We start from the raw sequence: 496595 nt of genomic DNA on the forward strand, positions 1-496595 counted from the left end.
GATTTTGAGGGAAATCCTCTCAGGATTTCGAGGGAAATCCTCTCAGGATTTCGAGGGACATCCTCTCAGGATTTCGGAGGAAATTCTCTCAGGATTTCAAGGAAAATTGTCTCAGGATTTCGAAGGAAATCTTCTCAAGATTTTAAGGGAAATCCTCTCAGGATTCCTCTTCGAGGGAATTCCTCCCAGGATTTCGGAGGAAATCTTCTCAGGATTTCGAGAAGTCCTCTAAGGATTTCAAGGAAAATTGTTTCAGAATTTCGAGGGAAATCGTCTCAGGATTTTGAGACAAATCCTCTCAGCATTTTGAGTAAAATCCTCTCAGGTTTTTGAGGGAAACCCTCAATTTCGAGGAATTTATCTCAGGATTTCAAGGGAAATTCTCGCAGGACTTCGAGGGAAATTCTCTCAGGACTTCGAGGGAATCCTATTATGATTTTGAGGCAAATCCTCTCAGGATTTCGAGAGAAATCCCCTCAGGATGTGGAGGGAAATCCTCTCAGGATTTCGGAGGAAATCGTCTCAGGATTTCGGAAGAAATCCTCTAAGAATTTCAAGGAATATTGTCTCAGAATTTCGAGTGAAATTCTCTCAGGATTTTGAGGGAAATGCTCCCAGGAAAGGGAAATTCCTCCCAGGATTTCGGAGGAAATTCTCCCAGGATTTCTGAGGAAATCCTCTCAGGATTTCGAGAAGTCCTCTAAGGATTTCAAGGAAAATTGTCTCAGAATTTCAAGGGAATTCCTCTCAGGATTTCGAGATAAATCCTCTCAGGATTTTGACGTATATCCTCTCAGGATTTCGAGGGATATCCACTCAGGATCTCGATGGAAACCCTCTCAGGATTTCAAGGGAACTCCTCGCAGGATTTCGGAGGAAATTCTTTCATGATTTCAAGGGAAATCCTCTCAGAATTTCGAGGGAAATCCACTTTGGAATTCGAGGTAAATCTCCTCAGGAAACCGAAGGAAAGCTTCTCAGGACTTCGAGGGATTCCTCTAAAACTGTCAAGGGAATTCCTCTCAGGATTTGGAGGGAAATCATCTTAGGATTTTGTTGTAACGGTAGCCGAATGTGGGTCTCGGAAGAGGAACGCCGTTCAATTATCCGTAAAGTAGATTTCACTGATGTTGGAAAACGTGTATTTATTGTTTGCTTGCTCGGTCTCAACTAAAAGCTTTTACAAAAGAGCGGGAAGTCTTTGACAGCTGTCGCAAGGTATGTCTAATACAAAACAGGTATAACGCAATGGTCTAGAAAATCTAGTGTAACTTATGACAGCTCTTCCCCCCTAACAAATGAAATTCAACTTCAATACAAAATAGTAGTAATGAAATATTTAGTGTTAGGAACATTTCAAAGATTGAGTCTATTTGGCGGTCTAATGACTCTGCCCGATCGCCTCGGTGATTCATGGTTGGCCTTCTGGTTGGAGACAGCAGGTGTCCGTAAACCAGAAGCAGCTCCGACGGATCTCTGCTCTGAAGGGCCAGGAATTTCCGGCGGAGATTCAGCAGGAACTTCTTGACTAGGCGATGGTACATTCGGGGTAACACTGACACTAGCTGATGCAGCTGGCTCGGGAACATTCGGTTGCGGAACTTCAACAGGCACATCCTCGACCAAAACTGGTGTTGTCTGATCTCGTCCCTTTGGTAGGTTCGGACCAACTTCCCTAAGCTGATCTATATGGCGCTTCCATGTCCTGCCATCGTCGAGTTGAACGTGGTAATGCAGCATTCCGAGCTTTTCGGAAACCACACCGTACTTCCACTTGGTCTTATCCATATAGTCGCGCGCCGCTACTCTCGTCCCCTCAGAGAGATTACGAACTTTTCCGTCAACTTGCTTTCTCGCAGCAGCACTATCCGGAACCAGCAGATCAAGTCGCGATCGTATCTGTCTGTTGTACAGCATCATAGACGGTGACTTGCCCGTCGCCGGATGGATAGTCTTCCGATAGGCAAGTAGTATGTTGCACAACTCGGCATGCATCGTACTCGCGTCGCACTGCAGGCTTTTCAACTTACTCTTGAACGTTTGGACAAATCTCTCGGCCTGCCCATTCGTTGCCGGGTGGTACGGCGCTCCCATTTTGTGGTAAACTCCGTTCATCTTCAGGAAGCGCTGGAATTCCTCCGCAGTGAACTGTACGCCATGGTCCGTCACCAGCACGGAGGGGATCCCGTACGTTGAAAAGTATTCTCGACAAACTCGAATCGTTGTAGCGGTGGTTATGTTGTTCAGGATGCGTACATCGGGCCATTTCGTATAGGCGTCCACTAACACGATGAAGTACGTGTTCTTGAACGGCCCTGCAAAATCTACGTGCACCCGTTCAAACGGCTTTGATGGTGTCTCCCAGCAATGCGTCGGAACTTTTGCGGGTTCAGCCCTTGTTGACTGACAGTTGTTACAGTTGCGTATTACATCTTCTATGTCGTTGTCGATCTTTTCCCACCAAACGTATCCACGAGCAAGGGCTTTCAATCGACTGGTGCCGAAATGTGTTGAGTGTAACTCGGCTAGAACCTTGGCACGCAAACTCGGAGGTACGTAGACACGAATGCCACGCATGATACACCCTTTTTGCAGCGTGAATTCCAGTTGATCAACACCGAAACGTTCTCTTGCATCCACCTCCTTTCCATTACGCAATCCCTGCAGCAGCACCTTCACCGTCTGGTCCGCCGCGGTCGCCTTAGCGAGCTCGTCCACAGTCAGCGGTAGCGTTTCAATGATATTGATTTCTAGATAATCTGCCTCCTCAATCACGTTCTCAGCTGGCTTCTCCTTCAGCGGCAAACGCGAAAAGGCGTCCGCATTGTAGTGTTGGCTCGTTGGTCTGAACTTGATTTCGTAGTTGAAAGATGCCAAGAATGTGGCATAGTGTTGCATTCTCAGTGCGCTCATCTTAGGAAGGCCTTTCGTATCAGAAAAGATCTGTTTAAGCGGTTTGTTGTCAGTCAACAGCGTAAATCTTCTCCCGTACAGGTACTGGTAGAAGCGGCGAACTCCAAATATGATCGCGTATGCTTCCCGGTCGACCTGTTTGTAGGCCTGTTGCGTCTTATTCAGCGTCTGAGATGCGTACTGTATTGGTCGCTCTGAGCCATCGGAGTAGACGTGACTCAGAACTGCGCCGACTCCATACGGCGAAGCGTCGGTGACAAGTACCAACGATTGAGTGGGATCGTAGTGTACCAGGAACTTATTCGACTGCATCTCGAGCTTGACCTTGTTGAACGCCTCATCGCATTGCCCCGACCATTCGAAGCACACGTCGTTTTTCAGTAAATTGTTGAGAGGGTACAAGGTGGAACTAAGATTTGGGAAAAACCTACCGTAATAGTTCACTAGTCCCACAAACGAACGAACTTGATCCTTATTCTCCGGTACTGGCATATTCTGGATCGCAGTTATCTTCTTCTTCGCCTTATGGATACCTGTCTTGTTGATTAGGTACCCGCAGTAATCGATCTCGTTCGCAAAGAATTGGCACTTTTGCAGATTGATGCGCATGTTGTATGAACGGAGACGCTTCAGAACTTCCTCCAGTCTCTCCATGTGAACCCGGTCATTCGGACCCGTAATTCGGATATCGTCCAAGAAAACGGTGACGCCAGGTATCCCGTTCAGGATCTGCTCCATCAGTCTCTGCCAAATAGCGGGTGCAGACGCAATGCCGTACATCAAACGTGTAGGCCTGTAGAGACCCTTGTGCGTATTCAGGGTCAGCACCTCCTGATCACCCTCCTCGACTTGCAGTTGTAGGTAGGCTTGAGTCAAGTCGATCTTAGTGAACTTTTCCCCTCCAGCTACGTTGGCGAAAAGTTCTTCGATCGTTGGCAATGGGTGATCGTCGACCACCAGGTTCGGGTTGACCGTAACCTTGTAGTCACCGCATAGTCGCACCTTATTGTTGGCCTTGAGAACAGGAACTACGGGCGTAGCCCACGAACTGTGGTTGACCTTGACTAGGACTCCTTCATTGATCAGCTTATCAAGTTCCTCCTCGACAGCTGCTCGCATCGAAAACGGAACGGATCTGGCTCGCAGGTAGACTGGATTCGTATTTGGCTTGAGGCACAATTTTGCAGACACTCCTTTGATCTGGCCAATCGACTCGTCGAACAGAGCGGCGTACTTTTCCACAAGCGATTTAACAGCAGCAGGCGTCGACTCCAATGCAGGAGTAGCAGCAACAGCCAGTTTGTTTACTTCCGCATAGGCGATCTCGTTCAAGTCAATTCGCATCGCCCGCATCCACTGTCGCCCCAGCAGCGGATGTTTCTTCACGTTCGAAACGTACAACGGAAGAACCAGGGATTTTTCACCGTATAGCACATTCACTTTAAGCATTCCATGAATTTGGATTTTCGTGTCGCAAAAACTCACCAACTTCAGATCCGACGGCAGCAGACTATCGGTAGCTTAGCGGTAGCTTATCTTCGGCACTAATAATCGTAACCGGGGCACCCGTGTCAACCTCAAACCGGATCTTTGCACTATTCACTTGAACCACCAGCCAAAACTTCGTTGATGGCGGCTTGGCCGCAACCTCCAGCTTACATACTTCGTCCAGCGAAATCACTTCCGAATCATTTTGGTTAACGTTGGGCTCTTCCAGCAAATTTGCCTCAGATTTCTTCCCCTTGCCCTGAGCACTTTTTTTCTTCTTTAAGCACACTTTTTCCAAATGTCCGGGGATTTTGCAGTAGTTGCACTGTGTGCGAATGTGAATGCACTTGTCCGCGAAATGCGCATCGCTCCCGCACCGAAAACACTCGCCCTTCTTCTTCCGCTCGAACTTCTCACTTTTCTTCTTGCCTGCTTTCGCATAGTTGCCTTTGGCAGCACCACCTCGGGAATTTTCCACAAGATTCACTTCCGATTTTCCTTGTTTCGCTTGAATTTCTCGTCCGCCTTTGTTCGACAGCTCCATTGAAACGGCCATTTCCCGAGCTCGATCCAGCGTCAGGTTTCGCACTTCCAGTAGTCGGGATTGTATCGCTCTGTCCTTCAACCCAAACACGAACTGATTCCGCAGAGCAGTGTTGAGATAGGGTAACGGTCGTATTTTGGACCCCATGAGGAAGTGATTTAACATTTTTGTCCCAATTAATTAATTGCACAGCGTAACTAAGTCAAAGAACATCCCAAAATGTAGAGAAAAACTTCCTCTACGAGATAAAAATGCCCATACGGTCATGTAGGATCCAAAAGACGTCAAAAATAATTGAATTATGATGCACTGTTTTTCATTATTTTGGACACACCAATACATTTTGGACCCTCAAAATATATATTTTGGACCCCCGGCATTTTTTTATCGTTTGGCGACAAAGTCCACGGCACTTGTTGTATAATATGCTTGCCCATAGTCTAATCAATCGATTGACAATGGAAAAGCGAAGAAATTCTACGCTTTTAGTTCAGAAATTAGAAAAATGTTTTTGTTTACATTTGAAAAATTTCTGACGTCTTCAGTTTCTGTGTGTAACGTGTTGTAACGGTTGCATGGATGAACCGATTAAATTAAATTAATTTCAGATAAAATGAACACATTTTCTATGCACAAACGCTTGATGCAAGTGCGGAATGGTCCTATCTTTCCAAATGGCATTCGGATTGTATTGGTCTGTCGATTTAAACTGGAAAATTTGCAGGAAAATGGCCCAGGGGGTCCAAAATATGTAGAGGTCCAAAATATATTGGTTACCCTACGGCCCGAAATTGCAGGTGATCGCGAGCTTTCGCAGTGCAATTAGGTACTCATCGATCGTTTCCTCCGGGCGGTCGTCTGCTTGCTTGCGGCACTTGAAACGGAAATTCTCTAGAATCTCCAGTGGTTCAGGATTGAAGTGAGCTTCCAGCACAGCAACGATCTGATCGTACGTCCTCTGCTGCGGTAGCTCGGGGGCAATTTTGTCGCTCAATATATCATAGGTTTCTCCCCCCATGTAGTGGAGCAACATGTAAAGACGAACATCGTTCTGTATGCCAAACAAAACAAACGCACCTTCGAGCCGCTGCACCCACCGCGACCACTTCATCTTGTGTCGGTCGAATGGGTCGATTGAAAACGAAGGCGGCACTGCAGCTGGAACAACAGCCGGTAGCACCAATCTCGGAGCAGCGGGCGGAGCACCTCCCTGTGCACCTTGCTGTGCACCCTCGAAAACAGCATTCGGATCGTTTTCCGCCATCTCTCAAAGCGTCCACAACCACTCGTCGCCAAAATACCTGTTGTAACGGTAGCCGAATGTGGGTCTCGGAAGAGGAACGCCGTTCAATTATCCGTAAAGTAGATTTCACTGATGTTGGAAAACGTGTATTTATTGTTTGCTTGCTCGGTCTCAACTAAAAGCTTTTACAAAAGAGCGGGAAGTCTTTGACAGCTGTCGCAAGGTATGTCTAATACAAAACAGGTATAACGCAATGGTCTAGAAAATCTAGTGTAACTTATGACAGATTTCGAAACAAATCCTATCCATTAGGCAACGGACAACACCAAACACCCAGTAGCCCAGTGATGAATTTTTCGTTTGACGAAAAGATTCCACCGACTGGAGCGGGAATCGAATCCACGCTTCGTGGCTCACAATACGCGTAAACGACTGACGCCGCTAACCGAACGGCCACGAAGCCCACTGTCAGGATTTCGATGGAAATCTTTTCAGGATTTCGTGGGAAATTCTCTCAGTATTTCGAGGGAAAACCTCTCAGGACTGTGAGGGATATCCTCTCAGAATTTCAAAAGAAATCCTCGCAGTACTTTGGGAGAAAACCTCTAAGAATTTTGATACAACTCCTCTCAAATTTTCTAGAGAAAACTTCTCAGGATTTTGAGGGAAATCCTTTCGGGATTTAGAGGGAAATCCTCTCAGGATTTCTAGGTGTTATGTCCGGATTACTTCCGAAATGAAAAGAGCTTGACTTTACTGTTACCAGAGCTGGGAAAAAATTCGAAATTCACACTAGCACTAGCACACTAGCAAGCATAGCAAATCACAGTCAACGAAGCCAGTGAAACTCACGCCTATTGCTTCTGTAGGCAAAATGCCTTGAAAATAGCAAAACTCGTTGCTAAGGGCAACCCAAAACTACTGTAGAAAAATGTTGTATTTCCCGCTGCATTTCCCGCATTTACAGCCTTCAATGACACTACTGATTTAGAAAATTCATGTACCCAACTTAGGCTACTTGATGAGATTCACAATATAGTCAACTTTCGTTCGTTGCACTAGTAGAAGCATTAGCCGTAGAAGGCCAATGTCGCGACTGTTCGTGTGACCAACATCTAGTTTGCCACGCTCTGACAGCTTGAGTACCGGGTCTATAAGTGTCAAATCAACTTTTTCGACCAAAATAAAAAATTCTCTACAACATGGCACTAAACAAGCAGACAAAAACCTCAACAGTAAGTAATAATAAAATAATTCTTGTTTGTATTAACAGCGCCACTAGCGTTCTACTATTCCTATTGTTGCACTAAACCTGTAGCCCACCTAGTGAAAGACTTTAACTAATCGGGCTGAGTTTTTAGCTGTCAAAATATTGAATACAATAGAAATTCAGGGCTACCAACATTGATAAAACGAGCTCCATGTCAAAAAGTGGCGTTTGTCTTTGTTTTAAGTGGGCTATAGCCCACCTAACGGGAGCCCAATTAAAACGAAGCCCACCTAAAGATAGTGCAACAAACGAAATTCGACTGTATTGAACTACTGTATTAGAAGAGCCATATGATTTTCGCAAAAACTCAAGCCTACTACTATTATCATTCCCAACTCTGCCTGTTACAATTATATGTTACTTCATTGAAACTCGATTTACTAATGAAGACTGAGGTGTCAATCGTTGTGTTCAAGGTATCTAGAAGGGAGGTAGTCCAATGTGTCAGATTTCCCATTCCGCCATTTTGAAATGACAAGTGACAGTTGGCGAGTTTTGGTTGTTTGGATATCTGGTGCATGGCGTGACAACGTAGGTGTAGAATGTTTCATATACACACATATATGTGTGGTATACGCGGCAAAGTATCTGAATTTCGTTTACTAGGTAATGCAATAATAGTAGAATGACTATAAACTTACGAGTTACAGTTACAAGAACACAACCGTCACCGTCAGACGGGAACACCGTGGCACATCCTCTCTTTCATCGGTGGACCGTCGTTGGTGGACGGCTCTCACCGACAGAACTATTCAAAATTTCCACATCAACATGTACTACCACCAGGGTTGGGAAAAAAAATTCAAGCCTACTACTATTACCATTCCCAGCACTGACTACCACCTACTTTTCAAGTAATCTACTTTTCTTCGACTCAAACACCGGAATACCACATTAACGACGAAGATTTGATTCGTGACGAAACAGTTTATCAATGCTGGAGAAAATTTTCACTTCACTGTGTTTATGTTTGTTGGAGTAAACATTCCCTAACAACCCCATAGAAACGGTAGAGTGGAAAACAGTGTACACAAACCCACCAGCTAGCCAACACACCAGCTGTCACTTCCACATTCCCCGCAGCCAACCACACCGCGCAACCACTGACTGCTTAGATCGGTAAACCTGTCACTATAGAAACCTTGGTTGTGTTTATATAGTAGAGCAAAGGTTGCTGATCGAAAATTGTGAGTTTTTAGATTGCTGGTTTCCATGGTGTTGTAGTAACAACTGGAACCCAACATTTCCCCTCTTAAGGTTTCATCATCCAATATGGCTTGAACGGGGCTGGAAGTTGTATAATGTGACGTCCTTTCTCCAGAATAGGTGTAGCCGGTTGGGCTGGTGCTTCCGTTGCAATCGGAGCTAGTTCGTCCTCTGCATGCGGAGCTACGTCCTCGGCTGGTTCGCATATGGACCCGTCGTTGCTTCCGGCTTCATCCTCCGAGACATCTTCCGTCAAGTAGGATATATCCGGACTGGTTGTCAGTGGTTCCTCAAACTGCTGCGCCGCTGAATGTTGGCCGGTTGGCAGAATCTCTTCTAGAATTGGGAGTCCGGAACCATCGAAGAATATCGATAGTGGAGTAGGCTGACTTGCTTGACTGCTTTCTGAAACACCTGTCTTGAGCTAGTTGGCTTGACATGTGACCGTATCAAGCGATGTATTGCTGTGTGCATTTGAAATGCAAATATCAAATGCGGCAAACACCAAACGCGGTAAGATTTTCCACAAGTAACCAGATGTCAAAGATAGTTTTTCATTGCTGGGTTGGCGGTGATATGAGTAATCGTGGCTAGGTGTCCTTTGATTGTTTTGTGTTACCGCATTTGGAGCTGATTTAGTTGAGATTTGCACCTCAAATGCAAACAGCAATATATCTTCAAGGAACACATTGTAGTTTACGGATTCGATCTTCTCGATGACGGTTGCTGGTTCCCACTGCCAGGAGTTTTCTCGATAAACCTTGGCGTACACTGTATCTCCGTGCTGGAAACCTCTCGTGACTGCGCCGTGCTTCCGGTTGAATACTTCGTTTCGCTTCGTCCTGTCTCTGGATATGTTTTCTTCTTCGCTTCTACTTGGCCTAAGCAATGATGAAACCTTACGTAGCCGTCTGTTGAACATCATTCCTCTCTTCATAGCTCACATAATCACTCAGAGTAAACGAAAACATAGTCTTTGAATATCAGCGGTTTACGCACCTGTCGTTGCGGGAGGTCACCGACTGCTGTTGACTCGGGTGTTGACGTTGAGGTTCCAGTGATCATAGTGCTGCTATTGCGATGATCACTGCTCTCTCGTGATCCGTCTCTGGGTTCTGCTTTTGTAGACACATTTGCCTTCGGCGTTCTGGTGACTGCTGGTAGATCTTGCTCATCAAAACTCAGGTAGGGTTTCGTTCTACTTCGTCGTAAGAGCTACACTGAAAATATAAATTGTTTTATATTACGAAATCGTTCGTTTGAACTACGAAATTATTCGTTGTTTTCTGCAACGAAACAGTTTCGTAAAATGTATGCAACCAGCTTCGTAATATGATTCAAGCTCGTAATCAAAACAAACAATGATTGTTATAATGTACAAAACATTTCGTAATCGAAATTCGTTTATTTCGTATTCAGAACGAACATTTATACGCGCTTCTTCTTACCTCCCTCGGCTGCGGACGTGTCATGTTGTATTTTACGAAATGTGTCTACGAAACCTTTCATTGCAGTGAACAACGAATGATTTCGTAGATTAAACGATCAGTTTTGTAATACTAAACAATTCGTGATACGAACAACACGATAACGCACATCTACGAATTGTATATCGTACATCTTACGATTATTTCATAAAGTAACTGAATCGCGAAATTCTATCAAGTACAAATAATTCGTACAATGAATGAAAATAGCGTTATATGTACGAAATCTTGTTTTACGAAATGGATTTTGGATAAAATACGAAGAGATGTTTTCAGTGTACTATTCGTCGTATCAAACTTAAAATGTTCCACTACGGCGGATATTCCAACTTACCTGCAACATAGATTCATTTTCCAAATGTAATTTTGTGAAAGCTTTTATGATTCGTCCACCTGTACACCAAAACTGCAATGCAACTACTGTATTTCGATAAATAACTTCAGTTCAATTATCCACTTTACACTTTTTCACCGAAATCGCATGGACGAACACGATTTGAGAGAAATGTTTAGCGATCGACATCAGTCACACCATTTTCCAACACAAGTTTCTTCCTGCCCCCCTGTGTGACTTACATCGCCGGGCACTTCGTACTTCTTCACTGAAGGATTTAATTCCAATCGCACGCCGTAAAACTTCCATAAATCCCCAAATTTTACGAAATTTCGTCAATTTCGTATAATTGAGAATGTAAACAAAGTTCAATCCGTCGTACTGAGAAAAAAAAGTTTGTGCGCATCAATGTGCGCGCGACGCTCGACGTAAAAATACGGTTCCTTTGATTGTGTTGTTTTCGCTGTACTGTGAGCAAATGCCAGAATTGTACGGTCAAAAGGAATTGTGTTCATATGTTTGGGCTGAATTTTGAAGAGAACCATTAACTTTAAGGTGAAACAGTTTGGAATCAATTTCTTAGATTGCACTGAAACTTCAAAGGCACAAATCTCGCGAAGAAAGCATTCAACAACAATGAACTTTTTATTTTGGCTTTGTGCACTAGCAGAAAGCTTAAAATAAGAAGATCAGAAACGTTTGCCAACTAATTCGCCAGTTTAGTGCCTTTGAAAACGTGAGAAGGGGCACAAGTCGGCCATTGTGACGGCCATCTTTAGATTCCGAGATGTTTCACCTTAAAGGAAATTAGTATATTCCATCATGCTGAAGGAATGAAGGGAGATGCCCGTAGATCTATATTTTCTAGTAAAACATTTTATTATAGCGTTGATGTATTGTGTTTTAACCACTTAATACATCACAGTGAGCCATAAGTTGTGAGACGAATCTGGGACCTGATTGGAAGTTCCGCGTTCAAGTCTACCTCGAAGCCTCGAAGGTGTGGGATGCAGCCAAGTTCAAGGACATGGACTGTAAGGCGAAGTCCCTGCTGGTGAGCCTTATCTCCGACGAGTATCTGGGATGTATCCGGGAAAAGTCTACAACCAAGGAAATATGGAAGGTTCTCGAAGATACGTTGGCCAAGAAGTCGGCAGGTAAGCAAACGGTTATACGGAAGCAAATCGCTCGTCTGCAGCTGAAGGAAGGGACATCGTTGCGTGCCCACCTGCTGAAGTTTGAGGACCTCGTTCGGCAGCTCCGGGTGGCCGGTTCAAAACTAGACGAAAGCGACGTCTGTGCGTCCCTCAGTTTGACCCTCCCGGAGTCCTACAATCCCCTGATGACAGCCCTTGAAAATTTGCCGGAGGACGAGTTGACATACGAGTTGATGAAAACCCGGTTGCTAAGCGACGAGTCGAAGCGTTTGGACCGGATACATAGCAACGACGAAAAACCAACTGCATTCGCCGGTGACCAACGGAAGAAGCAAGGAAGCGAGAAGTTCAACGGGAAGTGCCATGCCTGCGGCAAACGGGGTCACATGAAGAAGGATTGCCGGAAGAAGACGAACGCCAACGTTGCCAGTGAGCCAAGATCGGTTGTCTATATGGCAGGCGGCCGTGCGGACGGCGGTAAAAGCAAGGAGAGATGCGGTGAGAAGATCGAATTCCTGCTGAACTCGGGGGCCAGCGACCATATGGTGAATACGAAGCAGCATTTTTCGACCATGAAAGTCCTCGATAAACCTGTACACATTGATGTAGCGAAGAATGGAGAATCCCTCGTGGCCAAGGAATCAGGTGTTGTCAGCGAAATAAGCAACCGTGGCGTTCTGATGCATGCGAAGGATGTTCTCTTTGTTCCCTCAATAGAAATATTAGATTTAGAACGCTAGAGACGCTGTGTGTCCCATACTGTGGCTGTGATGATGATGAATCAACCACAGTAGCCTTGATTTTTATTGGCGCGATCCAACGGTACGCAAAGTGTCGAATTGATTGTTTTGTTTTTAACTTATGTGTTGGCGCGGGAAGAGAGGTAAAATGACCTCTGTCCCCGGAACAACAACGGATGGAAAACTCACATGAAAAGAAGTCTTTTGAGTCGCAGTTCGACGTACTCCATTGGCCGCAATTTGAATTACATGAAAGCTTTCGTGTGTCCCACGAACGCAAGCGATACGCACCATACCTTGTGAGGGCTAAATCTACGAGCGACCTAGAATAATGAAGAAGCATTTTAATATTTCAGTCGTATGTTTGACTGATCATCCATCTAAAACAATAATCACCTGTGCAACAGCACACCTAATCGAGAGTATCTTCTGTAGGTAGAATATAATGTTCAGGACGCACGAAAAACTATTTGTTTCAACAAGCCACGAAAGGCGCGCGAAGGCAAGAAAACCGGACGGGGTTAATGTTTTGGTTCTGAAAGCAGGTTGCTATGGTGAAATTGAAAAAAAGTGACACTTTGAGTACCACATCCAAAAATTACATACTAGATGTTGGTCACAGCATTAGCAGCGACAATAGCGGTCTAATCTTTATGTCTATTGTTCCCTCTCTCAGGGATAACCTCATGTCCGTGAAAAAGCTGACGAAGGCCGGCGTGGAAGTCATTTTCAACGAAAAATACGTAACGCTGAAGAAGGATGGTGAGACGATTGCGACGGCACATATGCGGGGCAACCTCTACGTTATGGAAATCGCAGTGCAACGGGCCAATGCAAGCTTGGCTGAAGCGGATAGTGCTACCCTCTGGCATCGTCGTCTCGGTCACATCAGTGAAAGTGGAATGGCCACTCTGGTGCGTGAGAACCTGGCCCTTGGTGTGCGTTTCAAGCCGGAGAAGATCAAGTTCTGCGACGTGTGTGTCCTGGGAAAACACAACCGGGACCCGTTCGATAGCAAGAGACCGGGCGACCAGACCGTTGGAGCGTATCCATTCGGACGTGTGTGGGCCGATTGAGCCTGCATCCTGGGAAGGTCATCGCTATCTGGTCTCGTTCATCGATGACTACTCGCATTTCGCTGTGGTGTACCTGATCAGGAAGAAATCAGAAGTTTTTGAAAAATTCAAGGAATTTGAAGCGATGGCGACTGCGGCTTGTGGCACGAAGATTTCAAAACTGACCGTGGACCAGGGACGTGAGTACTTCTCAACCAGCCAGAAGAACTACTACAAAGCGAAGGGGATTCAGGTCGAGTCAACTGTAGCCTACTCTCCGCAACAAAATGGAGTGGCGGAGAGATTCAACCAAAGACAAATTAAAGACCTTCATGTCCCTTGCAGTTGCCCTAAATTTTATGGCTCATAAGGTAATCTAGAATGCCGTGAAAAGTGTACTGCGATCTGTCAAACTTGGGTACCTTTTGCACTACCGAGGGACCGAATGCAGTACTAGAAGTGGTACCCAATCTGAGCCCGAGTGCGACGGACCTGATTCAACAGGACCCTTATCGAGAAGGTACGTACCATGCAAATTGAATCTCATGCTCCAAAATCGTGCTGGTGTGAAGCGGTTCCAAGAAACGTTACGCCTGCTGAACTATGGTACGGTTGGAAGCCAAGTCTGGAGAAGGCGCGCGTTTCTGGTTGTCAAGCCTATGCCTGGATACCGAGTCAACGGAGGAAGAAGGTCGACGCGAAGAGTCGACAGCTGATCATGGTTGGTTACGCGCCCAATGGCTACCGGCTGTGGGACAAGGACGAAAGGAGAATCGTGATTGCTCGTGACGTCAAGTTCAATGAAAACTACTTTCCGTGGGCCAACAATGCAAGAGATCGCGCGGAAGAGAGACTGGTGGTACCCTTGATCTACGAGCAAGAGGGGGAAGAACATGCCAAGGAAGCCATTGATGAGGACGCCATCCAGCCTGATGATGCGGCGGTCGGTCCGTTCGACCCGTCCGACCACGAAGGCGAACTTCTAACCGAGGGTGATACCGATGACGAAGCTGCGACGGAACTAGCCAACCCTGCGCTCCCTTCGCAATCAGATCTGGACCTGTCCTCCGGCCCTAGAGGCGAGCAGTGCGAGAGGCGCAGCGAAAGGGAGCGCCATTTTCCGGGTAAGTTCCTTGATTATCTTACTGGATTTAGAGCTAGTGCTGTTGGTCCTCCCTCCCCTTCAGACGTGCCCGAAACATACGAAGAAATCCGTACCCGTGATGATCGTGCCCTCTGGAACCAGGCGGTGCAGGACGAGCTCCGTTCAATGAAGGCCAACGATGTCTGGAAGATGGTGGCGTGCCCCGCCGGCGTGAAGCTACTCATAACGAAATGAGTATTCCGACTCAAGGAGGACGAGGCTGGACGATCGGTTCGGCATAAGGCGCGACTGGTGGTCAAGGGTTTCCTTCAACGTCCTGGAATCGATTTCGAGGACACGTTCGCACCAGTGGCTAAGCTGTCTACCGTGCGAGTGGTGCTAGCCGTTGCGGTTCATCATGGTTTCAAGGTGCACCAGATGGACGTCAAGACAGCGTTCCTCCACGGTATGCTGAAGGAAGATTTGTTCATGGAAGTACCCCAAGACGTGAAGGCGAAGCCCGGCAGCGTGTGCAAGCTGCAGAGGTTGTTGTACGGGTTGAAGCAAGCACCACGTTGCTGGAACGAAAGGTTCAACTCAGCGCTTCTGAAGCTGGGATTCAGCAGATCCCACCGTGACTACTGTCTCTACGTGTGCAACACTGAAGGCGATGAAGTTTTCTTAGTGCTGTACGTCGACGACCTCCTGATAGCCGGACGGAACATTCGAACAATAGGGCGATGTTCAAAACTGAAAAGGCAACCCAAGAAACATTTTTTTCTTTAAGAAAAGTTGCTCAGAGCTGTTTTATTACACTATTGTTTGCTTAATAAATGAATTAGTTGAAATAAAACTATTATTAAGGACATATAGGAAGGAATCCCTGTCATGGCAGTGAAAATGGCTTCCTCACATATACAAACACATTTCTGGAAATCCACATTATTTCTCAAAATATTTCACTTACCTACACTAAGTTCACTCTCAAATTGCTAACGAGACATCAGAACACTATTACCTTACGATTTCCGTAGTTTTAACACCAGTAGCTGGTGGAAATTTCATGAACCGTGCTAATTTTCAACACGGACTTCTAACTTTGCCACAATTGTTTACACTTATCCGCCTGCACACTTTTCGCCTAATTTTACAACTTTCGCTAAACGTAGAATCTCCAACACAGTTTACTTTCACTACTTGTTAATTAAAGAACAATTACTGGTTGATTTCGGATGAAACAAACTTAAAATTTCACCAAACCGTGCTAAAAACAATCACTTGATTACAGCATTTTGCTTTTTTTATTTTTCTAATTTTACGCCGGCTGCTCGCTTGCAGGGCTGTCAGATACGTTGATGGTTACGTTCGACATCAAGCAATCTTATTTAGTCGAAGGGGAAAAGACTCAAATTGTAGTAGAGATTACTGGCAACAACGTCTTATCAATTATAATTTCACTATTACTAACAAATAGGAGATTATTTTTAGTGTACCACTACTTTTATACAGTTATTAGTGGATTCAAAGGAGTTTCACCTTAAAGCCTTATTCGCCCAGAAATGGAGAATCTATTCAACACCAACCATTTTAATAACGTTATATAATACATGTTTATTCAATGATCTTACCTTGGCAGTTCGACGATAGTGACATTATATGTGGCAACTACAACGTTTATTAAGCATTTTAACCACCAGGTTACCATAGAACATACAGAAATTATTACTTATGATTACGAGTATAGAAAATAGTACGCTTTGTTCAGCATTAGCTCAACGGAAAAAACATGCTGAACGCAGTCTGTTTTGGTGCTTTTTTCGACTAAAATGGATATCATATTTATTTATAGAATTGATTGTATAAACTCACCAAAAGAGGTTTCTTTAATGTTTCTTCAACATTTTTTTATGCTAGAAATACCAAAAATATTTATATTTATTTGTGCAATTTATTACACACTCAAACTTTATTAGTAGGTACATAGCTAGAATTTGACACAATGGTATTAAATTTCAATTAATTAAACATTATTGTGATGCCGGGCCTCGAACGCAGGACCTTCCGATTAACAGGTGCATGCATCTCCACTGCTCCAACCAAGGTTACATACATCAGCAGGTTTAAAGCAGTACTTGAAGATACAATAAGATAATCGAACATTTCATTAAAAAAATGTGTTGTTTAAACATCGTCTAAGTATTTTGTATGCCTTCGGTGTATACACACCATTGTTGAACATTGTTTGTGAAAAGGTCTCAAACGCAACTTATCAAAGCTATCAGCTTCATTACAGTTTTATAATAGACGAATAATCGCTCTATAAAACATGCGGTTGAATTAAAACTGTACATAGGCTTTTATTCTGGATGACGGTGATCATAGGTAATAATGACTTCTACAACTTTTCTTCAACAATTTAGTAATTATTCGTTATACAACCCTGTTTGACAAACGCTGAATAAGCATTTCTGGATGTTTGATGGATAATTGGTGGTTTTAATGTTGAATACGCATTGTAGAATCTGCTGTAATGTTACTACTGTTGAATAGCCTAGTTAAGTTCATTGAATAAACATGTACCAAATTACGTTAATAAAACGGGTGTTATTGAATAGATTCTTCATTTATGGGCGAATAACGCCTGAATAATAGTTTCATTTTCATTTTACCTAAGACAATTAATAAACAACTGAGAGCTTAATAAAACAGCTATGAGAAACTGTTCTTAAACACCAGTTTTTTGGAAAGTTAGTTAATACTTGTATATTGAAGAGCTTTCTGATTACGAGCAATAGTGGTTGATACATTGAGTCGAATGCATTTAAAAGCAAATTTATATTTATCTTCACAGTACTGAGCCATGTAAGTATTGCAGAAAAAGTGACAAAACAAGTGTTGGTAAATATTGGAAAAGCTTGTCAATCAGCTTTTTGTCACATATGGAACAACAGTTCTGAATGGATAGAAACAGCTCATCTTCAAGTATTATACAGCAGCTATTAAACAACCACATTAAACTATCAATCAACATTATTTCAACCTTGGTTTAACTAGCTTTTGAAATAACATGAAAATGAGGAACTAAAGTGCTTCTTAGAATGTATGCAACATTTGATCATCACTTTATACAGCATATACTTTTGTTCAACAGTCACAGCTGTTATAAAGCACTAGTTAAGCAGACATGTTTATTAATTGCCCAAAATTGTTTCTTGGGAATAGATGTCTCTTTTCCAATGGTAGTAAAAACGAAATCCTGAAGCAATGAAAGCTCCACGGAAGATGAACTAAACACAAAAAGTTATGTATTCACATTACACTTGATTTCTAATCACTACTTTTTTGATTCAGTTTCCTAATTGCAAGCAATTTACGATTTTCATTATTTTCCATACGTTTTGACAGTTCTCCGACTACCATTCTTCCATGCGCTTGTGTTGAAAGTTTGAGAAATTTGAGAATCCGGCGTAGCGCGATCAGTGAGTGGAATATAAACATCAGTGTCGCCGCTCGGCGGCCGGTAAGAGAAACTGAATGTTCGAAAGGTTGTGGTCTGTAATTTTTGCCGCTGGCGCCAACTGTTAGCGTTTGAAAACAAAATAAACAGTCGTTACCCTATTGAGAAACTGAAGCGCCGTCTTTCCGATGAGTTCGAAATGACCGATTGCGGCGAAGCAAGGTTTTTCTTGGGGATGCGGCTCGGTTATAATCCGGAGCATGGTGACCTGAAGTTGACCCAAGAAACAGCTTCCACGAAGATCTTGGAGAAGTTCGGTATGACTGAATGTAACCCCGCCAAGAATCCGACGGAGAATGGATTGCAGCTGTATCGTGAAGGATGTCGCACTTCCTAGTCATACCGGGAGTTGCTGGGCAGCCTGATGTATCAAATGCTGTGTGTACGCCCGGATTTGTGCTACCCGGTCAGCTACTTGGGAAGGTTCCAGAAATCACCAACGGACAATCACTGGTAGGCGCTGAAGCGAGTTGTCAGATACCTCAAAGGGACGGCTACCCTGGGACTACACTACAAGAGAAACGAGGACAGCAGACCGCTCGTCGAATGCGGAAGATCGGAAGTCGGTAACAGGTTTCCTGTTCAAAGTCTACGGCTCGACGGTATCCTGGGCTAGTCGGAAGCAGCCAACGGTCTCCATATCGTCAAGCGAGGCCGAATACGTCGCACTGAGTGCAGCCGTATCGGAAGCTATCTGGTTGTCCAGAATTCTAGAAGACCTCAACTGCAAGAAGCTGACGAACCCTGTACCAATATACGAAGACAACCTTGGCTGCATAGGGCTGGCCAAGAATGCTGAATCGAAGCGCATCAAGCACGTGGATATCAAGCACCACTTTATCAAGGACCATGTGGCTGCCGGGACCATCAAGATCGAACCGATCAGCACCACCGAGCAGCAAGCAGACCTTTTCACGAAGGCGTTAGAAGTCGCCCGGTTCCAATCGCTCAGGAGCAAGATCGGGGTCATCGATTGAGAGGGGATGTTAGAAATCTAGCACTCGCTGACTGCTGGATTTACATCACAGCAACCACTTATAAACTGTAATGTATTTTTTTCATTCCAATCTTAACCGTCATCCAATAAAGACGTTTGTAATAAAGCTCCAGTTCTTCAAGCTGCGTTTTACTCAAGATTTCAAGACATTTTTTTTGCATTATTTCCAAAAAGACATCAAGATTTATCAAAATGTCATTGTACAATGCTAAAGCCGTTTTGAGAAAGAATTGTTTGGCATCGGTTTGTATCAGCATCATTCACTGCAATACTGGGAAAATTGCAGTTCTCACTGATCAATGCTTAATATAATGGATACTAGCACATCACCCTATCTGCCTTCGGTGTCTTCCTCTCGTGCTGATAGCGCCATGCCATCGGACTGCCGAATGTGAATACGATTCCGACGATAATTGCTGCCATTAACTGCTATGTTGCAATCACGGTCACTCAAAACATCGGCAACACGTCCTTTGGTCCAGCGTAGAGTTGCTTCAGGCCTCAGTTGAACATAAACATCCTGTCCCTTTACTAGCGCCGGCAGTCTTCGAGACTTGCGATTTTTCATCCGGTTGAGTTTTATTCCAGTTTCTCGACACCGACACAGTGCTGTAAATTTTCTGTTGTGGTCCTGGATGGCTTACTCCTCTACGAGCACCTCTATTCCTTTCAGCCCATGGAGTGCTTCCTGGAACTTAAGTTGAAAAATTTCTGGCGCATATGACAGACCAAAAGGTAGTGTCTTCCAGACGTATCTATCCTCTGGCGTCCAAAACGCTGTCAATCTGCTACTGTTTTCCGTCAGCTCCACATCAAAGACCATATGCCAGAACCCGTTTCTGACATCTAGTGTCGAAAATATCTTAGCGTCCTTTAGGTCCGGGAGTATCTCTTCGACATCCGTGCTTCTTCCAAGCTTTGCTAAAACAGTTTTAAGCGGCTTTCCTACGCAAAATCAAAGAAAAACTTTTCCACTTCTGACGCCATGATATGCTTTCTAGTTGAGATCTGTAACGCAAGTGCTGCCAGATTTGATTGCACTTTTAATCAGTACAAATCGAATTCATGTTGATAAATATCATATCAACTAGGAAGTAGACCCCATCTACTGGACCTGCGTAGTCGATATGGATCTTCGACGGGCCAGCAATCCAGAGTCGTTTTGGTAGGAGTCTAGCCTGCAGTCGAACAGAGCTTGCAGCGCTTAACAGAATCTTCAATTTTGCTATCGATGCCAGTACACAAAGCTTATTGCAATCGTCTTCATCCGGACCACTGCCGGATGGCATCGATGGAACTGTTGCAGAATCCTTCGTCGAAACTCGTCAGGAACGACGACTCTGTCGCCAAACACGATGCACCCGTCGACAATGCTGAGCGATTCTCGCCGTTAGAAGTTGAACTGCAGCGGGAAGATTCTTGGAGCAGCTGGGCCAACCGTCACCGATGTATTTTGCAACGGTTTGGAGTGTGGCGTTCGTTGATGTTGCCTTCCCCGAGGAGGAAAGAATAACTCGACAATAACTTATGCATACCATATTTTGGTATCATACCACAATTAGGTATTGTTCAGTTATTAATACCTTATTTTAGTATTATAATGGTATTTGAAAAAAGGTTAAAAATACTTCATTTTGGTATTCGTTAGCTATTGAGGACTGCTGGAGGTATTGAACAATTATTGAAAAATTTCACTTTTATATGAAAATCCATCAATTATTATTTAGGTATTACAATACCTCATCTAATTATCAGCTTGGTATTTGTAGAACATGCAGAAGGTATTATTTGAGGTATTTTACCTCTTATGCAGGGCTCATTCATACCTCATTCAGGTTGTAAGTATTGGGTATGGAATACCTCAATTTGGTATTCAGTAGTTATTTTCTTCTGCTCGGGTCCACAGCACTGTGAAAGAAACCGGTAGGGGTTCCTGGGGTAATATGCACCACTTAAGGAAAATGTCCCGAAATGAACACTAAACGACATGTATGTAGTGTTTTAATACACGAATCCAGTTGGTTTGGGTTCACCCTACATGGTGTTGAAGGCATTTCCATCATAATTACATTAGATTGTTGGATAATTGAACTTTTTTCAAACACTACTTTTGCGTGAATTAAGATTGATGCGGGGCACGATGCACCGCTTTTTGGGGCAGAACGCACCACAACATTGAGGCACGACGCACCTAAACAAAGGGGCATGATGCACCACAACAATGAGGCAAGATGCACTATCGTGTTTTGAACGTAATTTTATTTATCGTAAAAACACGAGTTTTGGATGCTTTTCGTCTACAAGATGATACAATTGTGCATAAATATGCTAATAAAGACTTCAAATGATCCAACTTTTATGATTGTAGTTTATTTTGGAATGGATCGTTCTGCCCCGACCAAAGGAGTGCATGTTGCCCCAACCGGGCGCTTAACAGAAAATGTTATGGAAAATAGAAATCGTTGTGTTTTTTCGCCAAATCATGTCATCAACAACTTACCCAGTGTCTAATTATCTGTTTCATGGTGAAAGGTTGTAAAAATCTCAATTCATCGCCTTCAAAACAACAAATGAAATGATCGGGAAAGTTACATCAGAATCGTGTTTTTCGAGTTTATTGTTCTATCTCCCTGTTAAGTTTGTCAAAATGCATCAAATTCTCAGGGTGTCACCAATTTGCAACGTTTCATCAATCCGCATAGCGTTTTTCTCTCAAAACTCGTTTATTTCAGAGAAATTGACAAGGTGCGTTTTGCCCCGGCAGTGCATATTACCCCAGGAGCCCCTACCTTCTCGGTTGCGTCGGAAAGGATGCTTAGCAGATCTTCCTCGAGGATGAGTGTTGCAGTGACGTATTCGTACGCAGTGTGTAGCGGAATGCCCTTCGTGGAACCGTCGTCTTGAACTGGGCGATAGATTGCTGGCATTCCGCAGTCCATCGCCATTTCACGTCCTTCTTCAGCAGCTGATCCATTGAATGACGCAGTTGGTGTATATTGCGCACGAACCGTAGAAATTAATCGCATCAAGGTACGATCGAATTTGCGAGACATTGGTTGGCGGTGTAACGATGTCCTTCACTTTTTCGGGGTGTGCACGGATGCGTTGTTGGTCCCTCGATACCGCAAATAACCGAGTTGTTTTTGAAAGAAGTGGAACTTCTCGGCTTTGACGTAGAAGCCATAGAAAAAGCTTTCCCTTTATCTTCTTGCAATGCCGACTTCGCCGTTACTTGCTTGCAGACGGAGTCGAGGGGAATCGACCGCAGCTTGAACAGTTCGATCCAGTCGATGCCTAGTAGATTGATGTTGGCAGCCGTCGTCACGAAACATCTTCCCCGAGCAGTTTTGCCCTTGATGCTGATGTCGCACTGGAACTTAGCCATCAGATCAGGAGAGACTTACCCGTCGCGTTGATTGCTTGGATTGTCGGTTTCTTCATCGGAGGGTTGCCCAAACAGAGCCAGGTTTGCTTCGAGATCACCGTGATGTCACTTGCCGTATCCAGTTGCAGCTTGTTAGCCATGCCGTTGATGAAGGTTGGCACGTACTTACGCTTGCTGGAACCAGGTCCGTCCCACTCGGGCTCAGATTGGGTACCACTTCTAGTACTGCATTTGGTCCCTCGGTAGTGCAAAAGGTACTCAAGTTTGACAGATCGCAGTACACTTTTCACGGCATTCTAGATTACCTTATGAGCCATAAAATTTTGGGCAACTGCAAGGGACATAGAAGTCTTTAATTTGTCTTTGCTGGAACTTTCAAGGATGTGGTTCACGATTTTTCGGCTTTTCAGGGTTTGCATGATTTTTCTCCTCTTTGGATGATTTCGGTTTCGAAAAATAACCACAATAGCCTTCCTTGTAGCCAATCCGGTGGCACTGCTTGCACTGGTGGTTTGAAAATGGGCAATCCCTCACAAATTGCATCTGTCCGGCATTGCCAAGAGAGTTTCCCTTTTTCTCCTGGACCGCGTCGACCGATGGTTTTGAACTTGATTGGCGTTCAATCATCGATGTGTACGCCTTAAGATTGACGAGCCGCTGATAGTCGTCGATTAGGGTTTGGCGAGTGACGGGAGCTTCTGCTGCTTCGCCTTCGATCCGGGAAAGTAGCCTGGCTCGGAAGTCTGCGTTGCAATGACCTTTGAGGCCACACACAAACACCAAGCACTTAAATTGGTCGATTTTCATGTTTTTGAAATCGAAATCCACGCAGGTACGGTTCACCTTCCCTCCGCTTCTGATTTGACCAGCTGAAGACATTGGTATCGCTTGTTGAAGATGGAGGTCTGCACGCCAAAAATTTTCCTGAAGGTTTCGACGGTACCGGCGAAATCGACGTTTTTGGGAAGCTTCGACAGGATGTAGTTGACGTACCGAGTGTGTGACGGCGTGTCCAACTTTCTCAGCAGCAGCCGCACGTTGGCAGCATTGTCCGGGTTCCTGGCATCCGTCTTGAACAGTTCCGTGTACGGGCTGTATCACTGGTCAAAAGTGATTCCGTTTTCCGCGTCGAAATTCTCTCAGGATTCCAAGGGAAATCCTTTCAGGATTTCGAGGGAAATCCTCTCAGGACTTCGAGGGTAATCCTCTCAGGATTTCGTGGGAAATCCTCTCTGGATTTTGTGGGAAATCCTCTCTGGATTTCGTGGGAAATCCTTTGAGGATTTCGAGGTAAATCCTTTGAGGATTTCGAGGGACATCCTCAAAGGATATGGAAGGGAAACATCTCAGAACTTTGAGAAAATTTTTCTCTGGATTTCGAGGAAAATCCATTTTTTTTTCGTGAGAAATACTCAGGTTTTCACAGTAAATCCTCTCAGGTTTGTAAAAGAATTCTATCAGGATTTCGAATGAAATCCTCTCAGGATTTCGAAGGAAATCCTTCCAGAATTTCAAGGGAATCGTCTTGGTTTTAATCAAAACGAAATCAGATTGTCCAGCCAGATATGACCCTATTGCTGGTAATTTCGCAACTACTACCCAACAGATGGCACCACCAGTGTGTTATTGGTCGTCCATTAATGATGGTACTTCTGTAATTTGAACTATGGGCATTTTTATAAAAACTATAAGTTGTACTGAATTTTCCACGTATTTACCGCCAAACTTACCTTTAAAACCCGAGTTGTAGCACTTTTCACGACAAACCCCCTGCTTCAAGGCATGCAACAGCTGATTGCAGAGATTGAAGTTAACGTTTTCACCAACACCTACAATCAAAGCATGCTTCGATGCATGCAATTCGCTCGCAAACGCAAAGCCTGCTCTCTGTTTCACTCTCCCTGGTTGCGCAAAGTTTCTCGCCGACTTTTATCCAAACGTCATTCGCCTTTGCTTTCTCCCCCGTTTTCAATCGTTTTCCAGTCCAGTGTAGTTGGGTCAGTTCAGTATCCACATCCAGTAATGTGCGTGTGTGGAAGCAGCTGCAGCACTGCTCCGGGTTGTGCTTGAAGGAGGAACTGAATCAAAACTTTTCACACGGCCATCAATGTCGTCATAGCAAAAGCCATTGGTGTCGTCGTCGTCGTCGTCGCGTTAAAAACCCACATCCAAGTGCGCCTTGATTGAGCTCGTGTTGTTTATGTTGTGATGAGAGACGTCAGAAGAAAGCAATCAAAGCTTACGAAATCATCATTGCTGCTTGTTGTTGCCACGGTGACGAAGTGGATGTTTGATGGACGCGATTTTCCGGAGTTTCAAGGGTTGCGTTAGAACTAATCAAGTGCAAGGAGTTATTAGTAGGTGAAGCAAACAGTCTTCCCACTGAAAAAGGTGTGAATGGAAGTGCAGTGAAGTGTTTTTTCACGGTCAAAGAAAAAAAATCCCAGCGAAATCAGTGATCTTGCGGAAGATGCGCACGGGGAATGCGGATCAAGGTGATGATGATGAATGAGTGTTGCTTGCAATAGTGAAGGTGAACAACGAACGAACAGTGTGAACAGAGCAGAATTTGATGTTTAAAATAGCGAGCAGAGGTCGAGCAAACAGCAGCATTAAAAGGTAAGTAAGTTGGTTTACGATTGGATAAATTGTTTTTGCAGGATTACGGTATGTCTTATGGCGCTTCGTTACGCTGGCAAGGCAAGATACCGTGCCTAGGCGAGTAGGTAAGGTATCTTCAATTTCAAGGCGATGGTGCTCTCTCCGTTGCTCTTTCTCTCGCTAGATACCAAACACGCTAAAAGTGATCCACGCAACATGAGTGTCTGACTTGAGTGTGTTGAATTGATGATAGCTAATAAAGAAGTTTAAGTTTTTCGTGGAGGAGTCAACATTCATAAATGAATTACAGATTAAGTTGTGTAATTCATTACAATCTAAAACTCACAAATTGTAGTTATTTAAGAGGAAAATAACCATCATCGTTTTCCAAATTTTAAACACCAGTTGTTTTGCTCGAAATCAAAGCAATGTTCACGAAAATCTATCATTGCATTGCTCTTGCTATCTGCAATATGATGATATATTTGCATTAAGATTTCCTTGAATTTGGACGAAAAAACTTGTTTTTAACTTTCAATGATTGCTGATGATTGAATGATGGATTCTTTAGCCTTAAACAATGAAATTTTAAGATTCAGAGAATCCGTACACACTTAAATTATTTTACGGATTCCTGTGAAATCTCAACAGCTGAACGGTTCGGTAAAAAAAATTACCGGGGTACGGTAAATTTTCACAGTATTCGGTAAAAATTCACCGGAATCCGTAAAATTACAATGAAATTAGGGTGTTTTATTTCACTAAACTGTTTAGCTGTTGAGATTACGGTGAAATTCACCGTAAGAGCCTAGGCGGCGTCCATTTATTACGTAACGCTAAAATTGGAAATTGTTGACCACCTCCCCCCCCCCCTCCGTAACGCTTTTTGTATAAAAATTTTCAATTTTTTGTATGAGTTGTAACGTTTGAGCCTACTCCCCCCTCCTTCTAGAGCGTTACGTAATTTGTGGATGCCGCCTTAGTGTGTAGTTATTGGCGCCCGATACTTGTGCTTATTATAAATCTCGCCAATCATTACCTCTAAATCTACCAAATTGAGTTAAACTTCCATGCTTTGTAGAATACAGTCAACTTCCTGAATCAAAACTTTTATAACTAGATGTTGAAGAGGCCATCGATTGAAGGAGATATCGAGTTATAGAACCCAAAATCAGTGCAAATGCGGTCCAAGAAACCGTAGAGGTAGAAATGAAAACCATCTTTTACTATGGTTCTTAACTCATTAGATAGGCGATTACTTTTCTGTTGAAGCGCATACATCCCATTACTCTACTCGATGACGAGGTTCGCAATATCGAGTTAATGAGAGTTGACTGCATGATTAACTTGAGCTTCAATAATCTATTCTGAGGGTGTTTTCATCAACAAGCTCGTTTCCAATGCAAGAACACTAACGTTAAAGCATTTTCACACATTGCGATAGAAACATATTAGAATTTCAAACGAGTTTTTCATTTAAGGTTACACAGTTTGGAATCAACTTCTAAGATTGCACTGAAACTTCGAAGGCACAAATCTCGAGAAGAAAGCATCCAACAACAGTGTACTTTTTATTTTGGCTTTGTGCACTAGCAGAAAGCTTAAAATAAGAAGATCGGAAACGTTAGCCAACTATTTCTCCAGTTTTGTGCCTTTAAAAACGTGAGTAGGGGCACAAGTCGGCCATTGTGACGGCCATCTTTGGATTCCGAGATGTTTCACCTTAAATATAGAGGAAAGGATCCTTGAATCCTTGAATTTGAATAATTTTGTATTATAATTATTGCCAAATACGATGTAGATAAGTTTAGATTTCCTGTGCAAAAATCGCTTCAAATTTTATGAGCACATTGAAAGCATGTTTCTGAACAATCAATTTTGTCAGTTGTTTGAGAAGAGTCTAGTTTTGTGTGACAAGTTCTGAGTGTGTTTAGTTTCTCTCATCATTTTTCAGATAGATTCTCTCTGTTTTGGTTTACGTTTAAAATGCTTCACACATCTTTGGAATCCCCTGAACTGAGCCAATCGAAGTGACTTCCCAAGCAACCAAAAGTTCGGATTTTACTTAAGCAGTGAACTCAAAAGTTCATTTCTAGTAGATTTCGAGTTCCAAAGAAACTATATTGCTGAATAAAAGAACGTAACAGATACTAACAGAACTTGATTCTCGAAAAAGTAGCTCATGCACTTGTCCACAACTAGAAAGTTCAGAACAAGTTCAAGTCGAACTTTTTCCCTACTTTATGGTAAACAACATTAAATAGAATGCAACTTAAATGAACTTTATGTGAACTGAAGTTCGGTTAATTACTTTAAATGTGAGCTGCTTAAGCCAAAACATGCCCTTTATCCGAACTTTTGGTTGCTTGGGTTAAGCAATGGATCATGAAAATGAGCTCACTAATTTGTTTCGCAGTATGTCATGTAAAATGGATTTCTACCATGTTTTGGTCGATTGGTCCGTACACTTAATATATTTAAAAATCCAAATTCTTATGCAAATCGCACCAAAGAATGGTGATTTTTACTGCACGTTTCGTAAATATACGAGGCTTGCCGAGTAGGATAATTACGACGAGTGCTGTAAAATCGAGTTCTGCAACGAGTTACGTACAACATTTTTTGAAATTTCGTAGAAGACCACTTGAGGGTATCAGAAATTATATCCGAATGCATTCACCATTTTATTCTATAATTTCTGTAAAATTGTTGTGTTATGGTTCATTACGCAACTCAAAATGGTTGCGTAATGAATCATTACAGCACTGGTTTCAGTTGCGTAACGACTGTTCTCGCACTGCATACTTCAGTGCAGGAAAGTAGGCCGTTTTATGACAGATTGGCGTGATGAAAAACAGCCTACTGCGATGAGATATTGCAAAAAAAAAAACCTACATTGGGAAAATAACGAAGTTGGAAACTTGCCTTCTCATACGAATGTTCATAATTTTCTTATACATTTCCTCATGCCATTTTTATTTAGCACCATCGCACGAATTACTCAAATTGCCACTAGTGAACAGCAAAATAACTTTTTACATTTTTGAAGGAAATCTTTAAAGGAATACAGAAAAAATGGGGTGGGTAATGTCTGTTACACTACCGCGGGGTTGACGTAGGACTACTGTGGACAAAACTTCGTTCAATTCTGGGTCAGACTCTAACAACAGTGGTGCAGTAGCTTTTTGCAGATGCTAGGATGTTTGATGATAGATGATAGGTGCTGTGATTGTGAGTATTCAATTACGTTATGGTTTTAAGGGAAATCTGTCATTTGGTTTGGAAACTTTTTCAGATTTTCGGATTTCAAAGTAAAATATTTTTAAAAATCAGTGAGGATTGTGTACAAGACATTACCGCTTTACTTCACTCTTGCCAATCTTGCAATCTAGCCGGCATCTCAGTTGTAGTTTCCGCCGATGAATGTCTCGATTCTCTGCAGGGAGGACCCGTTTCGTTCGATTAGGGCTGCAACAGCGGCCACAACTATCTCATTATCCAGTGGACTGCTTCCTCTTCTTCTTCATGGCAGTGGCAGCGGTGGTGGCTTTGGCTGACCGTCGACCGACCGATAGAAGATGCCGTCCATCTTCTATCGGTCGGTCGACGGTCAGTATTATTTGAGCAAAATATGACAAATTCCTTCGCTATCGATGTCTGTACCTGAGAAGCACGCCCGGTCAGAGCAAGCCGATCTGTTGCCTGCTGAGATGCGATCCAAGCGGAGAGTGAAAAGCAAATGACGTCAACTTTTCTCTAGCACCCTTATTTATAAATTTGGTTGAAATCAACGTTCTCTTTTGAAACAGCTATTAAACTACTTGGACAGGTATGTGGGATTCAGTAAGTAAACGACATGAACCTTTGATGCTTTTTATTTCGATTGAGGTGCTTTTCAAGGAGTTACAAAGTTACAAACGTTTTAAATATTTCATGCCAACGTAGCGCTCTTTTGTTTTTGAAATTCCAATTTCACTACACGCAAACAAATTTTGTTGTATAATCTACCGAATCCATGGTAGAATTAAAAACTGCACCAACGATTTTCAACCGACTACAAAAATCTGTTAAGTTTACTATAATCTGGTGAAAATCACTGAGCAGTGCAGTAAATTTGACAATGTCCATAGTAGCATCCACTACAAAGCATTGTATTTCAATCCGTGACACCCACCGTACAACACAGTGTGGTCAAAAGTATGATGCTAAACTTCTCAAATCTAGAATGTTTTTGGTCAAAAATACTACAACTCTGGTTAAATCAACAGAAGAAATTTTCTTGTGTAGTGATGTTGACTATGTTTTGGTAGAGTTAACAGATTAATGTAGTCGGTTGAAAATCGTTGGTGCAGTTCTTAATTCTACCATGGATTCGGTAGATTATACAACATAATTTACAAGACGAAGTACATGGTTGCAGGTAGAGATAGAGTCAGGCATGGTGGTGTAAGTGCTGAGGTAGTGTTTGATGGGGATGTGTTTGAAGTTGTTGAAGAATTTGTTTACCTTGGAACACTTGTGACATGTGACAACGACGTTTCCCGCGAAGTGAAAAGACGTGTTGCGGCTGCGAATAGGGCCTTTTACAGACTACGTAACCAGCTTAGGTCCCGCAGCTTGCAAACCGAAACTAATTTCGCCCTGTATAAAACATTGATTCTTCCGGTGGCTCTCTACGGGCACGAAGCGTGGACGTTGAAAGAGTCAGACCGGAAAGCTCTCGGTGTTTTCGAGCGTAAAGTGCTGCGGACAATACTCGGTGGGAAACTCGAAAATGGTGTGTGGCGCAGACGCATGAATCACGAGTTATATCAAGTGTACAAAGATGCGAATATTATCAATCGTGTAAAATACGGCAGACTTCAGTGGGCTGGTCACTTAGTGCGAATGTGGGAAGAAAGAATTGCGAAAATAATATTCAGCAGGGAACCAGGTAGAGGCCGGCGGCTTCGGGGAAGACCACGAATACGCTGGCTGTACGCAGTGGAAGAGGACCTGGCGACTCTAAACGTTCGGGGCAACTGGAGAAGTTTCGCCCAAGACCGACGAAGATGGAGCTCTACAATACGCCCGGCAATGGCGTGATGCTACGCTGGAGCCATCAAGGTATCAAGGTAAGGTAAGTTTTATATTGAGCGGACCCAAGCCAAACGTCAAATCGACCGACCCCTTTCACACGGAGAAAATGAAATACTCAAAAGTGAGTTCATTCCACTCAATTCCGAGGGTTCGTGCGTTAACCTAATTTTGAGTTGATGGGGTAGAAGTTGTTTTCATTTGCAGCCATGCAATGAAATACCTACTGGCTAAGCTTTTTTCACACAACCGACAGATCAAATAACTCAACTTCCAGTACTATGCCACTTACTCAAATTTGAGGTAACGCACTAATGTTTGTTAGCTGGCGGGTCGGAAGGACCTGCCTTAGGGGTGAGACTCTTAGGGTCGGCACGTTGGAGCTGGTCAAGAACCCAAGTAAAACTCACTTTCTTTGGCTTTAAACTTTATATTTTTCTAACTTACTGGTGTGTGGGTTGTGTCTGGGTGTGGAGTGTGGATCGTTGCGGCCGGCCGGAAGTGGAGCACGTGAGGGTTGTCCTGGGGTTGCTGGGCTGAATTCGGGTTTCTGGGGCGAGCGGAACGCTCTTCGAGTTCACGGATGCTCTCAACGACGGTCTGGGTCTCTTGGATGACTTCTAGAGCCACTTGGATGCTCTTGGTAGCTTGTAGTATACCACTCGGAATCTGACGGTCCGGGGTGGTCAATACCAGGCGAAATCGGCCTATAGTAATGGGTCCTGAGGGAGAACGGAATCGGGCAACGGTTTAACAGAGCGACAGGGTTTAAACTGTCGTTGGTCATACCTGATTCGGTTATATATCACAACGGAACTTTTACTTGAACTTAACGTCTTGACCAACGGTTATTTTAAGTACACCGGGTCTATGGTTATATTTGCGAACTGGTTGCCTCGAGGTTCTAACTTGAATAGGCTTTGCTCTAATCTCAGTTCGACCCAGATGCCTGTCCCTTTTCCCTCTGTCCTTTTCATCCTTTATTTTCTCTTTTCGACGCCGATTTAACTATGGCAACCCTTTTTCCCCTTTTTGGCTCAATATTATGTGTGTTGTCTTAGACTTGTTCAGTATATGGTGATAGTGTGTTAACAAATTTTGTTCTCTTATATCCTAATTTTCTAATAGTTTACTAACATTTTACAAACAGAAGGATAACAATTATATTAACGCTACTAACAAATACTAACCAATTAACAAACTTATTCTTAACAAACAATTAACAAAGTTAGCGTATCTCAACGGTAACATGTTTGGTTTTTGGGTTGATTTGCTCTTCGCTCTCTAACAACAATAGAAGGAGCGAAAGAAATAGGGAGAGAAAAATAAGCTAAAATATACTCAAATATGGGTTTTATGTTTTCTCCGTGCCTTGTGTGTTTCACAGAACAGCAATGCTGTCACAATGTTAAATCCCATATACAGTGGCGCCTTTGTTTTGATGCGGTGAGCACTTGCAAAAACTACATTCAATGATCCATTCCAGAAAAAGTCTTTTGAATTTAAAAAGTCTCAACATCATATGCTACATTAAATGCGATTCAAGGATTTTTACTTTTCAAACGTTTAATTACAAAACCAAACGACCTAAGAGGCTATCCATTATGTACGTAATGAATTGTGGGAGGAGAGGGTGTTCAAAATTACTTACGAACCCTACAAATATTTTTTAATGCTTACATAAAAAAAATAACAATGTGGAGCGAAGGGTTCAAAAGCGCCATAGTTATCTTACGTGACTAATTGATGGCTCCTAATTACCATTTTCAACTTTCGAAACCTAACCAATAAAGCTATAAGGATATATTTATTCTCAATTCTTCTTCGTCCTTTAACGTCCTCACTGGGACAGAGCCTGCTTCTTAGCTTAGTGTTGCCTAAACTGCCATTTAAGCATTCGTATATCGTGTTGCAGGTACGATTATACTCTATGCCCAGGGAAGTCAAGGAAATTTCCATTACGAAAAGATCCTGGACCGACCGGGATTCGAACCCAGACACCTTCAGCATGGTTTTGCTTTGTAGCCGCGGACTCTAACCGCTCGGCTAAGGATGGCCCAATTATTCTCAATTACATTGCTTCAAAACGTTCGAAAGTTTTTTCCGTTTATTCAAAATAAAAACTATCGCGTTTTTATTTTGAACGAACGGAAATAACTGTCGAACGTTTTGAAGAAATGTAATTGAGAATAAATATATCATTATTACTTTAATCTGATTATTTCTGCTTTTTGTCTCTTGGATTATAATTTCTATTTTTTTTCAAAACCTGTTCGGATTTCCTGTATGTTAATTGAAGTCAGAAGATTGCATAACGATTGAAAAGCAGCAGAAGCTAATAAGTAGTAGCCGGAATCATATAAATTGTATGCAGATTGGGCTGACTCTATGAATATTTTCAGAGATCAAAGGGATTACTATTACTAAAACGCTGGCCGCTGATGCTCTTTCAATAATCAGTTGCAGATCGTACAAGAAAAAAGTTTAATCCTCTAGATGTGAAATTTTAATTTTCATTAGAATAATCATTTTTGTTATCTATCTCAGATTTCTACTACTCAAGATGGCCAATTTTATGTGAAGGTTGGTAACCTCCAACCCTCTATGTTATCAGCTTTATTTATTGATATTGATAATAAGACTCAAATAGGGCTATTGGCCGTTGAAGCAGTGATAGATCTGATTGTGTATTGAAATTTGATCCAACTTTTGAGAGGCACTGCAAATAATAAAAGCCAGCCAAATTTTTAGTAAAGATTCAAGAATTTTATCCCACATTTGCGAGATAGGGAATTTTTCGCGCAATTCACAGTTTTATTGGCTAAGCGACAAGAAGCGAAGTCTGTATTTCATGGAGTGAAGTATTATTTTTACATCTAGCTTTTTGAATACGTTTGCAATTTTCTGCTGTGATTATGCTTATGATCAGATCTGCGTTATGGGAGCGCCTTGAGAAAAATAATACAATTTGAGTGGAATCTTTCGATTGGAAATCAAGCTGCTTCTTGAACAACATCAACTAACAAGGGCAGGTCCGTCACACTCCGGCTCAGATTGTGTACCACTTCTAGTACTACATTTGGTCCCTCTGTAATACAAAAGGTACCCAAGTTTGACAGATCGTAGTACACTTTTCACGGCATTCTAGATTACCTTATGAGCCATACAATTTTGGGCAACTGCAAGGGACATGGAGGTCTTTAATTTGTCTTTGAACAAGGGTCTTCGGCAATAGTCCCAATGTTTCAGAAAGTTCGTATGTGGCAACTAACATTTGTCCATGCACGTACAGGCAACATGAAAGGTATCTTGTAATCTAAGTAGCTAAACAATCAAGATATCCCTGGCTACACCCCCGACCCTAGTAACTAAGAGTTTGTTATTTTTCATAACTGTTCACTTGCTAATAAACCTCCGTTGAAGTCAGACGCTTTCCAAGCTTATTCCATTCCTTTGAAACGGTACCCCATTCTAAGATATCTTGATAACTAATATATAGAAAAAGCAATTAAATCTCTGAAATAATTATGATAAATTTAAAAAAATCAAGGAGGGTAGAAATCCATAACAAATGTTGTGAAAATTTTTGACATTTAAATCAACAAGCGTAAGGTACTATCCACTTAGACCCAGCTATAAAATGTGTTAGCAAGACATGTCAAAATCGAATCACCCCTGTATGTTTTATGGCTAGCGTAAAAAGATGGATAATCTTGTTATGTGGTTCTGGTCGGGTAGCAGGGTTGTTAACGTTAATCAACGATCAACACTGTTAACGTTAATTTTTCTCGAGATCAACGCTAACGGCGTTTCGTTGATTTTCATGTTTGTTAACGTTAGCGTCAACGGATTGCGTTGAATTAACGTCAACGAACATCGTTAATCTTATCGTTGATTACTGGGTCTGGGTGACCTGTGTAGATGCAATGAAAATTTTCACTAAGGTGATAAACAAGTTGTCTCCATGCAAATACCGTAACCAAGGAAATTGAAAATAAAAACCTTGTTTACGGGTATAAAAGGATGCAAGCAGCAAGGGCCAAGATCAATTTTGTACGAGTGGAAATGAAGATCTACTAATTTTTGTCGCCAAGTGGTCCTTTCGCCGAGAAAATTTTCAAATAAGGAGTGTATCGAAAAGTAGTCGCAAACATTCAAAACGGTGTATCTCAGAGCATAGTTTATCTTTTCAAAAGCTTTTTCCACGCAAATCTTCATCATGTCATCAAGTTTTGGATCAACTAAAACAATATTGAATAATATGCAGTCTTAATATAAATACAACAAGATTTATAAAGCATAGAAAATAAAATCTTGTACAAAATTACATTTTTGAAGTGTTTTCTGAAGATTCGATGGTTTGTTTTGAACAACATTTATGTATTTCAAACAAAATGGGATGAAAAGCTTAATCTATCGGAAAATATGTTAACTACATATAGCACGTGAAACGGATTTCAAAAAAAATAATAATTGCTCTAAAAAAGCTCAATTATTGAAATAAGGTCGGTTTTTGAATGTCACTTTTATATAATCAACTTTTGAAGCTCTGCCATATACAGCGGTAATTCTAAAGAGTACTATTTTTTACTTACGTTACTTCATAAGGATGCAAATTAACTTTTCCAATCAAAAAAAAAATTTTTATTCGTTCCAATCGTTCGATATTATCATTAACGTAGAGAAGGAAAAAAATAAAAAACGAGGTTCTTACAAATCGACTTTTTTCGATTTTTGTATTTGCTCTCAAATGCTTGTTAATGTATTTTTCAATAAATGTTTTACACCATGTCTTGAGAGTTGTGGCACAGAATATATAAGCATAAACAAAAAACATTTTTTCTCAAAATTTAACACATTTTTTAACACATCAATTTTTTCAGAGGTGTGCAAGATTTTCATCGTCATCTGCTAAAAATTCGAAAAATTACCATACAAAATGCCACTTTATCGAAACAATATCACCGCATCATAATTTTAAAAACAATTCTAAAGTACTTCTGATCAAAAAATTGCTTGTGGGTTCAACCCAATATTTTTGAAACGGTTTTGAATGTTTGCGACTACTTTTCGATACACTCCTTACTGTACACTGGTTTCCGGGAAGTGAAAGCGTTTTGAAATCTCAAATTTTAAGGTTGAATCACTGCATGGATAAATTCTTGCCGCTCACATCTCAAACCTAAGCAATTGAAAAATGTGTTGCATAGGCTTGAACATACACACCTGGAAAACATCTGGTGGTCACGAAGCTATTTCCTGCAAAATTAGTTCATCTAGTTAGTGGCAAAAGTAAGTAACCAAATTCTATTTTTCCTATGCTATGTTTTGGGACCCGTATCTCAACTCCTGGTAGTTTGAATTGACTGTAATTTGAATGCCGAACTATAAATGACCTGATGTTTTATCTATAGCGAATACCTTATATTGCATTGCAGTCATTTACCAAAGAGTTCCAGAGAATTGGTCAAAGACAAAAGCAACCGAGAGATTTTTTACCTGATTCAAAAACGGTATGTTTTAGGTGGTTGATTTGTTCAACAAAATTGTTCACATGTAGAGATTACGTCAATTTGCAGAACATACCAATTGGGCACTTCCATGAACCACTTTGGTATGGGGTTTTTTTCTCGGCCGAATCGTCTGAAACTTTGCAAAAAGAAGCTCTTTAATACGACGCATATTGTGGCCAAATATGAGCTCAGTAGCTTCCAAAACATCCACTGCTGAAGTGAATCTAAAATGCCAAGAATAGGATCCGGCTCTTTACCGTTTGTAATTGAATTGAAAAATCTCTCAGTTCCTTACTTTTGTCATTGAACTGCAATGCACGCTACGTCCAAACTAGCAGATTATGTAAATTGAATGTAACTCGGATTTTTTCCGCTATTGTTCAGTATTTGGGTTATATTTTCATAATCCGATGGTTCTAAAATATTCCATCGGTAGAATTTTGATTTTTGACGTTGGATAACGTCTTACGGCAACATATGGGGGTACAATTCAGAAAAACGAAAAATTGAGCATGTAACGAAAAATGGTCAGGTTTTGACCGCTAATAACTCAGTCATTTATCGATAGATTTTCAATATTTATCCATGAATCGATTGGAAATTTATCTACGCGTCGATTCAAATGGAGGACACTATTGATTATTTGCAACAAACTATTGAAACACCGTAAAACGTTGACCCCTTTCTTATCTAACCAATCACGTTCAAGCACATTTTTCGGTTCCGCTTCCCACTATAAAAGCGCACCGCACCCTGCTCTTCCCTCATTCTTCTTTTTGCCGACAGACTGTGAACACGGTCGGTGAGCAAATTTCGAGAGTCATTCGCGTCCGTGAGTGCACCAGCCAGCATAAACGTTTTCGGCCAGAAATCCGTCGCTACCAGCCAGTGCTCCGCTGTCATTGACATGCGGGAGGCTAGCGCGGTCATTCTGGTTCATTAGATCGAGCGGCACAGCCGTCACCGTCCGTGTAATATTCCCTAATTTGTACGAGATGGCTGAAGAAAATCGACCAAAGCCGCTTGTTGAAGCGCACATCGTCATCCGCACCGCAAATCTCATCGGGCGATGCGTAAACCTAACTAGAGTTTTCAATCCCGGGAACATTTCCCGGGAAATGAGATTTCCCGGGATTCCCGTTTCCCGGGAAATAATTTTCAGCTTCCCGGGATTCCCGTATTTCCCGGGAAGCTCTACACGCAAACAAATTTTGTTGTATAATCTACCGAATCCATGGTAGAATTTTGAACTGCACCAACGATTTTCAACCGACTACAAAAATCTGTTAACTTTACTATAATCTGGTAAAAATCACTGATCAGTGAAGTAAATGTGACCATGTCCAAGTAGCATTCTCTACAAAGCTTTGTTTTTCAATCCGAGACACCCACCGTGCAACACAGTGTGGTCAAAAGTATACTGCCAAACTTGTCAAATCAAGATTTTTTCTAGTTATTAATACTGCAGCTCTAGTTAAATAAACCGAATATATTTTCTTGTATAGTGATGTTGACTGTGTTTTCGTAGAGTTGACAGATAAAAGTAGTCGGTTGAAAATCGTTGGTGCAGTTCTAAATTTTACCATGGATTCAGTAGTTTCTACAATAAAATTCATTTCAGTGTATTTTCATGAAGAATTCTAAAGATCATCTATATTCAAATAAAAAACATCGTTCAATTTACTCTTCATTTATTGAGCTGATTTTCGTAATCGTAATCTTCTCGTAATAGTTATCGAAAAATGCATTTTGAAATATTGGCTGTTGAAAATGGAAAATTTGACATTATCAGCCAACGTGCATGCAAGTTTGTGAGCTTGTAAGGCAATTTATTTGCTTAATTTACCACAGAATTCAAACTTGATGTGTATAATAATACTATTAGCGAAGTTCATAATACTATCTCAAAAGTTATAGAAAAGTATTGTATTTTACCATATAAGAGAAACGAAGAGTTTTGTATAGAGACTACAAGCATGTTGAAAAAAATTGATTTAATCTAAATTTTATCGAGCAACTTCAATTTGATTATATCTGAAATGAAACTTGAAGTCCTATTTTGCACGCTTGCTGGACTAGATCACAAAAAAGTTTGATGAATTATATCTTTAATTTCATGGAAACATCAATTAAACCAGTATTTTTTACAACTGTGTAGCGAAATGTAGCTAAAATTTGTGACGGGAAGGGACATATATGAGAACGGCATTAGATTCAGCTACCCCAAATCTACTAGAGACACATAATTTAATGTTTGAGACACGCAAAAATGTCATTTTTGTTACGCTGTGTAACAGTCTCAATTTGCAACGAAAGACTAGTTGGTTTTTGATTTATTGTTCGAAAAGATTGAATTAATGTTGGGCAATATTATTTGAACTTTATACGATTTGTCTAGAATGACCTGCACATGGATTTTTGCTTAAATCTATAATGTTTTTTGTTTAAATTACTTATAAAAACTTAAGAACCGTACAAATTTACTGGTCTAAATTATAATATACATATGCATGGATAATTCAAAAACACTCCATCAAATTAGCATGATGTTCACGGTTTTCATGAATTTCCCGGGATCCCGGGAATTCCCGGGAAATGAAAATTTTCATTTCCGTTTCCCGGGAAGTCTAATCCCGGGAAAATTGAAAACTCTAAACCTAACGTTCACCCGGAATATTTGTTTGGAGAGCATGATTTACCGCTCAGGCTTCTTCTTCCATCGACCGGTTTTATCGGTGTTGAAGTGTTAACCAACCAACAAACAAACCAAACGGCCCTTTTCAGGGCCACAAAATCAATGAAAAAGAGTTATTTTGAATTAATACATTTGAAAAACAATTCTTCAATATAATCGCCTAAGCTTCTGAATACATGTAAAGTGATTATTTTGTATTAACACAAAATAATAACACACAATGTCTATAATAAATCAGAATTGACATGCAACAAATAGTGTGAAAATTAATTGGATTTTTAGCAAAAGAAATGTTTCATAAGTTTGTGACTGTCTCAAGCCAGCAAATAGAAGAAGCTAACGTTATCCAACGTCACTTTGGCGGTCGTATCTCGGAAACAACCTCTTATTTTCCACTTTTTAGTTATTTTTTCATATAAAGCCCATGAAAATCACGTTTTCCTGCGCATTTCAGCCCATATGAAATGTATGGAAAAAATTACACCGATAGAATATTTTAAAACCTTTCGATTATGAATTTATAAACCAAAACCTGATCTCTAGCGATAAAAAATCCGAGATACATTCGATCTTCATAACCTGCTGGTTTAGACATAGCTTGCAAAGTGATAAATTCACTAAAAATAAAATTTGTTATTTGCAGTTCGTCATTCTTATTTCATGGCAATTCGAACTAAACTGATATACAGTGCCTGAAAGTTGCTAATTTTGTATGAATAAACAGGATACAAGCTTTTGTCGAGTTCTGTTTGATCTTTCGACCTTGATGCTTGCTTTTGCCGGAGCGAGCGACGAGGGCTGGATCAAACATGTCGCGCGTCGGTCTAGTAAGTGAAAAAGTGGCGTGATCGGGGAGTTCGGTTGGAGTAAGTGAAAAAGTGCCGCGATCGGTTAGTTCTGTTTGATCTTTCGACCTTGACGCTTGCTTTTGCCGGAGCGAGCGACGAGGGCAGGATCAAACATGTCGCGCGTCGGTCTCGTAAGTGAAAAAGTGGCGTGATCGGGGAGTTCGGTTGGAGTAAGTTAAAAAGTGCCGCGATCGGTTCGTTCTTTTTGATCTTTCGACGACCTTGACGCTTGCTCCTGGGCAGTGCGTCAAGAAAGCCCGAGCTGTCGTCCGTGTTTTTTTTTCGAGTCGCGCGCCTTTTTTTTTTTTTTTTTTTTTTTTTTTTTTTTTTTTTTTTTTTTTTTTTTTTTTTTTTCTGGGTGCTAGCCGAGCAAACGAGTGAAGCTGAAAATGGATTGTGGCCGCTCAGTCAAGGATAACGGATCAATTGGTGAGCTCGTTTCATGCTACTATTTCTAATCTATAAAATATGTATGACTGCACATTTAATCGTTACAATGGTGGGATGTAAATATGATGTTTCAACAAACTATGGATGGTTCGTCACTGTGAGTGTCGACACAAACTCTGATTCATGATTTATTTATGTTTAACATTTTTTTTTTTTCAGAACACCCCTTATATACCCTTATTTTTGTAATTAAAAAAAACTTTGAATGGTTCGACACTACAAGTGTAGACTTGCGAAAGGTCCACTTTATTCAACAAACTTTGGATGGTTCGCCACTGTAAGTGTCGGCATAAGAATAAGAGTGTTCTATGATGTCCCAACCAATTGAGTCTTTTGTTTCTTTTCAAATGAGTAAAATATAATAACACATGCTTTCGTACTGACAGCTGTAGGAATGTTACATTTAGGTATTTGTTCAACAAACTTTGAATGGTTCGTCACCTCAAGTGTCGGCATAATTTTCCTCTACATAGAAATTATATGAACAATTATATTTACGTATAAGCATGTATATATCTCACAAATCATTGTTTATCATGGTCTAATCGCTTATCAAAGTGAATCCTTTGACCCAACGATCCTCCCCATTAACAAACATCCCTCCCAGTAACCTTTGTGGAGATGCAGAGGCAAACACGGTCTCCAAATAGCAAAGGTTACACACTAACATTCCTTCCCTCAATCCCACCTGACTGCAAGGACGTGGCCGGCGCCGTTATTGACCTTGTATAAATAGAGGCACTGAATTATGCACACTGAAGAAGATTATGGCCTATCCCAGCTGAACTTCTAGTTGATTCTTTGTGCATTTTCACTGACTTCGGTCAATCACGGAATAGCAACCATTGATATGTGTAGTCAGTCTAAGCTAAGCTAAGCTAAGCTAATAAACAGGATACAAGCTTTTGTCTTTGACTGGATTTTTAGAAAGTTCACTCATTATGAAAAAGTAAATGCAATAAACTACATGTTTTTTTTTTATTAAAGTCTGAACACAACAGATAAATAAACCGAAAATTCATTTTTAACTTATTTGCTGTTTTATTTCTTGCCTCTCGCTACATAACATATCCTTCTTGAAACAAACTCTGGGATTTGCTGACAATTTTGAAGTACAAAGGCCACAACCACAAAGGCCATTAACGTAAAAAAATAACGTTGAGAGTTGACGTTAAATCAATGCCAAGTGTTACGTTAACGTTGATCAACGGATCCGAAAAATCAAAGCAAAATTCGTTGATCGTTACAATTAACGTCAACGAATCAACGAAACGGCGTTAATCGTTGATCAACATTAGCAACCCTGGTACGTAGTTTATTTCGAGATTCGAGATTTTGCCATCAGGCGGTGCTAGTGGGCATGAAACTTTTGTTTTGTGGATATTTTAGGATCCTGGCCACTTAGAAAGATGGCGTCTTCGGTAAAGTTGTTCAGTAGCTCAAGTCAATCTGCAATTTAAAGGCCTAAATTAATATAGCCCTTTCAGCTACTGAACAACTCTCCCGAAGACGTCATCTTTCTAAGTGATCAGGCTGCTGAGATGTTTGCAAAACAAAACTTTCATGTACACTAGCGCCGCCTGGTGAAAAAATCTCGATTTTTTTGCTTGAATAATGATATCCTTTGGCTTATTAAACAACTTTGCCAAAGACGCCATCTTTTTAATTAGTCAGGCTTCTGAGATACAGTTAACTCTCCCTTACTCGATATTCCGTATCTCGATATCGAGTTAGAGAACCATAGTAAAAGTTGGTTTTCATGGCTAACTCGATGGTCCCTTGGAATGCAGTTGCACTGCTTTTGTGTTCTGTAACTCGATACCTCCCTAACTCGATGGTCCCTTCAATATCGAGTAAGGGAGAGATGACTGTATCTGAAAAACAAAAGTTTTATGCTCACTTGCACTGCCTGGTGGTAAAATTTTGAGCCAACTACCTCTAACAATGATAGCCCTTGATATACTGAACAACTTTGCCGAATCTTTCTATGTGGTCAGATTCCTGAGATATCCGCAAGAGTTTCATGCGTACTAGCGCCGCCTGGTGGCGAAATTCCGAATTTCTTGGCTCAAACAATGACAGGCCTTGAGCTACTGAACAACTCTTCCGAAGACGTCATCATTCTAAGTTATCGGGCTGCTGAGATTTTTGCAAAACAAAACTTTCATGCACACTTGGCTGCCTGGTGACAGAATTCCGAAACTAAATAATCGCCGCATGTCAGCTCTTGATCTCTTAAACAACTTTGTCGAAGACGGTTATTCTATATTTAATGTAGATCGCGAGGTATTTCATGTTGAACATGAAAACCCAAGGGTATTATACAAAGTACAACGCGCGACTACTCGCGTTACCAAAAATTCGCGCGACAACCGAAAGGCTAAGGAAATTCTACATACTGAATAGAAATTCGTTAATGTTACCTAATTGAAAAAAAACCTTTCTAAAGTTTTGATACCGGAATCGTTTTCGGCGATGCCATTTTTAGCAACAATTCCTTTTTCCTTGTTCATATGGTTTGCAAAATTCATGAATTCATGAACTTAAGGTAATTTTGGCAAAAGCCGTAATTTACATTAGCTAATTAATATAAGAAAGAGAGGCACCATTCATGCTACTTCAATGTTCATTCGAACTTTTTACGAGATTTCGATCAATGTTACCCCGCTGATCAATGTTACCCCGGATGACGGTACCAATATAATCGCCCTACACCGGGAATAGTTGTACGAGAGGCGCATGTTACCGGAACCCAACCTGTCCCGTTGATTGCGAATCGATGAGTCACATCTATACATAGTCCGTTAAAATAAAATCACATTCACCTTTCTCAACCGAGGACCACGGCAAACGCAACGGCCTTGTGCACATATGATTAAGCGTGTCTACATCAAATCATACCTCCGAGAAACCGGTCGTCGTGCGTTCAAGTGTAGAACCGGTAGTGCTGGAATGCACATACAGTTGAGTGTACCAGCGCTAATTAGTTGCTATTGCGCTTTTCAAGCGGTTCTAAACCTTGACTTCGATCCAAATCGCGACCTTCACAGCACCAGGACGAAATTGATTTTTTGCGTCTACTGCGCTAGTTTCTCTATCGGAAACTCACTCTTACTCGATATCGAAGTGGCCATTGAGTTAAGGAGAATATAAACTACTATTGAGCAACACTTAGATCATAGTAGTCTAGATTTGCGTCTACTTAGCAACACGTTGAGATAGAGATTATCGAGCAGGGAAAAGTTAACGAAATGTGACCTTCCTTAGCCTAAGTGGTAACCCTCGCGACTATAAAGCAAAGTTATGCCGAAGGTGCCTGGTTTCGATTCCCGGACAGTGCAGGATCTTTTCGTAATGAAAATTGGTTGGACTGTTCTGAGTATAAAGTACCATCGTGCCCTCAGATAATGTGACACTAAGCTGAGAGTCGTTCTCTGTTCCAGTGGATACGTTGCTTTAGGAAGAAGAACAGAACTAGCTGGAGCTGGAGGTTCGATTTGCATATTACCTACCTTATATTCTATGAGTATTACTTTGCAACTTCCTCGTCTAGTTTCGCCACGTAATATTCCAAGCACAATTCAGTAAGGCCGACGTCATCGAACGAAAAATAGAAGCCCCCTCTCGCTGAGAGGTGTTAATTTCATCATTTAACGAGCATATATTTAGTGCCGTGCTGCCTCTTTTCAATCAACTATCACTGGCATGCAGTCTGGTTCAGCTATAGGTTTCTACTTAATCTACTTATGTACAATACGTGAAATAAAAAAAAAACAAGCGATTCAGGATTATCCTTCCTTTTGCCATTCACTCCCGTTATGCAACGTGTTCGCGAGTAGTACATTCTTCTGTTGCTGACATACATTTTAACAACATTTCAATTTGTTCGTTTGCTGCACAGTCTTCATACCACAGGCAACTCTCTGTAACTCGATGTTGAAGGGACCATCAGATGTCACAGCGACCATCGAGGTAGCCATGAAAACCCACTTTTTTGTAATTCCGTTGCATTCCAGCCTACTTTCTAGTTGACTAACTCATTCAGAAGACCAGACCGATTCGATGGATGCACTCAGATATCAATTTATCCACAAACAGAATTAAATATTACTTTCAGCATCTGTTTGAAGTAGTACTGAAAAGCATCACTTTTCAGTACTGTTTTTGTTAGTGGGAAAAGTAGGCCATTGTAGTGTTCATTCTTTCGATAAAAAGTAGGCAGATATGAAACGAAATCGCAAAATAACAATTTACTACGGTTCTGCAATCCGATGTCGAGCTACGAAATACCGAGTTGTGGACAGTTGACTGTATCTGATAGACATGTACATCCATTCCGCGGCGAGGAAGGCATCCTTACAATAAATGCTATAACAAACGCGAAAAGCTGTTGACCTCGATAAATGGCGATGTATGTCCGTCACCACCTGATGAATCGCCTTCCAGTAGCGCAGTGAAGGGGAGAATGGGGTTGTTCCACTTTTGCTCCAATTGCTCGCCCCTCACGACAGGTAGACACAATTCGGTCATCAGGAAGATGACATACATGTTGGAAGCGTGGGACTCTTTTGGGAAGTAACATCATATATGAGTTATACGGTTTCCTAGTGGAAGCTACCGACATATATGAGTTATACGGTTTCCTAGTGGAAGCTACCGACACAGGTCACATGTAGGAACGGATGGCGTGTCGTCGGCTGTCCGACGTCGATTGGGGTCTGTCCTCACTGGTTGTGGCGGGTATGGCCGTTGCCGGTCGACTGCTGAAGGTGAAGCGGACAATGTTTTCCGTCGAAATGCTCTGCTCTTCCGGTAGGTACGAGAGGTCCAGGTCCTGAAAAGGTGAAGGATATTCGTCAATTCAAAAATTTACAATAGTTCAATTAACAAGAAAGTTGTTTCTTATGGCTTCATTGACCGCTTGACAATTTCGCATATGGTATCATGAGTTTCATGAGTGAGATCTATGAAGTCTGTATAAATCAAGGATTTAAAATTATTTTCATGGCAATCACTAGTAGTTACCTTTAAAAGGCGCGGACGACTTTGTTACACGTTTTTGCTCATATCTTTTGACTCAATAGAGTAGACCAATTCTCAAAATTTTAACGGTTTTGTGCAGGGGATTAGTTGCACCTCCAATTGCATCCAGGAGGATTTAGGTACCGGTGGCCAATCCGGATACATGGCCGGAAATGTAGTGTATTCCAAGTGTGATTGGGCAAATTGATCACTATTTTACAACTTTTTGTTGTGTTATCCTTCGGAATCTAAATGTTGTCATATAAATTTCGATAAAATCAGTACTCTATTGATCTTTATCAGTTTATGGAATCGACTTTTAATGAAATAATACTTAACACATCATAAAAATAGTTCTAATATCAAAAAATTAAAATGAGACACTTGGGCGAAATTGATCACCATATAACAAAGCAGGTCTAAGAATAAAAAAAATCCTTATATACTAAATTTGGGCCTAAATGTAGGCAATTTCCTTTAAAATAAGCACATTATTTGAGAATAAACGGATTTATGAGCAAAAAAACTATACATGCTATGCTGTATGATATCAAAAATGAGCTCAGTAGTTCATACTCAAGCGTACACAACATTTTAAACATTCGAAGATGCCATGTAGGTATAGCACCAGTAGATTGTTTAGCAACATCATTTCCAACTGTATTGCTTACACCTTAAAAAATGTGAATATTTCTATGCAAAACTGACCCTAATAAAAATGAAATAGTTCAAAATCATCATTAAACATCTATAAACTAGAAAAAATGGAATGTCTGTGGCACTAACGAAACCTTAAGCATCCTTGGAAGGAAATGTCTTTTGGTGGTTTGATCAAATTCGCCCCAGTGATCAATTTGCCCCCGGCTTACGGTATTTAAAATATATTTATGTCAACGTATTGCGGGAAAAAATTCAAAAGTTTGGATATTGCGGAGAAATTTAAAAATTTGGATTGCTTCGCGGAAATAACACGCAGCGAGCAATCCCCGCACAGAGGAAATCAACCACAGAAAGCATTGCAGTTTTAAGCATGATCCGACTAGACCTGTGCGCCGCCGCCGCCGACCCATTTCACGTTACGCCGACGCCGATTGATACATCGGCGGCGCGCCATACGCCGATCAACGTCTCGCCGCCGATTTTGCGTTTTCACATTAACTCAAATAAGTTATAATAATTAAAAAATAACCCAGGTTATTTAGGTATCGTCTAAGGATAAAAAAATCGATGTTTCAAGGGATTTTTTTTTTAAGTTGTCCCGAAAATCGCCCAGTGGATCCTTCAGATTTTTTTCTACGGATCCCATGGAGAATCTTTTCAAAGTTTTTTTTAAGAATACCTTCTGGAAGTGAATAATTCTTGAGATTCCACCAGGATTTTATTTTTTAAGATTAAGTCTTTCGTGATTATTAAATTATTCTAGTGATTTTACCAAGATTTTCTTCGGCGTTTCCTTCAAACAATTGTTCTCCAAAAACTCCTTACTTTCCAAGAGCTCATGTATACTTCGATAGATTTCCACCTCAGTTTTTATCATGAATTCACCCTTATTCATGTAAAATCGTTCAAGGATTGTCTAGAATTTTTGAATGGATATCTCTATTATTGTTTTCGAAAAGAGTCGCTGAGATACCTAGTTCTTGAAATTCTCATAGTTATTTCTTTAGGATTTTTTTAATTATTGTAGGAGTTGTTTCTAGCACTTCTTCAAAACTGTTCTAACGATGCGGCATAAATTTATTCAAAAATCTCAATCACCTCACCAGTGTGTGAGAAAAATATCGTTTTAAAAAAAAAACTACAATGAACTAGGAGAATAAATAACTTACGGCACATTTATTCTGTCAAAAAGTCCTGTGAGATTTCCTCTTGAAATTTCTTTAAAATTTGTTCAACTATTCCTCCAAGTTGTTTTTTAAGGACCACCATTGATTATTTTTGGAGTTTTTCTAATAAATCGTACAATAGTCACTGCAAGAATTCCAACAATAATTCCGCTTTGCATTTTCTCAGGAATTATTCAATATGTTTCTTTATTATTCCTGGAGTTTCTTCTGGGATTTCTCCGATGAATAGGGTCCTTAAATGTTTAATTAAATCTTGTGTTTTTTTTCAATAACACGAAATAGCATGTTACTGCAACTTCTTTAGCAAATTTTTCGAGCTCAAATAACGGCTATATCATATTTAAATTTTAATTTAAAAATTAGCATGAGCAAACATCCCTCTATGTTGACAACTTGATCGATGATAAGTCTTGCCCTCGATTCATCTCCACTTAAAATATAGCTGTAGGCCTTGTTACGATGGAACAAACTCACCAATTTATTTCATTGACACCGGTTGCTTCCTGCAACCTCCGGAAACATTTTGGACCATGATCTCAGCTGAATTCCAGGCCGAGACTCAACTTCGTTCACAGCACGAAAAACACAAAAATAAAGTCACCCGGAATTCGTTTCAATTTTCATTAACACTATCACCATATCATGTTTAAACTTTAATTTAAAAATTAGGTCCATAAATGAACCTTGACATTTTTGATCATGTTTGACGTTCGCTTATCCGATAAAAACACCACAGGGGCTTTTTAACACTGGGGTTGTTCCTATCTGACATTTCGGAATGGACACGGAAAACAAAATACACCCAAAATTTGAGTTTAAGCCAAGAGGTGTGACAAAATCTAAAAAAACATAACCAATGTTTTTTGGACTTAAACAAATGAAAAGCATTTAAAAATTGAGCAAACATTTGTTTTTAGCCTAAACTTAAGCGCTTGGCACTAGAATTGGGAAGGCTTTAGGATCCTATTCTCCAAAAGTTCTTACACGGTAATCTTGAGATGTTTTCTTCATAAGTTTCGTGCAAAAATTTTTCTAGATTATGCTTGAATTACTTCAGTGGTTCAGTCAGAATTTTGTTGAATATTCTTACACGAATTCCTGCAGAGCTTCATGCACTTATTTTCCAAAATTTCGTTCTGAAAATTCTTTTAATATATCCTTACAACTTTTTTCAATAAATGCTCCACGAATGCTTGAAAAGATTTTTCTATATAATCCTTGAATTAGAGTCTTTTAAGGAACTATTTCTTGAGCATGTTAAATGTTCTCAAGCCATTTCGTGACATACAAACATCATTCCATTTTTATTTATATAGATAAGATTAGAATACCCTTAAAAGTGAGTGCGCATACTACTAGCAACATATTTTCTCCACCAACAACGTTTCTTCAAGGTACAAAATTAAATCATGTCGAAAACTATACGCACGGTGAATGGTGATAAAGAATGGTGCGAGTTGACCTTAACATGATATTTGTAAACATAATTTTTGAGTATTTTTTTGTTATGCATCACTGATTTTTTATTTTTCCCTGAATTATGGTATAATTGCACGCTTCGTAGTGGTATTCTAGTTCGCTTATAATGATTTGTAAAAAAATATAATTTATTGAAATGCATATATTTTTTTTAATGCACGGTGAATTGTAGCTTGACGGTAATTTATTCTGTTATTCTCATTGGTAACCTTGAAAAAATGGATGGACGGACATGGATTTTTCTTCGAATAAGTATCTTTGGTATCTACCGTTAGTATGACAGGAACAAATACGGGATAACAATTTCAGACTCTTGAGTACGGTCGTCCCGCCGCTTTGGATCAACGTTTGATGAAGTACAGAATTATTCATCATATAATTTTGGAATACAGTACTAACCCGATTTTGTTAGTCCCTATTTCAGAAATCTTGTTGTTCTCACTGTTTGATTAATAAATTTCAACCAAGTATTTTTTAGTCATGTTAAAGCTACTATTAATATTCATAACAAGGCAAATATATAATATTGATAAATTGTTTACATTTTGAAGGAGAGCTTCACAAAGTTTTGAAAAAGAGGCTGTCAAAATCTGGGCATCTAATGTAAACAACATTTTAACTACGTGTAATGATACCAGAATAAACATTAGTTATATTGGAAACTAATGTTGATACTGTGATGCCGCAGATATTGATTACTCAGCTTCTTATCATTTTGATCATTTTAACAGTTAAAATATCAAAACTGAAAGCAGAAACCTGTTCCTAAGAAATCAAATTAAAAACGATTTTTGCCATAAGTGACAGTGATGTTAAGTGTCATGACCATCACGTGACTCTGACAATTGAATAATGCGAATATCTTCTATCCCCGCGGAAAAAGTCATTGGAAAATGTTTTTCTCTGGTGATCATATCTGAACTACTTGCAGTTGGCCATATATTGGCTAAGAAAAACGCTATAAGCACTTCAATGTTTCCGAAATTTCGACATTTAACAGCTCTCAGTGAAAGCAATTTAAAAATTTGAAAACTTTTTCCGCATTAAGGACATTGAGAACTCATTGAGGTTACACATATTTTTGACTGGCATTGAAATGAAGTTATCAAAATAAAGACTTTATATTTTATTAGTATGTAGCACTTTTGAGCTATAGTTATATGGTAGATATCATATTACTGCTGAAAACAAGATATGTTTTCAACATGCTTTCTTCATGATGTTGAACTTTTCTCGAGTAATCTAAACAGCACGCAAGAAACTATGATAGAAATTTGTACATTTTTTCTGTTCCGAGAAAATAAAATACCGACAATATCCAAAGCTGTGATTATTTATTGTGGAATATTAGGAACGATTCTATAGATATGGATATCTGATAAGTTAATTCAAAAAGTAACGCGAAAAATCCAGTAAACTTCTACAAAAATACAAACAAAATTTTGCACAAAATTAAATTACTTTTCTTCAATTTTCTTAAATAAAAAGTTCGAATAATCAGGTCAGATAATATATCTTAGTAGCAACAACGGGGATATAATATATTATAAGATAGTTTTACTAGTGTTGAAACTAGGATTTTTTATATAAACTTCCAAACTTTGAATTCTTACCAAAATGGCTGAAAGTATTCCTGCACTCTATTTCAATTCCATTTCCCATATCTGTCTTACAATATGGGAAATGGAATTCAAGTTCGGTTTCGATTGCATTTGTACGCATACGGTTTCATAAGTTATATGTTCGATATTTTTTAACGTTCAATTTTTGTCCACGCCGATGTACGCCGCCGCCGCCGCCGCCGAAAATAGACAACGGCGTGACGCCGATGACGCCGCCGCCGCCGGTACAAAAATGCTCTGACGCCGCCGCCGACCAAAAATATTTCGGCGCACAGGTCTAGATCCGACTCGTTGACAGTCTATAGCAAAACAGATGGTGAAGTAGAAAGCTGTTAGACTAAAATTCTGCAAAATTCAAACTTATGATGGAGACGAATGGTTCGTAGAAGCTTGGATCTCGTAAATAACGAACCTCTATTTATTCGGATTAACCACGTTCGAGATCAATTCAGTTCGAAACCGCACTATGTGGGATTGTCACTGATGCCTATTAAAAACGATTCCCAACGGTTCCCTATATGAACAGAATTTATATTCACGCGTCCATTTAGGTGTTTCACATGTGGGTAGTTATATTCAGGAATTAGACATTTCTTACAGCAGACAGACCACAACTAAAATTTTGATTAAGCTGCATTTAACAACATATGAACTGCGCACTGCAGCCATGCAAATGTCGCAGCTTCAGTACTCATGAATGAACTGCAGCACTACGCACTGTAGTGCTGCAGTTCATTCATGAGTACTGAAGCTGCGACATTTGCATGGCTTAGTATTTTAGGATAAGGTTCATATGAAAACCGATGGATTCAACCAAATCCGTCGAATTCATAGAATACACGGTGACATTGGCTACAAAATAAACAGCAATAATCAGCTCCAAAGTCATCGGTGACTATGATAATTTTGGTGGGAAATTTTAGAGATCATCAGCTCTGGATTTTCCAGGTATCAAATTTTTTCTTGCAACGCGTAATAGCTTCGTGGAAATTCCGCGCAGCGAGCAATCCCCGCACAGAGGAAATGAACAACAGTAGGCATTGCAGTTTTGAGCATGATTCGACTCGTTGACAATCTGCAGCAAAACACTGATGAAATGCGAAATTTTCAACCGCATTTTCTCAAAACTTCTGTAAAATTCAAACTTATGATGGAGACAAATCATCGTAGACATGATTCAAGATGTAAATTATGGTCCTCCATGCCAACCACATACGACATCATTGGAAACGCACATTACAAAGTTTTACATTACAATTACATAGTTTTGGTGGAAAATATTAGAGATCAATAGCTTTGGATTTTTCAGGAATCAAAAGGGGTATTCACTAAAAGTCGCGTAAAATACAAAACTGCGTAACTACAGCAAGGAAATATTTCAAATGAAATATTCCCCATTTGATTCGATGAAGTGTCAAACTGGTTATTTTTAATCTAGTAGTCTTTGTTATAGATGTAGCTACTTTAAACGTCAATAGTTGTTTTTTTGAAATCTGATATTTCAGCTCACAAATGGTTTTTTTAGGATGGGTTTTGCAATTCCAAAATGACGTCGCACATCGATTTCCGTCATTCCTTCGCCGCACCCGTTTCGAAAATACCCATATTGCATAGGTTTTCAACGATTTTCCTTAACCGGAGGCCGCCATATTGGATTTCAAAATGGGGTCGCACATCGATTTCCGTCATCCCCTCATCGTGCCCGTTTCGAAAATACTCATATTGCATGGGTTTTCAACGATTTTCCTTAACTGGAGGCCGCCATCTTGGATTTCAAAAAGGCGTCGCACATCGATTTCCGTCATTCCTTCGCCGCATCCGTTTCGAAAATACCCATATTGCATCGGTTTTCAACGATTTTCCTTAACCGGAGGCCGCCATCTTGGGTTTCAAAGTGGCGTCGCACATCGATATCCGTCACTCCCTCGTCGTGCCCGTTCCGAGAATATTCATGAGAACATACGTTGAGTTATTTCTATTAGCGCAAGATTTTGGTTTCGGTTTTTGTATCAATGATAGGATAGATAGGGATAGCTATAGAATTTTGCAGATAGTATATTTTTCCCCAAAGATAGATGATATATATATGCTTGATCCATGAGTGATGAAAAAATGCTGATAGTATCTCCATCCGTCTATCAATTGATAGAGATAATATAGTCTATCTTCTATCCATCATTTTTCAAGAAGTGATAATATCCGATTGTACCCCGTTTGGCATAAGGTCGTTTGGCATAAAGCCGTTTGCCATAAAGTCGTTTGGCATAATGGTTGATTGGCATAATGGCCGTTTGGCATAATGGTCATTTGGCATAATGACCGTTTGGCATAATGATTGACTTAAAATAAATATCGGCATTTTTTAAGCTTTTACCGAGATCAACACCACCGAGCCCATAGCAGAAAAAATGGTAGGTTCTGAACAAGCGTGGTGTTCGTTCAGAGATTTTCCAAGATAAGAATTTCAAAAATTGTTGTGAAATTAGAAAGCATTACTAAATAAAACTCGTGACGGGTCTCTACAACCCAGAACATAGAGTATCTTTGAGCTTGTTGCGATTTATATATTTGAAAACAGTAAATTGGCAAAGAAAGTTCACAGTTTTTCATCAAGGTAACACTCATAGGATATTTCGCTGCAATCCAAGCACTGTCCCAGTTTGGACGTAACTCGATGAAAATGACTTGATAAAAGAATGGATTTTTTTTTCTAAATATAAAAAGCTCTAATCCAAAGATCTATCAATGCGACTTTATGCAAAAATAGCTTATATACGAGAGCAGATTATTTTTCGTTTGAAATGTTTAAGGCTCTAACGCAAAAAAATCTTTTCCCAGCATAGTTCAAATGAACAACACATCTTTAAAAGAAATTATTTGTGGCAAAACTTTCCAACGGTTCAATATAAATTCTAATTTTGGAAGTGTACATCAAAAACACCGTCATTTTTCGAGAGAAGGAAAAATTTGTGATTGAAATAATATTTTTTCAAGCATATCTCGGAAGAAGATCACGCGTTTGCCCCAAAAAAGTATATGTTGAATATTGTCAGGTTCTAAAGTAATTATCATTCTAATAACACATCTGGCAAGAATTGATAAAACAGCAAAATATAAAAATGGTTAACATTTGGCTTTACTAAATAATAAAATTTAAAACAGTACAAAAAAAAATAAAGAACAGCCTATTTTGAAAAGAAGGCAAAATTTATAATTATACCAATAAAAGAATGGACGCCAAAAATTATAGTGGCGTAATAAAACGAAAAGACATAAAAAAGTGCGTTCAGAATCATCGAAGTGATTGTGCTACTTTTCCCCGAATGCCATTTCCCTAAATGACTGGTTTCCCCGAAAAGTGGTGACGAGAAAGAACGATAAACAGTCAAAAGAAAGAAATATTCTGTCATTCTCGGCAATCATGAGTGCTAAAAACTTTTCAGGGAAGTGGGCTAGTCGGGGAAACGGGATATTTGGGGAACTGGCATTCGGAGAACTGGCGTTTAGGGAAACGACAATCGGGGAACAGTAGCACAACCTATCGAAGTAACTGCAGTAATCGATTTCTCTTTTCGCTGATAATTTGAGCAGATCAATGTTATCAATTGCCGCCCTTTTGTCAGTTGGAAAGAAAAAATACATAAAAAATAGCTCCAAAGAACAGCCTATGCATAAAAGAAGGAGAAAATAATTAAAATTTTAAATCAACCGTTTTCATACCTATAATTATGGTTACATCATATTTAGAAAAAATAATAATAGAACAATTAAAAGAAGGATAAATTTGTGCTTAATATATAAAAATCTTCAGTGCAAAAATTTGTTCCAATAGCGAAATTCAAAAGAAGAATTAATATATGAAAGAAGGGTAATTCATGGATAAATAATAAAATACTATTGGTAATAACTTTCCTAATATGCTTAAATTCATTCAAGAGCGAATGATTGTTGAATAAAGTGTCATTTTGTATCAATTGACTCCAAAACAAGCCTGAAGTCATCAGAAAGATTCAATAGAAACGTAAAAACAAGAAATTGAGAAATTCTTGGTTTCAGGCTGATTATGCCAAACGACTTTATGCCAAATGACCTACCACCATAATATCCCTATCACTACCCATAGTGATAGTATCATTTGATAGTATCGAAAGATAGACGTGATAATGGTAAATGAGAGGGATAAATTTGAAGCCTGTCCAGGTTGCCGTGAAATATATTTTTGTTTTCAAATTTGGTTTTATAACGTAAATTTATGAACTTCAATCCTTTTTCTTGTGGCGAATTTTCATAAGGGTTTCCTATGTTTATGGATAGTTCAATTTCCTGAGTGTAGTTTGTTTGGCCCAATGTCACCCCTTCGAAGGGGTGAATTTGGACCAATTTTACGTATCCAATTTAAAGGAAAATAATCAAATTTCAAATATTTGTTCAGAATTTGCAATGTATTCTCATATTTAGCCGAACACATCAAGTCAAATTGCGAAATTTGTTCAAAAATAAATGAAGACTTAAGCATTTTTGGCCCAATCTCACCCCCAACGACGGTACTTGCACATTTGTTTTCAAATTGCTTTAAATTCGAAAGGCAAATAATTTCACCGTGAATTGAACTATTTGCTGACACGCTGAATGGCTCGATATGGTTGTGGTCTGTAAAAGTTGCAGCTCTTGAACGCTCTATCATCAACTTATTACCGAGAGAATGAATGATAAAATTAAAAAAAAATCCGATTGCGATGACTTTTTTTTTTATTATGAATATCATTCGGATCAAAATCCAAACTTTGCCAGTAAAATTTATTTGCGTTCCTATTATTCTCAGTGTATGAGAAAATATGAATAGGCCCTTTGCAAATCAATTCACTTATGACTTGACACAAAACATCATCCTCTGATTGCCTGTAGAACAACAGGAGTGTTGCCAAAATAGTTCAACTATTAAAATACGTATATTTTATATGTTTCTCAGTATATTGAAGATTATGCACTACAATCTTCAAATAAGAAAGTATTAAAATGCTCAATTGTTACCAATGCATGCTTTGTTGCCTAATTCCAATAAATTAATTAGTCATGTTCATTTTTTTCTGTGAATTTAAATCGTGAATAATAAATACACCGCATTTGAATATGGTTTTCTGGCAACTTGGTCCCGTTATAAAAAGTGATTGCCGAGTAAATCAAAGTGCATTAATTTTAATTTGTGATTTAAAGCATATCTAAACATATCTAGCAAATCTAAACAAGGACGATAAGTTAGTGCTGCCGAAAATACCCTCAGGGTGCCGAAGCCATCATTTACCCTAGTATGTATTAGGTCTAGCGATCACATGTGGGCCACTTTTTAATAGCAATAACCGCTTGACCATTTTACATGTTCAGATTTAAGAGTCATGCGATTTTAGAAAACTGACCCAAATCTAATTTTGTTATCCATAGAAACAAATTTAATTCAACAAAAGATGGCCATTGGAAGCAAATCTGGTCGTATTGAAAACTTGTGACTATTTTAGGTTTAGTTTTTGAACTCCTTTTTTTGGTTTAAAAAGGCCAACTATTAGAAAACAATCATTATTCGACATTTAATGAAGACAGTGTTTCAACAAATTAAAACTGTTGTAGGTAAATTTTGGCCATTCTGGACGTAGGTTTTGTTCAGTAGCTCCGTAGCTTGTTGACATCCGGAATTTAAAAAAAAAAATCGCGTGGTGAAAGTTCCGGCCTTCTATGTCAAATGGTCAAGTGATTATTGTTGATACTTTATTAACCTTTAAAAGGCGTGAACGACTTTTTTACACTCTTTTGCTCATATCTTTTGACTCAATCGATCAATTCTCAATGTTGACAGTATTGTGTAGGGGATTAGTTGCAACTCTAAATGCATCCACAATTATTTGAATACCGTTGGCCACTCCGGATACATGGCCGGAAATGTAGTGTACACCTTCTACTCTACCAGTGATATTTGATAAAATGTCAACATACTTCGAATGAATTTATGTGAAAGTATATGAATATAATTGTATCAAGTCTTGCAAATTCATGAACATTTTTGAACCATAACGATTACTTGGCCACTTGACATCTTCAGATACAGGAGATTGGAAGTCTTAGTATACGATACCGGAGAACCAACTCAAATCAAATGCTGATTGCCACACTGTGCCAAATAGAATCATATTTATTCGACAAAATATGGCCATTGGAATCCCTTCTGATAATTTCGAATACTGGTGACCAATTTAATTCCAGTTTCAGAACCACGTTTTTGGTTTCACAAAACCGATTTTTATCATTACAAAACACGCATCATACGAAACATCAGCATGTGTTTCAGCAAATTGAAACATATAAAGTTCGAACATTTTGAACGTATAGGAGCCATTTGGAAGCTTGTTAGGAGTTAGTTCGGTATTTAGTTCCGCGATACAAATATTTTCAAGAAAAAAATATCTTGTGGCATATAAATGCAAATTTGAAGGATACTCTCATCATGAGAAATATAAAATACTGGAACTCAGAATCAGTAATCAAGTTTCACTTTTTGGTTTCGCTCAAATCTTTATTTTTGAAAATCCTGTTATACTTGGAAGTTCCTTGGGCGAATTCTTGAACGATTTCAAAAAGCAATGAGCATCCTGAAGGAAGCTGATGAGAGTCCTGAATGGATTCTAATGAAATCCCTGGAAGGCTTCTGATAAGCTCCCTGGAAAATTTCTCATAAAAAATCTGCACACTGCTGGAAGGATTGTGTGGGAAATCTTGGTAGGATTTTGAAGAGAATCTTGGAAACTTTATAATGAGAATTCTGGAAAAATTTCTTTGAGAATCGAGGAATTTCAGATGAGATTTCTGCAATGTTTCCGATGAGAATCTTAGAAAGTTTATTTTTTACATTTTAGTTTACATTTTATAACTTCACTCAGTTTAGCGAGATAAATTACTTGAACAAGTGCAGACCTGAAGTTCTGAACTCCAGGGTAATTTGGAGGGCCTGGAATATCCCAAACGTTCCTTGAAAGAGCTTATTCATCCATGAGATGGTTTAGTGAGCATGTTAGATTATATAACTTCACTCAGTTTAGTGAGATAAATTACTGAAACAAATGTAAACCTGAAGTTACGAACACTAGGGTAATTTGGAGGGCCTAGAATACCCCAAGCGTTCCTTGAATTAGCCTATTGATCCGTGACAAGGTTCAGTAAACTTGGTAAGTTATATATCTTTACTCAGTTTAGCAAGAAAAAATACTGGAATAAGTGTAGACCTGAAGTTCTGAACTCCAGGGTAATTCGGAGCACCTATAATATCCCAAACGTTCCTTGAAACAGCCTATTGATGCATGAGAAGGTTTAGTGAACAGGAAAGATTTTATAAATTCACTCAGTTTAGCGAGATAAATTTCTGGAATAAGTGTAGCCCTGAAGTTCTGAACTCCAGGGTAATTTGGAGGGCCCGGAATACTCCAAACGTTCTTTAAAATATCCTATGTATACGTGCGAAAGTTCAGTGAACATGGTAGATTATATAACTTCACCCAGTTTAGCAAGAAATACTACTGGAATAAATGTAGACATGAAATTCAGATTTCCAGGGTAATTTGGAGGGCCTGGAATACCTCAAACGTTTCTTGAAGTAGCCTTTTGATCCGTGACAAGGTTCAGTAAACATTGTAGATTATATAACTTCACTCAGTTTTGCGAGAATAACTACTGGAACAAGTGTAGACCTGAAGTTCTGAACTCCAGGGTAATTTGGAGAGCCTGGAATATCCCAAACGTTCCTTGAAATAGCTCTTGAGATTCTCAGAGGTTGGTAGATTCTATTTGAATGTTATTGTTTTTAACCCAAACAATTACTGTTACGGTTGTAGATTTCAAAGAGTGTGCTTCAGGACAGTTTGGACATCCTAGAACATCCCAGGACATAGCAAAGCAAGTGAAATAGTGTTTTCGTTAAAAGAGTAATTCTGTATTATCTAGCCTGAACATCATTTATGTTCACAAACAGCATTTCACGCTTCGTATGTACTTATAGTTCAATTTTCCAAACTTCAGGATGTTCAGGATGTTCTAGGTTGTCAATTCATATTTTTCTCTGATAAAAGAGTATATGTGGGACAACTTTGCCGAAGACAGTATATACATTTGTTCATTGGTTCTTTTTTTACAGCCTTTTTTGTACTGCGGTCATATATGACCGCGCCGGCCCCAAAGGGTTAAACAATATTTTCACATCTGACTTACCTGAGTTACCTCAGGCATGTCAAAAATCATTGTTTGCGGATGACACAGGCCTCTCCGCCAAAGGACGAAGCCTGCGAGTCATCTGTAGTAGATTGCAAAAAAAGTTTGGATATTTTTTCTTCATACTTGCAAAACTGAAAGATTTCTCCTAATGCTGCCAAAAATCAACTTTTAATATTCCCACATAAATCAAAAGCTCTTTATTTGAAACCTTCATGTTGACACGTTGTTACGATGAGAGGGGTTCCAATAAATTGGTCAGATGAAGTCAAGTATTTAGGGCTAACTTTCAAAAATCACATTGAGGGCATTTAAGCCAAATGTAACAAATATATAAAATGTATTTATCGACCTATTCACAGAAAATCAAAGCTTTGTATTACGAACAAGGTTTTGCTCATGAAAAAAATCAGGCCAGCAATGTTGTATGCTGTACCAATACGGACTAGCTGCTGTAATACCAGGAAGAAAGCTCTGCAGAAGATAAAAAAAAAGGCAAAATAGAGGCATCAGCATCAGTCTCAATCATGAGTTTCATCTTTAAATTCACAGAGACAACTTCTGACAATCTTTACAACACACATTAACACGTCTGATGACTCGAATTACAATTGTAAACATCGTCTACCACGAATAGGTTGTGTTATACTCGCTGTGTTTGAAAAACATTCTCTTCATTGTTTGTAAACCGCATGAGCAATAATCTGGTCACGATTTATAACTCAACGCAAATGATTTCAAAACCTTCCCAATTCGCTTATCGATCGATCGATTTGTGACGACACTTTGCACTCATATCACGCTTTGTTCCACCACACAGGCTCATCCTTATCTACCCCGCATCGCATCACCCAAAATTCGCGACGAACGAACTTTCGATTTCAAACAAGTTTATGTTCCGCACGCAGTCACTGATGACTCATCACCGGTTGTTGTGTGATGGGACTTACCGCGATTCGACTGCATGCCACCTTGCTGCTGCCCCGTTGCGATTCCGGCGCGAACTGCTTCACATGACTGGGCCTCAGCACTACATCATCTTCATCCTGCTGTTCGTCTTCCTCCTCGATTTCCTCCAGCTGAATGTCGCTTAGGTCATCCTGGAAGTATTTGGATAGATTGTCCACCGCTGGAGCGGTGTAGAGTCTTCGGGGAGCAGGCTGTGGAGCGTTGGACGAGACTTCGGCGCTGATCTTCTCCAGAGTGGCGCGAGTTGTGGGTTTGGCGGACAGTTCTATTGGTTCGTAGATTATCCCATCGTCTATGTACCACGTTGTGGTACTGCTTGCGATGGGTGCTGAAGCCGTATCCTTCTTGTCCGATCCTCCGAAAAGCCACTTCTTCTTCGAGCTGCCGTCACGTTTCTTATCCACCTGACTGTATTCTTTCTCTTTCGTGAACGTCTGTCGCCGTTGATCCACTTCTGATTGCACTAATTGGCCTTGTTCAACTGATTTCACACTTTTGTCACTACTTGTCGACTTCTTCCGTTTTCCATCGTCCACCACCAGCTCGTTGTACCTATCGGCGATATGGTTCGCATAAGTTCCACAATGGCACCCGGCGCACTCCGGACACATCCGACCAAGCCGTTCCTGGAGCCGTCGATTCTCCACCCGTAGTTCTCGCATTTTCTCGCTAAGCTCCCGCAGTTGCCAGCAAAGTTCGTCCACGATTTGGCCCTGCTGATTTATGATCGAACCCTGGTGGTTTATCTTGGCCGTTTGGGCGTCCAGTTTGGCGTTCAGTTTGTCCTTGAGCTCCACCACGTAGAACAGAAGCTCCTCGAACTCCATCTCACGGTGAGACATTCCAGCGGCGGTGGACCGAGAGACCGAATGACCGAAAATAAGTTTAAAATCGCGACACGAAATAAGGAAGCTGAGCGCTGAGGCTGCTAAATCGACCGATGACTTAATTGCGACTGTCGTGCGAGGCGAAGGCAAGTCGCGCGCGCGTCAGTCTTTGCAGGAGATAAACTAAACGAAGCCGTTTGGCAGGGTGGACGGGAGGCATGTTTGCGCTGTTCGACTTCTATGCACTATGGTTCGAATCGACAATTTAGCATGGTAAAACTTTTTTCTCTGTTTTGTCTTTAGAGAATTTGCATGAACGTCATAACAATAGCAAAGTTCGTATTAAAATAAGTGGATTCTTTTATATTCGGATCTGGAGATCCTATTTAAACAACTGCATAATAGGTTACCATTCATTGGAATCATTTCTCGCATAATTTATGATCTCGCCCTAAAAGCCATGTATGTAACTCGTTTTTTTTCTGAGCATTAGTATGGAATTACACGTTATTTATCAACGGTATGGTGAAGAAAGCACAATTCTCTATCTGCCAGTGGTGTTGATTTGGATGCTTATTCATTCATTTGCTCAGAAGCAATGAGCTACACACATGGTTACCAATGGCTTTTAGAGCGTTATCCCAGAATATGCGAGATTTATTCTCCAAGAAAATATAATTAAAAGCTGGTGAGATGATAACAAACTGAGGGTGGCTTAAAAGCACAATCAGACCCTTGTGCAATGTGGATGAGTATTTGGGAAATGTACGCAGTAGTTTACGCAACAAGTTGCAAAATGATGGTTTTTACAGCACGAGTCGTACATTTATCCAACGAGGCTTGCCGAGTTGAATAATAACGACGAGTGCTGTAAAAATCGAGTGCTGCAACGAGTTGCATACAGCATTTTTGCAATTTCGTAGAAGACCACTTGAGGATATCAGAAATCATATCGGAAGGCATTCACCAGTATTCTACAATTTTTGAAAAATTGATGTGTAATGATACATTACACAACTCAAAACAGTTGCATAATGAGAAAGCGTTGCGAATGAATCATTACAGCACTGGTTTCCGTTCGCTAATGACTATTACCACACTGCACAATTCAGTACAGGAAAGTAGGCCGTTTCATGACAGATTGACGTAATGAAGAACAGCCTATTACGATGAGAAGTTGCAAAAAATCTTTTTACGGTTTTTTTTTTTTTTACAGGGAGATCAATAGCATCTTCTTAAAATACAGTCAGGTCTCCTATAAAACGCATTCCTATTACGCGCACTCCTATAAGACACACTGGAGCGTTATAGGAGACCCAGGGCTTATGGGATTTCATCAATTTGGGGCTTTTGCTGAATTTCTCGTAATGCGTTAAAAGATAGCACAGTACTGTCTTCGGTGGAGTTACAGCACATAGTACGATCTACCTTTAGGAGTTAAAGATCAGCCTATTAGTTGAGTAAAGATCAGCCTATTAGTTGAGAACTTGGTCGGTAGGGGCGCTTCTTCTGACGTGCACTATATGAACCTTGTGGGATAAGAATGCAAACTTTGTAACAAACGATAACTTTTGATCCTGATGTTTTGGAACAGGCCCACCCAACCTTTTTGAAGTGCGGGCCAAATCGTAGAAACAATTTTGTGTCGCGGGCCACATTTTTGAACGCACAAATATTCGCATGAAGTTTGACAAAAATCAGTACACAGAGTTCTTAAAAACTGACAAAAATCAGTGAATGAAGCAGATTTCAATTGAAGAAATAAAAAAACAGATAATTACTACTAAGTATCCTACTGGATATTGTAAGAATCCCATTCAAAATTATATAAGAATCTTATCCATAATATTTTGAATAATTTAGCCAAAAAATTTTGGATCTTGTGAGAATAATATCCAGGATTTTACACAGGGAAAGTTTACCAGTTATGGCCATAGTGGTTCCCTATTTGGCCATATGCAAAATTTGGATAACTTTAACATTTTTAATCTTTTTGAAAGTTTTAACATAAAGATTTATAAAGGATAAATTACTGCTAAAACACAAAAGATTTTTCAAAATGTGAAGGTATTCAAGATATCACGTATGGCGTATTAGGGAACCACTATGGCCATAACTGGTACACTTACCCTACTGCAAATTCTGTCAAGATCTGACCTAGTATTATTTGCATTACCCATAATCCTGATCAAGATTTTACAAAAATCTTGGTCAGAATTTCCAAAATTTTACAAGAATCGTGTCTAGGATTCCTTCCAAATCTCATTAAATAATCATCTCGAAATAAAACCTTGAAATCTATCAGAATGCTAAAAATATTTTGAAAGAAACCTGCTCAAAACTTTATTAAAAATTCGCTTAAGGTTCTGAAAAAAAGGACATTGCGTTACATTGTAATATTGACCAGGATTTACAAAAAAAAAATCTTATTGAATTTGTTGGAAATTCAGAACTCTATAGAATCCTGGTGAAAGTTCTCTAAGAATCTTGCCATTGTTATCCATGAAAGTCGTGTCCAGAATTCTTAAAAAGTCTCATTCAATATTTTGTGAAAAGCCTTATTTATAATCCTGCCAAGGATTTTGCGTCTCAGTTGTTTGTAAAATATATTTCCAGGATTCTGAGAGAATGTTTGTCCAAAATTCAGTGAAATAATGTACGAAAATTTAGCCTTTTGTCCATAAGTTTTGTTCAGACTGCATTTTTCGAATTTCGAAGGAATTCCAGAATTTGAGATTTAGAATGTTATCATTCATAAAATTGAATCTTAAGATGATTGAAAAATAATTGAAATTACAACCAAGCTAAAATATTACGATGAATCCAAATTGAAAAGTCTTGGTATGTTCTAACTTCGGGTTTATAGAATAGTCAACGGGCCAAGTATGAAAAGAATCTTCGAACCCTCCGGAGGCCGCACAAAATGAGGCCATACGTTGGGCAGCCCTGTTTTAGAAGGTTGGTGTTTACCCTCAAAATAATCCAAACGTCATTATTACGTGAAAACATACGTGATTTTTTTCCATCGCACTTTTCACGTAGCTCTTACGTAAATCATAGGTAGCCCAGAATGAACGCATGAACTTTGGAAGTTCGTCCATTTTACCGTCGCTAAACGTAAGAGCTACGTGGATTTTCCGGTAGCCTTTACGAAGCGTTTCAAAAGGACCTAGATGGTTTTGGAAGAAAACTAATTCCCAATTGGAAAATGTAAACAAACTTAAAAGATTATGATATTTTTATTGTCAGCATTTTGAATCCTGTTTCTCCAATTTTTTGAGTTTTGTCTTCGCGTACTATAATTGATAGAGGTTATAAATCACGTATAAAATATGAAGTAATGCAGGGATTCGTCGGTATTCAAAGCATATTTACCTTGAAATCAATCTTACACAGTGTTTAAAGCAGCAGCAGCTTCTGAAGTTCTTCAAAAATCAAGCGGGCGCCATCTTAGGATTTGAGCTCAACACCGAATGTACGTACACTATGCAGATGTCAAAATGAACTTAGGCATCACGTGAATTCCACGTAAATGCGATAGGTAACCTCAGTAAACATTACCGAGTCACTATTTGGTGGTTATGAATGGTTTAGTGATCTTTATCTTAGTCAGGTGAAGTGGAGCTAAAATGAATTTGGAATGATCTACGTGATTTTTCACGTAGCAATGACGTTTGGATTTTTTGAGTGTAGTAGCACAAGAACTAACATTATTTGAGCCAAAAGGTTTGAGATCTTGCCATCAGGCGGCGCTAGTGAGCATGGAACTTTTGTTTTGTGTAGCCTGCCACTTAGAAAATGAAAGAAATTGTTTGGTGATGCGCGATCTTCTACGGTTTTTTAGTATCATATATTGTTTCATTCACTGGAAATTCTGGCCTTGATACGGATAGTGACTTATCAATTAATAAATAGCATAAAATAATACCCAATACTTAATAAGTACAATAAAGCTTCACTGTAGATAACAGACGTTCAAGTCCGGTTACAAAACTGTGCAAGCCTATTAACGGTCATATTAAAACTGATGATCGCAGCAGGCTGTGCGCGCGGTTTGACGTGTTTTGTATTTGCTGCCACGTTTTACCTCGATTCCTCATTATTTCTGATTCGGCCGGTGAAAATATCAAAACAAAGAGTGGTGCTATGCCACCCGAAGCTATTTAGAAGAAAAGTATCGAATTTTGAGAAGAATGATTCAGCAGAAAATTATTTCGATTACGCGTCATTTAAAAGTTCGGCCGGTGAAAAATTGAATCGACTGATGATGCTATGCCACCCGGAAAACAATGTGAAGAAAGTTACTTGTGATGTAAAAACAAATGCTTATAGATGTTTATGGAAATGGAGTTATACAAAATCTTGAAGTGTTTTACTGTGCTACACATGTTTTTTCTCTACCTCTCATAGAGACTGCTTTGAGAAAGGTGTTCCGAAATAGCTGAAGAAACCCGCTATTCGCGTCCCTGTGAGTATTTTCATCTCTATTACCACGTTTGGATATGGCATGGTGAAGCGTTGATATTTTTTGTGTCTCCGCGCGCAGAACTGTTTTGTTGCATTTTGAATTTAATAGGGACTTCAAAAGACTTCGTTGCGGTTGTACAAGTACTGTTTAATCCTCCGAATGTGTGTTGTTTGCTCATACGAGTGGGTGAGCAAAAAAAAAAAAATCAGAATCAGTAATGATCAATAAGCAGTGCGCGTTGGACGGTAATTAATAAGTAGCGTGGATCGTGACTGTAGTGTTTGGTATCTCGAGTTTTAGCTTATTCCTGCGGAGATGAGCATATGAGCGGTTGAATGCTGTGATGAAAACGACCTCAGAATGTGTGTGTGTGTGTATGAACAGCCATTCTTGAATGGGTCGTTGGAATTGCAGTAGAGCTATCACCTTACATTTCCAGGGCTAAAGTTGTCTGCATCTATATAGACTGTTCGGTCTCACCGCACCGACTTCCCATTCACTGCAAGGCGCAGTAAGATAGAGCAGTAGCGCAGCAGTTTATATTCAATTTCACCTTTTCTGCCCCAGCTAGCAGCAAGCAGCCCAATTGCTTTCATGCTGGTGCTTTGGGCTGCGTGATGCTAGCCTGTTGGCGCATTACAGCGATGTAACAATGACATCTGTAAATGTTTGCATATATAAGAGACTCGATTCCCTGTGTGATATTAGTTGTAAGTTGTGATCGTTACATGTAGTATCCCCCACCGAGCAGGAGACACTGCCTCTCGGTGGTGGGCAATAAATCATCGTGAAAGTAAATCAACTAGTTCGTTATTCGTCTGCCCCTTCGGGACCTAAAAATTATCACAACGTAGGGAAAGACATCCTGGCCGCAACATAGACACCTAAAGGCCCAAACGCAATGATAGCGGAACGGCAACGGAATGCGGAACCGGTTCGCCAGCATGAACTATGATCAGCTTGTCGACTCAGTGTTGATCCAATTTCATTCGTTGTCAGCTCAGTCGAGATGTTGTGATTCATGCTGGCGAACCGGTTCCGCATTCCGTTGCCGTTCCGCTATCATTGCGTTTGGGCCTTAAGTGTCTCGATAAATAGGTGCACACAAATTTCTTCCATGAAAGCACTCAACTTTTCAGAAAAAAATATAAAACTTTGAAAAGAAAATTTTTTTTCCATCAAAATATATGAAAATTTCTTTTTAGATTAGATTTTTTTATATTTACATGAAAATGTAATATTTTTTTTTGCAGATTTTTTAATTTTGTCTGAAAAGTCGAAATCTTAAACTTTTATTTCATAAAAAAAGTTTGGAAATCGGTTGAGCTGTTCAAAAGTTATGATATTTTTAAAAATAAAAAATCTAATGCGCTGAGACCTACAGTGTGCCGATGAAAAATGACTGGCTTTTTATTTTCAAAAAAATATATTTCAAAAACTAAAAAACATACATCGCTGAAAATTTGACAGTAAACGTAAAATTTTCTAAACTTTCAAGAAAAGATGAGAACAGCAATAACCCTTTTGGTCTCGAGGCCTTCAAAACACGAATGAACGGAAATTATTGATTTTTTTCATGTAAAGAAATGTTTTTTGTGAAATTTTATATTTTTCCTGAAAAGTCAAAATCTTCAGTTTTCAGTTAGTCCAAAGATTGAAAATCGATCGAACGGTTCAAAAGTTATATATTTTTTTTTAAATAAGAATTTTGCAAAATCGCAATTTTTATGGTCTCTCTATTTCGGAAATGGTCACCCTAATCAAAAAATCCAAAAACACGTGTATCCTTGTTTCGGATTAGGAACAAAATAACAAATTTTCACGGAATTCGGTGACCCACTAGATGGGTTTTTATGAAATGGCTGTACATCTAGTTTTTTTTCCAAAAAATCCCCTCCGATATAATTTGAATAATTTACTTAGAATTTTGCTGTTATAAGGTTTTGACGTTTTGAAATTTACAAGTACACGACGAAACACGTGTCAAATGTAGGGTAACTGGGGGTAAGACGCGCCCTCTAAGGAAGGAAGCGTTTTTAGCTATGAAGAGCATTATTATAAGCCTTTTTTTATTCATTATCTCATAGACAAACATGTTTTCTATCTAATAGTAGAAACAGCCATCCGTTTTCTTTTTTCTGGAGTTAATAAATCAATTTTTATAAAATGCTTGCTTATCTGCATTTTTATTTTTTGCGGGGTAAAACGAGCCACCTGATCTCGGCGTTAGTCGTTCGCGCGCACGCATGCGCAATCATGCTTGCAAATACGTTGCATACATATGGGCGTTTGATCAGATGTTATTGTTCGATTATAGTATACATGCTGATTCGAAAAATGTGCATTTGTAAGGTTCGAATTGGCATGTAACTACAGCTTGGCATTACGTTTGCTGGAATTAGAATTCAAACGGCTGTTTTGGTGTTATGAAATAGGTGTGGCCGTTTTGCCCCACGAGTTGATTAAAGTTTAAGTCCTTCAATACGCTTTTTAAGGATAAATTCAACACTTTTTTCGCATGGAATACAAACTATGGGAGTGCACAAGTCGATTCTTGGTGATAGTTTCAAAAGTTTTGTTGTTTATCGGCCTGAAAAATGACCTAGAAAATATCACAAAATTACAACGAAAACAGCAAAAAACGTTTTTTCTAGTTTTTCACGATTTTTGCCAGGAAAACACTCAAAAATATACATAGAGAAGCATTTTAATACATTTTCCATTATTTCGGGTGAAAAATAGCGTCCCAAAGCACGTCGTTCGTTCAAAACAAGGGTGGCGCGTTTTACCCCAAAGGCGCATTTTACACCCAGTTCCCCTATAAATTGAAATTGAAACTGCGAAAAGAAACCACGTGCTCCGGTGGGGATCGAACCCACGACTCCCTATTCGCTAGATGGGCGCTTCAACCTACAAGCTGCGGAACCCCTTGAGATACCCTGACGCTCTAAGGCAAACTGAACTCGATTACCTTAAAGCACATGGGATCATCATTTCGCAGTCTAAACTTCGTTCGGATGTATGAGATGTACCTTTGACACGTACATTATCGCGACATATACATATACATCAAAGCGAGCGAGATATTAGTCGAGTCGTGTACATGTAAATTTAAAAACGTCAAAACCTTATAACAACAAGATTCCTTAAGTAAGCAGGAATTACCTACAACTTGATCAATAATCAACTGTGCAATTAGAATCTTGTTGGACAAATTCCTAGAGAAATCTTGTAACAACTCTTCAAAAGAAATTTTATGACGGAGTCATTTGAAACTGCGGATATCATGGGAAAAAGTTCTGGTTGAGTTTTTCAAGGTACCTCTAATGAAAATTCTGGAAGAATTCCTTGGGAAGTATGCGAAAAAATCGTTCAATGTACTCCGGAAGAAATCTTCGAATTAATAGTTGAAGCAACCCAGGTAACATTGGTAGCTGAATAACAACTTATCCAGCTCAAATTCTGTTTATACAACATTGTTTCAGCTGAACAAGCTGTTATTCAGCTGCTAATGTTACCTGGGAAACTTTTAGCAAATACCTGAATTACATTCTGATAGAATTTCTGAAGAAAATCATTAAATCCCACAGAAGCTTTTACAAATACGCTTTGAGAGTTGTCTGGTCGGATTACTTAAGGAATCCTTATCAAAATGTGGTTCATGTTCAGTCTCATTTTGGTTTAATTTTTCAAGCATTAGAACTCTATAGTTCATTTTTTAAAGACATGCCGATAAGTGATCGTATCGGTATATTACTATTCGTTGAGTGACATTTTGGTTACTAAATAAAAATTAAAAAACGACGCAGATGAACACAAGGGATTCTACCCCATTACCCCAAATCCAATTACCCCGAATGCCATTAACCCGAACGCCATTACCCCGAATTCCTAAACCCCGAACGATCCATCACCCCGAACGACATTACCCCGAATTCCAATATCATGAAGAAATGTCATCAATATCATCATGTCAAGATAATTGGAAATTCGGGGAAATAGCATTCGGGTTGATGGAATTCGGGGTTATGGTACATTCGGGGTAATGGATTTCGGGGTGATGGTATTCGGGGAAATGGCATTTGGGGTAATGGGGTTGAATCCTGGATCTTTAATTTTGGAGGATTCCTTGCTTTTTGTATAATTTCCGAGCTAGTACGGGAATTGCTGAGTTAAGTCTAACCAAAATCTTTGAAAGGAATTTATAAGATATTCCTAAAGTATCTTACTGCTAAATCTATGAAAGAAATTTTTAGGAGAATTTTGAAAAAAAAAATTGAAATACTTGGATGCCTGCATGAATCGGGTTCTATCCCGTTAGGCCGAATGTCGTTAGGCCAAAGGCCATTAGGCCGAATGTCGTTTGGCCGAATGCCGTTTGGCCGAAAGGGCCATTAGGCCGAAAATGGTCGATAGCTCTAATGAATCGTAAGGTCGAATGGGTAACTAACAGGGATAGATCTGGATCACCTAGAAGACGCCGGATGAATTAACATGTCGAATGGATTGTTAGTTGTTAGATTGGGACAATAGACCATTTCCGTCAAACCTAACATCCCTGTTTTATATTTTTTCTCGAAAGATAATGAGTTGTAGTTAACATTTTTGTTGTTATTTTTTCATGTTAGGTATTTTCGAATTTTTTATGAATTTTCAAAAATTGACTATTTCACCACTTTTGGAGACATGCGGAACGAAAATGGTAACCCTAAGGGTGGTGAGTAAACTGATAACCCTATACCAGCTGTTATTTACATTTCGAAACGTCAAAAAATTGAAAAGAAAATCTCGAACCATAACAAACGGCTTCGGTGGTGCAATTCCCCACATCACAGTCGTCGGAATTTACGTCGGAAATCAAGTTGGTCCCAGGCCACCTATCAATGGTTCCGTCTCAGGTGTGGAAGCCGGCTCTGAACGTCGGCATTTAAACTTATATCTGTGAGAAATGACTTCGACGGGTATTCTCCTCGTGGGCTCAAACTTACAGGTGAGTAACAATTATAGATTTCCGATCGTGCTTGAAAGTATATATATAAAAAAAAATTACCAGGAGACGCGGTATATAACGTCGAAAATGGAACTGGAGAGTTAACGAAAGTGGCGCAATAATTCGAGCGGTTCGACCCGGCCAGTGATAAACCGAAGCGGTATGTACTTGCAATGTTCCCGTAACAGAGCTAGTATGCTGCAAGCCATGGGTTGGGATGCGGTTAGGCTGCCAGCAAAGTATGCCGAAATGCAGCAGATCAAAGAGCAGAAGCGGGGACAGTTTCGACTGGTAGTGACGTGCAATCCAGAGTACTACCGTTGGACCCAAAAGTTGATTCTAATGTTTCGTGAGGATGCATTGCGTACCAGGAAGTGGGTCAGATCAATTTTGATCCTGTTGGTGAGACGGCGTTGGCTGCTTATTGTGGAGATCCAGTGCCAAAGTGGAGAATAAATGTTTTGAAATAGTGATTCTTTAAAAACACAAGATTTGCGAACACTTTGTACGATGGGTTGGCTTATCCAACGTTGTAAGATTGGAAATACATGTCATGGATACAACTGTGAATTGAAAGAAAATGGCCATTCTGATTTGGACCTAACATCCGAAACACTTGGAGCAAGCGCTTTTGGTTGCCGAGCATCCTTGTAATCAATTTAATGCAAATAGATTGAATGGTGGTAAAGGTAAACCCGATATGTTAATTGCAGGGCTGGTAGCAAGTCTCCATTTAGATATTTGGTCATTATTTGAATGCAAGTCCTAAAAGTATATTATAAGGGGGCAGGATCTGTCATTGATTTCGGAATTTTGAAAAGCAGCTTTTTCGTTCAAAGTCTAGAAAATTGACATAAACATGTGTTCACTGTATTGTATTATCCAACCGAAACACAGTGAACACATTTTCATCGAATAATTTTAAGCTTTGAACAGAAAAACAGCATTTGAAGTTTCCATGATGACGATGATTGCAATGACGAATCCTTGAACGGTAGGGAGTCAGATCCTATTCATGGCACTTTCGATTCACTTCTGCAGCAGTGTTTTTTGAAAGCTACTGAGCTCATATTTGTCCACAATATGTGTCGCACTCAAGTGCTTCTTATTGCAAAGTTTCAGACAATTCGGCCAAGAAAAAAACCCCATGCCAAAGTGAATTATGGAAGTGCCCAAGTAGCTCTGCACACTCACCCCTATTCTTGTTTACGTTCGAATGCTCTTTCGATCGAAAACCGTCAGCAAAATCAAATGCGCCATGGATACGAACGAATAGGATTCGATCGAAAGTTGAATTCGCTGTAAACAATAATGAGGGTGACTATCTCAAGTCTCTATTTTAATCAAAATGATCTCTAAAGTCACTTTCTTCCTCATTCTGCTTGCAGTGAATCTTGGTTAAAAAAAGAGGGTTTAGAGAATCCTTCACGCTATTATGTGACTATTCTACAGGTTCCTTACAATTTTTTTCACAGATTCCTAGAATAAAAACTTTAGGATTTCTTTCAGTGATTTCATCTGATATTTTATGGCATATTTTCAGAAACACATCCAGCGAACCTTCCAAAAAAATCCTCTAATAAATTTTTCCAGCATTAAAAAAAACTCCATAACTTGTTTCTGGAAATCCAACGCTATCGACTTAAGTCATTTCTATTGAAATTATTCTGAAAATTTCAACAAAATTTGGCGCATATTTTTTTTATAATTCTACAACCTTTATTTTTAGTTTTTGCTCTACGAGTCTAGAATATCATGAAAAGATAGTTGCAGCTACTAGAAAAATACCAAAACTCAAACAGTTTTTTAAATACCAAAACTCTAAAACAATAAGTGTACAAAGAAGTCTGTAAAAATCACTAAAAGCGAACTTCTAAAGAAATCTTCAGAATAAAATCTGAAAAAAAAATGAACAACGTTCTGCTTTTATCACAAAAAAAAAATCAATGGCAATGAATACCTACTACCTGGCAAGGTGTTAGTTGAAAGGGGTTCACAAAGGTTCCTCCATGAGTTTTTGAAGAAATTCGTTTGTGGAATTTTCCAAAATTCCTTTCTATGCGCCGATTTTTCAGCCATCTTCACATAAATGAATTTAAAAATGCTCCACAGTTTCTTCTTTAAGTTGCTCCAAAAATTCCCAAAAAAATCCGTCCAGGAATTCCTCATGAAACGTCTTTAGAAAATTTTCTGATTATTTCTTCAACATTTTATCTAGGGACTACTACGCCATCTTCCAAATATATCTCGATGAATTTCTCAAGTTTAAACCTCCATGGAATCTTTCGTATGAAGTTTCGCACCACTAAAATAGTCCAAATTAAATACTACAGCAGTTATTCCAAAGACAAATTAGTTATTCCATTTATTCTTATGATAATTGTTTAGCAAATTTTTACTGGAATTCCAATTTATCTTTTGATGGAATTGCTTCGAAATATTTTTCAGAATATTATCCAAGGATTCGTTTTTTTTTTCATAATTATATTAGCAATTAATCAAAAAAAATCCTACAAAACTACCCCAAGAGTCCAAGAGCTGTTTCGGAGATCCTTGCAGGTGCTCATCTAGTATTTCAACATAGGTATCTAATTTTCATTAGGGAATTCTAGATGATTTATTTTCAGAATACGTCCCGCAATTAGAAAGTATTCCTGAACAAATTCATCGAGAATCTCAACCAAGTTTAGGAGGAAATCATGAAGGAATCTTAAGAGAAATCTACGGAGTAATTTCTGAAGGTTTTTTTAAAGAAACTTCTGGTAGAAGCTTTGAAGGAATCATGTACGTAAACGTTTCCATACTTTCCTGAATATCCCACCCACTCAGAGTCGTGACTTAATTCATAGAAGTTCTCTAAACACTGGGGAGGTGATCGCAGAATTTGTGACGACCCGTATTTTTTTATTTTTCAAAAACTCGTACAAAAATGTTATGTTTTCAAGAGGGATTGAAACAGCAACAATGTGGATGCTTAAATACAGTTTTTTTTTCATTAATTTGAAAGACGTACCAATCGATTTTCAAAGCCAACTGAACTGAACTGAACTCTTAATCTAGAAAAGAGGATGATTATCTCGTCACTAGCGGAAACATAGGTGGTATACCTCTGGCCACTACCATCAACAGTCCAGCATCAGTTATTTCTGTTGCGACTTCTGCATCTCCTAGGTGAGTTCCATCTGGAACACGACCGAAGCCAACATAATCGTCGAGCTCCTCAAAATTTGCGATGCGTTGCAGCTACAGATAAGCTTGTTCACAGTTTTCACGCTGACCACGGAAAAGTTTGTCATTCTATCGGTCACGTTCCGCACCGTCTAGGAGGACATACCGGTAAAAGGCGATCGTCCGACGTCTTTGTCCGATTCACCATTCTTGACGTATTTGTAGTAACTGTTTTTTGTGGCTTTGAAGATTTTGCTGATAATGTAGGCGCCACCTCCGGCTGTGTGCTTGGTGCCGGAATAACCCCAATTGGGTCCGACTCGTCATTTTGCGCAGATCCTCTGACTGAAAACACACAAGAAAAAAGAACAAATTTATCTCATTCCACTTTTTCGAAAAACTATTCTTACCGTTGCTGTTTTGCGCTCCTGAGCGTTGTTGCCGATCGATTATATTCCGCAGTCTACTAGTAGAAATCTCGTCCTCATCCACCAGCACGGCCTTGGGATCGAAATCCATTCAGATTTCAACTTTTACGTTTGTTGTTCGACGTTTTTTCTGGAAATTTCACTATATATTTTACGAAAACTAGCCAAAGCGCACTTCACACGGCATGAAAAACACATAAGGCCGAGAGAATCCGGTTTCGGTGATGGAGACGGAACTTTTGACGGCCAGAATTAAGACGACGGAGGATCTTTCCGATTCCGATATATGAAAACATGTTATGAAAACATAAACAAAAACAATTATATCTGTCAGTCAGCTGTTAGGCCAGCTGATCAAAAATTCACCACGACGTGTTGAAAAACCATGGGGGAACAGGGGGTCGAGAGAGAAATCAGCATGAAATATTTTTTTGGAGACCATGGGGTAAAACGGCGAGCCGCAAGTTTTTCATTGTTTTCCAATAGTCAGAGGCTTCAAAACATATGGGTTCCTTAGGAAAGTTTGTTCAGTGAATTGAAAAGAAGCTTATGGGCCAATAAAAAAATTTCACGGAAATGGTCTATTTGCATTACCTAGAAGCCTACAATAACCGCTGTAAAATATTACTAGAAAGAACAGCCTTTGATTAAAAGAAGGAAAAACACTAATGAATGTGTAAGCCATTCAAAGTAGTAGTAAATGATCAAATGTTATTTCGGCCTAACGGCATTCGGCTTAATGGCCTTGGGCCTAACGACCTGCACCCGTCTCCAACATCTGGTGTTTCCTATTGCAGACTCACATGTTTTGTTTCTTTTGCCTATCCCTTTGTCATAGATGGACTAGAGCCGTACTTCCTACATCTCAAGAGAAACCCGTTTTTCCTGGCTGAATTGTCGATTCGGAACATTGTGCGATGTTCAATGTGCCCTGTTGGTGGATGTGTGCTTCATAGTACTTTTTTTATCTCGTCGTCATCGTCATCGTAGTCGCGGTTCATAGCATTTCACACCGTCGTCGGTCGCTTCGTCGTCGCTCGGCAGGGGACAGATACGATGTCCGTGGAAATCGAGTGCCATCGTGACAGCATGTACCTAGGTATAGGTGTTTGCTTGCAACTAAGATCGATCGCGTGTTGGTTGAATGTTATCAATTGAATCGGTCCAGTGATGAAGCTACCGAAGCAATATCTACCGTTACTCTGTATAGTGTGTGTGTTGCATATGAGAGACGGATGCGTGGGAGGGAATTTGTTGTTTGCGATTCTTCTTGACATTGAATATTCGAACGATTATTAAAATTGATTAAAGTGGCGAGAATGAGAGAGAAAGAGAATGGAATGAGTTTTAAACGGTCGCATGCGATTGACATCAATTGACCAAGTGACTTCAAAGAGTCGTGTACATTCGCGATCAAAAGCAAACAATGGTTCTGTACAAATGACAAGATTGTCATTATTCGCGATCGTTGCATATTATATATATTTGAGTACCTACAGACATTCTTTCAGAGTTCTCAAAGAATCGAACTTGGTACCATCGTGTTAGGGAGGTAGACATCGAGTAATAGAACACAAAACCAGTGCAACCATGACCATTGAGGTAGCTCAGAAAACCAACATTTACTAAAGTTCTCTACATAATTCGATATCGAGATAAGTTTAGCTTTTGGCCGATATTTGTTCTAGATAGAACCGGTATGAACTGTACGGCTGCTTAGAAAAATGGTCGGAATTTATAAAAATTCTAATAATCTTGCGATGTGGTACGTTGGTAAAGTTGAGTATTTTTGAAATATATAAAATGTTGAAACATATCATGTTAATAAATTGCACATTGAGCATCGAAATGGTCAAAAACTGGTATTCATGGTAAAATTTACAAATGTAAACGTGAATACGAAATCACGAACATCAAGTATTTTCTACAAAGTTGTTGAAAATAAAAAGATCTTAAATTTTGCTGAGGTAGTGATCGCCCTAAAAAACCTCTTTGAAAAAAAATATTTTTTGCTCGGGTGCCCTATTCAGTCTAATTTATTTATTTTTTATTAGTCGGGATGCTAATTCAAAACAATGTCCCGAAGACACCTTTGGGTTAAAACCCCTCTGAGAGGTTTTGGCCATCAGTTTTCAGTTTCGTCTCACTGTGTGAGATGTGGTCTTAGATAACTTTGGAAGAATTTTCAAAATAAGCGGGATTTTTGTTTTTGTTTTCATCATACAAATGTCGAAGTGGTTCTATACCATTTCCCGGAAAGACATTTCCCGGAAATCATTTCCCGGATACCCCATTTCCCGGAAAGACATTTCCCGGAATGACCCATTTCCCGGAATACCCCATTTCCCGGAAAGATATTCAAGTATCACTAAAACAATGACCGTCAATGAAATCTATTCAACTTTTTTTCAGTTAGTAAGGGAAGTTAAGGTTTGGGCTAGATGTTTCATTAGATCGAGCATTTTTATGGGTAGGATTTTTTTTCCAAACAAATCCGGTGCAATCTTAGTTTAGTCTATGTATATATCATATAGACAAAATTTTCTAGATCTTAAATCCCTTACAACTGTAGACTTCCTCTACTATGCTACTACACACTTAGATTATATTACAGGGGTCGGTAAAATTTTACTGGGTTTTGGAAGTACCGAAAAAGTCAAAAAAATGAAAACTGTCACCACGCGTAATTGAAAAGCAAATTTCACCATGTTTTATTTTTTATCAATATTTGATATAGAAAGAAAGCTCTCTGCAAAATTTCAGTGAAAAATCTCTGTTTTTCGATTGCTGACATTTTTTTTTTTAGTTTACTGACTTTTTCGGTAGTTCCAAAATCCAGTTATTTTTACCGAACAGATTGAGTGTGTATGTACAGTCTGCGAAGAACTTTTCGGCCGATCTATTTTCGTGTTGTTTTTGTTGTCCATACTATTTATATTTTAATTGGACAATTATCCTTCTTTCGCTGTCTGGCCATTTTGCCGAATGGGTCGTTTGGTCGAATGCCGTTTGGCCGAATAAAGAACAAAAAAAAACATTTAATATTTTCAACGCTTATGTGTAGGATTTACAAGTGTTGGCCTGATCTACCAGTCAACTTATCAATTTATATGATATGGTGGATCGCTATATATGAGCTCCAAGAGAATACATAAAACTATCCGTTCATTCAGGACGAAGTTGTGAACTCGCGTCAAGACTCTAAGTTTATGGTTGGTTCGTCTCTGGGCTACCAACGGTGTGCTCGGGTTTGCATAGTTTTTGATAGTTCTATAAGAATTTTTCCCTTCTTTTAAACATAGGCTATTCTTTCAACTTGTACTGGTTTCATTACTATTGGCGATAATTTAGCTTATATTTTAAATGGGAATTTTCCCTTTTTTAAATCATTTATAGTTACGTTAAAGAGGCTAACTGTTTCTCCGTTGTGAAAAGAAGAAACTAAATTTGTGGTTGCTAGAAATTATTTAGTTTACTAAGTACTATCAGAAGGATTGAAGCAAAACGATGCTACAGAGAGACGAATAAGTCGTATACCGTTTTAGTAACAGTCAAAAGCTGACTACAAACGCAATGCGAAAATCTATGCTGGCAGCTATTACTGCTAGCAGAGAAGAGAAAAATTGCTTACATTGACTATTCCTTAAACTAACACTAAAGAGCTGTATATCAATGATGATTTATGCTTCTTTCGGAATAAACTGTTCTTTGAAATTCATTACAAATGTATGCTAACTGTAGTTCATTATTGTTTTCAATTTCGGCAAAACGGCATTCGGCCAAATGACCCTTTAGTCCAAATGGCGTTCGGCCAAACGGCATTCGACCAAACGGCATTCGGCCAAACGGCATTCGGCCAAATGACCCGGAACCCTTCTTTCATACATAGGCTGTTCTTTTAAGTTGTGTCATGAAAACAAATGGCAATGTTCAGACTGATAAACAAATGCATCAACATGAATTCCAATTATAGCTACTGCCATTTGCATAGATAATCACCCTTCTTTTGAACAATTGTCGTTCTTCCGAAATATACCGACAGAAAAATGTTTGGCGAGAAGGCTGCTAATATTGAACATCATAAATTTTCCCTTCTTTCAAACTAAGGTTATTCTGTTGAGTCATTGATTCATACACAAATTATTTCACGCTAAAACTAGACATATTTGACCAAACCTCCCCTTGTCAATTTAGTAAGGTTTGTGATGCTTCCCACAACTCCTTCTCAACCTTTGGAATGAAATATTAGCATAAACTTTATCCTGTTATATGGGTTTTTAATTATTAACATCTTCTTCTTTTTTTTCTGACATGACGTTCTAACTGGGACCATGTCTGCTTATCGGTTCCATGTGCATATTAATTCTCCCACAGTAATCAACTGATAATATTTTTCGCCAATTGACGAAGAAGTTCTATACCCTCGAAAATAGAAGAATTTGCCAAACTGAAAAGATTCTCGATAGGTGGGATTGGAATCCGCGACAATTATCTGTGGTCCGCGTTGATCTTTACAAATATGACACTCAGGCAAAAGGAATTGAAATACATACAAACCCTTTATGAAAAGTCGCCATGAGAAATCGGTTTGAAATTCACACATTTGCCTTGTCAAACAAGATTTGAGAACAAAAAATCGAGTCAAAGACCTTGGGCGCTTTCATCTTTCATAAGAAAAATAGGTATGAATTTTGATAGTCCACTTAGCTTCGTGAAGGGTTCTTGTAAGCCCTTCAGTTCTGGCAGTTCTATCGCAAAACAAAATCCGCGAAAGTTTATTATTGGTGCATTCCGGGAAGTGGCATTCCGGGAAATGGGTTTCCGGGAAACGGGTCATTCCAGGAAATGGATTCCGGGAAATGGCATTCCGGGAAATGTCATAGAATCGTCGAAGTTCTCCTTGAAGTGTAAAAGTTCTCTTGAATTTGAGGAGAAACATTATTGTTTTTACGAAATGTCGAAACTGATCTATTATTCATAATTTCTCTGGATATCTTTGTATTTTTTTCCTAAAGTTGTGGATAGCATATAACAGTCCAAATTGCAACACAGAATATCTAAACAAATATAAAAATAACAAAATAACAAATATATTGGCTTCGTGTATTTAGGGGGCGTGCTATGAGATTGAGAAGTATATTTTGCGACCATGGAGAGTGTGATAGAATAGGAGAGCATGCAAATTGTGTCTACTCCACGTCGGGAAGGCGCGATCGGCGTCTGGCTTCTGAGGTTCGAGGCCGATGTTATGATTCGGTTAATTCAGTCTATTGGAAAATGTTTACACGATAAGACGTGTTTTTTAGGGCATAGGTTTGGCCGTGCCAATCAATGCCAATTAAAGGCTGAGCGTTACTACTACTATTTGTCCCAGTATTTAAGCACTAACTCAAGTAATAAACTTGGTAGTTTGGTAGTCTTTCAATTCATTTATGGATTATATACACAATTCCCAAATCTAGAGTGTCAATACTTCGATGGTTTTTCAGAATGACAACGGTATTTCAGAATCCAAATATATATATATATATATATATATATATATATATATATATATATATATATATATATATATATATATATATATTTGTTTATATTTGTTTCATGTTAATGAACTTTTCAAGCCAGTTTAATTCAACAATATTCGTGTCCAATATTACGAGCTTCAATACCTTCATGCCGTATTTGCCAAATATCAGTGCCAAATTTACACCGTTAGCATAACATCTTTCTTCTTTTTTCTCTCAATTTCAGTGTATAATTTGTACTCTTGGATCCGATTTCGAAGAAGGTAAGTGTATACATCTAGAGCAGTGAATCAATTGTCACCCAACACGTCATCTGCTCTTCTTGTTGCAACAAATTTATTCCGCAACATCAGTGTTGGTTCATTATCAAATTTGGCGGCATTGTGTGAGAACCATAATCTCATCCAGTGGATGGTGCTATCGGTCCGTGGTTTTAGACGTGCTTGTCTGGTAATTCTGGCAACACAGTTAACCCACCGATGATGACGATAGCTAACCAGCATACTCAGATCAGCCACCCCACCCAGTTAGAGTTAAAGCGTTGATCAGAGAACACCTGCTAATTCCAATGTGAATCTGTGGCCGGAGAATAAATTTAAGGAACTATAAAGTTGAGTCTACTTGTGAAGTGTCCAATAAAATTACAAGTCGCATGTATCTAGAGCGGTGTTATACGTAGCTGAAGAGTGAAGAAAGTGTCTTCTAAAGGATAGCCGATTCGTCCCCGTCGTGCTACCGTGTTACTGCTGCCTGTGAACGTTAAGATCGAGAAATAGGGTGCTGTCGCCTAGTTTGGACCCTTGCCAACCGACGAATTTCGGTGTAAATTGGAAAGCACAACGTAGGGTAACTGGCGAGCGCCAACAAACAGTTTATCACCACTTGAACAGAATATGACAATGATCGATCACCACGAGCGCAGCGGTTTTCTGGGCTTCGCATTGCAATTTTCGAGAACTTTCTCCGTGTTGGTAAACATTGGCACATTATCAAACAACACCCATGAAACAAATTTGGTTTTGTGTTTTATATAACTGATTAATCGCGAGTTGAAAAGGCTGCAACAATGTTGCGCCCTGTGATTGTCATGACAATTTTGCTTTTGATTGTATCTCTACCCGCAAAAGTTGGGACAAACGGTTATAAGCGAGCTTGCTTTGTTGTTTGGTTTTTCGTCTGTTTTGATGACAATTTGATTCACTGATCAAAATGGTCTCTAAGTCACTTGTTTGTCTTAATCAGCTTACTCCAGGATTCGCTGCAAACTATAAGAGGCTTCAAAAAAGCCTTCAGAGACTATTCCACATGTTTTTGATGATGTTTTTCTCAGATTTCGAGGAATGCTTCAGGAATTCTTATGATTTCTCTACAGATTCCCTCTGGAATACTTTCAAATAATCCTTCAAATATGCTGCTAACAACAATTTCAACAAAATTTGGCCCAGAAAATCCTCCATCGCTACTACCTCCAATAATTTTCCCAGAGATTACTCTGAAGAAATCTTAGGGATTATCAGGTCCGTCCACTCGGGTTCAGATTGGGTACTACTTCTAGTACTGCATTTGGAGCCTTGGTACTTCAAAAGGTACCCATGTTTGACAGATCTCAGTACACTTTTCATGGCATTCTAGATTTTGCTCTATTACCTCATGTGCCATAAAATTTTGGGCAACTGCAAGGGACATGGAGGACTTCATTTTGTTCTTGGGATTATCACAGGATTTACTTCAGATTTTTTTCCTTTGATTATTTTAGCGATTTTTTCAGTTGTTACTTCTAGGAGATTTCCCACAGATCCCACAGAAGTTTTTCCAGAAAGGTTCATTCAAGAGTCTTTGAAAAAAAAAACTTTTCTACACTTTCCCAAGAAACTTTGCAATAATTCCTACGCCGATTTTTCCATTTATTCTAGACATTTTCATAAGGATTAGGTATTTTAAAAATTTATTATTCTCAGGAAATGCTCCAAAATTTCCTTCAGACATTATTCGATGAAATCCATTATAAACTTTTCCATTCCTCAATTAATTCGACCTAATATTGAGCATGAACATGAGCACAGATGACCGTACAATTCGTAGTTGCTACTCCGTGATTGATCAGAATAATCGAAGTTGCACAGGGAATTAATGAATGGGGCTTGGGATTAGTTTACCATTCTTCAATGTGCAAAAATCGAGAGGTCAAATTTTGAAAGTCAATAACGCAAGAGCAAGCGACGCGATTAATAGATCAAACACTACTAACGATCCGCGGCGCTTCTTCATTTCACTACTCGACCGCCGCGCGACATGTTTGATCCTGCCCTCATCCCCCGCCATCGCAGGAGCAAGCGTCAAGGTCGTAGGATCAAACACAACTCTCCTCAATTAATTCGACCTAATATTCCTCATTAAGTTTCTCTACAAATTTCTCTCGGCATTTCTCCAGCATTTCATCAAAAAAGTATTGCTGCGATTTTCACATTTCTCAAATATTTTGTTTTGATGAGATTTCTAAACTTCTATGGATTCTTCACAACTTCGTTCAAGGTTCTACACAAGTTAATACTAGGGATGGTACACAAATTATGTCACGCTGAATTTCTTCTTTTTGGTCACGCTTTTTGTATGGAACCTCCAAAATTTTTGTAAGGCTTGTCGCGCTTGGCTTGATCCCCTCCACCCCTTGGAGCGTGACACAATTTGTGCAGGAACCCCTACAGCTATTATTACAGTTATTGTTCTGATCATTAAGGAATAAAAATAAAAATTAAAATAAATTATAATAAAATAAATTAAAAATACTTCATTTTAGTATTCGACAGCTATTGAGAACTGCACTTTTATATGAAAATCCATCATGTATTAATTAGGTATTACAACACCTGATCTAATTATCAGCTTGGTATTTGAAGAATATGCAGAAGGTATTATTTGAGGTATTTTACCTCTCATTCATACCTCATTCATGTTGTAAGTATTGGAAATTATCTGGTATGGAATACCTCAATTTGGTATTCAGTAGTTATTTTCTTCTACTCAGGTAGGATTCCTCGCGATATTTCCCTGAAGACCATGATGAATAATTGGAAAAAAATCTTTGAAGACTTCCATGCGAAATTAAAAAAAAAATAGAGAAACTTTTGAATTTTTGAAAATGCTCTAAACATTGTTGCAGAAAATCATAAGGAAATTAATGGATACATTTCTGGAGAACTTGGAACTTTTATGTAAAATGAAACAATATTTGGAGGGATTCCTGATCCTTATAAAAAAAATCCAGATTGAATTCATGAAAGTATCTAAAACGAAATTCTTGGAAGAATATATTAGAAAGATCGTGCAAAATCACAAATCAAACTCCTAACTATTCAGGAGTAATATGTGAAAGATAACTACAGTAAAATAAGCAGTTATACTTGTGCCAATGTTACGATCTTAGTATCTTAGAAATATTCTTAAGGGAATGTGTTCAAAGAAAGAATCTAACTCTCATGTCGTGGTTGCTGTTAGCTCTCTTCTTTTTTAGGTTGAAAAGTCTCTAAAATTTGTTATTTCCAAGACAATCAGGCATTACCCTGAATTCCCCAAGATAGCTTGTATGAATATATACAGATAAATTTTCTGGGTACGTCGCTGACGGCATAAATCTGAATCCCATTTTAATGAAAAACTTGTTTTTTCTTAAGTCCGAATAAAGTATTTTCTTCATATCTGCATTTAATGATTGAAAGCACTTTCAGATCATTTGATAAGCATTCTTATTTTTCGTTGCAATGAAAACAAAATCATCATTTTTTTTTCCATTCATGATGTATTTTCATTAAAGTATAAAATACTTCAAAATTCATCGTTAGATTTTTTAGTTGAAGTGTTTCGATGTCGAATACCTATATTTATGTTTTGCAGAATTCATTAATGGGAAGTATACACTTCAACAGAAAAGTAAACGCCTATCTCGATGCGAGTGAAATTTCTTGCAAGAAATGGTCAAGAAAACCATTTTTCTTTGATCGCAGTACGCAGTTGAAAAGAAATTTCAAATCAAATTGAGCTCACTATAGAAAATTTCTTGACCATTTCTTCCGCAGAAATTTTTACTTTTCTTAAGCGGAACAGCATACTTAGCTTAAGCCTGGAATTCATTTTGAAAACCTGCAAATTTCAGGGAATTTTATTTCTGTAAATGAGTAGAGACCCTGTAAGTGGATTTACATGAGAATTTTCTTGTGTTGATTATTGACGACGAGAAAAGTTTTCAATATATTTCCACTGCTTACAGACCCAGCTCTACAAAATAATAGAAAAGCGAAACTAAAGCAAAGCAAACAAAACTAACTCTTTTCCAGTTTTGTTCCTACAGCTAGTTTCATATGACATTTCTCAGTGCTTTTGTTTACAACTGCTTGTACTGCGTGGTCATTACCATAGAAGAACACTGTCAAAATACCTCAAAAACAAATGAACTGTCAAGCTTCCGTGAAAATGCATATAGGACGATACTCATACATTAATGCTCGTGGAATACGATCGTATACGAATCTTTTTCGGATCAGATTGGTATGATGCGGTGGATAAAATCAACCAGCCGAATGAAAATGATTCTCGTACGAGTTCTCATATTCCAGGCTCTAGCCTGATTCGCTGCTGACAAGTAATTTCTCCGGCTATCTTCATGCATGGGAAATTTCTGGAAGGAATCGATCAAGAATGCGCTTTTTCTGATCGCAGTACGCAGTTGAAAAAAACTGTCAGTTCAAATAGGAGTCGCTGTAGAAAATTTCTGCAAGGAATCGGCGAGAAATTTCTTTAGCGCTTCTTTTTAAGCTGAGACGAGACTCGTGGAGACGGTCTTCTTTTTCTGTGATTGCTGAGTTTTTTTTCTTATTCCACTCTGTGTTTTCATCAATCATGCACCAGCCGTTCAAACCTTCGCATGAACATCTCAGCAAAAAATCATTGCGTTTCCCTCACACCAAAGCATAAATTGCCTTTTGAGTGCAATTTCATGCCAGCAACCGTAGCAGACAATAAAAACAACTAGTGCTGTGTTTTAATTTATCAAAATCTTTGTAAAAACTGCTCCGCTGACTGACGTTTTTCAGTACCAATTTATTTTGATACATTTGACATTTCGTGACAGCGGAATCTGGGCTGCATATGACGTTGTTATTTTTCCTCTTCGCGAGTCTCTCTCAGCTTTTAAATAGCAAATCAGGGCTCTCTCAGAATGATCGTGTTTCAATAGGGTAGATGTACCACTAGTGGAGGTACTAAGCACGATTGAACTTCATTGATTCGGCTTAATTCAAGATGCGCAAATATTGTACATGGTCATTAGAGTGGTTCAAAAAATCGTTTTTGCTCCACACCACTCATTCGATTCTAGATCTAATTCTGAGTGTCCTCCCAAAATTTGAGCTCATTTGGATGAAAACTGAGACTGCACAAGCCCTTTGAAGTTTGTATGGGCATTACTATGAAAAAGGCAACCAATTCATTCAATCGGTCATAGTGTTTGCCCATGTGCTCTTGAGAATTAGAACTACATTGATACAGTAAGATACATTCATCAGCAACAACTTTGCCGAAGACCGTTTTCAAATCGGACGCCTCAGTAACTAGTTATTGATTTCTATATGAGTTATAAAACTTTGGCTACAATTATTGGGCTGTTCTGCAGGCATCACTGGATATATGCAGTAAAACATAGTAGCCATGATTTGTGCGTGCTATATTTCGCGCCAGGTGCAGCAATGTTGCCTGTTCAGAAGTTAAACGAGCACTGCTGAAGAATTTGTGACTGGGTATAAATCAATAACTAATTACTGATGCGTCCGATTTAAAAACAGTCTTCAGCAAAGTTGTAGCTAATAAATGTATCATACAGTATTAACGTAGCTCTAATCCCCAAGAGCACATGGGCAAACACTATGGCCGATTGAATGAATTGGTTGCCTTTCTCATAGTAATTTCCATACAAACTTTAAAGGGCTTGTGCAGTCTCAGTTTTCATTCAAATGAGCTCAAATTTTGGGAGGACACTCAGAAATTGATCTAGAATCGTATGAGCGGTGTGGAGCAAAAACGATTTTTTGAACCACTCTAATGGTCATGTTGCAACGGGAAGTAACGACCATTGACTTAATGAAAAAAATAATTTCATCGTAGTAACCCACGGCATGTCAGTGAAAAATAATACCTCCACTATTGGTACACTGTTCCTTTAGTTTGTATTCTTATAGTTGCGATATCCGTTTTTTTTTCTTATGGGATCCACCGCTTTAGAAACACTTTACCGCAACTATTGGTACAAGTATGAAAAGTGTTTGCAATTTTAGTGATATTTCATCAGTTTTCAAGCAATTTGAACGCTCTTTGCAACTATTCCGAGTACCAACAAGCCAAAACGTCGATTGGCAGTGTCGGTTCTATAGGAACACCCACAACTAATGGATAACTTACTCTAATGTGTTTTTTTCCTCGAGGCATTTTAATCATTTTATGTTGCTTGAAACTGTTTGGAAGCAGGGAACGGACTTAGCAGAGTGGCAACCCAATAAATGCGTGGGAATCGGATAAAATAACGTTTAACCGGAGAACTTATATTTAACACGTGTGAACTTTAATTCGAGTAAAAGTGACAGATGAAGGAATATTGTTTTTGTTCTTCTTCTCTTCGCTGACCCTGTGACTCGGGCATTTTCTAGTTGACAGTGCATCAGCGGCCTGCGACTGAATATGCCGACAGAAACATTTCTATTTCCATCCCATCCACTACAACATCATCAATTGAAAAAAAAAAAGTTTCAACATTATGTGCATCTTCAGCATTGAAAGTGTATATCCGTTTTATTTATCTATATACCAAATTTGTGGTTATGAGTATCTGAAGTATCTCTGATCAGTATTTTTTTAATTTGGCATTAATAATTCTTATATGATATGGGGCCTTCCTTAGCCGAGTGGTTGGAGTCCGCGGCTACGAAGCAAAGCCATGCTGAAGGTGTCTGGGTTCGATTCCCGATTGGTCCATGATCTTCTCGTAATGGAAATTACCTTGACGTCCCTGGGCATAGAGTATAATCGTACCTGCCAGACGATATACGAATGCGAAAATGGCAACTTTGTCAAAGAAAGCTCTCAGTTAATAACTGTGGAAGTGCTCATAAGAACACTAAGCTGAGAAGCAGGCTCTGTCCCAGTGAGGACGTTGATGCCAAGAAGAAGAAGAATTCTGATATGTTACTTTGAAAGCATAGATTTCATAGTTCATTTATACCAAATATTTTCTTCGCATACCGGGTACCCCCGTTGGTTTGACCACATTTAATCTGAACACTGTTTAATTTGTACTCCGCTAATTTGCACATCGTTCAGATTAAAAATGGGTCAAACGTCATTTAGCTCATGGAATGGAAGAAAGTGTAATCGAACGCTGTGGAACGAAACTCAGAATCAAAACAAAACAGTGAAAGAGGTAACCAGAAACACGATTCAAGGGTGACTAGATGTTCAAATTAAAAACGAATTCCGATGGTTTGCATGAGGTACCGTTTAGATTAGCGGGGGTGCACGGTATAGTTAAGACGGTGTTGCTTCACTATATATGAAGAAATTTCTTCTCAGGATTTTTGAATTAATATTTATGACAACTATCACGAGAGCGTTTTTGAGAGTAAAAGCATAACTGATTTGGATATTTCTGATGGTAAATTTAAATAAGATGTTGTGCTAGATAATTTATGACCGCTTCGCAGACCAAATTTATCCACTGTAGCTTGTGGGTATTTCAGAATACAAACCTGTTCCAAAAGTGGATTTGCCAATCAACGAAACATTACTCATCGAATATAATTTAGAATGGTTACGTAGATATAACTGCATGCACTCTATTATCAGAAATATAACTGCTTTTGCGATAAGCCATAGATAAGACCACTGGAGTGACAAACGATCAGAGGTTTCGTCCGAAATTCCCGCCTAGACCTGTGCCGAAACCAGTTTTTAAGAACGAAAGTGCAGTGCTAAACTTGTCTAGGATTGACGCATAGCTGCGTCACGCTGTCACTGTTAGTGATTCAATGCTTTAGAGGTACAGTTAACTCTCTCATACTCGATATTCCGTATATTGACATCGAGTTAGAGAACCATAGTAAATGTTGATTTTCATGGCTACCTCGATGGTCCCTTGTATCGCAGTTGCACTGGTTGACTGTGCTACACACAGATTTGATTTGATGAATTATTTTCTATTGCATACTGCGATCAAAAATAAGCGCTTTCTTGGGAGATCCCATGCAATACGCATCAAGCTAGGCCATGACATTGCTGTTAAGCAGCAAATTGGTATTAAGAAAGCATATAACTCTCATGGCGAGAATTGTTTCCAATTGCTAGAAGGTAATGCTCAATTTCAACTTTATTTCGGTCAGCACTTTCAGTGGAATAATTATCGACCCATATTGTCTAAAGTTGTCCGCTTTGTGTCTCAAGAGAAGCCCTGAATCTCCTTGAACTACAACTACGACGTCGTCAGCCCATTTCCATACCATGACGACATTCACGATGAGATGATGCTGACGGAAAGTTCATCACAATGCCATTCTAATCTGACGCCGGACGGCATCTGATATGCATAATTGCTTAGATAGCTCCCCATACCTCCCTCGCTTAATGTAGGTACGTAAAGAAGAATCAAAAACGATGACGCAATTTGTTGGTTATCGTCCCGAGCAATATCCTGGTCGTATTCGGTATCGATCCAGATTTTTATGACGTCGTTCCCCTCGCAGTTTCCAGTTTGCAAAAAAGTTCATATCAACTGGTAGGTAACTGTATAGGAAACAACGGATTGTTTCTAGATTGTCCCGATAGATACTGGGAGAATCATCAGCGCCAGCGAGAAAAGGATAAACTTTCAATGACGTTCGCATTTTGCGGATGGATGGTTTGGCTGTCGAGGGTGGAGAGAAAAGTTTTTCCCGGTGTAATGACGTCATAAATCAAGCAGTGGAGGTACATAAATATAGTGTGGATCGATAGTTGGTAAACTTTCTGAACTCGGTACTGTTTGTTCGCATTTTCAGGTTAACTTTCGAGAACGATGGAGTTTTTACTGATTTGATTGATATGATGAACTAAATGCAAAACGGTGGTGTAATCTACATTTCTAGATTTTATTCTAGATAGAACTCTGCCAGTAATTATCCAAACTGCGACTTTAAAAAAAAACTAAATAAGTACTGAAAAACAGGACATAAAACCTTACAGGCATTTCGAAATAAAAATTCAAGATTCAATTGACCCCCGACAAATTCAAAATTCAAAATTCAAAATTCAAAATTCAAAATTCAAAATTCAAAATTCAAAATTCAAAAAGATTTATGAACCCAAATTCTAAAAAATGGTCGAAAACCAAAATTCGAAAATCGAATAAAAGCTTGAAATGGCTTAAAATTGCTTAAAATGGTTTAAAACGCGTAAAAATTGCTTAAAATGGCTAAAAATTGCTAAAAATGGCTAAACATTGTTTAGAACAGCTTAAAAGCCTTAAAATTACTTAAAATAGATGAAAACTGATAAAAATGACTTAAAAATGCTTAAGATGACTTAAAATGGCTCAAAAAAGCTTTAAATGACTTTAAATAGCTTAAAATGGCTCAAAACGCTTTGAAAATTGAAAATTGAAAATTGAAAATTGAAAATTGAAAATTGAAAATTGAAAATTGAAAATTGAAAATTGAAAATTGAAAATTGAAAATTGAAAATTGAAAATTGAAAATTGAAAATTGAAAATTGAAAATTGAAAATTGAAAATTGAAAATTGAAAATTGAAAATTGAAAATTGAAAATTGAAAATTGAAAATTGAAAATTGAAAATTGAAAATTGAAAATTGAAAATTGAAAATTGAAAATTGAAAATTGAAAATTGAAAATTGAAAATTGAAAATTGAAAATTGAAAATTGAAAATTGAAAATTGAAAATTGAAAATTGAAAATTGAAAATTGAAAATTGAAAATTGAAAATTGAAAATTGAAAATTGAAAATTGAAAATTGAAAATTGAAAATTGAAAATTGAAAATTGAAAATTGAAAATTGAAAATTGAAAATTGAAAATTGAAAATTGAAAATTGAAAATTGAAAATTGAAAATTGAAAATTGAAAATTGAAAATTGAAAATTGAAAATTGAAAATTGAAAATTGAAAATTGAAAATTGAAAATTGAAAATTGAAAATTGAAAATTGAAAATTGAAAATTGAAAATTGAAAATTGAAAATTGAAAATTGAAAATTGAAAATTGAAAATTGAAAATTGAAAATTGAAAATTGAAAATTGAAAATTGAAAATTGAAAATTGAAAATTGAAAATTGAAAATTGAAAATTGAAAATTGAAAATTGAAAATTGAAAATTGAAATTGAAAATTGAAAATTGAAAATTGAAAATTGAAAATTGAAAATTGAAAATTGAAAATTGAAAATTGAAAATTGAAATTGAAAATTGAAAATTGAAAATTGAAAATTGAAAATTGAAAATTGAAAATTGAAAATTGAAAATTGAAAATTGAAAATTGAAAATTGAAAATTGAAATTGAAAATTGAAAATTGAAAATTGAAAATTGAAAATTGAAAATTGAAAATTGAAAATTGAAAATTGAAAATTGAGAATTGAAAATTTCCGATTTCCGATACAGTAAGGACCCGATTTTGTCAGCTTCTCGATGAATTTTAGGCTGACAAAATAGGGAACCTGACAAAATCGGGTCATTTCATTTTGTTCCTATTTTTCAAATTTTGACGTGCTACATGGTTACATGGACTTTTAAGAGGGCGATGGACATGGTAGTAGTCAGGTTTATTTTATCAGGGGCTCCCCCTCCTTTATATTGGTAATATCGATTTTTAAGACTTAATAAAAGGCATTGCCATTGCCCCCTCTGGCTACGCCCATGCGTGCATGACATCAAACATCATCATCAATTTTAATGTAAACGTGGTAAAACATGCCGATAACACTTTTTTTGACAAATTTAAAATAGGCTGACAAAATCGGGTCAAAAAGCTGACAAAATCGGGGGTAGACAAAATCGGGTCAGTACTGTATCTGATTTCTGATTTCTAATTTCTGATTTCTGATTTCCGATTTCCGATTTCCAATTAATAATTTTTGATTTCCGATTTCCGGTTTCCGGTTTCCGATTTCCGATTTCCGGTTTCCGATTTCTGTTTTTTGATTTTTGATTTCTGATTTCCGATTTTCGATTTCCGAATTCAGACTTCCGATTTCCGATTTCCAATTTCCAATTTCCGATTTCTGGTTTGTGGTTTCTGATTTCTGATTTCTGATTTCTGATTTCTGATTTCTGATTTCTGATTTCTGATTTCTGATTTCTGATTTCTGATTTCTGATTTCTGATTTCTGATTTCTGATTTCTGATTTCTGATTTCTGATTTCTGATTTTTGATTTCTGATTTCTGATTTCTGATTTCTGATTTCTGATTTCTGATTTCTGATTTCTGATTTCTGATTTCTGATTTTGATTTCTGATTTCTGATTTCTGATTTCTGATTTCTGATTTCTGATTTCTGATTTCTGATTTCTGATTTCTGATTTCTGATTTCTGATTTCTGATTTCTGATTTCTGATTTCTGATTTCTGATTTCTGATTTCTGATTTCTGATTTCTGATTTCTGATTTCTGATTTCTGATTTCTGATTTCTGATTTCTGATTTCTGATTTCTGATTTCTGATTTCTGATTTCTGATTTCTGATTTCTGATTTCTGATTTCTGATTTCTGATTTCTGATTTCTGATTTCTGATTTCTGATTTCTGATTTCTGATTTCTGATTTCTGATTTCTGATTTCTGATTTCTGATTTCTGATTTCTGATTTCTGATTTCTGATTTCTGATTTCTGATTTCTGATTTCTGATTTCTGATTTCTGATTTCTGATTTCTGATTTCTGATTTCTGATTTCTGATTTCTGATTTCTGATTTCTGATTTCTGATTTCTGATTTCTGATTTCCGATTTCCGATTTCCGATATCTGATTTCTGATTTCTGATTTCTGATTTCTGATTTCTGATATCCGATTTCTGATTTCTGATATCTGATTTCTGATTCTGAAATCGATTAAAGTGTAAAAATCAATTGAAACTTCACAGAGTAATTTGTCATAGGTTTACGATGTAAATCTCATACCATTCACCACAACCGAAAATCCGTGGGAAACCTGTAGCTTTGTAACTCTCCATCCTTGCATCAGTACTCTCACGTTTTTCTTGTTCCTCGTTGTCATCGGTAGTAGATGGAAGCAACTACAAAGCGTAACAATTTCACCCACCCACCTTGTGGAACTCACCGAAGAGAGAAAAGATACAGCATCATCCCGTCGATCCCACAATGTACATGACGAGAGATATTTTTGGCCAACGCCAGGCATGCGCCCTTCCAAATGTCAAAGGTGAACCTTTTATCTCGTCCATACATTTCCCCGACACAGTAGCCGAGGCACCCCGACCAACAATGGATTACAACAAAATTGTATCACAATCATATCAAATTTTTGATACAATTAAGAAAATTTTGTTATATTCACTACTTACCATTATTACATATTTTGTTATTGTGAAAACCTAAGTAGCAAAATTTGTTCCAATTATTTTGTGATCAACTGCTCGGGACCCAGTCAGTGTGAGTAAAATTGGTCTTTCTGAATGGAAGCTCGGAGGAACCACTTTGGCTCGTAATACCCTGCGATCAATCGAACTCTTTCTTCACTGTTTTTTTTCCTGTTTTCTCGATAGATTTGATGTGTTTGTTTGCGTTTTTTTTTCTGTGTCGCTCTCGGAATAAATGCGTTCGATTCGAACAGACAGTGCGACGATTGGGAAAATGCGCTGTTTTGGGATGAGTGGGCAGATGGAACAAAAACAATGACAAGTGCTGCTTTGACAGGCAAAGCAGGCGTTGGCGCGTTTGTTGTGATTGATTGGTTCTGGGGTCGACGGAATAAACAATGGCTGCACCACTAGAGCGGGAGTAATTGAATAAATTGTTGGGTGTCAACCCCGCCAAGTGTGGTCTGTCACTCGTGGTTTGTTCCATCATTTGAATTGTGGTAAGATTTTCGCAATTTCTCATCGTGGTAGGCTGTTTTTCATACGAATTCATCATGAAATTGCCTACTTTCCCAAACCGAAAATTTATAGCGCTCGCTATTTTTAGACATTTTAAGCAATTTATAGACGTTTAAAGCCATTTAAAGGCTTGTTTAGCCATTTTATGTCATTTTTGGCCGTTTTAAGCCATTTAAGGCAGATTTAGTCGTTTTAGGTCATTTTAAGTCATTTGAAACCATTTTAAGCAACTGAAGTTTTGCCAACTTAAGCCATTTTGAACCGATTTAAGGTATTTTGAGCTATTTAAGACATTTTTTGCCATTGTAAGATATTTTTAGCCTTTTTTTTTGGCAATTTTTATCTTGTTTTTTTTAGAATTTGGATCTTGATTCTTGATTCTTGTTTCTTGTTTCTTGTTTCTTGTTTCTTGTTTCTTGATTCTTGATTCTTGAGGGAGGAAAAGCTAGTAGCTTGATTCTTGATTCTTGATTCTTGATTCTTGATTCTCGATTCTTGATTCTTGATTCTTGATTCTTGATTCTTGATCCTTAATCAAAATATCGAAGCTAGAAGCTTTTCCCTCAAAAAGCCATATGCTTTTCTTATGAAAAGCTAAAAGATTTTCTCAGGTAAAGCTTGGCGCTTTTCTCAGGAAAAGCTTGACGATTTTCTCAAGAAAAGCTTGGCGCTTTTCTCAGGAAATGCCAGGCGCTTTTCTCAGAAAAAGCTAGCAGTTTTTCTCAGGAAAAGCTTGGCGCTTGTCTCAGGAAAAGCTAACAGCTTTTTCCAGGTAAAGCTTGCAGCTTTTTTCTGGAAAAGCTAGAATCATATCTCTAGAAGAGCTAGAAGCTTTTCTCTGGAAAAGCAAGAAGCTTTTCTCTGGAAAAGCAATAAGCTTTTCTCTGGAAAAGCATGAAGTTTTTCTAAGAAAAAGATAGAAGCTTATCTCAGAAAAAGCTAGCAGCTTTTCTCAGGAAAAGCTAGAAGTTTTTCTAAGGAAAAGCAAGAAGCTTATCTCAGGAAAAGCTAGCAGCTTTTCTCAGGAAAAGCTAGAGTCTTTTCTCAGGAAAAGCTAGAAGCTTTTCTCAGGAAAACCTAGAAGCTTTTCTCTAGAAAACCTAGAAGCTTTTCTCTACAAAACCTAGAAGCTTTTCTCAGGAAAAGCTAGAAGTTTTTCTAAGGAAAAGCTAACAGCTTTTTCCAGGTAAAGCTTGCAGCTTTTTTCTGGAAAAGCTAGAAACATATCTCTAGAAGAGCTAGAAGCTTTTCTCTGGAAAAGCTAGAAGCTTTTCTCTAGAAAAGCTAGCAGCTTTTCTCAGGCAAAGCTAGCAGCTTTTCTCAGGAAAAGCTAGCAGCTTTTCTCAGGAAAAGCTAGCAGCTTTTCTCAGGAAAAGCTAGCAGCTTTTCTCAGGAAAAGCTAGCAGCTTTTCTCAGGAAAAGCAGGCAGCTTTTCTCAGGAAAAGCTAGCAGCTTTTCTCAGGAAAAGCAGGCAGCTTTTCTCAGGAAAAGCTAGCAGCTTTTCTCAGGAAAAGCTAGCAGCTTTTCACAGGAAAAGCTAGCAGCTAATCTCAGAAAAAACTGCAGCTTTTCTCAGGAAAAGCTAGAAGTTTTTCAAAGGAAAAGCTAGAAGCTTATCTCAGGAAAAGCTAGCAGCTTTTCTAAGAAAAAGCTAGCAGATTTTCTCAGGAAAAGCTAGAAGCTTTTGTCAGGAAAAGCTAGAGGCTTTTCTCAGGAAAAGCTAGAGTCTTTTTTTCAAGAATAGCTAGAAGCTTTTCTCTAGCAAACCTAGAAGCTTTTCTCTAGAAAACCTAGAAGCTTTTCTCTAGAAAACCTAGAAGCTTTTCTCTAGAAAACCTAGAAGCTTTTCTCAGGAAAATCTAGAAGTTTTTCTAAGGAAAAGCTAACATTTTTTTCCAGGTAAAGCTTGCAGCTTTTTTCTGGAAAAGCAAGTAACATATCTCTAGAAGAGCTAGAAGCTTTTCTCTGGAAAAGGAAGAAGCTTTTTTCTGGAAAAGCAAGAAGCTTTTCTCTGGAAAAGCAAGAAGCTTTCCTCTGGAAAAGCTAGCAGCTTTTCTCTGGAAAAGCAAGCAGCTTTTGTCTGAAAAAGCTAGCAGCTTTTCTCAGAAAAAGCTAGCAGCTTTTGTCTGAAAAAGCTAGCAGCTTTTCTCAGAAAAAGCTAGCAGCTTTTCTCTGGAAAAGCTAGAGTCTTTTCTCAGGAAAAGCTAGAAGCTTTTCTCTAGAAAAGCTAGAAGCTTTTCTCTGGAAAAGCTAGCAGCTTTTCTCAGGAAAAGCTAGCAGCTTTTCTCAGGAAAAGCTAGCAGCTTTTCTCAGGAAAAGCTAGCAGCTTTTCTCAGGAAAAGCTAGCAGCTTTTCTCAGGAAAAGCTAGCAGCTTTTCTAAGGAAAAGCTAGCAGCTTTTCTCAGGAAAAGCTAGCAGCTTTTCTCAGGAAAAGCTAGCAGCTTTTCTCAGGAAAAGCTAGCAGCTTTTCTCAGGAAAAGCTAGCAGCTTTTCTCAGGAAAAGCTAGAAGCTTTTCTCAGGAAAAGCTAGAAGCTTTTCTCAGGAAAAGCTAGAAGCTTTTCTCAGGAAAAGCTAGAAGCTTTTCTCAGGAAAAGCTAGAAGCTTTTCTCAGGAAAAGCTAGAAGCTTTTCTCAGGAAAAGCTAGCAGCTTTTCTCAGGAAAAGCTAGCAGCTTTTCTCAGGAAAAGCTAGAAGCTTTTCTCAGGAAAAGCTAGAAGCTTTTCTCTAGAAAAGCTAGAAGCTTTGCTCAGGAAAAGCTAGAAGCTTTGCTCAGGAAAAGCTAGAAGCTTTGCTCAGGAAAAGCTAGAAGCTTTTCTCAGGAAAAGCTGGCAGCTTCTCTCTGGAAAAGCTAGAGGCTTTTCTCATGGAAAACTAGAGGCTTTTCTCAAGAAAAGCTAGAGGCTTTTCTCAGGAAAAGCTAGAGGCTTTTCTCAGGAAAAGCAAGAGGCTTTTCTCAGGAAAAGCTAGAGGCTTTTCTCAGGAAAAGCTAGAGGCTTTTCTCAGGAAAAGCTAGAGGCTTTTCTCAGGAAAAGCTAGCAGCTTTTCTCAGGAAAAGCTAGCAGCTTTTCTCAGGAAAACTAACAGCTTTTCTCAGGAAAAAATAGCAGCTTTTCTCGGAGAAAACTAGAGGCTTTTCTCAGGAAAAGCTAGCAGCTTTTCTCAGGAAAAGCTAGCAGCTTTTCTCAGGAAAACTAACAGCTTTTCTCAGGAAAAAATAGCAGCTTTTCTCGGAGAAAACTAGAGGCTTTTCTCAGGAAAAGCTAGCAGCTTTTCTCAGGAAAACTAACAGCTTTTCTCAGAGAAAACTAGAGGCTTTTCTTAGGAAAAGCTAGCAGCTTCTCTCAGGAAAACTAACAGCTTTTCTCAGGAAAAGCTAGCAGCTTTTCTCAGAGAAAACTAGAGGCTTTTCTCAGGAAAAGCTAGAGGCTTTTCTCAGGAAAAGCTAGAGGCTTTTCTCAGGAAAAGCTAGAGGCTTTTCTCAGGAAAAGCTAGAGGCTTTCCTCAGGAAAAGCTAGACGCTTTTCTCAGGAAAAGCTAGACGCTTTTCTCAGGAAAAGCTAGAAGCTTTTCTCAGGAAAAGCTAGAAGCTTTTCTCAGGAAAAGCTAGAAGCTTTTCTCAGGAAAAGCTAGAGGCTTTTCTCAGGAAAAGCTAGAGGCTTTCCTCAGGAAAAGCTAGAAGCTTTTCTCAGGAAAAGCTAGAAGCTTTTCTCAGGAAAAGCTAGAAGCTTTTCTCAGGAAAAGCTAGCAGCTTTTCTCAGGAAAAGCAAGCAGCTTTTCTCAGGAAAAAATAGCAGCTTTTCTCGGAGAAAACTAGAGGCTTTTCTCAGGAAAAGCTAAAGGCTTTCCTCAGGAAAAGCTAGAGGCTTTTCTCAGGAAAAACTAGCAGCTTTTCTTAGGAAAAGCTAGAAGCTTTTCTTAGGAAAAGCTAGAAGCTTTTCTTAGGAAAAGCTAGAAGCTTTTCTTAGGAAAAGCTAGAAGCTTTTCTCTGCAAAAGCTAGCAGCTTCTTTTAGGAAAAGCTAGAAGCTTTTCTCAGGAAAAGCTGGCAGCTTCTCTCTGGAAAAGCTAGAGGCTTTTCTCATGGAAAACTAGAGGCTTTTCTCAAGAAAAGCTAGAGGCTTTTCTCAGGAAAAGCTAGAGGCTTTTCTCAGGAAAAGCTAGAGGCTTTCCTCAGGAAAAGCTAGAGGCTTTTCTCAGGAAAAGCTAGAGTCTTTTCTCAGGAAAAGCTAGAAGCTTTTCTCTAGCAAACCTAGAAGCTTTTCTCTAGAAAACCTAGAAGCTTTTCTCTAGAAAACCTAGAAGCTTTTCTCTAGAAAACCTAGAAGCTTTTCTCAGGAAAATCTAGAAGTTTTTCTAAGGAAAAGCTAACATTTTTTTCCAGGTAAAGCTTGCAGCTTTTTTCTGGAAAAGCAAGTAACATATCTCTAGAAGAGCTAGAAGCTTTTCTCTGGAAAAGGAAGAAGCTTTTTTCTGGAAAAGCAAGAAGCTTTTCTCTGGAAAAGCAAGAAGCTTTCCTCTGGAAAAGCTAGCAGCTTTTCTCTGGAAAAGCTAGCAGCTTTTGTCTGAAAAAGCTAGCAGCTTTTCTCAGAAAAAGCTAGCAGCTTTTCTCTGGAAAAGCTAGAGTCTTTTCTCAGGAAAAGCTAGAAGCTTTTCTCTAGAAAAGCTAGAAGCTTTTCTCAGGAAAAGCTAGCAGCTTTTCTCAGGAAAAGCTAGCAGCTTTTCTCAGGAAAAGCTAGCAGCTTTTCTCTAGAAAAGCTAGCAGCTTTTCTCTGGAAAAGCTAGCAGCTTTTCTCTGGAAAAGCTTGCAGCTTTTGTCTGAAAAAGCTAGCAGCTTTTCTTTGGAAAAGCTAGCAGCTTTTGTCTGAAAAAGCTTTGAGCTTTTCTCAGGAAAAGCTAGAGGCTTTTCTCAGGAAAAGCTAGCAGCTTTTGTCTGAAAAGCTAGCAGCTTTTCTCTGGAAAAGCTAGCAGCTTTTGTCTGAAAAAGCTAGCAGTTTTTCTAAGGAAAAGCTAGCAGCTTTTCTCAGGAAAAGCTAGCAGCTTTTCTCAGAAAAAGCTAGCAGCTTTTCTCTGGAAAAGCTAGAGTCTTTTCTCAGGAAAAGCTAGAAGCTTTTCTCTAGAAAAGCTAGAAGCTTTTCTCAGGAAAAGCTAGCAGCTTTTCTCAGGAAAAGCTAGCAGCTTTTCTCTAGAAAAGCTAGCAGCTTTTCTCTGGAAAAGCTAGCAGCTTTTCTCTGGAAAAGCTTGCAGCTTTTGTCTGAAAAAGCTAGCAGCTTTTCTTTGGAAAAGCTAGCAGCTTTTGTCTGAAAAAGCTTTGAGCTTTTCTCAGGAAAAGCTAGAGGCTTTTCTCAGGAAAAGCTAGCAGCTTTTGTCTGAAAAAGCTAGCAGCTTTTCTCTGGAAAAGCTAGCAGCTTTTCTCTGATAAAGCTAGCAGCTTTTCTCTGGAAAAGCTAGCAGCTTTTGTCTGAAAAAGCTAGCAGCTTTTCTCTGGAAAAGCTAGCAGCTTTTGTCTGAAAAAGCTTTGAGCTTTTTTCAGGAAAAGCTAGAGGCTTTTCTCAGAAAACGCTAGCAGCTTTTCTCAGGAAAAGCTAGCAGTTTTTCTAAGGAAAAGATAGAAGCTTTTCTCAGGAAAAGCTAGCAGCTTTTCACAGGAAAAGCTAGCAGCTTATCTCAGAAAAAGCTAGCAGATTTTCTCAGGAAAAGCTAGCAGTTTTTCTCAGGAAAAGCTAGCAGTTTTTCTCAGGAAAAGCTATTAGCTTTTCTCAGGAAAAGCTATTAGCTTTTCTCAGGAAAAGCTAGCAGCTTTTCTCTGGAAAAGCTAGCAGCTTTTCTCTGGAAAAGCTAGCAGCTTTTCTCAGGAAAAGCTAGCAGCTTTTCTCAGGAAAAGCTAGCAGCTTTTCTAAGGAAAAGCTAGCAGCTTTTCTCAGGAAAAGCTAGCAGCTTTTCTCAGGAAAAGCTAGCAGCTTTTCTCAGGAAAAGCTAGCAGCTTTTCTCAGGAAAAGCTAGAAGCTTTTCTCAGGAAAAGCTAGAAGCTTTTCTCAGGAAAAGCTAGAAGCTTTTCTCAGGAAAAGCTAGAAGCTTTTCTCAGGAAAAGCTAGAAGCTTTTCTCTAGAAAAGCTAGAAGCTTTGCTCAGGAAAAGCTAGAAGCTTTGCTCAGGAAAAGCTAGAAGCTTTTCTCAGGAAAAGCTGGCAGCTTCTCTCTGGAAAAGCTAGAGGCTTTTCTCATGGAAAACTAGAGGCTTTTCTCAAGAAAAGCTAGAGGCTTTTCTCAGGAAAAGCTAGAGGCTTTTCTCAGGAAAAGCTAGAGATTTTTCTCAGGAAAAGCTAAAGGCTTTCCTCAGGAAAAGCTAGAGGCTTTTCTCAGGAAAAACTAGCAGCTTTTCTTAGGAAAAGCTAGAAGCTTTTCTTAGGAAAAGCTAGAAGCTTTTCTTAGGAAAAGCTAGAAGCTTTTCTCTGCAAAAGCTAGCAGCTTCTTTTAGGAAAAGCTAGAAGCTTTTCTCAGGAAAAGCTGGCAGCTTCTCTCTGGAAAAGCTAGAGGCTTTTCTCATGGAAAACTAGAGGCTTTTCTCAGGAAAAGCTAGAGGCTTTTCTCAGGAAAAGCAAGAGGCTTTTCTCAGGAAAAGCTAGAGGCTTTTCTCAGGAAAAGCTAGAGGCTTTTCTCAGGAAAAGCTAGAGGCTTTTCTCAGGAAAAGCTAGAGGCTTTTCTCAGGAAAAGCTAGAGGCTTTTCTCAGGAAAAGCTAGAGGCTTTTCTCAGGAAAAGCTAGAGGCTTTTCTCAGGAAAAGCTAGAGGCTTTTCTCAGGAAAAGCTAGAGGCTTTTCTCAGGAAAAGCTAGAAGCTTTTCTCAGGAAAAGCTAGAGGCTTTTCTCAGGAAAAGCTAGAGGCTTTCCTCAGGAAAAGCTAGAAGCTTTTCTCTAGAAAAGCTAGAAGCTTTGCTCAGGAAAAGCTAGAAGCTTTTCTCAGGAAAAGCTAGAAGCTTTTCTCAGGAAAAGCTAGCAGCTTTTCTCAGGAAAAGCTAGCAGCTTTTCTCAGGAAAACTAACAGCTTTTCTCAGGAAAAAACAGCAGCTTTTCTCGGAGAAAACTAGAGGCTTTTCTCAGGAAAAGCTAGCAGCTTTTCTCAGGAAAAGCTAGCAGCTTTTCTCAGGAAAACTAACAGTATTTCTCAGAGAAAACTAGAGGCTTTTCTCAGGAAAAGCTAGCAGCTTTTCTCAGGAAAACTAACAGCTTTTCTCAGAGAAAACTAGAAGCTTTTCTCAGGAAAAGCTAGAGGCTTTTCTCAGGAAAAGCTAGAGGCTTTTCTCAGGAAAAGCTAGAGGCTTTTCTCAGGAAAAGCTAGAGGCTTTTCTCAGGAAAAGCTAGAGGCTTTTCTCAGGAAAAGCTAGAGGCTTTTCTCAGGAAAAGCTAGAGGCTTTCCTCAGGAAAAGCTAGACGCTTTTCTCAGGAAAAGCTAGAAGCTTTTCTCAGGAAAAGCTAGCAGCTTTTCTCAGGAAAAGCTAGCAGCTTTTCTCAGGAAAAGCTAGCAGCTTTTCTCAGGAAAACTAACAGTATTTCTCAGAGAAAACTAGAGGCTTTTCTCAGGAAAAGCTAGCAGCTTTTCTCAGGAAAACTAACAGCTTTTCTCAGAGAAAACTAGAGGCTTTTCTTAGGAAAAGCTAGCAGCTTCTCTCAGGAAAACTAACAGCTTTTCTCAGGAAAAGCAAGCAGCTTTTCTCAGAGAAAACTAGAGGCTTTTCTCAGGAAAAGCTAGAGGCTTTCCTCAGGAAAAGCTAGGAGCTTTTCTCAGGAAAAGCTAGAAGCTTTTCTCAGGAAAAGCTAGAAGCTTTTCTCAGGAAAAGCTAGAAGCTTTTCTCAGGAAAAGCTAGAAGCTTTTCTCAGGAAAAGCTAGAAGCTTTTCTCTAGAAAAGCTAGAAGCTTTGCTCAGGAAAAGCTAGAAGCTTTGCTCAGGAAAAGCTAGAAGCTTTGCTCAGGAAAAGCTAGAAGCTTTTCTCAGGAAAAGCTGGCAGCTTCTCTCTGGAAAAGCTAGAGGCTTTTCTCATGGAAAACTAGAGGCTTTTCTCAAGAAAAGCTAGAGGCTTTTCTCAGGAAAAGCTAGAGGCTTTTCTCAGGAAAAGCAAGAGGCTTTTCTCAGGAAAAGCTAGAGGCTTTTCTCAGGAAAAGCTAGAGGCTTTTCTCAGGAAAAGCTAGAGGCTTTTCTCAGGAAAAGCTAGAGGCTTTTCTCAGGAAAAGCTAGAGGCTTTTCTCAGGAAAAGCTAGAGGCTTTTCTCAGGAAAAGCTAGAAGCTTTTCTCAGGAAAAGCTAGAAGCTTTTCTCAGGAAAAGCTAGAAGCTTTTCTCAGGAAAAGCTAGAAGCTTTTCTCAGGAAAAGCTAGAAGCTTTTCTCAGGAAAAGCTAGAGGCTTTTCTCAGGAAAAGCTAGAGGCTTTCCTCAGGAAAAGCTAGAAGCTTTTCTCTAGAAAAGCTAGAAGCTTTGCTCAGGAAAAGCTAGAAGCTTTTCTCAGGAAAAGCTAGCAGCTTTTCTCAGGAAAAGCTAGCAGCTTTTCTCAGGAAAACTAACAGCTTTTCTCAGGAAAAAACAGCAGCTTTTCTCGGAGAAAACTAGAGGCTTTTCTCAGGAAAAGCTAGCAGCTTTTCTCAGGAAAAGCTAGCAGCTTTTCTCAGGAAAAGCTAGCAGCTTTTCTCAGGAAAACTAACAGTATTTCTCAGAGAAAACTAGAGGCTTTTCTCAGGAAAAGCTAGCAGCTTTTCTCAGGAAAACTAACAGCTTTTCTCAGAGAAAACTAGAGGCTTTTCTTAGGAAAAGCTAGCAGCTTCTCTCAGGAAAACTAACAGCTTTTCTCAGGAAAAGCAAGCAGCTTTTCTCAGAGAAAACTAGAGGCTTTTCTCAGGAAAAGCTAGAGGCTTTTCTCAGGAAAAGCTAGAGGCTTTTCTCAGGAAAAGCTAGAGGCTTTTCTCAGGAAAAGCTAGAAGCTTTTCTCAGGAAAAGCTAGAAGCTTTTCTCAGGAAAAGCTAGAGGCTTTTCTCAGGAAAAGCTAGAGGCTTTCCTCAGGAAAAGCTAGAAGCTTTTCTCTAGAAAAGCTAGAAGCTTTGCTCAGGAAAAGCTAGAAGCTTTTCTCAGGAAAAGCTAGCAGCTTTTCTCAGGAAAAGCTAGCAGCTTTTCTCAGGAAAACTAACAGTATTTCTCAGAGAAAACTAGAGGCTTTTCTCAGGAAAAGCTAGCAGCTTTTCTCAGGAAAACTAACAGCTTTTCTCAGAGAAAACTAGAGGCTTTTCTTAGGAAAAGCTAGCAGCTTCTCTCAGGAAAACTAACAGCTTTTCTCAGGAAAAGCAAGCAGCTTTTCTCAGAGAAAACTAGAGGCTTTTCTCAGGAAAAGCTAGAGGCTTTTCTCAGGAAAAGCTAGAAGCTTTTCTCAGGAAAAGCTAGAAGCTTTTCTCAGGAAAAGCTAGAAGCTTTTCTCAGGAAAAGCTAGAAGCTTTTCTCAGGAAAAGCTAGAGGCTTTTCTCAGGAAAAGCTGGAGGCTTTCCTCAGGAAAAGCTAGAAGCTTTTCTCTAGAAAAGCTAGAAGCTTTGCTCAGGAAAAGCTAGAAGCTTTTCTCAGGAAAAGCTAGCAGCTTTTCTCAGGAAAAGCTAGCAGCTTTTCTCAGGAAAACTAACAGTATTTCTCAGAGAAAACTAGAGGCTTTTCTCAGGAAAAGCTAGCAGCTTTTCTCAGGAAAACTAACAGCTTTTCTCAGAGAAAACTAGAGGCTTTTCTTAGGAAAAGCTAGCAGCTTCTCTCAGGAAAACTAACAGCTTTTCTCAGGAAAAGCAAGCAGCTTTTCTCAGAGAAAACTAGAGGCTTTTCTCAGGAAAAGCTAGAGGCTTTCCTCAGGAAAAGCTAGAAGCTTTTCTCAGGAAAAGCTAGAAGCTTTTCTCAGGAAAAGCTAGAAGCTTTTCTCAGGAAAAGCTAGAAGCTTTTCTCAGGAAAAGCTAGAAGCTTTTCTCTAGAAAAGCTAGAAGCTTTGCTCAGGAAAAGCTAGAAGCTTTGCTCAGGAAAAGCTAGAAGCTTTTCTCAGGAAAAGCTGGCAGCTTCTCTCTGGAAAAGCTAGAGGCTTTTCTCATGGAAAACTAGAGGCTTTTCTCAAGAAAAGCTAGAGGCTTTTCTCAGGAAAAGCTAGAGGCTTTTCTCAGGAAAAGCAAGAGGCTTTTCTCAGGAAAAGCTAGAGGCTTTTCTCAGGAAAAGCTAGAGGTTTTTCTCAGGAAAAGCTAAAGGCTTTCCTCAGGAAAAGCTAGAGGCTTTTCTCAGGAAAAACTAGCAGCTTTTCTTAGGAAAAGCTAGAAGCTTTTCTTAGGAAAAGCTAGAAGCTTTTCTTAGGAAAAGCTAGAAGCTTTTCTTAGGAAAAGCTAGAAGCTTTTCTCTGCAAAAGCTAGCAGCTTCTTTTAGGAAAAGCTAGAAGCTTTTCTCAGGAAAAGCTGGCAGCTTCTCTCTGGAAAAGCTAGAGGCTTTTCTCATGGAAAACTAGAGGCTTTTCTCAAGAAAAGCTAGAGGCTTTTCTCAGGAAAAGCTAGAGGCTTTTCTCAGGAAAAGCAAGAGGCTTTTCTCAGGAAAAGCAAGAGGCTTTTCTCAGGAAAAGCTAGAGGCTTTTCTCAGGAAAAGCTAGAGGCTTTTCTCAGGAAAAGCTAGAGGCTTTTCTCAGGAAAAGCTAGAGGCTTTTCTCAGGAAAAGCTAGAGGCTTTTCTCAGGAAAAGCTAGAGGCTTTTCTCAGGAAAAGCTAGAAGCTTTTCTCAGGAAAAGCTAGAAGCTTTTCTCAGGAAAAGCTAGAAGCTTTTCTCAGGAAAAGCTAGAAGCTTTTCTCAGGAAAAGCTAGAGGCTTTTCTCAGGAAAAGCTAGAGGCTTTCCTCAGGAAAAGCTAGAAGCTTTTCTCTAGAAAAGCTAGAAGCTTTGCTCAGGAAAAGCTAGAAGCTTTTCTCAGGAAAAGCTAGCAGCTTTTCTCAGGAAAAGCTAGCAGCTTTTCTCAGGAAAACTAACAGCTTTTCTCAGGAAAAAACAGCAGCTTTTCTCGGAGAAAACTAGAGGCTTTTCTCAGGAAAAGCTAGCAGCTTTTCTCAGGAAAAGCTAGCAGCTTTTCTCAGGAAAAGCTAGCAGCTTTTCTCAGGAAAACTAACAGTATTTCTCAGAGAAAACTAGAGGCTTTTCTCAGGAAAAGCTAGCAGCTTTTCTCAGGAAAACTAACAGCTTTTCTCAGAGAAAACTAGAGGCTTTTCTTAGGAAAAGCTAGCAGCTTCTCTCAGGAAAACTAACAGCTTTTCTCAGGAAAAGCAAGCAGCTTTTCTCAGAGAAAACTAGAGGCTTTTCTCAGGAAAAGCTAGAGGCTTTTCTCAGGAAAAGCTAGAGGCTTTTCTCAGGAAAAGCTAGAGGCTTTTCTCAGGAAAAGCTAGAGGCTTTTCTCAGGAAAAGCTAGAGGCTTTTCTCAGGAAAAGCTAGAGGCTTTTCTCAGGAAAAGCTAGAGGCTTTTCTCAGGAAAAGCTAGAGGCTTTTCTCAGGAAAAGCTAGAGGCTTTCCTCAGGAAAAGCTAGACGCTTTTCTCAGGAAAAGCTAGAAGCTTTTCTCAGGAAAAGCTAGCAGCTTTTCTCAGGAAAAGCTAGCAGCTTTTCTCAGGAAAAGCTAGCAGCTTTTCTCAGGAAAAGCTAGCAGCTTTTCTCAGGAAAAGCTAGCAGCTTTTCTCAGGAAAAGCTAGCAGCTTTTCTCAGGAAAAGCTAGCAGCTTTTCTCAGGAAAAGCTAGCAGCTTTTCTCAGGAAAAGCTAGCAGCTTTTCTCAGGAAAACTAACAGCTTTTCTCAGAGAAAACTAGAGGCTTTTCTTAGGAAAAGCTAGCAGCTTCTCTCAGGAAAACTAACAGCTTTTCTCAGGAAAAGCTAGCAGCTTTTCTCAGAGAAAACTAGAGGCTTTTCTCAGGAAAAGCTAGAGGCTTTTCTCAGGAAAAGCTAGAGGCTTTTCTCAGGAAAAGCTAGAGGCTTTTCTCAGGAAAAGCTAGAGGCTTTTCTCAGGAAAAGCTAGAGGCTTTCCTCAGGAAAAGCTAGACGCTATTCTCAGGAAAAGCTAGAAGCTTTTCTCAGGAGAAAGCTATAAGCTTTTCTCTAGAAAAGCTAGAAGCTTTGCTCAGGAAAAGCTAGAAGCTTTTCTCAGGAAAAGCTAGAAGCTTTTCTCAGGAAAAGCTATAAGCTTTTCTCAGGAAAAGCTATAAGCTTTTCTCTAGAAAAGCTAGAAGCTTTTCTCAGGAAAAGCTAGAAGCTTTTCTCAGGAAAAGCTAGAAGCTTTTCTCAGGAAAAGCTAGAAGCTTTTCTCAGGAAAAGCTAGCAGCTTTTCTCAGGAAAAGCTAGCAGCTTTTCTCAGGAAAAGCTAGCAGCTTTTCTCAGGAAAAGCTAGCAGCTTTTCTCAGGAAAAGCTAGCAGCTTTTCTCAGGAAAAGCTAGCAGCTTTTCTCAGGAAAAGCTAGCAGCTTTTTCTCAGGAAAAGCTAGCAGCTTTTCTCAGGAAAAGCTAGCAGCTTTTCTCAGGAAAAGCTAGCAGCTTTTCTCAGGAAAAGCTAGCAGCTTTTCTCAGGAAAAGCTAGCAGCTTTTCTCAGGAAAAGCTAGCAGCTTTTCTCAGGAAAAGCTAGCAGCTTTTCTCAGGAAAAGCTAGCAGCTTTTCTCAGGAAAAGCTAGCAGCTTTTCTCAGGAAAAGCTAGCAGCTTTTCTCAGGAAAAGCTAGCAGCTTTTCTCAGGAAAAGCTAGCAGCTTTTCTCAGGAAAAGCTAGCAGCTTTTCTCAGGAAAAGCTAGCAACTTTTCTCAGGAAAAGCTAGCAACTTTTCTCAGGAAAAGCTAGCAGCTTTTCTCAGGAAAAGCTAGCAGCTTTTCTCAGGAAAAGCTAGCAGCTTTTCTCAGGAAAAGCTAGCAGCTTTTCTCAGGAAAAGCTAGCAGCTTTTCTCAGGAAAAGCTAGCAACTTTTCTCAGGAAAAGCTAGCAGCTTTTCTCAGGAAAAGCTAGCAGCTTTTCTCAGGAAAAGCTAGCAGCTTTTTCAGGAAAAGCTAGCAGCTTTTTTCAGGAAAAGCTAGCAGCTTTTTTCAGGAAAAGCTAGCAGCTTTTTTCAGGAAAAGCTAGCAGCTTTTTTCAGGAAAAGCTAGCAGCTTTTCTCTGGAAAAGCTACCAGCTTTTCTCTGGAAAAGCTACCAGCTTTTCTCTGGAAAAGCTACCAGCTTTTCTCTGGAAAAGCTACCAGCTTTTCTCTGGAAAAGCTACCAGCTTTTCTCTGGAAAAGCTACCAGCTTTTCTCTGGAAAAGCTACCAGCTTTTCTCTGGAAAAGCTACCAGCTTTTCTCTGGAAAAGCTACCAGCTTTTCTCTGGAAAAGCTACCAGCTTTCTGGAAAAGCTACCAGCTTTTCTCTGGAAAAGCTACCAGCTTTTCTCAGGAAAAGCTAGCAGTTTTTCTCAGTAAAAGCTAGCAGCTTTTCTCAGGAAAAGCTAGCAGCTTTTCTCAGGAAAACTAACAGCTTTTCTCAGGAAAAAACAGCAGCTTTTCTCGGAGAAAACTAGAGGCTTTTCTCAGGAAAAGCTAGCAGCTTTTCTCAGGAAAAGCTAGCAGCTTTTCTCAGGAAAAGCTAGCAGCTTTTCTCAGGAAAACTAACAGTATTTCTCAGAGAAAACTAGAGGCTTTTCTCAGGAAAAGCTAGCAGCTTTTCTCAGGAAAACTAACAGCTTTTCTCAGAGAAAACTAGAGGCTTTTCTTAGGAAAAGCTAGCAGCTTCTCTCAGGAAAACTAACAGCTTTTCTCAGGAAAAGCAAGCAGCTTTTCTCAGAGAAAACTAGAGGCTTTTCTCAGGAAAAGCTAGAGGCTTTTCTCAGGAAAAGCTAGAGGCTTTTCTCAGGAAAAGCTAGAGGCTTTTCTCAGGAAAAGCTAGAGGCTTTTCTCAGGAAAAGCTAGAGGCTTTTCTCAGGAAAAGCTAGAGGCTTTTCTCAGGAAAAGCTAGAGGCTTTTCTCAGGAAAAGCTAGAGGCTTTTCTCAGGAAAAGCTAGAGGCTTTCCTCAGGAAAAGCTAGACGCTTTTCTCAGGAAAAGCTAGAAGCTTTTCTCAGGAAAAGCTAGCAGCTTTTCTCAGGAAAAGCTAGCAGCTTTTCTCAGGAAAAGCTAGCAGCTTTTCTCAGGAAAAGCTAGCAGCTTTTCTCAGGAAAAGCTAGCAGCTTTTCTCAGGAAAAGCTAGCAGCTTTTCTCAGGAAAAGCTAGCAGCTTTTCTCAGGAAAAGCTAGCAGCTTTTCTCAGGAAAAGCTAGCAGCTTTTCTCAGGAAAACTAACAGCTTTTCTCAGAGAAAACTAGAGGCTTTTCTTAGGAAAAGCTAGCAGCTTCTCTCAGGAAAACTAACAGCTTTTCTCAGGAAAAGCTAGCAGCTTTTCTCAGAGAAAACTAGAGGCTTTTCTCAGGAAAAGCTAGAGGCTTTTCTCAGGAAAAGCTAGAGGCTTTTCTCAGGAAAAGCTAGAGGCTTTTCTCAGGAAAAGCTAGAGGCTTTTCTCAGGAAAAGCTAGAGGCTTTCCTCAGGAAAAGCTAGACGCTATTCTCAGGAAAAGCTAGAAGCTTTTCTCAGGAGAAAGCTATAAGCTTTTCTCTAGAAAAGCTAGAAGCTTTGCTCAGGAAAAGCTAGAAGCTTTTCTCAGGAAAAGCTAGAAGCTTTTCTCAGGAAAAGCTATAAGCTTTTCTCAGGAAAAGCTATAAGCTTTTCTCTAGAAAAGCTAGAAGCTTTTCTCAGGAAAAGCTAGAAGCTTTTCTCAGGAAAAGCTAGAAGCTTTTCTCAGGAAAAGCTAGAAGCTTTTCTCAGGAAAAGCTAGAAGCTTTTCTCAGGAAAAGCTAGCAGCTTTTCTCAGGAAAAGCTAGCAGCTTTTCTCAGGAAAAGCTAGCAGCTTTTCTCAGGAAAAGCTAGCAGCTTTTCTCAGGAAAAGCTAGCAGCTTTTCTCAGGAAAAGCTAGCAGCTTTTCTCAGGAAAAGCTAGCAGCTTTTCTCAGGAAAAGCTAGCAGCTTTTCTCAGGAAAAGCTAGCAGCTTTTCTCAGGAAAAGCTAGCAGCTTTTCTCAGGAAAAGCTAGCAGCTTTTCTCAGGAAAAGCTAGCAGCTTTTCTCAGGAAAAGCTAGCAGCTTTTCTCAGGAAAAGCTAGCAGCTTTTCTCAGGAAAAGCTAGCAGCTTTTCTCAGGAAAAGCTAGCAGCTTTTCTCAGGAAAAGCTAGCAGCTTTTCTCAGGAAAAGCTAGCAGCTTTTCTCAGGAAAAGCTAGCAGCTTTTCTCAGGAAAAGCTAGCAGCTTTTCTCAGGAAAAGCTAGCAACTTTTCTCAGGAAAAGCTAGCAACTTTTCTCAGGAAAAGCTAGCAGCTTTTCTCAGGAAAAGCTAGCAGCTTTTCTCAGGAAAAGCTAGCAGCTTTTCTCAGGAAAAGCTAGCAACTTTTCTCAGGAAAAGCTAGCAGCTTTTCTCAGGAAAAGCTAGCAGCTTTTCTCAGGAAAAGCTAGCAGCTTTTTCAGGAAAAGCTAGCAGCTTTTTTCAGGAAAAGCTAGCAGCTTTTTTCAGGAAAAGCTAGCAGCTTTTTTCAGGAAAAGCTAGCAGCTTTTTTCTGGAAAAGCTAGCAGCTTTTCTCTGGAAAAGCTACCAGCTTTTCTCTGGAAAAGCTACCAGCTTTTCTCTGGAAAAGCTACCAGCTTTTCTCTGGAAAAGCTACCAGCTTTTCTCTGGAAAAGCTACCAGCTTTTCTCTGGAAAAGCTACCAGCTTTTCTCTGGAAAAGCTACCAGCTTTTCTCTGGAAAAGCTACCAGCTTTTCTCTGGAAAAGCTACCAGCTTTTCTCTGGAAAAGCTACCAGCTTTTCTCTGGAAAAGCTACCAGCTTTTCTCTGGAAAAGCTACCAGCTTTTCTCTGGAAAGCTACCAGCTTTTCTCTGGAAAAGCTACCAGCTTTTCTCAGGAAAAGCTAGCAGTTTTTCTCAGTAAAAGCTAGCAGCTTTTCTCAGGAAAAGCTAGCAGCTTTTCTCAGGAAAAGCTAGCAGCTTTTCTCTGGAAAAGCTAGCAGCTTTTCTCTGGAAAAGCTAGCAGCTTTTCTCAGGAAAAGCTAGCAGCTTTTCTCTGGAAAAGCTAGCAGCTTTTCTCTGGAAAAGCTAGCAGCTTTTCTCTGGAAAAGCTAGCAGCTTTTCTCTGGAAAAGCTAGCAGCTTTTCTCTGGAAAAGCTAGCAGCTTTTCTCTGGAAAAGCTAGCAGCTTCTGAAGTAGCAGCTTTCTCTGGAAAAGCTAGCAGTTTTTCTCAGTAAAAGTTAGCAGCTTTTCTCAGGAAAAGCTAGCAGCTTTTCTCAGGAAAAGCTAGCAGCTTTTCTCAGGAAAAGCTAGCAGCTTTTCTCAGGAAAAGCTAGCAGCTTTTCTCAGGAAAAGCTAGCAGCTTTTCTCACGAAAAGCTAGCAGCTTTTCTCTGGAAAAGCTAGCAGCTTTTCTCTGGAAAAGCTAGCAGCTTTTCTCTGGAAAAGCTAGCAGCTTTTCTCTGGAAAAGCTAGCAGCTTTTCTCTGGAAAAGCTAGCAGCTTTTCTCTGGAAAAGCTAGCAGCCTTTCTCTGGAAAAGCTAGCAGCCTTTCTCAGGAAAAGCTAGCAGCTTTTCTCAGGAAAAGCTACCAGCTTTACTCAGAAAACGATAGGAGCTTTTCTCAGGAAATGCAAGATGCTTTTCTCAGGAAAATCTAGAGGCTTTTCTCAGGAAAAACTAGAAGCTTTTCTCAGGAAAAGCTAGGAGCTTATCTGAGAAAAAGATAGCAGCTTATCTCTGGAAAAGCTAGCAGCTTTTTTTCTCTGGAAAAGCTAGCAGCTTTTCTCTGGAATTATTATTTCTGATTCTGATTCTGATTTTAGATTTCTGAATTTTCATTCCTGATTCCTGATTTCTGATTTCCGATTTCCGATTTTTTAATTTTTGATTTTTGATTTCGGATTTTTGATTTCGGATTTTTAATTTCTGATTCCCGAGATTTCCGATTTCAAGGCAATTTCGTTTCATCCTTTAAAAAAGCTATCAACTTAAACCCTTCATTTCAGCCTTTGTTAGCATTGTGTTGTTAAACTACATAAATTAGATTTGCAATCGTTGCAAATTATTTTCCAATATTCCACTCCCTAATATATTTCAACCTATAATAATAAAAATTTATTAGCAAATAATCTCCAGTCGAGCAGAGGCTTACTCATCCAATAACAGCGCCTCGTTCTAATTAGTCTAATGGACGATTTGCCCTTTGCATCCCAGAGAGTTGGCAGAACATTACGCTCATGCCACTGTGTGTCAGGAATATTTATGACCCACTTAATACCTTTCCTCGACCCTGCTTCGTTTCCTTTTACATACTCCACCTTCTCGGTTCCGTGGTGCTCTGACTAATATAATCGAGAAGGGAAACAATTTCGCGATTGCCATAGCCCCCCCCCCATGTCCAAAAAGCTCTCAATCCCCCGAGCAGCGCTTCAGTCATGTGCGTGTTCGCTCAGTTAGTCGGTTTCATAACCGATCGCCTGAGTCGGACTTCATCATCAATCGGTGTTACGGAAGCCCGTCAAATCAAAACCTAATTCGAGCAAAGCGTTGAAGAGCGATAGGGTAACTACTTATATTGCCAGCCCAACTGCACCCCTGGGAAATAAGCTTGCTTCGTCGTAGGAGCTCATTTGCGTGCCAAATTTTTCGAAGGACTGTCCCGATTCTAGATTGTTCGGAGACAGCTGATGTCAATGACACCAGCAAAAAGCGTGACCTCAAATCCATACGTTCAACCTATCTTGATTTGTATGTGCACTAACATGTCTGCTATTAGGCTGAAACAACTCGAAAACTTCGGTAAGTTGATATTTGGACGCCGTGCCATTCAAAAACAATTTTTTTTTTGTAATATATCCTTCACTTCTAATTTTTGTTATTGGATTCCTTTTTATTCTTTCTAACTACTGTTCTTCCTCTTATTTGTTCTTAGTACTTTTTTTCTTCTGATTCCTTGTCTTCTTCTTCCTTTGCTTTCCATCCTTATGTATTACAGTTATTACCTACAGTTCTATAACGTCTACGATTTGATTTTACCTGTACAGTGTTGTCAGCCACCATATTTTTCCATGTCAAATTTTAGGATAGTCCTATATACATTCAAAATCTTCATTTCATCACTGGTTTGATATATTGCTCTTTTATGCACTGTATATCATCAGTGTTGCCAACTATCATAATTATTTTTCAATATTTACCCTGTATGGCATTAAGCATTTCCCTAACATTAGAAATGGTCTGACAGTGATTTTAGGTCAAAATGTGGGTAAATTATAATTTCGCGAACATTGATGCCAGCTATCGACCATTTTTTTTTGTATTCCATACGACTTTGATTAGTAGCTGATTTCTACGACAGCATCATTGAGCATTCTGTTATGGTTCCAATCATTCAAGATTTAATCGAATCTAATGAAACAGTGTTGCCATCTAATGACAGAAATACTACGTAGTTATTGCTGCTTAAGAAGATCTTCTAGGTTCCCTACAAATCCGCGGAACATCAAGACCGTCTAGTTTAATGACCTACTGAGATTATTTATGCAAACGATTTGAATCAGATTTCCTGATACGACTGTTAAAAACAACAGTCGTAAGAACACACAGTTATTTCATCCGCTTCGCAAATGCAAAATTGCGTACAGCGGAAACCTTTCAACTCCCAAAGGTCATAATAATTTGTTTACATTACGGCAATCGCTCTATCGATTCTCCACTCTCGCGCGTCATCTCCGCCGAAACCGTAACAGAGGCCATGATAGAAAGCAAACATCCACTCTCCCGGCAGGGCCCATAGCACATAAAACCCAAACAAATCCAATGCCAAAAGCTCGTATAATCCCATCTGAATTTATGTCTTTTTCCCCTCCGCGCCGTGTGCCGCTGAGTGAATTTTGTGAGTGACTCACCATCGGCATCGCAGCATGCCACTTCCATCTACTGGGAGGAGGTCTCACTTCCCGATTGACGTCATCAACGGATCTGACATTCCCCGAAAACACCTCAACCGTCCTCAAAGCCTCCTGCGTTTTGTTCACAAGTCAGCATCATTCCTCCGACAGCCGACAAAGTGCGCGTACACACCCCCCGAAGGGCCACTACTGCTGCTGACATGATGATGACGACAATGCACGGTTCATGCCAGAACCAGGAGCCGTGAAACCGCGCGCTTTTCCACCCATTTACAGGCCCCCTCCCCCTTGAGTGTGAATGTTTTTGGGGAGTCTGTTTTCAACTATCATCTACTACACAGTAGGCCGAGACCAACCAAAATAGATTATTTTTCCAGTGGTTTTTACTTTCGGTTTTCGGCTTCCGGATGAGGAAATGAGTGATTGGAAGTGATTAGGTGGAAGAGAGAGGCAACTTTTATGGGATGCTCATTCTCTTCGTTCACAGATGAAACTAAATGTGTACAAACAAACAAATGCTACGAAATCAGAAATCATAAATCAGAAATGAAAAATCAAAAATCGGAAATCAGAGAGCAGAATAGAGAAAGCAGAAATCAGAAATCAGAAATCATAATTCAGAAAAATCTTCAGAAAGCTGAAAGATTTTCCCTTGAAAATCTGGTTCATTTCCACTGAAATATTCGTAGGCCCCTGTAAAGTTAGAAGAATTTTCTTTGGAAAATAAGAGAAATGTTCCCTATAAAATTTACGAAATTTTATTCTTCGAAATCTGGGTAATTTTTTACTGAGAAAAATGAAAAAGTATTTAAAAAAACAGAGATTTTTGCTGGAAAATAAGAGTGAATTCTCTGGAAAATATGCCGTAAAAATGCATGGAAAATCTAGGGCTTTTCCTCAAAAATTTATTCCGTTTTGACAAAAGATGCAAGTTATTTGGAAAAAAGGTCAAAACTTGTAGAGCAAGACCTTCATTCTCTTTGAACATAAGCTTTATAGACAAAAGCCTCAGGCTGTTTAGGCAAATCCCTAGAGCTTTTCAGGGGAGGGGAAAATTTTCAAGCTTTCATGAGAAAAGCTGCTAGGTTTTCATGAGATAAGCTGCTAGCTTTTCCTGAGAAAGAAAAGCTAAAAGCTTTTTCTGAGAAAAGCTGCTAGCTTTTCCTGAGAAAAGCTGATAGCTTTTCCTGAGAAAAGCTCCTAGCTTTTCCTGAGAAAAGCTGCTATATTTTCCTGAGAAAAGCTTCTAGCTTTTCCTGAGAAAGCTTCTAGCTTTTCCTGAGAAAAGCTTCTAGCTTTTCCTGAGAAAAGCTTATAGCTTTTCCTGAGAAAAGCTTATAGCTTTTCCTGAGAAAAGCTTCTGGATTTTCCTGAGAAAAGCTTCTGGATTTTCCTGAGAAAAGCTTCTAGCTTTTCTTGAGAAAGCTTCTACCTTTTCCTGAGAAAAGCTCCTGGCTTTTCCTGAGAAAAGCTCCTGGCTTTTCCAGAGAAGAGCTCCTGGTTTTCCAGAGAAAAGCTCCCGGCTTATCCAAAGAAAAGCTCCTAGCTTTTCCAGAGAAAAGCTCCTAGCTTTCCCAGAGAAAAGCTCCTAGCTTTCCCAGAGAAAAGCTCCTAGCTTTTCCAGAGAAAAGCTCCTAGCTTTTCCAGAGAAAAGCTCCCAGCTTTTCCAGAGAAAAGCTCCCAGCTTTTCTAGAGAAAAGCTCCCAGCTTTTCCAGAGAAAAGCTCCCAGCTTTTCCAGAGAAAAGCTCCCAGCTTTTCCAGAGAAAAGCTCCCAGCTTTTCCAGAGAAAAGCTCCCAGCTTTTCCAGAGAAAAGCTTCCAGCTGTTCCAGAGAAAAGCTCCCAGCTTTTCCAGAGAAAAGCTCCCAGCTTTCCCAGAGAAAAGCTCCCAGCTTTTCCAGAGAAAAGCTCCCAGCTTTTCCAGAGAAAAGCTCCCAGCTTTTCCAGAGTAAAGCTCCCAGCTTTTCCAGAGAAAAGCTCCCAGCTTTTCCAAAGAAAAGCTCCAAGCTTTTCCAGATCAAAGCTTCTAGCTTTACCTGAGAAAAAGCTCCTGTCTTTCCGAGAGAAAAGCTCCTGATTTTTCCTGAGAAAAGCTCCTGGCTTTTTCAGAGAAAATCTCCCAGCTTTTCCTGAGAAAAGGTCTTGAATTTTCCTAAGACAATCTTCTAGCTTTTCCAGTGAAAAGCTCCTAGCTTTTCCAGTGAAAGCCTCCTAGCTTTTCCAGTGAAAAGCTGCTATCTTTTCCAGTGAAAAGCTGCTAGCTTTTCCTGAGAAAAGCTGCTAGCTTTTCCTGAGAAAAGCTGCTAGCTTTTCCTGAGAAAAGCTGCTAGCTTTTCCTGAGAAAAGCTGCTAGCTTTTCCTGAGAAAAGCTGCTAGCTTTTCCTGAGAAAAGCTGCTAGCTTTTCCTGAGAAAAGCTGCTAGCTTTTCCTGAGAAAAGCTGCTAGCTTTTCCTGAGAAAAGCTGCTAGCTTTTCCTGAGAAAAGCTGCTAGCTTTTCCTGAGAAAAGCTGCTAGCTTTTCCTGAGAAAAGCCTCTAGCTTTTCCTGAGAAAAGCCTCTAGCTTTTCCAGAGAAAAGCTGCTTGCTTTTCCAGAGAAAAGCTGCTTGCTTTTCCTGAGAAAAGCCTCTAGTTTTTCCAGAGAAAAGCTTCTAGCTTTCCCAGAGAAAAGCTTCTAGCTTTTCCTGAGAAAAGCCTCTAGCTTTTCCTGAGAAAAGCCTCTAGCTTTTCCTAAAAAAAGCTGCTAGCTTTTCCCGAGAAAAGCTGCTAGCTTTTCCTGAGATAAGCCTCTAGCTTTTCCTGAGAAAAGCTCCCAGCTTTTCCAGAGAAAAGCTCCCAGCTTTTCCAGAGAAAAGCTCCCAGCTTTTCCAGAGAAAAGCTCCCAGCTTTTCCAGAGAAAAGCTCCCAGCTTTTCCAGAGAAAAGCTCCCAGCTTTTCCAGAGAAAAGCTCCCAGCTTTTCCAGAGTAAAGCTTCCAGCTTTTTCAGAGAAAAGCTCCCAGCTTTTCCAGAGAAAAGCTCCCAGCTTTTCCAGAGAAAAGCTCCCAGCTTTTCCAGAGAAAAGCTCCAAGCTTTTCCAGATCAAAGCTTCTAGCTTTACCTGAGAAAAAGCTCCTGTCTTTCCGAGAGAAAAGCTCCTGATTTTTCCTGAGAAAAGCTCCTGGCTTTTTCAGAGAAAAGCTCCCAGCTTTTCCTGAGAAAAGCTCTTGAATTTTCCTAAGACAATCTTCTAGCTTTTCCAGTGAAAAGCTCCTAGCTTTTCCAGTGAAAAGCTCCTAGCTTTTCCAGTGAAAGCTCCTAGCTTTTCCAGAGAAAAGCTCCTAGCTTTTCCAGTGAAAGCCTCCTAGCTTTTCCAGTGAAAAGCTGCTAGCTTTTCCTGAGAAAAGCTGCTAGCTTTTCCTGAGAAAAGCTGCTAGCTTTTCCTGAGAAAAGCCTCTAGCTTTTCCAGAGAAAAGCTGCTTGCTATTCCTGAGAAAAGCTTCTAGCTTTTCCTGAGAAAAGCCACTAGTTTTTCCTGAGAAAAGCTTCTAGCTTTCCCAGAGAAAAGCTTCCAGCTTTTCCAGAGAAAAGCTTCTAGCTTTTCCAGAGAAAAGCCTCTAGCTTTTCCTGAGAAAAAGCCTCTAGCTTTTCCTGAGAAAAGCCTCTAGCTTTTCCTGAGAAAAGCCTCTAGCTTTTCCTGAGAAAAGCCTCTAGCTTTTCCTGAGAAAAGCCTCTAGCTTTTCATGAGAAAAGCTGCTAGCTTTTCCTGAGAAAAGCCTCTAGCTTTTCCTGAGAAAAGCCTCTAGCTTTTCCTGAAAAAAGCCTCTAGCTTTTCCTGAAAAAAAGCTGCTAGCTTTTCCCGAGAAAAGCTGCTAGATTTTCCTAAGATAAGCCTCTAGCTTTTCCTGAGAAAAGCTCCCAGCTTTTCCAGAGAAAAGCTCCCAGCTTTTCCAGAGAAAAGCTCCCAGCTTTTCCAGAGAAATGCTCCCAGCTTTTCCAGAGAAAAGCTCCCAGCTTTTCCAGAGAAAAGCTCCCAGCTTTTCCAGAGAAAAGCTCCCAGCTTTTCCAGAGAAAAGCTCCCAGCTTTTCCAGAGAAAAGCTCCAAGCTTTTCCAGATCAAAGCTTCTAGCTTTACCTGAGAAAAAGCTCCTGTCTTTCCGAGAGAAAAGCTCCTGATTTTTCCTGAGAAAAGCTCCTGGCTTTTTCAGAGAAAAGCTCCCAGCTTTTCCTGAGAAAAGCTCTTGAATTTTCCTAAGACAATCTTCTAGCTTTTCCAGAGAAAAGCTCCTAGCTTTTCCAGTGAAAAGCTCCAAGCTTTTCCAGAGAAAAGCTCCAAGCTTTTCCAGAGAAAAGCTCCAAGCTTTTCCAGAGAAAAGCTCCTAGCTTTTCCAGAGAAAAGCTCCTAGCTTTTCCAGAGAAAAGCTCCTAGCTTTTCCAGAGAAAAGCTCCAAGCTTTTCCAGCGAAAAGCTCAAGCTTTTCCAGAGAAAAGCTCCTAGCTTTTCCAGAGAAAAGCTCCTAGCTTTTCCAGAGAAAAGCTCCTAGCTTTTCCAGAGAAAAGCTCCTAGCTTTTCCAGAGAAAAGCTCCTAGCTTTTCCAGAGAAAAGCTCCTAGCTTTTCCAGAGAAAAGCTCCTAGCTTTTCCAGAGAAAAGCTCCTAGCTTTTCCAGAGAAAAGCTCCTAGCTTTTTCAGAGAAAAGCTCCTAGCTTTTCCAGAGAAAAGCTCCTAGCTTTTCTAGAGAAAAGCTCCTAGCTTTTCCAGAGAAAAGCTCCTAGCTTTTCCAGAGAAAAGCTCCAGCTTTTCCAGAGAAAAGCTCCCAGCTTTTCCAGAGAAAAGCTCCCAGCTTTTCCAGAGAAAAGCTCCCAGCTTTTCCAGAGAAAAGCTCCCAGCTTTTCCAGAGAAAAGCTCCCAGCTTTTCCAGAGAAAAGCTCCCAGCTTTTCCAGAGAAAAGCTCCCAGCTTTTCCAGAGAAAAGCTCCCAGCTTTTCCAGAGAAAAGCTCCCAGCTTTTCCAGAGAAAAGCTCCCAGCTTTTCCAGAGAAAAGCTCCCAGCTTTTCCAGAGAAAAGCTCCCAGCTTTTCCAGAGAAAAGCTCCCAGCTTTTCCAGAGAAAAGCTCCCAGCTTTTCAGAGAAAGCTCCCAGCTTTTCCAGAGAAAAGCTCCCAGCTTTTCCAGAGAAAAGCTCCCAGCTTTTCCAGAGAAAAGCTCCCAGCTTTTCCAGAGAAAAGCTCCCAGCTTTTCCAGAGAAAAGCTCCCAGCTTTTCCAGAGAAAAGCTCCCAGCTTTCCAGAGAAAAGCTCCCAGCTTTTCCAGAGAAAAGCTCCCAGCTTTTCCAGAGAAAAGCTCCCAGCTTTTCCAGAGAAAAGCTCCCAGCTTTTCCAGAGAAAAGCTCCCAGCTTTTCCAGAGAAAAGCTCCAGCTTTTCCAGAGAACCTTTTCAGAGAAAAGCTCCCAGCTTTTCCAGAGAAAAGCTCCCAGCTTTCCAGAGAAAAGCTCCCAGCTTTTCCAGAGAAAGCTCCTAGCTTTTCCAGAGAAAAGCTCCTAGCTTTTCCAGAGAAAAGCTCCTAGCTTTTCCAGAGAAAAGCTCCTAGCTTTTCCAGAGAAAAGCTCCTAGCTTTTCCAGAGATAAGCTCCTAGCTTTTCCATCCAGAGATAAGCTCCTAGCTTTTCCATCCAGAGATAAGCTCCTAGCTTTTCCATCCAGAGAAAAAGCTCCCAGCTTTTCCAGAGAAAAGCTCCCAGCTTTTCCAGAGAAAAGCTTCCAGCTCGCCAGAGAAAGCTCCCAGCTTTTCCAGAGAAAAGCTCCCAGCTTTTCCAGAGAAAAGCTCCCAGCTTTTCCAGAGAAAAGCTCCCAGCTTTTCCAGAGAAAAGCTCCCAGCTTTTCCAGAGAAAAGCTCCCAGCTTTTCCAGAGAAAAGCTCCCAGATTTTTCAGAGAAAAGCTCCCAGCTTTTCCAGAGAAAAGCTCCCAGCTTTTCCAGAGAAAAGCTCCCAGCTTTTCCAGAGAAAAGCTCCCAGCTTTTCCAGAGAAAAGCTCCCAGCTTTTCCAGAGAAAAGCTTCTGGCTTTTCCAGAGAAAAGCTTCTGGCTTTTCCAGAGAAAAGCTTCTGGCTTTTCCAGAGAAAAGCTTCTGGCTTTTCCAGAGAAAAGCTTCTGGCTTTTCCAGAGAAAAGCTTCTGGCTTTTCCAGAGAAAAGCTTCTGGCTTTTCCAGAGAAAAGCTTCTGGCTTTTCCAGAGAAAAGCTCCTGGCTTTTCCAGAGAAAAGCTCCTGGCTTTTCCAGAGAAAAGCTCCTGGCTTTTCCAGAGAAAAGCTCCTGGCTTTTCCAGAGAAAAGCTCCTGGCTTTTCCAGAGAAAAGCTCCCAGCTTTTTCAGAGAAAAGCTCCCAGCTTTTCCAGAGAAAAGCTCCCAGCTTTTTCAGAGAAAAGCTCCCAGCTTTTCCAGAGAAAAGCTCCTGGCTTTTCCAGAGAAAAGCTCCTGGCTTTTCCAGAGAAAAGCTCCTGGCTTTTCCAGAGAAAAGCTCCTGGCTTTTCCAGAGAAAAGCTCCCAGCTTTTCCAGAGAAAAGCTCCCAGCTTTTCCAGAGAAAAGCTCCCAGCTTTTCCAGAGAAAAGCTCCCAGCTTTTCCAGAGAAAAGCTCCTGGCTTTTCCAGAGATAAGCTTCTGGCTTTTCCAGAGAAAAGCTTCTGGCTTTTCCAGAGAAAAGCTTCTGGCTTTTCCAGAGAAAAGCTTCTGGCTTTTCCAGAGAAAAGCTTCTGGCTTTTCCAGAGAAAAGCTTCTGGCTTTTCCAGAGAAAAGCTCCTGGCTTTTCCAGAGAAAAGCTCCTGGCTTTTCCAGAGAAAAGCTCCTGGCTTTTCCAGAGAAAAGCTCCTGGCTTTTCCAGAGAAAAGCTCCTGGCTTTTCCAGAGAAAAGCTCCTGGCTTTTCCAGAGAAAAGCTCCTGGCTTTTCCAGAGAAAAGCTCCTGGCTTTTCCAGAGAAAAGCTCCTGGCTTTTCCAGAGAAAAGCTCCTGGCTTTTCCAGAGAAAAGCTCCTGGCTTTTCCAGAGAAAAGCTCCTGGCTTTTCCAGAGAAAAGCTCCTGGCTTTTCCAGAGAAAAGCTCCCAGCTTTTTCAGAGAAAAGCTCCCAGCTTTTCCAGAGAAAAGCTCCCAGCTTTTCCAGAGAAAAGCTCCCAGCTTTTCCAGAGAAAAGCTCCCAGCTTTTCCAGAGAAAAGCTCCTGGCTTTTCCAGAGATAAGCTTCTGGCTTTTCCAGAGAAAAGCTTCTGGCTTTTCCAGAGAAAAGCTTCTGGCTTTTCCAGAGAAAGCTTCTGGCTTTTCCAGAGAAAAGCTTCTGGCTTTTCCAGAGAAAAGCTTCTGGCTTTTCCAGAGAAAAGCTTCTGGCTTTTCCAGAGAAAAGCTTCTGGCTTTTCCAGAGAAAAGCTCCTGGCTTTTCCAGAGAAAAGCTCCTGGCTTTTCCAGAGAAAAGCTCCTGGCTTTTCCAGAGAAAAGCTCCTGGCTTTTCCAGAGAAAAGCTCCTGGCTTTTCCAGAGAAAAGCTCCTGGCTTTTCCAGAGAAAAGCTCCTGGCTTTTCCAGAGAAAAGCTCCTGGCTTTTCCAGAGAAAAGCTCCTGGCTTTTCCAGAGAAAAGCTCCTGGCTTTTCCAGAGAAAAGCTCCTGGCTTTTCCAGAGAAAAGCTCCTGGCTTTTCCAGAGAAAAGCTCCCAGCTTTTCCAGAGAAAAGCTCCCAGCTTTTCCAGAGAAAAGCTCCCAGCTTTTCCAGAGAAAAGCTTCTGGCTTTTCCAGAGAAAAGCTTCTGGCTTTTCCAGAGAAAAGCTTCTGGCTTTTCCAGAGAAAAGCTTCTGGCTTTTCCAGAGAAAAGCTTCTGGCTTTTCCAGAGAAAAGCTTCTGGCTTTTCCAGAGAAAAGCTTCTGGCTTTTCCAGAGAAAAGCTTCTGGCTTTTCCAGAGAAAAGCTCCTGGCTTTTCCAGAGAAAAGCTCCTGGCTTTTCCAGAGAAAAGCTCCTGGCTTTTCCAGAGAAAAGCTCCCAGCTTTTCCAGAGAAAAGCTCCCAGCTTTTCCAGAGAAAAGCTCCCAGCTTTTCCAGAGAAAAGCTCCCAGCTTTTTCCAGAGAAAAGCTCCCAGCTTTTTCCAGAGAAAAGCTCCCAGCTTTTCCAGAGAAAAGCTCCCAGCTTTTCCAGAGAAAAGCTCCCAGCTTTTCCAGAGAAAAGCTCCAGCTTTTCCAGAGAAAAGCTTCTGGCTTTTCCAGAGAAAAGCTTCTGGCTTTTCCAGAGAAAAGCTTCTGGCTTTTCCAGAGAAAAGCTTCTGGCTTTTCCAGAGAAAAGCTTCTGGCTTTTCCAGAGAAAAGCTTCTGGCTTTTCCAGAGAAAAGCTTCTGGCTTTTCCAGAGAAAAGCTCCTGGCTTTTCCAGAGAAAAAGCTCCTGGCTTTTCCAGAGAAAAGCTCCTGGCTTTTCCAGAGAAAAGCTCCTGGCTTTTCCAGAGAAAAAGCTCCCAGCTTTTTCAGAGAAAAGCTCCCAGCTTTTCCAGAGAAAAGCTCCCAGCTTTTTCAGAGAAAAGCTCCCAGCTTTTCCAGAGAAAAGCTCCCAGCTTTTCCAGAGAAAAGCTCCTGGCTTTTCCAGAGAAAAGCTCCTGGCTTTTCCAGAGAAAAGCTCCTGGCTTTTCCAGAGAAAAGCTCCTGGCTTTTCCAGAGAAAAGCTCCTGGCTTTTCCAGAGAAAAGCTCCCAGCTTTTTCAGAGAAAAGCTCCCAGCTTTTCCAGAGAAAAGCTCCCAGCTTTTCCAGAGAAAAGCTCCCAGCTTTTCCAGAGAAAAGCTCCTGGCTTTTCCAGAGATAAGCTTCTGGCTTTTCCAGAGAAAAGCTTCTGGCTTTTCCAGAGAAAAGCTTCTGGCTTTTCCAGAGAAAAGCTTCTGGCTTTTCCAGAGAAAAGCTTCTGGCTTTTCCAGAGAAAAGCTTCTGGCTTTTCCAGAGAAAAGCTTCTGGCTTTTCCAGAGAAAAGCTTCTGGCTTTTCCAGAGAAAAGCTCCTGGCTTTTCCAGAGAAAAGCTCCTGGCTTTTCCAGAGAAAAGCTCCTGGCTTTTCCAGAGAAAAGCTCCTGGCTTTTCCAGAGAAAAGCTCCTGGCTTTTCCAGAGAAAAGCTCCTGGCTTTTCCAGAGAAAAGCTCCTGGCTTTTCCAGAGAAAAGCTCCTGGCTTTTCCAGAGAAAAGCTCCTGGCTTTTCCAGAAAGCTGCTTTCCAGAGAAAAGCTCCTGGCTTTTCCAGAGAAAAGCTCCTGGCTTTTCCAGAGAAAAGCTCCTGGCTTTTCCAGAGAAAAGCTCCTGGCTTTTCCAGAGAAAAGCTCCTGGCTTTTCCAGAGAAAAGCTCCTGGCTTTTCCAGAGAAAAGCTCCTGGCTTTTCCAGAGAAAAGCTCCTGGCTTTTCCAGAGAAAAGCTCCTGGCTTTTCCAGAGAAAAGCTCCTGGCTTTTCCAGACAAAAGTCCCAGCTTTTCCAGAGAAAAACTCCCAGCTTTTCCAGAGAAAAGCTCCCAGCTTTTCCAGAGAAAAGCTCCCAGCTTTTCCAGAGAAAAGCTCCCAGCTTTTCCAGAGAAAAGCTCCAGCTTCAGGAAAGCTCCAGCTTTTCCAGAGAAAAGCTCCCAGCTTTTCCAGAGAAAAGCTCCCAGCTTTTCCAGAGAAAAGCTCCCAGCTTTTCCAGAGAAAAGCTCCCCAGCTTTTCCAGAGAAAAGCTCCCAGCTTTTCCAGAGAAAAGCTCCCAGCTTTTCCAGAGAAAAGCTCCCAGCTTTTCCAGAGAAAAGCTCCCAGCTTTTCCAGAGAAAAAGCTCCCAGCTTTTCCAGAGAAAAGCTCCCAGCTTTTCCAGAGAAAAGCTCCCAGCTTTTCCAGAGAAAAGCTCCCAGCTTTTCCAGAGAAAAGCTCCCAGCTTTTCCTGAGAAAAGCTCCCAGCTTTTCCAGAGAAAAGCTCCCAGCTTTTCCAGAGAAAAGCTCCCAGCTTTTCCAGAGAAAAGCTCCCAGCTTTTCCAGAGAAAAGCTCCCAGCTTTTCCAGAGAAAAGCTCCCAGCTTTTCCAGAGAAAAGCTCCCAGCTTTTCCAGAGAAAAGCTCCCAGCTTTTCCAGAGAAAAGCTCCCAGCTTTTCCAGAGAAAAGCTCCCAGCTTTTCCAGAGAAAAGCTCCCAGCTTTTCCAGAGAAAAGCTCCCAGCTTTTCCAGAGAAAAGCTCCCAGCTTTTCCAGAGAAAAGCTCCTAGCTTTTCCAGAGAAAGCTCCTAGCTTTTCCGGAGAAAAGCTGGTAGCTTTTCCGGAGAAAAGCTCCTAGCTTTTCCGGAGAAAAGCTCCTAGCTTTTCCGGAGAAAAGCTCCTAGCTTTTCCGGAGAAAAGCTCCTAGCTTTTCCAGAGAAAAGCTCCTAGCTTTTCCATCCAGAGATAAGCTCCTAGCTTTTCCATCCAGAGATAAGCTCCTAGCTTTTCCAGAGAAAAGCTTCTAGCTTTTCCAGAGAAAAAGCTTCTAGCTTTTCGAGAAGGGAAACATTTATATTTTCGAGAGGAAAAGCTTCCAGTTTTTTTTTCAGAGGAAAAGCTTTCAGTTTTTCGAGAGGAAAAGCATCCAGCTTTTTTGATAGGAAAAGCTTTCAGCTTTCGAGAGGAAAAGTTTCTAGGTTTTCAAGAAGAAAAGCTTCCAGATTTTTAAAAAAACTTTCTGTTTTTCGAGAGGGAAAGCTTCTAGCTTTTCAAAAGGAAAAGCTTCCTAATTCAAAAGCTAGCCTATCGAAGAAACTTTTAGTATTTTAGTAGTATTTAGTATCATACTATTAGTAAATTAGGGGCCCAGATAGCCGTAGCGGTAAACGCGCAGCTATTCAGCAAGACCATGCTGAGGGTCGTGGGTTCGAATCCCGCTGGTCGAGGATCTTTTCGTAAAGGAAATTTTCTCGATTCCCAGGGCATAGAGTATCTTCGTACTTGCCACACGATATACACATGCAAAAATGGTCAATCGGCAAAGAAAGCTCTCAGTTAATAACTGTGGAAGTGCTCATAAGAACACTAATCTGAAAAGCAGGCTTTGTCCCAGTTGGGACGTAACGCCAGAAAGAAGAAGAAGAAGACTATTAGTAAATTGTCTAATAAATTAAGTAGTATACTATATAATTACAATTTGAATGTGTATACCTTGACAGATATGCGTATTTCGCATATCTAAACTGTAAGGCCGTCATCAGTGTCGTGTACTAGACTCGATTTGTTCAGTCTTTGACATGTTTCACTATTTGCATTGATCTGTTCACCGATACACAATATTAGTGCGATTAATCGATTTGCTATATCTCTTCATATGATCCAATCCACGTATTTCAGTTTTCGCCTTCTTCCCAGTGACAATAAAACATTCGGATAGTACAGTGAAACCATCATGTGTCGCTGTTTCATGATGGGATATCGACTCATAGAACCATATTTCAACCGAATTTCATGACTACATGGATCTGTTGAATGGTCAGATATTTTAACGAGTCGATGGTTATATCAAATTATGAAGGTTTGTCAGTATTTATCTTTAATTTGTCAGCGATATTTCAGTGTCACGATTGTCTCCAACTTCATGACATCTTTTTCCGCGCAAATTTCAAATTCTCGATATGCTAATTAATGCATGCTTCCTCTGTTAACATTGTCTTGCAAATGACGATGCATGACTTGTGTTTCAAACTTAATTGCAAATCATCAAACCAATAACGGCATGTATGGACAAAATCGACCCAGTCCGAACAGACTGTATCAACCGTTTTAGTATTCCGCGGTAACCGCTTTTGTATGCCAACAAAGCACCGCACTCTCGCCTTCGCGTTCTTGTCTAGTCTAGTCGCAAAATCGTTTGCCTCCTTCATTCGCTCTCTCTCGTGAGCTGTGAGCAGCACCCCACTAGACCAAAAGGACCGTGGCCGCACGCACAGAGGGGAAGGTCGTGCGAGTGCCTCGTGTGCAACAACCCGTCGCAGAGCACAGATTCAGTCACTCACTCACGAGCACTGGAGGAGCTTCCTGCTCCGAAGGGAACCGAATTTTCCATCAGTTGTACTCTGGACTCGGTGAGGATATCAAGCAAATCTGGTGATAGTGGCGCTAAGTGGAAATTTGATGCTCTGTGAGCAACAACTGGCATTAAGTGAGATTTGTATGGGGGGAGTGTGTGGTGTAATGTAAGAACCTGTGACCGTCACGGATGGAGCAACACAGCAAGAGCTCCGAGGCTCTTTGATGTGCAAATCTCCGGTATTGCATTAGAACTGTAGCGGGAAAGGCTGGAGGTGGTCTCAGCAGGCGGAGATTGCTAATCAAAGTGGAAGAGGACTGCTGCAGGAATTTTCACTTTGTCGGAGAAGAAAAGGGCAATCGAGAATATGCTGCCATGGTTGCTGCGATTGAGTGAATTGTGAAGGGAAATTGGATGCCATTTCCCAGGCTACTGGGATGCGGGAAAAGAGCAAAGTGCACCGCAGGAAGTGATTAATCAACCGTATGTAAATGTAATTATTCCGAGAAGAGGCCACTCAGTGGATAATCGCGGTATGGCAAAGGTGGTGCAAGGAGTGTAAGACGACGAAGGAGGATCAGAAGAAAAAAAAAACGGAGGCAAGTGGCCTTGAGCTGCCAGCCAGGTGGAATGTCTTAGTCGTGTGCGAAGGCTTTTAATTAGATTTGGATTACTGACTTGTACGGGTGGTTTGTCGGGCTGAGAAAAGAACAGTGAAGAAGCCACTCGTTTCAGCAGCCCTCCGTTACATTTGCCAATTAAGCTTCCTTCCTTCCTTTTTCATGCTCGGCAGCTGAATGGCTTTTTCGCTGCTGGATCCCTGCTGAAGTGAAGTGGGTGGCCAAAGGCAATTTCTCAGTGTGTCGTGACGAGCTCGAAGTGTTGAATTTCACAGGCCATAACGCAGACAAGTGTCCAGGCGAAATTTCCTGCTCGCGTGAAAGACGACAATAATAGTCGAAAAAAAAGTGTTTGGAGAGTGTGTGACTCGATAACAAGAAAGTTACATAAAGCCATAATACGTCGTAAAAGTACGGGAAAAGGATAATTCGGCTGTTTAACAGGAGGCAGTCAACTCACGAATTCCAGAGGATTCGGAGCACGAACGGTTAGTATCCGAACGACCATCTAGCTAAATTGGCCTTATCCTTTCGTTTTCCACACGCGAGTTTTCACTGTGAGCTAATGAATTTAAAAGCGAATAAATGGGTGGCCCTTTTCCCACTCTCACTCTCACGCTTGAGGAACTATTCTTCTGTCCCTCTCTCTCACTCACTCTCTAAGCATAGTTGTTTTCCATCGCTCCACTATTAGACGGTAGGACGACGCTTGCTTTGATGCCTACTTTGGATGCTGCCGCTACTGATGGCTGGAGATGAGTGTGTTACACCTTTGTGTGTTGCCACCAGACGTAGGCGGCGATGTGGTACAACCACGAGGCGGGGAGGGGGGTCGGCATTGTACCTCATGGCATGGCTTTTCACATTTCGGCGAATCGGTGCCCGTATCCGTTCATTTATTTACAGAGACACGGCTTTGATTGAACACCACCATTAAAGCAGCCACAATCGCCGCAAAGGTGGCCTTTATTTTGGAAATTGGGCACTTTTGTGGGTACAAATCCGAACGACTTTGGAATTAACAGGGATTACGGGCTGCTGGACTTTTCGACATGCAATTACTTTGAAACTAGTGACAATCGTAAACAACGCAGTATTAGAATGAGAAAGTAAAACGGGGTCCACATTGCAGTAGCGGTAAACGCGTACCTATTCAAAATGCTGAGGGTCGCGAATTCGGATTCCAGTTTCTCGTTTTCTCAGAGCATAGAAAATGTTTTCAGGAAATTTCTGTAGAAGTGCTCATAAGAACACTAACCTGAAAAGCAGGATCTGTACCAGTTGGAACTTAACGCCAGAATAAAGAATAAAGCTAAGGACGCTGTTTTTCTCAACAAATGTAAAGAAATTTCTTGACTAAATGGGTCAAGAAATTTGAAATGACATTTTGTCTCAACTGCGTACTGCGATCAAAGAAATGTGATTTTCTTGACCATTTCTGGGAATTTTCCACATATTACTTTTCTTGTCATCAGCAAACCAGCTTTAAGAAGCTACGAATTGCATTTCAGATTAGTTCTAAATTTTGCCACTAGGAAGTGCTAGTGAGCATGGTAGGTGCACCTGTGTTCGCCATAGTACCAGTACTAGCTACCTCATATTATTAACTATTTTACAAAGTCAGCCCAGATAGCCGTAGTGGTAAACGCGCAGCTATTCAGCAAGACCAAGCTAAGGGTCGTGGGTTCAGTACCTGCCACACGATATACACATTGAAAAATAGTCAATTGGCAATGAAAGCTCTCAGTTAATAACTGTGGAGGTGCTCAAAAGCTGAGAAGCAGACTCTGCGCCAGTTGGGACGTAACGCCAGAAAGAAGAAAAAGACAAGGTCACTTTTTCTAACAAAAAGTCTCATTTTTAAGAAAAATGGTCACTAAATTCACTATTTTCGTGGTGTGATGAATATGAAATTTAAGGCTGGATTAACTTTTCAAACACAAACAGCAAGAAACAAATAATTGGTGTTATAAGGACAACTATCCAGCTTTTACGCTGGGATGCCATATAATTTGATTCACCCCCTTCTGACATTGCTTGCGTATACTATGATTTTGTTATGGCAGGACAGGATCAAAGTAAGCTCCGTGACTCTTAGTTTTTGAAAATTGAAAAATCATTCTTAATTTACAATTGAATTTATTTCTATTTTTCAGGTTAATGGAAAGCGTTTAACAACGGCAATTTGGAAACGAAACTTAAATAGAGTTTACAAAGCTTTACGAGCTGGACCTAAACAAGCAGCGGAAATTGTTTCTTCAGCGAGACTTTCCACTGAGAAACGGATTTTTCATCTGTACTGAACATTCTGTTGCTTTAGTAATGAGTTTAGAGGACATTATAAGGTTAAAAGGTGCCTGTCAATTTCCCATCTGAACATAGACAAAATGAGAGACGCAGTTATAGCGATTGCTTGGCAATTTTTGAAATCCGATTGCTTTCATTCTACGGTATTTTGCTGATGTTCGAACTTCGAACGAACACGCACGCATCAACCTTTTGAATTTCCATAGACATAATAATAATTAATAATAAATAAACCTCCAATATTATTCCGATCAGGCATAATTTAAATCCTTATCATAGCAAAACCAGTCATGTACGGTTTAGGGAAATCGTATAACTTGATATTTTTTCATTATACATTTTGAATCGCATTTCCTTGACACTTTCTTACAATTTTAAAGAATTTGTATAAAATATAGAGCTTGCTGGCTCAAACTGAAGAAGGTGTGGAGCCGTGAAGGGACCCGAATTTCCATACCATGTAGACACTACAAAACAAGAAACAAAAATTCGTCTCTTTTGACGTATTCCTTCATTCTACATTTTCACGGTTGCTCTTTCCATTTCCTAAAAAATAAATTGATAGTTATATGTTCAAAATTAAAATAATGATAATCCTGTAGCTACGAAGGAATGCACAAAGAAACGTAAATAGTGAAAATTCTTGATAGTTCAATCAACAATCTTTAATTACAGCCTACTTAAATCAAGCTATAAAACTTATGAGCAAGAAATGTCAAATTCAATTCACCCCTCGTAGTTTTATGGCTAGCGTAAAAAGCTGGAGAGTGTGATTTGGAAATAAAAGTGTCTCAAGATAAATAGGGACTCCTGGCTTACCTTCTGGAAGAATTCAAGTGAACATTCCGTAGACATTTCCGACGGATAATGTAAAATAAATATGGGAAAAGTTTTGTAGAAGATTCTTGCAAAACTTAGAAAGCGATTTTTTGAATGAATTTCGGCGTAAACCAGGACCTGTCGAATAAATTAATAGTGAACTGCAGTGCTTTTTGAAACAACATCATCAAAACTTCTTCAAGAGATAAGACAGAGATGGTTAGGTATAACAACCAGAGAAATAAGACAAAAACCACAAAAATGAGATTGTCAGAAACTTGTCCAGCGAGTAAAAATTTTGCTAAAAATCATGTCAGAAATAGCATTTGAAATTCCAACTAATAAACTACCATGCACCCCTCTAATTTGAACGATACCTCATGCAAACCATCGGGGTTCATTTTTAAGCTAAATATGCTGTTTCGCTCAAGAGAAGTAAGGTAATTTCTTGACTGGATGGGTCAAGAAATTTCCTACAGAGAGCCGCCCACGGTGCCCCGACAGACCCTTATTATGCAAAAAAAATGTCCATCAAATCTGAGCATAGGGCTCGATTTCTGAGGTTATTCTGCATCTCTGGCCAATTTAAAAAAACATCCCTAGGAGGAATCTCGAGAAATCTTGATTTTAAGTTTTTGACTTAAAAAATCAATATAATCCTTATTGAAATTTCGCAATACAATCGCCTCTCCACATCTCGATATCGAAGAGACCATCGAGATAGGGAGAGATCGAGACAAAGAACAATTTTTTGATGAATTCTAGATTGAAAAACATTCCGTTGCCAAGAAAGTAATACACAAACAAATGTCATTTTGCGCTCCTAATTTGTTTTGATACCCAAAACTTTGGTCTAGTAACCTTCGATATTGGTCATACCGACATACGGAGAGAAAACGAGAACGAAAAATGAACAGAAACACATCGAGATATGGAGATATCGAGATATGGAGAGTGAAAATGTATACAAACTGAAGGGACTTATGAAATCATCGACATATGAAGAGAATCGATATGTAGAACATCGAGATGTGGAGAGTCGACTGTAGCACTGAAAAAAACTAGACTCTTAAAAATAATGAAAATTACTGTGGACTTAATTCTCGTTATGACTGAAAGACACATGATGTAAGTGATGGAACGACACAAAAACGTGTCCTTAACCTTCATCCAGCCAACATACTTTTCACATGCAAAAAACACACTAAAATGTGCATAACTTTTTGTTTCTTGATGGATTTTGTTGAAATTTTCAGAACTTCCCGAAAAACTCTTCTAATTTATGGTCCAGGAATCATGGGAATATGGTCCACGTGGTTCCGGTGGCGCTAGTAACAATTTTTCTTGCATCATATATATCTAAAGATCCTGATGAGCTAGAAGGTTGGTGTCTTCGATAAAGTTGTGCATCAGACTAAGGGCTATCTAGCAATAACAAAATTAGTTGAGAATTTCTCTATCTCGGTGTAATTTTTATTCCCAATTTTCTCTCCGTATGTCGATATGCCTATTATCAATGGTTACTAGACTAGATTTTATGGATTCAAAACAATTTTCGAAACAAACGACAATTTGCGACTCGAACAATTTGAGTCTGAGTAATAAGCTTAGTAAGAACACTCCGTTTACTTCGGAAATCCCGGGATTCTCGGGACGTCAGAACTTATAACGCGGGAAAACGGAAATCCCGAAATTTCTCAAGTCCCGTAATGTCCTGGGTTGGACACTCTATTGCCAATTGCAATTAGCTCAAAACTATGTCGGAAGGCGACACTGGTGATGTCAACAAAACAAACTATTCTAAACAATGCTGATGTTTGGACAAACTTGTGCAACAGCTATCGTCATCAAATATTTCAATTTCATACACTAGGAAAATAATAAACAAGCAGTCGTCACTTTGTGTTCCTAAATTGTTTTAAATCACTGAAATCTTGTCCTTTGATAATGAACACATCGACATACGGAGAGAGCATCGGGAATAACAAACAACGAGAACACATCGTGATATGGCAATCAGAGTATCAAGATATGAGAAATGAAGGGACCTCGAGTCACCACGAGTTGTAACATGTTAACCGTGAACATGTGACCGTTTATTGTCTTACACAGTTTTACAATCGGGCTTGAACGTCTGTTATCTGTGGTACTACAGTTGGTACCCAAGTTTAGCAGATCGCAGTGCACTTTTCACAGCCTTCTAGATTTTTATCTATTACCTCATGTGCCATAAAATTTTGGGTAACGGCAAGGGACATGAAGGGGTTCATAGCGTGTTCGAAAATATCGCGATGTAGTACATCGATATGTGGAGAGTCGACTGTAGACGATTTGCCTATAAAAACATTCTGCTGAAAGTGTTGGAAGCAATACTGGAAGAACCTCTCAAAAATTCCTTGGAAGGAATTGTGCCTAACATACTTATGCCTAGCGTCCTTATGCCTAACGTCTTTATGCCTAATGGGGTATACTCCTGAGTGTATGCAGAAATAGTAAAACTCTCGCCGCTCAACGAATATTCAACGGATTCAAATCTATTGGCCAGAAACTCGGGAATTTTCCTGTGGCCGGAGTTATTCCGGTGGGTTACTGGGTCAAGTCGGGTAAAAAAGAACATTTGTTGGAACATACCAAGTTATCTTTATTCATTTGCAATGAATGTCATGTTTATTTGCTTAAATCATAGTTTCCCAAACTGTGGGTCGCGACCCCCAGGGGGGTCGTGAGGTAGTCTCTGGTGGGTCGCGAAAAAAAATCATATTTTCTATCTATTTTCTTCGTTTTGAATGTTGTCACTTCATAAAAATCTTTATATTCATAGATTTTATTTAGGTCAGTGGACACATCTTAACTTTTTCTGTCAAAGTTGTCAGGTCGCAACAAATTTCCAATTATTAAAAGTATATTTGGAAACTTCAACAAAAAAATAAATATCGTAAAATTGCTGTTATACTGAAATGTCCAGCTTGGAAATTGTATACTGATAGCAGGCTAAAAACATTATCACGTTCTTAAAATAATTGTGATTTAATGGTAAAAGTTGTTTAGTTTTTTGGCAAAAAAATGGTTTTATATGATAATTAGTCCTTTAAAATTAAATATTCTTTAAATTTCTATTAACCTCTCGTTAAAAAGTAGTTTATTTCGACGGTAAAGTAAGAAAAGAATGAAAACTAACGACTTTCAAACATTTCATTTTTCTAAAACTCCAACTCAAACTAAAACTTTCAACTGATTTTGAGCATGTTTATCGCGCCTTGTCATTAATTATAGACAAAGTATCGAAAGACAATGAAAGTTACAATAAATAACTCATTTGTACAATAATTTCTCTCTGGTGGGTCGCGAAGAAGACGCATGATGGCTGGGTGGGTCGCGCATCTAAAAAGTTTGGGAACCTATGGCTTAAATCATTAAGATCTGATTATGATAATATATAAATAACATTATAAATGTTATTTATATATTATTACCAGAAGTGGCCATCCGGGTTTGATGCCAGGAAAAATCCAATCGTTCCTCGTTTTTTGCGCTTAGGCCTATACGGGTTAATTTACCATCCCAAGTAACAATTTTGATTCCAACTGGTTTTATTTATATTTATGATAGTTCAATAGTAGATTTGCATATTCTTCTAAGTTTTATAGTAATTTTTATCCAGTACAAATGATCTTGGACCCTTTTTGGTTTTAAACACCTCTACAAGAATACTTCAGATGCACCGCATAAAACTTAATTTTCAATAAGAACAAATGACCTTGGCAACAGTTCTATGAAACTCTTGCACTCATCTCCACGAACACGATTTGGGACAAGAGTGAGAACTCTTGACCGAGAATATGATTAGTTTCTCCCCCATTAATCAGCGCACTAATATGTACCTATGTATATTACTGATTATAGCATTATTAATCCTACCGTTTACTGGGGCATCTTGTGTGACCTGCCAATCTCTACAATGCGAAAGTCTTTGCTAACCTTACGGCGCACAACTTACAGATGATGCAAACGACCTTCTAGTGGTGTTGCTCCTCTTGATGTAGGAGCGGAACTTGACCACTGGATATCCTCCCTGTAAGGAGGTGTGCTTCTAGTGCATAGGTTCCCAAACTTTTTAGATGCGCGACCCACCCAGCCATCATGCGTCTTCTTCGCGACCCACCAGAGAGAAATTATTGTACAAATGAGTTATTTATTGTAACTTTCATTGTCTTTCGATACTTTGTCTATAATTAATGACAAGGCGCGATAAACATGCTCAAAATCAGTTGAAAGTTTTAGTTTGAGTTGGAGTTTTAGAAAAATGAAATGTTTGAAAGTCGTTAGTTTTCATTCTTTTCTTACTTTACCGTCGAAATAAACTACTTTTTAACGAGAGGTTAATAGAAATTTAAAGAATATTTAATTTTAAAGGACTAATTATCATATAAAACCATTTTTTTGCCAAAAAACTAAACAACTTTTACCATTAAATCACAATTATTTTAAGAACGTGATAATGTTTTTAGCCTGCTATCAGTATACAATTTCCAAGCTGGACATTTCAGTATAACAGCAATTTTACGATATTTATTTTTTTGTTGAAGTTTCCAAATATACTTTTAATAATTGGAAATTTGTTGCGACCTGACAACTTTGACAGAAAAAGTTAAGATGTGTCCACTGACCTAAATAAAATCTATGAATATAAAGATTTTTATGAAGTGACAACATTCAAAACGAAGAAAATAGATAGAAAATATGATTTTTTTTCGCGACCCACCAGAGACTACCTCACGACCCCCCTGGGGGTCGCGACCCACAGTTTGGGAAACTATGTTCTAGTGGATTAGTCCGATAATGCTTTCACAGCTCACATCTGGGCCTCATCACGATGTTCACAAAAACTGGAAATACCTACCTTTACTAATTTTGAAGCATTAAAATTCGTGCGTTACCGTGGTGAATCAAAATCCTGACGGTACCAATATTCGGACACTCTAGTAATATTGTGCATTCAGATTAACTTTAGACCGAAGTTCATAAGAGAAATGAAATATCACCAACAAAAGTTCGCCGAAGTTCGGCGTCGGCATTCTACCGAAGTGCTACGCCGACAAAGGCAATCCTGATGCGTCGGCGTAGCACTAAATTAGAATGCCGACGCCGAACTTCGCCGAAGTTTTGACTGCCGAACTTCAATTGTCACTCGAATTGTCAATATTGAGCATGAGCATGAGCATGATTGACCGCCCGCAGTTGCTACTCCGTTATTGCAAGAACAGCTGTACTTACACAGGGAACCACAACAGATGCTACTAAGGATCAGTAGCATCTTCAATGTGTAAGTACTGGTGCTCTCATTATTATAACAAACAATACCGGCGCCGGCTGCGTCCGAATGCAGGTCAATTTGGGAATAGGAGGGAAATGTTGTCGTGTTACTTGCTTTATGGAAGCCGAGGAGTCCTCTGCACTTCCACAAGAAAACACTGGGAGTTTGGATATGGGAAAGGATTCGTTTTGGTAAACGATAAAGATATATTTTTAAATGAATACGTGAACATATACACGAATGATCGATACCGATAGTGCGGTTACTATACGAACCGGACACGATCCGGATTCCGTCGCTCACCCACAAAGGAGCATGAAACAGATTCAACGAAACAAACACTAATGACGCCTCGATTCTTTTTTTTTTTTTCATCCGCACACTTTGTTTTCGTTTTTTTCTTCCGAAAAACGCGAATTGGACACAATTGACCCAGATTCCGTCGCTCGCCCTCAAAGGAGCATGCAACAGATTCAACGGATCAAACACTACTGACGCATCGAATTTTTTCACTCGGACACTTTGTTTTCGTTTTTTCTTCCGAAAAACGCGAACCGGACACAATTGATCCGGATTCCACCGCTCGCCCTCAAAGGCTATCCGGACACTCTGGTAATATTCATTAATTAAGGCTAGATCTGAATACTAATATGAATTTTTTACTTTTACCATTGTAGAACATTGTACTATCATTTTAAATTTAGTTACCACTGCCAAAAAATGGATAAAAATAATAACAAATTAGAAGTTTCAAAAATATATCTTGTGCGTCAAGCCAAAACACGAACAACGTTTTGTTGCAGAAAAAGTGTATAGTCTTTTTATGCAGTGTTTTGAACAAAATTGTTTATATGAAACTTTTTCTGAAAGTTTGGTAACACGATTGTTGAAGATTAGCATGCAAATATGTATTTTACGGTGTGTTGAAAGACTGTCCGAGATTACGAGTCACTGGTTTTTATTTCCGGACATTAATTAGAAAGTCTTTTTTTAACTAGTAAAAGTGAATCTGTATGACAAAATTAGAGAAGAATCGTAAACAAATAAATGAAAAGTGGTGTGAGTTATCAGAATACGATAAAATGTGATATAAATTGTGTAAATCTTTCGTGATTGACACTCAAGCCGCATGTACTACAGTGCGAGCTGCAAGCGCTCCAGTTCAGGTAACCAAAACATTAATATTGCTTACGTGCAACGTTGTAAGGGAAGTACTAACATCGATTCTGTCGAAGAGGGGTATTTTATTAAGTTTGAAATGATTTTCATAGGTGATATCAGCCATTCCATGAAAACCCGATCTAGTGGGTCTTCGAATTCCGTGAAAATTTACTATTTTGTTCCTTATCCGAAATAAGGATACACGTATTTTTGGATTTTTTGATTAGGGTGACCATTTCCGAAATAGGGTGACCAGAAAAATCGCGATTTTGCAAAATTTTTATTTTTGAAAAAATTATAACTTTTGAACCGTTCGACCGATTTTCAATCTTTTTGGACAAAATGAAGGCTAAAGATTTTGACATTTCAGAAAAAATATAAAATTTCACAAAAATTGTGTTTTTTACATGAAAAAACTCAATAGTTTCCGTTTTTTCGTGTTTTGAAGGCCTCGGGACCAAAGGGGCTTTCGCTGTTCTCATTTTTTCTTGAAAGTTCAGAAAATTATACGTATACTGTCAAATTTTCTGCGATGTATGTTTTTTAGTTTTTGAGATATATTTTTTTGAAAATAAAAAATCAGTCATTTTTTATCGGCACACACTGTAGGTCTCAGCGCATTAGATTTGTAATGTTTAAAAAAAATTATAACTTTTGAACAGCTTAACCGATTTCCAATCTTTTTGTAGTCATTGTCAACTCTACTTCCTCCATCGATTCACCATAGACCACTAGGGTGATATCGTCGGCGAAGCCAACAATCTTAACACCCGTCGGAAGGGGCAGCCTCAGTACGTCATCGTACATCGCATTCCATAACAGCGGGCCCAGGATTGAACCTTGAGGTACTCCCGCGGTAATTCGAACGCTTTTCTGCCCCTCCTCTGTGTCATACAGTAGAATCCTACCATCAAAATAGCTTTCTAGAAGCTTACACAACTGCACCGGTACCTTGAGGCGGTGAAGCGCGTGTGCTATTGCTTCCCAGCTTGCGCTGTTGAACGCATTCTTCACATCCAGAGTGACAACCGCGCAGTAACGGATGCCGCTCCTTTTATGCTCGATTGCCACCTCAGCTGTTTGAACGACCGACTGGATGGCGTCCAGAGTAGATTTACCTTTTCTGAATCCAAACTGGTTGTTGGACAGGCCGTCCGCACTCTCCGTATACGGTACTAGTCTGTTGAGAATCAACCTCTCCAATAACTTGCCCGTCGTATCTAGTAGACAGATAGGTCTATACGCCGACGGGTCACCTGGTGGTTTCCCCGCCTTTGGTAGTAGCACCAATTTCTGTCGCTTCCATACATCCGGGAAGATTCCTTGATCAATGCAGCGTTGCATCGTGGTTCTGAACATGTCCGGATCCGTGTTCACTGCCGCTTTTAAGGCAACATTCGGGATACCATCGGGTCCCGGTGCCTTGTTTGACGCGAATGATTTCACGACTTCTGCCAACTCTTCGTTCGTCACTCTCGCCACTTCTTCTCCTTCATCTGCCGCATACGGCGCTGGGGGCCATGGGCTTATGGGATGGTGCGGGAAGAGTACATCGATTATCGATCGCAGCAACTCGGGCGATTTCTCTTGGGGCGCTATGGCTCCTTTGGTCTTAGCCATTACCACTCTGTAGGCGTCACCCCATGGACTAGAATTGGCACTCTCGCATAGACTTTCAAAGCATGCCCGTTTTCGACTCTTGATTTCCTTTTTGAGAGCCAACTTTGCCTCTCTGAATGCTGCACCGCGTTCCTCTCTTTCTGCTTCTGTGCGTGCGCGTTGCATTCTTCGTCTAGCCCGAAGGCAGATTGCTCGAAGATTTGCAATTGATTCGCACCACCAATACACTGGCGGCCTGTTCCCTCTAGGAGGGGCTTTTCTCGGCATGGAAGCATCACACGCTCGTGATATCATAGCAACTAGCTCTTCACCGTTTAGGTCCAGAGTGTTTCGTTCGCGCCTCAGGGCTTCAGTGAATACTTCGCCGTCGAAGCGCGCTGTTTTCCATCCTCGGGCTTGGGTCAAGTTACATCGCGCTGCCTTCTGCCCGCCTAGTATTATACTATAGCGAATCGATTGATGATCGCTATGAGTATAACCGTCATCAACGCGCCAGTTCATGGTACCTAAAAGGTTAGGACTACAAAACGTCACGTCGATGATCGATTCTGCACCATTTCTGCGGAAGGTACTCACTGTACCCACATTTGCCAGCTCTACATTTAATGCGGCCAGAGATTCCAACAATAGCTGGCCTCTTTGATTGGTGCAGCGGCTACCCCACTCCACTGCCCATGCATTAAAGTCGCCAGCTATCACTACTAGCTGCCGATTAGCTAGTTCGGCCATCATCCTGTCAACCATGTGGGAAAATTCCTCAATCGACCACCTTGGGGGCGCATAACAACTGCAATAGAACACGCCGTTGATTTTTGCTATCGCAAAACCGTCATTTGAGCTAGAGACTACTTCTTGGATTGGGTATCGTCCTGTCGTCCCTATAGCTGCTAGCTGTTGAGACCTATCTGCCACCCAGTTCCCGTTGTTGGCTGGTATGCGGTATGGGTCCGATAATAACACCACGTCAGTCTTGGTTTCCGAGACTGACTGCCAAAGCAGCTGCTGGGCTGCATCACAGTGGTTTAAATTTAACTGTGTTACTTCCGTTTTGGCTGCTTTGATACTCCACTTGTGCCCGGACATTTGGGTCCGCCCGTTAAGTGTCCGTTGTCTGCTCTGTCGACACATATTAGGCACTTAGCGATTTGCTTACAATCGCTTGCCCTATGCCCTTCAGCGCCGCATTTTCTGCACATCTTACTTCTGTCGGGACCATTGCAATTCCACGACTTATGGCCCTTCCCGAAACACTTGAAGCAAACTTCAGGAGGCTGTTGTATGCTCAGCCGGCAAACCGACCAGCCTACCTTGAGTATGCCCAAGTTCTTCGCTTTGTTGGCCTCTGCGACCGGCAGCCTGATCGCCGCCACCTGGGTGCCCTGCGGGCCCTTTCTAAGGTGGATGGCCTTACTGGCTACGTCGATGTCACACTGCTCTTTGAGGGCAGCCGAGACCTCCGCTGCATCGGTGACCTCATCCAGATTTTTACACTGGAGAGTCGCTTCAGCAGTAAGGGATCTTACATCAACCTCGTCACCAAGTACTTCTTGTGCCAGTTGCTTATAGACTGCACCCTTTTCCTTGGCGTCCTTCTTTAAGACTAGGATCATTTCACCAATCCTAGTTCGCCTTATGCTTCGCACGTCTGCGCCCAATGGCGATAGCTTCTCTGTGCTTCGCATCGCCTTCAGAACCTCGGCGTATTTTGCTTCCTCCGTTTTAATAACGAGGGCTTCGCCTAAATTCCTACGTTTCGCTGTTTTCGGTTTAGCGCTCTCCTTGGGCTCCGTTTTCGGTTTCCTCTGTTTTTTCTTATTTCCAACTCGTATCCACGGGTTGCTGTTGCCTTGCGCCCGTGGTTCCTGTGGATGCACTGCCTGGTTCCGGTTAACCCGTGGCTCCTTTTTCTTGGCTTTCTTGGCCTTAGGATTGGTGTTGGCCTCTCCTTTGTTGCCATGTCCTCTTGATCGCGGGGCTTGGCTCGTGCCAGCTTTTCCGCTTTGGAGGACGGCCACGTAGGTCACTTTTCCCTTAGCAACCATACGTCTTTTCGCCACGTATTCATCCCCGGAAGCTTCCCTCTTCCGCATCGCGTATCGAATAATATCATCGGATATATTCGCGTTGCCTGTGAAGGAAAACACTTCGGTCTGACACGACCTAGTGTCTTTTTGGCCTTCTACCTTGCCCAGTTGTTCCTTGGCTTTCTCGTAGTCCTGCTTTGCAGCTAGGACTGATTGTCGCAATTTCAGTAGACTTGTTTTCAAGTCTTTGCTGATATTTGTTTTGCTTTTAACATATTCGATGATGACATCAAGTTGCTCAGCAGTTACCTGCATTTTAGGGAGGTACTCCCTATTGCGATCCATGGCCTCGATTAGTCCCGGGCCATCGGTCACCACACATGTTGCACTGGAGCGGCCAGTGCCTGCCGTCGTCACAGTATCTAGGCTTTTGCCCACACTGTTTTCAATAAAGTTGGTCGCCTCCTTCCTTGGCGGGAACCTTAGCCGGTTACTGATAGGTCCAGAAGCCTCTTCTTCACATTCCGCTAGTTGTTTGTTTTGGTTGATCATCTCTTATGGGTCCCCCTAAGAGCCGCTATCCATCTCCGCTGGAATAGTCGCCTTTATAATCCCATGGTTATCTATGCAAGCAGGGAGGCCATGCTAGGGTTGACATAGTCCTTTATGGGGTACTATGTTCAGAGCCGGATCGGCGCAGGTCAGGTAATGGCATCTGAGCCTACTCCCGCCCAGTTGGAACAACCAGGCGACGGATTTGGAACGTACTCTAAGGCCTGCCACGGTTTTACGGGACGGGGGCAGCCTGCGCCATTAACCCACTCGCCGTTTCGGGCCAGTGTCACCCGACCCTACTAAGGGAGTAGAATGTCGCCGCTGTCAGCCTCAAAGCATATTATCCAGTACATATACCGTTACTTGTCCTTTGTCGTGCGCTGCCAGTATACATAATTGGGGCCGTACTGGCGTTGGTCCCAATGTGCTCGAAGCACTCCTACTCGTAATTCCATGCCTTGTCCGTTTGTATCGCGACCAGTATGCCATAATCAGGATCTCACTGGTATCAATCCTGATGTGCCGGTTGGCACTCCTGTTAGTTTGGGCTAGGGTACTTTAAGCGGCACCGGTCGCTGTGACAGAGTTGCATTCGGATTTTTGTGGTTTTTATGAAGGTTCATCAGAGCCCACTGTGAACTTCACCACATCCTGGGCAACTCCCCAACTCGCAGAGGTCCTGGGGGGGGGGTCCGTTAAGCCCCTGGACTATCGTCCCTGCTGCCCCAACAAAAAAAAAAAAAAAAAAAAACGCATAATGCGAAGCCATAAGGGTGAAAAATTTAAACTAATTTACAACATCCTTATAATCCCACCCTTATTTAGCCTCAGGTTTGAGACTGAAGAAGGGAAGCCGATTGTCTCGGAGAAACACAAGGTCACCTGCACCATTGCTCCGGGTAGCACAGGAAGGGCACAATACTGTAGAGGGCGCCCTGGTACTCCACAGGCTCCGTTTGCGGTTAGGTTTTTTTTAGACCCCCCTAACCATTCATTCTTAGGCACGGTATGCTTAAAGCGGCATGAATTAGGGGTCACCTGTGAGATGGACTTATACCACCGGAACAGGCAGTCCGTAGTGTTAATTCTTAGCCAATTGAAACAACCGCTACCGACACTACACGGCTATCTAGGCTGTTCGGGAAAAGGAAGTTAACATTGATGATTAACTCCTGACGTGCCCAAACAGCCCCGTAGGTGTGAGTCTATTGGAGGGCAAATCCTCAATACATTGATAATTATTTTGAGACGGGGTTGGTGGTCTAATGGCTACCGCTTCTGTTTCATAAGCAGAAGGTCATGGGTTAAATCCCAGGCCCGTCCCTTTCCTCGTACTTTGTAGTTATATCTTTCACTTGCTTCTATCTACCACTGTTTATATATCACAGTTGATCTATCACAGTTCATAGCATTTGCTAGAACCCGAGACGGACATAAATAAACTACGCTTCCATTCTTTCACCATTACACGCCTTTCCTTACGCCTGATACATAGGTAGTCTACTAACCAAACCAGCAAACCTCTTTGCCATAAAAATTACCCAACCCCTTCATCCTTTCCGCATGAACTGGCGTAGACGCAGTGGTATATACGGTCTACCGTGGGAACCAGTTGAATGCATCATCAACACCTTCCCTTTCCCCTTATTGGTCTGCATTCTGACTTGGCAGCTACCATTGTTGCCTAAAAGATCACTAGCACTTATACACTGAGGATGTCTGTTAATCCCAAGCAATCAGCCACCACGGGCGGCCAATCACACTCAAGCTCAATATGTACTTTGATAATTATTATGAGTTTTTTTACCACTTTAGCCTGTGCCATGGACAATCAGAGAACATATATGTTTTGCACTTCACTGGAATGAGGTTTTCACGCGTAAAGAAGTATTATCTCATGAAGTATGAGGTCATGTCAAAATGGTACATTTTCTGTCGTTTGTATTTTTATGCGGTGTGAAGCTGTGTAGATGTTTACAATTTTTCTAGTAACTATAGAACTAACAGGATGTTGAATGCTGGTGGACGCATTAAGATTCGTTGAAAATCTTCAGAAATATGACCATTTCCGTAAAATTGGTTCCGGAAGATATGTTCGGAGCAATATCCAAGTGAGCATCGAACTTCAAGATGATGCGCCCGGTAGTATATTCAGAACTATTAGACGCTTTGGCCTCCTTATAGTTGGGTCCAGGTGCCTTGGGATAAGAGACCATTTAGAAACGTGTGCGGAACCACATAAATATGGGCATCAAACTTCAAGATATTTGAAGGTGATAATTCCGGAAGCATTTGCAGAACCACAGACTGCCATGACCACTCTATAGTGAATTCCAGATGCCCCGAGGGATGTGGTTAAATTGAAACATGTCCAGAATTACATCAATATGGATATCAAATATCAAGATTTTAGAAGGTGATGGTTCTGAAAGCACTTCCAGAACCACCGTCTGCCATGGCCACTGTATTGTAGGTTCGAGGTACCCCATTGAAAGTGGACAATTACACATATGTATGGAATCATATCAATATAACAAATTTCAAATTTCCGAATGCAGTTTTAGAATCATCGTCTGGAGCATTTCAGCAACCAGATGAAATAACCTGCTACTTACTTACTTACTTATTTGGCTTTACATCAATTATCTTGATAAAGCCTCGCCAACAATATTTTGCCAATTTCCTCGGTTCATGGCCGCTTCTCTCCATCCTCGACTGTGACCCACGCTCTCCAGGTCCTGGTGCACCTGGTCAATCCACCTAGCTCGCTGCGCCCCACGCCTTCTTGTTCCGACCGGATTCGTGGCGAACACCATCTTTACAGGGTTGTTGTCCGGCATTCTTACAACATGCCCTGCCCAGCGTATCCTTCCAGCTTTAGCTACCTTCACGATACTGGGTTCGCCGTAGAGTTGAGCGATCTCGTGGTTCATCCTTCGCCGCCACACGCCGTTCTCCTGCACGCCGCCGAAGATCGTCCTTAGCACTCGGCGTTCGAAAACCCCAAGAGCTTGCAAGTCCTCCTCGAGCATAGTCCACGCCTCATGCCCATAGAGGACTACCGGTCTTATGAGCGTTTTGTACATCGTGCATTTGGTGCGGGGGCGAATCTTTCTTGACCGCAGTTTCTTCTGGAGCCCATAGTAGGCACGACTTCCGCTGATGATGCGCCTTCGTATTTCCCGACTAACATTGTTGTCAGCCGTCAACAAGGATCCGAGGTAGACGAACTCGTCCACCACCTCGAAGGTATCCCCGTCTATCGTAACACTGCTTCCTAGGCGGGCCCTGTCGCGCTCAGTTCCGCCAACCAAAACAAAGTACATGCTTTGTTTTCGACGCATTCACAATTAGCCCGACTCTTGTTGCTTCGCGTTTCAGGCGGGTGAACAAATCTGCCACCGTTTCAAATTTTCTCCCAATAATATCCATGTCGTCCGCGAAGCAAACAAATTGTCCGGATCTCGTGAAAATCGTGCCTCGACTGTTAAGTCCGGCTCTCCGCATGACACCTTCAAGCGCAATATTGAACAACAGGCACGAAAGTCCGTCGCCCTGTCGTAGTCCCCGCCGAGACTCGAACGAACTGGAGTGTTCGCCCGAGAGCTTCACGCAGTTTTGCACACCGTCCATCGTTGCTCTGATCAATCTTGTGCGCTTCCCGGGAAAGCTGTTCTCGTCCATGATTTCCATGAAATAACCACTCTATACTATATTTCAGGGGCACGTAGAGAAGTGAACATGACCACATCTCTCGGGGCACTTAGAACCTGCTAGACAGTGCAGTGTTCTGGCAGCTGGTGGTTCTGGAAATGCTCCCCCTCATAATGATATGGTTCAAGACATGTTCCTGATTGGCCACTTTTCCCGGGGCACCTACTATACAGTGGTAATAGAAATAATTTACTCTGTAAATGCTTCCAGAAGCATTACCCTCAAAAATCTTGATGTTTCATACCCACATTGATGTGTTTACGGACATGCTTTGATTTGGCCACATCCCTCAGGACACCTGGAACCTACTATAGAGAAGTCATGGCATCCGGTGGTAGTGCTGAAAATGTTTCGGAAAAAACACTTCTGAAAATCTTGAAGTTTGATGCCCATATTGATATGGTTCCATATATGTTTCTTATTGGCCACTTCCCAGAGGGCACCTGGACCCTACTATAGAATGGTCAGTGCGTCTAATATTTCTGAATATGCTGCTGGTAGCAGCATTTTGAAGCTTGATGTCCACTTGCTTATAGCTCCGGGTGATTGGAAATACAAACATTACTAACCATATTTTCCGGAACCAGTTTTACGCAAATGATTGTATTTCTGAGGATTTCCAACGAATCTTAATACGTCCGCCGGCATTCAACTTCCTTTTAGTACTAGTTTCCAGGAAAATTATAAACACATAAAATTTCACACCGCACAAAAATACAAGCGACAGAAAATATACCATTTGAATATGACCTCGGAAAAGCTGGAACATCACTGGTGTCCGCTGGCCGATAGTAACTGAAACTAGACCAAATTTACCGTCGACTGCTTCTGGATGTATCCATTTTCATCAATTTTTCATAAAGTTATAAGCATTTGAAATTAGTTAAAAATTTGCCTATCTCAATCATGTTGCCTATCCCCTGTACATCAGAACATGCGATCCGTTCAATTATCGTTCACTTCTCCAAGTTCACAAGGTTCCCGGAGTGTCTATTGTAGTGACTTAGTATAATCAAAAAGTTTCAAAATTATTCCCAATGTAAATATTTTGCAAAAACCTGAAGTATGATGAAGTGTCCTCTTTCTTGAGGAAACTGAAGTCCCGAAATGTCAATGGCTTGATCAAATATGTTCACAAAAGTTTCAAAATGATTTCCAACGTACATATTTTGTAGAAACATGAAGTTTGATACGTCACAAGATTGGAATCGTAAATTATCGCAAAGTGTCCTCTTCTCCGAGGGCACTCCCGAAGTGTCCATAGTAGTGGCCAAATATATCCAAAAATAATGATTCCAAATGTACATATTTCGTAAAAACATGAAGTTGAACACGTCGCAAGATAGGTTTGGTACATAATCGCGAAGTGTCATCTTTTCCGAGGGTTCATGGTAGTCAAAAAGTTTGATACGTCGCAAGATAGGTTTTTGCGCATTATCGCAAAGTGTCTTCTTTCCCAAGGGCACCAGGTTCCCGGAGTGTCCATAGTGGTGGCCAAATATGGTCAAAAAGTCTCATAATGATTCCCAATGTAAGGTACAGTGGGGGAAGTGTATCAGATATAACGTAACCTCTTTATAACGTAACTCGATATAACGTAATTTTTACCTCGATATAACTTTTTTTAGCACCCATTTATTTTTCAATTTTTTAATAAAAACATGATTAATGAGCTAGAATAAACATTTGTCAAGTTTCAAACACCAACCAATACTAAATCAAAGCAATGCAAGCGTTTACCATCACTGAATACAGTCATAATATCGAGTGAGCTATCAGCTCAATATTAAGAACAACATTTTGTCATTGCTGTACATTTGCTTACATCATTCTTCTTTATTTTTGCTGCATTTACGCTCCAACTGGATCCAAGGCTGCTACTCACTTCAATTTTCTACGAAAACTTTTATGATTTTTTATTTAGACTTTGCAGTCAAAAAGACTACATCAAACTCAGATTACACTTGTGTGTCGCCGGGTCACTTTCTTCAATACAAACTTAACGGATTCCTGTCTTAAGAATTAATTGAGGAATTTCTTCAGAATGTTCTCATTGAATTTCAACAAAAAATGGTTTAAATATTCCTCCAGGAATTTCTCCAGAAGATGTCTAAGGAATTCCGGATTCTAGGCATTTTAAATTCAATGATTGTGAATTTCTCCAATAGTGTTTTTTAAATATATCTTTGAATTTTACTGTACCTTTGATCAAAAATTACACCAAGTAATTTTTCTATAGATTGTTTTTATTACAAAAATATATTCAGGAATTCAATCAAAAACTGAGCCAGTTCCCTAGTTACCCCAGAGAATTCTCCTAGAATACTGCCGATAATTCCACCACGTATTCATTCAGAAACTTTTCCATTAAAAACCCCTCAAGGATAGTTCTTGTTTTTATTGGAGCGTTCTTTGGTTCTAGTGACTTCTTCATGAATTCTGAAAAAAAAAATAATGAGTTCTTGGGACATTCATTCTAAAATTCTGTCGAGAAATTAGCAAAGAATTTATTTTAAGAATTTTACCACAAGCTCCTAATAGCAAAATTGTTGAATTTCCATAATTGCCTGCAAAAAATGTTCATGGACTGCTCCACATAAGTTTGTTTAAAAGTTTCTGAAAGATCTCATTTATGAATTTATTTCAGAGATTCTCCGAGTATTCAAGGATTCCTTCAAAGATTTTTCCTGAAAAAAATTCTCTAAGGATTACTGTAATAGAGACACAAAAATAAAAAAATTGAAAATGAAAAGAAAAATATAAAAAAAATAGACACGGAGAAAAATCGAACAACTATGTAGGAAAGACTGAAAATGCCTGCTAGGTCAATAATATCAATTCAAGACCCATTCTTCGTCAAAAAATACATATTGAATGAAATAAAGAAAAAAAAATATTTTACTTCGATATAACGTAACCTCGATATAACGTAACGAAAATAAAAATCGAGTTACGTTATATCGAGGTATTACTGTATTGTGGTTGCTAGATATTGAAAACTTTTCAAAACATTTTTGATCTAATTTTATGGGCTAAATACATTCATCTACAAAACCATGAAATATATTTGAGAAAAATTCGCGAGTAACGTAGAAGAAAAGTAAATTTAATTGAGATCATAGTGCAGACAAAAACTTCTTAAAATTATATCTGGGTTTCGATTTTGAGAAACTTTTATGAAAAAAGTCTCGTTTTAAAAATAAGTGGGGTGTTAAGGGATTATCTATTCTAACTTTTCTAAGTTACTAAACTCATTTGTTTTATGCCGTTATGTATTTCAATATAGCTTTGGGTTGTTCAATGAAGTTAACCTGCATGGAAAGTTAAGGGATCTATTTCGTCACTGAATATCACCAGAAAAGACTTATCTCAAAATTTGGTAAAATTTTTAGGAAAATGTAGATTAAAACTGAATTGGGGATACGACTGTGATGTTATGTTCTAGGTTATGACTTTCACTCTATTATGCTCATAAACGGATTTTAAGTGTTCATGTTCGAAACGTCGGATGAAAACTTAAAATCCGTTTTGAGCATAATAGACTGAAGACCATAACCTAAAAGATAAAAACGGATTAATCTGAATATGGGGTTTTCATGATAGTATTTTCAAAAGTTGTTCCATCGCATTGGTGAGAAGTTTGGAAATTGGAATGGTTATCTTATATGGGATAGTTTTGGAGCTATTGATTTTATTTTAAAACTACCTACGTTCTAGATAAACAATAATAAGGTTATTTCCGATCTCTTTTTGGAAAACTTTTACTCGTGGTCATGTGTTAAGTGTTGTCGAGCATTGAGTACATTGTAGTATAGTGTGTGCGATTTCCGCTTTATATTGGAAACTTTTCGTTAAGTTTTTTTTTCCGATTATGCCATTGGGTGTTACTTGCAAATCCGTTATTTGGTGTGGTGCTTTATTGAAAAGGCAAATTGGACACTTACTCTATTTAAACTGAAAGCTTGTTGAAATTATCCTTCTTTTGACAAGTCATGACAAGGTTGCTCTGCACTATTCTAGGATACGAATACTGCATATAAGTATACAAATACTTTCAAGACAATTGTGCGATGCACTTATAGCTTGGTTGAAAAAAGAATCAATATGTTTGAGAGATTTAGCAGGTAAATTAAAACGGTTAACGTTTGCAGGAGTTCCAATTTGAATTATATTGAAGTAATATCATCTTTAGATTGAAGACATCATCGATATTGACCAAAATAATATTTTTTTTTTTTGCTGTTGGCAAAATATAGTTTTATTTACAAAGCTCAAATTCCCTAACACCCCATTTTGCATTTTCGTCAAAAATCACACATTTTTATGATTATCTAAAAAATCTGCCATAGTATCATCTTCATTGTAATTGGCTTTTGATATACACGTCGGGAGAATGGTAGGACTGTATTTTGTTCAATTATTGACATACAAGAAGTTGCTCGAAATTTAGGTAGAATTTTTTTTTCATCCCTTAACACCCCATTTTACGGTATTCATAAATAGAATAAAAGAATTTCAGTTTGTTATTCAAAAGTATATGTAACCAATATTTTTAAATTACAAGTGTTTTTCGAAAACATCGTTAGAAATGGTTCTACAATACTTCTGTATAACTTATGTGTATAGATGGATGATTTTTCTCCAAATTATTCTAGTTACAACGATTTTTTTGTTCGAATTAGTGTGAACTAATGTTTTCATATTTTTCATTATATTTTGATTAAATGAAGATACTTTTCAATTTTTAAGTATTAAAATGTAACATTACTAGCACTAATAACAAGAACGAGAGTAATATCATTCTTACTATACATAATTACACCACATTTGTTTCGAGAATAGAATTTTTTTATTGGTGATCCACTTACCCCACCATTGTGGGGAAAGTGGATCATTTGGCGCAAATTTTTAAGTCCCTCATACTCAGTACATAACAATCAGACAAATTTAAATAAATGACAAATTGAAGTATATTAGTCCCTCATTTGTTATCCACAGAAAAAAGTTTGAATTACATTATTTACGTTTGCTGTATATAACAATGAAATGGACTATTGATTTTTTCTGTATCCACTTACCCCACGGTACCTTACATAGTTTTCAAAAACATGAAGTTTGATACGTCGCAAGATAGGTTTTGTTCATTTCTGCAAAGTGTCCTCTTCCCCGGGAGCACCAGGTACCCGGAGTGTCCATGGTACTGGCCAAATATGGTCAAAAAGTCTCATAATGATTCCCAATGTACATTTTTTGCAAAAACATGAAGTTTGATACGTCGCAAGATAGGTTTTGTTCATTTCTGCAAAATGTCCTCTTCCCCGGGGGCACCAGGTTCCCGAAATGTCTATGGTACTGGCCAAATATGGTCAAAAAGTCTCATAAAGATTCCCAATGTACATAGTTTTCAAAAACATGAAGTTTGATACGTCGCAAGATAGGTTTTGTTCATTTCTGCAAAGTGTCCTCTTCCCCGGGGGCACCAGGTACCCGGAGTGTCTATGGTACTGGCCAAATATGGTCAAAAAGTATCATAATGATTCCCAATGTACATTTTTTGCAAAAACATGAAGTTTGATACGTCGCAAGATAGGTTTTGTATATTTCTGCAAAGTGTCCTCTTCCCCGGGGGCACCAGAATCCCGGAGTGTCCATGGTACTGGCCAAATATGGTCAAAAAGTCTCATAATGATTTCCAATGTACATTTTTTGCAAAAACATGAAGTTTAATACGTCGAAAGATAGGTTTTGTTCATTTCTGCAAACTGTTCTCTTCCCCGGGGGCACCAGGTTCCCGGAATGTCCATGGTACTGGCCAAATATGGTCAAAAAGTCTCATAATGATTCCCAATGTACATAGTTTTCAAAAACATGAAGTTTGATACGTCGCAAGATAGGTTTTGTTCATTTCTGCAAAGTGTCCTCTTCCCCGGGGGCACCAGGTACCCGGAGTGTCTATGGTACTGGCCAAATATGGTCAAAAAGTATCATAATGATTCCCAATGTACATTTTTTGCAAAAACATGAAGTTTGATACGTCGCAAGATAGGTTTTGTATATTTCTGCAAAGTGTCCTCTTCCCCGGGGGCACCAGAATCCCGGAGTGTCCATGGTACTGGCCAAATATGGTCAAAAAGTCTCATAATGATTTCCAATGTACATTTTTTGCAAAAACATGAAGTTTAATACGTCGAAAGATAGGTTTTGTTCATTTCTGCAAACTGTTCTCTTCCCCGGGGGCACCAGGTTCCCGGAATGTCCATGGTACTGGCCAAATATGGTCAAAAAGTCTCATAATGATTCCCAATGTACATAGTTTTCAAAAACATGAAGTTTGATACGTCGCAAGATAGGTTTTGTTCATTTCTGCAAAGTGTCCTCTTCCCCGGGGGCACCAGGTACCCGGAGTGTCTATGGTACTGGCCAAATATGGTCAAAAAGTATCATAATGATTCCCAATGTACATTTTTTGCAAAAACATGAAGTTTGATACGTCGCAAGATAGGTTTTGTTCATTTCTGCAAAGTGTCCTCTTCCTCGGGGGCACCAGGTTCCCGGAATGTCCATGTCAGTCCCCAATGTGGCCAAAAGTCTCACAATGAATCCGAATGTGCATATTTTGCAATATAGTGAAGTTTTAGGTGTCACAAGCGGGATTTTAGATGCGATCACAAAGTGGCCAACTTCACGGCAACGGAGGTTACCCCAGTACTCCCCTGAATATATCCGGAACCACGGTCATTACCGAAAAGTCGAACTCAGTCCCTGAAACTAGAAGAATTTTGTGACCGATCCATGAAAAAATCTTCAAAATCCGTCAAAAACCGGCTGAGAACCATCAATTTGAATTTTAAAATTATAGTCGAAAAGGGGGTTGGTGACGTTCGTGTTAAAAATTCTATTCGTGATGAGTGCCACAAAACCACGCGGTAAAATTGGTCTCCGGCGGAGGACGAAGCTCTGTGCAAAGCCTGGCTGGAGGTGTCCCAAGATTCCATTGTTGATATAACTTGCTGCTGTGTTTTGTTTATGATATGCAACAGCACTACTACGACTGGTGTGGGGAAATGAGGTAGTATTTTGCCAACGCCGATACGAACGACCGGTGCGAAAACGGGTGGGTATCGGAAATAGACACGTTTTAGATACCTCTACTACTCACCGATTTACGAACGCATTGGTGGGGATCGTCTGAAGGCTCTAAATGCGGGAAATGCAGCGGGAAATAGAACATTTTTCTACAGTAATTTTGGGTTGCCCTTAGCAACGGGTGTTTTGCGATTTTCAAGGCTCTTTGCCTACAGCAGCGGTAGGCGTGAGTTTCACTGGCTTCGCTGACTGCGATTGGCTTTGTTTGGCTACTGTAGAATGAATTTCAGATTTTTCCCAACCCTGGCTGCAATGTTCAACATTTTCAGACCCCTAATTGATGGAATTGTTTTCATGATAATGCAATATTATCGATGCGCATCGCGAATTTCGAGTTTTTCATGTATGATATTCACGATGTAATAAGCATGACAATCGAAAACACAGGTAAGTATCGAAAAACGGAAAGTTACAATCACAGATGTTTTCATTTGCATTTTGAGTTATTTATGAGAGGCAATACATATAATGAAACAGTATTTATTACTTCGTTAACCAAACCAACATGTTGAACATATTGTTAGTTCAACTTGTCTTGAGAACTACTTGTGGAAGGTTTATTGAGTGATGTCATAAGTGCATGATTACAAGTTTTAAGAGATACTTGTATTTTGCTCTCCAACACCGTCTCTAGAATGGGCCACTTTAATCTTATGAGAGATTAATGGTTGGGTTAGAGTAGGTTTGAAGAATTACTAGTTTTATTTCTAGTTTTATAGAATTGGTATAAAAGAACACTTCAATAATAGCATAAAATTAACTTTGCTACTTGGGATGACACACTACTGATGAGAAGCTTTCGAAGTTTGAATCTCCACAACATCATAGCCAACTACTTTCTCGCATTTCAGAGACCAAGATCCTTCGGGCAAAGCAAGCGCTGCACGATGGATGAATAATTGAATAATATGATTAAGAGCATGATGGCCTTAAAAAGTCAACATGGAAATGATAATAATTGAGGTTCGCCGCATTCGCCGTCCCGTCTGCCAGGCCGGGTTAGTCGATTATATACCGGCAGCGGATTCCTCCATCGGTTCCTGTCGCGAATGGAAATGCAGTGTACCTAGATAGCAGATATACAGAGGAATTTTATGGACGATAAATTGAACAAACATTGCCCCAAGTGTAGCAAATGAAGGGGGGAAAGTAATTGAAGGCATGTACTTTGTTAGGTACACAACAGGAGCTGTAAAGTTGACAAAAGGCCCTGTATAACTATATAACTATGGTTCTATCGTTTGTTGTAATGATTTCAAGTGGATGAAATGGAAATTAGTTCGGATGGTCTCTATTAAGTTGAAAGGCTGCCGAGAGAGCTCGGTGGAAAACCAAATCCATAAATAAGGAAACGGAGAAGTGGAAAACTTTTCCTCGCGACCTTGAGATCAAGGTGCTCCGCAGACCGTCGTTGTTATCAGAATAAAATCTAGAATTCCGTGAAAAATGTTCTGAGATCTACCAAATGTAGTACTAGTAGTGGTACCCATTCTGAGCCCCACTGTATTTCGCCTATGGCTTAGCTGTAAAAATCGACTAGCGAAGACTGATTAGATGAAGATGTTTTTTACCCTAATAACGATCTGGGAAGCACCGTGTAGATGCACGGCACATAAGGCCGGCTGGACTGGCGGTGGTCGATCTAGTAGTCTGTGCCATAAGCTGATTATATTCTTACATAACCTCACTTTTGCGAGAAGGGGGGGGGGCATAAATTGTCAGTGCTTTCCTCGTATGCATTGGGCCGTTTTTCATCATCATCGACATAGTAGGCAAGGCCTCATCGTTGCCAGCCGTTTGAAGCCGTTATCAATAATAACAATAACGGCCCCAGAAAAAAAATGCCGACACGGTGGCACGGAACGGAACGCAACCTTCAACTTCCACATAACAGTCATTGGTGGTAGTCGTTCCGGATTCCGTATGGTCACGCGATGAAGCCACGTGCATCGAAAATCGAGCGTGGCACGACGGAAACTTTTAAGTTTTCACTCCAACGCCAACATGGGACCATCATCATGGTTACTCAACCTATATCTCTATCTAAGTATCTGCGTGTAGAAGGAAAGTCATTCGAACTGCTGTCTCGTGTTTCCATCGCCCTAAATCACTCAGCGGGCACAGTGGCAGCAGGCCGCGGAGGAAACGATTTGTTTGGACAAACATTTTCGCTAATTTGAAAATATTTGCCAAATTTCGCAGTTGGCGTGTTTTTCGCAGGAGACCATCGTGCGTCAATGGTTGCTTCGGTTGAGTTGTTGTAAATAGGGAAGATGAACATCCAGTTATTCTGGTTTCGCTCAGATCAGCAAGCCATGTAAATTAAGACACTCACTGTATTAGACAAAAAAGGTCAATTTTGTTTCACAGTTTAAACACGAAGGCAAACTCAATTATTTGTTGTGAAAATTTGAGAGCAAAACTGAATTGTCTCAAGCAGCTGGGAATTATTAGCGTTTTCAATAAATTATCTTTACCCTGTCAGGCCCTTTTGTAGTAGATTCCAAAATTCTTCATCATATTTCACAAATTCCCATTCTAAACAGAAGCTTTCAAGCTTGTGGAAAGAAGCTTCCAAGCTCTTGGAGAGAAGCTTCCAAGCTTCTGGAGAGAAGCTTCCAAGCTTCTGGGGAGAAGCTTCCAAGCTTCTGGGGAGAAGCTTCCAAGCTTCTGGGGAGAAGCTTCCAAGCTTCTGGGGAGAAGCTTCCAAGCTTCTAGGGAGAAGCTTCCAAGCTTCTGGGGAGAAGCTTCCAAGCTTCTGGGGAGAAGCTTCCAAGCTTCGGGGAGAAGCTTCCAAGCTTCGGGAGAGAAGCTTCCAAGCTTCGGGAGAGAAGCTTCCAAGCTTCGGGAGAGAAGCTTCCAAGCTTCGGGAGAGAAGCTTCCAAGCTTCGGGAGAGAAGCTTCCAAGCTTCGGGAGAGAAGCTTCCAAGCTTCGGGAGAGAAGCTTCCAAGCTTCGGGAGAGAAGCTTCCAAGCTTCGGGAGAGAAGCTTCCAATCTTCGGGAGAGAAGCTTCCAAGCTTCGGGAGAGAAGCTTCCAAGCTTCGGGAGAGAAGCTTCCATGCTTCGGGAGAGAAGCTTCCAAGCTTCGGGAGAGAAGCTTCCAAGCTTCTGGAGAGAAGCTTCCAAGCTTCTGGAGAGAAGCTTCCAAGCTTCTGGAGAGAAGCTTCCAAGCTTCTGGAGAGAAGCTTCCAAGCTTCTGGAGAGAAGCTTCCAAGCTTCTGGAGAGAAGCTTCCAAGCTTCTGGAGAGAAGCTTCCAAGCTTCTGGAGAGAAGCTTGCTACGAGGTAATCGCCTATGGAAACTCACCAAATTTCAAAATATCTGTAATTTAGAATTTCTGGAAAAAGTTCATCAGCTGTGATTGCCTTTTCTTAAACATTTCAAGCATTCTCATGCTAAAGTTTATCTTAAATCTACAATAATACTACTGTCCCCTCTTATAGCATTGAACGCATTTGTCATTCCTCTTCCCCATCTATCATGCTATGACATACAGCAGACAGAGTTAAAAATAGCATCATTTTTCCAAGATCCGCCCAAACATGGCCAGCGATCTGCCCTTTGGCGACAGAAAAAAAAAAACACAGCACTGCATGCACCAAAGAACCGCCGCCGTAATAAAAATTCTAAATTTAGCTCCAAATTGCTGCTGCATTGCCCCAAAGGGAGCCAAAGCGCATAGTTAGATATTGTTGCAACAGGGAACGGATGTAGGCGGCAGAATCCCAGTTGTTCCGTCCACCCACTATCATCGCATTCATCCCTTTTATGCGGTTCAGTCGTTCTGCGCCATGATATCTGTTTCTGTAGCAAGGCCGTAGCCGGGAGTTGCAGCAGAGGGATGGGGGGCATCTCAATGTCAATATTCACCAATGTCTCCAAAAAAAGTAATTTTGGAATAACCCTCTTTTTCCCATCGTAGCTCCAGAGTTCCATTAATTTTCGACAAACTTAAGACAAACCGAATCAGATGGATACTATGCAATAGTTACTAGATTACAATTCCATACTAACCTCCTTTTTCCTTACTGAAATTTATCGACTGAAGTTTCGGTGTACTTTCAGGTTGGCTTTCTCAGCATAGGCTTATAAAACCGACTAATGTTGAATAGGAATGTAATAAATTTATTTATAGCTTTTGCAACTAGACAACTAAAATAGTAGTTTACGGAACAAGTTGCAGAATGATGATTTTTACAGCACGAGGCTTGCCGAGTAGGATAATTACGACGAGTGCTGGAAAAATAGAGTTTTGCAACGAGTTACGTACAACATTTTTTGCAATTTCATTGAAGACCACTTGAGGGCATTCACCATTATTTTACAATTTCTGAAAAATTGTTGTGTAATGATTCATTACGTAACTCAAAACAGTTGAGTAATGAGAAAACATCGCGTAATGAATCATTACAGCACTGATTTCAGTTGCGTAATGACTATTCCTGCACTGCTTACTTCAGTGCAGGAAAGTAGGCTGTTTCATGACAGATTGGCGTGATGAAAAACAGCCTATTACGATGAGAAATTGCAAAAATATTGTTTTGCAATTCCGTTGCAAATCAATCAACTTTTCTTTGAGAAGTTGATCAAATAACGGCCTACTTTTTCAAACAAAAGAAACGGTATCGAAAAGTGCTACTTTTCAGCACTGTTAGCGGTGCTGAAAAGTAACACTTTTCAGTTCTGATTGTGGTGTCAGATTAAACATAATCTAAGTCTCTTCATACGCGATTCCTCTGAGGCGCTGTCCAAAAATTATGTAACGCTCGAAGGAGGGAAGGGGTAGGCTCTACCATTACAACTCACACATTTTTTTCAAACTTTTCATACAAAAAGCATTACGGGGGGAGAGGGGGTCAAAAATCTATGGATTTCTATTTAGCTTTAAACTACACATTTGCTGGGGGATCCGGACTGTTTACGCAAGTTCAGGTGGAATCAATGAATTCAGATTCGAATAGTCAGACTGTAGTGTAACCGTAGCTAAATCTCATGGAATTGTTATGCACTCAGTCACTCAGTACTGTAACCGCCAAAACTTAGCATTATGTACAACAAACTTCCAGTAATAGGTCACTGAACTCATCAGAATTGCTTTTAGAAATAGTTCAGAACAATTAGTCTGTACAGCAAGATCATATAAAAGACTAAAGTTGAGTACATTACAGTTAATAACCGATCAACAGTTTATGTAGTTAGTCCGCACGCGTCCAGTTTGTTATTGTTATTGTTAGTGTTTATTAACTTTAAAAAATTTGAAAGAGGGAAAAGCCCCTTTGAGTGATTTCCTTTCGAAATCTTTCTCAAAAAGGCATAAAACCTCTTTATCTTTTCAACAATACGTTACAAAAAGAATTGAATAAATATAATTAAAGGCTCTTGCGGAGCATATCCATTGCGGAGCCAATATCTGTCAAGTGAGGTCATCATAGTTAAGGGCCATCCACACGATTTACAAAGTCAATCATTGACATGTCCCATGTGCCAATCCTGGACTTGTAGTAGCTGAAAATAAAAAGAAAAAAGAAAACAAAACAGCAAATATCAAACATGATAAGAAATGTCATATAGATATTTGTATAGAAGATATTTATTTCCCAAAATATCGCGAACAGATACAGGAATATCAAAACCTAACCTGATTATGTTGTCCAAAAATTTTTCTCGTGGTCCATTAAAGCGAGAACATTTTAAAACAATATGATCAATGTCTTTATAAGATTCATTGCATTCACAAATATCTGAATCTATAATATTCATGCGGTACAAATAGTTATTACAAATATAATGGTTGGACATCAATCTAGAAAGGGAACAAATAAAATTACGTCCAACATACAAGTTTTTAAACCAAGGAACTGCCTTTACCTTCGGGAAAATAGAATAACAATAACGTCCTTGGATACTTGTATTCCATGAAAGTTGCCAATTATTCAAAGAATAGTTTTTTAATTTTGTAAAATATTCAAAATCACAAATATCACGATTGTAAGTTATTCCACGAAAAACACCCAATTTTGCCAATAAATCAGCCTGCTCATTACCATAAATATTACAATGAGCTGGTACCCAAACGAATTTAATAACATATTCTCGAGAATACAAATTGTGTAATAAGTTTTTAATAGATAAAACAGTACGATGAGTTTTAAAATGAAAATTACTGCAATTCAAAGCATTAAGACAACTCAGGCTATCAGAACACACCATGTATATGTTAGGAGCGGAATTTTTAATTAAATTACAAGTAAAATACAAAGCAGTTAATTCAGCTGTGAACACAGAACACGGAGATTCCAATTTATAAAAATGAGCCAAATTGATGTTAAAAACTCCAAATCCTGCCATATTTCCCACTAAAGATCCGTCTGTAAAAAAAATTTGGTTTTGTTCCACTCCAATAAATTTTCGATTAAATAACATATTAGCAAAACGGAAATGAGCATGACAAGGAATTTGATTTAATTCTTCAAGTAAAGATAAATCAATACATGGACGGAAGGCATGAACATTCATGCTATATTAGACTGGCCCAGCTCAGTATGGGAGAAAAATAAAGTTGTATGATTCCACGGGGCACCCCCCAGGATTATTTCTTGGGGTTGGAGGAAGCCTTTCTGAAAAATTCAGCTCATTTGGTCGTTCCATGAGCTGGCGCATTTGAATTGAAGTTAATATGCGATTTTCAGCTCTAACATATGAGCAAACGCACATCATCTACTGTTTGGTTCAGGAAAATTGAAGATCGCGTTCAATTGGACCCAGAATTTCAAAAACACTACTTGATATAATAGCGAAGAATATTGTAGAAGATTGTACCACGATCAAAATTAATAATGTTGGTGTTTTAACCATCTGAAGTATATCATGCAATACTGCTTGTATTTCTTCAACATAGCTTGGAGGTAACCACTAAGCGCATCATAGCCACCTATGACGCTGGGCGAGCTGAGGCACATGTCGCATGCATATAAGTGACTGTACGGGAGTGCTGATCCAAGCCTAACTTTCAACAACTGAAAAAGTAATGAAAATGAGATTAAATCCAGATACAACCTTCTGCAATTATGTTCATTTGGGTATCAACTAGTGTATTTGTCACTCTGGGCTTTTTTGAACGCGAACAATTAGTATACGGAACGAAACAGTGACATAGGGTCAATTTTCAATATATTTGAGAAGAATATCCCATACAATTTTCATAACGATTGCGCCAGCTGGTGGAGCAACCAATTAAGTTGAAATTTTGAGAGAGCGTTTTTCTTACCCTAAGGCTCATATCTAGGGGGTGCCCCGTTAAGTTTCACAACTTTTTTGATTAAGGGCCAGTCTAATGCTATATTCACAAAAACCAGGTGTAGAATTTGGAATAATGGTTTCTCCAGAACAATAAAAAAATGAATGCAAAATTTTATTAGTTGGATTAATTTCAAATATTGATTTTAACAGATCAATAATAGGATGATTATTTGAAAAACAATTTATTAAAAATTTACAATTAAGCTCATGTAAGCGATTCCTTAGAGGAATAATGCCAGCAACAACAGATTTTGTATGAGTAGAATTCATTAATTTTAAACAAATTCTCAAACAACGAAACTGGATTTTTTCAAGCTTTGAAAAATGTGTTTGAACAGCACTTCCAATTCCATAACTGAACGAATAGTTGTTTTATAGAGTGTAATCATATCAGAGGGATGAGCACCCCACCATGTTCCAGCAGTCATACGAAGAAAATTGATTCTTTTTGAACAAATTTTTTGGATATATTGAATATGACTGTTCCATTTCAATTTATAATCAAACCATATACCAAGATATTTGTAATCAAAAACTTGATCAATGCGATGACTATTGAGAAATAATTCAATACTAACTGGAGAATGTTTGCGAGAAAATAATATAAATTTGGATTTTTGAGCTGAAAAAGAAAAACCATTATTATGTGCCCATGTATCAATATTATCCAAAGCAAGTTGCATAAAATGACGAATTACTTCTCTATTTTGGCCAGTTATAGAAATGTTTTTATCATCAGCAAATTGAATAAAATAACATCCATTCGGAATAATGGAAATTATGTCTCTGGTGAATAAACGAAATGGGCTTAAACAAGAACCCTGTGGCAATCCAAAATAACTATAACGAATTGTTCTAAGAGATTCGTTATGGTAAAAATGCATTATTTTGAAAGAAAACAAATTGCATAAGAAATTAGTAAGGGTTGGATGCTTTCGACTGTTATGAGTTACACCGGGGATTTTCTTAGCGGCTTTCAGTCTCAACGGCAATCAGAACTAAAATATTTCTTCTACGCCCAACGTTTCGATTGTATTTTCAATCTTTTTCAAGGGTTCTAAAGGAACAAATTGGACAACGTTACATACATAATTTTAACGGAAAGACACTGTTACTTACAGAAAATTTTGTTCTTTGTCTGGTGGTTTTGTTTCATGGATTTGGGTCAAGTATTTGGTCTTCATCAATTTCCTAAAAATTGTTCAACAAACAGACACATTTTACAATTTAAGTTTTACAACACTAAAGACATTAACTAACTATTTAACTGGTTTACAGACGGAAAACTTGGACAACGGTTCACTACTCAGTTTGCTTCTCACTGTTTTATGTTATTTCAACCGTCATTTTGTATTGATTGTTTAATAAAAGTTAAGATGGGTGTCTAATATTGTATGCAAGTTAAGTGGGTTGAAATAGTCTATTGGGTGTCATTATCATTCTCGTTAGTGTTTGTCTGATTGCTTATTGTCTGTCTATCTACATGGTTTGTTTTGATTTTTGCTTTAAGTGTGTGCAAAATTCCTGCATATGTCGTACTTAAACTATCACAGTCGCTTCGTTTGTTTACCGTTTTGTCCGTGTTGATAATATGGCAAACTTCCAAAACGGGGAGAGTGGAGTATCGCCTATGGCAATCTAATATCTCCGCTCGATCCAAAATGAAACGATGGTTGTTGTCGGCCGAATGCAGTAGGAGAGCGGTTCGCTCTTTAAGGCGGCCGAGTTCATAGCTGTTATAATTCTCTTCGTTGTTGTTTTCGTCCAAGTCATTCATAAGTTTGTCCAGTTTGTTTATGTCGCTCTTGTGGTGGCTCAATCTCTTCTTCAAACAGGTGGTGGTGAGTCCAACGTAGCTGGCATCGCAGTTTCCACAGGGGATCCTGTAGATTACATTATTGCGATGCTCCGATGGGATGCGGTCCTTGGTATGTATGTATGTATGTATGTAGGTAGCCACCAATCCTTGCTTGAGTCTTGCTCTGCATGCGGCTCCACTCAACAGTAAGGTCAAATTTTATTACCAATCTGCATTCAACATATCGCTGTATGAAGGGCCAAAAGGGGGGTGGCGGACCCGTAAGTAGAAACACTTACGCGAAACCCGCGGGAATTAGAGAATCTCCTTCCAGCCATATGATCCAACAGATTGAGTATTAGAATTTGCAATACTTGTTGAGCTTTCCACGGAAAGGTTTGTTAAAAGAAGGGCGCGTCAAATCTTTTACAACTATTGGAGAGAAAAGTACTAGACGCGAACGACTAACACTATTCCTCCTGACTCCGATTGGCACTCCACTTCATTGTCCAGTTGTAATTTCAATGATGCCCTGATGCCCCCTCCCTTCCCAGTAGATTGTCAATGTTATCTAGTATAATAATGTGATGTAAAAATAATATGGTATATGAAAAACATAATATAATATAACAAAGCATAATATAATATAATGAAACATAATATAATATAATATAATATAGTATTTATAATCCGCCAACCCAGTATCCTGAAAATGATTAATGCTATAAGTGTACGCCGGACAGGGCATATAGTAATAATTCCATATAACAAAAGTGTAAAACCAAGGTTTGCGTCACGATCCGTACCTCCACTTCATTGTCCTGTTGCAACTTGAATGATGCTTTGGTGCTCCGTCCCTTCCATTATATTGTAATATAGTAAATAGATTTAAAATATGAAATAACACAATACAATATAATGTAATATTATAATAAAACATAATATAATATTATAAACTACGCCAACTGTATCCAAGTATCCTGAAAATGACTAATGCTTGAAGAGTACGCTAGACAGGGCCAATAATAATAATTCCAAATAACAATCCTGTAAACTCAAGAACTCCAATTCATTGTTGAGTTGCATCTTTAATCTTGCCCTGATTCTCCTTCTCTTCCCAGTTTATTGTCAATATTATGCATATGTTATATAGTATGTATTATATCATGAAATAATAAAGAACAATATATTATAATAAAATATAATATAACATTTTATAATAATGTACGTGAATCACAGTACACCCGATTCTGGTCTTGCACGGGTGATGTGCACCGTGCAACAAAAAAAAAGTTTTCATTTCAAAACTTCGAAAACCGTGCAAAACAAAGTAACATAATTTCTCGACGTTTCATGTACAAATAAGGTGTTGGAGAAAAAAAATATATGGAAACTTCTTTTTTTTTTTGCACGGTCGTGTAAAAAAAATCCGTGAGAAAACAGAATCGGGTACTGTTAATTATAAATGCCATGGAACGCAGTGGAATAAGAAGATTCACCAGGCGCAACAGGATCAGAAGAATGTGCTATGTGGCCAAATATAAAGGATGGCAGTCATGATTCAAGTAATATTGTTTATAAGGTTTCATATAGATAATGGTGCAGAACTTAATCAATAATGAATATAAAAAAAAACAATTATTAATAAATTATCAAATTAACCGAAAATAAATAACCGTAAATATTGATATAATATGGTCAATCACGTCCAATATGTCCACAAAACACGTAAGTTTCAACAGCTATTTAAAATCCAACATTCAGTTTTATTAAAGACATTTATAAAAACTCCTTCCAACGCGGTGATCCTATAGTATGAATGCTGAAATTGAGAATATTTGAGAATATCATTGTGAATCAAATAGTATAAATATCCTGTTCTTCCGTTGAATTGAAATATAATATATAATATAAAAATTAGTATTAAAAATGCAAGGAATTATTGATGATTATTGATGAATTATTGATAATTTTGGATAAATTTCACCTTGACGCGGATCAAACTATGATACTGATATTATTTTGTTAGTTGTGTTTAGAAGTGCACCTTTTCATAAAAAAAAAACAAATATGTTATCGACGCAGAAGACTGAAAATGTACCCAGTGTAATAGACTAAATAGAAGTGAATAATTTACGTTCCAAGAATATAAAATTTCAATTAAATAGACAAAAACCTACGTTATGCGTGTACTCATGTAGGTTACCATCATCCTTGCTTGATTTTTGCTGAAAGAAATTTGATCATTAAAATTAGAAACCGTTTGCCCCGAAAGGAATAAATAACGATGTCCAGTCACTCGTTCTGCAATATTTAACCATATAAAACATAACAATATTTATCTGCCTATAACTGCATAACAGTCACATTCGACATTTTTGACAAATTGGAGTTAATACCGGGGAGAGTCATCAAATAATAAATACTTTCGATCAACTGACTAAAATCTATGAGTTTGTTCTGGAAAAATCGAAAAAAATACCAAGTTGTTTTGTCACATTGGCAATTGTAACCGCATAACAGTCACATTGAGATTATACATGAGCCTCATAATGTAGTAGCAACGAAATTTCTATCAGAATTATTTTTCGACTACTCACCCAATATGCGGTATGAGTTGTATAAAATTTCAGCCTCAAATAAGCTCTTTTGAATTCTTAATGATTTTTTGAAATTTTAGTTTCCTCCCATACTGCAGTAAAATGCAAACTTGGTATCCCATTTACTCAATGCCTACTTTTGTCGAATGTTACAAATATGCAGTTATGGGCAGTTATATGGTTATATAAATATAAATGGCAATATTTACCCATATAAACAGGCCATATAAAACATGGGAACAAATATATGTTGAAATCATCATAACGACGACTTCTACTAACTACAAAAAGCGAAGATATTACTTCATGGAGGAATGCTGTGAAAGTTTGATAAGAAAAACGTAAATGCGATTACAGGGTTACTCGATTGAACAGGAATGATTTTGATTAAAATTTTCGAACCATTTACTAAAAAACGACTGGGATTCCGCAGAAAATTATATTATTATTAATTATCTTCATTATAATGGCTTTTCTCGCTTGTCGTATTCGCATACCAAACAGATAAAATGTTAAATGCTTCTTTGAAATAATACAATTCAAATAGGAAAAGAAAAAAAAAAAACAAAAAAACAAATACTTAGCTTTTTATAGAATGATACTGGCATCTCTGGCATCATATTCTCGTGAACCTGTAACACACATAACAGGTTCGTGTGTGTAACCGGCATAACCCTCCCCCCTGCCTTCTCAACCATGCACTCGAACGATCCCACGCGTTGCAACGGTCGCTTCTTTTCACACCCTCGCATTTCACCCGCCAGCACTGACTCCTGATGAATACCTCTACTAAAGATAATTACACACACGCAATTCGTAATTGATACCAGAAGCCAGTGGGGCCCAGATAGCCGTAGCGGTAAACGCGCAGCTATTCAGCAAGACCAAGCTGAGGGTTGTGGGTTCGAATCCCACCGGTCGAGGATCTTTTCGGGTTGGAAATTTTCTCGACTTCCCAGGGCATAGAGTATCTTCGTACCTGCCACACGATATACACATGCAAAAAATGGTCATTGGCATAGTAAGCTCTCAGTTAATAACTGTGGAAGTGCTCATAAGAACACTAAGCTGAGAAGCAGGCTCTGTCCTAGTAGGGACGTAACGCCAGAAAGAAGAAGAAGACCAGAAGCCAGTTGCACTTTACCAAATAGGGGGAATCAACACTTTCAAAATGTACATAAATTCAATAACTTTTCATCATAACGCTAAGCCGCATAAACACAAATCCGCCAAATCCGTATTTTTCTATATGCCTTTCCATTGATCGTCATCATCATTGAATGAACCCGCTAGTGACCTCTCACCTTCCACCCTTCTTCTACTTGTATCGTACGTATGCGTGTATGTATTTCGGATCACTTTTCTCTTCGTTCATCGCACTATCACACCTAACATTTTTTTTTTCATCACATCGTAGCCACACAAATCGCGGCGTCACACAATTTTTTTCCCAATTGCTAATCGATTTCTTGAATCACTTTCAAATTCCTTTCTTTTCTACAATATGTAACTTTACACCTAATCCTGCACGTATGAACAAGCACATTTCTTCGATAAAACACTTTGGATAACAAGCCAAATTGATTCCGACAAACCGCAACACGTCTTCTCGCGACTGACAACCAACGTACACTGCCGATGGGATGCGGTCCTTGGTCTGCGTAAACAGACTTTTGATGGTGTATTCGTTTCTTGTTGCTAGTGTAGTGTTTGGAAAATCTCTTTTGAGAGATTTTGCTAATTGACCGGTGAGCTCGTTCACGTGTACCATAGGTTTGAAGATGACGTCATCATTGTTGTTGGTGTTGTTTCTTGTCCTGTGTTGTTGATTGATGAGACTGTGTCGTAGAGATCTTGGGTAATGGTTAAGTTGTAGATGTCGATCTATGATACTGTTTATCGTCGTTTGTTGGAGATTCGTGCTTAGTTTCCTGACCCGCCTTATGAAATTGATCACCATATTCATTTTCATGTGTAGTGGGTGACTAGACAGGAAATCTAAGAAACGGCCCGATGCTATGGACAAAACGGTAAACAAACGAAGCGACTGTGATAGTTTAAGTACGACATATGCAGGAATTTTGCACACACTTAAAGCAAAAATCAAAACAAACCATGTAGATAGACAGACAATAAGCAATCAGACAAACACTAACGAGAATGATAATGACACCCAATAGACTATTTCAACCCACTTAACTTGCATACAATATTAGACACCCATCTTAACTTTTATTAAACAATCAATACAAAATGACGGTTGAAATAACATAAAACAGTGAGAAGCAAACTGAGTAGTGAACCGTTGTCCAAGTTTTCCGTCTGTAAACCAGTTAAATAGTTAGTTAATGTCTTTAGTGTTGTAAAACTTAAATTGTAAAATGTGTCTGTTTGTTGAACAATTTTTAGGAAATTGATGAAGACCAAATACTTGACCCAAATCCATGAAACAAAACCACCAGACAAAGAACAAAATTTTCTGTAACAGTGTAACAGTGTCTTTCCGTTAAAATTATGTATGTAACGTTGTCCAATTTGTTCCTTTAGAACCCTTGAAAAAGATTGAAAATACAATCGAAACGTTGGGCGTAGAAGAAATATTTTAGTTCTGATTGCCGTTGAGACTGAAAGCCGCTAAGAAAATCCCCGAAATTAGTAAGGATGATTGGAATTTTACAATCAATCATTTTACTAAAAAGTAAATCTATTAAAACAGAATCATATGCACCAGAAACATCAAGGAAGGTAGTAACTACATCTTGTTTTTTATTGAACGATAATTCAATATATGAAGCTAAAAGACCAACACAATCACGAGTTCCACGACCTTTCCTGAATCCAAATTGAGAAGATAAAAGAATATTATTTTTCTCAGCCCACAATTCAAGGCAATTGAGAATCATTCTTTCCATTAACTTACGAAGACACGATAATAAGCTGATCGGTCTTCTACTATCTACTAATGAAGGGTTTTTATCAGGTTTAAGAATACTAACTACTTTTATAGAACGCCATTGCAAAGGAAATATATTCTGAAACAAGAATAAATTATATAAGGAAAGTAAATGTAATTTACCATCAATGGGTAAATGTTTCAACACAATGAATTTAATATTATCAATACCTGGATCAGTGTTATTGGTAATAGATAGTGCCAAATCCATTTCCTCTATAGTAAATTCGTTACAAAGTTCAGGGAAATAATTATAACGTTGCTGATTTTTAAAAGTGATGGGAGGAGGGACAAAATTAGGACAAATTTTAGAAGCAAATTGATCGATCCAATCTTCTGAATATTCCAGAACAGATGTAGAAGGAATATTGTAATTTCTCAAATTTCGAGCAACAGACCATAATTTAGATAAAGATGTTTCAGGATCAAGATTTTCAACAAAGTTTCTCCAATAATTTCTTTTCTTAAATTTAGTAACTCGAGTAAACTGAGCTTCAGTTTTACAATAAAAAATATAATGTTCTCTTGATCCTGAACGCCTGAATTGTTTAAAAGCATTTGATTTATTTTTTAATGCAATGGTACAACCATTATCCCACCAAAAAGAAATGTGTTTCCTTTTCGCTGGCCCCAAGTTAATTTGTTTGCATTGTGATTTATATAAACATTCAATTAAAATTTTTGAAAAACTATCATAATTTTGAAGGGGTGAAAGCGAATAATCAAACTTATTCAAAGCAGAAGAAACCAAGTCCGAAAATTTATTCCAATGTACATTTTTTGTCAAATCATGAACATAATGTTCTATACTCAATTGCCCACGGACAGGATTATGAATGGAAATATTAATGGGTAAATGATCACTACCATTAGGATCATCAATTATTTTCCAAGACGATTTAATGTACAAACTATTTGAACAAAGCGATAAATCAATACAGGAATGGCGAGCAGGAGGCACAGCAATTCTAGTAAATGACCCATCGTTCAAAATATTTAAATTTAATTCGTCGATTAGATCCATTATTAATGATCCTCTACCATCGGTCATATCACTGCCCCAAGCAAAATGATGAGCATTCAAGTCACCAAGAATATAAAATGTAGAAAGAACAGAGTTTAAGATAGTTTTAAGTTCTTGTAGAGAAAATCTTGCTTGGGGAGGAATATATAAACAAATAATCGAGAATTCAATATCATTATGTTTGACAGAAATAGAAACATTTTCAATTTGAGAGTCCAATGAAAATTCTAAAAATTTGAATTGAATATTTTCACGAATTCCAATCATAACCCCTCCATATGAAATATTACGATCCCTTCGGATTATATTAAAAAAAGGAATTCTTAAGTTTTAGTATCTACTAACCACGTTTCATTTAAACAAAATATATCAACACCATTGTTTAAAAGTAAAGCTTTAAGTCGATCAACTTTTGGAATAATACTTCGACAATTCCATTGTAAAATATTCAAGCTTTGATTATTGAATTGAGCCATTAGGAACAAAACAAAGAACTTATGAGTGGTCCAAATGAATTCAATTTTTCAAGAATATTGGCCAAAAATGGTAAAAACTTCCTAATCAGGTTCTTCCAAAAATCATTTAATCCCAAAAACTCAATAATATCTTCCAAAATGTTCAAAATGTTAGCATCATTATTTTTATTCCCATTATCCTGAGAATTATTTTTAATATTATTGCTATCATCAAATTTATTTCCAGAAAATATGGTATTACTTTTCTGGAATATTCTGAGTTGTATTAGAAAAATTCATGGGAGGAAAATTTTTGTCATAAGATGTTGAAGGTTGTGGTTCCAAAATGTGGTTGTGATTGTTAGATTTATTATTTCTTTTTCTTTTTACAGGAGGTTTATAAACAAAATTATTTATTTCCTCTTTTAAATTTTCATTGCAATTATTTTCAGATAAGGGTTCGAAAATATTATGAGAAGCAATACCATCGGAAGTTTTAATAACATCTGAATAAGATAATTTTTTTTTATTTTTAATTTTCGGATTAAATTGTTGTTGATGTGCAATATAAACTGAACACTCCTTCAACAAGTTATGTTTCTTCCCACAATAAATACAACCATCAGAATTTTTCTTACAATCAGATGGAGGATGAACTCCACCACATTTGGAACATTTTGGTTTATTAGAACAAAAATGTGATGTGTGTCCAAAAAGAAGACAACGATCACAATGCATAATTTTGGGATAAAATAATCTAACGTGAAATTTTACATTATCAATAATAACATAATCAGGAAGAATAGATCCTTCAAATGTTATCTTGATACAATTAGAATGTTTATAGGATGATCCTTTATCTGAAAAGGTTAATTTAGATAAACGGACACATTCTAAAATTTTCACAGGAAAAATTGCCTGATTTTTGAAAACTCCAGAACCGTGATTTACAATATCATCACACTTTAAAGCTTCGTCATAAATTATACCATTAATTTCACATGAGCCACATGGAGCGTAGACTCGATATGAATTCAAAAATAATTTGGACTCTAACAACGCATTAGCGTCTTCTCGAGATCCAAAAACAACCCTCAATTTATCGAGGGAAATCTTTTTGATTTCCTTGACAGATTTATACAATTTGTAAATCTCAGAGGAAATCAAAAGGACATTAATTGGTTTTTCTTTTTTACGAAAAAATACCACAAAGGGACCCAGAAAGGTAGTAGGATAAGTTTTCCCACGAATGTGTTTAACAGTAGAAGAAGAGTTTTTAGATACACTATCTACAACAGAAACTGACTCCCCGTCAGTCTCCATAATGGAAAAATGACGGGGATAATAAAAAATCGATTACACCAGTATAAAAACCAAATAAAAAACAACAAAAGAAAATAAAATAATACTTAACGAGCAAAAATTAACTTCGGCAACGCCAACAACAGCAATCGAAAACCGTCAACGGCTGGAAATACCAACAGCTACGAGAAATCTTGCAAAATAAAGCTTCCCAACGATACAGCACACCTTCGCTTCCAATGAATTACACTCAAAATCTAAACGCCTTAGATCCAAAACTTCGGGGTAGAAATTCACCTGAAAATAGAAAAAAATTGACAAGCGCAGAAAAAAAAGACCTGTAACCCGGTCAAGGCCTACTTACCGAAGATGCGTCCAGTTTGTAATCGTCCAGAAATACAGTGATTGTTCAAAGTCAAGTGAACAGTTAACAGTACAGAACAGCAAATCGAAATACAGTCAGAATAGTAGTAGAAGCTAAGTTTCCAATAAACATCCGTATTAATACAGAAGACTTTGTGTGCCACTTGTCCGTCAAATGAACGTTGTGTTGTAGTTCAGCAATTTCGTGAGCCAATTCTGCTACAGTTCCGATTATCACCGCGACCATGAATGAAAGGTGTCCGACAGGATTCCGACTACCACACAGACGCTCTTATGTGCGCAGACACGGACCTTGCTACGTTCTTTCTGATATGAAGTCGGAACGTTGAGTGGACATAGTGAAGGCAGTAGAGTCAGTTTTTTTGGGTCTGAAGTTTCACGTGACGATTCGGTAAGCATTTTGGCACATCAAAAGCAACAATACAATATTATTCAGAATTACTTATGGCTTCTTACCTGGTCTGTCCTCGAATAGGAATAGCCTGGGAGCATATCATTTCAATCAGTATGGTATTACCTCAGGGATGTCAAAAATCTTTGTTTGCGGATGACACAGGCCTCTCCGCCAAAGGTCGAAGCCTGCGTGTCATCTGTAGTCGATTGCAAAAAAGTTTGGATATTTTTTCTTCATACTTGCAAAAATGGAAGATTTCTCCTAATGCTTCCAAAACTCAACTAATAATATTCCCACATAAACCAAAAGCTCTTTATTTGAAACCTTCAAGTAGACATGTTGTCACGATGAGAGGGGTTCCAATAAATTGGTCAGATGAAGTTAAGTATCTAGGGCTCATGCTTGATAAGAATTTAACTTTCAAAAATCACATTGAGGGCATTCAAGCCAAATGTAATAAATATGTAAAATGTCTTTATCCCCTTATTAATAGAAAATCAAAACTTTGTCTTAAGAACAAGCTTTTGATATTCAAACAAATTTTCAGGCCAGCCATGTTGTATGCTGTACCAATATGGATTAGCTATTGTAATACCAGAAAGAAAGCTCTGCAGAGAATTCAAAATAAAATTTTGAAAATGATTCTGAGGCTTCCTCCCTGGTATAGTACCAATGAGTTACATAGAATATCCAATGTTGAAACATTGGAACAAATGTCAAATAAAATAATAAATAATTTCAGGCAAAAATCGTTACAATCTTCTATTGCCACGATTAATGCGTTATATGTTTAGGTTAAGTTAGGTTAAGTATATTTAAAGCGTTTTTTTTTCTCTTATAAGCAGGTGAAATCAACTCACCTGTAAAAAATCTGAACTGCTACGGCAAATGAAATGTTATATGTTGTTAACAAAATGTTAATAAAATCTTAAATTTGTTTTACCAAATTAGGATGATAGTGTTCTCTAATAACACAGAACACCTAGATATAAGAAATGAATGTAATGTTTGGAATGATGCTAATAAAGAAATTAAAAAAAAAAAAAAAAAAAAAAAAAATCAGTATGGTATCGATGCAAGTGTGACAAATTTGTGACTGTCATACCACCACCTCCACCTCACAGCCTACGTGGTTGAAAATAATTGAGACGATACTACGCAAGGACGCCACGTGGATACTCTTGAAATATTTTTATGCTAATAGAAAAAATCCAACACGGCATTTTTCGTAATAGCAAAAAATGTTGTATGCAACTCGTTGCAAAACTCGATTTTTTCAACACTCGTCGTATTTATCCAACTCGGCAAGCCTCGTTGGATAAATGTACGACTCGTGCTGAAAACATCTTCATTTTGCTACTTGTTGCTTAAACAACTATTATCTGTTTGGTGATTTGGTCTTTTCATGAAAATAATTATCATTTTGTTTTTCTACATTATCGAATAAATTTTAAGAGTATTTTAGTGCTTTTCATCTTATTTCACGTTCGTTTCTGGAATCCCTGGATTCCCGGGACGTCACAACTAATATCCCGGGAAACGGAAAATCCCGAAATTTCTCGAATTCCGGGATTTTTTGTCCCGGGATGGACACTGTAGCATCGACGTTTGTTTGACGTCATTTGAGCTTTCGATCAACGTCGGTCCAACAAGCACATCTGCTTAAGTTTACTTTCTCACAGAAAACAAGCAATGTTTTGACAGTTCCCACAACAAACAAAGAAAATTTTGTCAACATTGCACTACTACGCAGGCAATTGGGTTAGTCTATGTGGAGATAAAGTGACTTCATCATGAATCAAAACAAAACACTACTGGAGTCGATTTTACACTGGTACAAAATCGTCGCAAGTAATTGTAAAACGGATGATACATCAAATTTTTGTGGGTAATAATAGAAGCTCCGTAGTTTTTAAGCGAAGTACACGGCGAAAAAATGTTAAAAAAGAGGATTCGTCTTAAAACAGTTTAAAAATATATGTAGGTTGTGTTTCAAAACCGTATGAAAGTTTCTTGCGTCGATTTGAAAAAGTAATCGAGATTTGTATCTTTTTAAACCAGGGTTTCCCAACCGGTGGTCCTCGGACCCCTAGGGGTTTTATAAGTCTAGGCTGAGAAAGCCAACCTGAAGGTACAACGAATGGATTTGAAATTAGTGTTTAGTTGTTGTTCTTATATTACAAATATTTGAAAAATGTAACTTTTTTGTTAATCTTTCAACAAGGCGAATACCAATCAACTACTTTCCATACCAATGTATTTTCTAGAGCTTGTCAGGTTAAATTACTCGTTGTGTAGTCGTTCTTAATTTTCCTCTAAGCATTATTCATTTTTTTTCCTGTGCAAACTTGAAAATCAAACTATTGGGAATATGAAATTCCTTGTAAATATTTTTGGATCAACCTGTAATGTTTTGATGAAAAGAAGAGAAGGTTTTATGCCTCTAGGAGAAGTGCTTCGAAAGGAACGCCACTCCTAGGGGCTTTTCCCTACTCCAATAAATAAATAAATAAATAAATAAATAAATAAACCTTGGTAGATTCCAACGGTCTTCAAAGTTCTTTGGGACCCTTGTAAATTATTGGCAGGATTTGTGAAATTTTATTTTTTTCGCGCTCATACTATTTGCTTTACCAACTTAATTATATTACCAAAATTTTTGAAAAGAATTTTGGAGAGATGAAATTTACAGTAGTATTGATTGGTACAAAATATGTCAGATGACGAATGAAACTTTTTGACGAATTTTTTAACGATTTTTTTTTTCTACATCCCAGAAGCACATTTGAAAGCCTCGAGAGGAGGGTAACTATAACCATATTTTTTTATGGGATATTCCTGGATTTCTAATGAATTTATTGGAAGATACATTAGAAAAATTCTCAAATCTCTTTGTAAATCGTTTGAGATGCTTGCCGTGGAAGCAGGTCCGTTCCACTCAGGTTCAGATTGGGTACTACTTCTAGTACTGCATTTGGTCCCTTGATACTGCGATACCCAAGTAACCACTAGCCCGCTAATTCGCCTCTTTGGCCTTTTAGGGCTGTTATATAGCAAATATAAGGCATGTCGGGTCTATAACAGCCCTATATTAGCACAGAGGGCGAATTAAAGTGCTATTTGGCTACTTGGAAAGGTACCTTAGTTTGACAGATCGCAGTACACTTTTCACGGCATTCTAGATTTTGCTTTATTACCTCATATACCAGCCCAGGGCTGGTAGTGACTGAATGTCTTAAAATAGGAACTCTAGAAACATCATTTCCGAAAAAAGATAAACAAATAACAGGAATCAAACATAAAGCATACATGAACCAAGGAAACAAATAGAACCCAAAAAGGCATACACAGCAAAAAATTGTAAATTTGAGTTTATTTTCAAGGACATATTTGGAGCATCAAAATAAACCTAAATTTCAACGACCAATCTAATATTTTTCAATCGAATTCACTTTTAATTTACACTATCATTTTTAGTTGAAAATTGAATGAATGTTCATTTAAGTTTACATGGTGCTGTAACAACACACGAATTCGACTTTTTTTCACTAGTTTACATCACATTGGAATTTAAATATTTTCTGTGTAGGAAGATGAGATTTAATAAAAAGTTTTCAAAAAAAAATCGCACAGATATTTGTATTGGGAATATTTTTATTACTCGTAACATGATATTAGTATAAAATTATTGTATTATTACTCGTTTTACTGAATGTATTTCTTCATGGCTTTGCAGGATTTACTTCAGAAACTAATACAGATGTTTGCCAAAAGTTCTATTCAAATTCTTTTTTTTTTTTTTTTTTAAATCTTTATTTGAGTGTATTTTAACGCACGAGTCTATTCAAATTCGAAGATTTGTTGAGTGTTCATTTAGTGATCATTTTGTAAACTTTTTAGAGAACTCCTCCAAGAATTTTGGTTAAGATACCTTCAAAAACACAATCTGGATTTTTTCTAAGGGATTTCTCTAGTGATATCTTTGAGAATTATTCTAGAGATCCTTCCTAAGATTTTTCCTTCAAGAATTTCTTTGAAAATTCTTTGAAGAATGGAAATTTCTGAAGGAAGTTCTCAAAGATGTTAGCCTGGATTTTTTCAAGAGTTATCAAGGATATTTAACAAAAAAAAGTTTCGAAGAAAATACTGACACAAATATGGAAGGTATTTCTAAAAAAAATCCTATTGTATTTTCTGATAAAACATCACTAGACACTCACGATGAACTCCTGCAACGATCTCCGAACGAACTCCTGCAGTCCTGATTTTCTAGATAAATTGTTGAGATAATTATTGAAAAAATAATATATCGCATCTCTGGATAATAATCCGCAGGATTTTTTAGAAATTCATGGAAAATCTTAGAATTATCTGAAGTTCCTTAAGAAATCTTTTTAGTAAAGGGGTAAGAAATTACTACAACAATTTCTTTAGTATTTGCTGGGGTGAAACCTTATATCAAACTTGAAAATACCCTGGAGTTTCAATTGAAAAATTATTCGAAAAATCTTTGGACGAACTGCATGAGGAATTCCCGAATGAAATCCAGGAGGAATTACCTACTAGGGAATTTGTTTAAGGAATTTAAAGGATTTGTTTAAGGGGAATCTCCGGTGACATTGATTTTGAAATTCTTAAAAGAGTTTTTCATCTCCCGAAGTATTTTAAAGAGGAATTCTCGGAGTACATTCGAGAAACCGCGGAAATCCTGCAAGAATTCTTTATTTATTTTATTTTTAAAGATTTCGAGAAACATTTTTATTTAAAAAAAAACTGTAAAATTGAACTTTTAGGATTTTTTTGGAAGAATTCTTGTACAAATCTTCGGAATATCTACTAGAGTAACCACTGGAGAAATCTGTGAAAGAATTACTGGGAAAATCTGTGGAAAACAACGCGGAACGATCTCTATGGAAATAACTTGAAAATAGTTAGAGCAAATTCTCCAAGTACTCGTTGTAAAATCTCTGGATAGATTTCAGGATGAATTCCAGGAAGAATTGATGAGAAATCTCTACATGAATTTCTAGAGAAATTACTGGAGGACTTTTATTAGAAAAATAGAATAAGACATTGATGACAAAAAAAAAGACTAGAAATCCAATGGAGACAAACAAGACAGAGACGACAGAGAATCAGAAACGACAGATTTAACGCATGAAAATACAGAAGAGACAAGAAGACAGACATGTCAGAGAAGACAAAAATGACAAAGATGACTGTAAAAATATAGAAGACAGGGAAAACAATGAGGACAGGAAAGTCAGAGATTACAGATAAGCCAAATAAGAATGATAATAAAGAAAAGATATAGACGACAGGGAAGACAAATATGACAGGAAAGATCCGATAATGACAGAGAAGACCATAAGCTAGAGAAAACAGAAAAGACAAGAAGCAAAAGAATTCAGAGAAGACAAAAACAGGGGAGACTGGAAGATAAATGAGAAAGATGATACAGATAAAACAGAGAACACTGAGAAAACAGAGAAGACATAAGACATGAAAGTTATGGAAGACAAAGAAGGCAGGGAAATCAGAGAAGACAGAGAAAATAGATAATACCGACGATAGAGAAAACTGAGACTACAGAAAAGACCAGAAGCTAGAGAATATAGAAGAGATAAGAATGTATAGAATTCATAGATGACAGAAAAGACAGAGAAAACAGTGAAGACAGAGAAAACAGTCAGAGTCAGAGAAGACAGATAAGACAGGGAAGTCAGGGTATAAACAGAAGACAGGGAAGACAAATGATACAATGACAACAGAGAAGACAAAGTAGACAGAGAAGACAAAGGAGACAGAGAAGACAAAGAAGACAGAGATTACAGAAAAAACAGTGAAGACAGAAAAGATCAGAAGCTGAAGAATACTGCACCTTCTGTATTCTCTAGCTTCTGGACCAGAGAAGATAGAGAAGGCAAAGAAAACAGGAAAGACGAAGAACACAGAGAAGACAAAGATGACAGAGGAGATTTAAAAGTCAAATATGACAGAGAAGGTTGGATAACAGAGACAACAAAGAAAACAGGAAGACAGAAAGCGAAGATACATCGAAGCCAATCCTTGAATTTTCAATAGCTCAAACGGTTGTCTGGTTCTCTAAATTTGTGGTCTTAAAAATTCGAGGTTTGGCTTCGATGCATATTTACCAGAAACGATCTAAAAAACAGAACCTATAAAGTACAAAAAGTCTTGTCTTTAACTAGAGGATTCATAGAAGACAGGAAAGAATGAGGAGACTAAAAAATAGATAAGACAGGGAAAACGAAGATGGCAGGAAAATCAGATGGCAGTAGAAACAGAAGACATAACAACGCGTAACAATATTTGAAAAATTCTCTTGAGCTACTAGACTGTTGCACTACCCGAGGCAAAAGGAAATTGCTATCGAACACCAAACTACGGTAGTCCATAGTTCGTTTAACGGTGAAATTATCTATCTTCCGCTCTATAACATAACTTGAGAACAACGCAACGGTGCCAGTAGGGCGATTCAAAATTTAAAAATGTTTGAGAATCCAATCTCCCATATGTTCCTAACCATCCTAACCATAAAAATAGTGTTTTGTGAAATTTTCAGCTTTCTAGGTGGTGATTTTAAGGTGGTCCAAAAACAATGTAGGGATTGTACCCCGTTTGGCATAAAGTCGTTTGGCATAAGGTTTTCGTTTGGCATAAAGCTGTTTGGCATAAAGCCGTTTGGCACAATGATTGACTTAAAATTAATATTGGCATTTTTTAAGCTTTTACCGAGACCAAAACCACCGAGCCCATAGCAACAAATTTTGGGAGGTTCCAAACAAGCAACACCACGTTCAGAGATTTTCCAAGCTAAGAATTTCAAAAATTGTTGTGGCATTAGAAGGCATTACTAAATAAAACTCGTGAAGGGTCTCTACATCTCAGAACATAGAGCTTGTTGCGATATACAAATAACTCTCCCTTACTCGATATTCCGTATCTCGATATCGAGTTAGAAAACCATAGTAAAAGTTGGTTTTCATGGCTAACTCGATGGTCCCTTAGATCGCAGTTGCACTGGTTTTCTGTTCTGTAACTCGATACCTCCCTAACTCGATGGTCCCTTCAATATCGAGTAAGGGAGAGATGACTGTACATATTTGAAAACAGTAAATTGGCAAAGAAAGTTCACAGTTATTCATCAAGGGAATGCTCATAGAATATTTCGCTGCAGATCAAGCTCTGTCCCAGTTTGGATGAAAATTACTTGATAAAAGAATGGATTTTTTTTTGCAAAATATCAAAATATCCAATCCAAAGATCCATCAATGCGACTTAATGCAAAAATAGCCTATATACGAGAGCAGATTATTTTTCGTTTAAAATGTGTAAGGCTCTAACGCAAAAACATATTTTCACAGCATAGCTCAAATGAACAACACATTTTTGAAGAAATTATTTGTGGGTAAACTTTTCAACGGTTCAATATAAATTCTAATTTCGGAAGTGTACATCAAAAACATCGTCTATTAGCGAGAGAAGGGAAAATTTGTGATTGAAATAAGATTTTTTCCAGCATATCTCGGAAGGAGATCACGCGTTTGCCCAAGAAAAATGATATGTTGAATATTGGCAGGTTCTAAAGTAATTATCATTCTAACAACACATCTGACAAGAATTGATAAAACAGCGAAATATTAAAATGGTTAACATTTAGCTTTACTAAATAATAAAATTTAAAACAGTATAAATATAAAGAACAGCCGATTTTTAAAAGAAGGCAAAATTTATAAATTCAACCAATAGAAGAATGGACGCCAAAAATTATTGTGGCATAATAAAACGAAAAGACATGCGTTCAAAATCATCGAAGTGATTGTACTATTTCTCCCCGAAAAGTGGTGACGAGAAAGAACGATAAACAGTCAAAAGAAGAAAGTATTCTGTCACTCTCGGCTATACACATGTTGGCAAAAATGCTGAGAACGGTAAAACTCGAAAGAATCGCCAATAAAATAAAGAAGGGTGCATATTAGATGGTCTGTTCGTTCACCACCCTGAAATGTATAAAGTTACGACAATTATGAATGCTAAAAACTTTTCGGGGATGTGGGCTAGTCGGGGAAACGGGATATTCGATTGCCAAATGCTTATACATAATATAGCTCCAAAGAACAGGCTATGCATAAAAGAAGGAGAAATTTATTGAAATTTTAAATCAACAGTTTTCATACCTATAATTATGGTTACATCATATTTAGAAAAAAAAATAGAACAATTAAAAAAAGGGTAAATTTGTGCTAAATATATAAAAATCTGCAGAAAATATGTTCCAATAGCGAAACTCACAAGAAGAATTAACATATGAAAGAAGGGTAATTTCTGGATAAATAACAAAATACTATTGGACATAACTTTCCTAATATGCTTAAATTTATTCAAGAGCGTATGATTATTGAATAAAGTGTCATTTTGTATCAATCGACTCCAAAACAAGCCTTATGTCATCAGAAAGATTCAATAGAAACGTAAAAACGAAAAATTGAGAAATTCTTGGTTTCAGACTCATTATGCCAAACGACCATTATGCCAAACGATTTTATGCCAAACGGCTTTATGCCAAACGACTTTATGCCAAATGACCTACCACCCAATGTAGGTTTATGTGGAAATTACTATGGAGAAATTTTGAGAAATGTTACAAACATGCTAATACTGTAATGTAAGTACAAAGTTATTATCCAAAAGTAAAAACTTATTCTTCGAACCAAAATAAAGAAATTTGCTGAAGAGAAAAATGCAATCCAACGGATAGCAGAAGAGATATTCATGATTTTTTTGCTATTATTTAGCTTAATATGGGATTATAGCCATGCAAACATGTACAAAAATTCCAAACAAAATTAGCTCAAAGGGATTTGTTTCTTCAGGTATGCAAAAGCCCCGCGTAACACGTAAAATACCTCAAATATTATCTCATGTATAATCTACAAAGACCAAACTATTTACTGGATCAGGTATTGTAATATCTAGCTAATACATGATGGATGTTCATATATAAGTAGTGTTTTTCAGTTTCCAGTGAAAACGAAAAAAAAGAGTTTAGAACCCATTGTGTACAAAAAAAAGAGACATTATGATAAATCCCATTGAAGCAGGGACTTAGGGTCGATTTCTTCACCATGGCTTAAGTCGTAAACTAGATTTACCCATATAGTTAAACTAGGTTTAAGGCCTAAGCGGTGGTAAAGAAACAGCTTATTAGTCTCCTAAAAGAGACTTACCACCAGTTTTTCCATCCCTATCATCATCAGAATCTACGACAAAAGGTCGAAAGGACAAAAGGTCGAAGAACAAAAAATAAGGGACAAAAGGTAGAAAACCTTTTTTCATAAAAAAAAATCCCACCAAGTAAACAATTTTTGACCTTTTGTCCATAAACCTTTTCATCACCCCCTCTGGCTACGCCCATGATCCATATCACTAAACCATTTTCGTTTGTTTCTATTTCCGTCCACAGGTGTGGTGACGACAGACGGTGCTTCCAAACGGCAGGAAAATGATCCAAATTGAGAGTTATCGTCATCATCATCATCAGCAGCAACAACAACAGCAGCAGCATTGTCATCGAGGACTACCAAACGGTCACTAGGACCAAGCCCAGCAACCATGACGACCGCCCAGCAGTCACCATCAGAGGCGGCATTTGCCACGAAGAATAGTGAGCCTGCTGCGATCCATTTAGGGCACCACCTCAAAAGCTAGGAGGACATCGGCCTTGTGTGTTATATTGTCCGACCGCCGTCGCTAAAAGCCGTGGAAACTCAACACCATTTTCAAACCCGACGAACGACAGTTCGGAAAGAGCCCAGCCGCAGCAGAGAAGTGTTGCAAGCAATTGACACAAAACTGGGAACCGCAGGAGCGTGTGTGGGAGTAAAGAGACACGTACAAGAAGCACAGTAGGCAGCGAAATAAAGCGTATAGAACAAAGCACTTTATCCGACTCCCGTCCAGGAGGTGGGGTTAAGGAGGGGGAGGGGCTTCTGCCAAACGCCTACTTGTCCTTGTTGTTTTAGAACGGAGAAAGGACTCCAAAAAGGAAAAGCTTCACCATGTTGATAAAGGAGTATCGGATACCGCTGCCGCTGACGGTGGAGGAGTATCGAATAGCGCAGCTCTACATGATAGCGGTAAGTACAAAGGATGGATGGGCAAGACTGGAGGAACAATGGGTGATTGGTTCTGTTGATGGCGTCTTTTTTCGGAGTAATGGTTTCTTCTCGATTCGGCATTGCTACGATGGTGGGCCACGAAAAAAAAGACGACGATACTTGAGGTGTGATTAAATTGTTTGCTACGAAGGGAAAATATGGAACGGTTATCAATACCATCCATCGTTTTAGGAGTAACATCCTGTCTATTTTTGATGCATGCTTTTTGTTGAGCGACTTTCATAGTTAGTCCATCCATCTAATAATCGCAAACATTTTTCTTGCGAAATTGTGACAATAAATTTACACTACCGTGAAATGGGGTATTTTTTTTAAATTGCGAGTAACTTTGAAAGTACAGAACCACAATATATCAAACAAAATAACATAAATTCTGTTAATCAGTTAAGCAAAAAGAATGCAATAGCAATGGAGGAATTTCTTGATAAATTTCTTAAAAACTCCCGTATGGTAGGGTAAGTGATCCATTAGTTGTGGGTGTTCCTATAGTTGCGGTAGTGCCATTTTCACAGATTTTATTGAATTAGTCACAGAACCGACACTGTCAATCGACGTGTTGGCTTCTTGATACACGAAATCGTTGAAAACAGCGCTCAAATTGCTTTAAAACTGATGAAATATCACTAAAATTGCTAAAACTATTCTTACTTACTTGATACTTGATGCGCAACAATTCCTTGCTAATGCGTTGAATCTACGCCGAATGAAGAAGCCTTCTCCATTGGACCCGGTCCTGGGCCAATCGCTTCCAGTCGCCCTGAACGTTAAGCGACCTTAAATCCTCCTCAACTGCAAAAAGCCATCTGGTGCGCGGCCTTCCACGGAGGCAACGGCCTCTCCCTGGGTCTCTGCTGAATATTAGTTTAGCTTGACGTTCCTCCGACATGCGAGCTACATGCCCAGCCCACCGCAGCCTGCCGTGTTTTATACGCTTAACAATATCCATTTCATTATAGACTTGGTATAACTCGTGATTCATGCGACGCCGCCAGATGCCATTGTCCAATTTACCGCCGAGTATTGTTCGCAGCACTTTACGTTCAAAGACCCCAAAAGCTCTCCGGTCGACCTCTTTCAACGTTCAAGATTCGTGGCCGTACAGAGCTACCGGAAGAATTAGAGTCTTGTACAACGCGAGTTTGGTCTTCGTCTGTAAGCTGCGGGACTTTAGCTGGTTACGAAGTCCGTAAAAAGCCCGACTCGCAAGCTGCAATACGCCTTTTTACCTCGCGGGTAACATCATTATCGCAAGTCACTAGAGTTCCAAGGTATTCAAATTCATCAACTACTTCAAAAATATCACCACCTCACTACCAACATCACCTATGGGCCCACGATGTCTACCAGCGACTATGTACTTTGTCTTCGTGGTATTGATAATAAGCCCAATTCGCGTTGTCTCCCTTTTAAAAGGCACGTATGCCTCTTCCACGGCTCGGCGATCAATCCCGATTATGTCGATATCGTCCGCAAAACCAAGAAGCATATACGAACGTGTGATAATAGTGCCATTCCTATGCACGCAAGCTCTCCTTATTGCTCCTTCTAACGCTATGTTGAACAATAGGTTTGAAAGTGTATCGCCCTGCTTCAATCCGTCTAAGGTTACGAAGGATGTGGAAATCTCATCCGCAGCACGTACACTACCCGCCATAAGTATGGAATCGCATCATCTAGTATTGCAACACCTCAATTGAATATTGCAGCACCCCAAAAAGTTTAGCATCACCCGTAAACTATTACACTAATGACGCAATATCTTGGAAACCTTACTTTCTAGAAAGCTGCGGTCTTCAGCAAAGTTGTTCAGAAGCCTTACGGCGTTCATCAGCTGAAATTTTTAATGCGCCATTTTGCCGCTACGTGGCGCTAGTGTGCATGTAAATTGGTCATATTTTAGACGGCTCTAGCTCATGAACCTGACAACTTAGAATGTTCGTGTCTTCAGCAAAGTTGTTCAGAAGCTTAAAAGCAATGTGAAACAGCACTGATTGGTTAGCAATTTTGCCGCTACGTGGCGCTAGTGTGCATGTAAATTGGTCATATTTTAGACATCTCTGGCTCATGAACCTGACCACTTAGAATGTTCGTGTCTTCAGCAAAGTTGGTCAGAAGCTTAAAAGCAATCTGAGGCAGCACTGATTGGTTAGCAATTTTGCCGCTACGTGGCGCTAGTGTGCATGTCATTTGATCATATTCTAGCAGGCTCTAGCTCATGAACCTGACCACTTAGAATGTTCGTGTCTTCAGCAAAGTTGTTCAGAAGCTTAAAAGCAATCTGAGGCAGCACTGATTGGTTAGCAGTTTTGCCGCTACGTGGCGCTAGTGTGCATGTAAATTGGTCATATTTTAGACGGCTCTAGCTCATGAACCTGACCACTTAGAATGTTCGTGTCTTGAGCAAAGTTGGTCAGAAGCTTAAAAGCAATTTCAGACAGCACTGATTTGTTAGCAATTTTGCCGCTACGTGGCGCTAGTGTACATTTCATTTGATCATATTCTAGCAGGCTCTAGCTCATGAACCTGACAACTTAGAATGTTCGTGTTTTTTTTTGGCCCGATTTGGTCGGCTTGTTTTAAATTTATCAAAAAATTGTTTTCGCCATGTTCTACCATATTTTCATTAGAAATGATGATGATGTTTAATGTCATGCACGCATGGGCATAGCCAGAGGGGGCAATGGGAATGCCTCCTCCCCTTTGGACGATGCTAAAAACAATATTACGGGAATTTATCATGTGTTTGTATTCTTAAAAAATTGTCTCCAGCACTCATATTTATATAATTGTTGCATGATGATAGATTGGAAAACTTATGGAGTATTCCAAACAATCAGCTTTTTGAAAAACTTCTTGCAATAATTTTTTCGAAGGGTACATCAAATCTGTTGGGAAACTCAAAAAGGTTCTACAAAATTTATTGTTAGCAGAATATTATCATTAGAGTAATCGGACTCCTCGTATTTCCCACAGGAATTCCACTCGAGATATCATTCATAATCCTCCAGATATTTCTCCAACGTGTTTCTCCAATTATTCCTGAAATTATTCTATAAATCGTTCCTGGCTGTACCTCGAATTTCTCCAGAGATTCCTCAACAAAATTTAAAGGTGTTTTCTAGAGGTGATTCTAAAAATTCTTCCATAAAAACTCAATTTAATATGCCAAATATTAAACGAGTTATGCACAGCGATCTCAAGTATCATAAAACTGTGTTTCGTTACTTAGCAACTTGGCAACTCGCTAGTTAAATCATTCTTAAAATTAAAACAAACGGAATTCATACAGCCGAGTTTATGACAAAAAAAAAACATGTGTGTAGGTTCATTCATGAATTCCTCCGAGAATTTCTCTCAATACTATTTCAAAAATTAATCTATGGATTCCTGTTGAAACTTTTCTTTCAAAAATTTCCAAACAATAATTTCATAAATTGTTCCAGAAACATACTGGGTACACCGAAAGGGTTTTGCGTCTAAATTAAAATTGATTTTTGCTTGAACTTGAACTTGAACTCGACCACAAACTTCACTCAAAATTCTAATAGAATATTTTTATTTTTCAAGTAATTACTTCAATAATTATCTTCTTTTAGTCCTTGTTGAATTCATTCCATTTTTATCTTCAGTATGTCTCGAGATAAACTTCAAAATTTGCTCACGAGATTTTCAGGAACTTGACTAGGAATTTCACCAAAATCATTTTGAAGCATTAAATCATCCCTTAGGTATAGGAATAATTTATGAGATTTATTCACACTTCATGTGATGTAATTTATGAATACTTCTGCGCTAAAAACCCAGCAAAAAAATCCATGAAAACTAAAGAAAATTTCTTGGTTTTCATACAGTAAGATATATTTTTACACACATTCCATTTCCAAACATTGAGTTTTAAAACAATGTTTAGGAAAAAATATGTGAAAACTCCGTATGAAACATTATTTGAATTATACTAAAATGAATTCCAAGAAGAGCTTCGAGGCAATTATTTATGCTATGTATTTCGAAGGAGTTTCTAAATAAAAAGGAATTTTAATATGAACCTCTTTAGGAATTTCTGTGTTCTGTGAGAAATTTTTAGATAATTCTTCGATCATGTATAACTAGGAACTCAGGTTGATTCCATTTGTTTTACTGGACAAAGCAAAATTGCCGATCAAAGGTACCACAACGAATCGAATCTTTGGAATTTTTCCAATAGGTAAATCTGCAAGACTTTAAATAGACCCATCACTCAACATTGAAATAAGACGCGTTTAGGATTTTACTTAGCTTACTATGAAAAAAATACGGTGGGTATCTTGTATAGTTTTATGTTTCATGCAAAAAGAGTATAATGTATAATGATCGTTTTGTCGTGAAAATCGTGACTGAAATGTTAAGATTCGATCTTCTCAAGCCCCCCCCCCCCCTGATGAAAAAACCTGGCTACGCCAATGGTCATCGACCCCTTAGGGACCGTTCAAATATTACGTAACGCAACAGGGGAGGGAGGGGGTCTTACATAATGTTACGGTTCAAAGAAAAATTTAAAATTTTCTATACAAAAGTTGTTACGTGGAGGTGAAAGGGGGCCTAAAATTGACAAATTTTGCGTTACGTAATTTTTTAATGAACTCTTAAAAGTCCACGCAAGTTCTTGACGCGGTTCACAAGCAATCATTAACACGTCGAAATTTGAAAAACAGGAACATAATAAAATGACCCGATTTTGTCAGGTTCCCCATTTTGTCAGCCTAAAATTCATCGAGGGTCTGACAAAATCGGGTCCTCACTGTATTATATTCCACAATGTTTTGAATTTTGTCTAAGTAAACAGGTTCGTAGAAAATGCCTTCTTCTAAATATTTGCTGAAGATACGAACATTCTAGGTGGTCAAGATCATGTGCTAGAGCCCGCGAAAATATAACCAAATCTACCTGCACATCTGAGAGAGAAGAGACAGATGGCTAAGATTGCGAGCTCCCAAAAGACAAGGGAACCTGTCATTAACTGACACTGGAAAACCACACATTTGAAGAGCAAAGCGTAAAATACCGTTAGAATTTAGGTAAAGGTAATTAAACTTTCTAGGTGTTTTTCGATGACTGCACATTTTAAAAAAGTTGAATACTTAAATATAGTCGTGTGTTGGCAAACTGCTATTGATTTTTTTATTCATACCTTTTTCACATTCAACAACAATGAGTGAATGATAAGATCATTAGACCGTTGTGAAAATCCAAGAACTAAAGAAAGAAGTCTAAGAAGGCAAGAAAACATGCCAACTGTCAGTGAGCTGTCTTCTCTCTCAGCTGTACGCTAGCACCACATAGCGGCAAAATTGCTAACCAATCAGTGCTGCCTCACATTGCTTTTAAGCTTCTGAACAACTTTGCTGAAGACACAAACATTCTAAGTGGTCAGGTTCATGAGCTAGAGCCTGCTAGAATATGATCAAATGACATACATACTAGCGCCACGTAGCGACAAAATTGCTAACCAATCAGTGCTGCCTCAGATTGCTTTTTAGCTTCTGAACAACTTTGCTGAAGACACGAACATTCTAAGTGGTCAGGTTCATGAGCTAGAGCCTGCTAGAATATGATCAAATGACATACATACTAGCGCCACGTAGCGGCAAAACTGCTAACCAATCAGTGCTGTCTCAGATTGCTTTTAAGCTTCTGAACAACTTTGCTGAAGACACGAACATTCTAAGTGGTCAGGTTCATGAGCTAGAGCCGTCTAAAATATGACCAAATTACATGCACACTAGCGCCACGTAGCGGCAAAATGGCGAATTAAAAATTTCAGCTGATGAACGCCGTAAGGCTTCTGAACAACTTTGTTGAAGACCGCAGCTTTCTAGAAAGTAAGGTTTCCAAGATATTGCGTCATTAGTGTAATAGTTTACGGGTGATGCTAAACTTTTTGGGGTGCTGCAATATTCAATTGAGGTGTTGCAATACTAGATGATGCGATTCCATACTTAAGGCGGGTAGTGTATACTTGATTTCGAACCTTCCAACGTTGCGCGAATCAGTCTAATCAGCTTCATCGGAAAGCCCTGTTCCATCATTATTTCCCACAACTCGTTTCTTTTAACTGAATCGTACGCCGCCTTGAAATCAATGAACAGATGATGAGTCTGCAAGTTGTACTCCCGGAATTTATCGAGGATCTGTCGCAGGGTAAACATTTGATCCGACGTCGATCGGCCCTCACGAAAACCAGCTTGGTATTCGCCGACGAAGGACTCTTTAAGCGGTCTCAATCTATTGAACAGAATACGTGACATTATTTTGTACGCCGAATTGAGGAGCGTTATTCCTCGGTAATTGGCGCACTCCAATCTATGCCCTTTTTTGAAGAGAGGGCAAATGAGGCCATCCATCCAGCTAGCAGGCAGTTCTTCTTCCTCCCATATCCTTAGTAATATATGGTGAATTATTCTATGCAGCTGCTCACTACCGTGCTTGAGAAGTTCGGCCGGGAGCTCATCCTTCCCAGCAGCCTTGTTGTTCTTCAGCTCTTTAATCGCCTTCTTAACCTCATCTAGAGATGACGGCTCCACAGCTTGACCGTCGTTGTCGATGTTCATTCTGTTCTCCGATGCTCTATCATTCCCTCTATTCAGTAACGTTTCGAAGTGCTCTTTCCACCTGGCAGCCACCATCGTTTTATCTGTCAACAAATTACCTTCCTGGTCGTTGCACATGACGGGAGACGACGCTGACTTTCTACGCACGCCATTGACAGTTTCATAGAATCGTCGCATATCGTTCTGTTCCATACAGTTTTGCGCCTCGGCTACCACGTTCTCATCAAACTCTTTTCTCTTCTTGCGATGGATTCGCTTTTCGGCTGAACTTGCTTCCTTGTACCGCTCTCTGTTCAGCCTGGTACCAGACACTAACATCCGACGTGTGGCCACGTTCTTCTCATCCGTCACCAGTTTTGTAAGCAATCACGGTACTCGACACGTTTTCGCTGATATTCGGCAGCGCTTCCCTTAAACATTCACAACACGAGCGATCAAACGAATGTCGAAAAGAAAAATGTCAATTGAATCCCACTGACCACGATAACTTCGCTAGGAAGCGTTATGGTTTTATATGTTTCTGTTCTGCTTCCACTGTATTTGGGTTACATTCGACATAACAGACAAGATCAAACTATACATGTTGTTTATGATCTGATGTCTGAATTATTTGCAAAACTTATGGTTTATGCAAATTTCGTCGTATCAAACGACATTCAATTGACACTTTTTCGTGTTTGTCGACGTTCATTCTACCGCTCGTGCTGTGACTGCTGACCATGGCAACGAAACGAACGTCGCGCAAAGTGTCGAATGTTTACAGCACTGTCCGTCACCCTCTGGCACTCCTCGTCGAACCATCCGCTTCTGGGGCGTCTTCGAGCAGTAACTATCACTTCTCGCGCTGTTTCATTCATCACTCTATGGATTGCATCCCATAAATTGTTGAGGTTTTCGCTTACATTGACCTCACTTATCCGCTCGTCCAGCTTTTGGTGGTATTCAGCTGTAACGCCGTCTGCTGAGAAGCGCTGGATATTGAATCGCATTGTTCGCTGTGGTCTTGAATTCGCTACAGTTGATAATCGCGCTCGAATTTTACTGACAACGAGATAGTGATCCGAGTCAATGTTAGGACCCCTGAAACTCCTAACATCGATGACATCTGAGAAATGTCGGCCATCCATCAGAATATGGTCTATCTGGTTGCATATACAGTGAGATTCCGTTTTTGGCATGCTCCGATTTTGGCAACAAAATGGATCCGTATTTGGCAACAAAGTTGAAATTTGTGAATTTTTGTTAATATTATCGTGTCTGTTGCTTTAGTCATTTAAAAAGCATGTCAACTCCACACCGATTACATTCCAGAGCTCCATTTTCGTCGATATTTCCTCAAATCTCACCAACTACTAAGGACTCGCGTACGCGCTTCTTTATTTCAGAATGTTTATTGATCATACATTGGCAACGTTTTATGAGGCCAACAATCTCTACCAGTATCTCAACTAAAGACCAATCTCTTTTCTTAGGCATTCATATTGAGTGACCAGCCCACTTGAGTCTGCCAGTAGGTGCTAAAATTAAAAACTCTGTTCTTCAGATTTGGAACAGCTTGTTTGAACAAAGCACCAGCACCGACATAAGAGAAACAAAAAATCTAAACTCACACAGAGTTACAATCATAAGTTTTGTCTCATTTTTTTGGCTTACTGTCTTTATTATTATGGTTTTACATACATTGCGCATGTAAAAACACACCGCAATAATAGATACAAATATGTACAGCAAAACGTCGTGTATCATAACTTTTAATAAATTTCATTAAATAACATGACAAATGCGAATACAGTCCAAACTACAATTTATTCTCAATAATATCATTGAAGCGTGCGATAAATATGACTGAGAGTGTTTTAACTTTTTGTCTGTGGTATTGGTGTGTATATTGATCTTTCTGCGTCAACAATTTAAAGCTACGTTCCTTCTTTTCTGTAAGACTCTGTAAGGCGTTAGATTTGTTAAGAGACGATCCAGAATTCTGTACAAGATTGTTAATCAAGAATACGGGTCTCATTATCATCAAAACTTTCCTTACGAGCTGAGTCTATGAGTATCCTAACTGTAACCAGGAGAATCCTTAAGGGATTCTGGGTTCTTGTGGGACTTTTCAGAAATTTTCACGAATTCATGAGGATATCTGCAGATTCCAAGTGGACACTAAGGGCTTGTTGAGGGATCCTTAGAGTGTATAATTGGTTATTGAGGATTATATCCAAAATCTGGCGATTCCTAATAAACTCTAGGGCGTCCTGTAAATTTTAAGCGGGATAATGAGAATTTCTATTAGTATTTTTAACATCTCCGGCGAAAACTTGGGGATTTTGTAAAAGGTTCCTAGAGGAATTTGCAGTGTGCTAGTGGTAGTCTAATAATAATAAACTTTTAAATTTTTCATCGGAGACTTGAGAGAGACTTGTTCAGCAACATCGCAGCGGAATTCCAAGATGTTAACTCCTAGCAAATTCCTTAAAAAGATCCCAAGAACTCTATGCGATCCTACGGATGCTTGGCAAGATGCATCAGAGCTCAAGCGTTTTTTCTGTAGATTTCTTATAAGAACCTGAAGATTCCTATAAGGTTCTTGAGGATTCATAACAGGATCCTGTAAATTTCAGTTGATTTCATAAGGTAGGTGTAAAACACATATTAAGCTCAATTAAAAATTATTTCAAGTAAAAAATAAATTTTACAAAATTACAAGTCACATTTATGCATCATCTCATGTTTACGTTTGTCCTTTTGATGCAGTCAACCATGCATTATAAATTGCTTTACTTTATCAGAAACAAAAATTTAAGGAGCAATTCTAAACTTATCTAATTTTTCAAATTTTACGTTCCAAAAGTTAAACTGATTTTAAATGGTCATTTAATTAGAAAAAAACAGTTCATGCCGTTTTGCAATACCCAGCGCTTTTGATTCACAAATACGTCTTTGAAAGAAAACAAAAAAAAATTTCGTGTTCTTTTATAGTTTTAAGAAAATGTCCAGTTCTTCAATAAAAGTCACTTTTTCGATTATTGGTTTTAAAAGGCCCTCTTATACAAAAATATACATAAAGCTACTGAAAAATAATTGAAGACGTTAAGGCGTAATAACGCCACCAGAAAAATGTTTGCCAGATTTAACATTACGGGGCTATAGATTCATAGCATAGTATAACCCTTCGGGAAAATGCTTCAAAGTGAACCTTTTCAAAGTCTCAACGCCTTATAACTCCATAAAAATGATGTATTGACATTGCACTATAGGACAGGGACGCAATCTGGCGGGACAAAATTAATAACTCGGTAACGAAGCGTTTCCAGTATTTGGTGTCTTCGGCAAAGTTTGTTGTTATAACGAGAACCATCTACTGACATAAACGGATAGTTCGTAAATCGTCCGCATAGGTGGCGCCACAATCTAACTTTTGACTTTGACTTTCTAGAGACTTGGCATGTTCGACAAAGTTGTTCATTTTGATAAAATAAACAACTCTCTCGAAGACGTCAAAATTCCACAGCCTACTGTTTTCGAGTTATTGGCAAAATTAGTGAAAATTAGTGAAACAAGGGGGTGGTCACTCTACGCACTTCATTCGGCACAGCTGTGCCTTCTGAGCGCCGAAGTGCGCCAAGCGCGCCATACATGCTATAATATTAGCTTGCCATAAAATGTCAATGAACTGAAATTACAGAAAATCATTCTCAGCAAGCATTGAGATAGGTATTTTTTTCTAGTTCGTCTCTCGTTCTACAAATTTGAGGGAATTCTTAGAGGACGATGGTGCATATTCCGGGATACGTTTTACATTCTTGCGGGGGAAACTTACGAGAAAGGCAAGTCATGTATATGTAAGGCCCCAAGCACAATGTGAACGGCAACGCGGTACAACGGCAAAACGGCATGCCCATCTTGATCTACACTTTACTTATCAATCCCATGTTGACTAAATCCTTTTCAACATTGACTTGACAAGTAGAGTGTAGCTCAAGATGGGCTTGCCCTGGGAGGGAGAAACCGATACAAAATGTCTGTACGTCAAGGTGAGCCGAGATTTCTGCTGTCACGAATTGTCACTGTGAGCCCGGATCTTAAAGAGTGGACAAACATAAAAAAGCGCGTAATTTATCAAAACATATTTTTGCATTTTATCCAAGTTGACAACAATCGGTTGAAATTCAATTCCTGCAAGTCCAAAAGCAATGTCACGATAGCATTTTTTATATTGATAGAGCGTAAGTATTGAAACACGCATCTTTTTACTCTTTACAAATAAAAATGAAAATTAAAAACACAGAAAACTATGGCCCGTTTCCCATGTTTGTCCAGGAAGATCGAAGGTGCACAACAAATGAAAACTAGCGATTTTCCCCAAGCCTGCCTTGATTGTCTTTAGGGAGCTGGAGTTATCTTGCAGTTTGGAAAAGTTTTATTTCATTTTTCGTGTGTAGTATCGATGCCTCCCTCCCAGGGCTTGCCGTTTTGCCGTTGTACCGTGCTGCCGCTCACATTGTGCTTGGGGCTTAAGACTTCAATAGGAAGATTTGTGAAATGGCCCACACAAATTATCCTTGGTCCCAAACCCTTTTGTTCTCCGGAATCACCTTACGGTATTTATTCGGGAAGAATTTTATGTTTAACAAGTCGAGTAAGAAAAGGCATCCAACGTTTTTTTCCCCAGATTTTCCTACATTTTTTTATTTTTACCCATTCATGCGGAATTTGCTTTGAACTGATGACAAGGCCACTGGCTTTTTTTTTGTATTTATATAATGTAAGTTTACATTCAATATCAATTTAGTATAGGGCACGACCAAAATCCTCGTGTTAAACTAGCATAATGTTAAAAAAACACGTTAATAAAGATGAAAAAACAACCAAAATCGATTCCATCACAGTTCTATGGGTTCAGCTGATTTAATGTCACTTTAAAAGCCCGAAGACAATGACATCGGAACGACAACGCAAGTGGAACCGGTTCGGCCAGAATAAATAACGCCATCTCGATTGAGCTGTCAACATATGAAAGTGAGCCGAAAGTCCCAAACGCAATGCTACAGGAACTGATTCGCCAGCATGACACATGCTTGTCGATCGACTCAGTGTTGGTTAACTTTCATTCGTTGACAGCTCAGTCGAGGTGTGATTCATGCTGGCGAACCGTTACCGCTTTCCGTTGCCGTTCCGCTATCATTGCGTTTATGGCTGAAGTCACTAAGTCGGCATGCATGTAAAAGCTTCGTTCTGAAAAAAGAAAAAAGTTATAAAATAGTAAAAAAATGTAGGGTAAATGTTCCATTAGTTGTGGGTGTTCCTATAGTTGCGGTAGTGCCGTTTTCACTGATTTTATTGCATTAGCCACAGAACCGACACTGCCAATCTATGTATTGGCTTGTTGATACAGGGAATAGCTGAAAAGAGCGTTCAATTTGCTTTAAAACTGATGAAATATCACTAAAATTGCTAAACATTTACTTACTTGTACCAATAGTTGCGGTAAAGTGTTCCTATAGTGGAGGATCCCATAAGAAAACAACGGATACCTCAACTATAGGAACACAAATTAAAATTATACCGCAACTAAAGGAACAGTGTATCAATAGTGGAGGTATTATTTTTCTCTGACATGCTGTGGGTTACTGCGATGAAATCATTTTTCTCATTAATTCATTGGTCGTTACTTCCCGTTACAACATTAACTTGTACATTAATTGCGCTTCTTGAATTTAGGCGGTTAAACGAAGTTCAATCGTGCTTAGTACCTCCACTATTGGTACATCTTCCCTATAAGAAGGTCCTCCTCAAGCCGAAACCACTTGTCAAAATTTTTCGTGTTTGATAAACAACTCAGAAAACTCAATGATTGCTGAGATGAGAATTTCAGTTCAATGTGATTATTATAGCAACCCAATTTACAGAGCTGTGCCAGTCAGTGCGCCGAAATGTGCCGTAGCTGCGCAAGGCACACTGCGTAGAGTGACCACCCCCTTGTAGTGAAAAAACGATTTTTTTCACCGAATTTGACATTTTTTCTAAGAACCATGTCATATAATATTTTTTGCTGATAAATATATAACAAACGCAAGCTCTGGTGGAAACATTTTTAAATAATACGACGCATAAAAATTAAAAAAATTATGATAAAAAACCTGAAAATAGAGCATTTTTTGAACCTTAATATCTCCAAAAGCGCAAAAAATCGCAAGTTCAAATTTTCAGGCAACATAGAGCAATACTTGATGAAACGGATGTCATAATTCCAGAGAGGTATATTTTGGTGTTTTTGAGATCTATCATTTTTTTTTACAATGATTATATTTCTCAAATACAGTTAATTTCCATGAGGAATCTGAAGGGGCGTTCGACTTCAAGAAATAACGAGTCGTGGAACAAAAACTTTCAGAAAACTGTTTAAAAAAGCCATCATAGAAGCCATGAAATTCAGTTTAAGAGCAGTTCCTTGAGTTGATTTCGAGTAATGTAGATGAAAGTGTAGATTAAAACTGGGTACATAATTGTTTTTCTTCAATAATTCAAATGATATAGTATGCCATGAAAGACTTGATTATGTCAGTTAGTTGTTGTCATCATGGTTAGAGATGAGCAATTTATTTAGTGAATGTGTTACTTTTAACACGGAAAATCAAATTTTAAAGCATATTCATGTCGATATCTCTAAATACTAAAATTTCAGAGCTCACGATCTCTTTTCCGGAGCTTGTAGATTTGTTTTAAAGCGGAAAGTGCGTTGATTCTTGGATGTTTCGAAACAAAGGTATCAATTTGGAGATTCCTTCGACTTTGAGAACTGTTAGGTTGTTTAACCTTAAATATGTGTTTAATCACCGGATTTGCTTAAATTTTGAGCTTTCGGAAAACTGTGACAACGAATTCGAGATGAAATCCAAAGCCAGCTTGTACTGTGAGCATATATAATAATTTCATTAAATAATAAAATATATTTTTCCGATAATTTAAACATACACTTAAATATTTGCCATTACAATATTAATCGCGTAATGGAAAGGAAACCGTAAAAAAATAAAAAATCTCAAAAACACCAAAATATACCTCTCTGGAATTTTGACATCCGTTTCATCAAGTATTTCTCTATGTTGCCTGAAAATTTGAGCTTGCGATTTTTTGTGCTTTTAGAGATATTAATGTTTAAAAAATGCTCTATTTTTCAAGTTTTTTCATAATTTCTTAGGTTTTATGCGTCGTATTATTATTTTTTTCCACCAGAGCTTGCGTTCGTTGTATATTTATCAGCAAAAAATATTATATGACATGGTTCTTAGGAAAAATGTCAAATTCGGCGAAAAAAATCGTTTTTCACTAATTTTCTCTAATTTCGCCAATTACTCAAAAACAGTAGGCTGTGGAATTTTGACTTCTTCGAGAGAGTTTGTTATTTTATCAAAATGAACAACTTTGCCGAACATGCCAAGTCTCTAGAACGTCAAAGTAAAAAGTTGGATTGTGGCGTCACCTATGCGGACGATTTACGAACTATCCGTTTATGTCAGTAGATGGTCCTCGTTGTTACAAAAAACTTTGCCGAAGACACCAAATACCGGAAACGTTTCGTTACCGAGTTATTAATTTTGTCCCGCCAGATTGCGTCCCTGACCCATAGTGCATTGTAATGATGTTTTCAAAACCAAAACTTGAAAAATAAAATTTGAAATATTGGTTCCGATTTTGGCAACTGAAAATTTCAACTTTGTTGCCAGAAACGGAATCCCACTGTATCACCATTTGGATGCCTCCAGGTGTGCTTCCGAATATCCTTGCGTACAAAGTAGGTGCTGCAGATGGCCATCCCCCTGGCAGCAGCGAAAGTCACTAGTCGTAGGCCGTTGTCATTGGTAACGGAGTGAAGACTCTCCTTACCGATGATCGGACGGAAAAAGTCCTCTCTTCCGACCTGCGCGTTCGCATCTCGCGTTGGGCACTCTCCATAGGCCTTATCAATGCCTTCATAGAATGCGTCCTTCACGTCATCAGGTTTGTCGTTAGTCGGTGCATAGATGTTGATCAGGCTGTAGTTGAAGAATTTGCCCCGTATCTTCAGTACACAGATTCGTTCGCACTTCATAACGCCGTTCATCTGCTTCCCGATCACTATGAAACAAACTCCATGTTCTGCCTTATCGCCGCCGCTGTGGTAGATGTTATATTGTGCATCCGAGTAATCGCTGCAACGTCGCTCAACTGTCGTGTCGCTGGACTGTTGAGCGCTTTGCAGTTTAGTGCTCCAGCGACGCGTTGAAATAGCCTGTTTCGCTCGAGCACTAACATGAAAAGGTCGCCAGCGACCAGCGACGTTTTGGTCTCTCGAAATAGTTGAGCGAAGTTTGTGTTCGTTCTTACTATTGTCTGCACTGACAATATTTGAGCGTAGTGTTGGCGATGGGATCAACCGCCCGGAATTCACGTTCTCCAGATCTAGGTCACCGCACTTCTTGAATGGCGGCCACGCCCACTCCAACCTTCTGCAGTTCACGAGCCAAAAGGCTCGCTCGTCCGGGTTCATTTAACGTCCTGACATTCCAGGTATCAAGTTTCCATTCATAGTCCTCATTTCGTTGCCAGGCCGGTTGCCGAAAATATCGTTCGTTATTTCTTCTTTCTCCATTTTTCATGGTAGGTGAGAAATTCGGTATGCTACCTTACCGGGGTTGCGCTACCTACATCACGTTGATGGGGCTGCCACCTTAGATTAGTTGACGTGATATTGCTGTTCGCATTTGAGATGCAAATCTTGAATAAACGTCCTTCAAATGCGGAAACACAAAACAATCAAAGGACACCTAGCGACGATTGTATAAATCAAGGCCGACCTAGCAAGAAAAATCTATCTTTGACACCGCATTACTTGAGAAAAATTTTACCGCATTTGGTGTTCCCGCATTTGATATTTGCATTTCAAACGCACACAGCAATACAACATTTCATACTCAGCCGCTGGATACCAGAGGTATTATTTATTACTGACATGCCGTTGGTTACTGCGATAAAATCATGTTTCTCATTAAAGCATTTATCTCAAAAATCAGATAAAACCAAGGTGATGTTTTTGTCCCTGACCTAAGCATTGATTATGCATTCTATAAAAACACAAAAAAAACTCAATGTAACAATATTGCTTTCTTTCCTATTCTTTCATTCCATGCCACCGTCGTCGGTAACTTCCGCACCGGACACAACAACCGCAGAAAAAAAGCCGCGAAGAAAGCAAAGGCGCCGGAAGTGGGGTGGAAATCATCGTCAACGAACCGTACCAGGACGGCCCCGGCGGCAAAGGGGGTCAATACACGCGGAAAATCTATCACGTGGGCAGTCACCTGCCGGGTTGGATCAAGGGTCTGCTTCCGAAGAGTGCCCTCACCGTCGAGGAGGAAGCATGGAACGCCTATCCGTACACGAAAACCCGTTACACCTGCCCGTTTGTGGAGAAGTTTTCGCTCGAGATCGAAACGTACTATTTTGGCGATAACGGCCATCAGGAGAACGTGTTCAAGCTTAGCGGAAGTGACTTGCGGAACCGCCTGGTGGACACCATCGATATTGTCAAGGATCAGCTCTATGGAGCGGATTACACCAAAGAAGAGGACCCCACGCTGTACTGCTCGGAGAAAACCGGCAGGGGTCCGCTGGGGGAGAATTGGCTGGCCGAGTACTGGGATGAGGTCCGGGACAAAAGTCAACCGACGGCGCGGAATATGTCACTGATGTGTGCCTACAAGCTGTGTCGGGTCGAGTTCCGGTACTGGGGTATGCAGACGAAGCTGGAGAAGTTTATCCACGATGTGGCGCTGCGGAAAACGATGGTCCGGGCTCATCGGCAGGCGTGGGCCTGGCAGGACGAATGGTACGGATTGACCATGGACGATATTCGAGAGATCGAGCGGCAAACGCAGCTCGCCCTGCAGAAGAAGATGGGCAATGAGGACGATGAGGATGAAGGTAAGTTCGTAAGATATATTCAGAGAACTTTTGATGGGATTATCACAGAAGGCCGAATCACAAAAGGCCGAATCACAGAAGGCCGAATCACAGAAGGCCGAATGCCTTCTAGCCTACCACAAAAGGCCGAATGCACAGAAGGCCGAATCACAAAAGGCCGAATCACAGAAGGCCGAATCACAGAAGGCCGAATCACAGAAGGCCGAATCACAAAAGGCCGAATCACAAAAGGCCGAATCACAAAAGGCCGAATCACAAAAGGCCGAATCACAAAAGGCCGAATCACAAAAGGCCGAATCACACAAGGCCGAATCACAAAAAGCCAAATCACAAAACAAAGCTTGGATATGAAAAGAACAAGTCCATGCTTTGTTAAATGCAGTCATGTCAGTAAACAGTGCAAAACTTACATGCGGCGAAGCCACATTGAGGATAGAGGAACTGAGGCGGCAGAAGGCCGCCGAAGTCTCCGATATCCGATGGTTGTGTATAGCATCTATTCGGTATCATGCAAATAGCAAATCCAGGCGTTTGCCCGGTATAATGCAAACAGAGGATGTTTTTCCATTTTTAGGTCCGACGAGCGACAGCGAGTTCGGACAGCAAGCGTTTGCCCGGTATAATGCCAACATAGTCTTTTACGCAACAAGTAGGAGAATGATTGCTGAGATAGGGTATAACAAGTATTTAAGTGATCATAAGAATACTAAGTTTACAAAGAATACTTTTAACCGTACAGTGCCGTTCGATTTTGACTCGGTTTGAATTTGGCAACACGGAAATCCATGTACACAAAAATGGATCATGGTCAGTCACAAATCATGTCAATCTCAATGTTTCTGTGGGCCTTCTTAAGGCTTACCATATTCAAAATAGGTAAATTTAATTTGTGGGGCCTTCCTTAGCCGAGTGGTTAGAGTTCGCGGCTACAAAGCAAAGCCATGCTGAAGGTGTCTGGGTTCAATTCCCGGTCGGTCCAGGATCTTTTCGTAATGGAACGGTTCAATTTTGGCAACATGAAAATTTTTGACATGTTGCCAAAATCGAACAGGCACTGTATACCCTTCCAGTTTTCGCGAGGTTTTTACACTTATTGTTGCGCGCCTACTTAAGCTTCAATTATAGAATTTATTTTGGGTGTGTCAGCTAAGAATAGACCAGTTGACACACCCAAAAAACACTAACCATACACTCTTATTCAGCTAGTAATGTTACTTGTGCGTCTTGTCCTGCTAACCCTACTGTAAAAATGTCCATAATATTGTAGAAAAATGTGCTGAATGTTTGTGGCTTACACTAAAATTTATTTTAAAATTTCGGCCTTCCGTGATTCGGCCTTCTGTGATTCGGCCTTTTGTGATTCGGCCTTTTGTGAATCGGCCTTTTGTGATTCGGCCTTCTGTGATTCGGCCTTCTGTGATTCGGCCTTTTGTGATTCGGCCTTTTGTGATTCGGCCTTCTGTGATTCGGCCTTTTGTGATTCGGCCTTTTGTGATTCGGCCTTTTGTATGTTTCGGCCTTCTGTGCTTTCGGCCTTTTGTGATTCGGCCTTATGTGATTCGGCCTTTTGTGATTCGGCCTTTTGTGGTAGACCCCTTTTGATAGCAGGTCTCTTTTTAGAGAACTAGTCACTATTTCCATGCAAGCCTCTAAAGTCGTTATTTTCATAGTCGATCTTAAGGCTAAGTAGCCCGTCATTCGTTTTGGCAAAAATGATGACTTTTCAGCTTGGATTTCAAAGTGATAAAACTCAGTCTTGATAGTTTATATTGACTTAAAAAAGTATCAGTGTACGCGCTAACAAGCATAAAGTGAGCTGATACTTTTTCATCTGTGTCAGTGCAAAACCAACTGATTTTCTTTGAGTCGAAATCGTGAGATGAATTAGCCACAATCATCAACGATCTGTACAAATTTCAATGACGGCCTACTTCGCCTTAAATCATAATTCTAGGGGCTACAGTAACTCTTAAGCAAGTATTCTACAGGTTCTACAGAAATTTCTTCTAATGTTTTTCGAGGAAATTCTTCTAGTGATTTCTACTAAAATACTTATGGAATTCATCTAGAGACTCTTCCAATTCTCCCGGGAATTCGTCTAGAAATTCTTCCAATGATTTTTTTATGGTATGTCTAGAAATTTTTTTCCAGAAAATCTACATTCCATCTCCCGGAGTTTACGCAGGGATTACCAACTCTGAAAATCTCCTCAGGGTCTATCCTAGTATTTCTCGCAGAGTTTTTTTTCACTCATTCTTTACCGATTTCTCCAGTTGTTACTCTATGAGAACAAAAATTCTACGGAAGTTCTTCCTAGAAAATCCTCAAAGGTTCATTCCAGTTTTTTTTTATAAAAAAAATCCTTTAATTGTTTTTAGGAAACTTTATAAAAATGCCTCCAGCAGCTCCCACGCCCAATAATTTTTCACGCCATTTTTATATGTATTTTATCGAGACTCCTCTACGGTTTATACCGAATATTGCTCCAAGAATCCCTCAAGGGTTTATTTTAGAAAATCTTTTAAGAACACTTCTAGAAATTCCACAATAAAGTCAACCAGGAAGTCCTCATGAAGATCCTCCAAAAATTTCTACAAGATTTTTTTGCAGTATTTCATAAGGGTTTCATTTAAAGTTTCGGTAGTTCTTTGGTCATTTTCTAAACTCCGTTCGATATTTTTCAAGCAATTTCTTTAGAAAAATTCCCCAATAATTTCTAAAAAAAATCTTCGAGACATCCCTGGAAGTATTCTTGAATAAATTCTTTGAGCACATCCTTTTAAAAGCTATCAGAAAAATTCAGGAAACATTCCTGAATGAATCTAAGGAATAATCTCTGGAGTTCTGAGAAGAAATTATTGGTTGAAATCTTAGATGAAATCCTGAACAACAATTCTGAACTGGTTGAATTCTCAAAGATGTCTTAAAAGAAGATCTAAGATAAAATTCAACAAAAATCAAATTTGAAAGAATTTCTGGACAAAATTCCCAGAAAACTTCTAAAGTTTTGATAAATTTTTTAAGTCTGAAATTTATGCATGAATATTTTTAAAAATTCATAAAAACAATCTTGGTGGAATATTGTTGATGGTAATAATGTTCAAAAAAAATTATGTAAATAATCAAAATGAACAAACTTTGTAAAAGTGAATAGGGTTCTAAAAATATCGTCGAATTGTAATTGAAAAATTGGCAATTATTTGAGGTTTTGTTGTTATCAGAGAGTCAAATAAATGCAGATGAAACCTTCCTGGGTTCAAACGACATTATAATGAGTTGCATATTCTGATGGTTTATTTAATTTGCATCCATTTGCCTCCCTGATAACAATAAAACCATAAAAAATGGCCATTTTTTACCAAAAATAACTATAAATCATCTCCTTAGCGTTTAAGAACCCTATTCACATCCACAAAGTTGAGTATTTTGATCGTCAAAATTTTGAGTTACGCCCGTTTTGAAGTTTAACTATAAAAATCGCTAATTTTAAATAGATTAATCAAGCATTCTCATACCGGTAAGCATGTTTAAATGTTTTCAATGACACATTGCATTGTGGCTAATTTGCCATAGGCTCAAGCGATATAAGACATTACGGAGCCAATTTCATCATGTAACCATATTAGTTTTTATACAACAATATTCTGGACAGTTTGGTGAAGCAATGAACTCACGATTCAGATTATTTGATTTGCAATTCATGTTGTAAATCGAAGCGCAAGTTGACGTCAAAGAATACTTTCCGACTTGAGTTTTCGGTTATCAGTAGCAGGGTATGGAATAAAATTAAATTAACGATGTAGAAAGCAGCGATACAAAATGGAAAAAAAATAAGCAAAGTATAGAACATCCGTTATTGTTTTGTTTAATGGAATTTAAAATTGTAGCACTTAGAGAACTTAAATGTCACTTATAAAAAGTTTGTGTAGCAGAGTGTGATTTATGTTCGTTTGTCTTTACTTTATAGCAGCGGGTGAGTCTTAACTTTACAGGCACAGTTTACGATCTAAAAAATGAAAGTTTATAGATAAATCATCAATTCGTGTAGAATTCAAACCCTGTTATGCTAGATAGAATAGCAGGTAACCAACACGGTAACGAAAACTGGAAGTTAGGTCTTTTTAAAAATCATACCCCTGTGAATTCCATTACCCCGAATATCATGAACCTGAAGACCATAACCTCGAGTTCCAGTTCATAGAATGGCATTACTTCTAATTCCATTATCACGGGGCTATGTCATTCATGGTAATTATAAATTCGGGACAATAGCATTCAGCATAATGGTGCGTTCAGGGTGATGACTCTCGGGTTAATGACATTCGGGAAAATTAAATTCGGGACTATGGTGTAGAATCTTTTCAAAACAGGTTTGATTTGAGTATTGATTTCTAAGGAAGACATGTGGAATTAAGCTCTACAAGTTTTTTTTTACTTTATTTACGAGATTTTTGGCCATAAGCCGGTTCATCTCGGAGAGCTCTGCAAGTGTTATGACTTTAAAATCAATTAACCCAAATAATACCGAATATTTCTTACCTTTCTTAAACGTATTTCAAGTATTGAGGCTTACTCTTCTCGAGTTGGCTTGATAATGGGTTGATTGATATACACTCCCCGTCATAAATACGGACTCACTGAAATAAGTATTGCAACACTCAGCTGAATAATGAATCACCCCCAAAAAGTTTAGCATCACCTCAAAACAGGTTAATTCACATTGATATATCTCGCGATCCTTACGACTTGCAAAGAAGCGATCTTCAGCAAAGTTGTTCAGGGGATCAAGGACATCCGGAAAGCGATTTTGCCGCTAGGTGGCGATAGTGAGCATGTAAAATTGAGCATTTTGAACTAGTTCTAGCTTGTGATCCATAATAGATAGAAAGTTCGGGTCTTCGGCAAATTTTCTCAGGGGTTCAAGGCAGTGATGCATTTGAACGCGTTCCAGTTCGGTTTATTGAACGGGGGATCAAGTAGGCTCGCTCATTGTTCAGTTCAAAATTTTAAACCCTCGAGAACAGAAAAGTGAACGCAGATTGTTTTGACACATTTCACGCCATCTCACCATGCTAATTCTGATTTTAAGGTGCTCAAAGTAAGAAAAAACACATTGATTCATGATAAAATTGAATGTATCATCAATTCAAGAAATGTTTTCCAGGTAAAACATTAAAATCATGCTTCAATTACAATTGTAATGATTTGCGATCTGAACGGGCCGTTCGAGAGCAGCAGCATGCTCTGGCTCGAGAGTTCAAAGTTTACTGCGTTCTCGTGCCAAAATTGAACTTGCTCCGTTCATTTTTGGCTCGCGTTCAGTTCAAAATGCATCACTGGTTCAAGGACATCTGAAATGGGAACAGTTTAGTTCGCGATTTTGCCACTAGGTGAGCATGTAAAATTGAGCATTTCAAACTAGTTCTAGCTTGTGATCCATAAGAGAGAGAAAGTTCGGGTCTTCGGCAAAGTTGCTCAGGGGTTCAAGGACATCCGGAAAGTGAACAGTTTAGTTCGCGATTTTGCCGCTAGGTGGCGCTAGTGAGCATGTAAAATTGAGCATTTTAAACTAGTTCTAGCTTGCGATCCACAAGAGATAGAAAGTTCGAGTCTTCGGTAAGTAAAGAACAGAAATAAAGTAAAGGACATCCAAATAACAAATTTTTTGGTTCCTAATTTTGCCACTAGGTTGCACTAGTACGCATATTTAATTAAATATATGAAACAAACTCTATCTTTCGAGCCAGATGAGATAGAAAGCTTGTCTTCGGCAAAGTTGTTCGGAAAGTCTAGGGCATCCAGGAAACAGTTTACTCTGGAGGGATGACTGTACCTCAACATTATAAATTTGATAAGATAGAATTTCCAGAATGCTGTTCAGAAATCCTTTGAAATTTGGAAGTTGAAGTGATTAGGGATGGAATCATACTAAATTAAAGTGATTCGGGTCTGATCACATGCATATTCAAGTGTATCATATCTGATTCATATTCTAGTGATTCTGGTATGACTAGCTCAATTTTGCATGCTAACTAGCGCCACCTAGCGGCAAAACCGCGAACTAAACTGTTCGCTTGCCGGATGTCCTTGAACCCCTGAGCAACTTTGCCGAAGACCCGAACTTTCTATCTCTTATGGATCACAAGCTAGAACTAGTTCAAAATGCTCAATTTTACATGCTCACTAGCGCCACCTAGCGGCAAAATCGCGAATTAAACTGTTCGCTTTCCGGATGTCCTTGATCCCCTGAACAACTTTGCTGAAGATCGCTTCTTTGCAAGTCGTAAGGATCTCGAGATATATCAATGTGAATTAACCTGTTTTGAGGTGATGCTAAACTTTTCAGGGTGATTCAATATTCAGCTGAGTGTTGCAATACTTATTTTAGTGAGTCCGTATTTATGACGGGTAGTGTATAACATTTATTCACTATTGTATTCATACAGGACTCTTACGTGTTTGTAAGATTGCAAACACCGGGAAAGCCACAGTTAAAACTAGAGATTTATGAAAAATTTATATGTTGTAATGTATGCTACAAATGGTCACAAAAGTGCTGATAGTGATCTAGAGTGCCATAGTTTGGCAAATAGTGCATTACTCAGCAATTGAGAATTAAGTTCTGGGGCAGTTTAAAGTAAACCAGAACAGACGGGAGCAGCTAGTTGGGTTATAACAATATATTATGACTAATAATAACAATACAAAATTGGCTGCCTTATATCGCTTGAGCATATAAACAATCAGTCAATTGTGAAAGACTTTGACGGCATATAAGTGCGATGTGTCATTGGAAACATTTGAACATGCTTACCAGTATTCGAATGCCCAATTAATCTATTTGAAATTAGTTATTTTAATAGTTAAACTTGAAAAAGGACGTAGGGTAGGTGTACCAATTATGGATGCAATATGTCAACAGTAGTAATAAAAATCAAGTTGTAACCGCGTTTCAAAAACGCAAGCATGACTTGTTGGTGTCAATTACTAGATTAAAGCCTTGCGAATCTGTTGATTTAAACAGTTTTAATACTAAATTGACTTTAAGCTTCTTAAAATGGATTTTAAAAAGCGATGTCTTTGTACCAATTATGGCAATAGCGTTCCTAGCATTCGACATAAAAGTGTACCAATTATGGACTATCGAATATTTGCACGAAATGAACTCAAACGCTATAAAGAGCGAATGAGAATGCAACGCTAACATGTAATGAAGATATCGCTTATAAAATTTTCCAAAAATTTTGGGTTAAATAGATGTTAAATCATTTTTTTGCAATGGGTTCATGGGAGAAAATTAATTTTCGAAAAAGAAGTCAAAATGTAGTGTAAATGCAAATTATGATACAAAACAGCATTAATGATCTCACATTACCTATCCAGTGCCAATTTTTAACGAAATAAGAGGAAAAATTCAAAAATCGAGTGTCGCTGAAAAACCCTCTCTATCATGAAATTAGCATCTTCCGCTCGCGAACGTTTTCGAACGTGTGATTGAAAAATCTTAGTAATTGAGTACAAAACATGAAGATAATGCCTTACCGAACCGTCCCGTCGTGGAAGTCACCCGTAAAATAACTTTACTTCTTTTATTTTACTGATCAAAAAATGTAAACAAACCGCCTCCAGAGTATTGCCATAATTGGGCTCTCATACACTCTTTGTACCAGTTATCGACATAGTGGAAATAACACGATTTCCAACTTAAAACAGTAGAATTGATTGCATACCAGCTAAATTTATTCATTTGTTCTCACTAGGTGACATACATTCATCGGTTGAAACAGTTTATCCGGATGAATACATACATTTCGTAACGGAGGTCCCTTAGCCAACTGCTAAGAAGGTGACATATATGTGAGGCAAAATTTTCAAATGTTCATTTTTCGAAGCTTATTGCACGAATGTTCTTTTCAAGGTTTAGTTACCATCAAAAACAAATAGTTTAATCATTCCTGTGAATATAAGCCATTATAGTCTAGTGAAACAATAAGAAAAATCTCTTTTTGTTCCCACTATTGCCATAATTGGTACTATAGCCATAATTGGTACACCTACCCTACCTCAAAGTATCGACGATCTCAAATCGACAATACGAGTATTGCTGTGATTTTTTCCACAAATTTCTTCAGGAATAAAATCAAGTATTTATCCAATGTTTTCTTCAGATTTATAGGACACTTATACTTTAAAGATTTCTGCAGCAGGTTACTTAGTGATTTTTACGAACTTTCTTAGGAATACTCCAAGAATTTTGAATAGCTTCAAAAATTCAACCAGGATTTTTCACAAGGATAACCACAGAAATTACATCAGAGATTCCATCAGGAGTTCTTCCAGAAATTTTTCAAGAAAGTCCTAAGAAGTCCTCCAGGAATCCAGTTAGTGATTCTTCCATCTCTTTCCTTAGGACTTCCTGCAAGATTTCCGTTTACAACATCTCCAATAATTCAACCAATAACTTATAAAAATATAAGTGTCAGTTCAATAACTTATCCTGATACGCCTTCAGGGCACAGTGGTCAAGGTTTGAAAGATCATGACAGAAACTCCACATTCTCAATATTTAATTATTTTAACATACTTTAGGGTTGAAGACTCTATTTTGGGCATTGTTAACAACTAACCTTTAGGCAAACTTGGGCAAGAGGAATCTTCTTCAAACCATGCCTTGGATATCACCGTATTAATTTAGGTTTTGGGACAGTGCACCGTGCAGCCATTATGCGTTCAAACTTATTGAACAATATTTTACTTTCTAAACTTTTGTATTTTTTCTTCGCTATCTGATATTGTAAATGAACGTTTGACTTTGTGTTTCTACTTAAAAATAAGTTTAGAATTTGGGTTTTGCCAGTTATTTGAAAAATTGGACCCCTGTGCAGGGATTTCTTCCAATTTAACACAAAATTGTCGTTCCCGAAGAAGCCTTCAAAGAATTTTTGTTGGTATTTTCCAAGGATGTCGGGAATGTCAAAGAAATTTTTCAGATATAATTGGAGATATCTTTAAGCAAAACTCCGGACATATATCTTATGAACATACTGAAGTCACCTTTGATGAATCTTTTGTTTGTTTTAATGTAACGAAAGTAACTCTAGGTGATAAAACTCCTGAACTCTTGAGTAAGTTTTGGAGGATTTTCTAGACAAATTGCTATATTTTCTGAAAAAAAAATCCTTGCAAAACATCGAACAGAATTCTTGCAAATGTTTGTGTAGATATGCTCGGAAGAATTACTGGGATAATTGCTAAAATACTAACTGGTGTCAAACCTTAAATAAACTTTTGAAGATTTCATGGTGATTTTACTTGAGACATTACTCGAAAATGTTTGAAAGAAACTGCGAGAATGAAATGCTGGAGAAATTCCTAGAGAAATCTCTGCGATAACTTCATGAGAAATCCCGGGATAAATTTTGTTGAGGAATTCCTGGAAGAGTTCTGGATAGATTGCCTCGATTTACTGGAAGATATTTTTGAGTAATTCTTGTAATGAAAAGTCCCCAAATGAATTACTTCAAACTCTCCAATCAACCAACGTTGAGTTTCTTGGAAGATCAATTGTAGAAACTAACGAAAACGGTGTTGATATTGATGAGAAAATACCTGCCTGAAATCCTGGGTGTTCTAAGAAAATGTTCAGTGTAAATTACTGGAGGTTGAAGTGTCCAAAGATTTCCAGGAGCAACTTTAAGAGAAATTCATGTGACCCTTGACAAATCGCCGGGAGCATTTCTGGGAGAATTGGTAAGGGAATCTCTGGAGGGGTCCCTATAGAAGCCGTTGAAAGCATTCTGAAAGAAATATCTGAAAGGATGATGCGCGATGAATGCAAATCCAATGCTGGGGCTGGACATCCTCGATGAATTAAAGTCTTTGTCCACAAATATATTGACAAATAAAAATACGTCGGCTCCACCATCAATAGAATATCCAAGTTTGGAAGTGTCAGGATGGCGCCTACTTGGAAACAGAAAAGTTTGGAAAGCCGATTGGACGCAATATAACATGCGCAAAAGCTTTAATAAAAGGCAGCAAAATATGGCCGATAAAGCGAAAAAGCGTAGAAAGCGGAGAATCAGGAACGTAACAAAAATTGTAATAAGAACAACATCAACAACAACGTGAACATTAATCACCATTGCCATAATAATGTCCCATCCAAAATTCATCACAAAGTAAGCAAACAACAGAATTACAATCACGGAAATTTCGCCTTCAACAATAGCCAGGAAAGGAGTCATCAACTTCCTCCTGACAGAGAGCTTCTTGCGGCAGCGAAACGTCAATTCTCTAGACCGCCAACAAATTATCGACCAACCATGCAGTTTAAAAAAGGAGAAGTTTTAAACCCATATCCGGGGAGGGAGGCACCCGGGCAGTCCGTTGCAGTACCACCCCCGAACTGGACGACCGAAGCATGCGGTGCATGCCGGCATTCGCGTTTTCTACGGAATTGACGGACCCCTCAGAGGCAGAAAATTATTCAATGCAACCCGGTGAAGCTAATCAGCACTTGGTAACAAATAATAATGACAATTCACCATATGGTTCAACAGACCTAAATAACGAACTACCAATATTTTCTTCTGAAACACAGCCAACTGAAATTTTAATCTATTGTCAGAACTTTAATCGCATGAAAAGTGCTTTTAAAATTATTGAAATTCATAAAAATATATTAAGTTCATCGTACTCAATCATTTTGGGAACAAAAACAAGTTGGAATGATGATGTGAAAAGTGAAGAAATTTTTGGTAGCAATTACAACGATTCTACCCCATTACCCCGAATCCCATTACCCCGAATGACATTAACCCGAACGCCATTACCCCGCATTCCAAAACCCCGAACGACCCATCACCCCGAATAACATTACCCCGAATTCCAATATCATGGGGAAATGTCATCAATATCATCATGTCAAGATAATTGTAAATTCGGGGAAATAGCATTCGGGGTGATGGAATTCGGGGTAATGGTACATTCGGGGTAATGGATTTCGGGGTGATGGCATTCGGGTAAATGGCATTCGGGGTAATGGGGTAGAATCATTACAACGTATTTCGCAATGATCGTGACTTAGCGGAATTTGGGGCAAGTGTGCCATAGGGGCAAGTGTGCCACCCCTGATTTTTATAAAAACTACAAAATATATTTTCTCTTTGAGTTTAACAATATGTTCCCTTATAGTTTGTTATACAATGATCAAAATATGACGAAAATTGCTCTATTTTTCACGTATTTACATCGACTTTTGTAAAAATAATCAAATTTTAGTGATTTTTTATAAGATTTCGTTGTTTCTAAATAGCATGGTGAAAGGTAAATTAATGACAGATTTTTGTAACGTACTGTACATCGTCAAGCTCTATAAATGTGATAGTTATTGTGACATTTGAACGAAAAAAATATTTAGTTTTACATACGAAATCCAGTTTGTTTTAAATCTATACTTTTTGGGGCAAGTGTGCCACCTATTTGGTAAACAAAAATGGTTGGAATGAAATTCAAAAAAAAAAATAAACACCATCACAAAACAAAATCACAAGAATGAACCAAAATGACGCATCAGTTGTGTTTTCTGCAATGTAGAAGGGGAATATCAAACATGGTTGCTCCCAAAGTGTTTTTTTTCTCCAAATATTTGATAATAACATGGTTTTAGGCGTGTTAATAACTGTTTTATTAATCTTCATCGGTGTTTTTTACCGTTATTTAATGCTGCTCTTGTGTAATATTATACAGATCCGCCGTTATAAAAGGGTGATTTATATATTGTGCTGAATTGAGACAAAAATAACCATTTTAGTTATTCGAATTGACTAGTAAAAAGTTTCGCATGTGATGAACCTTGTTAAAAAGCATCCCCTTATGACGGTAAACTTAAAAATATATTTTAAATTATCAATAAGGCACTGCTTTGTTAGCAATATCAACAGGAAACAAAGAAAATGTCATTACAAGTAAAATTACATGAATGTTCATTCGGTGGCCGTCTTGCCCCATATGGGTGGCACACTTGCCCCATAGTGTTGAAATTTAGATTATTTTGGATGATATTTGAGAAGCTCCAAAACTAATCCTTTTTAAAATTATTTTCTTTTTTAATGGCACAGTGCTCATGGAAAGATGTGAAACTAACATCAAGAGGCTAAATTGGTGGATTTTTTAATCTTAAGACAAAGTTAGAGAACAAATTGCTTAAGGTGGCACACTTGCCCCAAATCCCGCTACTTTTGACACAAAGAAGATCGGGCGGAGGAGTCGTCGTTGCAATATCATCAAATTTCAGTTCTGAAATCATTGCTTCACCTAAATTTAAATAATTTGAGCATGTGTGGGTTAAATCAAATATTGGTAATGAAACTCATATTTTTGTATCAGTTTACTTTCCCCCAGATCAGGCTTGTAAGTCAACATACGAGAGTTTTTTCCTGATAGCAGAAGAAATCATAACTCAACTTCCTCCCGAAAACAAGGTACATATTTATGGCGATTTCAATCAACGTAATGCAGATTTCATTCCTGATTTTGAAAACGAGAGTATTCTACTCCCTGTTGTTGGCGATAATGAAACTTTGCAATTTATTTTTGACAAAACTGCATCCTTATGCCTTAATCAAATAAATCACGTAAAAAATAAACAAAACTGTTACCTAGATTTTTTATTGACAAATATGCATGAAGATTTCTGTGTAAGTAAGTCAATTTCACCATTATGGAAAAATGAAGCGTTTCACACGGCAATAGAATATTATATGTTTATGCATATTTATCATACTCCTCACGAATATGTGTATGAGAATATTTTCGATTATAGTAGAGCCAACTATACTAATATTAGACTGAAATTAGATAACGCAAATTGGCAATCTGTTTTTAAGAATCAAAATAATATTGAATGTGCAATAGAAATCTTTTACAATTTATTGTGGGAAACCATTAGGGAGGAAGTACCTGTTAAGAAGAGACGAAAAATCACAACTCAAAAAATCCTATTTGGTTCAACAAGCAAATCATAAATTTGAAAAATCGAAAACAAAAAGCTCACAAAGTTTAAACACAAAACCAGAAGATTTAGAAAAATATTTGGTTATTTGCGACCAACTCAATTTAGCCATTTCTACAGCACTTACCGAGTACAACATAAAAACTGAAAATGAAATAAAGTCATGTCCAAAGAATTTTTTCAATTACGTTAAAACTAAACTCAAATCGTGCAATTTTCCATCAACAATGACTTTGGATGAAAAAGTAGGAAATAATTCTGAAGATATTTGCAATCTTTTCGCAAAATTTTTTCAAGAAAATTATTCAACATTTTCGGAAAACGATCGAGATCATTCTTACTTTTCACATTTTGCTGACTTTCCGAGTGATGTTGGCGTTAATTCTATTAATGTTCTGAACATTTTGTTTGGTCTTTAAAATTTGGACGCCACTAAAGGATCAGGGCCAGATGAAATTCCACCCGGATTCATAAAAAACTTAGCAACTGAACTCACAACTCCATTATTTTAATTATTCAATATGTCTCTTCAAACTGGCAAATTTCCAAAGGTATGGAAAAAATCATTCCTCATACCAATATATAAATCAGGTAAGAAATCGGACATTCGAAATTATCGCGGTATTGCTATTATGTCATGTAATCCAAAACTTTTCGAGTCAATTGTAAACAAAAATATGTTTGCCCAAATAAAAACTCGTATAACAAACGCTCAACACGGCTTTTTCAAAGGTCGTTCGAACCTTCTGGAATTTGTAAGTTACTCACTGAGTGCAATGGATAAAGGTTACTTCGTAGAAGCTCTTTACACTGACTTTAGTAAAGCATTCGATAAACTGGACATTCCAATGTTGACTTTCAAGCTTGAAAAAATGGGAATCGAAATGAGTCTCCTTACGTGGATCAAGTCCTATTTAAACGACCGTCAGCAAATAGTAAAATTCAATGGGAAAAGATCAAATCCTATACATGTTACATCTGGAGTACCTCAAGGCTCACACTTAGGCCCTCTTCTTTTTATTTTATATGTTAGGGGTCTATTTTGTAATTCGAGCGAATTCACGTGACTCGTCTATAGTCATTGTCGATCAAAGTAAGCATGCATATTTCAGATGTCACCCGTCGACTCCCATAGTAATCCAGTCACAAGAGTGACAACTGTCGATAAACTCGAGTGACAGAGCCTAGTCGAGTGAAATTTTTGGTCGACAGTGACTCCAGTCGAGTTGTTTTTGATCGACTCGACTTATAAAATAGGGCCCTTAATGACGTTTCTTAGAGGTCTATTTTATAAGTCGAGTCGATCAAAATGACTCGACTAGAGTCACTGTCGACCGAAAAAATCACTCGACTCAGCTCTGTCACTCGAGATTTTCGACAGTTGTCACTCTATGTGACTGGATTACTATGGGAGTCGACGGGTGACATCTGAAATATGCATGCTGGCTTTGATCGACAATGAATACAGACAAGTCACATGAATCTGCTCGATTTACAAAATAGGCCCCTTATATTCTAAACAAACTGAGGGTCCTTATATATGCTGACGACATGAAGCTATTTTTAGAAATAGAGAATGATGACGATCATAATGTTTTTTAAGAATGAGATACAATTTTTCTACACGTGGTGCTGCAAAAGTTTATTGGAATCTATGGGCCCTATTTTATAAGTCGAGTCGATCAAAAACGACTCGACTGGAGTCACTGTCGACCAAAAATTTCGCTCGACTTTGCTCTGTCACTCGAGTTTATCGACAGTTGTCACTCTATGCGACTGGATTACTATGGGAGTCGACGAGTGACATCTGAAATATGCAAGCTTACTTTGATCGACAATGACTACAGACGAGTCACGTGAACTCGCTCGAATTACAAAATAGACCCCTATATAAATAAAAATGGAATGGTGTTTGTATGTCACGAAATAGCTCGAGCGCAGGTCAACGGATTTGTACAATTCTTTCACTGTCGTATTCATCAGGGGTTCCGACGTGATCGTGCGAAGGAAAAGTCTCCGGAATAGTCGGAAGAACGGGATTGAAATAATCTGTCATTTTGTATGGGGAGAGTTCATGCCATTTTTCAACAGCCCACTTGATGGCAAGACGAAGTTTGCCGGGACCACTAGTTGAATATAAAAAAATGTAACCTCTATAGCAGAAAACGAAACACAATCGTTACTTGTTCACAGTAGGTCATCATCGCACGAACTACGCTAAATTTAGTCCGTTGAATCAGATGATGACTATATATTGATTATTGTGACATTGTGAAATGATTGATGTTAACCTGAGAGAGACTCGCGAAGAGGAAAAATATCAACGTCATATGCAGCCCAGATTCCCCTCTCACGAAACGTCAAATGCAGCCCACCGTTTTTATGGCTGAAAAAGTGAAAAGTATTGTGTTCAAAGTATACTGTTATTAAAACCCTCAGTCGGCGGAGCAGTTTTTTCCAAAGTTGATGATAAATCTAAGCAGAAGATTAATTATTTCAAATGTCTGCTACGTTTGCTGGCATGAAATTTCACTCAAACGGCTATTTATGATTCGATGTGTTGCAAACTCAATCATATTTTGCTGAGAGGTTCAAGTGAGGATTTGAACAGCATGCGCATAATTGGTATAAACACAAAGTGGAATAAGAAAAAACTCAGCAATCACAGAAAAAAAAGACCGTCTTCGCGAGTCTCGTCTCAGATGTTAACATGTCTCGAACAAAACTGAAAAAATACTTTTTTGATATACAAAACAATAGTAACTGAGGAATGTATTATGAATCGAGTATACTCAACAAATTTATACAGTCGACTCTCCACATCTCGATGTTCTACATCTCGATATCTCTCCCTATGTCGATGATTTTTTCGGTCCCTTCACCCTGCATACATTTTCACTCTCTATATCTCGATATCCTCCTTATCTCGATATCTCCCTATCTCGATGTGATTTTCGTTCCCAATTTTCTCTCCGTATGTCGATATGCCCATTATCAAAGGTTACTAGACTAGAATTTAGAGATTCAAAACAATTTGCGAAGACGAAATGACATCTGTTTGTTGTTGATTTTCCTGGCAACGGAGTGATTTTCAATCTAGTATTCGTTAAAAATTTGTTCTATGTCTCGATCTCTCCCTATCTCGATGGTCCCTTCGATATCGAGATGTGGAGAGGCGACTGTAGTATATAAATACATAGATATTAAGAACACAATGTAATTTAGAATGGTCTACAAAATGCTTGACGTCAAATAAATAAATAAAATAAATAAATAAATAGAATCACTAGAATTTGAAGCTTGAATCAGGAATTTGAAGCTGTTCCTCGAGGAATCTGAGAAGAGATTCCTGAAGAAACTGCGGAACAGTCTTCGAAGGGTTCTCTTGACCCTCTAAAGTTTTGCACCAGAATTTACGCAGATTAGAGAAAAGAGTAGTGTTTGATCTTTCGACCTTTACGCTTGCTCCTGTGGGGGCGGGTGATGAGGGCAGGATCAAACATGTCGCGCGTCGGTTGTTGAAGTGAAAAAGTTAGATGTCGCGCGCCTATTTTCTCTGAGTGCTTTAGTATTGCCGAGCAAACGAGTGAAGCTGAAAGTGGATTGTTGCTGCTCAGTCAAGGATGACGGATCAATTGGTGAGCTCGTTTCATGCCACTATTTCTAATCTATAAGATATGTATGACTGCACATTTAATCGTAAATATGATTTTTCAACAAACTATGAATGGTTCGTCACTGTGAGTGTCGACATAAACTCTGATTCATGAATTATTTATGTTTAACATTTTTATTTTCAAAACACCCCTTTCTTTTTACCATTATTTTTGCAATTAAAAAAACTTTGAATGGTTCGACACTACAAGTGTAGACTTGCAAAAGGTTCACTCTATTCAACAAACATTGGATGGTTCGTCACTGTAAGTGTCGGCATAAGAATAACCCGTATAGGCCTGAGTGAAAGCAAAAGTACTGAAACCCTCACCGCTCAGCGAATTCTTAACGGACTCAAATGATTTTTTGTCAGTTCACTGGCCCACATATCTAGTATCTAGAAGTGGTCAGAGGAACTCGGAAATATTCCTGTGGCCGGAGTTATGTCGGTGGGTTACTGGGTCAAGTCGGGTAAAAAAGGGCTATTTTTTGGGACATGCCAAGTTACCTTTATTTATTTGCAATGACAACAATTTTAATTTGCATAAATCATTAAGATCTGATATTCAACATTATAAATGAAGTGTTTTGCACCGATTAAAATATACCGGATGTGGCCATTCGGACGTAATGCCCGGAAGAACCGGCTATAGATTTGTTCAATACTAAACCGTTTCAATTCTCGAAAAGTAGAAATCAAACATAATTTTGCACTAAAATGCGTTCCCATACGCTTGGCACAGATGTTCAGATACAAATTGGCACTTTATCATAAGTTTAAGGCATCCCGGGACTCGAAAATGATCATTTGTAGGATAAATCAAATGCAAAACTCATAGTTATCCAATTCAATCGTTTCTCAAAAGGTTTACACTGATACAATTTTCTTAAAATTCCGTCATGTAATTGCCACATTATAGCCGATTCCGGAAACTATGTGTGACTTGAAACTTGCCTACTTTGAGGGGCACAAACGCACAGTACCCTTCTCACCCGACCTGACCCAGTGATCCACCGGCATAACTCGGACCACGAGAATATTTCCGCGTTCCTCTGTCCACTTCTAGAAACTAGATATTTGTGCCAGTATACTGACAAAAAATCATTTGAATCAATTAAGAATTCGCTGAGCGGTGAGGGTTTTAGGATTTTTGCTTTCACTCAGGCCTATACGGGATAAGAGTGTTAGGAATGTTACATTTAGGTATTTTTCAACAAACTTTGAATGATTCGTCACCTCAAGTGTCGGCATAATTTTCCTCTACATAGAAATTGTTCATATCAAATGAAAATATTATACAGGTATGTTCCGTTTTTATCAACATGATCGGCAATTTTCAGTTGACAAAAACGGAATAATTTTCTTAGACAAAATATTTTACAAATTTTTAAATAAAATTGCAGTTTTGCCAGGGTAATACACAATTTCATCATATAAATTCACAGTATTGGTTTTTAGGAGCGTTGATTAGCATTAAAATTGTTCATTCGTATGAGTTCGTAAATAAGGTGGATTGCAGACTTAATTGAATCAATATCATTAATTAATGAAATAAATCAATAATAGTTCAAGTTTTCTTGGTTAGAATTTCAATGTATGAAATATAGAATATTAAAACGATAATCACATAAATGTGCTTTGCATTATGAGATAGGTCACATTTGTATGAATAACTACAAAAAAGTGGGTCAAGCTGATATTGTTTTTTTTTTCGAGAAATATTTAACAAGAAACAACTCTTTTTTCCTTCTCTTCATCCTCATCTTTCTGCTTCTTCTTCTTCTTCTTCTTTATAGTATTACATCCCAACTGAGGAAAAGCCTTTTACAGCTTATTGTTCTTATTAACACTTCCGTAGTTATCAATTGAGAGTTTTTTTTTTTACCAAAGTCAGGGCTGTTACAAAAACTTCAAAATTTAATCCGCGAAAATCGCGACTACCAAAACTAGATCAGCGTTTGGAGGCAGCAATCCGCGTCAAAAAAAAAACAATTTCTAAAATTTTCAATTAGGACACCTGGACAAGTTGTGGAAGTATCAGTACTTCAAATTACAAACAATAGGTCACACCGAATATTTTCGATAACACCGCCATATGCTATTTTCCGTCCAAAAGAATGCTTCTAATCCAGTCGTGTCAAAATTTCAGCTTATCATCTGACCAAATGTTATATAAAAATTAAGTTTTCTCAAAGATTTAAATTATTTACCACAGTAGTTACTGTCAAGTTGCATTAGTGGTTCAATTAATGAAAGCAATGTTTCAAATGAATGTGTTGAAAAAAAACTTAGAGATGTTCTGCATGTACCATTTGAAAGAATTCAATTGCTGCTACGAGTGAAAAAATAAATCTATATTAAAAACAAATATTTTGTTTAAAACACAATGTCTCAAGTAATTTCATCTACAAAAATAATTTTATTTGTTGAAATCTCTTGTTTAACATTAAAAGATCAACGAATTCCATATTTGAGACTTATCATTTTTTTTTTTCAAGTTATTCATAATTGGTAGCGAAAACTTAATTGAAATGTTTGCTCATGATTGGATGGAATCAATCGTTGACCATGGTACGCCATGCAAAAGGTCAAAGTTTTCAAAATGTTATAAAGAATTTATCACATTTTTTTTTTCAATTATCTCAATATCCCCCTAATGGTGTTGTAGCAAATTTTAAGAATCTCAGAAAGGTGATCAATTCATACATTTAGTAGAAGTTATGTGACGAATCAGAATTTCATTGTGAATAAAAAACTTCAGCTGGTTAAGATAAGATCGAGAAAGCGATATCAGGTAACCATGGAAATTAAATCAATTCATGTATTTAGTCGAACCAAACATTATCGGGATGCATTATTTTAATTTCCACAATTGTTTAGAGAATCCATTGTGTTAGTTTTGAAAAATAATGTTGGTCATTTCGTAATTTGGAAGCATTTTTTTCCATTTCACTATACCACATTTGCTCGAAAGCCAAGTACATAATTTTTAATGTCATAAGAATGAGAATATCATAAATCTTCCCATTAGAGTATGTAAGGAATTGAAACGGGGAAACAGCAAGAAGCGTGAAGAAAACTTTTTAAATTCAATATGTTGTTGATAATTTTTTATTTTTTTATTTTTTTTACGATATTTTGACCATCGGAAAAAAAGAACAAGATGTATTTCTATAAATAACGAGTTTTGTACATTCCAGGTGATAAATTGCATGTCCCTAATTATTAAATATTTAATAATTAGGGACATCCAATTTATCACCTGGAATGTACAAAACTCGTTATTTATAGAAATACATCTTGTTCTTTTTTTCCGATGGTCAAAATATCGATAAAAAAAATAAAAAATTATCAACAATATATTGAATTTAAAAAGTTTTCTTCACGCTTCTTGCTGTTTTCCCGTTTCAGTTCCCTACATACTCTAATGTGATAATAATGTTGTCAAATAGACGCACAAGAAATAGTAAATCTCAATTCAAATTTTCGTTTATCTAACTTCATATTAGATCGCCAGAAACTTGCAAGGTATTGACCAAAACGTCAAACATTCATTCGATACCTCTGAAATAATGTTAGTTTTAAACAGTCTGTTCAAAATATTCTAAAACACAATGAATAAAATCCCATTTTTTATTTTTGTTTATTTTTCTAAAATATTTGGGTTTAAGAATATTGAACCGTAAACTTTCTTTAATTACAGTAGAATTTCCAAAACAATCGCAAAAGTTTTGCCTTCACAACAACGATTTTAAAATATCACTAGGAAATTAAAAGAACAAGGATTCAATAATTGGGTTGTATGGTGGTAGAAAAATTGCAGTTTTTGTAGCTTGATCGAAAAAGCGCATTTTTCTAAGAATTGCACAATTATTTGTGTCATTATTATCATAATTTTGACATTAAAAAAGATAAAAAAAGATTTCAACATATAGACTCAATGACATTTCAATTTACATAATGACAGCTCATTCCGAAGTAAAATTTGTCGAGAGGTGATTCAAAAGTGATTTCCAAACTAACTTCAAACGTGTTTTAAAAATAGTTCCAGGACACGGAAAATTATGAAACTTTGCTTGGCTCAATTTTTAACGTAGAATCAGAATATATGAAAAGCTGGATAGTCCTAAACAAGCCAATCTACGTGTTTAAAATCTCAAGAATAAGACATATATATCTCTACAGTTTCAAGCTTCCAAATGACTGTATAAAAATGTATATAAAATAGAAATTTGATGACAACACCATAATATGACCTAACTTTTTGCACTTCCGATATATCGGGGTATTTGCACAAAACTTCACGCGGGCTTCCCCGCGGGCTACAAATCCGCGAAAATCGTGAAATCCGTACATTTTTGATTTTTTTTTTTCCAGCCGGTTGGCGATCAAATGTGGGGTTAGGTTGCAAAAGTTTTGCAAAATTAAATTAATGTTTCCTGTGCTTTAAATTGTCAAAATCAATTCTGTAAAATGATTATGGTGATTTTACTTCTAAAGTTATCACTACCAACTTCGAGTGGGATGGACTAATCGCCATTCTAGAACAGCGCCACCTTAACCTTTTAGCTCTGCGTTCGCTAGCACAAAACAAAACTAAGTTCTACCGTTTTGTTTAGTAAAACATTATCGAATAATCAAATTAGAACCTTTTGGTTAGAATCTCTTTTATTAAGTTTTATGAATAAACGTATGGCAGTTGTTATAAGCTCTCTATTAAACTTTTTGTCTCCACGTGAAGAAGAGGTGTGTGTCTGCTCAAAGATCTAGATCCCAACAAATTTGAGATAGGAACGTGCTTGACATGGGACCATCCATTATTAACAGTTTCTCAAATTGTCACCCATTTCAGTCCTTTTCCCGCTTTCTTTATGCAAACTTATTATATGGAGATTTCAAATATTTCAATAGATTGTTAAGTTTTGCTGGACCTTTGCAACAGGACCTAATTAATGGCTGTTGCTATAATCTGTGACATGTTATCGAGTTTGAGAGATAAAAGATAATGTACAAAATTTGACGGGGTCGACAGTCTTACCAAAAATAAAATAAACTCAATTTCTATTGCTAAAACATTCTTGAGTTCATTCCCAGAAACATCCCTTATAACAAAGAACTGAACATTCTGATTATATGTCTATCACATGCACAGAGAAAATTCTATGATGCCATGTTATATAAGAAAAGGTAGAGGTCTCTACAACTATCCTAGGTAAGGACTGTTCATTTTGTAAAGTGGGCACCTTGTGCACGCTGTATTTTTTTAATTTATCGGTTTTCTGTACATCGTTCGACTAATATTGAACAATGTTGTGATAATAAAAAAGCCTCCAACATAATTAAATTTCACACGAATAAGAAACAGCGTTTAGAATGACCGATTTTTGGAGGTTATCAAAATCAATGATCGTAAAAATTTTAAAAAATTTCAAATCAGAAGCCTGCTAAAGAAATTAAGTTAGTTTTGAAGCAACAACTTTCCAGATATCATTAAATAATTTTCATAATTTTTTTATTGAAAAATATTTTAAATTGATAGGAAACTGATATTAGTAGAATTTTTTGGTTTAAAGTACGTCCTGACGATAGTACTAATATAGTAATTATATGAAAAAAATAACTTACGCCTTCATAGAGGTGCTCATTTAGTCCCCACGTCACATTTAAAACACAATCGAAAAATAAAAATAAATGTTTTATTTTTAGAAGATCTCTCAAAACCCAATGACAATCATTCAAACTAGCAACACTGCTGTAATGAAATCGATTTTATTTTCCACATATTATTTTCATAATATATTATTCTTAGATTACCGATTGGAATATTTGGAGAAAAACGTTTACAATTTGATGTAGATAGATAAATACGCATACATGATTTTAAAAGTATGAGAGTTTTTAGTAAAATGACCATAAAGTAAAATATATGTTACGGTTGTTAAGAAAATTTTCCTGTTTGCGGTAGCCACAGAGTTCTACCGCAGCTGTCAAAGTTCTACCGCAGGCTTCGAAATCATTCCATCATTGAAGCAAATAATTCAATCATAGTATGCTTGAAAGAGAAAACGCTATGAGAAATGGCAACAAACAACGATCATCAAGACGGTATCCAAGGTATCATTTAAGTCTGCTGATGATTTACCAGTGCAAATCAGTGATGTAACAGCTGCGGTAGCTTTTCGTTGAGCCGTAAAACGGAAAGTTTTCCCTAAAATTGCAATACTTAAGAATGCGAATAAATCTTACGATTTTGCTCTCGTTTATACAAATATATTTTCTTCAGTAATCTAAACTAGTTTTGAACACGCTTTTACTATTTTATTTTCATTTTATAATATGAAAAACGAGTCATGTATCTCGCATAAGGAACGAACGCTTTTGAATTAGAACATTTTTCATATAACTAGTTGAACGTTGAACTATTTACACATGTCTGGTGCACTTTGCTGTGATAAATCCAAGTCAAAATTTTTAACCCTGGAAATTTCTTGAGCTCTCCTCCAAAAAATGCGATGAGTCGCCCATCTCTACTAAGTACGTATTCAACTAATCACAAATTTAAGTTGTTGCTAGCAGGTTTGATAATACTCCTCAACATAATCAGAGTTCGTTGACATACTCTAGAACAGCTTGCTGCTTTTGCCTCTTTGCAAGGGAGCGAAAAAAAATATAAGCAGAGAGACAACGAAAATTGAGCGAGAGATATGCTGAGCAGAGCAAAATTTCATAAAAAAGAGTGCCATTACAACTCCGAGAGGGCTGTTTTGTTCGGGGTGGACACTCAAGAGTTCTTTTAAAGTGTGAGTAAATGTGAGCATGGGGCCTTCCTTAGCCGAGCGGCTACAAAGCAAACCCATGCTGAAGGTGCTTGGGTTAACTAATTACTGGGGCGTCCGATTTAAAAACGGTCTTCGGCAAAGTTGTAGCTGACATACAATATCACAATATCAACATAGTTCTAATTCCCAAGAGCACATGGGCGAACACTATGACCGATTGAATGAATTGTTTGCTTTTCCCATAGTAACTCCCATATAAACTTTGAAAGCCTGTGCAGTCTCAGTTTTCGTCCAAATTAGCTTAAATTTTGGGAGGAAACCCAGAATTTGATCTAGAATCGAATGAGCGGTGTGGAGCAAAAACGATTTTTTGAATCACTTTAATGTTTATATCTCACAAATAATTATTTATCATGGTCTAATCGCTTATCAAAGTTAATCCTGTGACCCAACGATCCTCCCCATTAACAAACATCCCTCCCAGTAACCTTTGTGGAGATGCAGAGGCAAACACGGTCTCCAAATAGCAAAGGTTACACACTAACATTCCTTCCCCCAATCCCACCTGACTACAAGGACGTGGCCAGCGCCGTTATTGACCCTGTATAAATAGAGGCACTGAATTATGCACACTGAAGAAGATTATGGCCATTCCCAGCCGAACTTCTAGTTGATTCTTTGTGCATTTTCACTGACTTCGGTCAATCACGGAATAGCAACCATTCATATGTGTAGTCAGTCTAAGCTATGCTTAGCTAGAATTTACGCAGATTAGAGAAAAATAGTGACCTTAGGGTCTATTTTAAACTTTGTAAGTTTAAAACTTGCTTTAAAATAGTGACAGGGCCTCCTGACATGCTACCAGCCCTGCTCTTTTCATCTGATTCCTTTAAGTTTTTGATTCCAGTTTTTTGTGGTCGGTGATTTTTTTATCCTATTTTTAAGTTTTTCAGTCACTAATTTCCTAATAATCAATTCCTTTCCCCCCACAGATCCCAGCGCGTCGGAAAACAACAGCCGTCAATCGAACCAGTTCAATTCGATCGAGAAAACCGAAGAGAACTCCACCCCTCAGGTGATGAAGAAACCGACAATGGCGCCACCTTCGCCACCGATACAACCGAAGCATGTATCGATGCAACAGTATGGCCAGGTTCCGATCCTGCAGCAACCGCCCAAGGTTAAGAAGCATGCCGTGGTGGTGACGACCTCCACAGGGGACAGTTCCGACGAGGAGGATGAAGACGAAGACGAGGACGAGGAAGACGAAGACGAAGAGGAGGCAGCAAATCTGAACAGCCAGCAGAGCAATCACCTGAGCAGTGGGGGCGGTGGAGCGCCGAAACACTTTGCGGGATCGAAGGGACAGCTGCACTCGCCGCTGGGATCGGCGCATAGCTTCGATCTGCAGGTTAGTTGTTTGTCATTTATTGTTTCTCTTTTTTCCAATTACTGAAAATATTTGATCCCTTAGAAAAGGATGGAACAAGATGGTTATTTTGAATAACTACTGGAAATATAAAAAATGGTGAGCTCGTTCCATTATTTTCTACTCATTTTTTTACTGAAATTGAGTAAAAATCTAAAATAAGGCCTATCTAAGCAAAGAAGCCTGACCAAACTATTTTAATCAATTAAATTCATTGTCCTACCTACCATCAAGATTCGAATGGCCCGAATGGTCGGAGGTATCCTAATAGCAATATATTCAGAATTCCAGTGATTCTCTTTAGAAAGAATAAATACCTAATTACTATCGAACACTATGGGAAAAATTGGAAAGCAATTCTTAATAACTGTTGAAATTTTACTACTTTCGACATTTTGTCGCTAAAATAAATTAAACTATTTATATGAAGTTAAAACAAGCTTATCTGAAAACCAAATAAATTCAGTTGATTTTAGTTTTCACTATCCTATGTCTCTCTGTCTCTATTTCTTCTTACGCACGGTTTCGTTCACGACCTGCTTCACTTTGTGTAAAACCCCCCACCAATTGGTTGGCAAACGACAAACAACTTTAATTTGAACCACAAAAAAAATCGACTGACCACCACTTCCAGATTGCAAACAACCACCTCCACCAAAATCACCACACAGTAGTCCAAAAGAATGTAAGTTTTGTTTCTCTGTCTGTTCGTTCGTAATTATGTTGGCTTCCAATTGTTACTTTCGTTAATAGTTTATTTCTTCCTGTTATGTTCGTTTGTCTCTTCTTCAATTAGTTCCCTTTTGTTTCGTTTACTTCTTCTTTCTTCGTTAACTGTTTCACATTTCATGTTTAGTGAGACTTAGGATTGATCAAGTTTTCGATACTATCCTTCCAGGTTGCCAACTGGCGAATGGAGAAGCTGGAAGTGGACTCCAAATCCGGTTCCGAAGAGGAGTTCTTCGATTGTTTAGGTAAGACTCTGGACAGGAAGATGATTGATTCATTAGTCTACATTTTTTGAATTAAACAACAATTTTCATTTATGCATGCTTATGATAATTTCTGGCACCTTAACCTTCAATTGTAGCACGTGGTATGTTTCATTTGGTTCGGTTTCTCGAAAAATCACTCCTGAAATCCAAGAGAATCAAGGCTTCAATATATCTCATTCGCAGGTGACATGGGCGAGCACGCATCTCTGGCCAAGTGGAGTTCGCTGGAGCTGCTCGCCGAAGAGGACGACAGTCCTCCGATTCCCAGCGCGTCCAAGCACCAGGAGGACTCCATCTTCAGTCATAGTTACCTGCAGCGGGTCGCCTCAGAGCGAGGTAGCCGCCGGCCAACGCTAGGCGCCTCGTCCAGTATAGACCGTGGCAATGGAACGGGAGATTCACCACCGGGATCACCAGGTCTTCCGTCCTGTCCGACGACCGTCCTTGTGCTCATCATGCACGCCGGCAGTGTTCTGGACGCCAACTCGGACATGACGGCAAAAAAGTCCGACGTGACGACCTTCCGAGGGGCGTTCGAATCGGTGATGCGACAGCACTACCCCTCGCTAGTGGGTCACGTGGCGATTCGGCTGGTTCCGTGTCCGTCCGTGTGCACCGACGCTTTGGGCATTCTGTCCAGTCTCAGTCCGTATTCGTTCGACGCTTCGCCTTCGACGGCCGACATTCCCACCCTTACCGACATCCCGATCGGAGCCATTCCACTGCTGACGACCTGTTCGCCAGATTTCCAGGACGCCGTCAACCGCTCGGTTGCGAGTGCCAACATGGTCTACGCGGAATTCTTGAAGACCGACGAAGGAAAGGGCTTCAACGGACAGGTTGCGCTGATCGGGGACTCCATGGGCGGCGTACTGGCGCACGATGCCCTGTGTAGAGTCAATGCCCGACATGGAAGCGAAGCTTCCGGACTAGATCACATCGTTGACTTCATGGAAGTCAATGATCTGGACGTGAACAAGCTGCTAACGGCTCCTTCTCCGCGAAGAAGATCCTCCTCCACCAGCGATTCGCGTCTTCCCAAATTCGACTTCGAGGTCGGCGACTTCTTCATGTTCGGAAGCCCGCTAGCCGTCATCTTGGCAGCTCGTCGCCTAGGCGATTCCCGTAGCGGAACCAACAAACCTTCCTGTTCACAGATCTACAATCTGTTCCATCCGACTGACCCGACGGCATCCCGCCTGGAACCTCTGCTGAGCGCTCGCTTCTCAATGCTGGCTCCTGTGAACGTCCCTCGGTACGCCAAGTACCCGCTCGGAAACGGTCAACCCTACCACCTACTGGAACTGATCCAGTCCAGTCCGCAGATCTTCAGCGATGGCCCACCACCGCGACGCCTCTCAGACACTTCCATCCAGAGCACCATCTCCGGAATGATCGACAACGTCCCGCTGACCACGATCAACCAACTCCAGCAGCGCTGGTGGGGATCGAAACGCCTCGACTACGCTCTCTATTGCCCAGAGGGCCTCAGCAACTTCCCGGCGCACGCTTTGCCGCATCTCTTCCACGCCAGCTACTGGGAGTCTAGCGACGTGATCGCCTTCATCCTACGCCAGATCGGTCGCTTCGACAATCTGACCCTCGTCGGATCGGACGACAAGGAGATATCGTCCTTCCGGCCGGCGCAAGCTCGCGAAAAATGGAACAAGAAACGAACCTCCGTCAAGCTGAAAAACGTGACGGCCAACCATCGGGCCAACGACGTGATCGTGAAGGACGGCGAAGCGCAGAAGATGGTGGCCCGGTTTATGTACGGACCGCTGGACATGATCACCTTGGCCGGCGAGAAGGTCGACGTCCACATCATGAAGGATCCCCCGGGAGGTGAGTGGACTCTCATGGCGACGGAGACCACCGACAAAAACGGACGCATCACCTACGTCGTACCGGAGGAACGCTCCCTGGGCTACGGAATCTATCCGGTGAAAATGGTTGTGCGAGGTGATCACACCTCGGTTGACTTCTACCTTGCAGTAGTTCCCCCGCGAACAGAATGCGTGGTGTTCAGCATAGACGGGTCATTCACGGCATCCGTTTCGGTCACAGGGAAGGATCCTAAGGTCCGGGCCGGCGCCGTTGATGTTTGCCGGCATTGGCAAGAACTGGGCTATCTATTGATCTACATTACCGGTCGACCGGATATGCAACAACAGAGGGTCATGTCCTGGTTGAGTCAGCATAACTTCCCTCACGGATTGGTGTCCTTTGCCGATGGGCTGTCTACGGATCCCCTGGGTCACAAAGCGGCCTATTTGAATAACCTGATTCAAAACCACGGCCTGGTCGTGCACATCGCTTATGGCAGCAGCAAAGACATCAGTGTCTACACCAACATTGGACTGAAACCCAAGCAGATCTTCATCGTCGGGAAGGTGAGTTCAACATCATGAACTCCTACGAATTAACCCCCAAGATATCCTTCTACCATTTCAGGTGAGCAAAAAGCTCCAACCTCTGGCGACCCCCCTAACCGAAGGTTACGCCTCCCACCTAGCATCGCTGATCACCCCGGGAGGATCGCGTCCCGCCCAGGGCAACGCCCGCATGGTGATCCCACGGGGCTGCTTCAATCTACCGGGCCAGAATCAATCCATTCGCAGGCGAAGGTTTGTTCCCGGTTAACTGTAATGGCTGCCCCAGTCGGCCTCAGCGCCGTCCCCGCAACGTTTTGTCTTTCCCCCCGTACTCTCACCATGACCATGACCGCACCCGAAACCAGCACCGCACGCCTGTTTGAATGTTTTCCCCCCAAGATCACCTCAACCCAAGACACACGATCACCTCCAACATCTCTCTGTGTACTTTGTGTGTTAGCTATCAACGGCGTATGTGTGTGTGCCATCATAGTAGAAGCATCTATTGCACGTTCCCAAATGCTGAAGCAAACAGACCGCGTCACATGCACCACCCAAAATGCTTACCTCCCGCCCAAACTCCCCGTCAAGAACTAACACAGCACCATCCCCATGAGCATGAAGTAGAAGATGATCTACAGCTTTGGTAATTTCTACCCAACCATGCAACCAGCAATGAGGCGGGAATGTCCTCTCCGGCTCGCAGCGGATTCCTCAAGCGGAAGACATATCTACACTAAGGAGGAGGGAGTGCGCGGTGGGAGAGCCAACTTCTACGACCTTTGCTTTGCGAGCTCGGTTTCGGGACTTCCTACTGTTTGAACAACTATATAAGCTGTGCGGATTCGTTGATTGAAGCTGTGAGGAAGCAATACTGGGAACTATGGTTGGATTCTGTCACTTGGTAAGTGTCTATTCTAAGTTCTTTTTGAATTACGAGAAAGCAGATTATTAAGTGCTGGAAATGTTGTGATATACGCAGTACAGAGAAAGAAACGTGTGATACGGTTAACGTACGAACTTGGAATGAAACTTTTATTTCTGGTTTGAGTAATGAACATTGGTTAGTATGATAGTGTGCGTGTGATACATAGTGTGTGTAGTATACAAAATACACTGATCGAAAAGAGGATACTGTCTTTGTTGTAATATAGAATCAGGAATTCAACACTCCTCCTCAACTGAGACGGTATCAGCCATCAACTTAACGCCGATTGCACTTCGATGTCTCTCTAGTTTGACTCGCTCAAGGGGCTTCGTCATTATATCCGCTTGCATTTCAGATGTTGGAATATACTTCAAATCGATGACCTCTCGTTGCTTCAGATCCTTGGCGAATGCATGTTTAGTATCTATATGTTTCGATCGTTTACCAATACGGTCCGATTCAACCAGCCTAATACAGGACTGATTGTCTTCCCAAACTGGTATCGGTGTAAGCTGTTTCTCGTTGACGTCACTCGATAGCTTCAAGTGCCACAGAAGTTCTTGGCAACCCTCCGCTAAAGCAATAAACTCCGCCTCTGTAGACGATAGCGCGACGCACGACTGCTTACGTGTTCCCCAGCTTACCAGTCCACCACCGTATTTTATAAGAAAGCCGGAATTTGACTTCCTGTCTCCTTCGACGCTGGCCCAGTCGGCGTCAACGAAACATTCGAGGCCTCCGGTTCCAGAGCCAAGGTGCAACCTCAAGTCCTTGGTCCCCTTGAGGTATCGTAAAACGCGTTTGGCTTCTGTCCAATCCCGGTTGGTTGGCGTTGTTACTTTGCGTCCCAGCAGTGAGGTACTGACACAGATGTCCGGACGGGTATTGACGGCGACGTATAACAAACTACCAACCAAGCTGCAATAGGAAGCGTTGTTGGGAAGCTCCTCCTCCTCCTTTTGTTTAACGTACGCCGGATCAATGGGAATAGCTGAAATTTTCGCATCTTCGTGTCCGAATCTCGTGACGATCTTCTCGATGTAGTTCTTCTGGTTGAGAGTATAGTGATCTCCGATTTTCTCCACATGAATACCGAGGAATTGTCGCAGTTGTCCAAGGCTCGATAGTTTGAAATGCTTCTGTAATACTCCGCAAATTTCTTCAAACTCACGTTCTGAATGGCAGAAGACGACAATATCGTCAACGTAAATTAGAATGAATGACGATTACGATCTCGATTACGTACATAGAGGCAAGGGTCTGCGTCGGCCGCGCGGAACTTCATCTGCTGGAGTACGCTGTCAATTTTCTTATTCCAGACCCGCGCCGACTGTTTGAGGCCATATATGCTGCGCTTCAGGTGGCACACCAATCCATTACCCTCAGAAAAACCCGGTGGCTGCTTCATATATATATGTCCTCTTTCAGCTCGGCATACAAGTACGCTGTTTTTATGTCTAGATGTTTAAACAGCATACCTTCTCTACTTGCGATTGTCAGCATTGTACGCAGGGTTGACTGTCTGACAACGGGGGCGAACACCTCGTCAAAATCACTACCATATTGTTGCGAAAACCCCTGCGCAACAAGCCTCGCTTTATACCGGACGGTTTGTCCGGATTCATTTTCCTTTTTCTTGAAGGTCCACCTGCATCCGATAGCCTTTTTACCCGGAGGAAGCTGAACTAAATCCCACGTTCGGTGCTCGGTCAGGGAATCCAACTCCTCCTTCATCGCTGCTTGCCACTTAGACTTCTCGGAACTATTGATCGCCTCGTTATAGCTTCTCGGTTCGCCGATGTTGTGCGCTACAGCACCGGATGTGTTACCATACCTTTCCGGTGGCATACCTCTAGTCGAACGCTCGAAACGTCTTGTTGGTTGTCCGACTTCGACACCCAACAGTGGCTCATCGTCGCTGAATCCGTGGAAACTGTCATCTGATTCTTCCATACTATCGGCATCACGATCGTCATCTTCGTCGACTGTAGGTGGTACTGATGTTGGGCGATTTCCAGGCTTGAGCTCGAACTCGACGATGTCACTCTGCTCGTTACCGGATGCAACCTCTGGATCACGGATTGCAGGCGATCCTTCCATGAATGTGGCATCACGACTTACGATAATCTTCCTTGTTGCTCGGTCGAGAAATCTGTAGGCTTTGTGTTCTGGGGAGTAGCCCACGAACGTAAGCTTCCGGGAAGTTTCACTCAGCTTTTTGCGTTTTTGCTTAGGAACGTAGACCCACGCACTGCTGCCGAAGATTCTGAGATGGCTCACGTCCGGCTTCCTTTTGAACCACAGTTCGTATGGGGTAGCTTCCACAGGTTTCGACGGTAGGATATTCTGCAAGTACACCGCTGTACATAAAGCTTCTGCCCAGTAGCACTGTGGCAACCCAGCATCGAAAAGCAGACATCTTACCATCTTAATTAGATATCGGTTGCGACGCTCTGCTACCCCATTTTGTTGCGGGCTGTATCCTGCTGTAAATTGTGGGGTAATCCCCTCTTGTTTGTAGAACTGTCGCAGTCTCTTGCTGGAGTATTCCCCTCCTTGGTCCGAACGCACAATTCTCGGTTTGCGCCTGAAATGATTTTTCGCATAGGCTACGTATTCCTCAATTTTCTCGGGAACTTCTGATTTTTCCTTAAGCAGGTATACCGTGCAATGGCGAGAGAAATCGTCTATCACCGTCATGAAGAATCGATACCCGCTTACCGATGGGACTTCTACCGGGCCACATACGTCCGTGTGGACGATATCCAACGGTGCCGCGGTTTTCGTTTTGGACTCTTTAGGAAATGGAAGACGTGTACTCTTACCTTTAAAGCAACATTCGCACGGTTCATCAACGTCGCACTCGGAGACTTTCAATCCAGATACCAGTCCGCGCTTCTCCAGAAATCTGATAGCATTCGGCTCCCGATGGCCAAACCGCTTATGCCAGACATGCTTACAATTCACGTTATGCTGGCTCTTCGCTACGGAAACAGTCTCGTCGGGTAGCTTCAACTGATACAATCCTTGCTTTAGACTGGCCACTGCAACTGTCACGTCGTCTCGTTTGATTTGGCAACCACTGGCACTGAAGATCACTGTCGCTTGCTTTTGTGTTAGTGCCGATACCGAAATCAAATTCATCGCTAGAGTCGGAGTGTACAGTGCTGAGCTGAGTCGCATTTTTCTCCGCTCACCTTCTTCATTGCAGCACTCGATTTCTCCAGGACCTTCGCCTTCCACTTTAGCCACTTTTCCGTCCGCCAACTTAACGTACTGAACATCACTACGGTGCAATTCGACGAAAAAATTTCGATCCGCGACGGTGTGGCTCGAAGCACCAGAGTCAACAATCCAGCACTTGTTTACACTGTCGTTCACGGTCGCACAGGCCACGAAGGCCAACGAAACACTGTCTTCTTTCTTCTTCGTGGGCTTCTGTTGGGGATTACTTCGTTTTTCTGATTCACGAATGAGCTGCCGGCAAAACTGTTGTTTATGCCCCGGCTGTTTGCAGAAATGGCAGATGATTTGCTTCTTCTTTCTGTATCCTTCTTTCACTTTTAGCACTGAATCCGTTACTGCGCTTTGACGTTTAGCAGCTTCGTCCAAAAGCTTTCGCTTTACCAGCTCCAACGTTAAATCGGCCTCGGCCCGACTCTCGAGTGCAGTTGTCAAGGCGTCAAAAGAGTTTGGCAGACTTCGCAAGATCATTGCGACGGCGAGATTTTCTGCCAGCTCTTGCCCGGCGTTAGCAAGCCGCGAAAACAACTCCTCCATGGCAAACAAATGTTCCTCCATACTTTCCCCCTCCGAATAGCGTTTATCGCAAATGCGTTTCAAAAGGGAAACTTTCGAGGTTAGGCTGGTTTTTTCGTGATGGTTTTTCAGTGCGAGCCATGTGTCTCTTGCGGTTCTTACGGCACGAATCAGACTATGCTGATTATCGTCAATCAGGAGCCCGATGGTTGCCCTCGCCTTAGCGTCCCCAGCGTCCCAGGTAGCGTCTACTTCACCTTCCGGCTTGACTCCTGGCTCTACACAGAGCTCCTCGCGGATCAATAGCAGCTCAACTTTAAAACGCCAGCTGGGATAGTTACTATTGTTCAATTTCTGGATGCTGAAGCGGGATCCATCCATGATTTATACGGTAACGACTTTCACGGCGAATCAACCAAACTTGCGACGAACCGCGACGGAACAATCGATTTTCAACAGAAATGGTATTTCGACAAAATGGCGTCACTTTTACTTTTCTCCGCGTACAGGCCCATAACCTGTTGTGATATACGCATTACAGAGAAAGAAACGTGTGATACGGTTAACGTACGAACTTGGAATGAAACTTTTATTTCTGGTTTGAGTAATGAACATTGGTTAGTATGATAGTGTGCGTGTGATACATAGTGTGTGTAGTATACAAAATACACTGATCGAAAAGAGGATACTGTCTTTGTTGTAATATAGAATCAGGAATTCAACAGGAAAGTCGTCCTCCTGAAATCTGGAAAAGCTTCCTCCTTGAAAGCCGAAAAGCTTCCTCCTGAAAGCCTAAACAACTTCCTCTTTGAAGCCTGAAAAGCTTTTTTTGGAAACCTAAAAAGCTTTTTCCTGAAAACCTAAACAACTTCTTCTAAAAGCCTAAAAATCTCCGTCATAGAAGCCTGAAAAGCTTCCTTCTAGAAGCTTGAGAATCTTACTCCTAGAAACATGAAGATTTTCTTCCTTTTAACTAGAACAGCTTTCTCCATGAAGCTGGAATAGCTTCCTCCAGGAAATGGAGAAAACCTCTTCCAGGAAGCGGATAAAGCTTCCTCCAAGAAGCAGTGAAAGCTTCCAGAAATTCACCGTTCACCTCAAAGAAGCTATTGAAGCATTCTCCTAAATGCTGCAGAAGCGTCCTCCGAAAAGCGGCACCAGCTTCTTTCAGAAAGCTGTGAAAGCATCCGCTAAAAAAATGCAAAAGCAAGAGCTACCTACAGGAACCTGCAAAAGTTTCCTCCTAGAAGTCTGCAAAGCTTCCTTTTGAAAACCTAAACAACTTCCTCCTTGAAGTCTGAAAAGCTTCTTTCTGGAAGCCTGAAAAACTTTTTCCTTGAAACTTGTGATGCTTCCTCCTAGAAGCTTGAGAAGCCTCCTCCAGGAAGCTGTGAAAGCTTCCACTAAGAAGCGATGAAAGCTTCCTCCTGGAAGCTGGGAATTCTTCCTCCTGGAAGTTGGAAAAGCATCCTCCTTGAAGCTGGAAAATCTTCCTCTTGGAAGCTCAAAGAGTTGTTGAGAAATATTCCTCTTGGAAAAGATCTATTTTTCTATTGAAAACATATCTAGGCTCGAAAGCTTTGAAAGCTTCTATCGAACTTTTTAGCAGACATTTTTATACCGGACGCAGTTCGAGCGAAAGATCATTACGGTCCTAATTTGTACTGTTCAAACATTTTTATATTCCTAATTAGCATTCACTTGATGGGTACTACCTACCAGAGCTTTTGAATTTGTAGCAGAAGCGTTTATAGTTTCAACAATTCACGCCTTCAGCATAGACAAACAGACGTAACACTTAGAACAAATTTCTTCAAAATCCATCGCCCAGTTTACACCATCATCATCTGATGAGCATGTTGCACGAAAAGGTGTTTCGTGCAACAAGACCGGCAGATGGCGGTAGTGTGAAACGTCAAACGCAAAGAAAAACGATGCGCGCGCCTCTGATTGTGAGATTTATATTGTGCTCTGCAAGATAAATCCACGTAATGCGATTATCTGAAAATTTCGATATACCGTCGTAGTGATAATGAAAATCACTAAATGTTTCAGATTTAGCAAATTTGAAACATTTGTGTCCTTGAAGGACGAAAAAATCCAAGCCTACTTGCATTTTGACGTTGCGTTTGAATTGCGCGCATATCTTCTGCGCGTTACCGCCGCCGCTGGATGTGGATTCAATATAAGCGCCGCAATAACATAGCGAATTTGAAATGATCGTTAAATGAGTGGTCGATGGAAATTTCGTCAGTGTTACGTCTGTTTGTCTGTGCCTTCAGTTTAATTTTGCCAAGATATACTCCAACCTCTTTTAACGACCGTTCTTTTTAAGACGGTTCTTCATACGACCACTTTTTTACGACCGAAATTCAGATTAACGACCGTTTTCATAAATGATCAATATCTTAACACTTCAGTCGTCACGCTGTTGTATTTTGTACAACACTCTCGAAAAAACCTCGCTTTTCGTTCACGACAGCAGCGTGGTGGTTCTGACGATGCAAAACCGCGCGACGACTGAAAAGCTCAAAATAGAGGGACATGATGTTCAGAAAAATTGTTCGGTAGATTAAGGGCTAACATCATTGGGTGATCATCGAAATGCAGAATTCTGCCAACAGGCGGCACTAGTGAGCATCGAAATTTTGTTTTTCGGCAAAGATGCTCAGTAACTCAAGGACTAACAATGTTTGAGCCATAAAGTTCGAGATTTTACCACCAGGCGGCGCTGGTGAGCATGAAACTTTTGTTTTGCGTATATCTCAGGATCCTGACCACTTAGAAAAATGGCGTCTTCGGCAAAGATGTTCAGTAGCTCAAGCGTTCTATTCTAGTCATGAGATACAAAATTCTGCCACCAGGCAGCGCTAGTGAGCATGAAAGTATTGTTTTACGGTTATCTCAGGATCCTGACCACTTAGGAAGATGGCGCATTCGGCAACGTAGTTCAGTAGCCCAAGATCTATAGTTATTCTACCAGAGAGAGTCGAGGTTCTGCCACTAAGTGATACATGAAACTTTTATTTTGAAGATATCTTGTGATCCTGACTATTTAGAAAGATGGCGTCTTTGTAGAAGCTGTTCATTCCAGCCAAAAAGTTCGAGATTTTCGGCAAAAAATCATACTCACTAGTGCCAGCTGGGGGCAAACTATTGTATTGCATGGCTCGTACAATGATAACCCTTAACTTACTGAACAAGTTTGCCATAAATGTAATTTTTCTAATAAGTCAGAAACCTAAGATATTTGCAAAATAAAAGTTATATGCTAACTTGCGCCACCTGATGGTAAAATCTAGAACCTCTTGAGCTTAGCTTAGACTGACTACACTTATCAATGGTTGCTATTCCGTGATTGACCGAAGTCAGTGAAGATGCACAAAGAATCAACTAGAAGATCGGCTGGGATTGGCCATAATCTTCTTCAGTGTGCATAATTCAGTGCCTCTATTTATACATGGTCAACAACGACGCCGGCCACGTCCTTGCAGTCAGGTGGGATAGGGGGAAGGAATGTTAGTGTGTAACCTTTGCTATTTGGAGACCGTGTTTGCCTCTGCATCTCCACAAAGGTTACTGGGAGGGATGTTTGTTAATGGGGAGGATCGTTGGGTCATAGGATTCACTTTGATAAGCGATTAGACCATGCTAAATAATTATTGGTGAGATATAAACATGCTTAAATGTAAATATAATATTTTCATTTGATATGAACAATATCCATGTAAAAAAAATTATGTCGACACTTGACGTGACGAAACTTTCAATGTTTGTTGAAAAAGTGAACCTTTCGCAAGTCTACACTCGTAGTGTCGAACCATTCAAAGTTTTTTTTTAATAGATCATTAAAATAACCAAAACTGCCGCTATGAAAAGCATAGATAGCGCCACCGTAGCCTTGTGTGTTTGACAGAATAGCAATGCTGTCACAATGTAAAATCCCATATACAGTGGCGCCTTTGTTTTGATGCGGTGAACACTGACAAAAACAACCTTCAATGATCCATTAAAAAAATAAAGGAAAAAGGTGTTTTGAAAAAAAAAATTAGACATAAACAATTTATGATTCAGAGTTTATGTCGACACTCACAGTGACGAACATTTCATAGTTTGTTGAAAAATCATATTTACGTCTCACCGTTGTAACGATTAAAGGTGCAGTCATACATATTTTATAGATTAGAAATAGTAGCATGAAACGAGCTCATCAATTGATCCGTCATCCTTGAGTAGCAACAATCCACTTTCAGCTTTACTCGTTTGCTCGGCTATATAAAAGCACTCAGAGAAAATAGACGCGCGACCCTGCTGTCCAGGAGCAAGCGTCAACGTCGAAAGATCAAAAAGAACTCGCAGTTCGTGCGGAAGATCATTACGCTGCTAAAGTCTACTGTTCAAAGATTTTAATGTTCTTAATTAGCATTCACTAGATAGGTACTACCTACCAGAGCTTTTAAATTTGTAGCAGAAGCGTTTATAGTTTCAACAATTCACGCCTTCAGTTTGATGTTGCCAAGATGCTAGTGCAAATATTTAAAATTTATTATAGAAGATTCGCATACTTTTTCAAGCATTTGGTGGAAGCTTTTCTTAGAAGAAGTGGTATATTTTAGAAAAGCTTTCCATGTTTCTAGAAGAAGTGTCATAAGCTTCTAGGGAAAATTTGTCACGTTTCAAGGAGAAGTGTTTCTAGCTTCAAAGGTATATAAAACATGACCAGCGTCTAGAATAAAGTTGTAGCAAGAAGTTTACGAAATCGATCAGAGAAGCGTTTGCAATCGTAAAGCTTTTCTTAACTTCTTGTAGGTAGCAGAGAAACACGTGATTTACAACTATAATACTAGTTTACCAAGTTAAGGATACAGCAGGGCATTACAAATGTAGAGGCCCGGAGGCCATTATCTTGTGGGGGCCCTTTTCCCAGAAAAAAAAAACATTTTGATGCTTTAACATAGACTAGACATTTGTAATGTTTCTATGAGGTTTTCATTACCAGATTAGAACTATTTTATAACGTTAAAAATACTTCAACTGAACTGAACCAATTTGAAATTTGACTTAAAGTAGATAATATTTTTTTTTTATATTTAATTCATCTTAGTACATTTAATATGTTTTCAGGTTAAATTCAATGTTTTTGGGGCTTATTCGTCAACAACAAAATTAGTTTGATGATTTTCCTCTTATATGTACCTTAATTCAAATTATTTTGATTATTTTCATGTTTAATATTCAAGTTGTTAAATAAACAGATTTATTAAATTTAATATACTCCTATTACCGTTTCGGATTTGCTTTATGATAAAACACGTCTACTCTGCTCCACAGTCTACGACAAAAGAGACCGACTTCGTTCTTTATGTCATCTCCATTGTTTCACATCGGGTTTTGCTCTTTAAACATATTTTATATAATTGTGTGCGTGAATAGCAAAAGGGGTTGCGACTCCTAAGCCGAAAAGTATATTAAACAGTTTTGAGTTGATGAATTTGTAGAAGGTCTTTTTCTAGAGACTACCCAACAAACATTTGCACGGAATTAGAGTTGAACCAATCACTCTCAAACATATTTCAGCTGAATAAACTGTTATCTAACTCTAATGTTTGTTGGGTAGGTCTCTATTTTTAATGGAAGACCTCTAAGGTCTCTATTTTAATCAAAATGCTCTCTAGGGTCTCTTTTTCCCTCACCAAGATTGCAGTGAATCCTGATGCAAAATTCTATGGGCTCCAGAGAAAAGAAAAAAAATCAAAGACTTTAATGCAGCTTTCCTCTTAATTTAAGACTTTCCTCTCACTTAACTGAACTTAAACTTAAAGAAATCTTTTAATGATTTTTCCAGAGATTTCATCTAAAATACTTTCAAGGACTCATACTGGGTTCCCCCTAGATGTTTTTTTAGAGATTCCTCTACCAATACTCCCAGAAATTATTCAGCGATTTTGCTAAGGATGCTTAGAGAACTTTTTCCAAGAAAACCTTGAGCACTCCAGTCATTTCCTCAAGGATTACCCCAAGTTTTTTTTTTGCAAAGACTATAGTAGGAGTTCCTCTAGATATTTTTTCACTAATCTTTCAACCGAATTCTACACTTATTTTTAATTATGATTCGGGGTTTACGGCTAACCAGCCGAGCGGAAGTTTGATTCTACAGTTGTTACTAAGGAAATCGATGGAAGAATCACCTGGAGGACTTATGCCTTCCTTGAAAAATATTCAAAAGAATCTTTGGAGAAATTCCTTGGTGATTTCTATAGTTATCCCTGTTGAAATCCAGGTTATATTCTTGCGATATCCGAAACAAAATTCTTGGAGAAATTTTTTAGAAAAATTCTTAGAGGAATTCCACAGCAAATAATAATAAAAAGTCATTAAAAAAATAAATGCAGTAATACGAGCAATTACACTGTCGTAATGTCGTAATGAAGAATTACAAAAAAAGAGAAATGTCTGGCCTGATTCTCTTTTTTTTTCTGGTTCATTTTAGGTTACATTTTGTTTTTCTGTTTGATCCATTTTCGATTCCTGTCTGGTCTCATTTTTCTAGCTAGAGTTCTCTAAAGTTCCTGTATTCAAGGCAAGGCAAACGCTACCTGGTCTGCAATGTGATCAATAGAGTAATTTTCAAAATACATAATTAAATAATTAAGTCCTATTACTTGGTCTGCAGATATATAAATTGCTTTCGAACCTAGTCCTAAATTTCGTTGAGGCTTTGACTTTGCTCTATTACGTTATGTGCCATCATAACATATTAGGCAACTGCAAGGAACATGTAGGTCTTTATTTCATCTCTGGTTGTAGTATATCCGTTAGACTGGCCCACCTTAGTATGGGAGAAAAATAAAGTTGTATAATTCCACGGGGCACCCGTCAGGATTATTCTTTAGAGTTAGAGGAAGACTTCCTGAAAGTTTCAGCTCATTTGGTTATTCCATGAGCTGGCGCAACTGAATTGAAGTTAATATGGGATTTTCAGCTCCAACATATAGGAAACAGCACATCATCTCCTGTTTGAGTCAGGAAAATTGTTGATCGCGTTCATTTGAACCCAGAATGTCAAAAACACTACTTGATACTATAGCAAACAATATTGTAGAAGGTTGTATGATGATTAAAATTGATAAAGTTGGTGTTTTAACTATCTGAAGTAGATTTGCAATATTGCTTAGTATTCCTTCAACTTAGTAGGGTGGTAGCTACTAAGCGCATCATAGCCACCTATGACGCTGGGCGAGTTGCGGCACAAGGTGCATGCACATGTGTGATTGTACGGGAGTGCTGATCTAAGCCTAACTTTCAACAACTGAAAGCTTAATGAAAATGAGCTTAAATCCAGATACAACCTTCGGCAACTATGTTTATTAGCGTATCAACTAGTGAATTTGTTATTCTGGGCTCAATTGAACGCGATTAACTAGTGTACGAGACGAAACAGTGACATAGGGTCAATTTTCAATATATTTGAGACGAATATTCCATACAAACTTTGAATTGAATGCGCCAGCTGGGGGAGCAACCAAATGAGTTGAAATTTTGAGAGAGCTTTTTTCTTACTCTATGGCACATATGTAGGGGGTGCCCCGTTGAATTTTACAACTTTTTTGTTTAAGGGCCAGTCTAATATCCGTATCCCGAGAAAATGCCGCAATTCCTCGCAGTCGGTCATTTGGAACACGGATGCCAGCTTCTTCTTGATCAACCTGATGGTGCTCAGGTTTCTACCGGCAATCAGCAGTTCGTCGACGCACAAAATAATGTACACCTCATCACCGTCACGATACCACATGTACAAACAGTAGTCCCTCTTCGATCGTACAAAGCCCAGTTTCTCGATCTGGTTGGTGAACTTCTGGTTCCAAAACTATGGCGACTGCTTCACTGACCATAACTGCATAACAGTCACATTCGACATTTTTGTATTGGTATTACTCCATGAGTCGATATTGAAGGGATCATCGACTCATGGAAATATCGAGTCATGGAAGAGCAATCCTTTGGAAAGCAGCTTCTAGGGACTATCATAGTAACCATGATTTTGTTTTTTTGTGTGGTTCCATGAGTCGATATCGAGTCATGGAACATCGACTCATGGAGGTATCAATGTAACTCCATGAAGAGTCATCAAATGATAAATACTTTCGATCAACTTACTGAAATCTGTGAGATTGTTCTAGAAAATTCGAAAAAAATACCATGTTGTTTTGCCACATTGGTAATTATAACCGCATAACTGTCACATTGAGACAATAAATGAGCCTCGTAATGTAACAGCAATGAAATTTCTATCAGAATTATTTTCTGACTAATCGATGCACGAGTTCACTATTTGACTTTTGAGCGGTGCCGTGTTATTTACGTGACCATGGCAACAAGTGAATTCGGCACCGCTCAAACGTCAAATTAGTGAACCCGTGCATTGATCCATGGACCGATGCACAAGTTCACTAATTTGACGTTTGAGCGGTGCCGAATTCACTGGCACCGCTAAAACGTCAAAAAGGGAACTCGTGCATTGATCCATACTCTTCCCTAATCAGAGACGCCAAGTAACTCACAAAACTGGTGTTGTTTCTGGACAGCTAATGGCTTCGTAAATCCGTCGGCTGGTTGCTCCATCGTCGGTATATATTGCAGTTGAGCCACCCTTTGCTGCAAACTGTCGTGATCAAAGTGGTAGCAGATATTCACGTGCTTCGTGCGAGGGTTGTACGAGCCATTACTCGCGATGCTGATTGCAGACTGATTGTCGCACTTTATCGGTACCGGACTTTCTTCAAACAGCTGCGAACGTAGGTTGTTCCATCACATTGCCTGTTGGATGGAGCGAGACAAAGCCAAGTACTCCGCCTCACAGGATGATAAAGCAACGGTGGGCTGCTTCTTCACGTTCCACGATATGGCTCCGCCTTGTATAGTGTGAAACGTAGCCTGCTGTCGATCTTCTGTTGTCGGGATCTCCTCCCCAATAGGCATCGCTAAAGCCAACCAGTTCGGCAGATGCGCGACTCGAATACTCCAACTTTTTCGTCCAAGTCCGTTTGAGGTAACGAATTACCTTCTAGACTGCTTCCCAATGCTGTCGTCCCGGATGGGCACTAAACTGGCTCACAACATTCACCGCGTAGGCCGTAGGCAATCTCCGGACGGGTCACCTGGGCTGCGAATGACAGACATCCAACGGCTTCCTTGAATGGGATTTTCTTCATTTCCTCGGCTTCTGGATGGTTTCTTGGTCCCATCGATTTGCTCAGCATCATAGCAGGACCAGCAGGCGTCGCAACAGGATTCGAATCGGCCATGCCAAAACGTTGAATGTTGTCCACGATATACGATTCCTGGTCGTACCACAGTTTTCGTTTTAGGTTCCGATGGTTGGTGCTGATAAGGAAATCTTCCACGTAAATCGTAACGAACATAATCTTCTTTTCGCTCATCATCCAGTACAGGCAAGGATCTAGTGTCGAACGAATGAGACCGAATTTTCGAAGAACACCGTCCAGTTGAGCGTTCCACACTCGACTCGACTGCTTCAAGCCATAGAGCGCTTTCTTCAATCTGTAGACTTTTCCGTTCTTCTTTTCTACTCCCTGCGGCTGCAGCATGTAGATCTCCTCATCGTTCAGCTGCCCTTAGAAGAACGCTGTAACGGTATACATCTGGTCGATATCCAAGTCGTATTTCTCCGCCAGCACCATGAGGTACCGGATCGTCGCATACCGCACCACAGGAGTACAGACTTCGTTGTAATCCAAGCCCAACCTTTGACGCTGGATAGTTCTGTCGGGTCCACACTTCGCTTTGAACGCCCATTTGTTCCGGATCACTTTCCGTCCTTCGGGTAGATCGGCCAGCACCCACGTTTTGTTCTCGCTCAATGACCTCATCTCTTCATTCAACGCTTGGACCCAATAGAAGCTGGAAAACCTTCTCCTAGAAGCTGGAAAAATTTCTTACTGGAAACTGGAAAAGCTTCCTCCTAGAAGCTGAAAAGCATCCTCCTGGAAGCTGGACAACTTTCCTCATAGAAGCTGGGAGAGCTTCCTCCTGAAAGTTTGGAAAACAGGAAAAGCTTCCTCAAGGAAGCTGGAAAAGCGTCCTCCTGGAAGCTAGTTAAGCTTCTTCCTGGAAAACTTGAATAGCTTCCTTCTGGTAGCTGGAAAAGCCTTCTCCTAGAAACTGGAAAAGCTTCCTCTTGGAAATTGAATAAGCTTCCTCAAGGAAGCTGAAAAACCATCCTCCTGGAAGCTGGTTAAGCTTTTTTTCTGGAAACTTGAAAAGCTTCCCCTTGGAAGGTGGAAAAACTTCTTCCAGGAAACTTGAAAAGCTCCTGGAAACTATGAAAGCTTTCTCCTAGAAGGTGGAAAAGCTTTCTCCTGGAAGCTCGGAAAAAAAAGCTCCTAGAAGCTGGTAAAACTTCCTCCTGGAAGTTGAGAAGCCTCCTCCTGGATGCTGGACAATTTTCCTCATAGAAGCGGGTGAGCTTTCTCCTGAAAGCTGGAAATTTTTTCGCATGGAAGGTAAAAAATCTTCCTCCTGGTAGCTGGAAAAACTTCTTCCTGGAAACTGGAAAAGCTTCCTCCTGGAAATTGAAAAAGCCTCCTCAAGGAAGCTGAAAAAGTGTCCTCCCGGAAGCTGGTTAAGCTTATTCCTGGAAACTTGCTTTTCAAGTTGAAAAAGTTCCTCCTGGAAGCTTGGAAAAACTTCTTCTTGGAACCTTGAAAAGCTTCCTACTGGAAAATAGAAAAGATAGCTCCTGTAAGCCGGAAAACCTTCTCCTAGAAGTAGATGAAAAAACCTAGTACACGACACTGAAGACGGCCTTACAGTTGAGGTCGACATACGCGTATCTGTCAAAGAATACAAACTCTAGTGGAATTAAATGGTATAGGGTTTTGTTCTACTTCGTCGTATGCGCTACTATTCGTCGTATCAAACTTTAAATGTTCCACTACGGCGGATATTCAAACTTACCTGCAACATAGATTCATTATCCAAGTGTAATTTTGTGAAAGCTGTTATGGTTTGTACACTTGTACACCAAAAATGCAATAAAACTACTGTATTTCGGTAAACAACTTCAGTTCAATTATCCACTTTGCACTTTTTCACCGAAATCGCATGGACGAACACGATTTGAGAGAAATGCTTAGCGATCGACTGAGCCACACCACTTTCCAACACAAGTTTTTTCTCGTCCCCGTGGGTGACTTACTTCGCCGGGCACTTATTTTCACTATGGAAAACCTTCGTACTTCTTCACTGAAGGATTTCATTCCTATCACACGCCATAAAACATCAATTAATCACCAAATTTTAAGAAATTTCCTCAACCGCCGCGTATAATTGAGAATGTAAACAAAGTTCAATCCGTCCTACTGAGAAAAAATAGCTTGTGCGCATCAATGTGTGCGCGACGCTCGACGTAAAAATACGGTTCCTTTGATTGTGTTGTTTTCGCTGTACTGTGAGCAAATGCCATAATTGTACGGTCAAAAGGAATTGTGTTCATATGTTTGGGCTGAATTTTGATGACGAACAATTAATTTTAAAGAAAATTAGTATATTCCATCATGCTGAAGGAATGGAGGGAGATGCCCGTAGATCTATATATTCTAGTAAAACATTTTATTATAGCTTTGATATGTTGTGTTTTAACCACTCAATACACACAGTGAGCCGTAAGTTGTGAGACGAATCTGGAAACTGATTGCGACGGAGTTGAAAACGATACGACGTATTGAGAATACGGTAAAATGCATTTTCTTTGCATTATTTCCAAAAAGAGATCAAGATTTATCAAAATGTTATTGTACAATGCTAAAGCCGTTTTGAGAAAGAATTGTTTGGCATCGGTTTGTATCAGCATAATTCACTGCAATACTGGGAAAATTGCAGTTCTCACTGATCAATGCTTAATACGATGGATACTAGCACATCACCCTAGTACTAAATTCGGATTTTTCATCTACTTATAGGTATTCTACTAAACAGCTCGAAGATTTATTAACTTCTCCTAGAAGCTGGAAAAATTTCTTCCAGGAAACTTGAAAAGATTCCTCATGGAAAGTAGGAAAACTTTCTCCTGGAAGGTGGAAAAGCTTTCTCCTGGAAGATGGAAAACTTCCCTCCTGGAAGTTGGAAAAGCCTTCTGGAAGCTGGAAAATACAGCTCCTGGAAGGTGGAAAATCCTTTCTTGGAAACTGGAAAAGCTTCTTCCTGGAAATTGAAAAACCATCCTCAAGGAAGCTGAAAAAGCATCCTCCTGGAAGCTGGTTAAGCTTTTTTCTGGAAAATTGAAAAGCTCCCTCCTGGAAACTATAGACACCCCTATTCTTGTTTACGGCGAATCCAACTTTCAATCGAATCCTATTCGAACGAATCCATGGTCCACTTAATTTAGCTGGCGTAAACGGGAATGCGAAGTGACTTTCGATCGAAAGTGCATTCGAACATAAAAAGGAATAGGGGTGAAAAGCTTTCTCTTGGAAGGTGGAATAGCTTTCTCCTGGAAACTAGAAAAAAAATTCTCCTAGAAGCTGAAAAACCTTCCTCCGGGATGTTGAAAAAGCATTCTCCTGGAAGCTGGACAATTTTCCTCATAGAAGCTGGGAGAGCTTCCTCCTAAAGCTGGAAAACTTTTTTCCTGGAAGTTAAAAAAGCTTTCTCCTGGTAGCTGGAAACACTTCTTCCTGGAAACTGGAAAAGCCAGCTCCTAGAAGCTGGAAAAGCCTTATCCTAGAAGTTGGAAAAGCCTCCTCCTGGAAATTGGAAAAGCTGAAAAAGCATCTTTCTGGAAGCTGGTTAAGCTTTTTCCTGGAAACTTGGAAGCTTGGAAAAACTTCTTCCTGGAAACTAGGAAAGCTTTCTCCTGGAAGCTGGAAAACTTTCCTCCTGGAAATTGGAAAAGCTTCTTCCTGGATGCTGGAAAAGGCAGCGCCTAGAAGCTGGAAAAACTTCTTCCTGGAAACTGGGAAAGCTTCTTCCTGGAACCTGGAAAAGCTTACTCCTGGAAGCTGAAAAAGCATCCTCCTGGAAGCTGAAAAAGCATCCTCCTGGAAGCTGGTTAAGCTTCTTCCTGGAAAACTTGAAAAGCTTTCTTCTGGTAGCTGGAAGCCTTCTCCTAGAAGCTGGAAAAGCTTCCTCCTGGAAGTTGAAAAACTTTCCTCCTGGAAGCTGAAAAAATTTCCACCTGGAAGCTGGTTAAGCTTTCATTTGGAAACGAGAAAAGCCTCCTGGAGGCTGGAGAAAAACTTCTTCTTAAAAGCCGGAAAATTTCGCTTTAGGAAGGTGGAATTGTTTCGCTTCAGGAAGATAATACCCACACTACACTTTGGAATTTTAGCTTAGCTTAGCTTAGCTTAGACTGACTACACATATCAATGGTTGCTATTCCGTGATTGACCGAAGTCAGTGAAAATGCACAAAGAATCAACTAGAAGTTCGGCTGGGATTGGCCATAATCTTCTTCAGTGTGCATAATTCAGTGCCTCTATTTATATAGGGTCAATAACGGCGCCGGCCACGTCCTTGCAGTCAGGTGGGATTGGCGGAAGGAATGTTAGTGTGTAACCTTTGCTTTTTGGAGACCGTGTTTGCCTCTGCATCTCCACAAAGGTTACTGGGAGGGATGTTTGTTAATGGGGAGGATCGTTGGGTCATAGGATTCACTTTGATAAGCGATTAGACCATGATAAACAATGATTTGTGAGATATATACATGCTTATACGTAAATATATTTTCATTTGATATGAACAATTTCTATGTAGAGGAAAATTATGCCGACACTTGAGGTGACGAACCATTCAAAGTTTGTTGAACAAATACCTAAATGTAACATTCCTACAGCTGTCAGGACGAAAGCATGTGTTATTATATTTTACTCATTTGAAAAGAAACAAAAAACTCGATTGGGACATCACTCTTATTCTTATGCCGACACTTACAGTGGCGAACCATCCAAAGTTTGTTGAATAAAGTGAACCTTTCGCAAGTCTACACTTGTAGTGTCGAACCATTCAAAGTTTTTTTAATTACAAAAATAAAGGTATATAAGAGGTGTTCTGAAAAAAAAAAAAAAAAAATGTTAAACATAAATAAATCATGAATCAGAGTTTGTGTCGACACTCACAGTGACGAACCATCCATAGTTTGTTGAAAAATCATATTTACATCCCACCATTGTAACGATTGAATGTGCAGTCATACATATTTTATAGATTAGAAATAGTAGCATGAAACGAGCTCACCAATTGATCCGTTATTCTTGACTGAGCAGCCACAATCCACTTTCGGCTTCACTCGTTTACTCGGCTATAAAAAAGCACTCAGGAAAAAAAAAATAAGCGCGCGACCCAAAAAGAATAAAAAAAAAAAAAAAAAACTGTTCGGGCTTTCTTGACGCACTGCCCAGGAGCAAGCGTCAAGGTCGAAGGATCAAACAGAACTAACCGATCGCGGCACTTTTTCACTTTCTTCAACCCACGGCATAAAAAATTAACAAGGCAGGCTCTTCACTGATGTAAACATCAAGTTTGGTTGAAAACATGTGACGTCACTCCTATCGTACCATATACCATCCGGATCACTAGATCATTATTTTTGAAAATTTGTTCGAGGTGGATAGGAATGACGTCGTCAAGTAGCTGTCAGTTTTCGGAATATATCACCTTCTTAAATATAGTACACCGTGCTTCAACCGAACTCATCGATCACGCCACTTTTTCACTTACGAGACCGACGCGCGACATGTTTGATCCTGCCCTCGTCGCTTGCCCCGGGAAAAGCAAGTGTCAAGGTCGAAAGATCAAACAGAACTCCCACACTACACTTTGGAATTTTGTGTATTTTTTCATAGCTCGGAAATTAAAATGATTTTATTTTTGGCTTAAACCTTAACTCATAACACGCATAAAAGAAAAGTTTTTTATGATTTTTGAAACTTATTTGTATTATTAAAAATTGTTTGAAAAATTGTATTCTTATATAACCTATAAATGCCTGGAATTCATTTAACGTGTATTATAAAAAATCGTACCTTTTATATTTTTCTACGATCAACCTATCACAGAAGGAGAGCCTGATGGTAATGAAATGATTTCAAATCTGTTTTTCCGTTAGTTACACGGAAAATAAAAAATGTTCCAGAAAAAAAATAAAAAAATCATTATCTTCAAAAGTATGTTAAAAACTCAAATTTTTATTATTGTCAAAAATCAGTATCCAGAAAATCAGTATCAATGCTTCTTCTTGGCATTAACGTCCCCACTGGGACAGAGCCGGCTACTCAGCTTAGTGTTCTTATGAGCACTTCCACAGTTATTAACTGAGAGCTTTCTTTGCCTAAGTTGCCATTTTTGCATTCGTATATCGTGTGGCAGGTACGATGATACTCTATGCTCAGGGAAGTCAAGGAAATTTCCATTACGAAAAGATCCTGGACCGACCGGGAATTGAACCCAGACACCTTCAGCATGACTTTGCTTTGTAGCCGCGGACTCTAACTCCTCGGCTAAGGAAGGCCCCAAAAATATGATTACTTCTATCTCTTTAAAAAATAGTCAAAATTACGAACAGATCTCAAATCTGCAACAAATGATTCTCTATCTCATTCACAGGTACCTGGCTCAAAGAAGACTGTCTCTTACGTGTTGTAAGAACGATGTAACCGTTCATGAAACGTGTAAACACTATAAATCCAATCGTAAGCGAAAGAAGAGGATGACTTAGAACAAAACAAATGCAGCGAAGGAGAGCAACCACAAAAAAAAAACTTTGAAGCGTTGAAGATGTAAAAACGCCCAATACTAACTACACCACTTGTAGTAATCTCGTTGGCTAAGTATTAACATATTATAGGTAGAAGTGCATGGTAGTTGTGTTGAAAAATCCGTGTACGGAACTGGGCGGGACGAAAGTCTGCGAGAAGCAATTTATATCAAGTTCAAAAAACTGTCGTAAGAAAGTCCAGAACCCCGTTCAATATCAAAATTTAAGAAGTTACAGACTGTGTGTCGATGTGAATGTTGACGTCCTCTCTCCCGTTAGACTAAGGACACTCTATTTAGAAGCAGAGAGGAAGTGAAACCACTAGATGTTTGTTGATATTTTAGACACGTACTACACTACCAAAGGGGATATGGGGAATTTTGAGGGAATCTCAATTCAATGTTAGTGTTTAAAATGGGGGAAGAACTGTAGATGAAAATGTTAGCATTTAGGGCAAGATGTGACGGGAATGGGCAAACCATATATTCTAAAGAGACATTTGTTACACTCTTATACATTACGATATATAAATCAAGTTATTACGGTTGTTGATTATTTCGAAGAGGAAAAGTATTATAGGCGTCAGGTGGAAGTCATACTCACGCATGCATTTCCCAATTTTAGGGCATTGTTTCAATTCGTTATCTAGTTATCTTTAAAATCGAACCTAACCGTTTGGCATGATTTTATCAAACTCAAGTCGATATTATTACTACGAGAGAATCTCATTGTTCGAATTTATCTTACCTAGGTCAAGGGATCACCAAACTTTAAGTTTGAGTAAACACTAGTCCCCCAATCTCCCCCCAAAAACCAATAAATCTACCGAGAGCTTTCGATGTCACCATTCGTTAGCCGCACATCTGCCAAAGCAAGCTAAACAAAATCCATGACGATCGTGCTGTGCATTCTTCCCAAAATCAAACTCAAAAAGTCATCATTTGTCACACAGAAAAAAAAGTAGCAGTAATCTCAAAACAATGCTGAAATGGACAATCCTAGTAGGATCGAAGCAAATTTATGGAAACTAAGAAGCAAAAACATAGAAAAAAAACATTTGTAACAAACATTGGGAAGTATATAATTCGATGTTGTTTGTAAAAAAGGTAAGAATCTATCAAATATCAAATCACTTGAACGGAGAAACGTACCTACATTGCTTTTCCTGACCAGTGGTTGGGAATTAAATCCAAATGAAACATGTTAATGAAAAACCAATTCACAAAGGTGATGTTCCTGAAAGGAAGCGCAAAACCAAAAAAAACAGAACAAAAGCAAATAGGAAAGTGAAAATCGAAAAGGTTTAAGGGAAGCAAAGTAAATAAGAAAAAATGCGGAAGAAAGGGTATTAACTGAAATCAAAGAACAAAAAATAAACAAACAAGTATAAAAAGAGAAACTCTTAGAAACTAAATGGCTGTTTTACTATATATACATATTTTCGGAAAGGAAAACAAAGAGAAAAAAAAACTTATGGTTCTGGTAACAAAACAGTACAGAAGAAGTACTAATCGATGCAAAACAAATCGGACGATAGTATTACTATTAATGTTAACGGTTATTATTACTGCTGCGCTGATCGAATGCTACACACTACACAACTGTTGTCACCCGTCGTGAATGGTATAAGAGCAAAGCGCCGAAACCACCCCCCTTTCCCTGGAATGGAAACCCGGAAACTGTATCAACCACCCTGTAATTGTTAAAAAAAAAAACAGAAATACGACAATGTGTGCAATAAAGCAGAACATAGTGCAGATGATGTGATGTTTTGGAAATAGAAATCTTCGAAAGTCCGCGTATGATGAATTTTCTCCTTCTACAGATCTGATCATGAAGTATATTGTTGTACGCTTCGATTCAATAGATTGCCAAATATCTCCTGTACATACTGTACAGATCTGTCATCTTTTGCGATATACGACCGACAATGTCTATAACATTATCGAAGCAAACAAAGCGACAGGATCTGTTGAAAAATGCTCCTTCAGTTATTGTACCGGACTCTACGCACAACTTATTCTAGCGCAATGGAGAAAATCGAAACGAAAGTTTGTCACCTTATCTGAGGTATTCATCAATTAATCTTTCCTGCCATATAAGCATACCGGAAGAGCTTTTCTGGCACGTGATTCCCGATAGCTCTACTCGAACAATACTATGGTGGTGGTATAAATAAAAATCGTTGAACTTTACTACATGTAGCATTCACTCAAAAACAAAATCCACAAAGTTTACTACACTTCTGGTGTCGAAATTAGTTTCGACAAATGGTCACTCGGACTGAAAGGGTTTTTTTTCGTTCAATTAACCTCCAGAGCAATTTGTAGTTCACAGCTCTTTATTTGGGAGATTAACAAAATTCCAGCATAGAATTGGGACTAATTTTAATTATAGGTTTACAATTCAAGTGTTCATGATAGTTTTAAGTATATATTATAACCACAGACAAACAGACGTCACACTCTCATCATTGTCCATCGACCACCTTTTTAACGGTCGATTCAAAAATATGGTAGGTGGCCAATCCGCCACCCGCAGCGCTCGCATCGTTTTTGTTCGTGTTTGACGTTTACACACTACCGCCATCTGTTGGAATGTCGGCCAAACGCACCGATTTTAGCATTGGGCGTACATGTCCTCGTGACTATGATTTTGATCGAGATTTGTTCTAAGTGTTACGTCTGTTTGTCTGTGTTATAACATTGTGTTAGGAATGGATAGAATAATTACATTCAAGATTCAGTTATCTCATTAAGGTTTGCATGTAATATAACTGTCGTTTAATGCCTGTTTAAATCCGTAGTCTAGGGAATCAGGAGATTATGGAAGTTTGTTCTGATAGCTGTAAGGATTCTTATTTGCACTTCATAGACTACAATAATAATACACGGCGTGTATATGGGAAAGGTTTATCACAAAAAATAGGCATCGCTAAATCTTTCACCATTCGAAAATATAGGTTTTAAGCTTTCATTTGACGTGTCCCCCAAAAAATTCCACCTAGGGATCCCGAACATTTTTTTATATTAAATTTGTGTTCTTTAGAGTACATTATTTTTGAATGTAGCCGTTGTGAAAGACAGTTATATTGATCGTTGAACGGCAGTCAACCATTATACAAAATAAAAAACACAGTTTTCAACAGACTGAACCATTAATCTCCTCTCCTTTATTTTCTTACTACCAAACTAGTAAATCAAACATCTTTGTGTATCATATTAATTGCGAAAAGATGAAAATATTAACACTGCAGCAAGTTTTATTGATGTGTAAAAATTGTTTAAAAGGGAACTATTTCATATCAATCGTTTTAGCTTGAACTTGTAGGAATTTAACACTGAAATATGTAATTGAAGGAAAAGGAATCGTGATTGATAACGCGGGTAACTTTGACAGTGCGTTAACCAACACAAACTAAACGAAATATCATAGTTTCTGTTATTCGGTTAAGCAAAACGAATGCAAAACCAAAGAATGACACTTTATGTAAGTGCAGTTTTCATTTGCATCGAGAACATTTGAGGCTTTATATACGAATATTTAAAATTGATACGATTTTAGTAATTTAGAAACGCATACAAACAATCTGTTCTACGATCACTATTTGATGTAGTCTTGAATAGTTTATCCAAAAAAGATATTTTAAAATTGCATCATACATGACTTCCGGGGGTCATTATGTCCGGGATATATATTATAACGCATTTCTAACGCCTAAGTTATGCCATGTTATTTGAAAAAAAGGAACATGGATGGGCATCTAATTCTTCCGAAAGAGGTCTTCTTCTTCTTTCTGGCGTTACGTCCCCACTGGGACAGAGCCTGCTTCTCAGCTTAGTGTTCTCATGAGCACTTCCACAGTTATTAACTGAGAGCTTACTATGCCAATGACCATTTTTGCATGCGTATATCGTGTGGCAGGTACGAAGATACTCTATGCCCTGGGAAGTCGAGAAAATTTTCAACCCGAAAAGATCCTCGACCGGTGGGATTCGAACCCACGACCCTCAGCTTGGTCTTGCTGAATAGCTGCGCGTTTACCGCTACGGCTATCTGGGCCCCTAAAAAAAAGAGGTGCACTTTGCGAAAAAGGACCACGTGATTATTGAGCTGGAATCGAATTCAGGTTAACTTCTGCGTTCATGAGTCCTCTCATGGTGTAGTGGTAACGCGCCCCAACTAGAGATCGGGGAGTCGTGAGTTCGATTCTGTAATCCAAGTAGCAATCGGCTATTCTGGTCATTCCATCCATTGCCATTGCCATCCATGCCATTCCATCCATAGCAACCAACCCAACAAGGTCGTAGTAAGCTGCGACCCATATTCAAATTGTTCTTCCTCTTTCAATTTTGCACATCGTGCAGTATAGTCGCATTTAAATAAAGCTCCTTAATTGTTCTCGAAGTATCCGCGTTTTCCAATTCCGAGTTCCGGTAACGAAATCCCAATAGGTTATGGGCACCACACAGAAAGAGCTGGCGCACGGAATTCCGCAGTTTCGCGGGAATGGAAGCGAGTTCCAGAATTGGAGTTACCGGGTGAAGCTTTTCATCGAAGCAGCTGGCGTGTCAGCGGTTCTCACCGGGGAAGCCCCGGAAGTAGAAGCTGATCGAGCGAAGTTCGTGGAAATGGACCGGAAGGCGAAATCACTGTTGGTGAGTTTTATTTCCGACGAGTGCTTGGAAGTCGTTCGGGAAAAGGCAACCGCCAAAGAAATGTGGGAGAGTCTGGAGGCAACGTACGCGAAAAAGTCCGTAGCCAGCCAGACGTTGATAAGGAAGCAACTGGTACGGCTCCGGATGAAAGAAGGCAACGGTATGCGGAGTCATCTAGTGGAATTCAATGGGCTTGTACGAAAGCTCAAAACGGCCGGTGCAACCCTAGCGGAAGGGGATCTGGTGTCTCAACTTTTCCTGACGCTACCGGACTCGTACGACCCGTTGGTGACGGCGCTGGAAAACGTAAGCGAAGAGGATTTAACGCTCGATTTGGTGAAGCAACGGCTTTTGGCTGAGGAGTCAAAACGGTCGGATCGACAAGAAGATGCCAGCGAAGACAAGCCGGCCGCATTTTCCGGAAGCAGTCAACGCAAATTCGATGGTAAGTGCCACAAATGTGGCATGCGTGGTCACATGAAAAAAGATTGCAAGCAACGTGGTCAAGACGATGGGCATAGCAACGGTGCACGTGGTAACGCCCATAGCAACGGGCGTAGAAAACGCGAAGCCAACTGCTTTAAAAGAAGCGCGGTGAGCTTCATGGCGGACGCATCGTTATCAAAACGTGACCGGACCACCACTGTGGCGTTCAAATTGGACTCTGGCTGCAGCGATCATTTGGTGAGTCAAAAATCTTTTTTCTCGTCGTTCGAAACGCTAGTGCGCCCAATAGAAATAAAAGTGGCAAAATAAGGTCAGGAGATGTGTTTCGGACGAATCTTTGCGGTCAAAATCAAAAACGTGGACTGTATTTTTCCGACCGTACACGACGGGTAACTTTAATAAAACTGAAAATTTCTCTACATGGAAACGGAAAGCGCCTTTCAAGAAAACAAAAACAATATCAAGATAGTTGCATCTTTCGAGGGATAGGAATTTAACGGTAGCGCCCTGAGAAAAAAATGCTTGCAACAAATGAAATATTGGATCACTTAACATCCACCCGCCGGAGCCGGATGGCTCAACCATTCACGTCATGATCACGCTCTGCATCTTCCACGGGTAGAATGGCAATTTTCGTAGTTGCTCGCTTAAATGTGCCGCTGGTGGTTTTAACAGTGACCACGCGTACGACACCGTCGTCTCCAGGATGAGTCTTGACGATCCGACCTAGTCTCCAAGTCTGCGGCGGCAGATCATCCTCCTTCATAATCACCAGTAGACCTTCACGCAGCACCGTAGGAGTCTTGAACCATTTGCTGCGTCGTTGCAATCCAGTAATGTACTCAGACGACCATCTTTTCCAAAATGATTGCTTGCGCCTCTGAACCAACTGGTACCGTGACAACATATTCTCCTTGATCCCATCGTAAAGTGGTTCTGCTACTGCTGTCAATTCGCGATCAATTAGAAAATGGGCAGGACTCAATGCTTCATATCCCGTGGGATCGTTGCCTTGATCGATTAACGGCTTAGAGTTTAGGATGGCCTCGATCTGAACTAACAGTGTTGTCATTTCCTCATAGTTTAAGTATGATTCGTTCATAACTTTGTACAGGTGGGTCTTCATACTCTTCACTCCGGCCTCCCAGAGCCCACCCTGGTGAGGCGCCTTCGGTGGATTGAATCTCCACAGAATACCACGGGGCTGGCAGAAATCGTCAATCTTATTCTCCAATAACTGGGACTTCAACAACTGTCGCAATTCGGTCAGTTGGCGCTCGCCTCCAATGAAATTTGTTCCATTGTCTGAGAACATTTCGCTTACATTTCCGCGGCGTCCAACAAAGCGGTGCAATGCTCCTAGGAAGCCGTCAGCTGTTAGGGAACTCACCAGTTCAAGGTGAATTGCCTTTGTTGTCATACATACGAAAACACATACATATGATTTGATAGGTGCCCTCAAGCGACCTTGCTTCAAATGGAAGGGGCCTGCGTAATCTACCCCGGTCCGAACAAAGGGTTCAGCGGCAGTGACACGAGCTATCGGTAGATTGCCCATGAGCTGTTCGACGTCTCTTGGTTTGCGCTTGAAGCATGTGATGCATCTCCAGACGATACGCTTGATGGTTCGTTTGGCGTTGACAGGCCAAAAATGTTGTCTTACCTTCGCTAGCAGCCCACTCTGTCCAACATGTAATTCTTCTCGGTGGATTGCTTCGATGACAGTGTCCGTAAACTGATTCTTCTCCGGTAAGATCAACGGGTGCTTCTGATCGTATGGAAGCACGGCATTCTTGATTCTACCCCCTACTCGAAGTAGTTTCTCCGTTGCATCGAAAATAGGACACAAGTTGCGCAGCTTACCTTTTACAGGGTCACCCTTCAATACGTTGTTGATCTCTTCGCGGTACACTACATTTTGAACGATTCTCACCATAGCGTACAGCGAGTCACGATGATCGGCAACGGTCAAATTTCCACGACGAAGTTCTCCTCCGCTTCTCTTCGCACGGCAGTCACGAATGAAGCGCATAACATAACCAAACACTCTTTGTTATCGTCGAAAGTTGCTACTGTTCTGAATCACTTGATACAAATCATCACATGACGGTATCACAACTGCCATCGCTTCGACGGCAACCGGTGATTCACTATAGTCTTCTTGTTCGTCATTAGCCGTCTCGTCTACACTTGACCGAAGAAATTCCGGTCCGTTCCACCACAAGTCACTTTTCAAAAAGTCCGCAGGAAATACCCCCCGTGACACTAAGTCCGCTGGATTTTCTCTTGTCCCAACATGAAGCCACTCAGTATTGGCGGACAACCCACGGATTTCAGCGATACGGTTACGAATGAACACTGGTAGATTTGGCTTCGTCTTTTTGATCCAGCTTATCACTATACTCGAATCGGACCTCAGGACGACACGTGAAATGTCGATTCCTAAGGTTTCGCGCACTGTTTTCACTTGGTTTGCAAGCAGGACGGCTGCACACAGCTCCAATCGCGGTATCGTTAGTTCTTCCGGTGGTGCTCCTTCTTTCTCCTTTCGGTTCAGTTCCTTGAGCGCGCAACTCTGGATTTGCCGCACAGCAATGTCACCCCAACAACGCCATCCACGGAAACACTACGCAAGTACACACAACATCCGTATGCCGCACGCGACGCGTCCGAAAAACCGTGTAACTCAAACACCGACGGATTATCGACGGTAACGCGACGAGGAATCCGCATATTACTCATTCCACACAACTCGGACCGCAGCTTATTCCAATTGTCTAATTCTTCACTCGGAATTGGTTCGTCCCAGTCGATTGATTTTTGCCACAGTCGCTGCATTATTAGCTTGGCCAACACTATCACTGGACCCAAGACACCGAGCGGGTCAAAAAGTTTGGCAATTTCGGAAAGTACTTGTCTCTTTGTCGGTGGTTCCAAACTGCCCGTCAGTGGTTTTACCCGAAACACAAAACAATCACTCGCGGGGTCCCACAATAGTCCGAGAGTCTTAATCACTTCATTCACATCACTATCTTCAAAGTTCATTAGCTTTTCACGATCTTCCAATGGCACTCCTTCAAGAATCGCTGGATCGTTGGCACACCATTTGTGCAGCTTGAATCCTCCACGGCACAGTAATTCTTGCAGATCCTTTCTCAGCATCACCGCTTCCTGGAGAGTGTCTGCGCCGGTAAGCGCATCATCCACATAGAAAGACTTTAGAACGACTGCACTCGCCCTTGGGAAGTTCTGCTCCTCATCCTTGGCCAGCTGAATCAGCGACCGCGTTGCCAGGAAACCGGCCGGACCCACGCCGTACGTCACTCGCTATAGTTCCAAATCCATGATCGGCTGGGATCGGCTATCTCGAAAAAGACATCTCAAGAATTTCGTATGGTCAGAATGTACTAACACCTGTCTGTACATCTGTTTCACGTCTCCAGTAAAGGCATATTTTGGCAATCTCCACCTCAGAACTATGTCAAATAGAGCGCTCTGGACTATCGGCGCATCCATCAAAAGATCGTTAAGGGACAAATTCGTAGTAGACTTGGCGGAGGCGTCAAACACCACTCGCAGTTTCGTTGACGAACTGTCGGGCTTCAACACGGAATGGTGAGGAAGATAATATGCCCCCTCAATATGTACTTCGTCTTCCTTCAGAATCCTTGCATGGCCAAGTTCGAGGTACTCGTGCATGAAGCGAGAGTACATTTGCTTCAACTCAGGATTCTTATCTACTCTGTTTTCCAATGCCTTGAATAGTTTTTCTGCTTGAGCCCGGGAATCGCCCAGCTGACCCGCATCTTCTCGAAAGGGTAGCTGCACAATGTATTGGCCATCATCAGCTCGAGCATAAGTCGCCTTGAAGTGCCGCTCACAATCGTCGTTTTCCAAAGGATCATACGTCTGTTCGTCGATCATCCAAAATCGCTTCATCAACTCTTCTAGTCGACCTTCCGATCCGTCAATCGTAGCGTTTTGATTCACCTGTACGCTGACAAAGCCCTGCGTGTCGTACACTGGTCCGGCGATCAACCAACCCAACAAGCTCTCCTGCAACAGTGGGAGACCTTCCCCAATTGGAATCTTGCGCGACTGCAGCAGCTCATAGAACTTCTCGGCTCCGACAAGCATATCCACTCGGCTTGGGTCAAAAAACTTCGGGTCCGCCAACTTCAGATCTTTCGGAATCGGCCAGGCAGCTGCATTCACCTTCAATGATGGTAACGTACCAGTGATACGGGGTACCACCAAGCAATCCAAGGGAAAACTGTAAGCCGCCGATCTGGAACTCACGACAGCTGTAACCTTGAACTTCACCGTCGTTCTTGCTCCGTTGAAGCCTACTACCGGAACATTCACGCACTCTTTCTGCAGACCCAGGAAGTCACACATTCTTTCCGACACGAAACTTGCCATTGCACCGGAATCAAGCAAAGCACGGCATCTGTGGGCCACGCCTCTGCTGTCGAACACATCAATCAACGCTGTCGCCAACAAAACTTGTTTCACTGCTACGCTGGATTCCTGCTGAATTTCACACTTCGCCACGGTTTGCGACTCGCTACTGGATGCACTGGATCTCTCAGGAACCGTTCTTGTCTCAGCATTGCCCGTTGCCGTCTCTGGTGTCTTCTTAGCTTCGAAATGCATCAAATGATGATGCTTCTTCTTGCACTCACACAGATGGTTGCTATCGATTTTACAGTTAGCAGTTCGGTGTCCTCGTTTAAGGCAAGCAAAGCATAGGCCAAATTGCTTGGCCTTCGAATATCGGTTGTTTACGCTCAACTCCTTGAACATGTTGCACGTATCGATCGTATGATTGTCGTTGCAGAGTAGACAGCTGTTGGTTTCCTGAACTGTTGCTGTGTGAACCTTGCTGCTGACAGCAGGGTTTCGAGGATTACAGGTTACACTTTTGGGTCTCAGACTCATCGACTGCTCGCATCGCTCAAGCATATAGCAATGTTCTCGGAGGAAGTCCATGGTCTTTTTGTACTCTGGAAGCTGCCCATGTTCCGCGGTCGCTTCCCATGCTCTACGGGTATCCGCGTCCAACTTCGTGATAACCAGAGTCACAATGATGGCCTCGGACAGCCTGTCCATCATTTTCAAATTGTGGAACTCTAGTGATTGTAGTCGTTTTTCTACGGTATCGAGTAACCCCATCAACTCCGCATGGTTCCCTTTAGTCATCGGCTTCAACGATAGCAACTGTGTAATGTGCGTTTGAACGACCATTCGCAAATTTTCGAATTTCTTTGCAAGAATGATCCAAGCTCCCTGGTAATTATTATCGTTCAACGTCTGTTGATCAATAGCTCCTTTGGCGTTTCCAACTAAGGCCTTGTCAAGGAAATGTAATTTCGTGGCAGGCGAATCGTTAGTGCACTTGTCCACAATATCAGTAAACCGATCTCTGAACTTGTACCAGTTTTCGTAGCTACCATCAAATGTCGGTAGCGGAGCTTGTTGCAACAAAAGAGACGGTACCATCTGCATTGGAGGCACTATTCCACTGGTGCTTGGTTGGCATATGGAATTGGCCTTCTAAAATTTCGACGTCGCCGCAATGGCCGCATCTGCAACAGCTTTCTGGTCGTCTTCATATTGCTGTATCATCTCCGATAAGGAAATGCGTACAAACTGATACAGCTCCTCAAAATCAATGTATTTGGGCTCAAATATATTCCGTTGCGTTGGATCAACCAGATATACTCGATTCAATAAACTACCGTATTCATCATTGGCTGCATCCACGGTACGAACGTATAATTTAAGGGCATGTATGTTGAACTTACCGTAATCATGGTCGGCAGCAACAATCGCTCGTCGAATCCTATCGACCTTACCTGCTGTTGATTCCAAACACTTTTCAAGAGCAGCCACTGAATCAGCCATTTTCGAATCCCGATGCCGAGCTTCTTGTTCTTCCCTTTGCTCGCGCACGCTCTGAACCGGTGGCAAAACTGCTCCGCCAGTTGCACCTCTAGGCAGGGTGGGTGTACGGCTGTCAACTACAAACAAAGCTCGCCTAACAATCATCTCTCGGGCGGGCCGTCCCAAACAGCATCATCTCTCACACGGGCCGACCCAAACAGCACAGGTCGAACGCGGGCCATGCCAGACAGCAAATGCTGATGCATTTCAACACTCAAACAGCGGGATGCCTAGCAGCGTTGTGAGCCAAACGAATACACCCACAAAACATGTACGGTAGGCGAACCTCGTTGCGTATACCCCCCCTGCCTCTAGGATCCAAGGAAAAGGCCTATATCAAGATAGTTGCATCTTTCGAGGGATAGGAATTTAACGGGCGCTACACTGAGAAAAAAAATGCTTGCAACAAATGAAATATTGGATCACTTAACAAGATGGTTGCCAGGACGATCGATAAGATTGATGCAACGAGCAACAAGGGGGTCCTGTTCAACATGAAGGATGTCCTCTTTGTCCCGGACCTGAGAAAAAATTTGATGTCGGTGAAAAAGCTGGCACGAGCTGGCATCGATGTAGTGTTCTCCGACAACAAGGCTCTGTTGAAGAAACGTGGCGAAATTTTAGCGACCGGCAAGTTGGTAGGTAGCCTATACGAAATAGTGCTGACGTTGGAAAACGTTTGCGCGAATGTCTGTGAGACGGATCCGGGCACGCTGTGGCATCGGCGGCTGGGTCATATCAGCCAACATGGAATGGACACCATGCTTAGAGAAGGTATGCTGCAAGGAATCAAGAAGCTACCCACGGTCGGTTTTTGTGAAGCTTGCGTGCAAGGGAAACAGTGTCGTGAGCCGTTCAATGGAACTAGAAGTCATGCATGTCGCCCCCTCGAGCGCATTCACTCCGACGTGTGTGGCCCAATCGACCCGACAGCCTGGGACGGGTCAAAGTACATCGTTTCCTTCATCGACGATTACACACATTTTGCGATGATCTACCTGCTTATGAAGAAATCCAACGTCTTTGAAAAATTTCGTGAGTATGAAGCCACAGTTTCCGCCGCATTTGGGTTGCAGATTTCGAAAATCACCGTTGACCAAGGGAGAGAATACTGTTCTAACGCCCAGAAACAGTATTACAAGCGAAAAGGCATCCAAATTGAAAGCACCGTTGCGTATACACCTCAACAAAACGGGGTTGCTGAGAGGTTCAACCGAACTCTCGTAGAAAGAATTCGTGCTGTTCTGATTAATTCTGGTGTACCGAAATATCTTTGGTCCGAAGCGGCGTTGGCGTGCGTGTACTTGTTGAACCGGAGCCCCACGGTTGCCCTACCGGTCGGTGTTTCTCCGGCTGAAAGATGGTTTGGTTCGAAGCCAAGTTTGGACAAGTTACGAGTATTTGGGTGTCGGTGTTTTGCATGGATTCCAAATCAGCAGCGCAAAAAGTTGGATCCAAAGAGCCGTGAGATGATTATGATCGGCTACGCACCCAACGGATATCGGCTTTGGGACATGCAAGCGCGAAAGGTGAAAATTGCTCGTGACGTAAAATTCGACGAAGATACTTTTCCGTATGCTCAGCTGAAGCCTGTCGACGATGTTCCACTGGTGGTGAATTTTCCTTTCGAGCAAGAGGGGGAAAGCTCTGCAGATGAAGATCTTGGCATTGTGCCTAACGAAGCTGAAAGCGATTCTGATGTTGATGAGGCTGCTGGTGGCACTATTGAGGATGGCGACATTTCAACGGACTACGAGGATTCAGCAGACGCGCTCCCTTCGCAAATTGAAAGACACGAAACTCCGAGTGAGCCGGTGTCGAGGCGTAGCGAACGGGAGCGCAGGCTTCCTGGTAAGTTGTTCGATTACTTCGTAAACTATAAAGCAACTTCTGGCGAATCGATTTCCACAGATGTACCCATGCGTTATGACGATATCATGCAACGTGACGACCGACAAAAATGGCTTGGTGCCGTTAAGGACGAGCTGCATTCGATGGCTGCAAACAACGTGTGGCGTTTCGTCAAGTGCCCGGATGGCGTCAAACCCCTTAAGGCCAAATGGGTGTTCCGAGTCAAGGACGATGTGAATGGAAATCCAGTGCGGTACAAGGCGCGACTTGTCGCAAAAGGTTTTCTTCAAAAGGCTGGGCTGGATTATGAAGAGACGTTTGCCCCCGTGGCGAAGCTGGCCACAATTCGAACGATACTGGCAGCGGGCGTTCACCAAGGTTTTTCCTTTCACCACATGGACGTCAAGACAGCCTTCCTGTACGGTGAGTTGAAGGAAAACATCTACATGGCGGTCCCGGATGGAGTCAAAGCACCGTCGAACACAGTATGCCAACTTCTCAAGTCTCTCTATGGCTTGAAACAATCGCCAAGATGCTGGAATGAGAAATTCAATGAACAATTATTGAAATTGGGTTTCACACGCTCCGGGCATGATTACTGCCTCTATACTAGGATTCAGGATGGTAACGAAATCTATATCGTTCTGTATGTGGATGACCTGCTGATATGTGGAAGGAACCCAATGACCATCTTGAAGCTGAAAAGGCAATTAACCACGATGTTTGCGATGACCGATTGCGGAGAAGTCAGCCATTTCCTTGGCATGCGTTTGGACTACGATGTTAGGCGTGGAAGTTTACGTTTAACGCAAGAAGCTAACGTAGACAAACTTTTGGCGCGCTTCGATATGGTGGACTGTAATCCAGTGAAGACTCCAATGGAAAAAGGAATCCAATTACCTCGAACCAGGGAACCAACGGATCGTCCGTACAGAGAACTTCTTGGGTCGTTGATGTACGTGATGTTGTGCACCAGGCCGGACATCTGCTATTCCGTTGGATTCTTAGGACGATTTCAACAGAAGCCAACCACACAACATTGGCAGAGCTTGAAAAGGGTGGTCCGGTTCATCAAAGGAACCAAAACTAAATGTTTGGAGTACAAGCGAACCGAATCTGCCAAGCCATTGGTTGGTTACGTCGATGCGGACTGGGCTTCGGACGTCGAAGATCGTAAGTCGGTGAGTGGATTCATTTTCCTCGTTTTCGGTAATCTCGTCAGCTGGTCAAGTAAGAAGCAAACTACGGTGGCTACTTCATCCAGCGAGGCTGAGTATATCGCCCTCAGCTCCGCGGTTTCCGAAGCAGTTTGGCTATCTGGTATCCTGGATGATCTGAAGTTGAAGAGCTCCAACATTCCAGTTACAATCTACGAGGACAACCAAAGTTGTATTGGAATGGCAAAGAACTGCGAATCAAAAAGGTCGAAGCATATAGATGTAAGGCATCATTTTGTTCGCGATCATATTTCCAACGGCAGTGTGAAGATTGAATATGTACCTACGAACCGAAGATCAACTAGCTGACCTTTTTACTAAGCCGATGGATGCCAGTCGATTGGGACAACTTGGACGTCGTCTCGGAATAGCGGATTGAGAGGGGGTGTAATCCAAGTAGCAATCGGCTATTCTGGTCATTCCATCCATGCTGGGTGGCAATGCCTGTTGCATAGCAACCAACCCAACAAGGTCGTAGTAAGCTGCGACCCATATTCAAATTGTTCTTCCTCTTTCAATTTTGCACATCGTGCAGTATAGTCGCATTTAAATAAAGCTCCTTAATTGTTCTCGAAGTATCCGCGTTTTTCAATTCCGAGTTCCGGTAACGAAATCCCAATAGATTCTCACTGAGAAGACGTGTAACTTTTTCGCAAATTTTCACATCAATTTGTCCATCTAATCCAATTGCAAATTATATGTAATGTTTAACTTTTCGGTAGTTGTTAAACTTCCACTCGGCTGGTTGGCCGTAAACCACGATTCATAATTAACCCTCTAATACCCAAATTTTTGTTTTCGATCTAAATATAATTTTTCGTTTTCTAAAATCATACTAAACACGGTTTGGGCAATGATTTATTTTTCTTCGCAAATTTATGAATTTTGGTTTATGATTTTTATTTTTGAACATCCCTATCCTTTTCAATTTTTTCTTGTAGCCTCTTCTGGTTACTGATTTTTGACAATAATAAAAATTAGAGTTTTTACTATACTTTTGAAAATATGATTTTTTTTTTTCAATTTTTTTCTGGAACATTTTTTATTTTCCGTGTAACTAATGCATATTATGATGCATATTATGGTCCCAGATATAACTGTACCACTGCAGTATCTTCCTTTTCAAATTATGCCAAACGACTGTTATGCCAAACAACTGTTATGCCAAACGACTGTATCCCAAACGGGGTAGATTCGTTTAGAGTCCTATGCTGGCACTAGGACGATGATCAGCCGCTCATAACATGGAGAACAGATGCTCTGATGAGCTACGCCTTCCGAAGAGAGGAGCATAGATGACTGCTTTGTAGTTATTAGGGGTAGTCGGGGCGGTTTGGCCAATGGGGTGGAATGAGCACCCCTAAAAACTGCATAAATTCCTGAAATTTCATCTGAAATAACATGTAACCCCAAAGCTTATAAGGCAAATGAAGCAATAGGCATGTCATAATTCTGTGTTTTAAACTTAAAGAAAAAGAAGTAGGGTAAATGATGGCTTCGGCACCCTGAGGGTATTTTCGGCAGCACTAACTTATCGTCCTTGTCAACATTTATCTACGGAACAAGAATTAACTTCAATGTACTCAACATATTCCTTGAACTATAATCTTCCTTGTGAATCTCATCTTTCACAAAAATATTATATAACATGGGTTTAATCATTAAATGAAATAAATGCATACGAAATTATCGTCATTCGTGAGCTTCCGAATAAAACAACACAAGAACTGCTTAAGAAAAAGTCACCACTTTAAACGGTTAAATTCTCCGCTCCAATTCCAATTTTTTCACAAAAACTACGCACCGATCACTAATGCACTATTGAACTTACGATTTGTATATAAAGCACTCGAAAATACTTATTTTCAATGCTTCAAATCACAAATTAATATTAATGCACTTTGATTTCCTCGGCAATCACTTTTTATTACTGGACAAGGTTGCCAGGAAACCATATTCAATTGTGGTGTATTTATTATTCACAATTTAAATTCATAGAAAAAGTCAAACACAACTCATTAATTTATTGGAATTAGACAACAAAGCATGCATTGGTAATAATTGAGCCTTTCAATACTTTCCTTATCTGCGTATTGTAGCGCATAAACATCAATATACTGAGAAACATATAAAACATACGTCTTTTAATAGGTTAACTATTTTGGCAACACTCCTGTTGTTCTACAGGCAATTCGCGACTACGAAGCAAAAAGAGATTCCACAAAGCACTCGCACCAACGGAAAACCTCGTAAGGAACTGTCATCGTGTACGTGAATAAAAGCAAAAAACATCTTTCCTTGTTTTTCTCACAGAAAACCGAAGAAAACATCAGCAGCTTCGTAGTCGCGAATCAGAGGATGATGTTTATTTGTCATAAGTGAATTGATTTGCAAAGGGTCTATTCTGATTGTCTCATACACTGAGAATAATATGAACGCAAATAAATTTTAATTGTAAAGTTTGGATTTTGATCTGAATAAGCCGATCGAACAATATTCGGAGAGTGCTAATCATAAACCAACAAAAAATCGTGAAAAATCGCAACCGTTTTTTTTTTATATTACCATTCACTCTCTCGGTAATAACATGGTGATAGAGCATTCAAGAGCAGCAACCTTTACAGACCACAACCATATCGAGCCATTCAGCGAATAGTTCAATTCACGGTGAAATTATTTACCTTTTGCATTTAAAGAAATTTAAAAACAACTGCGCAAGTACCTTCGTTGGGGGTGAGATTTGGCCAAAAATGTGTATGTCCTCATTTATTTCTAAACAATTTTCGCAATTTGCATGATATGTTCGGCTAAATAAGAGAATACTTTGCCAATGCTGAACAAATGATTGAAATTTGATTATTTTCCTCTAAACAGGAAACGTACGAAAATTGGCCCAAATTCACCCCTTCGAGGGGATGACATTTGGCCAAACAAACAACACTCAGGAAAGTGAACTATCGATAGACATAGGAACCCCTTATGAAAATTCGCCACAAGACATCGGTTTGAAATTCATAAATTTACTTTTTAAAACCGAAATTTGAAAACAACAATAGTTTTCGCGGCATCGTGGAATCGAACCAAGAACCTCGCGATCAATAGGCTCGTGCGCACTCCCCTTTTCTATCGACGCCTTAATGTGGGGTGATGCTAAAACGATACATACAGCTTTCGTATTGCAATAATCGTTTCATCATTCTTAAGGCAAAATATATGAATTTCTATAGCCCAGTTCGCTGCGTGTAGAATAGATACGCAATAAGAACTAATCAAGAGAATCGTGTTCCTTTCAAGTTTTCTAGAGCTTTCCAATATGATGGATGATATGATGGACAGGAATGTGAGATTTCTAAATAGTATTCGTCCACCTTAAAGCGAGATCACGCGAGATTATCTGTGAAGCCTTAAAAGTGACAATTTAAGAAGGCCTTTTTCAAGCTTTTTTCGATGATTTATTAAAAATAAACTACTAGTTCTATGAATCTAATATTTTGATGGTACAGTCAACCTTCATTCGTTGCGCTAAACCTGTAGCCCACTTAGTGCAAGACTTTGACTGATCGGGCTGAGTTTCGAGTTGTCAAATAACATAAAACAAACAAACGAAGCTATAAACATTGATAAATTGCGTCTTATGTCAGAAAATGACGTTTGCCTTCGTTTTAGGTGGGCTATAGCCCAACTAACAGGAGCCCAATTGAAACGTAGCCCACTTAAAGATAATGCAACGAACGAATTTCGACAGTAGTTGTAGATAATTTCAAGGATTACCACGGTTACTATAATGAGAAGGTGATATATTCCGAAAACTGACAGCTACTTGATGACGTCATTCCTATCCATCTCGAACAAATTTGTGAAAAAATGATCTAGTGATCCTGATGGTATATAGTACGAACGAAGTGAAACCAGTGTGTAGCAAGTGGTGAGTTACAGTCATGGTACTAACCAGACGATGGTGTGTCCATCTTTTTCTCTTTTGTGATTTCTTCCTGTCGTAACGACAAAAGTCATGCGTGTTGTTTGAATGCGGACGGATGGTGTAGATCAGAAGTGAATAAAAGAGATAATATTCCGACGCTCATTTTAAATCAATATCCAGCGGTGGCAGTAACGCGCAGACAATATTACGCGCAATTCAAACGCAATTCTGAAATACAAATTATCCAATAATTGCGTTCCGTAGATTTTCCTTGCAGAGCACAATATTATGAACCAATTAACAATGACGTCACACTGCACGTTTTTGGTTGGTTGGTTGGTTCTTGGTTAGAATCGCACCTGCTGCTAGTTTATAACCATTTCATTTATTTAGTTAACATCTACACAGATAACACTGAATCAACAATTTCACGCCACAATACTCGGTTCGTGGCCGCATCTCTCCATCCTCGGTTCTGCCCCACGCTCGCCAAATCGATACGCACTTGATCCGCCCACCTAGCTCGCTGCGCTCCACGCCTTCTTGTACCAACCGGATCCGAAGCGAACACCATCTTTGCAGGGTTGCTGTCCGGCATTCTTGCAACATGCCCTGCCCATCGTATCCTTCCAGCTTTGGCCACCTTCTGGATACTGGGTTCGCCGTAGAGTTGGGCGAGCTCGTGGTTTATAACCATGGCATGTCAATTTTCACAGCCGAAATGCTGCCACAGTAAGACTTGATACAAAAAATATTCGATGAAATAAATGAAAACGAAATTAGGCTGCGTCCATTTATGATGTAACGCTAAACTGTTCAATTTTCGACCCCCTTCCACTCCGTAACGGTCTTTGTATGAAAAAAAAATGTATAAGCCGCAACATTTGAGCTTACTTCCCACCCCGCTACAGCGTTACGTAATATGTGGACGGCGCCTTAGTCTGTACAAATTAAGTGGCGTTGTGCATTCAATTTGATTCTTTGTTACTGTATTTATAACTGCAACGCTGTTTTCAGTGTAGTTTGTATTTTTCTGCATTGGCCCTTTCAGCGAGTAGAACATAATGAGTGACGTTTAATTTCAGTCATTGTCAACACATGCGAAAAGTAACCAATACATAAGCTAGTTTTTGCAACGTTTTGGATTGCCGAAGTGAACATTTTTGTTGCCGACAATAGTAATTGCATTGCCGATAATAGAACAATTGCCTCGTGACTTTGGCGAGGAAAAACAGATGATTTAGAGAATAAAATAGTGTTATGTTTATAATAACCAATTAATAAAGAGTGCTCAAGTGTATTTCAGGTGTCTCCTGCTAATTCTTGTACTTAATGGTTGTATATAAATGCCTTTTTCAAAGTCCAGCTGCTTAGATTGCCGAGAATACGTAAGTTCCCCTAGATGATCTTCGAAAAAACTGCCCATATTGCCCCGAATGGCTTTTTCAAATTTCATCATTTCAGAATGATGAGGTTTGACTGTTAGAATGTTCTTAAAAATTCAATCTTTTTGCCCGAAGTGTTTATAAATACTAATAACTTTCAAGTGTATTAAGAAAAATAATTGAATTTGTAGATTATTTGAGATAATATTACAACCAAAAATAGGGTGCTCATATCACCCCATCGGTAAACAAAAGCCTCAAAATATGGATCTACTGTATTCATCTAAAAATTGTTGGAAATCAAACAAAAATCCGAAGATTTCATGATATTTTCAGCACTTTTATCGACTTTTCCTTAAGGTGGCCAAACTGCCCCACTTTCCCCTACCCAGTGATTGACCAGAACAATCGAAGTTGCACAGAGATTCAACGAATGGGGTTTGGGATTACCTAACGGTCATCGGGAAAAGGGAGGAAGGGTTACATAAACATTGTTACAAGAGATCGGATAGCATTATGGAGGACCCCTTCCTGTTCGATCAATCATCCATTCCTACTTAATTGTAAAAAACTTTTGGCTAGTATTTATTACCCTACTATACAAACAAGGCTTTCGGACAATTGACAACTAACGATGCGTAACATTTCAGACAGTTTGGTTTTTAATTTTCTAAGTTTCTTCCTTCCTGGCCAATAATACACATCGATTTATATAGGATTTAGATTTCGTTATACGGCAATTTGCACGTATGGTATAAAACAATCACAAAAAACATGTTTTAGGTGCGGTGGTTGGTTAAACTTTTATATACAATAAAAAAAAACAAACTAAAGAATCTTGTTGGAATTTACCACTTTTAAGTATGTATTAGACAAATGCAATTTTTACAACGGAAAAATTAACTAAATTTGCTTAGGGAGAACATTGAGAACACAAATCAAAGTAACGAAATGACTATTAAATTCCACTACCTAACGATTTGGCTATGGTCCAATTGCGAACACCTTTCAACAAACATTCATCCCTGCAATTAACCGCTCCCAAGTATGGGGGCACTCAGCAACAACCGATCTTCTACGCCACAATAGTCTTGTTAAAGATGGTTGTGTCGAAGACAGAAACTGTTTGACGGTAGATAAGAAAGGGGATTCCGAGGATCGGGGCGAGTCTTGTAGGGGGTCCACACTATAAAAGAGGGGTGAAGAAATTTCTGCCAAACGCGGAAAAGGTGCTTCACCGAACTTCGTTCGGGGTCATCGTCATCGTCGACGTCGGTTGTCGGTCATTCGTTCGCTATCACTGAATTCAATAAGTGTTTGTGTAACTTACGACTTGTACCCTTGCAGGCATCCTTTCGGAACTGTGCTTGTTTAAAATCGGTTTCCTACTGGATAAATGCGCCATGCCACTGGAAAGGAATCTTCCACGTGCACGGCGAGTGACTAAGAGCTATTTTTGAACCTTACGATGTAGAGGCTGCTAGGAATCATCTTGGAATCGACTCGAAGAGTGCTTTAGGAATCGGACTTCTTGCCCAGTATCCAGTTGATCAGTACGGATGAGGCGCTTTGCGGCTGCTGGGGCGACGATTCGGTTTGAGCTGTTCGAGAGGACAAAGTTAGAATCGATCACTTACTAATCAGATGGCACACACTTACAGATATTGGTTCCGGCGATTTTGGCCGCCGCCTCCAGTGGCATGTGGGCCAGGTCGCGCTGAATCAGGGTCATCTGCCGGTGGCGCTCTTCCCGTTCCTCCTGCACCCGCTTGTCCCGTCCGTGGTCGATCGAGTGCAACTCGGAGAGTTTGCTGCTCAGGTCCGACACTTGACCGGCGCCGGTGGCAGAGGCAGTCGTTGATACAGCGGCACTTATGCCCGACTCCTGGACGATCTGCTGCAGGGACTTTTCCGGGGTGGTCGTTTTCGATACGTCACTGGCCGAATCGCCGGATGGTTCTGCTGGAAGAAAAGATACGTTATGAACACTTTTTGATTGCAAACGATGAGGTCATTTTGGATTTTGGAGCTTTGCTCAAAAAGTTTGAAGCTTTAGCTAAAAATGTTGAAAAGTGTTACGTTTTGTATGTTTAGCCAGTGTTGATAGACTCGCACTCAAAATGTCAATCAATACGCTCTCCCGAGAGAGCAAACTCATTAGAGATCTGCTTCGCAAATCTCACGCTTGATATTTTGATGCAAAATCAACTCAATCAACTCAAACCATAAAAAATGATTCAGTCGCAAAACCCGGCCAAAACTCGTGAAACCCGAATATTTTTGTTTACGTTAGAAAGGATTACTATAATTTTACCAGACTAACAAGAAATTATTGCCGTGTGTGAGTAAACTGTGGAAATACGAGACAATGAGTCATAAAGGTGAGCCAACTCATCCATGATTTTTTGACTGCTGAGTTGCGTGATTGACAACTCACGCATGAAAAATCTCAAGCGTGAGTTGTGAGAAATTGAGTTTTTCACAACACTGTGTTTAGCGATATTGTATCAGGAGAAAACTTTGACAACCAATAAGATTATAACACAAAAACAGTAAGGCATTGCTCCGCCAGTCAAAGTTTAAGCACCACTGCGACAACCATCCGTCACCAGCCTGCCGAATAACATCAGCACAGCAAATCATTCTCAATACATAAGCGCACTCAAGTACATAAGGGAACGAAGACGAAACAACTCCACACCTAACAGCACGGATGGAAGAGCCGTAGGAGAAGAAGCGATCTCTACGGTGACGTTGCTCAGCATATGCGGGAGAGTGATTGCCCGAAGGCCGACACACACACACGCCAACCAAAGCCAGCACGATTGAGCTAGGGCGAGAAAGATTTTTCATCGTCGTTCCATTGTCAGTCCCCATGATGCGATCGGTCGGTTCGGTTTAATAAGCGGATTTTGCCACAAAAAGTTAGTGCCGTTTAAAGCCGGCGAAAGAAAACTTTTGCAGTTTTCCATAGTGAAAGGTTACATAGTTGTTACCGGCCGTGGCGGAAAACATCCGGACGCGAAAGGCGCCAGAGCTCATCATCGTCACGTGGCCATACGGTGAAAGGAAGGATCACGGTTTTCGCGGCAAATATCAACGACCTAGAAGGCACGAAGAAGCATTTTAGAGTGGCCAACCGCTTCGAAACCGAAGTGATTGTCCGATCACGAGATCATCGCTGGCATCAGGACGGGCACGCATTGTTCCACAATAAGAACGCCGCAAATCCATTGTCTGCTGACGCTACTGCTCGGATCGTGATTCCGACGGAAAGAAAGGGGGGACGATTTTGCATCCACCAATAGCGCATAGCCACTGCAAGAGCCGTAGGAGGACCTCGAAACGAGCCAGGTTGGCTGTCGCTTCCCTCGAAGCACCCACACACGACGAGAAACCCCTCATTGGGTATGTGTAGCCGGCAATCAAGAACGAGCAGTCACTAACCGGCAGAACAACAGGGTTTTTTCGTTGCAGTTTTGTTCTTTGGCTCATCGAAGGAAGGCCCAGCGAGTCTACACTCAGGGGTTCCCAACACCGCGGTGGAGGATCGTCCGTAGCCATATCAGCAGTTGACATTTGGCACATCGGAGGAAGAGCGGACTGTGACTCACGACCAGGGGTTCCCAACACAGTAGTGCAAGGTCGTCGGCGGTGAATGACCGTCGAGAGCTAGCCGCTTCAGCTGAGGGGGTGCAGGAGCACAGAGCGTGCGACGACGGCGAGCGCAGACCGTCAGAAAGAATGCGGAGGCTGGTGGAGCTAAAGGCGGCGGGAGCATAATGGCCGGTGCCGTGAGTACTAGCAATCTAGGATTAAGCCACTATATGTAAGAAGGGATAGAAGATAGGCCTCGAGGTCAAGTTTAGGAGTCAGGCAGTCATGATGGCACCCAATATATGCATTTAAAATGAATTACTCGTTTTGTGATTGAGTTGGAGCCCTTTGCCTTCAGTGTTTGTGCCGAATCCCCTTTTGATAATGGTAGTTCTGCTCTACCGGGTCGGGAACTTGCAACAAAAGCTCCTAGCTTCTTCCTAGGAAAGCTCTTTAATTTTCCCTTGAAAAGTTCCTAGCTATTCCTTTGAAAAACTCCAAGCATTTTAATTTAACTGGTCCAAGCTTTCCACTTGAACTTCTTCCTTGAAAGGCTCCTAGCATTTCCCTTGAAAAGCTCCTAGCTTTTCCTTTGAAGAACTCCAAGCTTTTGCCTTGAGATGCTTCAAACTTTTCCCTTAAAAAGCTTCAAGCTTTTCCTTTGAAAAGCTCCAAGGTTTTACTTTGAAAAGCTCCAACCATTTCCTTTGAAAAGCTCCAAGTTTTTCACTTGTAAAGATCCTAGCTTTTTCCTTAAAAATTTCCAAGCTTTTCTCTTGGAAAGTTTCAAGCTTTTCCCTTAAAAAGTTTTAAGCTTTTTTCTTGGAGAACTTCAAACTTTTCTCTTGGAAAGGTTCAAGCTTGGCTCTTGAAAAGCTCCAAGCATTTCTCTTGTAAAAATCCTAGCTTTTCCTTTAAAAAGTTACAAGCTTTTCCCTTGGAAAGTTTCAAGCTTTTCCGTTAGAAAGTTTCAAGCTTTTTCCTTCGAAAGTTTCAAGTTTTTTTCTTGGAAAGCTTCAAACTTTCCTCTTTGAAAGGTTCAAGCTTGGCTCGTGGAAAGCTTCAAGCTTTTCCCTTGAAAAGCTTCAAGCTTTCCTATTGAAAAGCTTCAAGTTTTCCTCTTGGAAAGCTTCAAGCTTTTTCCTTGATAAGCTCAAACATTTTCTCTTGAAGCACTCCAAGCATTTCCTTTGAAAAGCTCCAAGCTTTTCCTTTGAAAAGCTTTAAGGTATTCTCCTGAAAAGCTTTGAGCTTTTCTCTTGAAAAGCTTTGAGCTTTTCTCTTGAAAAGCTGTGAGCTTTTCTCTTGAAAAGCTGTGAGCTTTTCTCTTGAAAAGCTTTGAGCTTTTCTCTTGAAAAGCTTCATGTCTAAAAGTTCCTGGCATTTCCATTTAAAAGCTCTTGGTTTTCCCGTTGAAAAACTCCCGAAAAAAAAAACTCTAAAAAACTCCAAGCTTGTCCCTAGAAAAGCTCCTAGCTTTTCCGTTAAAAGCTGAAAGATTTTCAGATCCAAGCTGTTCCCTAGAAAAGCTCACAGCTTTTCCCTAGAAAAGCTCCTAGCTTTTTCCTAGTAAATCTCCCAGCTTTTCCCTAGAAAAGCTCCAAACTTTTCTCTAGAAAAGCTCCAAGCCCCTGTCTTGAAAAACTTCAAGATTTTCCGTTGAACAAATTCAAGCTATTCCTTCGAAAAGCTCCTAGGCTTTCCCCTTAAAAAGTTCCTAGGTTTTTCCTTGAAAAGCTCACAGCTTTTCCCTAGAAAAACTTTAAGCTTATCCCTAGAAAAGCTCCCAGCTTTTCCCTAGAAAAGCTCCCAGCTTTTCCCTAGAAAAATTCCCAGCTTTTCCCTAGAAAAACTCCCAGCTTTACTCTAGAAAAGCTCCAAGCATTTCCCAAGAAAAGATCCAAGCTTTTCCCTAGAAAAGCTCCAAGCTTTCTCCTAGAAAAGCTCCAAGCTTTTTCCTAAAAATGCTTCAAGCTTTCCTTTAGAAAAACTCCAAGCTTTGTCCTAGAAAAGCTCCAAGCTTTTCCCTAGAACAGATCCAAGCTGTTCCCTAGAAAATCTCCCAAGCTTTTCCCTAGAAAAGATCCTAGCTTTTCCCTAGAAAAGCTCCAAACTTTTCCCTAGAAAAGCTCCAAACTTTTCCCTAGAAAAGCTCCAAGCTTTTCACTTGAACAACTTCGAGCTTTTCCTTCGAAAAGCTTCTAGCTTTTGTTCTGAAAAGCGCATAGCTTTTCTTTTGAAAAGCGCATAGCTTTTCTTTTGAAAAGCTCATAGCTTTTCTTTTGAAAAGTTCATAGCTTTTCTTTTGAAAAGCTCATAGCTTTTCGCTTGAAAAGTCCATGCTTTTCCCTTGAAAAACTCCTAGGCTTTCCCTTGAAAAAATCCTAGGTTTTTCCTTAAAAAGCTCCAAGCTTTTCCATAGAAAAGCTTCCAACTTTTCCCTAGAAAAGCTCCCAACTTTTCCCTAGGAAAGCTCTCAGCTTTTCCCTAGAAATGTTCCAAGCTTTTTCCTAAAAATGCTTGAAGCTATCCCTTAGAAAATATCCAAGCTTTTCCCAGAAAAGATCCAAGCTGTTCCGTAGAAAAGCTCCCAGCTTGTCCCTAGAAAAGCTCCTAGCTTTTCCAGAGAAAAGTTCCTAGCTTTTCCAGAGAAAAGCTCCTAGCTTTTCCAGAGAAAAGCTCCCAGCTTTTCCAGAGAAAAGCTCCAATCTTTTCCAGAGAAAAGCTCCCAGCTTTTCCCTAGAAAAGCTCCTAGCTTTTTCCTAGTAAATCTCCTAGCTTTTCCCTAGAAAAGCTCCTAGCTTTTCCCTAGAAAAGCTCCAAGCTTCTGCCTTGAAAAACTTCAAGAATTTTCGTTGAACAACTTCAAGCTTTTCCTTCGAAAAGCTCCTAGGCTCTTCCTTGAAAAAATCCTAGGTTTTCCCTAGAAAAACTTCAAGATTTTCTCTAGAAAAGCTCCCAGCTTTTTTCTAGAAAAGCTCCTAGCTTTTCCCTAGAAAAGCTCCTAGCTTTTCCCTAGGAAAGTTCCTAGCTTTCCCCTAGAAAAGCTCCTAGCTTTCCCCTAGAAAAGCTCCTAGCTTTCCCCTAGAAAAGCTCCTAGCTTTTCCCTAGAAAAGCTCCAAGCTTCTGCCTTGAAAAACTTCAAGAATTTTCGTTGAACAACTTCAAGCTTTTCCCTAGAAAAGCTCCCAGCATTTCTCTAGAAAAGCTCCCAGCTCCAAGCTTTTCCACAGAAAAGCTTCCAACTTTTCCCTAGAAAAGCTCCCAACTTTTCCCTAGGAAAGCTCTCAGCTTTTCCCTAGAAAAGTTCCAAGCTTTTTCCTAAAAATGCTTGAAGCTATCCCTTAGAAAATATCCAAGCTTTTCCCAGAAAAGATCCAAGCTGATCCGTAGAAAAGCTCCCAGCTTGTCCCTAGAAAAGCTCCTAGCTTTTCCAGAGAAAAGTTCCTAGCTTTTCCAGAGAAAAGCTCCTAGCTTTTCCAGAGAAAAGCTCCCAGCTTTTCCAGAGAAAAGCTCCCAGCTTTTCCAGAGAAAAGCTCCCAGCTTTTCCCTAGAAAAGCTCCTAGCTTTTTCCTAGTAAATCTCCTAGCTTTTCCCTAGAAAAGCTCCTAGCTTTTCTCTAGAAAAGCTCCAAGCTTTTCTCTAGAAAAGCTCCCAGCTTTTCTCTAGAAAAGCTCCCAGCTTTTCTCTAGAAAAGCTCCCAGCTTTTCTCTAGAAAAGCTCCCAACTTTTCTCTAGAAAAGCTCCCAACTTTTCTCTAGAAAAGCTCCCAACTTTTCTCTAGAAAAGCTCCCAGCTTTTCTCTAGAAAAGCTCCCAACTTTTCTCTAGAAAAGCTCCCAGCTTTTCTCTAGAAAAGCTCCCAACTTTTCTCTAGAAAAGCTCCCAGCTTTTCTCTAGAAAAGCTCCCAGCTTTTCTCTAGAAAAGCTCCCAGCTTTTCTCTAGAAAAGCTCCTAGCTTTTCTCTAGAAAAGCTCCCAGCTTTTCTCTAGAAAAGCTCCCAGCTTTTCTCTAGAAAAGCTCCCAGCTTTTCTCTAGAAAAGCTCCCAGCTTTTCTCTAGAAAAGCTCCCAGCTTTTCTCTAGAAAAGCTCCCAGCTTTTCTCTAGAAAAGCTCCCAGCTTTTCTCTAGAAAAGCTCCCAGCTTTTCTCTAGAAAAGCTCCCAGCTTTTCTCTAGAAAAGCTCCAAGCTTTTCCATAGAAAAGCTTCCAACTTTTCCCTAGAAAAGCTCCCAACTTTTCCCTAGAAAAGCTCCCAACTTTTCCCTAGGAAAGCTCTCAGCTTTTCCCTAGAAAAGTTCCAAGCTTTTTCCTAAAAATGCTTGAAGCTATCCCTTAGAAAATATCCAAGCTTTTCCCAGAAAAGATCCAAGCTGATCCGTAGAAAAGCTCCCAGCTTGTCCCTAGAAAAGTTCCTAGCTTTTCCAGAGAAAAGTTCCTAGCTTTTCCAGAGAAAAGCTCCTAGCTTTTCCAGAGAAAAGCTCCCAGCTTTTCCAGAGAAAAGCTCCCAGCTTTTCCCTAGAAAAGCTCCTAGCTTTTTCCTAGTAAATCTCCTAGCTTTTCCCTAGAAAAGCTCCTAGCTTTTCTCTAGAAAAGCTCCAAGCTTTTCTCTAGAAAAGCTCCCAGCTTTTCTCTAGAAAAGCTCCCAGCTTTTCTCTAGAAAAGCTCCCAGCTTTTCTCTAGAAAAGCTCCCAGCTTTTCTCTAGAAAAGCTCCCAGCTTTTCTCTAGAAAAGCTCCCAGCTTTTCTCTAGAAAAGCTCCCAACTTTTCTCTAGAAAAGCTCCCAACTTTTCTCTAGAAAAGCTCCCAGCTTTTCTCTAGAAAAGCTCCCAGCTTTTCTCTAGAAAAGCTCCCAGTTTTTCTCTAGAAAAGCTCCCAACTTTTCCCTAGGAAAGCTCTCAGCTTTTCCCTAGAAAAGTTCCAAGCTTTTTCCTAAAAATGCTTGAAGCTATCCCTTAGAAAATATCCAAGCTTTTCCCAGAAAAGATCCAAGCTGTTTCGTAGAAAAGCTCCCAGCTTGTCCCTAGAAAAGCTCCTAGCTTTTCCAGAGAAAAGTTCCTAGCTTTTCCAGAGAAAAGCTCCTAGCTTTTCCAGAGAAAAGCTCCCAGCTTTTCCAGAGAAAAGCTCCCAGCTTTTCCAGAGAAAAGCTCCCAGCTTTTCCAGAGAAAAGCTCCCAGCTTTTCCCTAGAAAAGCTCCTAGCTTTTTCCTAGTAAATCTCCTAGCTTTTCCCTAGAAAAGCTCCTAGCTTTTCCCTAGAAAAGCTCCAAGCTTCTGCCTTGAAAAACTTCAAGAATTTTCGTTGAACAACTTCAAGCTTTTCCTTCGAAAAGCTCCATGGCTCTTCCTTGAAAAAATCCTAGGTTTTCCCTAGAAAAACTTCAAGCTTTTCTCTAGAAAAGCTCCCAGCTTTTCTCTAGAAAAGCTCCTAGCTTTTCCCTAGAAAAGCTCCTAGCTTTTCCCTAAAAAAGTTCCTAGCTTTCCCCTAGACAAGCTCCTAGCTTTCCCCTAGAAAAGCTCCTAGCTTTCCCCTAGAAAAGCTCCTAGCTTTTCCCTAGAAAAGCTCCAAGCTTCTGCCTTGAAAAACTTCAAGAATTTTCGTTGAACAACTTCAAGCTTTTCCCTAGAAAAGCTCCCAGATTTTCCCTAGAAAAGCTCCCAGATTTTCCCTAGAAAAGCTCCCAGATTTTCCCTAGAAAAGCTCCCAGATTTTCCCTAGAAAAGCTCCCAGATTTTCCCTAGAAAAGCTCCCAGATTTTCCCTAGAAAAGCTCCTAGCTTTTCCCTAGAAAAGCTCCTAGCTTTTCCCTAGAAAAGCTCCTAGCTTTTCCCTAGAAAAGCTCCTAGCTTTTCCCTAGAAAAGCTCCTAGCTTTTCCCTAGAAAAGCTCCAAGCTTCTGCCTTGAAAAACTTCAAGAATTTTCGTTGAACAACTTCAAGAATTTTCGTTGAACAACTTCAAGCTTTTCCCTAGAAAAGCTCCCAGCTTTTCTCTAGAAAAGCTCCCAGCTTTTCTCTAGAAAAGCTCCTAGCTTTTCCCTAGAAAAGCTCCTAGCTTTTCCCTAGAAAAGCTGCTAGCTTTTCCCTAGAAAAGCTCCTAGCTTTTCCCTAGAAAAGCTCCTAGCTTTTCCCTAGAAAAGCTCCTAGCTTTTCCCTAGAAAAGCTCTAGCTTTCCCTAGAAAGCCTAGCTTTTCCCTAGAAAAGCTCCTAGCTTTTCCCTAGAAAAGCTCCTAGCTTTTCCCTAGAAAAGCTCCTAGCTTTTCCCTAGAAAAGCTCCTAGCTTTTCCCTAGAAAAGCTCCTAGCTTTTCCCTAGAAAAGCTCCTAGCTTTTCCCTAGAAAAGCTCCTAGCTTTTCCCTAGAAAAGCTCCTAGCTTTTCCCTAGAAAAGCTCCTAGCTTTCCTAGAAAAGCTCCTAGCTTTTCCCTAGAAAAGCTCCTAGCTTTTCCCTAGAAAGCTCCTAGCTTTTCCCTAGAAAAGCTCCTAGCTTTTCCCTAGAAAAGCTCCTAGCTTTTCCCTAGAAAAGCTCCTAGCTTTTCCCTAGAAAAGCTCCTAGCTTTTCCCTAGAAAAGCTCCTAGCTTTTCCCTAGAAAAGCTCCTAGCTTTTCCCTAGAAAAGCTCCTAGCTTTTCCCTAGAAAAGCTCCTAGCTTTTCCCTAGAAAAGCTCCTAGCTTTTCCCTAGAAAAGCTCCTAGCTTTTCCCTAGAAAAGCTCCTAGCTTTTCCCTAGAAAAGCTCCTAGCTTTTCCCTAGAAAAGCTCCTAGCTTTTCCCTAGAAAAGCTCCTAGCTTTTCCCTAGAAAAGCTCCTAGCTTTTCCCTAGAAAAGCTCCTAGCTTTTCCCTAGAAAAGCTCCTAGCTTTTCCCTAGAAAAGCTCCAGTTTCCTAGAAAAGCTCCCAGATTTTCTCTAGAAAAGCTCCCAGATTTTCTAAAGCTCCCAGTTTCTAGAAAAAGCTCCCAGATTTTCTCTAGAAAGGATTTCCTAGAAAAGCTCCCAGATTTTCTCTAGAAAAGCTCCCAGATTTTCTCTAGAAAAGCTCCCAGATTTTCTCTAGAAAAAGCTCCCAGATTTTCCCTAGAAAAGCTCCTAGGCTTCCCTAGAAAGCTCTAGCTTTTCCCTAGAAAAGCTCCAGATTTCCCTAGGAAAAGCTCCTAGCTTTTCCTAGAAAAAGCTCCATAGCTTTTCCCTAGAAAAAGGCTCCTAGCTTTTCCCTAGAAAAGCTCCTAGCTGTTTCCCCTAGATAAAGCTCCTAGCTTTTCCCTAGAAAAAGCTCCGTAGCTTTTCCCTAGAAAAGTTCCTAGCTTTTCCCTAGAAAAGCTCCTAGCTTTTCCCTAGAAAGCCTACTTCCTAGAAAGCCTCCTAGCTATTCCCTAGAAAAAGCTCCTAGCTTTTCCCCTAGAAAAGCTCCCAGATTTTCTCTAGAAAAGCTCCCAGATTTTCCCTAGAAAAGCTCCAGATTTTCCCTAGAAAAGCTCCTAGCTTTTCCCTAGAAAAGCTCCTAGCTTTTCCCTAGAAAAGCTCCTAGCTTTTCCCTAGAAAAGCTCCTAGCTTTTCCCTAGAAAAGCTCCTAGCTTTTCCCTAGAAAAGCTCCTAGCTTTCCCTAGAAAAGCTCCTAGCTTTTCCTAGAAAAGCTCCTAGCTTTTCCCTAGAAAAGCTCCTAGCTTTTCCCTAGAAAAGCTCCTAGCTTTTCCCTAGAAAAGCTCCCTAGCTTTTCCCTAGAAAAGCTCCTAGCTTTTCCCTAGAAAAGCTCCTAGCTTTTCCCTAGAAAAGCTCCTAGCTTTTCCCTAGAAAAGCTCCTAGCTTTTCCCTAGAAAAGCTCCTAGCTTTTCCCTAGAAAAGCTCCTAGCTTTTCCCTAGAAAAGCTCCTAGCTTTTCCCTAGAAAAGCTCCTAGCTTTTCCTAGAAAAGCTCCTAGCTTTTCCCTAGAAAAGCTCCCTTTCCTAGAAGCTCCTAGCTTCCCTAGAAAAGCTCCTAGCTTTTCCCTAGAAAAGCTCCTAGCTTTCCCTAGAAAAGCTCCTAGCTTTTCCCTAGAAAAGCTCCTAGCTTTCCCTAGAAAAGCTCCTAGCCTTTTCCCTAGAAAAGCTCCTAGCTTTTCCCTAGAAAAGCTCCTAGCTTTTCCCTAGAAAAGCTCCTAGCTTTTCCCTAGAAAAGCTCCTAGCTTTTCCCTAGAAAAGCTCCTAGCTTTTCCCTAGAAAAGCTCCTAGCTTTTCCCTAGAAAAGCTCCTAGCTTTTCCCTAGAAAGCCTAGCTTTCCTAGAAGCTCTAGCTTTCCCTAGAAAAGCTCCTAGCTTTTCCCTAGAAAAGCTCCTAGCTTTTCCCTAGAAAAAGCTCCTAGCTTTTCCCTAGAAAAGCTCCTAGCTTTTCCCTAGAAAAGCTCCTAGCTTTTCCCTAGAAAAGCTCCTAGCTTTTCCCTAGAAAAGCTCCTAGCTTTTCCCTAGAAAAGCTCCTAGCTTTTCCCTAGAAAAGCTCCTAGCTTTTCCCTAGAAAAGCTCCTAGCTTTTCCCTAGAAAAGCTCCTAGCTTTTCCCTAGAAAAGCTCCTAGCTTTTCCCTAGAAAAGCTCCTAGCTTTTCCCTAGAAAAGCTCCTAGCTTTCCTAGAAAGCTCTAGCTTTCCCTAGAAAAGCTCCTAGCTTTTCCCTAGAAAAGCTCCTAGCTTTTCCTAGAAAAGCTCCTAGCTTTTCCCTAGAAAAGCTCCTAGCTTTTCCCTAGAAAAGCTCCTAGCTTTTCCCTAGAAAAGCTCCTAGCTTTCCCTAGAAAAGCTCCTAGCTTTTCCCTAGAAAAGCTCCTAGCTTTTCCCTAGAAAAGCTCCTAGCTTTTCCCTAGAAAAGCTCCTAGCTTTTCCCTAGAAAAGCTCCTAGCTTTCCTAGAAGCTCTAGTTTCCCTAGAAAAGCTCCTAGCTTTTCCCTAGAAAAGCTCCTAGCTTTTCCCTAGAAAAGCTCCTAGCTTTTCCCTAGAAAAGCTCCTAGCTTTTCCCTAGAAAAGCTCCTAGCTTTTCCCTAGAAAAGCTCCTAGCTTTTCCCTAGAAAAGCTCCTAGCTTTTCCCTAGAAAAGCCCTAGCTTTCCCTGAAAGCTCTAGCTTTCCCTAGAAAAGCTCCTAGCTTTTCCCTAGAAAAAGCTCCTAGCTTTTCCCTAGAAAAGCTCCTAGCTTTTCCCTAGAAAAGCTCCTAGCTTTCCTAGAAGCTCCTACTTTCCCTAGAAAAGCTCCTAGCTTTTCCCTAGAAAAGCTCCTAGCTTTTCCCTAGAAAAGCTCCTAGCTTTTCCCTAGAAAAGCTCCTAGCTTTTCCCTAGAAAAGCTCCTAGCTTTTCCCTAGAAAAGCTCCTAGCTTTTCCCTAGAAAAGCTCCTAGCTTTTCCCTAGAAAAGCTCCTAGCTTTTCCCTAGAAAAGCTCCTAGCTTTTCCCTAGAAAAGCTCCTAGCTTTTCCCTAGAAAAGCTCCTAGCTTTTCCCTAGAAAAGCTCCTAGCTTTTCCCTAGAAAAGCTCCTAGCTTTTCCCTAGAAAAAGCTCCTAGCTTTTCCCTAGAAAAGCTCCTAGCTTTTCCCTAGAAAAGCTCCTAGCTTTTCCCTAGAAAAGCTCCTAGCTTTTCCCTAGAAAGCTCCTAGCTTTTCCCTAGAAAAGCTCCTAGCTTTTCCCTAGAAAAGCTCCTAGCTTTTCCCTAGAAAAGCTCCTAGCTTTTCCTAGAAAAAGCTCCCAGATTTTCTCTAGAAAAGCTCCCAGATTTTCCCTAGAAAAGCTCCTAGCTTTTCCCTAGAAAAGCTCCTAGCTTTTCCCTAGAAAAGCTCCTAGCTTTTCCCTAGAAAAGCTCCTAGCTTTTCCCTAGAAAAGCTCCTAGCTTTTCCCTAGAAAAGCTCCTAGCTTTTCCCTAGAAAAGCTCCTAGCTTTTCCCTAGAAAAGCTCCTAGCTTTTCCCTAGAAAAGCTCCTAGCTTTTCCCTAGAAAAGCTCCTAGCTTTTCCCTAGAAAAGCTCCTAGCTTTTCCCTAGAAAAAGCTCCCAGATTTTCTCTAGAAAAGCTCCCAGATTTTCTCTAGAAAAGCTCCCAGATTTTCTCTAGAAAAGCTCCCAGATTTTCCCTAGAAAAGCTCCTAGCTTTTCCCTAGAAAAGCTCCTAGCTTTTCCCTAGAAAAGCTCCTAGCTTTTCCCTAGAAAAGCTCCTAGCTTTTCCCTAGAAAAGCTCCTAGCTTTTCCCTAGAAAAGCTCCTAGCTTTTCCCTAGAAAAAGCTCCCAGCTTTTCTCTATAAAAGCTCCCAGCTTTTCTCTAGAAAAGCTCCCAGCTTTTCTCTAGAAAAGCTCCCAGCATTTCTCTAGAAAAGCTCCTAGCTTTTCCCTAGAAAAGCTCCTAGCTTTTCCCTAGAAAAGCTGCTAGCTTTTCCCTAGAAAAGCTCCTAGCTTTTCCCTAGAAAAGCTCCTAGTTTTTCCCTAGAAAAGCTCCTAGCTTTTCCCTAGAAAAGCTCCTAGCTTTTCCCTAGAAAAGCTCCTAGCTTTTCCCTAGAAAAGCTCCTAGCTTTTCCCTAGAAAAGCTCCTAGCTTTTCCCTAGAAAAGCTCCTAGCTTTTCCCTAGAAAAGCTCCTAGCTTTTCCCTAGAAAAGCTCCTAGCTTTTCCCTAGAAAAGCTCCTAGCTTTTCCCTAGAAAAGCTCCTAGCTTTTCCCTAGAAAAGCTCCTAGCTTTTCCCTAGAAAAGCTCCTAGCTTTTCCCTAGAAAAGCTCCTAGCTTTTCCCTAGAAAAGCTCCTAGCTTTTCCCTAGAAAAGCTCCTAGCTTTTCCCTAGAAAAGCTCCTAGCTTTTCCCTAGAAAAGCTCCTAGCTTTTCCCTAGAAAAAGCTCCCAGATTTTCTCTAGAAAAGCTCCCAGATTTTCTCTAGAAAAGCTCCCAGATTTTCTCTAGAAAAGCTCCCAGATTTTCCCTAGAAAAGCTCCTAGCTTTTCCCTAGAAAAGCTCCTAGCTTTTCCCTAGAAAAGCTCCTAGCTTTTCCCTAGAAAAGCTCCTAGCTTTTCCAGAGAAAAGCTCCTAGCTTTTCCCTAGAAAAGCTCCTAGCTTTTCCCTAGAAAAGCTCCTAGCTTTTCCCTAGAAAAGCTCCTAGCTTTTCCCTAGAAAAGCTCCTAGCTTTTCCCTAGAAAAGCTCCTAGCTTTTCCCTAGAAAAGCTCCCAGCTTTTCCCTAGAAAAGCTCCTAGCTTTTCCCTAGAAAAGCTCCTAGCTTTTCCCTAGAAAAGCTCCTAGCTTTTCCCTAGAAAAGCTCCTAGCTTTTCCCTAGAAAAGCTCCTAGCTTTTCCCTAGAAAAGCTCCTAGCTTTTCCCTAGAAAAGCTCCTAGCTTTTCCCTAGAAAAGCTCCTAGCTTTTCCCTAGAAAAGCTCCTAGCTTTTCCCTAGAAAAGCTCCTAGCTTTTCCCTAGAAAAGCTCCTAGCTTTTCCCTAGAAAAGCTCCTAGCTTTTCCCTAGAAAAGCTCCTAGCTTTTCCCTAGAAAAGCTCCCAGATTTTCCTAGAAAAGCTCCCAGATTTTCTCTAGAAAAGCTCCCAGATTTTCTCTAGAAAAGCTCCCAGATTTTCCCTAGAAAAGCTCCTAGCTTTTCCCTAGAAAAGCTCCTAGCTTTTCCCTAGAAAAGCTCCTAGCTTTTCCCTAGAAAAGCTCCTAGCTTTTCCCTAGAAAAGCTCCTAGCTTTTCCCTAGAAAAGCTCCTAGCTTTTCCCTAGAAAAGCTCCTAGCTTTTCCCTAGAAAAGCTCCTAGCTTTTCCCTAGAAAAGCTCCTAGCTTTTCCCTAGAAAAGCTCCTAGCTTTTCCCTAGAAAAGCTCCTAGCTTTTCCCTAGAAAAGCTCCTAGCTTTTCCCTAGAAAAGCTCCTAGCTTTTCCCTAGAAAAGCTCCTAGCTTTTCCCTAGAAAAGCTCCTAGCTTTTCCCTAGAAAAGCTCCTAGCTTTTCCCTAGAAAAGCTCCTAGCTTTTCCCTAGAAAAGCTCCTAGCTTTTCCCTAGAAAAGCTCCTAGCTTTTCCCTAGAAAAGCTCCCAGCATTCCTCTAGAAAAGCTCCCAGCTTTTCTCTAGAAAAGCTCCCAGCTTTTCTCTAGAAAAGCTCCCAGCTTTTCTCTAGAAAAGCTCCCAGCTTTTCTCTAGAAAAGCTCCCAGCTTTTCTCTAGAAAAGCTCCCAGCTTTTCTCTAGAAAAGCTCCCAGCTTTTCTCTAGAAAAGCTCCCAGCTTTTCTCTAGAAAAGCTCCCAGCTTTTCTCTAGAAAAGCTCCCAGCTTTTCTCTAGAAAAGCTCCCAGCTTTTCTCTAGAAAAGCTCCCAGCTTTTCTCTAGAAAAGCTCCCAGCTTTTCTCTAGAAAAGCTCCCAGCTTTTCTCTAGAAAAGCTTCCAGCTTTCCCCTAGAAAAGCTCCTAGCTTTCCCCTAGAAAAGCTCCTAGCTTTTCCCTAGAAAAGCTCCTAGCTTTTCCCTAGAAAAGCTGCTAGCTTTTCCCTAGAAAAGCTTCTAGCTTTTCCCTAGAAAAGCTTCTAGCTTTTCCCTAGAAAAGCTTCTAGCTTTTCCCTAGAAAAGCTTCTAGCTTTTCCCTAGAAAAGCTTCTAGCTTTTCCCTAGAAAAGCTTCTAGCTTTTCCCTAGAAAAGCTCCTAGCTTTTCCCTAGAAAAGCTCCTAGCTTTTCCGTAGAAAAGCTCCTAGCTTTTCCCTAGAAAAGCTCCTAGCTTTTCCCTAGAAAAGCTCCTAGCTTTTCCCTAGAAAAGCTCCTAGCTTTTCCCTAGAAAAGCTCCTAGCTTTTCCCTAGAAAAAGCTCTAGTTTTTTCCTTGAAAACCTTTAACTTTAAGCTCAAACAGCTGCTAGCTTTTCTCTTGAAAAGCTCCGAGCTTTTCGCTTGGAAAGCTCCATGCTTTTCCTGCGAAATGCTCCTAGCTTTTCCCTAGAAAAGCTCCAAGCTTCTGCCTCGAAAAACTTCAAGATTTTCCCTTGAACAACTTCAAGCTTTTCCTATGAAAAGCTCCTAGACTTTCCCTTGAAAAGTTCCTAGGTTTTTCCTTGAAAAGCTCCAAGCTTTTCTCTAGAAAAGCTCCAAGCTTTTCTCTAGAAAAGCTCCAAGCTTTTCTCTAGAAAAGCTCCAAGCTTTTCTCTAGAAAAGCTCCAAGCTTTTCTCTAGAAAAGCTCCAAGCTTTTCTCTAGAAAAGCTCTCAGCTTTTCCCAAGAAAAGCTCCCAGCTTAGGCAAAAGCTCCCTAGCTTTTCCCTAGAAAAGCTTTAAGCTTTTCCTTAGAAAACCTCCAAGCTTTTCCCTTGAAAAGCTCCAAGCTTTTGCCTAAAAATGCTCCTAACTTCTCCCTTGAAAAACTTCAAACTTTTTCTTCGAAAAGCTCCTAGCATTTCTTTTGAAAAGCTCATAGCTTTTCTCTTGAAAAGCTCATAACTTTTCCCTTGAAAAGCCCATGCTTTTCCCTTGAAAAGTTCCTAGGTTTTCCCTTGATGAACTCCTAGCTTTTATTTTTTTCCATCAAAAAGCTTGAAGTTTATCTACGAAAGACTTGCGCCCACAACTCAGAGTATGGAGCTTTTCTCACGTAAAAATCGTTGCTTTTCCGAAGATAAAATTAAAGCTTCTCTGACGAAGATCTTGCAGCAATTCTAACTAAGGCCGTGCAACTTTTCCAACGAACAGCTTGAATTTTTTCCAACAAGAAGCTTGAAGCTAGTTCCACGGATAGCTTCAAAACAGTTGAAGCTTTCGCTGTGAAAAGCTCTGTTACAATTGAAAGCGAACACGGTTTTACAAAAAGCGTCTAGTTTTATTTCGTGCTCATTACTGACTGTTCAAATGGAGTGAAAATTCTAGTTGCTATGGATACCGCAGCAAACCATGCTTACTGCGATTCAACTCATATTTGAAATTCAAATTTGCATTACGTGCTATAATTTATTATGGTTGGTTGTAGTACTGGCTTAAAATTATGGGATGGTAATATCTCCCCCCTAAGAGAGAACGTAGTCTTGAAGATGCCGTGGAAGTTTGACGGTTCTTGTTGGTCTCGATGGTAGCGGCGTTGAACTACCGGATGGTCCTGGCTGATTGATAGGTTCAGGCTGATCTTGATCTTCGGGAATATCAGGTAGGTCTTGTGCTGACAAGAAGGACGAGTCTTCAGCCGCAATCGATACTGGTTGCTCTCTGGGTGCCTCTGCACTTGATGTCATTCTAAAATCGCCCAACAATACAGACAACGGTAATTCAATTTCCGCTCTTTCTTGTTTTGCAGAATCGTTCACTCGAAGTTGGTCGATGTGCGATCGTATTAACCGCTTTCGCCCAGATGCTGCATCCAGAAGTACATTGTAATGTACGTTCCCAATCGCCTCGATTACAACTCCGGACTGCCACCTCCAGCTCGAATTATTTTTATGAACCTTCGCAAAGACGGTTGCTCCTGCTTCGAATTTTCGTGATTGAGTGCTGGTGCTTGTGGAGGCGCTGATGAAGGCTTGAGCAGGTCCAGTGTTGTACGCATTCGTCTGCCATTCAGTACTTCGGAAAGGGATTTACCGTCGAGCAGATTGGATGGAGTTGATCGATACACCTGCAGAAAAGTTTGAAGAGCTGCAGATGCTGGTAATCCTTCTCCCTCCTGGATTTTGCGAAGCGATCTCTTAAGCGTGTCGACGAACCTTTCCGCTTGTCCATTCGACTGGGGATGGAACGGTGCGGTGCGGAAATGTATGATGCCCAGATTCTCGCAGAATGTACGAAAATCGTATCCAGTGAACTGTGTTCCGTTATCGGACACAATCACCTTTGGTACGCCGAACCTGGCGAAGCTCTCTTGGAGGAAACCAATCGTAGCGGATGCTGTGGTCAATTTTGTCCGGAAAATTTCGAGTCGACGATTACCAGATAGCTGAATCCGTTGATCGGTCCGGCATAGTCGACATGGATGCGTTCTCATGGTCCTTCTGCGCTCTGCCACGGATGTGGCTCTGCTTGCGGTGGTGATTTTTGTGCATTTGCACAACTGGAGCATCGTCGAACGTACTCACCGATGTCGTCGTCGATGTTCGGCCAATAGATGGTGCTCCGAGCGATGGCTTTTACTCGCTCGATACCAGGATGACCTCGATGTAGCTGCTTCAGAAGCTTTTTCCGGAAACACTCCGGTATCACCAGTCGTTCCATCATCATCACGCACCCTTGAAGTAGCGACAATGATTCGCGCCGGTGGAAGAATGATTGTAGTGCCGAATCTCGAATTGACTTGCTGTTGGTTGGCCAGCCAGTTTTGATAAACCGGATGAGTTCCTGCATTGTTGGGTCATCCGATGTAGCTTGCTTCACCATTTGGAACGTGACTGGTAGTTGCTCGAAGGTGTTATCCAAAACGTATTTCAGATCGACGTCGACATTGACTTGTGCCACGACGAATTCTTCCTCTGGACGCTCGTGATTGCTGATGAGCCGCAAAGACCAGAGCGAGCGCTTCTTTTTCGATTTGCCCGTAGTTTTGTTCGGCCGACGACAGTGTTTTGGAGGCATGCGCAATTGCCTTGATTCGACCGTCGGGAAAGCGATGCATGATGACCGCTCCTATGCCAGTTTTGGATGCATCACCGGCTACGATGATGTCGAGCGAGAGGTCATAGTGGGTGAAGAGTAGATCCGACTGAAGAACGTGCTTGATGTCGGTGAAAGCTTGTTGACATTCGGCAGTCCAGACGAACTTTGCATCTTTCTTCAGCAATTGATCCAGCGGCCTTCGAAGTTGATGCATTTCACGGATGAATTTTCCGTAAAAATTTACTGCACCCAGGAATGACCGCAGTGTAGAGACATCAGTTGGACGTGGCATCGAAGAAATGGCAGCTGTTTTCTCCGGATCTGGACGCAGTCCATGTTCGTCTACTATGTGTCCCAGGTACTTGATTTCCTGCTGGTAGAAATGACATTTTTCTAGTTTCAGGTGGAACCCGTATTCCTGCAACCGGTCGAAAAGGATGCAGAGCGTTTGATAGTGTTGCTCTTCGGTTTCGCTGAATACTATGAAGTCATCCAGGAATACTTCGACACCAGGAATTCCAGCAATCATGGTATGCATCAGTTGCTGAAACGCGCCGGGTGCTGACTTGACACCAGGAGCCAGCCTGTTGAATTTGAATAGGCCCCGGTGTGTGTTGATGGTGAGCAGTCGTTTTGATCCGCCATCGACTTCTACCTGTAGGTAGGCATCCGATAGGTCGATGATACTGAACACCTTGCTACCGGCCAACTTGGAGAATATGTCTTCCGGCGTTGGAAGAGGATAGTTGTGCGCTTCCAGCATGGCATTCAACCCGGTCGAATAGTCGGCACAAATTCGAATTTTACCACCAGGATCCGAACCGCAACGATTGGTGCTGCCCAGTCGGGGTACTCTACGGGTGAGATGATACCCAACTGCTGCAGACGATCGAGCTCTGCGTCGACCAATGGAATGGCGTTGTACGGTACAGGGCGTTTCGGTCGGACGACGGGCCTGGCATCTGGTTTCAGGTGGAGGCTGACTTGGGCTTTAAGGCAGTGTCCAAGAGTATCCTGAAAAACTTCGGGGAACCGCATGAGGAAGTGCGAACGATGACAATGGTTTCGTCCACATGTCGAAGAGGTCCATCCATTCCGAGCCGAATAAGTTGAGTCCCTTGACTGTTTCTTCACTGATTATGGTGATTGGTGATCCGCTATCAAGCTGCAGCGTGGCTTGACGACCGTTCAGCGTTGTTGTGACGTACCGGTTGAGTGTACCGGTGTGATTCACCATGTGAACGACGTTGGCTTGGTACTTGGTCTTCTTGTGTTGCTTCTTACCTTTTCTCTGGCTTGGATGATCACCAGTAGGCGCGCTTGATGTCGCCACCGTGTCGTTGAACGTGATCTCCCTCGGCAATCGTGGGAGGATGTAATTTAGATACCGACTGTGGGATGTAGTATCTAGTTTTCGCAGCAACAGCCGAACTTTGGCTGCGTCGTCCAAATGGCGTGCGTCGCTCTCGTAAAGATCCGTGTACCGAGCGAACCACTTCTCAAACGTGATGCCGTTCTCTGGGTCGAAAACGAACTCGCTGATGTTTGAGGAAAGCGCTTCCAGGGTCTGCTCCGGATTCGGCTGATTTGGAGCTGCAATCCGCTGCAGAAACTGGGTGATCTGGAAAATCGCCGTTTGGATGTCTCCGATCGGTTGCTCAGCACGTGTTGCGGCCGGTTCTCCTGATGCTTGCGCCATTGTCGAAGTTTCGGCTTTGCAATTTGCTTCGATTTTCAATTTTCACTAAAACTCGTCGCCAAAATTTGTTACAATTGAAAGCGAACACAGTTTTACAAAAAGCGTCTAGTTTAATTTCGTGCTCATTACTGACTGTTCAAATGGAGTGAAAATTCTAGTTGCTACACTGAGGAAAGCAAACGTAAGACTGTCATAAGATTTGCTTATGGAATTACGACACAAGAAAAATCTTTGAAATTCATAAGACTATCGTATGGTTTTCGGCAGATGTTGTTTCCATAATACACTTCGAAGGAATTTCGTAAGATGATCTTATGAACCATCATTGACTTGATAACAAAATCCATAGATAGTCTTATGAATTACGTTCTGAACCATTCTTGGTTCCATAAGACTGTCTTGTGTAATTTGAGCTTTAGATTATAAATTTCAATGAATGAATAATACTAATCCGCGTTGAAAAATAGGTTAACCAACTTGTGAAAATCAAATTTTCATCCATTTTGTCACGCCGCAATTCGATCAAAGCACTTCACTGTAGGCATTAGAATCGATTTGCGATACGACAAAATGGATGAAAATTCGATTTTCTCTAGTTGGCTAACCTATTTTGAACGCAAAGAAGTATATCATAGCAGCGAAACATTATTGAGAAAAGTTGTGAAGAACGCCTGAATTGTTGCAGGTTTACGTTAGGGGCGGATTAATGGATGAGGGGGGTTTGTGATTTCTTACGCGTCATACAAATTGTTTTGAATTTTCATTCCCAAATCTTATTGTTTGGATCCAATTCCTTAATCTGTTCGAAAGAAAATGTTAGTTACAGCGGAATTGATGATAAATAGAAAATATTTACCCTTTGATGCATTAGAAACGGAGTCAACCAACGACAAATCAGCAAACACGTCCATTTCGGAAGCCATATTGAATTTCTGATAGTGAAATGAGAAAATTTGCCTCACGTGGTTCTTCACAATGATGAGCAATGGGGTTCATAAGAGTTATTATGACATTGACAATTGATTGTTATGAAAAAATTACACTTGTCTTATGAATCTCAATCTCGTCGAATGAAATACACAAGTGTCTTATGAACCAACAAAAAATAATAAAAAACGCGTTCATTAGTGCGATCTTATGAAAATCATGCGAGATTTTTGCCTCAGTGTATGGATACCGCAGCAAACCATGCTTACTGCGATCCAACTCATATTTGAAATTCAAATTTGCATTACGTGCTATAATTTATTATGGTTGGTTGTAGTACTGGCTTAATATTATGGGATGGTAATAAGCTCGAAGCTCTTCCATGAGCCTCTGTACGTGCCATAAATTCCTTTGTTCTCCTGACTTTTACTGTGCGCCGTGTGTAGGTGCTGTCTCGCTCTCTCTCACGGGCAACTTGAAAACAGGGCGCACAGTAAAAGTCAAACGTTTTATAGCATGCATAGGCTCATTAGAAAATTCGAATCTTAGCTCTTGAAAAACTACTTGACCTTCCACAACGCGTAGCAACAAAATAGCTTGAAGCTTTTGAAATTAAGAGCTCGTAACTTTTTCCAAATTTCTAGCTTTCCTAATGAGAAGGTTGGAAATGCTTCAAACAAAAAAAAAGTGCTTCTTACAACAAAAAACTATGACATTTTCCAACAAAACAGTTTGAAGTTTTTTCTTCAAAACATGGTAGTTTCGCCTCAGAAAGCTTGAAGCTGAGTTGGAGTTTTCACTTCGAAAATCCCAAAGCTTTTCTCACAAAAATCTTGTAGCTTTTCTTCCGATAAGCTTGAAGTTTTTCTCTAAATATGCTTGGAGCTTTAATTTTTGGAAAATCTTGGAGTTTTTCCTTCAAAAATACGATTTTATGCTCGAAGAGCTTGAAGCCTTTCCTCTTCCCTCAAAGTGCTTGAAGCCTTTCCTTTGATGATCAAAGCTTAGGAAACCCTCTAACTATTTCATATTACAAAGCCATCTCACTCACCTCCCGGCACCGCCGTCAACTTCCGCTTGAACTCCTCGTGCTGCCGCAGCGCATTCGACAGTCGCAGTTGCAAAGAGTCCCGCTCCGTCAGCAGATTTCGCAGCTCCAGTTCCAACTCCTCGCATCGCATATCCCGCTGGTAGATCATGTACAGCGCCAGCTCCAGTTCCGATCGGGGAACCTTGTCGCCATCCTGCGCCGCCGGTTGCGGCCTTGGCTCACTGGTCACCATATTGCTGGCATGTTTCACCGCGAACGGATCCACTTGCGCAGCCAGGCGCGCATACTCGGCACTTCGGATTGCCAACTGTTCCTTCAGCGTGACGATTTCCAGTTCCTGCGCTTCCAGAGCTGCCTTCATGTTCTGCACGGCTTCAGATTGTTCCGAGCTGCTCGGGGTTTCTGAACCGTCGCCCTGTAACCGATCGATCTCTTCCCTCAAGCTCTTTTCGATCACAGAAAATTCGGCTTCCCGCATGTCCACGTGTTGCTTCCAGCTCTCGGCCACCTGCGCGCCGCGTTCCTCCACAACCTGCGACCAGTGAGCGTCCCTTTGTTCCAGCGTTATTCGGTAGTTCGCCTCTAACTCGCTACGCTCTCTGCTCAGCTTCTTGATTTGTTTCCGCAGATCTTCTTCGCTCTTTCCCGCCGTTGGTGTGGACTGCTCTGAGCTGCTTGCGCTTTCACCGCTTGCCTCGCTGACCTGCTTCAACAGCTCCAACGACGTCTTCAGAGCTTCGATTTCGATGTTCTTCGCATCCAGCTCCAGTACCGTACCCTTCATGCGATCTTCCAGCTCTAGACTGCGCAGAACCTGATCATTCAGAACCTGGAGTTCCTGCTCCATCTGATGCTTCTCCTCTTGCAACTCCCGATTGAGTCGCTCCAGTTCGCTGACGCGAGGACTCTGCTTCTCGTCTGGCCTGCTGGATGCGAGCTCCTTGGTGATCTGCAGGGTCAGGTTGTGCTGCAACTCTTGCCGTTCGGCTTCCAGCTGCTGCACTCGCGATTTGAGGTTGTTGATCTCCTGGTTCTTCGCGAGAATTTCTTGGACAAGCGACTGGGTTTGATCTTCCCTCGCTTGCTGCTCGATGCGTTCGCCCAAGTGGACGATCTCCGCTTCCTTGTACTGCAGCTGAGCGCTCAATCGTTGTACCTGCTCCTGAAGCTTCGCCTCCTGCTCGGGCGATTGGAACAGACTTTCGGTGCGCATTTTTTCGATTTGTTGGGTCAGTTCGGTGTTCTTGCTCATCAGTTGCTTGAGTCGCGTGCTCAGGTCTTCAGTTTCCTGTGATTTCTGTTGGTTCAAGCTCTCCAGGTTGGTCTTGATGGTTTGGGAATCCTGCGAGAGTAGGTCGATTTTCTCGATGAGATCTTGGATTTCGCGGTCTTTCTGCTGCACTCGCTTTTCCAGTATTTCGACGTTGGCTTTTTCTTCATCTAAGAGCGCTTGCAGTTCCTCGTTGTCTACTTTGAGGTCTTGAACTTCTCTCTCCAGCTCTTGGATTCGAGCGTTAAGGGGAGCAACATCCACCGCTTCCGATTGCACTTGTTGGACCGGTTTACTTTCCTTCTGTTCGCTCTCATCGCCCCAATCCTCCAACTGCTGCAGCTTCATGTTCAACTCCTTGATCTTGGCCACTTGGATTTCCATCTGCACGTCCTGCCGTTCCTTCATCTCGGTGAACCGTTCGTTGGCGGCCACCAAGACGTCGATTCGCTTCAGCAGTGAATCCTTCTCCGCGGATTCCTTCTCTCGTTCGGCTTGCAGTTCACTCAATCGCCCTTCCAGTGTCTTGATTTGGGCGTTGAGCTCCTCCTGGATGGCCAGATCAAGCTCACTGGTTTCCATCGATGCCGAACGTCGCTGCAACGTCTCGCTCTTGGTCTTGTACTCCTTGAGCTTCTTCAGCAACTTGCCCGATTTGACCTTCAGTTCGACAATCTCCTGCAGCAGTCGCTCCTTCTCCATCTCCAACTGCCGAATGTAGTCGTCCTTCTCGGAGATTCGACGCTCCAGCGCAACGCTTGACGTTTGCTGATGCTTCTCTTCCAGGGCAGCTTCCTCGGCGCCCCAGCAATCGTCCTCCAGTTGGATAGCGGAAGATGGGGTTGGTTCGACCTCGTACGCTTTCTTGGGCGTGATGATTTCTTCGAAAACGGCAGCTGCCGGAGGTTGTTGCTGGCCTCCGAAGAAGGCAGCGGTCGAAGGTGGATGCTGGTCTCGGGTGGCGAGCTGTTCCTCAAGGTCGGATACGCGGGTCTCCTGCTCGGTTAGAGTGTGACAGACCCGCTTGATGCGATCGGACTTCTCATCGACTTCCTGCCGGAGTGAGGCGTTCTGTGCCTTGAGGATGTCCAGTTCGTCCTGGAGCTGTAGATAGGCATCGCGATCTTGCTCAAGGGCCTGATTCCGTTGCATCAGATGATTCAGCTCGTCCTTCAGCTTTTTCTGTTCCTCTTGGCTTTGGCTGTTTTGTTGGGTTTGGTGGTTACGTAAGGCTTCCAGTTCGATTTGGTGCGAAGCTAGAGTCGTGTTGAGGTGGCCTTCCAGCTGTGCGTAACGTTGCTGAAGTTGGCTCAGTTCTTGTTGTAGTTGCTCTACGTTCGCCTGTGTTTGGGAATGTTGGTCGGCTTGTTCGCGAAGCTGCTTCATTTGCTGTTCGTTCAGCTCGCGGAGATTAGCCAGCTCTTGAAGGTCAACACTTTCCACCAATCCAGCAGAACGCTGGGACGGTGCCATGGTTGACATCACCATGGGCTTCTCCACAGACCAATCGTCCTGTTCTTCTGAAGCGCTTGGAGTGCACAAGTATGCCTTCTTCGGTACGACTAGATCTTCAAAAACTGGTTCTTGGGCACCGGAGTTGGCGAAGAACGAGGACACCGAGGGTGCCGCAACGGCAGATTCCTTACTGTGAAGCTGCTCTTCCAACTGACAGACCTTCAATTGTTCCTCCTGCAACGACTGCGCCAAGTTTTTGAGCTTGGCGGTCGCTTCATCCAACTCGTAGCTCAGTGAGGCGTTCTGTGCCCGCAGGATGTCGATTTCATCCTTTAGTTGGAGGAATTCGTCGTTTTGCTCGGCCAAGGCGGCCATCTTGCCCTCCAATTCGGTCTGATGTGATGCAATGGTGGCTTGAAGGTGAGCTTCCAGTTCGGCGTACCGTTGCTGAAGTTGACTCAGGTCTTGCTGCAGTCGTTCGACAGTCGATTGCGCCGTCGTATATTGCTGACCGGATTCGCGCAACTTCTCATCCTGTTCGCGGATTGTCTTGAGCTGTAGCTCGCTCTGTTCGCGAAGGTTCTCCAGCTCTCGGTCGTCCATCTTGCTCATGAAGCCAACGGCATGCTGAGAGGTTGCAGCCGTCGACACCACTGCAGGTTCTTCCACGGACCATTCCTCGCGTTCTTCCGACGCACTTGGCGTGCACATATAAGCCTTCTTGGGCACGATCAAGTCCTCAAAGACGGGACCCTGCGATGCTGAATCGGCAAAAAATGACGACACGGATGGCGCCACTACAGCTGACTCATTGCTGTGCAACTGCTCCTCCAGTTGACTAACCTTCACCTGCTCTTCCAGCAGCGATTGCGCTACGCTCTTCAGTCTTGCTGCTTTCTCGTCGACTTCCTGATTCAACGAAGCGTTCTGCGATCGCAGGATGTCAACCTCGTCCTTCAGTTGCTGGTACTCACTATCGCGATCCACAACCGTTCCTAACCTGCCCTGCAACTCTTGAACCTCCTTGGCGGCAGCTTCGTTTCGTGCCTTCAACTGCTCGATTTCATCTCGCAGCATTTGCAGTTCATTCGATTGCTCGGACGCCGATGTTGCTACTTGTTGCTGAACAGCTACCGGTTCATCCCAACCCCAGCCTTCGCCTGCCGTGTCGAACAACGTCACCGCACTGGACTCGCTTGGTGCGGCGAAGAATTGCGAAGTACTGAAGGTTGGAATAGATTCGACCTCTTGAACCGGTTTCTTCGCCGGAACCGTTTGGAACAACTGCTTACTCAGCTGTTCCAGTTCGGAGCTCTTCTGTGCGAGTTGCGCTTCCAAAGCCTCACTGTTCTGCACATTTTGCTGAAGCAACTGAAGTTGCTTCCTCAACTCCTCCAAACTTCCATCGGCCAAATCCTTCTCGATCTGCAACTCCTGTATCCGAGAATCCTTCCAGGTGGCGTCGTTCTCCAGTTCCCTGATCTTCTCCTCCAAGGCGGCGGTCGATCTTTCGGGAGTTGCCTGCAAACTCGAGAAAGGATCTTCCGCCTGACCACCGCTCGCAGTCATCTGCATCTGCAGATTCTTCTGCTGAAGTTGAGCGACTTCAGCTTCCTTCTTGTCGAGTCGTTCCTTCAGCTTAGTCACCTCGTTCTGCACAGACACCTGATCGTCGGTCTGATTCTGACTCAGTTGCGTCCGAATGGCCTCCATATCGGCAATCTGCTGCTTCAGCGCATTGATCTCATACTGATGATTCTGCGCCAGGGTGTCGCACTGGGCCCTCAAATTCTCCAACTCGGTCTGATCTTGCACGATCTGCATGCGAAGCTCCTGCAGTTCGTTGCTATCATGATTTAGGCTCTCATTCTGCATCTTCAACCACGTAGTTTCCTTCTCCAAATCCGTTCGCTGCTGTTCCAGAGAGTTCACATTCTCCTGCAGACGAACAACTTCATCCTGCAAGTCCGAATTGCTGTCCCGCGTCCGCTCTAGATTCTCCTGCAGCTGCTTGCGCTCATCCTCAATCTTCGACAGCTGATTGGTCAATTCGTACTCCAGCTGATCGATCTCGGAATCCTTCTCCAAGACCTTCGCCTCGGACTCCGCCAGCACTCGCTTAACTTCCGCTTGCAGCGCTGCAACTTCCTGAGTTAGATTGTAGTTCTCGTTCTCCAGCTCGGAGGCACGCTTGAAACTTTCCTCGAACGCACCAATCTGCGCTTCCAGTTGATTCAGCTTTGACTGAAGCTGATCCCTCTGGTATTCCACGTCCCGAAGCTTGCTTCCCAGCTCTAGAAGTTCCTCTTCCTTCTCCTTCAGTTTGCCTTCAACTGCTTCATCGTGCTGCGAAAGATTCGCCAAGCGCTGCATCAGCTCATCCTCATGCTGTATGAACTCCTGCTGTTTCTCATCCAGTTTATCCCCAAGCAGCTTCTTCTGTCGTTCCAGAGAATTCCTCCGCTCCTCCACCAGCGATATTCCCTGTTCCAACTTCACTATCTTACTCTTCAGCTTCTTGTTCTCCTCTTCGCTGATCTCCAAATCGACCTCCAACTTGCGCAATTTCTCCGCGCCTTGGCACACTTCCTCCTCCAACGCTTGACACCGCTCGACTTGTATCTTCATCTCCGCATTCAGTTCCTCCTTGTCCGCCTTCAACCTTCCGAGCAACATCGTCTGATTGTGGAAGTCCTCCAACTTGCTCTGCGCCATCTTGATTTCATCCTGCAGGTAGGACGTCTTCCTCTCGTGCTCCTGCAACCGCTGAATCTCCTTGTTCTTCTCCTTGATGATTGCTTTGCACTTTTCGATCTTCACATTCTTCGACGCATCATCGGCCCGAACCGTCTCCAGCTCTTTCTGCTGCTCGGCTAATTGGCTTTCCACTTCCTGCCGTTTCTCTTCCAACTCCTTCACATTAGCTTCCATCGCTTGTACTCGTTCTTTCAGCTCCAAAGTTTCATGCTGAGCCGCTTGTTTCTCCGTCTCCAGATTGTACTTCAGCTGGAGCAACTTGTGCAGTTCGTTGTTCAGATGGTGCATCTTCTGTGACAGCTGTTCGTTCTCTTCCTTCAAATCATCCACAGACATCCCTGCAGCAGCTAACTTCCTTAACTCTTCCAGCTCTTGCTGCAGCGATGCCAGCTTTCCTTCCAACTCTTGACACTGGACGTTCTTTTTCTTCAGATTGGCTGCAAATTTCTTCAACTTCTCCAATAGTTCTTTGTTCTTGGCATCGAGATCGTGATTCTTCTGCTCGAGATCCTTTATCTGCGCCTCATCCACAACTGGAACTGGTTTCGCGAGTGCTTCTTCCAGCTTAGCTCTCAAATCTTCAGCCGTCTTGTTAGCTACCGTTAGCTTCTCGTACAGCATTTGAATTTCATCCTTCTTTGATTCAAGCAGTTCCTGCAGATATTGCACTTCATCTTCCTTCTCGATGATCTTGTTAGCATTGTCCTCCATCGATTTGTACAGTTCAATGATCTGATTGTTCAGCGTATCGATGGTTTCCTGCTTGTGCTCAATTTCATCGGATTGCTTCTGCGTCAACGATTTCAGCTCCTCCACTTGCCGTTTCATGTCGTTCGAACATTTCTCACCCACCTCAACCAATTGGCGATTCAGATCTTCCACCTGATCCGCCATCTTCTGCGCTTGATTCTCGTAGTCCTGGATCTCCTTCAGTTTACCAGCCATCTCATTCTCATGCTCTTGATACGTCTCTATCAGCTGCTGCTTCTGCTCGGCTACCAACTCCTTCAGAATCTCAATTTCCTTAGTCGCTGCAACCAACTTCGCCTGGGCTTCTTCAATCTCGCCCGCTTTCTTCACCCCCAACAGTTCCAGTTCCTTCTTGAGCTCCCTTATCTCATCGTTCCTACTGTTCAGCTCCACCTTCAACAGTTCCGGTTCTTCATCCGACGACTTTTCCGCCTCGCGCGCTGCCTCCATCTCACGCTTCAACTCGCCAATCTCCTCGTTCTTCCTCTCCAGATCTTCCCGCAGCTGATCTATTTGGTCCACCTTGTCAATCTGCGCATGCGTCATTTCCATGATTTGCGCCTTCAGCCCATTGATCTCATCGCTCCGATCCACCTCCGGCAATCGCTGCACCTTATCCTTCAGCTGCTCGATCTCCATCTTCATTGCCTCACACTCCGCCACGTTCCTGTAGTACTCTTCCAGCAAGCTGTTCGCCATCTTTTGCAGGTTCTTCGCATCAGACGACAGTTTCTTCGAAATCTGCAGCTTCTTGGTCTTGTCCTTGTTCTTGTTGTAGTTAGTGACTTCGTTGTCCACCGAACGTAGCGCTTGCTCAAACGAGTCCTTGTCGATCACTGATGCCGCTGCCTTCGAGGGCGTACTCTGACTCGAGCTAGGCGTCGAGCCTGCTTCACTTTCCAATTTCGCCTTCAACGTTTTTGCCGCTTCCAACTCTTCCACCAAACTGGCCTTCTCCTGTTCGGTCTTCGTCAGCGAAGCCTTCAACTCCTGTTCCACCTTCTCCAAGGCAACATGCTTCTGCACCAGTTCCTGATGTTCCTCGCGCAGTTGATCCAACTCGTCGATGTGGGTTTGATTTTCCACCGTCAGGGCTTCCAACTTTTCCAGAACCTCGCGTCGCTCATTGGTGAACAGTTCGATCTTGTGCATCAGTTCGCTGTGCTGTTCCTCGCGCTGTTTTGCCTGGCACGAGTTGGGATCTTCGCCTTCGCTGTCGCCGGTCGTCGGTTCATCACGTCGTTCGGAATGTACTTGCAGGGGTCCATCGTCGTCGTCATCTTCGTCGTTCGAGGGACGATCTCTGTAAAAGAAGGAAGAGAATATATTTAATTACTTGAATCTTGGTAAAAAATATAGCTTGAGAAAATATATTTCAAAGAAATTCCCGAAAAAAGAATGGGGTGATACCATTTTCGACAAGAGTTTGTTTTGCTACTATACAATATTCAGAAAATGAGCTAAATTAAGTCGAAGATCGAAGAAACCGTCACATGTCACTCAAGAGTGTGGTGCAAAAATGTAGTGTTTGTTAAATAACAAAAACGTCAATAACTGTACCTGTATATATTAGTTTGATTCATGATTTGATGAAAGTTTGATGTTTGAATGGAATGATTTTGATTTAGTTTAGAATGATTGTTTGAATGGTCTTGCATGCTACCGAATAGGATGAGATTCGGTCAAAAGATGGGAAAGCAACCTGTAACAAAGATCATATCAATTAGGGTTTTAACATACTGAAATCAACATTTATAGGATGATGGCACTTGATCCACTTTGAAAGGTATCTAGAATAGCGGGAGTAAGGTAAGTGAAACGCGAAAGCAGCACTACAGTGGACACCTAAATGTCGCGAAACATAATGACAGCAGGAGCACTGTCTGAATCGGTACAGCGGACAAGAAATCATAAGCACAACCCTCAGCTTTTCTTTATTATTATTATTATCTTTATTATCGAGATTTTCAGCCATAGGCTGGTTCATCTCCTGGAGTAAAACATTTAAGAGGACTTCGTAGTGAGAGGCCCACCTGTCATATTGTTACATAGTATATAATCTACAATAGTATTTCAGCTTAATTACATTGATATAGAGAGGTTTTAGTTAACAAAGTCCGAAACAGTCAGTTTGAATAGCAAGTTTCTTAAGATATATGAACTCCTATTCTGGATCAAATATGTTGATATAACTCAGCGCCTCATAACTCCTATTCTGGATCAAATATGTTGATATAACAAGGCCAATAGAGCAGGCGTCTCTTATACTGTTGGGAACAGCATGGTTGGAACGGATGTTTTGATAGACGGGACAGTTGATGATTGAATGTTCTACAGTCATGGTTGCGTTGCAAGTGGAACATGTTCTGCGAAAAGATTCCCCATTTCCCATGTTGTGGGTGAGACGAGTGCACACTTAGCTCTTACGGTAAATTTCACCGTAATCTCAACAGCTGAACAGTTCGGTGAAATAAAACACCGTAATTTCGTCGGAATTTTACGGATTCCGGTGAATTTTTACCGAATACTGTGAAAATTAACCGTACTCCGTAATTTATTTTACCGAACCGTTCAGCTGTTCAGATTTCATAGGAATCCGTAAAATAATTTAATTGTGTGTGTCCCAGTCGTAAACGTGAGAGAACTTGTTGGTCATGCCGGTTGGTGGTGTCGGTCCATCTTGTGGTTTCTCCTTTGATTTTCCTACCAAAGACGAATCAAAGACCCCCATGTCCCTTGCAGTAGGGCTCTGCATTGTTTTGATATTGTATAGAATTTCGACGTTTACTGGCCTTGTTGTTTACAAATTCTATGTAGGAGTAAAAGAGAGAGGGAGATTTTTGTGCAGTGACCCGTTGCCCAAAATTTTATGGCTCATAAGGTAATCTAGAATGCCATTCAAAGTGTACTGCGATCTGTCAAACTTGGGTACCTTTTGCACTACCAAGGGACCGAATGCAGTACTAGAAGTGGTACCCAATCTGAGCCCGAGTGGGACGGACCTGGAAAAACTGTTCTAGGTAGAGACTTCATCTGGATGGCCTGGATCCAAGGGTGATGTGATGAAGAAGAATTGATAGTGTTGAGTACGCTTGCAGAATCTGAAACCACACAGATCGGTTTGGGTGCTGGTGTTGTACTGGCTAGGAGAATAGCGGCTGCCTCTGCCGAGAATATTGAACACTGATCAGGTAGTCGAAAACAGTAGGTTTTCCCAGTTTCGGCAACCCCAAAACCGGTCCTGTCCATGGTTTTGGAGCTATCTGTGTAACGAATATGGTGGTTATGGTATTTACTGGATAGTAACTCGACGACGTGCGCTCGCATTGCAGCAGGGTTGTTTCCAACTTTGAAACGTTTCGATCAACCTCGAGGTGTGGAGCGTCCCATCTTCTGGCTCCAACCCAGTGGACCTGTTCAACCGGGGGGAGTTCTTCTTCTTCTTTTTGGCGTTACGTCCCGACTGAGACAAAGCCTGCTTCTCAGATTAGTGTTCTTATGAGCACTTCCACAGTTATTAACTGAGAGCTTTCTTTGCCGAATGACCATTTTTGCATGTGTATATCGTGTGGCAGGTACGAAGATACTCTATGCCCTGGGAATCGAGAAAGTTTCCTTTTACGAAAAGATCCTCGACCAGCGTGATTCGAACCCACGACCCTCAGCATGATCATGCTGAATAGCTGCGCGTTTACCGCTACGGCTATCTGGGCCCCTGGGGGGAGTTCCTGATGGGTTAGGTTTGCGAGGGCTCTGTTCCCCTCCCTGAGGAGAAAGACCTCCTGATTTCCTGTCGTTTTTTCGAGGTAGCTTATAGCTCTGCAACACAAGGTTTCCGTGGCTAGATAACGAAAGGGTAGGACTCCGAGTTCTACGCAAGCCGAATCAGCCGGGGTTGATGGAAGTAGGCCTGCTACTATTCGGATCGTTTGGAACAGCCGACTGTTCACGACGGCCTTGGCTACTCTGAGGAGTATGTCTCTATTGCTGCTCCGATGTGGCCTTGATAGAGTGCGTAGAAGGTTTAGCCGTGTTTGGCAATTCTTTTTGGTCTCCTTGAAGTGGTCTATAAAACGTAACTCACGGTCCAGTCTGAGCCCAAGTACGACGATTGATTTCTTGAATGGAATGGTACGACCGTTAGATTTGACTGGTGTTGATACCATCCGATGGCGTGATCGACAGATATGGGAGATGACACTTTTTTCTGCTGATAGGGTGAACCCACAGTTTGCAGTCCACCTGGATATTGCAGAAACCGCTGCTTGAAGTTTTCGCCTAATCAGCTTTACGGAACGGCCGACAATTACCAAAACAATATCATCAGCGTAGATTAGATTTCTTTTGGTAAATTATTGTAGATGGTGTTCATGAGGATTAAGAAGACGGTTACAGCTAGAACAGATCCTTGGGGGATCCCTGTGTTTTCGGCTCGGGTCGAAGAGCGATGGTTACCAATGATAACTTGGAAGGTTCTACCGTTCAAAATTTTTTTTTAGGAAGTGCAGAATATGCCCGCTTAGTCCCCATTCGGCCAACTGGTATATAGCACGAGGGGTCCAGGCGCGAGGGACCCTAACGAAAGGCGGAAACACGAAAGGCGGAATCACAAAAGGCGGAAACTCAAAAGGCAGACTAACTTAGACGTGTAACAAAAGGCGGAAAATAACATAAGGCATAATCTAAAAAGGCGGAATCGTTCAAAAACGTTTTTAAAATGCTTACTTAAGCTTCCAAACGATAATTAGACTGAGCTATTTAGGTTCCTATTCATATCAACGTTTTCAAAATTTCTAAACGGACTTAGAATTACTTTTGAAAACGGCGTTTTTTTTATTTTTCAATTCATATGTAGGTATTAACCACTATAACCAAGAAATATCTTCCCACACCAGGTTGATGTTAGGTGAAATATCCGTCGCCTGTTTCTATTTCTTTTATTTATTGTCGACTGTTTCAGCCTTAGGTTTGCGCTAATTTTTCGAGAAATCTAGCCGACTTTATTGCTTTTTCTTATTTGCACTACGCCCCCACTGAGACACAGTCTGCTTCTCAGCTTGAGTTAAATAAGCACTTCCACCGTTATTACCTGAGAGCTTTCTTTGTCAAAGTTGTCATTTTCGCATTCTTATATCGTGTAATTCTACGTCACTAGCCCGAAAGACACATGCTCGAAAATAACATTAGTCCGAATGATGGATATAGTATATTCTTTGGAAAAAAATATCTAATACATTATCAATGATTTTTCCTTCTTTTAATCATCGGCTATTCTTTCTGAACTTACCACCTTGAATATGTTTGGCGCCACGAGCAACTAAAGAGCCAGTTGAAATTGATTCTTCTTTGAAACATATACTGTTTTTCACCTTATATTGCTGCTAGTGGTATTCAAGCTGCTCATATTCGCGTTAAGGTGAAGATGAATCGAAGCCAAACCTCGAATTTTCAGGAGCACAAATCTGAAAAACCAAACATTAATTTAAGCTGAAATCTTAATCGATTAGTCACTAGCTGGTGGTCATCAATTGATTAAGTTTTCAGCTCAAACGGGTATTCGGTTTTCCAGATTTGTGCTCTTGAAAATTTGAGGCTTGGCTTCGATTCATCTTCACCTTAATGTTATGGCACAGAAAACAGACGTAACAGCTAGAACAATTACTCATTTGAAACTTTGTCTCGCAAATGTTCGCATTGGCTTATCGAAACATCGAGTCATGGAGCAGAAATGCTTTGGATAGCTGCACAGAATACAAAACTATTAAGTTATACTCTATACCCTACTTTACTTGTGAAACTCAAATTTGATTTGTTAACATGTGACATTATTCCTATCGAAGCATTACCATCCAGACAACTAGATCATTCTTTTTTACAAATTTGTTCGAGGTGAATAGGAATGACCCAGGCGTAACAGTTATAGTGGTTTCCTATTTGGCCATATGATAAATTTCGAAATCATTCACAATTGGAATCTTTTTGAATGGTTTAACGTGACTGGCATATTTAATACCTCACAACAGAGACACACAAAAAAAAACTCAAAATATGAAAACAATTCAATTAACACGTATAGCGAAATAGGGAACCATTATGTCCATCACTGGTACACCTACCATATATCACCTTTTTAATATTGTACACCGTTAAAGACTGTTTGAGGGGACCATCATATTAACCATGAAATTTAGATTTAGTATGATATCATGAGTCGTTATAGAGTCATGGAACATCGACTCATGGAGGTTTCACTGTAAAAGCAAATCACAGAATTACATAAGGCTAATTTAAATTAGGCGGACTTTTTGAACCAGCAGAGCAAACGGCCGTTTGGTCTGCTGGTTCAAAAAGTCCGCCTAATTTAAAGTAGCCTTATGTGATTCCGCCTTTCGTGTTTCTGCCTAACGTAGGACACCCCGTTCAAAATTTTTTCAGGAAGTGCAGAATATGCCCGCTTAGTCCCCATTCGGCCAACTGGTATATAGCACGAGGGGTCCAGGCGCGATTGTATGCTTTGGCCAAGTCTAATGATGCGATGTCGGCGCACAGTGGGACGAAATCAAAAAAAGTGGGACATGTGTGTTTGTGCTGAAACTATTGGGTTTAGCGTTTCGACATGTTCTACAAAGTTTCATCATTTGTTGAGTACTTAATTTAGACACTGAAAAAAAATTCACTTAAAGTAATTTACACTGAGAAAAAAAATTAACTTTTTTAATTACTGTCAAAATTGAAAACTGTCTGGCGGTAGGCGACATTATTTCATGAAAGTTTGTCGAAGACAGGAAAGCTCGATCTCCTACACTGACGAAGTTAGGGGGTAAAAATGATGGGTACCCCCTTAAAACTCATATTTTCTTCATAACTTCTAAATTTGAATTTTTACATTTTTACAATGTTCTACAATGTTTAAGGTGCTGTAAAAATACACATTTTTGCCGAAGACACTGAAGCGCTAGCTCTCCATTTTGAAGATTTACGTACGATTTTCTGATTTTTTCACATCAAATTAAAGTGTGCATATCTTGTAAAGTTGCAAGTAGTAGCAGCTAATTTTAGCATCATGCTGTTCCTCAACCTATACCCTTTTAATATATGTACGAATAATTGCGGGGTCACGCGGGGCTCATCGCAGTTGTTTAATTGAAAATTGTATTTCCTATAAATAAATGTATGTTTTCTAAATTTTAATTATTGTTTTTTTTCTATCTCTTAATTTTTTTAATGTTTTGTTATAATATTTAATTCTTGGCCCATTTTACAAACGGCATATTTATAATGTTTACTGTTGTAAATTGTATTTGTTTATTTGTTTAATTGTATTTCCTATAAATAAATGTATGTTTTCTAAATTTTAATTATTGTTTTTTTTCTATCTCTTAATTTTTTTAATGTTTTGTTATAATATTTAATTCTTGGCCCATTTTACAAACGGCATATTTATAATGTTTACTGTTCAAGTTTCGATTTGACACGGCTATAGAGGAAAAGTTGTTGTTTCCGTGAAAATTATTGGATTTTTTCAAGTGTATCAGGCTTATTAATAGTTAAACACAGTTTTATTAATCCTTAAATACTCAATTTTGTCCCAATGCTAGATACCGTCTGTCACTTTTTGTAATTTTGCAAATCTAGGAAATCAATACATATACAGATATACAGCGCTATAATAGATATCCAGCAATGTCATTGATAGCTATCAAAACAAATTTGTATCTGTCTATGTTTTGATGTTCTTAGGAGTGCAATTCAATTTTTTTTATTACTAAGATGGTAGTATATACAATCAAATTAAACATTTGAATCAATTGATCAGTTGATTTTATTCTTATAGCGGTATTTAGCTCTTTGATACACTTATGAAAATGTTGTCAGATAAATGATAAAATAAATATTAATTTAAAATATATAACTATTCAAATTTTGACAAAAACTGTAAAACATAACATTTTATCATGGTTTAAAATGGACAAACAATAAAAATTCCATAGCAAAATGAAAACAATACTTAAAAACTATACCACATACATAGAAAACTGCAAAAAAAAAAAATATATATATATATATATATATATATATATATTTAATTATGGGAAAAACAATTTTCAATTAAACAAACTGCGATGAGCCCCGCGTGACCCCGCAATTATTCGTACAAATATTAAAAGGGTATAGGTTGAGGAACAGCATGATGCTAAAATTAGCTGCTACTACTTGCAACTTTACAAGATATGCACACTTTAATTTGATGTGAAAAAATCAGAAAATTGTTCGTAAATCTTCAAAATGGAGAGCTACCGCTTCAGTGTCTTCGGCAAAAATGTGTATTTTTACAGCACCTTAAACATTGTAGAACATTGTAAAAATGTAAAAATTCAAATTTAGAAGTTATGGAGGAAATATGAGTTTTAAGGGGGTACCCATAAATTTTACCCCCTAACTTCGTCAGTGTAGGAGATAGAGCTTTCCTGTCTTCGACAAACTTTCATGACATGATGTCGCCTACAATACTTCCTTAGACAGTTTTCAATTTTGACAATAATTAAAAAAGTTAATTTTTTTTCTCAGTGTATATCACTTTAAGTGAAATTTTTTGCAGTGTCTAAATTAAGTACTCAACAAATGATGAAACTTTGTAGAACATGTCGAAACGCTAAACCCAATGGTTTCAGCACAAACACACATGTCCCACTTTTTTTGAATTCGTCCCACTGTGCGGCGTGGAGATTCTTGTCAATTGCATCTTGAAGGACGTCGCCCAGTCCAGTGAAGTAGGTCCCTATTCCGTGGCCAGGCCGGAAAGCGTGTTGTCTGTGATCAAGAAGTTCGTTGTCTTCCAAAAAGCTACTCAGCCGACGGTTCACCATTCGCTCCAGTATTTTGCTAATACAGCAAGTAAGCTGGAAGCTGAGAGTGCTTCCTCGGAGGTCCCGCTGGATTTCCTTAGTCTGACGACTTTTGAAGTAACTCATGCAATGGTTATCACTGCTGCCAGAAAATTGAAGAGTTCATTGTCCCCCGGACCCGATGGCGTTCCATCAGTATTGCTCAGTCGCTGTGCAGCTGTTCTGGCTGATCCGCTTTCGAAAATTTTCACTCGGTCTCTCAATGATGGTATATTTCCGGCCATTTGGAAACAATCGTACATGTTTCCGGTCTTCAAGGTTGGAGATAGGGAAAATGTTAGAAATTACAGAGGAATTACAAGCTTGTCAGCAGTATCGAAGCTGTTCGAAATTATCGTCAGTGAAGTCATTCTTAGTCAGTCGAAGCACTACGTCTCACTCGATCAGCATGGTTTTATGCCTGGAAGATCTGTCACTACGAATCTGCTTTGTATAACTGCTATGGAGGAGAAAGCACAAGTTGATGTGATCTACACCGATTTGAAGGCGGCCTTTGACCGAATCGATCATAATATTCTATTGTCGAAGCTTATTCGCCTTGGTGCGACTAATAAACTCGCATCATGGCTCGCCTCCTATTTGATCGGAAGGCAGCTACGTGTTAAAATCGATTCCTGCGTTTCGACCCCATTCTGTAATTCGTCGGGTGTACCCCAAGGAAGCAATTTGGCTCCCCTATTGTTTACACTAGAAATGGGCAAAACGGCTCTTTTCTGTGAACGGATCCGATTTGAATCAATCATTTTAGTGAACCGGATCTTTTGAACGGTTCAGTGGCTCATCGGCTCGCATAAGAAGAGCGAACTGAACCAAGCGAACGGAAAAAGAGCAGTTCACTCCCTGTTGCGCGAAATGCGTCGTTCCTATCGCATCTTTCTCTCTCTCTCATTCTTCGTACATTCTTCCCCAGAAACTCACGATGCACTCGGACAATTTCCCCTACCTGAACCAAAAGAAAGAAGCAAAAAATGTGCTTACCATTCAAGTGGCCACGTTCCTCTCTAACTTACATCTTCCAGTGTGCAATTGGGTGGGGCAAATTTTTCTGTCTATGCTGAGAGCGCAGAGAGCCCGGCTTAGGAGAAAACTTTGCTTGCATGTGTGGTGTGGCGCGCAAAACTAGGCACATGGCAAGCGTTTTATTAAAGCCGAGAAACGAACGAAGAATAGGGGAAAAGAATTGGTTCTCTTTCCGCGTCACTTTTTGTCTGATTCGTGTTGATCAAATGGACCGGCTCTCGCCAAAAAAGAGCCACGGATCACTCGTTCTTTTGAGTGATCCGGATCATTTGTACGGCTCCGATTCCTTTTGCCCATCTCTAGTTTACACTGTTTTTCAACGACGTCGCTTCTACATTAGGTGTGGACTGCAAAATCATCTATGCTTACGACATGAAAATTTATCTGGTGATTCGATCAGTGGAAGACTGCCATCGTCTGCAAAATCTGATAGACAAATTTATTGACTGATGCCAACTGAACAAGTTAATTGTCAGCATTCCAAAGTGCTCTGTAATGACATTTCACCGCTCGAAACGACCAATTTTGTTCGACTATAGGATGAATGGATCCAGACTTCGTAGGGTTGATGAAGTGATTGATTTAGGAGTGACGTTGGACTCGAAATTGACCTTCAACAATCACTATGCGTCAATAATAGCCAAGGCAAATCGACAGCTGGGCTCCATATCGAAAATAGCCAAAGATTTCACAGACCCGTACTGTTTGAAATCACTATACTGCGCGCTGGTACGGCCAATTCTCGAAACTGCTTCCATTGTTTGGACGCCAAATGATGTTTCCTGGACATTGAGGATCGAACGTGTCCAACGAAGGTTCATTCGGATGGCCCTGCGTCATCTACCCTGGCGTGATCCACTGAATCTTCCTGCATATCCTGCTCGGTGCAAGCTACTCAACATGGACACCCTTGAGAAAAGGCGTAAAATTCAACAGGCGATGTTTGTAGCTAAACTTCTGAACAATGAAATTGATTGTCCACGACTGCTTTCCAAGCTAGATATTCGGGCTGCTCAACGACCTCTCCGGCAGCGATCATTGCTACAAGGCAGATTTCACCGAACTACGTTTGGATATAATGAACCAGTGTCGTCGATGATTCGCTCATTCACTATGGTTGAAGATTTCTTTGAGCTCGCTGAAACAACTGTGTGTTTTAAAAACAAGATTACTCGCTCGTCCATTTTGTAATTTTTTTTGTTATTAGTTCATTCATTAAGACCTTGAAGTCAGATGGATAATGTTGGTAAATAAATAAATAAATAAAAAGTAAGGGAGATTGGCCGGAAATCACTAGGAGAAGTCGATGCGTGTTTATTTTTCGGGATAGGCACAATTAGGCTATGAGTCCAAGTTTGAGGTAGAGTGTTTTGGGTCCAGGCTTTGTTTAGGAGTTCGAGTAAGATCACTCTTGCTTCTGTTGTAAGTTGACGAAACAGTGGGTAGCCAAGTTCGTCGGGGCCTGCAGATTTGCCTTTACTACGCATCAAGGCAAAGTTAAGTTCGTCTAGACGAAAAGGGGAATTGATTGGAAGAGGAACAGTGTCCTCCGGGATTTTCAAGTTACTTAAGCTGCTCATAGAAGCTTGATTCCGCCGAGTGAACTCATTGTCGTAAAGATCGAGTGATGAAAGAGATGCAAAATAGTTGGCCAGGGCATTGGCTATTACAAATGGATCCCGTGTTATACCGCTAGGCAGTCGTAAAGTCATTCCCAACGATCTTCGTTTGCCATTGAAGGCGTTAACTCGTTTCCAAATCTCAGCGGCTGTTTGGTTGGAATTTATTCCTTCCAGGAAATCTTCCCAGCTCTTTTGTTTTGCATCCCGGATTTTCTGACGACACTCGTTCCTTTTTGCACGGTAGGATTCCATAGCACGGTGTTTGTTAGGGTGTTCTACGGGGAGGCGTTTAGCGGCCCGGAGAGCTTTTCTCCTAGCCTTAACCATTTTCTTTATGTCCGGAGACCACTAAGGGAGTGATCTTCGACCAGGGTTTTCAGTTGTTCGAGGGATAGTCAGTGAGGCTGCATTGTGGATTTCATCTAGTAGGTCTTCAATATTGTTTGGAGTAGAATTACGAAGTTTAGCGTTTAACAGTTCCTGAAATTGAGGCCAGTCAGCTTGGTCATATTTCCAACGAGGGCGACGTGAAATTCTTTGTGGTTGCTCATCCACACGGATCGAAATCGGGTGATGATCACTGCTTAGTCAGTGGGTCTTCACCAGCTATCCAGAGAAGTCGATTTACTATGTTTGGGCTAGCTAAGCTAATATCGACAGAAGAGTTCCGTTGGCCTTTGGTGAACGATGTTGCTCCGTCGTTAAGGACGACTAGTACAAATGCTTCTGAGACTTCCATAACCAGCGATCCTCTGGTATTAGGAACAGCGCTCCCCCACTCAGGATGGTGACCATTCACATCTGCTAGGACTAGTATAGGATTATCCACACTTTCAAGAACATTTCTCGCGTTTAATATCATACAGGCGTATCTGCATTGATCGATTTCTCTTCGTCGATTTTCTCTTTGGACTAGTACAGGAAATTCAATCGATTTTGTTAACATTTTTCGATGTAACATGACGAAGGGCGATGAGTACTTTCTACTGACTTGAAAAAAACGATCAAAAGCATTCGCCCGGCCGAGCAATTAACTAAAGAGAAAATCGATGAAGAGAAATCGATCATTGCAGCTACGCCCTTATGATACTTAACGCGAGATTTGTAAGTTTAGACTTCAGGTCCGAAATTTTCCCGTTGGGTAGATAGACCGATATGACTGTTAGTGGAAAAGGGTATTCTAGTCTAGCTCCCACAATAGGCAGATCGGTGGAGAGATCAAGGAAAGAGTGAGGAATAGTAGCTAAGATACCAATTGCTACTGAATGGTAAATATTTTGGTTAAGCTTACTGTCCCATCTATATTGGCCCCTTAATGAACGATTAAGACCATCTACGCTAACCTTTACCTTGTGCGGTTCTTGAATAGCCAAGATGATTGGCTGTTGATCTTTAATAAGCATCTCAAGGTCAGCTAGATTTTTGTAGTAGCCATTTATGTTCCATTGAATTGCTAAAGGAGCTTTCGAAGGGATTCTATTTGTCGAAGCTTGTGCCATCCGAGTCGATGTAGTTCTTGGTTGCTGTACACACAGGGAGTCGTTACGATAGAGCTTGCAGTTTCTGGATAGGCTATTGGAGTAACAGGAATTTTCCTGGCTCGGAATGAGCTAGAAGTACTAGCTGTTGGAAGGTCGGTTCCATCCCTATGCAGCTGAAGTAAATCGTAAACTTTTGGATCAGATCTAGCTATTTCTGGTAGTGGAGCCCTTGAAGATCTAAACAAAGCATCTTGAACAATTGCGTTGTTGTTGGGGGTGAAAGATTTCTGAAGAGTGTTCGCTGGCAGAGATACACTTTCTTGCGTTTCCAGCTGGGTGTCGATATCGGTTAACATTGGGTGCTTGGCTCCCGCGTTGTCCTTAGGGGTATAGGAGTTACCTCCCTTGTCCGTCCCTCTTCCGGTCGCGACGGAGCGCCGAGGGTTATTCGTCAGTTCCGGGGTAGGGTAGACGTCCGCAGTGACGAGGCCTCGACTACTCGGTAGCTCCACCGGGAAAATGCGGCGGTTTGCTTCATGTTGTTTGCTGAATGTGGGATCAATCAATTGCCCTGATGAGAAGGTGATCGGAGGGCTTTTCTGTTTGCTGTTGAGATTAGAGTTCGTTGATGCTGTGCTGGTGGATTTTTGCATAGTCCTCTTAACTTTCGAGTAGTTATTGCGATTAACGGAATGATGAGGGATCATTTTATTCGTTAGTTTCTATCTCACGTTTCATTTCATTTATTTAGTTAACATCTACACAGATAACACTGAATCAACAATTTCACGCCACAATATTCGGTTCGTGGCTGCATCTCTCCATCCTCGGTTCTGCCCCACGCTCGCCAAATCGATACGCACCTGGTCCGCCCACCTAGCTCGCTGCGCTCCACGCCTTCTTGTACCAACCGGATCCGAAACGAATACCATCTTTGCAGGGTTGCTGTCCGGCATTCTTGCAACATGTCCTGCCCATCGTATCCTTCCAGCTTTGGCCACCTTCTGGATACTGGGTTCGCCGTAGAGTTGGGCGAGCTCGTGGTTCATCCTTCGCCGCCACACACCGTTCTCCTGCACACCGCCGAAGATCGCCCTAAGCACCCGACGTTCGAAGACTCCAAGTGCTTGCAGGTCCTCCTCGAGCATCGTCCACGTTTCATGCCCGTAGAGGACTACCGGCCTTATGAGCGTTTTGTACATGGTACGTTTGGTGCGGGCGTGAATCTTTTTTGACCGCAGCTTCTTCTGGAGGCCATAGTAGGCCCGACTTCCACTGATGATGTAAACGATGTAAAGGTAAACGAACTCGTCGACCACCTCGAACGTATCCCCGTCTATCGTAATACTGCTACCTAGGCGAGCCCTGTCGCGCTCGGCTCCACCAGCTAGCATATACTTTGTCTTGGCTGCATTCACCACCAGTCCAACTTTTGCTGCCTCGCGTTTCAGGCGGGTGTACAGGTCTGCCACCTTTTCAAATGTTCGGCCGGCGATGTCCATATCATCCGCGAAGCAAACAAATTGACTGGATCTCGTAAAAATCGTACCCCGGCTGTTAAGCCCGGCTCTCCGCATAACACCTTCTCGCGCAATATTGAACAACAGGCTCGAAAGTCCATCACCTTGTCGTAGTCCCCGGTGGGATCCAAACGAACTGGAGTGTCCGCCTGAAACCTTCACACAATTTTGCACACCTTCCATCGTCGCTCTTATCAGTCTCGTGAGCTTCCCGGGGAAGCTGTTCTCGTCCATGATTTTCCATAGCTCTACGCGGTCGATACTGTCGTATGCCGCCTTGAAATCGATGAAAAGGTAATGCGTTGGGACCTGGTATTCACGACATTTTTGGAGGATTTGCCGTACAGTAAAGATCTGGTCCGTTGTCGATCGGCCGTCAACGAAGCCGGCTTGATAACTTCCCACGAACTCGTTTACTACGGGTGACAGACGACGGAAGATGATCTGGGATAATACTTTGTAGGCCGCATTTAGAATGGTGATCGCTCGAAAGTTCTCACAATCTAACTTGTCGCCTTTCTTGTAGATGGGGCATATTACCCCTTCCTTCCACTCCTCCGGTAGCTGTTCTGTTTCCCAGATTGTGCCTATCAGCCGGTGCAGACAAATGGCCAGCCTTTCCGGACCCATCTTTATGAGTTCAGCACCGATAGCATCCTTACCAGCAGCTTTATTGTTCTTGAGCTGGTGAATGGCATCCTTAACCTCCCTCAAAGTGGGGGCTGGTTGGTTTCCATCTTCCGCAGTACTGACGAAGGCATTTCCTCCGTTGTCCCGTCCTTCATTGCCTGTGCTCTCAGCACAATTCAGGTGCTCGTCGAAGTGCTGCTTCCACCTTTCGATCACCTCACGCTCGTCCGTCAGAATGCTCCCATCCTTATCCCTGCACATCTCGGCTCGCGGCACGAAGCCGTTGCGGGATGCGTTGAGCTTCTGATAGAACCTACGCGTTTCCTGAGACCGGCACAGCTGTTCCATCTCTTCGCACTCCGTCTCCTCCAGGCGGCGTTTTTTCTCCCGAAAGAGGAGGGTCTGCTGTAGCCGTTTCCGTTTATAGCGTTCCACGTTCTGCCGGGTCCCTTGCTGCAGCATGACCGCCCGCGCTGCATTCTTCTCCTTCAAAACCTCCTGGCACTCCTCGTCGAACCAATCGTTCCGTCGACTCCGTCCCACGTACCCGACGTTGCTCTCAGCTGCATCGTTGATGGCTGCTTTTACTGTTCTCCAGCAGTCCTCAAGAGGGGCTTCGTCCAGCTCACCCTCTTCCGGTAATGCAGCCTCGAGTTGCTGCGCGTATGCCGCTGCGACATCCGGTTGCTTGAGCCGCTCTAGGCCATACCGGGGCGGCCGTCGGTACCGTACGTTGTTGACGACGGAGAGTTTTGGGCGCAGTTTGACCATCACCAGATAGTGGTCGGAGTCGATGTTAGCGCCACGATAGGTCCTGACGTCGATAATGTCGGAGAAGTGCCGACCATCAATCAGAACGTGGTCGATTTGCGATTCTGTCTGCTGTGGTGATCTCCAGGTGTATCGGTACGGAAGGCTGTGCTGGAAGTAGGTGCTACGAATGGCCATAATTTATTTCAGGAATTCTTGAAAAATAGGATTAGCTGGAGGAATCCCTGTCGGAGTTTGTATTGAAATAATTTGAGAAATCTGAATTCTGGACAAATCCCTTTGAGAAATTCCTGAAGAAATTTCGAGGAGAAAACCGGGACTAGTTTACGTGAGATACCCTGTAGACATTTTTTTTGTATGAATCACTGGAAAATCGTCTGGAGCAATCTCTGAAGTAATTACTTACAAAATTACTAAAGCGTTAGTATGCTAAAAAGAATTTTGTGGAGGAAATTGTGAACGAGTTTCTTCAACAATCTTCTAAAAAAACAATAAGAGAATTACTAGAGACATTTTTTGAAGAGTTTCTAATGTATCAGGAAGAATCCGCGGATTAGTGGCGATTTTCCGTAAGGATTTTTTTTTTCTAGAATTCATGCAGAAATTCCACATGAATGATTTTTCCGTAAATCTTAAAAAAAACTCTTCGAGTTATTTTCTTTCCAGAGATAACGAAAGACATGACGTAGGCAGGAATTATACATCTAATTAGGTATTCACTTTATTTTTTCTTTGTATGTTTGAAAATGTTATATGAATTTAAAAAAAATCTTCTAGTTCTTAGCTTTATAATACCATTGTTGCTATCAGAAATTTACCCAAGGATTTCACAAACATTCGTCCAGATGTTGCTCCGTAGATTAGGCTATATATTTGCCGTGATTACCTCAAAAATATTTCCAGAAATATTTCATTTTCATTTTCATTTTGCAGCGTTTGGTGGGGCAATAAGAGCGCAAGTCAATCCAAAGTCGATTATAGGAGGGGTAATGGCTCAATAGTCTATGCTGACCACGCACAGTGGGACGAAGCTCAAAATTGACGGTCAAAACCTCTTAGAGATCAAAAAACTATTTAATATCGAAATTTCAAGCTCGTCAAAATATGGTTGAAATCAATGTGTCCTGTGAGACCCGATCATTCTATTACCATAGGGCTTTAACTGATATAATGAGACATCAAAGTATACTAAGTGTGGCTACCGAAAAGTGCCGATTCAGGAGAAACTTGTATAGAAAAATGGTCAAAAATTATAAAATTTCTACCATAATTTCATTATATCTTTTGATGTGATGATTTCACAGCTTTGATATATTCGGCAAAGTTGTGTATTTTTGCAATATATAAAATCTTGTACAGCATGACATGTTCATAAGTTGCACATTGAGCATAGAAATGGTTAAAACATCTGATATTTATAGTAAAATAGGTTAAATTTAAAAATTTAACCGTGAAAACGAAGTTAAAAATATCAAGTATGTTCCACAAAGTTGTTGAAAATAAAAAGGTCTAAAACTTTGCTGAAGTAAAGATCGTCCTAAAAAAATTTTTCAATGAAATATTTTTTGCTCGGGTGCTCTGTTCAGTCTAATTTAGGAATTTTTTTTTTATTATTACTCGGGATGCTAATTCAAAACATTGTCCCGAACACACCTATGGACTAAAACGCCTCTAAGAGGTTTTGATCGTCAATTTTTAGCTTCGTCCCACTGTGCCACGCAAACGCCATGGGAGAAGGAAAATATGATTGGCTTGGGTGTTAGGTAAATAGGAAAGACTTGACACAATGATGCTAATAATGCTGCAAAATGTAATGAATCCGTAGGTCAAATAATTCTATTGATTATTTTAGAGCCTACGAGCAAAGTGATACAATATTGAAATAGTATTTTTAACATATAAAAATATAAATGCAAGGAAAAAAATATATGAAAACTACTGATCAAATCTAATAAATTTGGAAAATAAACTTAGAACAGCAACATGAGAGATGTTAAATTAAAAACATCAACTTATGTCGCGAAACAAGTAGTAAAGCAGTAAATCAAGCATTGCGTAACTATTCATCGAAACTAAGTGTATTGAAGTTTTGTTACATGTCGTTGTTGTACTCTGTCATGTCTTTTGTATGATAGTCCCATATGAAAAATTTATTTGTCAGATTATGTATATCTTAATTGTTATTTGTCGTTACAGAAATTAGAATCCTCAATGTCTTCCAAATACCTAAAAAATCAAGTAAACTATCTGTATAACTATTGTTGAACCCCAACTGTTCGACTCTCCAGATCTGTGCTACCACAGAACTGAAGGCCAACCTCGGTTCATCTTGACCTTAATGTCCCCATTGTCAAACGCGAACATAACATCACCTAGTCAAAGTACGGCATTATTTAAGTGGATGCTACTGATCGCCCTTTGCTCCTATCCGCAACCCGGTGCACGCGCCCTGTTGGGTCTCGAAAACCTCGTCGAAGATTCCAAACCGTCAATGGCCTTTCCCATATACTAATCCACATTGCACATTCAAGGGTCTGATTGTGCTCCTAATCCACCCTTAGTTTGTAATCTTCTCACCAGCTTGAAATTATATGTTCCTGGAGTATAAATGATTTCAATGATGATAACCGTATTATGCAGTAGTTTGAATAGGATCACTATATCAGAATAGAACATCATCTGATTGTAATAAAAACTTTGCCATTGTTTCGAAGTTCATGCAGCCTCTAATCAACAATACAAAATTCTTCTTCTTCTTCTTGGCATCAACGTCCCCACTGGGACAGAGCCTGCTTCTCAGCTTAGTGTTCTTATGAGCGCTTCCACAGTTATTAACTGAGAGCTTTCTTTGCCAAAGTTGCCATTTCCGCATTCGTATATCGTGTGGCAGGTACGATGATACTCTATGCCCAGGGAAGTCAAGGAAATTTCCATTACGAAAAGATCCAACAATACAAAATACAGCGATCAAATATCTAAAATCATAGCTCCCTGGAAAATGTAATTCCAAGCCCAGGAAAAATATTTCCAGAAATATTTGATAATAAATCTTCGAGCTGTTTAGTAGAATACCTATAAGTAGATGAAAAAACCGAATTCAGTACTATACCATTTAATTCCACTAGAGTTTGTATCCTTTTCAGAAATATTTGTTCAAATATTCTAAGAATATCCTTCAGGAATTTCCCTAGGATTTTTTACAAAAGATACTAGAGTTTTCCTTGTATCAAAACCTTAGAATGAGTTTCAAAAATCTCTACTTAACTTTTTACTACAGACTTTAACAATGCCGTCATCAGACCTGTTATGTTATCCCTGGAAGATTACAATTTTTTGAATCAATACCTAAACCTTTGTGAGACTTCGCAAGCAGTTGCTGTTAGATGAAATAAACCAACAACTAACCCATTAGTGGGTTTATTCTATCTCAAAATTTGTAAACGAGCTAACGCTCTCCCTGATGCAACACATCTCTACGGGCGAAATTGTCGATGGAAAATCAATATCCGTGGCGAAAAAGAAAAGTGGAAGAGACGAAGAAGAGAGGACTCGCGGGTGAAGGACGATTCCAAAGGAGCCGAAGAGAACGAGTTAGTTGGTCTTGATCTGCGAGATAAGAAACACCTAAGATAACCCGCAAAGTCCAGATAAATTGTTCGATGTCTATTCCCTACACTACCAGAGAACTGGTGGAAGCTAGTACGCCAACGAGAGTCCAGTGATGGTGAAACCGTAGTATTCATCTGTAATTCCACCAGCTAGAGCTCGCAAGTGAAGACCGTCGCCGGCAGACATATTAATCGGCGCTTCACCAGTCGATCAGAAATGGCGAAAGCCGATAGAAGTCTCCGGGTAATCATGCCACCACGTACATCTATAACAGCACCACGAACATTCAACCAAAAAGTCCGCCGGCCTACCAGGGATATCCAGCCAACCAAGACCGTCGCCTATAATTGTTTTGATCGGCCCATCGCCAGTCTGTTAGAAGTGGCCATCAATGTAGGCGATAGCCGGCAGAGACCTCTGGGTGCTAGTGCCTCCAAGTGCGTACAATGCCAAATTCTGAATGAGGATCAAGCTAGGCCTCGACACGGGTCAGGTTGTCTTTCTTCATCGTGCCGAAGCCCCGAGACGTATGCCTACCACGTGGCCCACCAGGTTGAGAGTCCGTCCTGAAGATAATCGTCACCGAATCGCCCAACAACCCAAGTTATGTGGTGTAAGCACCCTCTTCCCTCTGTCCTGCCTACTATGAGTCCCACCTACATCAATCGGCCGCAGTGGTACTAACACCTTAAACCCCAACCCGCTAAGATGAAATTGCTATTGTATTATTGTTATTATTGTATTATTATTGTATTATTATTATTATTATTATTATTATTATTATTATGTATTATTATTATTGCATATTGCTTTTGTTTCAAAACTACACATCCAAGCCTTGGGTTACATGCACGTCCGTTGACTCTGTATCGTTCATTTCCACTTCGTATTGTTCCGTGTGTTCCTTAAGCAGGCAGTGCCGACCCTGAGAAGGCCGTCCTATTGGCTAGTCGACTGTCGCAACTTTCAACATTGATTTTTCAAGAAAATTACTCAAATGTCTTAACAGGATGATCAACCATATCGAACAAGAATTCAAGTCCTTTACTTAAAAAATGAAAATAATAATCCTTACTGTGGAATCGTCACTGTTCGGAATATCAGTCATTAGGCGTTTGTCTACCAAATAACAGAAAACAACTTCGAAACCGAAACAAGATACTTTAGAGACCATTTAACCGATAAAGAGACTTTTTGAGACTTGCATTAGAATAGTAACTAAGTCTCTAAATATAGACCTACTATCAGTCCTGTAAGTTGCATTAAAGCTCTCTTGCATATTTAAAAATCTAAATCATTAAACATCGAAAATGCAACTCACCTATCCACCTCATCGACACCGCCCGGCGGCTCCGCCAGCTGCTGCTTCCGGCACGCCTTCTCGAAGCTCTCGATCTCCTGCTTCTCCTTCGCCGTCAGCCCCTCCACGATCTCGATCGACTCCGCCGAACTGACCTTCTCGAGACTGAGCTTCTCGATCTTATCCAACAGTTCCATATTCTCCACCACGTACCGATCGAGCTTCTGCTGCAACTCGACCCGTTCCTCCTCCAGTTGATGGACCTGCTCGACTAATCGGTCCCGATCCGCGACGCACTTCTCCAGCTGTTCCTCCGTCTCGATCGAGGACATGTGATCGGAGATCACGGTTCCGGACTGGTCGGCTTGGTCCTGGTGCTCCTTGACCTGATCACGCATCCGCTCCAGTTGAGTTTTGGTCGAGTTAAGGTCTTCGGTCATGTCGATCTTCTGCTCTTCGAGCAGCTGGATCGCGGTGGTTTGATTCTGGCAGGTTGTTTCCAGGATTTTGATTCGCTTTTCCAGTTCGGAGTCCGGTAGGGATCCGTCGTAGTTGACCAGATGGAGTTGGAGGTTGCCCTTTTCCTCTTCGACTTCGGCGAGGCGCTGGGTCAGGGTTTGAACCTCGTCGGTGAGGCGGACGACCTCCTCGTGGACAGCGGAGGTCTTTTTGAAGGAGTCTACCTGCTTTTGGAGCTGCTTGATCTTCAGCTTGGACTTGATCATGCTCTTGTTGGCTTCGTCTAGTTGTTGCTTGAGCTTGGAGTTCTCGACTTCGGCTTCCTCCTCGGCAGATTTGGGGAAGAGGGGTTTGGGACCGGCGTTCTTCAGTTTCTCCTGGAGGACGGAGAAGTTTGCGTTCAGGACGTTTAGTTCGACCGTTTTCTCCTGGAGATTCTCCTGAAGTTCCGCCTGCTGTTGCTTGTAGGTCTCTATTTCTTCTTTCTGGGCTTGAATGGTGGCCTCGAGGGAGCGGATCTTCTCCAGGAGGTCCTCCTGGGGAGCGGCCTTGCGCGAGAGTTCTTCCTCGAGTTCGTGGATGCGATCGAGCAGTTCCTGGTACTTTTCGTCGCTGGCGCCAAATTTGGCCTGCTCGGCCTCGGCGTCGGTGATGAATTCGTACTTTTGGCTCTCCAGTTCGGTGATGCGATGCTGTAGACTCTGGTTGAGCTTGTTCAGCTCGCTGATCTTGGTGCTGAAGTCTTGAACGTCCTCAAGCTTCTGCTTGAGGCTGGCGTTTTCAACGGTCAGATCGTAACGAGCCGTCTCCAAAATGTTGTTCATCTCTTCCAGGTTGGAGATCTTGCTTTTTCTTTCGTCCAATTCGACTTGGAGACGGTCCAGTTCGGCTTTCATGTTGGACTCGGCTTGCACAAAGTTGGATTGCATTCGGTACATTTCCTGCTTAGTATCCTCCAGCAAATCAACTGTATTCTTGCCCTTCAGGGATAGATTCTCCGACATCAGAGAAACGGCTTGCGTTCGAGCTTCGATAACGCACTCCTTCTCCTTCAGAGCCTCTTCCAAATCCAATATCTTTCGCTCCAGACCTTGTACAACTTCGTCCTTTTCCGGAACCCTTTGGCTCTCTTTCGCAGCCAACTCTTGCTCCAGAACCTTAACCCGACCTTCCAGGTAGTTCAGACGTTCAACATCAAAATTAGAACTGACTCCACTCCCGACCAATTGCATCAAATCCGAGGTCGATCTGTTGAACTCGAACCGTCCCATCTTGAGGGGCGTCAGCAGAGTTAGGTCCCCAGTTGACCGCCCGAATTCCACCGACCGTTCCAGCGTCTGCTGGGTGCTTTCCAGCTTGTGCTTCAGCTCGATCACCCGCTCCTCCATCTCGCGCTTGTGGCTCTCCCTGGCGGCCATCTTCAGCCGGTTCTGTTCCATCTGCTGGCGCAGAAGGTTGATCTTTTCGCTTCCGGGAGTCTCCGATCGGGCCCGGATCGGCACCGAAGCCGGCATCACTGGCAGGGACATGTGCTGCTGCTCTTCATACTCCTCCCCGGTGATGTCGAAGCTCTCCTCGTTGATTCGGGTGGCCAGCAGATCTTGCTGCACTTCGGAACTGGAGGCACGACTTAGGCGAGACTTGGTCGCCTTGGTTTTGTACTGCGTCAGGCGCTGGGCAATGTTCTTGACCTTCTCCTGCGCGGATGCCGTCTTCTTACCCTGTGCGCTCTCCGTCTGGCGGACCAGCTCTCGCAGCGCGGTGATCTTGGCCTGAAAGTAAACGAATTGCAATTATAATTTTTGTAGTATAAAGTTGCCTAATGTATTTAAGCAGAACGTGATTTTACATATTGATATTGGCCGAATATTAAGTCCATAATTCGATATTGAAGGGACCATCGAATTAGGGAGGTATCAAGCAATAGAACACCAGACCAGTGCAAATGCGATACAAGGGATTATCGAAAATCAAATTCTACTACGGTTCTCTAACTCGATATCAAGATGCGGAATGTCGAGTAAGGGAGATTCAATTGTATGGATAAAACATAAACCGAAAACTTCTTGGAGAGCTTGAAAACGTTTTCACTTAAATATTTGAAGTTCCCAAAGTGTTTCACTTTTTACAGTCATCTGTGGATCTTCAGTTTGATGAAGGTTATCGGTGACACTGCGGAACACATTTTCGTTTCAAGTACCAAGATATTCACAATTTAATTTACTTATGCTTACTGAATCCATTGTCGTTTTCAAAAATATGATAGCACCTCTAGTTATTGAGATATTGGCTGTTGAAAATGCGGAATTTGACAATTTCAGCCAACTTGCATGCAAGTTTATTAGTTTGTATGGCTATTTGTTTGCTTAACCCTCTAATACCCAAATTTTTATTTTCAATCTAAATATCATTTTTAGTTATCTAAAATCGTTCCAAACACGTTTTGGGCAATGATTTATTTTTATTCGCAAATCTATGAATTTTTGTTTTTGATTTTTGAACATCCCTATCCTTTTTCATTTTTTCTTGAAGCCTCTTCTAGTTACTGATTTTTGGCAATAATAAAAAATCAAGTTTTCACAGTAGAGCGGTTCCACGCCGTTTCGCAAACCCGATTGTTTTTGTATTTTTTGAATCACCTGAAAATTTGCATACAGATTCTTTATGACCAAAAATGTCATTATGCACTTGCAGACTCGCTTTATTTTTGAGAAGGGCGTATCGGAAAATGCATGGCAAATCTTTAAAAAACTGTAACTCGAAAACGGTTTGTCCGATCGATTCGAGATCTTCTACAAATTTGTAGGTATTGTTTAGGACTATATGGAGAAAAATATGCACGGTAAAAAAAGTTACAGATTATTTTTTATTTCAAAAACAAAATTTTAAAATCGATTTTCTCCAGAAACGCAGTTTCGTTTTTTTTTTATTTTTGAATATGTTTTAGGGGACAACTTATGTGATTTATTGCACAATGTTTTATAATGGAAAAATTATGGACAAAAAAGTTATGATTTTTTAAAATATTACAGATTTTGAAAATAAAAATCGAAATAGAGGAAAACAATAATTTTTTATGTGATTATTTGAAAGTACAGAAAAATTGCAATCGAAAAGTACTTAAGTAATTTTTTTCTAGGTTGCATCAATTTCGAGATATACTCACATTTATATAAAATTTTCAAATAAAAAAAGAAAAATAGGCCCTTTTCAAGCATATTTCGTGTTTCTCCATTCCAGAAAAAAAGATATTTTGATTGAGCGAATCGTAGCTAAATCGTTTATTGTTTGATCGAAACATTTATGCTTAAGTATTGAAAAAAGAGTGCACGGTAAAAAATATAAACGATTTTTTCAAATGAAAATATGAAGCTAATAGTTCTTAAAAACCGCAACATTGATGTTTTTAATTTTTGGATATATTTTGCGATTGTTGTAGGTATTGTTTAGGACTAGTTGGAAAAAAATATGCACGGTAAAAAATAATGACAGATTTTTTAATTAAAAAAAAAATAAAATCGATTTTCTATGAAAATGCATCTGTGATTTTTATTATTTTTGGACATGTTTTAGGGGACAACTTTTGTGATTTATTGCACAATGTTTCATAATGGAAGAATTATGGACAAAAAAGTTATAATTTTATAAAATATTACAAATTTTGAAAAAAATCGAAATAAAGGAAAACAATATTTTTTTATGTGTTTATTTGATAGTACAGAAAATGCATTAGAAGAGTACTTAAGTAAAATTTTTCTAGGTTGCATCAATTTCGAGATATACTCATACTTAAAAAAAAATTTCAAACAAAAAAACGAAAATAGGCCTTTTTCAAACATATTTCGTGTTTCTCCATTCCGGAAAATTTTATTTTGAGTTCAACAACACAAACCAAGTCAAGTCAAGTACACAACACTGAAGACGGCTTTACAGTTGAGGTTGAAATACACGTATCTGTCGAAGGATACAATAGTAGAATTAAAAGGAACAGTACTTCTCATCTTTTTGTATATTTTACTTACTAAATTACCTAGTGGTGTTCAAATAGGATTTTTATCTTTTGCAAAAATTGAGACCGAAGAATTGTAAATTGTTGACTAGCTCTGGAACACATAATGTGTGCGTATGTACTATTCACGAAAATGTTAATTTGATAATCCATAGTTTAAAGAAATATAATTTACTGCATGATTTAATTTTTTTTACTGATAGTTTATTTTGTGAAACAAAAACAGTGGATTGCACCTTACGTTTTTGTGAAAAATGTTCAGGTTCTACTACCTTTGAACGAAGCTTGTTATCAGAAATCGAAGAGAATGGCATTGATGAATTACAATTTGAACAGTGGGTCACAACCGACAGGTGTGATATTGACACTTTTTTAAAGCAGCCTGATAAATTTGTATCATATTTTACTCGTAAATTGGAGAAACTAATACCTCATGATTTCATCAAAAAAGAGCAAGCTACATTTTTAAATAACACAAAAAACAATTTGATAGAAGGTGAATTTGTGGTAGTTTGTGATTTTTCGGAAAACTACACATTTATTCTTCAAGATGAAGTTCAAAGCCATCATTGGAATGCTCAGCAAGCTACTTTGCATCCGTTTGTAATATATTATCGTCAAGATGGCAAAGTCAATCATTTAAGTTTTGTTGTAATTTTAGAAGATTTGCGCCACGATTCTGTATCTGTCAACTTATTCATATCTAAAATGATAGATTTTTTGCGATTGGATCACAAATTAACTGTCAACAAGATATATTTTATGTCTGACGGAGCTGCATCACAGTATAAAAATAGGAAGAACTTTTCAACTCTTTGGCAATTTAAAATCAAATATGATATAGAAGTTGAATGGCATTTTTTTGCAACATCACATGGAAAAGGGCCATGCAATGCCATAGGAGGGACACTAAAACGTATGGCTACCAGAGCCAGTCTTGCCAAAGAACGTGCACATCCGATAAAAAATGCTAAAGAAGGAGGAATATTATATCATTGCACAAGAACTTAACCAACTATTTTCAAGTGCAAAAACAGTTCAAGGCACTCAAAAATATCACTCGTTTATCCCTATCTCTGAAACACAAATTGAAGTGAGACAATTTTCGAGCTGTGACGATAACAAGAAAGATTATATCAACATCTTTTAAGAAATAAAATTGCAGTATATATATAAAAAAAAAAACAAAAAAAACAGAAAACAAACAAAAAAAAACAAACTCCTTTTTCATGGTTGTACGATATTGCCGCGATGAGAGGGCTTTACCCATTAGCCGAGCTTAGCCGGCCCAGATAGCCGTAGCAGTAAACGCGCAGTGACCATGCTGAGGGTCGTGGGTTCGAATCCCGCTGGTCGAGGATCTTTTCGTAAAGGAAATTTTCTCGAATCCCAGGGCATAGAGTATCATCGTACCTGCCACACGATATACACATGCAAAAATGGTCAATCGGCAAAGAAAGCTCTCAGTTAGTAACTGTGGAAGTGCTCATAAGAACACTAATCAGAGAAACAGGCTTTAACTCAGTTGGGACGTAACGCCAGAAAGAAGAAGAAGAAGAAGCCCTGGGGACCAAAAGTACACTGTTGTGATAGAATCACATTTTTAATGCCACGTTTAGATTTACCGTGTATATCTCGGAAGTGATGCATCTTAGCTAAATTTTACTTGAGTATTTTTCGATAGAAATTTTTCATATATAAAAATATATAGTTATTTTTCGGTACTCAAAAAAATCGTTTTACATAAATTTGTTTTATTTATTTTTTTAAATAATTTATTTTTTATCCAAAAATTTTCCATTTTGAGGCATTGTGAAGAAATTACAAACAATATGCTGCAAAACATATCCAAAAATTAAAAACATTAATTTTGCGGTTTACTTTAAAAAATTAATTTTGCGGTACTTACTTTAAAAATTTTAAATTTTTAATTTTTTTCAGGGATTTTTTTATTTTCCGTGTAATTAACGGAAAAACAGGTTTGAAATTATTTTAATACCACCAAGCTCTTCTTCTGTGATAGGTTGATCGTAGAAAAATATAAAAGGTACGATTTTTTATATTACACGGTAAATGAACCCCAGGCATTTGTAAATTATATAAGAATACATTTTTTCAAACAATTTTCAAAAATACAAAAAAGTTTCAAAAGTCATAAAAAACTTTTCTAATATGCGTGTTATGAGTCAAGGTTTAAACCAAAAATAAAATAATTTTGATTTTCGAGCTACGAAAATATACACAAAATTCCAAAGTGTACCCCGTCTAAGGGCGGGGTTGGGTATTAGAGGGTTAATTTGTCACAGAATTCAAACTTACAATGCTTATCAATAATTTCCACAAAACTTTTGATGCTCAGAAGTTATTTTCTGATGGTTTAGAAAAGACGTATTGTATTTTATCAGCGCAGTCGCTTCAAGTTGGGCTACTGTGAAACAGTCCTGATATTGTGTGGTGGTTCCGTGCTTTATGCTTTATTTCGTGCAATTATCACATTTTAATAGCAAAATGAAATGTATTTCGACAACAATCGCAGTAAAGACTAGCGTCTCTTCCAGAGGCTGGAAAACTTCTCTGCCAGAGGCTTAAAAGCTTTTCTTCCAGATGCTGGAAAGCTTCTCTTCCATAGGCTGTAAAGTTCCTCTTCTAGAGGATGGAATGCTTCTCTTCCAGAGTCTGGAAAACTTCTCTCCTAGAGTCTTGAAAACTTCTCTTCCTGGAAAGCTTCTCTTCCAGAGGCTGGAAAGCTTCTCTTTCAGATGCTGTAGAGGTTCTTTTTTAGATTTTCGAAAGTTTCTCTTCCAAAGGCTGGAAATCTTATCTTCCAGAGGCAGGAAAACTTATCTTCCTGAGGTTGGAAAGCTTCTCTTCCAGAGGCTGGAAAGCTTATCTTTAAGATGCTGATAAGCTTCTCTTCCTGAGACTGATAAGTTTCTCTTCCAGAGGCTGGAAAGCTTCTCTTCCAAAGGATGAAAAGCTTCTCTTTCAGATGCTGTAAAGCATCTCTTTAAGATTCTGGAAAGTTTCTCTTCCATAGACTGTAAAGCTTCTGTCCCAAAAGCTAGAAAGCTTCTCTTTCTCTCAGGTGCTGGAAAACATCTTTTTTAGATTCTGGAAAGTTTCTCTGCTGGAAAGTTTCTCCAGATGCTGGAAAGCTTCTCTTCCAGAGGCTGGTAGACTTCTCTTTCAGATGCTGATAAGCCTTTCTTCCAGAGGCTGGACTGCTTTTCTTTCAGATGCTGTAAAACATCTCTTTTAGATTCTGGAAAATTTATCTTCCAGAGGCTGTAAAGCTTTTCTTTCAAAACCTGAAAAGCTTCTTCTCCAGAGGCTAGAAAGCTTCTTTTTTAGAGTCTGGAAAACTTCTCTTCCAGAGGCTTAAAAGCTTTTCTTTCAGATGCTGGAAAGCTTCTCTTCCATAGGCTGTAAAACTCCTCTTCTAGAGTCTGGAAAGCTTCTCTTCCAGAGGCTGGAAAGCTTCTCTTTCTGATTCCGGAAAAATTCTCTTCCATTGGCTGTAAAATTTCTCTTCCATAGGCTGTAAAGCTTCTCTTCTAGAAGCTAGAAAGCTTCTCTTCCAGAGGTTGTAAGGCTTCTCTTCCAAAGGCTAGAGCTTCTCTTCCAGAGCACTGTGTTTTATTTTCTCGTTTTCATGCGCTTTTTGAATAGCGCCCTAATCGTTGCAGAGGCGACTCGTAACCTCACTTTTTACCTGTTCTACGAATCTAAAAATGATTAATTTGGTAGAATTTGATTATAAAGCAAACAGTAAATTATTGGAATCGTCCTTTCTAACAGATCTATTCTAAATAGATGCTAACTTGTTGCTGAAATTGAAGAATTTCTATTCGTGGAACAGGTAGATTTGAGGTTAGGGAATCGCCACTGAACCGTTGATTTTAGCGATATAGTTTGTTCGGAGAAGTTTCTTGGTATATTAATGCGCAACTTTTGACGAAAAAAGTTTTGTGATCAATCCACCTAGCAGTGAGATAGAAAAACTATTTTTTCAAAACATTTAGATAGACATATGGTGTCTTCGGCAAAGTTGAAGAATTGGCAATTTGAAACAACTTTGTCGAAGACACAATTTTTCTAACTCTTATACTTTTTGAGATATATGCCGTTGTATGTGAATGACCCCTAAAAATCATATTTTTTATCATAACTCTTTTCCAAGATTTTTAACATTTTTTGTGTTTTCTACAAAGTTGTTTGTCATAGAAAAAACCGTGTTTTTGCTGAACATATCATCACCCTATCTTTTAAAGTAACAAAGTTATTCATGAATTACTCTTTTTTCAAGGAGTAGTTTAGGCCTCTATAACTGGCTTCGGCGCAAAATGGCGCAGACAACTCTTACAAATCATGAAAGTACCATATCTCCCCTTCCGGCAGTTGATAACAACTTTTGTCTATAAGCGTCTTTGCATGGGTTTTCACCAAGACAAATTAAAGACCTCCATGTCTCTTGCAGTTGCCCAAAATTTTATGGCTCATAAGATAATCTAGAATGCCGTGAAAAGTGTACTGCGATCTGTCAAACTTGGGTACCTTTTGTACTACCGAGGGACCGAATGCAGTACTAGAAGTGGTACTCAATCTGAGTACGAGTGGGACGCACCTGATCGCAGTCTACACCTACTGTCGTCTGCACTGGTAGCACACAGAGAAAAATCAGATACATGTTGTGGTACTTCTTGACTTGACAGCTTGAATAATAATAATAAACTCTTTTAAAAGCACGGCCTGCTCAGTGTAATGCTCAACTACCACATCTCCTTTTCTTCGACAGAAGATGTGCTTTTACTCTAAATGGACTAGATGATATTTTGGCGTGTTAAAGACATTAAGAACTCCATCAGTTCTGATCTTTCTAATGCTATTCTGATGCCTGGGGTACGTTTTTCTGAAACCATTGAAAAACACTTGGTCCAGTCTATCTGAGCAGCGACCATATAGGATCGCTTTTTTGCTCTAAGTAGACAACTTTTATTTCACAATTAAATTCACAATTCTAGTCTGGTCTGGTGGTCTGGCGCCATTTAACGTTTCTATCGGAAATTGGCCTCAAATTTGTTTTTGACTATTTATATTGGTTGGATTCACTAAGAGCGCTTCCTGTTGAAGCGAGCATTTGGTTTTGCTAGACACAATGGATCGTATGACACGACAGCTGAAAACTGTCTTTAGAACTGCTCCCTTCAAAAGCGATCTTTTAGGCACATTTTTTTATGTTAATTACACTTGCCTTCCCAGCTGAATTAATCAGCCACTGATGATCCCTTATGTCTGTATTTTCAGATCAGTATTCAGGATTTAATTATTTTAATAATATGGCCTTTCCCTCAGATCTGCATTTTCGATTGGATTATAATTCACTTGTCGCTTTCCCATTATGAAAAACAGTTTTGCTTTACCGGCCATTTTCCTTGCCTTCTCCGACTGATTTTTCAACCGTCGTTAAGGCGTCTCCCTCTCATGAGGCGAAACATACTTATTGCCTTCTCTGGTCGGATTTTCATCCACCATTTCGGCGTCTCCCTTATTTAAGGCGAGACATTCTTGCCTTCTCCGGTTTTTTTCACCGTTAAGGCGTCTCCCTACCATTAGGCGAGACATTTCTCTTGCCCTCTCCGGTCGGATTTTCATCCGCCGTTAAGGCGTCTCCCTATTTTTAGGCGAGACTTTTCGTTTTCCCTCATACCTGATCCGATCAGATGCTATCCGTCGGAAATGCAGGTATACCTTATAGTTACCCTTAATCGATGAGTCCAGAAACAACTTGAGGTCCGTTCCGTTCCTATATAGATTCCGGCTGTGGGTTCTTACTCGTCGCCAATGTGGTACTTCTTGACTTGACAGCTTGAATAATAATAATAAACTCTTTTAAAAGCACGGCCTGCTCAGTGTAATGCTCAACTACCACACATGTTTTTACTTTGCACTGTACAAAAATCAAACAGTGAATAATCAATTTTCTCCATTTTAGTGTAACATACTCCCCCCGGTTAATTCTCTTTGGGCTCTGATTGATCCGTGCAGTCATCGATGGGAAGCACAGCGATCTGGGTTGTCGGTCGCTTGTAGATGCTCTTACCACTCGTACAACTCCGTCCTTACTTGAAAGTGTTTCAACAATGCGAACCAACATCCAGGCCTTGGGTGGCATGTTGTCCTTCTCCAGAATCACCAGCAATCCAGTTCGTAGCAACGTAGGGCCCTTGTACCATTTGCTGCGCTTCTAAAGACCCATCACGTACTCATTTGACCACCGTTGCCAACAATGCTGCATTCGTTTTTGCACTAGTTGAAAACGTGACAAGCTCGTCTCCTTCAGCTCATCGTACAGTGGTTCTACTACCGCGTCAGTCCCCGTCCGACTAGGAAGTGTCCTGGATTCAGCACTTCGTAATCGAAGGGATCATCCGTCAGCTGCACAAGAGGTCTCGAGTTCAATACACCTTCTATTTGGACCAATAAAGTGTTCAACTCTTCATAGGTTAGGTAGCTTTCGTTTAGAGTCTTGCACAGATGGGATTTCATGCATTTGACATTGCCTCCCTGGTGTGGGGCCTTGGGAGGGTTGAAACTCCATTTGATTCCTCTGGGCTGGCAGAACTCGTTCACTTTGTCGGCCTGCACCTGAGACTGTAGCAGGTTCAACAGTTCGGAAAGTTCTCAGTCTGCTCCCCCATAGTTAGTTTCATTGACGGAGAATAGCTCAGATGGATTTCCTCGTCGATTAGCAAATCGATGAAGCACTGCCAGGAAACCATCGGTCGTCAACCAGTTCTAGATGTATGGATTTGGTGGACATGCATACAAAAAGACACACGTACACCTTCACCTTAGCTCTCATTCGTCCAACCTTAATGAAGAATGGTCCTGTGAAATCAATTCCAGTCTTGGCGAAGGGTTGAGCAGCAGTAACTCGACACCTCGGAAGATCGCCCATATACTGCTGTACGTCTCTGGGGTTGGTCCGGAAGCAAACTACACATTTCCTCAGGACTCGGTGAATAGCTCGCTTTGCGTTCACTGGCCAAAATTTCTGTCGGACCACAGCAAGTAGTCCATTCAAACCGACATGAAGATGCTCATGTTGCAAAGCTTCTATTAGCACCTCCGTGAAGTGGCTATTCTCCGGCAAAATCATCGGGTGCTTCAAGTCCTACGGCAGTTCGAAATTCTTTATGCGACCGCCGACTCGCAGCAGCCTTTCGTTGTCGTAGTGCATTAGGTTCCGGTACCAAAGTCTTCCGGTTCCAGCACACTACATTCATCGTCTTCAATAGGGATCACACTTGGGCCAAACCACCATTATTCACACCGCATTAAATCCTCAGGGAATGCATCACGTGACACCAAATCCACTGGGTTGTGCTGAGTCCAAATATAGTTCCACGTGTGCCACGCAAAAAGTTTTCTTATTTTCACTACACGGTTTTTTACCAATACTGGGGTATTTGACTTCATTAGTTTCAACCAGTTCAACACTATGTTCGAGTTGAATTTGAAGCATAATCCCAGCTGCCAGGTTTGGGGTGGCATATTCTCCTCCTTCACTATAATCAACATTCCATTCTTGATAGAAGATGGTGATTTGTTGTACTTTCCTCGTCTTTGTTGCTCTGTTACGTAGTCGTTGGACCAACGTCGCCAAAAGGTTTGCTTATGCTTCTGCACGAGTTGGTACCTTGATAGTGAACTCTCTCGTAGTCCCTGATAAAGTGGCTCTGCTACAGCAATAAGTTCACGTCCGATAAGGAAATGAGCTGGACTTAATGCTTGGTAATCACAAGGGTCATCGGATTGCTGACACAAAGGGCGGGAATTTAGAATAGCCTCAATTTGTACCAGCAATGTATTCATCTCTTCGTCGTTTAGGTAGGCCTCCTTCAAAACACGATGCAAATGATATTTAACACATTAAACCCCTGCTTCCCATAGACCCCCTTGGTGTGGCGCCTTGGGTGGGTTAAACTTCCAGTCGATGCATCGAACTTGACAGAATTCTGCAATCTTCTTCTGCATCAACTGCGACGTAAGCATATCGTAGAATTCTTTAAGTTGATGGTCTCCACCTACGAAGTTAGTGCCTCGATCTGATCTCATTTCCGAAACGTTGCCTCTTCGCCCAACAAATCTGTGCAGTGCAGCCAGGAACGATTCCGTCGATAATGACGTAACCAGCTCGAGGTGCAGTGCCTTTGTCGTCATGCATACAAATAATGCAATATACGCCTTCACCGGTGATTTCATTCGACCTTGCTTCAACAATAATGGACCGGTGTAGTCCACTCCAGTTCTCGGAAATGGAAGGGCTTCAGTCACGCGATAACTTGATAAGTCACCCATAAATTGCTGGACATCAGTTGGATTCACCCGGAAGTAACGCCACACCTTTTCAGCACTAGATAGACGACTCGTTTGGCATTAACTGGCCAGAATCTCTTTCTGATCACGGAAAGCAGTCCGTTACGTCCGATGTGCAAATTCTACCTATGTAGAGCGTCAATTAGGATTTCTGTAAGATGTTGCCCTTTCGGTAGAATGAGGGGGTGCTTCTGTTCTCGAGGTAAGTTAGAATGACGAATGCGTCCACCAACTCTAAGCATCCGTTCATTTTCGTCGAATACTGGGTTGAGGTTTCGAAGCTTGCTCTTCACCGAACGATTGTTTTGAATACAAACAATTTCTTCTTCATATGATGCCAATTGAACCACTCTTACCATCAACATTTCCGCTTTACGCAGATCGCCAACGCTAAGTGGACCTTGTCGTCGATCGCCTAATTTAGATCTGCTCGCCTCCGGAAAGTCGCAGCAGCAGTACCATAGGTAACCGTAGAAAGTTGGATTGTTTTCAACTCCTGCTGACGGTTGTCTCTCCACACGATCCTTTGGTATTTTTGATCATCTTCGTGTACCATTACCTGGCGGTACATTTTTTGCACGTCGGCGGTGAAGACGTACCTGCGACATCGAAAACGCAGCACTATATCGAACAAGGAACGCTGTACGGTGGGCCCAATCATCTTTTTTTTTTTTTTTAATTTCTTTATTAGTATCTTTCCAAACATTACATTCATTTCATATATCTAGGTGTTCTGTGTTATTTGACAACACTATCATCCTAATTTGGTAAAACAAATTTAAGATTTAATTAACATTTTGTTAACAACATATTACATTTCATTTGCCGTAGCAGTTCATTTTTTTTTTACAGGTGAGTTGATTTCACCTGCTTTTAAGAGAAAAAAAAATGTTTTTAATATACTTAACCTAACTTAACCTAAACATATAACGCATTAATCGTGGCAATAGAAGATTGTAACGATTTTTACCTGAAATTATTAATGATTGTATTTGACATTTGTTCCAATGTTTCAACATTGGATATTCTATGTAACTCATTGGTACCATACCAGGGAGGAAGCCTCAGAATCATTTTCAAAATTTTATTTTGAATTCTCTGCAGAGCTTTCTTCCTGGTATTACAACAGCTAGTCCATATTGGTACAGCATACAACATGGCTGGCCTGAAAATTTGTTTGAATATCAACAGCTTGTTCTTAAGACAAAGTTTTGATTTTCTATTAATAAGGGGATAGAGACATTTTACATATTTATTACATTTGGCTTGAATGCCCTCAATGTGATTTTTGAAAGTTAAATTCTTATCTAGCATGAGCCCTAGATATTTAATTTCATCTGACCAATTTATTGGAACCCCTCTCATCGTGACAACATGTCTACTTGAAGGTTTCAAATAATGAGCTTTTGGTTTATGTGGGAATATTATTAGTTGAGTTTTGGAAGCATTAGGAGAAATCTTCCATTTTTGCAAGTATGAAGAAAAAATATCCAAACTTTTTTGCAATCGACTACAGATGACACGCAGGCTTCGTCCTTTGGCGGAGAGGCCTGTGTCATCCGCAAACGAAGATTTTTGACATCCCTGAGGTAGCTCAGGTAAGTCAGATGTGAAAATATTGTATAATATTGGTCCCAAAATGCTGCCTTGAGGAACACCAGCTCTTACAGGAAGTCTTTCAGATCTGGAGTTCTGATAATTAACCTGAAGTGTACGATTTAACAGATAACTTTGAATTATTCTAATAATGTATGTTGGAAAATTAAAGTGTTTTAATTTTACAATCAAACATTCATGCCAAACACTGTCGAATGCTTTTTCTATGTCTAGAAGAGCAAGACCAGTAGAATAGCCTTCAGATTTGTTGGAACGGATCAAATTTGTTACACGTAAAAGTTGATGAGTGGTCGAATGTCCATGGCGGAATCCGAACTGTTCATTGGCAAAAATTGAATTTTCGTTGATGTCGGCCATCATTCTGTTCAAAATAACCTTTTCAAAAAGTTTACTTATGGAGGAAAGCAAACTGATTGGACGATAGCTAGAAGCTTCTGCTGGATTTTTGTCTGGTTTTAAAATTGGAACAACCTTAGCATTTTTCCATTTGTCAGGAAAATATGCTAATTGAAAACATTTGTTAAATATATCAACTAAAAATGATAAGCTACTTTCTGGAAGTTTCTTGATGAGGATGTAGAAAATTCCATCATCGCCAGGAGCTTTCATGTTTTTGATTTTTTTAATAATAGTTCTCACTTCTTCCAAATCAGTCTCCCAGGCATTTTCGAAAACGTTCTCCTGATTGAGAATATTTTCGAACTCCTGAGTAACTTCATTTTCAATTGGACTAGTAAGTCCTAAATTAAAATTGTGCGCACTTTCAAACTGCATAGCAAGTTTTTGAGCTTTTTCGCAATTAGTTAGTAATAATTTGTGTTCCTCTCTCAATGCCGGTATTGGCTTCTGAGGTTTTTTCAAGATTTTCGATAATTTCCAAAAGGGCTTAGAGCCAGGGTCCAATTGAGAAATTTTATTTTCAAAATTTTTGTTTCTTAATTGAGCAAAACGTTTCTTGATTTCTTTCTGCAAATCCTGCCATATAATTTTCATAGCAGGATCGCGAGTGCGTTGAAATTGCCTTCTCCTAACGTTTTTTAAGACGGATCAAGAGTTTAAGATCATCGTCTATAATCACGGATTCAAATTTTACTTCACATTTTGGAATTGCAATGCTCCGGGCTTCAACAATGGAATTTGTTAAAGTTTCAAGAGCATTGTCAATATCAAGTTTAGTTTCTAAAGAAATGTTAACATCAAGATTGGAGTCAACATACGTTTTATATATATTCCAGTCGGCTCGTAAATAATTGAAAGTGGAGCTGATAGGATTGAGAATCGCTTCTTGGGATATTTGAAATGTAACAGGGACATGATCAGAATCAAAATCAGCATGAGTAATCAGTTGGCTACAAAGATTACTAGAGTCGGTTAAGACCAAATCAATCGTAGATGAATTTCTAGAAGAGGAAAAACATGTGGGGCTATCAGGGTATTGAATTGAGAAATATCCTGAAGAGCACTCATCAAATAAAATTCTGCCGTTGGAATTACTTTGAGAATTATTCCATGACCGATGTTTGGCATTAAAGTCACCAATGACAAAAAATTTTGACTTATTGCGAGTCAATTTACGCAAGTCAGTTTGGAGCAAATTAACTTGCTGCCCAGAGCATTGAAAAGGCAAATAGGCAGCTATGAAAGTATATTTACCAAACTGTGTTTCAACAGAAACACCTAAAGTTTCAAAAACTTTAGTTTCAAATGATGAAAACAGTTGATGCTTTATACGCCTATGAATGATGATTGCAACTCCCCCACATGCCCCATCAAGTCGATCATTACGATAAACAAAAAAGTTAGGATCTCTTTTGAGTTTAGATCCAGGTTTTAAATACGTTTCGGTAATAACTGCTATGTGCACGTTATTAACCGTAAGAAAATTAAACAGCTCGTCCTCTTTACCATTCAGAGAACGAGCATTCCAATTTAAAATATTTAAATTATTATTTGGATCCATTAGAAAAACGTAATCCAATAACAATTTGATTTGTAAATTTTACACCTACTTGGACTGCTTCAGTCATAGTGGTGGCTTTGAACATTGCATCAATCATTAGATTCAATTGTTCAGTTAGAAAATTAAAATCAGAGGCAGACATGTCATGTGATTTCCCATTGGAATTTCCGGTAGACGAAGAAGCGGAGTTACCTGTGGCGGTAGGGTTTTTTCCATTTGATTTGAAACAAGTAGAATGGGTACCCATGGATCGAACAGGGGAGGATTTCGAATTTCCTGCTACGATATCGGCAAAGGATTTACCGTGGGTAGATACATTCGAAATAGAAAGATTCGAACGGCTACCCGACGGATTAAAATTAGTTTGTGAATGAGCATGATTATGATCTTCCTGATGGGTATGATTCATGATCAAGCGATCGTTAACTGAAAAATGAGCATTGTTCGATACTCTACCAGGCAAATTCCGGAAACGACCGTTATCGTAACGGATATTATCTTTCATCTGCCTGGCACGAGCCTCAATGACCTTTTTGCGTGAAGGACAATTCCAAAAATTGGACTTATGGTTAGCCCCGCAATTACAACATATGAATTTGGTGGTATCTTCCTTCACTGGACAGACGTCTTTGGCGTGAGAAGAACCTCCGCAAATCATGCATTTAGCATCCATGCGACAATTTTTTGTACCATGACCCCACTTTTGGCACCGACGGCACTGAGTGGGGTTCTGGTAATTTCCTCCAGGTTTCTGGAAATGTTCCCATGTCACACGGACATCAAACAAAAGTTTTGCTTTTTCTAAAGCTTTAATATTATTTAGTTCTTTTTTGTTGAAGTGAACTAAATAAAATTCTTGAGAAAGCCCTTTCCGAACAATGCCAGATTGGGTTCTCTTTTTCATAATGATTACTTGGACTGTGGAAAATCCAAGTAAATCATTTATTCCATTTTTGATCTCTTCAGGTGATTTATAGTCACTTGAGAGACCTTTCAAGACAACTTTGAACAAACGTTCAGTTTTGTCGTCATAAGTAAAAAAATTGTGCTTCTTCTCTTCAAGATGTTTGAGAAGAAGCTCACGATCTTTAAGAGTTTCCGGCAAAACGCGACAGTCTCCTTTCTTTGCGATTTGGAAGGAAACCTTGATTCCCCTAATGGAGTTCAAGATCTCCTGCCTAAATCCCCCAAATTCGGAACAACTGACCACGATAGGCTTCCTCACTTGAATCAAAGAGCCTGGGCTAGAGGCTGCTTCGATTTGGTGTTCGGAAAATTTGTCTAGAGCATCGAACTGATTGCTCATTTAGATACAATTATTCATTTCACCCTTGGAAGAGAGTTCGCATTCCGGGGAAGCGTCCTTTCTTGCATTCTTGCCACGTGTAGTGACAGTTTTAAAACCCACTTTTTTGGAAGGAAGTAGTGAATTCAGAGATTCACCCTTCCTTTTGTTAGTTGTTGATACCATGTTTAATTAATAAACGAAAGAAGACGTGACCTTCGAAAGGTTTTTTCCCAAGACGGTGTCCAAGAAGGATTACCACCGCTAGCTTTCGCCAACGGGTCCAGCGAAAAATCGAAGGCACGGGTCCAAACAAGGATCGTAAAGGGATCAATAGTGGAAAAAATAGTACTGTTTAAGTAGCACTGAAAAGTACCGTTTTTAATTTTAGCACTGAAAAGTACTGTTTTTGTAGCACTGAAAAGTACTGTTTTATTGCTTTAGGTAGTTTTTAAGAAAACTTCCAAGAGCAGAGAGAATTCGTGTACGCACAGCACGAAGGTACGATGCGCACTGTGGAAAGTTGGATTGTTTTCAACTCCTGCTGACGGTTGTCTCTCCACACGATCCTTTGGTATTTTTGATCATCTTCGTGTACCATTACCTGGCGGTACATTTATGGCACGTCGGCGGTGAAGACGTACCTGTGACATCGAAAACGCAGCACTATATCGAACAAGGAACGCTGTACGGTGGGCCCAATCATCATAATGTCGTTCAATGATAGGTTGGTGGAGCTCCGGGCCGATGCATCAAATACAACTCTTAACTTAGTTGTCGAGTTGTCCGGTTTAAGCACACAGTGGTGAGGTAGATAGAATGCTTCTTCATCAGCCTTATAAACCTCACGAGCATGGCCAAGCGAAATATATTCTTCAAGAAACGCCTTGTACTGCTGTTTCAGGTCAGGATTCCTATCAAGCCTGCGCTCCAAAACAAAAAAATCGCTTCTCAGCTTGCTGTCTCGACTGTCCTAATTCACTTGGATTTGTACGAAATGGTAATCGTACCACGTAGCGTCCGGATTCGTTTCGCGAGTGCGTCTTCAAGAAGTGTTGCTCACAGTCGAAGCTTGCTTGATGGTTGGTAATAGGAAAATTCTGTTCGTCAATCGACCAAAACTGCCGTAATAGCGTATAAAGCTCCATTTCAGCCGAAGGGATCGGCTGAGCATGGCATACACGGACTGTACCCGTCGATGGACATTCAGATACACGTCCGGACACCAGCCACCCCAGCATACTCTCTTGCAGAATGGGTAGTTCAGCAGCCATCTTTATCTTGCCACTTCGTAGTAGTTCAAAGAACACTTCCGCTCCAATTAACAAATCGATTCGGCTGGGTTCGAAGAAGGACGAGTTGGCCAGTGTCAAGTTTGTTGGTATCGGCCAACGGTCGACATCCACTCTAGCAGGGGGCAGCGTTCCGGTAACCTTCGGCACCACAAGATAATCCAAGCTGAAACCGTATTCCGTTACTCTGGACAGAACTTTAGCTTCCACTTAGAACTTCACAATCGTTTTCATTCCGTTCATGCCAACTACAGGAACGTTTGCGGCTTTCTTCTCCATATTCAACAAATCAGCGAGGCGTTGCGACATAAAATTAGCCATTGCACCCGAATCCAGTAGAGCACGGCACTTCTGCTGGACTCCACAAGCGTCGTTGCCAACAAAACCTGATTTTTGGTTTCATTGGCGTTACACAAAAGAGAACAATTTGTCGACGTTGATTCTTCTTTGCCGTGCGATGGCCCCGTTTTAGGCAACGGAAGCATAGCCCGAAATGTTTCGCCTTCCCGTAACGGAGCGTTCACATTCAGTTTCAAGAAAGCATCGCACTTTTCAATGTGGTATTCACCATTGCACAACGCACATGTGTCGTTCCTTTTTCCAACTGTTGCGGTATGGGCCTTCATAGGAGCAAAGGAAGACTGTGTTCTAGACGCCGAGTTCGAATTTCGAATTTTCAATGCTGGCTTTGCTCTCTAACATCGCTCGAGTACTGCTAGTTGATTTCTCAAGACACTAATCATCTTCTTGTATTCCGGAAGTTGTCCGCGTGTGACACTCGATTCCCACACCTTCCTAGTAGCCATATCCAGCTATGAAGCGATAAGACTGGTGATGATGGCTTCTGACAACTTGTCCATTTTCAAATTGTGATACTCGAGAGAGCTCACACATTTCTCAACTTCATCCAACAGGCCTCATCAGCTGAGCAAATGATTCATTCACCATCGGCTTTACATTTAATAACCTCGTAGTGGTGTCATTGATTAAGGCAGGAAGGTTCTCAAATTGCTGGGTCAACGAGCGCCAAGCTTCCTGGTAATCATTATCCCTGAGTATCTGCGGATCAATTGCTCCATGTGCCTTTCCTATTAGAGCCTTGTCGAGGAAGTGTAGCTTAGTTGCAGCAGAATCGGCAGTACACTTGTCACCAATGTCGCAAAACATCTGCTTGAATTTAAACCAATTCTCGTAGCGACCATCAAAAGTCGGCAGCGCTACTTGCTGCAGTACGAGAGTCGGGGAAAAGGCCACAGGTACACCAGAAGAGCTACAGCCAGCTTGGTGATTACTTCCCTCAATCCAGAGTCAGAAACGTGTCCTGCACCGGCTTGAGCAGCTACGGCGAGTATTCCTTTTTTTTCATCCTCATAAGCTTGCAGCATCTCGCATAAAGCGATACGCGTAAACTCGTATAATTCCTCAAACTCAATGAAGATCGGCTCGAACTCCTCTTTTTTCGAAGGGTCGGCAAGGTAGATTCTGTTCTGGAACCCATTATACTCTTCGTACGCTGAATCAGTGGTCTTCAGGTATAACTTCAACGCGTGTACACTGGTCCGAATCAGCGACTGCTATCGCTTCGCGAATACGTCCCACCTTGACTCTTGTCGTTTCGCAGCAGCGAGATAAAGCCGCCACATTCTCGGCCATTCTACAACGCTCCTTTTCTGCCTTCTGTTTCTCCAACTGCTCTCGCACAGATGAAACGGGCGTGCCAATTCTAACTACAGAAAGACTTGCGCTTCCAGTGGGAGTGAAGAACAGATTATTTTTCAAACCGGATCGCAATTGCATCACTTTGTATTGCTTATTCTTTTCAATTGTTTGTCTTTTTTCTTTGTTAGAAGTTATGTACCTCCAACGTCACTTTTCGGCGAAAAACACCGAATCAAGTTTCAAACTACTTAGTTTATGGACTTATCTCACTTTTGAAGCTTCCCAGTTCAAACTTCCAGATTAATTTCTAGAGAATTTTCTGAAAAATTTCTGTGAGAATTTTTGATGGGATATCTAGAAAAATCCCTGAAAAATCTCAACAGAGTTGCACGATATCCGTCATATCCGTTGATGACTGATATTGAAAATCTGTCAATTTCATTATCGGAAAATTATATATCTTTCGATATGACAACTAACAACACTCTGACAAATCACTGCCAAAAAGGTGATCACGTTGTAACTCTCTTAGTAACTACATTTATCGATAGTTTTTACTGTAATACCTGGGAATGATTGAATTGTTGAAGGAATACCTGAAGCAATAACTGTAAAATTAGGCGCAGGGTTTTTTGTAAGGTTTCTTGCAAAATTCCCTAAATCACGATTTTTTTTTTCCAAAAACTCTGAAATTCATGGATTTTTTTGGAAGAACTCCTGTACAAATCTTTGAAAGATGTCCAAGAGTCACAACTGGAGAAAACGGTGACACAATTAATTGATATATGTGGAGAATATCATATAGAACAGTATCTGGGAAAATTTTCAGAGTTATCCCTGCGGAAATTATTTCGGATAGTAGCGTTGGAGCGCTTAACGAATTCCTGGAACAAATTGTGGAGAAATTCCACCAAGCATCCCTTGTACAACCATTGAAAAAATATCTGGGAAAATTTATGGAAACTCTGAAGAAATTTCTGGAGAAATCTCTGAAGGAGTCCCTAAAAGTGTTCCAGAAGAAATCTCAGAAGTAATATTGTTGAAGGTCTTCATCAAGGAACCTGAGACAAAAAATTCTGAAGAATCCTTAGAATAGTCTTGTAATAGACTTTACATTCACTAGAATTATGAACTACACACTTAAATTATTTCACCGACCTCAGTAAAACTTTTCGCCGAGAACCCAACAGCTGAGAATTCGGTAATTTTCAATGCCGAATCTCGGTACTTATTTTACAAAGATTTCGACAATCCAAAATTTTTGCCGAGATCTCGGCGAACGTTACCGAGATTCGGTAAATGTTTACCGAAATCTCGGTTAAAGTTTTACCGAGAATCGACAAATTAATACCGAAATATCAGCTGTTGGGTTCTCGGCGAATCTGTTTAAGTGTGTAGGATTTCTGTAAGCAGAATAAGCAAAAAAGGAGATCAGTTTGGTTAAAATGATGTCCATAAATACCTTCCATTAAAAAAGTGTCTTTTTAGAGATTTGCATGTAAATGGAGACCAAGTCTTTAAAAAACGACCTGCTCACAGCCCTGCCTATTTTAAAAACATTTAGTCGCTACCAGCCTTGTCTCAGCAAGTCGAAGGACAGTTGGGTATTCACCGATTATACCGAAAATTCCTCCTACACTTTAACCGTCTTCTTATAAAGTCTTACCTGCTGCTGATTGAAGTTCTCCTGCAGACTGGTCAGATCCGGGGTCGACCCCGTTCCGGATTCTCCACCGCCGCCTGGATCGTATCCCGACATGGTTCCTACTTCTCCGTCTAGCTGCTCGCTTTAATCCTTATTCACCTTTAGTCACAACGGCAAAAACATATTCTCCTACAAAGAAACAAACAGACACAGCAAAGCAAGGTCATTTAAAATGACGACTTTCACTTTTTTTTTTCGGATTGATCGTCGACGGAATGCGCGTTCATGTTGGATGTTGTTTTACTCGAACAACCTCCTCCTCAGGAATTCGGTTTTCGTTCCACTTGAAGGCGTCCTTTGTCCAAAGCGGAGGCCACTCGTCATTATGCATTGTGCAAAATCAAAACTTGAGAAATTTGCTTCGCCGCAATCGCTGCGTGACGTCAACCATTTCGGTGCAGGGCGAAGGCCGAGTTGTTGTAAGCTTCTTTAATCTTCGATTTCCCCGATGAAAAACACTTTTCCGTTGAAACCTTCTATCGCTTCACACGTCTCCACCGTCAATCCACATTCCACGCCACTTTTAACGCCGAAATACTCACTTTTAACGCTGAATATTCGCTATTTTCCGTAGTAAACGAATGCAACAAACACAGAATTACACATCATCACTTCGAATTTGGCAAGTGACAGCGGACAACTCGGACTCGAAAGAGGAAGTGTTGCCAGGGGCATTTATTTTGCTTTGTTGTTATCCGGTTTTGACGATCATATGGTCGGGACATGGGCGCGCTACGTTGGTGGGGGCAGCGTAGCGCGAAATGTTTCGCACCGGCACACAAAAAAAATCTTGGTAAAGTTATCATATCTGTGTGCTTTTTTCAATTGGGCGAAACTGACGTGATGGCCAAATTGAGAAATCCACCATTGAAATTTTTCAAAAGAAAAATAAATTTCTATTTCTTGTAACAACTGTTTTTTACCCAAATTTCTATCATTCACATGTAGTATGAGTTGTTTCATCAGTTTAACAATTACCACGATTATTGAATCCAATCTTGCTTCTTGAATTTGAAAAAAAACATGGTTGCGTCCTTTCACAACCAACATTTATATTGCGCCCTTTACGATACTCGCCTTTCGTCAACTCAAGAACCCAATTACGCCCGCCGTCCGATTCCTTTTGAGAAATCAGCTGTCAAATCCGCCAGTTTGTTTTGCATTCTGTAATCGTCAGTGTTGATTGCGCCCTTCTGCACAAGTTTGTTTCTCGCGGTTTTCGGTGTCCGTCGGTTCCGGTGTTCGTTTGTTCGGTGATTTTGTGCATATTCTGCAAAGGCCACATCACATTGCATTGGAGCAATGAAAAACGATCCGCGTAGGGAGGCTGCATCCAGCCAATTGTGACCGGAGACAATCCAAGGAATACTTCCGACCGCAAGTCTGCTGATGATGATGAAGTTCCACTACTATGATGAGTGCTCGGCCGGGTGATGTACTCCACCACCCTACTGGGCCGGGTAGTGTACCCCACGGGAGGATATTTATATCGTCGCTGCACGTATGGCGAACAATGGGAGTTTATGGTAAGTGCAGTAGAGCCATCTCAAAACGAACACTTATTTCTACTCTCAAAAACGCAAAACGAAGATCCCTTCAGCATTGCAATGAACAACACGATACTGAACTTATCAGAATCTCATTCATGAAATCAATTGTTAGATAGTTTATGTAAGAAAATAAGCATAACATTGTCAAGTGCCCAAAATTCAATTCGTTTTTCAGATTAGCCCTTTTGTCACCGTTTATTTGTATGCAGGTAAATGGGCGAAACAACACTAAAAGAAAAACCCAATCCAAATTCAATTGCGCCTTTCGGTTTTTTTAGTTTTATTCAATGCGAAATCATACTAAATTGAAATTGGATAGTGTTTTAGAAAACTACACTACAAACTGATTCCAATACATGCCTTAATCGAATTTGAATATATTTGTCAGATTCGCCCCTTTGAAAAAAGCGCACAGATATAATATTTTGAATCTTGAATTTTAAATTTTAAGTTTTGAATTTTCAATTTTCAATTTTCAATTTTCAATTTTCAATTTTCAATTTTCAATTTTCAATTTTCAATTTTCAATTTTCAATTTTCAATTTTCAATTTTCAATTTTCAATTTTCAATTTTCAATTTTCAATTTTCAATTTTCAATTTTCAATTTTCAATTTTCAATTTTCAATTTTCAATTTTCAATTTTCAATTTTCAATTTTCAATTTTCAATTTTCAATTTTCAATTTTCAATTTTCAATTTTCAATTTTCAATTTTCAATTTTCAATTTTCAATTTTCAATTTTCAATTTTCAATTTTCAATTTTCAATTTTCAATTTTCAATTTTCAATTTTCAATTTTCAATTTTCAATTTTCAATTTTCAATTTTCAATTTTCAATTTTCAATTTTCAATTTTCAATTTTCAATTTTCAATTTTCAATTTTCAATTTTCAATTTTCAATTTTCAATTTTCAATTTTCAATTTTCAATTTTCAATTTTCAATTTTCAATTTTCAATTTTCAATTTTCAATTTTCAATTTTCAATTTCAATTTTCAATTTTCAATTTTCAATTTTCAATTTTCAATTTCAATTTTCAATTTTCAATTTTCAATTTTCAATTTTCAATTTTCAATTTTCAATTTTCAATTTTCAATTTTCAATTTTCAATTTTCAATGGATCATTAAAATCTCGCATACTCTGAGATAACGCTCTAAAAGCCATTGGTAGCCACGTGTATAGCTCGTTGTTTCTAAGCAAAAAAAGAATAAGCATCCAAACCAACATCACGGGCAGATAGATAACGATCTTTACTTCTCCATAGCGTTGTTAAATAGCATGAAAATCCATTCAAATGCTCAGTAACAACGAGCTACATACATGGTTACCAATGGCTTTTAGGGCGAGATCAGAAGTTATGCGAGAAATAATCAAAAAGGCCGCTTTGGAAAGCATAGATAGCGCCAACGTAGCCTTGTGTGTTTGACAAAACAGCAATATCCCATATAGATTGGTTCCTTTGTTCCTTTGTTTGTTCCAATAACAAGACAAGACAATAAGCCATTTTCAATTTTCAATTGAAATTTGAATTTCTCGCATAACTCATGATCTTGCCCTAAAAGCCATTGGGAAACGAGCTCGTTTTTTAAGCAAATCAATGAAAAAAGATAAAAACTATCACCACTGGGAGATAGAGGAGGATCTTCTCCCCATCGTAGCATTGTTAACCTTTGAGTCGCACGGTTTGCTACAGCCAGATGGACCACGCTGATGGTGTGTAAGATAAGCGAAGTTTTTTTCACCACTGTTGTACAAAATACAACAGCGCGACGACTGAAGTGTTAAATAATGTGAGAATCCATTCATTTGCTCAGTAACAACAAGCTACAAACTTGGTTAGGTCAAGATCATATGTTATGCGAGGATGAGAACACTCTGCTGATCAACTGTGGACAAGAGCAAATTATGTGATCCATTACGGAGTAATCCTCGAACGGCTTGAAAAATTCTGAAAATTCACGGTAAAAATCAATACGTTCGATTGGATGGATTGATCTCTTGACTCAATTTAAAACATCCACCATAAGCGTACTATTGCTGGGTAATGTTTCGACTGTAACAGCTGAGGTTTTCCAAGATCCGACCATACGAACAACGGGTTGTTAAGAATGTTTATCGTTCCGAAAATCATTATTTCTCAAGAAAATTTCAAATGACAACCACAACAGGAGCATACCTAGTAAGGTTGAAAAATTAACCACCGGAGAATTGGTTGAGGTACAATCCTACAATGAAAACAAACATTTGATAATATGGTTCATGTTGCATTTTTTTTATTTTTTGTTTGAAACAAAATCGAATCACAATTTAATTTGGAGCATTCGGAATTTATTCACTTCATAAGCTTATTTATTGCAACTCATATCCAACATATAGCGCACATGTAGGTATAAAATCCCAAAGGCATGTAAGGCATTTGTCAGCGCACGGGGGGTAAATTTAGGTGCAGCATAAATGTTGTTGTCTTTTCCCGAAGCGCTTCCACAGTTGAAGCCCGGGCGCTTCTTCCGACAGTTGGACTCAGCTTAGGGCCTGTTCACAAATTTCATAACGCTGAAGGGGGTGGGTGGGTGCCCTCAAAATGTTACAGCTAATACAAAATTTGTAAAACATTCATACAAAAAACGTTACAAGAGGGTGGGTGGGTATCAAAATTGCCCATTTTTGGCGTTATGAAATTTGTGAATAAACCCTTATCTGGTTCACATAATGAACATCCGCTACTGTTCCTGCTGCTGGTGTTGTCGACATACGCGAGATTTTGCCGAGAAAATTGGGCATTGTGTGTGATGCACATCGGTTCTGACAATGAAAGAAGAAAATTAGCATTTGTTCCATTATGAAAGATGGAACGATTATTGCAATACGAACCCTTTATGTATGCACGCAGAGAAATACTAGCTATTCAAAACAATAAATAACTTTGTTGTTCTCAATAAGCTTGTTCAATTTGTTGTAATAAAAAAATATGCGTTGAAACAACAACCATTGTTATCAAAATAAAGCAACAATATTGTCGAATTTATTGGGTAGGTACATTTTCAAATAGATTTATTTTCCAAACGACAAAAGAAAAACTTTACGTAAAATGTTTATTTGTTTCAATTTCAATTTATTTCAATAATAATAATTCTAATAATTATGCATGTGGCATAAAAACTGTCCCACCATGTTGTTGCTTTGTAGAAACGGTGAAAAAGCGAATATTTCCGATATATTAAATTATAATGAAGTACATTGCGTGATTAAAATGTTCGTGCCAGAAGTTCAGGTCATAGATTTTTGTAATAGTTTTGGAGTAATCAAAACCACAATCAGAATTATTTTTAGTAAGTATTAATCATCTTTTCTAAAATTTCAATTCCGCTAATGTATTCTCCAGTATTGCAGATTTTATCCCGTCACTTTGTCACGAAGCGGATAAAGAACATTCTCCAGTAAAATGGATTTTGGTGCATGTTCCAATACTACTACTTTCACAAAATAAAAGTAAAGTAGACGTTTCGAAGCGATTATCATTGTTTATTGTTTATTTCCCCAAAAAAAAAAAAAAAATAAAAGGACTGGGACCAACAAAAAATGCTTTTATTTCAAAAAGATCATTGTCACATCAAAAAACAGTGTAATTTAATTTAAAAAATGGAAGGTTTTATTTCAATGCAAAATTTTGTTGTTTCAAACGAAAAAAATAGTTAAAACAAAAAATAATTTTGTTGCACACCGTTTAACGCAGCTGTCAAATTCAACAATTTTAATTTTTGAAACAAATCAAGAGTTTTAACAACTTCCGAATAAAGAGTTGTTATTGAAACAATGAAAGGCAATTATAAGCCGGCAAATAATACAGATATATTGTTGTAATGATACAGAATTTATTTGATATTAAAATTGTTTTCTCTGTGTAAACGTTTTAGCATCGCTCCACATCGCCTTGATGTCGTTAGGCGCGTGGTGTAGGCACGAGGTTTTTGGTTCGATTGCAGGTTGCCGCGAAAACATGTTTTGTTTTCAAATTTGGATTTCATAAGGAAAATTTATGAATTTCAACCTGATTTCTTGTGGCAAATTTTCATAAGGGGTTTGTATTCCGATAGTCCATTTGCCTCAGTGTAAAACAACCCAAGTGAGGGTAAAAATTGAATGTAATTTACTCAAATTTGGGTTTGAAGAACCTATTTTTTGGGTAGTCTGATTTCTCCGTGTAAGTAATCGATGAAACATTTCAAGCGTGTAGCATCTTGTTACAAATGAGCACTCTATAATAATTTCACTTAAGGCCTACGTTAGCTTTACTTAGATTCGAAATGTCTCTATGCATTTCTTCATGGATATTGGGACATTTCATAAATGTTTAGGTTATTTCATGTTTATAGAAAAACCTATGGTTCAAAAACCGAATAATTGATAATCTTCTAGTGAGGCTAGCTCACAATTCTAGTAGAATTTTTCAAACGTTGCAATACCTAAGTGTAACTTGCACGCAACTAGCAAACGCTTGATAACAATTTCGAGCAGACGTGAGATCGCTTCCTCATTTGCGCCTCACGATTCTCTCTTGCGCACATGGCGCAAAACAATCAGCCGCCCTCTCCGTGCGGTGGCGTCGCTCTCGAAACACGATTCCATCAAATCTCTTTTCGCGCGCTTCTTTCTCCTCCTGCTGAATTACCACCTCACTGACGACAAACTTCGAAAAATCCATACACGCCTCTTGCCACGTTGTTGTTGCCTTTTGTGTGCCCGATGGCTTGGCGGAACAAAATCGACACCGTGATTCCGTGGCCCGCACAGTACAGTTGTAGTTTGCGTCGGTTCGAATCGGATTACAACCCAGACGTGTCTCTGCGAGTCGTTCCCGCGCAAAGTTGTGTCGGGGAGTTTATTCGATTGATTTCAAGGGTGGCGTCCGCGTATATTTCTCATCCAGGTGAGACGTAGTTGCGCCGTCGGTTTCCGTTCCGCGTGTTGCTTCTGTTTTGGAGCGTCTTCACATTGTGTTTTTGTTTTGCGTTCGAGCAGGGAGAAAAATGGTCCTGACGCGACATCAGGCGTCGTTTTGCGAGGCGCTGCTAGACGATGGTGGGCGGCTCAGAAGTCTACCCGAGAGCATCCCGGCGAGTGTGACAATCGACGTAGGCGACGGCGGCTGAAAACAAAAGTGCAGTTTCGGTGTTTGTTTTGATTGGGCGATGAGTTTGTTTTTTCCACGTTTTTTTTCAAAAGCAGATAAAAAATGAAATTAGTGATATGAAAAAGTGATAAAAGGCAATCAATAGTGCTAGAAATGGAGGTATGCGCCATATGTTCAACCCTTGTTCGCAAATGGAATGCATCGTGCGAAGCGTGGTCAAGTTCAACAGTGATGTGAGCCGACATTTGGCGCGCTTAAGGTGCATACCGCGTTTGAGTCATCACGTGGTACCTTTCCATGTGATGTTTTATTTTGTGTATCATTCGGCAAATACCTACAACGTTTGGCGATGATTTTCGGTAATGCGATGGCGATTATTTATTGGTAAGCAGCGTCGGCGTCCCATCCAACCTGGCGACCGCTGACCGGAACAAGCGCGTCGCGGAGAATGAGGTAATTTTGGTGCTAAAATTAGATGAGATATTCCTTTTGCATTTTTTTTATGCGCATCTTTCCAAATTAGTGTTTATTTTACATCTTGTCCGTCTGCAACATGGAAGGAAGATGGGACCGGAGTATTTATTTGTGTTAAGTAGTTCGAAATCAGTGCTACTCGGGCTGACATCTGAAAAAGTACCACTGCTGGCTGTATACAATTCAGATTTTTGAATTACATATAAGGACAACGTAACACCTTAATTTATTCAAATTCCATCGCCCAATGAACACCATCAACAATCTGAGGAGCATGTAGCACGAAACGCTGTTTTGTGCAATAAGGCCACCAGAAGGCGCCAGTGTAAAACGTTAAACACGAAGAAAAACGATGCATACGCCTCTGGCTGAGAGGTTTGTAACATGGCAAATCTGAAATGATCATTAAATAAGTGGTTGACGCAAACTTCGTCAGTTTTACGTTTGTGTGTCAGGAGCCTTCCTTGGCCGAGTTGTTAGAGTCTGCGGCTGCAAAGCACATCTATGCCGAAGGTGTCTGGGTTAGATTCCCGGTCGGTCCAGGATCTTTTCGTAATGGAAATTTCCTTGACTTCCCTGGGCAAATAGTATCATCGTGCCTGCCACAAGATACACGAATGCGAAAATGGCAACTTTGTCAAAGAAAGCTCTCAGTTAATAACTGTGGAAGCGCGCATTGAATACTAAGCTGAAAAGCAAGCTCTGTCCCATTGAAGACATAATGCCAAAAAGAAGAAGTCTACGTCATTACGGGTTCATTCACAAATTTCATAGAGCACAAATTTGACACCAACTCACCTCCTCGTTATGCATTTTGTATGAATAATTTTTGAATTGCGTGTAAGCTGTAACATTTTATAGACACCCAACCACCGACTCTAGCGTTATTGCTGAAAATCAGTAAGCTGTGCTTATTTGAATTCAATAGAGATCTTGGCTTTAGTAGGTTAGTTGTAGTTTAATGAAATAAACTTCCTCTTTCATTCCAACCGTCAACCGAACCATACATTCTTATTACGCACTCCCAATAGGTTATGCGCCATCGCGCGAACGTTCTGCTACGAATATTACAGAAGTTCACGAGTCAAGATTTTTTCACCCGAAGAAAATTTCAAGCAGTAAAAATGTCTACAAGCGAAGGCAGATCGAGCGGAGCCGGTAGTCAAATCCATCAACTTTCAAGTTTGCCCTTGGTCGCGAAAAAGGGGCCACATGGAAGTTTGCGGTGCAAACGTATCAGGAGCTCGAGGACCTATGGAGCTCGGTCAAACCAGGTCCGTCCCACTCGGGCTCAGATTGGGTACCACTTCTAGTACCGCATTCGGTCCCTCGGTCTTTAATTTGTCTTTGGTCAAACCGGAGCGGAACGAGGACGATACCTATGAAACGGTGGATGCTGGTAAGAATCGGAAGGCGCGTGCAAAGATAATTTTGCCGCTGGACCCGGTAAACTACGTCCACGTCCAGGAAGCGGAAACAGCTCAGCAAACGTGGTCCAAGCTGGTGAAAGCTTTCGAGGACTCGGGTCTGACCAGAAGAGTCGGGTCTGACCAGTTGGATGGAATTGGATTCACAATTTCACAGGTGTGAGTTGGTACCTTATTGCTTGTCGGGCTCCCCGATGAGTATCGTCTCATGATAACGGCCCACAGAAACGCCTATCACCGGAGATGCTATCAAAACGAAGCTGCTGCAAGAAATCCAGGTCTCGCATGCTGATTCGACGCTAGTTACGAGAAAAGAAATGAATCGATGTAAGCAAAATAAAAAAGTAAGAGGTTGTTTCCGAGATACAACCGCAAAGTTGACGTTGGATAACGTTAGCTTCATCTATTTCCTGGCTTGAGACCGGCACAAACTTATGAAAGATTTCTACTGATAAAAATCCAATCAATTTTCATATTATTTGTTGCATGTCAATTCTGACCTATTGTGGACATTGTGTGTTAGCACAGAAAATCTGTGGTGTAAGTTTGGTTCGGTTAACACTTCAACACCGATATAGTCGGTCTATGGAAGAATAAGCATGAGCGGTAACTCTTGCTCCCCAAACAAATATTCCGGTCGAACGTTAGGTCCACGCATGATCCACTAAGATTGGTTGCTTTAGTAGTTTACGAATCCAGTTTGAGGTTGAGGTATTTCTCCATGAAGTCCGCGAGCTCCATGTTCTCCTCTTTGCTCAAATCGATGTTAAAGTTCTCTTTGATACTCGAAGAAGTTCCGCACCATGAAGAACTTTTTCTGCTTCGTAGTGGTATCCGGGGAAATGTAGAGACAAATCTGCGATTCCAGAGCTCGGCCGTCATGGTCATGGCAGGAAGCGAATGGCCTATCTGATCGGTTTGTTTAAGATTACCAACCTGTGCGCGATCCACGCCAAGCGTGTCAGCATCATACCGAAGGACATCCAACTGACTCGTCGTATCCGTGGAGAACGCGCTTCAATTGAATAACAGCACAATTTCGAACAAAACGGGTCATTCGATGTAAAAGAGTTACAACCAGAGACACTTCATCTATAACTATTAATTGATTAATTAATTTATTTATTTATCAATTATAATTTTGGTTGATTGGTTTTCTAGTTAGCTGTTGCTGATTAGTTTTAGCTCTTTGTTTGACAAATTGATACTCTGATCGCTCTAGCATGCATTTGCATGTAGGTAGCGACGACGACAACGGAATTATTCAAAGTAAGTAAAGTTTGTAAGGATGCTTAAAATATATCCCCGAGCCCGATTTCATCTTTTAAACTGGTACCAATTAGCTCATACGGTTGAAATAATTAAATTTCTGTTAGATATCAGGTTTTTCCTTAAGAAATTGCCTACATCTAGGCGTTTTTATCAATTCTTGAAATAAACTATTCATTATTTCTTTACATATTGCATTGTTAAGCATTTTGCAAGCATATTCGAATTCAGGGAGCTCATATTCATTATGTAGAGTCGTTTCAAAAATTAACAATAATCGCATTGACAAGTGATCAATTTCACCCCGAAATGGGATTCTCCGATTTTCTATTTAAGGGATGATTTTTAGCACTAAAACCACATTTGTTATAAAATTTTGGCACATGAGCCAAAGAGGCTGACCGTCGTACTTGTATTCAGTTGTTTGGCATTTTCAACATGATTGAAAACAGACAAGAAAAACCATGAAAAATGATCAATTACGGCACATGTAAGCTCCAAAACGTCAAAACCTTATAACAGCAAGAAAAATGTGCTTTTCTATTAAAAATAAGACGTGCCTCGATATTTACCAATTTTTCAATAGTTTAGTCATGAAAATCAATAGTTTTCATCATTTGAGTAGATTCGTGGTAAGATGTGCAATCGATTGGTGCAAGAATCTTGAAAATTTATGCGGGCGTTAGTAAGTTATTAACAGTCAAAATCTAACCACTTTTCGTGACGCGAGCGATTTTTCGTTTTTCGAAATTGTACCCCAGTATGTTGCCGTAAGACGTTATCCAACGTCAAAAAATCGAACCCCGAAAGGCCCAGAATGCCGTAAATGCCACAAATTTGGCCACATCGCGAAATACTGCAAAAGTACACCTAACGCATTTTACACGGTTCTTCCAACCTTCGATTCTACTGTCGTGGAAGACTGATTTTTCGACTTGGGTGCAAGCGTGCACATGACGCGAAAACAGAATTTTCTGGAGAACATCAAGCGTTCTTCCGGCTGCAAACGGTGATAACATGAAGGTAGTAGCATCGGGCTCAACGCTATCGAAGCTCTTGGAGTGTGGAAGACTAGACTACTATGATTGGTGTCTTCAATCGAGTTGCTTCATCAGACTCCTTCACTCCTCCTCAAGCTCGAATTGCTGAAGTCCAATGTTCTTCCGGAACAGCTGCAGCTTGACATTTGCTAATGGCTTCGTCAGTATTTCAGCGATCATTTGTTCCGAGGGGCAATATACAACATTCATGACACCGGTATTATTCTACTCCGTCACAAAGTTATACCGCGTATCGATGTGTTTTGTCCGGTTATTTTCTCTATCAGAGTGCAACACCGCAATACAGCTTTGATTGTCCTCTCGTACTTGAATTGGATTATCCACGGTCTCTCCTACATCGTTCTTCAATTCCATTAGCCAGAGAAGTTCATGTGCTGCTTCAGATAAAGCAACATATTCCGCCTCGGATCCGTAATTAAACTCATATCTGATATCAGTCTCAAACTTTTCTCTTGTAAGAATAAATGGATGATTCTACAGGCTGCAACTGCGCAGGTACAGGCTTTGTTTTTGCAATTCGCGATTTGAGATGTTCGATTATTTTCATGATAATAAGCTGGTTGTAATGCGATTACAGGGTGTCCGCAAATAATCCGTATAAACTGTAAAGACATGGCCCTATATAATCAAGCATAAAAAAATCAATATTCTTGCATGGTTTTGAACATTGGTTTATTATATTCTTAAGAAATAAGTTTGACACATTTCAGATTTCAAATATTTGCTTAACAAAGCCAAATGTATTGAGGTGTCTTAAAGGGAGCTGTTTTTCGAGCTTTATGACGGAAGAGAAATGTCTATAGAACTCACTGGATTTGAACCGTATAATTTTCTATTTCCAATCTAACTTGAAGCCACTAGCCTGTAGGTTACTTCAAATAACAATAGGACATTTGTTTTCATCTCTTTTAGATTTAAGGGATAACACATCTCCAGTATGACTAGCGGCCCTCAGGAAAAACGTCTCCGAAAAATTTAAATTTGCTTATCTCAGTAACAAGCAATCATTTTGAAATTGTTTAAAGTTGCATTTTGTGTTACCATATACATGTATTATAAAAGGTACATGGACATTTATTTTTCATTGTTTTCAATGCGAGATCATCTTTCCAATATTTTGCTGTTCGGATAATTTGCGGACACCCTGTATGATAATAATAATAATGTTAAATAAACACCTAATTCAAATTACCGTGTTCGGTAACGTTTTGGCAGTATTAGAAAAGCTGAGTTTCTCGGTAAAACATAACATTTCCAAAAAATTTTGACAAATGGTGTACTTAGTTCTACAGCAAAGTGAAAATACATCTTCAGTCTTTAGAGCGTTGAATTACATTGTTTTATTTTGAACCCTACTGTCACCATTTTCCACTCGTCAACTCCAAACTGATCCAACAGCACAATACAGTGGGATTCCGTTTTTGGCAACAAAGTTGAAATTTTCAGTTGCCAAAAACGGAACCGTGCCAAAATCGGAACCCATATTTCAAATTTTATTTTTCAAATATTGGTTTTGAAAGTATCATTACAATGTTAATACATCATTTTTATGGAATCATAAGGCGTTGAGACTTCGAAAAGGTTCACTTCGGAGCATTTTCCGGGAGGGTTATACTATGCTATGAATCTATAGCTCCGTAATATTAAATCTGGCAAACGATTTTGTGGTCGCGTTTTTACGCCTCAACGTCTTCAATTTTTTTAAAAGTTTAATGCATAATTTTTGTATAAGAGGGCCTTGTAAAACCAATAATCGCATAAGTGACTTTTATTGAAGAACTGGACATTTTCTTAAAACTATGAGAGAAAACGAAAAAAGGTGTTTTCTTTTAAAGACGTATTTGCGAATCAAAAGCGCTGATATTGCAAAACGGCATAACCTTTTTTTTTCTAATTAAATGAACATTTAAAATCAATTTAGCTTTTGGACTTTAGCGTAAGATTTGAAAAATTGGTGAGTTCAGAATTGCTCCTTCAATTTATGTTTCTAATAAAGTGAAACATTTTATAATGAATGGTTAACAGTATCAAAAGGGCAAACATAAACATGAGAAGATGCATAAATGTCTTGTAATTGTGTAGAATTTAAGGTGAAGATGAATCGAAGCCAAAGTTCAAATTTTCAAGAGCACGGATCTGGAGAAGCAAACATCCGTTTGAGCTGAAAACCTAATCGAATGCTTACCACCAGCTAGTGATCAATCGATTAAGTTTTCAGCTTAAACGGATGTTTTGTTCTTCAGATCCGTGCTCTTGAAAATTTGAAGTTTGACTTCGATTCATCTTCACCTTAATTTTCACTTGAAATAATTTTTAATTCAGCTAGATATATGTTTTACACCTGCCTTATGAAATCAATTTAAATTTACAGGATCCTGTTATGAAACCTCAAGAACCTTATAGGAATCTTCAGGTTCTCATAAGAAATCTACAGAAAAAAACGCTTGAGCTCTGAAGCATCTTGCCAACCATCCGTAGGATCTCGCAGAGCGTTCTCAGGATCTTGCTAAGGATTTTGCTATGAGTTAACATCTTGGAATTCCGCTGCGATGTTGCTGAAAATTCTCAAGTCTCCGATGAAGAAATTTAAAAGTTTATTATTATTAGGCTACCACTAGCACACCTCTAATTCCTATGGGAACCTTTTCAAAATCCTCAAGCTTTCGCCGAAAATATTAAAAATACTACTAGAAATTCACATTATCCCGCTTAAAATTTGCAAGACGCCCTAGAGTTTATTAGGAATCACCAGATTTTGGACATAATCCTCCATAACCAGTTATACACTCTAAAGATCCCTCAAGAAGCTCTCAGTGTCCACTTGGAATCTGCAGATATTCTCATGAATTCGTTAAAATTTCTGAAAAGTCCCACAAGAACGAAGAATCCCTTAAGGATTCTCCAGGGTATAGATTCATAGCATAGTTAGGAAACTCATACACTCAGCTCGTGATGATGTTGAGACCCGTATCCTTGATTAACAATCTTGTACAGAATTCTGGATAGTCTCTTAACAAATCTAACGCCTTATAGAGTCTATAGAAAAGAGAGAACGTAGCTTTAAATAGTTGACGCAGAAAGATCAATATACACACCAATACCACAGACAAAAAGTAAAAACACTCTCAGTCGTATTTATCGCACGCTTCAATGGTATTATTGAAAATAAATTGTATCTTGGACTGCATTCGCATTTGTCATGTTATTTAATGAAATTTAAAAAAAAAGTTATGATACACGACATTTTGCTGTACATATTTGTATCTATTATTGCGGTGTGTTTTTACACACGCAATGTATGTAAATCCATAATAATAAAGACAGCGAGACACAATTTATGATTGTAACTCTGTTTGAGTCATAGATTTTTCGTTGCTCTTATGTCGGTGCTGGTGCTTTGTTCGAACAAGCTGTTCCAAACTGAAGAACAGTGTTTTTTTTATTGTATCACCTACTGGCAGACTCAAGTGGGCTGGTCACCTAATATGAATGCCTATGAAAAGAGGTTGGTCTTAAGTTGAGATACTGGTGGAGATCATGAAACGTTGCCTATGTATGACCAATGACCATTCTGAAGTAAATAAGCGCGTACGCGAGTCCTTAGTAGTTGGTGAGATTTGGGGAAACATCGACGAAAATGGAGATCTGGAATGAAATCGGTGTGGAGTTGACATGCTTTTCAAGTGACTAAAGCAACAGACACGATAATATTTACAAAAAATTTACAAATTTTAATGGTATTGAAAAATGTTGCCAAAAACGGATCTATTTTGTTGCCAAAATCGGGGGGTGCCAAAATCGGAGCATGCCAAAAACGGAGCATGCCAAAAACGGAATCCCACTGTACTACAAACTCCAGTAAAAAAAAAAACTATAACCAAACTACCGAGCCTACTTGGAAGTTTTGATTTTGTTAAAATATTACCGAACTCGAAATCTAAAATTGGGTGTTGTTACAAAGACGAAATAAAGACCTCCAGGATCTTTGCAGTTGCCTAAAATTGTATGGCATATAGGTGATAGAAAATGTAGAATGCCGTGAAAATTGTACTCTGATCTATCAAATTGGGATACCTTTTGCGGTACAGAGGGACCAAATGCAGTTCTAGAAGTAATACCTATTATGAACCCGACTACTGTCTCTATTTGTCTCTGGTTATTAGCTACTATATACTAGGTGCTGAAGCTATTTAAACGCATTGAAGAATTTGAGCTATGAAATAACACATTTTGGAAATAAATCCTTTTGTTTTTTTTCTAAGAGAACTCCTTTGACACCATCAAATCTATGATATACCCTCCATTTGAACAATAACGATTTCAAACTAAACTGTGCGCTAATTGATAGAAATTCTATTCGAATTTTCGGGGAATCTAGTGGATGCACATTGTGGATTTTCGGTTTTCAGTTCGGTAAAACGTTGTCTCTCTCTGATCATTGAAAAATGTTTTGATACAGTTGTTCAAAATCGAAAAGGATTTTCGTATTAAATTAAAAAAAAATCTGTTTTGTTGTTCAAATTATTCCTCAAAATACATACCACACAATATACTTTCCATATACACGCTTAAATTTTGCTGAACAAACCTGTATCGTAATATTTATTCATTTTATAGTTATACTTAAGTTGCAGTTCTTCAAATCTTCAAACACATAAAACAGGAATGATGATAATATTGGCATCGGAATCCGTTGAAAGTATTTGTACAGATTTTTTTTTGTTTAAGATTATTTACAACTGATTGCTACAATGTAAATCATTTTTTGGATGTTCAATCATCTGCGAAATACAATGCACCATAGTTCGCCAATTTTGAAAATGTAAGTGACCTATATAAGGAAGGTATAGAATCAAATAATAATTTAAATTTATTAATCAAATCTCGATAACTTTTGACGTTGGATAACGTCTTACGGCAACATACCGTAAAATCGGGTGTAATTGATCAGAAGGGTGAAATTGATCATCGTATCACACGATTTTATTTATGCGTAATGGAGTACAAATATCAAAGTGAGCTGCAGTAAATGAACGTTATTTGTCGTAACTATTGTCGAATTGTGTGTTGTAAAGTTTTTAGCGTTGAAGAATGTTTATTACTATGAAAATAATATAAAATTTCAAAATCATACACGGTACAGTATTGACAAACACCTATAAACTTCTATTTTTAAGCAAGGATTTGAGCATAGTATGAAACTGAAAGTTTGTGAGGATGCTTGAGATATATCCGCAAACTAGATTTCATCACCAAAACTCGTACCAATTAGCTCAAATGGTTGAAATAATTGAATTTCTGATAGATATCATTGATTTCCTAAGGAAATTGCATACATTTAGGCGTTTTCCGCGTAATTCTTGAAATTTAACTATTCGTTATTTATATAAATATTGCATTTCTAAGATTTTGACAAGCATATTCGGATTCAGGGACCTCAAATTTATCATGTAGAGTTGTTTTGAAAACTATCAATATTGGCATTGACAAGTGATCAATCTCACCCCGAAATGAGATCCCCAGATTTTTTATTTTAGAGGTATTTTTTAACACTAAAATGACATTTGTTAGAAATTTCGGTACATGAGTCGATGAGGCTCACCTTCGTACTTGTTTTCCTGCATTTAGTTGTTTGGTATTGTTAACATTAGAGAAAACAGACTAGAAAAACCGTGAAAAATGATCAATTTCACCCGAAATTACGGTACTGGGGTACAATTTCGAAAAACGAAAATCGCTCGCGTCACGAAAAGTGGTTAGATTTTGACTGTTAATAACATACTAACGCCCGGATAGATTCTCGAGATTCTTGCACCAATCGATTGGAAATCTTTCTACGAATCGACTTCAATAATGAAAACTATTGATTTTCATGGCTAAACTATTGATAAATAGGTAAATATCGAGGCATGTCTTATTTTCCGTAGAAAAGCACATTTTTTCTTGCTGTTATAAGGTTTTTACGTTTTGAAGTTTACATGTACCGTAATTTCGGGTGAAATTTATCATTGTTCACGGTTTTTCTTGTCTGTTTTCAATGATGTTGAAATGCCAAACAACTGAATGCAGGAAAACAAGTACGACTCTTTGGCACATGTGCCAAAATTTTCTAACAAATGTGTTTTTAGTGCTAAAAATCATCCCTCAAATAACAAATCGGGGAATCCCATTTCGGGGTGAACTTGACCACTTGTAAATGCGATCATTATTATTTTTTGAAACGACTCTACATAATGAATATGCGCTTCCTGAATCCGAATATACTTGCTAAATTCTTAATAATGCAATATTCAAAGAAATAATGAGTAGTTAATTTCAAGAATTGCAAAGAAAACTCCTAAATGTAGGCAATTTTCTAAGGAAATCTCTGATATCTAACAGACATTTAATTATTTCAACCACATGAGCTAATTGGTACGAGTTTAGAAGATGAAATCGGGCCCGGGAATATATTTTAAGCATCGTTACGAACTTTCAGGTTGATACCATGATCAAATCCTTGTTTAGAACTAGAAGTTTATGGATGTTTGTCAATACTATACCGTACATGGTTTTTAAATAATACATTATTTTCATAGAAATTTGCGATTTTGCCGTTTTTCTGAGGAGAAAAAATTGAACTCAAAGTTTTCAACACAGATCCTCGGAGGATTCGAATGAGAGTGCGAAAAAATCGAGGATTAAGAGCGGTTTTCATTTGAATCAAGGAAAATTTTAGGCTTTTTATACGAATTTATAAAATTTACACAATTTTAGCATTTTCGAAACGCTTAAAAACAATCTGTTCTACGATCACTATTTGATGTAGTTTTGAATAGTTGGCCACTTATCTTTGATAGCCTAGTTATCATAGAACTTGAATACGGTCTCAAATCTCTTAGCGAAAAGCATTTTCACAAACTGGGACCATTTTTGTAATCTAAGTCAGAAATTTCCATATAACATTAAACGCCTAGAGGTATGCAATGCCCTACAAATGTTCGTTATTCATTCAATTTTGTCGAATCATACTCCATTAGGGTCGATGTACCAATAGCCGCATAGCTAAGAACAAATATTCGTATAAAATCAAATATTCGTATAAAATCGGAATTCCTGCGGAATTATTTTTAGATCATCTGAAAGGTTTTTATTTTGGCTTTGTGGAGAAATTATGAAATTTAAGAAAACTCATGTTTTTGTATTTACTATCGCTTGTGCCACTATAGGAACACATGTGCCTATAGTAGCACTAATCCTAATTTCTGTTCCTATAGTAGCACTAGCCTCACGGAATAGGCAAAACACAAATCAAAACCGTATTTTTACAAAACTTTCATATTTTTTCTTTGAAGTGTGGATCAAAAGCGTTCGATTGATGTAAAAAAGTTCCTAATTTATCAACTATTTTGTTTAATAACAAAATAGTTTCTCTCAGTAGTGCTACTATAGGAACAATAGGTTAACTATAGGTGCAAGGGAGCTAAAATTTTAAGCAAAACTATTTATTTCGATCATTTTTTGAACAAAATCGAGCTGTGTGTCAATGGTACTTAGATAAATAGCTACTGATCTTCATGTTAAAAATTATTTTGCTACGATTACCAGCGAAACGGCCGTAAAAAGCCACTAGCGCGACTATAGGGGACCGTCCACTAAGGGAACACCGACCCTATCAAAGTTACCCCAAAACAGAAAACCAACCTACGTTATCCAACGTCAACTTGGCGGTCGTATCTCGGAAGCAACCTCTTACTTTTTCTTTTGGGCTTAGTTGTTTTTTCCTTCAATTAAAAAAATACATTTTTGTGATTTTAGTTATTTTATTTACGGCACAGTGGGAGGGGGATTGAAAAACGGTCAAAACTGGTCGGTGTTAAGTCAGAGTGGACCAAGTACAAAACTTGGGAAAATTGGATTATTCTGCCATTAGATGCAAAATAACGTTATCTCCATTTCACTTTGATCCGATTTGATGAATGTTGAAAACTGAGAGAGATATGTAACAAATTTACTCTGGATGATCAATAAAAATCAATAAAAGTATACAGTCAGAGTGGACCAAGTGCTTTATACCATAACAACGAAAACGATCGATGCGCTGAGAAAGTCCAGAAAATGCAAGACATTTCAAGTTATTTTCCAGATTTTTTGACATGGAATCATTCTTCTTCCCATCCATCAATAGAAACTCATAAACATGTCATAATTCGATTGATCTTATTTTGATATCTGGCCATTTACCGTATTTGAGTAGGTGGTCAGAAATTGCAACAATTTCTGTGCAGACAGAGTGGACCAAGTGTCAAAAAGCAACAAACTGATTGATTATTACATTTTTTGAGTCGATTTCAGAGTTCGATAGAAGTTTATGGTAGTTCTATGGTGTATGTATGGACTGTCCTAGAACCCGCTTATTGGACCAATATATTTTGGTCGGTACTCAAGATTTTCATGGACTATGTGCACTTGGTCCACTCTGACTGAACGCATATTTGAATATTTCTGGTCTTCAACGCCCTGACCCTTCAAAACCTTAATTTCCAAGGTATCGTAATGCCACTGATTTTGAGATTGAAGATATGGATTATTGAAGAATTTACGATACTGATGTCGAAGGGTCTTGATAATATGTTCAGCTTAAAGATATGCACCCAGTTTGACCACGCAAGCATTAAATGATTGTTCTTTTTCTTGAAATTGTTCAGTCAGAGTCGACCAAGTGCACATAGTCCATCAAAAAATCGTTCTATCAGAGTTTCGGATTGTGATTTTTCATGTTTATCACTTCACATTATATTGCTTGAAAGTAACACAAGGATGGGTAGAAACATTGAACCAAAATTTTACTGAGATAAAAAAATACAAAGCGTTAGACTTAGAGCCCGTTTTTCTCAAAATATGAAAAATGCCACTTGGTCCACTCTGACTTAACGCCGACCAACTGTCTTCCGTAATTTATAGACAGCCCCATTAGGGAACGTTATTGTTATCTTGAATGCATAAATTTTATTATGTAATATTGGACAATGTTTGTTGGTTAGATCTCAGTTAATTATAAGCCGAATGAAATTTTCACAGTACGTTTACAAATTTGAACATAGGTATTTTTGAACGATTTGTCCAATGAGAGTTCAAATGTGATAACGGTTTGAGTAAAGTGATTTAATTGACGAAAAATTATAAGCAATTTATCTCAAAATAGAGTAGCCCTACACAAAAACTGTCTTCAGCAAACTTATTCGACTTTTGTAAATCTACAACTTTGCTAAAGCTATTCCTTTTTAACTTTTTAGGTTACGTAAATTATTGAAATTGCTCAAAAAAATCATTTTAGTAAAACCGTTATTGCTTTTGAATTCGTGATTGAAAAAATCGCAATGTTAAAACTCATATTATTCTGACGTGCTGTGAAAATTTAATTCAAATCGGTCTACGAAGTACTGAGATCTAGCCTGATCTGATTATGTTGTATGGAAAATCGGAAACGTTGGAAATGTGTTGTGCAATACTGTACCTATATACATACTTTCATATTGAAATGGCTCGGCGATGTTAGTGGTGACCAGTGCTGGGAATGGTAATAGTAGTAGGCTTGAATTTCGCGAAAATCACGTGCCTTTCCAAGTACAGTAGTTCAAAATCGTGAATCTCATCAAGTAGCCTATGTTGGGTGCATGAGTTTTCTAAATCGTGAGTGTCATTGAAGGCTCTAAATGCGGGAAATGCAACGGGAAATAGAACATTTTTCTACAGTAATTTTGGGTTGCCCTTGGCAACGGGTGTTTTGCAATTTTCAAGGCTCTTTGCCTACAGCAGCGATAGGCGTGAGTTTCACTGGCTTTGCTGACTGCGATTGGCTTTGTTTGGCTACTGTAGAATGAATTTCAGATTTTTTCCCAACCCTGGTGGTGACATTTTCTTCTCTCTAAATTTCTATTACAACGGTTAGTCAGCCTTGTACTATCAGGTCGATGGCCCGGCTGTCGACTGCCGAGCTTCTCGTAATTCCATATACGTTTTCACCATAGCATTGACAGTCGACCGCTTGCTTGCAGTTTGAATGGGATATACAGCACATGCCAGGAAGTCCCAAATCATAACGAGCTGTATGGGCACTTTTATACCCAATACAGGGAACGTCCTGAACCAGATGCTCATATCCATATCCGCGGTGTCTGCGTCTGTCAACATTCGACTGCCAATGTAAGTGAAATAACGTCCAATACTGGTGGGAGCCACAAGGCACACTATATTGTCGATTAAGTGGCTATCTTTATCGAGAATTGATCGGAAAACAGATTTCAAGAAAATGATAACTTTATTAAAACAAAACGATGTTAACACTTCGAATTTCAGTTCACGAATAAAAAATTAACTGTACCTGCGTTTTCGATACGCATCCACTTCCTCTCTTTGTTTGTTATGTAGGTAGCGCTCGCTTCGCTACGTTCGCTTGTTTCAGTTCAGTGGAACGATTGACGAGGGGTGCTCACTGTCTGTACCAACATATATGCGGGTGCATATTCTTGGGACCGGCTGCGTATCTCTGAATCGAATCGTCTGAGTCTGGGTTGTTGGGCTGTCAAATAGAAATAGTAGTTTCAACAATTAGTATCAGGATAAATTGAAAATAAATAGATATAATTTTGGAAATATTGAAAAACTATTGAAAAATTTCGCACACAGAGAAGACTGCAAAAATGCTATCGCCGCCCGACCCGAGCGACAGGAACCTAGGTTACTAGGATTATACTAAGCATCATGAAAACAAAAATGACATGCACAAGTGGTCAAAATGATGAACTCATACCAACTTAGGCATTTTGGATCATTATGGTCCTCTCGGAAGAGGACACCGGTGAATCCGGATTTATATAGGAGTGTTCATGTGAAAATGGATGTAACTCAGTCATATACGAATCAAATCGAATTCTGTAGCCAGCATTCGGCAGCAAACCCTCAGGTTTATGTTTTTTTTTTAAATTATGAATCGTGGTTTACGGCTAACCAGCCAAGTGGAAGTTTAACAACTACCGAAAACTAAATATTACATATAATTTGCAATTGGATTAGATGGACAAATTGATGTGAAGATTTGCGAAAAAGTTACACGTCTTCTCAGTGAGAATCGAATATTCGGGGAGTCGTGAGTTCGATTCTCACTGAGAAGACGTGTAACTTTTTCGCAAATCTTCACATCAATTTGTCCATCTAATCCAATTGCAAATTATATGTAATGTTTAGCTTTTCGGTAGTTGTTAAACCTCAGGTTTATATTTTTGGTGGGGCTGGAAGTTGACGCATCTCACCTAGTCCGTCCCCTTCGATGTTTAGTTTGAATTTTTTATGTTTTTTTATGCAAAACTATAGAAATTTTGCTTACCACCGCAAAGAGGGTGTTTTCAAAGCAGTTTATATCTTCCACATATATCACAATGATGAAAGAATTCCTTCCTGGCTTACAATTACCTGTCTGGCCCATCTGGAATTGATCTGGGCTTCCAGTGAATACGAATTTTTTAGAAGGGCTTTTATTCATCTGTAGTCGATTGCAAAAAAGTTTGGATATTTTTTCCTCATACTTGCAAAAATGGAAGATTTCCCCTAATGCTTCCAAAACTCAATTAATAATATTCCCACATAAACCAAAAGCTCTTTATTTGAAACCTTCAAGTAGACATGTTGTCACGATGAGAGGGGTTCCAATAAATTGGTCAGATGAAGTTAAGAATCTAGGGCTCATGCTAGATAAGAATTTAACTTTCAAAAATCACATTGAGGGCATTCAAGCCAAATGTAATAAATATGTAAAATGTCTATATCCCCTTATTAATAGAAAATCAAAACTTTGTCTTAAGAACAAGCTTTTGATATTCAAACAAATTTTCAGGCCAGCCATGTTGTATGCTGTACCAATATGGACTAGCTGTTGTAATACCAGGAAGAAAGCTCTGCAGAGAATTCAAAATAAAATTTTGAAAATGATTCTGAGGCTTCCTCCCTGGTATAGTACTAATGAGTTACATAGAATATCCAATGTTGAATCATTGGAACAAATGTCAAATAAAATAATCAATAATTTCAGGCAAAAATCGTTACAATCTTCTATTGCCACGATTAATGCGTTATATGTTTAGGTTAAGTTAGGTTAAGTATATTAAACACTTTTTTTTCTCTTATAAGCAGGTGAAATCAACTCACCTGTAAAAAATCTAAACAGCTACGGCAAATGAAATGTAATATGTTATCAACAAAATGTTAATAAAATCTTAGATTTGTTTTACCAAATTAGGATGATAGTGTTGTCTAATAACACAGAACACCTAGATATAAGAAATAATGAATGTAATGTTTGAAATGATACTAATAAAGAAATTAAAAAAAAAAAAGAAGGGCTTTTATAGATGGCTAAATATTGGCCGTAAGTCAGTCCAAATAGCATTCGTCAGGTGCGTCGTAAGCAGTGTTGTGAAAAAACTCAATTTCTCACAACTCACGCTTGAGATTTTTCATGCGTGAGTTGTCAATCACGCAACTCAGCAGTCAAAAAATCACGGATGAGTTGGCTCACCTTTTTGACTCATTGTCTCGTAGTTCCACAGTTTACTCACACACCGCAATAATTTCTCGTTAGTCTGGTAAAATTATAGTAATCCTTTCTAACGTAAACAACAATATTCGGAGTACCGTGTACCTTTTAATTCCGCTCCTAAATGCTTATCTTTGACAGATACGCGTATTTCGACTACCACTTGCAGTCTTCTTCAGTGTCAGTTACTCGTATCCACTCGTGGATACGAGTAACTGACACTGAAGAAGACTGCAAGTGGTAGTCGAAATACGCGTATCTGTCAAAGATAAGCATTTAGGAGCGGAGTTGTTTTTGCATCAAAATCTCAAGCGTGAGATTTGCGAAGCAGATCTCTAATGAGTTTGCTCTCTTGGGAGAGCGTATTGATTGACATTTGAGTGCGAGTCTATCAACACTGGTCGTAAGTCTACTTTTAGAAGAGCGCGATTCAATAGGGAGTATCACATCTGTTGGAGAATCTGTGATTGCAAATGAGATGTTGAAGAGTTTACCAAGAATCTGATAGAAGCTTCTAGGGTTACTATACTAATTCCTGGAAATCAGTGAAACTTCTTGGAATCCTAAGTCCTGGGATTACAGTAGAAATACTCTTTGGATGCATGTAGATATTCCAGGGTATTCTTCGATTCTAGTAAGAAATATTAGAATAAAAAGAATTTTGGACTTTCCATAGGAGTTAGTGCATGTGGGATTTAGTGGTTTATGGTGCATGTTCTATATTTTTGGGTTCTGGATCACAATTGGTGTTCATAAATCTTGGAGAAAGCTCCAAGACTTCAGCATACATTTTGAGATTGCAATGGGAGTTCTAAGTGATCAATACTTCTGAGGAGGGATTTCTGCAAATCCTGTAGGAACTCTCAGGATTCCTATGTGCATTCTAGGTTTTCGATGAAAGTTCTGGGTTTTTAGTAAGAAATTCGGGATTCATTGGAAAGTACAGATATCGTGCAGTTTATAGAATTTTTTTATGGAGGGTATTAGAAATTTTTGGTGCGATTGCTGGATTTCAATGGGTGATCAGAAATTCCGGCGCGAGTTCTGGGCATCCAGTTGGAATCGTTGGGTTTCTGTAAGAATTCTGAGATTTTTATGGGAGTTCTAGGATTTCAGTAGAAAGTGAGAGTTTTGGTTATATGGGGAGTATTCTAAGGTTCAGAAGAGATTGCTGGGGTTTTAGATTCCGGTAAGAATTCATCTGGAAATCCGGTAAGAGAATCTGGCATTCCGAAGATCATTCTGGAACATTGGAGAGAATTTTGTGATTCCGGAGAGAATCCTGTCTCTGGAAGTTCTGGAAGGAATGATGAAATTTGAAAAAGGATCTTTCGATTTCTGAAGTTTTGGTATTACAACTGCTTCACTGTGTGTACAACGCAAAGAGGCATTGTTGTTTTGGCGAACTACACAAGAATGATTACGACGTCATTTGCACAGAAAATGTGCTGCATGAAGAGAGGCCGATTTTGTGCGCTCGGCACTCATTTTTGAGCTGAGGTGTTCCCGTTGAACATAGATCAAATTACTTGCTCGCTGATGGTGACCAAATTGACAAATTTTAAACGCGAAGCGCCTTTAGGTTCTCAAGACTTGGGCTTTTGAAAACTTGAGGTGTGGCTTCATTCTATAATCATCATATTGAGGAAAAATAATAAAAAGAGTACTGCAATTATGTTTTGAGCACAAAATAGCTTGAGCCACTATTGGTACACGTGTTCCAGTAGTAACCGTTCTTTAATAACGCAAGGAGTTTCAAACAGAACAGTTGATTTTTAAACAAGTTTCATCATTTCTGGGACATTTCTTCATTTGTATATATCCATTTAAAAAACGACTTTCGTCAGTTGATCCCAATGACTAGAGTTTTCATTCCCGGGAACATTTCCCGGGATTCCCGTTTCCCGGGGATACATTTTTTGTTTCCCGGGATTCCCGTATTTCCCGGGATTTTCATATTTCCCGGGTAGCATTATGAAAAAAGAATCTACTATCTATTTTCAAATAAAAACCATCGCACCATTCACGTATCATATAATTCTGACCAATAAACTCACTACATCACTTGTTTTATGTAATGAAAAAGTTGTTCATAAAATAGATATCGTTTTTGCCGAATTTTCAAGGACTTTTGCTTATTGCTATAAACTTTGTTGTTCTGAAGCCTAGCGTTTGGGGTCGATTAAGCCGCATGACTATGAACAAATATTCGAAATAAATCGAAAAATAAAGTCAGTGGCATTATTTTTACGTCTGAAAGCTTTTTATCACGGTTTTGTGAAAAAAAAAACACAAAAAAAAACATTATTTTTTTTTGTATTTACTGTCGCTTGTGCTACTTTAGCCTATAATACAAAGAAAAATACAAATCAAAACCGTGTTTTTACAAAACTTTTACATTTTTGCTTTAAAAAGTGGATCAAAAACTTTTAATTGATATAAAAAATTACTAATTTAATTCATTATTTTGTTTTATGAAAAATAGTTTTTCTTAGTAGTGCTACTATAGGAACTAGAGGTTTCCTATAGATGCAAGGGAGCTTAAATTATAAGCAAAACTATATTTCGATCATTTTTTTGACGTTAACTACGTCTTACGGCAATATACTGGATGTCAATTGAAAATCTAAAATAATGCGACCGTCACGAAATTATGTAAGATTTTGAATACTATTAACTCAGCCATTTATCGGTAGATTTTCGATATTTTCCCACCAATTGGTCGGAAATTTATACAACATTTTACTGAAATGGTGAAAACTTTTGATTTTCGACGATAGACTGTCGAAAATTGGGAAAATGTCGACCCCTTTCTTACGCAACCAAACCCACGATTCTTTTGGGTTGGCAAGTGCATTATAAAAGCAGACCGATTTCTGCTTCTTTGCTCATTCTTCTTTTGACGTTAACCCTCTAATACCCAATCCCGCCTTTAGACGGGGTACACTTTGGAATTTTGTATATTTTTTCGTAGCTCGGAAATCAAAATGTTTTTATTTTTGGCTAATACTTTGACTAATAACAGGCAGATTAGAAAAGTTTTTTATGTCTTTTGAAACTTTTTTGTATTTTTAGAAATTGTTTGAAAAATTGCATTCTTATATAACCTACAAATGCCTGGAGTTCGTTTAACGTGTAATATAAAAAATCGTACTTTTTATATTTTTCTACGATCAACCTATCACAAAAGAAGAGCCTGGTGGTATTAATATAATTTCAAACCTGTTTTTCCGTTAGTTACACGGAAAATAAAATATGCTCCGAAAAAAAATAAAAAAAATAATGTTTTTAAAAGTTTAATTTAAATTTTTATTATTGCCAAAAATCAACAGCTAGAATAGGCTTCAAGAAAAAATGAAAAAAGCTAGGGATGTTCAAAAATAAAAATTATAAAAATCAAAAACCAAAATTTAAAAATTTGCGAATAAAAATAAATAATTGCCCGAAACGTGTTTACAACGATTTGAGATTACGAAAAATAATACTAAAATCGAAAATAAAAATTTGGGTATTGAAGGGTTAACTACGTCTTACGGCAATATACTGGGCGTCAATTGAAAATCTTTAATGTTGCGACCGTTACGATATTATGTTAGAGTTTGAACTAAAGGAATGCTGCAACTACGACAATCGACTAAAATTCAAATGCAGAAAATCACTTGGCGTAGTTAACGTCATGCGGTCGTGTCTTGTACACAACCCCCTCTGATTTTTTTTTTAACAAAATCGAGTTGTGTATAAATGGTACTTAGGTAAATGGTTCCTGAGCTTCATGTTAAAAATATTTTGCAACGATTTGTAGCAAAACAGCCGTAAATAGCTACTAGTGCGACAATAGGGGACTGTCTACTAAGGGAACACTGACCCTACACGAAATACGAATAATTTGAAAAATAAAATTCCACCAATTTTGCTTCATTTTTACGTTTTACAGAATTTCCCGGGATCCCGGGATTTCCCGGGAAATGGTAATTTTATTTCCCGTTTCCCGGGAAATTTGAAAACTCTACCAATGACGGCAACTACTGGTGCAAAGGATCAATTTTTTTTGCAAAAAATAATTATTTATGATTGTTTGATAAGATAAAAAGCTGAAATTTGGTAAACCGACTAAACTTAAAGCGATCTTTCCAGTAAAAACAACGCACGTCGATCATATGGTCGGTGCTCAGACAGACTGGACTAGATGATTTTTTGGCCTTGTAAAAATAAGCCTAGAATCATATCAATGCTTATCTTTCCGATGACATTTTGATACAGATCCTTTGCCACATAGATAGGTTCAAATTTTACAGTAAATAATGCAAATATTTTATTGTTTGCATTCAATACAATACGACTTCCAGAAATCATTGAAAAGCACTTTGTCCAGTCTGATTTAACGCCGACCATATCGAAAAATATGCGTTTTATTCCATCCGGCATCCTATTAACCGCGAATCGTCTTCCCCTACCACAAAAAGTTATACAATCCTATATACCTACATTTTACAATTCAACAGAAACACTTACTTTGAATAATGGCCACTGACTCATCGTCCAGCTTCCTTAGTAGTTAATCCATTTCATCACTTTTTAACACTAATTTTTGAAGAATTCAATAATTCTCGAAAACTTATTCAAATAGTCTCAACTCAAAAAAGTGAATAAACTTACTTTATTGATCTTACGTGTTTCGCAGACAAAATTCTATATGTTCCGCTCCTACCCAACTAGATTTTTCACTTTTGGAACATTTAACTTCCGGATTTACAAAACGACGAAAGTAAGATTTTCAACTTTCGCAACCTAACCACTACTTTCGCCGCCCCGCTGTATAGAGAGACAAAATGACTTAACCACGAATTAAAACAAAACACTACTTGAGCCGATTGTACACTGGTAGAAAAACGTCGAAAGTAACTGTTTGAAACGGCTTATCATTTTGTTATAATTATTTTTGTTTAAAATAATAAAAATTACCTAGTTTTTGAACGCGATCTGATTGTATGCAAAATTTGAGCGATGTACACGGCGAAAAAATGTTAAAAAGGTGATTCATTTTAAAACAGTTTTAGAAGACAGGTTGTGATTCTTCTCAATTAGTTTTCTCAAAACCGTGTGAAAGTTACTTACGTCGATTTGAAAAAGTAATCGAGAATTTATGTTTCACTCCACCATCCGAATTATCGAAATTCTTGAACATTTGAAGCCCAAATTTTGACAGCTACAATTCGAAGCATTTCTAAGCGTTAGCGAACGCATGCGAGAAAGCACCGAAAAGTGTTCAGTGGCATCAACTCACGGCGAGAGTAAAGTTCACACAGATTTTTCACTCATTTTACAAAACAGTTTCGTAATGAAAATGCGTTGCGTAATATTCATTACGCAACTGATTTCAGTTGTTGCACTGCTTAACTCAGTGCAGGAAAGTAGGCACAGATTGTTGTGATGAAAATCAGCCTATTACGATGAGAAATTGCAAAAAAAAAACGGGACTAAACGAAGCTGTTACTTTACATGGGAGTTAAGTAGCGTATTTCAATTCAACACCTTCTGGATGGCAAAATAAAGTTTTCTTGACGTGTATCCTAAAACTTTACATGCAAGCAGCAAGCGTCCAAAAAATTTTATTTTTTATCATTTTCCACAAAAACTTGTTCAACTACTTACGATGTTTTTGTACCTGCGTAAGATTGACTCAAGCAATGTTTTGTTTTGATTCGTGGTCAAGACACTTTGCCTCTCCATATAACAATGCGGAGAAAATACGCGTTAGGTTGCGAAAGTTGAAAATCTTACTTACGTCGTTTTGTAATTCTGAAAATTAAACGTTATACAAGTGAAAATCGAGTTGTTTCTGAGTGGAACGTGTGGAATTTCGTCTGCGAAACATGTAGGATCGATAAACTAAGTTTTCGAGAAATATTAAGTTCATTCGGTATCTGAATAGTAAATAGTAAGCAAGTGCTGAGCTTAGAACACATAAAATACTCGTGTCATCTTGCTAAATTCACCCTCTTGATGATCACATGCTGCACGATTGTTGTCGTCATCGAACGCAGATGCCTTTTAAATATTTGACCGACTCAATGCGTCGTCTTGGTCATCCAGAAAGCCAGACGTTGCCTACGCGTGCAGCACATTGCCCCATAGAGCTATACAGCTCGTAAGTGAAGATTTAAAAAGAAAATAAGAAAAAACGCCCCCTTCAAGCAAATTGAAAGATTTTGGCAAACATTCATCTTGGCACAGTGTCGTCAGCGTCACCATCAGAGGAAGATTGCGCACACCCAAAGTAGGCGGATTGGCAAAGATCGGTAGTCATGGTCACGCGCTGTCGTCGCATGGAGGACTAGATTGCTCAAGAAGACGTTCGGTATCAAATTACAAAGTAGCTTCTATAGAAGATTGAAATTTGATAACGAACGATTGCATGTTTTCAATCTAACAAACACTTTCAGAAGCCAATTATCTTTCAATGGAAGATAAAAAAAATGAGCAGAGATTAGAGTTGACACATGCCTTTATGTTTTCCTCACAAGAATGGTTTGATCAGCCTATAAACTCACATAAGCTTCACATCATTATAAGGCTAGCCCTAATCTATGAGACAATTAATGGTTTTTTTGACGTTGGATAACGTCTTACGGCAACATACTGGGGTACAATTTCGAAAAACGAAAAATCGCTCGCGTCACGAGAAGTGGTTAGATTTTGACTGTTAATAACTTTCTAATGCCCGGATAGATTTTCAAGATTCTTTCACCAATCGATTGGAAATCTTTCTACGAATCTACTCCAACAATGAAAACTATTGATTCTCATGACTAAACTATTGAAAAATTGAGAAATATCGAAGCATGTCTTATTTTTCATAGAAAAGCACATTTTTCTTGTGTATTCCTGACACAGACATCATTGCGCGATATCTTAGCCACTTTCGTCATTCAAAGGGAAACGCCCCTTTCGGTCTTCTTCTTACTTCTCTCCATTATCTCGTGTTCAGTCGAAGCCAATCAAATTCCACTTCACGCGCACGCGCACGACCGCATTTTAATTAAATCGTCTTCGGTAATCTTTTGGTGTGTTTCTGTCTAAGAATGGAATGAAAACCCAGTTCGATCGATTGTGACTACCCTCAACCGTCCTTTTCAGGACGACAATTTCATTTTGAAAGAGATTTATGAGAATTTTACACCGTGAAGAGCGACATTACTGGTGAATGGATGTGATGGATTCATATTTCGGTCAGTCATTTGCATGCAATCTTTCATAAGCGTCAACATTAGTGCTTTACGAGAATCACAGGGCCAAGAAATCAATTTCCCATCGCACTCTTGCAGGGCAATCTTCGACATTGTGTGCATGAGAGATAAATTGGGGACGGCACTAGAATGAGGATCCCGGTTTGCCTCGCATTATGCGATGATTGGATAATGCCGTTGTCGTCGTCGTCGCTAACCACATGCATGACAAAACGATCAGTATAAACTTGTCGATTTGAAAGCTAAAACTTATCAGCAACAGCTTCGTTGATGATTTGATTTGGTAAGAAATTGTCGGTCGAAACCAAATAATCGCACAGAGTAGACTGCAAAAATGCTACCGCCGCCCGACGGGAACCTATGTAAAACTTTGTTTGCCATTTCACTCCGTTGTAAAACTAATCATCCGAAATTTCAATTGGCAATTAAATAAATAAATTAATAATAATATGTGAAATATCTCTAGCCGTAACTCTTTTACGTGGAATGCATTGTTGTGGCTCTGAAAAGGGCCGTTTTGCTTGTGTCATTCAATTTAAATTTAAACTCGTTCGTCACGGATACGACGAACCAGCTAGAAGGCTTTCGGCATGATGGTCACACGCTTGGCGTGGATCGCGCACATGTTGGTAGCCTCAAAGATAGGCCTAGCTCGCTTCCTGCAGGGCCATGACGGCCAAGCGCTGTAATCGCAGATCGGTCTTGAAGTCCTGAGCGATTTCACGGACCAGGCGCTGGAAAAACAATTTGTGGATCAGCAGCTCCGTCGAATTCTGGTAGCGACGGATCTCACGCAGAGAGACCGTTCCTGGCTGATAGCGATACGGCTTCTTGACTCCTCCGGTGGCTGAGGCGCTCTAGCGAGAGACTTTCGTGGGGCCGCTTCCACCAGTGGATTTACGGGCAGTCGGCTTGGTAGAGCCATCGTCGTAGTGTTCTCTGGACGGATTGAAACAAATGAATGATTGAATGTGCGCGGCTGCCGGTCCCTTTTATGATCTTCTCTTGCGAGCGAGCGAGACGAACAGTGAACAGCGAGCGAGCAAGAAGAATTCATCCATTGCGTACCGCATAAAAGGAGCTGAGCCGGCGGCCAAGCATCAGTTTTGTTACAATCGTTGCCGAAGATAAACCGGACTCGGAAAAGGAAGCGCCAAGCGTCATCGCAAGGTTTTGCGTGACAACATCAATTGCATCATCACCAAACCACCGCCGTCTGGCTCGCCGTGGTGACGTCAAGCGTACCTTCGGTCTCATCTACGAGAAAACCCGCGGTGTGCTGAAGTCATCCAGAATTCTGTCGGCTACGCTCTGAAGTGGCAGGGCCATACGCTGTACAGATTTTGAGGTTAAATCACCTCCATCACCGAGACCAGAATTCAAAACTAGCACTGAATCCATCAAACCTGTGCATGGAATGGCGATCGACGATATCCAAACCCAACCGTCCTTTTCAGGACGATAATTCAATTTTGAAAGAGTTTTGAAAATATTTCTACCATGAAGCGCAACAGTATTGGCAATTCTCACAGCAACAGAACTGTCGGTGAACTAAATAATAGTTACTCGATTCTCACAGTTCAATCGGCCCTTTTCAGGGCTAACAAATGTGTACTAAAGAGTTGTTTGTGTTATATTTGCTAATGTGTTTACCACATTCTTGCTATAATTCATCTCTAATTAGTTATGAATAATTGACAAAACGACAATTTGAGAATGTTTCCGAAGACGCTGCTGCAGTGCTGTCGGAATGCAGTATATTTTCTATTGTTAAGGAATGATTCAAATATTTTGAATTAATTGCTCCAAATTAACAATGATTAAGTATACACTTAAAAATCAATTCTTCAATATAACGGACTAAGCTTCTGAAAGTGATTATTTTGTATAAACACAAAATAATAACACAAATGTCTATAATAAATCAGAATCGACATGCAACAAATAGTGTGAAAATTAATTGGATTTTTAGCAGTAGAAATCTTTCATAAGTTCGTGACGGTCCCAAGCCAGGAAATAGAAGAGGCTAACGTTATCCAACGTCAACTTGGCGGTCGTATCTTAGAAACAACCTCTTACTTTTTTCTTGTAGACAGGTCCGTCTAGACATGTAAACAAATGGAAGACAAGTGGAAGACCACAGCATATACACGGGGCTGTCATTTCCATAGAAGAACCGTCAAAGTGCTTCAAGGTCAGCTGATTTGAAACGGCTCGTGAAAAGGCCTACTGTAGCAGAATGATCCCTCAAATGAACTAATTTACAATGACGTCACGCTGCTTCTTCCATCGGAAAGAACACCTTTTACTGCGGGTCGTGTTTACAAAAAATGAACGATTTCGTTGTGCATTCATCCACTTCATGTTCATCCGGTGAACATTCGTCGTCCGGATGTTGGTCCGGATGTCATTTTATGTAAACATTGCCCGCATTTAGAGCAGAAAAGAAAAAGAAAGTCGAGGATAAAAGAAGACCGTGGATAAGTCCATAAGGAAGCAATTGAACAACTCAAAGTATTGCACCTTCTTCAAACTATCACTCGATGGATCGTCAAGTTGACACGTTTAATCTGCAATACTTGTTCGGAATGTTTCCCACCAAGCCCAAATGAGTAAACAACAATGCTGGTTGCACATACAATGTATGTGCGAATCACCGTCGCCACCGTCGTTATCAGCGCCTACTACATACCTTAATACATTTGTTTTATCAGAGACACATAACACACAATAGCGCAATGCGAAGGTTCTATTTTGGTCGCTTTGCGCACACTCGGAAAAGTGCATTCGTCGCCGCTGATAAGCGCAGGTGTGAAAGAATTTTGCCATTTAAATTTTAAATGGAACCTGGTGGGTATTTAAACGTGGCCATTTAAATGGCTGCATTCCTCCTCCATTAAATAATGGCCCTGGTGCGAAGTGGCTCTAATCAGTTCCCGAGTCGGGTTTGATGGATGTTATTGTTTTTGTGCATTTTTTTTTTCGCATTTCCTGAGCGCAAAATCGTAACTTCCCGAGAACGGACAGGTGCGTGTGCGCAAACGAAAAAAAGTAAAGGCGTTTGGGCGGTGAAGCGCAACGCGCAAAAGTCAGAGTCTGATTATTTTTATGGCTGAATCGAATTAAACTTTTAATCATCGTAGTGATATACCTTGTCTCGCCTGTCGTTTGCGGCTCCAATTTCGCGCGAGAGAGAAGCAATATACAAGCGAAGGCACAGACTATGGGATGTGCGATATTTTTTACATTTTGATCATAGTAGGCGTTCTAGCGGAGATATATTCTTGTTGCTCAACACAAAAACGCACTCAGGTATATTTATCTCTTTTTGATTATATGGAAATTGCACATTTATAACGAATCGTGCGCAAACTAGACGATTCAGATTTTCAAAAATCAAAATCAAATAAACAACATTTTATTTACATACCCCTCGGTCCTAGCAATCCCATCAGATAAGAACTGTCGAAACGAAACACTGCAAAAAATAGCATCACTAATTTCGTGCAGTCTATCATCCCAAACATTTCAAACAAACTCCAGATCCACTAATCTTTGGTTTGTTATGACGTGAGGAAGGAAGCGTACTTCCTTTCGTTTTGCCCGGTTCGCGAGTTGTTTCTTTGCATGACCACCACATGACCGTCGCTGCCTGGCTATATCATGCATGTGTAGTTTAGCTGTATTTTTTGCTGCGACCATGATACGGTGTATTACCGATTTTGGGGGCAAGCATGTGTGGCAATACGCGAAAAATTCGCTACAGTCGGTTCTGTCGGGGTGATGATTATGCCGTTTTTTGCTTGTTGGGCATTTTGCAGCCAATAGTCCACATTAGGAATGGTGAACATGAGCATTAGTGTTATAACATTAATTTCAGTGTTGATAAATGGCCTGCTACGCCTCCTCTTGGGAAACAAGAGTCTCACAGGTCGATCACAGGTAGAAACTTTCCAATGGCCGACTAGATTTATGCTCGCCGTTTGATTGTAAATTGCAAAATTTTCATTTTGGAACGCTCGAACAACTTCACGGTCAACGATCGGCGCCCTCTCGCTCATAGTTAAAACGTCATATTGACAAATTTACAATAATTGTGGCAACCGCTTCCCTAGAAACCATCGCAAATCCAGCCAACTTGGATCGATGTCAGACAGTAGGGAAAAAACCGCTGCCATTGCATCATTTGTCCGTTTAAAAGCTGTTTTTTCCCTCGAAGCAAAAAGGTAAACGAACACTGTCGCTGTCAGAATGGCGATCGTGACAAAGTAAGCAAAATACAACAAGACACTTAATGGCACAATAATAAACAATCCGGGCTGCGGCGTGGCGGCGGCACTTCTATTTACACACCACGCATCATCGGAGGTCGAAGACCTTCGGCCACGATAAACGCGCCTGGAATGTGTATTTTGTATGGCTTTTTGCTGATTTTTTGTTTTTGCTGCATTCCTGACAAAAAATGGTCGGAAGCAAAGACCGCAACCTTAATAACCGAGCATACGCACATTCTATCGTGCGGCTACTGGTTGTTGCCCCTCTCTCTAATTTGTTTTTGCGAAAAATTAGCATCTTTTTTCTCATGATGGGACTGTAAAACAAATGTGATGGAGTGCGAAATTTTTTGGCAAACTTCTCCAGAGTGGCTTGTGTCATTACTTTGTGGGGGTATGTGGGTTGCTATGACATAACGGTTGACTTGACGGGAGTGGCCATAGCTCGTATCGGCCTACTATGTTCGCTTGCCCAAGCATTAGGCAAATAGGCGTGAAAGATGGATTTGAGTAGTTTTCATTGGAACGAAAATATTTTACAAGAGGCTGACCGGTCAACCGGTTAATTATCCGAGGGAAGGCGTGAGAAGTTTTATTATATTGTTGATATGCCTAATAACTCCTAACGGACTCCATCGTATGAAGTTTGTTCTTTGTAAACACCACTGTAAGAATACATTTTCTAGCGGCTTTAGAAGTTCTAGGGTTTCGATCTTCTTTGTTACAAGCGCTATTATTCGTCGTATCCAAATTGAAATGTTCCACTACGGTGGATATTCAAACTTACCTACAATATAGATTTATTTTCCAAGTGTACACAACAATGCAACAAAACTTCTGTAATTCGATAAATAATTTCAGTTCAATTATCCACTTTGCACTTTTTCACCGAAATATCATGGACGAAGAAGTACTGAAATCTGATTAGCGTACATTTTCACTATCTTTATTGAAGTATTTCATTCCAATAACACGCCGTAAAACTAATATAATTCACGAAATTTTAAGAAATTCCCTCAACGTACGCATACAAATGAGAACGTAAACAAAGTTTTTTATTCGTCCGGACTGAGAAAAAAAAAACTTGTACGCATGAATTTGTGCGTGATGATGTGGCGTAGAAAACGATTCTTTTGATTTTCGCTGCACTGTTAGCCGTCATGCATTTGTTAGGTCAAAAGTAATTGCGCTTACATGTTTGTGCTGTATATTGATGGGATCAATGATTATTAAGGGAAATCCCCATATTTCATCATGCTGTGGGAATGCCCGAAGATCTAAATTAACTAGTTAAACATTTTATTATATCGTTAAAGTGGTGTATTTTGACCACTGACCATATAAAAGTGAGACGAATCAAAACAGATTACGACCGTTATGAAAATGGATACAACGAATATAGGAAACGGTAACTAATAATTTCATTGCTTTATTTTCAATAAACGATCAAGATTCATCAAAATCTTCGTCCACAATGCGAAAGTCGTTTAGGGAAAGAATAGTTTAGAATCGGTTTGTATCAGTATCATTCATTGCCATACTGGGAAAATTGAAGGTTCTCACTGATCGAAGCTTAATACGATGGATATTAGCACATCACCCTACCAGGGGACTTCAAAAAATCTAGGTAGAAGCAACTGAAGGATAGCATCTCCTTTTGGACATGCTTCTCAAAATGTTCAAGTGAATATCGTGAAGATGCTTCCAAACGCATCAGGAAAATCTTCGAAAAAACATTCCAGATTCCGCGAGAACTTATCCAAGAAGCCTTTTGCATAGGACACAAATCTCAGTAGCCGTCAAAGAGGTTCTTAATGTTCTGCGAAGCTGTTCCCAGCATCTGGAAGAAGCTTTTCCACACTTCTGAAGGAATATTTTCTAAGATTTCGAAGATTCGAAGAGAGAAGATTTTTCGAGCTTCTTAAGAAACAATCTCTTATTTTGAGGAAAGCTTATTCAAGTTCTGAGATAAGCTTGTCTAAGCATTGAGAGAAGTTTCTCCAATTGTTTTGGGAGAAGTTTTTCCAATTGTTTTGCAAGAAGTTTTTCCAAGCTTCTGGGAAAAGTATTTCCAAGCTTCTAGGAAAAGCTTTTTTAAGCTTCAGAGAGAAGCTTTTCGAAGTTTCTAGTAAAAACTTTTGCAAGCTTCTGGAGAAGTTTGTCCAAGCCTCAGCAGAAGTTAACTTGATCAAGCGGATAAGAGCCCATTCACAAATTTCATAACACTGAAGGGGGTGGGTGGGTGTCCTCGTGATGTTACGGCTCATACAAAATTTATAAAATATTCATACAAAAAGCGTTATGAGGGGGTGGGTGGGTGTCGAAAATGGCTATTTTTGGCGTTATGAAATTTGTGAATAAACCCTAAAGGGGAAGCTTTTCCATGCTTCTGAGATGAGGTTTTGCAAGCTGCTGGTGGAAGCTTTCCCAAGATTCTGGAGAAAATTTTCCCAAGCATCTGCGGAAATCTTTCCCCAGTTTTTGAGAAAAGCTTTCTTAAGCTTTTAAAGAAGCGTTCCAAAGAATTTTGAGTCAGATGCCTTTTCAAGCTTCTGGAGGAAACGTTCCCAATTTTCTTGTCCAAAGCCTCTAAGTGAAGCTTTTCAAAGCCTGTAGAGTAGCTTTCCAAAGCTTTCAGAAGTAGGTTTCCGAAGCTTATAGAAGTAGCTTTCCAAAACTTCTTGCAGAAGCTTTCCAAAACTTCTAGTAGAACCTTTCCAAAGCTTCAAGAAGCAGCTTTCTTAAGTTTGTGGAAGTAGCTTCCCAAAGCTTCCAGAAGTAGCTTTTCAAAACTTCTAGAAGAAGCTTGCCAAAGCTTCTAGAAGTAGCTTTATAAAGCTTCTAGAACTAACTTTTCAAAGCTTCTATAAGTATATTTCCAAAACTTCTAGATGTAGCTTCCCAAAGCTCTTATAAATAGTTTTCCAAAGCTTTTAGAAATATATTTCTAAAGCTTCTAGAAGCAGCTTTCCAAAGCTTATAGAAGTAGCTTTCCAAAGCTTCTATAAATAACTTTCCAAAGCTTCTAAAAGAAGCTTGCCAAAGCTTCTAAGAGCAGCTTCCAAAAGCTTCTAGAAGCAGCTTTCCAAAGATTCTATAAGTAGCTTTTCAAAGCTTTTAGAAGCAGCTTTTCATAACTTCTAGGAGTGGCTTTCTAAAGCTTCTAGAAACAGCTTCACAAGGCTTCTAGAAGTAGTGTTCCATAACTTCTAGAGGACGCATTCTAAAGCTTCAAGCAGTAGCTTTCCAAGGTTTTTAAAAAAAACTTCCTAATGCTCATTTCTAAGAGCATTAGGAAGTTTTTTTTAAAAACCTTGGAAAGCTACTGCTTGAAGCTTTAGAATGCGTCCTCTAGAAGCTATGGAACGCTACCTCTAGAAGCCTTGTGAAGCTGCTTCTAGAAGCTAGCTAAGCTAATGCTTCTAGAAGTAGCTTTCCAAAGCTTTTAGAAGTGGCTTTGCAAAGCTTCTAGAAGTAGCTTACCAAAGCTTCAAGAAGTAGCTTCCCAAAACTCTTAAAAAAAAACCTTTCCAAAGCTTCTTGAATTAGCTTTCTAATGCTTCTAGAAGTAGCTATCCAAATCTTTTAAAAATGGCTTTCAAAAGCTTCTAGAGGTACCTTTCAAAGCTTCCAGTAGTTTTCAAAGTTGCTAGAAGTAGCTTTCCATAGCTCTTAAAACAGCTTTCTAATTTTTCTAGAAGTAGCCAAACCTTCTAGAAGAAAATTTTCAAATCTCTTAAAATAAGCTTTCCAAAGCTCTTAGAAATAGCTTTCTAATGCTTCTAGTAGTAGTTTTCCAAACCATCTAGAAACAACTTTCCAAAACTGTTATGGAAGCTTTGCAAAGCTCTTAGAAATTGCTTTCTAATACTTCTAGAAGTAGCTTTCCAAAGATTCGGGAAGTAATTTCCAAAGCTTTTAGAAGTAGCTTTCCAAAGCTTCTAGAACTAGCATTCCAAAGCTTCTACAATTAGCTTTCCAAAGCTTCTAGAAGTAGCCTTTAAAACTTCTATAAGTAGCTTTCCAAAGCTTCTAGGAGTAACTTTCCAAAGCTTTTAGAAATAGCTTTCCAAAGCTTCTAGGAGTAGCTTTCTAAAGCTTCTAGAAGTAGCTTTTCTAAGCTTCTAGAAGTAGCTTTTCTGAATGTTTGTCTAATCTTCCGTCGGCAGCTTTTCTAAACTACAAGCGAAAGCTTTTCCAAGCTTTTGGTGGAAGCTTTTTCTAGCTTCTGGTGCATGTATTTCCAAGCTTCTAGAGGAAGCGTTTCCAGGCTTTGGGAAAAACTTCTCAGAAAGTTTAAGGAAAGCTTTCTAAAAGCTGTTTAAAAAGTTTTTCTTGAAGCATAAGGAGAAGCTATCTAGAAATTTCGGGAAAAGCTTTATATCACCTTTAGGAAAAGCTTCCTAGAGGGTACACGAAAAACTTTATGGAACCTTTAGGAAATGTTTCTCAAAAGCTTATGCCAGGGAATACGATATCAATTGCCGTCGGTTGGTTTATCAGATGGATGCATTCCAGAAGGATTAAAGTAGCTGCTGAAAATCTATTTGAGAGTTTTTAGAAGCTTTTCTAAGCTTCTAGGATAAGTTTCTCTGACTTTCTAGGGAAAGCTTTTTAAGTTTTTTGGAGACGCTTTTCCATGTTTCTGGTGGAAGCGTTTGCAAGCTCCTAGAGAAGCTTGCCCAGGGCTGAAAGGTTTTTTCAAGCTGCTGGTGGAACTTTTCCAAGATTCTGGTGGAATTTTTACCCAAATCTCTGTGGAAAGCTTTCTTAAAAAAGGAAAAAAGAAAAGCTTTTGCAAGCTCCAAAGCTTCCAAAGTATTTTGGATCAACTGCTTTTTCAAGCTTTTGAAGGACACTTTTCCAAGTTCCTAGTCCAAAACTTCTAGGAAAAGCTTTCCACAGCTTCTTGGAAGTAATTACAAAGTTACTAGCGAATGTTTTCCTAGCTTCAGTCGGAAGGTTTCCTAAACTACAAATGAAAGCTTTTCCAACCTTCTGATGGAAACTTTTCTAAGCTTATGATGAATACGTTTCTAGGCTCCTGGTGAAAGCTTTTCTGATGTTTCTGGCGGGAGCTTTTTCAAGCTTTTTTAAGCTTATGGTGGAAGCTTTTTCAAGTCTATGGTGAAAGCTTTCCCAAGCTTATTTCGAAAGCTATTCGAAGGGTCTGGTGGAAGCTCATGCAATGTTCTGGTTAACGATTTTCCAAGTCTTTTTTTTAAGGCATTCCGTGCTTGTGGCCACTACTGTGCCGGAATCAGTTTATCTGTATCTTCCTTACCGATACAGTTCTATTTTTAACTAATCTATATTTACATATGCTTTCACTCTCTTCTGCTCTTTTGCTCTCACCTCTCACATCGAGCAGGTAGGATGTAGGTAGTTGGTCCAATCGATTTCCATAAGCCATAGTCCATTGCTCTTGCGGTGGTTCGTTTTGCCGTGTTCCTGAGTTGTTTGAGGCTAGCTGCCTGCGAAGTGGGTCAGTTTGTCTCAGTCACCATCTGATACTGACGGAGGATGGATGTGCTCCCCTATGCACGGTCCTCCGTGCGGCGTCTTCTGGTGGCTGGACGGGTTATTTTTTTTTGGAGGGGCTGGGAATTGAATCCATGACCTTCCGCTTATGAAGCGAAAGCGTAACCTCAAGGCTACGGACCCCCCTATTTTTCCAAGTCTTTGTTGAAAGCTTTTCCAAATTTCTAGAGGAAGCATTTCCCGGCTTTGAGAAAAACCCCTAAAAAAATGCTTCCATCAAACAGCTTCTGTGAAGCTCTGGGAAAAGCTTCCCTGGAACAGTCAGAATTTTCAGGAAGCATCGTAACAGCCTCCTGATTTTTTTATTTGCTCAAGCTTTTAGAAGGCTTCCTATACTAAAAATTTTAAGGGATAGTTTAGGAGTTTCTCAGTAACACGACAAAAGCTTCACAGAAGTTTGAAGAAAACCTTCTCAGATGCTTCGATATGCTTCCCACAAGCTTTTGATAAAACATCCCACAAGCTTCGAGAAAAACTTTCCAGATGCTATGGGAAAAACTTGCCGATGGATTTGAGAAAAACTTATAAACTTATAAACTTCAGAAAAGCTTCTCAGAAGTTTCATAAAATCTTGCCTAAAGCTTTCGAAATACTTCAGAAATACGATATCAGTAGCCAGAGATTGGTTTGTTAGAATGAAGCATTCCAGAAGGATTGAAGAGCTTCGAAAATATTTAGAACACTCTTTCGAGAAGCTGTTGAAAGTCTATCTGAGAGTTTTTAGAAAGTTTCAAATAAAAATTTATAGGCTACAAGAACGCTCTCCAACAAATTTCCGAACCTTTTTTTCAAAAATGTTGTAGGCTTTTCAGAAATTTTGTTATGTTCCTCAGATTTTGAAAAACTTTTCAAAAACTCTTAGAAAAATTCTGGAGAAAGTATAACGAAAAACAAAAATACTGGAAGGTATCTATGAACTTGATCGGTAGCTTTGCTTTAACTTCTCATTAGCTTTTAAGATTCGGAACTATTTTTCGAAAGCTTCAAGGAAGCTTTGGGAAAACTCATCAGAAAAATAATAAAAGCTTCTCATAACACACGGAATAGGTTTCGCGAGATTTCGGGATAGCATCTAAGAACATATGAAAAAGGCTCCGGTAAAGCTTTCGAGAAGTTCCCATTCGACACAAAATTGTATACAACAGCAAAAAAAGAATTAAAAATGGAGGCGATATACCTATATTAGCCCATTGGAATGCATCCAAAATATACGTATTTCGATTTCAGTACACAATTCCATACGATTGTATGTTTGCTGGGCTGTGTATATATTTGGCGAAACTTTTGAGAAGCCTTGGGTGGAAGTTAGCTTCTGAAAATTTTATGAAAGCCCTGAAACAGTTTTCTGAATTGAAACTTCCGTCAAAAATTTTAAAACAGCCTAATGGATTTCATTAAAAAACAATCTTGATGCTTCGAAAAAGCTGCTAGAAAGCTCTTATAATGCTTTCTGAAAAAAAGTTACGTGGAAGCTTTGACATTGCTTCCGAAGCTTATGATCAGCTTCTCCTGAACTCTGGAATAGATTTTTGAAGTCGAAGCTTATCAGATGTTCTTCTGTAGGGATGTTACGACAAAGCTGTTCTGTAGATTTGGCAGACACTAAGAAATTTCAATAAAGCTGTCGCAAAGCTATGTGTTGCGACGCGGCTTGAACAGGCCTACCCTGTGAAGTTCACAGTATGAACAGGTCTGGTCGCGAGCTTAATGGGCAACATGACAGTTCGCGTAGTAGTAGTAGTGAGTGAAGAGAATAAGTATAAACTGTGGTGAGAATATTTGCGGAAAGCCCGAAAATTTGTTGATTTAGTGTGTAAGCGTCTGTAAGTTGTCCTAGAAGTGGAATATGTGCGATAAGTGAAATGAAGGTATAATTTAATTGGTGTTACCATCTCCCTAGCCGCAGTAAATTTGGCTACCTGGTGTTCTAAAATCAATTAGGTCCCAAATTAACGTTCCCGTTGGCTGCGATTGAAATAGTAAGTAGAAGTAGGATGAGAAATAGTGGTTTCTGATTAGTAATGATAAACGTGATAAACACTCAATTCATGAACCGCACATGCAACAAAAGGAAAACTGCATCTGATCAAATTATTGAATCTTCTAAACATGGAAGTTTTGAGAAGGAAACTGCTTTTTTGTAAGTAAATGAATTAGTTGTAAGAAATTTATGAAAAATAATTAAAAATATATTGCAGGCAAGCGTTGCTGAAAACCAACAGGCTGCTTCCAATTTTTTGGTTTCCCTTCGGAAACACTATAGAATAAAATAAGCTCTGAAAATACTTCAGAGATGCCACGAAATAGCATCGATTCAGCCTCCAACAAGCTTCAAGAGAACTGCTAAGAAGGTTTGGAGTAGCTTCTGATAGCTTCGAAACAATGTTTTGAAATCATCGAAGATTTCTAGAAGCATTGAAAATGCCATTTCGAAATCTTTTTGGAAGCATCAAGATAACTTAGTAGTAGCTTTCGATAAGCATCTTAAAAGTTAAGAGAAAGATTCTGAGAAGTTAGTAGCTTCCGAAGAGCTTTGGGATAGCTTCAGAGCAGCTTCTAGAAAGTGTTGGGACAACTCCTCCAAAGATTTATTTAGGAATTCGTCCAGGAATTTCTGAAATTTCTGAACAGATTCTATCAAGATTATTTTTCTATGATTCCACCAGGAATTCCTTTAGAAATTCTTAATGAGTTTACCCATTGAGCATTTTTAGAGGAAAGAAATTAATACAGGAATTCCATAAAAAATTCTATAAGGAATTTCTGCCATGAATTGCTCCTATCAGAAATCTTCCAGTGATTTCTCTAGGAATTCCTCCAGAAAATCATTTAACGATTAATCCAAACATTCTTCCAGGTATTGCTTCATGGATTCTTACACGATTTTCTCTAGAAATTCCTTCCAAAATTTCTGCATAAATACTTGCAGAGATTAACTCCAGGAACTCACAGTTATTCTTCTCAGAATTTGTACAACTATTCATCAAGGAGCTCCTCCAGGGTTTCCACCAAGACTTCCATCAAGAAGCCTTCAAGGATTCCATAAGAAGTACTGCACAAGAATTCACCAAAACTTCCTACGCGGGAGTCCACCAAGAATTCCTTAAGAGATTTCGCTTGCAATTTTTTGAGCGGTTCCCGCAGGTTATCCTCTGGAGATTCTCTTAGGAAATCTTCAATAAATTCTTTTATAAATTCCTCCGGTGTTTCTTCAAAAGATTCTGCCTTGTATCCTGAAGGACCCTACAAGGCATCCGGCCTCGTATTTCTGCAGGAATTACTTCAAGAACCTACCAGAAATTTCTCCGAGGATTTCTCAAGGAATTTATCCATTAATTCCTTCCAGTACTTCTTGAAGGATTTTTTTTTCCAAGGAATCCGCCGGGAATTACCTTAGAGAATCCAGTAGGAACTCACTCATAGATTACTTTAAAAGTTCTTCCAGAGACATATCAAGGAATTTCTCCACTGATTCCTTTAGTGAATCCTCCCAAGAATTTCTCAAAAAATTGCGCCATGGATGTTTCCAGAAATTTTCCGAATTTTTTTCCAGGTGAGTTACTTCAGGGATTCAACCTGAAGACATTCAAAGAAATGCTTTGCTTTGCTCTGAGTAAATATCAGTGGAATCCCTGGAGGAATAATCTTTTGGAATTTTTTAGAAGCTTCGTAAAGAAGGGAAAAGAAGAATTTCTAATTCAATTCTTTATGGAATTGTTGGTCGATTCTCTTGCGGAAATATGGGTGGTTTTCAGAAAAACAAATTCTTGTCTAGAAGTGTCTTTGCAAAGCTTTTAGAAGAAGGTTTCCAAAGCTTCTAGAAGTAGCGTTTCAGTACTTCTAGAAGAAGCTTTCCAAAGCTTCTAGAAGTAGTTTCTCAAAGTTTCTACAAGTAGCCTTCCAAAGCTTCTAGAAGTATCTTTCCAAAGTTTAAAGAAAAAAATTTCCATATCTTCTAGAAATAGCTTCCCAAAACATCTATAAATAACTTTCCAAAACTTCTATAAGTAGATTTCTAAAGCTTCTAGGAGTAGTTTTCCAAAGCTTCTAGAAGTAGCTTTTCAAAACTTCTAGAAAAAGCTTTCCAAAACTTCTAGAAATAGCTTTTCAAAGCTCTTAGAAACAACTTTCTGAAATAGTTTCTAGTGGAATCCCAATGAGAATTTCAGCTGAAATCCTTGGAGGTTCGCCTGATGGAAATCCTGGATAATTACCTGGGTGAACTCCAGATGGAATCCATGGAAGGACCTCTGGCGGAATCCTTACAGGAATGTCTGGTGGATTTATGTGGGGGATTTTTAGTTGGAATCCTTAGAGAAAATCCAAGCAAAATTTTCGAAGGAATTCCTGGTGGAATTACTGAAGGAATTCTGAAAGGAATCCCTAAAGGAATTACTTTTTTGAATTCCAGTAGGAACTCCTGACAGTGGTGGATTCTCAAATTACTTGTGAAATCCTTATAAAAAAATTCCTGGTAAAGTCGCAGGATAAGTTCCCGAAAACCCCCAAGAATCGCTGGATATATTCCTCAATAAATTCTTCAAAAAAATGCGGGGGAGATTCCTTGAGGATTTTCGGGAATAATTCCTTAAGGAATTCCGCGAGGAATCCCTTGAGAAATTTCGGAAGAAATCTCTTCAGTTATTCCGGTGATGAAACCCTTATATAAAATTTCTGATAAAATCCCTGGAGAAATTCCTGATAACGCTCGAGAATCATTGGAGCTATTTCGGGAGGATTTGTTTAAGGAATTCCGAGATTAATTGCTTGAGGAATTTGGGGTGGCATCTCTGGATTAATTCAGGAATTCCGGGAGTGCTCTCTTGAAGAGTTCCTGGAAGGAAATTGTGGTAGAATCCCTTAATAAATTCCGGGAGGAATCCGTATTAAATAAACTGATGGACATCAGGATAACTCTTGAGGAATTCCTGAAGGAACCTTTAGTAGAATGCCTGATAGAATCCCTGACAGAACTTCTGATGGAATCCTAGAAGGTGTTCATGATGGAATCCTAGGAGGATTTTATAATAAAATCTTAGAAGTATTTCTAATGGCGGAATTCTTGATAGAATCTCTAGAGAAAGACTTGAATGAATTCCTGTAGGAATTCCAGGTACAATCTCCGAAGAAATTCCTGATGGAATCCCTGGAGAAACTTCTGAAAGAACCTCTGTAGCAATTTCTCGTGTAATCTCGGAAGAAACTCCTGATGGTATCCATGGAGGAACTACTGATGAAATCCCTAGAAAAGCTTTTGATGTTATCTCTCTAGGAATTCCAAATTAAATCCCCATAGAAACTTCAAAGGGAATCTTTGGAGGAACTCATGATGAAATCCCTAGAAGAACTCCTGATGAAAGATTTAGGAAGAAACTCTTAATGGAATCGTCAGAGAAATTCCAGGTGGAATATTAAAGGAACTGCTAATGAAATCCCTGAAGGAACTCCTGATGAAATCTCTAAAAGTACTAAAAGAAACCCCTGATGTAATCCCTGTAGGAGTTTCAGATGGAATCTCTGAAGAAGCTTCTGATGTAATTTCTAGAGGAACTTCTGATGAAATCTCTGCAGGAACTCCTGTTGAAATATATGACGAAATTACTGATAAGATTCCTAAATTCCTGATGGAATCCCAAGAGAAACAAACACTTCAAACAATTCCTAAAGGAAATCCCGGTAAAATCTCTAAAAGAACTCCTAATGGAGGAACACCTAATAAAAAAATAGTCCCTATAGGAAGTCCTGATGTAATTTCTAGAAGAACGTCTGATGTAATCCCTGGAGAAACTCTTAATGGAATCTCTGAAGGAACTACTGACGGGATCCCTATTGGAACTCCCAATGATATCCCTGGAGGGATCCCTGATAATATGCCTGGCGGAACTCGTTATGAAATCCCAAGAAAAAAATCCTGATGAAGTTCCATGATGTTCCAAACTCTAGTGTAATTCCAGGTGCAATCTCCGCAGAAACTCCTGACGGAATCCTTAGAGAAATTTCTGGAAGAACCCCTGTAGGAATTTCAGGTGTAATCTCTAAAGGAACTTCTGATGGAATCCTTGGGGGAACTATTGATTCAATACCTAGAAGAACTTCTGTTGTTATCCCTGTAGGAATTCCTAATCAAATCCCTATATGAACTTCTAATGGAATCCCTAGAGAAACTCCTATTGAAAGACTTAGGGGAACTCCAAATGGAATCCCTACAGAATCTATTGATAGAATCCCTGGAGGAATTCCAGGTGGAATATCTAAAGGAAATGCTAATAAAATCCATGAAGGAACTTCTGATGAAATCCCTAAAGAACTCCTGATGTAAACCTCTGAAGAACTCCTGATGTAATTCCATGAAGGAACTTCTGATGTAAACCTTGGAGGAACTCCTAACGGAATCTGTAAAGGAATTCCTGACTAGTTCCCTATAGGAACTCCTAATGAAATCCCTGGAGAGATTCCTGATAATATGCCTGGTGGAACTTCTTATAAATTCTCAAGAAGAAATCCTGATGGAATCCCTCGAGGAACCCCTGATACAAACTCTAGAGGAATTCCAAATGCAATCTCCAAAGAAACTCCTGAATCTTCTGAAAGAATCCCTGTAGAAATTTCAGCTGTAATCTCTGAAGGAACTCCTGATGGAATCCCTGGAGAAGCTATTGATGTAATCCCTAGAAGAACTTCTGATGTTACCCTGAACGAACTTTGGATGAAATCCCTAGATGAACTCCTATTGAAAGACTCCTCATGGAATCCCTACAGAATCTTTAGATAGAATCCCTGTAGGAATTCTAGGTAGAAAATCTAAGAGAACTGCTATTGAAAGCCCTGAAGGATCCCCTGTAGTCCCCAGAAGAACCCCTAATGTAATCCCTACAAGAACTTCTGATGTAACCTCTGGAGGAGTTTCAGGTGGAATCTCTGAAGAAACTTCTGATGTAATTTCGAGAGGAACTGCTGAAGGAAACTCTATAGGGACTCCTGTTGAAATTTATGAAAAAAAATGCTAATAAGATTCCTAAAGGGATTCCTGATGGAGTCACTGAAGGAACTCCTTATGATTACGTTAAAAGAACTCCTGATGCATTTCATTGAAGAACTCCTGATATAACCTCTGGAGGAATTCCAGGTGGAATCTCGGAAGGAACTTTTGATGGAATCTCTAGAGGAACTCTTGTTGAAATCCCTCAGAGTATCCAAAATTTCATTGAATTATTATCAAATTTAATGGAACTCCAAGATGTCGCTGAAATTCCTTGAGTTTCTAATGAATCACTTGAATTCCAATAGAATTACTGCGAGTTTATTGGAATAACAGGAGTATCGATGTAATCCTATGATATCCCTTAGTTTACTAGGCTAAAGATTCATCTTTTATTTGTAGAATTTCTTCATTATACCACTATTTGAGTTTGATAATACAAAGGTCATTTTGACAGATCATCACAGAGGCAAGGCAGAGAGAGGAAGTAAGGCCACCTCTTTCATGCCAATGTACAATCTGTCAAAATGACTTGAGAATAGCTTTTCATGTGACAGGTCGGTGTTTGCATTTTTGTTTACTTCGGTGGAGGACCGGCGCATACTCTGGGCTGTCATTTCCATAGAAGAACTGTCAAAGTCCCAGAAGTCCTATCAGGGGGCCCAGATAGCCGTAGCAATAAACGCGCAGCTTTTCAGCAAGACCAAGCTGAGGGTCGTGGGTTCGAATCCCACCGGTCGAGGATCTTTTCGGGTTGGAAATTTTCTCGACTTCCCAGGGCATAGAGTATCTTCGTACCTGCCACACGATATACGCATGCAAAAATGGTCATTGGCATAGTAAGCTCTCAGTTAATAACTGTGGAAGTGCTCATAAGAACACTAAGCTGAGAAGCAGGCTCTGTCCCAGTGGGGACGTAACGCCAGGAGAAGAAGAAGAAGAACTGTCAAAGTGCTTCCGAATCAGCTGTTTTGAAACGTCTCATGATATGTCATACTTAGTGTTTTTATGTTTTTTTTTGTGTAATAAAGAATGGGTTTTCAATAGAAAAGGTGTGCAAGTTCTCCTGTTTTCTATGTGTCAAAGCGTGTACTAGAATAAGGGCGTAAGTAACATGATCAATTTCTCTTCATTGATTTTCTCAGTGAACAAAGGTGACAAGATGCAAGTTTGTTGGCAGTTCATCACTTTGGGACGCAGTCTTGCAACAACAAAGTTGCATCTTGTCACCTGTATTCACCAGAAGAGAGGATCGATGAAGAGAAATAAATGTTGCTTAGACCCTTATTCTACTTCTACACCGAGGCGAATCGGCCCACGAAAGTCATCTAATTCTTCGCCCATTCTAATTTTAGATTTTCAAGTGCATACGCACACAAATCGGGTTTTTTATTATCATTCCGCGAGCCGCTTTTGGCTCTGTCTGCGAATGGAGCTCGCTAATTTCAACAATTTACACTCGTCGGTCGCCATCCGTCATCGTCATCATCAGCGCACCGTCATCAATCGACGTTTTTTTTTTATTTAGATGATAGAAGGAGCGTTCTTCCACTGACTGGTATTCGTGCTACTACCCCTTTCTGGACCGCTGAATATGGTTGTATAATGATCGTGTTGTGCTGGGTACTTCGAAGACAGGTTTTCGGAGGATAATTTCGTTCTTGTCGTGTTCTTCGTGTACCTAACCTGCTGCCTGTGTGTTCTTAACAGGTTTTTTTGACGTTTTAGATGCCATTGACTCAGCGCAGTCGGTCAGCTGCCAAAGACGAATGACGTTCGCGCAATAATTTCTGGGTTTGCTGCTGGGCCCTTTAAATTGTTTTGATCTTCGAGACGGTCGCAGTTTTGCAGATTCAATTCAGAGGCATACTTCGAATTCAGCACAGCTTTTACTTTTTTCGGAATCGAACTTTGAAACGATTGACTGAGTGATGAATATTTCATGTGAAGGGGTTGAGGCGCTCACTGTTTTTTTTTTATTATTATTGGCCCAGAACGCTTTCCGATGGTGGTTTTGGTCGTATTTTCGGGAAGGTGTTCAATATTTATGGCTTTTTCGACAAACTGCTGCGGGTTGTTGATTGCTCGGCGCGGCACCACGTTTGTCCAAATCCGCCGCAAAATCTAATCGGGGACATTTCTTGGAGGAATGCTTTTACGACACACAGTAGGCGATGTGCTGTTCGGGTGCATCGTTCGTCGCAGCCAACTATGACCGTCAAATTTATGACCGTTTTTGGGCGACTGCGGAGTGTGTCATCTGCAATGCACACGACACATGAAACAACGAAATCGAGCGACAACGGCGACGATGATCTCATTTATGATAGGCGAGCTCAGCAATGGAAATTAATTTTCTCCCACGAAACCAGACGACCGACGACGACACAAATTGGCGATGGGAGATTGTTTTCGGCGAAATGATTGATGATCTGATTCGGTAGAATCAGTGGAGAAATTTCCGAGGTGAATTTGGTTCAGTCCCTGTTCAGTTTGACAGATAATAATAAATGTCCTTGAAGCCCTATCTAATTTTTGTACCAAACGCTCGAGCTGACGTCAGAATTACACGTTTGCTCAATTTTCTAATGTTTTGTACTGATTAATGTTCAAAAAACCAATTCTTTTGTTTTCTGAGTTGTCACACCATTACATTTCAACTCCGATTTTGGGTGAATTATGTTTTCCGTGCATCTTCCGAGATGTCAAATAGGAACAACCCCAGTGTTAAATAGCAATATCCCAGTGTTTTTTTGTCGGCGAAGTGAACGTCAAACACGATCTAAAGTGTTAATGTTCAAATTTCAATGCATTTTTAGAAGTTGCATGAATAAAGGATAGAGGATTTGAAAGAAAACAATAAAAGTATACTGAAAAATAAATACAATTTGTCAATTTTAAAATTCATTTCCCGAAAATTCCCATTTGCTCATAGCCAAATCAATGACATAACCGCACATTATCGGTTTCACCGAGTATACATAAGTGCGATGCATCACGTTCTTATCTCAATATTTACGTCCGGTGGCCACGTTCAACCATGGCAACCATGACCATGCACCCCTAGCCAACCCTATTCCCCCTCCATCCCCGATGGTGTGCCGTTAGTTATTATCGATAAACACCTCTCCGGACGATCACGGCCAACTGCGATGCGATGCGACTCCAACGAGTGTATCGTAAAACGGGGTAACTTCGATAGTTTTTTTTTTAAGAAAATCTTATTTGTCAAGCATTATGTTTATGCCACAAACACATTTTTACTCAATTTTCAAATGTTTAAGTCCAAAACAACTTTCTTTCGGTTTTTGAATTTTTGTTACATCCCTTGGTTTAAACTCAAATTTTGGGTATACTTTGTTTTCCGTGCCCCTTCCGAAATGACAGATAGGAACATCCCCAGTGTTAGAAGGTTGAACCCTTGTGGCGATTTAGTCGGCTAAGTGAACGTCAAACATGATCAAAAGTGTCAAGGTGCACTATTGGACCGTTTTGAAGTTTAAATGTGTCTCTATCGTGTTATTCAATAAAATTTAGATTTTATCAAATGTTTTAGTACCCTATTTTGAATATGTCTGATAAGGGCAAACTTGAATAATTTATTGTGCTCTGCAAGATAAATCCACGTAATGCGATTATCTGAAAATGTCGATATACAGTCGCAGTGATAATGAAAATCACCAAATGTTTCAGATTTAGCAAATTTGAAACATTTGCGTCCTTGAAGAACGAAAAAATCCAAGCCTACTTGAATTTTGACGTTGCGTTTGAATTGCGCGCATATCTTCTGCGCGTTACCGCCGCCGCTGGATGTGGATTTAATATAAGCGCCGCAATATTTTTGACGAGATTCGAAAGCCGACACGAGTTGTCAAAGTTACCCCGCCCAACGGTAACCGATATTGCACCCCGCAGTCAGAGCAGCAAGCGGCGCTTAAGTGTACCAAAACTGTGTAAACTGTGCGCCGTTGGTAAATGGTAATGCGATATAACTTAAGGCTAAGCGCTTACGGCTTATGGCTGCGGGTTCGGTTCAACCGTGTGGGCATTTAAATTTTAAATCCCACTACTGCTCGGTGCGATCGACGTTCGGGTTATCTCGGCCCCCGTTGCGCCTTTAAATTTCCTCACAGAGTGGTTCGAACGCAGCTTGTCGATGTAGAGGTAGACCACGTTGAGGTATGGGAACAGGTCGAACTGAAGATTCACCGAAATTGCGAAATTTATCTTCGATTATCACGGACGACGAAAGACATGTCAACTCTGAGTCATGACACGATTTCGTTTCCTGGTTTAACCTGGCATGAGGCTCAAAACATTTGATTGAATTCATTACTCCTAGTGTTCGATTGAAAACATAAGATTGAAAATTAAACACTGGATCTAAAGAATGAAGGCTGCAAACTGAAGACTGAAGACTGAAAATTGAAGACAGTAGACTTAAAACTGAAGACTGAGGACTGTAACCGTTCGGCGGAAATGCTCGAGGTGTTGTGACAACCGGTGGCTTTAGCGCCACTCTCGAATCCGAGAGACCACCGGCCGATTTTTATTTGCCCGACTACTGATGACCTTTAACCTCAGGGGTCCTCGAACGGTCGCTGGCTCAAACTCAAATTCAAAGCGCAAAACTAAAAAAGACTGGCTTTTCCCCCTCCGGACTACAAACCCACTGAAACTCGTTCAACCCTCTGGTCTCAACAGAAAAAACTAAAAATGAGGATGAAAATCGAATATTAACGGAACGGAACTTAGAGCAATTGGAATGACTTCCTCTATTGCACCTAAACGGAAACGGAATGAATAACAACGGAAACTACTCGATTTTCATAAAACATCACAAATAATTCATTAATTTATTGACTTCGGGTTGGACTTTAGGTTGGGTTTGGAAGGGATATCAATTTACTAGATCATGGCCATGTCTAACTCTAACACATACCTGCGCAGGATTTTTCTTCGTCGACTTGTTGCTCGTTGCCAGGAACCTCGGCGATGGCGACGAGAACCTCCGTTGAAATGGCGGCGAAGGGGAGCAATTCGCCGTTGCTGCCTGATTAGCTTGCAGCGAAGTGAGTCCGTGCTGGTATGGCCGAAATTAAAGTTGCGAAGTGGGTGGCGGCTGGACGGATGGCCTCCGATTTCTTCCGGAGAGCGATTCGCGACGACTGTTGTCGTGCGGCCCGGGAATTGACCGTCTTCCTCCGGACAAGGGCCAACGTAACGTACCTTCGTGCGGCCTCGCGTATGGCGCTCTGACCGCCCGCGATGAAATGTACCCTCACCGTCGGTTCAGGTCCGGAATCGTGGTGCGCAATTGGCGACGCAACGCACGATCCGCGCTCTCCAATATGGTGGTCCTAGAACTGACGTAAAGGGGACCTCCGTCGATTGATTGGCGAATGACGGTCGTTCTTCGCTCCTCTTTCTGGCGAAACACCACACTCCGTTTAGCTACCCCTAAGGGCGGGCCTTGACGGTTGCACGGACTCAGTAAACTCCACAAAATACTCTTCGTCGACTCCGGTCGACTCACGAACTCCAGCCCTACCCAAAAAGCGCTAAGCGCTGGAAAGTCCAACACGAAATTTTCTTAATTATTTAAAATGAAAAATATTGACATTATAATGGAAATTACCTTTTTGAGTGTAAACTTGCACTAATAAAATCAAAAGTCGCGAATATCGGACTCACCGACTACAAACGAATCTCTAAAGAACAAACAAATCACATAAAAACCGTTTAGTACATTTTAAAAGACATCACTCCAATCACTTTTTACCTCTACAGAAAAACGTTTTTAACAAAGGTCACTACTAATAGAAATTATAAAATTGAAACTTTGACCTGAACTCGCGAAACTTCTGAATACCAGCCGATTTGGAAGCGAAATGACCGAGTCTCAGTTATACAACATACAAGAAACCTACTTACATAAAGAGCCTATTCTTTAATCTTTTTGCGCCCAAATTAAATTTGAAATGGCGAGAGTTCGCGCCTTCGGTAAACGAACAAGCTAAACGAATAAAAACATTACAAAGGTTTTCACATCACTACACGTATCCCATACTGGGTGACGTCAATTTAGTACATTTAGACAAGACACAAACCTTATCGATACTTTACGTAACACTGAGCTCAATCAAATTCAAATTCAAGTGATTTTGCTTAAAAAAATAAAAACGTCAAAAGTTCACAAACTTTTCACTATATTTTTTTAAGAAAAAACGTAAAACGTTACAGGACTGAGGACAGAAGATTAAAGAGTGAAAACTGAAGATTGAAGACTAAAGACTGAAGACTGAGGACTGAAATCTGAAGACTGAAGACTGGAGGCTGAAGAATGAAGAATGAAGACTGAAGACTGAAGGCTTGTGACTGAAGACTGAAGACTGAAGACTGATGACTTGTGACTGAAGACTGGAGGCTGAAGACTGAAGACTGGAGACTGAAGACTGAAGACTGAAGACTGAAAACTGAAAACTAAAAACTGATAACTGAAGACTGGTGGTTGAAGACTGAAGACTGAAGACTGAAAACTGAAGACTGAAGACTGGAGGCTGAAGAATGAAGAATGAAGACTGAAGACTGAAGGCTTGTGACTGAAGACTGAAGACTGAAGACTGATGACTTGTGACTGAAGACTGGAGGCTGAAGACTGAAGACTCAAGACTGAAGACTGAAGACTGGAGGCTGAAGAATGAAGAATGAAGACTGAAGACTGAAGGCTTGTGACTGAAGACTGAAGACTGAAGACTGATGACTTGTGACTGAAGACTGGAGGCTGAAGACTGAAGACTGGAGGCTTAAGCTGAAGACTGAAGACTGAAAACTGAAAACTGAAAACTGATAACTGAAGACTGGTGGTTGAAGACTGAAGACTGAAGACTGAAAACTGAAGACTGAAGACTGGAGGCTTGTAACCCGGCAGCCTTACGAGTTTCCCGGATGTAAGTTAAAGTGGCTTATGCGCCACTCCGATTGGAGACCACTAACCGTTTTTGGAGGTTGCCCGACCTTTTGAGACCCTTCAGGGGAGGGTTAAAGATTCTCCCAAAGTTATTGGGCGGGAAACGAGTTGGCTGACCTAGGGAAACAAGATGCCTCACGACTGTGAAGTCGTGCGATTCAGAAAATTTGTGTGTGAAAAAGCGAACTCTGCCGGTAACTAGACAATTGTCGCGAGGGGTATCATCACGGGCAGACTTCACCAGTAAACACTTCGAACAAGCCACGTTCGATGAGAGAAAAATCCTTGGTTGGATTCAGGACCAACCTTCCCAGAAAATACTCCAAAAGAGACTACAAAAAAAAAACGACCGAAGTGTGAAATGTACTCCTACATCTACCGCCTCAGATTTCTCTCATGCGAATTGCTGTTCAAAGATTGTTGTTCTGTACTGTAACCCAAACTCCCATTTATTCAACTAATTCAACTTTTCATTTCAACATTTGTATTTACAATTCTTCTTTATCGACATCGAGTTCATTTGCTTATAGGCCTATCTATCTACTATTCATTCTAGTTCATTCCCTCTTTCGCTAGCTAACTATAAATCTAATATCGTGCGGTATTCTTGTGCGGTGCGGTGTTCATTTCGATGAGCGACTCAAATTTAAAACTTAAAGCCTGCTACCGGCGCTCACGCGCGGCCAAACGGTACGGCTATTTGCAGCGGCCACACTAGCTGATTTGGCTAAGGCTAGGGGCAAATCTCACCATGCGCATGGGAATCAAAAAGCATGCATGCTACTTACGATTTGGACGCTGTCTACTGTCGTGGGGGCATTTGCGGTTTGCTGGCTCTACTGTTAGCACCACGTGTACTACACGCGGTCTCCTCTCCGGTGCTCGACTCTTGATGTTCTCGCTAGTTGATCCTCTTGCCTGCCGTTCTCAACGGCGCATCCCACGCAGATTTGTGGTCTTCAACGACGGGGTACGGCCGTCTCACCAACGATCGACACTGACGGTGGTCTAGTGGATAGGGTCCTCGCCTCTCACGCTGGTGGTCCCCGGTTCGAATCCGGTCGGGGAACTTTTTTCCTTCACTGTTTCTCACTCGGACGTAACGTCGTCGGAGCTGAGAAGAACCTCGCCGGTAGAAACCGGCCTCGTTGCTTGGCGCCCTGCCAAGGGCGCGGGAGTAACGTACGCTGCCCTCTCCGGCCACGTGTACCGCCGGGACTTCCTTCGCAGCAGGAAAGCGGGGTCGAAAACGGTCGCTATCAAAATGGGGGTGGTGCGACGGGCTCGCAACGTGCCACAAATCTATTTAAAAAAGGTTGATGGCGGGTATTGAACACTGACGCTTCATCATTCTGCACAAAAATCTTACCGCTTAATCCGCAAGTCTACACTAGCACAAAACCGCAAGAAACGCACTACGCACTTTCTACTAACTACTAACTAGTCGAGGGAAACGAAAGAAAATCTAAATTAATAAACTTCGAAGCACTTTCACACTTTAATTTAGTTCACCTTCAAGAACACACCACGGCGCGGTAACCAAAGTTGGACCGTTCTCGCCTCTTCCGCGAACCTGAACGAAGTGAACGAGCTAAGTCTGAGGGTCCTCAGATAAGGCGCGAGATGTGAAGGCCTTCGTCACCGGATCTTACGCGAAACTAACGAAGTTAATTTCGCGAAGGTCAAGACTTCGCTTTCACGCACACCAACGTTCTAACTCGTCGGGTGAAAGCATCCCCTTTCCCCAAGATAGATCCTCCAAATCGCTGCCCTCCCGAAGATTATGAATAGGAAAGGCCGGGTCAACGATTCTTCAATACGATCTCGACAGGTCGATGTCCGAGGATCGTCACATGGTCGCTTCAACAAAGTTCGTATGGCTGCTGAGGTTTGGCGCCAGAAGGCTAGTTGGAACTCATTTAGTTCATGGACTGCGGTGTGGAGCAAGTGAGCTCAGTGAGTTCATTGAGTTCTATGCTACAATACACTCAAACTGAGCGATCGAGTTCAAGGGATAGTTCAATGGTGAAGTTCATTACATTTGCTACTGATGCTATTTATTTACAAATTATAATTACAAATTCATGGTACTGCTACAGGCTGAAGAATGAAGAATGAAGACTGAAGACTGAAGGCTTGTGACTGAAGACTGAAGACTGAAGACTGATGACTTGTGACTGAAGACTGGAGGCTGAAGACTGAAGACTCAAGACTGAAGACTGAAGACTGGAGGCTGAAGAATAAAGAATGAAGACTGAAGACTGAAGGCTTGTGACTGAAGACTGAAGACTGATGACTTGTGACTGAAGACTGGAGGCTGAAGACTGAAGACTCAAGACTGAAGACTGAAGACTGGAGGCTGAAGAATGAAGAATGAAGACTGAAGACTGAAGGCTTGTGACTGAAGACTGAAGACTGATGACTTGTGACTGAAGACTGGAGGCTGAAGACTGAAGACTCAAGACTGAAGACTGAAGACTGGAGGCTGAAGAATGAAGAATGAAGACTGAAGACTGAAGGCTTGTGACTGAAGACTGAAGACTGAAGACTGATGACTTGTGACTGAAGACTGGAGGCTGAAGACTGAAGACTGGAAGCTGAAGCTGAAGACTGAAGACTGAAAACTGAAAACTGAAAACTGAAAACTGATAACTGAAGACTGGGGGTTGAAGACTGGGGGTTGAAGACTGAAGACTGAAGACTGAAGACTGAGGACTGAGGATAGAGGACTGAAGACTGAAGACTGAAGACTGGAGTCGAGGATGCGAGCGCATGGCAGAAAAGCGGTAAGGTGCCATGATCGCCGCTACGGAAAATCTACCGACGTGTAGCAGTAGCTCGGAGCAATGTGAGACACAAGGACTATAAAGAGGATTAGGGATTCAGAGTTCAGTGTACAACATCGTTGTTCAAGGAGGGCAACAACCTGACAACTCGTGGTTGAAGGAGGTGAAGAATAAGGTCGACGGCATAATGTGCATACTGTGATCGAGGGCAACGAATCTTCTGTCAACGCTGTAAAGAAAAAGCTTAGGATCCCGAAGGTACGAGGTGACAGCAAGAAAAAGGTGTGCCAGAAAAGAACGGGCAGAATGACGGATAGCAAACCCTAGTCAACGCCAAAGATAAAAAAGAAACAGAATGAAAAGGTGGAGAAGGATAGGGAAATACCATACTGGTTAAGGCCAAACAACGTACGTACAGGTCCGTCCCACACGGGCTCAGATTGGGCACCACTTCTAGTACTGCATTCGGTCCCTTTGTAGTGCAAAAGGTACCCAAGTTTAACAGATCGCAGTACACTTTTCACGGCATTCTAGTTTCCCCTTTGAACTATAAAATTTTGGGCAATTGCAAGGGACATGGAGGTCTTCAATTTGTCTTTGGTACGTATATCCTTTGAAAAGTTAAGGACGATCCGAATCTTAAGGACCTGGGAGAACGTGACGCACCCAGAACGAGGAAATGCTGTTTGAGCTGGAAGATCAGGAGTTAGTCGCAAAATCTTTGACGAATGAGGCGGACGTAAGAGCACCTACTCAGGAAGCAGTTGTTGAGTGCAGATATCTTGACGAGATAGCAACCGTGACAATCCGTCTGAGGAAGTCGTACGACGGCACACTGTCAACGACGATTCGGCTTCCAGTTGACACGGCGAACAAGCTGGTGGAGAAAGGCAAGATGAGAATTGGCTGGTCGATATGCCCACTGAGACTCGTCACACGAGCAGATAGACCGCCGATGCGATGCTTAAAGTGCATGGACTTCGGACACCCAGCGGCGAGCTGTAAATGTTCGGGCTTAATCTAACTGTGCAGGATATGTGAAAGAAGTCACTTTGGGAAAGACTGCTTGCTCCGGAGGAAGGAAACACCCATTCTACGGGCAGCTTCAATTGCCGTGCATACCAAAATGCAATCACAGCCCAACAGTAACTGTTGTGGATCGAGTACCACTCAATAACGCCATTTGGGTGGCGGATTGTCAGCGGTGGCACAGATACAAGTGACCGGTATGTTTCCTATCCAGGAAATGGTTGCCAGTTAAAACGCGGGGTTCGTGATCGCCAAATTCAACGTAATCTACGTAGCAGCTGCACGCGCCTCCAATATGGACGATCAAAGAATTAGAGTCGGATGTTGGAGGAGTTGACCGACGAGCTAGTTGGTCGAAAACCAGTACTAATTGGAGGTGACTACAATGCATAGGCCGTGGAGTGGGGTAGCAGGGTAATCAATTCCAGAGGTTAGAACCTACGGGAAGCTCTAGCAAAGCTAGGCGTACGATCGTGCAAAGTAGGCACCGTTGGCACTTTTTGGAAATACAGACGGGAGTCGATCATCGACCTAACATTCTGTAGCCCATCACTGGCGGCCAACGTGAACTGGACGGCAAGCTAAGAGTTCACCTTTAGCAATCACCATACGATACGCTACAGGATAGGCCAGCGGAACACTGTGGCAGTGCAGAGGAGAGGAACACAATTCGCGACCGGCACTGGAAGACGAAACCTTTCGACAAACATCTCTTCGTTGAGGTACTTCGCACCGACTGCGATGCCCTGAACTTGGATGCGGTAGGGCTTACAACAGCGATGCCACGAAAACGGGTGCCCCGCAACGGTCGGCGTCCCGCGTACTGGTGGAACGAGGTATTCAACGCCCTCCGCGCTGCTTGCCTTAAAGACAGGAAGCGTTACCAGAGAGCAAGGAACGTAGAAACGTTAAAATGTGTGCTGAAAAGTTGAAAGTTATTATCGAGGGTCGCTTCCCAATGCATGATCTGATACCGAGGCCACCCTCAGGAAGAAGCTAACGCTGAAGATCGTCACGTTTCAAATGAATGCTTCGTCTCGTGAAAGCAAAAACACATTAAAGACCTCCATGTCCCTTGCAGTTGTCCAAAATTTTTAATCTAGAATGCCGTGAAAAGTGTACTGCGATATGTCAAACTTGGGTACCTTTTGCCCTACCGAGGGACCAAATGCAGTTCTAGAAGTGGTACCCAATCTGAGCTCGAGTGAGACGGACCTGGTGAAAGCATTGAAGGTGAAAAATCCCCCGGATCGGATGGATTACCGAATGTGGCACTAAAAGCGGCGATCCTAGCGTATCTGGATATATTCCGGAAGGTGATGCAAAAATGCCTGGACGAAGGTGAATGGAAGTGCCCTGCTATATGGAAGATCCAGAAACTGGTGCTGCTACCGAAGCCAGGAAAACCACCCGGTGATCCATCATCATACAGGCCTATACGCTTGCTGGATACACTAGGCAATCTCTTGGAATGGGTCATCCTAAACAGGGTGGCTAAATGTACGGAGAGCGAGAACGGACAATAAGAAAGGCTGTTCGGATTCCGGAATGGAAATTCGACGGTAGACGCAATTAGCGTTAGCGTTAGCGTAGTAAGGAAATTCGACGGTAGATGCAATCCGGAGGTAGTTAGCTAGCAGCGTTACCCGAGGAGGAAAAAATAACTCACAATAACTTATGCATACCATATTTTGGTATCATACCACAGTTAGGTATTGTTCAGTTATCAATACCTCATTTTGGTATTCAAATGGTATTTGAAAAAAATGTTTAAAACAATTAAAAATACTTCATTTTGGTATTCGATAGCTATTGAGGACTGCTGGAGGTATTGAACTACTATTGAAAAATTTCACTTTTATATGAAAATCCATCAAGTATTATTTAGGTATTACAATACCTGATCTAATTATTAGCTTGGTATTTGTAGAATATGCAGAAGGTATTATTTGAGGTATTTTACCTCTTATGCAGGGCTCATTCATACCTTATTCAGGTTGTAAGTATTGGAAATTATCTGGTATGGAATACCTCAATTTGGTATTCAGTAGTTATTTTCTTTTGCTCGGGTAGTATGGTCCACGCGAAGCAGAAGTCGGTTGGACGAGAAGAATGATGTTGCCGTCGATTTTCGATTTGGAGCGTGCTCCAAGGGAGATCTGGGGCGAGTTGATAAGCCGAAGCTGATAAAGAAAGCGCCAGAATTAGTCGACAGCGAGTCCGAATCGAACGAAGACGAAAGCAACGATTCTTTAGCGGATGCAAGCCGTTATAGCAGCAAAGCCGGTTACGGGCCGGGCCGAGCGTTGGTCGAAAGTCGAGAGGTAGCAAAGTTGACGATAGGTCGGGGAAAGCTGCCAGCCGAATTACTAGAGAACAATTGACGGAAAGCGGTATCGCAGCATCTACCGTAATTTCACGAGGAAGCCGAAGTCTGACCGCTGTTTATTGGCAGCTTCGAACACATGACAACAGCGTGCGAATTCTCAAACCAGGAAAATTTGAAGAGACTGCAAGATTACCTGCAAGGATTCTGTTCCGGACGTGATAGGTGACCTACGAAGTCTCTTCGGTAGACCGAAGAAACATTTGAAAACGCTTTTAGCTCAAGTTAGAAGCGCTGCAGCGCTTAGGGGTGACCTACTAGAGACGTTCTTCAGTTTTGGGCTCACGGCAAAACAGTTATACAATCATCTTGAGGCTCAAGGATCATCTGAACAATCCGATGCTGGTACAACTATTGTCCGATAAGCTACCACCGAGCTACAAGCTGGATTGGGTACGGTATAAGCGAGGAAAAGTAGACAGTCCGCTGATAATATTCACTAGTTTCATGGCAGAGATAGTGTCTGACGTGTCCGAAGTCACGGACTTTTCTGGACTGTCGATCGACAAGCATCCATGGTAGCGAGAAAATGTTGTACATATGCATGATTCCGTCCAGAGGGCTTACAACGAGATGTCTAGCCGACCTTGTTGGATTTGTGGGGAGACGAATCATCTAGTCAGGACCTGCGAAGAGTTCAGACGGATGAACGCCTTCCTGAAACTCGTAGCCCATCCGGCTTCATGGTCTGCTGGACGAACCACTTCGACGAATTCTCGCGCAACGTTTCTGAAGGACCTATCTAACATTGAGAGGCTCTCTTTGTTTACTTTCTCTTTCATTAATAACTGAGTCACATTAAGGTGAAGATGAATCGAAGCCAAACCTCAAATTTTCAAGAGCACGAATCTGGAGAATCGAACATCCGTTTAAGTTGAAAATTTAATCGATTGGTCACTAGCTGGGTGTGACCAATCGATTAAGTTTTCAGCTCAAATCGGTGTTCGGTTTTCCAGATTCGTGCCCTTGAAAATTTGAGGTTTGGCTTCGATTCATCTTCACCTTTACCTCTTCTGTTGCGTTTTTTGTATGAAACGCTAGTCAAGGAAATTGCCTTTTGATCTAAAGTGAAAAACTTCCCAAAATCTTTAGTATTCCACTGTTATAATCGAAAGAGAACGAGAGAGGAAAAAATCTCTCATTTGTACATAGGTCCTCTAGTAATGTTCAGCGAGATTTGATCTTTTTGGCCTCGTCTCGGGTGGAAAGGTTCAGGTTATTCTTAAAGCACTGCCTTATCTTTCTTCCGCTCCTTTTCTGGGTATTCCGTTTTCGTTTTTCGGTCGCGTCCAACGCGCCGCTCGGTGGTCTTCGTCTCCTGGAACATCTTCACAACTCGGAGCACGGTGGAATTGTGGATTCCAAGCCTTTTGCTGATCCATCTGTGCGACTGACCAGAATTATCGATCACCGCACCAAATATTTGTTGGCGTAGCTCTTCTTGTTTCGAATGTATTGCGGCGCTCATTTTAAATCCACATCCAGCGGCGGCGGTAACGCGCAGAAGATATGCACGCAATTCAAACGCAACGTCAAAATTCAAGTAGGCTTGGATTTTTTCGTTCTTCATGGACGCAAATGTTTCAAATTGGCTAAATCTGAGACATTTGGTGATTTTTATTATCACTGCGACGGTATATCGACATTTCCAGATAATCGCATTACGTGGATTTATCTTGCAGAGCACAAGATCTTGAAAACTACTAGACAGATCACATAACACTCTAAACTAGTATGACCCAAAATTGTATCAATTTTTACCCACGCGTTTAAAAGCTACACCCAAAACAAACAGACTGAAGGTGCTGTCATGAAGTATTCTGCCAAATTAAAAGGGCTGAATTACGAAAATCGTTTGTACTGCCGACATGTTCCGAACAAAACTATAATGACCTCCATTACATTCACCCAATTTTTCCATTTGATTTCAAAATTACAGGCTGCCATCAGTATGAAGCTTGTACACACGATATTCCATGTAAGCAATCGTTTCGTGAAAAATTCGATCGATTTTAATATAAATTTAAACGTTCTCATAATTGCGTTGGGTTTGAAGTTCAGAATTTTAATATGTGTAAGATTTCCAACCTTCTCGGTGGAGACGCTTTCCAAGCTTCTCAAAGTTCCCGGGAGACATAGCTGTGACGAGAATGTGCCATGAATATATTCAAAAATCCATAAAAAAAATCTCCTCAGGGATGCACCAAGAGATAGAACGCTAGGTAGATAGAAAGCTAGAGAGATGAGAAGGAATTACAGAGAGATTGACAGCTAAAATGAGAAAGAGGGATAAAAGCTAAAAAGAAAATTAAAAAAAGATGGAAAATGAGATAAAACGAGCGCCAAAAGCACAGAAAGTACAGAAAGACAAATATAAAAAGAGGACACTAATTCTACGTCTTTTTAACTTTCTAGTTTTGTAGGGTCTTTACTGTTAAGCTTTCTTATACTCTAGTTCCCTAGCATTATTATTAGACTACTCCAATTATTGCAGCAAACCAAATGTCAGAACGGACTTATCCTACATTGAGAGACTCTCTTTGTTTACTTTCTCATTAATTAATAACTAAGCCGCATTTATCTCTTCTGTTGCGTATTTTTTATGAAACGCTTGCCTTTCGATCTATAGTGAAATACTTCCCAAATCGAAATAGAGCGAGAGAGGAGAGAAACTATCATTTTTACAAAGGTCCGTTCGAGCTACGCGACAAATCTCGATTACTTTTTCGAATCGACGTAAGTAACTTCCATACGGTTTTGAGAAAATTAATTCAGAAGAATCACAACCTGTCTTCTAAAACTGTTTTAAAATGAATCACTTTTTTAACATTTTTTCGACGTGTACATTGCTTAAATTTGGCATACAATGAGCTCGCATTCAAAAACTATGGAGTTCCTATTATTTCACACAAGAATTTTATGACAAAATGATAAGGCGTTTTATTCAGTTATTTGCAACGTTTTTCTACCAGTGTAAAATCGACTCAAGTACACTGATAAAAATCCACACGCTTGATCCGTGTGTTTAAAATTATGGATCGATTCATGAACGTCTACCTATGTCGATTTGTTGTGAGTTTCTTACAAACTTCGTGTGTATTACACATTCAATTCTTTAGTTTTGCTTCATGGACTGATTCATCAACCGACAACATGAATTCCATAGTTATCCACATAAGTTCCTTAAGCTTTCCATTTCAAATTCATATGCGTCAACCTATGGGTGCATATATCATCACCCAACCCGGATTCAGTGTGTTTAACTTATGGTTATTTTGTGTCATGATCATCATGTTCAAGTTGGTCTTTTTGAAATCGATGAGCTTGCTGTCGACTTCCGTGTTCCAAATTTCTATATTATTAGTGATCAACCCATAGCGAACTAAATTGCGGTCGGACCTCATGTCGAACGACAGTCATCATCATGTTCCAAAGAGAAGAAGCAAATTCTGAAGCTGAAAGTGTTAGAGGAAAATTAGCGGATTCGTTTTACTTTCTATTAGTGAAGATGTCCAAGTGAATATGAGGAGTTCATTCTAATTTTCTATTGATAAAATCCATTACTTCCAGCGTTGAATATAATGTATGGTATTAGAGAAAAATCTCATTTTCCTAGCTTTCAGCTTCGAATAAAATGCAATATGCTGATCCCGGGCTTCCCAAATTATGGATTTGCGGCGCTCCGCTTGTTGCTGACTCACTTGTTTAAAAAAAACATTCAAGTGAGTTTGCGATAAGCAGAGGAGCCTCGAATCCATATTTTGGGGAGCAAGATTTCTTCTATCAAATTTCTTCTTTCAGTCTCATGACATTCATGTTCTATCACACATGACTATCTAAAGCCACTACATTTCGAATTCAAAAAGCAAATCAGTTGGTTTGCATGATTTAATATTTAGACATTCATGTTAATTTCTCATGACAACCTAATGTTGATACACATGTTATTATACCGTGAAGTCGATGACGAAATCCATATAGCTACCACACTCATGTCATGTGGTTTTCCTCATTGCGCAAGTAAAACACACGACCTTGGCGTGTAGTTTTTTCTCAGTGTAGTGTTTTGTTTTGATTCGTGGTCACTTTGTCTCTCCATACAGCGGGACGGCAAAAGTAGTGGTTAGGTTGCGAAAGTTCATAATGTGTTACTTTCGTCGTTTTGTAAATCCGAAAATTAAACGTTCTAAAAGTTAAAAATCGAGTTGGTTCAGAGCAAAACGTGTAGAATTTCGTTTGCGAAACACGTAAGATCGATAAAGTAAGTTTGTATATAATAAATCTTCGAGCTGTTTAGTAGAATACCTATAAGTAGATGAAAAAACCGAATTTAGTACTATACCATTTAATTCCACTAGAGTTTGTATCCTTTGACAGATACGCGTATTTCGACCTCAACTGTAAGGCCGTCTTCAGTGTCGTGTACTAGACTCGACTTGAAGAAAACCATCGTATGCACACATTATATATTAACACTAGGTATAAACGTATTTCCCTACCCATTATTTTTTTTTTAACTTAAAATTTATGAGCTTTAGGTACATTCCAACCCTCTTTTGTTGAAACTTTAAATGCTGAAAGGTACATCACGGGAACGATTAGTAGGTACCAAGTTGAATAGCCATGTATTGCCGTTGCCGTTGTCTCTGTTGAGTAGCGTCGTAGGTACCTGTTTGCAAATTTCCAGACTCTCCGCCACATCCAGTTTCCAAGGAGAAGAAACATTTCTCAAAATTTTGATATCGGCCGTCGTAATTGTATGTCCTTCTGAAAAGATGTGTTCTGCCACCTTAGATTTGAAATCGTATGTCATCCCCTTGTCTATCGTCTTCTGAGCTTTTCCTATTTCCGCTAAGTGTTCCTTGAATCTAACCTCGAGAGACCGCTTTGTTTGACCAACGTAGACCTTGCTGCAGTGGGAACAGCTGATTTTGTAAACACCAGCCTTGTTTAGTGTGTTTACCGGATCCTTGGTAGAGCCTAACGAAGTTCTAAGTTGGTTGTCTCTGCTGGAAAATACCAAATCGATTCCGAAATTCCTTAGCTTTGGGCGGAGCTGTTTGCTGATGTGTACGTCGTATGGGATGGAGACTCTCTTCATGGGTTCGGTGATAGGGGTTAGTGTCGTCAAAGCATTCCGAATTCGCTGTCTTTCCTTTTTGTCGATGATAGCTTTTATCGTCCTTTCCTTGTATCCGTTAATCCTTGCCGTCTCGTAGATATATTCCAGTTCCTTGGTCTTTCCGTGTTCGCTGAGGGGTAGAGTCTGCATCCTGTGGATCATGTGGTGAAACGCTGCCATCTTATGCTGGAACGAATGATTCGATGTGTAAGGGATAACTCGCTGGGTGTTTGTAGGCTTCCTGTAGATTACGAAATTGTAAGTTGAACTTTCTTCCCTGGTGACAAGTAGATCCAAAAATGATAGTTTTCCATCCTTCTCCTCCTCGTGGGTGAACTTGATATCCTTGTGTACGCTGTTGATTGTATCCAAAATTTTAGCCAGATCGTTCCGCTTGATAACGCTGAAAATGTCGTCGACATATCTCCACCATTTATCCGGTAATACTCCTTGTTTCTTTAAGCGAGTTATCCCTTACACATCGAATCATTCGTTCCAGCATAAGATGGCAGCGTTTCACCACATGATCCACAGGATGCAGACTCTACCCCTCAGCGAACACGGAAAGACCAAGGAACTGGAATATATCTACGAGACGGCAAGGATTAACGGATACAAGGAAAGGACGATAAAAGCTATCATCGACAAAAAGGAAAGACAGCGAATTCGGAATGCTTTGACGACACTAACCCCTATCACCGAACCCATGAAGAGAGTCTCCATCCCATACGACGTACACATCAGCAAACAGCTCCGCCCAAAGCTAAGGAATTTCGGAATCGATTTGGTATTTTCCAGCAGAGACAACCAACTTAGAACTTCGTTAGGCTCTACCAAGGATCCGGTAAACACACTAAACAAGGCTGGTGTTTACAAAATCAGCTGTTCCCACTGCAGCAAGGTCTACGTTGGTCAAACAAAGCGGTCTCTCGAGGTTAGATTCAAGGAACACTTAGCGGAAATAGGAAAAGCTCAGAAGACGATAGACAAGGGGATGACATACGATTTCAAATCTAAGGTGGCAGAACACATCTTTTCAGAAGGACATACAATTACGACGGCCGATATCAAAATTTTGAGAAATGTTTCTTCTCCTTGGAAACTGGATGTGGCGGAGAGTCTGGAAATTTGCAAACAGGTACCTACGACGCTACTCAACAGAGACAACGGCAACGGCAATACATGGCTATTCAACTTGGTACCTACTAATCGTTCCCGTGATGTACCTTTCAGCATTTAAAGTTTCAACAAAAGAGGGTTGGAATGTACCTAAAGCTCATAAATTTTAAGTTAAAAAAAAAATAATGGGTAGGGAAATACGTTTATACCTAGTGTTAATATATAATGTGTGCATACGATGGTTTTCTTCAAGTCGAGTCTAGTACACGACACTGAAGACGGCCTTACAGTTGAGGTCGAAATACGCGTATCTGTCAAAGGATACAAACTCTAGTGGAATTAAATGGTATAGTACTAAATTCGGTTTTTTCATCTACTTAAGTTTGTATACTTTTTTGACTTGAGTCTATATGAATAAGTTTTCGAGAAATAGTGTTGGTCATTAGGCCGAAAAAGTTCATCAAGGTTAATATGCAGCCAGTAATAATAAGACTGTTTAGTTTTAAAAGGTAGTTTTGCCGAAAGGTCGTTAGACTGTGAAACATATTTCAGTTTGGTTATAAAGGTGATAACTAAAAAGGCCGATATAGGTTGAAAGGGATATAGATCACAGTTATAAAGTTGACAGAGAGCAGTCAAAAACAAAGTTAAGCTTGTAATGCGGATACGGTTATTAGGCCGAAATGGTGAATTAAGTTTTTACCGGGTTGTTGACGTGCATTCCCTTCGAATCCGATTCCGCATTCTGCAGCAATCACAAACGTCCATGAAATTTAGTTGAAGACCTCACCATCTAAAAAATCCATCATCTACCACAGAGCAAGCTCTGCCTTATCAGTCAGCACCGGGGTATTTAAAACGCCCCTGTCAACACCTTTCCGCTTGTTCGGGGCCTTATCAACGCTTGGGCAAACTCATGGCCTGCTGCTATACATGAACACAGTATCTACACCTACCGGCATAAATTGTAAGCACATATGTGCAGTAGCAACTCCAACGACTGCACGACGTCCGGTTGGCCTGCTTCGATGCAAATCCCAAACAATGCTCCGTTGGACCGTAAAATTTGTAATTACTTGGCAGTTACCAGAGCGGAGTAAATTGCAGATTTTTGTTGACTCTCCTAATCGGATGTTTGTTACAACAGAGTTGTTGTTGCACAATTTTTTTTCTGTGCATCCTGTGTACATTATTATTCAGTAAGGTCAAGTGCTCCGTCGCTACGAGATGATGGTCGCTGTGAACTTGTCCTCGATTAAGGTTCCCAGCATCTCTCTCTCTCTCAGCTCTTGCCGATAGAGACGACTTTTTATTCGGAGAAATGATTAGACGTTGCCTCAACAACCTTCAAATGTATGTGTTGGTGTTTATGAATCATATGTTTCCTTTTGCAAATATTGGCCCACCCGAGGTGCAGTCGGTCGGGTTTGTCCCGTTGCTGATTAGAATGGCGGAGTTTCAGTGTGCTGCTGACCGAATAAAAAAAAATCAAACGTATTCAAACACCATAAAACCTATGGTGTAGAATATAATTGATTTATTGTTGAATGTTTTATCAAGATTTATTGTTCTTATTGTAAATTCACAATTATTGCATGAATATTCATGAATTTCATTATATTTCTACTGTTTTCCAGAAATTTTATTAAATTTATTGATCTAAATTTAGTATGGATTTTTTTTTCTAAATTCTATTGTAAAGGTACATAACGATCGCCATTTTTTGTTGTAAAAATGCCGTTTCTCCAAAACTTATTCTAACACCCATAAGTCAAAAGAGTAAAATAACTTAGTTCATCGATCCTACGTGAATTGCAGGCTTCATGTTCCACTCTGAACCAGCGTATCATTTAATCAATACATTTTGTGGGAAAATGAAAGACAATCTGAATTTTTGGGCGCGTGCATCTTGTATACACTCGAAGAAAAAATGTCAAATTATAGATTTATTCTAAAAACAAATTAGAAATGAGATTTCAATTTTTCTCATTTTTTTCTCCAAACTTTTTGAAGGTTGGTTACGTCGATTTGAAAAACCAATCGAGAAAAATATGGAATTGTTCAAAAAATTCTATTATATTTCAATAATATTTTTATCAGGGTTGCGCCTTGAAACCGCACACACGCAAGCAGACATCCGCAAAAAAAAAACTGACACTCATATAAAACTTGTATTCAACCAAAAAAAAACCTTGCCAACTCTGCTCAGCTGATAGCGACCCGAAGTCGACGACGGCGTCGAATCCTAAAATTTCAAGAAGAAGCCGGTAGCCTTTATGTATTCACACATTTGAACTCGCCTGTTATTTATCGCTGCCGCCGCCAACAAAAAAAAACAACAGCTAAACAGAAGAACGAACAAATTCTCCAAAGAGGTTCGCCATCAGCATCAGCTCAGAGCTCGGAAGCTGCGAGTGGATGCAGAAAAAATCACATCTTCCGAGCTCTCCTGTGTGTTGTATACATTATAATAATTTGAATAATTCACGAAACCGGCCGGTTTGACCACAGACGAAGACGACGACCGAGTAATTCGTCATCTCTGATGATTTTGACCATCACAACGGGAATTGGGAAGTTTTTTCGAGGACTTTTACCATCAGTGTATGAGATTAGCTATTTTTAGCTGATTTGTTTCAATGAAGGTGCACAAAACCTGTACACAACCAAATCGAAGTCGATGGAATGTTCTGATTGGGGAAATATTCCGATTAACATGGTAATTAGCTTATTTCCAATGGGATTTGAGGATTTCGATAATATTTCAAGTGGGATTCCTAATATTCAGATGAAGTGTATTCACTTCTCGTTGTTATTTTAGACACAACGGGAAAATCTAGTTGATTTGATCATAAAGTTTAAAATTAAAGATACTTCAATAGGGTCCTAAAGTCTTGTACCAAACGCTTAAGTTTAGGCTAAGAACTCATGTTCACTCAATTTTTAAATGTTTTTCGTTGGTTTAAGTCCAAAATACATATTTCCCGGTTCTTGAGTTTGTGTTACACCCCTTGGTTCAAACATTAAGGGTTCAAATCACTGATTGGGTCCAAATTTTCGGACCATGTTAAAAAATGGAGCTTGCACCGGTGTTGCAAATGATGTTACAATTTTATTTTATACCAGTTTTCTGATCTTTATTTCGGAACAGGCTGCCTGGTCCATTTTTGGTCGGATTTGAGCTGTTCCAAATCTGATTTGACGCACGTTTGTTTACCAGATCGGATTTTTCTCCCTGAGCTTGATAGTCTAGGAAGTGAGGATGCAAAAGTTTTCTAGGTGTGTCTTGCAGGATTTGCACCAGGCATTCCTCCGGGGATTTCTTTCAGGAACTAATCCTGGGATTTGCTGCAGGAATTGCTCCCAGAAACCCTACAGGTATTTCCATCACCATTTTCTTCGTGGATTTCGTCCAGAAATTCCTCCGGTGATTTGCTCTAAGAACTCCTCCGGGGTTTTCCTCCAGGAATTAATCCGGGGATTTCGTCCAGGAATTTATATGGGGAATTCTTCCAGGGATTTCATCATGAAATTCCTCCAGGCATTTTCTCCAGAAATTCCTTTGAGAATATTTTCACAGAATTTATCCGAGAATTTTCTCTAGGAACTTCTCTAGGGATTTGCACTAGCTATTTCTCCGGGGATTTTGTCCAGGAATTCCTCTGGGGATTTCCTCCGGGAAATTCCTCCACGAATTCTTTCAGGAATTCCTGCTGGAAAATCACTCCAGGAATTCCTCCGGTGAATTTCACCATAAACTCATTAAGAAATTCTCCGGGAATTTTTTCTTTCCGGGAATTCATTCCGAGATTTCCTCCAGGAATTTCTCTGGGGATTTCCACAAAGAGTTTCTCCGGAGATTTCCTGCGAGGATTTTAAGAATTCCCTGCGGGGCTTTTCTCCAGAAATTTCTCAGAGGGTTTCCAAAAGCAAGTCCTGCGGGGATTTCGTCCAGGAATTCTCCCGAAGATTTTTTTTAGATAATCCATCCAGAGTTTTCCTCCAGGAATTACACCTAGAATTTATCCGGGCATTTTATCTAGGAATTCCTTATGAAATTTTCTCGAGGAATTGGTCCAAAAATTTCCTCCGGGAATCTCAAGGATTCCCCCGGGGATATCCCACCAGAACTACTTTTTTTCAAGAATTCCTCCGGGGATTTCAATGATTCCTCCGGAGATATCTTCCAAGAGCTCCTCCGGGCATTTTCTCCAGAATTTTTTTTTTCAGGGGATTTCCTCCAGGAATTCCCCCAAAAATTGCTCCGTAGATTACTTCCAAATATTCTTCTGGGGATTTGCTCCAGAAACTCCTCCGTCCCGAGAATCCCTTTGAGAATATCCTGAATTTTACGTGTAAATTCTGGCATCTCAGATTCGCAGATTTCCTTTGGAATTCCGGAATTCCTGTAGGAACTTTGGGATTCCGATAGGGATGTCGGATTTTTATGATAATTCTGGAAGTTTAAATACCATTCTAGGAATATTGCGGGAATATTAGAAGTCTTGTAAAAACTCTAGAATTCGGGTGAAAATGGGATTCCGGATATTAATCTCTTAGAATTCTTTGGGTATCGGGAATCGGCTCCGGAAAATGTTGCGCCGCATCCAAATTCGTTCTAGAATGAAAACGATGGAAATAATTACCATTTGACCAGAACAAAAATTGTTCCAGAAACTACTTACCTTGAAAAGATATTTTAAATGTTTTTTGCCAACTAATTTATTGAAAATGTTTAGGAGTCAATTGTTAACATTTCGGACGTCACGCGATTTTTTCTAACGCGAGTAGTTGCGCGTTGTACCTTGTACAACACGCTTGCTTTTGCGAATACCGTAAAACGGGGTAACTTTGATAGTTTTTTTTCGAAGAAAACTTGAATATTTATGCATGCCGATTCAAAGAATTATAATTTATATTTTTAAAACAAGTACTGGTATCCTAACTATCGATTGCAGTTGATAGATTGCAAAAGATTTATCCTGAATGATTTATAATTTTTCATATAATCGGTTTTATGTTTTGGGGTAACTTTGATAGTCGAACAAAATTGAGTGAATTACGGAACATTTATAGGGCATTGCATACCTCTAGGCGTTTAACGCTATATACAAATTTCTGACTTCGATTGCAAAAATAGTTCCAGTTTGTAAAAATGGTATTTGTTAAGAGATTTGAGACCGAATTCATGTTCTACTACACCTAAGCTGTCAAGGATAAGTGACGAACTTAATATGGCTTCATCGAATAGTGATCGTAGAACAGATTGTTTGTGAGCTTTTAAAAAATGCTAAAGTCTCATAATTTTTTAATTTTGCATATAAAGCCTCAAATGTACTTGATTCCAACGAAAATAGCTTTGACGTGAAGTGTAATTCTAATACTCTTTAGTTTTGTATTCGTTTTGCTTAACTAATTAACAGAAACTTGTGCTTCCTAATTACCTATTTTTCACAATTTATTTTCGTAAGATAAAAGGGCTCAAGGGCCATTATCGATCGAGTTAGTTGATTTTTAATTTTGCCAACAGGTGACGCTAGTAAGCATGAAACATTTGTTTTGCAGATCTCAGGATATTGACCATTTAAAAAGGTGGCATTTCCGGCAAAGTTGTTCAGTAGCTCAAATGCCTTCTTTGTTTAATCCTTCAAGTTCAAGATGAGCTAAAATAATGATGGTCCTTGAGCTACGCATCAACTTTGTCGAATATGCCATCTCTCTAAAAGGTCGGGATCCTGAAGTATTCGCAAAACAAAAGTTACATGCTCACTAGCGCCGGCTGGTGGCAACATTTTAAATCAACTAGTTCGAACAAAGAACTATCCTTAACTTACTGAACAACTTTCCCGAAGATCCCATCCTTCTAAATGGTCAGGATCCTGAAATATCTACAGAACAAAAGTAAAAGTTCCATGCCCACTAGCGCCATCTAGCGGTCCGATTCCGAAATAAATGAGGTACCGTCAGATAGCGCTCCACATCCAGAACAACTTTACTGAAGATCTCATGTTTCGAAATTATCTAGATTTTGAGATATACCGATTTAAAATTGCGGTCTACTCATTATTATGCGACTTCTATGTACTTTTGTTGATTTTACCGCATTACAAAGAGCCATGCTGTAAACAAAAACTGTTGAGTGTTGTTCTTAAGAAGATTCTTGAGGAATAAATTTTGGTTTGTAGTCGATACATATTTTTGTTACAGAATCATAGCATATAAATCACAACTGTTGTACAAAGTACAACAGCGCGACAGCCCGAAGGTTAACGACGAATCTTGAAGATAAATAATTTCAACACCCCTCAAACCCTCCATTGAGTAGAATTCTGGAAGGATCCTGGAAAGAATCCTTACGGCAAAGAATCCTGACGGGATTCTAGGAGAACCATGACGACGATTTGAGAAGAATTCTTGGGATTCTTATAAAAAATCTTCTATAAGAATCTCTCAACGGTATTCTGAGAAAAAATCTGACGGGATTCTAAAGGAAAATCGTGACGGGATACTGAGAAGAATTCTGATGGGATTCTAATACGAATCCCGTAGAAATTTTTCTCAGCATCCCGCCAGCATTCTTCTCAGAATCCCGATATCCTCAGACAGGAATTCTGAGGAGAAGCCTAACTGGGTTCTGAGGAGAACTCTGACGGGATTCTGAGAATAATCCAGACGGGAATCTGAGAAGAATCCTAACGGGTTTTTGGAGGAAAATTGTAACGGGATTCTGGAAAGAATCCTGACGCAATTCTGAGGAGAATCCTGACGGGATTATGGAAAGAATCCTGGCAGGATTCTGAAAAAATCCTGGCGGGATTCTGAAAGGATCTTGACTGAATTCTGATGAGAGTCCTGATGGGATTTTGAGGAGAATCCTGACGGGATTCTGAAAAGAATCCTGACAGGATTCTGTGATAAATACTGACGGGATTCTGAGGAGAATTCTGACGGGATTCTGAAAAGAATTTTGACTCCGGAAAGAATCTAGATACAAGATAAAGAAGAAGAAGCTTATGAAAAGAATCCTGAAGGGATTCTGAGAAGAATCGTGACAGGATTTTTAGAAAGTTCCAACCAGGATTCTGGGAAGAATCCTATCGGAATTCTGAGAAAAATCTCGACGGAATTCTTAGAAGAATTTTGAAGAATCCTGATCGGATTCTGATAAGAATCCTGACGGGATTCTGAGAATAATCCTGATAGGATTTCGAGGAGAATCCTGGTGGGATTCTCAGAAGACTCCTGCGAAATTCTGAGAAGAGTTCTGACGGGATTCTGAGAAGAATCCTGTTAGAAGAACCCGAGTAACACACATGTTATAATTGAGGCAGAATAACTCTTATATAACTAGATCTGGTCATATAAGAGTTATTCTGCCTCAATTATAACATGTGTGTTACTCGGGAAGAGGTTATGTAAAGAATCCTGACGGGATACTGATAAGAATCTCGACGGAATTCCGAGGAGAATCTCGACGACATTCTGAGAAGAATCTGGACGGGATTCTGAGGAGAATCGTCACGGGATTTTGGGATAAATCCTGACGGCATTCTTGGAAGAATCCTGACAAGATACTGAGACGAATCCTGAATGGGTTTTGAGAAGGATCCTGACGGGATTCTGAGAAAAATCCTAACGCGATATTGAGAAGATTTCGGACGGGATTCTTAGAGGAATCCTGACGAGAGTCTGAGAAGAATCCTGATGGGATTCTGAGAAGAATCCTGATCGGATTCCGAAAGAATCCTGACGAGATTATCGAAAAAATCCTGACGGAATTTTTACAAACATTCTGCCGGGATTTTGAGCAGAATCTTGACGGGATTCTGAGAAGTATATCCTGACGAGATTTTGAGAAAAATACTAATGCGATTCTCGACGGGATCATGATAAAAATGCTGACGGGATAGAAACTTCATTTTTTTTTTTTTTTTTTGAGAAAATTCCTAATGGGATTCTTATGAATGTTTTGAAAATATTTTGCAAAGAATCCTGAAAGGATTTTCTTAAGAATTCCAAAAAATCCTGCAGAAAACCATATAAGATCATATAAGCAACTAACTCCACTTGTGTTTCTTGCTCGGATAGCCTGATACTAAATAATTGCGGCTTAATTTGCGCTTGCCTTTGGCCGTCAATGCCTGCTCTCTATGCGTCATTCAAGTGTTCGTCGAGAACAATCTTCCACCTTTCAAGTTCATCATATCTGTCAGACAGACATAGAAATCAACCAAGGCGACTTTATATCCATATGCCTATGAATGACTCAAGATGACTCGTCTTCAATCATTTGTTAAAGTGAAATTGTAAAACACTTTCTGTAAGTTGAGTTGTCAGAAATTATAAATTAAACGTTTAAACCAAGGATTGTATAGATGGAAGAGATAATTTTCTTATTGTTCCAAGGATTCTTATGGGACATTTCCAACGCAGTTTTAAGATTCTTGAGCTAAAGAAATCACACCCACCGATACTCTTTTCACCAGATAAATCCCACCTAACCAAAAAGTTTCTGCCACGCAATCGCCAAGTGTCCCCCTGTCGCATTCTGCAGCAACCAAATTTGATCAGAACCACCAACCAGCAGTTCCTCCACCACCACCACCATCACCGTCGTCCACTCCTGGGGGCTTGTTGTTCTTCGCATCAGTTCAAGGTTAAATGCTTTCGAGCGAAATTTCTCAAAAGGAAACCGACTACGCAATATTCCGCGCATGGTGCTCCCCCCTCTCGATTTTGATACACAACACCGACACAACAACCTACCTACAGGCTAAGTATATGGATGGGCATTAGGGTGCGATCTATTTTTTCGAAAGTAAATTACAATCATTTAGTTTAGTTTAGCTATTTTGAATTCAAATCACATAAAAAAGGAATCTTAAAATTTGAACCAAAAACATGAAGATCTGGAGGTTATGGAAGCGACTCAAAAGTGAATTTTTAGGTTACGAAATATGATCTTTATTGTATTTTACATAGCCGCTAGTCAGAAGAGTAAAAAAAACTTAGTATATCGATCCTACGTGTTTCGCCGACGGAATCCTACACGTTCCATTTTGAACCAACTCGATTTTCACTTTTATAACGTTAAATTTTCGAAATTACAAAACGACGTGAGTAAAATGTACAACTATCGCAACCCAATCGCTACTTTCATCGCTCTGTTATATGGAGAGACAGAATGACAACTACGAATCAAAACAAAACGCTACTTGAGTCGATCTTACACTGGTACAAAAAAAGTCGTTAGTAATTGAACAAAACGGCGTACCATTTTGTCATTCATTTTTTGTGGGAAAAGATAGAAAATCAGAATTTTTGGACGGAATTTTTGAGGATACACGTAAAGAATAGTCGTCCGAAAGTAGATTTATTTTAAATAAAAGTAAGGTTTTAATTTTTCTTTATTTTTTCTCCATACCGTGTGAAAGTTACTTACGTCGATGTGGAAAAGTTATCGAGAAATGAAGAAAAAATGTATAGAACTATCATAAATTGATAGTAGTTTTAGTTTTCGACAAATCTGATGTTAAACAAACTTTTCATTTATTTCATTTTGAAGGAAATAATGCTAAAAGATTCAAAATTTGTTGCAAAACATCAAAGTTATGTAAACTTTACTGGAGATTCATGTTAGTTTACAGTTTTATAACTTGAAATTTCACCGTTAATTCACTTGCGCCACTTCTAAACCCTAATATGTTTGGCTCGAACTTTAAGGTTTCTCTTTTTATGTGATTTAAACTCAGTAGAGCTTAGAGCCTTCCAGAGCCTTCGAAACATAAGCCACACCCTAATGGTCCACCTAACTTACTACCCATAGCTTAGCTACTCGTGCGAAGAACGCCGAAAAGTGCCCCTGTCCCAGCCGTTCTCGCTCAACTCTCAAGTAGGATCCATGGAAATAAGAGATGCTGATTTTTTTCCCTTACTTCCACCGCCTCAAATCGTGCCCGATGACGACAGACAGGCAGGCATACATCATCAAACCGAGAGATCTGTATTAAGCCGAATAAAAAAAAAAAACTTGTGTGGAATGGTCCACAGAGAGCTGCGATCGAACGCTCCGAGATTGCGCAAATATAACTGTTTAGGAGCTGCGGTGAAGGTGGTGAAAGGTTGCCTATGGAAACCGGAACCCGATTAGTGAGAGAGAGAACTTCAAATGTCAGAGAAAGTCTGGAGGAAGATTTAAATGTTTTCAGTGTGGAAGAAGTTTGAGAATTTGGTAAAAGTCAGGTCAGGTACGAAAAACCGGTAGTGCACCATGGATTTTGACATTTCCTAAATCTTGAAAAAATGTGTGCCATTCATGAGATACCTTATATGGCAAAATACTCTGTAGAAGAGTACTCAAAGCATCATGTCAAACAGAGATCGAAAAAGAAATATAAGTAGATATAGAATGTAGAAGATAGAAGATAGAGGGTAAAAGATAGAAGATAGAAGATAATATCTACTATAGATAGAAAATAGAATTTAAAAAAAATAAAGATAGAAGATAAAAGATTAAAGATAGAAGATAGAAGATTCCGTCAAAATTTTAAATTCAAATTCCAAATTCAATTAAAAATTGAAAATTGAAAAATGAAATTCAAAATTCAAAATTGAAAATTCAAAATTCAAAATTCAAAATTCAAAATTCAAAATTTAAAAATCAAAAAATCAAAATCAAAAATCAAAAATCAAAAATCAAAATTCAAAATTCAAATTTCAAAGTTCAAAATTCAAATTCAAAATTCAAAATTCCAAAATTCAAAATTCAAAATTCCAAAATTCAAAATTCAAAATTCAAAATTCAAAATTCAAAAATTCAAAATTCCAAATTCCAAATTCCAAATTCCAAATTCCAAATTCCAATTCAAAATTCAAAATTCAAAAATTCAAAATTCAAAATTCAAAATTTCGAAATTCAAAATTCGAAATTCAAAAATTCAAAATTCAAAATTCAAAATTCAAAATTCAAAATTCAAAATTCAAAATTCAAAAATTCAAAATTCAAAAATTCAAAATTCAAAATTCAAAATTCAAATAAAATTCAAAATTCAAAATTCAAAATTCAAAATTCAAAATTCAAAATTCAAAATTTCAAAATTCAAAATTCAAAAATTCAAAATTCAAAATTCCAAATTCAAAATTCAAAATTCAAAATTCAAAATTCAAAATTCAAAATTCAAAATTCAAAATTCAAAATTCAAAATTCAAAATTCAAAATTCAAAATTCAAAATTCAAAATTCAAAATTCAAAATTCAAAATTCAAAATTCAAAATTCAAAATTCAAAATTCAAAATTCAAAATTCAAAATTCAAAATTCAAAATTCAAAATTCAAAATTCAAAATTCAAAATTCAAAATTCAAAATTCAAAATTCAAAATTCAAAATTCAAAATTCAAAATTCAAAATTCAAAATTCAAAATTCAAAATTCTAAATTCTAAATTCTAAATTCTAAATTCTAAATTCAAAATTCAAAATTCAAAATTCAAAATTCAAAATTCAAAATTCAAAATTCAAAATTCAAAATTCAAAATTCAAAATTCAAAATTCAAAATTCAAAATTCAAAATTCAAAATTCAAAATTCAAAATTCAAAATTCAAAATTCAAAATTCAAAATTCAAAATTCAAAATTCAAAATTCAAAATTCAAAATTCAAAATTCAAAATTCAAAATTCAAAATTCAAAATTCAAAATTCAAAATTCAAAATTCAAAATTCAAAATTCAAAATTCAAAATTCAAAATTCAAAATTCAAAATTCAAAATTCAAAATTCAAAATTCAAAATTCAAAATTCAAAATTCAAAATTCAAAATTCAAAATTCAAAATTCAAAATTCAAAATTCAAAATTCAAAATTCAAAATTCAAAATTCAAAATCAAAAATCAAAAATCAAAAATCAAAAATCAAAATTCAAAATTCAAAATTCAAAATTCAAAATTCAAAATTCAAAATTCAAAATTCAAATTTCAAAATTCAAAATTCAAAATTCAAAATTCAAATTTCAAATTTCAAAATTCAAAATTCAAAATTCAAAATTCAAAATTCAAAATTCAAAATTGAAACGAGAATCGAGAATCGTGAAACAAAATTCGAGAATAGAGAATTGAGGAATTGAGAATCGAAAATCGATAATCGGAGATCGAAAATCGAAAATCAAAAATCAGAAATCAAAAATCGAATTTCGAAAATTGGTAGATCAGAAAATCGGAAAATCGGAGATCAAGAATCGTGAATCAAGAATCGAGAATCGAAAATCGCACTTGAGCTTGAGATTGATATTGATATTGATATTGATATTAAGATTGAGATTGGAATTTACATTGACCTTGACCTTTACATTGAGATTGAGATTGAGACTACGACTGAGACTGAGACTGAGATTGAGATTGAGATTGAGATTGAGATTGAGTTTGAGCTTGAGTTTGGGCTTGAGATTGAGCTTGAGCTTGATATAGAGCTTGAGCTTGAGATTCATATTGAGATTAAGATTGGGATTGGAATTGACATTGACGTTGACCTTGACCTTGACATTGAGATTGAGATTGAGATTGAGACTACGACTGAGACTGAGACTGAAACTGAGACTGAGACTGAAACTGAGATTGAGACTGAGATTGAGATTGAGATTGAGATTGAGATTGAGATTGAGATTGATATTGATATTGAGATTGAGATTGAGCTTGCGCTTGAGCTTGTGCTTGAGCTTAAGATTGAGATTAAAATTGGGATTGAAATTGACATTGACCTTGACCTTGACCTTGATATAGAGATTGAAATTGAGACTACAACTGAGACTGAGACTGAGACTGAGACTGAGATTGAGATTGAGATTGAGATTGAGATTGAGATTGAGCTTGAGATTGAGCTTATGCTTGAGCTTAAGATTGAGATTGAGATTGAGATTAAGATTGGGAATGGATTTGACATTGACCTTGACCTTGACCTTGACATTGAAATTGAGATTGACATTGAAACTACGACTGAGCCTGAGACTGATACTGAGATTAAGATTGAGATTGAGATTGAGATTGATATTGATAATGAGATTGGGATTGAGATTGAGATTGAGATTGAGATTGAGATTGAGATTGAGATTGAGCTTAAGCTTGAGCTTGAGATTGATATTGAGATTAAGATTGGGATTGGAATTGACATTGACGTTGACCTTGACCTTGACATTGAGATTGAGATTGAGACTACGACTGAGACTGAACTGAACTGAGACTGAGACTGAGATTGAAGATTGAGATTGGATTGAGATTGAGATTGAGATTGAGATTGAGATTGATATTGATATTGAGATTGAGATTGAGCTTGCGCTTGAGCTTGTGCTTGAGCTTAAGATTGAGATTAAAATTGGGATTGAAATTGACATTGACCTTGACCTTGACCTTGATATAGAGATTGAAATTGAGACTACAACTGAGACTGAGACTGAGACTGAGACTGAGATTGAGATTGAGATTGAGATTGAGATTGAGCTTGAGCTTGAGATTGAGCTTATGCTTGAGCTTAAGATTATTTATTTGTTCCATCAACAGGCTAATACTAAGCCCTAATGATACTATATCTACAAAAAACTCTTTTAAAATTTCGCTTGATCGCTTCTCTAGACAGATGGAAATCGAAATAATCTGCAACTCTATTAAAAAGCCTTAGAAGACCAACAATGGCCCCATAAGATCCGTAATTCGTACGCCGAAGGGGAATTTGTAGAAAACTCCGGTTTCGTAGGGTTCTTGGTTGCACCTGCAGCTGGATACTGTTGAGCAATACCTGGCACTCGATCCTGGAAGTGAAGACATCCGAAACGAATAACGCACGAGCAACATTACGACGCATTGTCAGCGTTTCCAACTGTATGAGCTGACAGCGGCTCTCGTAGCTGGGTAAACTGAATGGGTTGCTCCATGGAAGGCGTCGCAGGGCGAAACGGATGAACCTTCGCTGTACAGCTTCAATCCTTTCCACTGCATTATTGTAATAAGGATTCCAAACCGGCGAACAATATTCTAGGGTGGAACGCACCAGCGAGCAGTATAAATTCTTCAGGCAGTAGATGTCAGTAAACTCCTTGCCGACACGAAACAGAAATCCGAGGCTTCTGGAGGCTTTCCCGACCATGTATGATATGTGCTGCTGGAAAGATAATTTGCTATCAAGCTGCACCCCTAGATCCTTTATGCAGCTGGTTCTTTCGATAGAAGTGCCGAAAATATTGTATTCGAACAACAAAGGTTCCTTCTTCCGGCAAAAAGATATGACGGCACACTTGCTTGGGTTGACTCTCATCCGGTTTGTACTGCACCAATCTGCAAAGTGTATCAAATCCTGCTGGAGAATGTGAGCATCAGCGATCGAACTTACTTGAAAATAAATTTTCATATCGTCGGCGAACGACAAACGAGGAACTTTCATTTTTTTATTGACGTCGTTGAAGTAAAGAAGAAATATCATTGGACCGAGGTGGCTGCCTTGAGGAACGCCTGACGGAGCAGCAAATTTGTGTGAGGTGACGTCTCCAATTCTCACTTCGAGCTGGCGGCCAATAAGGTAGGAGCGCAACCAGCCAAGAATTCTGCCACCGAAACCAAGCTTTTCTAATTTAGCCAACGCAATTTCATGGTTAATGCTGTCGAAGGCAGCAGTGAGGTCCAAATAAATTGCATCAGTTTGCTTTGCGTTATTAAAGCCGTTATTGAGATTGAGATTGAGATTAAGATTGGGAATGGATTTGACATTGACCTTGACCTTGACCTTGACATTGAAATTGAGATTGACATTGAAACTACGACTGAGCCTGAGACTGATACTGAGATTAAGATTGAGATTGAGATTGAGATTGATATTGATAATGAGATTGGGATTGAGATTGAGATTGAGATTGAGATTGAGATTGAGATTGAGATTGAGCTTAAGCTTGAGCTTGAGATTGATATTGAGATTAAGATTGGGATTGGAATTGACATTGACGTTGACCTTGACCTTGACATTGAGATTGAGATTGAACTGAGACTGAGACTGAGACTGAGATTGAGATTGAGATTGAGATTGAGATTGAGTTTGAGCTTGAGTTTGGGCTTGAGATTGAGCTTGAGCTTGATATTGAGCTTGAGCTTGAGATTCATATTGAGATTAAGATTGGGATTGGAATTGACATTGACGTTGACCTTGACCTTGACATTGAGATTGAGATTGAGACTACGACTGAGACTGAAACTGAAACTGAGACTGAGACTGAAACTGAGATTGAGACTGAGATTGAGATTGAGATTGAGATTGAGATTGAGATTGATATTGATATTGAGATTGAGATTGAGCTTGCGCTTGAGCTTGAGCTTGAAATTGAGATTGACATTGAAACTACGACTGAGCCTGAGACTGATACTGAGATTAAGATTGAGATTGAGATTGAGATTGAGATTGATATTGATAATGAGATTGGGATTGAGATTGAGATTGAGATTGAGATTGAGATTGAGATTGAGATTGAGATTGAGCTTAAGCTTGAGCTTGAGATTGATATTGAGATTAAGATTGGGATTGGAATTGACATTGACGTTGACCTTGACCTTGACATTGAGATTGAGATTGAACTGAGACTGAGACTGAGACTGAGATTGAGATTGAGATTGAGATTGAGATTGAGTTTGAGCTTGAGTTTGGGCTTGAGATTGAGCTTGAGCTTGATATTGAGCTTGAGCTTGAGATTGATATTGAGATTGAGATTGAGCTTGCGCTTGAGCTTGTGCTTGAGCTTAAGATTGAGATTAAAATTGGGATTGAAATTGACATTGACCTTGACCTTGACCTTGATATAGAGATTGAAATTGAGACTACAACTGAGACTGAGACTGAGACTGAGACTGAGATTGAGATTGAGATTGAGATTGAGCTTGAGCTTGAGATTGATCTTGTGCTTGAGCTTAAGATTGAGATTGAGATTGAGATTAAGATTGGGAATGGATTTGACATTGACCTTGACCTTGACCTTGACCTTGACCTTGACCTTGACATTGAAATTGAGATTGACATTGAAACTACGACTGAGCCTGAGACTGATACTGAGATTAAGATTGAGATTGAGATTGAGATTGATATTGATATTGAGATTGAGATTGAGATTGAGATTGAGATTGAGATTGAGATTGAGATTGAGATTGAGATTGAGATTGAGCTTGAGCTTGAGCTTGAGATTGATATTGAGATTAAGATTGGGATTGGGCGCGGTAAATGGCTGGGCATGGCGTACCATTGGTACCTCGCGTACCTGCAGGAATAAAATAGACCCCTTTGTGCGGTCCTTAGCCTCTTGCCCAGCAACTCCTATCCCTACCTCCTCGTGGTACTGGCCGGGGTACGAGTAACCTTGGGGAAGATCGGGTAACCAACCCCCGGTGGGAACTTTGGTCGTATGCTGACAGGGAAGGGGGGGTTTGCTTTTTGCTTTGCTTCTGCAAACCTTGAGCGTCTGTACTCCACGTTAGGAGCGGCTCACAACAGCGTCTGTTCCCCATGTCAGGGGCGGCTGATCATCGTCCGAGTGCCAGAGAAGGACTCTAAGCTAAACTGCGCACTATGGCCCTCCGAACATTTAGGGGGAATGGTCCTCCGGAAATTTAGGGGGTTGGTGTCAGGCCCTGCGAGCCAGCCGTAAAAACACATCAGCACAGGAACGTCAACGAGAGAATACGGACCGGAACAATCGGCAAAGACCACAGCGACGAAAATGGACTAGCGATTGGAAACTCGGTACGTGGAACTGCAAATCTCTCAACTTCATTGGAAGTACTCGCATACTCTCCGATGTACTGAAGACCCGCGGTTTCGACATCGTAGCGCTGCAGGAGGTGTGCTGGACAGGAGCATTGGTGCGAACGTTTAGGGGTAATCATACCATCTACCAGAGCTGCGGCAACACACGCGAGCTGGGAACAGCTTTTATAGTGATGGGTGATATGCAAAGGCGCGTGATCGGGTGGTGGCCGATCAATGAACGAATGTGCAAGTTAAGAATCAAAGGCCGATTCTTTAACTTCAGCATAATTAACGTGCATAGCCCACACTCCGGAAGCACTGATGATGACAAGGACGCATTTTACGCGCAGCTCGAACGCGAGTACGACCGCTGCCCAAGCCACGACGTCAAGATCATCATAGGAGATTTGAACGCTCAGGTTGGCCAGGAGGAGGAGTTCAGACCGACGATTGGAAAGTTCAGCGCCCACCGGCTGACGAACGAGAACGGCCTACGACTGATAGATTTTGCCGCCTCCAAGAACATGGCCATTCGTAGCACCTATTTCCAGCACAGCCTCCCGTATCGGTACACCTGGAGATCACCTCAGCAGACAGAATCGCAAATCGACCACGTTTTGATCGATGGACGGCACTTCTCCGACATAACCGACGTCAGAACCTATCGTGGCGCCAACATTGACTCCGACCACTACCTGGTGATGGTGAAACTGCGCCCAAAACTATCCGTCATCAACAATGTACGGTACCGACGCCCGCCCCGGTACAATCTCGAGCGGCTGAAACAACCGGATGTCGCCAATGCGTACGCGCAGCATCTTGAGGCAGCGTTGCCGGATGAGGGCGAGCTCGATAGGGCCCCTCTTGAGGACTGCTGGAGGACAGTCAAAGCAGCCATTAACGACGCTGCCGAAAGCGTTGTCGGATATGTGGAACGGAGCTCAAGAAACGATTGGTTCGACGAGGAGTGCCAAGAGGTTTTAGAGGAGAAGAATGCAGCGCGGGCTGCAATGCTGCAGCATGGTACGCGGCAAAACGTGGAACGATACAGACTGAAGCGGAAACAGCAAACCCGCCTATTCCAGGACAAAAAGCGCCGCCTGGAAGAGGTGGAATGCCAAGAGATGGAGTTGCTGTACCGTTCTCGAGAAACGCGGAAGTTCTATCAGAAGCTCAACACATCCCGCAAAGGCTTCGTGCCGCGAGCTGAGATGTGCCGGGATAAGGATGGGAGCATCTTGACGGACGGACGCGAGGTGATCGAAAGGTGGAAGCAGCACTACGATGAACACCTGAATGGCGCAGAGAACACAGGCACAGAAGGTCAGGACAGCGAAGGCGATGGCTACAGCGGACAGCGGAAACCAACCAGCTCCCTCGATGGGGGAAGTTAAGGATGCCATTCAACAGCTTAAGAACAACAAGGCCGCTGGCAATTATGGTATCGGAGCCGAACTCATCAAGATGGGCCCGGACAGGTTGGCCGCTTGTCTGCATCGGCTGATAGTCAGAATCTGGGAAACGGAACAGCTACCGGAGGAGTGGAAGCAAGGCGTTATATGCCCTATCTACAAAAAGGGCGACAAACTGGAGTGTGAAAATTATCGTGCAATCACCATCCTAAACGCCGCCTATAAAGTACTATCACAGATTCTCTTCCGTCGTCTATCACCTATAGCAAACGAGTTCGTGGGAAGTTATCAAGCAGGTTTCATCGACGGCCGCTCGACAACGGACCAGATCTTTTCCGTGCGGCAAATCCTCCAGAAATGCCGTGAGTACCAGGTCCCTACGCACCATTTGTTCATCGATTTCAAGGCGGCATACGATAGTATCGACCGCATAGAGCTATGGAAAATCATGGACGAGAACAGCTTTCCCGGGAAGCTCACAAGATTGATCAGAGCAACGATGGACGGTGTGCAAAACTGCGTGAAGATCTCGGGCGAACACTCCAGTTCGTTCGAGTCTCGGCGGGGACTACGACAGGGCGACGGACTTTCGTGCCTGTTGTTCAATATTGCGCTTGAAGGTGTCATGCGGAGAGCCGGACTTAACAGTCGAGGCACGATTTTCACGAGATCCGGACAATTTGTTTGCTTCGCGGACGACATGGATATTATTGGGAGAAAATTTGAAACGGTGGCAGATTTGTTCACCCGCCTGAAACGCGAAGCAACAAAAGTCGGGCTAATGGTGAATGCGTCGAAAACAAAGTACATGCTGGTTGGCGGAACTGAGCGCGACAGGACCCGCCTAGGAAGCAGTGTTACGATAGACGGGGATACCTTCGAGGTGGTGGACGAGTTCGTCTACCTCGGATCCTTGTTGACGGCTGACAACAATGTTAGTCGGGAAATACGAAGGCGCATCATCAGCGGAAGTCGTGCCTACTATGGGCTCCAGAAGAAACTGCGGTCAAGAAAGATTCACCCCCGCACCAAATGCACGATGTACAAAACGCTTATAAGACCGGTAGTCCTCTATGGGCATGAGGCGTGGACTATGCTCGAGGAGGACTTGCAAGCTCTTGGGGTTTTCGAACGCCGAGTGCTAAGGACGATCTTCGGCGGCGTGCAGGAGAACGGCGTGTGGCGGCGAAGGATGAACCACGAGCTCGCTCAACTCTACGGCGAACCCAGTATCGTGAAGGTAGCTAAAGCTGGAAGGATACGCTGGGCAGGGCATGTTGCAAGAATGCCGGACAACAACCCTGTAAAGATGGTGTTCGCCACGAATCCGGTCGGAACAAGAAGGCGTGGGGCGCAGCGAGCTAGGTGGATTGACCAGGTACACCAGGACCTGGAGAGCGTGGGTCACAGTCGAGGATGGAGAGAAGCGGCCATGAACCGAGGGAATTGGCGAAATATTGTTGGCGAGGCTTTATCAAGATAATTGATGTAAAGCCAAATAAGTAAGTAAGTATTGGGATTGGAATTGACATTGACGTTGACCTTGACCTTGACATTGAGATTGAGATTGAACTGAGACTGAGACTGAGACTGAGATTGAGATTGAGATTGAGATTGAGATTGAGTTTGAGCTTGAGTTTGGGCTTGAGATTGAGCTTGAGCTTGATATTGAGCTTGAGCTTGAGATTCATATTGAGATTAAGATTGGGATTGGAATTGACATTGACGTTGACCTTGACCTTGACATTGAGATTGAGATTGAGACTACGACTGAGACTGAAACTGAAACTGAGACTGAGACTGAAACTGAGATTGAGACTGAGATTGAGATTGAGATTGAGATTGATATTGAGATTGAGATTGAGCTTGCGCTTGAGCTTGTGCTTGAGCTTAAGATTGAGATTAAAATTGGGATTGAAATTGACATTGACCTTGACCTTGACCTTGATATAGAGATTGAAATTGAGACTACAACTGAGACTGAGACTGAGACTGAGACTGAGATTGAGATTGAGATTGAGATTGAGATTGAGCTTGAGCTTGAGATTGAGCTTATGCTTGAGCTTAAGATTGAGATTGAGATTGAGATTAAGATTGGGAATGGATTTGACATTGACCTTGACCTTGACCTTGACATTGAAATTGAGATTGACATTGAAACTACGACTGAGCCTGAGACTGATACTGAGATTAAGATTGAGATTGAGATTGAGATTGATATTGATAATGAGATTGGGATTGAGATTGAGATTGAGATTGAGATTGAGATTGAGATTGAGATTGAGATTGAGCTTAAGCTTGAGCTTGAGATTGATATTGAGATTAAGATTGGGATTGGAATTGACATTGACGTTGACCTTGACCTTGACATTGAGATTGAGATTGAACTGAGACTGAGACTGAGACTGAGATTGAGATTGAGATTGAGATTGAGATTGAGTTTGAGCTTGAGTTTGGGCTTGAGATTGAGCTTGAGCTTGATATTGAGCTTGAGCTTGAGATTCATATTGAGATTAAGATTGGGATTGGAATTGACATTGACGTTGACCTTGACCTTGACATTGAGATTGAGATTGAGACTACGACTGAGACTGAAACTGAAACTGAGACTGAGACTGAAACTGAGATTGAGACTGAGATTGAGATTGAGATTGAGATTGAGATTGAGATTGATATTGATATTGAGATTGAGATTGAGCTTGCGCTTGAGCTTGTGCTTGAGCTTAAGATTGAGATTAAAATTGGGATTGAAATTGACATTGACCTTGACCTTGACCTTGATATAGAGATTGAAATTGAGACTACAACTGAGACTGAGACTGAGACTGAGACTGAGATTGAGATTGAGATTGAGATTGAGCTTGAGCTTGAGATTGATCTTGTGCTTGAGCTTAAGATTGAGATTGAGATTGAGATTAAGATTGGGAATGGATTTGACATTGACCTTGACCTTGACCTTGACATTGAAATTGAGATTGACATTGAAACTACGACTGAGCCTGAGACTGATACTGAGATTAAGATTGAGATTGAGATTGAGATTGATATTGATATTGAGATTGAGATTGAGATTGAGATTGAGATTGAGATTGAGATTGAGATTGAGATTGAGATTGAGATTGAGATTGATATTGAGATTAAGATTGGGATTGGAATTGACATTGACGTTGACCTTGACCTTGACATTGAGATTGAGATTGAGACTACGACTGAGACTGAAACTGAAACTGAGACTGAGACTGAAACTGAGATTGAGACTGAGATTGAGATTGAGATTGAGATTGAGATTGAGATTGATATTGATATTGAGATTGAGATTGAGCTTGCGCTTGAGCTTGTGCTTGAGCTTAAGATTGAGATTAAAATTGGGATTGAAATTGACATTGACCTTGACCTTGACCTTGATATAGAGATTGAAATTGAGACTACAACTGAGACTGAGACTGAGACTGAGACTGAGATTGAGATTGAGATTGAGATTGAGCTTGAGCTTGAGATTGATCTTGTGCTTGAGCTTAAGATTGAGATTGAGATTGAGATTAAGATTGGGAATGGATTTGACATTGACCTTGACCTTGACCTTGACCTTGACATTGAAATTGAGATTGACATTGAAACTACGACTGAGCCTGAGACTGATACTGAGATTAAGATTGAGATTGAGATTGAGATTGATATTGATATTGAGATTGAGATTGAGATTGAGATTGAGATTGAGATTGAGATTGAGATTGAGATTGAGATTGAGCTTGAGCTTGAGCTTGAGATTGATATTGAGATTAAGATTGGGATTGGAATTGACATTGACGTTGACCTTGACCTTGACATTGAGATTGAGATTGAACTGAGACTGAGACTGAGACTGAGATTGAGATTGAGATTGAGATTGAGATTGAGTTTGAGCTTGAGTTTGGGCTTGAGATTGAGCTTGAGCTTGATATTGAGCTTGAGCTTGAGATTCATATTGAGATTAAGATTGGGATTGGAATTGACATTGACGTTGACCTTGACCTTGACATTGAGATTGAGATTGAGACTACGACTGAGACTGAAACTGAAACTGAGACTGAGACTGAAACTGAGATTGAGACTGAGATTGAGATTGAGATTGAGATTGAGATTGAGATTGATATTGATATTGAGATTGAGATTGAGCTTGCGCTTGAGCTTGTGCTTGAGCTTAAGATTGAGATTAAAATTGGGATTGAAATTGACATTGACCTTGACCTTGACCTTGATATAGAGATTGAAATTGAGACTACAACTGAGACTGAGACTGAGACTGAGACTGAGATTGAGATTGAGATTGAGATTGAGCTTGAGCTTGAGATTGATCTTGTGCTTGAGCTTAAGATTGAGATTGAGGTTGAGATTAAGATTGGGAATGGATTTGACATTGACCTTGACCTTGACCTTGACATTGAAATTGAGATTGACATTGAAACTACGACTGAGCCTGAGACTGATACTGAGATTAAGATTGAGATTGAGATTGAGATTGATATTGATATTGAGATTGAGATTGAGATTGAGATTGAGATTGAGATTGAGATTGAGATTGAGATTGAGATTGAGATTGAGATTGATATTGAGATTAAGATTGGGATTGGAATTGACATTGACGTTGACCTTGACCTTGACATTGAGATTGAGATTGAGACTACGACTGAGACTGAAACTGAAACTGAGACTGAGACTGAAACTGAGATTGAGACTGAGATTGAGATTGAGATTGAGATTGAGATTGAGATTGATATTGATATTGAGATTGAGATTGAGCTTGCGCTTGAGCTTGTGCTTGAGCTTAAGATTGAGATTAAAATTGGGATTGAAATTGACATTGACCTTGACCTTGACCTTGATATAGAGATTGAAATTGAGACTACAACTGAGACTGAGACTGAGACTGAGACTGAGATTGAGATTGAGATTGAGATTGAGCTTGAGCTTGAGATTGATCTTGTGCTTGAGCTTAAGATTGAGATTGAGATTGAGATTAAGATTGGGAATGGATTTGACATTGACCTTGACCTTGACCTTGACATTGAAATTGAGATTGACATTGAAACTACGACTGAGCCTGAGACTGATACTGAGATTAAGATTGAGATTGAGATTGAGATTGATATTGATATTGAGATTGAGATTGAGATTGAGATTGAGATTGAGATTGAGATTGAGATTGAGATTGAGATTGAGATTGAGATTGATATTGAGATTAAGATTGGGATTGGAATTGACATTGACGTTGACCTTGACCTTGACATTGAGATTGAGATTGAGACTACGACTGAGACTGAAACTAAAACTGAGACTGAGACTGAAACTGAGATTGAGACTGAGATTGAGATTGAGATTGAGATTGAGATTGAGATTGATATTGATATTGAGATTGAGATTGAGCTTGCGCTTGAGCTTGTGCTTGAGCTTAAGATTGAGATTAAAATTGGGATTGAAATTGACATTGACCTTGACCTTGACCTTGATATAGAGATTGAAATTGAGACTACAACTGAGACTGAGACTGAGACTGAGATTGAGATTGAGATTGAGATTGAGATTGAGCTTGAGCTTGAGATTGATCTTGTGCTTGAGCTTAAGATTGAGATTGAGATTGAGATTAAGATTGGGAATGGATTTGACATTGACCTTGACCTTGACCTTGACCTTGACATTGAAATTGAGATTGACATTGAAACTACGACTGAGCCTGAGACTGATACTGAGATTAAGATTGAGATTGAGATTGAGATTGATATTGATATGAGATTGAGATTGAGATTGAGATTGAGATTGAGATTGAGATTGAGATTGAGATTGAGATTGAGCTTGAGCTTGAGCTTGAGATTGATATTGAGATTAAGATTGGGATTGGAATTGACATTGACGTTGACCTTGACCTTGACATTGAGATTGAGATTGAACTGAGACTGAGACTGAGACTGAGATTGAGATTGAGATTGAGATTGAGATTGAGTTTGAGCTTGAGTTTGGGCTTGAGATTGAGCTTGAGCTTGATATTGAGCTTGAGCTTGAGATTCATATTGAGATTAAGATTGGGATTGGAATTGACATTGACGTTGACCTTGACCTTGACATTGAGATTGAGATTGAGACTACGACTGAGACTGAAACTGAAACTGAGACTGAGACTGAAACTGAGATTGAGACTGAGATTGAGATTGAGATTGAGATTGAGATTGAGATTGATATTGATATTGAGATTGAGATTGAGCTTGCGCTTGAGCTTGTGCTTGAGCTTAAGATTGAGATTAAAATTGGGATTGAAATTGACATTGACCTTGACCTTGACCTTGATATAGAGATTGAAATTGAGACTACAACTGAGACTGAGACTGAGACTGAGACTGAGATTGAGATTGAGATTGAGATTGAGATTGAGCTTGAGCTTGAGATTGATCTTGTGCTTGAGCTTAAGATTGAGATTGAGATTGAGATTAAGATTGGGAATGGATTTGACATTGACCTTGACCTTGACCTTGACATTGAAATTGAGATTGACATTGAAACTACGACTGAGCCTGAGACTGATACTGAGATTAAGATTGAGATTGAGATTGAGATTGATATTGATATTGAGATTGAGATTGAGATTGAGATTGAGATTGAGATTGAGATTGAGATTGAGATTGAGATTGAGATTGAGATTGATATTGAGATTAAGATTGGGATTGGAATTGACATTGACGTTGACCTTGACCTTGACATTGAGATTGAGATTGAGACTACGACTGAGACTGAAACTGAAACTGAGACTGAGACTGAAACTGAGATTGAGACTGAGATTGAGATTGAGATTGAGATTGAGATTGAGATTGATATTGATATTGAGATTGAGATTGAGCTTGCGCTTGAGCTTGTGCTTGAGCTTAAGATTGAGATTAAAATTGGGATTGAAATTGACATTGACCTTGACCTTGACCTTGATATAGAGATTGAAATTGAGACTACAACTGAGACTGAGACTGAGACTGAGACTGAGATTGAGATTGAGATTGAGATTGAGCTTGAGCTTGAGATTGATCTTGTGCTTGAGCTTAAGATTGAGATTGAGATTGAGATTAAGATTGGGAATGGATTTGACATTGACCTTGACCTTGACCTTGACATTGAAATTGAGATTGACATTGAAACTACGACTGAGCCTGAGACTGATACTGAGATTAAGATTGAGATTGAGATTGAGATTGATATTGATATTGAGATTGAGATTGAGATTGAGATTGAGATTGAGATTGAGATTGAGATTGAGATTGAGCTTGAGCTTGAGCTTGAGATTGAGATTGAGATTAAGATTGAGATTGGAATTGACATTGACCTTGACCTTGACCTTGACATTGAGAATGAGATTGAAATTGAGACTACGACTGAGACTGAGATTAGATTGAGTTTGATATTGGCTTTGGTGGATTTTATCTGTCCAATATTGTACACTGAAACAAATTAAATACATAATATATCATGAATTATGCAATACTAAAAGACAATCTTCAAAATACGTTTTCTATGGAATTTGTCCATGAAATCGAAAAGCTTCCCAAGACCCATCATTTCTCCTCCAAAGCAGCAGAGCAGGACGCAACAATTCGCGTGCATTATTCCGGCACAAACACTCCGAAAGAAATCATACGTTTTAATGGACCAAAACACATGTTTGCCGAGGTTGGGAAAAAAATATTCCGCACGACCGAGTCCACGGTCTTCACGACCTCCTGCCGCCCTCTGGAATCTGCACACGCCGCAAGAAACGCCGAGAAAGCATTACAGTCACCACGCAGTTATGAATGGTCCACAGATATGGATCTGTGCTGGAATAAACGCGAAATTTCCAAGCAAATACATTAACAATTTCGAAAACACATTTACTTACGTGAACTATTAATTTGACTACCATATTCCTAGAAACGTTGATTCATAACTGTGGAGCATTGAAATCCATAGGGTCGGTGTTCCCTTAGTGGACAGTCCCCTATAGTCGCACTAGTGACTTTTCACGGCCGTTTTGCTATAAATCTTTTCAAAACATTTTTTGACTTGAAGGTCAGGACCTATTTATCTAAGTACCATTGATTTACATCTTGATTTTGCTCAAAAAATGATCGAAAAAAATATTTTTGCTTAAAATTTGAGCTCCCTTGCGCCTATAGTAAACCTATTGTTCCTATAGTAGCACTACTGAGAGAAACTATTTTTTATTATACGAAATAATTGATTAAATTATAACTTTTTTTTACATCAAACGAAAGCTTAAGATCCACACTTTGTAGGAAAAATATAAAAGTTTTGTAAAAATACGGTTTCGATAAGTATTTTGCCGACGCCGTGATGCTAGTGCTACTATAGGAACAGAAATTACAAATAGTGCTACTATAGGCACATGTATTCCTATAGTGGCACACGCGATAATAAATACAAACATTTGAGTTTTCGTATGTTTTATATTTTTCCCACAAAACCAAGATAAAAAGCTATCAGATGATGTAAAAATAATGACGCTACCATTATTTTTCGATTTTATACGAATTTTTGTTCTTAGCTATGCGGCTATTGGTACATCGACCCTACCACAGTTATGAATCAAAGAAAGACGATTCAGAAAGAAACGCCTAAACGTATACTTTTAATAACACCCCATTAATTTATCTCGCAGAGAAGAAGCTGTTGTAGTGTTCTGATCAGGGGTTGAATTCAGAAAAAATTGAGAGTATCTCTCACTTATCGCTCTCTGTAACAATCATGATCCGCTGCATATCATGAGAACTTGTTTATCATCTTTTGCTACAGCTCTGATTAGATCGGGGGTATAACTGTGCATGATATAGATCGTGCTTCGAAATCAAATGAGGGAGTTAGTTGATCCATAACTGTGGGGTTACTGTACCACCATCATCATCATCATCATGATCGTCATTCGTCTGCGTGTGCGATAACCAGTTCTGAGAGTGAGACTCTTGAATTTTCGGGTGTAGTTTAGTGCAGAGGTACTCGTTCTTTTCGGGACCTTGCCCGTTTTCCTCCTGCGATACTGGCCAAAACACGAGATTCTGGACACATTCTTGCCACCATCATCATCAGCAACAGCAACCGCAGGAGGAGTCGCATTCCATCTTCCATTCCAAGGTGGATCAAGTCGGACTGATAAAGGAACGACACGGCGCGACGGATGCAACACGCGTTGAAATGCATTAGAAAGTCGCTACGCTTCGGGAATGTTACTTTCTAAAATGCAAAAGAATGTCTTCCTGAAATAGCTTTCGTCAGGGTTATGAACAGAGCTTCGAACCAATCGCGAAAAAAAGGCATAGTAGGCGGGCTCCGAATGGGTACCACTACTACACTCGATACCCAAGTTTGACAGATTGCAGTGCGCTTTTCGCAGCATTCTAGATTTCAATCTATTACCTCATGTACCATAAAACTTCTTCGTCTTCGATCGAACCAAGATGGATCCTCAAGAATTCGGCATTTTAGCCGGAACAAACGATTTAACACTCAACAAGTGTGCGCGATCCCAATCGATCCAATTATGTAAATTCGACCATAAAACGTCAGAACAAATGCCAAAAAATTAAGTTCAAGGTCGTTCGAGAGGGGGGTACCTTCTTCAACATACCTACTAAAGTCGCGGTTTAGTACCTTTACGCTTCCCTCTCTCGTGTTCAATATTTCACACTCAATTGGAGAGCCATGCGTAAGTGGTCACACACTGTTGTAATGGGTGCTAGACGAAACATTTGTTTTTTCTATACATATGTATATTTTCGGGGCACACCGATTACACTAGGCGAGAAAATCAAAACTTGTTTTTCGCATTTTGACCATTTGCTTTGGGTTCAAAGTTGCGTAACACGCACAGTGAAAAATGGGATTTTCGTTCACAAATGTTTATAGTTCCATGGAAATTTAACTTTTTTGTTCAAAAACAATTGAATACATCTGATCGCTGGAATCTGTGCTTAGAATTTGTTCAACAGACTTCGTTTAGCTCAACACATCCTCAAAGTTTGTATATCATCTAATATAAAAAAGTGTAATTTCTCACAAAAGGAGATTGGGCAAAAATGTATGGAGTTTGGTCCCGGAATGTACACGGATGACTTATATATCATTTGAAAGATCTAAATGAGACAAAAAAAAGTTGATATGGGGCCAAAAATATTCGTCGTGGGAGAAAAAAGTTATGAGTGCTGGAATGGTGTAAGAAGAGGTATGTTTTGGACAGTTCCTATTGAATAATATTTACTTGCGCAAATGTTTTGAATTCGTGCCTATGTATGTGCTTAGGTATGTTTTTATCTTAATTGTAAATATTTTAAAAATGTTGTGATTTGACACATTTTTCAGAACGTTTTGAGTTGCTGAAATGTGAATACTCAAAACATACGGTGATAAAAAAATATAATGATATAGGTATGAGCGTTTCACAAACACGTCACTTTAGGTAACAGTTGGACACAAATATCAAATCGTATTATCCTATTTCAGTGTTCTAGCAATATGTTTGTATAAACCATCGGTTTACTCAGGAAGGATTTTCCAGATTATATCCGTTTTATCATTACAGTGGTTGTGTTGTTGTATTCTGTACTATACTGCAAGAAATACCTCGCTTGTCGTACACAGCTTCAGCGTGCTGGGAATCCGCGCGTCAGTTACCTCACTTATATCTTTGATATCAATAACATTATACTAGCATGCTATTGTTTCTCAGAGAAGGAGATCATTTGAACTAGAAGTAACTGTAGTGTTTGACTGTTTGCTGTGAACAAACTGCCAATAATTCGAGCAGAACCATTTCGGTTTGCTATCAATGTCAGCTCCATTGGCGACGCCTGAGCACATGTGGCTCCACAAATGCTTCGTTAAGAACGCTAAATACTCATGAGGATGTCAATAATGTGAATGTTTAGAAGTAATCACACCATCTTCCAGAGCTGCGCGACACACTTGAGCTGGGAACAGCTTTCATCGTGATGAACGACATGCAAAAACATGAGATCGGATGGTGGTCAATCAACAAAAGAGTGTGCATGTTGAGGATCAACGGTCGATCAACGGATGACAAAGACGCAGCTGAAACGCAAGTAGGACCGCCACCCATGTTTCCACGTTAAGATCATTATTGGAGATTGAAACGCCAAGATAAGGAATTGAGATGGATGATTGGGAAGATCAGTGCTGTCGGATTGGCAATCATGAATGTCCAATGCTTGACTGTTTTGCCGCCTCTAAGAATATGGTCATTATAGTCTAGCACCTACTTCCAAGATAACCTTCCGTACCAATGGTGATCGCTAGTTATCCACAGCAAATGAAATCTCAAATCGGTCAGGTATTGCTTGATAGATTGCACATCTCCGACATAATCAACGTCAAAATCTATCGTGGTGCTAACATTCACTCTACCTGATAATTATAAAAATGCGCTTCAAACTTCCTGTCGTTAACAATGAACGGTACCGACGCCCGCCTCAGCATGACCTTCAGCGTCTGAATTACACGGATGTCGCCACAGCATCGTTCTACATCTCTAGCAAGCATAAGCGGAATAGCTTTTGCTTGCTGAAACCCTTCTTGGCTACTGTACTACAGTAAAAATAGCCATCAACTCACAGGTGGAGTCATTGTGCGTTGAACGTAGTCTTTGGTACGATTGGTTTGTTGAAGAGTTTAGAATTATTCTAGAGGAAAAAAACGTGAAGCACCATACACAGAAGCGGAAGTAGCAGCCTTGTGTTGATGACACAGGACCGGAGGTTCAAGGCAAAGGAGAGCATTTCAACGTCCGAATGTTGGACAAAAGCAGCCCATCAGATCCTACTTGGAGTGAAGTTAAGGATGACGTTCAACAGCTCAAGAATAACACAGCAATTGTTGAGGATGGTATATGAGTGGAACTCATCAAAATGAGCCCGGAAAAGTTGATCGCTTGTCAGCATCGGCTGATAGTAATTACTATTCTTAAGAACCTGGCAGTTATAACATCTGCAAGAAGAGTAGAGCCAAGCGGTTAAATACTCTGCCTACAGAAAACGTTAGTGCTTATCTATCTGTCTTTTCTTCAATCTGTAAAACTTGCATAAAAATTGCCAAGGGCTTGTACACAAGTTACTGGAGGGTAACAGACGGAGAGAGATAGGAGATAATATAAGATATGCTCTCATTAGAAAGAAAAAAAATAAGTTCATTGGACTCCAATACGAATGCCGATTCGTATACCAATTCGTAAAACGATAATGATTGACATTTAACTTAAGACTGGTTGAATAATGTAGGAGCTCAGATGATACTAAACATCCACGTATGCGGTATACAGCGCGAGATGGTTTATACTAGTGAGCTAGATTGCCATTGATTTAAACACATAAAATCCTAAAACTACGCATATGTTACTGCGTAGCATTTAGCAATGAGCATTTCAACTCACATTTAACGTTTTTTGATGTTGATGATGTTGTTCATTGAGGTTGAGTGGGTTGAGCTGATGGTTTTATTGATCTCTTCGTAAAATTCGTCCTGGAGAAATATTTACTTCAGCAAAAACAATGCAGTCAGTTCTTTTATAAGACACCACACACTTTTCTTTCACCACTGTTTCCCAATTACTTTTCATCGAATGAGGCTGACTTTTTTTAGAACACAAGTCGTAATACTACCTTATTAAAAACAAAAAATATCGTATAGCGCGCATAGAAAATCACAATTCGCCATACATTCAAAACAATTAATCACTTGTATCTGGTAAGGTTAGTGTACAACAAACAGTTGCTTTTATGCTGAACTGTATTTAGTCTAAGGATTAGAACTTTTAAAAATGGTTTGCGTAAACCATGCCAAACAGTAACAATATTAGATACTGTGCAGACATTGTGAAATTATACAGAAATTCAAACCCCCCAGAAATGGTAAAACTATGACTGGACCGATTGAGAAATTGTTGTTGAATTTATCGTTGCAATACACAAACACATATGTATTTTACCATATACAACAGTTATTTAACAGTTTCGCAAACAGTGGTACGCTGTTGTGTTTGTTAGTGAAAATTTTCACAGTCTAGCTGCGCACGCTTAAAAAATAGCACACCGATCGTAGTAACAATTCAAAAAACTGATCGAAATGTTTCCGTATTTCAAAGTATTTCTACTAAAATAATATGAAACAACACAATTGTTATTTTGTTCTAAACATTTTCGTTCGATATGGGTGGAAATTTGATGAAAATAGAAATATATTTTACTACCGTTCAAACCATAAAGTTGCATAGAATTGTTTTAGAGTGCCTTTTGTTTTGTCTGTTTTGAATTGAAAAATGAAAATTGTGCAGAAACAAGAATCGTTATTCTAGCACTTTAAAGCTTCTTCCCGTTGTTCGGAGGGTAACATCCGAATCCTAAGTGGCCTGTTTTACATCCGGAATTCATTGGTGAGTAAAATATATTGTATTATTGAGTTGAATCTAAACTCTAACGGGACAACATTTCGTTCCTTCCAGGGTGAGTTGTCGCAGTAGTCCAAAAATGAAACCATCAAACCCGGATGTCCCCGCAATTTTCTCACTGAGACAGCAAGAAATTGGAACGGCAAAAGTGGTAATGGATTATCCGAAAAAGGAATTACGTGTATATTATGGTAATGTAAATAAATATGCATAAAAATCATTTAACTCATCTTTCATTGTTCAATCACAAGAGGGGTAAATCTTGGGTTAAATACTATATCGCACTGTAAAATGACAATTACATATACAGTATTAATTTCAATTTGAATTATATGGGTCAACCATTCTCTACCTGTTTGGTGTACAGTAGATTGATCAAAAAATGGATGGTATTTGAACCGTTCTACAAATTGTATTGTAAAAATTTTGTTCGACAAAATCGGCGTTTTTAAATGGTAACATAACTTAACCGCCTATTCCCCACATGGTAGTTTGCTCAATTACAATTTTTCAAACTGTAAAAACTGTCCACGGTACGGTTGGTATATTGTTATTTTAAATGTTATACAGAATTATTTTGATACTGTCGTAAATTGTTGTGGATAGAATGGGAAACAGTAGAAGTATGGTTTATAATTATGCGAGAGGTCGGTTAAAAAACCGTTAGGAATTGTGATTAGTATAATGTGGATAGCAGGGTTTGGTAGAAAACTTTACTGAATAAACATATGTATTTTAAAATGATTTTTAATGTTATTACGGTCTAACATGTATTTTTTTTCATCTTTGAATCAAAGTCCTAATTCACTTCTTTAAAACATAGAGCATCTAATCATCATATAGGTGCAGAAAAATATATGTTTTCATTTTTAATCGATAAAAAATATAGCAAAAATATAATAAAATACATAGAAAATCCATCTCAAACCATGCGAAATAACTTTTTTCTCCCACGACGGATATTTTTGACCCCATACCAACTTTTTCTTGTCTCATTCAGATCTTTCAAATGACATATGAGTCATCTGTGTACATTCCGGGCCCAGATTTGCCCAATCTCCTTTGGTGGAATTTGTATGACGTTTGGCTTGGATCCGATTAATATCTTTAATATAAACCGATCCGAGCCAAACGTCAAATCGAATCATCCCTCCCAGAAAGTGAGCTTATTTTCGGCAGACACTAGCGCTCGTAAAATGCTGGATTATACCTGCAATTTTGTTTACCATATATAATGTTTTCAGTATTTACAAATAATGATTTTTGCCTTACGAAAACTAGGTGGCGGTAGTACGTAAACGTCAAACTTTTGTCAAACGTTCACTTTTGTTCGGAACGTGGTGCTCCCGCGTGTGAGGATGTGGCACACTACCAAATATTAGAATTGAGCGCCACGCTGTACGATTAGAGACGAATCGAATGATAGTACCGTAAAACGGGGTAACTTTGATAATGCGGGTAACTTTGATAGTGCTAGACTCTCAACATACTAAACTAAATAACAAAGTTCCTGCTAATCTGTTAAGAAAAACGAATGCAAAAGTAAAGAGTATTAGTATGACACTTCATGTTAAAGCTATTTTCGTTGGAATCAAGTACATTTGAGGATTTATATGCAAATTTGGAAAATTTATAAAATTTTAGCAATTTTGAAATGCTCTCAAACAATCTGTTCTACGATCACTATTTGATGAAGTCATAATGAATTCGTCACTTATACTTGATAGCCTTGTTATAGTAGAACTCGAATTCGGTCTCCAAACCCTTAGCGAAAACTATTATTATAAACTGGGACCATTTCTGTAATCTAAGTTACAAATTTCCATATAGCGTTAAACGCCTAAAGGTATGCAACGCCCTATAAATGTTCCGTAATTCATTCAATTTTGTTCGAGTGATGCTCCATTATCAAAGTTACCCCAAAACAGAAAACCGACTTTCGATTATATGAAAAATTATATATTCATTAAGAATAAATCTTTTGCAAATCTATCAACTGCAATCGATAGTGAGGATACCAGTACTTGTTTTAAAAATATGAATTATAATTCTTTGAATCAGCATGCATAAATATTCAAGTTTTCTTCGAAAAAACTATCAAAGTTACCCCGTTTTACGGTAGTCGGGTTCAGAATGGGTTGTAGAAATGATGATGATTTCAATGATGGTTTCTAGTTTGTAGATATTATTACGAGTTGCATATCACAGCAACCTAGATTTCAGGTGGTAACTATAGCAACGGTTGACTTTTAAAGATTTTTCACTTGAGTTGTAAACTTCTTCAAATATAGACGTGTATTTCTTTGCTCTAAACAGTTTTTTACTTCGCTTCCAAGTTGTACTGCTCAACATGGATACCACTAGTACTGCATTCGGCCCAGGTCCGTCCCACTCGAGTTCAGATTGGGTACTTCTTCTAGTACTGCATTTGGTCCCTTGGTACTGCAAAAGGTACTCAAGTTTGATAGATCGCAATACACTTTTCATGGCATTCTAGATTTTGCTTAGATTTACCTTACGTCCCATGGGCAACTGCAAGGAACATGGAGGTCTTTATTTCGTCTTTGGTACGATAAAATAAATCCGAATGTTATGTTTGTTTGTCTGTGGTGCGAATTCACTTTAAAATTAAAATTAAAATTTATAAAATCATTTGTTAGTGTTTTGAGTTATTTTTAATGTTTATAATTGCATTAATTTTGGTTCTTCTTCTATCTGGCATTACGGAAAAACGGAAATTCCCAAAACTTATTCGAAGTTAGGGATGAATATTTTTTGAATCCACGGCAAATGATCAAATTGCGTAAGCCAGTGTTGCCTAGTGTTGCGTGCGGAGAAATCAACGGGGTGTTGTACTAGACATTAGAGATAGACGACGGTACTATTCCATCGTCGGCAGCTGGGACTGCGCGTGGGGATCTGCTTTTAGACCTTCACTCACAGGCCATTCATTGCCGCCACTCTTCCACTAGGTACGCAACAGCCATTAGCTAGACGGCGACATTAGTTAAAGCAAGCTGTTTTTCGGCTGGTAATTTTTCGAGTGCGTATTGTTAACACAATCGACAGCGCGATTCATTCATATCTCCGTCCGTGCCTTGGCTATGTGGTTATGGATGGTGCCTTTCAAGTTGAGGAGTAGCGATTGAGAAGGGGGCTTAAACTTGTTCGATGGTTTTATTTCAGATTTGAGAATATGACTCTAATAAGATCTGATGGAACTGGAACATACATCCCAGGCTATTTCAGATGCACAGCACAATAGACTGACTCAAATTTTGAAATGTTTGTTCCCCTAAATAATATCGGCTCCGTAATGCTTCATTGTTGATTGAGCTTCAACATAACTCACGCATTTTTCAGTTCAGCTTCAGTTCAGTCTCAGTTCAGTTTCAGTTCAGTTTCAGTTCAGTTTCAGTTCAGTTTCAGTTTCAGTTTCAGTTCAGTCAGTTTCAGTTCAGTTTCAGTTCAGTTTCAGTTCAGTTTCAGTTCAGTTTCAGTTCAGTTTCAGTTCAGTTTCAGTTCAGTTTCAGTTCAGTTTCAGTTCAGTTTCAGTTCAGTTTCAGTTCAGTTTCAGTTCAGTTTTCAGTTTCAGTTCAGTTCAGTTCAGTTTCAGTTCAGTTTCAGTTCAGTTTCAGTTCAGTTTCAGTTCAGTTTCAGTTCAGTTTCAGTTCAGTTTCAGTTCAGTTTCAGTTCAGTTTCAGTTCAGTTTCAGTTTCAGTTTCAGTTTCAGTTCAGTTTCAGTTCAGTTTCAGTTCAGTTTCAGTTCAGTTTCAGTTCAGTTTCAGTTCAGTTTCAGTTCAGTTTCAGTTCAGTTTCAGTTCAGTTTCAGTTCAGTTTCAGTTCAGTTTCAGTTCAGTTTCAGTTCAGTTTCAGTTCAGTTTCAGTTCAGTTTCAGTTCAGTTTCAGTTCAGTTTCAGTTCAGTTTCAGTTCAGTTTCAGTTCAGTTTCAGTTCAGTTTCAGTTCAGTTTCAGTTCAGTTTCAGTTCAGTTTCAGTTCAGTTTCAGTTCAGTTTCAGTTCAGTTTCAGTTCAGTTTCAGTTCAGTTTTCAGTTCAGTTTCAGTTCAGTTTCAGTTCAGTTTCAGTTTCAGTTCAGTTTCAGTTCAGTTTTCAGTTCAGTTTCAGTTCAGTTTCAGTTCAGTTTCAGTTCAGTTTCAGTTCAGTTTCAGTTCAGTTTCAGTTCAGTTTCAGTTCAGTTTCAGTTCAGTTTCAGTTCAGTTTCAGTTCAGTCAGTTCAGTTTCAGTTTCAGTTCAGTTTCAGTTCAGTTTCAGTTCAGTTTCAGTTCAGTTTCAGTTCAGTTTCAGTTCAGTTTCAGTTCAGTTTCAGTTCAGTTTCAGTTCAGTTTCAGTTCAGTTTCAGTTCAGTTTCAGTTCAGTTTCAGTTCAGTTTCAGTTCAGTTTCAGTTCAGTTTCAGTTCAGTTTCAGTTCAGTTTCAGTTCAGTTTCAGTTCAGTTTCAGTTCAGTTTCAGTTCAGTTTCAGTTCAGTTTCAGTTCAGTTTCAGTTCAGTTTCAGTTCAGTTTCAGTTCAGTTTCAGTTCAGTTTCAGTTCAGTTTCAGTTCAGTTTCAGTTCAGTTTCAGTTCAGTTTCAGTTCAGTTTCAGTTCAGTTTCGTCAGTTTCAGTTCAGTTTCAGTTCAGTTTCAGTTCAGTTTCAGTTCAGTTTCAGTTCAGTTTCAGTTCAGTTTCAGTTCAGTTTCAGTTCAGTTTCAGTTCAGTTTCAGTTCAGTTTCAGTTCAGTTTTCAGTTCAGTTTCAGTTCAGTTTCAGTTCAGTTTCAGTTCAGTTTCAGTTCAGTTTCAGTTCAGTTTCAGTCAGTTTCAGTTCAGTTTCAGTTCAGTTTCAGTTCAGTTTCAGTTCAGTTTCAGTTCAGTTTCAGTTCAGTTTCAGTTCAGTTTCAGTTCAGTTTCAGTTCAGTTTCAGTTCAGTTTCAGTTCAGTTTCAGTTCAGTTTCAGTTCAGTTTCAGTTCAGTTTCATTCAGTTTCAGTTCAGTTTCAGTTCAGTTTCAGTTCAGTTTCAGTTCAGTTTCAGTTCAGTTTCAGTTCAGTTTCAGTTCAGTTTCAGTTCAGTTTCAGTTCAGTTTCAGTTCAGTTTCAGTTCAGTTTCAGTTCAGTTTCAGTTCAGTTTCAGTTCAGTTTCAGTTCAGTTTCAGTTCAGTTTCAGTTCAGTTTTCAGTTCAGTTTCAGTTCAGTTTCAGTTCAGTTTCAGTTCAGTTTCAGTTCAGTTTCAGTTCAGTTTCAGTTCAGTTTCAGTTCAGTTTCAGTTCAGTTTCAGTTCAGTTTCAGTTCAGTTTCAGTTCAGTTTCAGTTCAGTTTCAGTTCAGTTTCAGTTCAGTTTCAGTTCAGTTTCAGTTCAGTTTCAGTTCAGTTTCAGTTCAGTTTCAGTTCAGTTTCAGTTCAGTTTCAGTTCAGTTTTCAGTTCAGTTTCAGTTCAGTTTCAGTTCAGTTTCAGTTCAGTTGCAATTAAGTTTCTGATGTCAGCCTTCATCGAAAGAAATTCTAATTTATTTTCAGCATTTCATTTAGCAAACTGCATTCTCGGCTGTCAAGCTGTCATCCTTGTCAATATCATAATTTGCATAAAAATGTACGCCAATAACAAAGGCTCTTAAGTGAAAGCCATTACGCAGTAATTTAATCCACCGAGCTCTTATCAACTGCCAATTCCGCAGCTGATTGGAGCGTGAAAAGACTGCAAAATTGCAACATTGTAGCTGGACGGCCAATCGATTCTCAAATGATTTTCAGAAGAACACAAGAATTAAGTCATTAAGAACGGGTTCAAAACCCCCACGGCAGCGGTGAACCAGTTTCTCCATTTCGATTGGATTTCGGCGCGATAATGCGGTTTTTTGAACTGATCGAAATATGGATGGAAATTGGATGCACGTGGTTCGGATGAGTCAACCATTTCTACCGTCTAAGCCATTGAAATTATGACAGTGCATCAATCGAAGTAAACCAAGTAAACATATTTCTTCCAAGCATGCCATGACCGTCGCACCTTTTGTCAACAGAATCTAGTTGGCGACGATTAGTTTGATATCCAATGTAATCTTTAAAAGGGCCTATTCGATTGTAGCTTCGTCATTTTGGGCTTAGATGAAGCCGATAGTCCTTTTCATGTGACAGGTCCGTGTATGCATTTGTTTACCGGTGCATAATAAGACTGTCATTTCCATAATGGACCTGTCAAAGTGCTTCTAGATCATTTGGTGTGAAACGTCTCGTGAAAAGCAAGGATGGAGGGCGGCTGTCAAATAGGAGTAAAATTGAAAAGCCGCCAAATGCGTTTGAATGATATTGTTTGCTAGAAATTATTTGCTACGTGCTACTTCAGTGCGCTGTTGGAAATTTAATCAGAAAATTCAGCTGGATTCCCAAGATTGATGTTTTCGACAAAATTGATTACGCCTTCACCATTGTTTGGTCGTAATTTTGTATGGTTGTTTACATTTTAGAACCAGCTACACGTTGGGGTAGCGATAAAGAGCCGCCAGTATCACCCTTGGTGAAAAGGCCTATGGGGCTCTGCACAAAAATGTACCTCTCTCTTTCACTCTTTCATGAAATTTGTAAACAACAAGGCCAGTAAAAGTCGAACTCCCATACAAAATCAAAACAGTGCAGAGGCTTATTTTACGGCTAATCTGTCAAAAATCGATTCCTCGCAGCTACACTCAACGAAAAACTCATTTCCAAATCATGGTGATACGCCCTTTTGAAAGTACCCAGTCATTGATGACGTTGTATTTAACCTTCGCCCTGGTTCTATATCGACACGATACACTAGAAGAGCCATAATTCACCACTGCTTATCAGTGCAAGCAATGGAGCCACTCGAGATATAGGTGCTTTACATTGGTTTTAAATCCCCCTGGCAAGAGAGGGCGAGGCATCATGCCCGGCAATTAAGTGGCACCTTCTGTTTGCGATGCGCTTCTGCACTGCCTAGCCTACTACAATGTCATTCGGTCGTTCGAACACCCTGCAACTGCAATCCGGTGAGAACCACTTAACGAGGAAAATGTTTCCTCCAAGATCTTATCCTCGTCCTCCATGTAGCAGAATGTGCAGTCAAGTGGTGGGAAAATGCACAGAGCAAACGTCAGGACTGCGAGCGCAGCATTTCACTTGTTTGACGAACGATTATGAGCCGGATTGTGGTTGTTGTTGTTTTGGTGGACGAAAAACTCATGAAAAATAAGAAAAATGCAGACCATTGCCACCGTTCCTCGTATGGGAATATTGCATGAATCGTCAGCGGTAGGAATGGTAAAAATAGAATTAAATGGATTTTTCTCGTTTGGTGTCTGGAGGCATTGTGCCGGGCGCTTTAAACACTGGGGATTTAAATCGGGAATGATTCATTGGTTTTTGGTTTGTTGATATTTTTTGCAGAAAAGTTGTTGCGGTTTCAATGTGGTATTTGCTACCAGTGTAGGATTTTGACAGTTCAATCTGTTGTGAATTTTCTATCGTAGCAGGCCTGGGTTCTAACTGAATTTTGATAAAGTTCTCAGAGCAAGATGAAGATTGTTTTAAAAAAGAAGAAACTTTTTCAAATGGGTTGACCATATTTTCGATGAAAACATAGGGGCTCCTGGGGTAATATGCACTGCCGAGGCAAAACGCACCCTGTCAGTTTCTCTGAAATAAACGAGTTTTGAGAGAAAAACACTATGCGGATCGATGAAACGTTGCAAATTGTTGACACCCTGAGAATTTGATACATTTTGGAAAACTTAACAAGGAGATAGAGCAATAAATTCGAAAAGCACGATTCTGATGTAACTTTCCAGATCATTTCACTTGTTGTTTTGAAAGCGATGAATTGATAATTTTCACAACCTTTCACCATAAAACAGATGATTAGAGACTGGATAAGTTGTTGATTACATGATTTGGCGAAATAACACAACGATTTCTATTTTACATAACATTTTCTGTTAAGCGCCCGGTTGGGGCAACATGCACTCCATCGGTTGGGGCAGAACGATCCAGCCCAAAATAAACTACAATCACGAAAGTTAGGTTCTTTGAAGTCTTTACTAATGTATTTATGCACAATTATATCATCTTATACACGAAAACTATCAAAAAATCGTGTTTTTACGATAAATAAAATTACGTTTAAAACACGATGGTGCGTCTTGCCTCAATGTTGTGGTGCGTTCTGCCCCAAAAAGCGGTGCATCGTGCCCCGCATAAATCCTAATTCACGCAAAAGTAGTGTTTGAAAAAAGTTAAATTTCCCAACAATCTAAATTAATTATGATGAAAATTCGCTCAACATCATGTAGGGTGAACCCAAACCAACTAGATTCGTGTATTAAAACACTACATGCATGTTGTTTAATGTTCATTTCGGCACATTTTCCTTAAGTGGTGCATATTACCCCAGGAACCCCTATGCACATAATAGGTCGTATGAATAAACTGAGCAAATGCTTTTACTTTACTCAAATCCATCTGTCAAATCATTTTCTTGAGCATTTACTCAAGTTGGTATGATAAAACTGAGCATTTGAGCATTTACTTTTCGAACATCCAAATTCGTATGAATAAAGCGGTAAAAGCTGAGTAAATGCTCAGAAATTCCTGAGTCACCTACTGACCATGCTCAGTTCAAAACAAACAAACGTGAAAGTTACTTTTAAATTTGTTAATAGGGTAAAAATAGGAAGTTGTAGGACTTTCAGGGCGAATACTTGAAATCTGAGTAATTTTTCAAACATCCTGGTGGAATTTCAAGAACAACTGATCGATGTTGTCACACCGGAGCAAGTGCTTTAGTTTGAGTTTTAGAAAACTTACATTAAAACAAGATCCGACACGACGAATTCAAGAAAAGCGCATGAACAATTATTACTAGTTTTACTATGATCGTTTTTCGCTTGAAGAGAATTGACCACGTATACCAATTGTTTAAAAAAAATAAATAATCGTTAGAAAGGACTTTTCGAGAAGTTCGGTAATCATTTTTTTTATTAGAAATTCCATTAAAATTTCACGACTCTTACTTTTTATGTTTTTTCTTCCAAAAAATATTCTAAGAACTGACCAAAATTTTAAAAGAGTTCGAATATTTTTATAGAAATTTTCTCTCACGATACTTTAAAGCATTTCCCTGAGGATTTCCCACTGAGTTGCTTTAAGTAGTTCAGTATTCTATCTTGACCAAATTCTAAGGCAACATTACATATAGTTTCGTTGATTTATTCAAGAATTCGTTCAAGCTTTGCTCCTGAGATTTCTACAGTAGTTCTTTTTCCAACTTGATATATTGAGTTCTTCCAAGTTTTTTTCTGGATTTCTCCGAAAATTCAGCTTGTAACTACCCAAACGACATATCTTCGAATTACTTGAGAAATTCAACCAGTGATTAGCCCCTCTATTAGCAATATAATTCTGTGTCTAAAAGAAATCTATTCGTGGTAAAGCTTTTGGTTTTGGATTATATACTTTTGTTATATATTTTATTAAGTAAACTCTGGAAGAATTTCAGAAAAAATGATCTAAAGGTTTTATGATTCATCTCTAAAAGAATCTCCATAATTTATGTAAATTTCTTGAGGATGGATAGAGTGGATGGAATCATTCAAAAGTTTATATCAAAATCGTTAAGTTATGCTCGCTATATTAAAAAAAATCCTGATGGAATCATTCCCAAATTAATGTAGAAACTTGTCTAATAGAATCCACCGAAGTATTCTTAAATGTTTTCAAGATAAATTACTGCGAAAATTGCGATTATCACTATAATGAAGTTCCTTAATAAATCATTGGAAGAATAACTAGCGAAGGCTCTCTAAATAAATTCTGGTGATATCTTTAGAGGTATTGTATTTTTCAGAGGAAAATATCTGGATGGATCAATCCAAAATTTTATTGAATGAATCCTGGAGATTTTCATTGAATAAGTTCTTTATAAAACCTCGAAGAAACCCTCAATTTTGTAGAAATTTGCTAACATATGATTTGTAAACTTTTTAAATATTTGGAAATATCGTTGTACTTTTTGACAAGCCCTTAAAGTAGTTTGTAAAGTAATATGTGAAGTAAATTATGTAACATTTGAAAAATAAGCTCTAAGGAAGTATTTTTTGTATCTTTCTTATTATTTTTTCCAAGAACTCCTTGTATCATTTCTAAATTGATGAGCCTACTGAGAATGTCAAATACTTGTACCATCTCTTTGAAATTTCTCGATAGAGGAGGATAAATTCCCGTAAGAATTTGTGAAGATTACTGAGAAAATCTTGGAAAATCGTTGAAAATCTCCCTGTTTCCGGTAACAACTTATAACAGTCATAATGCTAAAGAGACTTTCGGCGAAATATCAATCGATTTTTTCGAAGTTTTGAGAAACAAACCCTTTTTTAGAAATTTCCACGATTGTTTTTAACATTTTAGTTTATATTTTTTTCTTATGTTCTACTAAATCCTCTCGAGAAAGATCCTCCAGCACCGGACACCATCCGTAGGGATCTCGATCATCTTCTTACGCCAATGTAGCCCGATGAAGATTTTAACAGCCATCGCAGGAACAACACTGGCAGCAACACGTTAGTTTTCCGGGATGACCGTGGCATGTTCACACTGGTGCCCTTCCGTTCATTGTGCGGTGGGTCTCATGATGGAAACGGTAACCATTCACCGATTGCTATTTGGAAAGGATAAAAAATAAATATGGGGCCCAGATAGCCGTAGCGGTAAACGCGCAGCTATTCAGCAAGACCAAGCTGAGGGTCGTGGGTTCGAATCCCACCGGTCGAGGATCTTTTCGGGTTGGAAATTTTCTCGACTTCCCAAGGCATAAAGTATCATCGTACCTGCCACACGATATACGCATGCAAAAATGGTCATTGGCATAGTAAGCTCTCAGTTAATAACTGTGGAAGTGCTCATTAGAACACTAAGCTGAGATGCAGGCTCTGTCCCAGTGGGGACGTTACGCCAGAAAGAAGAAGAAGAAAAAATAAATATTTTATAGAATAATACAGTCATCTCTCCCTTACTCGATATTTCATATCTCGATATCGAGTTAGAGAACCATAGTAAAAGTTGGTTTTCATGGCTACCTCGATGGTCCCTTGGATCGCAGTTGCATTGATTTTGTGTTCTGTAACTCAATACCTCCCTAACTCGATGGTCCCTTCAATATCGAGTAAGGGAGAGATGACTGTACTAGTGCAAAACACTTACCTTTACGAAAAGCCGATCACGGTCATCGGTAGCGCTGAATTCCGTTTGCGCCGCATCGAATCGGTGTTCTCCCTTCATGTATCCCAGGAGGGAGTGAAGCTGGCGGTTGAGTTCCCCCGGGGTTTGTGGCTCCGCCATCAGCCGGCAAAAGACGACACGGGTTTTTCAAGTAGGTACGGCAGAATACGGATGAGATCCGCAAAGGCACTTCCATATAAAAACACCACTTTGTGCACCGCTGGCTTTCGTGGCAAAATCAGATAACCAAAACAAAACAATAATTTTGACGGAGTAAATGCTATGTTCGAAATTCGAACTTACTCTGAGTAAAGTATCGTTTTATTCATATGGTTTTGAGTAAATGCTCAGAGACTTTACTTTGCTTAAATCGTGTTGAGCATGAGCAAGTACTCGGTTTTATTCATACGACCTAATGTCAATTTGAATCAAGGGAGTTATCCTTTGAGTTACTGTCAATAAAATATTATCTGTCATTTTAATTTTTGGAATTTGACTATCAAATTAGTTTGTTCATTTGACATTTCCGTGTATCCATTTATGAATTTGACGGGCTCATGTACCCTAAGGCATTACGGAGCCAAAGACATCCGTGTATTCATCTATTTAAAACTAAAAAGCAATCGTCATTTCCCTGAAAACTGGCAAATACTTAAGAAATCAGTAAAACACATCGCTGGTATGAAGTTGTTTACAAATTCAGAGCAATGTTGCAGACGTGATTCCATCACCAGATGCGCTCCATTGTGGCAGTCAAGCTCAGTCGTATCTTATCTCAATAATTAACTGTGAGTTTTGCTTCGGCGCCAGATATAATTCATTCCTTAAACAGAAGAAGCACTGCAACGCGGAACACAATTCCACATGTGTCATTCGAGTAGTGGTTGTAAAGTACCGGCTAAGTACCTTGTACCTACTTTGTCCCATACCTATTAAGATAACTCAGTTGATTAGTATTTTTTCAAACAATTTATCTCTCGATGTCCCTTATGGGAATTCCGTTACTTTTCTCCGAGTCGATCATTTCGGAATATCCTGTTTTCTGCTCCGATGGCGACATCAAATTTAGATCACACCCATATCAAATGCCAGATGCCGCCACTACCAAGAACCGCAGCAAATGATCCAATTCCATTAGCGAAAAGCAATTTTGCACGCATCAATTAAAAAAACTTCTGCTGGCGGACGTGCGACTGTCGACAAAGCCGAATGCGAACAATTTGCATACAAATCGCAATATTTTGTGCGAAATGGTTAACCGATCATTGGCCTACTGTTCCTTGGATCACGCACCTCACAACGCTGACAGTTACGCACCGAACGGTAACCATAGTAGCCGGGTCTTTGGGGGTTTGACCGATAATTCAATATGCGTGATGCGTGCGAATCCTTTTGTTTTTGTTTTGGAAATTCGCGAACGGCTCTAGGATTTTTTTTTTGCGAATCTGCGCAGTTACGCATGCAAATGTTTCCCTAATGAAGTCATCGCACTCTTTGATGCTTGGGAGCTTGCAGAATTGGCTTCGAAGATTATGCGTGAGAAGTAACTGTTTTATTTTTTTCTTTGGCTACTTGATTGAATTGAATGGCATTCCGATCGTAACGGTTTTTCTAAAGGAAGACGTTTGTTTTATTAATTTTTATCTGTTGATTGAAAACGGTACTTTGAGAAATTTGCATATAATTTACTCATGCCTGAAAATTTTGTTTCTGACATTCACATCTGAAACTGAACTGAAATTGAACTGAAACTGAACTGAAACTGAACTGAAACTGAACTGAAACTGAACTGAAACTGAACTGAAACTGAACTGAAACTGAACTGAAACTGAACTGAAACTGAACTGAAACTGAACTGACGCTGCACTGAAACTCATTCAAAACGGTACTCATCGAATCATAACTGAAGGAGGAATCATTGAACTTCAGAAACGCCGCTGCAATTCATTTCCTACTCGCTCAAAAATGTTCTCGAACTCGTTTCCCAATTTCATTCACCATAATTGACATTGCGCAACAGAAAGTCCATCGATCAGGTTATATTTTCTGCTTTGCCCTCATTAAAAGTGAGCCTCCTTGCCTCCCACTCCCCCCATAAGAGAACCGATTCGATTCACCCATTGAGATTTGTCTAGTTTGCAAAAAACTTCACTCCAATTCCGGCAAATCATGCACGATCCATCTCTCACAATGACGATCGCTCGTTCTGTAAGGGAGATCATTGACCAATTGACCACCTTCGCGAATTGCTTTCTACTTGCTCTGCTCGCGATGCCAAGTGGGAACCGAAACACGAGCTTTTCGTTTTGTTTTTTTTTTCTAGCCTGTTCATTTAAAGTTCTTTAATAGTAGGTACATACGGGGGCAGTTGGAAAAAGCAGTTTGCACAGAAATTTAAATGCTTTCCATCATCGTCCGTTTTCGTGTGGCTGTCGTCCGTTGAATGTTCTTTCTATTTCGACCGTTGTTGACCTGTTCAGATTTGCACATGCGCCGGTTTTTTTGTTACTGATGTGGAACCATTAAGGTGAAATTCCCACCCATCGAATCTTCTTTTTGCGGTGAAGTCCGCAATGAGGTTAGATGTGTATCGGATTTTCTTCGATGAACCAAAGTTTCGAAGAGAATCGAAATCGAATCGAAATCGAATCGAAATCGAATCGAAATCGAATCGAAATCGAATCGAAATCGAATCGAAATCGAATCGAAATCGAATCGAATCGAAATCGAATCGAAATCGAATCGAAATCGAATCGAAATCGAATCGAAATCGAATCGAAATCGAATCGAAATCGAATCGAAATCGAATCGAAATCGAATCGAAATCGAAAATCGAATCGAAATCGAATCGAAATCGAATCGAAATCGAATCGAAATCGAATCGAAATCGAATCGAAAATCGAATCGAAAATCGAAATCGAAATCGAATCGAAATCGAATCGAAATCGAATCGAAATCGAATCGAAATCGAATCGAAATCGAATCGAAATCGAATCGAAATCGAATCGAAATCGAATCGAAATCGAATCGAAATCGAATCGAAATCGAATCGAAATCGAATCGAAATCGAATCGAAATCGAATCGAAATCGAATCGAAATCGAATCGAAATCGAATCGAAATCGAATCGAAATCGAATCGAAAATCGAATCGAAATCGAATCGAAATCGAATCGAAATCGAATCGAAATCGAATCGAAATCGAATCGAAATCGAATCGAAATCGAATCGAAATCGAATCGAAATCGAATCGAAATCGAATCGAAATCGAATCGAATCGAATCGAATCGAATCGAAATCGAATCGAAATCGAATCGAAATCGAATCGAAATCGAATCGAAAATCGAATCGAAATCGAATCGAAATCGAATCGAAATCGAATCGAAATCGAATCGAAATCGAATCGAAATCGAATCGAAATCGAATCGAAATCGAATCGAAATCGAATCGAAATCGAATCGAAATCGAATCGAATCGAATCGAAATCGAATCGAAATCGAATCGAAATCGAATCGAAATCGAATCGAAATCGAATCGAAATCGAATCGAAATCGAATCGAAATCGAATCGAAATCGAATCGAAATCGAATCGAAATCGAATCGAAATCGAATCGAAATCGAATCGAAATCGAATCGAAATCGAATCGAAATCGAATCGAAATCGAATCGAAATCGAATCGAAATCGAATCGAAATCGAATCGAAATCGAATCGAAATCGAATCGAAATCGAATCGAAATCGAATCGAAATCGAATCGAAATCGAATCGAAATCGAATCGAAATCGAATCGAAATCGAATCGAAATCGAATCGAAATCGAATCGAAATCGAATCGAAATCGAATCGAATCGAATCGAAATCGAATCGAAATCGAATCGAAATCGATCGAAATCGAATCGAAATCGAATCGAAATCGAATCGAAATCGAATCGAAATCGAATCGAAATCGAATCGAAATCGAATCGAAATCGAATCGAAATCGAATCGAAATCGAATCGAAATCGAATCGAAATCGAATCGAAATCGAATCGAAATCGAATCGAAATCGAATCGAAATCGAATCGAAATCGAATCGAAATCGAATCGAAATCGAATCGAAATCGAATCGAAATCGAATCGAAATCGAATCGAAATCGAATCGAAATCGAATCGAAATCGAATCGAAATCGAATCGAAATCGAATCGAAATCGAATCGAAATCGAATCGAAATCGAATCGAATCGAATCGAAATCGAATCGAAATCGAATCGAAATCGAATCGAAATCGAATCGAAATCGAATCGAAATCGAATCGAAATCGAATCGAAATCGAATCGAAATCGAATCGAAATCGAATCGAAATCGAATCGAAATCGAATCGAAATCGAATCGAAATCGAATCGAAATCGAATCGAAATCGAATCGAAATCGAATCGAAATCGAATCGAAATCGAATCGAAATCGAATCGAAATCGAATCGAAATCGAATCGAAATCGAATCGAAATCGAATCGAAATCGAATCGAAATCGAATCGAAATCGAATCGAAATCGAATCGAAATCGAATCGAAATCGAATCGAAATCGAATCGAAATCGAATCGAAATCGAATCGAAATCGAATCGAAATCGAATCGAAATCGAATCGAAATCGAATCGAAATCGAATCGAAATCGAATCGAAATCGAATCGAAATCGAATCGAAATCGAATCGAAATCGAATCGAAATCGAATCGAAATCGAATCGAAATCGAATCGAAATCGAATCGAAATCGAATCGAAATCGAATCGAAATCGAATCGAAATCGAATCGAAATCGAATCGAAATCGAATCGAAATCGAATCGAAATCGAATCGAAATCGAATCGAAATCGAATCGAAATCGAATCGAAATCGAATCGAAATCGAATCGAAATCGAATCGAATCGAATCGAAATCGAATCGAAATCGATCGAAATCGAAATCGAATCGAAATCGAATCGAAATCGAATCGAAATCGAATCGAAATCGAATCGAAATCGAATCGAAATCGAATCGAAATCGAATCGAAATCGAATCGAAATCGAATCGAAATCGAATCGAAATCGAATCGAAATCGAATCGAAATCGAATCGAAATCGAATCGAAATCGAATCGAAATCGAATCGAAATCGAATCGAAATCGAATCGAAATCGAATCGAAATCGAATCGAAATCGAATCGAAATCGAATCGAAATCGAATCGAAATCGAATCGAAATCGAATCGAAATCGAATCGAAATCGAATCGAAATCGAATCGAAATCGAATCGAAATCGAATCGAAATCGAATCGAAATCGAATCGAAATCGAATCGAAATCGAATCGAAATCGAATCGAATCGAAATCGAAATCGAAATCGAATCGAAATCGAATCGAAATCGAATCGAAATCGAATCGAAATCGAATCGAAATCGAATCGAAATCGAATCGAAATCGAATCGAAATCGAATCGAAATCGAATCGAAATCGAATCGAAATCGAATCGAAATCGAATCGAAATCGAATCGAAATCGAATCGAAATCGAATCGAAATCGAATCGAAATCGAATCGAAATCGAATCGAAATCGAATCGAAATCGAATCGAAATCGAATCGAAATCGAATCGAAATCGAATCGAAATCGAATCGAAATCGAATCGAAATCGAATCGAAATCGAATCGAAATCGAATCGAAATCGAATCGAAATCGAATCGAAATCGAATCGAAATCGAATCGAAATCGAATCGAAATCGAATCGAAATCGAATCGAAATCGAATCGAAATCGAATCGAAATCGAATCGAAATCGAATCGAAATCGAATCGAAATCGAATCGAAATCGAATCGAAATCGAAAAATCGAAATCGAATCGAAATCGAATCGAAATCGAATCGAAATCGAATCGAAATCGAAATCGAAATCGAATCGAAATCGAATCGAAATCGAATCGAAATCGAATCGAAATCGAATCGAAATCGAATCGAAATCGAATCGAAATCGAATCGAAATCGAATCGAAATCGAATCGAAATCGAATCGAAATCGAATCGAAATCGAATCGAAATCGAATCGAAATCGACGAAATCGAATCGAAATCGAATCGAAATCGAATCGAAATCGAATCGAAATCGACGAATCGAATCGAAATCGAATCGAAATCGAATCGAAATCGAATCGAAATCGAATCGAAATCGAATCGAAATCGAATCGAAATCGAATCGAAATCGAATCGAAATCGAATCGAAATCGAATCGAAATCGAATCGAAATCGAATCGAAATCGAATCGAAATCGAATCGAAATCGAATCGAAATCGAATCGAAATCGAATCGAATCGAATCGAAATCGAATCGAAATCGAATCGAAATCGAATCGAAATCGAATCGAAATCGAATCGAAATCGAATCGAAATCGAATCGAAATCGAATCGAAATCGAATCGAAATCGAATCGAAATCGAATCGAAATCGAATCGAAATCGAATCGAAATCGAATCGAAATCGAATCGAAATCGAATCGAAATCGAATCGAAATCGAATCGAAATCGAATCGAAATCGAATCGAAATCGAATCGAAATCGAATCGAAATCGAATCGAAATCGAAATCGAATCGAAATCGAATCGAAATCGAATCGAAATCGAATCGAAATCGAATCGAAATCGAATCGAAATCGAATCGAAATCGAATCGAAATCGAATCGAAATCGAATCGAAATCGAATCGAAATCGAATCGAAATCGAATCGAAATCGAATCGAAATCGAATCGAAATCGAATCGAAATCGAATCGAAATCGAATCGAAATCGAATCGAAATCGAATCGAATCGAATGAAATCGAATCGAAATCGAATCGAAATCGAATCGAAATCGAATCGAAATCGAATCGAAATCGAATCGAAATCGAATCGAAATCGAATCGAAATCGAATCGAAATCGAATCGAAATCGAATCGAAATCGAATCGAAATCGAATCGAAATCGAATCGAAATCGAATCGAAATCGAATCGAAATCGAATCGAATCGAATCGAAATCGAATCGAAATCGAATCGAAATCGAATCGAAATCGAATCGAAATCGAATCGAAATCGAATCGAAATCGAATCGAAATCGAATCGAAATCGAATCGAAATCGAATCGAAATCGAATCGAAATCGAATCGAAATCGAATCGAAATCGAATCGAAATCGAATCGAAATCGAATCGAAATCGAATCGAAATCGAAATCTTTTGTTCTCTGACTTTTACTGCGAGCCTCGTGTGTTGGGCGTTATCTCGCTATCGTGAGATTTGAAAACAAGGCTCACAGTAAACGTCAGAAACGCGTGCAGAGCCTAATGCAGCCCACAGACGCTCAGACGGTTTGAACAACATTGACTCCGCCCCCCAGGTTGGTGCTCATGTTTGTGCTATGTTTGACCGTGTGTGATGTTGCTTGACGAGCCAATTTGACAGTTTGTGAAACCGATTTGACGGTTGACGAATCGGTCGGCCAAAATCAAACGAGTTTGATTTTGCTCAAACCACCGGTGGGCGGAGTCAAATGTTTGACGAACTGGTCGTGCTGTCTGTAGGGATGTTGCACGAACATCGAAGTCAGCATATCAAATTGAATTATCGACGTCCCATGAACTACCGGTGCAGATGTGTGGAAAGTGAAAATGCGTGAATTTACGCAGCGTCGGTGCCATAGTGATGTATGAAATGTGCGTTTTTGAGTTGTTTCCTATATATTCCACTAGCGTTTCCAACAATCTCTAACCGTTTTCTTTAGGAAATTTACCAGGAATTCTTTATTATTCCTCAATCCGAACTATCTTCTTATTTAATAAGGAATTGCTGTACAAAACCCTTCAGAAATTCTTTCCGAAAGTTCACCTGGAATTCCGCATTAGATTCCACCAGGACCCCCTTTTTACCCCTATCCTTCCAAGACTTTGATTGACAATTTCTATATAAAAATCGTTCTCATTAAAAGTACTGGAACAAACAATGATACCCAAAGGTTAAATTTTTCGAAATCGGTTTAGATTTCTTTAATTGTTTTTTCAAAAGTAATTGGGTTGTTTTCAATAGTTTTATTATTGAAACAATAAGTTGACTATGAGATTAATCTAATGTATATATAATCTTATTCTGATCACTATGGCATAGTATTAATTAACCTGAATGGATTTGTCTCGCGTTCGTTGAAAATCAATGGAGTTCTGAAGTTACCATGGGAAAGAGAGGGTTAAGGAATTCAATCAGAAGTTTCTCTAAGGATTCTTAAAAACATTCTTCCAGGGTTTCTATTAAGAGAACTTAAAATGTTTCGAACAGAAATTATTGTGAGGATTTCACCAGGAATTCCTTCAGAGATTCCATTGGGAATTCCATAAAAATTTCCTCCAAGGATTCTATCAGGAGTTCCTCTGAGGACCAGGAGTTGTTCTAGGGAAAAAACACAATTTCATCCAGACATTTCATCAGGAGTACTGCTAAAGATTCAATCATAAATTCCACAAAGATTCGTTCAGGAGTTTCTTCAGGTTTTTTTTTTTAACCGGAAGTCCCTCTTTGTATTCCATCGAAAGTTTCTCTATAAATTACATCGGATGTTCCTCTAGGGATTCCATCAAGATTTCTTCTGGGGATTTGATCAGATGTTCGTTTAGGGATTCTTTCTGGGATTCCGACTGGAATTCCATCAGGAATCATCATTAATTTCTTCAAAAATTTTAACAGTAGTTCCTATAGAAATTCCATCAGAAGTTTTTTTCAGAGATTCTACCTGGAATTTTTACAGGAATTCTATCAAGAGTTTCTATAATGATTCCATCAGGAATTTATCCTGGGATTACATCACAAGTTTTCCCAAGAATTCCATCAGAAGTTTCTCTAGGGATTTCATCAGGAGCTCTTCAATAGATTTCATTGGGAGTTTCAGCAGGAATTCCATCAGAAGTTCTTTCATGAATTACATTAGAAAAACTTTCAAGATTTCATTATAAAATCCTCTTAAGGTTCCATCAGAAGTTCTATCAGGGATTCTATCAGGAATTCTTCTAAATGTTCCTTCAGGAATCCCGAAATTTATTAGGGGTTTTTCCAGAATTTTTTGTTCTAGGGGTTTCTCTAGAGAATTATTCAAGAAATTCTTCCAAAAACTCTTCAAAGTAGTCCTCCCGAAATTCCTAAGGGACTTTCTCCCGGAATAAATCAAGGGTTACCTCCCTAAATTCATGAAGGAATCAATCCTCAAGGAATTCCTTCTGCAATATCTCCATGGATTCTCGAGGATTATCAGGAAGTATTAGGATCAGGATTATCAGGAATTTCCCAAAGGATTCCTCGCGGAATTCATCAAGGAATTCCTCTAGGATTTCCTTAAGGAATCAATCCCGTAAATCCTCAAGGAATTCTCCCAGATCATTCAAGGAATTTCTCATGGACTAACTCCTGGAATTATTTGGGGTTTTCAGGAAATCCTCCAATGATTTTCCCAGAAATTTCTTATAAGTTTCACCTGTAATTTGGGAATCCACCAGTATATCAGCATATCAAAACAGGAATTCCTTCAGGGATTCCTCTGGGAATTCCACCAGAGGTTCCTCCATGGATTCCGCCAAGATGAACTCCATTGATCCCATAACGAATTTCACCACAATTTCCTATAAAGATTCCACTTGTAATTCTTTCGAAGACTTCACCAGAGTTTCTCCTAATTATTTCACCTGTAATTTTCCGGAGAGAAGTTTGTTAAGGAATTTCACAAGGAGTTCTTCTAGGGTCAACACTGATAATATCACCAGAGTTTCGCTAGAATTTCCACCAGAAAAATTCACCAGAGTTTCGCCAGAATTTTAACCATAAAATACTTCAAAGGTGTTACTGGGATTTTGCTTCAGGATTATCAGAAATTTCTCCAGGAAGTTAACTGATATTTACTCAGAGGATCAAACAAAACATTTCTCTGAATGCCTTTAGGGTGACCCTCGCGTGTGGACCTAGTAGATATTGTTTTTTAAAATCCTGAAAAAAAAAATTCATGGCGAAATTTCTTGAGAAATCCTTGAGGTTATTACCAGAGAAATCAATGGAGAAATTCCCAGAGAATTCCATGGAAAGATTCCTTAATATATTTCTGAAAGAACTTTAAAAGCAATCCCTGAAGGAGTTCATAAATGATGCTCGAAGGTAATTCCTGGTAGATTCCTTGGAAAAAATTCTTCAAGATATACTGAACGGAATTTAATCCTCGGAGAGATTTATAATAGATTATTGAATTAATTCCTGCAGAAATCCCAGGATGAATGCCTCGTAGCGTCCCTTCAGAGATACAAGGAACAATCTTTGGAGGAAACACAGGTGTAATTTATAAAAGAATTTATTGAATATTTCCTGGAATTATACCAGAGGATAACCTGGGGAAACCTCTGAAAAAACTGCAAGCGGAATCGCTGATATCCCGTTTTCAAAGTTTTGATGAATTCTTTTGCAGTATTTCTTGTGGAATATCTGAAGGCTTTCTGGTGAAATCCCTGAAGGAAATCTTGGTGGATTTCCTGGAGGAACTTGATGAATCCTTGAATAAATTCTGGGTAGAATCTGTTTAGAAATGCCAAATAAAGTTTGGCTGAAAAATTCCTAAATAAATCTGAAGGATTTTTTGGTGGAGTTATTGAAGGAAGCATCAGATGAAGAAATTGAGAAATCCCTTGGGAGGTTTTTATATAGATCTCTGGAAAAATCTGTAGAAAAATTACTAGAAAGAATCTTGAAGAAATTGGTTTGGATTTCTGGTGGGTTTTCTGAAGTAACTCCTTGTGGAATTTAAGGAGGAATCCTAGGAGCAAGAAAGAATTCGTGATGTGATTCCTGAGTAACGCGTGGTGGAGTTCTTGGAACAAACTTTTAGAGGAATTCCTGAAGAAATTTTGGAAAAATAATTATAACATCTCTGGAGGGATTCTAAGAGGCAGCCTTGGAGAAATTACTTGAGGTTTTTTTTATGGACAGATCTTTGAAGGAATCAGTGGAGGTAATCCATAATAATTTGTTGAGGAACCTTTGAAGGAATCTCTGGAAAAATGCCACCTGAAGGTATTCCTGAAGAATTTTCCCCGGATAAATTTCTGGATGAATCTGTGGATAAATTTCTAGAGGAATGGATGATAACAATCGTGGTAGAATACCAGAAAGAATTTGTGGTGGAATCCTTAGTATAACTTATGGATTCCTGGAAAAACATCGAAGTAGAATAACTAGAGGAAACCGCTAAAAGGTTCTGGATAGAATGTTTGAAAAAAATCCCATAGTCATTCCCATATCAATGACTGCTCCGAATACTCCCCGAAAGAGACCTCTCATAATTTCAGAGTTTGAACACTTCGTACGAATTATAACTGGAATTCCGCATCAATATCCATTTCTTCCGGTACTTAAATGTTGAAAGTTCTGCTCTTCCTTACTGCGATTATTGCCAAAAACAATCACATATTCACTGGACTCTCGGCAAGTCTAAATACATACGAAGAAATATCGTGTTGCTGCAACCAACCTTGACAGTCGGTCAAACGGTTGCATCAACATGAATCGGTTTGACTAACTTGGGGGCGGAGTCAATGTTGGTCAAACCGTCTGAGCGTCCGTGGGCTGCATTATGTCGTTTTCACTTTCGAACCTGGGTTAGTGCTAACTACCCGAGCAGAAGAAAATAACTACTGAATACCAAATTGAGGTGTTCCATACCAGATAATTTGCAATACTTACAACCTGAATGAGGTATGAATGAGCCCTGCATAAGAGGTAAAATACCTCAAATAATACCTTCTGCATATTCTACAAATACCAAGCTGATAATTAAATCAGGTATTGTAATACCCAAATAATACTTGATGGATTTTCATATAAAAGTGAAATTTTTCAATACTAGTTCAATACCTCCAGCAGTCCTCAATAGCTGTCGAATACCAAAATGAAGTATTTTTAATTGTTTTAAACATTTTTTCAAATACCATTATAATACCAAAATGAGGTATTGATAACTGAACAATACCTAATATGGTATGCATAAGTTATTGGCGAGTTATTCTTTCCTCCTCGGGTAGTAATCCTTTAGAACAGAGATTTGCGGAAGCTGACATTTCTGTCAAAGCGTGAGCCAAAACGAACATGCGTTATGTTTGTTTTGAACTTTTCTGGACTTTTCCGACGCTCAGCACTGCTGATCTGTTGCCAAATCATTAATTTTACTTCCGCTTATCTCTCATTTAAAGGATCACTAGTGCCAACCTGACTACAGAATAGTTGTTAATCACGCTCAATGGTTTGGGTGTTCTAGTGTAGTTGTAAAACTCAGAGGAAAATAATATGCACTCTGTCTTGGTGTTTTTCAAGAATACGAGTAAAGAAAACAAAATTGGGTGATATTTACATATGCATTTTGATGAGTCTGGAAGGCTTGTGCAAGTTTCGTTGAGGAAAACAAACAACAAAAAAAAAACGTTTTCAGGTTCATTTAATCTGTCAAACGGTATGTTGGTGTGCGTGCCATCACGCGGTGTTGTCTTGCGAGCTGTCAAACGTTGTTTCACTGTACTATTTTTGTTCAACCTGTGTTTTTACCGCTTTTGCCGCTTGTATTTTCTCGTATCCTTATCGAAAATTAATTGCCAATTGCGTAAATCTCTCAACAATCAGTTCAGCTGTTGCTTATTTCACGCGGGAATTTCGTCGAACTGAATTAGAATGAATTTGTATTCATTCTATATAAATCAAGCTTACCCAACCCTTTTGAACCGCGGGGCAAATCACAGAAACAATTTTGCGCGGAGGTCCCAATTTTTTTATGCACAGACATTTGCGTAAAATCTAACAAAAGTCAGTGAATGGTGCATTTTTTTCTTTCTTGAAAATCACAAAAAATGCTGATGAGCATTTTGCTGGATGTTGCTTTCCAACATAATTTAATAACCTTGCCGAGGGTTTATTTGAAAACCCTAGCCCAGTTTGTATGAAAAATATCTCCATAGCAAGGTCGTAAGGTGTTAACATCGAACTTCCATGTATCTTATATATATTTTTTTACAAAAAACTTTCAGCATTTAGTTAGGATTTCGTAATTATAATGCAAATATTAGTCAATTTTGAGTTACATCACTAAAAATTTACTAAGTATTTACATTACAATCAGGAAATCCTAGCTAAATTAGCGGAGCGTTTTCATTAAAATAATATATGAGATACATGCATCTGGATACTTGTTATAGAAAAGAATAATATTAGAAATTCTGGAGATATTAAAATTCTGCGTTTTCACTCTAATTCTTGTTTACGGCGAATCCAACTTTCGATCAAATCCTATTCGTTCGAAATCCATGGTCCACTTGATTTTTGCCGTTTACGCAAAACGTTTTTTTGATCGGAAGAGCATTCGAATGTAGGGAGAGATCCCCCAGTACCGGACAGCACCTAATACCGGACAAAAGGCGAAAAATTGAGAAATCATGATGCCAATCAAAGATGGTATGTTAGAAGAAAAGAAAGCTTTTCTAGGGAGTAATGTTTGCACAGTATAACACATCCTTGAAATATGCATGCCTTTTTGAAAAAGTTGAGATTTTTGAAAATTAATTAAAAATTTGATGTATCGCCCTCAATTTGAAACCTAATTAGTAGTTATTTTGAATATGGCAAAATAATTTGGATCACACAAGCATGATCGAATATAATCATAATTGTATCATACTCGAACTAAATATGGTCAAACTACAATTTTGGTCCAGCAGCTCCAGTTTCGGACAGCTTGATGGTTTACAAAATATCTTTTCAATTTTCGCACCAGTGCACAGTGAGAAAATCGGGCTCCAAAAACGCGACTTAATGCAATATCTCAGCTGGGTAACGGATCGGAAAAAGGCTGCTGAATCGATTGGTGGCGGTCCTATTGACCGGAGACTTCGCCCTGGCTACCTACAGCCCTGGAACCATCCTGAGTTCCATACAGCAAGTAGAATTGATGGAACTGAAATAAACTGTCATGATTACGTTTTGCTGCGAAGCAGCACACGAAAATATTCTTACATGGGGGATTTAGTGAAATGAATGATTGACCGTTATGGCCATTTTATGGTCCCGGAGCAAAAACCCGGAACATCCGTAAAATTGGCAATATTAAAAAATGTTCTGATAGTTCCTTTGTCTCTTGTTTGTTAGAAATAAGTATTCTTACAATTCGTATTTAATAATCTCAATGTTTAACCATTACGGCCATTTTATGGTTCCGGAACTAACCCGGAACAACCGTAAAATATTCCATATTGGAAAAAAAAAACTTGATAGTTCAGGAAGAAATGCTCAGATAAATCTTTGAAAGAACTCCTAGAAGTTTTCCTGGAATAATTTCTGAAGAAACTTCAAGAGAATCCCAGAAGGAACTTCTAGAAAAAACTCCTGGAGGAATCCATAAAGTAAAATCTCTGGAGGAACTTGAAGGAATCCTTTAAGAGATTCAAGGAAGAATTCCTGGACGAATTCCTAAGGGATCTCTAGCGGAACTCCTTTAAGAATCTCTCGTGAAACTCCTGGAGGAATTTCTTAAGGAACTCCTGGAGTAATTCCCGAAGTAAATCCTGAAGGAAAATAACTTTGAAGGAATTCCCGGAGGAACTCCTGGAGGAATATTTGGAATAATATTTAAAAGAATACTTGGAGGAACTCCTGGAGGAATTTCCGAAGAACCTTCTGGAGGAATTCCTGAATGAACTCAAGGAGGAATTCCTTAAGGAACTCTTAGAGAAATTCTTGAAAAAAATTCTGAAGGTATTACTGAAGGAATTCCTGGACGAAATACTGGAGATACTCATGGAGGAAACTCCTGAAAGAACTCTAGAAAAAAATCCTGAGGGAACTTCTGAGGGAATTTTTTTGAGGAACTGGATGAATTTCTAAAAGAACTCTTGGAATAATTTCTGAAGGATTTGTTTTTATTTTTATTTGAACTACTGGAGGAATTCCTTAAGGAACTCTTGGACGTATTACCGGAGGAAACACCTGGAGGAATTCCTTAAAGAATTCTTTGAAGAACTCCTGAAGGAACTTCTGGAGGAATTTCTAAAGGAATTCGTGAAGCAACTTTTACAGTAATTTCTGAAGGAACTTCTGGAGAAAGTCTTCAATGAACTCCTGGAGGAATTTCTGAGAGAACATCTTAAGGAATTCCTGAAGGTCTGGTGGAAGTTCCGAAAAAAAATTCTTGGAAGAATTCCTGAAGGAAATTCCTGGAGAAATTCCTGAATGAACTGCTAGAGGAATATTCGGAGGAATTCTTGGAGGAATCCATGGAGGAACTACTGGAGTTAAATCCCAGGAGAAACTCCTAGAGGAATTCTTGGTGGAAATCCTGGAAGTATTACTGAAGGAATTCCTGGATAATTCTTGGAGACACTCTTAAAGGGGTTCTGAAGAAACTCTTGGAAGAATTCCTGAAGGAATTTTTGAAGGTATTCGTGTAGGATCTTCTGAAGGAATTCCTTAAGGAACTCCTGGAGGAATTCTTGGAGATACTCCTGTAGGAAACTCTTGAAAGAACTCTTGGTAAAATTCCTGAGGGAACTCCTGAATTCCTGTAGAAATCTCGTGGAGGAATTTCTGAATGAACTCTTGAAGAAATTCCTGAAGGGATTATCCTGAAGGTGCTTCTGAAGTAATTCCTGCAGAAACTTCTGAAGGAATCCCTCAAGGGTTTCCTAGTGGAAGTCGTGTAGGAATTCCTGAAGGAACTTCTGGAATAATTCATAATGGAACTTCTGGAACAATTCCTAAAAGAATTCCTGGAAATAATTCTGAAAGAACCCCTGCAGCAATTCCCTGAAGAAATACCTGAAAAAACTCCAGGAGAAATTCCTGAAGCTACAGCTGGAGGAATTCCGGAAAATAACCCTGAAGTAATTCCCGAAGGAACTCCTGCAGGAATATTTGGAGTAACATTTGAAGGAATATCTGGAGGAACTCCTGGAGGAATTTCCGAAGAACCTCCCAGATGGAATTCCTGAAAGAACTCCTGGAATAAATCCTGAAAGAATTCCTGGAGGAATCCCTAAGGAACTTTCGGAGGAATTCCCAAAGGGTTTACTACAGGAAGTCATGGAGGAATTCCTGAAGGAACACCCTGATGGGAATACGTGTAGGATTAGGGTGGGGCTTATTTCCAAAAATCTTTCGTAGTCAGGATTTACAAAGTGGAAAATGATCATCGGTCCCAAAATAACATCCTGTGAAAAAATGAGAATTTTTGGTGAAGGTTTAGAGGTGGCGCAAAAGGGGCGTATGTGCAGTTTTCCCATTTTAGTGAACTCTGAAAAATTTTGGTATGCTTTTCAGCTTGTTTTGGTAATTTTAGGACCCTTAAGGGCAAAAAATCACCTCAAAATTGCGATATCTCTACTCCTTTAGATGATATTTGACGAAATATATTTTATGCATGTGATTTTTGGTCCTTGAATAGGTTTACAATGACTGATTACTATGAACCCGAATTAGAATAGCTGGGGAGGATTCCTATGCTTGTAGAATGGAACAAAGAGCAAAGAAGAATGATAGAAAGAACAAAGAACACAGAAGAATGTAAGGTGGGGTGGGTTAAACAAGGGGGAGGGTGTAACCGACGATATTATATTAGAATCAACTATGGAGCCGTGAAAATATCTCGGTTGGATGTATGAGATGTGATTATATGCAAGTTTAACACTCATTTAGTATTTTAGAACGTCCGTTTGATATAACTCCAGCAATTGCTTTTATAATCTGAAAGAAATTACTGAGGGGCCCAAATCCATACAGGCTCAAAATCCGTACACTTCATACAAATAGAAGGAGTTTTACATGAAGTGGAAGGGTTTAGATTCATTTCTTAGGTGTTCGGATTTTGATCCCACACGATATATCCTTATTAGGTAAATCCATAAACGATTTTTGCTTTCCAGCAATAACACTTCTTGTTAGAATTTCCACAGGAATTTCTGGATTATGATGCCATTTCAGCAATTAATTGCGTTTGGGGTTCCAATACTTCACTTTCGCCACAACACCTTCAACATAACTTCGGACAAACGAAAATGCAGATGAAGTTCAATACATCGTTCTACATCTGTATTTGAAATCTATGTTTATAAACAACAGCAGAAGCAAAAAAATCGGTAGTCAAAATTCAAATTGGTGCACGAGCTTCTATAGGGTGCAAGAGATAAAGTACTTCAGGTTGAAAACCTCTCAAATAAAATCAAAATTAAGTCGTCACAGTTCTGAAACATATTTTTTAGGACAGAGCTACATGAAGGAATTTTCACAGGATGTCCTATGTATATATAAATAATTATATAAATTAGTTATGAATTTAATAGATACTGCGTGAGGCTGAATTTCCAGGATGTAAATGTTGGAACGGTCCCTTTCGATATATCATCATTCAGAAAAAAAAACAACAAAAGGATTATTGAACTAAAGCAGTAAAGTGACGTGCATTTATCTATATCTACCAGGAGAATAATGATGAAATTTCGCATGAAATAAAGGACATTTTAGCCGTTATTGAAATTTTTCCATAAAGTCCAATAAAGTTGCAATAAGTTCCAATAAAATCGTATACAATGGGTCGAAAACTAGAGATGGTTAAAAATTGGTGCTCTTCCCCTACTTGAAGAAAAATTGCTCGAAATATTTCTGAAGTAGGTAATATTATATATAAGTCATGGGGTCGGACCTGGTGTAGTGGTTAGAACACACACCTTTCACGCTGTGGATGTGGGATCCCATCTCCGAGAAAAAAAAAAAATGAAAAAAAATGAAGTCAATAAATATAATCATCGTTTTCTAGATTACCACCCTCCCACCTGTTTAACCCACCCCACCTTACATTCTTCTGTGTTCTTTGTTCTTTCTCTCATTCTTCTTTGCTCTTTGTTCCATTCTACTAGCATAGGAATTCTCCCCAGCTATTCATATGCTTATTCGGGTTCATATTAATCAGCCAGCGTAACCTATTCAAGGGCCAAAAATCGCATGCATAAAATATATTTCGTCAAATATCATCTAAAGGAGTGGAGATATCGCCATTTTGAGGTGATTTTTTGCCCTTAAGGGTCCTAAAATCACCAAAACAAGCTGAAAAGCATACCAAAATTTTTCAGAGTTCACTAAAATGGTAAAAACTGCACATACGCCCTTTGCGCCACCTCTAAACCTTCACCAAAAATTCTCATTTTTTCACAGGATGTTATTTTGGGACCGATGATCATTTTCCACTTTGTAAATCCTGACTACGGAAGATTTTTGGAAATAAGCCCCACCCTAGTGTAGGATGTCCTGAAGTAAATCATCGAAGGAACTCCTGAAATAATTCTTGAAGGAAATCATGGATGAGTTCCTGGAGCAATTGTTGAAGGAAACCCTGGAGGAATTCCTGAAGGAACTTCTGTAAGAATATTTGGAGGGATTCGTGGATGAATACCAGAGGAACTCCTGGACTGATCTCAGAAGAAACTGTTTCAGAAATTCTTGGAGGAACTCCAGAAGGTACAACTGAAGGAAGTCCGTGATGAATTCCTGGAGATACTCCTGGAGAGATTCCTGAAGGTACTGGAGTGGAGTAATTTTTGACGGAACTTTATAAGGAATTCCTATAGAAACTTCTGAAGGAATTCTTGATGTATTACAGAAGGAACACCTGGAGAAATTTCTGAAGATTCTCTAGGAGTAATTCTTGAACGAACTGTAAAATTCCTGAAGGAACTCCTGGGGCAAATCTTGAAGCGAACCCTGGAGGAAATCTTTGTAGATCTCCAAAAGTAATTTCTGAAGAAATTGTTAGAAGAATTCCTGAAGATATACTTGAAGTATTTTCCCGAAGGAATTCCTAAAAAGTCTCCTGGAGGAATTTCTGAAAGCACTTCCTGCAGAATTCCTGGAGAAATTTCTGAAGAATTCCTGGAGATATCCCTAAGATACTCATGGAGCAATTCCTAAAGGACTTCCTAGATAAACTATTGGAGTAATTCCTGAAGGATCTCCTGAAAGAATTTCTGGGGGAATCCCGGAAGAAAATCCTGGAGTAACTCCTGAAGGAATTCCTGAAGTAAATCCTTGAAGATTTTCTAAAAGAATTGTTCAATTTCTGGAAGAATTATCGAAGGAATTTATGGGGGAATTCCTGAAGGAGTTCTTGAAGGAAACTCCGGAGGATTTCCCGAAAGATCTGCTAGAGGATTTTCTGAAAACGCTCATGGAGTAATTCTTGAAGATACTCCTGGAAGATTTTCTTGAAGGAACTCCTGGAGGAATCCAAAAAAAAAATCTTCTGTCAGAATTCCTGTAAGAGCTCCTTGAGAAATTCCTAAAAAAAAACTCTAGTGGAAATTCATGAACGAACTTCTGGATGAATTCCTGAAGGAATCCCTTAGTAACTCCTTGAGGATTTCAATGGGAGATTCCACAAGAACAACTAGAAGAATAATTCATAATTCATAAATTAATATTAATACAGAGATCCCATGTGAATTTGCTAGTGGAATAATGAAGATTTCCTTGAGTGAATATGTTCTGACGGTTTTCGTCTTTAGTAATTGGAAAAAATATCAAAATTACATGTTGGAATAACGATGTTCTGTGAAAATTTCATTCAAACCGGTCCATAAATGTGGGCTTCGTGACCGTGCGGTTAGTGTTACCAAGCATTTAGCCGCATCGAGTCAAGGAGTGTGGGTTCGATTCCCACTGCAGTCCGAAAAACTTTTCATCAGGAAAGTATTTCGACTATGGCACTGGGCGTTTCATGCTAGTTTGTTGTCTAGTGTGGTGCTTCCTTCAAAGGACATAACCGTCCACTGGAAGCATTAACGTGTCCGTGTCTTTAAATGACTGAGATCTAGCTTACCAAAGTTGATCATTTTGTATGGAAAATCTAAAAAGTTGCAAACGTTTTGTCCAATACTGTAACAAACAATAGACAAAGGAACTATCAGAACATTTTTTTTCAGTATTTCCAATTTTTTTGATGTTCCGGGTTAGTTCTGGAACCATAAAATGGCCGTAACGGTCAATCATTCATTTCACTAAATCCCCCATGTAAGAATATTTTCGAATATTTAGAAGAATGAAATTTACATCAACACGTAAAATGTGATGTTATTCATCGTTTATGAAAGAGGTTTTTTTGATGACCAACTTGCAGACTAAGTAAAACTTTAATTACTCTTGTGAATGTTGCAAATGCATTGAATTGGCAATGGAAAACTTTTCATGGAGTAAAAACGTTCAATGATATACAAATTTACAGACTTCGAGGCATTTCCAGATCGTGTCCGGTATTGGTGACAGGCAGTGTTGATAGACTCACACTCAAAATCTCAATCAATACGCTCTCCCGTGAGAGCGAACTCATTAGAGACCTGCTTCGCAAATCTCACGCATGAGATTTTGATGCAAAATCAACTCAATCAACTCAAACCGTAAAAAATGATTCAATCGCAAAACCCGGCAAAAACTCGTGAAACCCGAATTTTGTTGTTTACGTTAGAAAGGATTAACATAACTTTACCAGACTAACAATAAATTACTGCCGTGTGCGAGTAAACTGTGGAAACACGAGGCAATGAGTTAAAAAGGTGAGCCAACTCATCCATGATTTTTTGACTGCTGAGTTGCATGATTGACAACTCACGCATGAAAAATCTCAAGCGTGAGTTGTGAGAAATTGAGTTTTTCACAACACTGGTGACAGGTCAATTTGGTACTAAAACACATCATCAAAATTCAATGTCAAAATTCATATTTATATTCTCCAATTTATTTATGTACGCTACAAAAATGGTAATATTTGTCATAAATGGACACCACGACTGCATAAAATCAATAGTTTTTGAATAATGAATTTAGTGGCTTAAGTGTCCGGTACTGGGGGATCTCCCCCTAAACAAGAATAAGGGTGATTATTTGAAAACCTCGCATAGGGTACTGTGCAAATTATGTTCTGGAATCCTGCTCAAATTTTTCCAAGAATCCTGTCCAGAATTCTACAAATATTCCTAGAAATCCTTCAAAACCTCTCCTATAGGATCATCAAATAATTTTACTCATGATCTTATTGAAGAGATTCCGTCAGAATGTGTCTGATTCTGTCTAAGATTATGTAAGAATCCTGCCCAGGATTATATTTAAACTAGGCCCAGGATGTTAGAAAAGAACTACTCGAGTTCATTGTTAAACCTGACAAGGAGTCTGTAAAATCCTTTTGAAGATCAAAATCTTGCCCAAGTTTCCGAATTTATTTGAAAATTGTGAACAAGCTTTTGTGAAGATTCTTCCAAACTGTCGACATAATCCTGCCAAGTATTCTACGGATATATTTAGTCACGATTCAATGAGATTGTTTTAAAAAATTACACCATTTCGCAAATGATTTTTGTTCAGCCTTGAAAGGCATTAATTTTTGTCTACCAAATGGAGAAGAAAGGGAAATAATTTACTCTTATATTGTAAGATTAATATTATTAATTGAAAACTTATGACATCATGAAGGTTCTCAAGTTAGATCTGTATGTAGTACAATTTTCGCCATGGTTCCGGGTCGTTTGGCCGAATGCCGTTTGGCCGAACGCCATTTGGCCAAAAGTGTCATTTGGCAGAATGCCAATGATGTTTGGCCGAAATTGAAAATAATAGTGAACTACAGTTAGCATTCATTTGTAATGAATTTCAAAGAACACTTTATTCGGAAAGCAGCTTAACCCTTTCGGGACGGACCATATTTGAGTGATTATTTCAAAATTTACCTTATAAACTCATCATCTCGTAGAACAAAACATTCTTTATTTGGGCTATTCTATCACTCCATGAACTTTTTAGGGTCAAATTCAGACCAGCACAATTGTGCTGGTCCGTCCCCAAGGCGGTCGATGTTCGAAAAAAAAAAATATTTTTTTTTTATTTTTTTAGAAAGTTGCTCAAGTCATGCCTTTTTAAAAAATTTTGGACCCGTATTTTTTTTATTTCGTCATTAGGGTGCTCTTTCGTGAGATAGGGTGACCCAAAAATTCAGAAATAATTATGTTTTTTTAATGCACCTTGAAATTTAAAAAAATAATTTACTTTAATTAATATGATTTTTTTTTTATAAATGGAACGAGAACAATGTACGAGAGATAAAAATACTTCATATTCTCTCTAAGATTCAAAGCATCACGTGACGATGACTTTTATCGAGATTATTCAAGAACTAGTCTACGTCATATAAAAATGGGTAAACATACATGTATGAATAACTTGGAAACTAATTGGCTCAATCAAATCGTCTTTGTTTTGCTATGTTTGTTTATATCCTCCTAAATTATGTGGGATTTTTCCTCAAAAATAATTATGCAATAAAAATTAAAATTGAAAATAATAATAAACCTTCGAATTGTTTAGTGGAATACCTATAAATAAATGAAAACCGAATTGAGAACTATATCATTTTATTCCACTACAGTTTGTATCCTTTGACATTTACGCATAATTCGACCTCCACTATAAGGCCGTTGTCAGAGTCGTGTACTAGACTCGAAAATTAAATTATTTTTTTAGAGACTCTCTCCAACCTCTTTCACTCACTTTACCTAACATATACACTATCACTTTTGAAATCACATAGCCCTCCTTCAAATGATGCTTGAACGATGTTTTTGTTAAGGTTGGTAACATGGAACTAATTTATTTTAAATAAGTGGAATCATTCATTTTATTCCTAGAGCTAAAATGGAAACGTCAAAATATTCAGTCTGCGTAAGCAGCTTTCCTAAAAATTCATGTAAATTTACGTCATATGTGCCCGACAGCTTGGACGTTTTTAAGTGCTAATAATTACCATAAAATTTCTTTTCCTTCTTTCTGACGCTAAAGAAGCCTGCTTCTCAACTTCTCATGAGCACTTCCACAGATATTAACTAACAGCTCTCTTTGGCAATCGACCAATGTTGCATGTGTATATCGTGTGACAGGTACGATCATACTCTACGCTCAGGGAAGTCGAGAAAATTCCCTTTACGAAAAGATGCTCGACCGGCTGGACTCTAACCTACGACCCTCAGCATGATCTTGCTTAGTATCTGCGTGTATACCGTATGGCTATCTGGCTCCCAATATCAAATTTGCTTTATTTTATTTTATTACATCGAGTCTATTTGCCTAAAATGGAATTTAAGTCATTGTAATACAGTAGAGACCCGATTTTGTCAGCCCCCGATGAATTTTAGGCTGACAAAATCGGGAACCTGACAATTTTTTTCTGTGTTAACGTGTTAATATTTGCTTATGAACTACGTTCAAGACCTACATAGCTTTAAAAGGGGGGCGAGGGACATGGGCGTAGTTAGGTTTTTTTTTGTTTATCAGGGGGAGAAAAGCGGCCCTCACAATTTCATTCTCAAATTTCACGCCAAAGGATCCCTTTGATCGGCAAATTTTACTCTGGCCTGTAAGACAACCGGCATCAATCTGAATCTTAGTTCTACCTAACCGTTGAATTATCTAAGCGTTTTTCTTAGGACACCGCAATTCCTAAGAAAAATCAATCGAAAATTTCTTTAGGTTTTTTTTCCAGAATTTCTTTTAAAATGGCATCAGTAATTGCCTCGAAGCTCTTCTTGCAATTTCTTGAGTACAATTAATAGAATAGTTCAACTGGAGATTTCTATGGAAATTTTAAAACATTTTTAAATTCATCCAGAACTGTTTTTAAGATTTTTATAGAATTGTTTTAAAAGATTCATCAAGAATTTGACCTGGAATTGTTGTAAAGAAATTGTTTCCAGTATGAAAATTAAAAAATAATATTTTAAGAAACTTTCTTTAGTTTGCCATTTTTTTGTGTTCTTAGAGGTATTCATAAATGACATTCGATAAAGTCGTGAATAAATATCTGAAATTATTGCCATACCTATGGGATGATTAAATGCTTGAAAAAGATCTTCGTGAAATTCCTGGTCGAATTAATGAAAAATCTCGTGAGATGATTCCACTAAGAATCCTTCATAATCTTAGCAGTTTTGCAAAAAAAATAGAAGTGAAATGAGAGGAATTTCTGAAGAAATCTCTACGACAGTTTTGAGAGGAGTTTTTGAAACTATTGATGAGTCCTAGGCCAAACTACATTAAGAATACTGTGAGCAAATTTCATCAAAATGTAATTTTGAAGGGATACTTTCAAGAGCTTATAGAGTTATTCAGACAGAAAACCAATAAAACATTAGGAGGAAATTTTAAAGGAAATCTTCGAGATATTACTTAAAAAAACCTGAAAGAATGTAACAAAATGTGACTAATGAGTTAAATTTCCAGTACAAACGGTTACCTGGTTCTCTAGATATGTGTTCTTGAAAATCCGAGGTTTGGCTTCGATGCATCTTAACCTTTAGAGAAATTTTTAGAGGAATTCATGAATGACCCTACATACCAAATTTCTTTTTCGTGAACTCGGCTGTGTTTTTCGGTTTTTCATTTTTAACAAATAATTGCCAGGTTGCCAAGTAACGAAGCACGATTTACTGATACTCGAGAATGTATGTAATTCGTTTGTCGTTGTGCATATCTCCATTGCGGACTGTTGATAAAACCTTCGAACAATGTCTGGCAAGATGTTTTCAAAAAGTCTGATGTTTGGTAGACTTTTTAAGTTTTATAATCTACCATGACGTAACTACTGCATAAATACGAGTGCTGGAGACAATCTTTGAAGAATTCAAACACAAGATTAATTCTCATAGTAAAATTGTTCTTTTGTACAGAGGGAAGAAGGATTGCCATTGCCCCCTCTGGCTACGCCCATGCGTGCATGACATAGAACATCGTCATCAGTATTAATGTAAAAGGTTACTACATGACGAAGACAATTTTTGGATATATTCAAGATAGGCTGACAAAATCGGGTCAAAAAGCTGACAAAATCGGGTCAGTACTGTATTAGTTTTTAGTAGTGTGTAGGATTGAAAGAACTATGACGGATAACTTACATATAACAGGGAATTCAAAAACCCATTTAAAAAGGATTGACAAAATCAGGTCAATAACCATATTAAAGAATGAATTTGATTTTTGAAATTGTTATTCCAGCTAATTTAAAAATTACATAGAACAATCAATTTTTTTTAATGTATTTAAATATTTGGCAGCTTCCAGATTTGAAAATAAAGACACTGACAATGATTCTAATAGTACAATACAGAAGACAGCTGCAAACAGTAGACTTTTTGATTTTCCATGAGCTTTTAAAGTTTCGCAATCGGTGTGACCGTTAGATTACTAAGGAAAATGTAAAGCTCGACCATACTCGTAAGTTTTGTTTTCCCTTTCGTTTCGGTTGCATGTACATTTTTAGCTGTCAATCCTACCGTAGAAAGTTTCCTGGAAAGCATTATGTACGATTATGGCCTTTAAAGGAAGCATCACACGAATCAACGGACTAGCATGCAACGCCAAATGGCACAATCGTAATACGTATCTGACGAAAAAAATACTGCAGCGGGAATTGAACCTAAACTTCTTTGATCGATACTGCTAGTTGCTTTGCAAGTACAGATTTTTATTTTTAATATATCAGCTTATCTAAGTCTCAAAATTCCAGATTTGGACAATATATTTTTAAGCGTAAAAGGAATGAAACGATATATTTTATATGAGCGGATAATCTAGACTCCATAACTTTATACATTGTTTAATAGTTAAGTAGACTATTTCAAACGCATTTCATACATCATAAACAACATATTTGCGAGTAATACCAGCAGGGGCCTTCCTTAGCCGAGTGGTTAGAGTCCACGACAAAAAAGCAAAGCCATGCGGAAGGTGTCTGGGTTCGATTCCCGGTCAGTCCAGGATCTTTTCGTAATGGAAATTTCTTTGACTTTCCTGGGCATAGAGTTTCATCGTACTTGCGAATGTGAAAATGGCAACTTTGGCAATGGAAGCTCTCAGGTAATAACTATGGTAGTGCTTATTGAACACTAAGCTGAGAAGCAGGCTCTGTCCCAGTGAGGATGTAATGCCAAGAAGAAGAAGAAGAAGAAGAAGACTAGCATGGGCTGCATACATCAATAGTATGCCATTTAAAGGACTCTGAGGTTCGGAAGCAAATAGTAAGTAAAGGTTTTCAGCTTCAGTTGTAAAATTTCATAAATATTATGGCAGATATTGAACCGGCATACATTGTAGAACACCAAAATGGATTATCGCGTCAACATGGTATTGATCGATTATCAAAGCAAGGGGAAATTCAAAAATTACGTCCATTGTTTTTAAGTCAATCTAAATCCTCCCCATGTCCACTATCAAGCTTTTGCCCACATGCACTGTCGCACTTTCATACACCTCTACTCCCCTAAACGAATGACGTAATTTTTTAACGTTCCCCTAAACTTTTACTTTGTCTTTAACTTTGCTAAAGGAGATATAAAACATTAAATGTGATTCCCAATCTATTTCAAATATGGACGTATAAAAATACAAGTTTTTAAACCAAAGCTATGAGTTTCTGTTACATAGTTTTCGAACGGTACATCATCCTTGTGATTCGTATGAAATCACTCATTCATGTTTTAATGCAATATTATGCACTATTGTGGACATTAGAACCAGATTCAGCCACTTAATTCGATCAAAATACTGAAAATGAAAATTGGTAGTCTACAACGAACATCGACCGGGTAAGTGCCGGCACCAGCACAATTGTGCTGGTCCCACTTTGTCCCTCCAGAAATATTTGCTGTGTGAATCAATTCTCATTTGGTCTTCACCATTTCAAAGAATGACTCTTTCACTCTCGATTCGTATCTGTCCATACTTAGAAATAACGAATGGTTGAAAAGTTGCGACAGATAAAACTTTTTCAATTCTTACGGTGTTTGTTTACTTTTTGTTTACCCTGAGCTGGTGTTTTCTAAACACGATGTAAACAAAAGCTGTTGTGCTTGATTACAAGTATCAATGATAATTCAATAATCGAAATCGAAAAAGTTTAGTAAAACAATGATTTATTGGCTGAAATAGTCATTCGATGTCAAGGGTGCCGAACAGCACAATTGTGCTGGTTCGTCCCGAAAGGGTTAAATCATCCTTGATATACAGATCTTAAGTGTTTGTTCAAGGAACAGTCAATGCTGAAAGAAGAACATGTATGTAAAAATGTAAGCAATTATTCACTTCTCTGCTAGCGATAACAGCTGCCAGCGTAGGTTTTCGCATTACATTTGTTGTTAGCCTTTGACTCTTACTAAAACGATTTACGACTTCTTCGTCTTCCGATGCTATAATTTGCTTCAATCATTCAAGTACTTAGTGAATTAATTAATTTCTAGCAATGACAAGTTCGGCTTCTTCTTTTCACAACGGAGAAACAGTGAGATTCTTTGACGTTAGCGTTCAACGAGTCATTCAGTTTAATTTTTATTAAGACTCTCTATGAACGTATTATAAGCCCTAATTCCAATAACTATGAAAAATATTCAAATATGAAAGTATAGCCTATGATCAAAAGAAGGAAAAATCTTTTATAAAAATTTAAACAAGCGTTATGCAAATAATTGTTATATAAGTATAAATATACAGAACTGCCGATGATTTAAAGAAGGTACAATTTACAATTAATTATAAGCTAAATTATTGCCAATAGTAATAAAACCAGTACAAGTTGATACAAAAGTCTATGTTTAAAAGAATGAAAAAGTTCTTATGAAATGATGAAAAAAAAAACATTTCAAACCCCACTGAATGACGCGCGATCACAACTTCGTCCTTAATGAACGGATAGTTTTAATTATTCTTTTGGAGCACTTATATAGCGACAAACATGACGTCCCGCCACATCATAAAGATCAACAAATTAACTAACAGATCTGTTATTGGGCCTCACTTATGAATCTTAATTCGGCCAAACGTCATTCGGCCAAACAACATTCAGTTAAATGGCCGGACCCCCTTTATGAAAGGCCTAGAAACGCCCTCGCATAAAATATTGAAAAAGATTTTATCTCTATTAGGCTCAATGCAATGAAAGTTTGACCAAAAATTACAATATTCACGTCAAAAAACAACAAATACCTAGCCATAACTTTTCCAAATCTCAATCGATTTTTATGATATTTGGAGTGAAAGTCTCTTACTTGATTAGCATTCGAACCATCATGACGACATTAAAAAGTTTTGTTTTGAATTGAGCAAGAAATCTTGAAAAGAAACTCTTGCCCCACTCGAACTCTTGCCCCACTTTACTCTATGTTCAAAAAATACAGCTGATCGAAAATTTTAATTTTTCATATTTGATATTATGACCACGATTTTTTTTGGTTACTCCACTGTTCGTCGCTCTAAGTATTTGAACGGTGTGCAACGTATGCGCATTGTTTGCAAAATTCCCCGACAATGTGTCGAACCAAACTTAGTCAGCTCATATTCTAATCTTTCCGAATCTTATCAATCTAGTGCCGCTAATCACCATTTATGTGCTGCCTCTCCCTATTTGTCCAGCAATTGACACGTCAACCATATAAATGGTATTAGGCCTTTCCCCCATCGGCCTGCTTAGATCTGTTCACTTGCCATTTCGCATCGCAGCAGTCCGGATCGTTCCCAATCTTCCCCAAACGCTATCGCCTGAAAACCACCAAAAAATTGCATTTTCCCCACCCCATAAAACTCGTTTCTTCGCCTTTGCTTTACGACCTGTTCAGGTATTCAAATCAGCTGCTTCTGGCTGCCGGAGATTGAGAACGAGCTGCGGAATGTGGTTCAATTCCCGATCAACGTGATTCACATCACGCGCCCCCTTTCCATGAAAGGGTTAAAGCTTCATTGAACCCTTTCCGTTCCGGGAGTCCCATTAGAACAGGGGCCGCATTGTAATTGGAATCCCAAGAAGTGCACAAAAAGCTGGATTTTGTGCAAAACTCGCAGTCAGTCGCTAAAATTCGCAGAATCATTCGTCGGTTTTCGTGTGTGGAGACTTCTCTCCAGTGTTGCCACAAGTACAGATTTATCTGGAAAGGTACAGATTTTTTGATAGTTTTTGGTACAGATTCTGTACGGTACAGATTACAGATTTTCATGAAAAAGTACAGATTGGTACAGATTTTTGGAATTGGCAATTTTATGACACAAAATCCAAAAGACACGTGAAATTTGGAACTCATTTTCACATAATTATAATCGATAGATACCAGAGGCGCGTCCACGTTCGGAACCATGGGTAGGACAAACGTTGGCAAATATTTTGTGCACAGTGAAACTTAGAAAAATTTCAACCCTATGGAATCCTAGACTGGGGATTTAAATTGACTATGTTAGAAAGGCTCGAACACAAAGGGGTGTAAGCGTCAACACAAGAAGTAACATAATTCTTGGCTTTTTTGGACTTTCATACAATTAATATAGAATGAAAACTTCAAAGTGGATTTTCTCAAAACTAGTTTTTTTTTTCACTGACACATTTTCTATGTCAGTCGTTACCACAAGACTAAAAATGCTTTCCGTCTTTACTGGGCCAGATAAGATCGAGTGCCTTAAAAATAGGAAATTAGAGACCTCTTGCCTGAAAACGGAGACATAAAAAGAATCATACGGTGGTCGAAAAGAGACCAAACAGGAACTAAGAAAATAAAACGAAATCTTATAAGAGCCATGAGATAAGAGTTTTATTCTTCATAGAATTACTTAATTTTCTCTAGGAATTCTATCTGAATTTTTTTCAGATGAAATATTCAGATATTACTCCGGAAGTTTCTAAAGGATTTTGACGAATTTTCCTAGAGAATTACTCCAAAAAAATTGTTTTGGATGCCTCAAGAATTCAACCTGGATGTACCCAATGAATTCTCCAGAAATGCCGTCCAGAGATTTAAGGGATTCCCTACGAAATTGTCTTTTGGAATTCAAATAAGATTGCAACTAGAGATACTTTAGCAATTGCACAAGAGATTTCTTTTTAGGTTTCTGCAGAAATTCCTCCTGTAACACTTTGAGATTTTCTCAAGTAATCCATGAAAGTTTTTTTAAAGAATGTGTCTAGGGATTTTTCTGATTTTTTTTTAAGAGACTTTGTCCTGACGGGGCATTCGTCTCTGCTGAAAAATAGATTCATGAGACACTTTTAAAGAATCCTGAAGTAACCTCATATGAAACAAGTGAAACCTTCAATGTCAGTCTGTATGAACAATGATCTCTGAAATAACGCCAGCACTCTTGCGAAAGTTTTAGAAGATTTCCTAGATAATTTGCTAAGATAATCTAAATAATCAATCGAGTCACCGGATAGTTTTTCACAGGGTTTTCTAAAGGAATTTCTCGTCATTGGACAGAATCTTTAAAGAGATTTAATGTAGGAATGATTGGAGGAATTATTGGTAAACTTGTTGGAGTATTGGCTGGTGTGAAATCTTAAATAACCTTGTGAAATTGCATGAGAATATTTTGGGAAACTTTTTAAAAAATGATTAGAATAACTGCACGAGTATTATTTGGATGAATTGCTAGAGAAATTCCTAGAAAACAATAGATTTTTTCAAAGAACCTTTTGAAGAATTTTGGATTTCTGGGAGGAATTGTGGATGAATACTTGGTGGAATTTACATGAACCTGCGGAGAAATTCTTGCAGGGTTTCTTGAAAAAACCCACAGCTTTTTTTAATCTCTGTAATAAACTTTTGAAGATTTCCTCGGGAGAAATTCCGTAGAAATCTTAGGAACATCTTCTGGAGTAACAACTGGAGAGTTCAGTTAAAGGATTAGTAAAAAATTATCTGGTGAAAATTCTAAGATAGATTTGGGAAAGAAAATCAAGGCTTTTCCTTGGAGAATCGGAGACAAAATTCTTTAAGAGCCTGTTGAATCCGTTATAGTCTGTGAAGGTTTCTTAGTAGCCTGTGCAATTTTGCATTTGAATTCAATGCGAGCAGAATTAGCAATGTATTAAACAAATTTGACAAAAATAGATAAAAATAATTGACAAAAATAGATCAAACTTTTCTTCATTACAACCAGTAAGGTTGTTCTAATTTCCTAGATAACAAATTGATGAACAGCCAAAATTCTGTTAATTTGTGTAGTTTTTTTTCTTTGCCCCGAATCAGAAGAAAATGACTATTCTTGAAAAATATTCCATCACGCAGAAATTCAATCAAATGTTTTACTGGAACTTCTTTAACGATCCTGAAAAAAAACTTTCAGAAATCGTCATAATCTGCTCTGAATATTTTTTATGAATAATGCCACAAATATAAGTGGGAATTTCATCAAATCGTTTTTTCAGAAACTAACTGTGGGAGTTCTATAGAAATAGTTTTGAAAACCGTCAAGAAATTCAGCAATACTTTGATAGAATATATCAAGAATGGTCGCACTTTCAGAAATACCTTTCGCCATCACACGATGGGACGGGTCTTAGAGTAATCAATTACTTTATCCAGAGATTCTTCAACAAATTACTATGGAACGCTCATGGCAATTTGTCTCAGAACATTTACAGGGTTTTCCGTAAATATTTTTAAGAAACCAAATGAATGGTTCATTCAAAAATGCCATGATGGATTGCTTCATATGTTCTTCTAACGGTTAAAGAAGTTTCTTGTGACAATTCTTACAGTTAGTTTCCTATCGATATTCTCAATCGTTCTTCACACAAATTCAAGCTTTCTGACGATTTTGTTTTTTTTTGTTGAATCTTGGGTAGGACAATCTTTTGACTGTCCTACCCAGGTCTTTTTGTGCGTAGTACATGTCCTACCTGTCCTACCCACTTCCCGCGCCACTGATAGATACAATTTCCAAAGAATTGAATAATAATTATATTGCAAGAGAAATTATTTCAATAAAAACTATGTTAAATTTCCAAGTTTATTAGGTTTTTAAGAGTTCTCTCAACAATTTATATTGGATGTGGTACAGATTTCGAGTGCAGATTTTTAGAGTCTCTGGTACAGATAAAAAACATTTTTGAACCTTCGGTACAGATAGAAATGTGGCAACACTGCTTCTCTCCGCGGGAATCGTTTCGGTTTCGGGTCGTGCAAAAAAAATAGCCGAAGAAGTCACTCACCGCAAGGCATGCTTCGATTCGCGGTCGCGAATCAATCACGCAACCACATACACATGCGCGCACCGATGCGCAAGAGTCGAACTTGTGAGAGACCCGTTCTCTCGCTCTCACACGACGATGCGATAAGCCGACCAGAGAATGTTGCGCGCTTCGTGCGCAACAAAAACGCCAACACACCCGGCTTAGCGGGTGCACAAACCATTCAAAACCGGTTTCTCGCACCGTCATGTGGTGCTGATTTACATCCGATGATTGAAACCATCCAAAGAGAAAGAGAGTGACCATACGAGCACATCAAAGCAGTCATCGCTTCTCTCCATCCGTTGGTGATAGTTCATACGCGAACGAATTCTCGCGGATTGCTACGACTCGCGACATATATGATTTGCGCGGAGAATGCCTTTTAATATTATCATCATTGATCCGTGGCCGTTGTTGTATGCGCAGTTAATTCGATCATTTGTGTTAGAAAGCGCCTGGTATCAGTATAGTATTTATAAGCTACATGTGCTACACCTATATAGGCGCTCAGGGTGGAACATCAAGAAGAATGTGATGAGGGTAAGCACATTTTTGCAGCCGTCGAGAACGTGGCTCGGGTTCATGATGGCCTTTCCGAGTTTCGACAACCACAGCAAGCTTGTGTAGAGGACGGATTCGGAATATGGAAGTGTGAATGGCGAATCTGTTTTAGTTGCTTTTTTTCTGTGAGTCATTATCGTACTTGGCTACTTGCGACAATGTGCATAGAAGGCAATTTTCGGGCACAGTTCTGTGCGGTTATGTACTGCAAATGATTGGTGGTGACGTTGAATAGCTTCAGAATGATTGCACTAGGAAAATTAATAATAACATTGAATTTTCAATAGTATTTGTTCAACGTCGTTAAAAATGCTCTTTTGTTTCATCTGCATGTTTTACCGACTTTAAAAATTTAGAAAAGGCAGCTTGTTATTTAGGAACTGTTAAGTTTTTAATTTTTTCGCTATTTAAAATAATTTCCACGAGCTAAGATTGTAGAAGATGGAAATTGCTTCAACTACAATCAACTCTCCATAACTCGATAATGAAGGGACCATCGAGTTTGGGAGGCATCGAGTTACAGAACACAAAACCAGTGCAACAGTAATCCAAGGGATAATCCGAGTTAAGCTAAGTATGCTGTTCCGCTCAAGAAAAGTAAAAATTTCTGCGGAAGAAATGGTCAAGAAATTTTCTACAGTGAGCTCCATTTGAAATGACATTTCTTTTCACCTGCGTACTGCGATCAAAGGAAAATGCTTTTCTTGACCATTTCTTGCAAGAAATTTTCCGCGCATCGAGATAGGCGATTACTTTTCTGTTGAGGTGCATACTTCGCTTTAGTCATGAAAACCAACGTTCAGAATCACAGTTTCAACCCCTACTCGGCCTTCCTTAGCCAAGTAGTTAGAGTCTGCGGCTACAAAGCAAAGCCATGCTGAAGGTGAAGGTGTATCATTTATACATTCAATTCATTCCATTTTGTAATGTAGAATATCCTATATATTTAACATAAGAACAGTAGTGTCTTACTGAATATTGTAACATGACCCAAAACCGCGCCCTTTACTGTACACAAAGCAGAACCGCTTCTGGCGGCAATGTCGATGTGGTTAGCTAGTCTTGGGTTGAATACGTTAAATCTTTACGAAAGCTAACTTACCGTATTTCATTTGCAATATTGATGATTAATTCGTTTTCAATCAAATAATTGAAGTTGCATAAACAATGGAGCTGAAATAACTGTTGCGAGAGAAGCACATCTCTTCATCCACACAGCTAAAAATATGTTGTAAATTTAAGTTTATTTTCATGCACATATTTGGAGCATCAAATAAACGTAAATTTCAACGACCAATCCATTATTTTTCAATTGAATTCACTTTAAATTTACACGATCATGTAATATTCAACCATTTTTTGTTGAAAATTCAATGTATATTCATTTAAATTTACATGATGCTGTAATAACACACAATTTAATTTATTTTTACAGTAGACTTCAGTTTACATCACATTGAAAATTAAATATTTTTTTCTGTGCAGACCATGGTGAAGGTGGTAAGAATGCATAGAAGTCCGGACGAGGATCTACTCGGGTTGAACATTTTCTTGCTTTCACAGGGCATAGTATATCTTCGTATAAATATGTGAAAACCAGTGATGAGAAAAGTACTGGAGCAAACATTTACCGCCTCTACATTTACATCTTTCTACACGACCATCAAAATCCAAAGCAAACCATGACCGTTCAAAACCAAAAAATGTCACGGCTCTTCAAAACTGTAATCTTCTTCTTCCTAACGTTTTTCAACCCCGAATGCGAAATGACTCGAGCACAGTGGTGACACGATTTTTGCGGTTTTCGGGGTTTTGCATTTTTGCTCGATAAATGTAGCATGAAATTGAACTTGTTTATATGTATCGCAACGGAATGATTGTGCTCTTTCTGTTAGAGCTAATAGATTTCAATTAGTTGAAAACACTAGCGAAATATTAGCGATTGAATGATTTAACACTTTTTTCAATCATTCACCTTGGAATGGCTGCCCGAAAACGGTCATAGTGGAGAGACAAAAACAGTCAAGCAGTGTGTGAACCGTTGACAGCGCAACGCCTGATGGTATTGATGCTGCTGCTGCTTTGTGTTTTGGTTTAATGGCAGAATCGATGAACTGTGGTGAATTGTGGTCACAGTTCCCAAGACTGGTGAAAACAGTTGATTGGCAAAGAAAACTCTCAGATTGAAAAACTATCACAACAAGAAACTCACAGCACTAAAAACCCTGGACGCATTTAAATGAGCAGGACCGGATGGCATTGCACCCGTGTTTTTCAAGAATCGTTCAGAAGAGCTTACCGTTCCCCTAAAACGCCTTTTCGACATGTGTCTAAATAATGGAAAATTCCCAAAAGCTTGAAAACACTCATATTTGGTGCCTGTTTTTTATTCAGGCACATAATCTGACATACGAAACTATCGCGGAATTGCCAATATCTCTTGAAAACATGTAACAGCTCCAATTGAAGTATTTTTTGGCTATAATGTAGTGCAGATAGGGTAAGTGATGGCTTCGGCACCCTGAGGGTATTTTCGGCAACACTAACTTATCGTCCTTGTTAGAATTTATCTACGGAACAAGGGTTACCTTCAATGTACTCAATATGTTCCTTGAACTATAATCTTCCATATAAATCACATTCTTGACGAAAATATTATATAACATGGGTTTTATTATTAAATGAAATAAATGCTTACGAAATCATCGTCATTCGTGAGCTGCCGAACAGAACAACACAAGAACAGCTTAGGAAAAACTCACCACTTCGAAAGGTCCAATTCTCCGCTCCAATGCCAATTTTTTCACAAAATCTACGCACCGATCACTTATGCACAATTAAACTTTTGATTGGTCTATAAAACACTCGAAAATACTTATTTTTTATGCTTCAAATCACAAGTAAAAATTTATGAACTTTGTTTTCCTCGGCAATCACTTTTTATTACTGCACCAGGTTGCCAGAAAACCATATTCAATTGCGGTGTAATTATTATTCACGATTGAAATTCACAGAAAAGATCGAACACAATTAATTAATTTATTGGAATTATGCAACAAAGCATGCATGGGTAATAATTGAGTCTTTCAATGCCTTCCTTATTTGAAGATTGTAGCACATAAACTTCAAAATACTGAGAAACATATAAAATAAACGTCTTTTAATAGGTTAACTATTTTGGCAACACTCCTGTTGTTTTACAGGCAATCAGTGGATGATGTAATTGTGTCAAATCAAAAGTGAGTAGATTTGAAAAGGGTCTATTCTGATTTTCTCATACACTGAGAAGAATATGAACCTTAAAAATTACTGGCAAGGTTTGGATTTTGATCCGAATTAGCTGATCGAATCATATTCGGAGAGTGATATTCAAAAACAAAAAAAATATTAAATCCTGGGACATCGCAATCGGATTTTTTTAATACACCCCAACTTCTTTTTACGACCGTTATCGGGGGGTCGTAAAACAATCTGGGTAATAATTATGTTTTTGAAAAATGCAACGTCTATATGCGGAAATGCTGATTCGGGATATTCGGCAAAGTTGAAGCATGGGTTGAGAGCTTTCCAAAATGGCCGTTCAAGTTTTCATACTTTGGTAATAGATGGCAACACTGCTCGATTGTTATCAAAAGAGCCAATTTTATGGGGGTGTGATATGCAAATACCAAAAAAATTCAAAGATGACGGTAGCGAATGTTGACCAAAGTTGAAGGAAGTGTTGCGTGCTATACAGTCGACCGAATCACAAATGTTCATGTGGCTGGCAGCACTGTTCAAGAAGAATAAAGAAAAGATCAAAACCATAAAACTTGAGCGGAACAGAAAAATAGAATGCTTAGCAACATAGCAATACTCTTCAACTGTAATCCAGTTTTTCATGAAGGGTTAAAAATTTTGTCGTAGCTGGCAACACTGCTTAAGTGAAATTGCGTCACCGGCAGTACAAGTGTGCATGCAACTTTTGTTTTGCGGATATCTCAGGATCCTGACCACTTAGAAAGATGGCGTCTTTGGCAAAGTTGTTCATTAGCTCAAGCGCTCTCATTATTAAAGCTATGAGATTCAAAATGTTGCCACCAGGCGGCGCTAGTGAGCGTAGAATTTTTGTTTTGCGGATATCTCAGGATCCTGACCACTTAGGAAGATAGCGTCTTCGTCAAAGTTGTTCAAGAGCTCAAGGACTATCATTATTCTGGCCAAGAGATTCGAGATTTGGCCACCAGGCGGCGCTAGTGAGCGTAGAATTTTTGTTTTGCGGATATTTCAGGATCCTGACCACTTAGAGAGATGGCGTCTTCGGCAAAGTTATTCAGTAGCTCAAAGACTATCATTATTCTGTACAAGAGTTTCGAGATTTGGCCACCAGGCGGCGCTAGTGAGCGTAGAAGTTTTGTTTTGCGGATATCTCAGGATCCTGACCACTTAGAAAGATGGCGTCTTCAGCAAAGTTATTCAGTAGCTCAAGGACTATCATTATTCTCGCAAAGAGATTCGAGATTTGGCCACCAGGCGGCGCTAGTGAGCGTAGAATTTTTATTTTGCGGATATCTCAGGATCCTGACCACTTAGAAAAATAACGCCTTCGGCGAAGTTGTTCAGAAGCTCAAGCGCTATCATTATAAAAGCTTCTTTCTTTTTTTTTTTTTGGCGTTACGTCCCCACTGGGATAGAGCCTGCTTCTCAGCTTAGTGTTCTTATGAGCACTTCCACAGTTATTAACTGAGAGCTTACTATGCCAATGACCATTTTTGCATGCGTATATCGTGTGGCAGGTACGAAGATACTCTATGCCCTGGGAAGTCGAGAAAATTTCCAACCCGAAAAGATCCTCGACCGGTGGGATTCGAACCCACGACCCTCAGCTTGGTCTTGCTGAATAGCTGCGCGTTTACCGCTACGGCTATTTAGGCCCCTATAAAAGCTATGCGATTCAAAATTTTGCCAAGGGGTATTATAATTTTTGTCAAAAGATATAAGGTTTTTCCCACCAGTCAGCGCTAGTAAGCACGATATTTTTTGTTTTGCGGATGTCTCAGGATCCTGGCCACTTAGAAAGATGGCGCCTTCGGCAAAGTTATTCAGAAGCTCAAGCGCTATCATTATAAAAGCTATGCGATTCAAAATTTTGCCTCCTGGTGGCGCTAGTGAGCATGAAACTTTTGTTTTGCGGGATCCTGACTACATAGACATGGCGTCTTGGGCAAAGTTGAGCTTCTCAGCAAGTTTATCGAAGACGCCATCTTTCTTGGTAGTCAGGATCCTGATATATCCGCAAAACAGAAGTTTCATGCTATAATGATAGTCCTTGAGCTAATGAACAACTTTGCCGAAAGCGCCATCTTTCTGAGTGACCAGGATCCAGACATATCCGCAAAACAAAAGTTTGATGCTCACTAGTGCCGCCTGGTGGAAAATTTTTAATCTCATAGCTTATAAAGCATAGTCCTTGAGCTACTGAACAACTTTGCAGAAGGCGCCATATTTCTAAGTGGCCAGGATCCTAAGATAACCGCAAAACAAATGTTTCATGCTCACTAGCATCACCTAGTGGTAGAAGTCCGCAATTCAGTGATGGTGGTGCTAGCCCTTGAACTACTGAACAATTTTGCTGAACATCATGATCCTCTATTTTGAATACTTTGTAAGATATTGGTCATTTATAAAACGGTCGTTAATCTGAATTTCGTCGTTAAAAAGTGGTCGTAAAACGAACCGTCGGTAAAAAAAGGTCGAAAAAGAGGTTGGACTGTAATACCATTCATTCTCTCGGTAATAACTTGGTGATAGAGCGTTCAAGAGCAGCAACCTTTACAGACCAAAACCATATCGAGCCATTCAGCTTGTCAGTGAATAGTTCAATTCACGGTGAAATTCTTGACATTAAAAAAATGAAAACAACTATGCAAGTACCATCGTTCGGGGCGAGATTTGGCCAAAAATGCGTAAGCTCTCATTTATTTTTAAATAACTTTCGCAATTTGACTTGATATGTTCGGTTAAATATGAGAAAACGTTGCAAATGCTGAACAAATAATTAAAATCTGATTATTTTCCTTTAAATAGGAATCATTTGAAAATTGGCCCAAACTCACCCCTTCGAGAAGGGGACATTGGGCCAAACAAACTACACTCAGGAAAACGAACTATCGATAAACATAGGAACCCCATATGGAAATTCACCACAAGAAATTGGATTGAAATTCATAAATTTACGTCATTGAACCGAAATTTGAAAACAAAAATAGCTTTCGCGGCAACCTGGAATCGAACGAATTTTGGATTATTCAAGTTTTTTTGCTGAATATTACATGTTTCATACAAAACTTATGTTTCTAAAGCATTTTGTTTGAATTACAAGTTGAATAGTGTATTTTTTTAACATGTGCAAATATATCATTGTTTCAAAATTATTTAAAAAATGTTGCCAAGTCCTTTTCAAAGGTTTAACAAATAAGGAAAACCAGTTTCAGCTTTAAGAATATTGTTTAACTGAGAAAAATTAAAATGTTGAATAACTTGGTCAAAATAGTAAAATGCGGTGTATGCAAAGTTTGAACACAATTAAATAAGCTTCAAAACCATGCAATAAGATTTGGAATCGGTTCAGTATTCATGAAATTATGGTCAAACAAAGATATTTTTTCAGTAAAATAAAAAAAAAATTGGAGTGAACTACTATTTATTGAAACTAGTTTTGATTTCACACAAATTTGATGTTCTACAAAGTTTTCAAAAAAAAAATATTTTTAAGGTAATGGTGCTGAAATTACCGAAGTTATGGTGACTTCACTGAAGGCCATTTTTAATAACTTGAAAATTCACCTCCAAGACGCTTGCACCTCTAAATTTTAATATTTTTGGCTCAAACTTCGAGGTTTGATATGATTCGAATTCAGAAGAGTACACGAATTTTTGGTTTTGAGAACTTTTGAAAAATAAGCCGCACCCTAAATAGACTTTAGCGCATGTGCGAGTAGCAAATAGGAGCATGCATGTAACTCATTCAAACGCAACTCTGAAAAAATTCAAGTAATCCGATGATCGCGTTCCGTGGATTTTTCTTGCAGAGCACAATATTATGAATCAATTAACCATGACGTCACGCTGCAACTTCTAGGTTGGATTCGCACCTGCTGCAAGTTTATTACCATGACATGGCAATTTTTAAAGCCGAAATGCTGCCATAGTGAGATTGAATACAAAATTTATTCGATAAAATAAATGAAAATGAAATTAGGCAGTGTCCATTTATGACATAACGTTAAAATGTACAATTTTCGACCATTCCTCCTCCGCAACGGTCTTTGCATGAAAAAAAAATGTGTTTGAGCCTACTCCCCCTCCCCCTAGAGCGTTACGTAATATGTGGAAGGCGCCTTAGTCTGCATAAATTTAGTGGCGTTGTGTATTCAATTTGAATCTCCGCTATTTTATTTCTAACTGCAATTCTTTTCTCAGTGTAGTCTGTATTTTTCTGCATTGGCCCTTTCAACGAGTAGAACATAATGAGTGACGTTTAATTTCAGGAATTGTCAACAAATACGAAATGTTACCAATACATAAACTAGTTTTTGTGCAGTTTTGGATTGCCGAAGTGAACATTTTTGTTGCCGACAATAGTAATTGCATTGCCGATAATAGAACAAGTACCTCGTGACTTTGGTGAGGAAAAATAGAAGATTAAGAGAACAAAATAGTGTTTTATGTATAACTATCAATAAACGAAGAGTGCTCAAGTGTAGTTCAGGTGTCTCCTGCTAATTGTTGTGCTCCATTGTTGCGTAAAATTGCCTTCTTTAAAGTTCAGCTGCTTAGGCTGCCGACAATACGTAAGTTCCCCTATGTAAAGTTGTAAGGGATCATAGATAATAGACTCAAAACTCACTTTTGTAGAACATTGGAATTTCATAATTAAACAAGCAAACAGTCAGCTTGGCTCCATTAAGAGGTTCAGCAACAATTTGCATAACCCTTATACTATTAAAATATTGCATATTACATATGTAAGACCAATTCTGAGATACTGCCACCTAGTATGGAACACGAACCATATCATACACGAAGAACCCATAGAATGAGTACAGAAGCAATTCTCTTTATTTCCGGAGATTGAATTGTACTGAAGTATATGAAGAAGAATTAACAAATGAGTTAGGTTTTTTTTAAGCTATAAAAAAGTCTATGTATTCTAAATCATGCGTTGTTTTAGTATTTATTTAATAAAATTCAATTGTGAACACCATTTTGTAGATAGAAACTTGCTCATCCTAGTCTTTCTTCATTATCATGTTCCGAATAGGCCACTTATCTAGGAGCCCTTGGAATCTACTATAGAGTGATTACTACATTTGTGATTTTGAAAATGCTCCACATCTTCCAAGGTATATAAAACCTACTGTTCATGGTAGACGGTGATTCTAAAACTACTTCCAGAAGCATGAATTTTAAATATATTGAAGTTTGTTACCCATATTGATTTTATTCCGTACAAAAAAATCCGTGTAAAATTATCCACTTTCATCAGGGTACCTCGAACCTACTATACAGTAGTCATGACAGCCGGAGATTTATGAAGTACTTTCTGAAGCATCACCTTTTAAAATCTTGATATTTGATACCCATTTTGATGTGATTCCGGACATGTTTTTAATTGGCCACATCCCTTGCGGCACCTGGATACTACTAGAGAGTGGTCACGGCAGTCGGTGGTTCTGCAAATTCTTTCGGAATTATTACCTTTAGAAATCTTGAAGTTTGATGCCCATATTGATATGGTTCAATGGCTTTATTTCTGTTGCCTTGCAATAATATAAAGGCAAAAGAGAACTTTCTTCTTTTTTATGCTCTTATAATTATATTTCCGTGAGAAACTACTCAAAATACATCTGAGCGCTAAGTATTGAACACAATGATGTTCTGCTGGGCATTTAGTTTGGCATTGTCGACGCTAAATTGGTGTTTTTTTGACGACAAGATATTTAACTTCATCTATAGATTTCTCGTTCGATAGAAATTCCATATGGGACAGTTATGCTTTTATGGGCAGTATTGGACTTCGGTATAATGAAGAAAACTCATTTTCCAGGATCCCTATCCATACCAAATCGATCAAAATATCAGTAACTCTTTAAATGGATCTGATAAGTAGATTCAATACAGAAGTTGCAGATATTTTTACATAATCTAAGATTGAATGGACATTGGATTCTTTCGAATCTGTCGAAATTCGGGTTTAGATGGAAATTTTCCGCGCACCTTCAAAAGTGCAAGGAATCTATTTTCCCTATGCTGGTGACTTTGTTCAAATTAAACTTACTTCTGAGATATCTTCCAACTAAATGGAAGCAAGTCCGGGTGATAATTAAATTACAAATAAACAAATATCAGCTGCATTCGATGAAAAACTACTGAGAAACTGTGGCGGGAGAAGAGTTGGTGGTTTCTAATAAGAGAACTTACTGTTACTTATTTTGCAAAAGTACATATTACTCCAGCAGGGATTTTACAATGAGTTCAATAAAGCGATCAGCTAAATCGCCATAAACAACATTGAACTGCACAGTTTTTCATAACCATGTAGTGGTCAGAATCGATTATAGCACCACAGTATATTCTAACGTTTACATGAGCAAGGCATCTCAGCAAGGCATTTGTAGAAACACGTATGATCTGGCGCCACCAATGGAGCTAATAGCAAACCTAATAGCAAACTAAAATAGTTCTGTTCGAATTATTGACAGTGGTTCACAGCAAACACTACAGTAACTTTTGGTTGCTAATGCTGATTTCTTTTTCTAAAAAGCAATAACATGTTAGTATAATGTTATCGATATATAAGATAAAGCCAGCACGCTACTGCTGTGTACTACAATGCGAGGTTTTTCTACCAGTGTTGTGCAGCTACAAAGCAACCACAGTAGTGTTGAAACGGATATAAATTGAGAATATCTTTCTGAGCAAATCACCGGATTAACAATCATACTGCTAGCACACTGGAACAGGAAAATATCATGTGACCTTGGTGTCCAGCCGGTATCTTACTTAAAGTGAGTTGTTTGTCAAATTCGCTTTGTAATACCTTTGTTTCCTAGCTCCGCATGTATTAAGTATTCACATTGCAGCAAATCGAAACCTCCAGAAAAACTGTGTCAAAGCACTACATTTTTAAATAGTTTACGAGAAAAATATAAACATACATAAGCACTCTTACACATGAATCCAAAATATGGGCGCAAGCAAATATGATTTAATATAAAAGTGCCCAAAACATGCCCTTCCTTCTCCCACGACGAATATTTTTGGCCCCATACAAACTTTTCTTGTCTCTTTTAGATCTTTCAAATGATGTATAAGTCATCTGTGTACATTCCGGGACCAAACTCCATACATTTTTGCCCAATCTCCTTTGCGTACGGCCTTAGGAAATTGCCTACCTTTAGGCGTATTCCACAATTCAAGGTGTTTTTAATTTTAAAATAAATCCAAAAATAAATGACTTGTAAGAGTTTGACCTTCAAATTCGGCTTCAGATGGTTTTTTCAATATTACCGAACGTTGTTCTTATGGGTGATCAATGTTACCCCATATCATCTTAGAAAAAATATTTTTTTAAAAATGCTTTGAACTTTCAGAAAACAAAGTACGTTTTTGGCAACAAAATGGATCCGTTTTTGGCAACATTTTTGAATACCATTAAAATTTGTTATTTTTTGTAAATATTATCGCATCTGTTGCTTTAGTCATTTTAATAGCATGTCAACTCTACACCGATTACATTTCAGAGCTCCATTTTCGTCGATATTCCCCAAATCTCATCAACTACTAAGAACTATGTATGTGATTATTTACTTCAGGATGGTCATTGGTCATGCAGTATCTCAACAAGAAACCAATATATTTTCTTAGGCATTTATATTGAGTGACCAGCCCACTTGAATCTGCAACTCGGTGATACACTAAAAACACTTTTAAATTTGGAACAGCTCGTTTGAACGAAGCACAAGCACCGATATAAGAAGAGCAACAACATCTATGACTCACACAGAGTTACAATCATAAATCTCGTCTCACTTTTTTGAGCACTGCCCTTGTAATTATGGATTTACATAAATTGCGCATGTAAAAACACACTGAAGTAATAGATAAAAATTTTATTAAATTAATTGCGTTATTCTGGAGAATTGCAGAAGTGTCAACATATAATCCATAAAAAGAGTTCATGTAGTAAATTTGTATATCATTTTTTAAGAATTCCACCGGCACAATGACAAATGCAAATACAGTCCAAATTACACTTTATTTTCAACCATCTCGTTGATGAGTGCGATAAATACGATTGAGAGTGTTTTAACTTTTTGTCTGTGGTATTGGTGTGAATATTGATCTTTTTGCGTCAACTATTTAGAGCTACGTTCCCTCTTTGCTATAGACTCTGTAAGGCGTTAGATTTGTTAAGAGACGATCCAGAATTCTATACAAGATTGTTAATCAAGGATACGGGTCTCAACGTAATCCAAATGTTCCTTACGAGTTGAGTCTACGAGTTTCCTAACTGTACCCTGGAGAATCTTCAGGGGATTCTTGGTTCTTAGGGGACAATGCCCAGAAATTTGGTGATTCCTAATAAACTCTCAAGATTTTTGAAGCGTCCTGTACATTTTAATCGGGATAATGTGCAGCTCTAAGGGTATTTTGAACATTTCTGGCCAAATATTGGGGATTTTGAAAAGGTTTCCTGAGAAATTTGATGAGTGCTAGTGCTAACCTAATAATAATAAATTTTTTAAAATGTTCATCGGAGATTTGAGAATTTTCTGCAAAAGCACAGCGGAATCCCAAGATGCTAATTCCTTGCAAAATCCTGAGAATTGTAGGCGAGATCCTATGGATTCCTGGCAAGATACTTCGGAGCCCTAGCGTTTTTCTACAGATTTCCTATGAGAACCTGAAGATTCCTATCAAGCTCTTTAGGTTTCATAGCAGGAGCCTGTAAATTTACGTTGATTTTATAAGTGTTTTAATGTAGGAAATAAGGCGACTGTTCTCGACAGGTAGTAACGAATAACTGTTTATTCAACTCATGAGACTACTACGATTAATACTATATCATCTCCTACTCCATGATTGTTAGCGATAATTGAAAAAATCTCTTAGTCTATTTCTTAACGGATATCGGGTACTGAACGATGAATCTTCTATAACAGATGGTTCATCTGGGACTGATGTCGCATCCTCTGAAGTAGGTGTTTCTTCTTCTGATGTGAAGGTCTCTTCATCTGTTTCATGAGAATCTCTTAATGCAGGTTCAACGATTTCTTCTTCATTTTGCGATACCGTAGATGTACCATTCGTTGTTTCATCACGTGTGTCGTTATTTTGATTTGTACTACAATCATTATCATTTCCATTCAAGTCCTCAGCACTACCATGGAGTTCGCTTTCATTGTTTTGTTCTGAACTAATCACGATTTCTTCCTGTTCATCGACTGGCACGGGCATGGTTATTGGATAATCTTTGTTTGATGGTTGTTGTGGTTCATCGAAAATATCTTCGAATATTTCGTTTCGTTTTTGATGTGAATGTGGTAATCTATCATGGACATCGAAATTTTGCTCGGAACTGGTTCTGCCTCACTTGGTATAGTATTTCTTGCAGGCCTAATGAAAATACGATTTCTTAAATAGACTCGGTTATCCAATAAGATCTGTCGTCTCGTCGGTATAATATTCTACAGTTTGTCCATTTATGTTTTGTTGGATATATTTTCGCATAAACTCTTTCATCATTTTCAAGATCTGTTAGATTAACAGTGCCTTTGTCGTAATGTCCTGCTGTTTTCGATCTTCTTTCTGCTATTTTTGCACTTACGTTCTCTTCTATTTTTGGCTTCAATGCTGATGGAATCGTTGGAAGGTGAGTTCTTGTTCGTCTAGCAAATAATCGTTGAGTTGGGCTACTGTCAATTTTATTTGGCGTGTTTCTCCACATCAATAGAGCTTCATAGAAATTCGTCTCACTATCTTCACATTTCTTCAACAAATTTTTACATATTTTTACGGCTCATTCTGCTTTCCCATTACCTTGAGGATGGTGTGGGCTTGAAGTTTTATGTTCGAACTTCCAATCTTGTTTGAATTTTTGAAATTCAGCACCAGTGAAACAGGTTCCATTGTCTGATATAACAGTTGAAGGTTTACCGTGTCTACTGAAATTTTTCCTACATATATTTACCACTGTTTTGCATGATAAGTCTTTCATTTCGTCTACTTCGAAAAAATCTGAATAGTGGTCAACAGTCACCAACAGTCGCAAAGGCTTCGATTTCCAGCGTATTTCCATTACGTCCATACTTACTACTTCGAAAGGCAAACTTGGGATTTCAGTAGATTGCATTACTTGTTTCTTTTGAGATCTGGAGTTTTTCAAACAGACTTCACATTGCGAGACAAGATCTTTTATTTGCTCTGATATTCCTGGCCAGAACACACATTCTCTAGATAGTTTTTGAGTGGCTTCGATGACTTTTGTGGAGGGTATCCAGTACAAACCGGCGCATAATTTAAGGTACCAGAATTCTGTCTCCTTTCAAAACAAGTCCGTTGTAGATGGTTAACTGCTCACGAAACTTGAAATATCTCTTCGCCAAATCGCTGACTTCGCTGTATTTTGTCGGCCATCCTTTTAAGATAAGTGATTTGAGAAGTACAATTTCTTCATCAGTTTCTGACTCCAGTATGATTTTTTTCATTGTTGGCGTCGATATTCGTAAATCTTCGGTCGGATCGGTTTGTTCTAAATCCAAACGATAGACTTCAAAAGAGTGGGGATCATCTAAACTATTTGCAGGAGCTCTTGAGAGAGTATCGGCTATGATCATTTCCGTGCCTTTGTAGATTAGCCGAAAATTGTAACGTTGAAGGACCATCAGCATTTTCTGAATTCTACGTGGAGCCACAAATAAGGGTTTCTTGAAAATTGTTACGAGTGGCTCATGATCTGTTTCAATAATGATGTCATGTTTTCCACAGAGGTACTGATCAAACTTTGTGCAAGCATAAACAATTGCCAAACATTATTTTTCAATTTGTGCGTAATTTGCTTCTGTAGACGAAAGGGTTGCATACGAAATCGATTTTCCTTCTTGCATCAGGGTACACCCAATTGCTTTTGATGATGCATCTGTTTGAATTTTTAAGGGCTTGTTAACATCGTAGAAGCTTAGTAGTATGTCCGAGCTAATTAATTTATTTATGCTGTCAAAATTATCATGGTGATTTTGATTCCATTCAAACTGATCAGCTGTCACTAATCGTCGCAGTGGTTCCGAACTTTGAGATAGGTTTGGTATGAATTTTGAAAAATAAGTAACCAGTCCTAGAAATCGTAACACGTCGTCCTTATTCTCCGGTTTTGGCATCTCTCGTATTGCTTTCACTTTGTCTGGATCGGGCATTATTCCTTGATTGCTGATAATATGACCGAAAAATTTCACAGAGTCTTGACACAAACGCAGTTTGTCTCGATTAAGTTTCAAATTTTCTTTTCGTATACGAACTAGTAGATTTCTTAAATTTTTGTCGTGATCAATAATTGCTTCTTCAGTAGTTTCTCCAGATCCAAATACTAAAATGTCATCAGCGATACAGACAACTCCTTTTAATCCTTGAAGTAGTAAATGTTGTCTTTTTTGATATATTTCCATAGCTGGCTTAATTCAGAACGGCATACGAAGAAAACGGTACTTCTCTCGTCTAGTTTCAAGTTCCAAAATCCTTTCTTTGCATCAAGACAGCTGAATACTTTTGCTTGATGTAACTCTGGTAAAATTTCTTCTAGTTTCGGAATTTGATATTTAACGTCTAACAATACCTTATTTAAGTCCACGGGATCAATGCAGAGTCTCAGTTTATCATTGCGTCGTACTATAAGAATGTTACTAGTCCACTCTGAATATTCATTTACCTTTGCAATAACACCCATATTTTCCATCTCATCAAGCTGCTTTTTCATCTCAGCACGCAATTTTTGAGGAACTCGTTTTGGAATTTGCTGTTTGGGTGGAACTGATTTATCGATTTCTAAGCTGACTTCTCCTTCTACACAACCTAAGCCATCAAATACGTCCGGAAATCCAGCGATTATTTGTTCTGCTCCGCTTTTATTTGAGAATATAAGAAGATACTCCTTGTATTCACCTCCTACCACTTCGAACATCAGCGTTGACTCTTGACCATCTTGAATAACTGTGAGTTCACATCGACCTTCTGGTATTATTACACCTCCACCATAAACTCTAAGCTTTGTCGTTGTAGTTTTCAGTTCTTTCCTAGCTGAGATTCTGGTAAAATAGGATATTCCCATCACATTACAGGACGCTCAAGTATCTAGTTGGCATTTAACTTTCTCACACTTATCGCCAGTGACGAAGAATAACGAAGCGTGAAGCTGGGTTGGTGATTCATTTCGGACTGCGAGGATGTTCTCATAACTTTCTTCGATCAGTTTTACTTCATTATTTGATTGTATCGATCTGCATACGCTAGCAAAGGTTCATCAATCCGCATTGAAGGCATTTCTTCCCATTCGCTGGACATTTGTCTTTTTCTCTTGCGTGTTCGTATCCACAGTAATTGCATTTAGATTTCTTGTACGATGCGGTGTAGTTTGATCTTTTTCCTTTGTTCTGGATTTTATCGACATGTGCTTCAATTGACATCTTGGAATCGGAATTGAGTTGTTTCATCTGTTTTTCTGTAAGTTCAGCTGCACGACATTTTTGTATTGCTTCGTTCAACGTAATTTCTTGGTTCTCCCAAAGACGTTGGCGCAGTCTCACGTCTCTTACAGACACCACGATTCTGTCCAACAATAGTTCATCTTGCATATCTCCGTATTGACAATTCTTGATCAGCCCACGCAAACGATGTATATCTTGGTCTATATTTTCTTCTTGTTCTTGAACGGCGCTGTTGAAAATAGCTCTCTCGTAACGCTTATTTATCTTCGGGAGTAGATGTGCTTCTAAAGCAGACAATATCGTTTCACAAGATTGGTTGTCTTCAACACTTAACGGTAAGTTCTGATAAAGCTTCAAACAATCTTTCCCAATGCACGACAGAAGGGTTGCAATTTGTTGTTTCATGGGCCTGGTTGAAAGGTTGCTTGCTATACAGTAATATTCCCATGATGATTTGAAGAACTTGACACTTTGGCAAATATCTCCATGAATGTCAATGGCCTCCGGTGTAGGGATACTTGGGCTCGAAAGGAATATTGCAGGGGCCTCTGGAATGCCAGCGCTTGTTACCGGACCATTTCCGCGCTCCTTAATTTCCCGCAAAGCATTTTGCAATTCGATAATTTGCAATTTCAGCTCTTCCATTTTTTCTGTTATTCCTGTTGCTATGGATCTGACACCATGTTTTAATGTAGGAAATAAGGCGACTGTTCTCTACAGGTAGTAACGGATAACTGTTTATTCAACTCATGAGACTACTACGATTAATACTATAACAATAAGGTAGGTGTAAAACATATATCAAGCTCAATTGAAACTTATTTCAAGTAAAAATTAAATTCCTACACAAATAACAAGTCGCGTTTATCGATCATCTCATGCTTATGTTTGCCCTTTTGACTGCAGTCAACTATTCATCATAAATTACTATATAGAAACTTAAATTAGAGGAGCAATTCTAAAAAAAAATACGCTAAAGCCCAAAAGTTAAACTAATTTTAAATGTTTATTAAATTAGAAAAAAGTTTATGCCGTTTTGCAATACGCTCAGGCCCGGATTTGGGGGGGTGCCAAGGGGGCAAATGCCCCGGGCCCCCCGGTTAAGGGGCCCCCCCGAGGAACCAAAATTAAGAACAAAAAACTCTATAAAATACCTTTCCATATTTTCTCTTTAGACAGTTGAACATATAATTCAAACGTTTAAGACAACTTTTCTATATAAATAAATAATCCATTGAATATACAATACTGGTAGGAAAACAGTACATAGAGGCCGATTTCCATACAACATGTTCAAGTTTAGGGAACTTTATAACAGCTTATGACGAACCGATTGACCTGAAATTTGAATAACATCTAATAAATAACTTGAAATTTGATTTATGGGAAATTAATAAAATTCTATTCAAAAAATTGGAAGGCATTTAAAAAATACTAATAAAATAAATGCCAAAAATTTCAAATTTGATTTTTTTTTAAATGTGAGTATTTAGACGTAGGTATGCTTCTGCAAATTTGTTCACTTCGATGAAATGCCAAACTTTGTAAAAGATTAAACTTATCGTAAATTGTTTGTTTTCAAAATATCTTAAGCTGTGATTACACAGTGTGTGCAATGCACGAACATTTGGGCAAATTGCATGAATGTTCGCGTGAACTGTGTAATATGTGCACGAACTACTAGCAAACATATTGTAGAAACATATTCGTGCATTCAATCGTGTGTGTTCGTCGAACTTGCGTTGCATAGCAACCATTAAAAGTTGTGTAGTACAAAAGAAAAAATACAAAGGGATAATACAAGTAATTATTTCACGAATTTCTTAGGAGTTTCCTTCATGAATTCTACAGGATCTACTCCGAGCAGTTTGTAGGTAATCCTCAAGGTTTTGAATATCCTTTTTTCCGAGGATTCATCCAAGAATGACTGTATAAATTCCTCCAATGATTTCCCCATAAATTCCTCCACTATTCACATCCTAAATAACCTCAAGTATTCATCCAGGGATTCCTCCAAGATTTTTTCCAGACACTCATTTTCTGAAGATTTTTTTCGGATAAATTCCTGAAGCAATACCCGAATTGATTCCTGTAAAAAAAGTACCTGGATGGATTTCTGGGGCAATCCCTGTCTAGAGGAACCTCAGAGAAAAAAAGGAGTAATCTTTGTAGGATTTCATAGAGGAATCCCTAGAAAAATACTTAGAGGAACATCTGGGAGAGTCTCTGATGAAATATCTGAAAGAAGCACTGAAAAAACAGAGAATTCTTTGGAAGAATATCCCGGAAGAGTTTTCTAGAATAATCCCTGAAGAAATTCCTGAAAAAAATGATTGAGAAATCTCAGGAGGAATCCTTGTAGAGATTTTCCTAGATAAATCCCTAGATGAGTCTCTAAAAAAAATTAGGGGTCTCCGATGGATTACTTGGGTAAATTTTTGAAAGAATCCTGACAAGATTCAGTGGAGGCATATTTGGAGGAATTCTTGGGGAATTTATTCACTGTCACTAGTCTCTATGCTGGATACATCCCTAGAGAAATCCCTGGAACAATCGTTGGAGAAATTGCCAAATTTCTGGAGAACACATTCCCCAGGAAAAGAAAGTCCAATAGTTGGATATGGATAGTGAAATTCATGTAAAACATTATTTCTCAAGACTGGAATTCCTTGTATCAATTCACCAATTGAATCACCGGTGAAGCTATGAAAGAATTCTGGAATGAAATGCTAGAGTAAAGTCTGCCAAAACTTGCTGCAGTAAAAATTTGGATAGAAATCTAAGAGTGAATTTGAGGATTTGTAAAAATAAGTGGATAAATGAAAGGAATCATTGAAGCAATCTTCTTTTAAGAACTCATACATCTCTACAGAGAAATAACCAAAAAATGTAGCTTGAATACCTAAATAATTTTTTGATTGACACTCTTGGGATTGGCTAAAGAACGTTTTGAAAGATTTGTTGGGTTAATTCGTATACAGTGTGCAAGTTATTATTGAAATGTTATGGAAGCATGTCCTTATGGAACATTGGAGGAATTGCTCGTGAAATCTATTATACATTTTAGGAGCCATCCATAAATTGATGCCCAATTATCTGAAGTAATTTCTGAAAAGTTTGTGGAACTCTTGAATTTCTTGAAGGATTTCTCCGGAAAATTTATAGGGTAATTCTTGAAAATAAGTTTAATATAAATGAAGCTCCTAAAAGTTCATTAGCAATTTCTTTAAGTAATCTTCAAAGGATTCAGGGTTTGCAGAGTAATTCAGGATTACTCGAATAAACGCCTTGGAGTTGTTGAGAATGATCATCTGAAAATAGTAAAGAATTAATTGAAGAAACTCGACTATAGATGGTATTTATACTGCCAATTCATGTGACATTTGGACGAACAATAAATAAACTACATAAACCACACGTTGATTGCTGGAGGTACTTCTGGAGCCCTATCGGAACTGGTCTGGAAAATCTGACACCGAACAAAAGTTCTTCTTAATGGGTTTCGGAAAGAATCGATGAAACATTCAATGAACGATATCCTAGGAGAAATTCTAAAAATCATGAAGTTCTTTAGTTTCCGACGAAATTTCCAAAGGATTCCCTCGACATGTTTATTGGGTCGTTCCTGAAGACAATTCTCAACATTCTTGCATTCATAGGAGATTTTTGAATTAATATCTGGAAGTAAAGAAGGATTAGATGAGGGGAATCGTTTGTAAATAATATACTTTGAGATTAGGAACAGCAGCAGTAACATTTTGGCGACCAATGAATGCACCACACATTGGTTGCTACGACCAACAGTCATGGAACCAAAGACGTGTTTGTTCGAAGTGTGTAATATATGGGCGAACAGTTTTCATTTACAGAACCTCGAACAGTTCGCGCGAATGTTGAACGAATGTTTTTGAGCGAATGTTCGTGCATTGCACGCGTAGTGTAATCAAGGCTTTAGTATCAAAATTTGAACATTTTTGTCAAAATGGGACCTTTGCATAGAATTTGATGGATTCACAGATCTAATTTAAAGTTGTTTTCATATTTCAGTTCGATCGGTTTGTAAGAAGCAGAGACGCAGATCTCCTAACTTGACCATTTTGTATGAAAATCATCCTTTGTGAACTTTTTCTTGTCAGTACTGTAAATCATTTTTTTACCAGATAAAAACTGGAAACTTGTAGTAAGTTGAACCAAAAAAGGAGTTTGGAGAAAAACGGCTTTAAACATTTTCAATAATTTTTCACTCCATATAAATTATATGATCGGTGTTCAGACAGACAGCACTAGACGATATTTTGGCGTTTCAAAATATACATTGAGGACAGCATCAATTCTGTTTTTTTCGATGCTATCATTATCAAAATTTGTCATCAAATAGTTAAGTTGAATTATCATAGCAAATAATTCAAATATTTGGATATTTCGAATGACAGAGGTACATTTTCTTGGAGCCATTAAAAACAAAACACTTAGTCCAGTCCATCTGAACATCGACCATATATAAGCCAATATTCTACGAATTGTGTTATTTTTCTCATTGGACGGATAAATCACCTAAAAATACTATTGGAAAGTTTGAAAACAGTTAAATTTTTCAATGTATATAGCTCACAATAGAAAATGTCGTTTACATCACTTTGCATTTGGGCCCCTCATATCTTTGGACCGACCATCTCGTTCAAAACTCAAATTCAACACGTTGGTTTGTGGAATCTCAGAACGTGCTGAATTTTGTATAAAAGGGGCCCCTTCATGAGATCTGACCCGGGCCCTCCGAAGCCCAAATCCGGCACTGAGTACGCTTTTGATTCGTAAATACGTCTTTGTAAGAACACAAAAATAAATTTTATTTTTTTCGTATTCTGACATAATTTTAAGAAAATGTCCAGCTCTTGAATAAAGGTCACTAATGCGATTATTGATTTTACATGATCCACTTATACAAAAAGTGTACAACAAGCTCCTATGAGAAACATTGAAGACGTTGAAGGGTAACAAGTATGTAGAACGTTTGCCAGAATTTATATTACAGAGCTATAGATTCATAACATAGTATGACCCTACGAAAAAATGCTTCGGAATGAACCTTTCTGAAGTATTGATGCCTTATAATTCCATAAAGATGATGTATTAACATGTTAATGATGTTTTAAAACCAATAGTTGAAAAATAAAATTTAAAATATGGGTTCCGTTTTTGGCAACTGAAAATTTCGACTTTGTTGCCAAAAACGGAATCCCACTGTATACGCAAACAATGGGTGTCAGTACTTGTTTTAAAAATATAAAACTTGCAACATGTCCATCTTCAAATGAAATATATAGAAATATAAAAAAAATTATCAATGTTACTCCGGATTACGGTAGTTGCGATCCGGAAAATTTCCTACTGTTTCTATGAAGATTAAACCTTAATTATATTAATAAAAAATAAAATGAAGAAATTTTTTTATAGCTTGTGGCAAAAGATTTCGGTTTCATACTTGCGAAATGCAGCCCGCAAAATATTCATCCCCCACTGACGCATATTCGTATTTTATAATGATGATCAAATATGATAAAATCTCATAACAAATTAAGCCAGGTATAACTCTAGTAC

At 39.5% G+C, this 496595-nt stretch overlaps 3 protein-coding genes and 1 long non-coding RNA gene across 14 annotated transcripts; 1 reads left to right on the top strand and 3 right to left on the bottom strand.

Moving 5' to 3' along the window:
• The first annotated feature begins 24355 nt into the window (after positions 1 to 24355).
• LOC5569245 (protein retinal degeneration B) lies at positions 24356 to 242899 on the top strand. Of its 9 annotated transcripts, none has more exons than XM_021839224.1 (12): positions 24356 to 25039; positions 78425 to 78461; positions 175216 to 175888; positions 191727 to 192477; positions 216919 to 217337; positions 217987 to 218040; positions 218254 to 218329; positions 218446 to 218451; positions 218534 to 220743; positions 220805 to 220977; positions 221399 to 221629; positions 241034 to 242899. In XM_021839224.1, the coding sequence occupies exons 3-11, from the start codon at positions 175811 to 175813 to the stop codon at positions 221463 to 221465; spliced, it is 3834 nt and encodes a 1277-aa protein (XP_021694916.1). In that variant the 5' UTR covers positions 24356 to 25039; positions 78425 to 78461; positions 175216 to 175810; the 3' UTR covers positions 221466 to 221629; positions 241034 to 242899. The 9 variants fall into 9 exon arrangements, with proteins under 9 accessions (XP_021694916.1, XP_021694923.1, XP_021694918.1 ...); XM_021839226.1 differs by lacking the exons at positions 24356 to 25039; positions 78425 to 78461 and adding an exon at positions 122182 to 123346 and having other exon boundaries at positions 175216 to 175715; positions 175775 to 175888; XM_021839222.1 differs by lacking the exons at positions 24356 to 25039; positions 78425 to 78461 and adding exons at positions 122183 to 122370; positions 123032 to 123346.
• Positions 43245 to 59778, bottom strand: LOC110674815. Of its 2 annotated transcripts, XM_021839233.1 has the most exons (3): positions 58771 to 59778; positions 44247 to 44437; positions 43245 to 44207 (listed from the first exon to the last, which is right to left on the bottom strand). In XM_021839233.1, exons 1-2 carry the CDS (start codon positions 59629 to 59631, stop codon positions 44270 to 44272), a joined length of 1029 nt encoding a protein of 342 aa, XP_021694925.1. In that variant the 5' UTR covers positions 59632 to 59778; the 3' UTR covers positions 43245 to 44207; positions 44247 to 44269. The 2 variants fall into 2 exon arrangements, with proteins under 2 accessions (XP_021694925.1, XP_021694924.1); XM_021839232.1 differs by having other exon boundaries at positions 43245 to 44437.
• On the bottom strand, positions 72070 to 73251 carry LOC110674816. Its single transcript, XR_002499224.1, has 2 exons — positions 72653 to 73251; positions 72070 to 72587 (listed from the first exon to the last, which is right to left on the bottom strand). It is a non-coding gene; the product is annotated as an uncharacterized LOC110674816 (long non-coding RNA).
• Positions 242900 to 261249: 18350 nt separating the features above from the next.
• LOC5569249 (protein lava lamp) lies at positions 261250 to 333477 on the bottom strand. Of its 2 annotated transcripts, none has more exons than XM_021839236.1 (6): positions 333370 to 333477; positions 332789 to 332956; positions 310484 to 312693; positions 283372 to 290906; positions 262270 to 262569; positions 261250 to 262211 (listed from the first exon to the last, which is right to left on the bottom strand). In XM_021839236.1, the coding sequence occupies exons 2-6, from the start codon at positions 332879 to 332881 to the stop codon at positions 262126 to 262128; spliced, it is 10224 nt and encodes a 3407-aa protein (XP_021694928.1). In that variant the 5' UTR covers positions 332882 to 332956; positions 333370 to 333477; the 3' UTR covers positions 261250 to 262125. The 2 variants fall into 2 exon arrangements, with proteins under 2 accessions (XP_021694928.1, XP_021694927.1); XM_021839235.1 differs by having other exon boundaries at positions 262270 to 262572.
• Positions 333478 to 496595: the final 163118 nt, after the last annotated feature.

Source organism: Aedes aegypti, chromosome 1 (genome assembly GCF_002204515.2).
Source record: "Aedes aegypti strain LVP_AGWG chromosome 1, AaegL5.0 Primary Assembly, whole genome shotgun sequence".
In the NCBI taxonomy this organism is placed as follows: domain Eukaryota; kingdom Metazoa; phylum Arthropoda; class Insecta; order Diptera; family Culicidae; genus Aedes; species Aedes aegypti.

Coding starts and splice junctions, on each gene's coding strand:
- LOC110674815 (XM_021839233.1), bottom strand. CDS start 59,631: ATGTCTCACCGTGAGATGGAGTTCGAGGAGCTTCTGTTCTACGTGGTG. Junction 44,438..58,770: donor TGGCATGCAGTCGAATCGCG/GTAAGTCCCATC, acceptor TCACCTTTTCAG/GACCTGGACCTCTCGTACCT.
- LOC5569245 (XM_021839224.1), top strand. CDS start 175,811: ATGTTGATAAAGGAGTATCGGATACCGCTGCCGCTGACGGTGGAGGAG. Junction 217,338..217,986: donor CGCATAGCTTCGATCTGCAG/GTTAGTTGTTTG, acceptor GACCACCACTTC/CAGATTGCAAACAACCACCT. Junction 220,744..220,804: donor AGATCTTCATCGTCGGGAAG/GTGAGTTCAACA, acceptor CTACCATTTCAG/GTGAGCAAAAAGCTCCAACC.
- LOC5569249 (XM_021839235.1), bottom strand. CDS start 332,881: ATGTCGGGATACGATCCAGGCGGCGGTGGAGAATCCGGAACGGGGTCG. Junction 312,694..332,788: donor AGAACTTCAATCAGCAGCAG/GTAAGACTTTAT, acceptor GTTTACTTTCAG/GCCAAGATCACCGCGCTGCG. Junction 290,907..310,483: donor GGTGTCGATGAGGTGGATAG/GTGAGTTGCATT, acceptor CTTCTTTTACAG/AGATCGTCCCTCGAACGACG.